Source organism: Platalea leucorodia (assembly GCF_965183815.1).
Source record: "Platalea leucorodia genome assembly, chromosome: 22".
Lineage (NCBI taxonomy): Eukaryota > Metazoa > Chordata > Aves > Pelecaniformes > Threskiornithidae > Platalea > Platalea leucorodia.
The window spans coordinates 6,338,491-6,874,741 of NC_138844.1; the positions used below are offsets into that span (position 1 = coordinate 6,338,491).

General features: G+C 58.2%; 34 protein-coding genes across 53 annotated transcripts; 8 read left to right on the forward strand and 26 right to left on the reverse strand.

Moving 5' to 3' along the window:
- Positions 1 to 6,356: 6,356 nt before the first annotated feature.
- Positions 6,357 to 22,516, reverse strand: LOC309600134 (uncharacterized protein; the record flags this gene model as incomplete). The annotated part of the gene is made up of 13 exons (XM_082332199.1): positions 6,357 to 6,581; positions 6,698 to 6,823; positions 6,975 to 7,136; positions 7,396 to 7,552; positions 7,916 to 7,998; positions 9,716 to 10,194; positions 19,003 to 19,094; positions 19,651 to 19,877; positions 19,989 to 20,114; positions 20,477 to 20,638; positions 20,834 to 20,990; positions 21,138 to 21,220; positions 22,022 to 22,516. The coding sequence occupies 13 exons, from the start codon at positions 22,514 to 22,516 to the stop codon at positions 6,357 to 6,359; spliced, it is 2,574 nt and encodes an 857-aa protein (XP_082188325.1).
- A 5,485-nt stretch (positions 22,517 to 28,001) lies between these two features.
- On the reverse strand, positions 28,002 to 31,611 carry LOC309600135 (keratin, type I cytoskeletal 19-like; the record flags this gene model as incomplete). Its single annotated transcript, XM_082332200.1, has 8 exons — positions 28,002 to 28,021; positions 28,466 to 28,557; positions 28,714 to 28,940; positions 29,052 to 29,177; positions 29,540 to 29,701; positions 29,897 to 30,053; positions 30,239 to 30,321; positions 31,117 to 31,611. 8 exons carry the CDS (start codon positions 31,609 to 31,611, stop codon positions 28,002 to 28,004), a joined length of 1,362 nt encoding a protein of 453 aa, XP_082188326.1.
- A 5,392-nt stretch (positions 31,612 to 37,003) lies between these two features.
- Positions 37,004 to 42,634, reverse strand: LOC309599874 (uncharacterized protein; the record flags this gene model as incomplete). Its single annotated transcript, XM_082331741.1, has 8 exons — positions 37,004 to 37,029; positions 37,479 to 37,891; positions 38,660 to 38,886; positions 39,118 to 39,243; positions 39,611 to 39,772; positions 40,418 to 40,574; positions 41,031 to 41,113; positions 41,870 to 42,634. The coding sequence occupies 8 exons, from the start codon at positions 42,632 to 42,634 to the stop codon at positions 37,004 to 37,006; spliced, it is 1,959 nt and encodes a 652-aa protein (XP_082187867.1).
- A 10,099-nt stretch (positions 42,635 to 52,733) lies between these two features.
- LOC309600136 (uncharacterized protein) lies at positions 52,734 to 72,727 on the reverse strand (the record flags this gene model as incomplete). The annotated part of the gene is made up of 16 exons (XM_082332201.1): positions 52,734 to 52,906; positions 53,416 to 53,729; positions 54,306 to 54,532; positions 54,754 to 54,879; positions 55,206 to 55,367; positions 55,771 to 55,927; positions 56,507 to 56,589; positions 57,191 to 57,868; positions 66,079 to 66,249; positions 66,742 to 66,823; positions 68,966 to 69,192; positions 69,372 to 69,497; positions 69,958 to 70,119; positions 70,553 to 70,709; positions 71,264 to 71,346; positions 72,239 to 72,727. 16 exons carry the CDS (start codon positions 72,725 to 72,727, stop codon positions 52,734 to 52,736), a joined length of 3,417 nt encoding a protein of 1,138 aa, XP_082188327.1.
- A 6,563-nt stretch (positions 72,728 to 79,290) lies between these two features.
- On the reverse strand, positions 79,291 to 94,352 carry LOC309600137 (uncharacterized protein; the record flags this gene model as incomplete). The annotated part of the gene is made up of 14 exons (XM_082332202.1): positions 79,291 to 79,521; positions 79,643 to 79,768; positions 80,187 to 80,348; positions 80,608 to 80,764; positions 81,325 to 81,407; positions 82,381 to 82,976; positions 83,464 to 83,536; positions 84,706 to 84,796; positions 91,826 to 92,082; positions 92,220 to 92,345; positions 92,679 to 92,840; positions 92,939 to 93,095; positions 93,358 to 93,440; positions 93,819 to 94,352. 14 exons carry the CDS (start codon positions 94,350 to 94,352, stop codon positions 79,291 to 79,293), a joined length of 2,838 nt encoding a protein of 945 aa, XP_082188328.1.
- A 6,063-nt stretch (positions 94,353 to 100,415) lies between these two features.
- Positions 100,416 to 115,178, reverse strand: LOC309600138 (uncharacterized protein; the record flags this gene model as incomplete). The annotated part of the gene is made up of 16 exons (XM_082332203.1): positions 100,416 to 100,513; positions 101,037 to 101,086; positions 101,444 to 101,664; positions 101,789 to 101,914; positions 102,010 to 102,171; positions 102,440 to 102,596; positions 102,904 to 102,986; positions 104,740 to 105,273; positions 110,399 to 110,484; positions 110,829 to 110,866; positions 111,356 to 111,576; positions 111,701 to 111,826; positions 111,922 to 112,083; positions 112,608 to 112,764; positions 113,271 to 113,353; positions 114,657 to 115,178. The coding sequence occupies 16 exons, from the start codon at positions 115,176 to 115,178 to the stop codon at positions 100,416 to 100,418; spliced, it is 2,826 nt and encodes a 941-aa protein (XP_082188329.1).
- A 19,594-nt stretch (positions 115,179 to 134,772) lies between these two features.
- On the forward strand, positions 134,773 to 136,669 carry EIF1 (eukaryotic translation initiation factor 1). Its single transcript, XM_082331580.1, has 4 exons — positions 134,773 to 134,915; positions 135,129 to 135,292; positions 135,404 to 135,505; positions 135,829 to 136,669. The coding sequence occupies exons 1-4, from the start codon at positions 134,885 to 134,887 to the stop codon at positions 135,871 to 135,873; spliced, it is 342 nt and encodes a 113-aa protein (XP_082187706.1). The 5' UTR covers positions 134,773 to 134,884; the 3' UTR covers positions 135,874 to 136,669.
- A 7,067-nt stretch (positions 136,670 to 143,736) lies between these two features.
- On the forward strand, positions 143,737 to 144,157 carry LOC309600043 (gastrin/cholecystokinin-like peptide; the record flags this gene model as incomplete). The annotated part of the gene is made up of 2 exons (XM_082332073.1): positions 143,737 to 143,935; positions 144,033 to 144,157. 2 exons carry the CDS (start codon positions 143,737 to 143,739, stop codon positions 144,155 to 144,157), a joined length of 324 nt encoding a protein of 107 aa, XP_082188199.1.
- A 947-nt stretch (positions 144,158 to 145,104) lies between these two features.
- HAP1 (huntingtin associated protein 1) lies at positions 145,105 to 151,916 on the reverse strand (the record flags this gene model as incomplete). Its single annotated transcript, XM_082331646.1, has 15 exons — positions 145,105 to 145,504; positions 146,252 to 146,354; positions 146,838 to 147,056; positions 147,152 to 147,465; positions 147,697 to 147,864; positions 147,953 to 148,014; positions 148,106 to 148,243; positions 148,342 to 148,416; positions 148,494 to 148,624; positions 148,757 to 148,835; positions 148,969 to 149,077; positions 149,340 to 149,440; positions 149,554 to 149,670; positions 149,786 to 149,862; positions 151,814 to 151,916. The coding sequence occupies 15 exons, from the start codon at positions 151,914 to 151,916 to the stop codon at positions 145,105 to 145,107; spliced, it is 2,196 nt and encodes a 731-aa protein (XP_082187772.1).
- A 9,509-nt stretch (positions 151,917 to 161,425) lies between these two features.
- JUP (junction plakoglobin) lies at positions 161,426 to 180,674 on the reverse strand. 2 transcript variants are annotated; one of them, XM_082331887.1, is made up of 15 exons: positions 180,591 to 180,674; positions 170,265 to 170,497; positions 169,002 to 169,252; positions 168,191 to 168,429; positions 167,502 to 167,703; positions 166,779 to 166,923; positions 166,385 to 166,488; positions 164,814 to 165,152; positions 164,253 to 164,408; positions 163,968 to 164,087; positions 163,633 to 163,783; positions 163,374 to 163,495; positions 163,040 to 163,079; positions 162,517 to 162,685; positions 161,426 to 162,264 (listed from the first exon to the last, which is right to left on the reverse strand). In XM_082331887.1, the coding sequence occupies exons 2-14, from the start codon at positions 170,488 to 170,490 to the stop codon at positions 162,540 to 162,542; spliced, it is 2,241 nt and encodes a 746-aa protein (XP_082188013.1). In that variant the 5' UTR covers positions 170,491 to 170,497; positions 180,591 to 180,674; the 3' UTR covers positions 161,426 to 162,264; positions 162,517 to 162,539. The 2 variants fall into 2 exon arrangements, with proteins under 2 accessions (XP_082188013.1, XP_082188012.1); XM_082331886.1 differs by having other exon boundaries at positions 169,002 to 169,255.
- Positions 180,675 to 183,806: 3,132 nt separating this feature from the next.
- Positions 183,807 to 188,068, reverse strand: P3H4 (prolyl 3-hydroxylase family member 4 (inactive); the record flags this gene model as incomplete). The annotated part of the gene is made up of 8 exons (XM_082331584.1): positions 183,807 to 184,461; positions 184,552 to 184,693; positions 184,905 to 184,988; positions 185,072 to 185,217; positions 185,325 to 185,453; positions 185,540 to 185,711; positions 185,989 to 186,138; positions 187,598 to 188,068. 8 exons carry the CDS (start codon positions 188,066 to 188,068, stop codon positions 184,448 to 184,450), a joined length of 1,308 nt encoding a protein of 435 aa, XP_082187710.1. The 3' UTR covers positions 183,807 to 184,447.
- A 1,622-nt stretch (positions 188,069 to 189,690) lies between these two features.
- FKBP10 (FKBP prolyl isomerase 10) lies at positions 189,691 to 197,864 on the forward strand (the record flags this gene model as incomplete). The annotated part of the gene is made up of 10 exons (XM_082332204.1): positions 189,691 to 189,887; positions 192,934 to 193,079; positions 193,405 to 193,594; positions 193,896 to 194,041; positions 194,153 to 194,342; positions 194,641 to 194,786; positions 195,100 to 195,289; positions 195,766 to 195,908; positions 196,071 to 196,234; positions 196,560 to 197,864. 10 exons carry the CDS (start codon positions 189,691 to 189,693, stop codon positions 196,743 to 196,745), a joined length of 1,698 nt encoding a protein of 565 aa, XP_082188330.1. The 3' UTR covers positions 196,746 to 197,864.
- Positions 197,865 to 198,130: 266 nt separating this feature from the next.
- Positions 198,131 to 205,129, reverse strand: NT5C3B (5'-nucleotidase, cytosolic IIIB). The gene is made up of 9 exons (XM_082331900.1): positions 205,044 to 205,129; positions 204,661 to 204,759; positions 204,073 to 204,142; positions 203,531 to 203,577; positions 202,954 to 203,039; positions 202,687 to 202,776; positions 201,411 to 201,573; positions 200,178 to 200,378; positions 198,131 to 199,839 (listed from the first exon to the last, which is right to left on the reverse strand). The coding sequence occupies exons 1-9, from the start codon at positions 205,044 to 205,046 to the stop codon at positions 199,729 to 199,731; spliced, it is 870 nt and encodes a 289-aa protein (XP_082188026.1). The 5' UTR covers positions 205,047 to 205,129; the 3' UTR covers positions 198,131 to 199,728.
- A 325-nt stretch (positions 205,130 to 205,454) lies between these two features.
- Positions 205,455 to 210,404, forward strand: KLHL10 (kelch like family member 10). The gene is made up of 5 exons (XM_082331901.1): positions 205,455 to 206,392; positions 206,919 to 207,408; positions 207,995 to 208,612; positions 209,304 to 209,453; positions 209,980 to 210,404. The coding sequence occupies exons 1-5, from the start codon at positions 206,088 to 206,090 to the stop codon at positions 210,349 to 210,351; spliced, it is 1,935 nt and encodes a 644-aa protein (XP_082188027.1). The 5' UTR covers positions 205,455 to 206,087; the 3' UTR covers positions 210,352 to 210,404.
- Positions 210,405 to 210,541: 137 nt separating this feature from the next.
- Positions 210,542 to 216,807, reverse strand: KLHL11 (kelch like family member 11; the record flags this gene model as incomplete). 3 transcript variants are annotated; one of them, XR_014230394.1, is made up of 3 exons in its annotated part: positions 210,542 to 210,773; positions 212,920 to 216,245; positions 216,335 to 216,807. XR_014230394.1 is itself a non-coding variant. In XM_082331899.1 (2 exons), 2 exons carry the CDS (start codon positions 216,805 to 216,807, stop codon positions 214,649 to 214,651), a joined length of 2,070 nt encoding a protein of 689 aa, XP_082188025.1. In that variant the 3' UTR covers positions 210,542 to 214,648. The 3 variants fall into 3 exon arrangements, 1 of the variants encoding a protein (XP_082188025.1); XR_014230395.1 differs by having other exon boundaries at positions 210,542 to 212,107; XM_082331899.1 differs by having other exon boundaries at positions 210,542 to 216,245.
- A 1,083-nt stretch (positions 216,808 to 217,890) lies between these two features.
- Positions 217,891 to 248,066, reverse strand: ACLY (ATP citrate lyase). Of its 4 annotated transcripts, XM_082331927.1 has the most exons (29): positions 247,973 to 248,066; positions 239,962 to 240,131; positions 238,267 to 238,389; positions 236,740 to 236,802; positions 235,876 to 236,066; positions 234,844 to 234,923; positions 234,200 to 234,330; positions 232,235 to 232,353; positions 231,612 to 231,748; positions 231,156 to 231,217; positions 230,878 to 230,995; positions 230,575 to 230,729; positions 230,073 to 230,163; positions 228,857 to 228,886; positions 226,956 to 227,097; positions 224,919 to 225,087; positions 224,294 to 224,398; positions 223,847 to 224,043; positions 223,599 to 223,680; positions 223,123 to 223,233; positions 222,443 to 222,570; positions 222,160 to 222,253; positions 221,732 to 221,886; positions 220,812 to 220,962; positions 220,117 to 220,260; positions 219,756 to 219,869; positions 219,164 to 219,246; positions 218,840 to 218,916; positions 217,891 to 218,647 (listed from the first exon to the last, which is right to left on the reverse strand). In XM_082331927.1, the coding sequence occupies exons 2-29, from the start codon at positions 240,118 to 240,120 to the stop codon at positions 218,553 to 218,555; spliced, it is 3,306 nt and encodes a 1,101-aa protein (XP_082188053.1). In that variant the 5' UTR covers positions 240,121 to 240,131; positions 247,973 to 248,066; the 3' UTR covers positions 217,891 to 218,552. The 4 variants fall into 4 exon arrangements, with proteins under 4 accessions (XP_082188053.1, XP_082188054.1, XP_082188055.1 ...); XM_082331928.1 differs by lacking the exon at positions 228,857 to 228,886; XM_082331929.1 differs by lacking the exons at positions 217,891 to 218,647; positions 218,840 to 218,916; positions 219,164 to 219,246 and adding an exon at positions 219,255 to 219,624.
- Positions 248,067 to 252,174: 4,108 nt separating this feature from the next.
- ODAD4 (outer dynein arm docking complex subunit 4) lies at positions 252,175 to 261,953 on the forward strand (the record flags this gene model as incomplete). Its single annotated transcript, XM_082332205.1, has 11 exons — positions 252,175 to 252,288; positions 252,748 to 252,879; positions 253,198 to 253,351; positions 255,123 to 255,184; positions 256,202 to 256,358; positions 257,356 to 257,580; positions 258,570 to 258,777; positions 260,260 to 260,346; positions 260,566 to 260,762; positions 260,953 to 261,053; positions 261,861 to 261,953. The coding sequence occupies 11 exons, from the start codon at positions 252,175 to 252,177 to the stop codon at positions 261,951 to 261,953; spliced, it is 1,530 nt and encodes a 509-aa protein (XP_082188331.1).
- Positions 261,954 to 263,905: 1,952 nt separating this feature from the next.
- On the forward strand, positions 263,906 to 276,317 carry CNP (2'',3''-cyclic nucleotide 3'' phosphodiesterase). Of its 2 annotated transcripts, none has more exons than XM_082331785.1 (4): positions 263,906 to 264,005; positions 266,042 to 266,711; positions 267,273 to 267,415; positions 268,445 to 276,317. In XM_082331785.1, exons 1-4 carry the CDS (start codon positions 264,003 to 264,005, stop codon positions 268,895 to 268,897), a joined length of 1,269 nt encoding a protein of 422 aa, XP_082187911.1. In that variant the 5' UTR covers positions 263,906 to 264,002; the 3' UTR covers positions 268,898 to 276,317. The 2 variants fall into 2 exon arrangements, with proteins under 2 accessions (XP_082187911.1, XP_082187910.1); XM_082331784.1 differs by lacking the exon at positions 263,906 to 264,005 and adding an exon at positions 265,003 to 265,670.
- DNAJC7 (DnaJ heat shock protein family (Hsp40) member C7) lies at positions 276,157 to 296,134 on the reverse strand. Of its 4 annotated transcripts, XM_082331787.1 has the most exons (16): positions 295,997 to 296,053; positions 294,156 to 294,383; positions 291,747 to 291,819; positions 286,007 to 286,095; positions 285,363 to 285,487; positions 285,155 to 285,268; positions 284,500 to 284,574; positions 282,849 to 282,967; positions 282,336 to 282,489; positions 281,396 to 281,560; positions 280,291 to 280,382; positions 279,039 to 279,112; positions 278,312 to 278,458; positions 277,930 to 278,082; positions 277,316 to 277,378; positions 276,157 to 276,456 (listed from the first exon to the last, which is right to left on the reverse strand). In XM_082331787.1, exons 2-16 carry the CDS (start codon positions 294,166 to 294,168, stop codon positions 276,419 to 276,421), a joined length of 1,494 nt encoding a protein of 497 aa, XP_082187913.1. In that variant the 5' UTR covers positions 294,169 to 294,383; positions 295,997 to 296,053; the 3' UTR covers positions 276,157 to 276,418. The 4 variants fall into 4 exon arrangements, with proteins under 4 accessions (XP_082187913.1, XP_082187912.1, XP_082187914.1 ...); XM_082331786.1 differs by having other exon boundaries at positions 276,157 to 277,378; positions 295,997 to 296,054; XM_082331788.1 differs by lacking the exons at positions 291,747 to 291,819; positions 294,156 to 294,383 and having other exon boundaries at positions 295,997 to 296,130.
- Positions 296,135 to 296,415: 281 nt separating this feature from the next.
- On the forward strand, positions 296,416 to 298,820 carry NKIRAS2 (NFKB inhibitor interacting Ras like 2). Its single transcript, XM_082331790.1, has 3 exons — positions 296,416 to 296,739; positions 296,968 to 297,209; positions 297,619 to 298,820. The coding sequence occupies exons 1-3, from the start codon at positions 296,646 to 296,648 to the stop codon at positions 297,856 to 297,858; spliced, it is 576 nt and encodes a 191-aa protein (XP_082187916.1). The 5' UTR covers positions 296,416 to 296,645; the 3' UTR covers positions 297,859 to 298,820.
- Positions 298,821 to 301,836: 3,016 nt separating this feature from the next.
- ZNF385C (zinc finger protein 385C) lies at positions 301,837 to 380,451 on the reverse strand (the record flags this gene model as incomplete). Its single annotated transcript, XM_082331983.1, has 9 exons — positions 380,287 to 380,451; positions 352,096 to 352,344; positions 313,245 to 313,387; positions 308,359 to 308,469; positions 305,930 to 306,101; positions 304,882 to 305,196; positions 303,136 to 303,323; positions 302,823 to 302,936; positions 301,837 to 302,061 (listed from the first exon to the last, which is right to left on the reverse strand). Exons 1-9 carry the CDS (start codon positions 380,321 to 380,323, stop codon positions 301,837 to 301,839), a joined length of 1,554 nt encoding a protein of 517 aa, XP_082188109.1. The 5' UTR covers positions 380,324 to 380,451.
- On the reverse strand, positions 320,067 to 323,879 carry LOC309599993 (uncharacterized protein C17orf113; the record flags this gene model as incomplete). Its single annotated transcript, XM_082331982.1, has 2 exons — positions 323,332 to 323,879; positions 320,067 to 321,599 (listed from the first exon to the last, which is right to left on the reverse strand). The coding sequence occupies exons 1-2, from the start codon at positions 323,848 to 323,850 to the stop codon at positions 320,067 to 320,069; spliced, it is 2,052 nt and encodes a 683-aa protein (XP_082188108.1). The 5' UTR covers positions 323,851 to 323,879.
- Positions 380,452 to 399,430: 18,979 nt separating the features above from the next.
- Positions 399,431 to 404,222, reverse strand: DHX58 (DExH-box helicase 58). 2 transcript variants are annotated; one of them, XM_082331635.1, is made up of 12 exons: positions 404,021 to 404,222; positions 403,715 to 403,916; positions 403,408 to 403,598; positions 403,073 to 403,189; positions 402,725 to 402,851; positions 402,454 to 402,636; positions 402,112 to 402,368; positions 401,824 to 401,973; positions 401,384 to 401,545; positions 400,833 to 401,023; positions 400,490 to 400,586; positions 399,431 to 399,968 (listed from the first exon to the last, which is right to left on the reverse strand). In XM_082331635.1, exons 1-12 carry the CDS (start codon positions 404,186 to 404,188, stop codon positions 399,789 to 399,791), a joined length of 2,025 nt encoding a protein of 674 aa, XP_082187761.1. In that variant the 5' UTR covers positions 404,189 to 404,222; the 3' UTR covers positions 399,431 to 399,788. The 2 variants fall into 2 exon arrangements, with proteins under 2 accessions (XP_082187761.1, XP_082187762.1); XM_082331636.1 differs by lacking the exon at positions 400,490 to 400,586 and having other exon boundaries at positions 399,929 to 399,968.
- Positions 404,223 to 404,877: 655 nt separating this feature from the next.
- Positions 404,878 to 412,494, reverse strand: KAT2A (lysine acetyltransferase 2A; the record flags this gene model as incomplete). Of its 2 annotated transcripts, XM_082332095.1 has the most annotated exons (18): positions 404,878 to 406,099; positions 406,331 to 406,415; positions 406,595 to 406,658; positions 406,806 to 406,842; positions 406,946 to 407,060; positions 407,375 to 407,518; positions 407,597 to 407,707; positions 408,005 to 408,131; positions 408,207 to 408,415; positions 408,552 to 408,688; positions 408,779 to 408,886; positions 409,034 to 409,140; positions 409,306 to 409,497; positions 409,785 to 409,966; positions 410,095 to 410,184; positions 410,547 to 410,692; positions 410,782 to 410,905; positions 412,267 to 412,494. In XM_082332095.1, 18 exons carry the CDS (start codon positions 412,492 to 412,494, stop codon positions 405,906 to 405,908), a joined length of 2,400 nt encoding a protein of 799 aa, XP_082188221.1. In that variant the 3' UTR covers positions 404,878 to 405,905. The 2 variants fall into 2 exon arrangements, with proteins under 2 accessions (XP_082188221.1, XP_082188220.1); XM_082332094.1 differs by having other exon boundaries at positions 408,552 to 408,886.
- A 934-nt stretch (positions 412,495 to 413,428) lies between these two features.
- On the reverse strand, positions 413,429 to 414,354 carry LOC309600061 (heat shock protein 30C-like). The gene has a single exon (XM_082332109.1). It carries the CDS (start codon positions 414,190 to 414,192, stop codon positions 413,584 to 413,586), a length of 609 nt encoding a protein of 202 aa, XP_082188235.1. The 5' UTR covers positions 414,193 to 414,354; the 3' UTR covers positions 413,429 to 413,583.
- Positions 414,355 to 414,850: 496 nt separating this feature from the next.
- LOC309600059 (heat shock protein beta-11-like) lies at positions 414,851 to 415,955 on the forward strand. Its single transcript, XM_082332105.1, has one exon. The coding sequence runs from the start codon at positions 415,087 to 415,089 to the stop codon at positions 415,804 to 415,806; it is 720 nt and encodes a 239-aa protein (XP_082188231.1). The 5' UTR covers positions 414,851 to 415,086; the 3' UTR covers positions 415,807 to 415,955.
- Positions 415,956 to 417,494: 1,539 nt separating this feature from the next.
- Positions 417,495 to 431,560, reverse strand: RAB5C (RAB5C, member RAS oncogene family). Of its 3 annotated transcripts, none has more exons than XM_082332106.1 (6): positions 431,505 to 431,560; positions 421,536 to 421,780; positions 420,327 to 420,478; positions 419,890 to 420,012; positions 419,026 to 419,119; positions 417,495 to 418,612 (listed from the first exon to the last, which is right to left on the reverse strand). In XM_082332106.1, exons 2-6 carry the CDS (start codon positions 421,699 to 421,701, stop codon positions 418,497 to 418,499), a joined length of 651 nt encoding a protein of 216 aa, XP_082188232.1. In that variant the 5' UTR covers positions 421,702 to 421,780; positions 431,505 to 431,560; the 3' UTR covers positions 417,495 to 418,496. The 3 variants fall into 3 exon arrangements, with proteins under 3 accessions (XP_082188232.1, XP_082188234.1, XP_082188233.1); XM_082332108.1 differs by lacking the exon at positions 431,505 to 431,560 and adding an exon at positions 430,979 to 431,199; XM_082332107.1 differs by lacking the exon at positions 431,505 to 431,560 and adding an exon at positions 421,862 to 430,963.
- Positions 431,561 to 433,034: 1,474 nt separating this feature from the next.
- Positions 433,035 to 444,917, reverse strand: KCNH4 (potassium voltage-gated channel subfamily H member 4; the record flags this gene model as incomplete). The annotated part of the gene is made up of 16 exons (XM_082332090.1): positions 433,035 to 433,508; positions 433,608 to 433,684; positions 433,780 to 433,886; positions 434,033 to 434,400; positions 434,514 to 434,561; positions 435,610 to 435,824; positions 435,928 to 436,177; positions 436,602 to 436,801; positions 437,089 to 437,283; positions 437,490 to 437,697; positions 439,236 to 439,393; positions 439,632 to 439,875; positions 440,880 to 441,007; positions 441,211 to 441,342; positions 441,473 to 441,706; positions 444,842 to 444,917. The coding sequence occupies 16 exons, from the start codon at positions 444,915 to 444,917 to the stop codon at positions 433,035 to 433,037; spliced, it is 3,114 nt and encodes a 1,037-aa protein (XP_082188216.1).
- A 1,004-nt stretch (positions 444,918 to 445,921) lies between these two features.
- HCRT (hypocretin neuropeptide precursor) lies at positions 445,922 to 446,371 on the reverse strand (the record flags this gene model as incomplete). Its single annotated transcript, XM_082332206.1, has 1 exon — positions 445,922 to 446,371. A coding segment is annotated over one exon (450 nt), but the record flags the coding sequence as incomplete, so codon positions are not given.
- A 1,076-nt stretch (positions 446,372 to 447,447) lies between these two features.
- Positions 447,448 to 460,271, reverse strand: LOC309600050 (inactive phospholipase C-like protein 2; the record flags this gene model as incomplete). Of its 2 annotated transcripts, none has more annotated exons than XM_082332088.1 (6): positions 447,448 to 448,354; positions 448,547 to 448,656; positions 450,540 to 450,615; positions 451,166 to 451,369; positions 451,590 to 454,079; positions 460,086 to 460,271. In XM_082332088.1, 6 exons carry the CDS (start codon positions 460,269 to 460,271, stop codon positions 448,169 to 448,171), a joined length of 3,252 nt encoding a protein of 1,083 aa, XP_082188214.1. In that variant the 3' UTR covers positions 447,448 to 448,168. The 2 variants fall into 2 exon arrangements, with proteins under 2 accessions (XP_082188214.1, XP_082188215.1); XM_082332089.1 differs by lacking the exon at positions 460,086 to 460,271 and adding an exon at positions 455,935 to 455,964.
- A 1,855-nt stretch (positions 460,272 to 462,126) lies between these two features.
- GHDC (GH3 domain containing) lies at positions 462,127 to 466,496 on the reverse strand (the record flags this gene model as incomplete). Its single annotated transcript, XM_082332207.1, has 8 exons — positions 462,127 to 463,090; positions 463,417 to 463,505; positions 463,664 to 463,797; positions 463,931 to 464,002; positions 464,098 to 464,281; positions 464,551 to 465,127; positions 465,221 to 465,351; positions 466,448 to 466,496. The coding sequence occupies 8 exons, from the start codon at positions 466,494 to 466,496 to the stop codon at positions 462,890 to 462,892; spliced, it is 1,437 nt and encodes a 478-aa protein (XP_082188333.1). The 3' UTR covers positions 462,127 to 462,889.
- A 316-nt stretch (positions 466,497 to 466,812) lies between these two features.
- LOC309600054 (signal transducer and activator of transcription 5B) lies at positions 466,813 to 484,994 on the reverse strand. Of its 4 annotated transcripts, none has more exons than XM_082332099.1 (19): positions 484,877 to 484,994; positions 472,522 to 472,659; positions 472,234 to 472,390; positions 472,062 to 472,151; positions 471,682 to 471,856; positions 471,476 to 471,606; positions 471,249 to 471,400; positions 471,011 to 471,166; positions 470,731 to 470,910; positions 470,473 to 470,560; positions 470,178 to 470,300; positions 469,936 to 470,028; positions 469,589 to 469,795; positions 469,061 to 469,155; positions 468,860 to 468,990; positions 468,004 to 468,159; positions 467,709 to 467,760; positions 467,195 to 467,302; positions 466,813 to 467,126 (listed from the first exon to the last, which is right to left on the reverse strand). In XM_082332099.1, the coding sequence occupies exons 2-19, from the start codon at positions 472,647 to 472,649 to the stop codon at positions 467,000 to 467,002; spliced, it is 2,349 nt and encodes a 782-aa protein (XP_082188225.1). In that variant the 5' UTR covers positions 472,650 to 472,659; positions 484,877 to 484,994; the 3' UTR covers positions 466,813 to 466,999. The 4 variants fall into 4 exon arrangements, with proteins under 4 accessions (XP_082188225.1, XP_082188222.1, XP_082188224.1 ...); XM_082332096.1 differs by having other exon boundaries at positions 467,989 to 468,159; XM_082332098.1 differs by lacking the exon at positions 484,877 to 484,994 and adding an exon at positions 481,520 to 481,791 and having other exon boundaries at positions 467,989 to 468,159.
- A 10,769-nt stretch (positions 484,995 to 495,763) lies between these two features.
- STAT3 (signal transducer and activator of transcription 3) lies at positions 495,764 to 513,543 on the reverse strand. 2 transcript variants are annotated; one of them, XM_082332102.1, is made up of 24 exons: positions 513,463 to 513,543; positions 505,785 to 505,931; positions 505,036 to 505,180; positions 504,777 to 504,875; positions 504,257 to 504,352; positions 504,092 to 504,173; positions 503,599 to 503,693; positions 503,241 to 503,392; positions 502,654 to 502,812; positions 502,435 to 502,527; positions 501,566 to 501,625; positions 501,241 to 501,270; positions 500,985 to 501,078; positions 500,853 to 500,900; positions 500,567 to 500,650; positions 500,373 to 500,471; positions 500,066 to 500,201; positions 499,898 to 499,950; positions 499,714 to 499,808; positions 499,263 to 499,402; positions 498,652 to 498,864; positions 498,327 to 498,369; positions 497,872 to 497,984; positions 495,764 to 497,785 (listed from the first exon to the last, which is right to left on the reverse strand). In XM_082332102.1, exons 2-24 carry the CDS (start codon positions 505,910 to 505,912, stop codon positions 497,730 to 497,732), a joined length of 2,313 nt encoding a protein of 770 aa, XP_082188228.1. In that variant the 5' UTR covers positions 505,913 to 505,931; positions 513,463 to 513,543; the 3' UTR covers positions 495,764 to 497,729. The 2 variants fall into 2 exon arrangements, with proteins under 2 accessions (XP_082188228.1, XP_082188227.1); XM_082332101.1 differs by having other exon boundaries at positions 498,649 to 498,864.
- A 469-nt stretch (positions 513,544 to 514,012) lies between these two features.
- Positions 514,013 to 532,625, reverse strand: CAVIN1 (caveolae associated protein 1). The gene is made up of 2 exons (XM_082332104.1): positions 532,030 to 532,625; positions 514,013 to 516,295 (listed from the first exon to the last, which is right to left on the reverse strand). The coding sequence occupies exons 1-2, from the start codon at positions 532,447 to 532,449 to the stop codon at positions 515,630 to 515,632; spliced, it is 1,086 nt and encodes a 361-aa protein (XP_082188230.1). The 5' UTR covers positions 532,450 to 532,625; the 3' UTR covers positions 514,013 to 515,629.
- Positions 532,626 to 536,251: the final 3,626 nt, after the last annotated feature.

The following is a 536,251-nucleotide window of genomic DNA, read 5'->3' on the forward strand; positions in this document are numbered from 1 at the left end:
TATTTTAAAATAAAACTTTGAAATGAAGAAAAATGATATGTTTGCTAACAACATAATGAGGAGGGCGTTGGTTTTAGCACAGTTTTTGACAGTACCTATCAACAGAAAATTACCTTAGAATTCGGGATGGGTGATTTCAGATAAACTGGGGCTGGTACCAGTTGTTGGAATAAACTGAGGGGTTTGCTGAAGCTGAGACTTTAATGCAGCCTCAGGGAAACGCGCAGCCTTTTTACTAGGAAAGTTGTGTACTTGGGAGGAAAGAAACATCAAAAATCTAGCTGTGATACGCAGCTTACCAGCCTGATTCAGAGAATGTCCACTCATTCTTCAGCTGATTAGAGAAGACAGGGTGTTTCACAGTTGTGGAAACATGTTTCAAACGGAACCTGGACCTTTGCCACAGCAGTTCAGTTTTGCTCTTGGGCAGATTAATGGTTCTGCGTAGCTTGCCAAATCTGTGTATCTCCAAGAGATAGTATCTCAGGAAACAAGCTCAGACAAACTCTCCCAAAGATAAAAAAGTCTCTTTAAGACCCCTGTAATGTAAATATCCTGAGGTGTGCATGCTGCTAGGGTCTGTTTAACTCCGAGGGATCCCGCAATAAGCAAGATCAAATTCCATTTAAAAAGAAGTCCAGCAAAATCACTTCTAGAAAACACCGTAAACTTTAACAGGAAACTTTGGGGATTTTTCATTCAGTCTTCTTTCACTCAGCCTCTTTAACTTCTTTGGAAGCTTGCTGGTGAAATACACTTTGCTGCTTTTTAAAGTGCCCTGTGCATTATTCTAGATTGTTGTCAGATGAACACTTACAAAAACCAAGTAGCAGATATCAAGCCGCTTCTTTCCTGTAGAATGTTTACCACTGGGAAAAATAAAAATAAATCAAGCAGCCAACACAGATTATGTCCTATAACGTAAGTCAGAAAACCATAGTGGTGGGGTTCTGAGGCTTTTTCAATTTTCTGTTAACCATCAAACTCAGATCCTGAGGGTGTGTCCCCCACGATCAAAAGCTTGTAAATGCAGAGCGCAGCATTTGCAGACCTGAGGCTTATCCCTGCCTTCATCTTCACTTTTTGTTCTTTCATATTAAACAACTACTTCTAAATAGTTCCTAATATTTCACTAGAAATTGTCAGTAGTGTTTTCAAACCAAAGGTGAATCCAAGGAAAGGTGCCTCAGCGAAGCACTGTGAAGTTTGGAGGTGGTCGGTTAGGGATCATTTATTTGCAGCTTGCTTCCGTTGCTGTGCTTCACAGGTATTTTCCTAAAGAGAAAAAAACTTCATTTTTGAGAGCTTACTCATGAACATTGGCTCTTCTGGTGAGAGAGAAATGGTAAATCTGTCTGTACCTCTACACTGAGAGCAGCCGGCTGGCAAATGCTTGTGTGTATTCAGAATGCACGCACTCACGGTGTTTATTTATATAGATATTGTTGTTTTATTACTGTCTGCAGGTTGAAGCCTTCTATATCAAAACCTAAATGCATTATATCGTTTTATAATAGACTATGTAAGGCAAAGCTTGCTTTGGTGAAAAATTATATACGATTTGGTATTTCATTAATGAAAGTATAGAAATCAAAAGTGTTTGATGAATCTAATTTCATATCTGAATTTGAACAAGTATGTGAAAATCATCTGACTTCAGCTCAGTTCTAGAACTAGGTGTAATTCTACATACAGTCATATTCTTTTCAATTATTATTTCTGCATTTAATATAGAATATTAAATAGAATATTAATAATACTATAATAATATACAAAGCAAGTGATACACTATGCAATTGCTGACCAGCCGCCGGCCAACGCCCAGCCCGTCCCCGAGCAGCGATCGCTGCCCCCCAGCCAGCTCCCCCCAGTTTCTATACTGGGCATGACGCCATAGGGTATGGACTAGCCCTTGGGCCAGTGGGGGTCAGCTGGCCTGGCCGTGCCCCCTCCCAGCTCCTTGTGCACCGGGCAGGGCATGGGGAGCGGGAAAGTCCTTGACTGGTGTAAGCACTGCTGAGCAACAACCGAAACATCAGTGTGGTATCAACAGTATTCTCATCCTAAATCCAAACCACAGCACTACGCCAGCTACTAGGAAGAAAATTAACTCTATCCCAGCTGACGCCAGGACATATCTGTGTTCTATTGATCATTTAAAAAAAAAAAAATCAGTTACATTTCTCTAAATTCATGAGATTTGGAATGCTTCCAGGTTCATAACCTCTTAGGACTTTAAAGGAACATCTCCGATCGTGCTGTGGCTGTAGCGGTAGAGATCTGTGTTGCTCTGTGCATTCCTCATTTAGCTCTTTTCTGCAGCTGGAATGTGAACTTCAGTCTACAAAATTTTCTCCTTATAGTCTATACAACGAAATTGAAGGCTACCCCCTGCTGAAGTAGAAAATGCTGTCATCTCAAGCTTATGCCTTTATTCTCTTCTTACTATCTTCACTCTTAAGATTTCTTATCCAGTGTCTTGCCACGGGGTTTCATGCTTTGCGCAGTACTCAGCATTGTCCTTGGGGTGCGTAAGCTCCTTGGTTTGTCATGCTTCCACAGACCTTTCCTGAAAGACATTCCCTGACATGTCGATGCTGGGCAAACGCTTTTATTACTTCTGTTACGGGATTAACGCAGTTGACACGCTTTAGCCCCTCCTTTCAGGAGGACAGAGTTCCATTCAAGAAGCAGCTTGTTTATCGCCTCAGTCTTTGCTGATAAAGCCACCACTCAGACATTACATACCTTTAGAAGACACTTTTTTTCTGAACCGAACTCTAAAATTATAGTCTCTGAGTGATTTTATAGAAAACATTTCACCAGAAATCCTTCATTACCCTACAAATATGGGACAAAATCAATAAAATTATAAACTAAAATTCAAATTAGGCTATATAAACAAGAATGCTAGCCTTTTCAAGATTCTCTGAAGCCCCCAATTTCTTTAGCGGGGTTTATGAATTCATTCAATTCTTGGCACTTTTAACCTCTTAAACACTTTTAAACAGTTAACCTTTTAAACATCTTTTTTTCTAAACATGCATTTAATTCAGTCTTTGAAAAGAAAACTTTTTGGTCAAAATATACATTTGCAAAGTGTCCTTATAACTTATAGTTTGCATTCTTGGAGCATGAGAACTTCTCGTTCGACTTTCACGTTTGCAGCTATGCAGCACGAGAAATCTGCACCAGTGAGCTCATACTCTGCCTGGTTTTCTCACAAGAACTTGCTCTCCGGGAATGGGATTTGTTAAGATTAAAAAACAGGAGTTTGTTCTTTCATCTGGGAGGGATTACAGGTCTAACTGTTGTAGGGAGTAAACTTGGTACAAAGCATTTATTAGAAAGTGTGTCAGCACTCAGGAGAGCCTGCACCGAGCATTTAATGCACAAGAGCTTGCTTCTCCTTGCTCTTCCAAAAGCAGACACCGTGTCAAAGGCGAGCTGCTGAAGAACCACTTGCCTCGCCTGTATGCCAGTGCTTTTCATGCCGCTGCTCCTTTTCGATCCTGCACTTGTTTCCGCCAGAGCGCCTTAGTCCCCCTGTTCTTCCCATCTTGTCCTCTGTCCCTCTTTGCTGATTCTTACTTTTGGTGACTGTTTTTCTTTCCTGTCATAGCTTTTCCCTGTCATGGTGAAGCCACTGCCTAATGCTGTCACGCTGGATTTCCAGAGGCTGAGCTGGGGCTGTCTCTGTCAGTACTTGGCAGCTGATGTCACTGCTGAACCAAAACCAAGCACCGGCACCTCCTGAATTGAAGAGAGCCCAGCCTTGGTAGAGGAGGTCCAGAGCTTTGGGATGCTCCTTGCTGTGTCAACACTCCATTAATCTGTTATGAACAAGGGTGAAATAATTTTTCCCTCCCAAGTCCAAGGGGAGAAGTGCTGAAGGATTTGATGGTGTCTCCCTGAAACGCAGGCTGCAAGATGATCCGTGCTGCAGGAGTGCAGTATCGGGGTACCTCTAGTCTGGGCATACTGTCGTCTCACTTTCACCCTCGGCTGCCTAGCTACCTGTGTGCCTTTTGTAATAGTGGGAGGTGGGGATGGGCTAGTTAAGCTATAGCCATGATTTTCTTTTAGCACAAACCCTCAAAAGTTTCCTTGGCTGTAAGCTTGCGGAGGGATGGTTGGAAATGAAATTACTGATTTCTGGAGGCTTGAACTAGAAGTGATTACATGTAGAATTTCAGCTAGGATAATAACCTTTCAATGGCACGAGAATGAAGGTGGCTAAAATTGGTGCTAAAGGTTTGTGACCTCTGTATGAACTGGGAAAGTGAGTGAAGAAATCTCACAATTGTTTCTCATTCCTGTTTGTTTCTGTAGGAGTTATCTTCAAGCCATGGTAACAGCTTTGTATTTTACCCTAACAAAATGTCTCTTGCTTCTTACCAGAATCACTTCTCACTGTTACTGCTCTTCAGAGCGCACAGCCGTTGTAGTTAGGAACACAAGTCACTCCTGCGTTCCCCGCTCTGAGGGGCTGAGGATGCTGTTGCCTCCGTATTCAGAGCTCCTGCCAGCAAGAGGAGCTCGGAGGAGTCGGAGAGGGAGCTCGAGCCACCCGCCCACAGGCACGGTGAGCACCAACCTGTCAGGGAGGCTGGCTAGCTCTTTCCTGCCTGATGAAAGCCAAACCTCAGTAACAATATCACGATAACCCAAAAGAAGCTAAGATTGCAAGAAGATGATCATCTTTATTAGAGCAGATACAGCAATTCAGTACATGAAAGAACTAGAAATAATTGAAAAGCTAACCCAACTCGCAAATTAATCACCACTAAATGGATGAATCTACCTAAACTTTGTGTGGCCAAGAATTTTTTATGCTTTAAGACAATAATTTCCAGCAGTTTAGACTGATTTCTTCCTGTTTCAATTCCTGTGTGTTGTCTGCTCTTTCTCATGTCGAAGATGACATCCGGAGGACTTGCGGCACTATTTTCCACCTGCCAGCTTGTCTCTTTTGTCTACAATAATATGGAGAGAAAGAACAGCAATTACTTAAGCATGACACACATGAGACCACTCTGCAGTGGGCACTGAGCTTAGTTTATGTGTCATCTCTCATTCCCTTCTCGCAAAAGTTTTCTCCTTCATAGCATTGATTTGAATCATACACCACTTTTACAATACAGCTGACCTTTAAAGCTCAAGGCAAGTTTTACTTGCATGTTCATACAATTCCCCTGAGCTGGCCAAGCTTAAATTTCTTGTATCCTTTCATCTGGGGGAATGATTAAGCATTTTGTGCTTTACTTAGCCTTTGCGGTAGCATAGTCGGAGATTTTTTCCTGATGTCTAACATCTTTTAATGAGTGAAATTTGTTAAATTCTAGCCAGAGTTATCATTTGTTACTTATTGGATTTTTTTCTGTGACACAAATCAGTGCAGCAGCCCAGTCTCTAGAATGGACACAACTACCATAACGTATGCGTGTTTCCTTTTAGAAAATTAAACTTCTTTGACTCCTAAAGGATTCCTGAAAGAGAAGGAATTCTTACCGTCAGTTCCAGAAAGGGAGCCAAACATCCTGTGGAACAAAGAGATAACAGTTGAAAGGAGAGGTAACACATCAAATGCTGCGTGAGGTGAGGATGTATGAAAGCAAATTCTCTCTCAGGTACATCTTGTATACAGGCAGAGAAGAGATGGTCATCTCCTTGCTCTCCCTCTCAGCTCAGGAGGGGGAACTGTTGTAGGAAATATATTTTTAAACAACTGCCACGGGAAAAGACAATTATGGAAAAAAAGGAATAGAAGAAATCAAAACCTTTCAACTCCTACCTCATTTTTTTGTTGCAGGCTATGAGATATCTTCCTCCTTGAGGCTGTATGTGAAATGACAGATAGCTGTGCTCCCATGTGGGAGGTCGACTTAATGGCTGTCTGAAAATAGCTAGCTTGTCTGCCTTCACTTCTCCTCAGAATATTTTCTTCTACACTATTCCTATGAGGCAAGAGCTAATTTAACTGGTAACAGGACGTTTATGGGAATTTGGTGTTAATCCTTATATTCTATAAAACATTACTAACTGCACTATGTTTCCTGAATGTCAAGCAGCCAATGATTAGTTATCACCTCAGCTGTTAGTTGCATTTAATCTCTTGTACTGCCTGTCAGTTTGCCTTTTCGCTTAGAAACTCTTTGAGGTATTCACTTAATACAAATGGGCATTATAACAATTCTAGCTCCACTATGGTCCAGAAAAATTAATTCATTAAAAATTTTAGAGCCGCCGGTGTATTTGAAGTTGTGTTTACTGTGGTGCTGTGGCAAATGAGCACCATGGCATGGTCAAACTTGATGAGGGTAAGCAAAAGGGTTTTCTGCAGTGAGCAGAGTTACTTACTGGGACTCCTGGCCTTCCAGGAGTTGTCGGTAAGTAGTGATCTCTTGCTCCAGTTGAGTCTTGATATCCATGAGGATCCTGTATTCGCTGTTCTGGTGCTCCATATCAGCTCGGAGCTCAGCCAGCTGCGCCTCGAGGCTGCTGATCAGGCCCTGGAACTGCGCCAGCTGGGCATTGTAACGCCCTTCCGTCTCCGCCAAGGTGCCTTCCAGCGCAGCTTTCTGAGAGGTTGGAGGGGAAACCACAAAAATGTTGCTGCCAGATGCAGGACTCCTTCTAGGGAGGGGAATGTGTGCCTATTTCGGGGGGGGGTCATGCAGTGCAAATTTTAACGTACCATGTTGAGCTGGGACTGAAGCTCTAATTCCAGCCCTTGGAGGGTGCGTCTCAGGTCAGTGACTTCGGACTTGCTGCTCTGCAGTTGTTCGCTATTGACAGCTACTTCATGGTTCAGCTCTTCAGTCTGAAACAGGGAAAACATTACATCAGGAATATGGGGCCTCTAAGTAGAGGTCATAAGACTTCTGCAGCAGTTTTCTGTGTGTTTTAATAATTATTTTGTTTCTTTCATGGATTTTTTTGTCAGTATTTGTATAGTATGGAGTTTTTTCTACCTTCTTGTGGAACCAGGCCTCAGCGTCCTTCCTGTACTTCTCAGCCATGTGTTCATACTGGTCTCTCATATCAGCCAGGGTCTTGGACAGGTCAATGCCTGGAGCAGAGTCCAGTTCAACATTGACTTGGCCAGCTACTTGTCCTCCCAGGGCACTCATTTCCTATGTGGGCACGGCAGAGGAAGACAAAAGAGGGTACAATCATAAACTGAAAACATTACGAACCTTCCATTCTTTCTTCAAGGGCTAAGGTCTGACTGACGCCCCTTAAGGACTTGCAAGGGGTATCTTTAGTCTCCCAGTCTACACAGAAATCTTTTCGTCAGTGTTGGAGAGCCCAGGGCAATCCTGAGGGACTCCGCATTTCCACACGCTGTTTTTCTAATGTCACTTTCAAACATGTTTCTTGGGGTTTTTTTACCTCCTCGTGGTTTTTCTTTAGGTAGGCCAGCTCCTCCTTTAAGTTTTCAATCTGCAGCTCCAGGTCTGTTCTAGCCAGGGTCAGCTCATCCAGGACCCTGCGCAGGCCGTTGATGTCAGCCTCCACGCTCATCCGAAGAGCTTGCTCTGTTTCAAACCTTAAAAAAGCAAACCAACACTATTCAGGTTAGCTGACACTATTCAGGTTAGCTGATTAAGCCAGCCCACCGTGAAACACATTATTTGCTATAAATGTATCTGCTTTTGTAGGATTTATGATGTAGCAAACATTGTCCAGCGTTAAACTTTTCTCCACATATTTTACATGACATAAAATTTTCCGTGGTGCAGATGGAGCTTTCAGCAAATACATAAGGGGCTGAACTGCAATGACAGGATCAAACTAGTGTTCATATAGAGATTTTGGAGGCATTCCTTTCTTTTTTCACAGCCACTGCCTTTTGGCTCAACAAGGGTTTTTGCCTGCTCAAGAGACCTTTTTCCTTTCAGAAATTACTCACTTGGTTTTGAAGTCGTCAGCAGCCAGCCTGGCGTTGTCAATCTGCAAGACAATCTTCGAGTTGTCGATAGTGGCATCAAGGATCTACAAACAATGAGAGTTCATTGCTGAGGCTGAAACAACTGTATCTTCTTTCCTGATCTGAAGATAAGAGTTAAGATTCTAGTTCATCTGTAGTTACACCAAATAAAAGTGTATTTTATTGGGTCTCAGTAGGAAAGTATCAATGATCTATAGCAAGTATGTAGCACAGATTTATCACAGTACTTTTGCCATGATTGTCAGTTATGGGTAGGTCCCCTTCCTCTTGTCTGGCATGTGAAGTGGCTCTTAGCTAGAAGTCTCACAGTGAGACAAAACTACGTGCTGTCGAGACGAAAGAGGACTTTGGTGAGCTGGGGGTAGGTGATGTTTTAGGACTGAGGCAAGAAACCTGTTTCCTGGAGGGATGCAAAGGAAGCAAAGTCTGCAGACCCCTCTTGGCAGAATTTGTTCTCATTACACGTTTTCTTAACAGTGGGAAGTGATCACAAGATCTGTATGATACCAAAATAAACAGCGTGTTTGTGTTTCCTAAACGATATGGGCTCATATTGCATCTGTATCGTCTTTGAACACATTTTTATTTCCTAGAATATCCAGGATAGTGTATATTGGTTCTTCTAATGCATCATGAAAGCCCCTAAAAGAAATTTTGTTTTTTCAGAAGTAATCCCTGTTGATTTTTACCTAGAAAGCATGTCTTTTTTCCTGCCACTTTTAAAACTCAAAAGGTCATTCACAAAAAGAGCTGGAACAACATTTTCTCTCTACTAACTAAGGGGAGTAAAAGACAGGAAGGACAAGAATACTGAAAGGAGAAAACCTAATTGCCCGTTCTGCCTTTACTGGAGCTCAGTTTTTAAAGTCAGTAGAGAATGTGAATGGGTTGAAGCAAGGAGAAACTAAACTCCATGGGAGCGGTCATGAACTCCGAGCTGAACAGCAAAGCTAAACCTCAAGTTTTCTTTCATTTATTTACATAGCTTAATCTGCTGCTACCTTTGTTTTCCAGGGTGTGTATCATCTCGCAGTAATCTGTTATCAGGTACCCATGGGCTATTGGGGCAAATCCTGCATTTATATATGGGATTGATTACTTCATGTCTGCTGCTTCCTTTTTCCACAAGCCAAATGTTTCAGCAGTCTTATTTCAATTTGAAGCTTCAGTAAGTGAAATGTGAAAGAAAAATAAATGTGTGGTGATGAAATGTTGAGCTGCTCTCTTCACATGTACAAAATTGTACTTAACCCATTTTTATTTTTACTGTTAAAGCAGCGTGTATGTGCCTCTGAAGTTTTTCAAGCTATGTGGCAGGTAACAGACTACAGAGTTAGGCAGGTCGCTGTCATTGTTTGGCTCTCTTTATATTTATCAGTATATATATGGTCATACATATATTAACTGGTCATATACGTGTATATGACCAGCATGCGTGTATATGTGTGTGTGTGTATGATTCTTTAAAAGCGAGCGTTACCAGACAATGAACTACTAAGGCATCCAGACTGACTGCTATGTACATTCTCTTAGCTAACATTTAAAAAAATAGATAATTCCATACTGCTCATTTTCTTTATCCACCCCATCCAATCATTACACACCCCGCCCAATCATTACATATTCATTTCATCTTCCTCTCCTTTTCATAAACTGCAATGCCTTCTGGGTGTTTTCCTAGTGAAGTTTTTCTCTTTGGGTGTTTATGCTTCCTTCTTAAGTGAAAATCTAAGATGATTTTTAATAAATATTAACACCTACCTTGTCTCGAAGGTCTTCGATAGTCTTGTAATAAGGACTGTAGTCCCGAGCTGGGCCTGGTCCTTGTTTTTGGTACCAGTCTCGGATTTTAGTTTCAAGATCAGAGTTTGCCTCTTCCAGTGCACGCACTTTGTCCAGGTAAGATGCAAGGCGTTCGTTCAGGCTTTGCATAGTTGCCTTTTCATTTCCTGAGAGGAGGCCATCACCGCCACCCAATCCACCACCATAACCACCGCTAAAGCTGCTGCTAAAACCGCTTCCATATCCACCACCCAGGCCGCTTCCTAGGCCAGAAGAGACAAATCTAGCAGAAGAGACTGACACACCCCTGCCACCAGATCCCCCATGGATGCTTGGAGCCCTCAAGCAACCTCCACCGAAACGGACCGAGGAGCCACCAGGCCCCCCTGCCACAGAAGAGGTAATGTGCCTGACGCTGTAAGTGGCCATGGTGAGAAATACCAAGGACCCAACCCAAGCTGCAGCTCACGCAGGCTGTGATCCTGAGGCAGGAGCGTGTGCTCCTTTCCCCCACCCCACCTCTTTTATGCCTGTGACAATGGGAGTTGTCTCCAGAACCTGTTATCTGAGACCCGTGGAATTTATCAGCCTTAAGCCTTCTGCCAACACGGCAATTCTTCTTATTGGTCAGTTGCTATGAAATGGGCTGTGTTTCCTTCCCACATACCTTCCCGCACGGGAGCTGATTCCCTCCCCCTGACCGCTGCCTCTTGAAGCAAAAGGTGGGATTCAGAGGCGGCTGCTGAGGGGGGCATTCAGCAATCTGGTTATAGTTTACCTACCTGGAAGCAAAAGGGCTGGGAGCGCACAGCCCTGCTGCAGCCAACGCTGCGTCCATACCAAAGTCACACGACAGCTTGCTTCATGTAATCTCAGGACGGAGTTTTAACACAGACTGATTAAGTTAGTAACAGGTAGACTGATAACAGAGCTTGAAAGGAGCCCAAATGGTGAACAATATGTGTGCACCTTGACAAAGCACGTTCCCACCCCTCTGTTTTCCTTATTTCCCTTGAGAAAAATTCTTCTTTCGGAAGTAACATTTTCCCTGCTTCTTTGCTCTCGGTTCCTTTTCGGCTGGCAGTAGAAGGGAGGGTCTGACAGAGAACATGTCTTGTCTGAAAGACTCTGGTTTTACAGAAACAAGAATCCTTTTCAAGGAACGATAGCTGTATTTGCAGCAGAGATAAGCGTTAAACTTCCCTGAGTACCTGGGGAGTGAGCAACAACAGAAACAAGTGCCTGAGTATACATCTAGTCCTTTCATTGCTGCTGAAAGAGAGAAGTAAACAGAAGAAACACGATCACTTAGTCTTCTGGTCTTTGAGATTCATGAAAATGTTACTTCCAAAATGTTTAAGTCCTCTGTTATCCGAGATGCATTTTCAAAAGCAATGTTGCTTTTGTTACTGCAAGCTGCTCTGTGAGCATCCCGAACATACGAATGGATACTTACACCTTTTCTTCCATTCTCTTTCTTTCGCTTGCTGCCCCTCACTCCCTCCAGACTCCTGGCGCGCCCCAGGAGAACTGCTCTAAAGGCAAAGGCAGTAAGCTGGCCTGGCAGCATTTGCAGCTTTCTGGGAGCCACCAGGCCTGGGCAGAAATTCTGCCACCTACAAGTGCTTCCCCTAAACAGAACCTTTGGAGCACAAGATGCATGCTGTGATGTTTCAGTGAGAGATCCATTAATACGAAAAGAAAGAATCAAAGATAAGCCAAATGCAATGCATACTCTGTGTGAGGGCCTGTCTAGTCTTTCTATACCAATAAAAAACGCATCAGGTATTTTAGACCCCACGTTAGTGCTGTACTCACTTTGTACAGAGAGAAATGACAAACTGCAGGGCAACAGCAGGAAATTGTCTTCATTTTCTTTTAACTTTACATCTCTCTTTTCCCTCAATGGCTGCATGTGTTTGCTTTTGTTGGGACTCCCTTAAGGTGGTAACATGTACTTAAATGCTTGGAAAAGCCTGTAGTATGGCGAAGTATTTGCTCAAGAAAGAAAGTGCTTTTATCAGTCTGCATAGGTTTTTTTTTTTCTCCGACTACCATAAACTTAATTTATTGGAGGGTCAGCTTTTCCCTAAAGGAAATGTAAGGAATGGTCGCCAAGGGGCATTTCCTTTATCTGCAACTTAGCCGAGGGTAAGGGAGTGAAGTCCCAGCAGGCTGGTGGCAACAGCCCGCGCTCCTGGCTGAGACCTGGCTCTGCTTTACCTTTATCTGCTCTGCTTTACTGGTCACTACTGCTTTATAAAATGGTTCATGTTCTTTCAGGGTATTTTTACTAATTGTGCTGTAAACCATTTTTATTGCCCTTGAGTGACACTGGCACATACTTCACTCTTCTCACATCCCGCTAAATTGGCTTCCAGGGATTGCTAATGCAATTACAATTAAATGAACTCTGCGAGCATTTTAACCTACGTTATTGGTGCCTGCAGCTCCACAGACGAATGAGGGAAGTCAGGTTATTATTCTGAATTTTCCTTTTAAATCTTTAAGTGTTTGTCCCTTCTGATACTTCTTCCTTTCTACCTCTGCTTCCCTCAGTGAAAATGTGCTTCTTGACTCTTTGGTACGCATATTTTCGGTCTTCATCTCTGCTCTTGCTCCTCAAAACTTTGGCCGCCCCACCCTACTGATCATGTCTTAGGCCCTCTTAAAATCACAACTGTGTATGTTTTTCTCTCCTGTTGAAGATCACAGGCATGAAACGTTTGAATCTCTTTAATTCCAACACAAACTTTTCTATTTTTTCTTTAAACTTCTTTGTGGGAAGAACCCATGAGAACAAGAACTGATCTGCAGCTGGTACTGGAATGACTGTGTTGAATGTCTGCCTAAGCTACAGTTCTTAGCTTCCTTGCTTTTATATCCCATCATTAATCTTTTTTTTTAATCCTCACAAACCTTGCATTGCCACATATTCACTGAATGTTCCAACAGATTGAAAGACAAGAATGTTTATGCGCTGAAAAGGCAGGTCCTAGCACATGCACGCGCAGCTGTTCACAGTTTAAAAAGAGGGTAGATAAGAGCAGAGAGCAACACTGTTAACTTTCTCAGAATTACTCTTTTTGCAAAATAGAGGGAATGTGATTTGGTGAAGAGGGAAGGGATTTGGGGAAGGGGCACGTGGGTGCCCCGATTTCTACATTGAAAGAGATGAGAAATAAGGTCATGTAAGGGTTCGGTTTTAAAAGAAATTACGGGAGTAGGACGCAGGCCAACTCATTTTTATCCAGGGATCTAGTTCTTTCATGGCAGAAAGGAAACCACGTTTCAAAGATTTGAGCTGAACTTGAAGGGTACGGATTCCTGCTCAGCTACAGGCTTCTTTAGTGATATTGGGACATATAATTTAATTTCTCAATGTTTGTTATTTATATAATATTTAAATACATTAGTACGAGGAAAATACATAAAAGATCATGAAGAACCCGAACACTTAAATAACTGGGAGCAATGTAAATACTTGGCAGATACTTGAAACTGGATGTGGTGTGTACTTTTGGCAGTACCTCCTTATTGTCTCTTGTCTCCCTAGAAACAGAAAGAGCTTTCAACTCTTGACTTCTCTATCAATCCAGAACTATAATGGTAATGCACATCCGGGAGTAAAGCACCTGAGACAGGAAAATAAAATAGATTTTTTTATAGCATGATTAAAAATGGTGTGGGAAGAAAGGATCGGTTAGGACACCAAGCCCTGATTAGTGAAAGACAAGTCACTGGGTGTATTTTTACACTTCCTTTAACCTGTTATCTGGTTGGTAAATCTCAGCAAGGTATGGTGGGGCTGGAAACTATTATTGAAGTCAAACGTCTAACTGACGAGAGGTCAGGTTTCTGCAGGCAGCGGCAATAAGCAACTTCGAGGCCACTGCCAAAACCAAATCGACTAAGCCTGTCCCAGGCTTCAGAGAAACCAGCTACATGTTGAACGCTTGCCGTGTCAGCTGCAATCGTTCGTGCTGAAGGAGGAGGCCTAGAGCTATTCAGAGGGCATTTTCCCATAGGCCACATGGAAAATTCCTACTCAAAAAAAAATCCCAGACTTGGTACAAACACAGAGGAGATGGGTTTCATAGCGCAGAGAGAAACGAGCTGGTTTATTCTGTTCATGTCTGTAAAACATTCAGAGAGTGTATTTGTATTTGTACTACTTACGTTTATTCGTATATTTATATTTATATGCATATGTTTATATATTTGTATTTATATACTTATATATTATTATTTCTCTTGCTGATTTTATAAGAATATATTTTGATCATAGTCACAAGCCAGGCCTTCCAATAAGGGTAGAGGTTTTACTGCGCAAGCATTAAACACATGTTCTTCATCAGATTAGAAAACAAGGAGCTCCCTTTGTACCCTGCTGATGGATCCTGTCAACTGGATGTGGGCTTTCCTGAGCCTACAAGTGGTTTCATACTGGTTTTTGCTCGAGGTAAATTCTCAGAGTCTCTAGATCTCTGTTAGGCTCAGTGAGAAAATCAAACTCTGTATTGCTCTGTGAGGGCAGCTCCTGTAGCCACTGCTTTGAAGAGCGACTGCTAGGGAGGCATTTTTAAAACAGCTTGTTCACGTAGCAAACACGTTCTGCAGCCCTGGTTTTGTCTGCCCAAAATGACTGCATACCTTTAGGGAAGGAAAAGGTATTTCTAGTTACTCTAGCAGTTTGCTCCATTTTCAAAAAGTAGTAGTTTATAGGCAAATTTCCCAGTATTTGCGTGTATCGGGTAGGTTACCTTCCTGGACAGTCCTGGCTGTGAACTGTAACTGAGAACCATGGTCTTCCACCAGCCTCTGACACTCGTATTCAGCTTTAAATCTTCGTTTCATTAAACGCTGCGGTCTGCGCCAACTGTCTGGATATTTTGGGCGGCCCACCACCACCAAATCAAGCTGACTGAAATACTTGCTGAGTGTCTTTTCACTCTTTTCTAATGGATTCAGCTTTAATAACTAATAAAAACTGTAAGATTCTGGGGACATGGTTTCTAACAGCATTTTCAACAGAAGGGAATTGTCAGCATTTGTTTAAAATCTTTGCATGTGTGTAATCGCTGTGAGCTTTTTTGTACTGCCATAATTTGTGACAGCCTGACATCGGGTTGTGGGAAAGAACTGAACTGAGATTAGAAATGTTGCAAGAAGATGTTGATCAGTAAGGCTGTAAGTGCCTTTGATCCACGGTCGCACTCCCGCTGCCAGGGCTGTCGAAGCGCAGGAGTGCATGCCAGCAGAAAGGTGTTCCCCGCAGCCAGTCTTAGCAACGCGTCTCTGAGCGTGGGTTCCTAAATAGTGGGTTATTAAGCGTAATTGCAGTGTGCATAAACTTCTCTTTAGGCAGTACTAAATAAGTTATTCAAGCCAGCTCCAGTGCACCTGAAATTGCACGTTCACTGTAACAACCACGAGAGAGCATTTGCCCTTAATGTCAATCATAGCGTGAAAATACTTAAAGAAATTCAGAAGTTTGTTGGGATTACCGCTCAAAAATGTTATGTATTACAGGAAACTTAATGGAACTATGTTACTGGGAATACAGAAAGAAAGGATTTTCTTACAAGAATTTTTGCACTTGCTTAACTTGACTGCTGTTATTTTTCATGATTATGGCAGGCTGGTTAACGTGAGAAGTATCACAAAAGTAGCTTCCTTTCATCTGATTTTTTATCAGAGGCACAGTGAATCACAGATTTTCTTTTTTCATTACTTAAGAGGGTGGTGGCGGCCAAGAGGGAAGTCCGCCTTGCAAGAGGCTGGCTGCAGTGAAGGGGCTTGGCCAGGCTGCAGGCAGCTGGAGCTGTCTCCGTGACACCGTTTCCTTGTAGCCAGAGCGCAAGAGACTTTGGAAAGAGGGTGCACAAAGCTGCGAGACTTAGACGCACTGGGCTGTTGTACCTGCCCGTGCCTGGCAGCCGCCTTTGCAAACGAAAACATTTGCTGCGGGTCTAGATCCTGCAGGTACGTGGTAGCCCTGATCCAGCATGAAGCCCCTCAGAGAATTCAGCCCACTCATTTCAGATTCTTGTTTTGGATTCTTCTCTATCCAGCTATTGCCCCCTCTCATCTTCATCTAACCTCCTGAAAATGTTATATTATGCAGGTGGAGATGATTAATTTGCAGAATTAAGAAACTCAGGCACACCCAAAGATTATAATGCACAATACCTTTGGTTGCCTTTGGAAATAGTACAAGATGTCGGTATCTCCACAGTCCCCCCTACAGGCCTGTTCTTTAAACACAGCACCGTTTAATTGAACCTCATTCTTAATAAAATTCTTCTCCTCTTCACTTGGTAATATCAGGCTCCCTCCCTGTCTGTGGCAGCCACTGTGGCTACTAGATGTGTTGAAACCAGAGACAAGACAACTCCAGCGCTAACTAAACGCATGCAAGAACAATCCAGGAGGTTTTGACTTAATCTGAATTTGCTGATTTCATATGGAATTACCTCAAAACCTTCAGGCAGGATTATGCGAAACAGATACTTCCTCCTTTCTCTTCCCTGTCCTTCGTAATGAATTAATTACTAACCTTTTTACTGTCTGTCTATTAATTTGGTTTATTACCGCATCTGGTATCACAATGTTACCCCTGTGAAAAACGTATCTATTTTATTATTATTTCAGCTGTTCTTTCCTTGGCCTCACCGTTTCCCAGGTCTGAGGCTTGAACTGAATGTTGAGACTGTATTGAAAAGCTTCTGTCACAAATCCTATTGTAGATGTTCTGAATTTGCCACTAGAGGATGCTGCGCGAGCCGCCACGCTGTATGGCCTGACGCTGCGTTGTCAGCTTCAAGAAAGCCTCTCCCTTCTACCCAACTGTAGGGCTGTTTCTGCTGCGTGCTTAGCCATAGAAACGGAACTACGCTGAACCTCGGGAGAGCAGAGTACAGTATTCCCTTGCATCGACACTGCAAATGTAGACTGATTTCAGCTCATTTCATCCAGTTTTGATGGGCTTTGATATTACGATGGGCAAATTATGCTCTGGTAAATCCTGCCTGATAACTCCATCCAGGAAAGCCAGAGGCGGGTGTGCTCGGCTCAGCGGTGGACACAGCCTCAGTTCATTGCTGTTAAAATGCTCCGCAGAGCCTGAGGGCAGCACACCCAGCACCGAGGTTTCTCCCCTTTCCCACTTAAGAGCGACAGCAGAAGAGAAGCAGGAGATGTGAGAACGTTCTGACAGACAGCCCAGAAAACAGCTGGCTCCTTTCTGGGATCAGAAACATTCTTTCTATTTAAACTGTGGTCAGATAAGGTATTTCACCCCAAAGTCCATTATAGCTGGTTAGTGCTGAGGTTTAAACCTTGTTTTTTGAGGTAGTCAGCACTGGTGGGTATGAGAAGTAAAATGGAGCAGAAGGCGGAACGGGAGTCTCTGTTGGCTTGTACAGCAGCGGGAGAGTCCTGTTGTGACTCAAGGGAGAGGTATTTTTGCTTTGACTTTACAAATCTCCTTTGTTTCCTAGGGAAATAGTTTCTCTGACTCATCTCTCTTTTCTGCTGTGTTGAGAATTCAGCTTTGGATTGTAACATGTAGACAGTTTGATGCCTTTTTAAATAATACATTGTTATCCAAAAAGATGATATTTTACCTGACCGGAATCTGTTTGCAAACCAAAGTGCCAGTGCAAAGCTACTTGACAGAATAAAAAATGTTAGTGATTTATGTGCCGTTCAGAGAACAATGAAGGCTTGTGAGACCCACCCTTACTGGTTCCAGGGCGGCAGCTGAATCACTCAGCTGGTATCTGGTAGACCCTGTTCAGCTACTTTCTCAGCCCATTGCAAATCAAGGAGTGAAATACAGATTTTGTAGGTTTTAAATGGGTGAGATAGCTCACCCATTTTTCTTCCTCTGTCTAGCGTAAGTGTGTTAGATGAAGTGGAGCAGTTTTAGTAAGAAAGACTGAACCTTGCTTCCCCCCCTCCGGCCTCCATCCTTCCATCCAGAACGCTGTGCAGCCACGGAGCTAGGAATACTGTCTTTGAAATAAGAGTACAGACTTCCTTTATTTTGAACCATCGGATAAAAGACCTGAGCCCAGACCTTCCAACGTGTCAGGAGGACTAATCCTAGGAATTGAACTTCGTGTTATAAGGAGAACTTCTTTGCATACTCATCACTCATTCCCTGATCTAATCCTTTGCTTTTACTGAACGAGATTAGTCCGAGCCCTCATCTAAAAGTTGGGAGAGAGGGCTGCCTGAATATGATTGATTTCTGATTCAGTGACCCAAAGGCAAATGGTTTTGATTTGGCAAAATTTTCATGAAGTTTTGGGTTTAATTAATCCTGATTGTTTCTGTTCAGCTGCTGAACTGGCAAATCAGCTACTTGCACATCCCTTGCAATGTACGCTATGAAAAAAGGTTTCACCCGTCCTTTTTTCTTCCCTACAGGTGTCACTCTTGAGTTTAACGTGAATGTATTCGTTCATCTCCAATATTTTATCCAGACATCATCTGATTAAGTTAGGATACACAATTTTCTTTGGGGCCATATTACATAATACAGCCGACCTTAATTTCTCTGTGAAGGTATATCTCATTTGTTCCACCTAAATTTAAATAAAATGTTAATATACCAAATAGATTGTTGGAGAGACAGTTTTCTTTGCATTGCAGAAAAGTTTATTAGAGGCACTGTTATCAGCAGAAAGTAGATCACCAATTGCTCTGCAGATAAGTGTATGTAGATACAGTGATTGCAGATGAAGAACAATGAAAAAAGGAAGAAGATAATTTTAGGAGCGTCCTAGAAGTTATTCATCTTGACTTCATGAATAACACTTGTAGAGCAGTCTGTGCGTTGGGTAGGTACACAGTGATGTGCTCTGTGTGTTACCGCGTTGTAGGCCGGGCTGCTCAGGTGGCAGTACGGTGGTATCTTAACACACTCTTGACTGCCCTGTGGAACGAAAGAAGAAACCATTACTCTGATGGGCAAATCAAGACTCTTTGCAGCACTGACATTTCAGATGTATCCATTCTTTAAATATCCATCTGTGTTAGCAAAAGCGGGGGAAAGGAGCTTAGCCTGATTCTGTAACTGAAGCTAAGACACCTTGAAATTAAGAGATTTGATTGTGAATGGTTTAATCCCTGTTGCAACTGCAAATGTGGAAGCCATAACACAAGGGATAATATTAACAGGAAAAGAGATGAAACAGAAAATATGAAAGCCATGGGGACAGGATAAATTAGGATCCTCTTTGGAAGATGTTTCTTACCTGTCTTGTCACCAGATTGACCATGAGAGTAGGAAGTAGAAGAATAAGAGTGAGAGGATATTCCTCCTCCTTGGAGAGCTCCTTGAGACGATCTGTGCAAGGAAAGGAGTTTTAATGAAGAGAATGATAAATACATTCATAAAGAGACATACTGTGACATAATGTGCAGTGCATGTAACAGCTTGGCTTTTCCTGGACCTTCCAAGTATTTCTTTATATTTTTTATTTCAATCCCTTCAGCTCTATTTTCTTAGAAAGTTGTAGAAGCAGAAAAAGACTGTAGGAGTATAATTCTTCTACTCTCACAGTCCAGCTGCGCTTGCTCATCTGTTGCCAGAAGGCAGTACATTACGGCTTGGTTTTGCATGGTGATTCCTCTCGTGGAATTCACTCTGCCCAAAGAGGCCAAGAGGAACCGATCACCTGAAAATATGTCAGTTACTGAAAATAACTCTGTGTTTCCGTCTGTGTTTGATGTGCTTATTAAGTTTATGATATATATATTTCAATGCAGATGCTGTGAAAAAATCTGTTGTATTTAGATTTCAACTACAGACTGGTAAAACATCCTACTGTGTCTTCTGTGAGTCCCACTAGAGAAAAGGCTGTGATAGAATTTATGCCCTTATTTGCGAACGGAATACGTACACAATGTCTTGCTGTCCCTCCTGCAGCAGTGCCCGGTACTGAGCAATCTCCTGTTCCAGGCGGGTCTTGATGCCCAGGAGCATCTTGTACTCCTGGTTCTGGCTCTCCATCTCACAGCGGATGCTGGCCAGCTCCTCCTCTACAGCGTGAATCTGCCCTTGGATTTGTTGCAGCAGGCAGCCGTAGCGAGATTCGGTTTCTGCCAAGGAGTTTTCCAGGGAGTTTTTCTGGAAGTGGAAATGCAGGAGTTTAGGACCAGAGCTCTGCCCCTCCCTGCCCAACGCGGGAGTTTCCCGTTGCAAGGAGGGAAGGGCCCTCGGCGATCCTGCCCCACGTACCGTGCTGAGCTGCGCCTGCAGTTCGATCTCCAGGTTCTGCATTTCGCGTCTCAGCTCCGTGAGCTGGTGGCTGCTCGTCTGGATGTCCTGGCTGCTAGAAGTGACCTGCCGGTTGACTTCTTCAATCTGCGGGAGTCAAACCCCAAAGAGACTTTCTGAGTGAGAAGATCCCCTGAGGGAGCAGATTGGCTGACTGAGACCTAGGGTGGCCAGGGAGCCTCTGCCTTTCACCCTGTCCTCACGGAGGACAGCCTAGTCCTTGCTCCGTAGGTCCTGACGTTCCACCCGCCTTTGCGCCTCAGACCTGGCCCGTTCCCCCTCTGCCACTGCGGTCTTTCCCAGCAGCCCTTTCCTTCCCGTTCCCCAGCTGTGCAAGGGAGGAGCGGGTGAGCAGCCTCCCCCTTTTAGCCAACGGCATTGCGTGCCCAGTGCCAGGGTGTCGGGGTTTCCCCACCGAAGGAGACTCCGCTTTGTGCGTTGCTACGTACCTTGACTTCATACCACTGCTCAACCTCTCTGCGGTTCTTCTCGATGATCTGCTCGTATTCGTTTCTCAGGTCGTTCAGTATCTTTGTCAAGTCTTCGCCAGGGGCAGCGTTGACCTCCACGTTCACGTCGCCACCAGTCTGGGCCTGCAGCTGTCTCATTTCCTGCAGAGAGTCCCAAGAGAGAAAGAGCGAGCACGGGTCATTTCTTGTGTTGGGGACAGCGGGCAAAGCAGTATCAGGGAACAAAGGGATGGCAGGCACGTGACATAAGGCCGAATTGGCTTGATATGTGACTTTGGGAACCCTGAAGAATGCAAGGACTGTGTCTTGGCCATGCTACTTATCACTGGATCGTACCTCCTCATGGTTTCTCTTAAGAGCGATCAGCTCATCCTTCAGGGACTCTAGCTCGGATTCCAGTGAAGACCGAGTGCGAGTGAGATCATCCAGGATGTTTCTCAAGCCATTAATATCACCCTCCACGGTCTGACGGATGACCAGCTCATTCTCATACCTGTACCAAAGAGAAGCATTACACATTCATTTCATTACAATGCGTAGGCTTGGTGGTACCGCCTGGAACAGGGTATCGTCACCTGCACTCGGGAATCTCGTAAAATTCATGACATGAAAGATGCAAGGTTCACAGAGAGGCACTCACTTCATTCGGAAGTCATCAGCAGTCATCTTGCTGTTATCGATGTCCAGAATCATTTTGTTATTGTCCACAGTGGCAGAAATGATCTGCAAAAGGGGAAGTTGGAGAGGAGTCTTTCTGTGTTCAGGACACCCAAGACAGGAAGAAAGAAAATCTTTGGTAGCGCTTTGTTGTGGGTCTTAGAATTTTTTCCAGCAGGGGGCCACAAAAAGTTGTTGAAATGCCATGCCACAAGAACTGGTGTGTGCAAGATTTTGGCTTCCCCAAACATTCTGGTGAAAGAATATTTTGATGGAGGAAAGAATAGAAGAACATTTATGCTGGGAGATCAGCAATACCTATGGGTTTCTGCACCCTGGATGTATAAGGAAGGTCTTTGTCCCTGATGCTGTAATTAGTCTTATTATTAAAAAAGCTGATTGTAAGGGAAGGCCTTGGTCCTTCCATCTGGTACATGTAGGGGTGTGCAGAGACAAAGGGAGTTCAGATCTTGCAGTCCAGGTGCTTTGGCTTTGCGCTCCATCCAGCTGAACTGGGTGGGAGCAGAGGGAAAGACTGGAAACCACACACGCCTGGTCTGGAGCCACCTGTGCAACGTGGGATTTCAGTGACGTGCGGCAGCACGTTTGGGCCTGGTGGAGCCGTCCGCGATGCCTCGGGCTGCGCCCCCTGAGCGCATCCCTGTCGCTTGTGGGGTGGCGTGGGGGTTTGCTTCCCCAAGAGACGGGAGGCGCGGCTCAGCAGGCTTCTGCCTGCGGTACCACCAGCCAGGCCGTCCGGGAGCTCCCTCCCACCCCTTTAGAGCCAGCGCCAGAGGGAAGGAGGAGGTCCCCACCAGTGCGAACAGCGTGCGGGGGATGGCGCCACGTTAGTCGGGGCTATCCTACCTGATTTTGGAGTTGTTCGATGGTCTGGTAGTAGGAGGTGTAGTCCTTTGAAACACTGGGAGCTTGTTTCCTGTACCACTCCCGTATGTGGTGCTCGAGCTGAGCGTTCTCTTCCTCCAGCCTTCGCACTTTGTCCAGGTACGCAGCCAGGCGGTCGTTGAGGTTCTGCATGGTCACCTTCTCATTGCCGCTCAGAAGCATGTCCCCCCCAGCACCGAAGCCTCCGGCAAAGCCACCACCGAAGCCTCCTGTAAAACCACCACCAAAGCCTCCTCCCAGGCCTCCGCCAAAGCCACCCGTAAGGCTGCCAGCGCTCATGCCCCCTCCGTAGCCCATGCTGCACGCTCCCCCACCATAGCTTCCACCGCCTATGACAGAGGAGGCATATCGCCTGCAGGAGACGGAGGAGCTCCTGCCACTGCCGCCACCGCAGCCGCCGCCACCTCCGCCGCTCCTGTACGAGGTACTAGATGTTCTCTTGATGGTGCAGCTCATGGTGGAAGTGATCAGGTATCCAGCCCCAAATGCAAAGCCCCCTGCACAGCTCGACCCAGAGAATCAAACTGCAGCCTCCTGTCCTCGCTGATGGCTCTTTATACCTTGCTGGTGGGTGTCACCTGCAAGGCAGTCCAGCTTCCCATGAAGTCTGCCAGCCTCAGTGCTCATGCCAAAAGTGATGTGCTAAGGGGAATTTCTTTTGGGGCTTGGGACAACCCTCCCTGTAGGTATTGTGTTTGTACGCTGATTCACACAAAGCATGCGCTATAATTTCGGGTGGGTGGCTGTGTGTTAGATTTTGTTTCAGATAGTATGTTGCTGGCTACTCAGTGAGTGAGACTCATTTTAATAGTTCCTCTTTGTTCTTTGTAGTCATTTTTTGTCCTGAAAACAGGTGGTGAAAGCACCACCTAGTTACTCTGTTATAATTTCAGAGTTGGAGAAATATGAACTCAGGCACCCTGTGCATGAGTCTGGTTTCATTTTGCCTGCAGAACTGCCAGTAACTGACACTTTTGGAAACAGAATCTCTAAGAATTTAGGTCCTTCCCTGCAAAGAAAGCTTGTCGTGGGCACTGTCTTTCAGAATGCTTAGTGGGAAACCTCAATAGAATAACCTTTGAAGAAGCAATGATATTTCTGTTTTCAGCAGACTCTTAGTATGACTTCCAGGAAATAATCCTATGTCTTGCACAGAGCGATGGACATGCAATGGTGTAGTTTTAAAGTTGTGATTTTTTTAAATTTCGTGCAAATTTCCAGTCACTGAAAGATTATTTTAAGATGAAATGGATGTGTAGAATCTATAGGGCATCACTGACTCTGTCTTGGGAGAGGAGAGCAAAAGGATTCAGCTTTTCAACTTAGCAAAAGGGAGGCTAAGGTGATTATCAGCTCGCTCTTGAGGAAGGAGATGCCAGGGCTGTTTAAAATGAAGGACAATCCTGTTGTCCACATAGGAAAGGGCATAATCTGGTTTTGAGTGTATTTGGGCTGGAAACTAAGGGGAGCTTTTTATCTATGGGAGGCATAAGGGTCTGGAAGGTGCTTCCATTGCGGGGGTGTTGGATGGAAAAGAGGAAGAGTTTTGAGATCGACCTTGATCAGTTGATGGTAGGGATTTTATCCTCGTATAGTAGAGACTCAGCTGTGATGACCCTTTAGATCCCCCTTGCCTTCTCTCTTTTGTCTCTAACACTGCTGCACAATCGCAGCATTTCTGTAAGAGAACAGGATGTGATGAACCCTTCTTCAGAAATGAAATTTTGCCTTTAAATAACTTTTGGGAAACATAAATTTTAAGCCTGAATGACAAGGGGCCTCTTTATGTGAGAGTTAAACTTCATCTCTACTTGGAAGTTAAAACTTACTAGTTCATTTTGTCGGTGGTTTCTTCATTTATGATCTTACTTATGAACAGCTTGCAGTTGTGGCTGGAGCAACATTTTCTCTCTTAGCCACAACGATTATGAGACCCATAAAAGTTACTAATGCGTGTTATGGCTGACTGAAGGATCATGGAAAGCCATTTACCCTATTTCTTGATACCCCCACAGACATTTTCATAGATACACTGGAGATAATGTAATACTTTGATCTTCATAATTATGATTGTTCTTTTATTGGTAGCTCTCTAATTATCTGCACGTCAGAACCAGTTGCTTTGCATATGTTACTGAAACTGAGTCATCATTATTAAAAAATAAAAATTATTTTCTCACAGGGTGTGATTCCTTAGTCATATTTTCCTCATTAGATTGTTGAAATGCACCTTTATTCTTCCCTATGAGATGTTTATTGCTGATTGTCATTAATGCCAGAGGTGTTGATTTTATATCTCCTTCTCAGCATTGTTGCATCATAACATCTGACCCAACAATTCCAAACATTTCCCAATGCTGTAACTTCATACCATCAACAGGTGCCTTTTCCCTGTCTCTCGGTCCCTCTCTCCTTTTTTTTGAATAGCTGATCTAACTATGCTTACTGCTGTAACCGTATCACGACGACTTAAACTTTAATCTTTCTATTCTGTAACTCATGGGTATTTCCATGTCTTCTATGCGTTTTTGGTCCACCATCCTGTGGACACGGCTCTTTGGCCCGAGATGGCTGTTGTGACTCAGTTTGGACATACCGATGTACTTCACAAGCCAAAAGAGCCAGGTCTCTCAAGGTGCCGTTAACATTCATAACCCGTGCGATGACAGAAAGGGGTCAGACATTTTCTGTTGTAGAGAGGCTCCTCAGCCATCTGAAGAGACCGTTCGAGCTTTGAAATCATATCTTCCCCTGGAAGACTTTTTGCTCATAATGCACCCCATGAAAAATCAGAAAAGTTGGTTTGAAGTAGCGATGTTAGGAGGCCTTTCCAGGTGCTGTTTACTCGCTGGTGAAATTGGATGCAGAGCCACAAACAGATACTCCCACCTGGCAAAAGAACCAAAAGTAGTCAGTGGTTTTCACAGAGATCCATGACTGGATATATGTCTGTAGTCACACAAGAGGGAGGGGACAACCTCAGAAACAACTACCCGTAATTAATGATGAGTCAGCTGTGGCCGTGGTAAGAAGAGTGCTGCTCCCAGGAGTTTCATCAGGAGCTGCATCTGGGCATTCCTCATCCGTCGCCCATCACCCTCCAGCACCACTCACCCGTGCATTTCTTCAGTTTGTTCAGAGATGAACTATTTCCATAGCCCCAGATTCTATTCTTATTTTTCTCTTATGTGACTCCCTGGGATGGACCTTTATACCTTGCATATGTGTAGACCTACAGAAAATCCTATTAAATATGAGCTATTTTAATTCTACAGTCTATCTAAATTGTTAGTTCGGTAGCCCTTCCTACCACTTGAAAAAGGAAAAGTTTAAATGTAATTCCCAAGAGAAATTAAGCTCTTCCAGTATAGCAATCCTTTCCTGTTCTCTTTCTCCCTACCTGCTAGAATATGCTGTTATTATCAATGACATTAGCTAATCGAATTCTAAATTCCTCCCTACCAAAGCCCTTTTTTTTTCTTTCCTGTAGATCTTTTCAGAACAATAAGCAGCTATCGCTTTTTCTAAGAACCATGGATGAAGTGAAGCGAGTGCCCGGAGCAGACAGTGAGACCAAGATACCCGGTCGAACATATTACAATGTTTCTGGAGCATCTGCCAGCCTTAGACGGAGGCAGTGAGGCACGCCGTGCTTTCGGCATGCCTACGGCATGTTCCAGGCATTTTCCCCAGGACAGCTCTTGCCCCATAGGTAGAGGGAGGTTAGCGCCCCGTGAATCAGCGGTGATACGCAAAAGGCGTTGTGCTGTCGGCGGCAGGAGGACTCCGCCGGTGATCGAACCCTGCTGCAGCGACTGGCAGTTTTGCAGTGTGTCCGCTCCTTTCAGTCTGAAGATTTTGCATAGCTTCGGTTTGGCAGATTTAACTTAAGACTTTTCATAGTGCTGCCTATTTCACAAAGACCTTACACTCTTACAAATTAGTTCAGAAATGGGGAAAGACATACTGCAGCTCTGGTGTTCCCTTGAGTTCTCTGGATGTGGAAGACTCTATTTTTGATCATTCTGATGCTTCTGTGTGCTTCTGGAAGATTAGAAGGAAGCAAAATAACCTTTCAGCGCTTATTTATATACGCTAACTGTAGTTCAAGTTTCCTTAATCCTGCCTCAAAAAAGATGTCTTCTTAAGCTGTTTTGCTTAAGTACAGCTGAGATGTGAATGAATTCTGGCAGCCTTTGGAGATGGAAGTCATGTTTGCATTTGCTTTACATCACTTTCTATACTGTTAAAACCTGAAATGAACTTTTTTCCTTTGGAGAAGGGCTTTCGTTCATACAAATTCCTGATGCTGGACTGAAAAAAGTCAGTTTGGAAACCCAGTTTTTCACCATGAATAGAAAGTATCTCTTGTTTGTGGATACTTACTGCAGACTGCAGTTACGATACTGTGATGGCAGGGCCAAGCCACATGATTACTTAAAGAAGACCTAACCTAAATAATAGTCTTGTAAGTTGTTTATGATGAGAAAACCTTTCATTCCATTGCCCTAACAGAACAACACCCTCAGCCTTAGATAAAACAGCAAATGCCAGAGACCAGATTCAGTGGGTGGAGATGGGAACAACAGGCACTTGTGACTGGATGAGACCCGGCTGATTTTGTGCGTCTGATGCACACAGTTATAGATTGAAAAGGGCTTCACTATCGTCTTCAGAAAGCAAAATATGTATAAAATAGCTGTTCTAATTTAGTATTGCCCTCTCATCTCCAATTTTATTGTATATTTTATCTTCTTATGCAGAAAAATAAAGTATAGAAAATACTTTCAGTGGATGAAATGTGTCTCTCATTCCTCTTGAGGCATAGTATCAGCCAGTTGAGTGCACTGACAAAAATTGGGTTCTTGGTATTATATTGGTATTTAAATTGAAATTTCTATCATAAAACATAGGAATGTTTTTGGTGCATGACACTGAAGGAAACAGGCACATTGCCTTGTTGGCTATATTTCCTAACAGAAGTTAGCAATACGTAATTCTCTGCGTAGTCAAAGGTGTAGAAATGCTTGCTGTCAGGAAACTCAAAGGTACTGGAACAGCCTATACTGAGTCACACCTTCCCGCAGGAACTCTAGCTACGATGAGCTGAGTAAAGCCGAAGATTAATGGACTCAGATGAGTCATTGTAGTGGCATTGAGCACAGTTTAGTACATTAACAGTTAATTAAATACTCTTCAGAGAGTTAACCATCATTGGTATTTTCTTTTGCCTTTCACTCGCATCATTCAGAGTGTCTTTAGTAAAAAGCAGCAAGGCAAGGGGCCAGAAAGCAATCTGTTAGTGGCCATCAGAAAACAAAATGGTAGATGGTTTGTCATTTCACAGGAAGGAGAAGAATTGTGTCAAGAACTGATTTCTGTTTTCAGCCTTACGCCTCGTGCCTTCGAGCAGAGTTCTGGCAGTCTCGCCTGACTGGCAGTTCCCATAGGCAGAGCTTGGAAGATGTCGTACGGCCTTCATACAGCCATGCTCAGCATTAGTGACATTTCCTGTAACTCAGTGATGTTATCTTGGCACGGTGTCCGTTTTCTTAGTGCAAAATAGATTGTTCTGAGACTATGTTCCGAAGTATGATAGGACAGCCTGTATTTGATCGGTTAGCTTGATAAATACCTGTTCAAAGTTTGTTAAATTAAATTTCTCAGACACTTCATTTGCATTGCAGAAGTCAAGTTTTATTAGAGGCAGTGTTATCAGCAGAATTTAAGCCTTTAAACAAAGAACCAGTTGACAAAGGCAAGTTGAGTAAGAAAGAGAAGCATTGCAGAGTGGAAGAAGGGGCGATGAGGCAGGTGAGCAGGCACTCCTTCCTCCTTGTTCCAGCTGCATCAGCTGTGCTGCAGAAGTGCTCGGTTCAGTCTCTAGTTGTCCACGTTCAATGCGTCTTGGCTGGGAGGATGCCAGTATCGCTGCCGTTGCCTAGCACACTCTTGACTGTCCTGTGTAACGACAGAGCAAATCATTGCCTTAAGGGGAAATCTGATCTTTCCTGCTGAACTGAATTCTCTCACTTAACATGCTGTGTTGTCAAGAGCGCAGTGGGAGAAGCTCAGAGGCTCCAAGCCCAGCAATACCCTGGGCACTTTCTCAGAGCTGTATTTTTTTTTTTTCCAATGAGCAAAAAAGCATACCCCATCCTCTAAAGTTTATAATCTGTATTTTGTATTTAGGTAGAGTGAGGGGCAAGAAAGACTTTCTGTATTTTAACCCCTGATTCCTCTGTGACAGAGTCAATGAGGTTCTCTCACACCTGGGCCACTGGATCTGGAAATCTTGCCCAGCCCAAAATACAAAACTTTTTTCTGACAATATATATTGTAGTCATGTAGTCGTGTAGTGTGATGGAACCCACTAATAGACATCCTTACAAAGTGTTGTCTTACCTGTCATGTCACCACACTGGGAATGAGAGTAGGAAGTAGAAGAATATGAATGGGATGATTTTCCACCTCCTTGGTAAGATCCTTGGGAGGTACTGTAAAAGGAGAATAATTAATTCACAAAAAAGTCTCTAACCACTAGATATTCAGTCAAAAAAGATGCTGATGTAGTTCCATGGGCAGGAAGCCCCTATTAGCAATTAAATACACAAGGATTTTTTTATTCCCTTGCTCTAGTATGGAATACGTACACAATGTCTTGCTGTCCCTCCTGCAGCAGTGCCCGGTACTGAGCAATCTCCTGTTCCAGGCGGGTCTTGATGCCCAGGAGCATCTTGTACTCCTGGTTCTGGCTCTCCATCTCACAGCGGATGCTGGCCAGCTCCTCCTCTACAGCGTGAATCTGCCCTTGGATTTGTTGCAGCAGGCAGCCGTAGCGAGATTCGGTTTCTGCCAAGGAGTTTTCCAGGGAGTTTTTCTGGAAGTGGAAATGCAGGAGTTTAGGACCAGAGCTCTGCCCCTCCCTGCCCAACGCGGGAGTTTCCCGTTGCGAGGAGGGAAGGGCCCTCGGCGATCCTGCCCCACGTACCGTGCTGAGCTGCGCCTGCAGTTCGATCTCCAGGTTCTGCATTTCGCGTCTCAGCTCCGTGAGCTGGTGGCTGCTCGCCTGGATGTCCTGGCTGCTAGAAGTGACCTGCCGGTTGACTTCTTCAATCTGCGGGAGTCAAACCCCAAAGAGACTTTCTGAGTGAGAAGATCCCCTGAGGGAGCAGATTGGCTGACTGAGACCTAGGGTGGCCAGGGAGCCTCTGCCTTTCACCCTGTCCTCACGGAGGACAGCCTAGTCCTTGCTCCGTAGGTCCTGACGTTCCACCCGCCTTTGCGCCTCAGACCTGGCCCGTTCCCCCTCTGCCACTGCGGTCTTTCCCAGCAGCCCTTTCCTTCCCGTTCCCCAGCTGTGCAAGGGAGGAGCGGGTGAGCAGCCTCCCCCTTTTAGCCAACGGCATTGCGTGCCCAGTGCCAGGGTGTCGGGGTTTCCCCACCGAAGGAGACTCCGCTTTGTGCGTTGCTACGTACCTTGACTTCATACCACTGCTCAACCTCTCTGCGGTTCTTCTCGATGATCTGCTCGTATTCGTTTCTCAGGTCGTTCAGTATCTTTGTCAAGTCTTCGCCAGGGGCAGCGTTGACCTCCACGCTCACGTCGCCACCAGTCTGGGCCTGCAGCTGTCTCATTTCCTGCAGAGAGTCCCAAGAGAGAAAGAGCGAGCACGGGTCATTTCTTGTGTTGGGGACAGCGGGCAAAGCAGTATCAGGGAACAAAGGGATGGCAGGCACGTGACATAAGGCCGAATTGGCTTGATATGTGACTTTGGGAACCCTGAAGAATGCAAGGACTGTGTCTTGGCCATGCTACTTATCACTGGATCGTACCTCCTCATGGTTTCTCTTAAGAGCGATCAGCTCATCCTTCAGGGACTCTAGCTCGGATTCCAGTGAAGATCTAACCAGAGTCAGGTCATCCAGGATGTTTCTCAAGCCATTAATATCACCCTCCACGGTCTGACGGATGACCAGCTCATTCTCATACCTGTACCACAGACAAGAGAGACAGAGAAATGGGGAAATGAGATGATGACAGTCAATAGCACGCATCTTTCCAAGGTCAGTGTGCCAATAAAGACTCAGTAACACCACTGGGGGCAATGCTGCCTTGTTTCCTGAGATTATGAGCGAGATTTGAAATGCATGTAAGGTTCACAGAGAGGCACTCACTTCATTCGGAAGTCATCAGCAGTCATCTTGCTGTTATCGATGTCCAGAAGCAGTCTGTTATTGTCCACAGTGGCAGAAATGATCTGCAAAAGGGGAAGTTGGAGAGGAGTCTTTCTGTGTTCAGGACACCCAGGACAGGAAGAAAGAAAACCCAAATCTTTGGTAGAGCTTTGTTGCAGGTCTTGGAATTGTTTCCTGCAGTAATGCAGGGGCCATATGAGAGGTAATGCTCCAAATCTACTTTTCAAGGAAACTCAGACTATCTCAGACCATCCTCCCAAATCCCTACTCTTTGCTTCTCTTTCTCAAGCTAGGGAGAGTTCCCCATGTCTCCCAAGGAATGTATTCAGCCCTTTTCCTGCAATGTGCTTCTTCACGGCCTGTTTACTCTGTTTTCTTGGTACCAGTGATTGTAAGGGAAGGCCTTGGTCCTTCCATCTGGTACATGTAGGGGTGTGCAGAGACAAAGGGAGTTCAGATCTTGCAGTCCAGGTGCTTTGGCTTTGCGCTCCATCCAGCTGAACTGGGTGGGAGCAGAGGGAAAGACTGGAAACCACACACGCCTGGTCTGGAGCCACCTGTGCAACGTGGGATTTCAGTGACGTGCGGCAGCACGTTTGGGCCTGGTGGAGCCGTCCGCGATGCCTCGGGCTGTGCCCCCCGAGCGCATCCCTGTCGCTTGTGGGGTGGCGTGGGGGTTTGCTTCCCCAAGAGACGGGAGGCGCGGCTCAGCAGGCTTCTGCCTGCGGTACCACCAGCCAGGCCGTCCGGGAGCTCCCTCCCACCCCTTTAGAGCCAGCGCCAGAGGGAAGGAGGAGGTCCCCACCAGTGCGAACAGCGTGCGGGGGATGGCGCCACGTTAGTCGGGGCTATCCTACCTGATTTTGGAGTTGTTCGATGGTCTGGTAGTAGGAGGTGTAGTCCTTTGAAACACTGGGAGCTTGTTTCCTGTACCACTCCCGTATGTGGTGCTCGAGCTGAGCGTTCTCTTCCTCCAGCCTTCGCACTTTGTCCAGGTACGCAGCCAGGCGGTCGTTGAGGTTCTGCATGGTCACCTTCTCATTGCCGCTCAGAAGCATGTCCCCCCCAGCACCGAAGCCTCCGGCAAAGCCACCACCGAAGCCTCCTGTAAAACCACCACCAAAGCCTCCTCCCAGGCCTCCGCCAAAGCCACCCGTAAGGCTGCCAGCGCTCATGCCCCCTCCGTAGCCCATGCTGCACGCTCCCCCACCATAGCTTCCACCGCCTATGACAGAGGAGGCATATCGCCTGCAGGAGACGGAGGAGCTCCTGCCACTGCCACCACCGCAGCCGCCGCCACCTCCGCCGCTCCTGTACGAGGTACTAGATGTTCTCTTGATGGTGCAGCTCATGGTGGAAGTGATCAGGTATCCAGCCCCAAATGCAAAGCCCGCTGCACAGCTCGACCCAGAGAATCAAACTGCAGCCTCCTGTCCTCGCTGATGGCTCTTTATACCTTGCTGGTGGGTGTCACCTGCAAGGCAGTCCAGCTTCCCATGAAGTCTGCCAGCCTCAGTGCTCATGCCAAAAGTGATGTGCTAAGGAAATTTTGTCTGAGGTAAGTAAAATGCATTACCATTGTGTTCAAGTATGTCTCTGTTGATTCACACAAAGCATGCACTGTAATTTTATGTGGGTGGCTCTTTGTTGGATATTTTGTTGGATAATATGATATCTCATAGCTTCTATTAATCTGGCAATATATCGCTAGTAATAGGAGTTAATGAAGGCTCCGCCTTGTTGTCTGCCTCCTTCAGTCTTCTGTGTGGCGAAATTCAGTATTTCAGCCTTTGTCTTCCTCCTGTGATCACAGACAGTGATTCGTAAGCTTAGCAGCCTCCGAGGGACTCCCATTCATTAATTTATTCAAAAGTTACATTTGCTCTTTAGAAATCTGCTTTCATTTACTGAAATAAATTATTAATTTTTAAAACTGCATTCCCACGTCTGTTAGAGAAGAGAACTTTACACTGAATTTTTTACTCTGTTGTCACTGCTAATATTGTGGAAGGTTCTGCTGGTATTTAACTTCTTCTGAAAGTGCAGGATGGTGATTTCAGTCATTTTTCTTGTTGAAGAAATCAGGGTGACAACCACAAAAGTAGTATTTTGCAAGGGATAACATATAAAATCTCTTCCTATAAAACAGCCATTAATTTTATTTTAGCTATTTTAAATGGACTCAGAGGAAATTGAGAGGAGAAATTTCTGATATTTCATATTTTCATAATCATATTAAAAATAGCCATTTCTCAGAATATGTCCTTCAATTCTATAATGCAGTAAAAAAGTCTGATGAAAAGATATAGCGCCAAAGATTAGATCTGAAAAAATATAATAATTATCTGAACTTGTTACAGTGAATTGTGTTTGCCAATGTGAGAGAATATCTTGCAACACAAAATACAGAGCAAGATACAATTGGGTATTTTTTTCCACCGCCTATGCAATATGGGATGTTCAGTGAGTTGCTTTTTCCGTCTTTACTAATCAAGCTTCTATGAAACTGAGAAAAGCCTTGAACAGAAACAAATTCTCGGGTTTCCAGCTGTGCATTAAATATAACTCCTCCAGAAGAGTCATTTGGCTGGTACAAAGGAAGCACAAGGAGCTGGTGGAACCTCCTGTGAATTACCGCCTCAAAATCAGCTTATCCACAGCGAGGGAGGATGAATTCAACCTGGAAGTGTTTTAAGATGAGATTCCGTGGTACAGAAGAAGAAATAAACTCATTGAAATTAGCGCAATAAGAGTGAGAAGGGATTGAGTCACCTTACGGATGAAGGTACCCATCAGAGGAGGGAGTGGGATTGTTTGAGTTGGAAGACAGTGTGCCTGGATGTGCCCCGTGGGTGTACAAAGAGCTGGGGCTGAAGTCCGGAGCAGGAGCACCTTTCGATTGTGCTTTGCTCTGGGCATGTAGGTGCTGCCGTTCAGCTTCCCAAACGCCCGGCGAAACGGCGCTCCTACCTGCCTGCCTCCGGAGCCGCGCGGGGGCCAAGGAGACTGCGTACGGCCAAGATTCCCGCTCCCACCGTGCTTCTGAGAACCGACAGACAGCTACTCGAAAATAGTACAGCTTCGCGTTGGATGAAGCCATATTCTGCAGAGTCTTCTCTTTGGGTTTTTTTTAATAGGTTTATGATTTTACAATAGGCTTTCATATATCCGTATATCTAATTTTCTTCTTTTATTGTAAGATTTATATAGAAAGGCTTGTCAACAAAATACTGTTGAATTGGAAGGGGAGGGGTGTGAACTGTTACCACGAGAATGTTATCTGCTATCTGTAGAAGTGCTTAGTTTTTAGAGACTTAGTATGTGATGAGACGTAAACTTGGGGTGCTGAATCCCAGAGCTTGAATTCAGCTGCCTAAAGGCACGTCCTTGTAGGTGCTGCTGGTGGCTTCCACAGACCCTGGAGGTGTTTGCTCCGACTCCAGAGGGAAAGGGACTTCAGTAGGTGGGAAATGCTCCTTAAGAGAGAAACAAGATTTTGAACTTAAAGTGAAACCGAATCATTAAAAAATCTGCAAAATTGTGACTTATCAACTATTTGTTAACTAACTTTAATTAGAAACACCTTCATGTCAGTTGTGATTTTGCATACTGCTGTGTTTAGAGAGAATGCTATCATATCCTTGGTCACGATGTGCCTCCTTCTGGGGGTGGAACACTCTTGGGTACTACCTAGTGCACGTGCAGAAGTTTTTCTATACCTTTTCCACCATCCCCTGAATCTTTTCCTGCTCTATCGTGTTATTTTTGAGACAGGGTCACCAAAGTCACAGCGCTCAAAATACAGCCCAGGGTATGCATGCGCCTCAGACTGATACAGTGGAATTAATGATGTTCTTCATTTTGATCTTCTGTATATTGAATGGAGAATCATCTCTGCAGCCACAGCCTTCAGGGGGACATAACCCCAAATTTCATAGTTCTCCATGGAAACCCCAGCCAGATTCCATTCATCCAAACATTCTCACTGTCTAGAGCCACAGGGTTTTCCTCAGTCTTTGGTCTTCAAGATACAGTGAGATTCCTTATTCCCCTCTCATACTCTCTTCTAATTTCCTCAGCCACACCAGTGACTTTCTGCTGAAACTCCTTCATTCCCTCAAGCTGGGTCTCCTACTAGATGCTGTCTCCATTCTGCCTATTTTAACCCCTTCTGAACTTCATCGTATGATGTGTAGCACTTACTGCCTGTTGGGCAGCAAGGTAATTACCAGACAGGAAAATAAATACTCTTTAAAGGTTAATTTAAAGTGTAGATTGACAGCTGTGGAGGCAGTTGTAACATAGAGGGTGCAAGAGGTACCCTCTAGAGGGCTCTGGCATAAGCGCACTTGATTACTTTGCAATAATCCACGTGCCATTTGCTATGAACATCACATCTCTTTCCAGATGATGTGTGTAGTCCAAGTATCTAAAACAAAGAAATAGAAATCAGCGCTACTAGAATCTCATTCCTGTTGTGTGTCACTGGAAGTATTTGTGTAGCACAAACAAGTCTGCAAAACCTGGTTCATGCAAGCCCAACACAAACAAATACAGACTTCGGTTTGGTGTAGGTCAAGTATTTCTGTTTCCCTGAATGGTTTCCAAGTGTTGAGAAAGTTCGCATGGCAATGTGACCTGTATTTCTGGAAATTAATTTTGCGTCTATTCTCTCGATCCACACCCTTGTGCGTCAACCTGTTTCACCTCTCGTCAATGGTGCCAGCTCCTGTTCCACACAAACCGCGTTTGCTTTGACTCTTTACTCCCCACTGCAGGCCGCTCCCCGAGCACACAGCCCTGCACCCGCAGTTCAGCCTGCAAGTTCACGTGCGAGTGAAACACACCCCTCACTTGTGCAGCCCAGGGTAACTGTGGCCCCTCGTTTGCCCGGGATACTCTGCTCGCCTTCGGAGCTCGGGCCGCTGTGTGCCTTTTTTTAAAACTTGGCTTCACCATAGACGTACTCTCTGGGCTGGGGCTAGGGCAGAGCCTTCTGCAAACAGCTGCGTGAGCGGAGCCTGCCTCGGGGCGACTATGGGGAGACTGGCATGCCGGGCAGGCGTTAGGATTTTATGGTAGGATTTTATGTTCCTTTCCAGGTTTTCCACTGCTGGGTTTACTTGCGAGCTGCACAGCCTATAGTTGACGTCCGTTCCGTGTTGTCCAAGTGGCAGCTGTACAATGCACTAAGACTTTCAAGTGAGTCTGAGGAATTCAGATGCCAACTTCTCATTAAAATTGATAAAGCTGTGGTTTACGATCTGCCTACTTAGGCAGCCCTCTCTCTTCCAAAATATCATGCAGAAATTCCTGAGATTCCTCAAACGCACCAGAGACTGCTTCAAAAGGCCTAGGACAATACATTGCGTTTCCTTTGATCTCTGAATTTGTTAGTCCTCAGAAGGCAAAGGTTTTTTTTTCAGCTAAGTCTCTGGAAAGGGGTTTTATCCATGGGGGTGGGCTGCAATGAAGCAAGCTGCTGTTTGTTTTCGTGAACAAAGTTGTCCTAGTTGCTGGAGAAAGCTATACTAGAATTTCTTTGAAATAATGACTATAAAAAAGCATATCAACAAGCTGGACAGAAGCAAATGCAACTCCCAAAAGATAGCTAATAACAAGAGAGTGCTTGCTGATTATTTGTTTGGTGAGTTGCTCCGAGCCGTTGGAGCAGCCAAGCAATCAAATTTTTTGCAAACTGGTCAGGAATGTTTTTAAGTAACAGCTGGATGTGGCTGAAAGAGTTTGTGTTCGTTTTCTTCACAGTACAGATCTTCCTATACCCAAAAGTGAACATTCCCGGTACTTTCAGATGTACTTTGTTTGTCACAGGTAGAAGGCAAATATTGCTGTTAGTATTAACATTTTATGGAGGAGGACTTTGTAAAGATCCTGTAAATTATATTTCCTCTTAACTCCTTTTTCTTGTCTGTTCAAAAACAGATCGCTAGTTTGTGCATTTCCAGTTTAAACCAATGAGTGTCAGATAAGTTTTTGTGAATCACAAATTGAAACATTCAGTTTACAATCATGGTTCTGTAATCATTCATGTTTCCTTGTGTCAGGCCTGGGTGCGCACTCATCTGATGCCAACTTTATTAGCGTTCATATAGTACTGAGCTTCTGCAGTCTGTTCTGGCCGATATTCGACTGCTGTTGGGTCTTAGAGCGCAGCGCCGCAAGAGTATCTGGCACGTCATTAAAAACCAAAGGCACAGCACAGGCTGCTCGAGGCAGATGATGATCTGCCCTGAATGCCCCAAAATTGTGCTTTAACTCTACATTTCATTATCAACTATTGTAATGTATCATCAACTTTTCTGCCTGGAGGCATGTGTTGGCATGGCTTTGTATTTTCTTTTTAAGTGTTTGCACTTACAGAATGGAAGAAAACCTACACACAGGATTCTGGTTGCATCAGACAGAAAGGAAGTTTTATTAGCGACATTTTCCTGACCCAGAACAACCCAAGTGACAAACAGATTGAATCTGTAAAGCAAGTAGCTCAAGTGCCAATGATTGAAGCCGCAAGGCATTCCGGGCAGAGGGAGCGCAGAGCGTGCGGGCAGGCGGGCGGGTGGCCCAGCTGAGTAGCTGTGATGGGCCTTTCTGGATAGGTGGCATCAGCAACGTCGAGGAACTGTTAGGAGCATCTGTCTTTCCTCAGGAGCATGGGGAATGCAGGGGATTCGGGCCAATTTCTGTTCGAAAGGTCTTGCACTGTAGTTTCCTCAATGTATATTCTTAGTCAAAAGATTTTCTTCCATACCCTGTTTAGAAATAAAGCAAGCATTACTTTCTTCAGTACTGGCACTGAATCTCTGAGGCACCAGTATTTACCAGGCAGAAAAGAAGCTTGATTATGTGATAGGTGACCGTAAGCATTCCAAAAGCAGAAAGGAAAACTTCAGCATGGTGCAAAAGCAGCGGTATTTATGAGGTTCTGCAAAGAATGAGAGATGAAGAAAAACAAGTGGGGTTTTAACACGACTAGCTCATGTCACCCACGAAATTGAATAGAAATTGAATGTGTTTCTTAAGCAGAGTTGATCCTTTGCACACAAATAGGAAAGAATTTTTAATAAAAGTAAATCTAACGCTTCCCAGAAATTTTAGTTTATCCTCAGTACTGCTAACGTCCAGGAGAGGATGTTGATAGGGTGTATAAATTAGTAAGGATGGGACTGAGAGAACAGTGTGACCATACAGCAGTTCTCACCTTGGCTTTCACCACCACTCCTGCAGGACTGAGACTGAGAAGATGAAGAGTAGGAGTGGGAACCGCTGATGCCTCCTGAGATCCTTCCTCCTCCTCCTCCTCCTCCAACAACACTACTGCATCCACCACTGCCTCCCCCTCCTATTCCTCCACTTCCTCCTCCCATTCCTCCTCCTCCCATTCCTCCTCCTCCCATTCCTCCTCCTCCTCCCATTCCTCCTCCCATTCCTCCTCCCATTCCGCTGCTGGAAGAAATGCTACCACCTCCATATCCACCACTCATGCTACCACCTCCTACTCTTCCTCCTCCAGAAGAATAGCCACCACCTCCTGTTCTACCACCTCCCATGCCTCCTCCCATGCCTCCTCCCATGCCTCCTCCCATGCCTCCTCCCATGCCTCCTGCTGGGATTCTGCAAAGAGAGAGAAAGAAGGAGAAAAAACGTTACTATCAAATGCATTTTTGATCTCAGAATGACAGATACTGCACGAAAGCCTGCACTTCTCTTGTCTGTACTTCTCCTTTTTAGAACCTGGCACAGATCAGCAATACAACCGATGCCATGCCACAAATCAGCCTCCCTTTCAATTTCAGCCTGAATGCAAGAGTTTTTGCTTTTCGCACATTCTGCTCAGATATTTCTTGCAAGATTTAGCATTGCTGCTTTATCAGCGTATGATGTCACTGCGCTCCAAATTGGAATGGCAGAAAATGAAGCTTTAGATGTTCTTTCAGGCACCACTTACGAGCAGAAGCAGGCTCACTGCTTGAACTTTCAGAGAATTGCACACTGAGACTTTTATGAAGGTTTGGAAAACTATGGTCATTTTTCTGGCTTACAGTCTTTTCCAAGGTGACTTCTGTCTGTTCAGTTCCTGGCCTTTTCTGGAACCTTCTGGTGAAGGTAAGGCTCTGTACGTGGGCTTCCCTGTCCAGCCCCAAATCGGTAGTTCAGAATTTCTGCGTTAATTTTCCCTCACATGATTTATATGCTGAACAGGTTTGCCCAGAAGGGTATAGTACCTCAAACCTGGGAGGCGATTGGTCAGGATAGCTGAATTAGCCTCATGCCGGTACAGAATGTGCTCTGCAAATCTAGCCCGTTAATTTCCTGTCTTCGTGACTAATCTAGCAACCCTGGCTTCCACATAACGCTGTGTTCTTTTGTCAGTTTACATACACGAGGTCTTGCTGTCCTTCCTCGAGCAGTGCCCGGTACTGAGCAATCTCCTGTTCCAGGCGGGTCTTGATGCCCAGGAGCATCTTGTACTCTTCGTTCTGGCTCTCCATCTCACAGCGGATGCTGGCCAGCTCCTCCTCCAAGGGGCTGATCATAGCCTGGATCTGCTGCAGCTGCATGTTATAGCGACGTTCTGTGTCTTCCAAGTTGGATTGCAAAGAGTCGATCTGCAAATGGGAAACAAAATACAGTGTTTATGGGAACGTGGCAAGTTTAACTCATTTTCGTGGAAAAATCGGGGATCTTCACAAACCAGAAAAAAAGCCTATCTTTGAAGAAGAGTAATCTGGTATCCCATTCCCCAGAGATGGAGTACTTTCCAGGTGTAACCATTCTTTCATTCTAGTGACACATACAGCCTGTGTCACAGGTGAAGCAGAAGCAATACCTGTACTTACCATGCTGATTTGCGACTGCAGCTCAATTTCCAGGCTTTGATATTCACGTCTCAGCTCAGAGATCTGTTGGTTGCTTGACTGTATCTCCTGGCCACTGGAGTGGACTTGTTGATTAACTTCTTCCATCTGAAAAATTCACATACAAAATTGAGGCATCGTTGATAACAAAAAACATTGTGGGATTATTATAAAAGCACTGAGAAAGCAATTAATAAGAATGACGAAGGATGTAATGCAGACTGACTGTTTCCCACATGCCCCTCTGCTAACGCACTCTGCAATTCGCCTTGCTGCCAGAACACAGAGATCCTACATGCTTTACCACATAACCTTAATACTCCAGAACTGACCTGTTGCAGTAAACTGCTTACAGTCATTTGAAGTTAATGATGTCCCTTAAATAATACGTGATACATTGCCTTTCCTTTACTGGATGTAAATAGGTCCAGTTCTCTGTGAAAGATTTAGTAACCAAAAAATCCCAGTGCTTTACCTTGGTTTCATACCAGTTTTCCACCTCTTTCCGGTTGTTCTCAATAAGCCGTTCGTATTCACAACGCATTTCATTTAATTTTTCCATCAAATTAATGCCAGGAGTGGCATTGACCTCCACACTGACATCACCACTGGATTGTGTTTGCAGTCCTTTCATTTCCTGAAAAAAAAACCACAGAAAACCCCACCAGGTTCTCAGAGGGTGAAGGTCAGGAGAAATGTCGTAGTTTCAAATAAAGGAAAAGAGGGGGAGACAAATCCTCACAGGGGCGCATCGCTCCTGCAGAGGGGCCCTCATCTGCCCTTGGCCTGAAAGGGAACAACTCTGCCATTCCTAAGCCAAACTTTACAGTGAACAGCAGCCAGGCACCACATACACAGCGGCCCTGCCGTTTTCTCCTCAGGGTCATAAGGAATTCTATGCAGCGTGCTCTTTGTGAAAATCCTTTTATGTATTTTTCTTCTCATTGCAAATATCATTGCAGACAGCATCAATATTTCGAGTCCTCCTGATATTCTATCCAATTTTCCTTCCGTGAGTTCAGCAACAAATTTGTACTTTGTACTGAAAGCCATTCATTTCCCCGATCTCATTTTGCCACATGTTGACCTAGGTGCCTTACTACATCAGCTGTGGGCAGCTACGGATGCTACGTACTCCTGAAAATCAAAGCCAGATTGTGTCACATTGGATGATCAAAGCCAGCGGCCAAAATCTGGTTACTGCTAGTGGAAGAAATCCACAGGAAATTCTCTGAGTGTTGAGTTTTCGTTAGTTATTATTTTAAAGTGTGGAGAAACTTACCTCTTCATGGTTCTTCTTAAGATAGATCAACTCCTCTTTTAGGGATTCAAACTCTGTCTCCAAGTCAGATCTGGCTAGAGTCAGTTGATCCAAAAGTGGACGTAATCCATTAATATCACTTGCCACGCTCTGGTGGAGGGTATATTCAGTTTCATACCTGAAGGCAGACAAGACAGGTCGTAAAAGTGCTGCCAGACCTCTTTGTTTGTTATCGTGATTATGAACAGTTCCCATCAGTACATCTTTGGTCTTTAATCCCATTGCTCAATTCTTAAAAGAAAGGCCCTAATTCTCCTTCCATCTCCAATAGGTTTGTTTGATTTCAGTAGAATTTCTCACTGTGAGGTTTATATGAGGATTATGCTTATAAAGCTACATGCAAGGATGGAGAAACTTAAAATGTAGTCCTTTAAATGGCACTCTTCAGTACCTTGTCTGGAGAAAAATAATAACGGAAGACTAACAAAATCATTCTCAGAATGCTTTTCCCAACAATTCTATATGCTGTCAGCGGAGCCAAGAGGCTATAGCGTCTACAAAGATGAACTGGCAAGCTGAACTCGGGGGGGTAAAGGGAGGCAAGATGGAGCGAGAGAGGAAGGGAGAGACTCACTTCAGTCTGAAGTCATCCACAGTCATTCTGGTGTTGTCGATGTCAAGAAGGATCTTGTTAAGGTCCACATTTGCACCAACGATCTGAAAGGGAGAGGGCAGATGTTACTGGGTCAGTTGTCTTTTCAGTCTGACAAACAGAGAGAGGGAAGAAACACCTGGGCAGAAACACATTTCAGAATATCTTAATGGTAACATCAAGCCTGACTGGTGCTGCAGGAGCTAGAGAGAGAGAGAGAAGAGTTTATTGCTTCCAGTTAGAAGAAAGTGCCTTTGCCGTCAATTTTAGTTTACAAATATCCGTTAAAAATTTAATACCTTGTTGGAAAGAATAACTAAACAAACTCCTCCTATTGCAAAAACAGTGTGACAACATAATTACCATTGCATTTGGCAACAACCATATTCATGTAGGAGATACGGGACTATTACATGGCTGAGGGCTAGAATTAGACTAAATGCACAAAAAGATGCAATGAATATAGCCACTAGTAGCCCAACATAAGCAAGCCATGATTATATCTCCTGTTGAAGAGAGCGAGGAACTAAGAAGCAAGAGCCCAGCGTTGAAGGGAGCACTGGACAGGCCCCGTAACGGGTGCACGAGGAATGGTCTGCCACTGCACCAAACCATGCTACTGCGCCCAATACAAGCGTGCCAGAATATGCATCTCACCCACCCCAGAGAAACCCTGGTAGTCAGGCTTTGTCACCACACCGGTCTGCTTCCGGGCTAAAAGAAAGGAGGGAATATATTGCCCCAAGTAGGGATGTCGTGCTGCAGGAGGCAAGTGCCGTTCTAAGGAGAATCCGTTCAAAGTTAGTCAAATTACATCATACCTGGTTTTGCAGTTCTTCAATTGTTGTGTAATATTGGCTGTAGTCCCTGGAAAGAGTGGGACCGTGATTTTTATACCACTCCCTGATCATGTGTTCAAGTTGAGTATTTTCATCTTCCAAGTGTCGCACTTTATCCAAGTAAGAAGCCAGGCGATCGTTAAGGTTCTGCATGGTCAGCTTTTCATTTGTGGAGAGCAAGCCGGCATCTTCACCAAACCCCACTCCACCAAAACTACCTCCACCATAGCCACCACCACCACCAAAGCTGCCACCACCGAAGCCACCACTGCCACCACCAAAGCCACCACTGCCCCCGAAGCCGCTAAATCCACCTCCACTATATCCACCACCGCCAAAACTACCTCCACCGAGGCCAGCTCCATAACCACATCCCATTCCCCCGAAACCACCCCCGCCTGATCCAAATCCTCCTCCCATACTTCCACCGCTCATTCCTCCTCCATAACTACCACCGCTCATTCTCCCACCATAGCTACTGCGGCTAATCCTTCCACAACTGCCACTGCTAAAGCCCCCTCCGTAGTTGCTCCTGGAAACTCCTCCACCAAAGCTTCTCCCAGAAAAGCCTCCGCTTCCTCCAGAAGAGGTGTATTTTCTAGTGGACATTGAGGAGTATCCACCAGACTTGCGTACTCCACAGCTGCTACCCCCTCCACCACCTCCACCACTACATCCTCCACCACCTCCACCACCTCCACTGCTAATTCTAGTGGTACTAGTCAAAGACTTAGTGCCACAGCTCATAGTGACAGCAGGGAAGAGTCTAACCGCAATCCCAAATTTAGGTGCACAGCCCGATAAGATTCAGGACTGCAAATTTCCATCCCCAGCTCTCTGTATTTATACATTTGACAGTGGGTGTCACCACCAGGGTGTTTCCTTCTCCCAGGGCATTTACCAACCTTATTGTTTGTGCCAAGAATAATTTGCTGAACAATATTTTTGTGCTGCTATCGCAGGCAATCGAGCCTATTGCTGGGTTTATGGTGTTTGTTTAAGACCAAACATTTCATTTCTTTTTGGGTGGCATTCTTTTCATTTAGCTTTTTCTGGAATAGGTGGTCTTTTGCCTCGTGCAGCCTGGATCTGCTTTACAGCGGAAAAGCCACTTTATCCAGGTTTGGAGTGAAGCTAATGTTGAGATAATGTGCACCTGACGGAACTACACAGAGAGAATTCTTGTTCTCAGTTCTTCCCTGAAAGAAAGACGAGGCCCAAATCTCTCACGTTAGACTGCAGATTTATTTGTTCAATTATTAATCTACTTTCTTTGCTAAGACTTTTGTAGCTGCTATTGTCAAAGGCTATTGTTCTCTTTTGCTCTTTCATATTTTGTGCATTTAAGATCTTCTACACTGCTTATATTCTTTTTCTCACTATCCATGATAGTGCAAGGGTTTTATTAATAGGACTGCATAACTTGTCTGTTTAGATTGTCCAACTTGCGTATCCCTGCCATCACTTACAGAACATATTTATTTACAGGAGAAGTCTATTTCAGGCAATGCACTGGGATTCTTATTTAAACGTCAAAATCCTTCCTTTGTGAAGAAAGCGCTAGGACAGCACACTAGATAGCTAAGTCCTAGAAATCAAAGAGGAAAAAAATATTGGATTTTTTTCACCAAAGAGCTGTTGATCTAAAATAGTAGGAAGATTAAGGATACTTTAATTGTATTATAAACTCAACTGTAGCACAATTAGAAGCTGTATTAATGCAGACAATGACCTATAAACTACTGTGTGGGAAGACCTTTTATGGTTTAATATAAAACTGCTCCTTCTCTCTATTGTTATGGTGTCATATATTACAGGTGATGGAGTAATTATATATACTGCTCTTGATGCAGACATCCTTGAGACTCTAAAATAGTATCCTGAGAGAAAAGTGGAAAGGCTTTTTACACAAATCAGTTGAAATCGGGCTGTTGAGACCACAAAAGAAACTACCCCATGCTCAGCCCTGCACAGATCCCCAGAAGTTTACCCAGGATGGACTTGTAAATGGCGCTCATTCTCAGCTGTTAGATTTGATGCTAAAGCAGAGTATCTGAAGACAGCATTGCATGTTTCTGAAAAATCTTTAAGAAGAGCCTGAGTTTGGGCAAACAGTGCCGACTGACTCTCTGATTCCAGATGACTATCATCTACAAAAATACCCTCCTGGTATAATGTTTCATCTTTGTCCTGGGTGAAAACTAAATATTCTGGTTCAAATGCAGAATCTCATTTCCTCAGCATCCACTTAGCTCTGTTCTTACACTGCAAGCTTTTATGAGAAATTTATGTCTTATTTTTTAATACAGTAGAGACTTCATTCATGCAAACAGCCCATCCCTACTGCTTATTTGCAAACAGCAGCAAAACCATCGGCATTTGTGGTCTTACTGTAGACGGACCCCAAACCGTTACAGTTTGCTTGGAAAAAAGTGTGCATTTTTCCAGTGACAGTTTTATTCTGTGTTACTGAAATGTCTTCGTTGCCTTTCTTCCTCTCTGTGTGGTTGCTGATCCTCTAACGACTGTAAAGTATTTATGAAATTTAGCAATCTGCCCCTAAACCACAGGTGCAGGGAACAGAGCAGGGCACATCTGAGGAACTCGCATTTGTTGGCTGCTGTCCTTCTCTCAGCATCTTCAAAAAGAGCTCTTGTAGACGGCGGCGCAGCGCAGTCCTGGCTTCCAGCGGTCACCTCGATTCTGAAGTCGATTGTGTGTTGCTGCTGGTTTGTACACTCTGCTGTCAGTCTCCATGTGCATGGTTCTTTTACAAACTGTATTTCTGCCTCTTAACTTCTGGTCTTTCTTATGTTAAATTAAGGATTATTTAGCATTTTCTGACTGAATCCATTGTCCTGTCCTTTGCGCTGTGCCTTTGCCAGCATTGCTTTATTGCTGCTTATGCAATCTCTTTCAAAAGTTCTCTGATTTTATCTTGCTATTTGATATACTCAATGGCTTGAAGATGATGAAAGATTTCAAGTCGCTTGATGATGTGATAATTTCTCCTTGATTCACAGCTGGAGGATGGTAGTGTCACCTCAGCAGCGTAAACACAGTTTCTGGGCTTCTGCACATTCTGTTATTGGTGCTGAAAGATGTAGTTCACTATATGCAAAACGTTTTTTCTTTTTCGTGTTGGTTTGCCTTTGTGTCTGGGTAATGTCGTTCTGGTCAATGGGGGCCCTTTTTCACAAATTCTACCACGGTAAGTAAAATTGATCATTACATTCAAATTTCCATCAGTGATTCCGGTGATATTCCTTATAGATGCTTTTCATAGACAAGCTAGAACAACCTATGGGTTTGTTAGTGACAGTGAGCAAAAAATTCTCTGGAATTATTAAAACAAGCATAAAAACATTTGCCAAAAGAGTCTCTTAATCTGTTTACGTACTTCCCGAGAACCTGCATCGTTTCCTATTTTGTTCATCAGTTGTCTTTTTCTGTGTGTACTTGTTCACAGCAGGGACTTGTCCGTACGGGAAGGTTCTTCGGATGAGGGCATATCTTATTGTATGCTGGCGAAATACTTTAAAAGCAATGAAAGATAAGATTCAAGGCATTGAGGGTGGAGAACTTCAGATAGCCTCAGCATCTCATTTTAGTTCTATATTATCACTGCTACTTATATATAAAGGAGGAACACAAATAAAAGATTTTGCCTTTAGATCTTTGGGAGGTTTTAAGTCATATCCTCATAGGATGTTCCTTTTTTGTCTTTAGTGCTGCTATTATTTCTTTTTTGTTACTAGTTCAATCTTAGTGTTTTTTATAGAAAACCTGCCGGCTATTAGGATATGCTGTATTCTTAACAGCTGAAAATTTTCCCTTGTGATATTTTGTTTCTTTCACAGTCACTATATCCTCAAAAATGTAGTATGTCTCTTTGGACTATAAACTAAGGTACCTGAACAGTACCGGTGAACTATGAGTGCTTCATCCTCTTGTAAAGTTGCATACATTGAATTCCCTCCTGGCATATTTTAATTTATTCATTATTAAATATTTAACTGTGCAAATATTTACAAACCAGAGAAGATCCATTCTGTGGACAGGATGAATTTTTCCTTTCTGAGCTCATTTAAAGAGCCTTCAAAAATTTTTGTTCTCTGATGCCTTCCGCCAATGCGTTATATGGATGATGTACAGTTTATAATTTATGGAATTATCTAAAAGGAACTGGCAATTTTAGGACCTTTTCTTATCTCTTCGCTATGTATGATGCACAGTTTCATCATTAATGTTTCTGTGTCGATACAGCATCCAGTATGCTATATAACATTGCTGTTTCCAAGTCAGACCAGAATAAGGACATGGAGGACCACAGCCACCAGCGTTGCTCGGCCTGCAGAGTACCTGCGGGTTTTGACGCTGTGTGCTGCTGCTTGTTAAGCCCAGCAGATGCCACGGCTCAAGTCCAGCCGACATTCTTTCACTCTCTCTCTGTTATCGCTTTCCTTTTGATCAGGCCTCCGGGATGTATATCACAGAAGTGACTGCCTAGCATCAGAATGAAGACAAGCTGTGAGCAGCCCACGCTGCTGTATATTTTGGCAAAACTGGGAGACTTTTACAACAGGCTGGAGCTGCTGCATTCAAAACAGACCTGGAGAAAATGTATTCTCACTTTTGTGTCTGTGCACCGAAAAATTAAAACTGTTCCACTTAATTCATTTTCATTCTGATGCCGTGCCTCAGGCAAGTGCTACAGTTTATTCTCTTGATCTATTTAATAATCTCTTCCCATCACTCTTACCGGAAATTTTTGTCAGAAGAGAGGATCTGTTTTCACCTAGGAGCCTGTGCTCGCTCTTCATTCCTCCTTCATCTGATAATATTCTAGTGAAATCACAATAATTGCCAAAGAAATTTAGATTAGGCCCAGCAAAGGAAACAAGGGCTACTAAGGCAGCAGTGAGCTTGCCTGCGAAGTTTCAAACCTCTAGCGCTCTCCAGCCGACACTTGTGCAGGATAACTTGGATCTTCCACGCAGGTAGGTTGATGGAAGAATGCCTGTCGCTCAGATCCTGAAAACGTACACACCGTTTTTGTCCTTTGGATGTGGCAGCCGTGGGTCAAAGCTTTTGTGCCCTCCAGCTGACAGGCAGTTTACAGGCTGCTAATTGCTGCTGCTCAGCTGCCACCTACCACCTCTGCCACTTTCGGAGCCAGAACCAGAGTTGTCCCTCTGTGACTGCCCCAGTCTCCTGCACAGTGAAGCCAATTTGACTGGAATAATTTTTTTTGTTGGTACCAAAATGGAACAGCGGTTTTCATATTGCCTGTAACAGCTGGAGGGCACGATAAGAGCCTCTGCCAACAAGGTCTCCTGCCTCTCTCTGGAGCCTAGGTGCCGCAGTCCATGTGGGATAAGCAGCCTCAGCTCCCCTCCAGGCTGTGGGCATCCAGCGCTGTGCTGTCACCTTAACAACTTTGATTACTGCAGTATCCTGCGAGATGGAACCTACAGATTTGAATCCCAGCCTGCAAAAGCAGTAATCCACATATTGTACTTTCTGTTTCTGCAACCGATGTGTTCTGTGAAAGAAAGGCATCCGCTCTTCTTGCAGTGTTTTGCAGGGAGGAAGGTGGTGCTGGCCTGTGGGAGGCATGCTGCCGGGCTGAGCTCTGCCGAGGATTTACACACCTCAGGGGCAACCTGCGTGGTCTGGGAAGGAGCTGGTACTTGCTCCCTTAGCCTCAGCCTGGTCTGAGCAAGTGCAGAAGCAGCCTAGAGAACTTGTCACTCAAAAAAACTTAGAAAAAACTTCCCCGAAAGGGCTGTCAGGCCCTGGCCCAGGCTGCCCGGGGAAGTGGTTGAGTCCCCATCCCTGGGGGTATTTAAAAGAAGGGCAGACGTGGTGCTCGAGGACATGGTTTAGTGGTGGACTTGGCAGTGATGATAGGTTAACAGTTGGACTCGGTGATCTTAAGGGTCTTTCCAACCTTAACGATTCTATGAAAAAGTAAGATGTAGTGAATGTAATAATTCAGGGTGGTTAAATACCCACTGAGCCAGGATTGGGGAATCAGAGCTTCGGACTTCAGCCAGTCTCAGTGTAGCTAAATCCTGTTTATGCCTACTGCCTTTGGGGACCTGGCCCCTGCTTGATTGGCCATATAGGGAATTATTATCACAAAACCCCCCCAACACTTGAAGCAGATGACCGCCTAAGCAGCCTGTGTTCCCCCCTCATAAAAGTGAAGAAGAACCCCTAGGCTGTTCACGCTGAGATGGGTGGGCTCTCGTTCCTTCCTTCCCCCCCAGCAGTGCCGTGAAATGGCACACTGTGCTGTGCTAATTCTGTAGCCCATGAATATAGCCTCTGTAGCATCTGACAATTAACAGGGCTGACAATTAATGCTAAACAAAGGAAACATCAGCAGAATATAGGCATAGGCAATTTTGAAATTACATCTGTGGCTTCACATGGACAAATGAATTGCTCTGGGAGTACTGAAGCCAAACATACAGGAGCGTGTGTGCAGATTTATTTTTGCCTAAGGTTGTTCTGAAGGTCTTGTTCCAACACGTACCACAATTTTCTTCTCAGCGCACTAATAGGAACACCAGATAAGTATCCGAATTGCAACATTTTGTGCTCATAAAATTAAAGCTTATTATGCTGATTAATGCCTAACAAAATGCATGAAAATAAAAAGTGCAAGGTTCTCCTCATGACTCTTAATATTGCTGGAGTCCCACTTTAAGCACGCCCTAAGCTTTGACACCTGACGCTCCAATATTTGTATTTCTTACTCCTGCTTTGCGACAGTTTGGGTTTTCTAGCTCTGTTCCTCCACATGAGGTTTTTTGCATCATTGTTATTATTACAAGCCTGTTCTCTCAGTAAGCAAATGCTCGTGATAACCTAGATGCAGATTTTGTATATACAAAATGGAAAAAGGAAAGAATACTTAAACTGGCACTTTCTTCCAGGGTGTGGTAAGAAACCATCGAAATTCAGTCGTCTTTTTGTCTGTAATGAGCACTAATGCCATAAGTACGTATTTTTTTAAGTTTATTGGTGGTTTGTATTTATTTTGTCACATACGGTAACGCGTAGCAAATAAAGTTTATTATGAAGCTTATTTGCATTATCGATGCAGACTCATTACATGCAAGGAACGTTATAAGAACACCTTGTTAAGAAATGTGCAGGGTTTAGGTAAGGAAGAAGACAATACGATCAATGCCGCGTAGTAAAAGTAGTAATAGTAATATTATGTTATTTATCCTAATTGCTCAGAAACTTTTACTTATTTCTGTGTGTGATTATAACATATCAATGTGAGCATTTAAATCAGCAGCAGAATTGCACAGTATGTTACAACACCTCGCGTTCTCATGTTTAGACGTTTGTAGCGCAGTGCTGGTTTCTCCGATGCAGCATCGAGCCGCCTCGTCGCCCTATGGATTCTCCTTCCCACACTTCAAACCCTTCCAGTTTCATTCTGCCTTGCTCTCACAAGGACTTGTTTCAGTGGAATTTCTTCTGCAAGGTTCAATGCAAAGATGCTAGATAATTAGATAACTGGCAGTAAAAATACTAAAAGTAAGTTATATTTTTGGAAAGAAGGACGGTATCAAGAGGTGTTAGTCGTCCTCAGAGCTGCTACGATGGTGCAGCAAGCTGCAGCGCAGACAGGCTGCTTCTCCAAGTCAATTGTACCCAACCTCCTGAATGGCCTCCCGGGTGTTGCTGTAAGGCCAGAGCTCAGGTGATGGCCTGTAAAACACCCTATAAAAGCCAGGAAGCATCTACTCAGCAGAAACATTTTTGAGATTAACTTGGCAGGCTCTTAGAGGAGGTATGAGAAGCAGGGCTGCTCTATTGAGAATATTCTTTAATTTGGGCTGTTAGCTTACTATCCTGAACAGACAGGTCTAAGAAAGAGTTGTCACAGCCTGCAAGAGTTGTAAAACTAGCAGAGCAATCCGAGAAAGCAGGTTTAGGGGACAGCTAGCAATCTAGAGGCAAGTATGCTGTGATGCTGCAGGGGTTTCAACAATCAAGGAGGCAGTTTTGCAATAGGAGGGAGATGGGGGTATCCTTGCAAACGTGACAAACGCTGCCTCCTTGCATGTCAGGTCAGGGGCACCAGTGCATGCTTATGGATAAAGTAGTCCTTCATGAAGATTAGCCAGTTCCTCAGGCCCCCCCAGAGACACTGGTCAGAAAAAAATGTTCTTCTTAGATTTTTTTCTTTTCAAATACCAATCACATTGGCTGAGAGCCTGGCATAAGGCAATGCAGTGAATCACTGGCACAGATCTGCCCAGAACACGGGCGTTCAGGATTCCCGTTCCCACGGTCTCCCGCTCAATCTGTGTTTCTCAACCTTCTCCAGTGGGTGATGCCTTCCTCAGAGCGAAAAAACAACACTCGTGACTGTAAAGCTGAGAGAGAAAAACTTATCGCAGTGATACTCCTGTCTGGTTCCCTTTGTGTTTAAGGAGATGAGTCGAGAAATGCAAGGGGTAAAGAATCCATCAGTGAACAGGTGTCGTGTGAGAGTTACCTTCCGGTGAAATTCCCCATATAGTTTGTGTCAGCAGTTCAGCCCATAGAAGCTCTGCTTACGCAGCCCCCACGCTTGAATTAGCCTCAACAGAAGTGAAAAGCACTGGGAGGGATACAGCATGGGGCAGCGGGCAGAGAGGAGCCTCTGGCCAGTCAGCACCCGTCCAGGGCACAAAGGAGGGAAACAGGGCCGTAATTAAAACAAAGAGAAGTTCATCCTCTGTCTTTTAGGGCATTTGCACCCTTATCGCTGTGAGCAGTCCCTCTACTGCGTGATCTGTAGGCAACACTCAGAATTGGTTTGGGAATCTTTTCTCTTGGATATCTTTTTTTTTTTTCTCTCAACCTACCACTGGGTTTTGTAAAATCACATCCTAAATATGAATAATTTGCCCATCTTCTTTGTAAAACGTATACCCGTCCATACTTAGACGGGAGAAATGCCCTGAAGTGGAAATACATAGAAGAGGCCAGGTATTGGACAGCTACCAGACGGCAAGGCATGGTTATGATCAGTAAAACTAGCCTGGGAATTCCTTCTTCTGTAAGACCACAGGCGTGCGATTTGGTTCATACTCCAGCTCTATGAATTTCTTTTACAGTACCGATAACTACTGTCACAAAGTAGGGAGATCCCATTACTCAGCTTCTATCCACTCGTTATCCAATGTGTACCCAAGCAGGCAGCACTTGAAATGTGTTCATTTGGGGTAATTAATTGTAGGTGATTGGAGTTCTGCACTCAGGGGTGTTTTGGCCCTGGGAGCTGAAACTTTCCATCTTTAAATTCCATGATAAAAAAGTTTCATAATGCATTTTAGTGACTCCTTAGGAAGATTTTTTTAAGCGGCTCTCTAGGGAGTAGTCAGTTCCTTAGACCCACCCTCTCTTTCCCTGATAGACATTAATAGCAGAAACGAGTAGGGGTTTTGACTGTTACTTTTCCCATTGCAGGGACCACCAGAGCATTGCACCTGGCGGTGTATTCTTCAAAGTTTTGCCCAGTTAGTCTTAAATGGCGAATATGTCACTGCAAACTTTTGGGTCTTGCACACAATCTGATGAGTTATTGTGTGTTCCACAGGCAGGGCTTGATACTTGTAACCCATTCAAACAAAAATGTCTGCTAAAGGAAATTTCTCCCAGACGTGGCTTTCTGGTTGCATCAGAGAGAAGCAAAGATTTATTAGCTTTTTTTGGTTTTTTCCCCCCACAAGAATACGAATCACAGTAGAGATTAACTCAAGTAACAGTGATTAGGCACAGAAATTCAGATGGAAGAAGCAGGTAGGCCATCCAGAGACTTCTGCTGAGCCCCTGGAGTGAAGAGTGTTGAGTAACTTGAACAAGTGGTTGCTCTTGCTCCTCGCCGAGGCACGGTTGGCCATGCTCAGCGCGTTCTTGCTTGGTCCCAAGGCCCACTGGTAAGGTCCTGCAGTGGAAGATGCTGGTTTTGCCGGTCACTCCTCAGACTTTCTGAAACTCCCTGTTGAAAGATGAAGGGAAGCAAGAATTTCTTTGAAGAAGCGTCACCTCATTCAGCATTTTTAATCTTTTTGTTACTTCATAATTATAGACTGTGCAGTTCTCAGTGGACTAGATTTTTTTCCCAGTATTCTGGAAAGGTTAGAACAGTGTCAGACTTAATAATTGTACAAGCACATGTGTTTGCAGCTTTATCACATTAAATACAGGGACCTGCTTCTATTCTCGACTGAGTAAGTGTAAATCACTCTTTAAATTTAGAGTGACTGCAGCAGTATAAATCAAATACAGACGAACTTAGAATCTGTATTTATGTGTGTATGGGTATTCACAACAAATTTTTGACAGTTAAAGTAGGATGGCACATAATGTATTTTAATCTTGTCTACCAAACATTAGTATACGTAGGACTGTTGCAAGTCAGGGAGGGTGTTTGATCAAAGGAGTAAATTTTTACGGAGGAGTGTGCAAAGCCTATTAGTTTTTAAAAACTAGATCTCATCTACACCAGATCTTACCAAAAATCTTACTCCTTACACAAAAGCCTTCTGAATTCACTGCCTTTGTTTTCAGCATCAAGAGTCTGTGTACAGTATATTACTTTCTATATAAACGGCTTCAGGCCTTTTGGTCTATAGCCAATGCTTTCATGCCCAACTGTCAGTCTGTGATGGAAAAAAGCATGTTTGTGAGATAGGCTACATTTTAAAGTAAGATTAATATCCCTCTTACTTCCTTGATAAGAAGGAATAAATAGAAGCCTCAAAGCAGGATCATTTTCCATCTTTTTTTTTTTTAAATCAGAAGTGGAAGAGAATCTTTCTAAAAATTACAACTTCCTGTTCATTTTCAACATTTCCAGGGATTTGATTGAGATGCTGTCAGGACCTGGAGCCTTACCCAGTCTCATTGTTTTTATGGCTTCGGACACTTCCTCCATTGTGGCTCCTCTCTCCAAAGTCTTATTCCCTTCCAGGCAGAGCTTCAGGTGTTCAGCACCTCCTGGAATCACAGCCGTGAAATCAGACACGGAAAAGACCTTTTGGTCACTCCCCACCTTTTGCTACTTCAGGATTTTGCAGCTAATACCCTTTATATTTTAAATGTCATGAGTGTTCCAAATATTTTACCCTGCTTTAACCATTTTGCCCCCTTAATACCAGCTACATTTCTAACATTTGGCTTCATTCCAAAACTACTGACTTCTCTGGCTCCCTGCATGCTTTGCAGTGGGCATTATTTTTCCTTTTCCTCCTTCATCTCCTCTTTCTACACGTCCTCTGATACAACTCTTCACAACATCCCCTTCATTCGAGTCACTTGTGAAAATACTACCATCTTGATATGTTACCATATAAGAACAAATGTCAGAGCGGACTTAAAACACGATTGGGAAAAAGTAGCAAAAACATCCCCAGATTTCCAAATAAGGAAGGACGTTGTCATATCCTTCCCTGCTATTCAGAGAAAATAGTTAATGGAAGGATGTACTCTTTTATTCCAATTTTTACCTTGGCTTTCACAAGAGTTGCCAGAGTGGGACTGGGAAGATGAAGAGTGGGAGAGGCAGGATTTGCCCCCTCCTCCTCCACCACTGCCACCTCCTCCACCTGAAGCTTTACCACAGGCTCCACCTCCCGTTCTTCCTCCGCTCCCTCCTCCTCCACCTCCGGAAGAGCAAGTTCCTCCAATTCTTCCTCCACCGCTTCCTCCACCTGAGGACCAGCTACTTCCTCCTCCACTGCTTCCTCTTCCGGAAGACCAGTGACTTCCTCCATGGCCTCCTCCTCCTGAAGATCCACCACCACCTCCTCCCCGTGAGATGCTGTAAGGAGGAAAGGGCGTGTACGTACAAGATTTACAGCAGCATGACCAGTGCCTCCCATCCTGTCGGCTGTATCGAGGCCACTTTCGGACTCCCTCTGAGCTTCTTGGATGACTGCGAAAGTACTATTGTGTGAAACATGTTCTGGAGAACTGGTTTTAAACTATGCTAATTAAGGACAAACTAACTGATCTGAACAGAAGAAGAAAAAGAAAGATAATGAATGGCTTTAGATGTCTTTCAAAATATGTACCCTGACTATTTATAAAAGACAGTTATTTTCTTGCTTACCCTTCATTTTCATATATAATTGTACTTCCTGATTGTACTTAGGAGAAGAAATGGCATATTATAGTTCTAAATACTTTTCTAAATGTTTTTCTCCAGTTCATAACAAGTACAGAATAATACAGCTTTGTACATTGCCAGCTAAGATTTAGATTCCTTATGAATTCTTGTGATTGTAGTAAATATGTTGATGATGAATCAATGTCACTGGTTCCTAATATAAATATTGCTGCTTTCATCTTCACCTGTTTGCATAGACGGCATGGTAATTAATCTGAATGTACGTACCTAATACCATGCTGTCCTTCCTCGAGCAGCGCCCGGTACTGAGCAATCTCCTGTTCCAGGCGGGTCTTGATGCCCAGGAGCATCTTGTACTCCTGGTTCTGGCTCTCCATCTCACAGCGGATGCTGGCCAGCTCCTCCTCCAAGGGGCCGATCATAGCCTGGATCTGCTGCAGCTGCATGTTATAGCGACGTTTTGTGTCTTCCAAGTTGGATTGCAAAGACTGTACCTGAGAACGAAAGAAAAAATACAGTATTTATGGGAATGTGGCAGGTTATGGGAATGTGGCAGGATTAGATCGTTCTTATGCCCAAAATGAGAAAAATCTTACATGGTGTCAGATGCGCCAAGCATCTTCATTAAATGGAGTGCTAGCTATAGCTGACCTCCTGTCCTTCCAGCAACTCCTGTTCTTTGCGGATCAGAGGATCAGAAGCAATGGGTACCTACCATGCTGATCTGCGACTGCAGCTCGATTTCCAGGCTCTGATATTCACGCCTCAGCACAGAGATCTGTTGGTTGCTGGATTCCACTTCCTGGCCGCTGGAGTGGACTTGCTGACTCACTTCCTCCATCTGAAAAATTAATGCACAGAATTGGAGTTTTGGAGGTTTACGGACAACGTCAGCATGGTAGTTTATCATGGAAGCACCTGGCAACACAAGTTGAAGCAGGGCCACTTGTAACATGGGAGCTGTTTAAACTTGCTTATATGGCTCTGCCAGCGCAGTTCAAGCCCACTTGTGATTTCCTTTATTTTAATCAAAGGGATTCTACCATTATATCCTGAAAGCAATGGATGTTCTTGTTTAAAGTGTCATTCATCTGCAGGACGTTCTTACCAAAAGCTGGTATTGGTTTTTTTTTTTGTAATGTGAACATTCAAATTGTAACCATTTACCTTGCTTTCATACCACTTCTCAACGTCTTGACGGTTTTTCTGAATAATATTTTCATATTCTTGTCTCATATCATTCAGTTTTTTCATCAGATCCTCCCCTGGAGCGGCATTCACCTCCACGTTCACATCACCACTGGACTGTGTTTGCAGCGATTTCATTTCCTGCAGAGAAAACCCAGGCCCAAGGCAAATAAACAAAAATGGTGAAATTACTTTGCGAAAGAGTTTTGAAGTCACTTAACTTGCTCTGAAGTCATAAACCATCCTGGATCCTTTCAACAACATATATACGCATGTTGATTTTTCTTTTCTTGTTGCAATTATTTGGCCTTGACTTCCCAGTCGCTGCTTGTTGAGAGGGACTGCGCTCCGAGGGGCCCTGGAACAGCCGGGGCCCGGCCGTCAGCCTCTCTCAGGGGGCCCCTTGCCGAGCTGCCAGGCAGTAGGAGAGCAGGGAAGCCTATTTAGTGCGGAGGATGTTACCCGCGAAACCTGCCCACATTTCCGATATTGTAAGTGTTCTTGTTTCCCTCTGCAGTTTGCATTTCAAGGAGCTGGCTCTTACCTCCTCATGGTTCTTCTTGAGGTCAATCATCTCCTCCTGTAGAGACTCAAATTGCATTTCCAGGTCAGACCTGCTCAGAGTCAGATTATCCAACAAGGGTCGCAAGCTGTTGATGTCAGCCTCCACATTCTGCCGCAGGCCATATTCCGTCTCGTACCTGCGCAAGGACAGTGCCGAAAGGTCAGCCCTGGTCTCGGGTCCTCAGTCCTTCTCCTACTGACTTTATTGATGAAGAAGTTCACATATTGCAGTATCTCAGTGTCTGCTTTGTTTCTAAACTTTGTAGCACATAGCATCTCTCAACCAGCAGAATTATGAAATCAGCAGCCACTACTTAAAATTTAATATTAATATTGTTTAAACTTTAATTAAACTTTAATATTAAAAGGTATTCTGTGGTCTTTTTCCTTATCTCTTCTTACTGTAGACTTTGTGCAGGTTTCATCTGTTTCATCTGACTTTTAGTGAGAGAAAATCACAATTTTTCTTTCCTTAAAAATACAGGTATTTTAAGCTTTGACTCCACAGCCATAGGGAGTATTCCCATTGAAGATCATTATAGAAATAATGAAGAATTTTGAAGTCTTACAAATTATCTCAGTTGTGCTGCCATGGAACCGGGAGGAACCCTAGTCTCTGTGGACTGATATTTGTTTGTGGAATGAATTTATGAAACTAAGTTGAGGAAAGTAGGAGAAAGGAATTCAGTGCCTGCAAAAGAGGAATATATATTTACTTTATCCTGAAGTCTTCTGCAGTCATCCTTGTGTTATCCAGGTCCAAAAGTACTCTGTTGGTTTGCACAGCCGCAGTCACAAGCTAGAAGAGAAGACGATATGCTGAGGAAAATTTTCCCTGTGAATCTCTCAGGTTTGCACAAGGGACAGAAATACGAATGCGATCTTCTTGTTGTCATTCCCAGGTGTCTGAGGGCAACAGCGTTTCCTACATACAGAGGCCTGGAAAGGTCATCTACAGTGCAAAACAATGAGGTACCTGTGCGAACATCGCATCAGAACTGCAAAAACTGTTCTGTGAGTACAAGAGTCCTGTGAAGAGGCTTGGCGTCACTGCCATAGCTCTGTCCCACCTTCCATGCCCGCCGGCCAAGGACACTGCCCATCGCAGAGGGCAATTGTTACCATTTCTCCTATGCCCTAAAGTCCACTACAGGCGTTCTGAGAGTCGGCAGTCCCTGCCAACGAACGGTCTGGGGGATGTACTATAGGGGGCGTGCATCGTTTCTCCACCTCTAGTTGAAGGTAGTTGGATGCACGCACAGAAGGCAGAATTTCAAGCACAAGAGGCACTTTCAGAGAGACACTTAGTTTAGAAGTAGCCATGCTGGGTGCCTCAAAGATTTTACTCAATCACAAAAAGTCTGTCAATGCTTAAATTTCTCTGACAGAGAACATCCTACCTGATTTTGAAGGTCTTCGATTTTTTCGTAATAGTGGCTGTAGTCCTTTGTACCAGTAGGACCTTGCTTCTGGTACCACTCCCTGATTAATTGTTCAAGCTGAGCATTTTCCATTTCCAAATTTCTGACCATATCCAGGTAAGAAGCCAGGCGTTCATTGAGGCTCTGCATCGTCAGCTTTTCATCGTTGGAGAGAATTCCCACATTCCCTCCATGAAAGCCACCGCTGCCAAAGCTGCCACCACCTCCACCAAAGCTGCCTCCATAACCACCACCAAACCCACTCCCACCTGATCCAAAGCCTACTCCCATGCTGCCACAGCCCATGCCCCCTCCATAACCACCACCGCTCATTCCCCCTCCATAATAACCACCGCTCATTCCTCCTCCATAACTACCGCTGCTCATTCCTCCTCCGTAGCTACTGCGCCTGATCTTTCCATAGCTGCCACCGCTAGCTCCCCCACCACAGCTGCTCCTGGAACTTCCTCCGCCACAACTGCTGCCAGAAATCCTGCCACCACCGCTTGTCCTAGAAGTGATTCTTCTTGAGGAGACAGAGGAATACTTACTGCCCCCTCCACCACCACCACTGCTCGCACCGCCACCACTGCTCCCGTGCAGGCAGCTTCGAGAGGTCTGCTTGGAGCCACAGCTCATAGTGGCAGTAGTGAATGACTCGGATTAAAACTCAAAGCTGGTCTTACAGTTGTTCTGGAATCATAGCTCCAAATTCCACCCTGCCTGGTCTGCATTTATACCTGAGATAGTGGGTGTCGCCGTCAAAGGGAGCACCTTCTTTCCACGTGCATTTGCAAACCGTAGTTCTTCTGCCAAGGGTAATTTGCCAAAGGGAGATGTTTGACAGTGTCAGGAAGCTTAACCCATACTCAAAGTGTTCACAACCGTTTGTTTATTAATACAAAACATGTAATTTCTATTGGGTGGCTCTGAATTAGGTAGATCTTTTCAGTGATCTAGTCCACTGACTTACAGTCACCGGAATTAAGCTCATCCCACTCATCTCATCCTGTTCACAACTCTTTCAGCACAACAATAAACTGTCATAATATGGGACAGTAATGGATGTTACTATGTCTCTTTTAATATAGTCGTTCCTCATGCTCTTTCTTTTCAGATTTTTGTCAAGGAATCCCAGCTGATTTTTTTATACTTAAGTGATATTTTAATAGGTTCTGGTTTATGGGTATCTTATGCTGTATGCTCCTTATTTTTAGTCCTTTGTTGCTCTATGCCTCTTGAAAACACATCACAGGATGTACTTCGTAGGTACACTGAGCCACTCTGACATCTTTGCAATTTCTCATAAAAACTTAGTGAAGATTGGCAAATATCGGACGTGTCGGCAATTTATTCCAAACTACAATTATGTTTTATAAATAACAATTTAATTATGAAAATTGCATGACAATAACTGGAAAATAGCACTGTGTAAGACCGTAGGGAAAGGAGGCGTGACAGGTTGTTGCAGGGAGTAACCCTTCATGTGCTCGGACCAAATGCAGTTACAGCGTGGTTGAGAGACGCGGGAAAGCATCCCGGCTCTGGGCTGGTCTCTCTTGCCACGTCTGTGAATGTGAGAGGTAAGGGTCTCACTCCTGAAGGGATTTCAGAATTTCAGTCAGGATGTTTTCTTTCCGCAGTGCAAATGCAAGCATACTTGCTCGGCGGGGGAAGTTAAGTTCCTGTTTCGGGGATTAAGTCAATAAGCTCTACATCAAAATAGCATTTTCCCTTCAGTTTTGTTTTCCATTCATGGACACAGCATGACCAAAAGTAGGAAATATTTGCTCTCTGGCATCTGCTTCTTTTGAGATGGTATCTTTTTCCAATACACAGCAGTGGATAGTTCAGCTGAGCATCCCTCTTCTGAGCCCTGACAGCCACCCGAGCCTCAAACACTGGAAATCTCTCTCCTGACTGCCTCCCATGTCTGCCCTCCTTCCCAGGCACACGGTCTTCAGCGAAATGCAGTCTGTTAGCTGTCATTCTTCGTAGGTTGGACTGGTTTTGTGATATCCACCTTCCTGTATTGATTTGCTGTATTCTTTTCTCGCTCAGCCTTTGTGATGTTGGTTGTTGCTAATTTAGAGGGTTGTTTGTTATGGCTTATAGCAAGTGTTTGTGGAAACATCTTTTTATAAACGCCCCTCCCAGCACACCCTCGCCCACGCAGCAGGACACACCTCAAGTTTCATCTTCTGCTGGACTTCATTGCTGAAATGTCTGAGGAAGCAAGGCCTTCTCAGGCTTGTAGAAATGTAAACCGTTCACTACAAAACTTAGTGGAGTCTAAGTCAGAATTTTAGCTTGTTCCAGTGATGAATCCTTTTCTCTTGAAGTGCACGAAATTCTCTTCTATACCGTTCTACCACTGGGTTATGTTCTGTTTAACTGTTGGCTTCCAGTGGCTGACACCCACGTTAGAAGGACATGGATATGTTTCTGTGTTGTTCTGTATAATTCTGCAGCAGGGTAAGGGGCTTTTTTTTGCCTGGAAAGATGTTTATTACATCTTTTGTATGAGTCATTCCTTTCGGGTGGACTAGGCTTCATGTCTTCTGTTCACAAAATGAACGTTTGGATAGTTTGAATATCAGTGAGGATGCTTGTGTGCAACATACGTCACAGCTTCATGTTTAATACCTGAAAGGAAGATTTAATGCCATTTTTTCCCTAGAATTCGTGCAGGCAACATACCTCAAGAGTGAAGATTAGCTCCTTAAAAATGAAGAAGCCTGATGGATTTGGTGTATCTGGAAATGACGGGCCAGGATCAGGGATAGGAGTTATGGAACAACCGGTTCCTGAAAGGAATGTTTTATTTCAAGGTTTGGTGTAAGATGGAAGCTGTTTTATGAAATGGTAGTTTTCTCTGCAGTTATGTCTCATAGGACTGCCCAGGCATCTGCAAGCACACTGAGCTAACTAGATGATCTTAGATAATGTTTCCAGGAAAATCCTGAGATAAGTGCTGCAGAAGAGAACCTGGTGGGCTGGGAAAACGTTAACAGAAGAGAGATTTCAATAAACTCTGCAGGAACTGCAAGGAACCCCAGTAGTACCTGTGAAATGGGACGGTGAAACGTTACGAAATCTCGGGCTGGTGCTGCTTATTGCAGCATCCCACTGCTGCTCCGCAAACACATCAAGGCACATCCACCCGACGTTGGTGTGCCCGTCGCTGTCGCACCCCGCGGCGCAGCGAGTACAGCACAAGGAGCCGCGAAGGCTTCCTCTGGCATTGCCCAGACTCAGAACTGCTTGGCGTCACCCCGTGATGCGATGCTCGTCATCAGCCGAGCGGCTGAATTCACTTTCCTTTACTTGCCCGCCTCAGTGGGCTTACCAATGCTGGAAACAGGCACTGACGTATCTTTTGGCCACACTGAGGACAGTCCTCAGTCATGGGCAGATGAAGAAAGCTGAGAAAACTTCAGTTGCTGCAAGAAGCAGGGGCTGAGAGGCAGCTGTGGCTGTGCTGAGGGAGAGGCCGAACGGTGCGACAAGGCGGCAGTCTTCATCTGTCACCCGTGAATGTCTCTTACAGACTCTGTCTGGTGCATCCTCGGCCTGGCTGCTCGCGGGTGTTCAGGTAGAGCTCAGGTGTGTTGGATTTGAGTATTAAAGAGCTCTTTTGGGCTCTCTTCTGCTTGAGAGGCCTCTGAAAGGCTGCTCCAGAGAAGCCGCCTCTGTGCCTCTCACACTGGTATAAGAAAAAAAAGTGTGACTTGAACTGCAAGGTGAGATTTAAAACATGGGACTTGTTTTGAAACAGATTTTGGGGGTTTTTTTGCACTGGGTATAACTAATGGAGAGAACATACGGTCACAATGTCCCCTCAAAGCTGAGAGCTTAACGGCTCTCAGGAAAACCTGCCCTTGCGTGGCTGACATGCTTCAGCTCATAGCCAAGATCGGAGGGGGTGGAGGAGGCGGAGGAAGATGCCTGGGGGGCAGATGACACCATAGTTGTTTGCAATGAGGCCTCTTCCCTTTTCCTCTGATGAAACTGTTGGGAGCTCCTGCCCATAGAGGACGGTGGACTATTTAAGCCTGAAAGGCTCACCCAGCGGGGGCATGCATTCACCCGTGCACTTAAATGGCAGAATTATCACGCGCTCCGCAGTAACACAGATGTGCGTTGGCTGAAAGCAGAGGCTGGGGGAGGACGAAGTCTTTTTCCCTTGGGGTGTGTGTGGCAGCAGTAAGGGGTGAGGCTGAAACGGCCTCCGTGGTGGGCTGGGGTGATGGCACGGTGACGGGTGTGTGGGCTGAGCGCCCGTGGCACCACCTTCTCTGAGCTCTGCGTTTCCAGCCCCCTTTGGACCGGCGCGGTTGGGAGAAACTGCTGAGGCTGCTGGGCGCATTTGTAGGGGTACGACTGGACTGTTACCCACCCTTTTCGGTGCTTCAGTGGTCATGAATCCTCTTCCATCCTTCCCACTTCTGCTCAGATCTTGTCAGGAAAATTCAATTTGCTTTGGTTGCTACACAGAGAAAAACTGTGGAAGATCTATCTGGGGAACATGACTCATTCTCATAATTATACATTATAAACTGACTTCCATTATATAATCAACAAGCAATTTTATTAACACCAGATAATCCCATAGACCAGTATTTCTCCATAGTAAAGAAGAAACCCAGTCCCTGAAGTATGACTGTGTTGGAGGGAGAACATTGTTCTCCTTCTGAGGCCATATGCTGCTCTCCCTTCCACTCAGGTTCAGCTGCCCAGCCCTTAGCATGACACTGTTCTCCTCTCCACTAAAATTTAAATGATGAGGATTTTTTATGTATCCTGATAAAAAGCTAGATGCTTGAAAACTGAAAAATCTAAGAAAATCTGATTCAGATTAGTTGGAACATATTAGGGCTCAATCATGTTTATTATTTTAACTGGGAGTTCTAAACAGAAAGTAATTCCCACCTCATGATTCCCGGTTGTTCACCCTGTGATGAGGCCACGATGTGCTGTGGCATCTTTTTTCCCCACTAACTCGCCTGGTGGTGCCTGCCAGCAGTTCCACCCAGAAATATTTGGGGTTGTAACTGTTGTCAATACCAGCTATTTCCAGTGAAAAGTTTCATTTTCTCTAAATGCGTTTTTGTAATTGGAACTAGTTGGGTCAAGCACCCGTGCCCCCTTCTTCTCCTAGCAGCGGGACGCCCAAGCAGGGGCCTTCGCTTTGGCCGCACAGCATTTTGTGCAATTGTCCTGAGCCCTGGTGCCCAGCCGGGGCTTCTGCAAACGTATTTAGCATTGCTCAGTGGCGCGGCACACGGGGTGGGTTGTTCATTCTGTTGCTTTCTTCCTATATGTATTTATGGCCACATCTCATAAAATAAAGCAGTGTGTTTCTAGAGCTCAGTGAAATCCTGTGTAAGCCATCTGCGTATGATCATTCCCTGCATGCCAAAGCATCCTTAGGCTTTTTAAGTGAAGGTTTTTAAAATATCTGTTTTGAAGTGCGCGAGTAAGTCCCCACCTCTCCTGCTCTGCTGCGAGACAGGGTGTAAGTCTCGGCACCTGCCCACGCCCCGAGATGTGTGGGCACAGGGAATGTCCCTGGAACGTGTCCTCCCTCTTGCAGCGGAGGGTCCTAACCCACCTGCCAGCCAAAACCGGGCCGCAGCGCTGCGAGGTGATCTGCGGCCCTCCACGTACGGGTACAGTAGCATCCAATCCGGCAAACATCGCTCCTTTAGGAAAAAAAATCGTTCTTGCATGCATTATACTTGATCTGTTAGTCATTCGTTATTGCAGAGACTAGTACTGATGAAACATTAAAGGGCACCTTCAAAAGATCCACCACCCAATGGAACGATGGTGATTATGATAGGAACAGTAATTAGGTGAGTCAGAGCTGTAGGAGACTTTTACAGGACAAACCCTTTGGTCGGGAACGCTGCCACGGGGGGTCGAAACAGCGCCTTGCGCAGCCGACTCTTTGGGGTCTCCGCTAATGCTACTTTATTGGCAAGACCTTCATCAGGAAAGGGCGATTGTAACACAATTAATCCCCTGCAGAGAGCCTGGGTTTCACTCTGCTCCTGCCTAACAACGTGATGCCAAATATCCCAGGGCCGTTGGAAAAAACATAAACAGGTTTTGGCAAATTGGTGCAGCAAGTTTCAGCCTGGCATCCATTCTGTGCACTTGCACACAGAACGCAGCTGGGGTCTTGGAAGCGGCGGGGAGGAACCCGTGTCGCCTCCTGCGATCGTCACGCACGCAGAATCCGGTCACCTCAACCTGACGGCAAAGGTGACCATGAAATACAGGGAGCGAGCTGGAGCAAGGCGTCAGCGCTGGTGGCTTGTTCCATGTTTGCGGCTGGCAGGATCGCCCCAGCGCATGCCGCAGGCACTACTTCATCTGTTCAGCTGCGTGTTTCTGCTAGAAGCAAGTGAGGCGAGCAGCCGGAGCCGGGTTTGCCGCCGGCCTCTGCCCCGGCACCCTTCGGCAGTCTCGGCGAGAGCCGAGTGCCCTCTAGAGAGCGGGCTGCAGGCCGGGGCGCGGGGCCTGGCACGTCCGTCTCCTCCTGCATCTCCCAATATCCCACCCCGTGAAACGCAAAATGCGTCTGAATCGCGCAGCACCGTGGGCGCCGGGAGCGGCAGCGGCAGGGGGGAACGCTTCCCGCGCCGCTGCGGTGCCGTAACCGAGCGGCGGCCGGCGCAGGCGGCCCTGTATGTTACGCAATATTGTATGTTATATAGCATTACATTTTTGTATAATATTATTTTAATTACATATTATTGTACTTTCGCTGGATGGTCTCACAGCAACTTCCATTTAGCCACAGACAGAATTAAGCCAAACTTCGCTGCATCTCCTGGCCGCTTAGTAAAATATAAGTCCGGCTTTAAGCGGGGTATGTGATCTCGGTCTCAGGCACTGCGCTGGTGCGCGGGTTCCCTCCTTGGGAGGGCGGAACAAGAACAGGAGGGGACGGTGCCAGCCCGGGCGCTTGGTTTGCATCTGCCAGTTAAGAACCGCTGACACCTTATGGAGAGATCTGGAACGCACGGAGGCGTCTGCTCTGCCCCATCTCCCAGCCGCCTTCTCCATTTCCCCGTTCTTGGCCACGAGCAGCATGGGCACGCAGTGATCATTTATTATTCCGGCTCCTCTGAAGTTTTTATCTGAAATCAAACACAGTGCTTGTGAAAAACTTTTGATAATGCAATGATAATTTATGATTCCAGCTCCTCTTAAGTTTTTATCTGAAATCAGACACAGCGCTCGTGAAAAACTTTTGCTCGAGTCTTGGTACAAGCTGGTGACTGCCAGTTTGCCCAGGCAAACACACGTTCAGTTTCTCTCTCCTCTGAAAACAACCCCAAACCGAAACAGCGTAAATACCGTCACGAGTGCTTCAGGTCGCTGTTTCCTGATGTGGCGGCGAGAGGGAAATGCCAGTGCCATAGAAAGTGAAAACTCAGGTGCCAAATTCGCAGGATTTTAGTGTCGGTGGGAAACGGTCCCCCGCTTCAGGGCGGGCTGGGCTCACGCCGCTGAGCGGGGTCCCGGCGGGGAGCGGGGAGCGGCGGCCGCGGGACCGGGCCTCTGCTGCTCGGCTTCGCCCAGCGGGGCCCAGCCGGGGGAGCCCGGCGGGCGGCAGGGCCGCTGCGTGCTGCTGGCCTCAACCTCTCCTCCCCCGGCGCCCAGCGCCCAGAAACCCAGCGCCCGGCCCCCCTGCTCCCATTTCTTCCCCGGCGCTGGCGGCGGCCGCGGGAGGCCGCCTGGGAGCGCTGCGGCTGCGGCTGCGGGCCAGGGCCGGCCCCCGCACCGGCCCCCGCACCGGCCCCCGGCCTCCGCACCGGCCCCCGCACCGGCCCCCGGCCCCCGGCCTCCGCACCGGCCCCGGCCCCCAGCACCCGGCCCCCGGCCCCCGCACCGGCCCCGGCCCCGGCCCCCGGCCTCCGCCCCGGCCCCGGCCCCCGCCCCGGCCCCCAGCCCTGCCTCCCCAGCCCTGCCTCCCCAGCCCTGCCTCCTCCGCCTCCCCGCTGCTGCTCGCCGCCCTGCCGCCAGGGATCAGCCTTGCTGCTTCTCTGCTTCCCAGCCGGAACACGGCCTCCCTTTGCTCCCGTCCCCCTGCTTATTGCAGTGCGCAAACCGGCCACGAGCAGAGGCAGAAACGCTCTTCCTCCAGGTGTGCGGGACGCTCAGGAGCGGGATGCGGGGAAATGCAGTGGCCTTTATGCTTCAAATATTTCTTTAATTTCTCAGCAAAGGACTCAAAAATATTTTGCGTGTGTTTAAGTGTGAGAAATGTTTGTGCCATGTTATATAGGCTATTTATCGAACATATATAAAATGATACATGTTCCTTTCCCGGCTTGAGTAAAGGTGGCCCGTCCACCTAGGCAGTGGCCAGTAATTAGGTGTCATTGGTGGAAAACATTTATGTAACGTGTCGTGATTCGAGCCCCGTATATCCTCACGTACTATGCCCTAGACCTACTGGGTCAGCCCTCGACACAAGCTCCTGCCATCATAGGCCTCTCCTCTCCAAGGGGGTTTGGATCCCACCGCCTTAAAAGAAGAAATCTGTTTATTAACAGTCAGTACAACAAATATAAATACAATCGATGACAATTCATTACATTCTGATCTGGCTCCCGTCCGCGCTTGACTTAGAAAAGTATGTACAATGTCCACGGATGAAAATAATGCCCGACTGGATAAATAACAGGCAACCTTTTCTTGCCGGGAACAAGAGAGTCCTAGGTCCTTCAACAGCTCGTGATTGCCCTGATGTCATTTCCCACGTGCACCCAACGGAAACCCAACCAACTCGATGACATCACGTTCATCAACTCTCAAATTTGATCTTCCAGATGTTGATATTTTCTGACCTTCTCAGCGGCCGCATCTATCAAAGATGTCGGTTTCCTTTCAAATCTTGCCGTGACGTCCCCTACCAAAGCCTGTTCTCCCTTAACGAAGCGCAGGTCTGGCTTGTATAGATCATTCTGGTTGTCCCGTAAGAGCGGCTCCTGGAATACCACCCAGTCCTTCTTTTTAGCCTCGACAATCAACAATTCACAGAGGTGATTGAGCCTTTTAATTCTTGCTTCCTGGCAGCCCTGCCGCCAGGGATCAGCCTTGCTGCTTCTCTGCTTCCCAGCCGGAACACGGCCTCCCTTTGCTCCCGTCCCCCTGCTTATTGCAGTGCGCAAACCGGCCACGAGCAGAGGCAGAAACGCTCTTCCTCCAGGTGTGCGGGACACTCAGGAGCGGGATGTGGGGAAATGCACTGGCTTTTATGCTTCAAATATTTCTTTAATTTCTCAGCAAAGGACTCAAAAATATTTTACGTGTGTTTAAGTGCGAGAAATGTTTGTGCCATGTTATATAGGCTATAAAAAGGGCTTTCAGGCCATCTGCTTTTTCCACCCTGTGGGTGTCTCTGCACAGCTACGGGTGTCCAACCACCCCTTTGCTGTCTCAAGAGAAGAGGAGATTCATAATAAAATTTGAATGTTGTCATCGCAGCACCTGCTCTCGGCTCTGCTTACAGTCACCCAAGAGAAGAGGCACTTGCGTTGCACGGTCCCGCTCCCCAGGCAGATGTCTGACACAGAAGAGGTGGGATTTGCTCTGCAGAGGGGGGACTCACTCGGACATGCTCACATTACAGAAGTCCAGACAGGTTAGGTCGGAAGACACCTGCCCCCCCCCCCCGATGACTGCAATGCAGATCTGTTAAGACGTGTATGACTGGCGGCGTACTCCCCAGCAGCCAACGCATCGCACAGTTTAATGCCTGACACATCTGGAGAGCAGCTGGAGACGTGCACCAGGGATGGCTGCTAAGCTGATAGCTGTGTATGGATGTACACCCTCCTGAGCCTGCTTTTTCATGGAAATTTCTGTCACTGATCTCTGTTCTCCTTTCGTGGACGAGCTCCAGCTCCACTTACTTCCTCCTCTGTTGTTCTGCAGTGCATTTAAGCAAAGTGCTTGGTGGGAAGCAGCCGGGCGTCCGCCTGCTCAGGCTGCCTGTGTAGGTCATGGAGGAGGTCACGCAGGAGCGGGCAACGTACGCTACAGGCTTTGAGAGGGAGGAGGTGGGCAAGACCTGCAAGGCCAGCGCGGCCGTTCTCTGGCTCCCACTGGCAAAGCGGGTTTGTTCCCAGTGGAGTCTGATCCTGACCAGTTTAGGTGACCCTTGTGCATGGATCAGCACCTGGTTTTCTAAAGGAACTCAGTTTCCAGACACAGGTTTCTTGATTGCATCAGGCAGAAGCAAAGTTTTATTAGAGAAATTTTTTCACCAGCAGGTACATTAGTGATCCTCACTAACTCAAGTACTTCTAGAGATTACAGCATTACAGAAGAGCAGTAGCAGAACAGAGAAGAAGGTGGCCCTCAACAGGCCCCTTCAGATACATGGCAAAGCATCGCTGAGTTACTTCTAGTTTCTCTGCATAGAGGCGCGCAGCGAACATCGAGTGTTCTTGTTTTGTCTGTAGGTTTCTCTGTATGTCATCTTCTAGTCCATTCCTCCTTAATCACAAATTCTCCTGCAGGTCACTGGAGAAAAAATATAGCAGCATTATTGAGTTGGAACAGAGATAAAAGCCTTCAAATAACAAAAATTCGGTCTATGTAGTGCCCTTATTTCATGAATACACTCTGCTAAACAAGAGCAGTTGGCAGACAACCCAGGAAACCCCAGAAGTTCCCTAAATAATTCTGTTTTAATAGGAATTCGCACTTGTAAAGTTAAGATTTGCTCTTCTTTTCACTCCTTCCAGACTCTTTTACTAAGCTCTGTTTGGCTGTCGTCTTCTTTACTTCTACTTCCAGATCTTTTCTTTATGCCTCATTTCCCCAGCCTTCTCCTTTTCTCCCTCTTAGCTCGCATTTGCTTTCTGCTGCTCCACATTCAGTCAGAGCTCTCGTTAAACCTATTTCTTAGTGACGCAGCCAGTTTTGCACTGTGATTGGAGCCATTGGAAGAGATCATACCTGTAGCATAGTAACTCTCGGAGAAGATACCAATAACGTGTCCTAGGAGAGTGTGTTGTCTCCTGGCCTTATTACGAAGGAACAAACTGAGAAAACAATTTTCCATTTGTGGAAGCAGGGCTCTTACCTTGTATATCTCCAGTCTTGCAGGGTGGGACTTGGGGCTGGCAATGGGAAGATGAAGTTGTAGTATAGGTGTGGCTTGTCCTAATGACTCCTCCTCCTACACCAGTTCCTACTCCGATTCCTCCTCCATGACTAGTGGGATCAATTTGGTGAGAGAAATAGGGAATTTTAGAACTTCACCTGACACTGCTGACTGACTACATGACACAAAGTCTCAAACTACGTCTTTTATAGGGGTTAGGGTATTTTACATTGCGTTCTTGTTTCATTTTCAGGGTTGCTTTGCATTTGTGCCCTCCTTTGGCACCAAAATGCAATGCAGAGCTTTGCAATCAATTCTTATTTTGACAGTTCTCACCCATCTTCCTACAGAAAAGAGATTGTTACGAATGCTGACATAATACTAGTAGTTGCAATGCTGTAACTAGCAGTTCACAGATTTGGTTTCTCTGCTTTGCAAATCCCAAGGAGTGCCATTTAGTTCAGATTTGAATGTTCAGCACAGTGAAGTTACTCATGAGACAACTGTTTCATCTCAGTGAAAGCATTAAGATGGACTAAAGATTATCTTGGATTCCCAATCCGTAATACAGATCCTTGATATTTTTATTTATTCATCTGTTCATTTAGAGTTCTACATACATGAGGTCCTGCTGTCCTCCTTCCAACAAGCACCGGTAGGTCTGAATCTCCTGCTCCAAACGGCACTTGACGTCCAATAAGGTCTTGTATTCTTGGTTCTGGCACTCTATTTCCGCTCTTATTTCAGCCAATTGCTGCTCCACGCATGTGATCTGGTTCTGTAGCTCACCGAGGAGGGTGTTGTACTGGCACTCCGTCTCAGCCAGAGAGGATTCCAAATTATTTCTCTGATAAACAAGACAACCAAAGAAACAACATTCATTTAAGTGCCACCCTGGAGGTTATTCTTTCCAACGCAAAAATAAAAGAGCTATTCACCACCGTCATGCTGATCAGCAGGCCTGGCTGTTCATGCTCACAAATCCAGCAGTAAGCACATCACAGCTTAAGTAAGCTCACCACCCACCTGGCTGAGCTGAGCCTGGAGATCGATTTCCAGAGCTTGCAATTGGCGTCTCAGTTCGGTAACCTGGTTGTTGCACGTCTCTACCTCCTGACCGCTTGTGATAACCTCCCGATTCACCTCCTCAATCTGCAAATCACCAATCCAGAACAAAGAGTTTCAGAGAATATCTGTGTAAACTGGACTTGCTTTTACAGAAGCAGAACACAGTGCGGAGCTAGCAAAAAGAAAAGTCAGCAGGGCAAGTTCTCTGTGCACTAGGCGTTAACTGCCGGCTTCAACCGCTTACTCTTTTTACAAATCACATTAACCTTGTGGCTATTAAGTCTCTTTAATCCAAATGTGGAACATCTCAGTTCCAAGAGCACACCGCAAGGCCTCGGGGCAAATGCTGCTGTTCCAGGTGGGACATAACAAACTGGTCAGACAGGCCTGTGTCTCCTGTGGAACACAGGGTATAATGAGTGCTGATCTCAGGCTTCATTTGAAGGGAAGAACTGCTTATTGTCTCCATGTCTGTTTTCTGAAACGCTCCTGTGCCCTAAAATGTGCACGTCACCGTGTTTTGCAGCAGATGTGCGTCGCTTACCTTGCACTCATACCAATCCTCAACTTCCTTGCGGTTGCGCGCTATCAGTGTTTCATACTGGCATCTCAAATCCTCCAAGATTTGCCTGAGATCTGGTCCAGGGCAGGCATTGACCTCCACACTCACGTCTCCAGTTGATTGTTTTCTCAGGCAATTCATTTCCTGGAAATATAACCCAGATCAGCTGCATACTGGCGTTGGAAAGACAGCGCAGAAGAGCAGAGCTTGGTGGCTAAGAAGAGCACTCCCCGCGAGGGGTGCCTCCCAGCTGTGGCTGTAAAGCGCTGGAAGATGGTGCAAGTGTTTTCCCCAACAAATCTGTTGGGTAATTTCTTTTCTCATCCACTGGAGTCAGCAGCAACTTTCACCCCCTCTGGCACTCCCAGTGCCAGCGCAGCCCCGAGAGCAGCAGCCGCCTCTCTGCCAGAGCTGCCGCACCACCCACGAGGCAGACAGGTCTGAACCCCAGGAGCGTCTGATGCGAAAGCTGTGGCGTGAAAGTGGTTGATCTTGACTTTTAAATTTAGAGCACATTCGCGTAGGCAAAGTTTTATGTCAGGGCCATGGTGCTCCTAGGGAAGGGGCAGGACCCTACCTCCTCGTGGTTCTTCTTCAGGCAGCAGAGCTCCTCCCGCAGCGACTCCAGCTGTGCCTCCAGGTCAGACCTGCAGAGAGTCAGCTGATCCAGGACTTGGCGTAAGCCGTTAATGTCAGCCTCCACACTCTGGCGCAGGGCCAGCTCCGTCTCGTACCTGGTTTGTGCAAGAAAGCAGAAATTCAGAACGGTAACATCTCACATGCGCTCCGTTTATGCAAAGATCTCCTTTCCCACCTGCCTGCTCCAAACTCGATTTTGTTGTCTAAGCTGAATGCACTGTGCATTAGATTTCTGCACTGCAGTTGATGTCTGTTATGTGAAAGCTTTTCTTCCCCATCTATTTTTTTCCTGCTTCTGATCACTGTGTGTTTAATATCGCTTATTCAGCTGCATTTCTGGTTTGCTGATCCCAATCTGCACTGGTCTGGGATGGAAATGCACCAACTACGCCACTAAGGACCACTCCCTCCAAAGCTGGTCCCCAGCCCTCACCAACAAACACTGTTGCCAAATGTTTTACCCAAGAATACTAATTAAGGGAGGGCTGGTGACCAAAAGCAAAGCGCATTTCATCACTCCATCCTGTCCTAAGGTGGTGTAGCGAGACTGGTCTGAGGGCTCTCTAATTAGCGCACTGGGACTCTCCAGGCGAGATGTTAGGGGGCAGGGAGGAGGCGAGGGGGTTCAGCTACGCAGAGGGGCACTCACTTCACGCGGAAGTCATCAGCAGCCATCCTGCTGTTATCAATGTCCAGAATGATCTTGTTGTTATCGATGGTTGCGCAGACAATCTGGAAAAGAGCAGACCATGAGAGATGTCTCACTTCTCCCTGCTGTTACAGTCTATGGGTGTATCTAGATTGCAGTTAGGTAGTAGGTCTTCACAATACCCTTTTTCTGTTACCTTCTTACTTAAGTAACCTCTTTCCTTGAGCAGAGCAGTTGCAGGAGGTAGCTTTGCCTCCTTAACGCACAGTCAGTAAAGAAAAGAGGTTGAGTGTGTAGAGGTTGGGAGTTAAAGAGCTGTGAGATGGGACTTCCCAGTTCCAGGGTCTGAAGGCAAGTTCTAAAGATGCTTCACAAAGAAGTGAGCCTTCCTTGAGACATTAAGTCTCAGCTGACATTCGGGCTGGTGTGTTCTTGGCTTCAAGTTAAGGATCTTCAGGGAAGATAGTTGGAAGGTACCTTTAAGCCTTAAGATCAGCCATAACTTTCATTGTGGACTTACTAGTATCAGGCTCTTTGTACCACTGCAGCAATCAATTTTAAACACTCAACTTTTCTCACCTAGAATTTATAATGCTGCATTTGATACAGCATTTGATGTGTATGTTTTGCTCTTGTTCTATAGTTCTCTTTGCTTTGCTCTTCCTACTGGGCTGACACCACTACATCTCCTCAGAGCACACTTGGTAATATCATATTTATAATTGTGTAGTCAAAACACAACGTAACAAAGCATCCTTTTCCTTTTTAAGAGTATTATCCCACCCATATCACCTTGCAGCACGCATCTTTCATATGCACCCACGCTCAACAATGTCGTAGGAGAACTTGCCAAAATTTATGTTTGCAAAGACATTTAACAGCACCAAAGTTAACCCTAACAATTGCAGTAGGTTCTAAACACAAATTCAGAAATGAGCTTTAAGTAGAGGAGGAACAACTGAAAAAGGGGATTACCTGATTTTGAAGATCTTCGATTTCTTTGTAATAGCAGCTGTAGTCCCGGGGCTCACAGGACAGGCCCTGTGTAGCATACCACTCTCTGATTCTGCATTCCAGTTCAGCATTTTCCTTCTCCAAGCACTTCACCTTGTCCAGATAGGAAGCCAGGCGGTCATTGAGATTTTGCATGGTGACCTTCTCATCGCAGGATGAAAGCAAACAGTCGCCACCAAGACCACCAACGACTACACCGCCTCCAAGGCCAAAACCGAGGCCATTGCCATAGCAGTTGCCACCTCCATAGCTCCCGCCAGCCAAGCTACCAACACTCAGTCCCCCTCCATAATTCACTCCACCGCAGTAACTCCTTCCAGAAAAACCTCTGCCACTGCCTATCCCATAGGAAGAAATCCGTGCTCCACCACCACCACCAATGATACAGCTGCCACCACTGCTCCTGCCTTTGCTAGACACAGTAATAGTCTCCTTAATGTTGCAACTCATGGCGACAGCAGTTGGAAATGCAAGCAGAAGCCCAAAGCAAGATGCACAGCTTGATATTAAATCAGACTGCGAGTTGTCCGTTGCCGCGAAACTCTATTTATACCTTCCACAGTGGGTGTCACCACTGGTTCTTCTTCCCATAAGGCTGGCTACTCTAGCCATTGGTGCCAAGAATAATTTCTCAAAGGGAAGTTTCCTTTCAAGAATCCTGGTAGACAAGGAAGATACTTTACATGTCTCTTGCTAATTTCAAAAATACATTAGCAATAATGTTTTATGAATCATCAGCTTTTTGTTTATGATGCAAACTTTACAACATTAAGCCAGGAAAAACACTGTCCTAAATTATATACCAGGAAGAAATCATTAAAGGTATTGCATCAAAGAGCTCTTTATCTCTCATTAATTTATTTTCATTTTATTTTGAGTTGAATAAGCAGTTTTCATGCAAGGTGCTGATGTTGGAATATGTAAGATGAAAAAGAAAGAATAAATACGAAGTTTGACTCTCGAATGATGTATGAGGAATGATGTAAGAACTTTGTGGAAAGATCAGAGGCACAGAGATTAACCTTTAAGTTAACCATTGGCACAATGACAACTCCGGAACACTCTGCTCCGAGACAAGTGAGACCGTGGAGTGATCTCTTAATGGGCACGGATGCAAGGTTCTTCGTATATGATTGTGGCTCTCCAGTAATTCACAAAGGATTTGTGTCTTTATGTGGGGAGCGTAAAGTAAGGTAAAAGTACTTTAAATATTTCCTGTCGTTCAGGGAAAGATATTTCTGCAGTTTTCATCATTAGGGATAGTGATTGTTGCTGGGGCAGGGTGGGTGTTTTGAAACAGTGAATGGGAGTGGAAACATCCTATGGGCAATTTCTCTGTCAATATGAGCTGCGTTCTAGTAAGAGCTTCGGGACTACTGTCCTAGGAAATATAAAGACAGAATTGCTGATAAAGCTGGCAGAGCAATCATTGCCCAATACAGTTCTACACTGGCTTGGAGAAGATGGATTAAGTACAGACTAGAGGTTCTTCTCTATCACTAACGCCTCCAAATCTTACCTAGGCAAAACTAGAGAAATTAAAAAGTAAGAATCCTTTCACTCTTCTGACATCAAAATTCAGGCTAGGCTCGTTTTCATGAGATGTTTTGCTAAGACTCAAGAGCAACGGCCTTCTCTCTGGGACAACCTGTTTCTACTGGCTGTTGAGCAAGGGACAGGCGTTCCACAGCTTTCTGAAGAAGAGAGTTCACTGTAAGAAATTCTCCAAGCCTGCTTCACCAGGGAACCAGTGAAACTCTTGCCCAAATCCTCACTCCGTGTCAGGATTGTGGATTGGAATAGCTATTGTTATGGCAAGTAAATAATCCCATTTACTGAAGGACTGAATTATCCCAGTATTCGTGGATTTGCCCATCATTTTATTGCTCTTATCCTCCTTATTTCTGTTGAAAAGATGCCTCTCCTTATCTCTGCATTCTTGGATGTTACTTATCCAGTGCAATGAAAGCCAGCAGCATTCCTGTGATACCTCCAGCAGGCTGGAGACAGAAGTATGGGGAGACTTGCTCCGTGATTTACTCAAAGACAAAGAGCGCTCCTCCGGCAGAGTCTGCAGTCGAACCTAGGTCTCCTGTACCAGGCTGTGGTGCCTGAACATCAGCCTGCCCTTCCCTCCAAGTTGTGCTCCACTCAGTCCCTAAATACAAAGGAGCAAAGCTCAGAATAGGTAAAAACTCTAATAAAGTTATTGTGTATAGGAAGGAATACCTGGATTTCATTACTAGGACTGGAGAACATAATTGGAGTCAGGGTGTGGTGGTAAGAATGAACCGAAACTGGCGTAATATTGCATCGCTTGAAGCTTTGCCTGGCCTGCGTATGATTCCTCAGAAGTTTCCCAATACCTGTCTGCAGCAAGCATCTTTTCTGAGTGAGTGCACATTCCTTCCTCTGCTCCACAGTTATCATTTTAGCACATCAGAATAATGCAGGCAGAAACATGGAATGCCTTACTCCTTTGTGGGAGTGGAGGATGTCTGCGTGCCTATTGCGGTAATTATTGCGGAGAGCAGAGCGGATGGCTCCTGCTCTTCTGAGATCCATCGGTCCCCTGTGGGCCTGTAGCTTTATCATTAGACCCCCCGCTTTCTGCTGCGGGCCTTCGGCAGGCACCTTTGCCCAGGATCCTCGCACGGCACACACTTGCTCTCTTTCTTGTTATTTTTCCTTTTTGTCTTCAGGAAATGCGTGCACTAGTTAAGCTAAGATAAAATAAAATAATTGTTCTGAAGACCTTAAAAAATAAATTAAACTTTCCCAGCTGTTTTCATGCAGTTATTTGAACTCATAAGCTTCCTGGGTCTGTCTCATTAGCACAAAGAAATATGGAAATCTCATGGAAATGTACTTTCCAGCCCAAGGTTTGCAGCTCCATAATTTGAAGCACTTTAATATACGGGTTGTTTCCAGGGTGTTTTCTGCTGGGGTGCTGTTTATCACAAGCTACCTTCTCATGAGCTGCTTTCCAGACGCATCCCAACTTGTAGGTCCACAAACAACATCACAGTGTCTTAGGAGCTGAGTCTGTACACCCCCGGGGGCTTTCCAGGGGCATATTCATAGAGTCTGGATCATTAGAGTCCTTCTGGCCATGTCATTAGGTCTCTTTCACCTCTCAGGAATTTAGGACAGCTCCTTTGTGAAAATGCCTGCTTTGCACCTGGCGGACCTGGTGGGAAGGGTGGGAAAGCCTTTGATATGAGCACAGGGAATCAGGTGGAGCAGCTAGATGTCAGTAGCAGTTCGCAAGAGGAGACTAGCCCAGACCTGGTGGGAATCAGCTGGGGCTCCCAGAAGAAAGCGGCAAGCTTTTATATCTTGTGGGTAGCCTAGAGTTTCCAGAAGACTGGAAACTGGAAGAGCGTCAGTGCAGTATCTTGATGTTTTTAGAAATGAGAGTGTGAGGACCGGTAGATTGGGAAGGCTTGAGGCCAGAAAGGGCAGCAGTGGGTTATCTTCCTGTCTGTCTTCACACCGAACAAGGCAGGAGAAGACAATGGGAAAGGGAAAGGGAAAGATTTGTTTTCCGACTTCTTCTCAGCCAGAGCTCTGAGAACAACTGGGACATACACAGAGTCCAGCCAATGGAAATTTGCCATTACAACCATGAGAGGCATCTCTCTTGATCTCTTGTGAAGCACTGGCTTTACATGTCTGCTGAGAGATTTCTGCATCAAGTCTGGGACTTTCTGTAGGGCTGGAACTGATCTTTAAGGAAGCCTTGATTTAGAGTCTTGGTTTAAAAGCTTCTACCTATGGCCACTCTTCTGAGTCATTATTGCAGCTGTTCCAGTGCTGCATTTGCTTATTTTGCTCTAGTCCCTGGATACTGTTGGGTTTAGTGTCTGGTAGGTGAAATGAAAGAAACACCACTGAGACATCTTCTCCCCATGGTCTTTTACAGCAGGAGAAGGAGACCTTCTGCCTGCTGATATATTAATGGTTGAGCTTCTTCAGACACTTGCTACCTACGGGCCTTGGAGATGCTGCTTTCCTGGAAGGTTTCAGGTTGTGCTAAGTCTATTTCTGTAGCAACAGAGAAATTGCTGTCTCTATAAAAGAAGCGACGCTAGAAAAGCGTGCCACACTATGCTGTATATATGGTCCTGAAATGCTTTTGTCTTTGTACTCTTTCTCCTCCTCCCCCAGGCTGGCTGTTCCACAACCTCCAGCTTTTGGCAGAAAAGGAGTAACCAGGAGTTTTGCTTTGCCAGGTCATCTCATAAATGGCTAGGACTCTTTCTGTAACAGCCACATCACAGTGTACCAGAAATAACAGCAGCCATAGCCAGTGCTGCTGGTTTAGCTGTGAACCTGCAGGATGGAGTGGACGTGTAAAACCGATCACTGCTTGGTTTTCTGAACCAACAGACAATTTAATCCTCAAAACACCCTCCAGCTCATAATGGCTTTTAACTGAGAAGTCTCCAAGCCCAGAATGACTCTGCAAGCTCCCCGTGCTCCAGGGCCCTGAGTTACCAAACTGCTGCCCTCGCTTCTCTAGGCAGGTCAGTGTCAGGACGCACGCACGCTGCCATGCCAGTCCGTGCTGACTCAGCATCAGCTGCACGGCTGCTGTTTGAGGCCCAAAGGAGGGACTGATCTTTGCCTTGCTTGTGAGGTTTAAGGCATAATGGCTCTGCGTACCCAAAGGCCCTGGCTGGCTTTTTTCTCCATTGTGTTCTCTGTTGAGCTGCACTTTTTCAGCCCCCATCCTGCCCTCTCCAGTTCTCCAGAGAAGGTACGTTGAATGTAAAGATGATCTTTCAACAGTTCCTGATGTTCAGGTTGAAACTCTTTGAAACAGAAGGATAACCAGTAAATGACTCAGTCACTATGTGAAAATAGATAGGAAATAAACCTTTTGCCTCCAGTCCTTTTCCCAATGGGAACATTCCTATAAAATGGAAGGGCTAGGTTGGAATATAAGCCATGTCAGCAGAAACTGAATCAGTTGTGGAGACCGAAATTTCCTCCTCAACCTAATCACAGTCCCCGGGCTGGATGATGAAGTGTGAGAGGGCACAGCCCAGGTGTGTCAGCACTAGACTGGGGCCGAGGCAACCTGTCTCCAGATGTTCCATCACTGACTTTCAAAATTTTTCTAAAATTGTGTTTTAGCACAATGCTCGGTGGGAAGCAGCCGGGCGTCCGCCTGCTCAGGCTGCCTGTGTAGGTCATGGAGGAGGTCACGCAGGAGCGGGCAACGTACGCTACAGGCTTTGAGAGGGAGGAGATGGGCAAGACCTGCAAGGCCAGCGCGGCCGTTCTCTGGCTCCCACTGGCAAAGCGGGTTTGTTCCCAGTGGAGTCTGATCCTGACCAGTTTAGGTGACCCTTGTGCATGGATCAGCACCTGGTTTTCTAAAGGAACTCAGTTTCCAGACACAGGTTTCTTGATTGCATCAGGCAGAAGCAAAGTTTTATTAGAGAAATTTTTTCACCAGCAGGTACATTAGTGATCATACTACTGGTTAACTCCAGCAATAGTCATGGTGGTTGGGCACACGCAGCAATACAGACTGGAAAAAGCAAATAGCAAAATAAAGCAGAATGTGGCCCAACGCTCTGCTTGTCCCTCTGACACATTGCTTAGCATTGCTGAGTAATACAAAAGAGCACGCTCCTCCAGGCACAGGGGAGGCATACAGTAAATATTCTCTCTCTTTATCCATGGCTCTGCTTCAGGGTTCTCTTGTTGGATATTCTCATTTCTCTGCTTAATCACAAATCCTTCTGCAAGGCACTGGAGAGATCAAAGGAAACATTACTTTGTTTATAGCAAAAATAGATTCTTTCCCACACTGTCATGCTATACACGTGATCATTTCCCAAGCCAATTCAATTAGAATTTCAGATAAATACTGTCCCTTCCTGGAAAGGTCCGATTGTTGCCTGCCAGTCGGGCAGATGGGGTTTGTAGCCAGCTTGAGCATGGTTTGCCCTTCTAGATGAAAATGCCAAACGGTGGAAGCTGCAGCCGCTGCACCAGCAGCAGTCGGGATCCGGGCCCTGACCAGAGCAATGCCCCTGCTCACACTCATTCTCCTGGACCAACCGTCACCATATTTCTTTCTTTCTTTCTTTTTCAGTTTGGCTGGAAGTTTCCCCCTGAAATAGTACTGGCAGTTTTCTGCCAGTATTCCCATGATTCACGGGTTTTTTTCCTGATTTCTGGGCGCTCTGCTTTCTCCTACTCTTTCCTTTGTCCCAGATTTCATGACAGTCCTTTCTCCATGTTCTCTGTGGCTTTCGTGCCTGCTGACTCTCTCCTCCTCCTTCCTATCCGTCTTCCCCCTCCTCCCTTTTTGCAGTTCTCATGCTTCCCGGTAAAGTCACAGCTCCTGAAAGCACTTGTTGTAGCCACTCCCCTGTGGCCTCCCATCATGTATTTCCCAGTAGTCTCACAATAAAACTTTCAAATAGCACCCGTAAGGTATGCGGGAAAGATCTTTGTTGCTGCCTGTCCTTGTTGCATTAGAATAGAGAAGACTGTGGAAATCTTGTAGTGTTGCAGGTCTTACCTTGTATCTCCGCAGCTGCACAGGATGGCATCTGGGAGGATGAAGTGTAAGTGTGGCTTGTTCTAATGATACCTCCTCCTCCTATTCCACTTGTTCTTGCAACTCCTCCTCCTAGACCCGAAGACTGACCAATTCCTCCTTGCTGACTACGGGAACAGGAAAATAATGTTTTAGTGAAGGAAACGACAGATAAACTAGACCTACAGTTCGGTCGTTGTCCCTGCTGCTCTCAATCTGTTTCCTCTTTGGCATAAAAGTGGCAGAATATTGCAGGGACCTTGCTTCTTGCGGCAATGGCCGGCACCGGGAGGGAAGCAGATTATCGGCTTTGATTACCAGGCAGCCAGAACAGGTCAGTGAGGGTGCAGGAGCTGTGCAGTGCCTCCACCTATTGCTCACTTTTTACTTTTATGTTAAAATACCCAGGACGCAGGTATTTTATTGTATCGTTCGGTGCATCTCAGCCTACTTACATAAGGTCCTGCTGTCCGCCCTCCAGCAGGCAGCGGTATGTATGGATCTCCTGCTCCAGACGGCATTTGACGTCCAGCAGGATCTTGTACTCTTGGTTCTGGCACTCCATTTCTGCACGCAGATCGGCCAGTTGCTGCTCCACGCATGTGATCTGGCTCTGGAGCTCAGCAAGGTGGTTGTTGTAGCGGCACTCTGTCTCAGCCAGCGAGGATTCCAGGTTGTCCCTCTGCAGAGTGACGGGTGGCACAATACAAATACCGGCATGAGAAGCACTGCATTTAACTACGACTTCTTCCATCAAAGCCTAACTGTGAGACAGCTGAGCCTTACAGCAGCTCACCACCCACCTGGCTGAGCTGAGCCTGGAGATCGATTTCCAGAGCTTGCAATTGGCGTCTCAGTTCGGTAACCTGGTTGTTGCACGTCTCTACCTCCTGACCGCTTGTGATAACCTCCCGATTCACCTCCTCAATCTGCAAATCACCAATCCAGAACAAAGGTGTTCAGGGAATGTGTAATGTAAGTCAGATTAAGTATTAAGGACAGAGCAGAGAAGCTAGCAAAAAACATGAAATGAGACAGTGAACTCTCTCATCCTAATGGAGTGTAAACCCTGCTCATCATTCCTCTTGCTCTTCCCATAGCACTGCTGTCCAGTTCTTCTCACCACTTACTGCTTTGTACAGAGTTCCCACCTCAAGTCTCGTTAACACGCAGCAATTCCTGTCGCCCCACGAAAAGGACGTGGAGTGGCAGCATCCCCTGTGTCAATTTAAACCAATGCTGAACGCTGCTACGGTATGTTGTGTGGTTTTAACATGTAATACATCGCTGTGGAACCATTGCCTGGGTGTTAGCCTGGGAAAGTCAGAGCTGAGTAAATCTACTCACCTTACACTCATACCAATCCTCAACTTCTTTGCGATTGCGTTCAATCAGCGTTTCATACTGGCACCTCATCTCCTCCAGGATCTTTCTGAGGTCTGGGCCAGGGCAGGCATTGACCTCCACGCTCACATCTCCGGTCGATTGTTTCCTCAGACAGTTCATTTCCTGGAAACACCACCCAGACCATGTCATTTTTTAAAAAGAAGGAAAAAACTGAGGGAGCTTAGTTCCCCTGTGGGGGAGAGCAGAGCCCCCGGCAGAGCCCCTCTCTGCTGGACATTCGCAGCTCCGAGTTCACACGTATGGCCTCCATCAACCACTTGCCGCTCCGCAGCCAGCGCCCCAGGGGTGGGGACCACGGGGAGGGAGGGTGATGGATCCTGCACGAATTAATGCTTTTGACACGAGAGGGGCAGGACCCTACCTCCTCGTGGTTCTTCTTCAGGCAGCAGAGCTCCTCCCGCAGCGACTCCAGCTGTGCCTCCAGGTCAGACCTGCAGAGAGTCAGCTGATCCAGGACTTGGCGTAAGCCGTTAATGTCAGCCTCCACGCTCTGGCGCAGGGCCAGCTCCGTCTCGTACCTGGGAGTGAGAAAGAAAGCAAGAAAGAGTAGTCAGTGTCTGACACCACCATTTGCTCTTCTTTTTTCATTTGACCATCCATCTTTCTTACAGTGTTTTCCTAACTAGCCTAACAGGATGCTAAGAAGAGCAGTCTGAGGCTCGCTCCGTCAGATCTGCTCTCAGTCTGCCATCTCTGGAGCTTTCCCACTGGGGCGGAGGTGTCATTCACCGCGTTTCTGCGCTCCAACAGGAAAAAACGAAAGCTTCCCCTTTGAAAGACACCACGTGCCAGAACGGCAGCTCAGGTGAACCCGCGCTGCTCCCTGCCTGCAGATCCCTTCTGCTTTCTGAAGAACTCTCATCTCCACTCAGAAACATCTTGCTGTCCCAGACTTTCCATCAAACTGATGCTAAGGCAGCTCTAGAGGCAGTGGCTGGAAGAGCTTTTCTGCATAGCCTCCAGCCTGTCCTGACCAGAGGATCACAGGAGACCTGGCTGGGAGCTCCTTCGCACCGGCTGGGCGAGGGGGAGCGCGGTGACCGAGGAAGGGGACAGCTGTGTGCCGAGGGGTACTCACTTCACTCGGAAGTCATCGGCCGTCATCCTGCTGTTATCGATGTTCAAAATGATCTTGTTGTTGTCTATGGTTGCGCAGACAATCTGGAAAAAGAATATTCACTCCCAAAGTCTCTTCCCTGTGTCCTCGGGCTCAAGCATACCCATTGACCGGTGCTACCAGACCTGGCCTCTTTCTCTCCCTCCTTTTTTTGTAATGCTGGGTAGCAGGCGTGGGGGAGTTCAGGAGTGCAGCAGTCACAGGGTGAGTGTTCAGTGAAGTACGGTGAAGGCGTTAAAATGATAAAATACGTGGTTCAGATGCAGACAGTCAGGGAGGTGTAATTAGTGTTGTCCAGCACCTGCCGCAATCCACCTAACCTTTTAAATCTAAACCTTGCTTTCATGGATAAGAGATTTAAAAGCTTTGTTTCGAGACTTATAATTAAGTCTGTCTCATTCTGCCTGTTTCCTGGATTCTTTTCATTTTACTCTTCTTTGTGCGTTGACATCCTAGAATTTTTGCCAAACACGCTTTGCAAACGTTTTTAATTTTAAACTGCATACTCAAAATGTGTTATGGCAATGCTCTCTTTGTTCTTATTTTTAATGAGCTGTCCTATATTTCCCAATTCTGTATGAAAGAGTAAACTTGTAAAAAAAGGAAATAACATTTAACTGGAATTCTGCAAGACTGATGACAGAATAAAATAGATTCAGGCAAATTAATGCGATCCATTATTTATTTCTCTTTTAGTTGCTTTCCTGGCATGTATCTATTTAAACACCTCGGCACAAACCTGATTCAGAAAGACTACTGAGCCAATCCAAATGTATCACATGAACATAACATTTTCCCCTCCGAATATATCTGATGAATAAAAGCAATGGAAACAGTCCAGACACTCAAGGTTTTTACCTTTGAGCTCTAGGGCTTTCTACAGGCAGTTGTCTTAATGGCTGTTTACAAAAAGCATTTTACAACAATGAAATGTTACTCTCGATAACTGCATTAAGTTGTGAACCAACACCGTGGGAGAAGCGTACAAGGGAGAAAGCAGCTGAGAAATGATGTTACCTGATTTTGAAGATCTTCTATTTCTTTATAATAGCAGCTGTAGTCCCGTGGCTCACAAAAAGGGCCCTGCTTGGCATACCACTCCCTGATTCTGCACTCCAGGTCAGCATTTTCTTGTTCCAGGCACCTCACCTTGTCCAGGTAAGAAGCCAGGCGGTCGTTAAGGTTCTGCATGGTAACCTTTTCATCACCAGAAAGAAGAATGCCATCACCAGCAAAACCACCTCCAACTACCCCTCCACCAAGACCAATACCAAGGCCACCTCCAATGCCACCGCCAAAGCGAGCACTGCCACCGCTGAATCCGATGCCTGGACATCCTCCGAGGACAGCGGCTCCTAAGCCACCTCCATAGTTTCCACCAACCAAACTGCCAGTGCTCAGTCCTCCTCCGTAATTCACACCACCACAGTAGCTTCTACCGGAAAACCCTCGGCTACCACCTATCCCGCAAGTCGTGTATCTTCCAGAAGAGACTGAGGAGATCCGCGCTCCTCCACCACCACCACCGCCACCAATAACACAGCTGCCACCACTGGTCCTGCCCCTGAGAGAGCCAGGTGTCTGCTTAATACTACAACTCATTTTGAGGACAGCTGCAGATCCAACCCAAAGCCCAAAGCAAGATGCACAGCTTGATATTGAATCAGACTGCAGGTTGTTTGTTGCCGCAGATCTCTATTTATACCTTCCAAAGGGGGTGTCACCTGTAGGGTGTTTCTTCTTCCCACGGGGCTGGCTAGTCTTGCTGTTTATGCCAAGAATAAATAGCCCATAGGCAGTTTCCCTCTAGAAATCCCAGTTCACAAGGAAGATACTTTACATGTCAGCAGCTTATTCCAAAAAGTAAAATAATGTTTTATGAGTCATCGCTTTTTGTATGATGCAAACTTTACAACAAGTCGAGAAAAAAGTTGCCCTAGATTATGTACAAAGAAGAAACATTGGTATTTATAACATCAAAGTGCCTTTTATCTTTCATTAATTTGTATTTATTTTATTCTTAGTCCAATAAACATTTTTGTATCACATGCTATGGTAGAATGCGTGGAACGAAAATGGGAAATTAATATAAATTCTCACTTCTGAAAAGTGTGAATAATAGCGACCGTAGCAGTGGAAAGAGCAGGGGTATCGTGGTGTAGCAGTCTGTCACCTGGCAGAGTGACAGACGGTAGGCCCAATACATGCTTTGCTGTGAGATTTCTTAAATCACTGAGGTAATTCCCCTATGGGTTTAGTTCCCCGTTTGTGGCTTATATTTCTCTGGTCATGCAAACACAAGAAGTCGACTTGCTCGCAGGCGGCGAAGATCAGGCCTGCTGAGCGTTGGAAGTCCCTGTTTGTGTCTAGATGTTACAGGGACTTGATGAAAGCTGAAGTGTATGAAGTACTTCTCTGACGTTATTTTTCAATCACTTTAATTGCTGTCCATGCTGCCTCAATTTCTGGCGATGTAAAGAAAGAGATGACAGGAAAGGGAGTGTCCATGGGCGATATATCCAGTTCCCTGGATGGGCTGAGATGTGATCCCGCAGGTCTTTGCCATCACTAAGATTGTGCTGAGCATTTCCTAGCTGAGTTTGTCAGAGCAGCAGCAGGCATTAGCACAGCCTCGCTAGCCATGGGAGCGTGATCTCCAAAACCAGGCAAGCAATAGCCAGAGGAGCGTTTGGAGAACTGGCTCCGCCAGTGCAAGTATCTTTCTCCAGCAGACTGCTGTAATGAGAGGATATTGTGCTCTCCAGGGGACGGAGGCTTCTGTTCCCTACAGGGTGGAATTTCCAAGCAACTCTTACTCACAAATAACCTTTCACTCAAGGATGTCCGTATTTACAGGAGCAGTTGTGATAAATCCTCTTTGGCGGTGAGTGTGACCCCTGACAGGGGGCCCCGAGAGCAGCCATCACCTCCGGACAGAAGGGCAGAGAAACCTGCACGCGTACGCTCAGCCACCTCCCATTTACTGGTGGGAAGGCGTACTGTGCGTGCAGTTAGGTGGCTTCTGTCACCATGGTAGGAGAGTGTCCCCAAGCATGTATAGATGTGCTCGTCTTCTCACCAGCATAAGTTAGGACTCTCCACTCTCCAGGGAGATAATTTATTTTTTTACTTAGATCAGAAATGATAAAAAGACGCCTACCCAAGGCTGGCACCATCCTAGAATATTCATTATTTGGATGGTTCAGTGAAATAACTTGCTCAAGGACAGAGCTGGAGTCTGTCAGAGCTCAGATTCCTGGTTAAGACTGCAGTGCCTGAAATACAAGTCCATCCTCCTCCTAGAAACACATTCCCTGTGCTCCCCACACAGCCTAGACTCACAATAGCGAAAATCATGAGCAAAAAGGAGGATAGGGAGTAGATCTGCCTTTCATCCGTCATTTTGAGGAATATAATTGAAGACAGGGTGTGGCTGTAAGAGCCAACAGAAATTAATATAATGTCTGGATTGCTTGGAGCCTTGCTTCTGCTGTGTGGGTTTTCAGAAGTTCCGTAATAGCAATCTAGAGAGAGCAGTGCTCTGGGCTGGGGTTGCCTTTCTTTGCTTTTCAGAGACTTGGGCTTAGGAGGAGACATTGCAGATATGGGACATTTCTCTACGGGTGGGCAAGGAGCACCTACACCTACTTCTTTCAGCAACAGAAAGAAGGAGTAGGCCTTGCCCTATAAAACAAACTGGTTTGCAGCATTGAACAACCTTTTACATATAGAATCATAGAATTGTTTAGGTTGGAAAAGATCTTTAAGATCATCAAGTCCAACCGTTAACCCAGCACTGCCAACTCCACCACTAAACCACGTCCCTAAGCACCCATCCACACGTCTTTTAAATCCCCCCAGGGATGGGGACTCAGCCCCTGCCCTGGGCAGCCTGGGCCAGGGCCTGGCAGCCCTTCGGGGGAAGTTTTTCCCAATACCCAACCCAACCCTGCCCTGGCGCAGCTTGAGGCCGTTCCCTCTCGTCCCATCGCTTGTTCCTGGGGAGAAGAGACTGACCCTGGCTGAAAGGTCCACAGACGACCGAATCACATTTTACCAGTGAGTATTAGAAACAATCATACAATTCCTCCAAAGTACTCATATTTGGGATACAATTACATTCTTTGGAGCTTTGCTGGGCTCCTGCCAGTTTCACTGGGACATGGAACATGGGACTGATGCAGCAAATGCATCCAAAAGCCAGTCCCTGACTAACCAGACTGTACTTTAAAACCAGTTTGATTTTTTTTCTCACTCGCGTTGGGTAGCTGCAGCTGTTTGCTGGCAGGCGGGCAGCTTGCACGGCCGTGGGGCAGTTTCACTCCAGGCACCGTGGGATTGCCCTGCTCCTTACCACTCGCACTGCGACCTCGCCACGCGGCGGGCGGAGGCCTGGGTCTGTCTTTGCTGGCTATGTGGCGCTCTGCTTTCTCTAGCTGTAAGCCACCCTCTCGTTCTGAAACATCCATCAGTACCGGCTTTTTTCCCCACTGAACTGATTTCTTTACCTCCACTTCTGTGATTATTTGTATTCCTGTAGCCTAGGAGTGTAGCCTTGGGGCAGAACAATGTGTAGGAAAAGACTGTGCAAGTCTAAGACATAAAAATGTCCCAAAAGGATTTACAACCTAAATGTAAGACAGGAGGAAACAACTGGTTTCATACGGCTGGAAGTGAAGGAAGCAATGCCAGGCTGTTAGCCAGCGTGACTGGCAGTGGTCTCAGCACAACGTCAGTGCAAACGCTGTTAAGTCTCGTGCGCATTAGGGAAAAGACGAGATCTGGAAGTGGACGCAGAGGTGATAAGTGTAAATACTGGCACGTGGCGGTGGGCAGCTCAGGCGGAGGCTGGAGGATGTGACATGTCCAAGGGATGTTGTGGGCAGCGGAGCTGGGTCCTGCGGGAGCTGTGACTGTCCCGGTGCACAGCCTTTTTGCAAAACGTCAGCCTGTCTCGTCCACGCTCTGCTCGCTTTACTTATCAAAGTTGATAATGTTTTCTTGTGTTAACTACAAGAAGGGTGTGTCTAATTGTACAGAACTCTGCTTTCATAAGCATTGCTTCAGTGATGTTTGTGCAACCACATTGGAATATGATTTTATCTTGTCACTTGTAATTACCATTAATAATTTGCATAATAGCCATTAGGCATCACTTATTAAACACTTCTTTGATGTGATACTGAGCTGGCTCCAGACCTCATGCTCCCATCTTTCAAATGCAGACCATGACTTTTTTCTGGCTAATGACTCACTGGTTTATACCACCACGTTTAGCAAAATTCCTGTAAGGCAAGTGAAATAATTATCACAATGAGTTTGTTAACAGCATGATCCTAGGTCTTAAATACGCCTCAGAGACCAAGGTGATTACTCTGTTTCAGTTTCTTTCTTGCTGACTGTTCACATCTTCAAACTGCCTCTGAACATTTGCTAGTGATGAAGTAGAAGTTCAGCAGCACACGGAGGTGGACAGAACCAGATTTCTTCCTACTGAAGCTCACAATCTGCCCTGATTCATTTTGTGACGGGTTTTAATTTCCTTCCAGCGCCTACCAGACGATGACAGTGCAGCCAGACTTCCCAGCATTTGCATCTCTGGAAGCACTACTGATTATCATGGCAAAGAAGAGTACAAAAGAATTTGTATTAGGACAGATTGGAATACTGATGGGTGAACGAAACTGCAGCAATTTCACTCCTGCATGGGCAGCTGAGTGCAGAGCAGGTCGGGAGGCAAACCAAGGCTTTGGCCTGCGGTCCCTGGGGGCAGAGCCGCGTGGGTCGAACCAGAACCTGGCAGGCAGAACTGGAAAACTCGGGTGCTTCCAGCGCTCCCATGCCGTGCAGCGGTACAACAGACGGGCAGCCAAAGGTGCAGGCCGGCCAGAGTCCCCCCGAGTGCCTTCTTTTTATCTTTATTTCATACTTGTACTAAAAAGTCTCTTAATTTCAATACACTTTCAATGTGTGGTTCATACTGGCGGTTTGTATTATATTACTCAGTGTACTGAGCTGAGAAATCTCCTGATTAATTACAGTAGTAGTTTACCCATCTATATAATTCTTCATAAATGTTACACAAGCCAGTAAACAAAAATGCAAACCCCACAGATAGTTACTGTGGGTGTGAGTGAGACTGTACCTGTCGGCGTATTTTATAACATAGACGTTTATAGAGAAATTATAGTTTATACATCACACCAGAATACGGCCTACTATTAAAAAAGCATAGTGCCTGTTACCAGGTGTAACTGCTTGTGCAGTGCAGTCCTTAACTCATGGCTGATTTCCAGCAGTGGCAATTTGCAAAACAAGTTGTTTTATTTCTGTTTCTTCACTGATGTCTTAAACCTCTGGCATGTTCACTCCTCAGGGATTTTTTCTGATGGTGTTGCAATTCACATGCGTCTGCGCTCTCTGTAAGACAGTGACCGTATCTGCTAGAGCAATCGCAGTACATTTAATCTACAGCCTCTGGTCGTGATGCTGATAGCTTCTGCGTACCCGCCCGAGTGCGGATATAACTCCCCTCTTCTCTCTGGGGCACCCACCCTTGCTCTTTTTATCCTTAGGTTCCTCTCCCAGCCTTACACCTTCAGCCTAAGTGTCTGTCTTTGAGATACTCGTTCATTCTTGCTTTACAAGGTTCGCACGTTAGAAAATAAAAGAAGGAGCTGTTAGGAGCGGCAGTACCTATGTGCTAGCGTGAGTGGCTGTGTATGCGGAATAGGATAGAAGTTTGCCTGCAGGAGGCTGCGGTCAACGTCCCAGGTCACTTCTTGTCCTGCTGTCCCATGCACTGCCTCCTCTGCATTTCATTTATCTTCTCTTTCCCGCCTCTGCCTATGCTCTTTCCTCAGTCATCGTTTCCCGGCACTGTCCAGGTTATAAACTCATTGGGCAGGGAAGGCATCTTTTTATTTCTGCATTGCATGTAATGCCACCGCAGAGGTGCTGTGTAAACACGGAGGCAGGTTAAGTAATACTGAAAGGCACAGTATAATTAGTGTTGCGGGAATAGGAGATATAGAACTTAGCAGAGAAAGTATTTAACACAGAGCCTTGTCCAGAAGCTCGTTAGAGCAATTACCCCCAGAGGGCTAAGAACTCGCTCGTACTGGGACAGAGACTGGGGAGAGGCCGTCCCCCAAAGGGAGCCGGTCCGTGGATTGCTTAGCCCCCGGCCCGCTGTGCTGGCGCGGTCACCTCCATAAAGACACGACATGCCGCTTGGACTTGAAAGCTTAGAGCGTGAGAGGTGGCACATGAGCAGACAAGGCTCTCTGCAGAGCAAATGCTCAGAGCAGGAAACAAAACTGGCTACAAAAAGTCCCATCTTTGCTGTGATTTTTGCCAAGAGAATAGCTGTCTGTGATTAAGCTTTGGCTTGTCCCATGTTGTCATTCCAGAAACGTCTGGGCTGCTTCTTTCTTTAGAAATGGACACTAATTTAGGCTCATCGTACCCCCCGAAGTCTTCGTGTTGGAAGCCCTCACGTTAGACCTCTGTATAAGGTTAGTCGTCAAACCCCATCCAATAGTTCATTACAAAAAAAGAACGAGGAGCAAAGATTGTAGGTGCCCTCCACAGCCTGCCCGACGCATGTTAGGTGCTGCTGCTGGTGAGAAGGGACAGGCTGGACCCTGAGTCTTTGCTTCCACAAGCAGCAACAGCAGCTGTGTTCCTGAATGTGTTTGTAATTTCTTTCTCTGTGGTCATAAAGTACCAGCATCTTTTTTTCCTGGCTGTTTATTGTATCTTACTTTAAAAAAAATTCTCTCCCACATATTAATTTGTCTCACCCTTTTATCTTCCCACATGTTGCCAGCTGGTTCTTCCTGTTTGCCTTTTTTTTAATCCATTTAGAGGTTCTTTATTTAGCATTTTCTCTGGGAATTGTTTTCCTCCACCAGAAGGGTGTGTCAAGTCCAGCAGAGCCTTGCTTTCAAAATTGCTACTTCGGTATTATTTGGGAAAACTTGTTGTTCTTGATTTTATCCTGTTACTGCACATTCATAATAACTCAAAGGTGTTGTATATTATATTATATTATATTATATTATATTATATTATATTATATTATATTATATTATCACATGCCTACTTTAATGAAAACTCAATTTTCACTCAGAAGTCTCTTTCAATATAAGGTTGTCAGTCAGACTGTCTTGAAACTCCTTCCCTGCACTCTGTCCAGCCTCCCTGAATGTTTCTTTCCTCATCACCTTCTGCTTCACGTCTTAGCTTATGCCTCCTCCTCCGGCAGCAATGTCCCTTTCCACAGCAGCCGCTGGTCCCTCTCCTCCATCCTCCTGCAGCTGCCCCTCCACCAGCATCCTGCAGCCACTGAATTCAGCGGGAGCAGCGCGGCAGATGGGAACGTTGCTTATTTTTCTTTTTCCCTTGTAGTGATTGCTTTGTGGATATAGATCGAAGGTGGATTTCTAACCAAAGGATCAATATAACTATCTGCGTAACAATTTTTTAAATACTTGTATGTTAATTTACTTGGAGAAATTATTTCTCAGGTTCAAGGCTGTGTCAGTAATAGCAAAGTTTTATTAGAGACAAGCTTTGGTAGTTGTTAGATAGCTGACCGCAAAACAGATTAGCCCAAGTGAAGACCAGTGGTTGGATCAAAGCAGTATCAGAGGATGAAGACAGCAGGCAGCGTGGGCGGCAGGAAGGCAGCCGTTGTGCACAGTCCCTTCCAACTGGTGCTATAAGCAGAACTGAGAACTGTCAGGTTATTTTTGCCTTGCTTTTTCCAAACGGTTTGTTCTTCGAGAGACTCCTCAGGGGGATGTGCAGCGGGGCTGGCAGGGAAGCTCTTGTCTGCAGCGACCTGCCGAGGGAGAGCAGGGAGCATGACTTTGTCAGGGGTTTCCTCTGCAATACCATGCCTTTCTCTTGCATCCCCCTTGCTCTGGGGCTGACCTTTCTCTTCCCTCTTCTCCCTAGCTTGCCTAATTGTATATACTTGTTGAAAGACTCGTGACTGACTGATTCCCCCTGCCAGTTCCTCATTTTCGTGTTGTGCTGAAAGTCGTCTTATTTAAACACATTTACTACTTGGTTACCCCCCAGCGTCAAACATATTTTCTATGCATAAGTTTATAAATGCTCCATGGCTTCATCCCTTGCCACCGCTGTCTACCATAGCTCGATTAATCCCTGTGCTCTACCACCAACAGCCACAACCATGATCCTGCATGCCTGACTCCCTGCACGGCCTCTCTCCAGCAACAAGAGTATGTCTCCAGCCCCTCTTCACCACCCAGAAAAGCCTGGAGATCTCTCATCCTCCTCCTCCCCAGGTACACAGAAGGACTAAAGAAGCAACTCACGGTCACACTCACAGGCTTGTAGAGGACGCCTCACCTTACGCATCCTCACCCAGAGCGCACAGGCTTAGGGCAGGCATGGCTGACACAGGCTGGCTTTAAGCCCACCACTTCTTCCAGCTGATGTTGCAGGGACTCCTCTTCCCACCGACCCTCTGTGGAAAGCAGACAGTTCTGGTAACCAAAGCCCCGGACGTTCACATCCCGGAGATCTGCCCGTGCCCCGGAGCTACTCCGAGCATCGGCTTTAGCTGTGTCTCTTCAGTCACTCGTGGACATTTCCCCTTTGAACCACGAGGGTCATTAAAGCAGCAATTAGCACACCCTCCCTCCCGCCTGCCTGTTGACAGCTACTGCTTTGCCATCTTGACACACTCAGGATTACCCGAGGCTCTGAGACAAGCTCGAACAGTGTCATTTCATCCATTGCAACTGGCATTTTGGAACAAGAACTGATTTTTCATGTAACTAATTTGGGACTGGAGAGTCCAGAAGAAGCCCCCTCAGGGCACCACCATTAAAATACCTCTTTTTCCAAACTAATGGAGCAGGTGGGTGCTCAGGCCGGTTGTGTGTGTATGCAGCCATTTATGAGCTTAACAGCGTGCCTCGCTGTTTCAAAATCTCAGGCAATGGGAGGCAAGGAAGAGCCAACTGCTTTGCATACAAATTAAATTTCCCAAAACTTTAATTAAAATTGCTGTGTGAAACTGAAAATGTTTAGATAATTTATTGTTTCAGTTAATTTAACTGCCAGTCCCTAATCCTGTCTAGCTGTGGCAAAGCCAATAAAGTTCAGTTAAATGACAGCGTTTATGAAAGACCTTGCCCAGCTCAGAGTGAAAACAGCCCTATAACGAGCTGCGATGCTGCGCCGTGCCCAGGCGGCTGGGGCAGCGCTGGGGGCCTCTCCCCGCTGCCTTCGCTGGCCCAGGAGGGGGAATGGTCTCTGGCTTGCGCTCTGGACATTTATCAGAGCCGTCTCAAATGCCTCGTGGTTTGCTAATAGGCCCTGTCTGGTAACAGGTCAGTACTGGTTCCTCACCACAGTGTTGCTTTTACCATTTGTATCACGAATTTTCATACCCCTGTAAGTCAAAGCATAGAGATTTTACTGCGTGCGGGTCTGTCTGTAGTCTGCGTACATGATGTCGTGCTGTCCCCCCTCCAGCAGGCAGTGGTAGGTCTGAATCTCCTGCTCCAAGCGGCATTTGACGTCCAGGAGGGTCTTGTATTCCTGGTTCTGGCACTCCATCTCTGCTCGTATTTCAGCCAGCCGCTGCTCCACGCAGGAGATCTGGCTCTGTAGCTCAGCCAGGTATTTGTTGTAGCGACATTCGGTTTCCGCCAAAGAGGATTCCAGGTTTTCTTTCTGAGAATGGAAACAACACAAAGGTACCTGGCTGTGCTGCAGGCTTGGCCCGTCGGGTTACAGGTGCGACTCTGGTCGTGCAGCTTTCTAGAAAGAGCTGGGGAATCCGAGATGTGAATCGTAGAGGCATCACCTACCATGGTGAGCTGGGCTTGTACATTGATTTCCAAGGCCTGCAGCTGACGTCTCAGCTCAGTGACCTGTTTGTTGCTTGACTCGATCTCCTGGCTGCTTGTGATGACCTCCAGATTCACCTCCTCCACCTGCAAAGTCAGAAAAGCCCTTTCCTCACCACACCACAGCATCTTGTTGTGGCAGGGGCTTCACCACACTGCTTGTGCATGCCCTGCAGTGCACCTGAGCATTTCCAAATCTAAAGCCCCCCCATTTATTCCATTGTGACCCTGTAACACCATGCGGTGGCCCCTCTGCCAAGAACAGAAGAGCACTGAAAGTGGGCAGTACAATTAGATGCTGAGCACACCCATGACAGAATTGCTGATATTAAGACATCTCCAGTAAGTGTTCTTAGTCTCTCATTTTTCCCTTTTCCCCAAAGAGGCAGAGCAGGGTACAGCTCTGCACGTATACAGTACCTTGCAGGCATACCACTGCTCAGTCTCTTTGCGGTTGCGCTCCATCAGCGTTTCATACTGGCACCTCAGATCCTCCAGGATCTTCCTCAGGTCTGGGCCAGGGCAGGCATTGACCTCCACGCTCACATCCCCGGTCGCCTGTTTCCTCAGACAGTTCATTTCCTGCAGGGAATACGTGCACCGTATCAGTAATGTTCACACCAGGGGGGACTTTCCTTCTCCTTTCTTCTTATTTCTCTAAGAGTAAGGGGCGATCTAACCTCCTCGTGGTTCGTCTTGAGACAACACATCTCTTCAGTCAAAGCCTCACACTGCAGCTGCAGGTCGGTCTTGCAGCTGGCCAGCTGATCCAGGACGGGGCGCAAGTTGCAAATGTCTGCATCCACATTTTGCCGGAGACCACATTCAGTCTCGTACCTTAAGCCACAGGCAACAAAGAAAGGTCAGCATGTCAGTAAACCACGGCAAGCCCTTGAGTTGAGTTTGTGGGGAAAAAATGTAGGACCAAGTTCTTCTTTCACTTCAGGCATGCAATGCTATGAGCATTGTCGATGGTATCCGTGCCTTTCACAGAGATCTGCAGCACGACAAGCAGAGCGTTAGGGTTTCCCCATCACCATCGGTCACCTACCCTTCCACGGGCAGCGCGAACCCCTCGGTCCAGCAGGACCGTACTCACTTCACTCGGAAGTCATCGGCAGTCATCCTGTTGTTATCAATATTCAGAAGGATTTTGTTAGTCTCCATGGCTGCACAGAGGATCTGGAAAGGAAAATGCAGGAGAGAGATTTGGGCTTGTGGCTTCCTCTGGCTACAGAAGGCCCTGGAGGAAACACCCACCTGGGGTAATGCAGCCCACTTACTTTATAATGATTCCATATATTGGGATTATTAACCAGTTAGGTGGCATTACAGTGGGGAAACCCGTGTGCCAGCTTGGCAGAGCGGGCTGTGCTGAAACTCCAGTTCTCTGTAAATGCAGTGTCCTCCTCCCTCAAACAGCCCGTTTCATAGAAACGATTGCTTCGTGGGCACCTCCAGAGACATAGCTATTGCCTCTGCCATTTGACATTGCTCTAGCCACACGTGAAAGCAAAACCCAAAGAAATATTAGAATTTTCTTGAAAAATAATGATTTACCTGGTTTTGAAGGTCTTCGATTTCCTTATGAAAACAGCTGTAGTCCCGTGGTTCGCAGCTGGGCCCTACCTTGGCGTACCACTCCCTGATCTTGCACTCAAGGTCGGCATTGTCTCCCTCCAGGAGTCGCACCTTGTCCAGGTAGGAGGCCAGGCGGTCGTTGAGGTTCTGCATCGTCGCCTTTTCGTTGTTAGCGAATAAGATCCCATCACCGCAACCAGCACTGGCCCTGGTGAAGCCACCACCAACGCCTCGAGTGCAGATGCCTCCACCGCTGAATCCGAGGGTAGAACAAGCCCTCTGGGTAGCTCCAAAGCTCCCACCGGTAGCGCTGCCGGTGCTCAGCTGCTTCACAAGCAATCCCTCGCTTAAACTGCCACCAGAAAAATTGCCAACCGTACCACCTAAGTCGTAGGCAGCGTGTCGTCCCGAGGAGGCGGAGGAGACCTTTATTCCACTACCAGCCGCAGAGCTGCCCGCACTGCTCCTGCCTTGGGAACAGGTAGTAACGACCTGCCTGACGGCACAGCTCATGGTGAGAGCGCGAAGATCCTACTCGGAGCCCAAGGCAAGCTGCACAGATCGCTGCGGGACCCGATTGTGATTCCTCTGTCCCCACAGTCCTCTATTTATACCATTCCTTGTGGATGTTGCCGCCGGAGAAGGGCTGTTTATTCTTCCTCCTTGTGACCTGGCTAGTACTATTTTTTTTTTCAGCCGGAAATATTTCCCCAAAGGCGTTTGTCTCTAGAAATCCCACAACAGAAAGATGCTTTGGTTAACAGAAGCGTGTTTCAAAACTACATCAAAAATGTTACTTCCTGAATCATCAGGTCTGACTTGTGATGACAACAGTGACACAAAAAACGACGATACCCGAGAGTGCCCGGGGAATGAAACATCATAGCAATTATCCATCCCTGACGTGGGCGAGTCTACCCAGAAAGTGAAAGCTGTGGGAAAGCCGTCCTATCTGATGGAGCCTGTCCGAGCCCTCTGTGGCCAGAAGCGAGGGTGCCCGCTCCTTCAGCTGCTTTGCGGTCCCTGGGAGCAGAGCCAGGAGACCACCCTGGACCGCGCTGCCTCTCTGCAAGGGCACCGCAGCCAGCGTCCGTCCCGTTCTGCGTGGCCGTCGGCTGAGTGAGAACCTGCCGGGGTCTGGGTCACTGGACCTCGAAATGCTCTTCTCTCGGAGTGCACAGAAAAATATTGCACTTGAACGTACCAGCGATTATTTGTTACTTCTCTTTCTCCTGCATGCATCAAAACATCTCCTTTCAGACCAGAGATTCCCTGCTATTTGTTTTGCTGCTTTCGAGGGCAGACAAAATATTCAAATATTGATCCAAAATAAAAAGAGAAGAGGATATTTCCTGAGTGCCAAATGTTGCAGTTAACTCTCAATATCCACTGCCAAGAGAGGGCAGCTACATAAGATGTTTCATAAGATTTCTGAAACAGTAACGTGGAGAATTTCAGAAGCAGCCCGATCCTGTATAGTTCTGACCCAGTTCCAGCCAGCACCACGGAAATTCTCCAAATATAATCTAGGGGAAATGTGTTAAATTTAGAACAGACACTTGAAAAGATCGTTTTAACAAAGATATTAAACCTATTTTTTAGTCTTGGAATGCTGAATTGAGGAAGAAGGGAAATAATTAAAATGTTTTGTCATCTGAATCTTTCATTTTATTAATAATATTAATACAGCCATGCTAATATTGGCTGACTTTCAGCCGTGTGCTGTTCAGCATTGGTTTTGGCATCCAGGTCACCTGGACACATCACATAAAGGATGCGTCAGGTGCAGCCTCTTTCAGAAATATTGCTGATGCCATTTGGGTAAGTTCATTAGTCTTGATTTTATCTTGACACTGCAAATCCAGAGCACCTTAAATGTGGTGTGGGTTCTGTGTATGTCCACCCTTTGTTGCATCCCTAATTAGCAAGCGAAGCCTGTGCCACGGTGCCATGGCGTGCCTCACGGGTGGCGAGATCCCGAGCGGAGGCTGCGGCGTGGTCAGGATCAGGCTCCTCTGCCACGGAGCCCAGCAGCAGCCCTGAGCCGCTCTCGCTGCTGGAGCGGGAGCGAATCGGGAGCAGGACTGGTCAGAATCTGGCTTTTCTCCATAGGAGAATTGTAAAACTAATGCTGAGCTAACATTTGATTTCATTTAATTGAGAAATAGATAGTCCTTCATTTTTCAATGAGAAAAATGAAAATGTTAGTGAGTGGGGATTTTTTTCAATTATTGAAAACTAAGCAGAGATGTCCACATTTCTTCCCTACTTTTTGAACTTCAGACCTTACCATAGGTCTCTGCAGCCAAATGTGATTAGAATTTCTACAGTTTTTGTAAAGGAGAATAATAATTTCACTCTTGATTGTAATGGATTGTTGTGTTCTTCATAGTAGCTTTTTTCTGTTCCAAAGTTTTAAGTTTTTATTAAAACCAGCTCTTGCTTTTACACTGGAGCGTACCTCAAGACCTGCCAGCAGTTACAGTCCTCATTTTATTAAAAGATATTTTAATTTTTTTATGAGGAGATCTGTTAATGACAGTATCTACATGCATAATGGAAGGCTCTCTCCAGAATTAACTTTTATAGACTTCCAGCCTGGAGTCTACAGACGGAAATTTGCTCACCACAGTCTTGCAGCCAGCCACGGGCAATGCCTCTGCGGAGCCGTCCTCAGTTGACCTGGGAGCCCCTCGCAGGCAGCGTTGTGCCCCAAGGGAGTAAGAGGAGGAGAGAAATGATGGCTTACCAGGATCCCCCAGCAGCCATTTCAGGAACAGCAGTGCAGGCCTGACAAGGAAAAATTACTAATTCAAGTAACAAATGAGCAGAAAAGCCTCCCCTAGGCAAAGGTGCTGCTCCCATTTAATCAGCTTTGTAAAAAACAGAACGAAAGGAATTATACTTCAGCTTTACATTTGCGTCTTGTGCTCTGCTTTATAGGGGAGAGCAGGATGGTGGTAGAGGACGGGCACTGTGGTGTTATTCCCCAGGGTTGTTCTACCGCACAAAATGATCGGTTTCAAAAGAGCGATGAAAATGAGAAAGAAAGATTAGATTTCCCCAGAGGGAAGTCCTTTGGTAGTCTCAGAATATTTTAAGGCTTAAGACTGTTTCTTAAGCTAATGCATATGAAGTACAGAAAGTGTAATGTGCCCCCAAGAAGGAGATCCAGCATTTCACGTTATTACAAATATTCCCTGAGTCACTAGCTGTTTTCACATCCAAGAGAGCTTCCCTGGAGGCTTGGTGACTCAGACACGACACTGAACCCTGAGTCCCTGCCGGAGTCCAGGCTGCCGTCCATCACCCGGCGTGACTGCCAGCCCGAGCTCCGGTTTGGGCTTGAAGCAACCACCAGGGAGTGCCAGGGTAGAGAAGCTGAGAGCCGGGCACCGTCTGGCACCCGAAGGGCTGGGGCTTGGGCTTGTGTGTGTCCCTCGCCTGTGCAGGGCTGGCCTCTGGCTTGGAGAGCCTTATCAGGAGGCCCTGGTACAGCAGTGAGAACTCCAAGCAGCCCTGGCTCCCATCTGCTCATCGTCGGCTAAATTTCAGTGTTTCCCCTATGGAAAATTCTCGTGTTTGCTATTTGCAAAGTATTTGCTTATCTAGCTATTGATGTAATTGTCATTCCACTTGTTTTCTGCATGGTATTGGCTGTACCGAGACCGATCTGCATCTCGCTGATGACACCAGGCGCGCCAGGGTTCTGATCCCAGCTTCGCAGATCGCTCTAGGCAAATCGTTCAGCTTCTCCGAGTCTCAATTTCATGCTTTGTAGGACGGAAACAATAATAACAGTAATCCTCCTTCTCAAGGGCACTGTAAAAACAACTGCCTGATGCAAACATGGAGCTTTAAAGACCAGAAACATTATAGTTATTTTAAGTATTATTCATTGTAAGTATTCTTGCTATTATATATTGACACTGGCACATCCTCCATATTTCCCTCTGTGTCTCAGCTGGTGAAATACCTTTCAAGGACGTTCTTGGTTTTCCTTTTTTGGTTTGTTGTCCGTTGAAGTTTCACCATTATCACTGAGGACTTGCTTCTGTAACTCCTTGCTGAATCCTAACGAGGCTTTTCTGGTTGTGCTTGCGTCTTGCAGAAAATTTGAAAAATGCGCTCCAAAAAGTGTTTGTCCGTCTCTTGGGTGTGATGATTTGTCCATGTTTCACAGATACAAACTGTGTGTAGTGAAGAGCAATAATAGAAAATAAATTGCCAATAGTTATGTGGCAGTTTCCTTCTTCAGAGCACTGTAAGGTAACACAGTGATTACTTGTGCTGAGCTTGGACTTCTCTCTTGTTTGTGGTAATAGAGTTATGTGGAGCCGTATGCGGAATTTAAGCCTTTTTCATTGATGCAAATATATGTTGGTGAATAAGGAAAACTAGTAGGATCCTCCCAGTGGAAGTGAATCAACTGATTGCAAACCTGGGCTTTCCATCAGCTCTCCCAGCTCTTCTCAGGTCTTCATTTCAGGCCGTTCCTGCTGCCGGATGCAAATGGACGTCTTGGCACTGGGTGACAGATATCAAAGGTAACGAAACAGGCTGCCTGATAAATCTCTCCCTGGTGTCCTTTTGGCTGCAGAAGTGGCCGTGCCTTACTGTGCTGCCAGCAGAGCCAGCTACTCCTGGACTGGCATCTTCTTTTAGTGTCCTACTTCCATTTAATCCATAATGTTTGTGGTTTTCAGAAAGCCTTTCTGTGTTCATATACTCGGGGCATTCTGCAGAAGGCTCTAGAGTTGAAAAGCTGCCGTTTACAAGTGAAATAAAACAACTCTCTTCGGATGGCAAAAAACCCAGCACATTTGCAGTTTAATCAGAATTTGCAGCCTGCACCCTCGCCCATTGCCAAGAAGTCTAAGACAGCTTGATGCTAAAGTACCTTATTGCTTGATCTAGTTTTTATTTTTCAGATGGCTCTAGCTCAGTTGGGAAGACTTCCTATTTCTGCAAGGAAGGTCTGTTATTCCAGCAAAGAGAAAAGCACGATACAGTCAATGAACTCTGCACTCTGGTCTGCGTTTCATTTCCTACCCTTTTCTGTAATTGTTCAACAATAATACAGACTGATAACATCTCTTCACACTCCCTTTTCTGGAAAGACCTGGCAGGTTCCCCACTTCTTCGATCACCTTCCTCCTCCTTTGCTTGTCTTGTCATGCCCAGCATGAAATCATCAACTCTTTTCAAGATTCTGTTCGGGCCGGGGAGCGTGCCTTTGTAATTGTCGGGTAAGGGCTGTAATGCCTTTGTGCATTTGGCTGAGGGAGAATGAATCATCAATAGTAATCCAAGACACAAGCGTGCAAGCAAGAGACAAGCTTTGCAGACAAGATTTACTGCAAAATATTACCTTTTCCTTTGGCCTAAGGCCCAAATCTGTATTCTTGAGGTGGGTGACGAACATGAGGCCATGGTCCAAGACTGGACAGAGCTCCCAAGTACGGCTGGCTAGAAAGCATGACGTTGGATCTAAGTGGTTCCATCAGGCTTTGGGGTCTAAAATGATTCCCTCTTCTGTCTAGCCCACCAGACACCTTCGGTGGATGTGCGGCCAGCACAGCATCCTTTGGTTCCTCTGTCACTCCCCAAGAAGTGAGTGGGAGAGGCAGATCTGTACCTGGCCGCCAGTGCACGAGCTGCGTCACCGAATCCTGAATGGCAGCTTGTACGTTGTTGACATATGATAACTAGCTCGTGTGTTTCAAGAAGGATTTCAGCAGTGACCTACTAGATGCCATAGTGATAAAACGTTATTGCTACTCATCCTTCTGCAGATGAAGCAATGGTTACTTTAGAACCTGTTAAATGCAGCCCTTAGGCGGCGTGAAAATACCTGTGTAAAGTTTTCATACAATGGGCCTAATGGTGTGATTTAAAGACAGCAAATAAGACAGAAGGCATGTATGTATAAGATTTGCCAGCCAGTCTGATGTTGTGCTCGTGTCTCGGGGTGGGCCACGTGGCAGTAGTAGTCTTGCTGAAGTTCAGCTTGCAGGAGAAGGTGATTCTTTGTGATACCACGAGTTAGAGAACCGAGCTTTATTTTGTTGGCTTTAAGTAGCAGCTGTGTGGCACATTGGCCTCAAGCATCATCCTTCCATCATTGCCTTTATTTTGTTTCAAACTTATCTGGTTTATGTCTCAGTCAGTCCCATGTATTTACGAGCAATGAGTTCAGTAGAAAAAGCTGTCTCAAATTATTTTTGCTGCAAGTGGAACCCATATCCCTCCATTCCCCTCCTCTCGCTGGCTTCTTCTTGTGGTTTCTTAGGACTTTCCCTGGCACGAACACACAACCCTGAGGCTTTGAGAGATCATGTATCAGTGACAGACAAGTCGGCAGTTGCATGAACGAGCTAAAAAGCTTTATTAAATGTGTACAAAGTGCACGATGGCACCCGCGTGAAATTAGGGTAGAACAGGCAGGAGAGCAGATGAATGAAGCTGACTGCTTTCTGTGACACAACCCCATCACATACGGCCTCGGACAAGGCTTGGTTCAGCTCGCCGCTCTCTGGAGCCTGGGGTCGAGGGTCCACGGAGCTGCTTGCCCTCCTAGCGAGTGGTGAGCGCAACCTGCTCCCGGGAGGAGACCACCTTCCCGTCCTGCACCTCCTCAACGATTGTGCGGACCTGACGGGAAGATGTCATGACTGCAAAAGGAAAGCGGAGGACAATTATTCAGGGGGCAGGAAGGAGGGAAATTTCTTAATGCGTTATCAGATGTTGCACGTTCTTAAGGAAGACGTGGGAAATTCCACGAGGTACGGGAAAATGCTGTTTTACACAACCCTACGCTGGCTAGGAAGAGGGAAGAGCCAGGCTGATGGGAAAGCTCGAGAAGGCAAAAGGCACGCTCCCTAAACGTATGGTGTCGCTTGACTTGCCATGTCTGTGTAAAGCCAGAACACTGCCTGCTCAAACACAAGGCCCATTTAGGGCAAATCATGCCTCTGGTAAAGCAGTGCAAGGCATTTCCCTCCCTGACAGCTTTTTCCTGTGGTCAGCAGGTGTAAGATGCGCACAAGCTCCCTTGACTGCTGTCACTCTGATTCAGCCAGCGAGGCGGCACAGCGCGCCCGAGGAGGGATTTTCACTCCATCAGTTCGGAAGCTGCTCTAAAAGCAGGTCTCAAAGCGGTTCGTTATAAACGTACGCAGCAAGATAGGTTCTTACCATCTCTGCCCGAGTGTGAGGACATAGCGGAGGAGTACTGGGAAGAGATGCTGCAAGAGAAGGAGAAAAACAAAGAGAAGTTAGGGATAAAATCCTTTTTTGTTGTTACACAGGCTCTGTATTCAGGCAGGAGGAAAACAGAAAAGTCTCCTAGCAGTTGCTAAAGCCACTGCTCCGCTCGGTGTCTCCTGGAGGGCAGAGGGGCCCCTTCCAGCAGGGAAAGGTGCCCGTTACAGCATCTCACTGCAGACAGAACCAGGGACGGAGCCACTGGGCGTCCGTGGCTGGTATGAACATAAAGATGAACCCTGAAAGCTGCAATCGGACTGAGTCCCCAGCCAGTGTATTTTGTGTCTATGACCTGTCCCCTCCCGATGGGCCCTCCCAAGAGAAGCCCCTCTACGTACTGGGCGTCCTCGCCCTCCAGGAGCCGGCGGTACGTGGCGATCTCCTGCTCCAGGCGGCATTTGACGTCCAGGAGGACCCTGTACTCGTGGTTCTGGCGCTCCATGTCACACCGCAGCTCGGCCAGCTGCTCCTCCACGCTGGTGATCAGCCCCTGCAGCTGGGCCAGCTGGGTGCCGTAGCGGGCTTCTGTGTCGGCCAAGGTGCCCTCCAGCGCCGCTTTCTGCGTGCAGGGGAGAGGGGCACGTTCAGGGGGGAGGGAGGGCAGGAGGGATGGGAGCACCCGTGCGTCCCCTGGCCCACGCTCCTGCGTGCCCCCCACCCCGCAGGGAGCCAGCCCCTCGTACCGTGCTGAGCTGGGACTGCAGGTCAATCTCCAGGCTCTGGATGGTGCGTCGCAGCTCTGTGATCTCCGTCTTGCCGCTCTGAAGCTGCTCCGTGTTGATGGCCACCTCCCGGTTCAGCTCCTCCGTCTGCAACAAGGCAAAACCATGCTCTTGCAGCACCGGTGAGCGGGCACAGCCTCGGGTCCCACGTTCCCCGCCGCGCTGCCGGCGAGCCAGCTCACCTTGCTGAAGAACCACTGCTCGGCCTCCCTGCGGTTCTTGTCCGCCAGGCTCTCGTACTGCTCCCTCATCTCAGCCAGGATCTTGGTGAGGTCGATTCCAGGAGCAGCATCCATCTCCACGCTGATCTCTCCACCCACCTGGCCGCGCAGGGCATTCATTTCCTGGCAGAAAAGAGACACAAGATGCACGTCATAGTGCAATCGGTATATTCCCATCATGACAAATTTCTTATGTGCACCCAGCACACGGACCCCACAGAGCTTCTCCTGGGGTTTCTGTCGGAAGGGATTGGTTCCCTCTCCTTACCCACTCGAGTGTCTCCTGACAGCCCTAATTGCAGAGACACGCCTGCACATTTGACCTGAGCACTTTCCGCTGTGCACAAGATACTTTTTGTAGGTCCCGGTCTGAGCCTGTCTCCGTGCTCACCTCCTCGTGGTTCTTCTTGAGGTAGGCCAGCTCCTCCTTCAGGTTCTCGATCTGCATCTCCAGGTCAGCTCTGGCCAGGGTCAGCTCATCCAGGACCCTGCGCAGGCCGTTGATGTCGGCCTCCACGCTCAGGCGCAGAGCCTGCTCGGTCTCAAACCTGGGAACACACACATGCAGTTGCACCATGGAGCCCAGCTGATACAGTTTTTTTCATGTTGTTTCCTTCCCCACCTTGGCGTATTTCTGCCAAGCATCTTTTATTAAATGTGCACGCCCAGCTCTCCACAGTGCAGGAATGTCCAGACAATGCTGTGTCCAGGAAGAGATGTACACTTCCCAAACGTCACACTGCTGGTGAGCAGTGACCTGGTGCAGCAACCTCGGTTGCAGGAAGCAAGGAAAGCCTTAAGCAGACTGGCTTTTCCCTCCCTTCTCATGAGAACTCTCGAAGGCGTTGGACTTACTTGGTTCTGAAGTCATCAGCTGCCAGCCTGGCATTGTCAATCTGTAAGACGATGTTGGCATTTTCGACAGTTGCAGCAAGAATCTGGTGGGGGATAAAAGAAAGCGAAAGAGTGAAAAAGGAGTTCCAAAAACTGGCCTGCTGCTGCCTGAGTTCCCGTTCAGGGGAAGGAGCGGAGCAGCACTGAGCCTCCTGCCTGTTGGGCCGGACTGCAAAGAGGGAGACAGGGTGCTCGGGCTGGGTCTCTCTTTGGCACTGATTCGGTCTGGTGAAGACGCTGGCACGCACACATGCCGCAGCCTGCTGCCCCTGCCGGAGTGCCATCTCCAGGCGCTCGCATCACGCTCAGAGCCCTGGCAGCACTCCGGGCTTTGCCTGGCAATGCTGAGCAGCCCAGGAAGGAAAAAAGGGTTGAGGAAGGAGTGCCTCGTGCCTGAATCATTTTGCTTTCATAATTACACCTGAGGTGCAAATATTTGTTCTGGGATTTTGAAAATGATTGGCCATTTAATGAGCAGTAATTTCTGTAGCCACAAGCTAATGAAAAGCTCTCGCTGAGTTCTGACGCTTCAGGGGATATCCAAGCAATAATCCAGGAATATTGATGTGGTAATTTCCCCGCTGCAGTTCAGGAGGGGAGGGAAGGGTCTGCCTCCCTCTGGATCGGGAGCAGAGGGATTCTGTGAGACCCAGCCCTTCATTGCTCAAATCTGGAGACAGCTTCTGCCTCCACATGTTTCTGTGCTCCAGATCAGAGTACACCTGACAAGCTGGAATTTGAAGAGAAGCTTTGTGTACCGAGGCAAGAGCCCTTCACCCCAAGGTGAAGCCCAAGAGAAGGGTTAAAGAACTGAAAAATTTGAGGTATGTGATTTCCCCCGGGGCTGACTGCTGAGGTCAGCAGCTCCCCCATTTCCCTGGCACTGACTCTCACAGACCAGGTGTTGTCATTACCCGCCCACACCAGCTGGCTAAGGTCCCCGTCACCTCCCGCAGGCAGTGGTTAAGGACCAGGCCATCAGCTCGCGATGACTGATGTGGGCTTAGGGAGGCCAGTGATGGTGGGGTACGAAAGGAAGGGCAGATTCTAGTGCTTCTGTTCAAGGACCTTTGCCTAAAATCAGCCAGGGAGCTGCTGAGAATAAAGAAAGAAGGTTGGCCTTGATTTCATCTGCAGCATTTTAGAGCAGGGCACACACCTGACTTCAGCACCTCTGGAGCCAGCTACCACAACCCAGTATGTTCTGACTCCTGGGTTTTCATTTGTGTCTGTGCTTTTGCACCTCCCAAAGAGCAAGCATCCCATAGGGCAGTTTCTTTTTTAACCTCTACCCTGAGCCTTCTATCAGGCTAGAAAAGATCTGAATTGTGGGCTATTTATGAGAACGGCTTAGCATCTCCATTTGCATATCATTCAGTAGTGAAGGGTGCCAAAGAGATAACGTGTCCCTGCCTGCGGAGCGCTCGATCAGGAGCCTGCAAAGGGAGCACATACCTGGGGCAGGAGATGACTGGCGCGGCCCCACGCGCCCTGCAGCACCAAGTGACCCGCACCAGTGGCTGACTGGTTCAGCCTCTGACTCCTGCTTTCCTGCCACGTCTTTCCCTACGCTGAAACAGTCAACGGAAAACCCATCCTCGTGCCTCGTGGAGGACATGATCAAGAAACTGCTCTTCATGAATTACGACTATTATTTCCAAGAATGCTCCTTCTGTTTTCCCACCTCAGACCAATTAGCTGTCATTTGTTAATACTCTTCCCTTCAGCTTTTAGGAACAGGGTCATCTTTTTAAAAGTGACTTTAATGAAGATGTCTTGGTAATCACAGCATCCTACCTTGTTCCTGAGCTCCTCGATAGTCCTGTAGTAGGGGCTGTAGTCGCGGTCTGGACCAGGTGCCTGCTTCTTGTACCATTCCCTGATCTTGACCTCCAGGTCAGTGTTGGCCTCCTCCAGGGCACGCACTTTGTCCAGGTAGTTAGCCAGGCGGTCGTTGAGGTTCTGCATCGTCTCCTTTTCGCCAGCCAGGAGGATGCCATCGCCACCTCCAAAGCCACCTCCAAAGCTGCCTCCGAAGCCAGCCCCATAGCCAGCCCCATAGCCAGCCCCATAGCCAAAGCCGCCGCCGAGGCCCCCTCCTACGCTGCTGCAGTAGCTGCCCCCGTAGCCGCTTCCGAGCCCCGAGACGATGCGGGAAGAGACGGAGTAGCTGCTAGAGCCTCCGTGGACGCTGGGGGCCCTGTACCCTCCTCCCCCAACGCGCACGGAGGAAAGCCTGCTGGAGCCCCCCCCCGGGCCACCAAAGCCCTTGAGGGAGGTGGAGGAGGAGTATTGCCTGACGGTGGTGGTCATGGCGAAGGCTGGTGGAGGCTGGAGGGCTGGAGAGAGACACCCGGCTCGGCAGCGCAGACAGCGAGTGCTCGCTTCCCCTGGCCTGGAGCCCTTTATAGCCGGGGCAGGAGGCGTTGCCGGCGCTTTTTTTTCTGTTGCATTCCCGATGATTTTCATCACTCCTAAAATCTGAGCCAACTTCCAGAATCGTCATTTTGCACCTTTGTTCTGTTTATGCTTTTTGTCATATTTCTCTAGAAACTTTTTATCTCACAAAGGGCCTCTTTATGCTTCTTCCGTTTCCAAGTAAATAGTCAGGTGTGATTCAAAGTAGGAGGCTCCTTGCTCAGGGCTACATTTTAATACTGCTTTCTACTGTTAGCTCTGAAACGGAGCTACTCAGACAGCATTTTGCTCGAGTAAGTCACCCTCTCTTTTGCTGCATCTTTTTGTCCCAGCTACTCCGGTCTCCTGTCTCTGCTTACATCGTACACACAGCACACCCGCAGCGACAGCCACCGCGTCGTGGAGCCCTGAATGCACATCGGCAGTCTGGGGGTACAATGGTGCTAGAAGGAACTTGGCTACCAATCCTGGAAATACAAGTCCTCTCGTTTATCCACAGAGGGAGGGATGTTCTGTAATGAAAAAGCAATTAAAAGGCAGTTCATGCTTCAGGGCTCATTCAATTCTTCACTTCGCTTCAGAGACCCCCCAAGAGTGGAGGAATATGAAAAGGCAATAAGCAGTGGATGTTTTGTGGTGTTCTTTGTGAATGAGAGCCTAGCAAACCATTCAGAAAGGGCAGGGTCTGGCTACTAGCTGGCATAACTTAAAAATGATGAGATGCTCCAGGAAAAAGTGTGGAATAGCATAAAGTAGCTGAAGGATGTAAGGAAAAAAGCTCCTGGTCTCTCAGCGCTGTGACCAAGAGCACAAAGTTGACAGTAACATAGGTTAGCAGCTAATGCTAACGATGTTTCTGTGATTAACCTCTCCATCAGTTGCGACCAGGGAGGGTAACTTCAGCGTGAGTTTGGAGTTTACAGCTCCCACGTAAACAGAGCTTCAGGAGAGATATCGGTTGCCTCTAAAGAGCAAAAGGGCTCAAAAAGTGAGTGCACCAGGCATGGTCAAGCTCCGCCGTCTGTTTTCCGTGCTGGCCTGCATCGCGGGCAGAAACCACAGATGTGAGTGTCACTAGCTAATAACGCAGGGTGTGGAGGAGAAGGTATTTCTCATGTGTGTGCATGGTGAGTCGTTTGACTGTCTTCGCAGACAGGCCCCAACAACCCCCTCCCAACAGCCAAGCGCTTCCTTAGATCATTTGCCAAAGGAGGGGGGAAAGAGGATGCAAATAAGCAACAAAGGTACATTTCTGAGTAGCTCTAAAGGGCATGACTCCCTCCCCTCTATCTGAAGAAAGCTGGAAACGACACAGGAGTGGGATGTGTCCTTGGAATAGCAGGAGCTGGCTGCTATGGAGAAGCACAGCTAGCGATGTTCCCATTTGCCACTGGTGAATGGAGACAAGTCCGTACGACTTGGAGAACGGGAGAACTGGAATCTCCACCCTGTTTGCTCTGGCCGGAGGACAGGTTCAGTCTCTTGGCGGCAGCATCTTCTTGTCGCGTGAGCGCCAGGAGACGGGGTGCGGAGCCAGCGGACGCCCACTTTCTGCTCACCTTCCCCAGGTGCGGATGGCAGAGGCGCAGCAGCGTGGGGGCGGCTGGGACGTGCAGCTCCGGGGAATGTGCTCTCTCGTCTCCCTTTCCTCGCCTTCACCCGGCTGATACAAAAGGGCAGAACTCGCAGGTTGCCCCCATGCAAGTCCAAACCCTCAGCCTTGACCCGAGCCAAGCCTGTCAGACCGCGCAGCCAGCAGCAATGATCGGCTGTGGGATGAATGACTGTCACAGCGGTACAGCGTTAACAGCATATTCTTTCTTTACATGAATTTGCCTTTTCTTTCATCTTTTATTTCCTATTTAACCGCTGTGTCATAAAAATACACATTGCCCAAAATATCTGTGATATTTTGATAATACCACAAGGCAGCAATTAAAACCATGAGGTGTTAATTAAGACTTAAAACAACATATTGAAAATTCTAAGACATTATTTACATGACCTCCCATTGAACACAACCGCAAATGACTGCATATTATTTGTATCGCACTCTCTTTTAAATAAAAGGCTGACTATTAAATCAGATTCTGCCTCTGTTTCATGAGCACATGCACACTATGAGCCTATTTTTTATACATTTCAAAATCAGAATGCCAGTTCTGTGGCATAACGGTAATTTTATGGTAGCACGTTGGTGTTTAAACGTGCAATTCTGTCTTACTTCAGGAGGAAAACGGAGATCAAGTTGTGGCTCCAAACATACATATCAGCAGACCTGGTAGATGAAAATACCTGTACAAAAACACTTCTCTGTTTATTTTAGTGCACTTATAAAGTTTCAAATTAGTATCAAATTATCATAGGAAGGTTCCCTAAAATGAGCTGCAAAGCCACACCTCAATGTCTCTTTCTAAAGCGGTCTTTTATGTCAGATTAGCTCAGTGTAGCCTGAGAAGTCAAACCGTCTTTCTGGAATAAAATACCACTTTCTGAAACCTGCCTCAAGCTGCCGCTGCCTGTCTGCATAAGCCACCACCTGCAGCTCCCTCCTCAGCGGGTCTCCTAAGGTCGGGACTAATTATTAATGCTTAAGGCAGGAGAGAACCAACATCTGTTTTCCACACCTCCCTCACAATTTGCAGTAGCAGGAGTAATTAAAACAGGGGGTTTTGTTAGCAAAGATTATTTGTTGTTTCTATAGCAACATGGGTGTGCCCAGACTTTTCCAGGAGAAAAATATAAAGCACGGATGAATTCCTGCGAGGCACCTTCAGCATCCCCACGCCGGGTGCCGCAAGGGTGGCAGCCGGAGGGGCACAACCACCGCCGGTTGCTCAGAGGAGCTGCGAGAGGTGTTGATGGTCCCTGCACCATCCATGGGGGGAGCGGGGGGCCCCTAAGGGGTGACCTGGGAAGCCCCAAGTGTTAACTGCAGGCTGTGTCCGTCCCTACCCTTCTTAGGCACCTGAGCTCGGGCTGCACAACGCCTGCCCTCATCCAGCCCCGGGGCACGGAGCACCCCGCGGGGGCACCCCATCCAGCCCCGGGGCACAGAGCACCCCACGGGGGCACCCCATCCAGCCCCGGGGCACGGAGCACCCCGCGGGGGCACCCCATCCAGCCCCGGGGCACGGAGCACCCCGCGGGGGCACCCCTCGGGCTCGTTCGGGGGTGCGGGAGCAGAGCGAGCGCAGTCTGTAGCACCGCAGAGATGCTGTGGCTGGAAGAGCCTCGGGTCAGGAATCGTGCCCTGTTATTTGCTTGTGGCCCGTCCGCGATGCACCACGAGGGCGTGCAGTGGCAGAGCAGTGGGAGCCGTTCTCCTGACCGCAGCGCTCCTTTACTGGGTTGTGTTTATGTGTCCTTTGGTGGAATCTGAGCGGAAAGGAGCTCACTGTTCACCAGTGGTGAGCTTCAAAACCAAAGCCATGCCTACCGCAAGTCGGTGGATGCCGGGAGTACTTGAAGCCGGCTCGCGCAGGGCGGCAGCGCTCAGGGCGGCTGCGCAGGGTGCACGGGGCAGCTGATGCCCTGCGCGTGTCGCGGAGGATCTGCTCTGCAGGGACGGGGGGATACAGCCCCAGCCGACACCGGGCACAGCTGCGCGGCCGCAGCATGGGGTGCCTCGAGACGGCGATCCCTGCCCCGGCTGCCTCGGCTTGTGGTGCAGATGATGCACTGGGGGGATCCTTTCAACCGTTTGAAAAAAACCTGAATTCTCACTTATCTCCCCATAAAATCCAGGCAGATTTTCTGGAAAGGGGTCTTAGAACTGTGTGGCCAGCTTACACACATTCAGTAGTGTTTCTCTGAATCATCCCATTGATTTAGAAGTTGGATTTATGAAGTAATAAATGTGGCAGAATCCAGCCAAGAATGTGTCTGAACTGGCTTTCCAGGAACGGCTGGGCCAGCTGACGGCAACGCGAACTGCCGCGTCAGGAGCAGCCGCTGACAGCCAGGGAGTGCCAGAAAGATCTCCCGGGAGAGGGTTAATCTTTTTGCTTGTATAGACCCTGCCCACCACGTACCATCACTTGTTTTCCTCATCCTTGAGCGGTGCCTTTGGAAGCAAGAATCAAACTAAGCTGAGTTTGCATTCCCGGAGGGGCGTCAGCCAGTGTATCCCTGCCACATCTGCGGCTTAATTTCATTTTACCACAAAGCTTGTTAGCTGGACTGCGCGGCAGCGGCTGGGGCAGAGCTGGGAAGGGAGCCGTTTGCAGGGTCCTGGCTGCATGACCTGATTTTTGTTCACTTTCTTGCTTGGACTCGCTGAGTTAAAAGCTTCAGCTCTACTGTTGCTTTATGTTGCAGCCGGGGAAGCTGCACTGTGCCCCGACCTGAAAGTCACAGTGCCAAATCTGCGATGAAGTACAAAGACCCTCACAAGCTTCACCTCCCATGGCCATGTCATCAGTTCCTTCCTAGACCTCCACCCACATCAGCTGTCTTCACCGAAGCAGCCAGGTCTCGGGTATTACAGAAGCGTAGGTGTACTGGCCCCACCGTCTGGGTACCAAAGATGGAGAATATTACTCCTTCCAGAGAGGAGCTTTGTCCTACAGCGCCGGGAGTGGGACAGCCTGGCTCTTCAGAGCAACAAGACAAGACGCTGGTTTGCATGAGTGCAAATAAAAGCTTTATTTGATTTCTGAGCGTGGCACAGCGCTTAGAGAAAGGGTGAGGGAAGCAGGGGTGTGATCATGGAATGCGTTGGGATGGAAGGGACCTTTCCAGGCCATCCAGTCCATCCCCCTGCAATGGCCAGGGACATCTTCAACCAGATCAGATTGCTCAGAGCCCCATCCAGCCTGGCCTTGAATGTTTCCAAGGACGGGGCATCTCCCACCGCTCTGGGCAACCCCTTCCAGTGTTTCACCACCCTCATCGTGAAAAATTTTTCCTTGTGTTCAGTGATAAAAAGAGAAGCTGCGTTTCGTGATCTGCACAGCCACAGCACATAGGCTGGGATCTTCTTTCGCTTTGCTATGCGAGGTTTGCAGCAAAGCAGGCAGCCGTCTCAGTGGGCAGCCTGGGTGATCTGCTCCCGGGAGGAAACCACCTTCCCGTCCTGCACTTCCTCAAAGATTGTGCGGATTTGACGGGTGGTTACGGGTGCTGCAATGGAGAAAGAAGGAACCGTTATTTACAGGGAAGCAAGGAGAAGGCGTCTTAAAGATTTTCATGGGTAGATTTGTTATAACCAACAACTGCCTCAGAAACCCAATATAACCTCCACATTCCTACCCCTAAATACTTTATTATATAGTTTCAGTCTGCACAGATAATCTTCTGAAACATGTTTTGGTATATCATAAGAGTGGTTTATGTCAATTCACATTTTGAAAATATAATAAAATAGTAATTTTAGTGAATTAGCAAAAAGAGTCTGTGCTAAGAAGGTGGCTAAGGATATGACAGAGCTATGTGTGATCAGTGCTTCAGCCAAGACATGTTCTTACCTTCTTTCACAGGCTGCGAGATGTAGTGGGAAGACATGCTACAGGAGGAGAAAAGAGAAAGAATGGTCAGAAACAGGAAAAAAGTGAGTAGCCTCTATGACAAAATCATTACTTAAACCCCCGCCTTTTCTTCTTGTACCGGTATGTGATTAAAATGTCTTCTGGAAACTGCCTAGTGTCGAAATTGAAAGGAAGAAAATGCTAGGGATGTATGTGTGCCACAGGGATCCAGACATAAAGGCAGCACGCGTCCCAGCTGCAACGAGCAGCAGCGGTACCTGCTCCTTCCCCAGGGTCACCCAGACACTGGAGGGATGGGAAGTGGATCCCGGGGTGCTGCAGTGCTCTGATAACCACTGGGCTGCTCTGGACTGGTAGGAACGTAAAGGGAGACCCTGTTGCATGCCATGGGTCAGGAAGTGGGCTGACAGGATCCCCCAGGGAATGCAGGTTGTTCATTTTTTATTTCCTTCTCTATGACCCGTCCCCTCCCGATGGGCCCTCCCAAGAGAAGCCCCTCTACGTACTGGGCGTCCTCGCCCTCCAGGAGCCGGCGGTACGTGGCGATCTCCTGCTCCAGGCGGCATTTGACGTCCAGGAGGACCCTGTACTCGTGGTTCTGGCGCTCCATGTCACACCGCAGCTCGGCCAGCTGCTCCTCCACGCTGGTGATCAGCCCCTGCAGCTGGGCCAGCTGGGTGCCGTAGCGGGCTTCTGTGTCGGCCAAGGTGCCCTCCAGCGCCGCTTTCTGCGTGCAGGGGAGAGGGGCACGTTCAGGGGGGATGGAGGGCAGGAGGGATGGGAGCACCCGTGCGTCCCCTGGCCCACGCTCCTGCGTGCCCCCCACCCCGCAGGGAGCCAGCCCCTCGTACCGTGCTGAGCTGGGACTGCAGGTCAATCTCCAGGCTCTGGATGGTGCGTCGCAGCTCTGTGATCTCCGTCTTGCCGCTCTGAAGCTGCTCCGTGTTGATGGCCACCTCCCGGTTCAGCTCCTCCGTCTGCAACAAGGCAAAACCATGCTCTTGCGGCACCGGCGAGCGGGCACAGCCTCGGGTCCCACGTTCCCCGCCGCGCTGCCGGCGAGCCAGCTCACCTTGCTGAAGAACCACTGCTCGGCCTCCCTGCGGTTCTTGTCCGCCAGGCTCTCGTACTGCTCCCTCATCTCAGCCAGGATCTTGGTGAGGTCGATTCCAGGAGCAGCATCCATCTCCACGCTGATCTCTCCACCCACCTGGCCGCGCAGGGCATTCATTTCCTGGCAGAAAAGAGAAACACATCTTCATGCAATCCAACAATCAGCATATAAGGATGTTCCTCCCAAGACAGAGTTCTTTAGGAAAGATAGCATCCTTTGGCAGGTTTTTCTGGGGCTGACCAACAGGGAGCAAACTGGTGCCTTTGCTCCACAATCACAAGTAAAATAACCCAAATTGTCAAGAAATCTCCATTTGAGTTAAATCTGGGTTTCTTCAGGGAATAAATCAGAGCATGTAGCTGGCTTCGTTTCTCAGGAGATAGACCTTCCAGGCCTGAAGCTGCCAGGATTGTTAATGAATCTCTAACAGCTACAGTGGACATGACTGAAATAACAAGCGGTGAATGGTTTTATACAGACTCCGGAGAGGATGCGCTGTTATCCAGAATGCATCATCTCTACTTCCTTGCCAGCACTTCTCTTCCCTCCCAGCAGTTCGAAACTCAGTATAGTCTTAAAGGTTGGACCAGACCTCGTATTTCTGGGCCCAGGCTGGACTTTTTTGAGCCTGTCTCTGTGCTCACCTCCTCGTGGTTCTTCTTGAGGTAGGCCAGCTCCTCCTTCAGGTTCTCGATCTGCATCTCCAGGTCAGCTCTGGCCAGGGTCAGCTCATCCAGGACCCTGCGCAGGCCGTTGATGTCGGCCTCCACGCTCAGGCGCAGAGCCTGCTCGGTCTCAAACCTGGGAACAGAAGAAGAGTCACAAAAGTCACGCAGGATCTTGTCCAGCCAGGGACAGAGCACCTCAGTGCTGCTGCTGTCATCGTGTCAGTACTGCGTGACCCCGATGGTGCACGGACAACGTTCTGATGGTGAATGCTACTGAATGCAGGGGAACAACTGGTAAATGACTGTCCCTCTGAGTCCATAACATCACCTTGCTCCTGGTATCACTGGGCCTTGTTACTGGGTCTGGGCTTTGCTGAGCTGTAGACACACAAATTAAATGCACAGCAGAGGCACAGGAGAGGTCGTACCACAGAGGAACAAGCAATGGGAATAAAATAGTGAAGCGAAACAATCCCTAAATGCCTATAGATTTAGATAACCTACTGCTTTGGAAATGACACCTTCATTTTGAAGGCTTTGTTTCCCAATGGCCCTTTTGGGTTTTGGATGGGATTTTCTCCTCGTTTCATCAAATGTCTCTGCAGACTTTGTTCCATTTTTCCAGGAAATGTGGCTTACTTGGTCCTGAAGTCATCGGCTGTCAGCCTGGCGTTGTCAATCTGCAGGAGGAGATTAGCATTGTCGACTGTGGCCATCAGGACCTGGAGGGGGGAGGATAAAGAAAAAGCACTGAGTGAGTGTCAGGAACTCCTCCTGGCTCACCAAGGGATGGGAGCACAAGCGAGGCTGTCGGGACAGGAATAGTTTTGGGGAAGCTTGGTGTTTCCTTAGCAGAAGTGTGTACTGAATCAGGACAAGTGAGACACAGCTGAGACGGACTGCAGGAAGGGGCTGATAACTCTGTGACCTCCCTTTCCAAAAATCCTTCAGTAAGTATTTCAAAAGGCAGCACGAAGCCACGTCAGATGTGTGAGATCTGATGACAGCGTTTGTTCCCATGCTTCAGGGCAGGTGCCGATTATGCAAGGGTCAGGAAGGAATCACCTGCTTCCCCGTCCACAGCACCGTGTGGCTCTTCTGGCCGGACAGATGGACCAGCAGGGTGCTTGTGCTTGGCAAACCTTGTGCCATTTGTTCAGGGATGGATTTAATTTTTTGACTGCAGAAATGGAGCAAAATGCAGTGAGCAGGTGCCTGCAGCTTCTGATTTTTATATTACAAAACCAGGAGCAAATAATCCACGCTAGAAGAAGATTCAAGTCGGAGTTTGGGAGGACATCAGTTAAGGTGCCAAGGAGAGGGAGGGAAAATGGATTCCCTGCATCATTTGCCAGCACTCCTGCAGCTCCGGCTGTGCGCAGCCTTCCTTCATGTTTACTGGCGGCAATTCACGTGTAAGAAGTAACAGAGAAGAACAACATCAGCTCTTGAGTATTTCCTCCCAAATGGAGTGGTGGGAATCAAATCAGAACCGAGAGGAATCCCCCCAGAGCTGCCTGGGTTGGTGGGTTTGCAGCAAGCCCGGCCCTGGGGCAGTGACTGCCAAAGGGAGGCGAAAAACTCGTTATTGGTCAGTTCCATCTTTTTCTCTTTTATCTAAATCACATCAATACCCAGGAGCTGAAACAAGTTTGCAAATTCTTTGACTGAATGTTTACAAATATCACATGAATGTTTCACAGTGCGTGTACACCTACAACTTTCCCTGCGTACTCATTTTAAACTCTCAAAAAATTTGCAGACTTGTCTCTTATTCTTCATTTGTGCATTAGGTTCTTTTACATCTGTTTCTTCCAGTGAAAACTGCCGTTTGTTCCATCTAGAAGGATGTAATCAAAAGCTGACATTGAGAAATCTCTGAATTTCCAGCCTGGCGCTCTGCATGTGCATCTGAGACACTTTTCACGACAAAGTCGGTGCTTACTCATTACAGAGGTAGCAGCCGGTGTTTCTGCTTCCTCTCTGCTAACAAGATACCCCACTGTGTGAATCACAGCATCCTACCTTGTTCCTGAGCTCCTCGATAGTCCTGTAGTAGGGGCTGTAGTCGCGGTCTGGACCAGGTGCCTGCTTCTTGTACCATTCCCTGATCTTGACCTCCAGGTCAGTGTTGGCCTCCTCCAGGGCACGCACTTTGTCCAGGTAGTTAGCCAGGCGGTCGTTGAGGTTCTGCATCGTCTCCTTTTCGCCAGCCAGGAGGATGCCATCGCCACCTCCAAAGCCACCTCCAAAGCCGCCTCCGAAGCCAGCCCCATAGCCAGCCCCATAGCCAGCCCCATAGCCAGCCCCAAAGCCGCCGCCAAGGCCCCCTCCTACGCTGCTGCAGTAGCTGCCCCCGTAGCCGCTTCCGAGCCCCGAGACGATGCGGGAAGAGACGGAGTAGCTGCTAGAGCCTCCGTGGACGCTGGGGGCCCTGTACCCTCCTCCCCCAACGCGCACGGAGGAAAGCCTGCTGGAGCCCCCCCCCGGGCCACCGAAGCCCTTGAGGGAGGTGGAGGAGGAGTATTGCCTGACGGTGGTGGTCATGGCGAAGGCTGGTGGAGGCTGGAGGGCTGGAGAGAGACACCCGGCTCGGCAGCGCAGACAGCGAGTGCTCGCTTCCCCCTGGCCTGGAGCCCTTTATAGCCGGGGCAGGAGGCGTTGCCGGCACTTGTCGTCACCCCTGACAGCAAGAGCCAAATTCCAGAATCATCATTTTTCTCTCCTCAATTTCATGTCTTTTGTCACATCCCACCAGAAGCACTGCGGCGCACACAGGATCTTCTCCTTCCGCTTCAGTTCCCAGCACTTGGCGTGATTCAGACCGAAGGCTCTTTGCTCACGGCTACGTTTTAGCATTTCACTGTTGCACCTGAGACGCAGAGGTGCTCGCTCCAGCTCCACCCCGCTGCTCCTTCATGAGGTAACACACGTGAATCTTCCCTGATATGCCAAGTCGCCCACAAGTATCTTATATAATAAAAAATCTACAAATCTATTTATTTGCTTTTTTAAAAAGTCTAAAGCCAACGAAAGCTGCTGACTTAGGAGCTCTGTGCATCCCTAATCTTTATATGGGCTAACCCAAAGCCAGATGGAAATCTTCCCGTCAGGACCTCTATCCCCGGACAAGCACAGACCTGGCAGGATTTGTGCACTGATACCATATTTGGCAGAAATCTTGCAGCTCAAAAGAGAAGAAACTCCAGTAATTTCTTCTTACGTACGGTCTAGAGACTGGCAAGTCCCCAGAGCGGGGGTTTTTCAGTCGGTTTGAAAGGCAGGTGCCTGACGTTTCCCAGTGGCACCTGCTTTGCTGCATCACCTTTCACAAACTCCACGGAAGCAGCCTGCGACTTCTGAAAGATTTGTAGAAGCTTAAAACTTCCGTGCCGTGATTTCTTCTATCTCATGCCCGAGGCAGGTTTTAATGCTTAAATAGTCTAAATCAGAGACAAAGAATTTGAAGCTACACTAGACACCCACTATGTGCAATTCCTGATGGGAAGAGTACGATCAACTCTTACCAGTGCTTATGCCTGCATGCAGATAGGCTTTTTCCTACACATTTGCAGCTGCAAGACACGATGTTAACATAACTCAGCAGGACCAGCAGCACCCGTATCAAAAGCACTGATGGGCAAAGTGCAGCACGCACAGCAGCGAGGAGCAGGAACACCGCGACCACCTGCGAAGCAGAGGGTTTAAACGGGACAACGCAGAAGAGATGTACAGGGATGAGGCAATGGAGCTACCCGATAGCCACACCTGCATCCTGCTATTAAGGGATTGAGCACAGCGATTGTAGTAATGCAGCTGGACAGGTATTAGCGTGAAAAAAGCAGCAGAGAACCAAGAAGGGAGACACTGCACTGTTTTATTCTTTGTTGGGAAAAAAATCCCTTTACTGATGTGGCGCCAGCTCTTGCAGTATACAGTGGAAAAATCGCACGCCCAACCTGCTGGCCTGCCTGGCTCCAGCGATGTCATTCTTGGATAAGAGAAGTTATTTTTTCTGTTAGCAGAGGTGCCTGTGAGGTAGTGAAAGAGAGTTATAGGGATTAGGAACCCTTTTATGCTTTCTCTGCTGTGGTGATCTCCTTCCTTCTCGGGGCCCCTCTGGCTGTTTTCACATTCTAATGCACTTAACTGATTTTGGAGTTGCTAAGATGTTCCCAGAGCCTCACCCTTGGTAATTCATGGTGCCTCCTTTCTTTCATCTGTTCCCTGAAGGACACAATAACAACAACGCTTTATCTGCATCGCTGTTAGATCTCAAGGACTTAATAGGGAGTCACGTTCTCTTTCTTTAGCTGATCCAGGAGAGGCGGTGGGATTTTTCTGGGCGGCCACCGAGGAAGCAGCTTAACCAGAAACAGACTCCAGACCCTCTCAGTTGAGGGCTCTAGGCTCTGGGCAGCATTGCCTCAGAGCTGACTGGCTTCAGATTTGGATTTTTGACCCCCCAAGCTGCAAAATCTGGGGATTTGGCATGCACACGTGCCCCGTCCCTCGGAGAGCTGGGGGAAAGGAGGGGACCTGGGAGCACCACACCGCTGGCAAATGGCAGAGCATGCAGATGATCGCGCTCAGCTTGCAGCAAAGTCCTGGGGCAAGCTGGCAGGGTGAAGCTCGGCGCTCCTGCTGGCCCGCTTCCCTCCGTAGTGGGGGGTACGGGATTACCCAACAGCCATCGTGTGGGAGCTGTGCTCAAGTGCCATTCCTTGGCCACTCTTGCTCTGAGTTCTTCCAGATGTGCTCGCTTTGCTCATGTTTGCTCTAGCAAACACCGTCCTGCTCCTGGCAATTCCCATGTTGGCCATGAGCCCCTCAAGCGGGCCAAACACTGTGCTGTGAGTTCTGTCCCCCTGCTCAGGTCACCCCCACATTTTTGGCCAAGTTACGAGTCAGCCTGAAGGTGACAACTGCCCTAAAACGAGGCAAAGCCCTGCCACAGCCCCACAGGCAGGAAATACCTGGATTTCGGGCTTTTCTTTCTGCATTATCATGACCTCAGTCCGTGTTTAAGCTCTTTTATTACCGCTGGCACAGGAGCCTGAGATGAGATCTGGAGATTATCCTGCAATATCAGCTTTTTCTGGTCTTTTCTGATCAATGTTCTCGCCAGTCAGCTGCTGCCCTGACCTCTGGCAGAGCTCCTAAATAGCAATCCCCAAACTGGCCCCACTCTTACAAGAGAAACCCGTAGCACAAAGCTCCCCTTGCGCTGGCTCTGTCGACAGGGCATGATTATACAGGGGAGCATGCACCGTTTCAGCTGGTTTATGTTACCAGAAGAATTCAATCTCCCAGGCTCTCCTGAAACACTCACCCACAATAAATTCCCTTGAGATAAAAAAAAAAAAAAACACATCGTAATGCTCAGGAGATGGTATCGGAGTCTGTTCCAGCAAGAAGCATGCCATAGATGCTATCTCTGCCTCAGGTGTGCTGCAGGGGGAAATGAAGAGCTGAACCCCTCAGGTTCGCATGGGAAGGGAGGTGAAATTATACGTTGGGAGTGGACAAGCAGTGCAGGCAGTAACCCAGCGTGGTGAGGGCTGGTGTGAAGAGGCCAGGGTCAGTGCATTGCATTTGCCTCAAACAATAGCACTTAATTGTGCTTTTAATGCAATGAATAAGAGCTCATTAGGAGTCATTGGGTTTCCCCTGTGGGCCAGCTTCTCCTGGGTGCCTTTCACAGCAATTCACAGCTCAGTAGAAACTAGCTGAAGGATGCAACCCTGGGAAAGAGGCCTCCTGCACATAAGGAAAGGCAAGCACGGCTTTACCCTTGCTGACAGGTTTGCTCTGTAAGTTTGTTTGAACCAAGATGGGTAACAAATATATCAAGGTGTGGAGTGAAATATGCTGTCTTTGTTTCGATCTCAGCTGCTGTTTCTTTATCATCTTCTAGGACATGTCCTGACAGTCCCCCCACATTATCTGGAAAAAAGCAACCCTAGATCTGTTACCATGAAAGGAAACTTTATGGTGTGTGTGCAATGGAAACTCCCTCTGGGCAGGCTCAGGGCATTTAGCCATCAGCCAGCGGGCCAAGCCAAGGCTGGCCCGAGCCGCAGGGTGATGCGTGATGCTCACCCCCTTTGATCCCCTGCTGCCCGCGGTGCTGCCTGCAGGATGGAGGGGGGACGGGCAGCACGGCCTCGTCCCCTTTAGCTGTAGAAGGGGAGGAGGCAGCAACAGAGCCAGGAGGGCGAAGGACTGAGTGGAGGGAAGACAAGGGGAGTGACTCTGTATTGGCCTTCTCTGGTCTCCAGACTGGGTCCTGCCAATGGTGAAGCCAGGCCTCGCTCTGCCTGCGGGAGCCTGCGGGCAGCCTCCATCGCAGCCCAAGGCAGTCCTGTGTCGGGGCCACCCTGGGCCCTCGACAAGCCCTTTTCTCCTCTCGGTGAATGTGGGAGAGGGTGATGCTCCTCCGTGTTGGCCCACGCCCCAAGCTGTTTGCAGAGCATCAGGCGAGGTCCTGGCCCTGCGTCATTTGGTGCTTCACAAGCCACTCCACCAGCGAGCACCTTGCCGGCGCACAGACCCGCTCCCCGGCCCCAGACCCGCTCTGCCCGTTTCGGCACAGCTGTGCCAAGGAGATCCCTTTACGGGAGTGATTCCCAGTGAATCAGTGCTGCGAACGCAGCCGGTTCACACGCTCTGTTGCTCAGCGGCGGGAGCAGCTCAGCCAAGGGGCCGGGCAGTGCAGGGCGATGCGGTTATCTCTGCTTTGCTTCAGGGATCACAGACCTGTCTGGCACTAGGCGGTCTTTCAACAGATCCTTCAAGCTCTTCCCCCAGGTCCTGCTGCAGTTACTCATCCTCGCAGCCACCCAAGCGCTGTGACCGCCCATCGTGCTGTCAGCTCACCCAGCTGAGCGCTGCTTTTCTGCTGGCACATTTTAGCAATAAAGATACTGAATCACTTTTGATCACAACCAGTCTTGTCTCCTTCTGCCCCTGCTTGGGGACGAGGGACCCGTTCCAGCGAGCTCAGCGCTGTGAGCAGCTCGGCTCCCTCTTTCCCTGAAAGGGCTCTCCAGTGACATCCCGGCGCGCACGCGTCAGGGCTCAGGCCAGTGACGATACGCAGAGCCACGGACCAGAGATGGGCATTCCCTGGTCCAGAGCCACGCCGCAGCACCTATGGGACCAAGGCTGTCCTCGTGAATCTCTCCGAGCTGCAGAGTCAGAGGCATGACCAGAGCGTTGTTCCGGCTGGCAAAGGGAGGACAGACGGACAACAAATCAGGGCTTGTTTTACTCTAGACAAAAGAATATCTTTTGTGTCTGAGCAGAGCCAAACTCCCAAGCTATCACCAATTGCTTTAGCTCTATCTCCACAGCAAACTCCAACCTTTGGAGTTTCCCACGTTATTTTTTCAGTGTCTGTCTTCCAGATAGCAAGCAGCTCTTGCATTTCCTCATGTCTCATTCTGCCGGTGTGGAAATACGATCACACCCTGTCTGTTCATTCCTCTCCCCTCACTGCGCACGGCAGAGCAGGCAGGGAGTTGCGCACCTACTTTCCCATGCTGACTGTAGGCAACAAGCAGCGGCTCCCACATTCATTCTGTGCCCACACCCGCGGCACCTACAGTGACTCCAGGCCACAGATGGGAACCCCGGCTCGGGGACACCCGTGACGCCGCCGGCGGGGTGAGGCAGAAGGGCAGGAATCGCGTTTTTCTCCCTGCTCTGGGGTGCGGCCAGTTACGCCAAAGGACCCCGGGTGGATGTGCCAAACCCGTTGTTGGTGACAGGGTCTCCACCAGCCCTGTGACTCCTCCGCAGCAGCCTCTGCCGGGATTTAGTGCCCTCCCGCTCCCGGGGCTTGTCCTGGCCTCTGTGCAGACCCACCCCACGCACACAGCTCCGATGACACAGGAGGATGGGCACGAGCGATGGAGCCAGCCCCCACGGACTGTGCTTTCCTAGCACTCTCCCCAGGGGAAGCCCCTCTCCCCAGGTGGGACCCTGGCTCTTGGCTTGGTCCCCTCTGGAGGAGGCCTCTGGCGTGGCCCCTCGGGTAGGATTTGCCGTGTGTTCTGGTCCCCTCCCAGCCTCCCCTTCTGTGCTCCTCGGGGGCTGACGGCCGCGGTGGCCGTTGCCTGGGAGAAGGCAGCGAGGCTCCCGCTGTGGCCCGGGTGCAGCAGGGCCTGGTCACCTTGTGCACATGGGGGGACGGTGGGGGAGCGCTGCCAGGCGGCCACCGCGGGGGAAGGGAAGGGAAGGGAAGGGAAGGGAAGGGAAGGGAAGGGAAGGGAAGGGAAGGGAAGGGAAGAGGAAGGGAAGGGGAAGGGGAAGGGGAAGGGGAAGGGGAAGGGGAAAGGGAAAGGGAAAGGGAAAGGGAAAGGGAAAGGGAAAGGGAAAGGGAAAGGGAAAGGGAAAGGGAAAGGGAAAGGGAAGGGGAAGGGGAAGGGGAAGGGGAAGGGGAAAGGGAAAGGGAAAGGGAAAGGGAAGGGGAAAGGGAAAGGGAAAGGGAAAGGGAAAGGGAAAGGGAAGGGGGTGCCCAGCTGCGAGAGCCATTGCGCTGGGGAGCTGCACCGCGCCGCCCCAAAGCAGCCCCTGTAACCCCGCTGCGCTGTCGCTCCCCACATGGTCGTAATTAGTCAGGCAGTTTTCTGAGGTCATTACCAAGACTGGAACAGCCCGCGCCTACCAGAGGTCCCCAGCCACAAACCTCCCCGCACCCATCCCCAGCTCCCCCCGAGGACCAGAGCCCCCCAGCCGGGACCACGCTCCCCGCTCCCCGCTCCTCCCTCGCGCCGCGCCCCGCAGGCCTCCTGGCTGAAGTCCACAGCTCCGCCTTGGAGCACTAATGATTTTCTGTAGGGGAGTTCAAAGAGAAGAGGCAAAGGCGGCCCGCCAGCTGGGTGTCTGGCGTGGGGCAGGGACCTGCCTGGGCTTGGCACCGCGCTCGGCTCCGCGCTCTCGCCTGGAGCGCGGCTGATCCTCCCGATATGCAACAGTAATTATGAGCTGCCGCTTTGGAATCGGCTCTTTTGCCTCTGTTATTTTTATTTAATCCAAATAACTGTGCTCAGCCAGTCACTGCAGGGCAGAGCGAATGCTTGCGATTAAACTTCATCCCCGTTTCGCTGCACCGCATCGCGCGGATGCGGGTCTGCGTGGCCAGGGCCTGTGCCGGTTTGGTGGCCCCGGGCAAACGTCCCCCGCCTGCCCGGCGCTGCGGGGTGCAGAGCCGGGGCCCGGCTGAGCGCCGCCGCCCGGCCCGGCCCCGCGGGGAGCAGCGGGAGGGCCCCGCGCCCAGCCAAGGGGCGACGGGGGGCGCGGGGGGAGCTGCGCTGGGACCTGCCCCTTGCGGACGGTGCTGCGGGCCTGCCTCGGGCGTCGGGGACCCGCCGGGCCCCGCACCGGGCCGCACCGGGCCCCGCACCGGGCCGCACCGGGCCGCACCGGGCCGCACCGGGCCCCGCCCTAGGCCCCGCCGCTTCGCGCCGGGCGGCGGCGGCGGGCGGACTCGCTGCGCACGGGCGCCCCCTGCTGGCGGGACGGGGCGGCGCGGCCCGGGCGGGCGGCGGCGGGTGCGGGGGAGTGCGGGGGTGCTGAGGTGTGCAGGGAGGTGCAGGGGGGGTGCAGAGAGGTGCTGGGGTGTGCAGGGGGGCTGCTGGGGTGTGCAGGGAGGTGCTGGGGTGTGCAGGGGGGCTGCTGGGGTGTGCAGGCGTTGCTAGGGTGTGCAGGGGGTGCAGGGAGGTGCAGGGGGGTGCAGGGAGGTGCTGGGGTGTGCAGGAGGCTGCTGGGGTGTGCAGGCGTTGCTAGGGTGTGCAGGGCGGTGCAGGGGGTGCAGAGAGGCGCTGGGGGGTGCTGGGGTGTGCAGGAGGCTGCTGGGGTGTGCCAGCATGTGCAGGAGGCTGCTGGGGTGTGCAGGGAGGTGCTGGGGTGTGCAGGAGGCTGCTGGGGTGTGCAGGCGTTGCTAGGGTGTGCAGGGGGTGCAGGGAGGTGCAGGGGGGTGCAGGGAGGTGCTGGGGTGTGCAGGAGGCTGCTGGGGTGTGCAGGCGTTGCTAGGGTGTGCAGGGCGGTGCAGGGGGTGCAGAGAGGCGCTGGGGGGTGCTGGGGTGTGCAGGAGGCTGCTGGGGTGTGCCAGCATGTGCAGGAGGCTGCTGGGGGTGTGCAGGGAGGTGCTGGGGTGTGCAGGAGGCTGCTGGGGTGTGCAGGCGTTGCTAGGGTGTGCAGGGGGTGCTGGGGTCTGCCAGCACGTGCAGGGGGGTGCTGGGGCGAGTTGGGGTGTTCAGGGCTGTGCAGAGGGGTGCTGGGGTGCACTAAGGTGTGCAGGGAGTGTGCAGGGGTTGCTGCAGTGTGGGCAGCCATTCCCTGCCTGCATCCTGCCAGTGCCGCTCCCCACAAAGGGCTCCTGCAGCGCAGGGCGCGTGGGGCCCGCTGCGCGTGGGGCCTGCTGGCAGCACCCTGCAGAGAGGCAGGGCATGGACCGCCTCTCTGCACCACACCGGTGAGGCCTCGTGCATCGTATCGGGGCTGGACGCAGCTCTCGGTGCCGGCCGCAGCCGGGCCCTGGGGTCCTGCCCTCGCTCTGCACCCTGGCAGCCCCATGGCCGGGCAGGCAGTGCCTGCTCCCGCTCCTGGTGCAGGCAGAGCCAGGCCCTCAGTTAGAGCCGCCGCATCGCTGGGTCTGGCGCTGAGCCGGCGCCTGCGTCCTGCAGGCAGAGCTGGGCCCTGGCCCTTCTCGGGTGGAGAGGGGAGGAGGCGAGTGTGAACAAGCGTGTAAGGGTGTGCACAGGCGTGTGCATGCGTGTCTGTACGTAGTTCTGACTCATTGCCACAGATGGCACCACTCGCTGCTCACCGCGCTGAGAGGCTGGCAGGGCAGCGTCCCCCTGGCACCCAGGCTGCGGCACGCAGCCCCTGCGCTGCCGTGAGGACACAGGGCTTCGGTGGCTGCTGCCTCTGCTCTGCTGCAGCTGACAGCACTTGGCCATGTGCCTATTGCTGACCTCCAACTGCGGAGCACGAGCACAGAGACCCGGCGGTGGTGTGCAGGAGCAGTGCAGGGCTCCTTCTGAAGTGATTCCCCTCTGGGGATGCCCTCAGCGTGCTCATCCCCAGCCCCTGGCCCCGAGCCGCTGTGCCAGGGCCCTAGGGCAGCCTGGCCCCCGTGCACTGCTCCAGCTCCAGCTCTATGGCTGCACAGGCCTCCCCGGAGATGGGCCAGGCACTGTCAGCCCCATGCAATGGCCCTTTTTTTTGATAGCCCCATCATCCAAGGCACTTTGGCATCCGCTGGCTCAGAGCTGTCAGAAATACGTCCAGTGGCCCAGGGGCAACATCCCAGGGATGGTGCCTGCAGAGCTGGTCAGGGCGAGGGATGCTTGGGGCAGGGGCCAGGCCAGGCTGCAGCCCAGCCGGTGTCCTGCACGGCCAGACCCGTCCTGCAGACCCAGGGAGGTGCCAGGACGCTGCCCACTCCGGTGTGGAGAAGGCTCCATCCCCTGGGTGAGGGCAGGGTGAGGGCGTGTGGGTCTTCAGTCACCCCATGGGACATCTGGGCTGGGGGACATGGGGCTCCATGCCTGCATGAGGCCAGTGGGGTGCACCCCCCCAGCACCCTGACGGCGGCTGCCCCGCTCTGCGCCGCCCGGCCTCGCCGCCCCCATGGTCCCCGTGAGTCAACGGGCGCGTTCCTGGGGCAGGAGGGGACATGTGCGCTGCAGGGACAGGCCGGCTGCGTCACCCCCTCTTGCTCCCACGCCCGGGGCTGGGGCGGCCCAGCTCCAAGCTGAAACTTGTCTGACGGTAATTACAGGGGAGATGAGGACTTCAGAGGATTTACATTCCTCTTGGGCCACACCTGGGAAACAACTTTCACCATCAGCCAGTTCCTGAGAAATAACTTTCCAGCTGCAGCCCTGCCCGTGGGAGCCTGGTGGGCTCAGGGGACGGGGGTTCCCGTCAGCCCCGTCTCGGGTTTGTCCTGGGTGCTGCAGACAGCCCCGTCCCCTCTCCTGCTGCCCTGGGAGCTCCTGCAGGCTCCGGGGAGGGCGGGTGCCTGCGTTCCCTGTGCGGGGTGCAGTGCAGCTCAGTGCCCTGACACAGCTGGGGCCCGACCGTGCTTCCCCAAGGGGTCAGAGCCTGTGGGTCTTAGCGACTGGAAGCTGGGGGGGTTTGCACTGGTGTCCCCAAGAGATTGGAGCCTAATGGGTGGCCAGCCAGGGCCTCCACCTTTGCTTCGGCTGGGGACGGCTCCCCAGTGACTGCCTGGGACCCGGGGCTTGGACCCGGGGCTGTTGTGAGGGACGGGGGAACTCGTGGGACTCGCTGGGGTGCAGGGGCCGTTCCTGCTCCGGGCACTTCTGTCTGCCCACAGCCAGCAGGCAGCCAGCGTTCCCCAAACTACAGGGAGGGCTGGACCCGCCGAGCCCCTTCAGACACATCCCGTCCCTCCTGGCTGGTAAACCAGCGGGCAAGGACCCGAATCCCTCCAGGCCCCTGTGCCTTTCCCTGTCCCCCAGAAACACGGAGAGACACAGGCAGCCAGTTCCCCGAGCCAGCTTTGCTGCACAGCCCTCGCCGGAACGTCCTGCTTCGTCCTCAGCCACTGCCGTGTTTCCCACCCTGTGCCGGTGACCCAGTGTTGAGGCCACCGTGGGATTGCTGGGACACCAGCACGGCCGTCCTGCTGCAGGCTTTCTCCGGTGTGCGCCGCAGCAGCTGGCGCTGAGCACCAGCAAAAGTTGTCTCAAAAATGCGAGCATTACTGCAGCAAGGCTCTGCACCCAGCACCGGTCCGTGGCTCGTTGGCCAGACCAGGGATGCGGTTCACACCAGCCAGGCCAGTGCAGCACACGGCGCAGAGCTGGCACCGCCAGCCGGGCAGCAAGCTCTTTGGGTCCTGCAGCACGGGGCCCGGGAGTTGGTGCTCCATGCACGCCATGCACGGCATGTGGGTCCCACAGCACGGGGCTGCCTGTGCTCAGACTCTGGTTCCCCGCCTGCGTCCCCTCCCCGTGTCCCTCGGTCTGCAGACAGGGCGCTGAGACCCCAACCACCGACCCTGCTGGGGTTTGGAGCATTGGCTCTGCAGGGTCCCGGGGCTGTCGGCTGCAACCCATCTGGGGGAAACAGGGGCCATTGTGGCCTCCACCACCTCTGGGCTGCTGGGAACGGGCGGCGTCAGCACAGCCCCGAGTCCAAGGTGTTTTGCAAGCAGGAGGGAGCGGGTGGTTTCCTTATTAGGCAGCGCAGCGGCGGCGTCTCCCCGGGGCGAGCGGGCGGTGGGGCGGCACACCCGGCTGGCAGCGCGGCACACCCGGCTGGCAGCGCCTGCGAGGGCGGTGGCGGCGCTGACACGGGAGATGGGAACGCGCGGGCAGGCCCCCGCCTCGCTAATTGCAGCCCGGCGCTGGGCGTGGGGGCAAGCCGCGGCAGGGACGCGGCAGGGCGGCCGTGTCAGCTGAAACAACCGTGGGCTGACACACCTGCAAGTTACCCCATCGCCCGCCAGCTCCCGGGGGTCTCCTGCTCCAGGGCTGCATGCTGGGAGCTGCTGGGCAGCCCCTGTCCCCTGGGTTGCGTTTGCTTCCAGCGAGGCCGAAGGGCTCAGAAAGAGCCCCCGGGTGGGGAAGGCTGCGGTGGGGGGTTTATTCCTGCTCCTGGTTAAGGAGCAAAGGCAAAGACTGGAATTCAGCTGGAGCCTGTCCTGGAGCAGGAGGGCGATGGGGGACCAGGGAGCAGGGCAGCGTCTCCCCCTCCGACCTCAGCCCCACAGGGTTTCACCCAAACCCGGCCCCAGCCTGGCAAGAACTGGCTGCCGGGCCGGGGTGCCGCGGCCTTGGGGCCAACACTAGCCCTGCCGCTTGGACTCTGGCCTTCCCTGTGCCCCCAAAACCTGCTCGATCCTCCAGCCCTTCCTGCCCCGTGCCATCGGCCCCCGGACCCACACCATCCACTGTGGCTCTACCTCCCAGCAAGCGCAAGGCTGAGCCTGTGGCACGAGCACAGCAAAAACTGCAGCGGAGCCGCTTGCGCAAAGGCAACAGCTCCATCTTGACCTGGTTTTCCAGGGAAGCCCCATGCCACGGGGTGAGCACGGTGGCCGTTGGGAAGGCTGAGCACGTGGTGGCGGAGCAGCGCCGTTACGGCAATGCCTGTGCTCGGGGGCCGCAGCAAACACCCCCTGCGGAGAGAGGGGCTTTGGGGCAGGTACAGGTGGAGCAGCCGGGAGGTCCCAGCCCACGCCGCTGTCTGCAGAGCTGGGGGGACTCAGGGTCCCCTGGGGAGGGCACATCCCTGGTGACATCTCTGGTGTGCTCCTGCTGGGTGAGGCCCGGCAGGTCTGCAGGCAGATGGGTGCTTGGCTCCCTGATGTCTCGTAGCCAAAAGAAGGGGCTATGGCTGAGCTGTTTTCCAGCCGAACCCCAAGGCACAGCCTGCCAAGGTTTCCCAGTCCCCCGCCAGGCCGGCACACACTGGCCTGCCGAGATAGGGGCCTGAGCAGCTCTGTGCTGCCCGGCGCCATGGGACAAGCTAAACACGCTGCTCGTGCACCCCCGGGGTGCTGGGATTGCCCCGGGCAGCTCGAGCGGGCACGGGAGGGCCAGGCAGCTGCAGAACATGGCAGCAAACATGAGCTGTGGCTCCGGGCTTTGCAGCCGCGATGCCCCGAAGGGCCTCAGGCACCCCAGGGCCTGGGGTCCCCGCAAGTGTTCCTCTGCCACTGCATCCTGCGCTCTGCAGCCCAGCTGTGCCCGCAAAGCTCCCCCTTCCCCAGGGCCAGCCTCTCCCCGTTCAGGTCTGAGCATTGGAAGCACCCAGGGTGCCGGGACCCCAGAGCGTGGCCGGACCCGCTGCCGGCTCCCGTCCCGGAAAGGCAGAGCGGGTGCCGCGGCCAAGTGTTTTGTAAGAGGCAAATCTCTGCAGTGCCAGGCGTCGTGCCGGGACGGGGCGGGCAGGGCTGGGCTCTGCCAGCTGTGCGAGAAGGAGGGCTGGCCCGCGGCCAGTGTTTGGCCCTCGGGGAGTTGCTGTGTGTAGGCAAGGATGAGTGTGCCTGGCTGTGGGGCAGGGAAGGGGCAGGGCTGAGGCTGGAGGGCCGCGCTCACACCCCTCGCAGTTTTGCCTCGTAAGTGAAATACAAACTGGAGCAAGGCAGATGCTGACCCAGGTGTTTGGCCTGACCTGCCCCTTCTCTCTGCTCAAGTCAGCAGAGCGGGGACAGCCAGGTTCTGCCTTGTGCTCGCCATTTCTGCTGCTGTTACCCCAAAAAGCTCCTGTCCCTTTACCCCTTCGTCAGCAAGAGGTGGATTCAGCCCGGTGTCCTCTCCCTGTCACACCGAGGCAGGGTACGATGCCTGAGCTCTTCGCGAGCTGGGCTGGTTGCACTGCAGGGCTGGTTTCTCCCTTGGCATGAGCAGGAGGGCAGCCCCCAGCCTGGGCTGAGATGCACGGGGCAGTGCAAAGCAGGCAGCAATGCTCCGGGGAGGGAAGGGGCTGCTCCCCTCCCGGGCCTCGGAGCCCCTGTGCACACGGGGAGAGCTGCACAGCAAGGCTCTTCCCCTCTGCCCTTGCCGTGCCGTAACAGGGGGCTCCGCTTTGATCCCTGTTGTGCGAGGCAGCATCGGCAGCACGGGGCCGCGCGTGGGGGCGCTTGGGAGGAGGGTCTCACTGCTCTTCCCAGTGCATTCGGGGTATCCTCATACCCGGGCATGGCAGGAAAGGACCCAGATCGGGCTGTCCTGTGTCCACAGACCTCCCCAGTGCTGGTGCTGGTGCTAGTGGTGAGCTCCCATGCACCAGGAGCCGGGCAAGCCCAGCTCAGCAGGGCGCTGCCGGGCCCACAAGTCCTCTGGCAAAGGCCTTTCCCAGGGCCTCTCCGTGGCCCAAATTGTCTCCCTGGCAGGGAACAGGGAGCAGGGAGCTCCCTCCAGGCTCGGATGAAGCTGCCTGCCTCGGCCAGAGTGGAGGGGGAAGACGCGAGCAGGGGGGCTGCAAGGCAGGACTGCCCCATTGCCCCTACCCAGCTGGATGGCGGGAGGCAGGGCTGGAGCTGTGCAGGGCAGAAGCAGCTGAAGATGGGTTACATCCCCGGCTGGACCCCCGCATCCCGGGCTGTTCCTCTGCCGCGCTGGCCAGCCCCGCTGCATCCCAGCGAGGGAGCCGGCGGGAGCAAAACCTGGCACCTTTGCCCCTTCCCATGGCACCCGGAGCAGCTCTCCGTCCCGAGAGGTGTGAAAAACTGCAGAAAGCAGGACGTGCCTGGCAAGAGCACGTTTGTTGGCGTGCGCAAACAGGCCGTGCCGGGGCCGACACGCAGAGCTGCCGTGCAGGGGCGATCCCTCCCTCCACCCCGGCACAGCCCAATGCCGAGGCTCTGAGTCAGCCCAGCGCTGGCTGTGCCTGGTGCTGGCAGCGTCGCGCTCCTGTCCTCCATCAGGAGAGGCCAAGTGCAAAAATCCATCACAGCTCTCCCTGTCCCGGCTCCTCGAGCTGCCTTCGCCGCCTTCTCTGGGCCCCTCCACAGCAGAAAGCCCTTCACGCTTGTTCCCCATCACTAAGCAGGGGGGAGCAGCCCTGGGGGCCCAGCGATGTCTCTGCGCACAGCGTGGGCCGTGCACAGGGGTCACCGTGTCTCAGAGCAACGGCTCTGCTCTCCACCAAACACCCGCAGAGCCGCTGGGGACCCCGGGAAGCCCTGGCAGGGTCTGCGCTGCCCAGGAACAGCCCGGCCCTGAGCAGGCGTCTGCTTCGGTGCAAACCTCCCGCAGCCCCGTGGGCAGAGCGAGGCCGGGCAGAGCCGAACAGGCTGCTGCTGTGCTGGCACGGCGCTGGCCGGGGGAGCTGCTCCCACCCTTCCCAGTCCCTGCCATCGCTGCTCCCATGTTGGGTTTGCTCCAGGCTGATGCCGAGTCCCCAGGCGAGGGCTGGGGCTGGCCGGGCCCCGGTGACCCCGACACGGTGGACGTTTATTTGATGCCTTCCCTGCAATGTGAGCGCTGAGTGCTGTGTGCAGGGGGGCCTGAACCCCAGCCAGGGGGAATCCCTGGGGGCGCTGGACAGGCCTCACCCTGGCCCCGTGGGAACGACACGGGAACCGGCGGGGGCTGCAGCAGAGGGTGCAGCACCCCTTCTCTGCAGGAATCCCAGGGGATCCCCCAGCCCCTGGACAGCCCTCCCTGGGACACCCCCCAGCACCCCTGTGCAGGCACGCAGAGGCTGTGCCCAAGCCTGGAGCAGCTCGGGCTGCAGCCCCCAGCCCCGCTGGGGCTCCCCAGCGCCCACCCGGGCACGGGGACCTTCCCAGCCGGGGAGGCTGCATCGCCCCGTTGCTTGTGCACAAGTGCAGGCAGGGAGAGGCTGAGCCGGGCTGGGAGCCAGGCGTGTGCCTGCTCCCAGCCCCAGCAGCTGGGCTGGGCTCAGCCCCGGTGCTTGGAGCTCTCCTGGCACCTCGCGGAGAGGAGAGGTTTCACAGCCGGCGCTGGGAAAGGCGAAGGCTGAGCAGTGGGGAGGAAGGCCCTGGCCAGGGGAAGGGGGAGCTGAGCAGTGGGAGGAGGGTGAATAAACACCATTAGAAAGCTTAATTGTAATACACCAGGGGCCAAACTGGTGACCGGCGGTCGCTGGGTTAGACAGGAATTGGGACGTGCCCACAGACGGCCCTGGCTGTGCGTCGCAGGGGAGGGGGCCGCACCGGGACACGCTGCAGCGTTGGGGAAGATGCGTTTGAAACCCTCCTTTGAATGTCTGTGTTACAGCACATCCAGTGCCTCCATCCCAGGAGCGTCCGACAGACGGATGGGTATCACAGCATCCCGCAGGCCGCAGTCCCTCAGGTGGGCAGAGATCGGTTCGCTTGCTCACTAAGTGAAGGCTTTCAGGGTTTGCAAACTTTGGGATGTGAATTGCGAGGAATAGCTGTGCAAGGAATGCGACTTGAGCAAATAGGCTGGGATTTCCTGCGCTGCCTCTGGCCCCGTGACAGCTGGGCTCACCCCGGCCATGCCTCAGCTCTTTCCAGGAGCAGGTTAATCACCAGGGCCAACGTCTGGCAGTGCTGCCTTTGCTGATTAATGGGATCAAACACCGTACATCAAAAATCCAGTTCATCCTGAATCCAACTCCGTGCAGTCACACAGAGGCTGCAAGAAGGATGTTAGAGGAGAAAAGCTGGTTTCTAGGAATGTCCCGGCCCGGAGGGCATTGCTGAGCTGCGGGAGAAGCAGCAAAGGGAAATGCTGCGATGATTCCTTCCTTTCTGCCACACTTCCCAGGTGTTTGGGAGGGGCACCGGGACCTCCCGCCTCAGAGCACAGGGTGGAATGGCCTTGCAGGACTCAAAAGGGAGAGCCCTGCAGCAACGCAGGGCTGGTCGCCCACGCAAGAGCACCCAGGAGACCTGGAACCACTGTTGCAGGACCCCTGCAGACAGGGTTGAGCTGCATCGCCCCGGGGTCGCCGGGCCTGTCGTGCTGCACAAGCGCACGCGGGAGCGTTTCCCCCTGAAGCCCTCGGCTCTAGCAGGAGCGGCGATGCTGGCAGCCCCTGCCCCGCCATCAGCGCGTTCCCTCTGCGGTCCGTGGGTACCACTCGCTGCTAAGGGACAAGATGGTTTCCAGAAGCCGCCCCCAGCCCAAAGCACGACTGCGGAGCCATGTCTTTGACCGAGGGGACAATAAGGACACAGACTGCTCTGGGCCCTCTCTGCTCCTCCTGCTGACCCTAAAGCAAACCTGGCAGCTCACCAGACATCGCCACGGCCCCACGCACTGGGATTCTCCTGTGCACGGAGCCGGTGTTCAGCCTGGAGAGGAGGGAGGGAGGCGGTTCTTTGCCAGGCGCTGGGCATAAAATAAACTGCAGCGACTCGGTGCTGCCTGCTGCAAGAGCTGCTCTTGCAAAGGCGATCGGCATTGCCACCTCGTGGGGAGCCCGGGACAAGCGGCTCCCTGGGAGGAGGCACCTCCTGGGGCGGGCAGGGGGCAGAGCAGGTCGGGACCCAGCACCCAAGGATGGACAGAGCTGAGGAGGGTGCGGGGGGCTCAGCTGCGGTGCCCAGCCGAAGCCACCCGAGACTGCAGGCGCCTGCTCTGAATCCTGCTCTGAAGGACGAAAAATTGATGTTAGCATTTCCCCGATAGCGTTCAGCCCATCACCAGCGACGGGCCTAGCTCTGGGGTCGGACACGCGCTTGCCTCTTTCGGTATTTTACCAAAGGCTCTGGGGGTCCAGCAGCGGGGATGCAACCCCGACGTATCGTATGGACACTATGAATCTGCAGCGACGCTGCTAAATTGGCTCTGTGGGGCGTCCTGGGTGTCCTGGCTCAGACGTGAGACGTCTGCCCACCACCAGACCTAAGGCGGGAGGTACCGATGACGCTGAGCGAGTGTTTGGCATTGAATACGATAAACAGTCCCTTTGCCGTAGTAAGGACTTTGAAATGCCTCCAGCAGAAAGCTGCAGTGTAAATGTCTCATTGCTCCTCTGCTGTCTGGCTACACCGCCCCGCGGCTGCTAGAGACGCGTCCTTCTCTGGGCGAGAAGGAAAATCTGATCAGAAAAAGAGGAGAGAGAAGAGCCATCTGCTTGTTCACGATGGTCTGGAGCAAATTCACATTTTAATGACAATTTAAGCCAGTTCTCCAGCTGATGTGTCACATACGGACATACAAAAGCGACAGATGCTTTAGAAACACCGGAGAGACACTGAAATACAGCAACGCAAATTATTCCTTCTACCTAGTGCAAAATAAACAATTTGCCTTTATCTTAAATAAACCCCCCAAGAACGATGCAACATCTAAACCGTGTAATGGCTGCCAGCACCCACAGATGGCAGCACACCCAGATGCCAATAATCTGTCAAAAATACGTAGTATTTCAGAGATGGCTCCCAAAGCAGAGCAGGAACACCTACCCGGTGAGAGCTGAGGCCGCAGGGGATCTAGAAGAGGCTGATAAGCACGGGGATAAACGCCCCACAGCCCAACAGATGCCACGCAACAGACCCACGTCTCCCTGGGGACGATATTCCCGCTCCGCAGGCACCTCTAACTAGCTCCCAGAGGAGAGCTTACGCTCCGTCTGGATCTATATGGCTTTTGACCCCATTAATTGTGTAGGAGATTTACCGTTCTTCATATCTGGGGTTTCAGTGTATTTTTAGAACATGGAATACATCTTTGAGCTGGATGTGACTTTCATCTGCCAGCAGCCCCCGCTCTGCCTCGTGCTGAGACGCTCATCACTTTGCGAGGGGTTTTTAGCCAGGAAAGCGATAAATGGTCTTTCTTTAGCAGCTCATACTGAACACCGAGACCCAGGCTCCTGGCCCCCAAATTAGGACTCGGAAGCAGGATTAAACGCATCTGGTTTTGAAGTACGTTCGGTCACGTCTCCATCCACAGGGCTTTGAGGCAAGGACGAGACCTGAGATCACCACTTCCCGCTGGCCAGTGACCAGGGCTCTGAGGCAACGACCGGCGGCTTCGCCCAGCAGTCCCGCAGCTCTTGGGCAGCACAGGCCACGAGCCAGCGGCGGACGGGGTCCCCGAGGGCCCCCGCTCCAGGTCACGTTGGGGTTCATTGCTCTGCTGAGCCAACTCCTGAGAACACCTTTGTCTCAGCACGTTACGAAAGGGCAGAGACTGCCCCTTCCCAAGCGCCGCGACCAGGGTTGTGGGATGTCCCGACTGAGCCTGGCCATCGCGATCCCCGGGGAGGCGATGAGCCGACGCCAGCCACGCTGCACCGGCCGTTCAGGACAGACAGCAAAGAGGGACCGAGCTCACCCTGCAAGGAGGACTTCAGTTTGCCAAGCTCTGACTGTCGGAGCTGAAATACGGAAGTGCAAGGGGACTTGTTTCACATCTTTAAAGAGGAAAAAAAAGCCTCCGTTGCAGGCAGATTGGGACGATACCTTGAGCGTTTCCCCTTGGCATCACAGAGCCCCCAGGCCCTTGCTCAAGAACATCGTGTTCTGCAGCACCCTGGTGTCCTCAGAGCATCTCCCTGCCAAGCCGCCTTGGGAAACGAGTACAGAAGCCTGATTTCTGTGTGCATATGGCGCCGCACTTGCTTCGGGTGTGGCTGCCATCATGGTGACAGCCAAGTGGCAAACATACACCCGCCGGTAAGCTCCGCAGTCTGAGTCGGAGTCTTCTCAGGCTGGAGCGCGTAGAGGAGTCGCCCACAAAGCAGGCGCAGAGGCGCAGCTGTGGAGCAGAGCGGGTACAGCGGCCTGTGCTGGGCTCAGCGAGGCCGAGCCCAGGCTGCGAGGGCCCACGCCAGGTGACTGGGACGCGGCAGCATCACCCCGGGCCGGCAGCGCGGGGGATTACTGCGTGTTTTGATCACCGGGAGACAGAACTGCCTGGCTGGCAGGACCCCGGGCCCCCTCCGCACCGCTCGGGCTGGAGAGCGAAGGCCTGGTGCAGCCGCGGGAGGCCCGCGGGCCTCGGCGACGCCTCCGGCCAGCCTTCCAGCAGCTTTCGGCCGTCGCGTTGTGCGGACGCGAGGGCTGCGGGGACATGGCCGACCGAGCCGTGCCTCGCTGCAGCCGGCCCCCGCTCCCGCGTCCGTCCCAGGCCGCTGCAGCCGGTCACCGCCGCCGCAGGACGGCGCGGGGGCACGGCGCGGGCCGGGCAGGGAGGGAGCCCGGGCACCGCACTGCACGGGGGTCCCGTCCCGCCCCGCCCCGGGGATCCCGCACCCGAGGGCCGTGTCTCACCCCTGAGGCCCCGATCCCGCCCTGGGGATCCCGCCCCGCACCCGGGCCCCAGGCCAGGGCACCGCTCCCCGGGCCCCGCGGGGGGGGGGCAGAAGCCGCGGGCGAGGCCGGCGGGGGCGGACCGGGGGCCGGGGCCGGCGGGGCCGGGGCGGGCGCGGCCCCGAGGGGCCCCCGAGGCCCGGGCACGGCGCGGCCCAGGCCCCGCCAGGCGCCGCCGCACTGCGCAGGCGCCGCCCCGCGCGAGACCGCCCCCCCCCGCCCGCGCCTCTTCCGCGCATGCGCACGCGCCTCTGCCGCCAGCCGGGGCGCGGCCGCGCTCGCCCGTGCGGCGTGACGCTTCCGGGCGGCGGCCAATCGCCGCCCTCGCTTCCCGTGCGTGCTGGCGTCACACGGAGGCGGTATATAAGCGGGCGGCGCCAGTCCCGCCCCCGTGACAGCGTCTCCAGCCGCCGCCGCGAGAGCATCCTCCGCCGAGAGCCGCTCGCGCCGCCGCCGCCCCGCCGCCTCCGCCGCCGCCGCCTCCGCCGAGGGAAGGGAAGCGTAGCGTATGTCCGCTATCCAGAACCTCCAACCCTTCGGTGAGGCCCTTTGTGCGGCGGCGGCGGGGCCGGGCCGGGGGAGCGGCCTGGCGGCCCCGCCCTGGGGCGGCCCCGCCCCGTGGCGCAGTTGCTATTCCCGGGGCCGGTTGCGTCAGCCGCGGGGGGGGGGGGGGGGGGGCGGGTCCTGCGTGTGACGGGCGGGCGGGCTGGCCAATGGGGAGCGCGGCGGGCTCTGACGGGCGCTCTCCGCAGACCCCTTTGCTGATGCAAGTAAGGGTGATGACCTGCTCCCTGCCGGCACTGAGGACTACATCCATATAAGGATCCAGCAGCGGAACGGCAGGAAGACCCTCACCACAGTCCAGGGCATCGCGGATGATTACGATAAAAAGAAACTGGTGAAGGCCTTCAAAAAGGTGGGGGCTCGGCGGGGCCGGGGCGGGCGCAGGGGCGCTGGGGGCTGCGGCGGCGGCCGGGGTGGCCTTGGGCGCTGCGGCGGGCTAAGGAGGCCTTTCTCTCCGCTGCAGAAATTCGCCTGCAATGGTACTGTAATCGAACACCCCGAATATGGAGAAGTGATTCAGCTGCAGGGCGACCAGCGCAAGAACATATGCCAGTTCCTCGTGGAGGTAGGGCTCCTTCGGTCTGCTGCGCGCGTGGCTGAACGCTGAACTAAACACGGGTCTGTTGCAGTAACCACGCAGGCGCTGGTTCTCCTAGCGTTCGGAGAGCAGGCCGACGAAGGAAGCTCTTTCTCTTCTTCTTGACCTTTCTCGCGCGAGGCAAATACCATCCAGCAGGGCTTTGCAGTTGCAGCCTAATCTTCGTTCCGTGCTTTAGGGGGGAGCAGAAGGCGGACAGTCCCGCAGCGTCTGCAGCGTGGAGGGTGTGCGGATGCGCGCAGAGGCCTCTCTGCTTCGGCGTGCTGTAAAGTGCGTTTTCTTTCTTGCAGATTGGACTGGCTAAAGACGACCAGCTGAAAGTCCATGGGTTTTAAGTGCCTGTGGGTCACTGAAGCTTTATGCAAGAAGATTTCTTTACTATGAAATTCCCATTTGTCCCTTGTCATAAGTTTAAAACCAGCCGGTTTGTGTAATGTAACGATCTTGGGTCCACTGTTCAGTCTGGACTAGTGTAATTCAGTGATGTAATAAACTGACAAGAGCCCATGCTATCTCGTCTTGCTGTCCCTCATTTAACAGAGGTAAATCGGGCGTTTGGCTCGGTCCAGCCTGAAGCTAAAAGTAACCAGATGTTCCAAGCTAAGCCCAGGGACTCGGCCCGCCACTCCGGAGACGGTCAGCATCGCTCCTCGGCCCAGCTGCTCTTCCATTCCCATGGACGGTAATTCTCGCGGTGCCTCCCGCGGCCCCGCACGGAGCCGCGCGCGGCCCCTGACGTGGCACGGGGAGATGGCGCCTTCCCTCCAGGCGGTGGTGGCTCCTGGTGGCAGAGGGATTTGGGGAAGCTTGACTGTGACCGAGAGGAGTAACTGAAGAGCGACGTGGAGGCTGGATGGCTGCAGCTCAGGCCTGGCAGGTGCTGGTGCCCCGCGAGCCCCGAGCTGCCGGGCTAGCGACCCCAAGGAGCCGTTAGCCTCGGGTTAAGCTTCTGACAAGGGATCAATTTTGGACTAATGTAACGAGTATCATGGTAGAGAGCGCCGCAGAGCTTCCGTGTCACTAGCAACTGCTGCCTAATGCGCTGTGAAGTAACGGATTTTTGGTTTCATTCTTAATGTTTTATGTAATGTATTTAAGGTCTTATTTAAATAAAAATGGTTTTCAAAAGCAGTTGTTTGATGGATTCAGTTGCTTTCTGGAGCCAAAGCGCCTGGCTCTGACACAGGCTCGGTGCTTGTGGTGCTGTTGGGGCAGGAGCCTGGCGGGAGCAGCCCTTTGGGGGGGGGCGTGCAGCCCTTTGGGGGGGGGGCGTGCAGCCCTTGGGGGGGGGGCGTGCAGCCCTTTGGGGGGGGGGCGTGCAGCCCTTGGGGGGGGGGGCGTGCAGCCCTTGGGGGGGGGGGCGTGCAGCCCTTTGGGGGGGGGACGTGCAGCCCTTTGGGGGGGGGGCGTGCAGCCCTTTGGGGGGGACGTGCAGCCCTTGGGGGGGACGTGCAACCCCCCGGGGCTCTGCGGGCCGGGGAGGAAGGGGGAGACGAGCGCCCTGAGGCAGGCAGCGGGTGGGTGTTGAGTCATTCCCTTCCTGGGCCGGAGTTCGTTAACCCTCGCGCCAGGCCTTGTGCTTGTTGTGTTCCTGTCAGCCCGGCCGCGACGCTCGGCGCTTCTGCTTCCCGCTGCGGCGCGGGGCCCCGGTGACGGTGCCCGGGCTCTGCCGCGGGGCCTCTTCCTCTCTGAGGAGCCCCCAACAAGCAGGAACAAAGTCAGCGCGGGGGAAAGGGGCCCTGGAGCTGCGCTGCTGGCGGGGGCTGGAGCTGCCTGCTGCGGGAGAGCACCCTGAGCCGCACCCGCACCTAAGAAGGCGCGGAAGGCCCACGCGTTGCCCCCGGCCCGCGGCAGGCGATGCCGTGGCCGCAGCGTGAGCCACGCTGCGAGGGCCGCGCTGTCCTGGCGAGGCTCGCTTGCACCCTGCGTGGCGGGGGAGCTGCCGGGAGCTGCCGGGGCAGCCGCTTGCGCTTCTGGCAGCTTTCTGAGAACAGAGTCCTGTTTGTCCCCGGCTGCCTGCGACGATCCCCACTTTCCACCCCTTTTCCAGGCACTGCGGCGGAGCGCTCGGTTCACTTTGCTGCCGTTTGCTTTCCTGGGAGACTTTGCTCTTGGAAACCAAATTGCCGCAATTATGCAAAGCAGCTACGGGTGCAGCGAGGAGGCAGGTGACCTCGAGCCCTGCCTGCACCTCGGAGAGCCGGCGCAGGCAGCGTCGAGGCCAGCGCTCGCCCTGGGGTGCACGCGTGCCTGCAGCCCGACGCAGCGCGATCTCCGCTCTGCTGCTGCTCCAGAAATGCTGCTTCCCCTGCCCGCGCAGGGGCCTTGCCCAGCATCGAGCTGCGCTTTCTCCCCGCCGGGCTTCGCCAGGCTGCCCGCAGCCGCGCAGACGCAGGAGGGAGGCACCGCCTCGGCCCAGCGCTCCCCTGCCAGCGCAGCCCAGGGTGGCCCAGGGTGGCCCGGGATGGCCCAGTGTGGCCCAGGGTGGCCCGGGATGGCCCAGGGTGGCCAGGGTGGCCTGGGATGGCCCGGGATGGCCCAGGAGAGCCAGACCCAGCCGGGCAGAGGCGAGGGATGCCGCAGGCACGGCCTCTCCTGGCTTTCCTAGGCTGGCCCGTCGAGGTGCGGCCGGGGACGCGAGAAGCGACGAGCCCGAGCGCCCACGGGTCGGGCTGCAAACCTGCGTCAAGGGGCTGCCGAGCTGGAGGAAGTGGCCGCTGTGTCCCCGTCACCCTGACGGCTCATTTGGCCCAGATTGAGCCATTAAAAGCCAGAAATTGCAAAACAATTTGTTTGTTCCTTGTAGAAAAACAGCCTGCCGAGCGAGCGATCGATCGCCGCGGGGCACGGGAGGTGCCAGGGCGCTGCTGTCTCCCTGCCCATTCAAAGCCCATTTGTTTCGGGGTTGTTTGAGGAGCACCGCGATCGGTCTCTGCAAACCGGGGGTGCGACGTGCACCCGATCCCTGGCACGTCCCTCACGGGTTTTATTGAAGGCGTGAGACAAACGTTCTCTACAAATACAACGGGATGAGGGTAAATACGGGCAAGAGGAACAATCGATGGTGAAAGAAAAGATGAGTGGCAGCAGGCAGGGGTTTACTGGGGGACGCTGGGGCGGGCGTCGCGCGGCCCCAGCCAGAGCTCCGGGCTCCGTCGCCGCGCACAGAGGCAGCGAGCGGCGCCCACCCCCCCACGCCCCAAAGCTTTTCGGGGTGGGGGAGAGCTGCAGAAATGGGCTGTGTGTCCTGGCAAGGGGCACGGCTCCCGGGGCCGCGCTGGGCCCAGCTGGGTGCTCCCCGAGCCTGAACAGCCGGCGGCGCAGCACCCTGGGGACCCCCGGCCCCAGCGTGTTCGTAACGGGGGGCAAAGGCGCCTGAGCCGGTGCCAGCCTGCGGCGGGGCCGGGGCGGCGGCGGCCGCAGCCGCACCGCGGGGCCGGGCACGGCACGCGGCCGGTGCTCCCCGGGCCCCGAGCTAGCGACAGCCATGGCGCACGCACACACGTCCTGACGGGGACAAGGGCCCCACAGAGCATCGGTCAGCATCGACATACGTGCCCACACACCCCCACACGTATGTGCTTATACCTGCATGTACACCCCCCACACGTATGTCCTTATACCTACGTGTACACCCCCCACACGTATGTCCTTATACCTACGTGTACACACACGTATGTCCTTATACCTATGTGTACACACACACATATGTCCTTATACCTGCATGTACACACACGTATGTCCTTATACCTGCATGTACACCCCCCACACGTATGTCCTTATACCTACGTGTACACACACACGTATGTCCTTATACCTGCATGTACACACACACACACGTATGTCCTTATACCTGCATGTACACACACACACGTATGTCCTTATACCTACGTGTACACACACACGTATGTCCTTATACCTGCATGTGCACACACGCGCAGATGTAGGTATGTAGATAGATACGTGTGTGTGTGTCTTTATACCTACATGCATGTGTGTGTATATATATATGCACAAGCATAGATGTATGTAGGTACGTGTGTGTAGACACACAGATATATATATATATATGCAGACACACATATACATACATGTATAATAGATATCATATAGCTTATGTGTCTATCAGTATGTGTATATATGCGTGTGTATGCATATAGATACATGTAGATACAGACACACGTGCACGTATGTATATTTATGTGGATGGGGCAATTTGCCCCAGTGGCATGTATATACACACATACATATATATGTGTGTATGTGTCACTGTGTGTGTGTGTGTGTGTACATACACACCTACCACTGGGGCCAATTGCCCCATATAGGCTCCACACGTATACGTGTATACACAGAGAGCCACACATAAATGTGTGTACACACACACACACACACACACACAGGGACAAAGCTGTATCGCTATATAGCTGTAGCCATATGTATACAGATGGATGGATGTGTTTAGATAGGTGCACAAAATCCACTATTATCTGTTACAATTATATACATTAGGTATATATTTTATATTGTATATAATGTTATATATTATTCTGTATAGTCACTGTTTATTATATAATCCATAAAGTATCATACAATTTATATGCATACATAGTCTATTACAAAACGTAATAATACATATATAAAACATAAAATATAAGCGTGTGTGTGTACTATAGTACATTGTGCTGCCGGGGCAAGTGCCCCTTATGGGCACGTATGGCTGCCTATGCCGGTGTGTACGTGGGTACGCCGACGCCAGCTGTGGGTTTATAGCCACACATATACATTGCTGGGACCAACTGCCCCATACATTGTCCTCCGTCCATAGAGACATGCAGGCGTGTACACACACACACACACACACACACACCCGCCCCGCCCCATAGCGATCACCATCTATGGCTGTCTTTTAATACACCTGCATATGCCTATAGATACATAGGTGTGTACGTACACTAGCTACTGAGCCCCGTGTGGGTTTTGTGTCACAAGCTACGCGTGCCCCATAGAGCCCATCCATACGAACGGACACGGGAGCGCATGGCTGCGCGCGTGCACACACACACACGTGCGCGCACACACGCGCACCCTCTCTGCCTGTAGCTATGCCGCAGCTCCCTGGGTTCATGAGCTATAGGGCTCTACGAACCTGGAGCTGCCGCCTTACGTGCAGTGCAGGGCGAGAGGGAGCGCACGCACGTCGATACGGATGCAATGATGTAACTATAGAGTTAGCGATCGATAGATGGATTTGCCTCGGGGGGTGAGTACGTAGGCACACAGATGTACATTTACATGTGCGTGCGCATAATCGTGGCCAATCGCCCCATATGTGTTCCAGGCATATATGGGGCCAACGGCCCCAGGTGTTGTCCTCCACCCATAGAGACATGCAGGCGCATGGGCGTATGCGTACGTACACACACACACACACACACACACACACACACGTACACATACACACACACACACCCCCCCCATCCACACCCACCCCCCCCCCACACCCCCCCCCACACACCAACATCTATAGCTGTCTTTTTATATGCCTATAGATAAATAGGGGTGTATATACAATAGGCAGCTACTGATCCTATCTATGTGTGTGCACGCACATCTGTACGTATAGCGATCAGTTATACCTATAGCTGTATCTTTGTATCTAAGCTTTACCTCCTTTCATTTAGTTCCAGCTGTAGCTATACATCTACGCTGTGTGTATGCGTTTACTTATGTAGCTTTTTAGCCAGACCGCTATAAATTGCTTATGTGCACGTGCACACAAAGACACGTACACACGCGTGCGTGCACGCACACACGCGCACACACGCACACACACGGTGCTGTGCCGCTCGCGCCGTACGGTCTCCTTGCAAATGACCCTGCCTGCACACACGGCTGCTGTGCACATACAGAGCTGTACAGCCATCCATCGATGCGTGAACGTCTGTGTGGCAGAGACAAGCCGACCGCAGGGGGCCAGACGCAGACAGACAGACAGACAGACACCCCCCCAGCTCTAGCTCTGTAGCACTGGCTAGATCTACACCTATGTATATACAGAGAGAGATATACATAGAGAGAGAGAGAGAGAGAGATATCTGCATCTATGGCTATATCTTTTAGCTACTTGTATACGCATGTGTATATGTGTCTACGTGTGTATATGTATTTATTAATGTAATTATATCTAACTGTGTGTATTTGTATACATGCGTATGTGGGTGTGCAGCTATGCGTGTATGGGGGGGTCTGCACGTCCAGCCGGCTAAGTGGCTATACTTCTCTGTATACATAGGTGCAACCCAGGCCAAGTGCCCTGTGGCTAGCTCTCCCTAAATTTAGATTTACACACGTCCATGTGTAGCTATATATGACCATACCTATATATGTATACATGTAGCTGTATATGTGCATGCATATCTATCTATGTATATGTGCCTGTCTGTGTATGTGTATATATCTCAATCCATGCGTGTGTGCACGCTGTGCATATATGTGTGTACATGCATGTTTATACACACACGTCTATAGCTACAGCTATGCCTATATATGTTTATATGTATCTATATGTGTGTATCCATTGATCTATATATGTCTGTATGTGTATGTATAAAGTACACAAATGTAGACAGACAGGTATAGAGAGATCAAATAGTTCTGCATTTATATATGCATACATACAACCACGGGCCATCGGCTCACGCGGTCTTCAGTCACACACACACACGTGTCTGTATGTTATGTATGTACACAGACACACACACGTCTGTCTGTCTGTCTGTATGTACACAGACACACACACGTCTGTATGTATGTATGTATGTACACAGACACACACATGTCTGTATGTATGCATGTATGTACACACACACGTCTGTAGGTATGTATGTATGTACACAGACACACACACGTCTGTCTGTATGTATGTATGTACACAGACACACACATGTCTGTGTATGTATGTATGTACACACACACGTCTGTCTGTATGTATGTATGTACACAGACACACACACGTCTGTAGGTATGTATGTATGTACACAGACACACACACGTCTGTATGTATGTATGTATGTACACACACACGTCTGTAGGTATGTATGTATGTACACAGACACACACACGTCTGTATGTATGTATGTACACAGACACACACACGTCTATGTATGTATGTACACAGACACACACATGTCTGTATGTATGTATGTACACACACACGTCTGTATGTATGTATGTATGTATGCACACACACACACGTCTGTATGTCTGTCTGTATGTACGCACACAGACACACACGTCTGTATGTCCGTCTGTATGTATGCACACAGACACCCCCCTACAGCCCCGTGTCTGTGTCCGTGCACACGCGTGTGCCCGCGGGGCTGCCCCGGGGCTCTGCCGGCGGGTGCGGAGCCGCCCCGGGGTGGGGCAGCCGCGGCAGCGCCTTTAAAAGCGGGGTCGAGCTGGGCTGCCCCGGACTCAGCCGCCCCGCCGAGCCACCGCGCTGAGCCACCGAGCCACCGAGCCACCGCGCTGAGCCACCGAGCCACCCCGCCGCCCCGCCGAGCCACTGAGCCACTGAGCCACCCCGCCACCCCACCGAGCCCCCGAGCCAGCAGGTGAGTCCCAGCGGGGCTGGGGGGACCGGCCGGAGGGGCCTTGGGGACCAACTAGGGGAGAGGGATGGAGAAGACTTGGGAACGAGCTGGGAGGGATGGAGGGGACTCGGGGACACACTGGGAGGGATGGAGAAGACTTGGGGACCAGCTGGGAGGGACAGAGGGGACTTGGGGACTGGCCGTGCTCTGGGGACGAGCACCCTGCTCCCCGCCTGCCAGAGTTCGAGGAGCCGATGCTCTCGGGCATATGGTTTCGTTCTAGGCATTCCTGCGAGGAGCGGAGGGTTGGGCGCGCTGATCCTTACGGGTCCCTTCCAGCTCGAGCTATTCCGTGCTTCTAGGGGACTTGGGGACCAGCCAGGAGCGAGGGATGGAGGGGACTTGGGGACCAGATGGGAGGGATGGAGGGGACTTGGGGACACACTGGGAGGGACAGAGGGGACCTGGGGACCGGCCGTGCTCTGGGGGCGAGCACCCTGCTCCCCACACGGGTCGCCCCCCGCTGCAGGCTGAGCACGTGGCCCCGGTTCGGGGGCCGCAGCCCCTCCACTCCCCTTCCTGCTCAGTCTCTCCACAGCCATGAAGGCAAAGGTGTGCATCGGCCTCATCCTCGCCATCATGGCGACCGCCTGCCTGTGCCGGCCCGCGGCAGAGGTGCCGGGCGCTGCAGGGGACCCCCACCAGCTCCCCGCCAGCCTGGTCCGGCGGGACTGGCCCGAGTCCCTGTCCCAGGAGCAGAAGCACTTCATCTCCCGGTTCCTGCCCCACATCTTCACAGGTACAGGGAGGCGCGGGGGGCCCCGTAAGGCCCAGCCCAGCCCCCGCGCCAGCCCCCAGCCCGGGGCAGCTCTAACCTGCTCCCCTTGCCCCGGCAGAGCTGAGCGACCGCAAGGGCTACGTGCACGGGGACGAGGGGATGGAGGCCCTGCACGACCACTACTACCCCGACTGGATGGACTTCGGCCGCCGCAGCGCTGAGGACTCGGCCGATGCCGCGTAGCCGCTGCGCTGGCCGTGCCGTGCAGAGCACCGGCACGCTCGGTGCATATCTCTGCCTGCAATAAAGCTTTGGCACTGCGGCGGCTGCTGCTCACGTCTTTGCTGGGAAGAGCTGGGAGGGGGCAGGCGGGAGGGATTTGTCCCCAGCCCCACCAGAAAGCGCAGGGCAGAGACCCGACGGCGCGTGGTGGCAGACACGGCACACGAGCTGCTTCGTGACTTCACGTTTATTTGACAGGGGACAGGGCACAGCCTGGGGCGAGGGACGCAGCCGGGGGGAGCGACAGCTACGCCCCGAGAAACACCCGCTGCAGGCGTCCCCTGAGCCGGGGGTGCTGCTGCTACTGCTATTCAGTGGGCAGGAAAGAGTTTAAAACCACTATTCTCTTTAAAAGTCAGTCCAGGTGCTGGCCAGAGGCCCAGCTCCGGCTGGGGGGGGTCTCACCCTGGCACACCCAGGTCCCCCCCGGCACCGCCCGAGCCCAGGCTGAGCCGTGCCCTTCGCCGCAGCAGCCCGGACAGCCCCGAAGGGCCGAGCTGCCCCTCGCTCCTCGCACAGGCTCGGCAGAAGCAGGAACAGTTTTTATTGCCAACAACCGGCTCCTGGGAAAGGTCCGTACCCCCCGACAGCGGGGGCCAGGGTCAGCCCGCACCCCCTGCCTGGAGCTGGCTCCCCCCAGAGCCCCCAGCATCGCCCCACGCCGCTCCCTGCGCGCGGGACCCCCGCCGCAGCGTAACACGGGGCCGGGGAGCACGGCGCTGGGGCTGCGCGGCACCGCGGGGCTGGGTCCTGGCAGCCAGGGCAAAGCTCCGGCGAGCTGGTGCGGGGAGCGCTGCCGGGACATCACCAGGAGCTGAAAGCCTGTCCCGTCTCCATTTCCCCATGGACGGGCAACGAAGAGGATGGAGGACGTGTCTTGTCCTGAGCGCACGGGCTCCGCACCGCCATCATGTCAGCGCGCCCCAGGCTCCCCCGCGCTGGCCCCGGGCATAGGACATCTCCCCTCTGGCCACCACCTTGTCCAGCCCCAGGCGCCGCAGCTTCTCCACCAAGTTCAAGCTGAAGATGCTGCTCCTGGGGGGGGGTCTGTCCTGCCCCCCGCCCGCAGGCAAGGGCCAGGTGTCAGCATGCTGGGGGTCCTGGGAGGGGAGCGGGGGGGCCCAGCTCGACCCAGTCGCTGGCACCGAGGCAGAGATGCCCCGCTGGAGCAAGAGCCTGACGAGTCCCACGGGGGTGCTCGGGGGTCCGGGGCCAGGCGTCAGCGCAGGGGAAGACGGCTCCGGCGAGGGGCTGCCGAGGCTCAGCCCCTCAAGGGGCCCACAAGAAGGCACGACGGCGTTATACAGACTGGAGGGGAAGAGAGAGCAGAGGCGGGGGTCAGCAGGGGCCCCTCTCCTCCATCCTCATTCACCTAACGAGCCGCAGGCTGTGGGAGACCCCAGGATTGCAGCCTTGCCCAGGCGCCCCGATGGTGATGGCCCCGCACTGGGGTGGGGGGCTGCAGCCATGCCCCCCACGGCTCCCAGGAGGGGCCGGGACGCGGGCGCTGCGCCACAAGCATCTTCCAACCATGCAGGGGTCTGTTTGACAGCGCGCAGCGAACTCCAGCTCACACCGACCCCCAGGCAGCCTCAGAGCGGCTCCCTAGGGCTCATTGCTGAGGGCGCAGGCGGGCGCCATCCCCAGCCCCGCGCCCGGCTCCTCCAGCCCCGCGGCCATGCACAAGCCCAGGGAGGAGAAATCCCTGTCCGCTCCCAGGGAAGGTGACTCCCCATCAGCACCGGGAGCAAACGCGGCTCTTGTCCCCAGGATGAGCCCAGCCTCACGCACGCCGAGGAAGGCTCTTCTTCCCCTCACGGTCCCAGCCCCGGGCACGCAGCCGCTCAAGCAGCCAGATTTAGGGACATTGAGATTCTGGGACATTTCAAGTGCCAGGCATCTCTCAGAGCATCAGGGGCTGCAGGAAGCCCCCAGCCCACCGCTTTCCTCGAGCCGCACAGAGCCAGGCACGGGGTGAGGGGGAGAGGGTCGGGGGGACGGGGGGCTGGGGTGGCGGTGCAGGCAGCGCAGGCGGTGGGGGGCCTCGCGCCTTACCTGGGTGTCACCGTGGTGATCTCGGTGGTGGGGTGGAGGATGTGGCAGGTGGTGATGGTGAAGGTAGACGGGGTCTGGGGGAGGTTGTTAACAGAGAGGAACACTGGAAGGGACAGGAGACAGCGGGTTAAAGGGGAGGGGGGCACGACACAGGCAGAGGCAGAGTGCAGGGTGCTGGGCAGACAGGAGCCAAAGCTGGGCTGCGAGCTGCCACCGCCAGCAGAAAGCTGCATGCATGGGGCACGTCTCCAGCAGCGTTTGGGTCCGGTGCTTGCTCAGAGGAGGGGGCTGCGAGCGCAAGTGGGAACAGGAGCTGACGTTTCTCCCAGACCTGTCCCCTCCACGCACCCAGGCTGCAGCGGGTGCGCGCCAGCGCGACGGCACGGGCTCACCCCAGCAGGGCGGCCGCAGGAGAACGGCCCTCGTGCAGCCGCAGACGGAGCATCCCCACGGGGGCGGATGGGTAGCAGGGACAGGCCACCAGCGCAAGAGAGGAGAGCGTGGGGTGGGGCGAGGGGCAGCCTGGGCAGGAGGACAGGGGCGTCCCGGGGGCCGCGTCCCCTCTGCCCCCCCGCCCCGCGCTCACCCCCGGGGCGCTCCTTGGCTTTGGCAGGCGTTGAGGTAGGGAGCAGCTGGAAGGAGCTGGTGTCCACGTCGTCCTCCTCTAGGTCGTTGAGGCTGTAGACCTCCTCCAGGTCGATGTCCAGCTGCCTGAAGTCTTTGGTGAGCACCCCGGGACGGGGCACCAGGATCCCACCCAGGTTGGGCCGCGCCAGCTGCTGCCAGTGGTGAAGCGTCACAGAGCCTGGGAGCGGGACACAGCCGGGGGCTCAGCCGCTGCCGTGGGACCCTCCCGGCACCTCCAGCTCTGCACACCGGGAAGCCACCTCCGCCCCTCACCTTCCAGGGGCTTCACGATCTGCAGCTTGTCGGGCAGGTAGGTGAGGGAGCCGAGGGAGAAGCCAGAGCCGGCGGTGAGCTCCGAGCCCCCCGAGTAGTTGGTCCCGGTGGAGATGATGCTCTCGTTGGGGGTGAGGAAGCCACTGGAGTTCTCGCCGTCCCTCAGCCGCCACAACTTGCGCTCCCGCTCTGCCTCGAAGAAGGAGCGCTCCTCCGAGGCATGGCTCTGCTGCCGCACCGACAGCCGCTGCACCGCCGCCTCCAGGTCCTGCCGGCCTGGGGCGGCCCGGGGCTCCTCACCGGCCCCCTCGCCCCTGCTGGCAGGCGCAGCGTTAGGGTGCTCGGGGCCATGGTCCCGCACCGCACCCCCCGTGCTGTACCGGACCCCAGCGGGCAGCGGGCTCTGGCCGTGCCTGCCCTCCCCCTGCCCCAGCCTTGCAGCCTTGCATCATGCTGCGGCGTGATCAACATCTCACCAACACCCCAGCTCCTCCACAGGGGCAGCAGCTCCGTCCCGCCCAGCCCGAGCCCCCCTGCGCACTCACTGGGTGCCCTCCGAGCCGGAGCAGCTGGTGTGGGGGGTGCTGGCCCCGCCGGAGGGGGCGGCTGACAACTGCTTGGAGCCCGGCATGTTGTGGGGAGACTCGGAGCAAGACTTGGCTTTGGCCGCCTGGTTCACCGCTTTCACCGTCTCAAAGACGCGCAGATAGCTCCTGCGGGCAGGAAGCAGGCAGGGATGGACCCTCGAGCCAGCCCCCAGGGACACCCCCGCCTGGGCACACCACTGATGCCAGCACTCACTTGTAGTCCGAGGAGTCTGTCCCCTTCCTCATCATCCCCTTGATCTCAGCTGCCAGCGAGTCCTGGAGACACAGGGGACCCGGTGTCAGCAGAGGGGAGAGCAGAGCCCCCCACCCCTCGCGCTGCCCAGCCCTGCCCGTGCCCCCCACTCACCACGGGCAGGAGGCTGGGCGCGCCGTAGCGGCTGACGGTGCTGTTGGGCAGGCTGCGGCCGCGCAGGCTCTTGACCTCCTCCTGGGCCTCCTGCAGCATCCCGCCGCACTCGGCGTACTTCTCCTGCAGGTCCCGCAGCTGCGGGCACGGGCGCAGCTCAGGCACAGCCCCGGAGGCAGCGGGGCAGGACCCCCCCCCAGTGGGAGCACCCGTGGCCAGGCCCTCCCCGGGCTCACCTCCGTCCGGAGCTGCTGCTGCACCTCCTTCGCCACGGCCAGGTGCTGCTGGAGCTCCTCCACCTCCGAGCCGTACTGCGGGTAGGAGCGGGCAGGTCAGGGAGCTGCGCCCCGCACCCCCCAGCGCCGCGGGCACGGGCAGGGCTGCTCACCGTGCGGCACTTCTGCTGCAGGTCCACGACCTGTGCCAGGAGCTGGCTGATCTCCTCCTGCTGCCGTGCCGTGTCCTCCGCCTTGCGGGCCAGCTCGTCGGAGAGGTAAACGACCTGCCGGCTTGCTTCGGCTGGGGAGGGCCCGGGGTCCGTCACTGCCAGGGCACGGCCCCCCAGCCCATGCAGTGATGCTGGGCAGTGCCTGCAGACCCCCACCCCAAGCCCGGAGAGGAGCTGCCCCCCACGAGCCCAGCCCCACGTACAGAACTGCTCCACACAGTCGATCATCAGCTGCTGCTCCTGGTCCTCGTACTGACAGGTCTCGGCTGCGATGTTGGTGGCCTGGGGGAGAGGGTCGGAGGGGCTGAGCGTGGGGGCCAGCGCCTCCGGCCTCCCCGGGGGGCTCAGGTCCCCCGGCAGCGAGCGGGGCAGAGGCGGGCACAGAGAGGGGCGCCCGCCAGCCGGCTCTGCTCACCTCCATGCGAAGCTTCTGGTTCTCCTCCTCCAGGCACTTGAGTTTCTGCTGCAAGGTGTCGTACTGGAAGTACTGCTGCAGGGACAGCGAGGACTCTTGCCGGCGCAGCCTGGGGATGCAGGGAGGGTGCTGAGCACCCGCAGTGCGGGCAGGATGAGGCTGCCCGCCCAGGCCCCTGCCCACTCCCCCCAGCTCCCAGGCAGGCATCTGCAGCGACCCAGCTCCGTGGGGCTGGACCCATGGAAGCCATGCGAGGGAAGGGGGCACCAGCCTCGGCACTACCCCCGGGAGGGCGATGGCTACAGCCCAACGCCTCTGCCCAGCCCCCATGAGCAGTCCTGCAAGCGGTGGGACAGGGACCCCCCACTCACGGCGTGGAGGGGGCAGAGGTGGGCTCGCTCTCCTCCGTGGTGGTGGTGTAGAAGTGGAGTAGGTCGTCCCGCATGGAGACCTCGTGGCGCAGCTGCGCGATCTGGGAGGGGAAGAGGCATCAGGGCACGGCCAAGGGGACCAGGGCCACCCATGGTCCCCGAGCCGGGCATACGGGGGGGCCAAGGCCAGGACCCTGCACCCAGGGGCCATTACCTCCTCTTTGGCCAACTCCAGCTGCTCCTCCAGGAGCTCGTTGCGCTCAGTCAGGCTCCGGTTCTGCTTCAGCAGGGACTGCCCGATGCGTGCCGCCAGCTCCAGGTCCCGCTCTTTCTGTAAGGGGCAGGTCCGTGTCGGCCGGGGCCCGTCCCCTGCTCTGCCCCCTCTCCCCCAGCATCCCCGGGGTCCCACCAGCCCCAGCCCACGCACGGGGCAGGCACCGGCGTACCTCATCCAGCAGGTTGGTGACGGCATCGATGTCATGGTAGGTCTTCGTGATCCTGACCACCCGCTCAGCGCACAGGACTGGGGGAGAAGGGCGAAGGGTGAACCCCTGCGCTGCGGGAGCACCAGCCCCGGGGGCTCAGCACTGTCCCCCGCTCTGTCCCCTGCCCCAGCCTCCCGCCAGCACTCGCTGCCCCCGGGGTTGCATGGCAGAGGGAATGGGAAGCAGCTGCTGCAGGCGGCACAAAGCTGCGCCATGCTGGTCACCAAAAAGGACATTTTATCTGCTTGGCGGCACCAGCCGCGGTGCAGGGCGGAGGCAGGCAGGGATGCTCACAGCCCTGCCAGCACCACGGGAAATGGGGTGCTCCCACCTCACCCCCACCCCGCCTGCATCTTGGGGCAGCAGGGAAGATGCCGAGCTCCCCTCGCCGCACGCGCAGCCCCAGCCCGGACACGGTGCCAGCCCCGCCGCAGGACACACAGACGGGAAGGAGGGATGGGGAAAAGCAGGCAGCGGAGACAGGATCGGAGGTGACATCTCCAGCAAAAAGCAGGCTGGAGCTCCAGTATAAACAGCAGTGGGTGGCACCATGCAGAGCTGGGCTCGCAGGCAGCGTCCCTTCCAATCTGTCCCCAGCCCCCTCCCCCAGATCCCCCCCAAGAAGCCGGCCCTGCCCTAGTTTCTCCCCGGAGATGCTGGCCGAGGCAGAGCCAAGCCGGTCCTCTCAGGATGCTGCACCCCGCACCCACCCCGATGCCCCTCCAGCTGCAGCGACGCAGCGATCCACGCTCTGAGCAACAGGGGCAAAGGCAGCTGCAGGCAGGTTGCCTCAGTAACAGGCAGCTGCCTGCCATGCCAACACCGCGCAGCGCTACTGCATCGGGCTGGGCCCCAGCTACAGCCCTGCCTGCTCCCCTGCCGCTATCTGGGTCTCTGGCAGGGAGAGGTGGTACGAGGACAGGGACGTTTTTCCCCCCGGCACCGATCCTGCCAACTGCGCCTGCAGAAGCTGCCAGACAGCGCCGGGCACGCGCCCAGATGGCAGCACTGGAGCCGTGCGGCGGGAGGGAGCCGGCAGCGAGCACGAAGCCCTGGGTCCTGCCTGCACCCCGGGCCCTGCCTGCGCCACACAGCCGCTCCCGATGCTCCCTTCTGATGTCTGACTGCCCCAAGGGCGCGTGCCTCAGTTTCCCCCGGCAGAGCAGCGCTGGCTGCGCTCGGGGCCTTGACCCGTGTCCCCAGCCACGGCCGCGCTCCCCAGCTGGGCAGACAAAGTGGGTTAACAGGAGAGGCTCAGCCACGCAAATCCCATTACGCCGCCCCAGCTGGGGTTGTGTAATGGTGCGCGCGTTGTCATGGCGATGCCCCCACCCGCCACCCCCGGCCCATCCCCGCTGCCCCGGGTGCTGGCCCCACACCCCAGCGGGCAAATACCCCAGTGGGCACGTCCCCAGGGAGAGGGGCCAGCCCCAGCCCCAGCCTCGCCCCCTCCCCGCGCCCCACCAGGGCCTGCTCCCTGCAGGGGTCCCCAACTGCACCTCGTCAGGCCACTGAGCCGTTAATTGGAAATAATTAGAGCATGAGCATCGTTAGGGCTTGAGCGAGTGGCAGACCCTGGAGACGCTGGGGGCTGCAGCGCTGGCAAACACGCAAACAGCCGCCCCATCCGCGGGCCCGATCCAGCGCGACGCGGGGACCCCCATCCCCACGGGCGCACGCAGAGCTGGCGGGGGCCCCTCGCCCTGTCCCTCCGCCGCTCCCCGCCACCACCGGAGCGGGGACAACCCTGCCTGGGGCCGGGGGGGTCCGGGGGGCCCCAAGGGACCAGGCAGCAGCTTCGCCCCGCCGCGGGGAGGGGGACACGCAGGGCCGGGAAGGGGGACAGCACCCAGCGGGGGGAGACCCCGGCCCCCGCCCGCTCCGGCCCGGCCCCCGCCCCGCTCCGCGCCCCCCGGCCCCCGCAGCCGCGTTCCCGGGGCAGCAGCGGGCAGGAGCGGGCAGGAGCGGGCAGGAGCGGGCAGCCCTCACCTTCCTCCAGCTCCCGGGCGATGGGGTCGACGCTGCCGCCGCCGCCCCGCTCCGCGTTCCCGTTCAGCTCATCGTAGGCGGCGGGGCTGCTCCAGATCTCCATCGTGCCGAGCCCAGCCGAGCCCACCGCAGCCAGTCAAGCCCAGCCCAGCCCAGTCAAGCCGAGCCGAGCCCAGCCGTGCCCCCGCAGCAGCCCAGCCCAGCCTAGCCGAGCCCCGCCGGCCGCTCCCGCCCCTATTTATAGGGTCGCCCCGTCTGCGCGCACCTGCCCGGGCGCATCCCACCGCGGCCGGGGCCGGGGCCGGGGGCGGCGCCGGGCGGGAGCGGGGCGGGGGCGGCGGGGCCGGGGGGGCCGGGGCTGCCCGCGCCCCCCGCGCCCCAGGTCGGCTGGCTGCGGCTGCACGCTCCCCCGGGGACATGGTCCCCATCAGGGCACCCTGCAGGCCCGCCCCCCATCAGGCACCCCAGGAGCAGGGTCCCCGTTGGGGCACCTTGGGGATCCATCAGGACAATCCTGCTCGGCCCTGGGGGTGCTGGTGCAGCTGGGCTCTGTGTCCCACCTCCCGGCCCCCAGCCCGTGGACGTAGCGGGGGGTCTGGGCACATGGGTCCCCCCGTGAGTGCTGACTGCTGAGAGGGGACGCTGAGGGGTCGCTGGTCCCTGAGCAGCAGCTTTGCAGGGCTGACCCGATGGGTCATGCAGGGGCGGCTTCTGCCCCGTAGGAGGGACAAGGAGCGGTTTCGGGTCCTTCATCCCAAACCCAGACTGTGTGCAGGGCTGGGCTCCCATGACGGTCAGGTTCCGCCACAGTACAGCCTTTGCAAGGCTCCCTGCCCCTTGCCTGGGTCCCCCTATCATCACCGCAAATCCTGCACGCTCGGGTGCCCAGCGTGGTGCTGGGACCTGCTGGGTCCCTGAGCCGGGAAAGGGCTTTTCCGTGCCCCTCCAACCTGCCCCGCTCAGCACCCCCCTACTCTGAGCGTGGGCTGGCACGAGCCTGGCTGCCCCGTGCCCCGTCCAGGCGGGCCCGCGCTCCCCGGCACCCCCAGCTCCCCCACAACCACACTTGTGCAGAGGCAGCGCCGGAGCGGGAGAGCTGAATAAATCACGCTGTGCTGAACTCCGGAGGAGCTGGCCGGCACGTAGCACAAGCCTCGCGGGCGGGAGGGCAGCGGGGCTGTGCCGGGGACCCCACACCACGGCACCACGGCGCACTGAGCGTGATGCTGGTAATGCCAACATGCGCACTGCCTGCCCCAATGCCGTTCCTCGTTAGTACCGAACTAATCAATGAATCGACGAGGCTGGGGCTGGAGCTGCCCCTCATCATCTCACGATGCCTTTCTTTACCTGCTGGACTCCCACCCGCTGGGACCCCAACCCCAAGCCACATCCTGCCAGAGCCACTGGGACCCTCCTGGAGCTGGGGCCGGAGCCAGGCACCCTCAGTCCCAGCCTCTCCCTCCTCCTTGCGCCGGTGTTTGTCCCCGGGGCTGGCAGACTGCGGGCAGGGACCCCGCCAGCTCACCTGGGCACCCACCCCCGCGGACCCCAAGGACACAAGCGGGCGTCTCGGCACGGACAGGCAGGACCTGCTTCCTCCTAATCCCCTGCCCGGGGATTTGCTCCTCCGGGCAGGTCCCCCGCGTCTCTGCGCAAGCAGATTACAGGGGGCTATTTCTGACGGCAGCTTAAAGGTTTGGGTAAAGGGATGAGGCAGCGTGGGCCCCCTCCACGCTGGCACACGCAAACGGCACCGGAGGCACGGAGAAACGTGACCCGCGGGGCTCCCGGGGCCGAGCACGGCTGTCCCCACGAAGAGGGGACGGGGGTGCCCAGGGTCCTGCTGAGCTGGGTGCTCCCTGCCCCATGGCGCGCAAACGGGGTTGGGGCTCGAGCCCTCCTGCTGTCGCTGCAGGGTAGGGGGGTGCTGGTGGCGGGGGGCCCACACCCCGCTGCCTGCTGCACAGGGAGGCGAGCAGCCGATGGGGAAGGCTGCCAGCACGGGCAGGGCACGACGGGGGGCTTGTCCCCAGCCCGGCCTGTCGCAGGCAGGGGGGTGGGAGCCGGGCCGGCAGCGGGGCCAGGCCCTCAGCCCCATCTGTCTCCCGCTGCCCCACATCCATCCCCCAGCCCCTCGCTCTAATCCTGCCCCCGCCCCACGCGGACCAGAGGCAGAAGCAAAGCAGAGATAATCCGTCTGTGCCCCCTGCTGAATCCCGACCCCACGCCAGGAACGGGCCTCGCCGCACCGCCGTGGGGCATCGCCCCTGCCCGACCACGGGGGCTGTGGGTGCCTCCCCCCGGGTGCCCACTCCCCACAGCTCCACAGGTTTCGCCGGCAGCAGCGGCCCCACGGCCCCCTCGGCCGCGCCGGGCTGTCGTGTTTGGTGGGGCAGCGGCACAGGGGGCCACCGGCACAGCCTCCACCGTCCCCCCGCTGGTGTCCCACCCCGGGGAGCCGTGGCACAGCTCAGGGGACGTGCAGGGGGTCCCAGGAGATGACGGAGGCTCTCTCCGAGCGTCCGGCTCAGCTCAGCAGAAGCTGCTCCCAGAATTAGCCCGGGATGTTCTGGGCGAGGAAATCCAGCCCGTCAATCCCGTTAGCGGCGATTAGCTCCTGCGCTGCTCTCGTGGCCCCAACCCAGCCCAGCCGACGCTGCCTGCACCGCTGCCTGCACCCCGCTGCCCTCACCAGCCCCACGGCGCAGGATGAGGCACTCACGGAAGTACTGCAGGGTCTCCTCCATCTGCTGGGGGGTGAGGGGGGCCGCGGGCTCCGGGGGGCCGGGGGCCGCACGCAGCCAGTCGTCGTGGTCGTAGCCGAAGATGGTGTCAGCCCGCAGCGTGTAGCGGGGCAGCTGCTCGCCCAGCAGGCTGATGATCTCCACCTCGGGGACATCGCCGCTGCACAAGTCTGGGGACAGAGGGGCATGGCGTCAGCCGAGGGTGGGGGGCACCGGGGAGGAGGGGGCGCAGGGGGGGCCATGGCGGGGGAGCGTTTCCTGCACCCCGCAGCCCAGTCTGTCCCCTCGGGGTTTGGCGCTGGTGCCACCAGCTGGGTCTGTCCCCACAGTCGCTCGTGTGGGGGCTGGGGGTCCCCCCGCAGGGTGGCACACAGGACCCCCGCCCCAGCTCGCCCCAGCTCCCCTCTCACCCCCCCGCTGTCTGCGGGCAGGGTCCTGCTGCCATCTCCTGGCCACGCTCTGCCCGGCCGAGCGGCGCTGGGGACCGCAGGCCAGGGATGCTGCGCTGGGGACCGCAGGCCAGGGATGCCGGCATGGGGCCAGGGATGCCGGGACGGTGGCTCAGCTCCAGCCACGCCATGGGGACAGGACGAAGGACCAGCCCGGAGCTGCCCCAGCTCCTCACCCCCCTCAGCCCGGTCCCCAGGGCCCCCCCGGCACCACCCACCGGTGATGGTCGCAGCATCGCGGCGTCCACCCGTGGCCGACCCGTGGGACGCGGGGCTGGCATGGGGCAGGGCAGCGGTGGGCGAGTCTGGGCCGGGCCGGAGGTGGCGGGCGGGCGGGCACTGGCCAGGGGGGGTCTCTTGCGGGACCGCGGTGTCCAGTTTGGCTGACGTTACGTGGGGGCGCCGGCTGCCATGGGGAGAAGCACCTTCCTTCCTGGCCCCCTGGAGCAGCGCCGGCGGGCAGCAGAGTCCCTTCTCCGGCCCCTGCCTGTGGAGAAGGAGCTGTTAGGATGATGTTCTGGGGACTGGGGACACATCCCGCACCCCAGCCACACGCTCAAGCATCCGCGCGTCCCCTAGCATCTTGCCGGCTGGCCAAACCCCCACCCCGGGGGCAGCATCTGCCAGGCCCGGGGGCTTGCGGAGACCTGGACAGCATGGCCAGGGCTCAGGCGTCCCCACTCCCTGGCCAGCCCGCGGGCTGCTGTGGGGACGGGGGGACCGTGGGGACAGCCAGTGCCCAGGCAGGCCCCAGCTCAGCCTCCGCCTGCTGCTGAACGTGGAGCAGTTTTGTGGATGGCACCGGGTCAGCGTAGCTGCTCAGTGCCACCTCTCTGCAAACACTTGGTGTCCGGATCAGCGCCAGCCAGGTGAGAGGATGCTCCGAAGGGACCGGGCAGGACCCTGCTCCCCCGAGGCTGGCAGCCGGGTCGCTGCCTGTGGGAGCGGGCAGGAGAAGGAGCCGTACAGCTGCTTGGCAGTGGGTATGCGCGGCCGAAGTGCTGGCAGCTCTCACAGGAGCCCTCGGGAGCCCCACCTTGGAGAGCAAAGTTCAGCTGCGATCATCCACCCCATCAGCACCAGGATGCAGAGCGGGGACCTGCTGCGTCGCCCAGGGCAGGGCTGGGCAGCATCCATGGCAATCCCGTCCCAGCCATAAACACATCATGCGACAGGCCATAAAACCAGCGCGTTCCTGCTCTCCTGCCACCTCCAGTGGCCCTGGCTCGGGCTGCAGCCACTGCTGGCACTGCTGCCCCTCTGCCCTGTGGGGCAGGTGCCTCCCGCACGGGCCCCATGCCCCTACCTCCGCCCCTGCTCCCACCTCCGCTGCAGCGGGGGCTGCAGCAGCCCCTCCTGCCTGGGAGCAGGTTCGTGCCAGGGCATCGCTGCCCTCCCTCCGGGCACGTGCTCATGGCTGCTGTCACGTCCGCAGCACCCAGGCGAGGCCACCCTGCACCTCCCTCCAGCGAGGCCGGATCCTCCCCAGCACACGGGACAGGCACGAGGCAGCAGGGACACCCCGAAGCACACCCGCAGCCCCACAGCCCTCTGCTCCACGGCACCGGGACCACCAGACCTAGGCGGCCCAATCCTGCACCGTGCTGCCCAGAGAACAGCTCCCCAGCCCCAAACCCGCAGACCCTCTCCCTCCCCGCTTCTCGCCAGAGAAAGAAGGGGACCCACCGTACCAAGGTGCCGGGCTGCCGCTGCCCCGCTCCCCGCGCTGCCGCTGGCTCCGGGGAGGGAGCCCGGCCGGTGAGTCAGCGCTCAGCCGGGGCTGCCAGAGCCCTGCGTCTCCTTCTGGCCCAGCTCCTGCACGTACATTAACTCTCCCCACAGGGGACCTTGTTCAGACAGGCGTGAGCAGCTCCCATCGCCCCAGGACCCGGGGACTTGCCCCACGGGGCTGGCGGGGAGCTGGGCGAGAGCAGGACGCTGGACCCGGGACACCAGCCGGTGGTGGTGGGCCAGGAGAAGCAGGGCCCTGGCTCAGCCCGCGCCCAGGTGCACGTGCAGACCTGTGCTCGCTGCTCTCTGCCCTGCCCCGATGCCGTCATGCAGCTCCTGCCCGGGCGCCTCCCTGCCTGCGCAGCCTCGCGGCGGGGCTGGGCTGGACCCGAAGCCCCTTCCCCACCCTGCACCCCGGTGTCGATGCTCAGCAGCAGCTGAGCGGCGCTGGGGCGGCTGGCCTCGCTCCGCGCTATTTTTTCCCCTCAGCTGCTGTGGCAGGAGCCTGGGGCTGGGGAGGGGAGGCTGCGGGAGCCAGGAGCTTCCCCAAGTGCCTGGGTCGGGGGGCTGCAGAGCAGCAAGGCCAATGTGTGGGGAGAGGGCGAGGGCAAGGTGGTGGCTCAGTCCTGCTGCTGGGATGGGGGTAACTGCAGTCCTGCCCTGCCCCAGCCCAGGGGACGTCCCCAGAGGGGTCTCGGCAGAGCCCCCCCGGGCTGGGGCTGGGAACATCCCTGCTGTCGTGCCGGGAGGGGTACGGACACGGCCAGGCTGCGGCTCCCACAGCCCCGCTGATCCCACCCCGATGCTCAGGCCGCCCCAGGAGGCAGCATCTGCCTGAAGCACTGTTCAGAAATGGGTCTCTCCCTGCACCCGAGGCCGCCGGGGGACGGACTCCTGCCCCAGCAGTTCACCCTGCGTGCTGCCTGGCTTCCCAGCCGGAACGGGCTCCCCAGCCCGCAGCTCAGCTCCAGCGCCTTTGCTCTGTCGCGACCCCCGACACCCGAGGGCAGGGCTGCCGCGGACCTCGCCGTGACTGACCACACCATGGGGTTCATGCGCCCAAGGGGCTGAGCCCTCCGTTCCCTTCCCCCTGCAGAAACATCCCCAGCAGCGTCAGCCTCTTCCCGCAGAGCAGGAAAACCCTCCCTGCTCCCGCGCAGGCTTCCTGGTTCAGGCACCCGGCACCGCGGAGCGCAGCCGGGCCCCAGCCGCTGCCACCAAGCCCCCTCCCCAGCAGCCGCTGCTGCGGCCAAGCCATTCCCCGGGGCGCCCGGGACCCCGTCCTCGCTGCAGGCCCCTGGCCGCTAACACCGAGGGCGTGGGAAATCCCACCCGGGTGAGGGGCGAAGTCTTCGGCAGCGAAGCGTGGAAATGTGTTACGGGTATCGGAGCCCACGAGTGGGAGCAGGGCTGTGGGGGGAGCCGAGAGCCGGGAGAAGGGGCGAGACGAGGCAAATTCGCTGGGGGGTTCCTGTGACACCCCCGGGGGACTGGCAGGGACCGGCTGGGCATGGCCCGGGGCTCGCCCACCGGGGCTGCCCGGGGACTTGGGGTGCCCGGGGGAAAGCGGGACACCGGGGGGAGCTGGAGGCACGGGGCACCCCATGACAGCGGGGACCCGGTGCGCCCTGGAGGGGCGGTGGGATACCGGGAGAGCCGGGGGCTCGGTGCACTGGGGGATGCCGGGGGGCCATAGGTCTCAAAGCAGTGGGGAGTCCCGGCTCTTGGTGCGGGGGGGGTCCCAGGAGGCAGCTGGGGGTCCCAGGTCTCGGTGCAGTGTGGGGTCCCAGAGGGCGGCAGATCTCCGTGCACCGGGGGATGCCAGGGGGTCCCAGGTCTCGGAGCAGCGGGGGGTCCTGTGTCCCGGGGTGGCGGGGGGTCCCGGGGCGGCGGGGTGCACTCACCGCTGGGCGCTGCTCCCGGCTCAGAGGCGGCGGCGGGGCCCTCGTACATCGCTCCCGCGGCCCCGCCGATAACAAAAGCCGCTCCCCGGGCAGGTGCGGAGCACGGCTGGGCATGCCGGGACCTGTAGTCCAGCCCGCCGCCTCCCGGGGTGCCCCCCCGGCCCCTCCCGGGGGATGCAGCTCCTTGGGGGACCCTGCCAGCGGCTCCCGGTACAGGTGTCCTCTGATTCCGCTTCCCCCCCAAAATCCTGGCGGTGTCACCCTCCCTGGGGGTCTTGGGGTGCTCAGTCCCAGCCCGGTGAGGGGACTCCAGGGTGGGCGAGGGGCACATCCCTGCCTAGGGCATGGCCGCGGGACCCAGCACCTCTGGGGGGCAGATGATCGGATCCGACACCGAGAGCATCCCTGATACCCGCAGTGGGGATGGGTGCCAGCCCCGAGAGGGGCTCCAGACCTGGCACAGCCAAAGCCCCAGCCCAGGGCACACAGGGCTGGAGCCCCACGTCCCACATCCACCCAACACGGATGCTTGGGTGCAGCAAAGCGCTGGCAACTCTGCTGGGGTCCCTGGGGCCAGGGGCGAGAGTTGGCGCAGGATGGGAGAAGGAGCGCTCCATCCGCTCCTCTGAGTCACCCTGGGGACCCCCCCGGCAGGGCAGCACCCATGGAGACGCAGATCTGGGCGCACGAATGCTGCCCCACACTGCACAGCCCAAGCAGCAAGGGCTGGCCTGGCTGGGCCGCCTGGTCCCCCCCTGCACAGGGGGCTTATTCCCATTGCCCGTCACTGATCCGCCTCTTGTTCTGGCAGCGGCTGCAGCTGGGCTACCTGGCCCCCAGCCTCACCCTGCGAGCCGCTCCGGCCCCGCTGCCCTCCGGAAGCGCGCTCGGCCCTGCCGGGGCGGCCCGGAAAGCAGCTGTTGTTTTGCTCGTCCTGGTCCTGGCACGGCCGTGGCAGGAAGCGCGGCCGCATCCCCGCCACACCGGGGCTTGGCCGCGGCTGCGGGGCTGAGCTCAGCGCAGGATGTTCCCCCGAGCCAGCGGGACAGCACTGGAGCCCGCCCCGCTTCCCAGACCCCTTCCTGCTGCCTTTGTCCCCAGCTTGCTCCTGCCCTAGCCCAGCCTGCTACTGGGACCGTCCGGGGCCGACTATGGCACGCCAGCGTGGACATACGAACCTTCACGTCCTCCCACGCTCTGCAGCAGCCCGGGCACCGCGCGTGGTGGGCACCCACCTCCCTGTCCCGTCCCCCCCTCTGTGGCCCAGCCAGGCACCGCAGCAGAGCTGAGCGAACACGCAAAGACAGAGGGGTTGACGCCGACAGTGAGCAGGAATGGCTGCGACTTTGTTCCCAGCTCCCTTTGATCACGTCCCCCCTCTCCCCGCGCTGGCGGCAGCCGTGTCGGGCTGATTAGCGTCCTGCCAGTGGCTGCGCAGAACGAGCTGTGCTTGCAGAGGTGCTCTGTGCAGGCAGAGCTCAGAGCTGGGGGTCGGGGACGACGTCCTGGCTCTCCGGCTGCCTCCCTGGGTCACGGCGGTGCGTATCTCACCGAACTGTTGCAGCAATCGCAGCACCCCGAGCCGCTGGCACAGCGCAGACATCGCTGTGTGACCCGACCCCCCTCTCCAGGTCCCCCACCTCCGCCCTAGGAGCCCCCATGCCCCTGGCCGTCCCCCGCAGGGTGGATGCACGGAGCAGAGGTACAAACCCGCCAGGGACGGGGGCGTGGGCATCCCGGGGCCAGCCGCGTTTCACCCTTCCATCCCCCAGCACGTACACCCCAGCAGGCAAAACCCACAGCCCTGCCCCTGCCCGCAGCCTCGCGTGGAGCTGCTGCAGGCCAGCTCCTGCCTCCAGGCTCTGCCTGCACCTTCTTGCCTAAAAAGGTGCCGTGGAAAAGCCCAGGGCATCTGACTGCCAGCGGCGGCTGTCCCTGGCCCCGTCCCCACGCTGAGGAGGCCACCAAGCAGATGGGCGGCCCTGAAGTTGGGGGTAACTTTGCGAACAGTTTCCACCTCCCAGCGTGATCCCTGCCTGGCGCCGCTTCCCCGTCGCCGTCCCCAGGCGCAGCTGCCGGAGTCAGCGTTTCAGCTGAGAATATTTCCTCCTGCCATCTGTTCCCGCTATGAAGCCAGGCTGTGAAAGCAGGCAACTAGGTTTCTCTGAGTAAATCACTTTTTTTAACCTGGCCTCTCGCGGCTCCATCCAGGCTTCACTCCAGCAATCAGCAGGGCTCGCTCCCGACCGGCAGTTTATCCCCCAGAGCTCATTAAAGCGAGCTATGCACAGCAGCAGAGAGGAGATGCCGGTGACGCTGCCTAATGAACAAACATCTTAATTACTGGGAGTTTTTACCTCCTGACAGAGCAGACAGACACCTGGACGGAGACGGCATGCTAACGACCCAGCACAGCGACGGGCGAGGGAAGGGCTGGCGACGCGTCCGGGTGCAGGGCTGCCGGTGGGAGCTGCTGCCGGTGCCACGGGGCTGCGAGCGGGTGGCCTGTGCCTTGCCGAGCATCGTCCCCGAGGCACAGGGAGGGGCCCAGCCTGCTTGTGCCCCCCGGCCGCCACCTGAGCCCTCGGCCAGGCGGGTGCAGAGCGTGGGAACGAGCTCATCCGAGGCCACCAGCCCCACGGGAGGGAACCGCCAACGCTTGGCCCAAGGAGGGCGATGGCCACCTTCGCCCCGGCTGCCCCAAGGGGACTCGCTGACCTTCCCCGGCTGACAGAACAGGCTCAGGGCAACACGGGGCTGGGGGGGTTATTTTATTCTTTGCTTTGGTCTATACAAAAACAACTTACAGAAATAATAAAATCTTCCATTCCTGAACCACACTTCAGTAACTGTCCATCCCTTTCTGGTGGAAGCATTAAACCACCATCAGATCCAGAGCCTCTTTTAAAAAATGCGTTAGATAAGGGAGGAGGGGACGGAAACACACCACTCACCAAAAAGAAGGGAAACGGGTTAAAATGTGCAACAGAGATCAGTACAAGGACACAGTTGCTAATGCTGGAGTCACTCCTCTATGGGTACTGGTAGGATAGGCAGGTACGCAAAGTCAGCTCCCCAACGGCTGATCGGAAAGAATTAAACCGCAGACATCCCGATGGCTAAAACGAAGGTCCTGGGACACGGCACCCTTTGGTTCCAGCAAACTCTGGATTGGCCTGATTAAGTTAGAGTTCGCAGAAAGCAAAGGGTTTTCCCGTGTTAGATTCCTTTCCTAGAACACTAACACGCAGAACAAATAGTGGGGAAGTTAGAAAGCACGAACTTAAAGATGGCAAAAGCCGTTGGCACCATATTAAAAATAAAAAAGAAATATATATTCATAGAAAAGACTATTTTGCCAATGAAAGGTCGCTAACGGTGCAGGGCTTGTGTGTTTTAAAGCTTCAGAAACAGTATCTTGGATGCTGGACGCGGCAGTAGGTGCTTGAAGCAGTCCCAGGAGGAAGGACCTTCTCCACAGACCCACAGCGAAGAAAAAAAAATCGAAAAATAAAACCTCTCGTGGGAATGGAAAAGTTTGTCTTCTCAGGCACTTCTGTCTCCCAAGTCCTTGCGAATACTCAGCTCTGGGGCCACCCTCTTCTGTATGGAGAAAACACCTGCACGCGGCAGAACAGAGCTCCGTTACTCGACCGAGGCGGGGTTTGGAGACCAGAGCCCAGCGCCCCCAGAGCCCTGGGGTGATGGGGATGGCGACCCGCAGCAGCACCAGGGACCCCACGGCAGCATCAGGGACCCCACGGCACGCCGGCACCAGCAGCCAGCCCTGCCTCCCCCGGCCGCCCGCCCCGCTCCGGGGCCGAGCACGCCCCCGATAAGCGCCCGCACCCCAGGTACACGCCAGCAACTACCTGGTGGGGGGCTGCGGGGAGGGTTAGGCGAGCATGTGGTCAGCGAAGGGCGCTCGGACGCCGTCGCTGTAGGCGTCCATGGGGTAGTCCCCGTCCATGTCCATGTGCATGTCGATGGGGTCCAGGGGGATGTCACCCGAGTACATGGGGCGGTAGCCAGGGTCCAGCTCTGCAGGGAAGGGATGCGGCAACCTCAGCTCCCGCCGGTGAGAGACTTCTCCAGACCTCAGCCACCCTCCTGGTCCCCCCGCCCGGGGCAGCACGTGGCACTGCAAAGGACACGAGGGCCACCCACCTGCCCCAAGCCTCTGGGCCAGCCCAGGCACGCAGGGGAATGGCTGCACGCACTTCCCGGGGAGCTGAGCATCCCGCTGAGCATCCCCAGGCGGGCCGGGCTGGCATTTTGCTAGCAGCCACCCAAGAAAGGTTTTAAAACCAGCCTGGTTTGCCGAGATAAGGCAACTGCCCCATCAGAGCACAGCCCACGGGGGAGCCCTGCAGGAAAAGCAGGCGCCATACTCACCATCCGAGTAGGGCTCGTTGATGGGGATCATGCTCTGAGCCTACAAAAGAAGGTGACACAATTGTAGAGGGGATTCGTGCTCACGTGTGCACGATGCTCAGGGGCTATGTGGTGCCCAGCCCTGTCCCGGGTAGCAGGTACCGCGACCCAGGGCTGCCGGAGAGCCGAGGCCACAGCGCATCCACCCGCCGCCTCCCCTGGTTTGCCCATCACTCCTGTCCAATCTCTGTCTGGAGGCGGCGGTGGAAGCTTTTGGAGGCAGGACAGGCCGTCCCAAGAGGGCCTGGTTTCCCCAGGGAAAAGGACTCGTCTCCGCGCCCAGCGGGATGCTCACCGCCTCCCAGGCTGCCGGGTCGTGCTTGAAGAGGGAGTTGGTGAGCTCCACGGAGACGCGCTTCCTGTAGTCGGGGTTCTTGTCCTCCGAGATTCGGAAGAGCACGGCAGCCGCGTAGGTGGCTGCAGGGGAATGGCGACAGCCTCAGCTCCCGGTGCCGTGAGGCACTGAAGCACCAGAAGACCCAGAGCGGCTGCAGCTGGGGCGATGCCAGGTGGCGGAGAGCCCCCGGCACAGGGCCCGGCACGGCGGCACTCACCCGTCCCCTCGTTCCTGGAGTGCAGCAGCTCCATCAGCGGAGCCGAGGCCCCCTCTGCATCAATGGCATCTGCCGCCTCCTTGTCCTGGGCCAGCTCACACAGCACGCCAGCCGCCACGCGCTGGATGTTCTCCACCGGCGAGTAGAGGAGCTGTCAGGAGAGATTAGCGGCCATGTGAAGCAGCCAGGGAGAAGCTGTCGTGCTCCTGCCATGGTCTGACACGTACAGGTGCCACCAGCCGAGTGCTGCGGCCCCCTGGCCCCGGCACCGCGGGGCTGTGCCAGCCAGCCGGGAGGTGGCAGAGCGCAGCCCCCACGTCCCCCCAGCCCCTGACCTGCACGAAGAGAGGGATGGTGTTGAGGCGGAAGATCTCCATGCGGTTCATGGGGTCCCGGGCCAGGATGTGCAGTGCCCCTGTGCACCCCTCCACGATCTCCTCCATCTTCACTCCGTCCTGCCAGGGGACAAACGCTCAGCCGGGGCACCCCACATCAGGGCACGATCACCCCGAGCGTGGGCACAGGCTACCCCCCAGGGACAGGTTGGGTTTTGGGGTGCCAGGCTGTGCCAGGAACGGGGCAGAGGGGCACCCCCAGCAGACCCTGCCGCAGGGACTCACTGTGTAGGGCTGCTGCGTGCCGGCTGCTACGTGCCGCTGGGCGTCCTGGTGAGCCTTGACCAGCAGCTGGACCAGGCGGGGGATGACGGCGGCCTCCTGGAGCGGGGCATGGTTGGCCGGGCATAGGGCCAGGTTGCGGATCAGGCCTATGGTAGCCTGGAGGAGCGAAGTGGGGAATGAGAGATTCATCTCAACCATGGATCAGAGCAGCACGTGCTCCCCATGGGACCCACCTCCCTCCCCGGCCTGTCCCACCCCGTCCTCCTCCACGGCACAGGCTGCCTTCAGCTTCCTCCCACACCGGATCCAGCCCCCTCCCCGCGGGGAGGCCGGGGCGAGTATCGATTCCAGCCCGCACGAGCCATTTCCTCCATTAGCTGCCGTCAAGGATGCCGCCCTACGGGACCAGGGCTGCGGTGGCAGCAGCCCGCCATCGCTCCGTGCACAGCACCAGCTGCAGACCCCCTCAGCAGCACATCCCACCACGGGCCAGCAGCCGGGGGCTCGCTCGAGCCCAGCCACTGGCTTCTTCTGGCCCCCAGCATCCCCCCAGCCCCTTACCTTGACCAGTGGCCACTGGTTGGGCTGGTTGAGGAGCTTGACGATAGCGGGAATGCCGTAGTTGAGCCGCACCGAGTTCTGTGCCATCTCAGCCTCGGGGTGCCGGCTGGTGAGGTGCCGCAGAGCGCAGACAGCCGGCTCGGTGATGTCCTCCTTGTCGCCCGCCCGCAGGATGGTGTGGATCAGGGCCTCCACCCCATTCGACTGCGTCACCAGGGTCTTGTTCTTGCTGTTGTTGCAGGTCAGGTTGGAGAGGGTGCCAGTGGCACAGGTCAGCACATTCACGTCATCGGAGCTCAGCTGGTTCACCAGGATCTTGAGGACGCCGTCCAGGCCCTCCTGCGGGAGCAAGGACAGGAGGTCGGACCAGCCCCCCCGCAGCCGGATCCAGGCTCAGCCAGCGGCTGGGCTGCAGCCCTGTGCCCATCCCCTGTGTCTCCTGCCTGGGCACGGGGAGCCAGAGCTGCTCCCCCTGGACAGGCCGGACACCCAGCCTCGGAGAGGAGAGGCCCCTCCTGCAAGGACGGCTCCTACCATCGCAGAGAGGATCCAGCCCCCAGCCGTGCTCTTCCTCCCAGACCTGGCACCCTCTCCCCTCGAGACCCAGGCTTGCATGGCTGCCGTCGCCGGAGCTCGCACAGCCCTTGCTGCAGACCCCGGCCCCCCAGCACCCCACGTCCTGGCCCCACACGCCCCCCGGCTCTGCACAGGCCAGCGATAGCGGAGAGGCAGCGTTTGCGCCTCCCACACTGCGCCTTTCCCCGTCCCCCTGCAACCAGAGCTGCTTCTCCGCGATGCCGGCATGGCATGAGCAACAGGCGCTCTCCACGTGCAGCTTTACTTAAGAGTTTAATGTCTCCAGCAGCTTTTCTCTGCTGGGAAGTGCAAACAATGCACCCGCCAGTGCTCCTCGAGCAGTCCCGGGGTGACCCCGGTCCCAGCCATGCCGGCAGGCAGCCAGCAGCGGGGCAGGAAGGAGTTAAAGGCACCATGGCCGCATCCCCCTCTCAATCCACAGAGCCAGGGATGGTTACAGGCCAGCCCAAATAGTTTCCACTCTGCATCAGGCGCTAATCTGCACAGAGAGGCGGCCCCAGCAGACGGGGGAACGCATCAGGAGGCAGCAAAGGGCTGGGGAGAGCAACCCCAGAGCAGAGCTCGGGACCACCCTCGCACCGGCTGCCAGGGGCTCCCTGAGCCAGAGCAAGCAGCAGCCCCGGCGATGCCCCGCTGAGCACGTGAGGAACGGCCAGAGGCCTTGGCCCCCGCCGGGGACACGGCACGGGCGCTGGCAGCCGGCTGGCAGGGGAAGGGCCGCGGGCAGTACGCAGCCTCCCGCCACGCCAGGTAAAGCCCTGCTGCAGCGGGGCTCGGGCACAGCTGGGCATCCCCTCCCTCTGCCAGGCAGGCGCGCTGCCACAGCCCGCAGCTCACAGGGCTTGGAAACGGCACGAGGACGCTGCTTCAGATTCAGCTGGCGCAAGCAGAGGGCGAGGGGCAGCCCGGCAGCTGGAACGGAGAAGCCTCCGAAATGCTGCGTTGAAGCACGACTCAGGGTCCCGCAGACTCACCTGTTTGGTAGCCACGTCAGAGAGGTTTCGCAGGGTCCAGAGACAGTTCTGGACCAGCCTGGGGCTGGAGCTGGTCAGGTGCTTGCCCAACGCCTGCATGCCGCCTGCCGAGGAAGGAGACACCAGCCCATCTGTAAATACCCAAAGCTGCCCCAGCAGAGAGGAGAAGGGAGAGACAGCGGGTCTGCGTGGCACCGCCGACCGATGCCTCCAACGCACGATGCAGCCTCATGGCTTAGCGGAGGCTAAATGCGGTGCGGGAAGCCAGCTCCCGGCCGGCCGCCAGGCCAGATCCTGCCCACACACGGTGCCAGGAAAGCACCTTGGCAGCCTTTCAGAGCAAGACTCCTGCCGTGTGACACCAGCTCTGCTGCAGCCCCCCAGCCCCTCTTACCAGCCTCAACGATAGCAGGCTTGTTGCTGGGACACACCGACAGCACCTTGAGCACCCGGCTGGTGGTCCAGAGCAGCTTCTCGTAGTTGTAGCTGCGCATGATCTGCACCAGGGCCTGGGGTCCTCCGTTGGCCAAAATAATCAGCTGCAAGACAGAAGGGCCAGGGTCAGGGCGTGCGGCAGCTCTGGGACCACCACTGGTTTCCCCAGCTCGCGCCAGGACTCACGTCAGGCAGGAGGTCCAACCCCTTGGCACGCCCGAGTGCTTCGGGTCACCCCTGCCGGGGCCGTGCACTGCCACCGCCCCCCGGCCACCCCGGCCCTGCGCACCGGGGTCCCGTGCCCCGCGCCGCAGGCAGGACGGGCAGCGCCCACCCGCCCAGCTAGCGTCAGAGCACGTCTGGGGACCGAACCTCCACGCCAGGCTGGGACGACCAGGGCGTGGGAGGAGAGGAGCAGCCGAAGAACAAAGATAGAGGCACTGCCTGGAGCAGCAGGGGGAAGAAACCCAGCCGAGCCGATCGACCAGCCAGACTGGGACAGTCTGCGCTTTCGGGGATGCTCAGCTGCTCTGCTGCTGGCTGGGGCACACGGGCGGTGGGAGCTCCCACCCCTGCGCTCCCGGGCTTCTGTCTGCAAGGAGCAAGGTTGGGCAACCGACCCCTGCCTGCCTCCCCCGGCAGGACCCCGCGCCGTGGGGCAGGCCAGGCTCCCCGCGCCCACCTTGCTCTCCTGGTTCCCGTAGGCGAGGAGCTGAAGGCAGTCGGTGGTGATTGCCAGGAACTTGGGGTTGTTCTTGTTCAGCAGGGGAACCATCTTCTGCAGGCCGTCGGCCAGGCGCACAGCCATCTTGGCCCCTTCCTGGTAGAGCAGCAGGTTGTGCAGGGTGGTGATGGCGTAGAAGAGGACTGACTCGACCGGCGAGCTGCAGGCAAGTGGCACAGAGCCACGTCAGTGCAGGCAGCTGCCTCCAGGCTGCCAGCGGAGCCCCCAGGACTGCCCCGAGCGGGACTCCCACCCAGTGCCCTGCAGCGGAGCCGGTGCGAGGCCGCCATGCCGCACAGCCCTGGGGCTGCCCTCCAGGAAGGGACAGCTCCTCCTCGGGGCAGAGCAGAGACCCCACGGTCTCCATGGACCCTTGTCTCCACGGTCAAGGCAGCACGGGGGACCGCTCCCCTCCTCCTGCCCCCACACTGGCTCCAAATGCAGCAAACCCCCGGGGCTTTTGCAGGTTAAAAGGCTGAAGGTCTCCCATTCCCTTGTTTTGGTGTCAGAAGGAGGACCCACATCTAGGGGCAGCACGAGCCCTCCCCTCCTCTGCCCCCAGCCCAGGCACTCGCCCGGCTGCCAGCCTGGGAAGGGACCGCTCGGCTCTGCCGTCCTCTCGGGACCCCCTGCCCGCACCCCCGTACCTCAGCATCCTGACAAGGGCCGGGATGCCACCGGACTTGAAGATGGAGAGCAGGCCCTCGCGGTGGTGCGAGAGGTTGTGCAGGATGCTGGTGGTGCAGCGGGCCGTATCCAGGTCGCTGGTGCTCTGCATGGTGCGGACCACAGCCGCCACGATCTGGGGCGACTGCATCAGGGCACGGCGCGACGCCTCCTTCTTGGAAAGCTGGTTGACGATCATGGCCGCTTTGCTGACAACCACCTGGGTGGGGAGAGAAGCCGGTGGGTGGGAGGGGGTCCCGGTGCCACCCACTGCCCATCGCAGCAGGGACTGGAGGGATCCCACTCTGCTGGGCGAGAGCTGGCCCGGGGCTGCCGCGCATCGTGCCGGGCAGGGCGGCGCTGGAGCGGCAGAGCTGGCACAGCCAGCGCAGGCGAGGATTGCTATTTTTAACAATCCTCATCCACGTTGCTCCAGGAGCTACGCTGCATTTTGCAGCAGCAGGCAGCATACGGTCGGGTCCACGGAGCACAGGCGTGCTGCAGGGAGGGCAGGGGACGGGCAGGGGGAGGGCAGGGGGGGCTGGAGCACCGAGAGCCGGCAAGAAACGCTCAGTGTCTGTGCAAGGCCAGGGCAGGAGAGCTGGGCCAGGGCAGCAAGGGCAGGCTGCGGAGATGCGGGTGGGCAGAGGTGGGCTCAGTCCTGTTGCGGCACAGAGGTGACCGCAGAGCTTTGCCAAGAGGCAGGAGCTGGACGGCGGCCACGGAGCCCCGCGAGGACGGGAGCCGGCTGTGCTGCCCAGAGACACGCGCAGGGAAACCACGCGTCCTTACCGGGTCCTCATCATTGAGCAGCTTGGTGAGCTCCGGGATGGCGCGGGTGGCCAGCTCGGCGTCATCCTGGTAGTTGATGAGGTGCACGATGGCCGATTTCAGCATCTGCGAGGGCTCTGCCAGGCGCTGCACGTTGGTCTGCTGCCCCTCCAGCTGGGTGGTGATGAGCAGGGAGCGGTCCTCCACCGTCTCGGGGTACATGGCGGCCCGGACACGCTGGGCCCGGGTCATGGCCAGCTGAGCCTCCATGTCTGCTGCAGGGGGAGATGGGGAGGCAGCGTTAGACTCAGGCTCTCTCCGAGGAGCACTCCCAGCCCTGCTTTCCAATTTCAATTAGCTGAGCCAGAGCTTAGCGCACCAACACCGGCAACGTCAGCAGTCCCAGCACACTCTGCAAGGAGCCGGTGCTTCAAAGTGTAAACAGATACGACAGCGCAGAGATAAGACAACACTCAATTAGGGAGCATAATTAGGCAGTTGTCACACAAGGTCCATTAATTAAAAAATAAAGGATATTTGCAACTTGGGACCAGCTGGCTCTGGGTATTAGGAGGACACGGAGGCCTTCCCCATTAAGGATGCCAGAACAATTGCGACCCAAGGGGCAGAGATGCTCCAGCGGCCACCCACGGTCCCCACCTCTGCGGCACAGGGACCGCACAGGGCTCGGGAGGGCTCGTCCCTCTCCCCAGGGCTCTGCCTCCCCAGGGGAGCTGGCGATTAAACTTCCCAGAGCCCATCGCTGACAGGGGAACAGCAGAGGTGAGCAGAGCAAACCAGCTCTCTCTTAAGGGATAAAGCCGCGGGAAGCATCTCCTTTGGCTTTGGGGGCTGCGTCTCCTCCTGCTTCACCCTCGCGGCAGTGGGAGAAGATGGGCCGGCCAGCATGGCTTTACGGCACACGCCAGCAGCTCCGCCAGCCGCGCTGAGCCAGGCTTCCCGAGCGGGCAGACAGGCAGCAGAGCAGACGGCCGATCCGTGGGCCGGGATCAGCTGTTCCTATCTTGAGCCAACTCAGCGGCGCGCTCGGATGTGTGTGCACAGCTCAGCACCGGTGCGGGCTGGCTGCGCGCCGCCCCTACGCAAGAGCCTCTCGGCACAGGGAAGGAGGACAGGAGGGAGCATATTTTAGGCAGTAACAACTCCCGGGGTGTGGAAGGCAGCGTGGAGGAGTGCCCAGAAGGAGCACGGCTCGTGGGGGGGCAGAGGAAGGCTGGAGCGGAGCAGCCGAGCTCGCCGACATGCCCGGCCCCACAGCCCTACCTTGCGCTTGGCTCTGGCCCTGGCTCCCTCCCTGGCAGTAGCTCGTGGTGGTCGTCTTCTTGATGGTGTACTGCTTCCCGTAGACCTCGTCATCGTCCCCGAGGCACTTGCTGCTGACAGAGGGCACCTGGGTGTTGACACCGGAGTGGATGCCCGAGTCATAGGTGTAGGTTTGCTGCCACTCCGTCACCTTGATCGGCTGCTCCATCATGTTCATCACCTCCATGGCTGCTCTGCGGGGCAGGGAGGGGAGAAGTCACGCCTCTGAGCCCAGGTCGCCGCAGCACCCTGCTGCCCCTCTCCTGCACCAAACCGTGGCAGACCCCAGCGCGGCAGCCGGCCCCTGCGCAGCCCACGAGCAGATCGAGCAGATCGCTATCTGCCCTCCTCCCCCACGCGAGATGAAAGGCAGCACCGGGATGCGGAACCCACAGCTCAGCACTTTGCTGCTCGTGTTCAGACACGAACCGCGGCTGCAACCGGCGCAGACCGCGCACGGCTGGCTGAGCCGTCAGCCAGCGCCTGCTGCGCAACGCCGTGTCTCGCCGCCTCGGCGGCAAAGGTGTGAGCAGGCTCTGCCCGGCGTGGAGGGACCCCCCAGCCAGGCCCCCCCTGCTCCCGGCTCCCCCAGCTGCCCACGGGCTTTTTAAAGACCAGTTTCCAGAGACAGGACTTGGCAGAGAGCTGGGGACAGCCACAAGGCCGGAGCTCCAAGAATAAAACAAACCTTTTTAGAAGCCCTCTGGGACACTCCTAAAGCACCTAAAAATAACGAGGCAAAGCCACCAGCTCGGCTCTCCTGCGGGTGCTCAGCACCACAAGCGCCCATGGCGTGGTCCGGGGCTGGGTGCTCCCTGTGCTGAGCATCACGCCGTGGCTGCACGGTGCCAGGACAGGGCAGCCCAGCACATCCCAAAACTCAGGACAAGCCAGCCGAGGTTGCTTGCGAACAGGGCTGGGTTTCCCTCGTCTTTAATTTGGGGAACGCAGCGGGAGGGAGGATGGCTCAGGGATTAACCCCTGAGCTCATCGGGGCAGGCAGACGCTGCAGGGCTGTGAGTCACCAGCCCCGCATCCAGCCCCCGGCACGGCCAGGAGGGGAGGGATGGCTGGAGGCAGGCAGGGATGGAGACAGTGCCCAGCCAGCCCTACCGCCGCCAACCCACCGCCCAGGCACCCGCCGGATTCCTGCCCCTTCCTCCCGCCGCACAGGAGGCCGCGCAGGGGCGGGGATGAGTCAGAGTTTCAGAGGCGATAAGAGGCGAAGGGAGCAGCTGCCAGCCGGCACCCAGCATCGCTGGGCGCAGCAGCAACCACACATCCAAACAGAGGCATAATTACCACCTCCACCAGCACTGATTCATGCAGCAAGCAGGACCAGGGCAGCCATGCGCCCCTGGCTCCGCTCCAGTGGCCGGCGCAGCTCGGGGCTCGCAGGGACCCGCCAGGCTGGTGCAGCAGCCTCAGGCCCCAGCACCCTCCTTGGGGGAGCAACGGGAACGGGGGATGAGCCCCCCGCCAGCCCCCCGCCACACCGGCAGCTGAGTCAGGGCGTCGGGTGGTGGCCGAAGACGCGGCTTGCGCGGGGCGGCCCGGCAGGGCATGGCGCGCATGGGCTTGGCGCGGCTCGCCCCAGCGCTGCCGGCTGTTCTCAAGGAGCGGCCAAGCTCTCACCAGTGGCACAGGCCGGTGCTCACAGGGAAAAATCCCAGCCCGGGAGAAAAAAACCCACTTGCTCCCAGGGAATAGGGGCTGGGTGGAAGGCAGGAGCCCTGCCACGCTCCAGTCTGCCCGGCTAGATGCATCCTGCATCCCACCATGTCTGCCCCCACCACCTTCCCGGAGCCATTGCAGGGCACTGTCCTGTCAATTCAATATTTTTTGAGCTGTCAAGCAGCAATCCGCAGACTAAGTACTGCTCCGGCTTTAATGGGTTGTGCATAATGCATGTTTATAAGGCAGCAAGAGAGGGACCCACTAATGGAGGCCAGCGGGGGCAGATCATTCCCAGGCACGGGCGGGAGCTGGGGTTTCCGCTTGGTGCGGCAGGGCAGTGCGTGACGCACGGCGCCGGCAGCGAGGGGCGAGCCCGGCTCCGCTCCCCACCCCGTGCCAGAGCAGGGTTCGGCCAGGAGAGCCCCTGTGCTGAGCCAGGAGTGCCGCACACCCCCGTCTGTGTATTCATGAGCTGTTGCATCGGTGTTTGGGAGAGCCAGTCCTCCCAGCTGGGCCACCCTGGCCACGGTGGCAGAGCCTCCAAATTGTATCAGGAAGCCCGAGAAAAGCAATGTCAAATCACACCCGAGGAAGCATGGCGTGCAGGAGAGCGCTCTGCTGGCACCGGCGGGGCAAGCTGCTGCGGTGCAGGAGCTGGTGCGTGCCATCGCACATCCCAGCCGGGAGCTGGCGTGCAGAGCCCCGGCAGCAGGGCTGCAGCCAGAGGGACCCCGGCACCCCAAGGCCGACCCTGGAAAGCTGCCCTGGACACGGCAGGCGAGGCGAGAGCGGAGTCGAGGGCAGGAAAGCTCCCTGCACCACAGCGCGGGGTGTAAGGACCCCGAGCACCCACCCCAGTCAGCACAGGGACCCCCAGGCAGCAGGGAGTTGGAGCTGGCAGGAGAGGCTGGTGCTGCCTGCGCCGTCAGTCGACCGGTAACGGCTGCTCTACAATTTACAGGCATTTGACAGGCACTTAATTTTTCAAACCTCCATGGGTTCAGCTCAGACACTGGCTTCTTACAGAGCCCTGCATTATGCATGAGCCACCCCCCCGCCATCCCAGAGACATCAAAAGCCTGCAAAACTCCTCAGAGCCCAGACGCAGGCTCGGGTGATCGGCCCCAGACAAGCTCCAAGCAGGAGAGGGGGTCCCAGCACCGTGTGAGACCCGTCTGAGCACGGCACCCTGCAGCACGGGCAGAGGGGCCACCAGGGATGGGTGTTACACAGCTCGGGGGAGTCTCTATCCCCAGGAGCCCCCCAGAAGGGACCACAGGTGCCTCGTTAAACACAGCCTCCATCCTTCTCCAGAGCATCACCCCGCCAGCAGCCAGCAAGGCCGGTGGCACCCAAGGTGACGGAGCCAGTGGAGCAAACATCAGACACTCCAGCGGCAAGCAGTGACATTTTCTGAACCCTGTGTTAAGCATCCTCTGCTCATCACTCAGCGAGGGCCCGACGCCTGACACGAGCTTCTCCCCCATCCTCCATGGCTGGGCTCTGTCCCTGGATGCCCTCCCTCCCCTTCCGTGGGATCAGAGTGAGGCGGGTGGTCCCCCAGGCAAGGGATGCTGCGGACCCCCAGGCCTGGGTTCACCTTCAGCAGGAGCCGTTCACCAGCGATGCTCTTGCTGGTGAACGGCTGCAGCGGGGCAGGACCCCTGCCATCCCCAGGATGTGGCAAAGGGGAGGACAGCGGTTCACGCAGGAGGGAAAAGCCGGGGGTATTTGGGGCACATGTGAAAATACCTGCCCCGGAGGGGTCAGCTGTGAGCACGGGGGATGCTTGGGTGGGCTCCAGCCCCCTCCATGCCCAGGCCTGTTGGTAGGACGACTGCTGCTCAGCCCAACCCTTATCTCCCTCCTACCGGGCTGTTATCAACCAGTGCAGTACCACTGAGCCCCGGGCTGAGCCCCCCTGCCTGCACAGAGCTGGGACCCCCAGGAAAACAGGCCTCACTCCCGGGAACAGCAAGAAATCCCGCAGGAAACTGTGAGGCAGATGGGGGGGACCCCCCAGAGGGGACAGCAGGTTTAGGGGAGCACCTCCATGGCCCCATGTGGGACACGGGGCTGTGCAGGGGCTTCAGCCACCCCCTGTGCAAGGGAGAGTCAGGAGGAGGTTAATCCCTCTCCCACCACTTCCCACAGCCAGGAATGCCGGGGAAGGCAGAGGAAGCTCCCGCGGCTGTAAGGCACCGGCCAGCGGCTCATCCGCCCCCAGAGCCATTTGATCAGCGTCCAGGCGGCATCGTCCCCCCCCCCGAGACACCGTCTGCGGAGGAAGTCTCTGGCAAACACGCAGCCCTGGGCCTGACCAGCCCTTCCCTCCGGCTGCCGGGAGAAGCCTTCAGCCTCACGCAGGCAGGACAGAGCCGACAGACGTACAGCTGAGCTGCCCAGAACAGCAACAGGGAAGCCATGAATGGTATTTCATGCAAAAAAGGCTATTGCCCAGGGACTCCCTGGGGGGCAGCGGTCCCTGGGGTGAGCAGCCATGGCCCCCAGCAGCAGGTCACCCCTAATGAGCAGGCGGGGGGCAGAGAGCACCCCCGCATCCCAAGTCCCAGGCAGGGGCTGCACAGGAGCAGGCACCAGGACCCGGGGCTCGGCGGGTGCGCGAGGCAGCCCGAGCACATCACCTGCGGCCCCAGCCTGCCCTCGCCCCGCGCGGAGCACGCTGTGCTGCCCAGAGCAGCGCGGCGCCGGCCGAGGGGCTGCCGTAGCCCTCCGCAGAGCCCCGTCCTTGCACGCATCCTTCCCAGCCCTGCCAGGAACAGAGAGCAGCGGCGCTGGAGGTGCCCCCGCCCAGCAGCCGCATCGTGCAAGGGGGTGAGCTCGGTTGCGGGAAGCATGCGAGCGATTGTAATTACAGTCACTTAGGCTTTTAAGAAAAGGAAAGAGGCAGTTAAGGCAATTCAACAAATGCAATGCAAGAAAAGACTCTATTTTAGAAGCACTTATGCTACACGCAAGCAATCTCCGGTCCTCCCCGACCGCTTGCCCAGACAGCGAGGCTGGGGGAGAGCAGCCTCGACAGCGGCAGAGCCCTCCTCGGGGCAAGGGCACCCGGGAGAGCTGCACCCCGAGGTCCCCATCACCTGCAAGCCCCTGCCCAGAGGCACCCAGCAGCGACACCATTGCACCGACAGCTAATGAAGCTGGGGCAGCAGCTAACGAAGCTCACGCAGACGCTGCAACAGACCCAGCGCCGTAGAAAATCTTCAATGGTTTTGAAGAGGATCCCTCGCAGGAACGCGCAGCAGGAGGAGGCAGAGAAAGGAGCTTTTCAAGACCTCACCAGCATCAATGGGAAGCGTTAGAGTCAGATCCCGGCTACACGAGCCCTTTCAATGGGGCTTTACAGTGAAGATAAGTGGAAGAATTCAAAGGGGAAGGAGAACGGCTTGAAGTTTAATGAGGAGGAGATGGGCAACCGGTCTCTGGTTAGACAGCAGGCTGTAACGGCAGCCGCCCCAGCCCTGCACACAAAGGAGCTAATGGCCTTTGTTCGTCAGCTCCCACGTCCGGAGCGGCTCCCAGCTGCCCCAACAGCTCTGACAACTTCAGGTCACCGGGGAGGGCAGCGAGGGGTGCAAGAACCGCTCTTCAGACCTGGGTTCCCTCGCTGGAGGAGGCTCTAAAACCCTATTTATTTTCCAGCTGCTCCTGATGAGGTTAAGTTTGAGCTGCCGAAAGCCCCTGCTCCCACTATTCAGGCAGCACCAGGGGTGCCGCGTCCCCCCGAGCACGGCAAGACCAGGCTCCCGGTGGCAGAGGCAGCCCTGGCAGCACGGCGTCTCTGCCACGACCCGCTCCGCTCAGCTGATGCTCTCCATCAAAGCAGAGCACGTTCCCCAAGCCTCTGGAAGTGCCTCGCCTTCACCCAAATTAACAGCTACTGACAGCTCCAGCACACGCCAAGTCCAGGCTGTAATATTTTGGCACTTCAAATCCCCAAATGACAAGGTATTATCCATCAAGTGCTCTCCCGTTGCAAGAGCACGTGCAATGCCGGGCATGACACCCACCCACTTGCAGCACACGGAGGGGCGGCCGAGCCCTCGCACAGGGCACCGTGGCCCTGGGAACCGCCGGGCACCCGGGACTCGTGCAAGAGCTGTGCCAAAGCACCGTCCACCGAACCACAGCTTGGGCTTCCCCGGGGAGCCCCGCTGCCCACACCGCGCCCTGCCGTGCTCCAGCTCGCCCAGCGTTGCCTCCCTGCCCCACGTGCACAGCACTGCTGGGCGCTGGCATGGATCCAGCGGCTCCGTTGTGCCCCGATTTGGGGGCAGCTCCCCCTTGCACAGCTCCAGTGCCGTGCGGGGCAAGCCCCACAGCAGGACCCAGCCCAGGGAGGGGTTTCCCAGGGACATTCACATGCCAAAGACCCATCGCGGGGTCTCTGGCAGAGCATCTCCCCTTGCTGGCACTGACACCACCATCCACGGAGACAGCGGGATCGGGAGGACCCACGTGGGCACATCCCCTCCTCAAAAAAAGTTTGCTGATCTCATTAGAAACGCTGCTGGGAAAGATGGGAACTCGCCACTTGTCCATGGAAAGAAGAACTGGCATGATGCAATTAATCACAATAACTCCATCTGGATAAGAAAAAAAAATAATCATTATTTTGTTTTAAAGAGCACAAAGAACAAGTTGTCCTTTAAGAACATGATAATTGTAGGCTTTAAATTTAGGCTTTGAGGCTCACAGGCTGTTCCCAGCTCCAGTCATGGTGTCCAGAAACACGGGATTTTACCACCTGGCCCTGATGCTGCCAGAGGAGCCGAGGCGGTGGGGAGGGACGCGGGGCTGCTGAGCCCCAGCTTAATTTCTCCATCCAATTGCATTACATCTGTAAAGTTCAGACGCTTCACAAGAAATTATCACCAACACCCGTCAGCACCCGGCCTGTCGGAGCAAGTTAATGATTTGTCACCAGGGCTCTGCCTGCGCGTCACAGCGATTACGGCAGGGCTCCTTACAGCAGCCAAAGGTCTCTCCCCCACCAGCAAAGCACACGGACTTTATCCAGCCATCCACCCCCAAAAGCCACGTGGGACCGCGGCGCATCCCACACCACGGGGTCTGCACCTCCAGCGCCGGAGCGGGCTCCCCTCTGGGAGGGCACTGCTGCTCACTTGCCTTCACCGCCTCCCGCGGGCTTGAGCACCCAGGCGTGGGATATTCGGAAAACACCAAGCACCCCACCTTCACCCAGCCGCCAGCTCCTGCTCAGGTCTCGGAAGGAGCCCGAGGACTCGCTCGGTTCAAACGCGGCGAGGCAGACGTCGTGGGGGAGCCCGACGAGCCCCAGGATCCGCAGGCGCAGCACAAGGCTCCTGCCCTGTTTGCAAAGCGATTTCGGAGCCGAGCGACTGAGGCATGTTGAAATGCCTCCGGGCCTGTCAGCAGCCACAGCAAAACCCATCAGGGCTGGCATATTTAGAAGGGTATTTCAAACCTCTGCCTAATTAGAAACACCTTCTTCTCCCCCCACAGATGTCGAGGAGCCGTGCAGCATTCCCACGCCAGAGGTGGGGAGTGGAGGGGGCGAGGAGCTCTGCCCATTGAGGCACCTGTGCGGCTCCAAAGCCAACCCAGTTTAAGCACAGGCGTGGTGTTTAGCTGCTTAGGTCAAGTTCTAAGACTTCTTTGGAGAGTGAGCACCTGTGCCTTCACAGCCCCGCTGTCCTCCACCGCTTCACCAAACAGCATCCATGGGGAAGGGGGGTAAAACCAACCCTCCCGAAGCAGAGAACGCTGCAGCGATCCAAGGCACCAGTGCAGCCCTGGTGTCCTCCCGAGCTGCCATCCCAGCTGCTTCCACCCACACAGATCGACCTGAGACAGCCCACGGTCTCACGGGACCGAGAGCCACCACCCGAGCCCCGGCTCTGGGTGATGCTGGGTGCCCCACACACCCTGTCTAGGTGGGAAAGCACCAGCTGAAATCAAGGTAAAAGCTGAAGTCCAAGGTAGGCTTGTACTTTTTTAATAGAAATTAAATTTCTTTTTAACTTCTGTTAATTAGAAGCCAGTCTAATTTAAACCTTCAAGACTAGCGCAAGCCTCAGTACAGATGCTGCAATTAAGGTCTTGCAAGTTCTCTGCAAAAAGCCTCCGCTTCCCCAGCTTGCAAAGCGGGGGCCAAGGGCAGCTCCGCTCCCCAAGGCTCTGCCATCTGCGAGCGGCAGAGCGCCCGGCAGGAGCGCGTCTTAAACCCCGGAGATCTGGAAGTGTGATAAAAAGCCAAATCCCGTCAAGTGCTCCCACACCAAACCACAGCCTTGAAGGGAAGCCATCGTCACAGGAACAGCCTCAGCTGAAGGAGCCGTGCAGCTGCACCACAGTTGCCCACCCCAGCTGCTAGAGCTGATTAAGGATTTCAGGTGGGGGAAACAAAGGGGAGAGTTAATGGGATTAGGACAGCACTGAATATTACACTGAAATACAGCACTGGGACCCAAGGGGAAATTCTCCAAGGTCCCCAGCTGCAGCCAAGCCACGAGCCGCCCGCACGGCTGAGGTGGTCGATGCTCCGGGGCCAGCGCACAAATCACTCGCACGCCCAGCCCCAGCAGACCCCCCCAGCAGCCCGGCTCGGCCCCACCGGGACGCACGCGCTTCCTGGAGCCGGCGAGGACACGCCACATCGCCCAGACAATAGACCATAAACACCATTGTCTGGAAGGGAGAGCCCTGCGGCGGCCGCCCCACCTTCCCCCAGCGCCCCGCGAGCCCCCCGAGCACTGGGGACCCACGTCTCCCCCAGCACCCGCACCGGAGCCAGCCCTGGAGGGGAAAACACCCCTCAGCCACCGATGCCAGGAGCTCTGTGCATTCCCATCCTGATGGCCAACTTGTTTAAGCCAAATTAGCAGTAAAATGGGTTTTTCATGACACTTCATGGAAATCCTCCAAAACAATGAACGATTACAGGCTTCAGATATGCAAAGACTGTTTCATTGGGTACCCCACATCCCTCCAGCTGACTCCGATAAAACACCCAGAAGGACACAGAACGGGACCTTCCTCAGCCCCGGTACCGGCTGGGCCGGACACCCGTTTCCCCCCCGCCCCCCCCCCCCCCGAGAGCGGGGCCAGGAGCAGACCCCATGGGCACCGCGCCCGCCCTGGACGCGGATGACAGCCCCGAGCGAACGCCCCCGGCACCGCTCCAGCCCCATCCCCGCGGCAGCTGGCAGGGAGACGCTTCGCCCCCGGCTCCCCGCCAGCCCGATGCCAGACAGACCCGAGAGCGCCGGGTGTCGGGGCTGGCAAGTGGCACCGGTGCCAAAACCAGCACGACGTGGGCTGGAGCAGGAGGTGCAGCGACCGCAGGGACCGGATCCAGCTGGGTCACGGGGCGTCCCTGGCCCCCAGCAGCCCTCCAGCACAGGGAAAGCGGCAGGGAACATCACCCCAGACGTGGGGCTCACCCGGGCACCCCGACAGCATCACGGGAAAGCCGGGGGTGCAGGGACACTGCAGCCTGGCAAGAGCGGGCGCAAGCTGCTGCCTTCGCACCGTGCGGGCACGACGGCAGCGCACAGGACCCGGGACCGTCCCTGGCAGGCGGCCGTGCCCTCTCGGCAGGCATCCACGCTCCTCTTGCGGCACCACGTCTCTCCAAGTTGCTTGTGTGACAACCTACATTTTCCTTCTCCGGGCAACTCCCAGCAACGTTTCAACATTATCCTTTCATCTGTGCTGTAAACCTGATTAATTAAGCTAATCGCTCAGCTAACGCAATTAGAGTGCTCTCTCCTCTCCAAACACCAGACAGAAAGCCAGCCGAGTTTCTCTCCCCCCGTGTTTCCCGGTGCGGATATCCGCCGTCAGCCGCTGGCGGGGGGCTCGGCCGGGAGCCCCCCGACGCTGCTCCATCCCGCGGCGGGGCCGCCCGGGCGACACCGGGCCACCCGGATTCCTTCTCGACCCCCTCGGGCCCCCGGCCCCGGCAGCCTGGGACTCGGCGAGCCCGGCCGGAGGCCAGGGGTTGCCCCCGGCGGGCGAGGGCGGCGGCACCGGGGGTCTCCGGCGGGGCCTCGAGCGGGCGCGGCGGCAGCACGCGGCCACCGGCCGTGACTCAGGGCGCGCCGGCCGCCGCACCGAGCAGCCACGGTTTACGTAAGAGCCCCAGGGCCACCTGGGCGAGCAGCGTGCCAAGGCCTCGCCCGCAGCCCCGCCACCGCCTCGCCCGCCGAGCCCGGGCGGTGCCGGGGCCGAAGCCGCCGCCTGGCAGCGGGGCGCGGGGTCGCAACTTGCGAAGTGGCTGCCGCGGCGCCGGGCGGGCAGCGGGGGCCGGGACGGCCCGGCCGCCCGCGGGGGACTCGCCCCGGGGACCCGCCCGACCGGATCCGCGCCGGCTGGGCTCGGCCGCCGACGGCCGCGACGCTCGCCCCGGCCCCACGCGGGACAAGCGGAGCTCCCGGCTCCGCGCCGGCTCTGCCGCCTGCGGGGAGCCCTGCCCCGGGCGGCGGCGGGACCGACCCGGGGCGGCCGGTGCTGCCCGGCCCGGACACCTGGATCCCCCCCAGCCCCGGCGCTCCCCGGCCCGGCCCCGCCCGCCCGCCCCGGGCCCCGGGCCCCGCTCACCTGCGGGCGGCTCCCCCTGCGCGGACACTGGCGGCCGCCCCGCTCCTGCCCGAACAAAAGGCGAGCAGCGCCCCGCGCGCCGCCCCGCCCCCGCCCCGCCCTGCCCCGCCCCGGCACACGCCCCGCCCCCGCGACGGCGGATCGCTATTGGGCCGTCCTCACGCCCGTCAACCCCGCGGCCGGCCGGGCCCCGCCCCCGCCGGACGTGTTTATCCGCTCTCCATTGGCGGGGGCGCGGCCGCCCCGCCCTTCGCCGGCAGGCGATTGGACAGCGGGGCGGGGTGGGCGGGGCGAGGCGGCGGGCGGGGCAGGGCGCGGCCGCGAAGGGGACCACCTGGGTGACGTCACTGGGCGGGGCGGGGCGGAGTCAGGGGCGGGGTCGGGGCGGAGCCAGGGACCCTCCCCTGGGCAGGGGGCGGGGCCGGGACGTACCTGGGCGGGGGGGGGGCAGCCCGGGGGGCGGGGCCTCCCGGGGCCGTGGGGCGCGGGGACCCCCGCGAGGGAGCCGGGGCACCCCACGGCCTCGCCCCCGCCTGTCCCCACGCCCCTCCGGCGTCACGCGTGGGCCGCGGGCGCCCCGGTCCCGCGGGGGCTGCAGCGCTGCTCTGCGGCCAGCACCCGGCCAGGAGGGGCCCGAGGGGAGCGGGGCGCGGGCAGGGGGCTCGGGGCTGCCCCCGCCCCGCCGCTCCCCCACCCCGGTTGCCCTCCCCGCTCCCGCCTGCCCCGGCCGCCACTCGAGCCCTCGCGCAGCCGTGGGCGCCGCGTGGGTCGCCCCTGCCCCCTGCACCAACGGGCTTTGCAGCGATCGGTGCCCGGGCACGCAGCCGGCAGCGGCAGGGCTGGCTTCGTCCCCGGAGCATCACGCAGCCCTGGGAAGGGGCTTCCCTCGGTGGGGAAACCGAGGCAGGAGCCCAGCAGCGGCAGCAAGAGGCGCTGGGGAAGGCCTCGGGCGGCTGACGGCAGCCTGCGTCACCGCCGTCCCTGGCCAGACTGGTCCAGCCGGGTGCTGCCGGTGCTGCCGCCGCGTCCCAGCTCACCCACTCCCCGTCGGCCCTGGGCGAAGCCTTCGTCACCCAGCACCCGAGTCACCAATGAGCGCCCAGTGCCAGGGCACGTCCCAGCCCACAGCGGGGATCCCCGGGCCTCCTGCTCCCCGGGTTTGGGGATGGGGGCGAGGGAACCCATCCCGCACCCCCGCCATCAGCCCCTGCGCAGGCCTCTGCCGCATCTGGCTGCAGGCGCTGACTCAGTCGGGGAATCACAGCTCGGGAGGGAGGCGAGAGACGGAGCTTCAAACACCCCTGCAAGAAAGCGGGATTGCATCGCTGTGTGCAGAGCAGGGGATGCAAAGCACCGCGAGAGCCCTCCCAGCATGAGGAAACGAGCGCAGCACGGTGTGGTACGGCACAGCACGGCATGGCACGGCACGGCAGGGCACGGCACGGCTGAGATGGCCAAATAAACTCACATTCCTTCTTGGTCAAGGTCAGGGGAGTCAGGGAAGCGTAGTGCTGCCTTCATGGCGTTAACCCACGGAGCCCTGCAGGCTTGCCCCCCTGCATCCCACCTCCGTATCCCTCCTCGTGCCCCTGCATCCACCGCTGCACCCCTGGCGCCTCCCCGCAGCCCAGCTCTGCCGGCCCGGCACGCCAAGGGGGACGGTGGCCACGCTCGCAGCCCCGGCCACTGCCGGGGTCACGCTGCCGCTTGCAGAGCCACTACTCCTGCTCGGCGCTGCAGGAGTGCCAGACCCAGCTGGCACCCCTGCGCCCAGCAGCTGCGGTGGGAGCAGCGAGGGGACCCCGGGACCCCGTCCTGGGGCTGCAAGGGGCTTTGCCCGGCACTGGCAGAGGAGTGGGAACAAGGAGCCGTGTGCCCCAAACGTGAGTTTGGGGCTGGCGAGGGGACGCCGTGCCGACGCGCGTCGGAGCAGGGCGGAGGCCCCGTGGGCCCTGCGCCACCCTCGCCTGGCTTGTTGGGAAGATAAACAAGCCTTTGACCCCCTGGGCCGCGACGCCAGCGCGCTGGGCTGAGCGCTTCCCGCTGATCCGGGCGCGAACGCCGCCGGCCGCACCCCGCTGGGCTGGCACTCCCCTCCCAAGGGTGGCAGTGACCCATCGGTGACAAACCCCGCTCCTCCCAAGGGACAGGACAGCCCTGCCCTGCACAGGGGTGCAACGGGCTGCTCCCGCCGCCAGCGCTGCCTCCCCTTAGCTCTGCCCCGAGCCCCGAGCCCTGCCCGCGGGTCTGGGGGCTCAGCCCCGTCCCCCGTCCCAGTGCCCAGTCCGGACCAAGGAGGGCAGCCCTGGGAAAGCCCTGGTAAATGGGAGCTCCAGGGCAGGGCAGGGTGCTGGCAGCATCCCCGCCGCCCCCTTCCTTCCCTTCCCTCACCCGGGGCGAACGCGGTGATTCAGCCTCTCGGTTTCAGTCCTTGCAGCCAACTTCCATGGGGAGCAGAACGCGCCCGGCGCAGCAGGGAGGAGCGAGGCGGGTGCGCGCTGCCCGACGCCCCATGCCCAGGGCAGGCGCGGGCTTGTCAGCAGCAGCGGCAGCCACCAACACGGCCTCCAAAACGCCCTGACGGCGGCATCGGGGGACGCAGGCTGCGCCCTCCGGACCAGCAGCAGGACGATGCACCCCCCAAGGACCAGTGTCAGGGTGATGCACCCCCCCAAAACAACCGGCAGGTGATGCACGTCGCGCCCCAAACACCGGTCTCGGGGTGAGGCGTGCTGCCCCCGGCCCCCCTGCAGCCCCCCCGCAGCCCCCCCGTACCCTTCCCCTGCACAACGGGGGGGTCACACATCCCCATAAGTGTCCCAATGTGGTCGTGGCCCCCTCAGGGACCCCCCAGCCCCACAAGAGACTGGCTGCCCTCATGGCCCCCAAGGTTTCCCAGCCCCACAAGCCCCCCCCAGCCCCCTTGTGGGGTCTCCCCCACTTTATGGGGGCATCCAGCTCCCCAACATGTGCCTCCCCCTCCCACGGCAGGGCCTCTCCCACCCCCAGCACCCCGTTCCCGCAGCAGCAGCACACCCCAGCCCCAGGGAGCCCTGAGGCGGAGGCAGCCGGGAAAAGACCGGTCCGGATTTTATTAAAAGTTCAGCACCAGCAAATATAAAAAAAAAAAGCGACCGTGCAAGTTGGGAAGTATTAAATTAACGGAGCTTAAGGCTACAGAGGGCTGGTGTGGCGAAAATTCAAGGCACACGCAGGGCATGGGCAACGCAGCCTCGCCAGGCTGCAGCCGCACGGTGGCACGGGGACGCCAGCACGCCGGGAGCCCCCCTGTAGCACCAGGCCGTGGGCTCCCAAGGGACCCCGGCCTCTGGGGGCAGGCTAGGAGGCTGGAGGCACCGGGGTAGGAGCCCAGGGGAGCCCCGAGGAGGGGCAGGACCGGCACACATGCCTGGCTCCGGCAGCACCATGCATCGCTCCCAGAGCCGGGGCAGCCCCCCCGAACCCCTCGAGACAACACGGGGGTCAGTCCTGGCGCACCGTCCACAGCTCCCAGCGAGGAGCCGGGGGATGCAGTAAACCCCAGTGCTGCGGGGCACCGCCGCTGGCCAGGGATCCTGGGGACACCAGGGACAGGGGTGGCCCGGGGTGAGCTCCCAGGCAGGGAGGTTGGGCGGTGCCGGTGCTCCACCGACGGGAATCAGGCTGCGCTCAGGGCAGCAGATGTCCAGATGGCAACGGCAGCCCTGCCGCAGGGCACCGGGCAGGATCAGCCCTTCCCCGTGAGCCCAAGTTTCTGCGCAGTGGCTGGCAGGAGCCTGAAGCCCGGTGTCCCCAGGATGGTGTCGCAGGGCCACCGCCGTCCAGCTCCGCTGGGGCCAGGGCCCCCTTCGCCTGGCTCATCGCAGGGTCTCTGCAAACAAGGAGGGCTCGATGGCACCGGGGCGCCGGCAGCAGCTGCCCCCCGCCCCGCGGCACAGCCCCCAGCCCCGGCATCAGGAACCTTGGTCGGCTTTGTCCCCCTTGGTCTTGGGCTCCTGCCACCACTCTGCGTAGAAGCCCTCCTCATAGTCGCCTTCGCCCTCGAACTCGCCGTCGGAGGGCAGGTCCCACGCCTCCGGCCCCTCGCCGTCGTCCACCTCCATCTGCAGCACGGGATGAGCAGGAGGCAGCGGGGCTCGGTGGCCCTGTCCACAGCCCGTCCCCGACCTACAGCCTCTTCTCCAGGGCTGGCCTGGGGGTCAGACCCCCTGCCCGAGGAAGGGCCCTGCCCCAGGGTATCCACGGCACCCACCTGCACCACCCCAGCACCCACAAAAGCACCTGGCTGCACCCCGCGCCGGGGCCGTCCTTTACCTCATCGTCAGCCTGCAGGTACTGCCTGGCGAAGTCCAGCATCTTCTTCTGGGTGGCCGTCCGGTTGTGGTAGCGCACGGCTTCCTGGGCACGGGGAGGGAGCGGGGGCCGCGTCAGCCCCGCCGCCGCCGGCAGAGCCGTGGGACAGGGGGCTGGGGAGTCCTCACCGGCCGGGGCTCGAAATCCTCCTCCTGCAGGCGCCAGCGCTCGCGGTGGAAGCGGTAGTAGACCAGGTTCTGCTGCATCACGGCGTCGCCCGGGTCGAAGAGCATGTAGCTGGAGACGCTGCGCACCGCGTCCCGCACGTCGTTCACTGCGGGGAGCAGTGCCGGGTGAGGCGGGGGGCGACACCCCACCCAGGGGCCCGCAGCACCCCGGGGTGCCCCGGGGGCAAGGCCCCCCGCTCCCGCCGGCACTCACGCTTGTAGTAGGCAAACTGCAGGTAGTGGTACATGGTGGCCACGAACTTCTCCACGAAGTAGCCGCCCACGTTGGGGGTGAGCTCGGTCTCGCAGTCCACCTTGCACTGCAGCACGCTCACAAAGTGGTCTGGGGGGAGGCATCAGGCGCTGCGCCCCCTCGGCCCCCAGCCCCCCGCCACGAGCCTGCCAGCCCCCGACCCCCTGCCCGGTCACCTGCGATGGCGGGGTAGAAGTCCTTGAACTCCTGCAGCTCGTAGGCACCCTCGCAGCTGGCCAGGCAGTCCTCGTACGCCTTGTAGTACTCGGCCAGCGCCTGCTCCATGTCGGCCGCGCTGCTCCGGAAATCCCCGTTGTTGTACAGCTTCACCGACCGCACGAATATCGGCTGCCGGGGACCAAGCGGGCACCGCTCACCTCACCGCTGGTCGCTGCAGCCCGGCTCTGCCCGCCAGCAGCACCGACCTGCCCTGCTCTCCCCGAGGCGGCTCCATTCCCAGCCCGGGCCCCACGGAGATGCTCTTTCGGGGGCAGGAGGTGAGCAACCAGGGCTCAGCAAGGGAGAGCCGCTTCCCTCGGGGTTCAGCAAGACCAGGCTTCGGCAGCCAGGTGTGCACCGAGCCCCGGGGTGCCCCTCTCCTGCCCCAGCCCTGTCCCCTCCTCACCTCGTAGGGCTGAGCCTCCAGGTCAACCAGGTATTCATCCACGTCCAGCATCGTCCTGTAATAGTTCAGGTACTTCAAGGTCATCTCGTGCTTGGGGTTCTTCTGCAGGAAGGTGTGGGCAGCGGACACCGCTTTCTCGATCCTGTTTGACTGGGGAGGGAGGAAGAGGCGGTGCAGCAGGCTGCCGCGGGGCAGCCGGGGCCGACGCTGCGGCTGCGGGGCGTTCAGCACCCAGCCGGACCCCGGGGCTGCAGGGCAGAAGGCTGGTCCTTGGGAACCAGACCCGAGCCCAATCACCCACTGACAGCGATGGACGGACAGGATCCGGGACCACGGACAACGCAGGTAAACCCAGCCGATGCACGGCAGCCGCCTGTGCCCAGCCGCACCAACCTCCCCCTCCGTGCCCACGGTGGGAGCGGGGACGGCTCAGCCCCTCGCAGCCCCCCACGTCCAGCCAGGAGTGATCCATGTGGCATGGGCTTGATCCGCACGGCCGCTCTCCTCGGGCACCGACACCAGCCCGGGCGAGCTGCCCCCGCTCCCCTGCTGCTTTATGAGCTCTCGGGTTGCAACTTGAGGGGAGCGAGATTGGGGAGGATGCACGCACTGTCCATGGAAAGGGTTTTGGCCAGAGGAAGCAAGAGGAAAAGGCATTAAAGATCTGGGCCAGGCTGTCCCTCGCCACTGCCAGGTGAGCGGGGCAGCAGCGCTAAGCACTAAAGCAGCATCCGCACCGGCAGCCGGCCAGCGGCACAGCTCGGGACCCCGACCAGCACCGGTGCCTGGGGAGGGGAGGGTCCCCTGCCAGAGCCACTCTGGCCAAAGGAGGGTCACCCCGGGGCGATCTCTTACAAAACCTCCTTCCACGTCTGCACCGTGAGCCCGAGCAAGCGCTTCTCCCTGACGGAGCATCCAGACACGTGTTCTGCAGCAATCGCGGTGACACCGCACCCACCAGCTCAGGCCCCTCGGCCGGGGCAGCCCCTGCGTCCCCCTCCCCAGGCAACGCTCTGCGCGGCCAGGGGCACTTGGGGGACCAGGGCAACACAAGGTGGGGTGGGGGGGACACAACCACAGGGGTCCGTCGTCCCAGGCGCACCCCTCACCTCCTGCCTGATGCGTCCCGGACGATGCTGACGTGCCACGGCGCAGGGGCAGGATGGAGGGGCCGGGGGGGGGGGGATGCCAGATGGGGGGTGCAGGACGGGAAGGCACAGGGTGCAGGGCAGAGGGGAGCAGGGTTCAGGGGGTGCAGATCAGGGGGTGCAGGCTGGTGATGTAGGATGGGGGTGCAGGATGGGGGGATGCAGGATGGGGGTGTCGAAGAGGAGGTGTAGGACGAGGGGCACGGGGCGAGGGACGCAGGACGAGGGACGCAGGACAGGGGTGCAGGATTAGGCAGGGGAGGGGGGTGCGCCCGATGGGGGGCAGAGCGGAGGGGCGCAGGAGGGAGGGCGCAGGAGGAGGTGCAGACCAGAGCGGTGCAGGACGGGGGTGCAGGGCGCCCGCTGCCCCCCGGGCCAGGGAAGCCCCTCGCTCCCCCCCCCCCCGCCACGGGCCACGTTGCGCGGCATTTGCGCGCCCTCGGGGCGCGGCGCCGCCTCACCTTGAAGAGCGCGTAGTGCAGGTACTGGTAGGGCAGGCGGCGCTGGAAGTCGCGCAGCGTTTGCGCGGGGGGGTAGCGCAGCTGGAAGACGGGCAAGTCGCGCTTGCAGGCGCGCAGGCAGCCGGCCCGGCGCAGCAGCCGCCCGAAGAGCTGCATCTCCCGCTCCCACTCCCACGCCGCCGGGTCCCCCTCCGCGGGGGGCTCCTCCGCGGGGTCCCCCTCCGCGGGCGCGGCGCAGCGGCGGTGGCAGTGCGCTTCGCTGTCGCGCAGCAGGCGGTGGAGGCGCAAACTGGCCTCCAGCGCCCGGGCGCTCTCCGCCCACTGCGCTCCCGCGTACTGCGCCAGCGCCCGCGCGTAGGCGCGCTGCAGCGGCTCCAGCGCGGCCGCGGGAAACCCGCGCACGCTGTACTCCTCGTACTGCGCCGCGCACAGCCCCGCCGCCAGCAGCAGCGCCAGCGCCCCGCCGCCCATCCCCGCCGCCTCCGCCGCCGCGCACTGCCCGCGCAGCGCCGCGCCGCGCTCCGCGCAGGGGGCGGGCGGCGGGGAAGGGGCGGTGCGCGGCGGGCGCGCAGGGTCTTAGTGCGGCTCTGCGCGGCTGGCGCAGCGCCCGCGGGGTGCGCTCGGGGGGTGCTCGGCGCCCCACGCCGCGGGGAGCCACCCCGCGCCCCACGCCGCGGGCTCCGCGGGGTGCGCTGGGCGCTGCGGGGCCCCGGGGGCGTGCTCGGCGCTGCACGCTGCGGAGCGTGGGGTGCTGGGGTGCCCCCCGTGCCGCAGCCCCCGGGCTGCGCTCAGGGCCACGCTGCGTGGCCCGGGGCCACCTGGCCGGACCCCCCCAGCTCGCCTGTGCCCGGAGCCGGTCTCGCTGCTGGCGGGTGCCAAGCTGGAGGCCGTGCACCCTGCGCCGTGCCAGATCCCAGGCTCCGGGGCTGCACCGCGCCAGGCCTCGGCACGGCCACGCTGGCCCCAGCCCAAGCCCAGGGCTTTGTTGCCGGCTGGACAGTGGCGCTGAGGGAAGTCCCAGCGCGGGGCCGGAGCCAGGACACTGCTGAGGTTTCTTCCAGCAGAGCAGAGGCCGTTAGCGGTGCCCAGCACCTCCCTGCAAACGGGCGGCTGGGTAGCACGCAGGCTGGGACGCCATCGCCCCTAAGTAAGCGCTCCCTTGCCCCCGAGTCAGGCCCTGACCCCACTGTGCCATGGGGAGAGCCCCGAGTCCCCCCGGGCTACTCGTGGTGCACTGGGGAGCCGCAGAGCACCCCGAGGCCGGGCTCGAGGGGCCGGTGGCACTTCGCTTGCGCTTTTGCTCTCACCAGTAGCACTGTGCCTCGGAGAAGCCCGGTTTCAGTTTGGATCATTGGACTGTCGTATTTCCCAACTGGGCCTTGCCGAGGGCTCTTACCATGGTCCCCATTTGTTGCCAACGGGTTTGGGGGAGCGGGGATGTGCGGGCAACACGCACGTGTGCATCTGATGCTGCTCTTATCTGGGAAAGACCGTTAGAGGGGTAGTTTCACATTTTTAATCATGGCCATTCAGTAAAAGATCTGTCAGCAGCAGACTGAAGAGCAGCAGATGTTATAAAAACCCGGAATTCCTTGTGTTTACTCTGCCGACCTGGGAGGGACCGAGCGGCAGCAGCCGGAGCCGGGGGAAGGCGCTGCTGGAGGAGCGCAGGCAGCGCTAGGACCCGGGCGAGCGGGGCCGGGCCGGGCCCCCCAGCTGCACAACCCCCGCTCCCCCGGGCTGCGGCAGCCGCCCCTCGCAGGGGGAAAAAAAGGGGAAAAAAACAAAAAGGAGAGGGGAAAAAAACCAGAAACCCTCCTGGCGTGGAGCTCTGCTGCTGCCGCGGCCCTGCCCGCCCGGCCCCGGCTGGGGGGAGTCGCCACGGGCGATGCCCCGGGGCGAGTGGCGCGGGCCGCGGCTGGCCCGGCGGCGCGGCAGGCCCGGGCTCCACGTCTACAGAAATTCCAGCGGCCGGGGCGGGGCGGGCATTCCCGGCGGGAAGGAAGGGGCGGCCGGGAAGGGGCGGCCGGGCCGGGCCGGCCCCGCCGCGCCGCCCCCCGCCGCCCCCCGCCGCTCCGCAGCCGCCCGGCGCCATGGCCCCGCGCCGCCTCGCCCTCCTCCTCCTCGGCATCCTGGGGGCCCCGGGGCTGGCCGACCCCGGCCCCCTGGAAGACGTGGTGATAGACAGATACTATATCCCCCAAATCTGCCTGCGGGAAGTCCAGATGGGGGATTTCATTCGCTACCACTACAATGGGACCTTTAAAGATGGCAAAAAGTTTGATTCCAGGTATAGCCCTCGGCTCCCTCCCGGCTGCACGCGGCGATCCCTGCATGCCTTCCTCCCCAGCCCGCCGCCCCGCCGCATCCCCGAGGGCAGCGAGGCCAGGAGCAGGCAGCTGCCTGCTGGGGCCCCGGGGCCTCGCAGCTTTCGCCCCAGGCGGGGCTCTGGCGGCTGCTGCGGGCGAGGACGGGGCCCGGGGAGCCCTGTACGCGTGTCAGCCCCCGGGCCCCGGCGGGGCCCCGGGCGAGCGAGCGGCCGCCCCGGCCCGGCCCCTTGCCAGCAGCCCCAGCCCCGGCACCCGTGCTGCCCCCCTGGGCTCTGCGGCAGCCCCCAGCCCGGGCACCCGTGCTGCCTCCCCGGGCTCTGCAGCAGCCCCCAGCCCGGGCACCCGTGCTGCCTCCCCGGGCTCTGCGGCAGCCCCCAGCCCCGGCACCCGTGCTGCCCCCCTGGGCTCTGCGGCAGCCCCCAGCCCGGGCACCCGTGCTGCCCCCCTGGGCTCTGCAGCAGCCCCCAGCCCCGGCACCCGTGCTGCCCCCCTGGGCTCTGCGGCAGCCCCCAGCCCCGGCACCCGTGCTGCCCCCCCGGGCTCTGCGGCAGCCCCCAGCCCCGGCACCCGTGCTGCCCCCCTGGGCTCTGCGGCAGCCCCCAGCCCCGGCACCCGTGCTGCCCCCCTGGGCTCTGCAGCAGCCCCCAGCCCCGGCACCCATGCTGCCCCCCTGGGCTCTGCGGCAGCCCCCAGCCCGGGCACCCGTGCTGCCCCCCTGGGCTCTGCGGCAGCCCCCAGCCCGGGCACCCGTGCTGCCTCCCCGGGCTCTGCGGCAGCCCCCAGCCCGGGCACCCGTGCTGCCCCCCCGGGCTCTGCAGCAGCCCCCAGCCCCGGCACCCGTGCTGCCCCCCTGGGCTCTGCGGCAGCCCCCAGCCCTGGCACCCGTGCTGCCCCCCTGGGCTCTGCGGCAGCCCCCAGCCCGGGCACCCGTGCTGCCCCCCTGGGCTCTGCGGCAGCCCCCAGCCCCGGCACCCGTGCTGCCCCCCTGGGCTCTGCGGCAGCCCCCAGCCCGGGCACCCGTGCTGCCTCCCCGGGCTCTGCAGCAGCCCCCAGCCCCGGCACCCGTGCTGCCCCCCTGGGCTCTGCGGCAGCCCCCAGCCCTGGCACCCGTGCTGCCCCCCTGGGCTCTGCGGCAGCCCCCAGCCCGGGCACCCGTGCTGCCCCCCTGGGCTCTGCGGCAGCCCCCAGCCCCGGCACCCGTGCTGCCCCCCTGGGCTCTGCGGCAGCCCCCAGCCCGGGCACCCGTGCTGCCTCCCCGGGCTCTGCAGCAGCCCCCAGCCCCGGCACCCGTGCTGCCCCCCTGGGCTCTGCGGCAGCCCCCAGCCCTGGCACCCGTGCTGCCCCCCTGGGCTCTGCGGCAGCCCCCAGCCCGGGCACCCGTGCTGCCCCCCTGGGCTCTGCGGCAGCCCCCAGCCCCGGCACCCGTGCTGCCCCCCTGGGCTCTGCGGCAGCCCCCAGCCCCGGCACCCGTGCTGCCTCCCCGGGCTCTGCAGCAGCCCCCAGCCCCGGCACCCGTGCTGCCTCCCCGGGCTCTGCAGCAGCCCCCAGCCCGGGCACCTGTGCTGCCCCCCTGGGCTCTGCAGCAGCCCCCAGCCCCGGCACCCGTGCTGCCCCCCTGGGCTCTGCGGCAGCCCCCAGCCCTGGTGAGGAGCCTGCAGAGCCCCGGGGGTGCCTGCAGCTCCTACACACCCTCAACTCCAGGGTGCCGCGGGGTGCGGGGAAGCCCATCTCGGGCATGGGCAGGATTTGGCCCCAAGTGAGACATTCTGCACTCAGGAACACGTATTTGCATGTGCTGCACAGGCAGGGAAAACACTTAAAGCACTGAAACGTGGCAGCGGCGAAACCCGTTCATTACCTAAGAGGCTTCAGTCTGGCTGGTCTTAGTTTTCCTCGGCCCGTGCATCGATCCTGCTCCGCTCACGCTGGCTGTAAATCAGTGTTTCTGTTGGTGCTGTCCCTGATTTGCACCACTGTGAGCAGGGGAGAATCGGGCACACGTTGAAAGGACAGAAACAAACTGGGCTGTGCTGGGGCTCAGCCCCAGCCCCGCGCAGGAACAAAAACTTCCCAGACGGGCATTTTTCAGAGCCCTGGAAAGCAAAGGGATTCTGCTCCGGTTGAACGTGTCTCGTCTTTCTTGCGAGCATGAACAGGGGAGAAAGTAACTGAGCCGTGCGCTGCCCCTGCTGCTGCTTGAGCCCCCGGCGCAGTGGGAGCCTGGGGACGTTCGCTGCTAAAATCATTCCTTATCCTGACGAGTGCAGCGCGCTGCCAGCAGAAAGCATCAGCTGCACATTAAAGGGGATGAAGGATTTCAATTTATCTGAAATTGCCCCAGTTGCTTCTTGGAGTATTTTAAGATTTAAAAATAAAAACAAATTTGCAGTTTAAAAATGAGGCCTGGGACGTCTTCTTTCCTCCTTGCTGCATAAAGCTCCAAATGTGCCATATGCAAAATGATTTGGAAGCAGCAGAAAGCCTGGGAGCTGCCAGCCTCCCGCCCAGCTCGCCCCTGAGGTCTGGGGAGGGCGTCGATGGGCTGGGTCCCAGCTGAAAGCGTCGCCCGCCTCCTCTGCATCCAGAGGGCCAGATCTGCATTCCCCTGCGTCCCAGGGTGCTGGGCGTGCAGGGTCAGGCCAGAGCCCTGACCGGTGCCCTGGGAGGCAGCTCCACCCCAGGCAGTGCAGGATTGATCCCGTCGGGATCAATGTCTGTTTGCTGTGGGGGTGAGCTGCGGGCTCTGCCCGCAGCACGGGGACCCGCCGGCTGCGGTGGGTTACCTACACACCCGGGGAGGGGGCAGCCCCGTCCCCCCGCTGTGCCCCCACGGTGGGCAGGCTCCTGGGAGCCCCGCGCCGTCCCTCGGCGTTCGCGGGGTTCGTGGTTTGGCTCTGGATCCGCTCCGAGCCCTCGGTGCAGGCATTGAGCACCCCCACTGCCAGCGGCTTTGGGGGTTTCGCCCTTTGCCCGTGCGCCGCTGACGGGTCTGTCCCTTCGCCCCAGCTACGACCGAGGGGCCACGGTGGCCGGCGTGGTGGGCGTCGGGCGGCTGATCACCGGCATGGACCGGGGCCTGCAGGGCATGTGCGTGAACGAGCGGCGTCACCTCATTGTGCCCCCCCACCTGGGCTACGGCAGCATCGGCGTGGGTAAGGGGCCGCGGCACGGCGGGGGGACGGAGGGAGCAAACCCCCCGGGGCCGGCGTTAGCGGGAGCAGGGGTCCGGTGCCCAGCTGGCAGGTGCTGGCGAAGGGTGGCTCCATTGCCAGGGCAAGTGGTGCCTAAGCAGGGCTTCCCCGGGAAAAAGGGGTCCTGCCCCCCCAAGATCTTCTGCTCTCCTGGGGGCTGGCACGTGTGGCCAGCAGCCCCAGGCAGCCGCGGCCTCGGGGGGCTTTAGGGGACAGAGCCCTTGGCTTGCCTGGGCTGGGCGCTGGGCCCACCTAAGGTGCTCTGTCCTTGCTGCCGCCCCTTTAGCGGGGCTGATCCCCCCAGATGCCACCTTGTACTTTGACGTCGTCATGCTGGACATCTGGAACAAGGATGACAAGCTGCAGATCACCACCCTCTCCAAACCAGAGCACTGCAACCGCACGGTGGAGAACTCGGACTTTGTGCGGTACCACTACAACGGCACGCTGCTGGATGGCACCCCCTTCGACTCCAGGTACGGGGCACCGGTGCTGGGATGCACCCTCGCCCTGGGGTACAGGGTGCTGGAGCTCAGGTGCACCCTCTGCCTTGGGGCTGGGGGCACCGGGGATGGCAGGGACCAGGAGACGCTGGCCTGGGGCAGGACGCGGGGGCCCACGCTGTACGCCGGTCAGAGCAGCCTCCCCCCCGTGCTCTCCCTCCCTGCACCCCGGTGCAGCTCCGTGACCCCCAAACCGGCCTCCCACGCAGCACCGCTCAGGTCGGGGGAGCTGGCGTGGCCCCAGAGCCGTCCCCCCCTCATTCCTCCCCACCAGCTACAGCAAGGACAGCACCTACGACACCTACGTGGGCACCGGCTGGCTGATCAAGGGCATGGACCAGGGTCTGCTGGGCATGTGCGCCGGGGAGAAGAGGAGCATCGTCATTCCCCCGTTCCTTGCCTACGGGGAGAAGGGCTACGGTGAGTTGGGCATCACCCTGTCGCACCCGGTCCCTTCCCTCCCAGCTCTGCGCAGAGCCCCCCGCGGTGCATCAGGACCCTTGTCCAGCCTGACCCGTGTCCCCTCCCCAGGGACCGTGATCCCACCGCAGGCCTCGCTGGTGTTCAGCGTGCTGCTGGTGGACTTCCACAACCCCAAGGACGGCGTCTTCCTGGAGCACCTGGAGGTGCCGGAGTCCTGCAAGCGCAGGGCTGTGACCGGGGACTTTGTCCGCTACCACTACAACGGCACGCTCATGGACGGGACGCTCTTCGACTCCAGGTGCGGGGAGGGAAGCGGCCGAGCAGGGAGATCCCCCGATGTCCTCTCCCGTCCTGCGCTCAGCCGCGGGCTGCAAGGAGAGGCTGGAGAATCAGGGGGAAAGGTGGAGGAAAGGGTGGTAACGGGCATGAAATAGGCTAAAAAAGACAATGCCTGTTTGCTGCATCCCTAGGAGCAAGGTTTGGCTCCTGGGGGAGCAGGGCAGAGGCTGGGAGAAGGGGTGCGGGTTGGGTGCGGGGGGGGCATTGACGGGCCAGGCTCTCTTGCACACCGGCGCCGGGGGCTTCTCTCGCTGCAGCTACTCCCGCAATCACACCTACAACACCTACATCGGGAAGGGCTACATCATCCCCGGCATGGACCAGGGCCTGCAAGGGGTCTGCGTGGGAGAGAGGCGGCGGGTGGTCGTCCCCCCACACCTGGCCTACGGGGAGAACGGAGCAGGTAAAGGGCAGCCCCGCGGGGTCCGGCATCCTGCACGGCGCAGCCCCGGGCTGCGGCGTCCCCCCCTCCAGCCCCGCGCACCGGCACACCAAGGGTCTGTCATCGGGAAAGCGCTGGCCAGGCAGGGCCAGCTCCTCACCCCAGGGGCCACCCCCATCCCCAGGGCTCTGGGCAGGCAGGGGAAAGGCTGATGCCTACACAGGCAGAGCCAGGGCTCCGAGGGACAGACACGCCACGGGGCATGGGAAAAAGCAGGGAAAGGCTTTACCGGCCCCGCGGTGCTCCAGCAGCTCTCCTCATGCTCCTCTTCCAGGGAACAAAATTCCTGGCTCAGCTGTGCTCATCTTCGACGTCCACATCATTGACTTCCACAACCCTGCGGACCCGGTGGAGATCGAGACCGTGTACCGGCCCGAGGGATGCAACGTCACCACCCGTGACAGAGACTTCGTCCGCTACCACTACAACTGCTCTCTGCTGGATGGCACCAAGCTCTTCTCCTCGTGCGTGCTGGCGCGCGGGCTGCCCTGAGCACACCTTTCCTTCACCCGGCCAAATCCTGGCAGGCGCTGAGCCGGGCAGGGCTGGGGGTGGACGGGCACCAGAGCAGCGCTGGGAGCATCAGCTCTTTGCGACAGGCAGCACCGGAGCATCGGCTGCGTGGCAGCAGGGGTTTTGCTCCAGTGTGGAGGGTGCGGGATTTTGGGGCACAGCTGGCTGGCTGGTGCAGGGTTTTGGGGCACAGCTGGATGGATGGTGCAGGGTTTTGGGGCACAGCTGGCTGGCTGGTGCAGGGTTTTGAGGCACAGCTGGATGGATGGTGCAGGGTTTTGGGGCGTGGAGGGTGTGGGACTTCAGAGCATGGCAGGATGGAGGGCACAGGATTTTGGGGCATGGCAGGATGGAGGGCAGGAGATTTCGGGGCACGGCGGGGTCCGAGGGGCTTTCTCAGCCGCGCGGTCTTCTCTGCCTCCTGCAGCCACGACTACGAGAAGCCCCAGGAGGTGACTCTGGGGGCCAACAAGGTGATCGAGGGCCTGAACAGTGGGCTGCTCAACATGTGCGCGGGGGAGAGGCGGGTGCTCATCATCCCCCCCCACCTGGGCCACGGGGAGAGCGGAGGTAGGGGAGCGGCGTGCGGCTGCCCGCGCAATGCAACCGGGGGGTTCTGCCCTGCTGAGCCGCTGCTGGGCTCCTTCGCCCCCCTCGCCCCGGCTCGGGGCTGGGAGGCTCTTGCCCATCAGGGGCTCCCCAGCGGTGCAGCAGCCTTCGCTTGCTTTTCAGCCCGGGGGGTGCCAGGCAGTGCCGTGCTCCGCTTCGAGGTGGAGCTGATCTCCATGGAGGAGGGGGTTCCCGAGGGCTACCTCTTCATCTGGCACGGGGAGCCGCCGGCGAGCCTCTACGAGGAAATGGACCTGAACAAGGATGGGGAGATCCCCGCTGACGAGGTGAGCGAGGGCCCCAAACGCCACCGGACCTCATGGGGTGCGGGAGGAAACAGGGGTGCAGGGGACCCCCTCCCGGGGAGCAGCACCCAAAGGGCGCTGCTGTCCCCGGGCTCTCAGGAGCCTGAAGAGCTGTGCAGAGGAAACGCGCCAGCCCAGAGCATCGCCGCTGGCTGCGGGCAGGGACACCGAGGGCAGCCCGTGCTCTTGTCCCTGCCCGGTCCTCGTGGCCTGGCTGCTGCCCTCGGCGCGGGCCGTGGTGCTCCCTACCGTGCCCGGTGCCGGCTGCGCGCAGCAAAGCGGCATCTCTCTCCTCTCCCCGCTGCAGTTCGCCACCTTCATCAAGACCCAGGTGGCGGAAGGGAAAGGCCGCCTCATGCCCAGCTCCGACCCGGAGAAAGTCATCGCTGACATGTTCAGGAACCAGGACCGCAACCAGGACGGGAAGATCACCTCCGAGGAGCTGAAGCTGAAGTCGGATGAGGACCAGGAGAAGATCCACGAGGAGCTCTGAGGAGCGGACTCACTCTCCCCCGGAGACAGGACTCGTCCCCACCGCCCGCCCCGGGAAGCCACCCCAGGAATCTGCCCCTGCCCCTGCCCAGCCCCGTGGCGGGGCATATTTTGGTTTGGTTTTTTTTTACCCTATTATTTAACTGAGGGGTTTTTGATGTGTTCCTCCTGGGCAGGAAAACTCACCAACCCCCAGCTAATAAACCCAGGCAAGAAGGTGGGAAGCACCCATGTTCTTCAGAGCCTCGATACCCCACGGGGACGGCAGCGCCCGCGTTTCCTCGCACTGCCTGTCCCCTCGTGCTCCCCGGCTCCGCAGACGATACCTTTGCCGTCGAGCGGGACCGAGGCTGCCGGGGCCAGACCCTGGAGCCCTGCCCTGCCCAGCTCTGCTTCCAAACCCCGCTTCGCCCCCCTGCTCTCAGCTCCCCACGGAAGGGCCGAGGCCGCAGCATCCCCTCCCCGAGCCCCTTCGTCCTCAGCCAGCGACTGCACGTCCCGCTCCGGCCTCCTCTCCTGCCCGCGCTGCCGCCCGGGGCAGGCAGGACAGGGGTGCCTTCCACCTCTACCACAGCATTTTGTAGTTTAGGGTTAGGGTTTGGGTTTTTTTTATATACACATATAAAATTCTTTAAAGGAGAGGAAAAATAAAGAGAAGCCTTTCATGCGGGTCCCTGCTGCTGGCTCAGCCTCTGCTCCCCGCTGCCATCCTCCCCGGGATGAGAGGCTGGAGGGGACTCAGGTTCCCAGGGTGAAACCCAGGTGCCCCACATGGATCCAGAAAGCCTGGGCCCCCCAAGACAGCAGGGACGGGACCTGGCAAAGCCCGTGCCAGCTGGGAGAAGGAAAACAGAAAGCCTCTCCCACCCAGGCCCTCAGGGAGCAGCATCGTCCCTGTCCCCCTCCGCATCCCCGCCCCACAGCAACAGCCCTCAGCCATTGAGAAAAATCAGCCCAATTTTGATGCCCAACTGCAGCTAATTCACTGGGCACTCTCAGGTTTGCCGGTTGTGACCAGCACAGCTCCATCATCTCCCACCAGCTCTAAAACCTGTTGCACAGTGTGTCTTGCAGTCAGAGACAAAAGAAATGCAAGAACAGAACAGTGCAAAGGGCCAGAGCGAACCCCTCAAACGACGACTTCTACCTTGCACCGAATAAATCATTTCTACTGGTTTCCAAGGAGTTGGCCTTTCTATCAGGTTACTTCGCCATGAAACGTTCCTGCGTGTCCGGGCAGCGCGCAGACGAGCCTCGCCTGTCCCGGGGCGCGCGGTGCCCGGGGGGATTTCGGGCTCCAGCACCTGCTGGGGCGGGCAGGAGAGGCAGAAACCAAAACTCCGCTCCTGCACAGACGGGTTGTGCTTCAGCTCCGGCGCAGGGCGCCCGGTGACGGCCGGCGGGCTCCGGCAGGGATGGGGATGGCCGGGAGCCGGGGAGCGGAGATGCAGCTGCCAGCGCCAGCCCCGGGAGGAGAGCGGCTCTGGCCACAGCTCCTCGGAGCTGGGTACGAACCACCCGTGGCCCAGCTTTAGCCAATGGTTTTATTTTGACAAGGAGAATGGGGCCTGCAATTTCAGAAGTCACATTTACTCGTCCTGCAATGTGGAGGGCAGCAAGCGAGGGCTGAACCCGGAGCAGCCCAGAGCTCAGGAGCCAGAGCTGCCCCTGCCCAAAGGCGGCAGGGCAGGGGCTGCCGACCTGCGCCGGGCCGCGCCGCAGCCATGCCGGCCCCCAGGGAGCTGCGCTAGAGCTCGCCCGCGCCAGCACAGGCGCCTGCCGCCGTCGGAGCGGGCAGCAGCACGGGACGGGAAAGCAGTTTCCCACGTAAGGTCTGAATTTGCCCCTTGCTGAATCAGGGCTGTGACAGCTTTACCCCGTACATTGCCAGAGGTTACACAGAACGAAGAGGCTCCTTTCTATTGCTGCTCTGAGAGCCCAGGATCAGCCCAGCAGTTCAAGCCAGAAACATGGTTAGCTAAAATATTCCTTAAAAACCAAGATGCTGCCGTTGGCCTCTCCTCCCCCACCCGCGGGCTGCAAACACCAAGCACCCAGCCCGCTGCCGCCCGAACCCCCCAGCCCGATCCTCAGCAGACAAACTTACTTCTTGCTTTGTGCAGCAGCGTCGGCTGAGCTCCGCGGGCCTGCGGGGATGACTGCAAAAGCCTTTTTTTTTTACAGCAAGAGCTGTAACGGAGCAGGAGGGCCAGCAGGGCTGGGGCAGGCGGGGGCCAGGGACCTGCAGGTTCCTCTGGGGCGGCGGGGCTGGGCGATGCTACGCCAGCCCAGCCGTGGGTGGCACCGCCGGAGCTCAGCCCAGGCACTTTGAAGCCCACAGAAAACAGGACAAGAGCGCCTTGTTTTCTTAGGAACACAGTAAAACTCCAGGGCTGTCAGACACTGGCACAGGCTCCCCAGGGAAGTGGTGGAGTCCCCATCCCTGGAGGGATTTAAAAGACGTGTGGATGTCGTGCTTAGGGACATGGTTTAGTGGTGGGCTTGATGATCTTAAAGGTCTTTTCCAACCTAAGTGATTCTATGATTCTATAAAATGGGTCTGTCCTCAAGCCACAGCAAACCATCTCCTTTTCTGCGCTCGGCCGCTGAAGCAAGCGCAGAACATCGCTACCCGAACCATGACATGGTCTGTTGTGGCCTCAGGCGCTGGCTGGGACGAAGCCCGAGTGGGATGAAGCCCGAGTGGGATGAAGCCCGAGTGGGAAGCAGCAGAGCCGGGCACAGGCGTGTACAGGGAGCGGAGAAGCTTCCCCCGTCTCACCCCTCCCGTCCCAGGGCTGACCGAAGGGGGTTAGTGAGGTCGGGACGCGTACAACACATGAGAGCCAGGGCAGGGAGCCTGCCCAGCGTCAGGATGGAGTCCAGCAGGGACCAGGAGATCCACCCCAGCTTTGTCGAGGGAAGGACGTTCACTGCCCAGGCATCTTGCTGAGGGGCCGGAGCTGGGACGCTGCCTTCCCAGCTCATGTCTCGATAAGGATGTACCGGAGAATCCCGTTGACCACATCCAGCGTCTCATCGCTCTCCAGCACGATGTCGTAGGCATCCAGGTACTTCCCCCTCTGCTCTTCCACCTGCAGCGTGGCCACCGGGACGGGGTGGGGAGGAGAAGGCCACAGAGAGAGAAGAGGACTGTAAACAGCAGCAGCTGAGAATGAAGCTGCTGCGCCCACAGCGCTCGCATCTCTTGGTGCTACCCAAAAGAGGGGTCAACAACCACCCTGACAATGCCCCAGGAGCACCGGGAGCCCAGCAGACACCCCCAGCTCCCTCCGCACACCCCACGGGAGCTCGTACGAATCTCTCGCATCCCCCGAAGCACTCGGGCAGCTGCGGGCCCCTCGGCTGCCCCTCGGGCTTTGTACCTGGGGAAGGCTGGCAGGGAAGCAAGACAACTGCTTCCCACACCCACCTTGTCATTGAGAAAGCCGATCTTGAGGATGTTCTCCACACTGGGAACGCCGTCTGCCATCGTCAGATCACCCATGGAGTCCCCCAGCAAGATGATGCTCGTCCTAGTGCTCAGCTGCTGGAAATACTCCGTACCCTGCAGGACGCTGTTGTTCTTGTTATAGGTGTGGATGAGAGGTCCCTTGAAATGGGTGAGGACTCCCTGTGCAAACAGGACAGACCCGTTGATCCCACAGCAATCCCTCCGCTGTGCCGCAGCCTCGGTACCCGTTCTGGAGTGGGCAAACGGGGAGGATGCTAACAGGGTACCAGCTCTCGTCTCGGAGACACCCCCGAGGAGTCTGGAAACCCAGCAGCCACGAAACAGCCTGGAGGCAGCCCCCAGGAGCCCCCTTTTGCAGGGCAAGCCCTTCCCAAAGGGAGAACAAACCCAGAGGACGGAGACCCTAGAGACCTTCGTCAGGGCCCTGCGCTGGCCTGGAGCTGGTCAGGGCCACGGAAAGCCGCGGTCAGGGGAGCCGCAGGGCAGAGCAGGGCCCTTGCAGAAGGCAGGACCGTCACGCTGTCCCACGCTCCCCCGAGGACGGCTTGTCCCAACACACCACCCGGGGGAACAGAGGGCTTCATTGTAAGAGACACGCAATTTTCTCATGTACATTGGGACTTTTCAGGCTTCAGTACATCAACAAAAGCCTTCCAAGCTGCTTTAAGGGACCGATCAGGAGGGACCTCTGTGGTTAACTCCATCCTCACCCTGCCCCAGGACGGAGCACACAGCGCTGGACACAGACGGCGGCAGCAAACTTCTGCCACCAGACAGCAAGCTTGAAAGGCGAAGAGTCCCTGAGATGGCGAGCAGATGCTCAGCTGCTCCCGCACTCCGCCTGCCCACCTTATCCGTGCTCTGCTCGCTCCCTCTGTTGATCCGACCCCCGGCGAGGGCAGGGGAACCTCTAACCCCCCCAGCGCCGGGGCTCCGAGGGCTGCTATGGTGGCAGCAGGTCCCAACGCCCGACGGCAGAGCAAACGGGGCGGGAGGCCAGGACCGGCCTCTAGGGCTTTCCCCTGACCCAGCAAAGGGTCCGCTCCATCGACAGGGATCGAACGCTTAGAAATGTTAACAGGCAGCTTTTAACCTAGCAGCGTCTCTGTTAAACATATCGCAGCCCTCAATTCCAGTTGAACAGCTCTCCTCTCTGCAAGCTCACCGCACGAACGTGACGCAGAAACTCACGTTATCGTCAAAGTCCATGTAGTTGGACACCACGTTGACATTTGAGTAGAAGACGTTGGCCTGACGGATAATCTCTTCAAGGATGTCACCGACGCCAGCAGAGAAGATGAACAAGGGGACGTTGTACTTATGCAGCTGATCAAATAATTCATTGAATCCATCCCTAGGGCAGAAGCGTCCGTTACACAGTATTGCATTACCACCTCCCAGCGAGGTGCCCGGCACACCGCGGGCTGGGAGCGCTCGCAGCCCAGCTACGAGGCTCCTATTTCTGCCTGGGACTTCCCAAACAGAAATGCAAGCGTGAGCTCTGCAAAAAGCATCAGCTTTTTGTGGCACCAGCACTTCTGTGGCATTCGCTGGGCACGCGAGGGGTGGGTGTGAGCAGAACCCCAGACCCCTCCTGGGAGCAGCGACCTAGCGAGGAGCTGCACAGGAACACGCAGCACACGAGCAATTCGCCCTGCGGCTCCCGAACGCGTCCAGCTTCTCACCGGGGGCACAGGGCGCAGCGTGCCTGCACGCACCCCGAGAGCGGCTGCTGCCGGCCCGCTCAGAAACTGTACGCTGGAGATGCGCAACAGGTCGGGCTGGCTGCGAGGACGATCAGACAAACTTGTCGCAGCCTCAGTCTGCCAGGACACGATTTCCGTGCCGAAGAGGAACCTGGGTTCGTGAAAACCCAGACAGATGGTACCATCTCCTCTCTGAGACTGGCAGCTCATTCAAACCAAGGCTCCCTGAGCCGGTTTTAGGACCATCGCTGCCAAGGCCAGCCTTAACAGCAAGTTTTAGTGCAACATTTTTGTGCTGTGGGTGAAATCTGATGCTGAGCCAAGCGCCTGGATAAGGCCCAGCAGCTACAGTGAGTGGAGAGAAAAATCTCTCCCGGAGAAGGGAGCTGCACGCTGCCTCCCGACCCTGCCCTGCCAACAGCCGGGGCTCTGCCGAGCCGTTCAGGGAGCTCTGCCCATCGCCCGTCCCCTCGGCCGCTCCTTGCCAAGACTCAAGGGACGTGGAAGCGGTTTCTGAGCGGGAAGGAGTCAGCCGTGAACGGAGCAGCCTGCGGCCAGGGAGTGAGCTCAGGCTGCGGCTCGTGGCGCTGACTTTCGGCTCTGTCATGGTTAGAGCTCAGCCCCAGGAAGGAAGGAAGGGAGATTTGCATCTGCCACGCTTCAGAGACTGCGTGCAGGTCAGGGTGAGAGCAAGGAGACGGGCTTGCACAGTGGCAGGAGAGAAGGAGCCGCAGGCAGCACACCGAACCCCGCGCCAGTACCTCAGCATCACGTCCGACTCTCTGACTATCTGGGCTATGTCGCCCTTCTGGATCTTCTCCTGCAACAGCAGCTCGTGGGCCCTGGTCCACCTAGGGAAAGGCAGCAGAGTGAGCTGCCCGGGCAGCAGCCTTAAGGCAGTCAGAAAAATAACAACTAAAACTTCCCGGCATCGCCACCGAGCCTAGAGGCAGTTCAGGCCTTGTGTCTTGTAGTCCTCAGGGGCAAGAAGTTGCCAGGACAAGGCCAAGCTCATCACAAGTACTCACCACTCCACCATGAGGGGACGTTTCTCCTCCAGCGTCCGGCTGGGATCGATCTCAATGGGATAGTAATGGTGCAGCAGGTCTTTCAGCTGGGGCGTTGTACAGACGGAAAAAGAACAGAGTGAACATCGCATCTAAAGAGACTGTAAACAACAAAAAAAGCATTTCTAAATTCCTCCAAAGCATCACCCTTCCTAATGAAAAACACAACCCCAACCGTTTCACTAAGCAGCTTCGCTCTGAGCAAATCCGGAGATCTCGGAAGGAAGCGTTAACGCTCCAGCAGCCCGGCTGACTCTCACCTTGCTTCAGATCCTGCGCGTACAGATGCACACCCCCCCGTCCTCCTCTTATCAGACCGAAAATGCCCACAGCTGAGCACGCAAATTAAATTTCCCTTTTTAACTTCTCCTTCCGTCAGCACTGGCTGAAACGCAGCCTGGACACTTGCGCCGCTGTCTGTCCCGGCGGCAGGGCGCAGCTCGGAGAGCTGTCACACCAGCCGCTGCAACCTCCTGATGGTGGGGGACGGGGACAAAAAACAGAGCCGAGAAGCAGTGCCTTACAAAGCAGCGCCTACCTTCTTCTTGCCGTCCTCACTGATAACGCGACTGTTATCGAGGATATCTGTAAAGACAATAAAATGCCCATGTCGTAGCCCAGAAACATAAAAAAGGCTTTCTAAAAGGCAGCTGTCCTGCGTCTCCAGTGCCAGGTCTTCCCAAAAACAAGCCGCGTGTGGCACATCGGCCTGAGCACAGGCTCGCCGTGGGGTCCCAGCACGGCGGCTCCCACTGCGGACCTGCAGCAGGCACTGATCGTAGGGCACTGCTCAGCCGGGAGAGCGCAGCGCCAAGGCGAGCACGCCGCGGGCTGCAAGCGTTAGAAGGAGAAGCAGCCGGACCAGGAGGCAGCTTCTGCAGCGGGCCATGGGCTGCCTGGGGGCCAGCAGCCGCTGCTGCCAGCGGCCGAGGCCCGGAGCTGCACCGAGAGAGAGCAAGACGGAGCGGTCAGGCTTGGCAAAGGAGGGAGGCAGAGGACAACAGGAGCCACAGAGACCGAGAACGCAAACACAGAAAACAAACAGAATTAGCGACAGTAAAAACAACGGCTTCAACTCACTGTGCGAAGTGGGGCAGCGTCGGCCGTTGCACCCAAACCTGCTCAGCGTCATGTCGAAGTCAGAAATGACCTGGAAGGCGAGAGAAGACCAAATCCGTGCGTGCCCCAGCGCGCTCTGCCTTTGCCGTAGCTAGCCACAGCTGCCCGCCGGGCTGCGAAGCCCGCGCTGCCGTCTCTCGCGTCAGGGCGCAAACTCGCAGCAGGGCACAGCGGCAGCGAACGTTGAGGCTCCTGCCAGCCGTGAAGCAGATGTCCGCAGCTGAGGCAGCCAGCACCCCTCCCACCCCCGCACGCTTATCAGCACCAAAAGGCTTAATTCTGCTGACTTATTGCCATGGGTGGAGGGGGGTGTTTGGGGGTTGCTCATATTTATAGCTTGCATGACAGGGAAGAAAAACGCCCATCCAGGGAGAGCCACCAGCCTGGGCCTCGGCAGGAAAAACAGCCCGGTCCCCGCCTCTCGCTGGAGCAGCCGGGCCAGGCCCGGGGAGGCTGGGGAAGGGGGCTGCCGGAGGCAGGGACCGAGCCCGGCGGGATGCAGCGCCGGCTCCCAGCCCCACCACGGCCGGGGCCGACCAGGACCGGTACCTGCAGCTTGTTCATCCCCTGCTCCTTGATGGACCGGATTATCCCCATCACACGCTCCGGCCGCAGGATGCGGACCGTGGCTTTCTCCAGCTCGGGCACCTGCGGGCAGAGACCCCCGTTCAGTGCCGCCCCCGGCCCCGCGCCCTCCGGCCCCGCCGCGCTCTCCGTCCCGGCCTCATCCCCTCTCCCCTCGTCCCGGGGCCCCGCTCCCAGCTCTGCTCCCCGGGGACCCCGCTCCCTCGGGGCCAGCCCTGCCCCAGCCCCCGCTGCGCTGCTCCGCTCCCCGCCCCGGGCCCCCGCTCCGTACAGCGACCGGCACCGGCACCGGCCCCCGGCCCCGGGCCCCGGGCACCGGCCCCCGGCCCCGCAGCCCCCGCGCTCACCATCGTGCTCCGCTCCGCGCCGGGCAGGGCCGCGCCGCGCCGGGGCCGCGCAGCCGCGGGGAGGAGCCGGAGCCGGAGCCGGAGCCGGGGCGGAGCCGGGGCCGGGGCCGGGAGTGGCTGGGACCGGGGGTGCCCGGGGCCGGGGGTGGCTGGGGATGCCCGGGGGTGCCCGGGGCCGGGGGTGCCCGGGGATGCCCGGGGGTGCCCGGGGCCGGGGGTGCCCGGGGGTGGCTGGGACCGGGGGTGCCCGGGGCCGGGGGTGCCCGGGGCCGCCCGCTGCGCTCCAGCTGGGGCTGCGCCTCCGCCCCCCGCCCGAAGCGGCCCCGGCCGGTACCGGCGCTTGCGGTTGTGTTTCCTCTGCAAGAGGCTCCGAGACGGGAAGGCGAAAGAGAGAGATAAAGACTAAAAAAAAAAAAAAAAGGGCATGGCAAGGGCTGCCTCTTTGCCATCGCCCTCCCCCAGCGCCACCACAAAACTCATTTAACTTAAAAACACCGGCAGTAACATGAAAAAGTCCAAGCTGTTTTCCAGCACCGAGCCCCTCACAGAGGCGCTCCTGGGCGCCCGGTTACCTACGGACATGACGAAGCCGGAGGAAAAAGCCGCTGGCCATGAGCGAAGCCAGTGAGGCGTCGGGATGGGGCTCCCTGCCCTCCGCTCGCCTGCGGGCCCGGGCGGCACCTTGCACCCCTCCGAGCAGCAGCCGACGGGGCAGCGGCCATTTGTGGCTTCACCGCTGGCGTGAGCTAGCCTGTGCCTCGGCTTCCTCCTGGGCGAGCTGGTACAGGGGCGCTTCAGAAGCAGTCGGTGCCTACATTTGGGGAGCTTTATACCTGGGCTAAATAACATTAAAAAGCTGCAGGGGAATCACAAGGCTGGCTTTGCTGAGAGCAGCCATCCCTGGGGTGCGGGTACAGGGTCCAGCGTCACCTGGGCTGAGGCTGAGGGCCGCCATGGAGGCAGGGAGCCGGGAGGACCAGGCGCCCGCGGCCTGCGGAGGGGCTCACCGCCGGTCCCGGGTCCCCCCGCGCCTGTGATCTCATTATGGGGCATATTCCAGAACCACCAGACAGGCGGGGGTTCAGAGACGACGTTGGAGGGCGAGGACAAAGCCCTGTAGCACCTCCGGGAGAAGCACCTTCCACTGCCTCGGGCTTCCACATGGGCGACAGCGTGGCGCCCGCCGGATATTCATCCTCGCACATGGAAAGGAAGATGAGTGCTATGGCCTGCACCGTCTTCAATGAGCTTCGCCTGGAAGGGAAACTCTGTGATGTGATCATCAGCGTGGATGGTGTTGAATTCAACGCTCACAAGAACATCCTCTGCAGCTGCAGTCACTATTTCAGGTCAGTGCTCGAAACGAGAGGGGACGGGGACAAGCAGTACCTCCTAGCCTGTGTCACGTTGTCCAGTGCGTCCCCAGCGCTTCCATCGGCATTAAAACTCCCGTCCCGCAGTCAGCCATGGTCCCGGTGCCTGCCCGGACACCAGAATTACCCCACACCCCGGTGCCTAAGAGCGGCTCTGGAAGGGGGCTGACGAACCCCCGCTGCCCCGCAGGGCGCGGAGCGTGGCCAGCCCGGCTCCTCCGCCGTCGGGCGGGAGGCTTTCCCTCCCCGCACACCCTTATTCTCCGCCAGCCTTGGCGAAGCAAGGTGACCGCTCGCCCTGCTGCTCTGTCCACAGCCAGAGGCTGTGACTCCTTTTTAAAACAGCCAGCTAGTAAAACATTAATTAATAAACCACACGGCCTCCCAGCATGGCGACTGCTAGCGCCCAAACCGGTGCCCGGGCAAGAAGGCGCGGGGGGTAACGGGGTCAGGGTTTAACGCAGCAAAGCTGCTTTTCCCCAGCGCTGCTTTGCTTTTTCAGGGCTTTGTTTACCAGCAGCTGGAACAACGCAGAGAAGATAGTGTATAAAATCCCCGGCACTTCACCTGAAATGATGAGGCTCATTATCGAGTACGCCTACACCAGGACAGTACCGGTCACGGCCGACAACGTTGAAAGCTTGCTAACCGCAGCAGACCAGTTCAATATCATGGGCATCATCAGACTGTGCTGCGAGTTCCTAAAATCCCAGCTCTGCTTGGAAAATTGCATCGGCATCTGCAGACTCACAGATTATTACCACTGTCCCGACCTGCGAGAAGCAGCCTATGTGTTCATCCTCCATCACTTCGAGGAGATGACCAAGGTGTCTACAGAGTTTCTGGACCTCTCCGTCAACGAGCTGAAGCACATCATTGAGAAGGATGAGCTCAATGTGAAACAAGAAGATGCTGTGTTCGAGGCGATCCTGAAGTGGATCGCTTACGACCCGCAGAACCGGAGGCAGCACATTGCGGTCTTGCTGGGCAAGGTCGGTGCTGGCGGGGCAGCTGAGCCAGAGCCGCTTGGCTTTTCTTGCGAGACCGGAGGAAATTGCAGCCTCCTACGGCTGCTCACAGAGAAGCGAGCTCGCAGACCGTTAGGCTACGGCGACGCTGGGGCACGGGCCGAAGATCCCGCGTTGGGGTCGGGGCAGACCTTTTAAGTGCACATTTCCTCGTGTTTAGAGCTTAAGTTTAACGCTTCCTCCGACCCAGGAAGGGCCGGAGTTCACGGGGGACGGTGTTATCCGTACATGCACAAAGCCGACGGGCGCTTGCCTAGACCAGCTGCGCCATGCAAACAGCAGCAGGCGTTGGGGCAGCTTCAGGCTGCGCGCAGGAAAGCGCCGTGCCAAAGCGGCGGCGGCTCCCTGCCGGGCAATCGAATGATTTCCCCTTGCACACCCCTTTCTGGACTAGCTAAAAACTGCACACTTCATTCTCTGGTTCTCTAAAAAGCTTTAGACAACGCCGTAGCCTGAAAGCAAAGCCATCCAGCACCAGAGCTCTCCACGAAGGATACCAAGGTGTAAAGCACCTGCATTAACATCCTAACCTCTTTTGTGCGTTTTTCAGGTTCGACTGGCGCTGATGCAAGCAGAATACTTCATGAACAACGTCAAAACGCACGATTACGTGAAGGACAACGAGGAGTGCAAAGTCCTCATCATAAACGCGCTGACAGAGATGTACAACCTCAACATGCACGGCCCCTCTTACTCCGATTTCGCCAACCCGCTCAGCCGGCCTCGCCTGCCCTACGCCATCTTGTTCGCCATCGGGGGCTGGAGCGGGGGGAGCCCAACCAACGCCATCGAGACGTACGACGCCCGTGCGGACAAGTGGGTGAACGTCACGTGTGAGCAAGAAAGCCCCCTTGCCTATCACGGCACGGCTTATTTAAAAGGCTTTGTCTACGTTATCGGAGGATTTGACAGCGTGGATTATTTCAACAGCGTCAAGCGCTTTGACCCACTTAAGAAAACGTGGCAGCAGGTTGCACCCATGCACTCGCGGCGCTGCTACGTCAGCGTCACCGTCCTCAACAACTTCATCTACGCCATGGGAGGGTTCGATGGCTACATGCGCCTCAACACAGCGGAACGGTACGAGCCGGAGACGAACCAGTGGACGCTGATTGCCCCCATGCACGAGCAGAGAAGCGATGCGAGCGCGACCACGCTGCATGAAAAGGTACCGTGAGATCGCAGAGAGCATTCGGGTTGAAGTGTGGTGCGCGGGACAAGGAACCAAACAAACATCAGCGCGTAAAGAGCAAGTGCCTGTGATTTCATACGGCACGTATCGAGGTAGGGACTTTCGCGGAGCTCGGCCAGTGATAAACACAGCTACCACTCCGAGTTCGTCACCTAGAGAGAAAAGAGGAGCTGTGGAGCAGGAAAGGTTACAAACGCTCCCCTTAACGCGATGGATCATTAAAATAAAGAGGAAGAAAGTTCACGTAAACCTTATTGATTAAATCCCGGAGCCACAGACACGAAGCTCTCCAAGAGGCAGCGGCTGGCCGGCGCGGCAGAGGTGCAGGCGGGAGGGGTACAGCGCGGCCAGGCCTGCTTGCCCCCCGCAGCCCGCTTGCTGCCGGACAGCGCGCTCCCTGGCCGCGGGTCAGATACCGGGCCCCTCTGCTTCGTGCAGGCCAGGAAATAAGGGGTCCAAATGCTGCTGGCCTGCATCGCTCACTGCGCTTTATTACTGCAAACCCAGGATGACCATTCCCGGTAAAAAAAAAAACAAACAAAAAAAACCAAACCAACCAACCAAAAAACCTCCCCAAAATCCATCCGCACCTTTCATTTTCCCTCGCCGCGTTCTCCCACCAGGAGCGCAACTGCCCTGCTCACGCGTTTTTCTCCCCTGTGAACAGGTGTATATATGTGGTGGGTTCAACGGCAACGAATGCTTGATCACAGCTGAAGCCTACGATGCCACGACAAACCAGTGGACCTTCATAGCCCCCATGAGAAGCAGAAGAAGTGGAGTGGGCGTGATCGCGTATGGGAACGAAGTGTACGCGGTAAGGGAGAAGCGGTACCTCTGCCACACCACCACCCAGGACCTGTAGTACGTAGCTTTGCTAATCTGCGTTTCCTAGATTTTCAGGCTGGCCATTTGCCTGTAAGTGAGATTTAGGGAAGTCGGAGCCAGAAAGGTTGCTCTGCCTCCTGAGAATATTACCACCTGCACACTTTTCGTTATGGAAAACGTGTGGACAATTTTTAAGCAGCTGCAGCAAAGAAATTATTTTCTGCTGCTGCTACCAGCATTAGCAGAACGTTTGCTTGGCCCTGTTTATCCTATCCGTGTACTGCATTTAAACTCTGAAAATCTGACAGTTGCACAAAATAACTTTTGGAAGCTCCAAAAAGAACAAGGGAGCAGCCTGCGATACGCAAGCGTTGTGTTTTGAGATCACACGCTCCCAGCAATGCTCAAACGGAAGTCAGCGAGGCAGGACCAGTTACCACCAGTTGCCCCATGATTCGGCCGACTCGGCGGGCAAGGAAAGGCCTGTTTCAAGTCTCTGCCTTTGGCATTCACAGGTAGGGGGATTTGATGGAGTCAACCGGCTTCGGAGCGTGGAAGCGTACAACCCCATCGCCAACACGTGGCGCACAGTCCACACCATGTTCAATCCTCGCAGCAACTTTGGCATTGAAGTGGTGGACGATCTCTTGTTTGTGGTGGGCGGCTTTAACGGTTTTACTACGACTTTCAACGTTGAGTGTTACGATGAAAACGCCAACGAGTGGTACGATGTTCACGACATGGGCGTCTACCGTAGTGCTCTGAGCTGCTGTGTGGTGCCAGGTCTATCTAACGTCGGGGACTACGTTGCCAGACGAGACCGCTACGTGGACAACTCCTCAAAGGACGTCAGGTTCACTCCTTCGACAAGCAGCCTGCCTGTATAAACAGCTCCACTTAGCTAATAAAGTCTTCTGAGCAGCCAGCGAATGTATTCACTTATTCTAAAATAAAAACAATTGATACAGGCCAAAAGAATAATTAGCGTTTAAAACTTTCATTCTATGGCACCACAAAACGTGTGTATCGGCCACAGCCTACACAGCAACTTAAAAAATAAAAGGTACAACAGAATGCTAGAGAAATAAAAGGTTTATTTTCATTAATTCACTTATTACAATAAACTTTAGTACAGTGTCTTTAAGGTAAAGAACATTACAGTAGGATTTGTTTCAAACGGCCTATCCACACGTACTACTTTACCTTACTGGAAGTAAGGACGGGAGTGCTGCTTCCCCAAGCAATCTGCTGAAGTCTACATTAATATCGACAGGAGAGCGCAGCTGCCGTGATCCACAGTGACATGGACCTACGAGGAGTATCTGACTATTAATGGTCTTCAAACAGCTCGTTAGTGCCACTTTACATTCATATTAGTAACAGGAGTAGATCCTCAGGAGCACCTGTTTTATCAGACTTCCGCTCAGGACTGTCAAATTAGAGACACGATTTATACCCCAGCGTAACGTGGACATAGCTGAAAATAAATCTAAGCCATAAACCACTTATTTTAAGCTTGTTTTTTTAAGCCCGTTGAATGTTACAACATACTATCACAAGGTTGTGTTAAAAATAACCCAGAAAGTCGCAATTCTTTGTGACTCAGTTCGTCAGTAGCGATCAGTCTATTTGTGACACACAAGCTGAGCCAATAGTTCTGATTTTAACATTTACTGTAATGGAGAAAAATTATATTGAAACAGTATAGCAGAATGCTTGGCATAGTTATTCATAACGCATGCTAAAAAGTCGGCATGTTTTCTTCATCTCTGGAGTGGTATCCTACTATGTGCAAGAGAAAGTCTTATTAAAAACACATACAAACCCAGCATACTAACAGAGTGCCCAGGTAGTTATAAAATACTATGTACACATATGGCACCTAGAAATGACTACAGTGACAGCCGAGCCCAGGCGGGCTGCGTCCTACTCCACCGGCACACTGAGCAGAAAGACAGGACGCAAAACGTGCGTTCTGCGGCAGGTAGTCAGTACGGGTACGGAGGTACGATCGCCACGAGGAGGAGGAGGAACTCCCCCCGATGTTCTTTTATATCGGGAAGGCCACAAGTCAGCCTTCCGATACTTAACTGAACACACACTGGGATCTCGCTGACATTTAACTAGCCACTATAAACGCACTGAAAGAATTCCCAGGCTTTTGTTTATAGGATTACTTTATAAACACCCAGCAAGCTACGGCGGTCAAGGGCCACAAGGAATTTGTTAGGCGATTCACAGGTTAGTGGGCTAAATTACAGCCAGAGTCAATAATGCAATTCTTCGAACACCTACATGTGATACAATGGATAGTTAGGCTCGTCAGTTAAAAACCATGTGCAATGCAATTGGTCCACTTAAAGTCAAGGCTAAAAAAAACCCCAACTACTTAAAAATTCCGTAGAATCGGCATAGCAAAAGTTAGAGCAAACCAGTGCTGTTGCCAGTGCCCATCACTCACCATGCGAACAGAACACACAGAGATCTAGTGCATCGCATACAGAATCATGGCCGGCGTTCACAAGTTAAAGCCGTCCGGACACGAAGCTGTCTTGGCGTTGTCTTTGAGTGGAATGTCTTTAGCAAACTCCCCAGCTCGTGTGCCAGCCAAAAGCTCTCGTGCTAAGTGCAATATCAATTTTGCTTAGAAAAAGAAAGATTGCAAGGTTTGCTCTTGCATCTCACTTTGTTGCATGCTGCCACACGTTAAACTATTTAGTTTGTATTCCAACTGAAATAATAATCCTGGCATTTCTCCCTACAAACTGTCCCGATTTGTTGACAGACCACAAGAGGGCTTTGGCAGACCGGCGGTGGTCCGACATCGTACCGTCCTTCAACTGCTTGTTAAAAATCCCTACAGCAAAGTCAGCGGGACAGAGTACGTAAAATCTTCTCAGTTGCTTCTGTGCAAAGTCTGGTAAAGTATCTTAAAATGAACGCCCACAAATTTAAGTTAAATCAATGGATTTAGTACTAAAGCTGTGAGGCATTTCCACACCTCTATTCACAAACCCTGCTGTAGGGGCAGCAATTCTTAAACCACTCCAGCCAAATCGGCAAGAGTTCATGGGCCAAACTCCGTGCTTACAGGCCCGCATGAGCTGATTTGGGGAGTCACTTTTGAGCATCAGCCTTAATCCTGAACAAGCTTACCTATTTCCTCTCTTGCATTAGGCCAGCATCGTACCCTTTAATCTGCCCTTGCGTAACAATCCAACAGGCAGATAAAATACAACACAGTTACCATAGATGAGTAGATTGAGACTAAACTTTTAAGATTTTCAAGGTTTGTGGCTTTTTTTTAAAAAAAAAATAGAAAAACAAGGCTAGATTACTCTATTACAAAAAGACAAGTTATTGATATCAAAAGTGGCGAGTGAACTGCAAAGTGGAGCGTTAAGGGATGTACACATCAGAGAAACCTTTACACACTATGTGGTTGAAAGACTTACCCAGTGTTTCAGATATGATCTAGGTTGCCTGCTGAATTGGAAAATGAGAAGTATCAGCTCAGAAAGCTAAACAATTAAAAAACAAAACAAAACAAAAAACCAAACTGTTTAGAAGTTCTTTTGCAAAGAAGTTGCCCACATCAAAACCACCAACAAATCATCATATGAACCAAAGACAGTAAACAGATTCTCCAGCAACGTCTGTCTGCACAAATTCTGGAACACCCTGGTTACTCCTCCCTTTCCCTTCCCCAAGATCCTGAGTTAGGTTGCATGCGAGAACCTGGAACATTCAAATTAAGGGAAGGATGGGGAAGAAAAGGAGGTAGGAAGGATGCACTGAATCCGCTAGTAACCTAAGCCGTCCTGGAGCTCTTTGGATCCGGGAGGAGCGTTCGGTGGACAGTTCACTGAGAGGCAGCGATACTCTGAAGGAAATATTCCACATTCTGTTCCTCGGGAGTATAGCAGTAAGCAAACCAGAGCCAACCAGGGCACTGGTTTATGTAAAACCACCTCAAAACTCCCAAAGGTATTTAAATCAGCTTAAGTCTTACTGCCACAGTAAGTGGGGAAATTCAAATATTTAGAGACTGTGAAAACTCCAGATGCCTCTAAAAAGCTTCTTGTCATCAGTAACCGAGAGCCACCCACCTCCCTTCAAGAGGAACACCAAGGGCCGATGTGTTAGGGAGCACTGCAGCACAGCTACTCTAAGTTTCTCGGGAAAGTATACCGGAGACAAAGGACACTGATTGTCAAAGACAGGCTGGAAACAGGCTCACGGGGGTTCTTCTGTCACTTTTTCACTAGAACTAAAACGCGTGCAACATTTGAGAAAGGATCTACAAGCAGCTCAGGCTTCAATCTATTAGTGTGAAATAATCTCATTCTTACTAACCCACACTGACAGCAGTGACTAGTCAATGTTGGTGGGTGGCTACTGCGCTGGTTTTCCCTCCTTTTGTCAGGCTGATTGTTGACCCAAGTTTCTAATGAAGCTGTCAAAGCATCTTCAGCTACACCTGAAAAAAACCTACTGCCTCCAGTTCTCTGTTTTAGCAAGTGTCTCGTGTTCTACCAATCATCCATTTACAAACAAACTCTGGAGCCTCTCTACAACATACAGGTACAAAATATTTAGCACACCTAGAAACATCCTGAAGTAATTTTATAAAGAAAGATTGTGCTTTTGTTTTCATATATAGGTATAACTATTGCACTTGCCTCCAACTTGGGAAAGCTAAGTACACTAACACCGATTATATGTGAAGTTTAGTCACTGAGGAGAGAATCAAAGGAATGTCAATATATAAGTGCAAATAAAACAGGTGCTTTCAAGCACACACAAATGTAACCACTAAATTATTAAGATAGAGATCTTTGATTTTCAAAATAGAACTGTTAGAGACTAACTCTACAGACATCCTTGAAAACAAAGATCTGAAGAGAGAAATAGCAGACTTAATGTTCCCGGAGATATTTCACAGCCCGTTACAGGCTAGTTTTTCCCTGGGCACCATTAAGTAATACTGTTGGATTCACATAGCTTCTCAATTCCCATCCATCCTCAACTTCTGAGCTGCTTAATTTTCAGTATATAAAAGATGCCGGTTTTACGCATCAAATCCAGTCAGTGCCCTCATGTCTTATAAAGACATATCAAGCCTAACAAAATGGTTCAGCACAGCATTTCCTAGATTCATCGGGAGGAGTGATATTCCAGACACTAGCACTCAATCTGCGAGCGTGGCATTCTCCGTAAGCTGAGGGAGTGTCGGTGTATTTCCTGCATCTGCCTTTCCTGCATTTGCCTTATTCTATCTTTTTGCCACATCAAATTTTGTGGCATAGGGTATCTCTGTGTTCCCTGCAAGCACCTGAAGGGAATCCTCACGTGGCAGGCTGTTGCTCTGCAGCGAGGCTGAGGCATAGGAGGCAAAAGCATCCAGCGCTTTCTCTCAGCGCAGTATCGATAGGCCTCCTTCCTGTACTGCTTGTCAATATCATCGCTGTTCTTCCACCCCCCAATGATGAAAACATCATCTTTATAGTAACAAATAGCTGCTCCTTCAATGCTAAGAACCTCTGGGGGTAAGCTTTCAAGTATTTCATCCGAGGCCCTGCCAGAGATCTTTATCTTGGCCTCCTCGTTATCTATAGGGTAACTCTTGGGGCAGCACGATGCTGTATGGTAAAAGTTCGTGTTAGCAACAGACATCTGAAAAGAGCAATAATTATCAATGAGCGGCAGAGACTCCACGTCCTGCCACTGCCTCGTTTCAGCATCGTATCTGATAATAACCGCCCTCAGTCCATCTTCGCTATCACTGTCAACTGGGGTACGAGCAGCAACATAAACAAACCGGTCTTCTACAGAAACAGCTTTGACATCACGAAGAATCTTTGGTGCTGACTCCAGGTTAAGCCATTTGTCTTGCTCGGGATTATAAATGGCCACATCTTTAAAGCCAGGACTGAAATTGCCATGTCCACCAATACTGTACAAGTTTCCTTTAACTTCAGTAAGGCCAAAAGAATGCTTTCTGGTTATTAGATTTGAGACTTGCTCCCAGATATTTCTGTTTGGATTGTACCTTTCTACAGTCTTGGCAAACCCTGGTTCCATGGAGCCAGCCACATAAACATAAGATTCTGTCACAGCAACAGCATGCCCGTCAAGGTGATTATGTATATGCGGTAAGTTTACCCACCTATCTTCATCGATGAAATACCCTACGCACTCACTCAAGTAATCTCCTCCCTCTGATACACCACCAATCACCATAATGACGTCCATGTTTTGTCCAAAACGCGGCAACAACGCCACAGGACAAGCGGAATGTTGTAGGTTACCAGACTGCAAGTTCTCAGACCGCAAGGCATGACTCTCCACGGCTTCAGACACTAACTTAACACAGGCTTCGTTGCTCAATACCAGCCTCTCAGATTTGACGTGGCGAGTAAGGTAAGTGGGTTTCATCTGAGACAGTCGAAGCAGTTTAAAGAGATCCTCAAAGTACCTCTCTCTTTCCTCAGGATTTTTCTGAACCCACTTCAGAACAGTCTCAAAGAGGATTTCTTCAGAGTCCACTGTGATCTCCGAGTCTGACAGCCAGTCTCTGATGAGGTGAAAGGGCAAAGTGTAGAACTCCTCATCCTGGATAACTTTGTGGAAGTTTCTCCTGATCATATCCTGAGCTTTGAGGGCCAGCTGATTCAAGGAATACATGTGGGCTAAGCTGTGAACCGCAACGCAGTTGGAGAGGTTGAGCTTCTTCTTCAGAAACTCTCCACAGAACTCTTTTAACCGGGTCAGCAGAAACCTGCAGAACAAACGAACAGGGCTGAGGTTGCGGCCCGGCCGCCGCCGCCGCGGTCGCGGCCAGCCCCCCCGGGGCCCGGCCCCGCTCACCTGTCGGCCATCTCCAGCACCTCGTGGACGTTGCCCGGGCTGACGCGGATGGTGCCCGTGTACATGAAGCCCACGACCGCCTCCACCGTGTCGGGGTCGGGGCCGCCCTCCGAGCTCCACTTCTGCAGCTCCACACGGCCCGACCGCGACTCCGCAAAGCCCCCCGAGAGCAGCGGCGTGAAATACTCGGTGGCGGCGGCCAGGACGGAGCGGTGCGCCCGGTACTCGCGGGCCGCCCCGGGCCGCCCGCCGCCGAAGGCCAGAGTGATGTCGCAGTAGAGGCCGTGGCGGCGCTGCTCGTTCTGCCGCCAGGCCAGGTCGGAGCAGTGCGCCGGGCACCCGAACTCCTCCGCCTCCGCCTCCCCATCCACCCCGCCGCCGCGCGGGCCCCCGCCCTCCGCCTCCGCCGCCGGCGGGCCGGGGCCCGGCTGCGGCTGAGGGGAGGCCGCGGCCGCCGCCATCTTGTCCGACATGGCGGGCTGCGGCCGGGGCGCCTGCGCGCGGGGCGCCGGCGGCGCGCGGGGCGTGCGCCGCGCTGCCCCCTGGCGGCGGGGAGGGGCGCCGCCGCCGCCGCCGCAGGGAAAATGGCGGCCGAGGCGGCGCGGGGGAGCCCCGTCCCCTCGGCCCGGGCCGCCGTCCCCGGCGGGCGCGGGGTGCCCCGGGGGGCGCGGGGACGCGACCGAGGTGAGCGCTCCCCTCGCTCCTCAGTGAGCGGAGAGGGCGTCTGGGCCAGCAGCGCGGCAGAGGCTCCGGCCCCCCCGCCCCGGCCTGCCCGCCTCAGGCGAGGGGCGGGCGGCTCCGGCTCCCCTCGCTCCCCGGCTCCCAGCGGGAGCTGCTGGGGGCTGAAGCCTGGCCTGCCCGCCCACGGTGCTCCGCTGGGGACGGCCCCGGTGCGGAGGGCGCGGCTGGGCCGGCTGCCGAGGGCGCCGGTGCGACGGCAAGGCGGTGGCAGGGGGATTGGATCGCTTTGCCAAACTGCACGGGGACCACAGACCAGAAGTACGCGCTATATTCCGAGCCTTAAGCTCTCCTTTTGATTATTTTTCTCCTTAACATCACTCGCTCAGGCAAGGCGGCAGGGAAGGGGCTCGACATGAGGAATTCGCTCGCTCCAGCTAAGGCACACCGTTGTTTTTTGTTCACTAGAATGAAGTGTGCTGCAGTTGATTATTTCAATGTTTACTATACAACATGACACAGTTCCCTAACTCTTGTGTAATGCTATATCAATTATAGAGAATTACTTTCCTCCTTTTTCTTCCCTAACTTGCTCAATTTCATCTCCCCGCACTGAACCACAACAGGTCAAGTCTGTATGGTGTTCCCCCCCCAAATCAACTAGAACACACGCCACGAGAGGAATAACGGCTCTGCGGTTTGGTATTTTGTTAGACAACTGTTTCCCAGCTTGTCACACATCCCATTAGACACAGTTTGAGACCTACTTTTAGAAGCCAGAAGCAGAAAAAGACTAAATTAGTAGTGTATCATTTATTCGAGTTAGGTTACAACACACAAACAAGTAGGACGCTGAACGCTGAAGTTATTACTGAGATTATTTTTCCATCTGCAGATAACGCAAGTGACATTTCATATACCAGCAATTAATAGTAAATGAGAAGTTGTTTGCATAAATACAGAGACTGGAATACACGTAGTTTCACAGTTTTAACAGCAGTATGTTACAACTTTACACTTTAAATTACTACATCAGAGCTCGAGTAACATTGGTTATACATCAGCAGTGGTCCCAGTGTTCAGGATATAATCAGACTGAAGATGAGAACACGGTGAACAAATTGAAAAACAACCAACAACAACAAAAGCCCAAGTCATGGCTTCCCCCGCTATCGGGAAAAGTTACAGCTTGTTACCAGACTCGTGGATCTTCCGCAAGCTCAGTAAGACTGCGCCTGTGAGCAAAACTCCCCTCCCAAAACTCTTGAAATCTTCTCTGGAAACAAAATGAAACGAGTAGAAAAAATAAAAAGGTGAGAGACAGTATTAAATACAGCATGTAACATACGGAATATCACAAGTTTTGGTTTTTATTAGAGTAAGTTTCTATTCTTATAAAACAGTTGCTTTGCACAGTTTGACCAGGCAGCTCAATGTCTGTGTACCGATGGCCTTTATACATCTAAGTCCCGTTTGTGGCTGTCCTCTGCGCAGGCTTCCGTCTTCGCAAAGTGACATTCTGAGGCACTGCTACAGGTTCTCACATAGTCATGTGCTCTGGTAAAACATAGGATATGTCATCCCACGGGTGACGGTACAGACCTTGCTTCAATCTCTTCTGATCCAGGTAGTGTCCTGAAACAAAAGTGGTTTGTGTTACAAAATTTCCGCTCCTCCTCCTAGCCTTGCTTTGCCTTGAAACAACTTTGATTTCTGTATTCCCGCAACTCGCATTTTAGGCCGCGTCCCCAGAGGTTCCCGTGTCTCACGTCCATGTGGCAGGGCATCCCCGGTAGGAAGGAAGGGGCGGAAAGGTGGCAAACTTACCAATGAATCCCATACTCCTGCCTAGTACAAAGATGCCATTGAGAGCTCCTATATCAATATATTCATCTGCTTCTTCCCTGCAAGAGAAGAGAAATTAAATAGCTCCTCATAGTGATCTGTTTAAGGAATCAATCTTAGAAAGTCTGAGTCTGCTCTAGTGCCAGTAGCAACACCGAATTCACGTGAAAGCTTCCTTCCCCAAGTCCAGGCTACCTTTCCTTCACAATATCTTTTTGAAATCCCGGCCCCGCGTGAGCGGGCAGCGTGGCTCCCATCATTTTTATAGGGCCACGACCTAAGAGAAACAGCCCGCTACCTACTTACCGTGTGAAAGAGCCACAATTCCTGAGCACGTCAACAAAGGCAACTCCAATAAAGCCATCTACGTTCAGGATAAGATTTGGTTTCTGCAGGAAATGAAAACACACCCCAGTGAAGATGTTAACAGTGGCAAGCGATGTTAGCCTGGCAACTTCCATCCTGAAGGGTAATTTGAGGGTTGCCCATCATCGTGAGAGAAGGCTGTTCGGCAGCTTGAGCAAGAGCCACGCTTAATGCAAATGATGGAAAACCAGCCCCTACAACGGGCCTGCATTTGGTTCAACCCAGATATCATCTGCCACAGCCCATCGCGTGTGCTAGCTCTGCCTCAGGTTTAAAGAATACAGCAGTTCCAGATATCCCGCGGACACCACAGATACTGGGTTTTGGTTTGGTCAGCATTTTCCCAGTGTCCAACAAATGTCTTCGGCCTTACCAAACGGTGCTTGTACTTGGCCAAAAGCCTACCACAGAAAAACAAAACCCCAGCAACAGCTTATGAAGCATTGCCATTAAAATACAGTATTAACCCCCTGCCACTTGTCCCCCAGTAAGAAAAAGTGCTCAAGAGGAGATAAATACTAGCGCATTTCACCTTGGAAGTTGTAATTTTTTCTACTTCAAGTGCATAGTCCAACAGCGGGGTGGCAGGGAAATGCTGCTTCACGTAGTCTTTGAGAATCTGAACTCTCATGTCCGGGTTATTTATCTGCAAGTTAAGAACACGTTACAGTCACTGATGTTGCCTCTGGCACAGTTACTTGCCATAAGCTTTACTATCTGTAGGTTTAGGAATTTATAAGTCCTGAGAATTTGGTCAATAGCTGCCTCTGAAAGTCACTAGTTTTCTTTCCTTTGGGTTTTTTTTTTTTTTTCCCCTCTCCCCCACCCCTCTAAAAAACCAACCAACCCAACACCCAGCCACCCTCCAGTTTGTACTAATGCAGTTTTCTTACCGATTTGACTCGGTGTCCAATGCCCATGATCAGTTTCCCTTCTTTTTTCATCTTATTCACAAACTCCATAGGGATAATCCCACTGTCGAAGGCTTTGCTGAACATTTTAGCTGCAGCATCCAGTGCTCCACCAAACCGGTCACCCTGGGTGCAAAACACAAGGGGAATTATAGCAAAGGACCGCACAGTTAAGGTACAAAACAAGCGCAAGATCACCTTCCCCATCCGCCCTGCCTATCAATGGCGCATTCATTAAATTAAAGTCAGGCAGGCACCTGAGCTAAAGCATCTGTTTGTAACTCAACACAAGTATCAATATGCAGCCAACACAACTCCACTAGAGACGGGGGGGAATGCAATCTAAAGCCTGTTTTATTCACATTTTTTACTTGCCAATGTTGGAAGAGACTGGGCAAACATACAGGGACCACGCTGACAGCAGTCTGGCCCCTACAAAATATTTCTAGACTCAAACGAGAGACATCAAAACAGTCTGGCTTACTGGAAAAATGGACTAGGTTTTAAACCTAGAGCATCAACCTCTTAGAGTTGAATTCAACAGAAATTCAAAGTGTGAGTGAACAGACACAACCTGCCCATGGCTCGGCAGCCAATCTAAATCTTAAGTTAATATAATAAAACCTGGGCAGAGTAATGAGTAGCAAAGCTAAATCTTCCAGAGATAAAGCACTTACGATAGTAAGAAGGCCTGAAGTGAGACTCGAGACAAGATCTTTTCCAGCTCTTGCACAGACAATGGTGTTGTGGGCTCCAGATACGGCAGGCCCGTGATCTGCTGTTACCATCAAACACATCTCGATGAACTGGCAGGCATACTTTGGTAACCTGAGCAAGGCAGAGACCGAAGTAATTTATCGTAAAGAAAACTGAATAACAAGGCACTGGGTGTTACACTGGACAGCGACTGCTGTTTTAGGTGCACGCTTGAAAGAAGTAGAACAAAGAAAGGGAGCTGCAGGGTCACAGTACCCATCAGTGCATCCCAATATCCTTCTCAGAGATCAGATTTTTTATTCAGTTTCCCCAGGAGCTGTTTGGCTCGGAGCGGAGGGTCAGTTTGGCAGGCTGAGTTTGCACACTCTCAGCTGACTGATCAGTAAGCTCCGTGGGTCCCCTCGAGGAGAGCCACGAAGCTGTGCTACAGCTCTGGTCATCCCGTTCTGCTGAGCCAGAGATGCCAGCTAGTGCCAAGAGTGCCCCTAACGAAAGCACGGTCGGATGAAGGCAGCAAACTTCTGCCGTTCAGAAGGTTCCCTGTAGGCTGGTTAGCAAGTGTTTGTAAGCTCCCCAGTCTCTCCAGAGTCGAGGTGAGCATTATAAGCGAGTAGTCAGACAGTGTGAAACAGGCCTAGAATAGAGAAATTTCCCCAATGCACCACAAAACTTGTGGAAAACTTCATCCCAAGACTAAAACATAGTTTGAAGCCTTGAAATGCTGATGTGGTCTCAGAGGAGGGGATACAGAGACAGCATTTCCAATGACTCTACATTCACAAAGGAATCCTGGAGTTACTTTTGAGCACAAAAGGCTATTAATAAACAAGCAAAACTTCAAGCCAAAGAATTTGGGAGCTTTCACAAAAAGCTGCCTCACCTCCTCTGAAACCAGAGCAGGCCCAGAACCCCTCCAATTCCCATCTCTTCTTTGAAGACCTCAGTGATTGGCATCCCAGCATAAATCAGTTCCTGCCCTCTCTCATCACAGATGCTTGTCATAAAGGAAGCCGGTTTGCGGATCAGACCCAGCTCCTGAAATCACAGCATAAAGACGGGATTTTAAACATTCCGCGTTAGAAGCGAGGGGCAGTAGGAGGCAGAGTGGTCAAACGACGCCTTGAGCTTGCCCTCAGAGTGGCTTCCACAGCCTAGAACCAGCGTAGCCAGCGAGCTCACCGATAGCACTATAAAGTGCGAGATAAAACCCCAAGGCAACATCATCATCACCATAAGCGTCCAGAACCACAGCAAACATCCTGCCTGGTTTCTAAGGAACCAAAAAGCAGGTAAAACAGCACAGCTCACCCTTGCCCAGGAGTAATCCATTGGCACAGTTGGAGGCGGCACTTCCTCAGCTGGTTCAATCACTCTTTTGGCCACAAGATCCTGGTAGACAGACCTAGGGAGAGAATCCATTTACTAAGTCCTTTTAAGAGATACAAGTGAGGTGGTCTTAATCTAGACCTTAAGAACCCAGAATGGATAGAAGTTGCTTTCCTTAAGCAAGAATATATTCCATTATCAGGCTAGAATCAGTGTCCTAACAGTTTTTGTCCCCTGCTGAAGGTGCCCCGTGAACGTGACTTACTGAATGACCTCTCCCAGCTCATCAAAACTCCGGGGGACAAACACACCAGCTTCCTTCAAGGCTTGGTTCTTTGCAACAGCAGTTTCAGAAGCCTGGTTGGCACAAGCTCCTGCATGGCCAAACTGCACCTACAAACGAGAGAAGAGACAGCAGTAAGGAATACAAGTTGTTGACCTGCAGAGAGTAAGACAGAGTAAAGCACTGACCGGGAAACTGGCGACAGAGGAATGCCGGTGACTGCACATCTGCCGCCGTGTTTGGGCTAACAGAACTCTTAGTTGCAATTGCAGTCAGTACTGCAATATGCAGGGCATTTTCTGATCTGGAATCGCTCCAGATTCTTCCATTAAAGGTTCTCCCTCCCGAAATTCCCCCACTCTCCAGAGCTGGGTAACACGCATCTTTCCCCTTCCCACTCCAGAAGCAGGCGGCTATCGGAATCTGCTGCATTCCCTGGGACCTTTGGGCTCCCTTTACAAGTACGCAGAATCCTTTGGAAATCTCCAGTGGCAGACTACAGAAGCACAAAAAGCTTTTACCATTTATATTTATTAACTCCCACACGTTACGTCCCTCCTGGCAATTCTGGAAGGTTTAGGCACAGTGAGAGAAGTTGGCTTTTTTCTTCCTGTCGTGGATATACACCTATTTCATGCATTTGCCCCCGTTTCCGCACATACCTCTGAAGAGAACATGGTGGCACAAGTACCAATACACCAGCACACCACTGGCTTGGTGATACGACCTTCTTTAATACCCCTGCAGATCTTATACTCTTCTGTGCCTCCAATCTGCAGAAAGAAAGAAAGAGAGCTGAGCTGGTTCAAAACTTTGCACTTTTGTAGAAACCAGCTCCAAGACGCGCACGGCAGCGTTACTGGGGGTTTTCTTCTCCTTTGTCACTGAGTAACAGCTGAAGTCTCAGAACAAAGCCTCCTTATTTGATTTTTTTTTTTTTTTTTTTTTAAGGTAGGGGAGACTGTCTGTGGCATACACTCAATTTCTTTGGATTAAAGCAGCACAAAATAGAAATTCAGACATTCAAGAACAGCTACTTCTCTGTAGCTGTTATTTAGCATCCTTGCAGCCAGGTCAGATGCTCCCAAAACACCGCACTTGGGTATTTCTCAGATAGGAGTGGACGGGTCTCACTCACCTCTCCAAGTACCACAATCATTTTCACTCCTGGAGTATCCTCATAACGCAAGACATGATCCATAAAAGTTGAACCAGGATATCTGGGTAGAATACAGGGAAAATGGTAGAAGTTGAATTTGTTTCATAAACTTTTCTGAAAGAAGAAAAATTAAGATCCAACCCACCCTTCTTCCTCCAAGTTATAACAACTCTTCTGTTGACCGACCTAAAAAACCCAGTGTCTGTGTTGAAGATGCAGACTCCTACCTGTCTCCTCCAATGGCCACCCCTTCATAGACCCCGTCAGTGGTTCGGGAAATTATGTTGTTGAGCTCATTGGACATTCCTCCGGACCGGGAAACATAAGCCACGCTGCCAGGACGGTACAGTTTTGATGCTAAGATATTATCCAGCATGCCTCCTGTGTTGCCTATTTTAAAGCAACCTGGTTTGATCCCACCAACCTACAAGAAAATTAAAGTTGTAAAGCCCTTTAAAACATACATGAAACTTAGGAATATTTCTGTAAGACAGTCTTGTCAGTATTTATACAAACAACAGAAGACAGTAAGGTGACCTTACAATGAGAAGGTAACACGCACTTTGTAGGGCTAAAGACAGAATGGATTGTAGGATATACTTTATCCTTCAGAGAAAGCCGATCTCAAGATTAAGACGGATGGACAAGAGGAGAAAAAGGTCACCAGTTCTTACAGTTGCAGGCCCAATGATAGTGACTCCTTTTTTATCAGCTGTCTTGATCAGTTTGCGTGTCAGGGCCTCTGGAATGCCCTCGGCAATAATGGCAATGGTGCGGATCTGCAACGAGATAAAGAAAACCATCAGCACCCCCAGTGTCACCGCACTAAGGAAATCCATCTGCAGGACGGAGAAGGCAAACAGCTGCTGGGGGCACGATCAGATTCTGCCTGGTCAGGCCCGTGCGAGGTCCTGCTGTGCGCTCTCATACAGCGAGGCCCAGTGCACGGATGCGCAGTCTGCTCTCGCCGTCACAGCAATCTCAGCGCACTGTTCAGGGAGGTTTTTTCTCTCCCCCTTGCACACCAGGGCAGCGCTGTATTTTAATCAACCCAAAGTAATCACTCCTAACAAAGAGGTGCCGAGTTCCTCTTACGCAGATTGCAAGTCCGGCATTAGAGTTTGCTATGCAACTCCAGCATCCTCCTTAGAGTCTCCAAGGAGTCAGAACCGAGGTATTTATCTGCCAAGCTGGAAGACCAAGCCAATTTGCTGATGCCATCACAGTTTAAGAAACACCGGTACCCCGCTGACAAGATCTTCCTTCTTTTCTTGGGCTTCTTCTAGATCCCTCACTCACCTGTGGATAATTCATGGTCTCAACGGTGCTGTCAAAAGCAGAGCGCAGAGATGCGAAGTTGATGAGAACATCCACCTCTGGGTGCTTCCTCATGGCGTCTGACATGTTCTTATAGACTGGGATCAGGATTTCTTTGTGGCCCCAGTAGAACTTCTGCCTGTGGTCACCACTGTGGAGGAGAAGACGAAAGGGCCCTGACTCTCAAGGCTACCGGGAAGACAAAGGGATACAGTGCATGCAGATAGAGGAGTTTACAAACCCCAGTTCTCAGACACCAAGACTGACTGTGAGACTCACTAGCAAGTGAGCGTACATGGGGAGGGACCATACTAACAGCAGAAGGTTCTTCAGAGTATAGAACAGAGCAGCATATGGAAGGAGACGGGCTAATGGGGACAGAGGCATCCAGCAAGATGAATAAGCTCTCCCACAGTGAAGTTACCAGAGCCTCAATTCTACTCCAAGCTGGAAGACAGAATGAGGCACAGAAAGAGTAATGAATGAGATGCATGCAAAGCTGCATTACTGGGCTGGAACAAATACCAGACTGGGGGAACAGGAAACCAGTATCTGCGGTGAACAGCCAGGACAGCAATGGGAGGGCCAGTCAACTTCCCAGTTCTGCTACAGTGAGACTCTACCCGCCCTGCCCCACGCACGCCGAAGGAAATGCACGTAGGAAAATTTCACTGTAGGTGTCGTCTTTTTTACACGGCAGATGCTCCGACTGGAACTTCACTGAAGTCTGTACTGTTCAGTTGCTTAAGAGCCTAGAGATATCGGCCGTGCTCCCGTGCTGGTACATTTGTAACAACATTCCAGGTTTTGCCAGCCTGGCTTCCTCCAAAAGGTCAAGCAGAATCAGATAATTACAGGTAGCCTTAAACTTTGAATCCCTATTGCTTTTTCTTCATTAAACAACCGCGACACGGCAAGGGGTGGCCACTCATCTGTAGATGTGACTATGCCTGCACTCAGTTTTAGCACCCTGAGGTTTGCACTTGCTGGGAAGGTATTACAGAGCTGCAATTATCATCAGAGCTGCAGACGGACAGCACAAGGCACTTAACTGTCAAGAGGCAAAACTCCCTGCAGGACAGAGGTTGATTAGACATCAGCTATCCTGGATGCCTGTAAATACCACAGAAATGAAACAAACCTCCTACCTTTGCATGTGCTCCCATCTCCCTCTCAGCAGCAGGCCAGACAGCCGCTCCTTTCCTCCTCGCTACTTGCCCTGTTTGGCAGGGAGACCCCCCGCACTCAGGAGGTACAACCACAAAACCGCTTATGCACAGCTGTGCCCTGGGGGTTCCTCCTGAGGGCAATCCCAAACACCCACAGCCTCTCATCCCCGTTAGCCGGGGGATAAGGTAAACGGGGGCGAGTACCGCAAGAGAACTCCCCGTCCCACTGAAGGGTCCGCACGCTTCCTGCCTGCGGAGAAACCACCGCCGCTACAGGAGAGAGGATGAACAAGATGAGCAGGATTTTATCCATTTTAAATTTTATTTGGCTACATGACAGACAGACTGCTTTAGTCTATTAGCAGAGCTGCTCCAATTCCAGCTAATACTTGGAGGGGAAAATTCCAGCTGCTGCAGGCACAAATCAAGATGTCTCAGACAAGCACGCAGCAAACAGCAGATGAGCAGAAGAAACCTCGCATAGCCCTCCTGCCTCTGCTAAGCCAGCGGGCTGCAAGGAAAGCCCAACTAGTCATGCCTTCCTGACTCGCCGAGTGAAGGAACGCAATTTGGACGCCCTTTGAAAGAGCATGAAGTGGGACTTAAATTACACGGCTAACATCAAGCTGTTTCAACAGAGCAGCCTGAAATCAGTGGTTGAGGGCAACAGGAAGCAGCCTGCAAAGCCAACCTGATGGTGGAAGGGAGCATAGGAGAGGGTGTTAAAGCAGAGATGTAGACTAGGGCAGAGCTACACTAAAGAGCAGCAGAGGCTGGAGGAGGAGGGAGCTAACAGAAGAATTTGAGGGAAGCGGTCAGAAAAATAACACAGTCAACACAGGCTACTTACGTGAATGGATAAACCATGGCAGCTACTGAAGGTTCGTCCCGGGAGCAAACGTAATCAAAGTCCAGCATTCCTTGCACAGCCCGTGTCTGCATCCCCCAGATGATAGCTTTGGTGTGACGGCTGAACAGGGTTGTAGCTTTACCTGCTCGGGGGGACAGGGACGACAAAAAACCACACATTCAGAACGTACATCTGTGCAAGACAAAAGCTGCAACTTTGCCAAATGTCTGCTGAAAGTCTCCCAGAGACGCATACTCCCCTCCCTCCAAACTGAACCCAACAAGTGACCTGCAGGATACAGTAGCCACACTGTCCAAATTAAGGAAGAAACTGGAGATGAAGCAGCATCCCCCTTCCCAGGATTCTGAACACAATATCCAGGCTTTGGGTTTCACAAAACTGGGCAAGTGCTTAATCACAGGGGGGGAGCTGGTGTAGGAGAGGAGAGAAGTGAAAACTGCCTCTTCCTCTTCTCCCATGGGCCATTCGTGTTCCTCCCAGATAGTTTTAATCTGCAAAGCTGAAGAGGAAGGGAACTTTGCATTTTATTTATTTATTTGCGTATGGCCTAGTCCGGGAGAACCACAGGAGGTTTGCCTCCTGTGTTTGTCAGGGCACCACAGTAGGATGATAGAAAACAAGAAGAAAAGCAGGAAATGGAGGGGACAAAGAAAGCAAAGGAGCTCTACATACTCAGCTTTTGGTTTCTTTTTTTTGTTGTTGTTGTTTTTGATGATCATAATCCAACACAAACCTGATGGCTCCAAGAATTTATATGTGGCCCAAAACTTGGCTTCAGGGGGCAGAGTCGCAGGAAAGGCAACAGTTCAGCTAGTGAGGATAGACTGTTTGCTTAAAGTATATTTACACCACTTGTCACAGCAAAACGCCGAGTTCCTCCCTCTGACTCCCGGCAGAGTTCCTTTTAAAACTCCTGAGAGCTCAGAGCTGATCCAACTGCTAGTGCCAACTCAGCCTACCGCTAATTTCTTTTTGGCTTTGAATCAAAGGTAAACAGCATTAGGGATTAAACAGGATACTGTTCTTCTGGCTTTAACAAGAAATCAGTCACTCTTCTCCAACCCTACACGTTCACAGTTTAGATGCGCTGCCACGACTCGCTATTAGGAAACCGCCTACCCTGAAAAATTCCGTTTATCTTGCAGGTGCCTGCAAGGAGGCAATATTAGTATTCACAGAAACGGGAAAATGCAGGTCCAGAAAGGCGATGCTCTTCGTCCGAGACCACACAAGGCAGGTCTGAGAGCTCCCCTTCGACTGTCCCTCCTCTTACCACAGGGGAGATGGCTTGAAACTCTACTTTGACCCCGATTCAGCAGTTTATTCTCATCCAGCACAGAGCTCAAGAGAGTGCTTGAAGGCCCCATAACTTCAGTGAGCACAAGCTGTAATGGTTTGCTGAACTGATCAGGCAACGAGAACATTTAGCTCATTCAGCGACTTTTCTGTGCCCTTCAAGGCTCATAAGCACAGCACCTGTGCTATTTTGCTTCCCTTTGAAACAAAATGCCAGTTATTAGGTACGGCTAGCGATTCCTTCTTTTTGAAAGCGAGGAGAACAGAGCTTTTCACAATATGCCTAGGTCTGGTTTTCTCTGTAATGATTGGGGGGGAAGGGAAGAAAAATTAAAGTTTGTTTGAGACCTGTCCCTCTCTCCCCCAGAAACAGTAAGTTTTTGTGCAAAGGAGTATGTGATCCGCACTTGAAAAAACAGATGAAAAGTTCATATGGTGATAGCTAAATATGCTGGGCGGGAGGGAAGGGAAGGACCAGACAACACTGCAAACTTTTGGAGAGAGAAAACAGCAACAAAACCAAGAACTAAAAAAGTCAGCTGCCAGCAAGGCCAGGCACATTCAGCTAGTCACACGTGTCCTACCTGAACCAGGTCTTGAAGCTGGGATTGAATCTGTTAAAGAGAGAATCACTCATGCAACAACATGACAGTTGGCTGCTGTCATCCCAACAGCAGGGCCCCTGCGGCGGGGTGCTGCAGCTTCCCTCCTCCCCACAGCACTCAGGCCTCTCGGGTTTTGCTTTTGGTAAAAAAAAAAAAGGCAAGCAGACTGGAGCACCCTCCACTGTACTTCCTCTCCAAATATCCGGACATCAAATTTTGCATTTTGCCATCTAGAAACTTTTTGCTTGTCCCAGCACAAACACATTTCAGGTTCAGGTGGCAGCTCCTTGCACCGCAAGCTCCACGGCGCACATATTTACAATGTCTTTTTGAAGCATTGCTCATGCAAAATCCTGTGCGCAATGATTAAGAGAGCAGTAGTGGGGTTTGTGATGCACTTCACCGGAATCAGAGCTGAATCCTGCTGTCATCATGTCATACCGTTGTAAGTGAGGCCAGCATCTCCTCGCATTCAAGGGAGGAGGACCAGGACGTTACCACATTCTGTCCCTGCCCAATTCTGTTTTTTTATTCCCATACGACATGCTCTTACCCAATAAGGCTTCCAACAAATGCGAGCAGAAGGCTGCCAAAGCTCTTGCGTATCACCATGCTAGAGAAGCTTCCTACAGGCTTCAGTAAAAAAGAACCCAAAAACTAAAAACCAAGACAAAACCCCAACAAAACCACACAACGCACCGCACGGCAACCCCTGACCCTCAGCGTGCGAGGAGTGCATCACAACTCCTGCTGGACTGACTGCAGAGCGTTCACCCGGGAAGCCGCAGCATATACCAAGAAGGACTTTCTGAATACCTACGCCATTCCAGCAGCATCCCATGGGAACACCCGCAGGCATTCCTGGGGAAATTGGAAAGCAGGCCTCAGTTCAGCAACCACAGCGTAGATACTCCAGCCTGTTGTCCGCTGGCCCCGCATAAGAGGGCGTGGGAAAGCCGGAGTTCCCAAATTGCGCTGTTCCCTTCAGAGAAGGCGACCCTGACTCACCTTGCGCGTGAGCTAACAGCACAGGTGACAACATTCCAAAAGCACTAAACCAAATTCAAACCAAAGACAGACAGGTACCACAAAATTGCTTCCCTTTATATCCAGAAAAAAAGCATTAGTCTAGTCCACGCTCTGTCTTTTGGAGCAGAAGAGAACCGCTAGCAATCACTTCCAGTGCTGGACTTACCAAGAGGCGCTGTTGGTTTTGCCTTCTTGGCTGGAGTAATATCATCTGGTTTGGACTCGGAGAAGGAAGCCGTTCTGCTTGGTGCTGGAGTCTGAAAGATTCAGAAGCCAAGTCAGTAAGGGCCGGCGTGCCAGATAAGGCCTGGAGCACGTAGGAGAAGATGACCACTTTGGCTATGCTACTCTACAAAGAAAACCAAAGAAAGTTAACTTTGAGATAGGACCATTTCAGTCAAGTGAGGGAAAACTCCCGAATGACCAAGTTCCCAGCAGATTCAAGAGTCACATTGATGGTTTTGAGGGGTCACATTTTCTGCACGAGCGAGGTGGACGTTAGGAGGGCCCCTCCTGATAAACCACGCAGGCAGCATCACTTTAGTTCTCCTACAGCTTTGTACAAAAGCAATGGTGGCCAAGGTCCGCTTCTGACCTGTTCAGAGAGGGCAAGCCGCCTTCAGGAGGCTCCTCACAAGCGTCCCCTTTCACGGAGGGGAGGAACTCACCGAAGGGCTGCCGCTGGCGTTGAGGAGGAAGTTGGCGGTGTGGGCTGCGGCAGGCGGTTGGTTGGGGATAGGCCGATGGCCGAGCGCCATGCCCACAATCGCGGTCATGTGAGTCTCCGTGCCAAAGACGTGGATGGGGATCCCCGTGGTCTTGCCTGCGTAGGCACACAAGAACAGTCAGCCTTGGGGGGAAAAAGGAGCCTTCTGCCGAAGTGAAGCGTTTAACCTTGAAAAGGCTCAGCAGAAAGCAGGTGGAAGAAACAAGATGCAAGAACAAGACTTAAGGAGATGGTTGGTCCTTACCAACTTCTCCCATGACACGCAATCCTTCCTGGTAGTTCGGGCCCCCTCTTCGTACAAAGATCCTCACCTCGTGCTCCTTCAGAGGGCCTTGGTAATCCTTAATCGCTCTCACAATGCCCTAAAAGAAATACACGGGACGGGTGAGGGGGCAGCCCCATGTCTACCCTGTCCCATCATCTCAGGAGCTCCTGGAAGAGAGGCCCCGTCAGCCTCAGCACAACACTGAGCTGGGGAGAACGATTGTGGGCATTTGCTGATACTTCTGAATAGTCACTTACTTTAAAAGTGGCTGCCACATTGGTGAAGTTAGCAATGCTGCCGCCAATGATCAGGATTTTACCTGAGGGAAGAAGCACACATTAATAACACTGTTTTAAAAACAGAGTTTACTGTAAGATCCTGAAGCAGTTTAGGACATAAAGCGAAATAACGCTGCAGTTCAGACCAGCCGATAGTTTCCAGGCTCTGCTAAATATAACTTACTGCAAGATAAGAGCTTGTATCAAGCAAGAATTTTTCTGAGAAGAATCTCGAGTCACATTTGCTCTTTGCTACACGGAAAATCACAAGTCCTGTCTCTGAAGCAAGAGCTGACATAAATCCATCACTCTTTCGGAAGGCAGCAGTACATTAAGAGCTCTGCCAGGGAGGTCTAAGCACAGTAACAGCCCAGATTTGTTCGGTTTTTTCCCCACACACAGCTTCACAGCTGACCGTCTTTGAAACTCCCTTACCTTCAGGGTGCTTCTCTCGTGTCATGAGGGAAAGAATCGTCTTAGCGTAGTCGTAGGTCTGTTGCTCACTTGGGGCTCCGGAGTATTCCCCGTAGTTAGCCAGTTCATTCACGCCCCCCAGGTCACAAATGGTGTCACTGTAAAAAAAAAAAGATATTTAAGAGATTAGTTATAATTTGAGTCACTATAAAGGTCTTAATAAAGCATTTCAAATTCGTGGGAGAGTGGGACTTTAACAGAGAGATCATGCTGTCTGCTGAAAACAAAGCTGCTCTCCCCTTGGTGCCAGTCACGATTAATCTTGTTATACCTCTCCTAGATACGATGGGAACTCAGTGACTACCACAGCAACGATATCACCATAAACAGCTTTCAGCCAGCTTGTTTCTTTCCAAGTCAAAAAGAAACTATACCTCAACCTCCCAGAATTAAGTTATCTAAGGGACACTACGCTCCCCATCTAGGTAAGAAATCTGCACAGCATCTTCATTCTGAAGAGGTCCCAGGCAGTTACAGCATGGGAAAGATCGCTTCAGAAGAGCCTCCTTTCCACAGGCTGCAGCAATTATTTTCCTCCAGCACTGTAAATCCAGCCCCCTCTCTGGAAACCTTGTTCCCGTTACCTGTAAACCACGGAGGCACCGCCACCGGCCACCATGGTCCAGATCCTGCCTTTGGGGTTGAGAATAGTAAGCTTCAAGCTGGCTCCGCTCTTCGCATCCAGATCAGCGATGTAGGCTTCCTGCAAACAGAGCAGCACGCAATTTAAACTCCCTTCTGCATCCTCCTTTTCCGAACCAGAGGGTCGGTAGCGCTGGGCCCATTTGGCCACGCAGAGCTCCCACATCTCCCGTCAGCTGAGGGGAGAGCGGAACCACAAACACCATTTTCGTAAGGGACAGAGACCCAGCTTCATCTCTCGGGGCCAGGACTGATTCGTGTTAGGTTTTCTCCAAGACAGAACACTGAAATTGGACTGAACATAGACAGCTTGCGCCATCCTCTCTGTAACAAATTCAAAGGGAATCAATCTGAGCATACGCTCAAATATTGATTCTTTCTTGGGGGGAAAAAGAAAAAATCATACCCTCCAAAGAGTATGTTGTCTTTATAAGGCCTGCTGGCTTGTCTCCTGCTTGTCCCAGGTGAAATCACAAGTGATTGCTATAAACAGATTTATTTATTTATAAATAAATATCCAGAAGCAGATTCTTCCTGTTCACACATGAAAACTTTAGCTATGCAGCCGACTGCTGGTTGTGTTTCACCGAGCCGTACACTACACTGGCCTTTCCATGAACGGAGGTTTTTCCCTCCGCTGCTTAGCCAGCCCGGGGAAGCTCCCAGGTTTCACGGTTCCACGTACGACAATCACAGAATCAAATGCCTCTGAACCGAAAAGTCTTGATCCGACCTCGTCTGGAGACCGAGACCAGAGGAAATTTAAAATCAACACACCCACGGCTACACGCTCCGGCTGTGCTGCAGCCGAGAAGGTAATCACCCAGCGCGCTGTAATTTGGCTCACCGCGGTGTTCCTGTATCAGTGTGCTCGCCTGTTGCGAAGCACTTCCCTGGGAGTTCATTAAAATTCTCAGCCAAGGTACTGCCATAATAACCTTCACAGTGACTTGCAGAGGGATGATTCAGAGACAAAAACTGAACTAATCCTTTTAAGAGAAATTGAGTTAAGCGTTGGCATCCAGCAAGCTACGCGGAGAGAAACAGCTAAATGGATTTCCTGGCCACGTTACAAAAATCTTCCCCAACTGAAGCATAATTATAATTAGTAAAATGAAAAATTCAGGACAGAAATCCTTTCGGAGACAGCAGAACAGTCACCTGAAATAAGTAACAGAACAACTAAGGAGAGAGCTCTGCTTCCAGCCGTTTCTGAAGCTGCTGGAGGCTACGTCTGAAGCAGCGTTCATGCAACCAGCAGAACAAACCCAGGGAATTCTGAGGGGGAGCAGGCATTTCTGACTTCAAAACAAGAAGTTTGCCTCAGTCATCGCTTTTCAGGAAAATAGGTGTATTAACATCTTAACTTTTTACTTTGAAGTTTGAGAGATGGTAATTATTTCCTCTGGATTGGTACTCGCACGTGGATTTTGCACACAACCGCTACTCGGCTCCCGGTCACTGGAGCACCGAGGGGGCATCAGCTGCCATCAGGCTGCCAAGAACCAGCGCTCCGACAAAACCCAGCGACGCTGACAGGGCAGCGACGCAGGCAAGAACCACATGAGGAAGACCGCACGAGTACAGAGCTTTGGCACGTAGCTGAATGAAGTTAAATATAAGCCTCCATTTTAAAAAGTCGATTTTGAATTAAAGAACTGAAACAACACCCAAGCAAAGATGGAAAGCAATTGCAGTTCAGAGCACGATTAGGAGAAGTCCTAGTACTACTCCAACCATACGCAGGCTTGCACAAGCTCTTATCATGGACAGCAATGCCAAGGGACTTGAAACGCAGCAACAAAACCCACAAGAGAGGAAAACCTCAAGGCCATGGACATACAAGCAATGAGGAATTAATCCTGCAGTCCACAAGAGAGGGATTTGGGCCAGGGAGGGTCACTTGCCTCTGGGTAAGCTTCCCTGCCAAAGGGAGGGGGGAACTCCACATCCCCCCATTTCACTTTGCAGATGTAGTCAGCGGTTGCATCAATCTTCGCAGCCAAATCAAGGATGTAGACACCATCGTTAGTCACCACTGCATTTGAAAAAAACACCAGAATTAGCTGTGGTTTATACAGAGACATGCATTAGAGATTTACTCACAAAATTTGATACCGTACAGAGGTCATTACAAAAGCTAGGTCACCTTTGTTCCCCTTCCTCCACATCGGTCATTTAATTGTGTTTACCCACCCCAGAGAGCTCCCTTAAGAGTTAAGGGGTGACCATGGTCACGGACCAGGCCCTGGCTCAGGTGCTGCTTTGTTCGGATCCAACAGAGCCATTTTTAATGTTCTTCAGTTCTGACTTAACATCCCTTTCAATGGCATTTTTCATTTCCACCAGGAAATTAGGTAACAGAGAACACCTGCAAGCAGTCCTCATTTTGGATTTGTTCAACTAATAGCTCCAGGACACGACAGCCACTTTTCTACTTCTTTTGCATATGCCACCTGGTTTTATGTAGTTTGCAACAATACTGAGAAGGATAAAGTACACATTTCAGCATTCTAGAACAGAGAGTCCTGCTCCCAAAAATATCAGTTACCTAATGGATTGATCTCGAGGTATGTGAAATATAGATCTTCATAAAGGTTGAACAGGCCACAGATGAAGCTAGCCAAGATGCTGTAAAAAAATTTAATACAAGTTCATTAAAGCAGCCAAATATAAAGCACAGCCTGCTCTGCTTCATTTATATCAGCGGCAATCTGCAAATCTACTCTGTATCAATTTCTTTCATTCTCATTCATCTTCTCTGGACGAAGCCTAGGTGATGACTCAAGGAAAGGAAGACCTTGATGACTCATCGGAACTACACTCCGCCAAACTCTGCTGAGAACACAGTTGCTCACGACTGGCAGAGATGTTCAGTCTGGTTAATCTCACCGAGAGACAGAAACGCATCGCTGTCTCGCTGTCAGACAGGCATCTTTGTCAGAACTAAGCTTCATTAGCTGGGACGGGGAAGAGGCTGCAATAAACTACATTGGTGACAGGCTTCGTTAGCCTTTCAGTGCTGAACAATGCCATCCGTGATTACGGTATGTTTGGAAAAACCGTGACTCATATGAAGATAATAGCTATAGGCACCTAATTAAAGGAGATGCAGAAGCAGCTCCGACATCTACAGATAAGCTTGCAGTAAGTGTAGGAATAGCAAGAGAATACCCTCTTAGCCTGGGCCAGAGTAAGGGAGAGTACATTTCTGAATTAGCAATCGGATTCACATCTTATCACCATTTCTGCTAAATGAAAGAAACTCTTCTATGCTGGCACAAAGGATCAAAATTCAACACGTCTCCAGCACCTCAGAGGTCAAGACTTCGGTAGACTGAGAAGTGCTCCTGCCAAGCAAAGGCTCAAAGCACTACGAACGCTTATTTTGAATTTTACAAGAGGCTCGGACAAGGTCAAAGAACTTGGATTTAGGATGCATGGCATATTCCCGAGAGCAGCAAGAAGGGTAGGGGAGCAAGCTTTAGGGTCAAACAGAACGAAGGGATCTTGCACTGAAATAAAGGAGGGGAGCTGCTGGGTGGCTGGCCGGCCGCGCCTGGAATTAGGCATCCGTACTTACTCTTTTTTATTTGCTGGTGCATGCTGCAGGAGATGTTTCTTTACATCGGATTCATTGAGCTTTTCATCCACCGCCACAAGCAACTTCTGAGCTTTGGCGTCAACATCTCCCACATCCACACCCCCTTCGTGGTGGAAGAGCACATAGTCTCCCTCTCGGGCAGCGTATATGCACACGTAGAACTCTTCCTCCTGCACAGACCCAGGCCCAAACATTAACGAGTCACACCCAGAGAAGACCTTGAAGAAGAGGCTCTTGCGTTAATGCTAGGGAACTGAGCACACCGCTAAGCTTTCCGAGGAGAAGCAGCACCGGAGCGGCCCAGACACCGGCCGGGGCTGGACAGGCTGTGCTGGCCTGGGAGGGAGAGCAGCAGGGCCCAGAGCGCTTCATCCTGGTGAAACGGGCCAGGGACAACGCTTTCCCGTTCGGGAGAAAACCGCTCCCATCTTACACAACCGCAGTGCAAACCGGGGTCCTTGCCTGCGTGCACTGAAAGCATCTCTTAGCTAGTTCTACCCTTCCCGCAAACCATTGCGGAGTCTAAATATTTCAGCAGCACAAGCTGAGGTATCTCACGTCAACAGTTTGTTACCCACGCTCGGGAGCGGCCTTGAGCAGCCCGGTCCCTCTCAGGAGATCTGTAACCTCCTCCCAGCAGAGGAACAGCAGCAACCACAATTATTAGCAGCTCTTCGCACGGATGCTGCGCCTGCGCGCGGCTCCGACCGCGCGCATCGGCGCTGTCAGCTTAACAGCACGCTCCCAAACTTACGCTCTCTCCACTATATCAATCCATCTAAGCCCCACGCAAGCCAAGAGAGATTTAAAATCACTTTTTAAGGCTTTATTTGGTATACTAACCTGTTTGTGAGGGACGAAGGGTTCAATCAGAAAATTCTTTAGGATTCCCTTGGCATTAGCAATCTGTAGGCAGAAAGCAAGACAAACACCAATAAATGCTTGTCCAATAGCCACATTTGTGACAGCATAAGGCAAGCTTCAAGAATTAATCAACACTGCTCTAAAATCACCTCTTCCCAAGCACCTCTCCACCGTGTCTGCTGGGGAACCATGCTCCTCCCTCCCCAGCACAGCATCGAGCACCGTCACTGCTAGAGACGCTGCTCAACCGCTCCAGGATCCTTGAACTTCACAGGGCACAGGAGTCAGCCACCTTCCCCTGCCCTAGCAGGACAGACGGCTATCAGAATTACACCAGAACGGCTCCTCCACCTCCTGTCCCGGGGACAGCACCTTTACAGAGCACTGCTTAGCGCAGCGTGAAACGCGATGGCTTGAGCTGCTTCTTGGAGCTCCGCAAAAATCAGAAGCGAGGGAAATCCTAAGCTCGACAGGGAGCGGCAGGAGCAGAGGGCTCTGCCCAGCACTCGTCCTGGAAGCGGTGTCAGTGAGCATGGCAAAGTAAGATCACTCTTTAGCCTCTTCCTACAGGGACAAACACCTACAGCGAGGTCCCAGGAACCCTCCTGCGCGGGCGCTTTCCTGCTACCCAAACCCCAGTTTCCTGGCTCAAGGGACACTCCCGCACAGGCCACGGGAGATACCCCCCGCTCCCGAGGACGCTGCTTCAGGAGCGACCAGCATCGGTCACAAGCACTTGGCAGAGTCCTTCCTTTAGATGCGGTCGTATTGTGCTAAAGAAATGATTTCAACATCTGTCATCTTCCTGATGGGCGCGCAGACCAGCGACGCGGTCGCCCGCTGTTTCACGACGGCCTTCAGGCCAGCCTCGCCGGCTCGGCTGCGCAGCTCGGTGCTGGAGCGAGCAGCGAGCCCGCCACAGCAGGGCCAAGGCATCAGCCTCCTTCAGGCAGCAGAACGCTGTCAGCTCCTGGAACGCAGCAGCTGGGATGGCAGGCGTTTCTTTATCATTAGCATTGCAGCATCCTTCCCAGGAGAATAAATATTACAAGCCAGCGCTGAATTTCAATGAGGACCTGAAGTAACACTCAGTCATCAGCCAAAACTCACTGGCTGGCTACAGTAAGAGGACAATTTTATGACAGCTTTTATACTCGTCTTGTTAAATCTGCCTTGGGTATTAAAGCGAAGCAGCTATGCCAACTAGACGCAGCATTTGAGCTATCAACTGCTGACTCCCAAGCGGAAAGGACTTTTGAAATGGTACCGAATCCTGCTGAGCTCCCACCAGGCAGGCCCTACGGAGGCCAGCCGACGGCAACAGGTCCGTCATTTACAGCAGGAACTTCACACGTGGGACAGCTCCTCCCTTGCTTCGGCATCAGCACAACACGCATTTTAAACCACCATAAGCAAGGGAAATACCCGCGCACCAGCTCCTATCACGCAAGTAGGCAGCAAAGGCAGAAGAAGGGCTTACGCTTTTGTGGCCAAGGCGGCACTCACCGTGGTTTCCTGGCCCAGACGCTGCTTGAGCCAAGCCTTCACCTGATCCAGAGTGAGGTTAATTCCAACCAGCCCGAGCTTCCCACGTCTCTTTATTAGCTGATCTGGCTTCACCACCAAACGCTACAACATTGTGCAAGGGGAATTAAAAGAAAGAAGCGTTAGAAAGTTATTTTGGTTGAGTGATTCCCTGCAGATAGGGAAACAAAGACTTTAACGTCTCGGCAAGTCCATCTCCTGGTACAACACGCCTGCAGTTTTTTTACGCTGTACTTTGCGAAGAGCTGCCTTATTTCTACTCGGACACGAGCGTACTTCAGAGACCGAGGTGACAGTTTGGTTTGGCTTTTTTTGACAAACTTTGAGAACTCTTTCAAAGCAGCTGCTAGGATGGGGTGTATGTACTCACCTGCTGTAAAAAAAAAAAAAGCCACGCTGAAAAGCATACAGCATCCCGTCAGCTTTGCAAACTGTCTTTGTAAGATGCATCATGAAGTTAGTATTTCTCTGCAAGCAGAGGCTCATAAGGAGAAGCTATCAGAGACGCGGCAAGCGGGCAGCTGCTTACAAAGCAAGCTCCTGCTGTCACTCCGTACTCTGCATACGAGGCTGGCTAGGGCCAGGGTCCTGCACGTTTTAGTCAACCGACAGCGGCCCTTTAGAAGACACCTATGGAAAGCTGTTCCTGGGTAACACACTCATCTCTAGCTTGCAAATTATTTTTTTTTTTTTAAAATAAGAAATGAGTGCCCTTCTCCTGCACAGCTGATATGTCCTGGCACTTCAGCAGCTCACAATGTAGAGTCAGAACATAACGCGCTGCCGTACAGAATGCTGATCACGGTCTTTCTGCTGGACCCTGTAGCCCTTTCTGGCATTACAGAACTCTGCCGTAAAGGACAGATAGCATCCTTGCTCCCTTCTGGCTTTCTGCAAATCTTTTTAGATGCACTGCTGATATCTTCCAGCAATTCACTTGTGCACTTGAGTATGGAACATTTAATTACTTAGCGTAGGGCTTCTATCAGTCAGTCAGTAAAGGACTGCGAAACATGCGTGTTCCACCAAGCAATGACTTAATATAATTAACCACTGGGAAGGAGCCAGCTTGGACAACTAATAGGAAGAGCTCTGGATGTGTTTTCTCTATGGAAAGAGCACAGCTATGGAACGCAAAGATATAAAAGATCTTGCATAGAAAAAGCAAAAGATGAAGTTCTCCCTGACGTTTTGCTTGGAGGCAGGAAACCTAAGCAGTATCCTAACCGAAGGTAAAAGCTAGCGACGGAGAAAACACTCTGGGAGTTCAGAAAGTAAGGGTTTGAGAACAGGGACTGACATCTCGAGACACTCTTGCTTTGTCTGAATCAGCCTCGTTTACCTCCTGCGTGGTTATTAAAAGCTTCTCGTTCGCAGATATCTCTGCTCACATATTTCAGTCCTTACAGGAATTTTACAATCAGGCCCCCCAGAAGGTGGTACAACAGCCTTGCAGCAAGCCTTGTTTCTTCATCACTGGTGCAAACGAACGTGGCAGAGCAGCAGCAGCGAGCGGTCCTTGAGCAAAGACGGGGAGCCCGGTCCTGCCGGCAGCCTGCCGCGGCGCGGCGCGCCATGCCCGACGCGGAGCGGCTGGGGTGGGCAGCCGTTTGCCCGGGGCTCGGCCACGAGGGGAAGGCAGGGCACTCTCCTTACCTCGCTCAGAAGCCAAGGGTGGTCCTGGGTCAGTCGTGCCCAGTCCGTGTCTGGGGTGACTCGGGCATATTTGAAACGGTTCTGGATGGCAGAGGAAGTGCAGATGTACTTATACAAGAACTCCTTCCCCGTCTGCTCAGAGATGGCTTTGGCTGACATGGCTACCTAGTCTAAATTGGGGGGAAAAAAAGTAAATCAGGAACAGAGTCCAGTTCTCACAGAAACCCGCCAATCACCTAGCTCAATGCAAAGCCAAAGCAAACACAGAGCTGGGGCTCTGTCTCCTCATTACAAATAAGGCTACAAAACTCACCTGATAAGGAAGAGCTATTCTATATTGCTTAAAACCTCTACCATTTTCCACTGCCCTGAACACCGTTCTGGTCCAGCCTTGCCCGCAGGGAAAGGTGTAATCCTCTCAGCTTGGCCCAGCCACCCCTGTGCCTCTGCCAAACCTGCCAGCTCCGAGCATCCCCCCGCTCCGAGCATCCCCCCGGCCAGGGGAGCGCTCAGCCGAGCCGCTTGTCTGAAACTACACAGCACCCGGGTTTGACGCTGTGGCATCTATGTAAGACACCGACCATTTCTTCTAGCTCAGCACCAGGGACCGACAAGGCGACAGGAGACGAAAACCCTCCCTCCCACTTGTTTTCTCATGGTATGCCGCATTTCCAGTCTGAGCTTGACTGCAGGCAAGTTAGCAATCCCCCATCCCTTTTTCTAAAGGGAAAAGAAAATGCTGCCAGTGTTATCAAAAGCAGAACATATTTACATCACTTATTTTTTTGTTTCAGAACCTAGATGTCTCGGAAGCAGCTTCACACCCTACAGAATAAGATGCTCAAGACAACAAAGATGATTAAGGTAAGACAGTTTGGGTTTTTGGTTTGGTTTTTTTTTGAGAAAAACCATAAAAAAAATTAATTCCTAATGTCACGCCTTTCCCGGAGATGGCTTTCTTCCCTTTTAAAGAGTGTATTCTAAACTGACATAAGTAAATGATTTCTGATCCCAAGGCTGTGACTTTTCTTTCTGATGTGCAGCAACAAAGTCATAGGTGTCAAAGCGTATTTATTTTTAGCTGCAGTAAACATTCATTTAAATGAATACTTCATCCCAGTGAACCCGTCTGCATGTGTCAAACATCGGAACTGGGTCCTGAGGTCAACAAGCGGGTTTGGTTTTTCCAGGGGTCAGGCTGCTGACGGAGAGGCTCGAGCAGCGGCTCCCGCTGCATTCTCAGGGACTGGAGGCCACGGCACCGTTCCCCCAGCACAGCCGGGGGGGCAGGAAACACAAAAGCAGGCGTAGGATGGTTTCTGGGAGAGCTGCAAAGCAGAAAAGCACCAACACAGAAAAGAAGAGCTCAGATTCCATCTGAGTATCTGGACGGTGAAGTATTTGAACGGCTCAGTAAGACGGACTAACTGCCCCTGCCGGCACAAAACAGACAGAATCATAGAATCGTTTGGGTTGGAAAAAACCTTTAAGATCATCAAGTCCAACCGTTAACCCAGCACTGCCAAGCCCACCACGAAATGCCTCACTTAAGACCCACAGAGGGAAACAGTTTTAAATTCCACAGTTACTTCTTGTGCTACCTTCTGGGTAATAGCCATTAGTAATCAACTGGGTTATTCATCCATAAGCAAGCACGGAATATGCCAGGGAATAATTAGCCATCATTAGAAATAAAGACCTTTTTCCCCCTAGAGCAGGAAGAAAGAGGTTTAGTGTCGTCCCATCCCACCCCCCCCAACCAGACAAGACATTTATTCTGCAGAAGAAAGGAGGAGGCGGCAGGTTGCATCCTCTGTAGCCTCTAGACTGAAACAGGTTGGATTAAGTAAGTACTGTTATTGAAAGCTGGCAACTAGGCTTAAGAACTGGCAGTCAGATGTGCTGCTAACATATTTTCAAACGCAATTCAAGTGTTAAAATAGAAAAGGAGAAGCTACAGAAAGGGCAAAAGATGTTAAAAAAAAACAGTGTTCCTGCTTTCAAAGAATTGTTATGTAAAACTCGAACACGATTGCAGTGCGGCTTCCAATTTAATCCCGTTTCAAAACAGCATCAGGCAATGCTTCTGAAGCACTATCTTTCTTTGTAGAATCAAAAACCCATTCTTGTCACCATAAACGCACCTAATATTTAGCCTGCTAAAAATAACCACACTTTCTGTCCTCCCTTGCAGCCCCCTTTTAACGTAACGGCCCACGCAAACGCTACGCTGAGGCTGCTGCGTTAGCTTCATTTGCTCCAAGAGGCATTCCTAAAAATATATATTCTGCTCTTCAGAGATGCCGTGGGAATAGAGTTGTCTCGGAAAAACATTGAGCGCCACTGAATTATGTCAAGTCCTGGGGCTACGAGCAGCTGTTGTGCAGTAACTCTAGAAGCAAGCCAGAACTTCCATTGGGTGCTCCTCATTGCAAAAGACGGAGTGACACTGAGATAACGTCGCTATCTCAAGGCGAGGATTTATACGCAGCTCTTGGGGAACAAACAGGGGCATGTTGGAAGAGGAAGCAGTCAGTGAAGGGGAAACGCCGGGTACCAGCGGATTAACCTCAACCATTTTAGGAGGTGGAAGGCTTCTTCGGCAGGCTGCAATTCTGGCCGTAAGCTAAGCACGGACACTGAAGGTGGACAAACATTCATCTCTTCTTGGTGTTAAACCACCACAGCTTTTTAGAGGGACAGGAATTTTGATGATAGGAAGGAAAGGGAGGCGAAGGGGGGCAAAGCGTGTAACCGTCTCGGGGAAGCAATCTGCAACAGGCAGGCAGGAGCGGCCGGACGCAGCGCGGGGAGCCGGCAGATGAGCGGCGTGTCGAATGGGTGGCAGGCGGGGCCGCTGGTGCCTAGGGAGCAACGGGGTATTTGCCGTACAAAATCCTATTGGCGACTGCAATTCTCTACCCATCTTTGCCCTGAAAACACCACAAAACTGTAGGAGTATAAACTGTGCTGTAAGCGGCATCAAAAATGCCAAGATTAGCAGAGTTGCTGTGACTGCTTAATCTCTGTTAGCGAGGAAGCTGCAAGAGGCAGCATGGTTTAACTGCTAGAAGCCGGCCAGAGTTTGCTGCATCGGACTAAGAAGAATCTCAAGTGGGTTTGCAGAACTGGTTTGTGTCTGTCCTCTGCTAACTGTGGATCGGTTTCACGGCATCATTCCGAGACAGCTTTTTTCTTAATTATGAGGCACTGTCTGCGCATCAGATAAGCGCTGTCTAAAAGACTACGCCAGCTCCTCTGATCAAAAGCTTACAGCTTTGTTACATGGTCCGTCAGTCACAGGCTAGCTACAGAGGAAGACTTTCCAAAGCTATAGAAGTGGCTGTACATTGGGCTAGTAGTTGGCAGAGCCATAAGGAAAAAAAACCCAAGCAAACACCAAAAAGCCCCCAACCTTAACCTGCAAGCATGCACCGACACACTCCGTTCCCACAAACACCCCTCCGCTACCTCGTCTTCACAGCTGCGCACACAGATGCTACAGTAAGTCATCGGTACTACAGTGCTGAAAACTTTCCATCACGATTTTTGCTTTAAAGCAGTGCTATTTCTGAGAGCAAATCCTGCTCCCAAGGTACCTGCAGCTATTTATTTTGCCTGGTAGGAAGCTGGGATACCCTTGCTTTCAAAGCCCTTAGAAATCCATCAGCTGCCCACTCTCCAATATGCTAAAGGCCAGTCCCAGAGAAAAAGCGTCACATTTCACTGCAGCAGAAACAGATGGATAAAAGAAAATGGGAAACATATTTCTTAATTTAAAGAAAAAAAAAAAAAGTATTTTTCCATTTCTCCAGGGTGACACAGAGCCCCTGAACAATATTGCAGATCTTCAGCCCACATTTACAAATTAAAACAGCCAAGCTGATAACGGTTATGCCAATGACCCAGATGTAGTTGTCTGCAATTGCAGGAAACTGGACCCAGGACATCCCCCAGGTCTTGTTAAAAACAGTCCCGTAAAATAAAGTCAGTGGGAACAGCAGCGACGTACATAGGATTGCTTAAGCCTGAGGGACACAAAACGCAGGGGCGTTCCCACAAGGCATGCCGCTGTGAGGCTGCTCATCTCAAAACCTTTACTGGCCTTTATCCCACTACATGCTGCTGCTCCCCTGGTTTCTCTCCCAGTTTCACCACCTCATTTTTGCAATAACACTACTGGGGTAAAGAGAGAAAACCTAGAGGATTATTACAATAGCAGTAGATGAAAAATGACAAAATCCTTGTGTCATGGCAACAGAGGAGCAGGAATGAGGCTGTTCTGCCCTTATCTGCCCATGGTTCACCCAGACGTTTCCTAATCATTAGCAAGTCTTTAATCATGCCTCTCACTCAGTTTTTCCGCTGCTCCAACCCTGCCTTTCTCATGGGACAGACAGCACAAAACAATTGCTTCAGTCTGCTGAATTGTTAAGCTAAAAGATCAGCAGGGGGGAAAAAAAAAAAAAATCTATAGGGCATCAGCAATTCCTTGCTGCATGTGCTCGTGCAGGTCCCTCATCAACCAGGGAGACATAATCAGAGCAGACTCCATTAACTGTTTGCATCTGTTCTGCAAACCCCGAGCAGAAGCACGGACCGCAGGTCGCCGCAGACCTAGAGGAGCACAACCTTCGCAGCTTCCCAAGAATGAGACAGGCCAGGACTCTCATCTGTCATGGATAATCTTATTTTCAGTCATGCTTAGCACCTGCAGAACCAACCAATGCTGACGAGAGTCATGGATGCACCTCGGAAGAAAAACAGAGGGGGCGCAGAGAAAAAAAATAATCCCTTTCTCTGTACCAAATACAAGCTATAGGATAATGTTCTCTTCTACTGATTCACTCCCAGACACTGCTCTGTTCACGATTCATTAGGTAAGGCTGAACCGCAATTTTCTTACGTTAGGCCCCAGATCTTGCAACCACCGCACACAATGGCAGATTCATGTCAGCAGCACAAAACGCCTTTTCCAGTCTGCTCTTAACGTGCATCCTCTGCTGCACAAGATTTAGGATAGAGGCAGACAGAATTAACAGTTTCTAACCTGTAACGCCTCTCTGGCTGCCTGCGATGACTTGCTGGTCATTCTGTGAGCTCCGTACGGTACCTGCACGCTCACAGCCCTTCGGATCAGGGCATGGTGAACTGCCTGGCCTTTTCCTTTGAAGGATGTATGATGGAAACAGCTGGTTTACGGCCAAACCTGCCAAGCGCAGGGCAATCTACTGCCTCTTCAAAGCATCTCCTATAGTACATGCTGTGAACTTCCCAGTTAGACTGCAGCGTATCACGGGATCGCAGGATGGGTCCGGTTAGAAGGGGCCTCGGGAGGGCATCCAGTCCAGCCTCAAGCTCGAAGCAGGGCCGGCTCTGGAGCCAGCCCAGGTTATCAGGCCCGCTCCTGCGTTCGGAGCACGCTGCCCTTCTTCAGCAGAGGCAAGGCGCTGTGTTGAACAGATGTCACGTACCTAGCCTTGGTTTGACAAGTGGGTTACCGGCGTAAGAATAAGTTATTTCTGGAAGCGTCACTGATTTCCATGAATGATTTGTGTTCAGTTACTGAGGCTCTAAAAAATCCAGCTTCCCTACAACACAGAGACCTTTATATCATCATCCATACCCGCTGATTTAACAAGTGCTGGTTTTCAGCCTCCACTAGCAAGTCCAGAGCAAGCAAGAGAAATGGATTAGATCACATTTTCAAGGGCTCAGAAGCACTTATTCCCTCAAAACATCACCTGCCAAACACACACAAAAAAAAATTATGCGTGGGGAAGTTTGAGTGTATTGACAAGAGAAAAATAGTGTGATAGTGGCAAGCTAGATAAGGATTGAAGAGCTGGATGTTGTGCTCGCTGCGACACAGCTGATACATCTGCCCCAACACACTAGCAACTAGCTGAAGGGAAAACACAATACAGTCCAAGGAGAAGAGATGGGGAGACAAGAAGAGACTTTCGGCAAACAGAACCCAGGTAAAGTCTCCTTGAGTCCCAAAGAGATCGGATGATGTGGCGCTACTCGGCGCAATATGGTCTACTCTGCAAGGGGAGGAAAAAAATTAAAGACATTGCTTTGGTTTATTTTTCTTTAAACCCTTTCTAGTCCCAGAGGTACAACTCTAGGAGTTGGCGTTCATACAGAACACGGCGCTCATGCATGCAAGTTACTCAGGTCCAGATCAGTACCATACTCCAATCACACCTGAGCAATGCTTTTGTTGGGAGAAAAGGACGGCCTCTCCAGTCACGATTTCATGCCCTCTCTCCCAAGAATTATGTCAACAAAACCACAATGTAAAGCAACCTTTCCCCTCCATCCTGGGTCATTTATTAACGCAGCTCAAGATCAGCCAAGATTTTCAGCCCACAGCAGCGTGAAAAATTACGTCAGCTTCTACCTGGCAAACGTGTGTCCTCCCATCAGCGGGCAGAGAGAGGTTTCGAAGGAAGAGGCCCTGCAGCAACCGGCCAACTTCATGGGCCAAAACACCTCAGTGCTGTGCGTTATGAAATGCCTGGCACCGCTCCGGTGTGATGCAAGCAGGTGCTCTCGCTAAGGCGAGAACACGTTGAACGCCCAGCTCCGGAGGCTCCCTGCAGACATGGAGCCCTGGAGAAGAAACCAGCAGCAAGACTACGAGCGGAGTTAAGTCTGGAGAGCAGCAGCCAGGCTCCAGACACCCTGGTAAGCATCGAGTGCCAGAAGTGGGGTATTCGCAATCCTGTCTTTAATGGCAACCTTACTCTGCAGCTTTGGGCAAGGTCCTTAACAGGTTTATTCCTTAAATCCTTCCCCCCGTCACTTGTAAAGCGGACAGCAGCAGCGGGTACTCTGGCCTGCGCGGCTGGGCAGGATTCCCAGTTGCACCGGTCCTTCGGACCGGGTCCCACTTGGAGCAGAGCTGCGAACGCCCCACTGCCGCTGCAGGATGGAGAGCACGCTTTCCGCGTGCTCACACAGAAGTCTCGCATGCAGAAAACTCTATGGGGTTTGAATAACAGCGTTAGACAGCAGAGCTGATATTCCCAGCTCCAAACCCAGTTAAGGAAATGAAACAAATATAGAGATCTACAAGTAATGTATTCAGAACGCACGCGAGTTTTCAGTCTTTAGACGCTATGGCGGAAAACAAACGTAGTTCAACAGAGAGAAGAAGAGAAGTCTGTACAAAAGGAAGAGAATTTCCAAAGCAGCAAGGTAAACGGCAGGCGCTTGCAGGTAGCAAACAAAAGAGCTGGAAAACAGCCATTTCGCAGCTGCTGGGACCGTCCGATCCCTTCGCGGGAAGCAGGGGAGGCAGGGGCCCAAGGGAGGCAGGGGCTCTTCCCCCTCCTGCTGGTACAAGAGGCAGAACGGGGAGCGATCCCGCACGGGAGCGCTTCTCCCTCCGGAAGGGGCACGCGTGCCGCTGGCCAAGGGCTCCCCGGGCGAGGGACGAAGGGAACGAGCTCGCAGAGACGAAGCGCGGCCCCGCTGCTGGCGCAGACGAGGGCCCCTTCTCCCAGCTCCTCCTTACACACCTGCGCCGTGCCCACGGCCAGCAGAGCCCTGCCCCGCCGCCGCCCCGCCGCCGCCCCGGCCCCGGCGGCTGTCCCGGCCGCCTCCCTCAAGGTCAGGGGCGGCGGTGCGAGGAGGGAGCCCGGGGCCGCGGCCGGGTCCCGCACCGGGCCGCTCCCTGCTCCGCTCCCGCCTGCAAACCCGCTGCTGGAGGCAGAGCCCGGCGCTTCCCGCCGGCTGCGGGCCGGCTCCCGGGGCCCGCCCGCCCTGCGGCGAGCTAGCGGGGCCGGCTGCGACCGCCGAGCAGCGCCACCGGCCCCGGGCTCCCGGCGCGCAGCCACCCCCCACCCCTTCGCCCCCGCCGCGACCGCGTAGGCGCCGCCGCTCGCCCCCGGCGGCGGCAGCGCCCCACCAGGTCCCGCCGCCCGCCAGACGGAGACGGAGCCGCAGCCGCCCTCCGGGCCGGCCCTGCCGCGGCGGCGCTCCGCCCGCCCCCGACGCTCACCTGGGCGCCCGCTCCGCCGCGCTGCCCCGCACCCCGTCCGCTCCGGCCCCGCCGCCGCCGCCTTTTGTTCGCTGCGGCGCGGCGCGGCCTCCCCGGCTCATCGGGCTACGGGCGCCGCCGCCGCCCATTGGCTGCCGCCGCCGCCACGTGTGCCTTGCCTGAGCGGCGGCCCCACGCCGATTGGTCGGCGCCGGTGGGGCGCGGCCGCGCGGCCTTGTGGGAGTCGTAGTTCCCGCCCCTCGCTCCCGCCCCCGGCCCGGCCCGGCGCCGCCGGCGGCCATGACCCCCGGGCCGACACCGCGGGCGCCCGGCCGGAGCGAGGGGCCGCGGCCAGGCCACCGTCACGCTCTGCGTCGTCCGCCGCCCCGGGCAGCGCGCCCCGCCGGCGGCGAGAGGAGAGGCCTCCGCGCTGGGCTCGCCGCCCGCCCGCCCCGCCTGGCTCCGGGCCCCCGTAGGGGCGGCCAAGGCGGCGGGGCAGACCCGGGCTTTCCTTCCTGAGAAACCTCCCCCGGGGGGGTTGTAACCCAGGGGCAGGGGGTGCCCGGGGGTGCCCAGGGTGGGGAGCGGCAGACAGCAGCCCTGCTCAGGAACGGAGCATCGCTGGCGTGCATCGCCGGCGCTGGAGTGGGGTCCCGGGGATACGGCACCCCCAGGAACACGGCATCCCCGGGGATACGGCACCCCCAGGAACACGGCATCCCCGGGGGTACGGCATCCCCGGGGGTACGGCATCCCCAGGAACGCGGCATCCCCGGGGGTACGGCATCCCCGGGGATACGGCCAACAGGCGCGTCTCACCTGCGCAGGGCAGGCCTGCAGAACGTGTACAGATCAGAGACACAAAAGGTGGGGAAAAAGAGAGATTTCTGAGGCCTCGGACAGGACACAGCCATCCCGCCTCCCTGCTCCCGCCTGCCCTGCTTGTTTTGTAACCACCCTCTAACGCAGACATCACGTCTCTTCCACTTGCCAGGAATAATCATCGCACATTGATTTTTTCCCTGGTATTTCCAACCTGTGACTAAAGCGCGCATCAGCAACGCTACAGAGTGGCCTCTGACGAGAGCGGGCGGCCTCGCTCCAGGGACGAGGTCCGCTGTGACCCGTATGAGGTTGTCACCAGCCTGGAGCACAGGCCCGCAGCAGCCGCTGCATGGAGGGGGACTGGAGGACACGGACGCGATGGTCCTGCCCATCTCGTTGGGGAGAGCGTGTCGCACCCGGCACTGCCGGGGGGGAAAGCCTCCACAGAAAACAGTTACCGAGAGCTTAGCGAGTCTGCCCGGCTCCCTGGGGACAGGGGTGTGCCGCGCTGGCCTCCCACTCCAGGGCTCGGCTGGTGTTTATCTCTCGCCCGTGCGTGAGGCTCCCTGCCCCCTTCCCACCCTGCGGTGCTGGGCAGCTGCTCCGGCCCCGTCCCAGGGGCCCTGGGAGTGAGGACGGGCCCGTCATTCCCGAGCTGCCTCCAGAACCCAGCAGCAGCGCTGATTTCCCCCGTGGTGAAGTTAAATCTTACAGGCTCTGAGCTGTCGTCTTTCTGAGCAGCAGGGACACGCCACACCCGCTCCGAGTCACTTGGCAGGAACAAATTGCTTCAAACATTAATCTTGGCAAGGTCTTACCCAAAGCCAAAATAAAGTCAAGACTAAAGCCACTGATAGGAGGAGAGAACCAGCAGCATCCCTCATTCATGGTTTGATTGGCCAGGATTGGACACTGCAGTGATGAAACCGGTACCACGGGCTACCAGCAAATACCAAAAAGCACTGGGCATGTGTGGTGGGTTGACCCTGGCTGGATGCCAGGGGCCCGCGGAAGCCGCTCCTCAGCTGGACAGGGCAAAGAAAATAGAACGAAAGGCTCGTGGGTCGAGATAAGGACAGGGAGAGATCACTCACCCGTTACCATGGGCAAAACAGGCTCAACCTGGGGAAATTCGTTTAATTTATTACCAATAAAATCAGAGTAAGGTAATGAGAAAATAAAAACTAAATCTTAAAACACCTTCCCCCCACCCTCCCTTCTTCCCGGGCTCTACTTCACTCCCGATTTTCTCTCCCTCCTCTCCCCAGCAGCGCAGGGGGACGGGGAATGGGGGTTGGGGTCAGTCCATCCCATGCTGTCTCTGCCGCTCCTCTCTCCCCAGGGGAGGCCTCCTCACGCTCTGCCCCTGCTCCGGCGTGGGTCCCTGCCACGGGTGCAGTCCTTCAGGAGCAGACTGCTCCAGCGTGGGTCCCCCGCGGGGTCACCAGCCCTGCCAGCAAACCTGCTGCAGCCTGGGCTCCTCTCCACGGGGCCACAGGCCCTGCCAGGAGCCTGCTCCAGCGCGGGCTTCCCACGGGGTCACAGCCTCCTTCGGGCATCCCCCGGCTCCAGCGTGGGGTCCTCCACGGGCCGCAGTTGGGTATCTGCTCCAGCGTGGACCTCCCTGGGCTGCAGGGGCACAGCCTGCCTCGCCATGGGCTTCCCCAGGGGCTGCAGGGGAATCCCTGCTCCGGCGCCTGGAGCACCTCCTCCCCTCCTTCTGCACCGACCCTGGTGTCGGCAGGGCTGCTCCTCTCACGTATTCTCTCTCCTCTCTCTGGCTGCAATGGCGCAGGATTTTTTCCCCCTTCTTAACTATGTTATCCCAGAGGCGCTACCACCCTCGCTGACGGGCTCGGCCTTGGCCAGCAGCGGGGCTGTCTTGGAGCCGGCTGCTGTTGGCTCTGTCGGACACAGGGGAAGCTTCCAGCAGCTTCTCACGGAAGCCGCCCCTGTGGCCCCCTGCTACCAAAACCTTGCCACGCAAACCCAATACAATGTGCGTATTCCAGAGAGAGGCGAAACCCCTGTGGTGGGCACCGGCTCGTGACCCGGCTGAGCAGAGGCCCTCGTTCGGCCTGCCCTTCAGCAGCAGTCGCGGCATTCATGCAGTTGTTCCTGCAGAGGGGTTTTACCAAGCACCCGCGCTCCCGCACCCCCTTTCTTTCTGGCTGGGCCTCCAGTGCAGGGCTTTGGAAATGCGGGTGTAAGAACAAAACCCCAACGGGCGCCGGATCCTCCGTCGGTCGGGCAGGTTGGGTCAGGAGAGACGAAGTGCGAGGCACCGCCAGCGCCCGGCGCGCAGCCCCGACCGGCTTCGGGCACAGCCTGCACACATTTTGGTGGAAAACACGTGTTTCTTTCCCCTTCCCTCCCCGCCCCACACACCTCTCCATCGCCACCCACGCCTGCCCTACTTACAGCGCACCGCCGGCCAGCCCACCCCACCACCCCACGCTGCCTTCCCCCGCACCGCCGTGCTTGTGCGGACTCGCCGTGAGCGGCGCGGCGGGGCCTCCCCAACGCCCTGCTGCGGAAACACCGCGGGCTGCCCTTCATTTTAGGCACCTGGCCCACGCCCGCGCGTGGCGCAGGCTCGCTCGCGGGTCCGCCCCGCCGAGCAGCGAGCATCCCTGCCGTGCCGCCTCGCACGCAGGCCAGGGCCTGGGGAAAACGGCACCGGGGCCACGCTCGGGGGCACGGCAGCACCGCGGGAACTGCCCCCCGTACCGGGCGCTGGTGAGGCCGCCCCTCGAATGCTGTGCTCAGCGCTGGGCCCCGCACCCCAAGGCGGCCATGGAGGGGCTGGAGCGTGGCCAGAGCAGGGCAGCGAGGCTGGGGCAGGGGCTGGAGCACAAGGCTGGGGAGGAGCGGCTGGGGGAGCTGGGGGGGCTCAGCCTGGAGAAGAGGAGGCTGAGGGGAGCCCTCATCGCTCTCTGCAACGGCCTGAAAGGAGGCTGGAGCCGGGGGGGTCGGTCTCTGCTCCCCAGGAACAAGCGATGGGACGAGAGGGAACGGCCCCAAGCTGCGCCAGGGCAGGGTTGGGTTGGATGTTAGGGACAATCCCTTCCCCAAAGGGCTGCCAGGCCCTGGCCCAGGCTGCCCGGGGCAGGGCTGAGTCCCCGTCCCTGGGGTATTTAAAAGCCGGCGGCTGGCGCCTGGGGACGCGCTTTAGCCGTGGCCTTGGCAGCGCCCCGGGACCGGCTGGACCCGATGCTCCCAAAGGCCTTTCCCAACGATTCTGCCGGTCCGGGACCCCAACTCCCGCCGGGGCGCGGGAAAGCTCCCGGGGCGCGCCGCCGTGACGTCACCGCCTGGGCGGGGCTTCGCGCCGCGCCGGAAGTTGTGCGGTTGCCCGGCAGCGGTTGCCAGGCGACGGCGGCGGCGGCGGCCCGACCATGGCGACGGCGGCGGACGCGGCACCGGCCGGCACCTTCCCCAGCTTCATGGCCGAGGGGACGCTGCTCTGCCGGCGGCGCGAGTACGACAAGGCCCTGGCCTGCTTCAGCAACGTGAGGGCGGCGGGGCGGGCGGCCGGGGAGCGGCCGGCAGCGGGGGGGAGGACGGCGGGAGGGGGCCCGGGGCGGCGCGGCGGCCGCGAAGGGACGCGCGGGGCGGTGGGCCGCCGCGGGGCGGGGGCGGCTGGCCGCGGGGGCAGCACGAAGGGAAGGGGGGGCGCTGTCCCCAGGGGCGCTGCAGGCCGCGGCGGGAGGGGAGGTGGCACCCGTGGGGCGGGGGGGAGCGCTCGGGGAGCGGCTGCAGCACCTACGGCTCGGAGCGCGGGGGGGCTGCGGCCCAGGGCACGTGTGGCCAAAAGAACATTTTTTTCAGTAAAAACGTTGTGTTTTTATCCTCATCCATCGCCAAGATCCACGCCGGGACAGAGCAGCTTGCATCAGACATAGGTGCTCGTCGGTATTGGTGCTGCTGGGCCCGGCGCTGGGGGCGCATCCACCTCTGCTGTGTTGCAGGCGCTGAAGCTGAGGGCGGGAGACAAGCACTGCCTAGTGGCCCGCTCAAAATGCTACCTGAAGCTTGGAGACACGGCAAATTCCCTGAAAGATGCTGAAGCTTCTCTCCAAAGCGACCAAACGTTCTCCGAGGTAAACGGCACGAAGCAGAAAGGATCTGGGGCGGCCGAGGACTGCTCTTTTACCTGGGGGACTGGGAAGGGCCTGGCAGGCAGTGGTGTGTACGCACGGGTGACTCCAAACACACCCTTGGCGTTTTTATTGCTTCCAGAGGAGTGGAGGTGCTTAGTCAATAACTGGGAAAGAGTCCCAGGATGAGATTTGATTGTATGCAGATTGCGACGGCAAAGGGCTCTCGCTTCTGCCTAGTGGGGAGTTAACTGAGATCTCGGAAGCTTTTTTTTTCCTCTTTTTTATTTAATCTTTCTTTTTTTCCAAATGTCATTTTAGGGACTTTACCAAAAAGCCGAGACGTTATATACCATGGGTGATTTTGAATTTGCATTAGTGTTTTACCATCGAGGCTACAGACTGCGTCCAGAACTGCAGAAGTTCAGGCTGGGTATCGAGAAGTCCGAGGAGGCAATTGTCAACTGCATTGGAAGTAAGATGTGTCCCGTTGCGGCCCCTGCGAGCCCAGCCGGACGCTGCGGGGTGGGCGGCCGAGGGCTGCGAGCTCAGCCAGCGGCGCCTCTTCGCGCCGGGTTCGTGTGCTCAGTGGCCGTTCTCGGCTGAAACCGGGAAGCACAAAAGGAGCACAGCCCTGCGCTTTTTCCTTCTGTTTTTGGCTGAATGCCGGTTCATATACAGTGCCTAATAAGTTCAGTTTTGTAAGTAAATTATGACACTAACTTAAACGTCTAAAGTCACCATGAAAATGTTCTGGGTAATACAGAACAACGCAGCTCATCTACTTACAGCCCCACCGAGGACAGAATCCATTTTGAGATCTTCATCCTAATATTCAAGGATCGTAATGAAATTTGCCGTGCTACCTGAGGCCGGCCGGCCCGAGGCCCTGACTTTCCTCCAAGTTACATTGCATAAGACCAGTGAAACTGTTGACTGTTGCGAGGGAGCGCTGCTTTCATAATTTCTGGCTTAGATCACAGTCCTGCAGGAGATGGGAAAGGCCAAGGACCCGGGGATGTTCAAAGCAAACCGAAAACTTGTCCCTTTTCCCTTCGTTTTTCCCTTAGCAATGCTCTCGTAGGGAGGCCAGCCCCCGCTCCCAGGCACGCAGGCACACCTCCGCTGGCGCTGCCGCCCGAGGCAGCGGCACAGGGCAGCCCGTGCCCGGCAGCCGGGCACTGCTCAGGTGGGTCCCCGCCGCCTGCGCCCGCCCGGCGCCACGACGCCCTGCTGCGCGTTGCGACGCGCCCTGCCGCGCGCCCGGGCGCCTCGACCCCCGTCGCCCAGGGATTTAGGTGCCGTACTCTCCCTGAGATCAGCTGCAAAATTTCAGTCCAGCTCCAGAGCCACAGATTAACTTCACGGCCCAGCTGTGTAAAAGCCTGAGGCTCTTTCATGTGGGATAGTTATTGAAAAAACCAGGGAAAGTTTCCAGACCTGGCTTGCTCTCCTCCATTACTGCTGCTTTCCTAGCTTAATACAAACGCTTAGCTATCTTTGCAACTCTCAGCTGAAACGCTTGCCATGCTTGATATACTGAGCTAAGGGCTTTAAATGCCTTCAAGCATCTGGGCTGTAGGCAAACAGATTAAAAACCAAGATGACATTTTTTAAATCAAGCGATAGCTCCTAGATGCAGGGGAAAAGCAGCAAGGAAACAAGGAAAATCGGCTCTAGATGTTTGAATAGCTGGGAAATGCACAGACATGAACAGGGCACATCCCAAAACTGCTTCCCTGAACCTGCTTTGCTCGGCAGGTCAGAACCGCCTGCCCCCGGCGACAGGCGTGCGCTCGCACCGCTGGTCTTGGCCCCGCTGCCTCGCTGGAGGGAATCCTTCCACCGCAGCTCGCGAAGCTCCCTCCTGCCTTCTGACCGGGCCGAAACAAGGGGCTGCTTCTCACTCTTCCCTCCGCTGCCCGAGCGCGATCGGGACAGCCGATCTGGATGTCAGAGTGAAAATGAAGTGGTGGAGGTGGCTGCCTGTGGGAAAGCTGCGCTGCGAGGGGGGCCCCTGCCGCCGCGTGAAAACAGTCACGAAAATCCCGGGAGGAGCTGCGTCTGAGCCGCGTTCCCTGCTTACAGAACATGCCAACATCCACAGATTGCATGTGAAAGAATTAATAGAACGCTTTATTTCAAACAGGACATTACGGGCTTGGCGCATTTATGGTCATTTTAATTTCTAAAGCCTCTGCACTGCTGTTCTTGAACACTAACAAGCATTTTCTCTGTGTTTGCAGGTCCATCCTCAGTTAAATTGGAGATTAAAGAGGACCTGTGCTTTATAAGCAGGCAGGCAGAGGTACAGTCTGGAGAGCTCTTGCTTTAGAAGCTAACTAGAGTTATTATAACGCTAATACTTTCTGAAATAGGCATTAGAGGATTAACAGTTTCTGCAACAACATGGATGGGGATACGGTCGGGATAGTGAAATGCCTTCTGAGCGTAGGAAGCACACCAATCTGTTAGGGGAGCGTTTATGCACCTGCTTGTAATGCGGTTCTGGCTCAAGGTACGCAGAATTTAAAGCAGGAGGCAGAAGGGCAGGGAGGAGCAACCGCGGAGAAACACAGCCCAGTCTGAAATGTCTCTGCCGGCCCAGCTGCTTCTGCCGGGTGCTGCTGATCACCCATCAAAGGCTAATGAGTAACAGCGCTGAGGTCGCAGCCAGGGTACGCTTATCTCCGATATTTACTTTGGTTTTACCTGATGTTTAAAGTTCACGTTTTCGATAATGGACACTTTCTCGATTGCTTAATTTTGGGGTGGTCCACTGAAGTAGCGCCTTGTTCCTCCGAGATGCTAAGCCCCGTTTCCCTTTGAAGTCAGTGCAGTGAGTGCTCTTTGCTGCTTTCAGCTGGAATTACAGGTACTCGGGGGGAAAAATAATTTATACAAAGGAGCCTAAAGATCAGCAGCGTAATTGGTGGAATTTTGGATGTGAAACTTCAGAAATCGCCTCCTGACGAGTCAGAAGCCCGGGCTGTTACGGCCCCTGTTTCTCTGGCGGTGGACGCGACCGGCCTTTCCCCAGCCCGAACCTCCTCCGCGGCACCGAGCCGCGCGCCCTCCAGGGCAGCACAGGACACCGGGGCAGGGCTAATTCTTGCTGTTACTATAATGCCCCCCGTTCTTGGAAGTGAGGGAGCACAACTGGGTGCAAAGCGTCAGTTGCTCACCACCGAAGCAATTGGTGAGACACTCACTCCTGCTCTTATTTAAAAAACAAGTTGGCTTACCTGGAGTGTAAACAGAATTCTGCTGATTCTAGTGGTCCCCGCTAATCTCCCCCAACTTCCTTTATTTTTTCTCACTGTAGAGCAAAAAAGCAAATCAGAAACTCCAAATCAAACTGACTAAGGATCAAAAATGGACAAGGAAACAGGAGCCTGCGAGGAATCCAAAAACGGAGCGACAGCTTCTTGGAGAGCTTTACGCTGACAAGGCCTACCTAGAAAAGCTGCTCAAGGATGAAGGTCCTTCTCCACTGTATTTAACTAAGTGTTCCTTCTAAGCAGGTCCTCTTTTTCCTATTTCTTTCATACCTCTGGGACTACTCTTCCGCAGTTGTATCAGCTCACAAAGCACATAGTCCTTGCGGTGGTCGTGAGAGAGGCAGGTGTCTGGGGAGTACAGGTATTTTGGGAGCTGGATCTGATATTCATAACTAGGGCTGAGCATATTTCCTTCCCTCTTGCATGGCAGGCTTTTGTAACAGGCAATAAATCAACTCAAAGCAATCCAGGCTGGCGAAATCAAAAGCAGAAACAGTATCATTACAGATTACTTAACTTCTGTCGTAATGATAAGCTCCACTGACATTGCATTAAGTGCAAAGCATTGCTCATAAGACTGTAACTCATTTGTGGTTTCGTTATAAATGCTGTTAAGATCAAGATGCAGGATTCGGAGAAGTATCTCATTTTAGAACTAGGCAGAAAGGTGATTCCCCTTTAGCTGTTTTCCTAGGGAACTCTTTACCCGGCAATAGAGAAGTAATTAAGAATTCAGACTGCTCGCAGGTTTTCTGGCACTACTAGCATTAATAACACACGTGGGCTATCTGGTTTCCAGGCATGTAAAAGCCTGAATTTCCACCTTGCAATCTCACCCCCAGCACGTTTCACAGTGCCACGCCAGTGCAGCTGCCCCCCGCAACTGTTCTGCCCCGGAGGACGGGCGCCCGCTGGGCCCCGCGGGCCCTGGGTGACGCGGCCCTTGCCAGCCGAGGAGGCAGCAGCTCCAGGGCTGGGAACGCCGGCCCTGCCTCCCTGAACGCAGACCGGCTCCAGCAAGGGACTTTTCCGTAACTGCCCCCCTGATTGCATCAGCTCTGAGGAGCACTGAAGGCTTTAATTTCTAGGACTCTCTCTATCAGAGCAGAAAAGCATTCACAAGCAGCCCCCTGCTGAAGTGCAGCTTCACCCATCGTTTACATTAATGCTCTCCGGGGTTCTGCCATCTTCTTTTCAGATCTGATGGAGAGCAGCACAAAGCAGGGGATCAAAGTGGCGGACCTGGTTTTGAGCGGCATTTCCTACCTGGACACGCGCAGTGAATTCTGGCAGCAGCAGAAGCCCATTTATGCTCGCGTGAGAGAGCGCAAGCTCAGGCAGCAAAGGTGGATCCGGGACAAGAAACGAAAACCCGCTGATGTTGGCAGATACATCGTGAAGAGTATGGAGGACATCGATATGCGTAGGTGTCCTGGCTGGAAGCAGTGAGACAATGATGACTGGCACATGTAATTATTTGCTGCAGTAATTACAGACCAGAACAGAAGCAGTGCAAGTATTAACGAACAGTAGTAGGCAGGGTTCGGGCCGTATTTGCTTTTGTTTTCTTCACCTTTCCCAACGCTTTCTTAGATACAGAATCCAACACATTTTTTTCTCAGCTTTTTTCTGTACTTGAGGTCTTGCTGATTGGTTTTCAGGACGCCACTGAGATATCAAAGCCAGGCAGGCCGCTGCTTCGTGCTTAGCAAATGCCTCTGCCTGGTTTGGTGATCAGAAGTTGTTTTATTGAGAGAATGCAGGCCACTGGAGTTAATCATTTCTATAGTTCAAAAATACCACTGTAGAGAGATGAGGAAGCTGAAAAACAGCGCTCTGGAAGGAAGGAGTGAGTCAGCCACTTCTGGTCTCTTTCTCTCATATCTTACAACCCAGGGAAAAGAACTTAGGCGTTGCTGGGGTTCAGTTCTTTCCAGCTACAACAGCTCGGGGAGGTAGGGTCAGAAACGTCCTGCAGCACCGCAGCCCAGCTGGGCGCAACGAGCAGAGCTCCCCCGGAAGGTGCAAGGGGCTAATTTAGGAGAGAAAAACCCAAGTACTCTCGCTAGAACTTCATCTCCAAGAGCAGCAGCCCTGCCGCAATAACTATGAGCTTTCAAAACCTTCAGAGAATAAGCATCATTCTCCTTTCTTTTCCTTCAGCAAGGTGAAGCGTTACCGGCGCCGCTTCCCCTTGCTTGCTGCGACGACGGGGATTTCCAGTAGCAGGGAGGGTCAGAAGCACCGTCTCCCGGGGCTGATGCCCTGGAGGCTGGAGGGAGAGGCATGGAGAGGCAGGAGCTCTAACCTTCCCCAAGCTTTGTCCGAGGCATACACAACCGCTCTTAGGTCTTACTTCCCCAATACCAGCGTGTCCGCGCACCAGCGTGAAACGCTGCTCTCTGTCTCTAGTGCTGGCTGGCGACTGCCCTGAAGAAAGCTGCAAGAAAGCGGAGCGTGTGCTGAAGACGATACAAGGGTGGCCGGACGACGACGTTCCCAACAAGAATGAACTCATTGGAAACCTCCACAGCTGCATTGGGAATGCTCAGTTAGAGATGGGCCAGATGGAGGCAGCTCTGCAAAGCCATCAGATGGACCTGGAATTTGCCAGGCAGAAGTAAGTGCTGAGACGTTCAGATGGATGGGGAAAAGAGGAAAGGACCTCTATTGAGATGCTTTAGCATCAGGTAACGTTGTAATTCTCACCTGGAGATTTAACAGGGCAACGCATTCCGACTCTGCCCAAGTATCGTGGCCTCTAGTGACTTCTTAGCTTCACTGCTTCAAAAATAAGGAGCCTTGAGCAGATTTTTAATGGACCTAGGCCACGTGGCACACCGAAACCTCTGCTGAAGCAGAGCAAGGGAACCCAAGCCCCAGTCTCAGCACTTTAGCCTCCAGTATACGCTTCCTTCTCAGGAAGGCCAGGCTCTAAATTGCACAAGTTTTCTGCTACATTTTCTCTTAAAATCATTTGCGTTCAAACCGTGATAGCAGGCTTGAAATACGTATCTAAGAGGTAGGGTCACCTGCCCGTACAGAACACATTCCGCAGCTCTTGCCGCTAAAACAGAACGAAGCAAAATGGAGTCTTAAGATTTAGTAAGAGTTTTGCAAAGCACTCGACAAAACACTGAATAGTTGCTTGAATTCAAGTTATTTTGGGTTTATTTTTGCCAATATCGCATAGGGCTTTTAAAACGTAACTGACTTATTGTTCATCGTTTTCACAAATCACCTTTAAAAATTAACATTGGCTTAAGAAATGTCTGCCTCTCTCCTGGTGATCTCCATCCCCAGTTACGCCAAATAAAGTTAACAATTAGCAGCAGAGAGGCAGGAACGAGGTCCGTGATTTTACCACTTGTTTAAAGCGCTCGCAAGCCGCGGGCGGAGGAGGACGCGCGGCGATGATGCGCGGCGAGGACGCGCGGCGATGGCGGGTGCCTTGCCCTCTGCTGGCTGGAGCTCGGCAGGGTGAGAGGCGACGCCGCGCGGCGCGGTTGTCCTCTCCTGCCAGCAGCTCCTTCATTTGCAAGGGAAGGCGAGTCAGAGCAGGCCGCTTCCCAAGGTGGGAATGAGGACTAATTCAGGACAAAAATTCAAGTCCGCAGGCTACCTTATTGTAGAAAGAGCTGCCTCTAGCAGGGGCAAAGGCTCGTTCACAGCACTGGGAGCAGGGCCTCTTACCGGCAGTCTGTAGACACGTTGCAGATGCATTTTGGGGTCTTCGCTTTCCTCTTGAACAGAAATCATCCATTCGTTAGGGAGCTAGGAGCTCTGTGGGACCCAGAAGGCAACAGAGGGAAACTGAGGCAAAGGAAAATGGAAAGACTTTCACAAGGACCGCTAGATTTGCACAAAAAAACCAAAGACAAAACTAAGCCCCTTTCCCCGGTGCCTTCTGGGGCGTCAGTGGCAACAGCTGTAGACAAACCCCAAAATCTGCCTTGACTTTGCGACTTCCAGTCTGACGCCGGTCCTTTGCCTCTAATTCTCAACACTCAGCCCGAGGTCAAGCTGAGCACGAGGAAACCGCGTAAGGCCGAAGCAAGCGCAGACCGCCGGCTGCTACGATGGCTTTCTCTTTTCATTGCAGCGCCCTGCCAGATGCTGTATCCAGAGCCCTTGATAACATCGGCAGAGTTTATGCCAGAATCGGCAAATTCCAGCAAGCCATTGACACGTACGTAAAACTGGTAACGGAAAAGGCATAAGGTTGTATTTTGAATTGAACAGATGATGCCTTGCCAGTTTGTCTATTCGTACTGGTAGCAAGGGGGGCTGTGAAATTTGTCATAGCAACAGCACCCAGAACTTTTGCTTTATAGAATCAGTGGCTGAAATTATAACGGTGCCTAGTGAGACTTAGTAAGCGTCTGCCTTTCTTACTCTCTGCCTGAAGCTGGGAGGAGAAGATTCCGATGGCAAAATCCAGCCTGGAGAAGACCTGGCTGTTCCATGAAATCGGCCGATGTTACCTCGAGCTGAACAAAGCTGAAGCAGCCCAAAATTACGGACAGAAGTCCCTGCAGTCAGCAGAGGAAGAGGGAGATGTGGAGTGGCAACTCCACGCTACCGTGCTGGTGGCACAGGCGGAAGGTAAGGGGTGGGCACAGCTCTTGCCCGAAGGACGGAGCGGGGCTGGCTGCTCAGCCTCCCAGTGAAAACAGGGCTGTGATTTAAGAGCCAAAGTAACTGTTCAGATCAAGACCTCGCACCAAGACTGCCTGATTAACTATTGTTCTCTTGATCTTGTGTCGAAACAGATGTTTTCATTTGTCTGTTGCAGTAAAATTAAAGGATTACCGGTCTGCAATCATGAGCTTCGAAAAAGCACTTGAGAAGGCAAAGCTTATTCACAATGAAGGCGCTCAAAAGGCCATCGTCACTGTAAGTGGCCCGCTGCAAGGAGGAGGGAAGCTTGGGGCAGCATCAGCGTTAGCTGTAACGGTTGTCGGGTGACCTGGGACTTGGGCAAACACCGCTGCGTAGCTAGTGCCTTAAGGGGGGCAAAACGCAGCCGCTGAAGCAGTTTACCTGTTAAAAGTTATGAAACCTCTTGGCTCAGAAAATTGAACCCCCGTTTTGAACCAGTCCAACATACACAAGGGTGAAGCCCCAGCCCTGCTCAGGTCAAGGGAAAATTGTCTTTTGACCTCCCCGGGGCAAGGATTTCGCACAGAGAACGCAGCAGTGCCTTCTCTGCCTTCAGCTGCCCGCTCCCAGCTCACCCTCTTCTGGCCTCTCCAAAATGTCCCGGAGAAGCCACTTTGCATCAGACCACGGAAGAACAGCTGGGCACGGCCAGCGGCCCGCGCTAAAGCCGCCGGCGTGTTCTGGTAGCCTGCCTTCACCGGCCCGAGAGCGGGCGGCGGGTGATCCGCCCCGGCCCGGCTTGCCAGGCCACGGGGCACAGACACCTACCCGTCCGGTGACCCCTCGCGGGCGTCCAGGGCTCAGGCACGGCCTCCTCTCCTGCCAGAAGAAAAACGGTAGTGAGAGAGATGGAGTCCTGAGGGCAGGAGACGTTTGATAAGGGCTCCTAACAGGTAGGAATCACCGCAGGGAGAAACGAAGCATACTGTTGGGGAGAGTTTTACAGTAGGTAATGACAGCAGAGATCAAAAGAAAACGGGAAAAATGTAGGTATGTAACCGCATTTCTAGAGCTTTTATTAATAAGCCGTATCACTTTCAGGCCTTAGATGATATCAGCAAAAGCTTCATCGAAGAGCTGAACGAAAGAAGCGAAGAAGCAACACTTTACTCCCTTAAAGGTAGCGGTCGTTGAGACCTCTGCACCCCACAAATACAAAAATTCTCCGCTTTCCTTTCCTGGAGCACAGACCGAGGCAGGGGAACAAAGCACCCCCTTCCCAGGCAGCGAGCACCCGGATTTCTGGCCCACGTTGCGTCCTCTGGGCCAGCGCGCAGCAGCAGGAATTCATTTATACGTGAAGCCATAGTGTAGTTATGATTTGTGGCTTCAGTTTTTTGGTGGCGAAGGTTTAATCTTGAGTTGGTACAAACCAGTGAGCGATGGCAACGAAGCCTTGATACCAGAGAGCGAGCCTGGTTTCACTCTTCAGTGCCACCCATTTAAAAACCCGGTTTTAATAACACCGAAAGCAGCTCCGGCGCCCAGAACGCAGAGCACTGGCCCAGAACGCAGTCAGCAGCAAAACGCGACTGTAAAAGCGAGCGTGAATAAGCGAGAGCCGTAGCGTGGAGGCCGTCAAAAACATCGGCTGCGCCTTACAATTCACGTAGCGGGAAAGCAGGGATGGAATGAAAAATCTTCGTGAAGGCCCTGCGCTCCCACGGCTGCGCTGCCGGGCAGGGGGTGGCGGCACCTCCCGAGCGGCACCGGCAGCCCCGGCGTGGGGAGGCAGCGGGCCCACGCGTGGGGAGGCAGCGGCAATGAGCCCACGCGTGGGGAGGCAGCGGGCCCACGCGTGGGGAGGCACTGGCGGCCCCGGCTCCCCCCGCAGCGCAGCTCCGCACCCCCCTGGGCCGCAAAGGGAGCCGGGGGAAGCGGAAAGCAGGGCCGAGCTCTCTCAGCGGGGTGAGCGAGGCCGGGGGTCTTTCTCTTCTGATCTCTCGGTGCTGGAGGTCAGGCTCCCCATCGCTTCTTCCTCCCCAGATGATGACTGCAGCAGCGAAAACACAAAAGACAACTTCGAGAAGTACAGAGAGAGACGGAGAAGCGAGCGGAGCGCAGGGAACCAAGATGGAAAGCAAAAAGAAGATGCCAGGAACTTTAAAGAAGAACGGGGACGCCGTAAAGAAGGGGGAAGCGAACGAGAAAGCAAAGAGGAGGGGAGCAGAGGGGAGAAGAAGGGAAGGGACGGGAGGAGGGCAGCGGCGGGGGCGAGGGACAGCCGGGCCCGGCCCGGGGAGGCGCAGTGAGGCGCCCAACAAGAGCTTTTCCCCGCGGCCGCCCTCGCTCTCTCGTCCCTGCGGGCTCCGTGCGCTGCCCCCGGCTCCGCGGGGGGCTCCGGGCTGCGGGGGGCTCCGGGCCGGGACTGCGGGCCGGGGGGAGCTCCGGGCTGGGGGGGGAGATGCGGGCCGGGGGGAGCTCCGGGCTGGGGGGGGAGATGCGGGCCGGGGGGAGCTCCGGGCTGGGGGGGGAGATGCGGGCCGGGGGGAGCTCCGGGCTGGGGGGGGAGATGCGGGTCGGCTGGGCCCCGGGCTGCGGAGGGCTCCGGGCTGCGGAGGGCTCCGGGCTGCGGGGGGCTCCGGACCGGGGTAGGGCTGCGGTCCGCGGGAGGGCTCCAGGCTGGGGGCGGCTGCGGGGGGCTCCGGGCCGGGGAAGGCTCCGGGAGGGGGGGCTGCGGGCCGGGGGGAGCTCCGGGCTGGGGGGGAGCCGCGGGTCGGGTGGGCTCCGGGCGGCTCCGGGCCGGGGCTGCGGGAGGGGGGGGGCTCCGGGCTGCGGGGCAGCCGCGGGTCGGGTGGGCTCCGGGCGGCTCCGGGCCGGGGCTGCGGGAGGGGGGGGGCTCCGGGCTGGGGGGGAGCCGCGGGTCGGGTGGGCTCCGGGCGGCTCCGGGCCGGGGCTGCGGGAGGGGGGGGCTCCGGGCTGGGGGGCAGCCGCGGGTCGGCTGGGCTCCGGGCTGCGGAGGGCTCCGGGCCGGGGCTGCGGAAGGGGGGGCTCCGGGCTGCAGAGGGCTCCGCGCCTCCACCCGCGCCGCCCCCGGGAGGCCCCGGCCCGGCCCCCGGCTCCCCCCGCGCCTGCGCGGCCGCGGGCGGCGGCGCCGGGGGGGCCCGGGGCTATGAAAGGGGCCGCGGCGGCGGCCGCCCCAGAGCCGCTTCCCGCTCCGCACCGGCGGCCGCTGCCCTCACCATGGTAAGGGGCGGGGGGGCGCCGCGGCCGGGCGCGGGTCTCGGCTCCCGCGGGCGGGGAGCGGCCGGCGGCGTGGCCGGCGCGGGGGCGCGGGGTGCAGCGGGGTCCCCGCGGCGGAGCCGGGGGCGCAGCGGCCCCGTCCCGGGGGTCCCGGGGCGCGGCCCCCCCTCGGCGGCGGCCGGAGCGTCGCTGCCTCCAGGCGCGGCCCTGCCCGGGGCCGGGCGGGGCTCGGCGGGGGCTCAATGGGGGATTGTGCGCCCGGGGCCGGCGGCTCTGTGGGGCCATTGTGCGGCCCGGCCCGGCCCGTGAAGGCGACCATTATCCTCCGAGCTGGCCGCGGAACAATGGGGCCGGAGGGTGTTCTCTATTATTGTTCTTTTGTTTGCACGGCTGAAAAGCGGCCTCAGTTCCCGCGGTGGCCAGCAGCTGCCTTCAGCAAAAGAGCTGGGCTGCCCCAGCCTCGGCCGAGCCCTCGCCCCGCGGGCGGGGAGCCGGCGCTGTCCCCGCTCGGGCCCAGCGTGGCGACGGGACGCTCACGGTGCGAGGAGCAGCAGCAGCGCCCGGCGGTGGCTGCCGCCATCCGCTGCTCCTCCTGCGATGACTCGGGAGCCCCGAATCCTTGGGGAGGCCAACGCGGGGGTCCCAGGAGAGCCGCCCAGCCCTCGCTCTTCTTCCAAGGCCCGTTCGTTCCCGCGGCAGGAATTCCGCGCGGGTTTCGGGAGCGGGCACGGCCGTCCCGGCGCGCTGGGGGCTCGCCGTCCCGGTGTGGACGCTCCCTGCCCAACGCGCCCGCTGACGCCGTGCGGGTCCCGGTCCTGGTCCCAGGGCAATGCGGAACCAAAGCCCACCTCCAAATTCTGGAATAAGGGATAGAAAAGTTAACCAACTGAATAGTTGTTTTTTAAACCACGTCTGCACGCTGCAAACAGGAAAGCTGTATTTTTCTGCCACGGGCAGTATGTAAAACCCCTCGATTTTTGCATCGAAGGCAACGCTCGCTCCTTCGGCGTGGCTCCCGGCGCAGCCTTCGGCTCCAGAGCAGCTGCTGGGCTCGGGCCGCGCGGGGAGGGAAGGTGGAGAGTTCGCACGCTGACCCGAAAACCGGCGGCTGCCCCGTTGATGCTGCTGAAAACTCGCACAGTGGGAAAAATCCCTCGTTTCCTTCCAGTCCCGTGTTTTCCCAGGCCCTGCTGGGAATTAATCTGGGATTGCGGTTACCAGAGCCGCTGGCAGGAGCGGGGGGAGCGGCAGCTGCCCGCAGCGCCCTTCCCGGCAGCCTGCCTGCTGCCGATCCCAGCGTGGCTCCGGGCGCTCGTTTCAGTTTCGTGTTCCGCTCCGCAGCTGCTGGGAGGGGTTGTCTTTGCCGGAAGCCGTTTCGGTTGTTTTTATCACCAGAGGAGCCCAAATTCCCTCCTCCGAGGCGTTCGGGGCGCTGCTGATCAGCGCGGCGCGAAGAAACGGCAGTTCTTAACGCGAGAGACCGCACTCAGAAACAGCCTTTGCTGCGGGACGGAGCATCCCCGAACAGCCTTCGCTCCCTTTGCGGCCTTGTTCAGCGACGAGACTGCAGCAGCCGTCGCAGCCGGCTGGGACTTTTGGTTCCCGTTTTCGGGCGGAGATCCGCGCAGCACGCCGCGCCCCTGTCATCTCGTAGCCGCAAGTGTTTCTGTGTGTTCAGAAATAAATCTGAGGCTCGAAGTGCTCTGCCCGGGCCGTAGCTTTGCGGCAGCTCGCGGTGCCCGCGGGGCTGCCGCTGCCGCCGCGTGACGGCGAAGCTTCCCCTTCCTGCTCGGGCAGGACCGCGGCTGCCGAGGCCGGAGCCCCCTCGGGTCGGAGGGACGGCGCGGGTGGGCCGGGGCGGCTGGGAGGGGTGGTTTGAGCCAAGCGGGGCAGCCGAGGCGAGGGGACGCGGGGGTAGCGGCGTCCTCTGCGCCCCGCTCCTCCCGGCAGGGGCTCGCGAGGGCCTGCGCTCGCGCGGTGGGAACCCGCGGTCTCTCGGGGTTGCGAGCCTGCAAAATATTTTCTTTTTTGCGTTTCAGAACAGAGGCTTCTCAAAGAAGAGTCACACATTCCTGCCTAAAATATTTAGAAAAATGTCTTCTCAATCGGCGAAAGAAAGACCCGAAAGCTTGCAGTTTCCTTTCCTTGACGATGAAGATACCATCTCCACAGTCAAAGAATCTAAAACCTTTTTTATTTTAAGAGGCCTGCCTGGCAGTGGGAAGTCCACTCTTGCCCAGGCTATTCAGGATAGGTATAAAGATGCCTGCAAGGTCGTCTCTGCCGATAGCTACAAAATTACTCCTTCACTAAGAAGCACCATTCCTGAAGAGTATTCAAAGGTGGACGAGGATCTAGTTGACTATTGCAAACGAGATGTCAGCGTTATCGTTTTGGATGACACTCACCACGAGAGGGAACGACTGGACCAACTCTTTGATATTGCTGACAAATACCGGTACAAAGTCGTCTTTGCCGAGCCCAAAACCCAGTGGCGAATGGATTGCTTGCAGCTGAAGGAAAAGAATCAATGGAAACTGTCAGCGGAGGAGCTGAAGAAGATGAAGCCCAGCTTGGAGAAGGAATTCCTGCCCATGTATTTTGGGTGGTTTTTGAGCAAAAGAAGCTCGGAGATCCTGAGGAAGGCTGGCCAGGCCTTCTTAGATGAGCTTGGAAGTCTCAAAGCCTTCAAAAAGGAGAGCAAATACTGTATGTATAGAAGCGTCTTGCCAAGTTCTTTCTCTGTTGATGAAGCGTTAACGCGCGGCAAATGGAACAAGTTCGGTCAGCTTCTGAAGTGAATTTCTAGTTAAAGTTAGCAACATGAAAAACTGTTTCAAGATACCAATCTGCTTCCCGTAGCTGCCAGAGTCGCTGTTGGAAGTAAAAATACAGAAGCAGTTTTTCCCAAGAAGGCTGTTTAGGTGTGACGCGCAGGGAGCGGGTTTGGATGGCAGCAGCGCCGCGTCAGGCGGCTGCAGCGGGTCAAAGAGAAAGGGGAGGGACGGAACCACCTTGTCCCTTAAGGGATTCGTACAAGGTCGGGGTTCGGACGAGCCGCGATGATGCGCAGAAGCTCCTGTTTTCTGGTTACATCCGCTGTTAGCCTAGGCGAAGGAGTTTTGCTTACCCATCTAGTCCTTGTCAGCAGTCAGAAAGATGAAAGGTGAAGGACAGGGTGGTGAAGCAAGCTGAGATGGGGCTTAGCCTCACGGGGCGACATCAGGGGGATCACTTTTTGATAGTAATATCGCTTACCTGTATTTGCAGTTGCTTCCGCTATTGAAGATCCCAAAATAAAAATAGATCTCACCAGCTACTTTGTGAAGAGGCCGCCCGGGGTCTTACACTGCACCACAAAGTACACCGAGTTTGGGAAAGCAGCTGGAGCCGAGGAGTACGCGCAGCAAGACGTGAGTACGGGGCTCCGCTCCTCCCCGCGACCCCGCTCTCCCTGCCCCGTCCCGGCAGGGGATCCGCCAGCCTCGGGGTGGGCTGGGGCCGCGGCTTTGCTCGGAGCCGAGGGGGCGGCTGTAGGGACGGTGAGCGCGTCCCCGGGGCCTCTGCCGTAGAAAAGTCGCAGTTGTGGGGGAGAGGGTGGCTGTTTCCTGCCAGGTTCCGCACAGAGAACTCCTGCCCCGTCCCCATCGCCCCCGACTTCCAGCAGCATCTCCAATAGCTTGATCTGAACGATGATAAATTCAGGTATTTGCACTTCCAGCTAAATTATTTCAAAACTAATGAGCCCAAGTTAAATATTGGAATTTGTGAAAAGATGTAACCAGCTCCGAATGCACGGAGAGGGAACTTCAGGCCACGATCTTCTAGTTGAATCATAGAATCATTAAGGTTGGAAAAGACCCTTAAGATCACCGAGTCCAGCCGTTAACCTATCACTGCCAAGGCCACCACTAACCCATGTCCCTCAGCACCACGTCTGCCCTTCTTTTAAATCCCCCCAGGGACGGGGACTCAGCCCCTGCCCTGGGCAGCCTGGGCCAGGCCCTGACAGCCCTTTGGGGGAAGAAGTTTTTCCCAATACCCAACCCAACCCTGCCCTGGCGCAGCTTGAGGCCGTTCCCTCTCGTCCCATCGCTTGTTCCTGGGGAGCAGAGACCGACCCCCCCGGCTCCAGCCTCCTTTCAGGCCGTTGCAGAGAGCGATGAGGGCTCCCCTCAGCCTCCTCTTCTCCAGGCTGAGCCCCCCCAGCTCCCCCAGCCGCTCCTCCCCAGCCTTGTGCTCCAGCCCCTGCCCCAGCCTCGCTGCCCTTCAACGTGCCCGTCACCCTTGCACGTGGTGGTTCAAATATCTCAAAGCAAGAGCCCCCGCCATCAGCCGAGCCCCCGCGCCCGTGGACAGGAAAGCCAAGCACGCCGCTCTAAGTCCCACCTGCCCGCGGTCGGTTAAAGCCGTGCTCTGGACTTGTCTCCCTCTTCTCCCAGGCTGTGAAGGCTTCCTACGGCAAAGGCTTCACCTTGTCCATCTCTGCTCTGTTCATCACAACAAAAACTGTTGGCGCTCGCGTGGAGCTGAGCGAGCAGCAGCTGCTGCTCTGGCCTGGAGACGCCGATAAGATCCTGCCCACCGACAACCTGCCGAAAGGCAGCCGGGCTCACGTCACCCTCGGCTGCGCCAACGGCGTCGAAGCGGTCCAGACCGGGCTCGATCTGCTGGAGTTTGTGAAACTGGAAAAGGCAGGGAACAAAGGGGATGAAGTGGGGGAAATTGGAGGAGGGAAACTGCTGTATTTTGATAACGGTATGTGGATGCTCATCCTTTCCAAAAAGATCAATGTGAAGGCAATATTCTCAGGTTACTATGGAAAAGGGAAACTCGTGCCAACGCAGAGCACCAACAAACGGGGCTCTGCTTTTAGCTCCTGCACCATCATCTAGGAGCACGGGCAGGGTAGCTCGGTGGTTTGTTTTTAGAAGGCAAGTAACTCCTGTAACCTTTAAGCGTGTAAAGAGAAATAATTCTACCTTTACTAAAGTAAGCCCTTTTGCCAGCCCCAGCGTGAAACCTCTCTGGGCAGAGAGTTTATTGGCCTCAGAACAAGGAAGAAAACAAGCAACTCCTGACTGACAAAGGAAAACCGCCACGTAACTGGTGCCGAGCGTGTTTTAGAGGAGGAGTTTGGAGAGAACCAGCCACGGGGTGCTGCTTGTTTCCTTCCTCGGAGGAAGATCTCCTATGGTCTTTTATAACTTCCCCATGAACCACAATCGTTAGATCTTCACCTGTCAGTACTACGCGGTGGCAGACCAAAGCCTGTACGTAACCGGCCTGCAGCCAAGCCAAGCGAACCGCGTAATGTCTCTCCCCTTCTCCCGCCCCGAGGGGCGGACGTCTGTCATTCCGGTAGCTGAATCACGGGGTAAGAACCAGCGAGACCCAGGCGTGGATCACCTCTCTCAAGCCTGGCAGTTAGCAATAGTTCAGCCTGCAAGAAGAGACCTGGCGGAGGGCAGCAGGGCTGCGAGCAGCGGTCGGTCCTGCGGCCGGCCGGGCCCTTCCCCATTCACGCTCGCTGCTTGCGCGCGAACGCTCCCTTCGTTGCGGGGAAGGGACGCGCTGGGGAGCGGGCAGAAGGAAGGCACGTTGCCAGATGTCTTAAAGAGCTATCGTGGACTTAAAAAAAAAAAAAAAGAGTATCACAGAAAGGGAAACAAGTGAAATACTGGGAGAGGCATTCGGTTCCTGTAGCGTGGCTCCGGGCGTTTCACGTCCCGTCAGAGTGGGCTGGACCAAGCGCTGTCCAGCGTCCGTGTCCTGTAGGGAAATCCCGCCTTGGCAGGGAGCGGAAGAGATGAACTAACGTCTTTTCCATCTGATTTTATAGAAACTAAAATCGTGTCTGAAGTATCGAGCTGTACTTCATGCAAGATTTTACTACTTTTCTCTAATGCACTTGAATGTTAAAAGCTAGGAAGGCAGTAACATCGTAATTTAGGAAGTAAGTGGAGGTATCGTAACTGCGTAACTTAAGTCTGCTCAAACCTAAACCCTTGGCTGGGAAAAAGAGTTAATGATCAAGCACTTCTGTTATTAAGTCTGTTTTATTGGCACTTACGGTTTTGCTCTTAGCCAGGCCGCCTGCCAGTGGGGCTGTGGTCACCGCTTTACTTAACACGGAGCTCAACTAACGGATTCAGGTCAGGACAGCGGTTTAAACTCATGCTATGGCTCAGCGTTTGGGGAACTGTGTAGTGAAATTAATCCCGCATTAACGTATGTAAATACTTACGGTGTTTGACAAGCGCGTGCTGGGCTCGTATCTGCGGAGGGGCTGGCGCCTGGGCGCAGCTCAGCTGCGGCCGGGCGCGCGCTGCCGCCGGGGCCGGGGCCGCCCAACGCTGCCCGTGCGAGAAGCGTTTCTCCTCTGAACGCTTAACCCAAACGCAAGGGGTGCTTCGGGGCTGATCTGGTAAACCCTCGGCAAGTTTACCAATAAAGCAAAACGGTTCCTGCTGTTTCAAAAAGATGGATGACAATAAATTCTCATTATAACATAAAAAAATGACCCATATGTACATCCGCCCCCACAGCACCGTAATCGTCCCTTATCTTCAGAGAGACCCTGGGCAGCTTCTGCACCGGCAGAGGGGCGGGTGCCCGGTGTTCAGCTTGGGCTGCAACCCCACAGGGCTCTGTGCAGCCACCCTCGCCTTGGGCAGCGCCTGCGCCGGGCCGCCCCGCTCTCCCTCCGGGGCCCGCCCGGCGCTCCCGGCCACGTCCAGCACCGACGTGCGCAGCTGGAATATCTCCTCTATTTGGCTGTTCAAGAACAACAGTGAGACTGTCGTCGTTTAAGTTTTTATTAGTTTGTACATCATATACAGTTTATAATAAAGTAAACCAATTGCATATGGTTTTGCTTCAGTCTGTGATATTCTTCATATAAACACATCATCATGAATTATGCCTAATGAAGTAAACAACAAATATTCACATTTTACCATTCACATCCTAGAAAGGTAAGGGTCCAAAGAGGGACAGTGTTCGTACCGACGTGAAGCCCGTCTTGGAGAGGATGACGTGTTTGGCAAAGCGATGGGGACAGTGATTGCTCCATGCAATACGCCTTTCCTCCCACTGGAAAGGTTAAGATATTTACACTGAGGTAAACATTCAGAATTTCGATTCAGATAAATACTGCAGCGCAGGGTCTAGCGTCCTCTCCGAGGTGGCTTCACATCGGCGTCTGGTTTTGTCTTGACTACTCCTTAACGTTGTTACAACAAAGCAGATAGGCATGCAGTGAAGGTGCTCGGTTTGCTCTTTCACACTCGCCCCCTCCAGCATTGCTTCACGCGCTTTCTCTTTGGAAGCACGAGCTGTTAAGCGAAGGCGGGGAGGAGGATGGGGTAACTGCCGTGAGCTCGGCCGTGCCCAGCCCGAGGCAGCATCCCAGCTCTCCCAGCAGGCGCCCGCCTTCCCGAGCCGCCCCCGTCGTGCCAACGCTCCAGCTCGGTAACGCCGCGGTGCAGACCATGCCTCATCTCGGCACCCTGCTCGCAACATTCCATACCGGAGCTTCCCTTCAGAGGTCGGATCCACGCTCGAGTGACAACTTGCCTAGCACTACTCGGAGACGAAGGGGGAACCCTGTCCCTGACGCCGCGGGCGCGGGGAGAGCCAGGGCAGGTCGGGGAAGGCCAAAGCGTTACGCATCGTCTTTCAAAGCCAAGCACGGGTCCCGCTGCCCCGGTAAGCGGGGGCGATGGGGACATCTCCAGGACGCGGCGCGGCTGCGTCCGAGCGGCCTCGGGAGGAGGCAGGGTCGCAGCACCGCGGCGATCCAGCCCGCGCCTCGCGGCGCAGCACCGCTGCGGCCGCCCCAGAGGGGCCTCGGCGCCGCTCGGGGGAGGGCGGGTGGGTGCAACGCGGGGGCTGCCCGTTCTCCCTGCGGCAGGGGAGGGGAGGGTACAAGGCACAAATTTAAACGGGATGAAAACCACCCACTTGAAGATAAGCGAATATCTTCGGTTATTACTGAAACCGAGGAAGTAATTTTGAAAGAACAGCAAACCACGGCGTGGTCCAAACGCTTTGGCCATTCAATTGGCTGAGGAGCGATTCGGGCGAGCGCGGCCCTCCGGCGCGCAGCCGGCTCCGAGACCAGGGCTGGGCACAGGAGCTGGGCCGGTTCCCGTCTCGGGAACGAAACGGCGGCGCAGCAGCTCTCCCTCGGCGTCCCCGTCAGATGCAGAAAGCTGAGGGACCTGCGCTATCCTATGGATAATACTACTGTTGGCCCTGAACATTTTTTTTCCTTTCGCCTTTTTTTTCAATTTGCGTTCATGTATTTACAGAACGGTCAGAAGCCTTTAGCGCTAAGGATCCACCTTCACAGCACCGCTCCAAGTGCACAAACGAAACCGTGTGCTTTCCTACGTAGCACGTGCAGCCGAAACAACGCAGAGCCTGTCAAAGCGGGCAGCCAGGAGCACCTTAATGGTCTCTACAGCCGATTTCAAGTCCAAGTTCAGTCTATCTGGAAAGGACTCTCAATGCCCCTCCGCAAAAGGTGGAGCTGACACAGCATCAGATTTGTAAAGTAAATCCACACAAGAAAAAAACACCCCAGGCTTCGTGGTCTAGAGGTCAGGCCACTGGACATGCAAGCATCTCCCCCACACTGACGTTACTGATGCAGGTTTTCATTTTTAAAGCATGAAATTCCTTCCATTTTAATCTGAAACTATCCCTACAGCAGCTCGGACACCACAAGCACCATGATGAGGCAAAAAGACATCAGAGGAAAGCGAAACAATCCAACAATTCCTTATTTCCTTGTAAACGCTAGAGAGCCACGGCAGCGGAGCCCGACTTCGCGCGCCTGGTCTGCCGAGCCACGCTCCCCGCGCGCACGCCATCGTTCCTGCGGTTTACAGCTTTCAGGGAGGAAGCTGACGGCTCCTCCGTCAGTTATCAGGCTGTTCGACAGCAGCTACTTCCATCACGTCTGCAAAAGATCCCTCCCTTACGCAGCAACCCGGCCCGGCTTTCAGCCGCCCCAGCCCTGCTGCCTCCGGGTTCTTCCCGTCGGCAGGAGCAGGAGCGCTCACGGCACCGATTCCCCTTCGGAGGCACCGCGCAGGCGCTGGCAGGGCAACCGTGCGCCACGCAGCAGGAGCCGCCCGGCGCCTGTATTTCGGGCTGGTCCCGGGCACAAGGGACTCCGCACACGGAAGGGTCTGCGGGCACGATTAGGTACGTTTCAGGGTTAAGCATTAAGGCTCTTGCTGTTACGCCAAAAAAGAAACCTTTCAATAATTACAAAGACTGACTTCCAGAGAACCCTCTTCATTGCAAGGTCGGGCTTTACCACCGGTTTCTGCCGCCCGCCAAGTTCACGTGGCGGCCCGCAGTCACAGCAGAGGGAGCAGCACGCTCCTAGCAAGGCTGGATGCAGGTCCGTCCTGCCCGTGCTTCCAGCCGCCGCCTCCCAGCACCCTCCTCAGCTTTCATCATTCTAGAAAACGCACGGGCATAATACCACCTTGAGATACTTATCCGTTATCTCTGTGGCAGATTCCTAGGTCTGGCAGCTCCTGTCGAGCCGGAGGCAGGCGGGGAGGTCTGCAGAGTGGCAGCAGCTACAAAAACGGCACTAAGGTTCCCTGTGGCTTTGTACAAATTACAGCCCCTGAATAACGTTCTGGAACTACCAAGTGCGAAAGGCAATGTTTCAAGCAACGCACATCTAAGCGGATTTTTTGGAAAGAAACGGCCCCGTGTCTCCAAGCCGTGCTAGGACCTGATGGAGGTTCCAGGGCCACCGCACCTCCATCCCCAGGCGCTGCTGCTGCCGCCCCGAGGGGCCGGAGAGCCACCGAACGCCGCTCAAAGCCCAGCGCTCCGTGCCAAAGGGAACGCGTGTTCGCCTTCACTTTGAATCACATAATAACGCGCCTTAGAAAAGTCTTGGCACTCACCATATTAATATTTAACTACATTAAATCATGCATTCATGTACAGTTTCATAAATATCTGCTGTATACATTTTCTCTCTCAGAAGAAAAGCCATTCCACTTCTGTCGTCCAAGGAATGGTCTCATTCAAAGTTTGGAGAGAGGGAAGCCTGTTGTATTTAACCGGGCGGGGGGGGGGAAATAATAACAAAAACCACTGACAAACGCAGGACGCGTCTCTGCATGGTGATCAAAGACTGAGAAAAGTCCAAACTGTACAGTAACATCAACACGCACAAGACATTGTGAATCCAGAATGCCGCACTAAAACAAGTCCTGTAAACTCTGATTTACAAGTGCCACGAGAACTGGAGAAGTATCAGTATGCATAGACCGGTATTTCAATTCCCCAGGTATTTACCGTTTCAGAGTCTGAGAGATGCTAGGATTTTATTTTGCCGTCAGTGCAATCCGGGTAAGTCCATCACGTTACACTGGTGCAAAGGAAGTTAGAATAAATGTCGTAGAGTCTATTTTTGGAAATATTACTGAACACTGGCTCATTTTAAAAGCTGACTTTCGAGTGAGTTATAAAATACTTTCTTTATTCTGCAGGACTAGAATTTAAGCCCTGAAATCTTCCCTCTATGAAAGCAGATTGTCAAAAACTCTGACAACACACAACCACAGGACTGCAGCCCTCGGCGGTGGCAGCACCACGACACTATTGCAACTGTTGGAAAGGAGGGTAACTTGCGTCGCGGCCTAGCAACGTCCCTCGGACCAGGACAAGTACAGCCCTCAGAAGGAAGGAAGACAAAGATGTTAGCATTCAAAGTGATCACCCCATGCAATGAATTCATTGCAATTTTTGTTCCTGCAGTAAGAAGTTAAATCAGATAGTATATAAAAGTTAGCGCCAGGTTTCTCTAGGAAAGTCTTGCATGTATTCGTATGAACACCCGTTTTCTCAGCCAAGCCAAATTCAGCCCTCCAAACGTCACCACGCTACCGCAGGCCAAGTTCAAAACGCCCGGGTACAGCAACGCTGCGAGCCTCTGCCCCCGCTGGCGTTCCGGGCGCCAGCACGCCTCCTCGCAAACCCCGCTTCCGAGCGAGACGGCCCGAAGCTCCGCCGGGCAACGCCGCACGCCGCGCTCCAGACCCCTTTCACAGACAGCATTTAACCTGAACAAAGCACCTAGGCAAAGCGATGCTTCGCTCTCTAGAAAAAGGGAAGAATTCTGGAAGCAGAGTCCTCTCGCAGCTGCGATCCTGCTGTAACACTACATTTACGGTGAAAAATCAAGCAGCATTGCGGTTAACTGGCAGCACCACCAAGCCAAATCCATTTTCAATTCGAGACGGCGCAGCTCCAGGCTTTAAGCTCATCCCTCCAGCACTTGGCCTGACGCCGTGCAAGAGAAGCAAGCGAGACCGTCAGTTCAGGGCTGGACTTTGCATTTTCTTGCTTCTTTGGACTAGTAAATCACTTCTAGTTGAAAACTACTCGACTAGTTTAACACATTTGTACAGTTCCTGTAAACATTAGGAGAGCACACTGCTGCACGCACACAGTAACCGTTTTCAATTATGAACCTGAATATTACTTTGCATTTCTTCAGAGCGAGAAGGAGTTCATCCATGTTATGGATCAGTAACACGAAATCAAACACCAAGCTCAACAAAATCAAGTTTTAGCACAAATATTAAATGTTCAAGTGGATTAATTAAAAAAAAGTACATTGAAGAAATTCAGCCCAGAGCAAATTCAATATTCCCTTAAACAGGATAATTCTTGGAGTGGAAACACAAAGCCCTTAATTCTAGCTGCATCACAGGGAATTCTCACATAAGCTGCTCTTTTAAATCCAAAGAAGCATTTCTCTGATACAAAATTGTCAAGCTCACACATTATCATTTCAGTTAATGCCCAAGTGTACCGTTCTGGTAGAACCATGGCAAAAAAAAAAAAAAAAAAGGAAAAAAATAAAAGACAGCTGGCAGGTAAAACACGATTGTATGAAACTTGATTGAATCTTGGCAATATTTTTAGAAGATTAAGATAACTTACAAGTTCCTACAAACCCTAGACATGCTGCCATACTGCACTTCAGAGCCAGCCAAAACAAAAGAAGAGATTACTTCACCCTCTTACGAGCCGAGATTCCAGGAGGACTTCAGGGAAATCCTCTCTGCTGAGGAGCAGGAACAGTCTGAAAGTACGGGCCAGCATGGAGGGACCAAAAGATTCAAAGCTTTATTTTTTTCTTTTTTTAATAAAGTTAACAGTAAAACAAAATTCACAAGCCTTCCCCCTCCCCGAGCTGGTTTCCTCTTCACACACAAAAGCACACAAAACAGAGGTCTCCAACCGAGAAAAATGAAACTGCTCTAAGTACAATGAGACATGATGAAGGAAGGAGTCTAAGTATGTCCGTATTCAAGGTTAAAAGAAGCAGATCAGGTATGTGTGGTTTGGGGTTTGGTTTTTTTTTTTTAGCCAAACTGGAAAAAGAAATTTCCAGGCCCAGAAGCTGAAAAAGAAAATGAAAGATATTAGCACTTTCAAAATTCAAAGGCAATACGGTTAACCACCATCCTGCAGTAGCTTGATGCCAAGCCAGTACTGAATTCAACCAAACCCATCTGAACAGGCAGGAGAGATGAGACCTTCCAGCAGCTAGTTACCAACCAGTAAAAGGGTGGACTACTGATAATACGGGTAAAGGAGGCAGATTTACAAGGAGGAAGGTGAACAGCAGACAAAGCGTGCAAGACTTCTCAAAATTCACTTAACAGAAGACCTTAGGGAACACACGCTTCCCTCGGGGGTATACTGGTACCAGCGAAGCGCGGGGAGCTCGCTCAGGGCTGTATAAAGCCATCCCGCTCCGAGGTGCGTGAAGAAAGCCTGACCACGTGTGAGGTTCAAAGGGACGCTGAGTAACAGCTTCTTCATTGCCTCCAGTCACCTCAAAACGTTTGCAAGCAGAGGCCCCCAGGATTCCCGGCGTTAGGAAGCCGGAGGAGAGCTGTGTGATACACACGCACAGGGCTTCTGAGCAAGAATCGCCTTTTGCTGCTTTAGCACCAGCAGCTGTATCCAAGTTACGGCCAACTACTCCTAAGCAGCAAAGCACCACTTCGATGGCAAAGCTTTCACACGCTGCTTGAAAAGGGAACCCCTGGACTTTGTTGCTTTTGAACACGGAAGAACCAGAACCAGCCATCAGCCGGGAGGCTGTGCAGACAGAACTTTCCAAGAGCTTAGACGCTTTTCTTTGGGAAAGTCAAATACTCTCCTCGAACAGCACATCCACTCTGGGAAACTCAGCTGTCAGGTGATTTGCGTACTTACGTTTCCAAAGCTGACAGGAGAACACTTCCACCTACCTTCAAAACTGAAGCCACCGGGCCCACCAAAGAAGGCCTTGAAGATATTATTTGCATCAAAGTCTACAGGGAAGAAAAGGAAGTTGTGAGCTGAAGGGAAACAGCCCGTTACAGTTTTCACAGTTCAGAAATTGTCACTTAACTGAGGGCCCATAACGCGTTTTACACATGGACAGAAAGCTACAAGCAGCCTGCTTTGTTGGAGCACTGCTATACAGCAGCAGAGCACAGGGCCGCCGACAGCAGCAGCAAACAGGTAAAAGCAACACTTGTCAGACAACTTCAGTCCCGGGGCAACCTAAGAATCTTGGCTAAGCAGCATTTAGGGACACACAATCTTTCTATTACTCGATTTTACACTTCCTGTAAAAGACTTCTGCCTAATGGCAGCTACCACCTACCAGATCAGTCAAGGACAACATCCACCATATAACCTAGACTGCTCGCAACTGGAAACATTCAGCGCAGATCTGCCATTCAAATGCTCTGAGACCAAACCGCCTCGATTCATAGGATTATTACAAATGGGAGGTTGCTTTAGAGGAGAAGGCAGACTCTAAATGGTCTGACCTTTTTAAAGGCTGCCATGGTAGAATGCCGTAAGGAACACTTACCTCCCATGTTCAATCCATCCTCTTCTAGATCCTGCCCGCTGTCGTAGCGGGCCTTCTTCTTGGGATCTGACAGGATGGTAAAGGCTTCACCAACCTCCTTAAATTTCTTCTCCTCTTCCTTCTGTACTTCTGCACTTGCCCCACTGTGTCGGTCTAGGGATACAAAAACAAGCACGAAAAGTTTTTAGTGTAAATGGAAAATGCTACGCGTTCCCAGCTACTGTCACCGATTTAATTTGTGGGGTCAGAGCTGCCATTTGTCCTGAAATTCCCTCTCTCTTCTTTATTCCTGCCTCTGAGCGACGGCTGTGCAGGGCACGTGCACGGCGCAGGGGGATCAAAGCAGCAACGCGTGCTCTAGTAACGGACTGTTTGTGGGTACCTGGATGATGCATTAGTGCTCTTTTCCTGTAAGCCTTCTTGATCTCATCTTCAGAGGCATTTTTGTCAACGCCAAGGATTTTATAGTAGTCTTTCCGTTTGCTCTTTTTCAGTTCCACTTGTGCGTTCTTTAGAAGTTGCTTGTGTTCTAGAAAGAAGTGCAATGCCAAAGGAAAGCAGCTTTAGTGTCAGGCAGGAGCCTCCCGCTTTAAAAGAGGCTGAAGATCAAGATGTTGAGATGACCTGGGTTGAAGGATTCGAGTGCCACAAGTCACCAACCCCCTTGGATTTACAGTCAGGTAGCTAATTAAAGCCTCGCTGTCCACTTAAGGCTGTTTCCAAACGCAGGTAAAATGTCTCAGCACTATCAAACTAGTATTTGTTAGACACTGAACCACAAGGACTAAGGTTACTCTGTCCGTTTTGTTTCAGGCTACTAAAAAAGCAAGACGATAGTTACGAACGAGAACCATAACCAGGTATTTTGAATCCAGTGCACTGCTTCAGCTACAAGCTAAATCCCCTTCTCAGCATTCAATGCTGGAGAGAAACCAGATTGAGACAGGCATTTCAGAGTGCTTCTGAGGACTCTTCCAGAATGGTCCTGCTGGGGTAAAGGGTTGTAAATCAGAGCATATTGTGGGGGAAAAAAGCAAACAAAAGCAACCACCAAAAAACTGCCAGTTAAGGGAAACCTATGCACACAAAAAGCATGCCAATATGCTCACCTTTCGTTTTTTCTGTCTGATAAACCTTTTCATAGTCTCTTACAGCATCTTCGTATTGTTCTGTGTCCATGTAACTGTGGAAAGAAACACTGGTGGCCAAGGTGTACTTCACAGGAAAAATCAAACGGGGGTTCAGGTACAAGCTTTTCTAGACGGACAGGAATTAAGGAAGAGATGTGCACTGGACTGCGGACAGAGCAATCATCAGCGGAACCCGCAGAGGGTCACTGCTAACCGACTGGAAGCCCAGACACCTCCTGTTTGTGGGAAAGCCTGGCACAAGCACCTGTACTTTGGGCTCCAAGCAGAGACTGCAATCTCGTTTGGCAGCACAAGTTCTACTTTAACAATCTGGTAATTACTTTATCCAGCTGCAGGAACTAACACCAGCCAGCAAGATTTCAAGCAAGCTGGTGCAGAGTTGCACACTAGCAACGCTGGTTAGAAGAGACGATCTTGGCTGTGCCTGCCTACTGGCATTGCAGCCTTACTCACGTATTAACTACTTACTGTAATTTAGCAATTACTGAGATGGAGCTTGAGAAGAACACCAAAGGTTGTAAATTAAAATGAATGTCCAACAGGAAGGCTGCAATAATGGTTTTGGTTCATATATAAGCCAAGCAGCTTTGCCACAAACTGGGGAATAATCAGTATGGAGGAAAGTAGCAAATAAATCCGTAGTCAGAACAGAGCTTTGACTACTTCCCTGGTTGCTGCCAAGTTACAAAGGAGACATACAGACTCGAACATCCTTTGTACAAGTCGCTCAGCCTCACTGCGCTACGCTGCGCTATTATCTGTGGCTGAGATACGTACAGGCTCAGCTGATTTCCCCTTTACGGGAAGCGGGGCGTCCCACTTCAAAATCTCGTTTGCTGGAAGCGTGAACAGCTCTGCCAGGATAAGATCTCTTACCCGCAGCAGCCCTTCTGAAAAAGCTTGAGAGAGGGGTGCTCTGGGACAGAACATCTTACTTTAGCCTATAAACATAATAAGTCAAGCTTTAGAACAAATCCTGCCTAAATACAACAATCAATAGGCAGTCTCAGAGCCGCGCAGGCAGGACAGACTACACAGAGCTGCCCGTTTCCTCGTTGGCATAAAGAAGAGGAACAAATTCAGGGCCCCTTAAGACAGAACCTTTTATTCCGTTCAGCTTCAGATTTGTTACTGCTGTCACTCAGTGCTGCAGGGAGGAGGTTCCTACCCACAAACCTGCTCAGCACGTCCGTTATAAAGGTCTACTTACCATTGTGCTCTCCTCAAGTATGCTTTGATATACGTGTCATCCAGTTTTACCGCATTTGTGCAGTCATCTATTGCTTCTTCAAGTTTCCTAAGCTACAACGTCAGACAGAAGTTAAGTGAATCCCAATCCGCTAAGCAGCATTATGATTTTAGTCAGTCTTGGAAAAATCTCTGCATCTAGGAAATTTTTTCCAATCCCCCAGAACCAGAGCTTTTGTTCCCTAGGGAAAAATTAGAAGCATGGCTAGTGAAATGGCAGAACTATGTGGTGCTTCTCTCAGAAGAGCACTTGGAAACAAGGGTCTTCCTGAGGACGATCTGAAAACCAAGATATTCTGTGTCCAAACTAATTCCCAGACAGGAGAATAAACTTAAAAATATTTCAAATACTTTTTTTTTTTTTAAAAAGCATTGTTTCCAGACACAAACAGCCATGTAAAATATCCATTACTGCTGCGTCCAGCTCATCCCATTTCCCAGTTTTGAGAACAGCCTCTGTCTCTTGACCGAGTGGGGGTGTGGAAAAGCCCCGACGCTGGTAGAACAGGCACCAACACAGAGCCAGCGAGGAGGAAACACGCCTAGGGGAAATGCAGGGTGGAAACTATCACGAGTGACAGTGGCAACACTATCACGACTGACTTCCTCTGGATAGCGCATGACTAAAATGCAACAGCAAACCTGGAAAAAGTGTCCAGGGTTTTTAAATTAGGTCACATTTTTTTTTAGATCAAAAACCAAAGCAAGACAGATGATCTACAAGAAGAGTAAGAAAAGAAATCTCCTCATTACCGGGAAGGAAACAAATAAGGATGCCTTTATGCTGATCAAGATAAGGCTAAACTACGTTCCTCCTCTCCCTCCCACTCTGTGCAGCCCAAGTATTTGAGTTTCGTTTCTTCAGGAGTCAACATCATCGGCTGTTTGGAACAGACCCAGTCATTGTGCAAGTACAAAAACCTGAAACATCGCCTACAGCACTAGAAAGATCCAGCTGGCCCGGCAGCCGGAGAAGCCTATGCTTTCCAGAATAACTGATTTGCAACTTATAAACTACATGGTGAGGAATATGACAAAAGACTACCTGCCAGGTGACCATTCCTTACCTTTGAATTAACTGTCCCCCGGTTGCAGTAGAGTTTGGCATTTGTTTTTATGTTATTTGGATCTATTCCTAGTGCCTCTGTGTATAGTTCATATGCTAGTTTGTAGTTTCCTTCTTTGAATGCTTTATTCCCATCTTCTTTCTTTGCTTTAAGTGCTTTGGCATTCTGAAAGAAAATATACCCTGGATCAGGACATTAGGTAAGTGGTTCAGGGGTACCAAGCACCTTATTGTGCTGGGCGGGGGTCCTCAAACATAACTGTTATCATCTGGTTTCAGACACCACTACAGGATACAAGTCACAGCCTTGCTACAGCAGCTGAGCGAGCTGTAAGCGTTCTGCCTTTCCCCCAGGAGAAGTGCTAAGGAACAGCCAGTGCCGGTTACAGGCATTCTCCCCAGGAGCAAAGGTTGCCTAACGTTTAGGGTAAGAACATGACAGTGAAGTAAATTCATGGATTAAAAAAACAGGAATGGAACCTCACTTTCTGAGAGCTTACACAAGTAAACAGATTTTAAAAGTCAGTCAAAGAACTACAACAGAGTTGGAACGAAGGAAGAAGCAACACGAAAGGAACAGTGTTTAAATGCAAGTAACCCATAGGCACTAATACTGAATCTGAGGGTCAGAAGTTCTTTTAGAACCCAGTTTTATTGTTCCTGTGTCTGATCAAGGAACAACGAAGAATGAAAGGGAGACAGTCTTCAAAGTATCACAGTCTTCCGAGAAAGAGCTTCTAGCAACTCACAGTTCTACCTAAGCAGCAGGTGGCTGTCTTTGGGAAGGGCCGGACACACTGCTTGCTACTGGAGATCCGGGGAATGATAATGTTGAGGGAGGGAGAAGGGATTGATCCAGCAGAACCAAGTTCGGTGTTTGGTTAAAAAAAAAAATAAATCCTGGTAATTTTGCAGTCCCATCCCCAGTATCCACAACTTACACGGCAGGCAAGACATGCTTTCTCGTGATCAGGAGCCATTCTGAGCGCTTGGACAAAGAATTGCACCGCCTTCTCAATACAGTCCGCGTAATAAAGGCAGAGACCACGGACATAGAGAGCGTCTGCGTTCGTTGAGTCCATTCGTAAGATGTCACTGTAAGGGACACATTAGAAAAATGAAATGCTTCCCTATTCCAGTTTCCTTCTCATCTCCAAAAGCACTCTTCCCCCACTGAGATATTTAGCTATTTCAGCAAGTCTGCGGTACAGATGTGCAAAAAGTACGGGAACTTGCTCAAGCAAGACTGCTGGTTACTACCTGAGTCTAAATGCAGTTTCCCAGTAAGATTAACTTTAAAGGGGATAAATTCATGCACTCTTCCTCGTCACAATTTGAATTAAGGACTATTTCTTTTTTTCATATTCCGTCATTCATTTTGGGCTGTGGAAAACAAGCAGCAGCCAGGACGCACCACCAGCGGCGACTCAAACTCTAGACCTTAAGATGCTCACCTTGCTACAGACTGCGCTTCTGGGTAGCGACCCAGCAATGCTAAACATTCAGCCTTGAGGATTTTGAATCGGTGACAAGCAGGAGCAAACTCCAAAGCGCGATCCATGCAAAATACGACCTGGTGTGAGAAAAAACACAAACGTGAGCAAAGCAAATAGCCAAAGGCCTAGTTTGAAAGGCTGCACCATTACCATGCTTGAGATTTCGTATTTGTCTTTGAACAGGAAGATAAGCGTGCAGACACCTGTTTCCTCTGCTGCTGGAGACAGATTTCATTAGAAAATTTTCCTCGTGTGCAGGTTTTTTTTGTCTTTTAAAGGGCTTTGTGTACAAAGGCCTGTGGCACCTGCCACGTTACTGCAACACAGCACTGCGCAGAAGACTCAAGGGACACCTGGAGGAGGTCCATCCCTTTAACTCTTCTGAAATTGCAGGCCCTAAAGAAAAAGCCAAGGAAGACAATTCTGCCCCTGTCTCCTGCTTTATAAAGACGTGTGGGAAGGACAGAAATTCAATAGATTGAGACAGTTTGGACCGGACAAAACACAAAAAAGTACAGTGCAGGGACTGATCTTACACTGCAATGGGCAGGGTGATCTAATAGGTCCTTTCCAGCTCTGCCTCTCTGGTGGGGACATCTGCACGAGAACAGGGTCATTGTTCCACCAAGGTTCATCTGCCTCCCCGGCCCGTGACATCACGAGTGCCCGCTGTGGGAAGCACTGTGCTCCAGACTGAGAAGCCAATGGCTTCTGGGTGAGGAAGGAGCCAGAGCAGCTCTCCAGAAACAAAGATCACATTTCATGCAAGCCTCCGCAGTGAAGTGAGACGGGAGAAGTGACGGGACAGATGCAGAAGCCCGGAACATGCAATACAGGCAAGGCAATTCCTACACAGGAAATCCAGATTGACCATACATCCCATTTGCTCCTCGTAACCAGGTGATACAAAGCTGGGATTTACCCTTCCAAAACCTTGAGCTTAGCCTAAGAGTGCGGACAATCTCCTTTCTGGGCCAAACTTGGGCCTTACATGCACCCACTGAACAGAAACAGTTGCATGAGAAGTGACTGGTGCCTTTCAGATTTCATGCTGTCATTTCGTTATGTCAGGTCAGTACCAGCTGCATCCTGTCACAGCCCTTGGGAAGAAAGGTTTGGAAACAGTAATGGAGAATGCCCCACGCAGATCTGCGTTCCTCCTTCAGTCACCCTCGCTATAACACTGGCAGATAGGCTGCCTTTTTTTTTTTTTTTTTTTAAATTAAAGAGTTGAGAAAGAAGAATCCTGGATATGCATTTTAGGAGCAAAGCGTGATCGAATGCTGCTGCTGACAAAATCTGTATCAAACAGCTCATTCATGGTTCCACTCACCCTGCAAAGCAAACAGTAACAGAGGACACTCAGCCTGAGCCAGTCACCCTCTTCACTTTTCATTCCTTCAGTGCTAAGAGAGCATGAGCTCTGCCGCTTTCACAACGGTTACAGTTCACAATACAGCCTGCCTTCATAGCCAAAGTATGTTGTACAGCACCTGCCATCAGGACACAGCTAATGTTCGGCAGGGAAATTGGACGTGCACGGGGCTGAACTGGGCAGGTAAAACGTGTCTGTTCATAATGCTATGGGAAACAATCAAGGCAACCTTACCTTCCTGAAATCCCGTTTCTCAAAATCTACTTCAGCTATTTTTTCGTACTCAAGCACGGTACTGGCGTTCTTCAGCTGAAAGACAGGAGAACACAGCAAGTGTTGCAGGACAGTCGCTGCTCTGAAACGCCATCAAGCAGCATCTAAGCAGCCAGTCCCTAAAGTGTCAGAGCAAAAACTACTGCAGACTGTGGAACAATAACGCAGATTACAGGAATACTTTTGCCAGCATTAAAACCAGTTCGAAATCAAGTGACCTAACTGGTAGCCCAGGAAAATGTCCCCCTGTGAATGAGATACAGAAGTGGCAGCAGCCTTCTACATGCTGCACCACCCATTTCCGTGCTCCCTTACCACCGCTCACCGTTCCTCCTCTGGAGCGCTGGGCGAAACACCAGCTTAGCCTCCACGCTTTTCTGCTAAGGAGGGACAATCACACGCAAAAGTAAGTATGCGACTTGGCGGTCTACTGAAAACCAGTACAGACTTTGACAGCATCTCCTTTTTTCCCGTTACCTCACAGCATGCAAACAGTTATTACTAATAATGACTGTGATTCCACCTTGCAAATCCAAGGTGAAGGGCTTACCAGTTCAATCCGTTCCTTTTGATAGCCTCATCTACTGGGAATATTTAAGTTTTAAGAACCTCTTACCTCTTGCTGTGCCTGGGTATTCTTATGATCCAGTTCTAAAACTCGTTGAAAGCAACGGCTGGCAGCCATGGCATTCCCTAGGGAAAGATGGCACTTCCCTTCCCGTAGATGGCCCTGAGAAGACAGATATAAGGGAGTTGCGAGAGCTGCCGCAGGTGGAGACAAGGGTGTTGAGGCGTCAATAACAAGTACGAAGTTTTCCACGTACCCGTACAAAGCTATCATCCAATCTGACAGACTGCTGAGCATCTCCCAGTGCTTCTCGGAATCTCCCCAACATCATGAGGGTGGCAGCTCTGTTACCATAATAACTGGCATTATTAGGACAGGTATCTGGAGAAGATGCAAGAGCACTCACTGTTAGTGTAATGCCAGCAGTTACTCAACTTGTGGAACACATTAAAAAGCCGTGGTTGGATTCAAAAAATCACATTCCCTCCCAATTTATAACGTCACCTGAATGGCTTAAGATGACGCACGATGATCAAGCAGCCGTTTTGATAGCAAGTCATAAAGCTATTGCTCCCCCCACTATCCACAGGAATAAACTCATATAGAACAAAAGTCTGTGGTGTTCAGGCTGGCACACTGCTGACCCTGCATTAGAGGGAAAGCTGGACTGGTTTCATGTTAAGAATATCTTGGCTGGAGGAGAAACAAAGAACTGCGGCAATCACCCACGTTGGCACGGACTTGTGTTATCAATCTGGTGAAATTCCGCAAGGTAATTAAAGCAGGCAAGAAGTTTTCATCCAGCGTGTGCTGCCAGAAACCCTTCTGCTGTATTTTACATCAATAACCAGCTTTCATTTTTAGACACGGTATTCAGCAAATATCATCAACTCTTCTCACCTATGGCTTTTGTGTAATAGTTGTACGCTTCGTTGTAGTCTTTCTTGGCATAGTACGCGTTTCCTTGTTCCTTGAATGATTCTGCTTCTCTGAAAGGAAGCAAAACACCACATTTTAAGAGGAACTGAGCATCAGAACAGATTCTGACCATGACCGAGTATTTGATCCCCAAGCAATCACAGTATAACTCTTCAGTGCTCCAAAATGCTTGCAGCTGGTTGCTGTGAGATTTCCTCTGCCTACATGGTCCATGAGAAAACAGCACACCTCACGTCCTGCTGGCTCTCAGGTACTTCGACCCTTTACCGGGGCCGTGAGCAGGGATACTCAGGGACACCACCCAGCCGAACGCTACAGGAATGCAATAGCAGACCAACGCCGCCTTTGAGCGCCCTCCCTTCAGTCTCAGATGCATCGGCTTCTCGAGCCCAGCAAAGCTCAGCCGTTCATGGCTACTCAAGCCAGCCTGCGCCGGTGCGGGGCTGCACAACCTCCGCACTCGCTGAGGGCAAGAAACAGAGTGCTGCCTATCTTTCCGAAGTAGTCCCACATACTTAAGAAACAGGGCCAAGAACAATTTCTACATTCAAAAGACAGCTAAATTGAGGAGAAATAAGGGTGCAAGCCTCAAGCAGAAGCTTGGCACTGCCTTGGCAACAGGTCCAGAAATAGTCCTCACACTCAAGAGCAAGCATTTGCAGAGACAGTTTAGGACATTTAAAAACACACAACATATGGTTTAAAGCAGCATCCCTTAAACTCTTGAAAGCTAAGTTTCCCCTGAAGGAAATTAAACCCTCCTCTCTCTTCTCCCATCTACCTTCACCATTTTAGATAAGCAGTCCAAGAAGGAAATTGTACCATGGTGTTGCAGTTTAATTCAACTTCACTGAATTAAATTCAGTGATTTAATTCACTTGCTTCCCCTCCTAGACTGTTTAACATGTGAAAACTATGAGGCCAGCTCCAAAGAAGCATCGCCCCACTCTAAGATACAGCAGTCAAGACTTGCGTTGTGCTCTCGGGACTTCACCGCCGCAGCCAGAGCGACAGACACTGCTTGTCCACTCTCCAAAGCACTTGCACAACCAGAACTCTGGCCTCAGACAAAGGCAAATTCTAACCATCAGAACAAAGACCAGCTCAGACTTCATCCTTCGTGTCCCACCGGGGACACGGCCGGCACATCTACGAGCCCCAGCTACGCTCTCCTCCAACAACTAGCAATCCTCCGCTCGAGCAGCCCAGCCGCAGGGACCACCCGCCCAGGGGCAACGACCGCATCGCAAGCAGTGCAGCTGAAGCAGATTATTACAGGTTATCTTATTCCTCTTGGGTGACCACCAACTGATCCGAACATAGCCTTTGCTGAAGCGATGGAGCAGAAGCCAAGGAAGCTAGAAGAGCTGGGTGACCCCCAGGCTGCCAGAGGAGTTGCACTTGCGGGCTCCAACACGGGGCTGCGCTGGAACGCGGGGCTTCAGCATTTTCTTGAAAGAAGGATCCAGAAGCGAAGGTGTCTCTTTGCACCACTTGCTGCAGGAAAGCTATTTACAGGGAAACCCAAGGTAAATAAAAGCAAGCCAAATCAGAGAACACAGGACTGGGGAGTGAAGAGTCACAGGACTTTTCACGTACAAAAACCTCCATCCAACTCCAGAGGAAGCACGAGCTGTGTTCAACTGCTCTCAGGGCTGAGGAGCTTTATTTCTGTATCTGTCAACACTACTGTAACAGTCAAAGGCCTGAGTCAGAGCCAGTCTTCAGTTACCAGGTACTATAAACACAGAGATAGTATTTTCCTTTAAAAATTTAGGCTCATCTATCGCAGAAAGTATAACGCAAGTGTTCCATTTCTATATTTCTGTACACCTTTACAAAATTCTCAAAAATTAGATGCAGCTTTGAGCGTGTTTCAGGACTGGGCTCTGCCCAAAGGAAGCAAAGACACTTGTCTTTCACAAATCACATTCTTAATAAACCTAACAGGACAGAAGTTGACTGTCTTCACTGAAGACCGGAGCTACGACACATTCAATGGTGGAAAAGGGGCTGTTACTGCAGAAGACGTACGTTAGAATGTACCACAGCGAGGAGCCTCTTTCAGTATATAAAATAAAAATCGAAAGGAAGACTGCTGACTAGTCCTGCATTTTAGCAAGCTGCCAAATCCCAGCCCTGAGGGTGCAGAGCAGATTTGGTAAGAGTTGACCACCGCTTTGCATTTTTATTTTGGAAGTACCTAGAGATCAGATCCGTATGCGAGAAATGCATTTATCTACTGGAAGCTGCCAACCCAGGGCAGACGGAGCTCAAGCCGCAGCGTCCTCACCGAGGGGGAGCGCTGGCAGAGCCCCCGGCGCTCCAGGGCACGTCTCGGCAAAGGCAGTGCAGGGGCCGAAACGAGGAGGAGGGACCCCACCAGTGAACGAGAGCAATGTTCAGCAAGCCTACTAGAGAAAGAACAAAGCGAATTGTGTTGAAACAAGTTCACATGTTTTTAACCTCAGCCAGGCTTGCCATTGGCCATTCCCACACAACCGCCTCATGCAAAGGGTTGTTTTCACTGAACCATCACAGTTTTGCCAGCTGGCAAAACAATAGACACAGGGAGCTGCCGCGCCGAGGGCCCGCGGGCCGCAGCTGAAGTGCGCGCGCTTCACTTTCATTTTGAACTTTTGCTGTCAGCTACGCTCCGGCAACGGACCAGACGCACCCCTGCTGTAACTCTGCTCAAGTCAAGCAATGGAAAGAACACACCACCACGTTGCTGTATTTATTTGAAATAAAATGAATAAGTAACAGGGTGGCAAAGGAACGGTTCAGCGCACGCACCCCACTGCCTCGGAAGGGTCTTGTCACAGCTCCTGGGTTCAGTTCGTCCCCGCTGCACCCGCTCCCGTTCCAGCAAACGATGAACTCGCCCGCCTGAGATGGGAAACTGCCGTACCTCCTCCGTCCCAGCCTCCCCACCACCTCGCCCGAGGAAGGTGCTTGTTCGCTGCCTTCCTCTTCCTCAGGAGCCAGCACGCTGCCAGATCCCGAGCAGCCGTACAGCTCCCCTCCGCGCTCCTCCTTCCCTAGGGCCACAAGATCTAGAAATGATTAGGTGCCTGTTGGATGGATCTGTACCACAAGCGGCAGGACTCACACCTTGCGTGATTAAAAATGTGTCCAAACACAACCACCTTTTTTGAATATTACAGATCAAACATTCAAAATAGAGCCAAAAAAATAATCAGGAATTCCGCACTTCTAGAGCTTTGGCAGTAAGTAGTTTAACCAAAACTTTATTCTCGCTTCTGTAATCATAAATGGAAAAGAAAATCACAGATCCTATTAAAGTACCTTCTCTCAGGAGCTCCTGTTGTATAGCCAAAATAAAAGGGTGAACGGTATTAATGGCAGAACTCATCTCTCTGAGCCACCGCTGTAACTCCCTTAGCATACCAGTCCCTGATTCACAAGTCTTTTAGCAATTTTACCTGTCGTGTTAGGAGGAAGCATTGCCTAACAGATACAGCTAAAGGGCTGGGTGCCAGAACACCCAGGCTGCCAACAAACTGCCGGGAAGAGCTGGGACAAGGGGAGAAAGAAATACATGGCAAAACCAACTTTCACAAAGCATTGGTATTCTGAGATGCTAGAGAAAACAGGTGAACGCAAGAATTACTGTTTTTCTACTTTTTTATTGGTCTATTTTCCTTTTAAGCATGCACTTTAACACAGATTGATATATCAAGTCACAGCGCCTCAGATAACACTAGCAGAAAGGAAGTACCCGGGTATTTCTACTGCTCGCATGGCTTAAAGCTTAACGATGAAAGAAGGTTGTGAAAGAAAACCAAATTGCCTCCAAAGCACGAAGGCAAGGAGAGTTGCTGGAAAGGCGAGGCTTGCGGTCTGAGGTCCCAGACACAGAACAGAAGCATCTCTCCCCAGTTGTGCTCCACTGACATAGAAAGCACACAGAGAAAATAGTTCTTGTTTACCACGGTCTCTGGCTATAACAAGAAAAAATGCAGATCTCCTGATATCACTGGTAATTGTTTCAATCCAAACAGATGCTGCAGCCTGAATGAGATCATTCTGCATCTCGCACTGATGTAGGCTGCGTTCCCCACTTGCTACTTTTGAAACTGAAGAAGAATCGTGCTTTGCTAAAAATACGATGCAGGCTGAATGGATTGCTTTGTGAGGGGAGGTTAGTGTCTTCTCAGGGCCTCTCCACGCTGGACGCAGAAGACGGGGAAGAGTCGCACCAAGGACCTCGGGAAGAAGCCTGCCTTTCATTGCTTGCGTGCACCACGGGCTGACAAGGAGGGGACTGTTTGAGTAACTCTCTCCCTGCGAGCTAGTCCATTTTATTTCTCTTTTATAACATTTGTCAGGACCCCTAATTCTTGCAGTGCTCCGGCCCCTGTCGCCCTGGAGGACCTGCCACCAAGCCAAGCAGCCGCCACGTGTTCTGACGCTCCCCTCGCACACCCGGAGGCTCCGGGGACGCAGCACGCGGCGCTCGCTCCTGCCTGGTGGGAGAAGGAACCATCACAAGGCTCCCTCTATTCCCCGTGCCCTGCTGAAAGCTCAGCCCCTGCTCGTTCCCAGAACAGAAGAGCTATGAGAAGCAGCCATCCCGCGCACCAGTGACACAATCCCACGTTTGCCTAACAACTTCTGCCTCCTCAGAGCTTCCACACGCTGCCCCCGCTCGAGCGCCGATCGTGGTTTCCACCCCTCCTACTCCAGCTCCTAACGTGGCATATGCAGACCTACCTTGCAGCGCACCTTGTTCTCTAAGTCGTCAAAAACTTCTGGGCTCGGTACAAAGAGCAGCTCCTAGATCTGGGGGTGCTGGCACAGACCTCTGCACACAGGTACATGCATGCAAAGCAATGCTACCCAGCTACAGAAATTCAGCGTGTAAGCAGGTGGCAGACTTGCTCTCTCGACCCTCACTCCTACTTCATTTCCTGCCTCTGTTACGAAACAGTGACAAAAAAAAATAAAAATCTAGGATTTAAAGGCAGCTCCAAAATCCTGCCCTGGCCAAGGAGCCTTTTTTGGGATGCTCTGACAAAAGGGACACACCTGCCTTTGCCAAGCGATTCATGCAGAGGCTTTTTCTTTAATGGGATACGGTGCCTTTACCCGGCATTTTTTTTGGTTGAAATCCAGTCCAGATTCTCAGCTGTCAGATGTTACTCAGCTGCTTGGGTAAAATAAGTTTGGTGATCTCAATACAGTTTACAGCGGGCAGATGTCTAGAGCTTAAAATTAGCTGTCATATTTGCCACTGGACATACTATACTCTCCCCTCCCTTCTTTCAGGACTCAGAAGAGAAGCCAAACACCACAGACGTCACACAGATATTCAGGTTACGCTTCCCTGTACGCTTTAGAGATCCTGCCTCCAGGTTAGGTTTTACACTCGGAGTGAGGATTTAGAGCGAAGGGAATATGTACCTCTCTCTCTCTTGATATACTATCTCCCATCAGTAGTGTTTCTGTTTTCTGCCTCTGGTGCAGAAACCCCCACAAAATCATATATAACATATACTGTGATCACCCTCTGCAGCTGGGCAGTGTGATGCTGACCCTATTGCAGCAGAGACCAAACTGAACACAGAGCAGACCAGCACACCACGCAACACATTTCTCTGCACATCAGCACCCCCCACTGAACAAGGATGGGTTTACTACTAGCCGAGAGAGAGAAACGAAAGCGCCATTTACTCACAGCGTGCCCCAAACCAGGGAATATTGAGTCTGTACACGCAAGTGTCTGCATGGATAGTCTGAAGACTCTGCAACTGAAACATAAAAGCATAAAGGTCTGCCCCAAGTCTCTCACAAGAGCAGACAACAGCAACATAACTGACATTTAATGCAGAAGGCGCACAAAACCCCCACGCTATCCCCTGCACGCACCCCAGAACATTCCCAATACCCGAGGACAAACTCAAACGTGGAAGACCAAAAGCCGCAAGAACCAAAATACGCCACAAGAAATCGAAGGAATGAACCAAACCTCTCCCTGCAGCTGCAAGTGAAAACAGCCAGGCAAGCCCCGAACTTGAATTGCGCGGTGAAGGAACACACCTCACTCGCAGAGCTCGGCATTAACCTAATCCATAGTAATGGCGCGATCGTTTCTGGCACGGTCACATCACAGCTGTCACGAGAACCCACGGAAAGGTCTAGAACCAGCTAGAGACTGCTTTTTCCACAGAGGCCTAAATGAAGGAAGCCAGCCAGCTGTAAGAACTACGTGGTTAAACGACTGCATCTACAACATGATTCACCCTAGGAAAGCGTGTCTCACGTTAAAGGAGGCAGCTGGAATTGTAGGTACTGACCATCTTTTCATACTGTATAAAGCGACTACCTAATTCAGAGCATTCAAATACTCTGCAAACGTATGGGAGAGCAAACAACTACGCAAGCAGCTTCTGCTGCTCCGTGCATTATCATAAGATCATAAAGTAATTACATGTTAGTAAAATAGGCTGGATTTACAGCCTGCGAAACTCAAGTGCCCATTTGCAAGCGGAACAGGAAGAGTGGAACCTTCTTCAGGCTATGCCCTGACAAAGCTCACCCGCGGTGCCAACTCACCCCGCTCCTGCCAGCGCTCCCCGTGACAGCAGTCAAGCAACGACATTTATTCCCGAGGAGCCTGACCAAGACGCAACTCCTTTCATGCAAAATAGCAGTGGAAAGATTCCTGCTACTCACCAACACCTGACAACCTCCAGGCAACATCTGTCGAACTAATTACTGACCCAAAGTCAGGCAAGGTCTGAAACCTTCATGACTTCTGCACAATTTACTTTGCGTGGCAAATTTCACGTTCATTGCTTTACTAAGGTTAACTACGATTTCCTACTGAGGCACCAACGCATGGGAAGTCTGCAGCAAAAGCGCTGTAAAAGCAACAGTCTGTGCAGATCATTTCATAATGATATTTTCCAAAAGATTTGAAATCCTTCTTTTCAAGAGGCTGCCACATCCTCCGGTGCTGAAGAATGACGAGAAAGATCCAGCCTCAAGCATTGCACATCAGACAGAATCTAGAGCTGCCAGGAAGATGACAAGGAAATTCTCCCTGGCAAAACTCCAGCGACCCCAAGCTCACAGACCAGCTGGGCCCAGGGAAAAACTTTTCCCTTGCGTTAGAAACCTTTAAAATTAATTAAAAACTTAAAAAAAGCTACTTTTTGGGGGTGGACCAGTCTCTGGCCATACCACAACTCAACCCCTGCTCATCAGCTGCTCCCCAGCAGAGGAGCTGGCACTAACAGCGCCACTACTCAGCAGATAAAATTAATGCAATTACATCAACCCTTTTCCATAAGGACCCCCACAATTTATGCAGCAGCAGACAATAATTATCCTGTGACCACACTATTCCTGTGCCTTAACCAACCTGTGAGTGAGCCATTTGGCATGTTTCCAGCTGTTTTGGTACGCTAGTTACAATCATTCTGAAATACAGATCTCCACTTTTGCTAATTCCCTGATTTTTATTAAGCCACAGAGAACAGAATCACGCATTCAGACAAAGGTGAGTCCTTAAGCAAAGTCTCTCTATCTTGTCTTACTGTAATTCCTAAACAGAAGCACAGAACATGGAAACCCTTGATGCTGACTTAGCTGATTCAGAAAAGGTTTTCACTTATTTTTGCTGTTTTTTTATAGAAGCTAGCACAGACACATCATAAAGGCTGTACTAAATCAGATCCAAGCGTGTGTCTGTGCGTGCCCATTAATGCGGAGTGCCTACATAGCCCTTACGCGGTTCAAGATGTTTTACAAACATTAGACACCGAATTAAACCTCCAAATACTCTCCCTAATACAGTGACTATCACCCTAATTTACAGGGGATCAGTTGAGCCACAGAAGTTAAGCAACTTACGCAAGCCAGGAAGGGCCAAAGCAGAGAAGAGGTTAATGCGCAGGACCCCAAGAAAGTCTGCCCCAGCTGGCAGAAAGGCAGGAGTGGGTAAGGCCTGCACCTTCTGAGCAGCCAAAAAGAATAACTGGAAGTGGAATAATCATCTCCTACCCACACATTTCTCTTTTAGCAATATAAGGAAATAACATCCCAACAACAACAAAAAAGGCAATATTTTAAAATCACCTACAAAAGCACTTCATGGTAATAACCGCGAACTACGGCACCGGCCTTATGACACCAAGAAAAACCCAGACGCGTGAGACTGCCTCTGTTCTTTGCAGCTGAGCCTTCCCCTCAGAGCAGGACGAGGACCAAACACTGCCCACGAATTCTTCTATTTCTCCACCTGCTCAGCCTTTCCCAAGATCATCCTATTCACGACTGGTTTCCTGCGCCCATCGCTTCTGCAATGAAACTTGGGAAGGAGGAAGGAAGGGTAACGTTAGAGGTCACTATAAGAAGACGACTGTGCCTTCAGCATGGTATTTACATTTGGATATTTTTAACATTTCAACCACCACATTTAATTAGCCCGGGGGAAGGAATGACTTACCCATAAACAGGGCTTTCCCAACTTTACAGGCCATGCAATTTGTCAGTGTTCTATGCACAACATCTAATTTAACTCCTTAGGATGACATCACCGGGAAGCCAGCTCCTTCCCAGCACGGCTCCTCAAGCCTTCAATTTCTGACAGTAAACAAGCAGCACAAAACACCTCAGGCCATCAATATTATTTCGAAAATACTATTCCTCAGAGGCCACTTTCAGTTTTGTTTCCTCCTTTTAATTCCATCCACTGAATAATTTTCTAGAGCAATTGCCTCACCTTCTACAGAAATAGTTCTCTCCTCCCCAGTTCCCCAGGAGATAACCAACTGCCAGCGTTAGATGCTGCAGAACCAGCGGAGTTTCCCAGACATTGGACCTTCCCACCTCACTGCCTGCAGAGACTGCAACGCTCAGCTGCTGCTGGGAACCAGCTCGCTGGCTCTTGAGAAGAAAACGTCCAAGAAAGGCTGGGATTCCCACCACCCCCAGCCTTAGACGACACCGTCTGCTCCGCGGGGCAAGGTGCACCAGACCACTTTAGAAATAAACTAGTTACTGAAATTTGAAGAAGCTCTAATTACGCTAACATTTTCACAGCAGGACTCTGCCCAAACGTCCGCCCCCAACTGACATTTTTCCCGTTACCCACAGCAAGGCAAGACAGAGTAAAAATTGCTGCGGGTAGGTTTCAAATGGTACCAGGGACAAGGGAATTGGGTATGATGAAGAAGCGGAGAACACTCAGACCTATGAGTTTGAAGCTTCCCATCCACACCACAGTTTAAATCCTTTCCTCCTCGTCCTCAGCAACAGGAGAAAGCCCTCTCCCGAAAACAGCCCGTGTGGCCTCCAGACAGAAAGGATGTTATTTCTATTTCTAGGACACTCAAACTCCAGTTGACTGAAGACAGCCTGACTCCGCTACAGGGTGCATGTTCTAATCCTGGTGCACACGGAGGCCATGAGATCCCACATGGGACGCGCAGCCAAGGCAGCCCAAAATAAAGCGTCGCCCGGCAGCAGGCGCAGCCCGGCACCGCATGTGGCACGGCGGGGCCCGGGGCGGGACTGCGGGCCCTCGCTGCGGAGCCCCGGGCGGGAGCAGCCGGCGCCTGGCCCTGGAGAAAGGCCTTTGCCCCCGGGGCCCGCCCCGGCAGGGACCTGCCGAGCCCCCCGGCGGCGCGCCCGGCCCTGCCCGCCGCCCCTCAGGCCTGCCCCCGCAGAGCTCCCGCAGCCCGCCGCGCCGGCCCTGCCCGCCCCCGCCGCTGACCCGCCCGGGAAGGCCCGGCCGAGCCCCCGCGGCTCCCCCGCGCCGAGGTGCCGGGACCTGCCGCCCCGGCCCGCTCCCGCCCGGGGCCGCCCCCGGCTCCCGCAGCCTCACCCGCCCGCCGGGCCCCGGCCCCGCCCGCCGGCGGGGACACCGGCCGCCCCTCTCCCGCCCGGCGGGGCGAGGCCGGCCCGCGGCAGCCGCCCTACCTCCGCGTCTCCTCCTCGCTCTCGGGCTCGCCGGGTCCCTCGGGCGCCGCCATGATCACATCGCACTCCGCCGCCGCCGCCATCTTACCGCCGGGCCGGGCTGGGCACGGCACTGGGGCGGGGGCAGCGCCGGAAGGGGCGGGGCTTCCGCTGACACCGACGGAGGCGCGCGGGCCGGCCAGAGCGGCGCTCGGCCGGGGCGGGGCGGCCCCGGGGTCCGCCCGCCATGGGGCCGCCGGCGGGGGCACCGGGCACCGGGCACCGGGCACCGGGGCGGGGCCCCTCACCCGCCGTCACCGCGGCCCGGGGGTCCCGGCCGGCCCCGGTCCGCCCGCCCGCAGAGGGCGCTGTGGCCCCGCCGGGCCTCGCCTCGCCCCTTCCGCCGCCGCCGCCGCCGCGGTGCAGGTGGGGCCCCCCCGGCCCGGCCGCAGCGCTGCCCCGGGCGGTCCCTCCGGTCCGCCCCGCCTCTGAGGCCTGGGCCGGCCGCGGGCACAGCCGCGTCCCCCGCCCGCGTCCCGGGCCTCCGGCGGCCCCTCGGGCCTTGGCCCCGGCCGCGGTGCGGGCACCGGCGGCGCCCCCGGCCCGCGGCCCTCCCCTGACGGCCGCGCTTCGCAGGCGGGTTCCCGCCGCGGCCCCTCGGTGAGGCAGCATGGGGAAGAGCTGCAAGGTGGTGGTGTGCGGCCAGGCCTCCGTCGGGAAAACGGCGATCCTGGAGCAGCTTCTGTACGGGAACCATGTGGTTGGTGAGTCCGGGGCACCGGGAGGGAGCCCGGCAGCGGCCGGCCTGGCTGCTCCGGGACAGCCCCGTCCTGCGGGTGGGAGGCCTGCACCACAGGCCCCTAAACAGGCCGGGGGTGGAGGAGGGACCGCTGTCCTGCCCCAGGCCGCCCGCCAGGACGGTTCCCCGGGTTGTGCCGGGGCCGGCTCCCTGGCCAGGGTCCCCACGTCCCCTCCGCCCGCCTCTCTGGCAGGGTCCGAGATGATCGAGACCCAGGAGGACATTTACGTGGGCTCCATCGAGACAGACCGCGGCGTGCGCGAGCAGGTGCGCTTCTACGACACGCGGGGCCTGCGGGACGGCCTGGAGCTTCCCAAGCACTGCTTCTCCTGCACGGACGGCTACGTGCTGGTCTACAGCACTGACAGCAAGGAGTCCTTCAAGCGGGTGGAGCTCCTCAAGAAGGAGATTGACAAGTCCAAAGACAAGAAAGAGGTGAGTACCCCAGGGGAAAGGGGCTGCAGAGCGGGATCTGCTCCCCTTCTTCAAGTTCTCACCCAGAGACTCCCCTTTTCTCTGGCTTGTCACAAGACGGTGACAGGGGTCCCTGTTCCATAAGACTCTCAGCTGTAACTGGCTGCTGGCCTGGGATGCTTCTGAGTGTACAAGTGCTCAAGAGGCCCTTCCACTTTGGGGCTGGTTTGAGGCACCCAGCGCCGAACAGGAGGGGAAGCTGCCAGAAGGGAGCGCTGGGAAGTGTGGTGTTTTAGAAGGCCTTGGCACGGAGGGGGAATTGGCTGCAGGACTGGGCCTGGCGCCGAGGGTCTTCAAGGCAGAGCCAGGCAGCACCGGTCAGCTCTGCGTTTGGTACCCTCAGGGATTCTTCTCACCCCTTTTTGAACAGGTCACCATCGTGGTTTTGGGCAACAAGTGTGACCTGCAGGAGCAGCGGCGGGTGGACCATGACGCAGCCCAGCACTGGGCCAAGGGCGAGAAGGTGAAGCTGTGGGAGGTGTCCGTGGCTGACCGGCATACGCTGATCGAGCCGTTCATCTACCTGGCCAGTAAGATGACGCAGCCGCAAAGCAAGTCTGCTTTTCCCCTGAGTCGCAAGAACAAGGGCAGCGGATCCATGGATGGCTGAACCTTGTTTTCCCTTCTCTTCCCCTGCCACCTCCTCTCCCTCACCTCCCTACTTCCCTTGCACATATCTCCTGCTGAGCCTCTTGGGTGTCGCGGAGCCTGCGGGAAGCACGGTGGCACGAGGAAAGGGCGTCCCAGGGCTGGGGATGGTCTTTGAGGATGAGAGAGGTGAGCCATCTCCCTGCACTGGGACAGGGACTGCTCTTTTCACTGCCCAGCCCCTGCAGATGGAGGTGCTCCAGGGAAGCCGGGATTCACCGAGCGAGGCCCCTCTGCTCCCCGGGCGCAGGCTGGCAGACCCGAGGGCTGCGGGCTGCTAAAGGGGAGGCACAGCACGGGGCTGGCCAGCAGGTGGGGATCAGCTCCACGGCTGAGCATAGAGGAAAATTCCCTCTTGCTGCTCTATTTACTGCTACCATGTGAGAAGGGGCCGTTTGCTGGCCCTGCCTCCAGCCCAGCCGCTGTCAGAGCAGCTCTCCCTTGTCCTACCCCAGCGGGCTCTGCGGTGCCGCAGTGTTCCCCGGCAGATTGCCCCTTACCCGGCAGTGCTCGCTGCTCCGTTACGTGCAGAAATATTTGGTTGTCCTGCCTCAGTGAACACCTAGTGCAGGGCAAGATGCTGTTAGTGAGGGCGGGGTGCCCACGTCCACCACGCCGCAGCCCTCCTCTTCCTGAGTGCAGACTCACTTGTGACCTTGGAGAAGCTGGGACTGCGCTTAGCCTGCGCGCCCTGATGCTTGGGGCTGCGGCAGCTCTCGCTGCCCATCTGCCACGGTGCTGACTCTCCTCTCGGAACCACCACAAGACAAGGGAAGGGTGTCCCGGTCCTGCCCAGCAACACGTGTTCCCTTCAGCTAGTCTGGATCTAGGAAAAAAAAAAAAAATGACGAGAAAGCCCTGGCTTGTTTATACTTGTTCCTTTTATTTACTGAGTAACACAATAAAGCGATGAGATTCGATTATCAAAATATTTTCCTTTTTTTTTTTTTTTCCCCAACAGTTATAGTACATCAAAAAAATATACAATGGACATTACAGGAGGGGTACTGGCCAAGTCCCTAGAGTCTGTTTATTCCATTTTTGTGGGTTTTGTTTTTTTCTTTTTTTTTTTTTTTTGAATCAAACTGTTCACATCACTCCAAGGTTATTTACAGAGGGGCACACGTTATCGAGCGCTATGGACTATGCCCTACTACCTAGTACAGCATCTGCTAAGTCAAAGGCAGTAAATGCTTTGGATAGCGCAGGAGCAGGGAGGGTTTCTGGAGGCGGGGATGCGACAGAGGGAGCGTGTTCTTACGCAGCTTGTTGCGGTATTATTGTTATTAGAAGGAATGGCTTTCGAGGGGTTAAAGTGCCACGTGTAGGAGTGCATCAGGACTCCACCGGTGGAGGGGTGACGGGAGCAGCCACTGCTGGCTCCAGCACAGGCTTCTTAGAACAAAATGCAGGGGAACGACCCACCAGTGCCAAGCGGCTCTTGGAGCACGGCCGCAGGCGGCTGCTGCCGGCTCCCTGTGCTCCCGAGGCTGGCGGGCACGCTGCAGGAGGGGACGCGCTGCCGCCGCTGCCGTGGCCGGGGCTGGCAGTGACCGGCGAGGCGGCCTGGGGAAGAGCACAGTGAGATGAGCAGGGGGAGGGCTGGAGCCGGGCTGACCACGGGCTGCTCGGTGCTGCGATGCTGTCGGAGCCGTGTCCCTCCGGCCGCCCGGGGCCCCGGCCAGCGCAGGCTCCTGTCCTGTGGGACGGGGGTCCAGGCTGCACTGTCCCCTGGGCTGTGGGACCGTGTCCCTGTTCCTGTCAAAGCCATTGCTGCTGGGAGCCCTCCTTCCCTCGGCTGCTCTCCGAGCCACGTCTCCCACCACCACTGAAAGACCTTTTGGTTGTCTCTACCCCCAGCCTTCCATACAAGCTCGCTCTGCTTCTCCTGGCGCCCTCTCCCCACTTCCCTCCTTCCCTGGGTGGAGAGGAGACGCCCCGAGCAGATGAATCTGTACCCAGGGGCTCCCGTCCTCTGCGGCAGGAGCGCAGCAGTGGCCCCGCGGGTCAGCGCCGCCCACGGCGTGAGAAACGGGCCCCGCAGGCGTACGGATCCGGCCACCCCGCTCCCGCTGCGCAGGGTTCCTGCCCTCGCCCCAGGCTCCGGCTCTTTCCGCCAGCTCTGGGAAGCAGCAGCATTCCAGCCGCGTGAGTTACCCGTTGGCCGGCTCCCATGCACTTCCCATGGCCAGGACCCTGTCCTGAGCATCGGTGGATCACGCGGGGCAAAATCCTCCTGAAATCCAGGCCTTGCTTATGGCCGAGACATCGGATACGCGTGCTTGTGCGCGTGGATTCGCAGGTGCACAAACCAACCTGCCTCTTCCCGAGGGCTGGGAGGGAACGGGGGTCACAGCAGAGGTCTCTGAGCCAGCACCCCGGGCCAGGGGATGGGAAGGGAATCGTCTGCACAGAGCTAAGCGCTGCGTTGGTTTTTTCCGCTCCGACCACCGCTCCTGGCTGCACAGACAGCATGAGCACCAAAGTAAAACGCAGACAGCAAATGCGGCGGGCGAGCTGCTCCCCCTGGATTGCATAGATCGGGGTGGGTTGTCACTCCAGCGTAAGGTCCGTTTGGGTTGCAACTTTCCTGCATATTTCTATTTACAGCAGCGCGCTGGGAACCCGGAGCGCCGTGGTTACAGTTTTCAGACCAGGTCATCGCTGGGCTTTCTGAGCACAGTGAAAAGCAGAGCTACAGCTTCAGGGTCCCTCCGGAGCCCAGCCTTCCGCAGGCTACGACGGGAGCATCACAGGGAGAGCGCTGGGCGTAGGCTGCGGGCGCTGCCTGCTCCTTCGTACCTGATTGTCCGGGCTGCCGGGGACACCTTTGTTTTTGGGAGTCATCGGTAACTCCCTGGAAGCTCCTAATGGGGATGGGGTTGGACGGGCGGGCATGGCGGCTGGCCGGCGGGCGAGCAGCAGCGTTGCCTTTCACTGGAGAACCAAAAGTGCTTTAGGGACATTCACTCAGCCTCACAGCATCTCCCGGGAGGTAGGGGCAGGGCTGTCCCCTGCGGCTGGGACAGAGGCAAATGGCTGGCGCTGAGCACAGGGTCGTCATCTCGGGGAGCCCGCAGCGGGCGGCCTGGCGCTCTCATCCTCGCTGGGCTGGAGCGGAGCCTGCCTCCGGCCGCGTGCCCAGTCGTGTGCTTCTCGGGGCCAGGGCAGGGGCAGTGTGCTTTCAGAGGGAGGAGGCACCGGCCCTGGGCTTCGGCTATTGCTCTCGGAGTGAAGATAGGGTCAGCGTGGCTGATGCCCCCGCGGCGGGGGCTCTTTGGCTGGTGGGACGTAGGGGGTTGTGGGGCGTAGGGGGCTGGTGGGCAGCACGGAAACCCCCAGCCAGCACGGGCAAGTGCGGGGCTGGCGAGGGCACGGCAAGCCCGGTCCGAGAGGGGAACCACCAACTTTCCGCTTGTGCCGGGGTTGTTTCTCCCAGTACAAGCTGGGTTGAGACTCCCCTCGCAGTTCTCTTCCCACTGGGCTGGCAGGGACCGGCCGGCCAGGGGGATCCTCCTTCCCCCGGGGACCAGCCAGCTCCTCTTCTTCCAGTCCCATCACCTGGCAGGGTGATGACCAAGGAACCAGCAGGCCACGGACAGGCAGCGCCTGCCCACGAGACACAAGAGGAGCCTGGTGACTCGGGCACCATCCTCTCCCCTGCGCCGCGCAGCCAGGTGATGGGCTCCTCTGCTGAGTGCGGGGCCGGCACGGGCAGGGGGAGCGGCGGGGATGCGCGGCGGCGCTGGCCGGGCTCTGCCGGGGTATCTTGCTCCAGAAGGAGCCTGCTCGAAGCAAAGGAGAAGCCAGGGTTGATGTCTACGACTATGGTTTCCCACCAGCCAGAAGAGCAGCCTGCTCGGGAGCGCCGCCCCGCGCCGTGCAGCGCCCGCGGCACAGCCTGGTTCGTGGTGGACGGACCCTCGGCGGGCAAGCGGCTCTAGTAGGGCGCGAAGACAATGGGGCCCGGCGTGGTGCGGACGTGGGCTGGCGGCGTTCGGAAAAGGGCTGGTCCGAGGAGCGGGGCTTGGAAGAGCGTGGTGGCAGCGGCTGGTCTCAGGGCGAGGGGGCCAGGCATGGCGCAGACGGCGGCCGCGGTGAGCGGGCTCGGCAGGAAGCGGGTCGCCAGGGTTTTGGTGAGATGCTTCTGCAAAGCCAGCTTGGACTGCAGGGAGGGAGGAGGAGACGCCGTGAGGCACCCGGCTGCGGGAGAGCCCCCAGCCCCAGCTCCCCGGGCAGACAGGCAGCCCCGCGTCAGCCCCTGCCACGCTCGCCTTCAGCTGGGCTCTCAGCACGCCTCCGCAGGAAACGCAGCCCCTGGTCCCGACCCAACGCGCGCTCCGTCCCACAGCCCCGGTCCCTCGGCTCGGCCGCGCCGGGTCAGAGCACGCAGGGATGCCCCCGTCGCGGTCACCTCCCCGGGGAGGTCCCCAGTCCCATCACTCCGACCCAGAGACCTGCCCTGGCTTTTGCAATGGCTGGGCCGTTCCCTGCATCCGTGCTTTCCTCTGGTGCCCCGGGATGACATTTGCTGCCAAACTCTCTGCTAAACTAGGCAGGGAGTCTTGTGTCTCTGCAAACAAAATGCTTCGGCTGGGTTTAACTGAGCCGTGCCAGCCCCAAGCACCCAACCACCACAGCTCTCAGAAATCACAAAACAGGTGGAAGAGGCACAAACGCTGCAGCTGCGAACGCTGCTGCCAGAGGACTCGCACGTTATTCCCGCGCTTTCCTTCCCGTGAATAAAGATGCAAACCCCTCTCACCACGACAGCCTGCCCTCCCTAAGGGGAGCGGGTTAGATGTGATCATGGAAACTGAGGCTTCAAGAAAAGCAGCCCCTGTGCCTCGTTGCAAGAGATGGCCAACATGGCAAACGATGTTTCGGAGAGGAAACCGGGTGGGTGATGTGCAGGGAGACAGATACCTTGAGAATACTCACTGCGAGGGCAGCGTTCTTCTGCAGCTTGTTATAGGGGCTGTACTTGGGCTTGGGCGGCTTCCCCGCCAGCCTGTCTTTGTGCCTCCGGCTGCTCATGTGCTGGGAGAGGAAAACAGCCGGATCAGCCGGAGCCAGGGCAGCGAGGGCAGGCCCACGGCCCCGCATGGCTCAGGTCCACGGGGGACCATCGGGTACCCACCCCCGGAGCCCCCGGCGCCAGCGCAGCGGGGTCGGTGCGCCCATGCCCGGTGGCCCTGCGTTCCCAGGGGAAGGCACGCGCCAGGGCTGGCACCGTCACCTGTTTGAGCTGGGTCTCCGAGTTCACGTAGATCTCGCACACTTGGCAGTGAAACGCCTTGTTCTGGATGTTGATGCTGCCCTTGTTGCCGATCCGCTTGGACTTGTGCCCTGCCCGGGAGAGGAGCTTGCCTCGGCCTCGCCGCATCTGGGTGCTGTGACCTTCCAGCATCGACTTGTGCTTGGCGCCTGGGTGGCAGAGGGGACGCTCAGCAAACACCGACTTTGCAAACAAACCCGGTGCCGTGCCGAGGGCTGCGGCAGCAGGAAGGATGCCCTCCAAGCAACGCGCCCGACAGCGCCGTGCGTCCCCCCTCCTGGGGGACCCCGGTCCCCCCACCAACCTGTGCCCGGCAGCACTTGCAGGCAGAGGGGACAGGGAGCTGCCTGGGAGTCCGGACCCTTGCCAGGGATGCGGCAGCCCGTTCCCAAACCCTGCCAAGCTCTCGTGGCCAGCTGCACTTCGCAGGCAGACCAGAAACGCTCGGCTTCCCGGAGACCCCCCCCCTCCATGTGCCAGACCTTCGGAGAAACTGCTATTTTAAGCATGCGCTGGAGCCTGTCGCCTGTCCCCGGGCGTTAGCACAGTCTGCGGAGCGGGGCACGCGATGCCCGCCGTGCTGCAGCATCCGAGCTGTGCCCAAGGTCAGAGAGGATCCGGCCGCAGAGCCAGGAATAGCTCGGCGGGGTTACAGGAGGCGGGGAAGGAGGAACCCGAAATCCCCGCACACCTGGGGACAGGGCGCTCCGTCCTGCCCCTGCCAGCGCTGGGACGGCGGCGTGGGGGTGGGCAAGTAATTTAAGCCACCGCTAATTCATTCTATTTTTTAAGGCGCTAAGCAAAGAGCCCGAGTCCGTGTGACAGCCAGGGAGGGACGCACGCCTGCAACCATTTTGTTTGTTTGTTTGTTCTTTTTCCCCAAATCAGCTCCTAAATTTGTAACCGGAGCTGACAAAAGCAAAAGGACACGTTTGCAGCTAAGCCGCAGCGGTGTCCTGAGCCAACCCCTGTGCACGGCTGCTGCCGCCGCCCCAGCGGGCAGTTGGGGCTGGGGGAACTGGTTCCCAGTTCTCACTGAACTGGACGAGAGAAGGCCCTTCCCTTTAAAACCGGGGTGCCCGTCCTTGTTCAGCACCCTACAGAGACAGGGGTGAGCCGGGGGCTGGTGCTGCAGGGCCCGCAGACCCCGCCGGGGTCCCCCGCACTGCGGCTGCCACCACCCGCCACCGCCCCGGGGGGGTCCGGCCACCCCCAGATGCCTGCCTGCCACGGCCCATGAGCCATCGCTTGCTGCCGAGGTCCGAAGGAGCTCGTTAGATTCCCAAGGGGCTTCTCAAAATGGTCACGAGCCCAAACCACCAAGCCGCTTTTGGAAGGATTATCCTGGGCCTGAAAGAGGCGCTGGGGCTCAGGTTGCTATCAGCTTAAAGCCCAACTGCCATGGAATATAAAGTAGCCTCCAATCCCTCGATTAAACTTATCTGAAAATGTCTTTAATTAAGAGACACGAACAATAAGAGAGCATTTGACCTTGCTAAAATTCACTCCATAAGCTGCAGCACAGGTAAAACACCACCGCTTATCTTTGCAAGCCACCTTAATGAACCCTTTTTAATTAAAGCAACCTTCATTAACGCTCACTGTTTCCCTGCAAGGCTGTTTGGTGATGGGGCACGGCGGGGCTTTGCACGGAGCCCGGGACGGAGCTGCGAGGGGCCCGTCCCCCGCCGCGGGCGATGCCCTTACCGGTGTTGTGAGCCTCCAGCTGGGACAGGGAGTTGACGGTCACTTTGCAGGTGGGACAGTACAGGTGCTGTTTGCTCTTCTTCCCCTCCTTCTCGCTCTCGGGGGCCGAGCTGACGCTGCTGCCCGACTCGGCTGCCTGCGCGGCCGAGGAGGCCATGCTGGTGGCGTCCGAGGTGCCCTCCGACAGCTCCGAGGCCGGCGGGGAGCCCAGCGGGGCGACGCTGCCCGACAGCTCCGCAGGCGACTCCTCGGCGCTGGGCGTCAGCCCCAGGCTGCTGCACTCGCCCTCCGGCTCCTGCAGGCCGTTGGCTTGCGCTGGCGGGAGGGAAAAAAGAAAGAAATGGGCAGAAAGGGAAGGTTCTCTGTGCTTGAACGGGTTTTCTGGATTTCAGAGAGCACCCTGTCCTCCCCGAGATCATCTCGGACACCGTCTGCTCGCGTTCATCCCTGCTGAGGATGGCTCTTCCCCGGGTCTATCCCATTCCCGCTTTTACCTGCGGCTCATGGCAGCCGGGCTCAGCACAAAAGCTGGCAGAGCCCTGGGGATGTGCGAGCCCTCCTCAGGGCCCGGGCAGGGAACGCTTCCTCTCCTGCAGCCGTTCAAAACATCCCCCAGAGACACCGAATCACAGGGAAACAGCCGCCGTTTCCCCGAGCGGCTGCCGGGGGACACAGGGGCCAGGTTCCCCCAGGGGCGCGAGCTGCCCAGGCTCCTGGGCTGGCTTTCCACCCCTTCCCCGCGCCCTGTCCCCAGGCAGGCACGCCGGGGACGCCAGCAGAGCACAGAAGCTCATTTATTAATGCTCGCGGTGGTGTTTATGCTGCGTTAATCGCGGCCCTCCTCAGCCCGACCAGCAGCTGACCGTGGCGGGATGCTCAGACACGAGGCTGCTGCGGGCCGGGATTTAATCGGGCTCTTCGGGATGCCGCAGCCACGGCAGGGCTGCGAACACAAACGCCGCTGCGCTCCCGGGAACCGGCCAGGTCGCCCACGCCAGTGCCGCGGGCTGCCGGCGCCGGACCCTCCCGCACGCCCCTGCCCGCGTACCTGTGCTGCCGGGCTCCCCGCTGCCCTCGGGGCTGGGGGCGAAGTCGGCTGCGCCGTCCCGGCCGGCGGCCACCGCTGCAGCCCCCGCCGCCTTCTGCTTGCTCTTCATGGCCTCAATGGCTTTCAGCCTCCGCGCGTGCTTGTGGCCCTTGTAGTGGGCTTCTGCCTGGTTCTGGGGAGGGAGAGATGGGGACGGCCGCGTCGGTGCTGTGGCCAGACAGACGGATGGACACAGGGAGGATGGGTGAAGGGGTCAGCCCCAGGCCGTGGCCGCTCGGGCACGTTTCCAGTGCCACCTCCCCTGGTGCCGTTCATCCCCAGGGCCACCTCGGAGGTGGTATTTTTGGCTGGGTGCAGCGCAAAGCTGCTCTCCTCCCGCCAGACTGCTCTGCACACGGATGTATTCAGGCCGAGGTGTCGCTTTGCTAAGACATCACCGCATTGCACGGCCGAGATAAGGACCCTGCTCTGATTAAATGCATCAAGTCACTTCTAAGAGAAGCTTTCAGGCAAAATTCATGACATCAGAAACGTACAATGAATTGCTAGCTGTAAAAATAAAATAGTGCATTGGTGGGGAGGACACATCTCCCTTTGTAACCTAACGGGTGTCTAACATGCGATTTACATTCACGGGCTCCTTTCTCCCAGCAAACGCCGAATAATGAAGTGCACGTTGACGGGTTCATGCCTGCACCGAACTGATAAAAACATACACAAAAGAAAATCACCCGAACGTTTGTGTACTCCGCAGTCGGGGACAATGCCGCATTGTCCCTAAAAACAACTACGGTTTAGCAATTTATGGAAACTAAATCTAATATGAATTAAGACGCCGTACCACTGAGCAGCACGGATTAATTTGCACGGCGTTTCCAGAGGCTGGCTGAGGCTTCCCGTGCTGGTAGGAAGCAGCATCCCTTCCCTCCCCCCGCGGCTTCCCGAGGGCTGGGAACGGCGTCCGGGGCTGCGCAGCGACGGCCGGGTACGTGGGAAAGCGAAAGGCCCATCCGAGCGCGGGGCCTCATTAGCAAATACAATAAACTTCCCCCAGATAACGGGTTGGGCCGGGGCCGGGCTGCAGCCTAAGTAGGTCAGCCGGCACCGCTGCCGCTCCGCGCAGAAACGCGAGGGCCCGCGCCAGGACGCGCTCTCCCGCAGACGCGACCTCGGGGGGACGCAGGCAGAGCGGGGGCGAGCGGCACGGGGTGCCTGCGAGGGCAGCGGGAGCACGCGGTGGGACCGACTCTCCCAGCACCGCTCTTCCAGCCGGGATGCAGCTTGGAAAGGGAAAGCGGTGCTTTTCCCCGAGCCGCCTGGTTGCGGAGCAGAATAATTAAGCCCAGAAATGCGGCCTTTTGCTGGCAGAGCGGCCCCCAGCCCCGGGCGCTGCCGATGCAGCTCGGCCGGGCTGGGACGGCACCTCCACGGGAGGCAGAGCCAGCCTGGCCAGGGCGCAGCGTCCGGGTGGGCGCAGCCGCCCCAGGGGAGGCGAGAGCAGCTCCCGGCAGCCCACGCTGCCAGACACCGAGCACGCAGGCAGCGCCGGCAGATGAGGCTCCGCTCGGGGCCAGCCTCCCATGGGTACAGGGGCTCAGCGCTGCCTCGCTCCCCCAGGAAGGGACGGCCGAGGCCAGGGGATGCTCCGGGCTGGCAGCTCTATAGGCAACGCGTGTGCGCGGGCCGGGCTGAGCACGGGAGGCTCCTGCCTCCACCTCTGCCCTGCACGCCACGCAGCAGCGGCACCGAGGAGCAGATGGACTCGCGCCGGTGCGAGCGGGGCCAGCCCGGGCAGAGGGCCCCGAGCCGCTGCCCGCGCTGCCGTGGCTCTTGCCGCCCCGCTCCCAGCAACCCCCCGTCCCTCTCCTGCCGGCTTGGAGCGAGAATTCCCTTTCAAGCCTTTTTATCAGTTTTCCCCACAAAAGATCAGCTGTGTGCAATTCATTACCGCAGGGATCAATGAATGTTTCCTTCCTCCCCTCTCCAAGGTGGTTGATTTACTTAGAATAAAAGGCTGGGGAAAAAAACCCCACCACCTGCCACACCAGAGCTGTGGGAAGCCAAGGCAGGGAAGATTATATTCAGCTCCCACGGACCAGCTATGAATTGCACGGGCTGATAAAGCAGCTTAAGCGCAAACACCGAGACCAAGGCAGCAGGGAAGAGACCCAAACAAAACAACGAGGAGCAGAAAGAGCCAGCGTGGCAAACAGAGGACACGGCAGCCCCGGGGCCCGCGGGCAGGGAGACGTCGGTGGCAAGGGCAGCCGGGGCAGCCGCGGAGCGAGGGGGGGCAGAGCCCCGAGGAGCGGCCGCCTGCGCCACGGGCGTCTGCGTGGTGCCCCCGTCGTGGGATGCTCCTGCGCCGCCACGGGCGCTGGCACCAGCCCCGCTCGCCCACCCAGCCCCGTGCTGGCCGCCCCGCTTACCGCAGAGTTGAAGCGCAGGTGGCAGATGTTGCAGGAGATGAACTGCTTCTTCTTGAGCGGGGCCGGCACGCCGAAGGTGTGGCTGATCACCGCCTTCTGCACCGGGTCCATCTGGAAGGGAAAGGGAGGGAAGGCAGAGGGTGGCTGGGTGCCACGCTGCGACGGACGCCCTGGCACAGCACCGCGACCCAGCGATCCCCCGCGCCCATCACGCTCGCCGAGGAGCCGCTGCGAACACCGGCAGAGCTCGCGCCTGATGTCTGGAAGGAGCGAGCGGCCGGGGCGGCAGAGGAGCCCCGACTGCCACGGAGGCACCCCCTGTGCGGGGCAACGCTGCTGCGCCGACGCCTGTTCTTGTCTTTTTTAAACCGTCCCTGAAAAAACCAAACCTGCAGGGTCCGAACGCCTGCTGTGGTCTGGCAGAGGGGATGAGGCTGCTGCGGGGGCACAGACCATGGACCCCGTCCTCCGCAGCCCCACCGCGCTCCCCTGCGCGTCCCTCCGTCCCCTCTCCCCCCACCACAGACACCGGTGTCACGGGTGGCAAATTATTGCTTTCTGTTGGAGCTTCCAGTTGTTGCCCTCCACCTCCCAGTGCCAGGGCAGCTTTCCAAGACACTTAGCAGGAGCAGGAACCACCAGAACAGGGAGCAGAGGTGATCAAAACAAGCAACCAGCCATTAATCCTCCACGTGCTCTTCATTGGGGAGCTGAAACGTCCCTGTGCAAAGCCGAAGGCGCGAGCAGAGCCACGCGTGCCTGCTGCTTGCCCACGGGACGCCGCACCGCCCAAGGCAGGGGCCAGGGCAGGAGGGACGACGGTGCCCACAGCCACGGGCGCAGCGTGCCCGAGGCGCGGTGCCCACGCAAAGCCTCTCCGGGCTGCCCCGCTCCCCATCAGGTGGGCACTTCGCCTGCTCTAATTGAATTACGAGGACTTGCGAGCCTGCGCAGCCCCTGCTATCTCCCCGGGCGCGCGTGCGGAGCCAGAACAGCTCCAGTTATCTGCAAGGAGCTGCGTCTTTCCGCGAGCCCGCTCGTGGCGGGGCGGCGCGGGGCCCGCAGGCGAGGCAGATGCGTGCAGGCTGATGACAGCCCCTGGCGCTTCTGTCTCTCCCCAGGGCTCGGCATCATTCCTCAGCCCAGGCAGCAAACTTGTTCGAGAAGCCGTAATTGTTTTAAACAAAATACATTTATTAAGAGGGGGAAAATAAGAATAACCTCTTTGTTTGAGCGTGCCTATAATCTATAATGCAAGTATTGTTCCCCTACCCTGTGGCATAGGAAGATTATCTTATCTGAGTCCTGCTCTCAGTAGAGCCTTGGGTTTTCAGGCGATCGTATTTCTCTGCAAAGCTATTTCGTTGCTGGAGACAGGTGCATCAGTCTTCGAGGCACATGCCTGGACAACAGAGCCATTATCAAGACCCCAAATTCCTTTCCAGGAGTGAGCAGAATGGTAAAAGCAGGTGATTAATGAAGTGCCTGTTTGCTATGAAATTTTACTCACTTATCTGGCATATAAATGAAGAGGCATTTGGGGTTCAGCAGAGACCCGGAGGAAGCTACAGATGGTAAAGATGCTGCTCCACCCCTGACGACAAACATTGCAACGTGCTACAGGCAGCATTCCTGCGCTGCCAGTCTGCCGGCAGCAGCGGGGCCGGCACTTCTTTCCAAGACAAACACCCACCTTTTCCACGCAAAGAAAAGAAAAACGGCTCTAACCTTCGCAGCAGCGTCAGCTGCCGGGGCCCGGCTGGCGGCTCCCACCGAGCCCTGCTGGCTCCCACGGGCTCATCCGCCCCCAGCACCGCGGCAGGGCAGCGGGGCGGAGGATGCAGAGGAAAGGGAGACGCCCACACGAGGATGCAAAAGCAGCCAGGGACCATCCTGGCATGAACCTGAACCTGCCGGGGGCACTGGGGCCACGGCTGAGCACCGACTCCAGGGCGGTGGCGCTGAGCGGCCCCAGCACAGGGCCCCCTCGTCCTCCCGGGGCATAAGGCGATGGCACCAACCTGGGCCTTTACGCCCACCGCGCTTTTGCCAAGCCCCGTGGCACGGCGAGGAGCTGTGTTCATCAGAGCGCCCGTGCTGCCCGCGACCTCCCCAGGCAGGCGCAGGAGCTGCGAGCTCCCCGGGGCCGGGCTGGCCGGCGCACCCGAAACCTGGCTCCCCGCCCCAGCCCCGTGCATCCCGGCCAAGGCTGGTGCAGCTGGGGACCATCACCGCTCCCGCCATCCCAAAGCAAACGCAAGCACTGCGTCCTGAAAAGGCTTCAGGCGCGCAGCCCCGCGGGAGCGCACCCGGGGGCACGCATGCCGTCCGCGCGGGGCCGGCGGGGGCTGAGCCGCCCCTTGCCACAGCCGCTCTGCTCCGCCGAGCACGCTGGGCGAGCGCGGCGTGGCTGCAGCACGCAGGGCGCTTTGCTGGAAGCCCAGCCCGGCTCCCTCCGGCGCACAGCACTCAGCAGCTCCGACACTTGGATGCTACCGAGAGCCCCCGTGCTTCTCCCCGAATGAAAACACAAACGTGCCATCAACTTCTCCCTAACATAGGCACTCATTGCTCTTCCAGATGGGAAAAGGAATCATTACGGACCCCCAGCTCTCCCCTGGGGCCGGTGAGGGTCTGTGCCACAGCGGTACCTACCGGCGCCCGCAGCCGGGTGGGTCGAGGCTCTTCCAGGCCGTTTCCAGAACTGATCCAGCAGCAGAGGTAGGCTTTGGGCACCGCAGGCTTGGAGAATAAAGATCTCAGCTTTGTAGTCAATTCTTATTGACTCACATTACTTTATTTATCCCTGGATGTTCCTACCGATATAAATAGAGATCCTTGCACTGAGCTCTCTGCCGGCCACCGAGGTCAGAAACGGGAATTCGCAGGGACGCAGCATCAGTTCGAATTGCATCTCCTGCCGTGGTTTCGCGAGGCGCTGCTGGGTCCTGGGGATTTGCAACATCCCAAGAGCTAGAAAGGGCCTTCCGAGCCCGAAACGTGCCTTCTGCCTTGCGTTAGGACTTTTTCTCCCTGTTGTTGTTGCTTTAAGTGGCAGGAGAGCTCAGCTTGGAAAGGTTTCGCTGGCTCCAGAGTAAAACATCTGCTGGGTTCATGAGAGCCTTGTGACCTGCTCAAAGTGCAAAGTGCTCTGCTGAGCAGCGGCAAACAGCTCCTGCTCCACAGGGCAACGCCGAATCCTGCACAGCATCACCAGCAACGCTGGAGAAGCAAAGGCAAACCCTCTGATTTCTTTTTATAGCAACTCAGATACGGCAGCTCTCTCGCAAAGTAAAACACCCTGACTGATGCTCCTTCCCGCCCTCCCAAATCACCCGAGGCTCAGCTGCCAGGTGGAGTCTCCGACCCGGCGTCGCGGTTACTTGGGCAGCGAAACGAGGAGCCGCCAGCCGGCTCCGGGGCACAGCGACGCTCGAGCCCTGCTTCCCGCGAGGACGGGGACGCTGCTCTGGGTCCCTGCAAAGCCGCCTGCCCGGGCACGACGCTGAGCCCTCGCACCCCAGCCTCAGCCGCCTCGCCAGCACAAACGCACCCCGAAGGGGCAGCTCCCGCCCCGGACGGTCCGGCCTGGCGTCGCTCCGCTAACGTCACCCGCTGGCCTCGGGTCCGAGCTCAGAGCAATCAATTCCAGGTGCCCGCAGAGCCGGGGCAGCCTCCCCCAGCATCTCCATCCCCGTGCCCGACTCTTCCTCCGGGGCAGAGGGGTCCCTGCCCAGCACCGAAGCAGCGCGACGGGGCTGCGCGGCTCCAGCAAGTGCAAGAGAGTCATTTTCCAATTTTCTTTTTTTCTTTTAAAGCAACACAACTCTGGAGAACACGTGCCAAGGCAGGGGCACGCGGGAGCCAAGCAGCACAAACAACAGGGTCTGGTTCAAGTTAGCTACTGACTCTAACCACTAACAAAAGGAGCCCAGACAAAGAGCAGCAACCTTAATGGCATCAAAAAAATCCTCCTCTCCTGTGTTTCTGCTTGTTAGCACAGGGGAGAGACAGGCTAGAGCTGGGATTTCAAAGGAGCTTAAAGGAGTTAGACGACTGAATCCCATTCAACAGCGACAGGAATCCTGTACTTAATTTCTATGGCCGTCTTTGAAGATCTCGGCGATAATTTGCACCTTCCGAGCACATTTAATCTCAAAGCCACTTAGAAAAGGGCAGCGAGCGAGCGGGGAGGGAGCTCAGCAAAGTCCCATTTCCAGGCTCACGAGGGAGAAAAACGAGCATTTACCAAACCCAGAAACGTCCGCCCTGCCTCGGCGGGGGGGAGCAGCACGGAGGGAGGGGGCCAACGCCACCTCACGCCCGAGACGCTCTCCTGTGTCTTTGGCCGCATCCGTGCCAATTTAGACGTATAACAGAACATCTCCACAGAGCCATGATTAATTGCGTAACCCAAGCACTTGGTCCGGTGCTTCAAGGTTGGGGACCTTGAGCCCAACTGGGCGGTGGGAGAGGTCCCACAGCGGCCAGGCTCACCCGACACCCACGCAGCACCAGCCGCGGCCCTTGTAGCTGTATATGCCTCCTCTCTCTTTCTTTCCTTTTTTTTTTTATTTATTTTTCAAGTAATGAGCTGCTTTCCAGAGCTACTTTATTACTATTAATTCCAGGAGCAAAATCCAATTGCTCTTGGTTAAAACGAACCATCTTTTTAATTCTGGCATATAAGGGTGATGGCTGGGCAGGAACCGCTCCGAGCTAAGGGCAGGGCGGGCACGTTGCACTAGCGCCCAGCAGCCAAAGACCCCGGTAATTAAGCCAGCGATTATCCAGCGGGGCTCGAGGAGCGGTGCCGCGAAGCAGAGGGACCGCTGCGGGGGAGGAGGGGTCCGGCGGCCGATGCCCACCCGCCCCCGGGGACTCACCGTGTTGAAGTTGGGGAAGAGGTTGAGCGGTGACGTCCCGTTGAGCCTGAAGGTCAGAAAGTGCTTGATGTCCAAGGGGGGATGAAGGGGACGGCCGGGGATGGGCAACGATGCTAAGAGGGGGCTGCTGTGTCCGGAGGGACCTGGGCAGGCAGAGGGGAAAGAGCAGCGTTAGCGTTGGTGGCCCCTGCTCGCAGCGGGGGGCCGCAGCACGGGGGGCCGCAGCACGGGGGGCCATCTGCCGCGGGCTCCAGACCCTCCTCAGCGAAAGGTCCCAGCCCAGGGTGGCCCCGGGCACCCCCCTGCCTTTCGGGCTCAAAACCAGCACCCCAGTTCAAAGCCGAATGCAGGCATCTTCACATCAGAGCATTGACACACGCAGGGATTCGCTTTGAACCCTCCGAAAGGCATCGAAACCTCCCCTAGGGAAACAGCCCCCTCCCCGGGCTGTCCCGGGGGATCCCGCGCAGCCCCGGGCTCTCCCACGCTGGCGCCACGGGGGCTGCTCCTCACCGGGGCCGGTGCTTTTCTGGCCGCCGGCAGCAGCCGAAGGAGCACCCTGACCTCAAGCACCCCTCAGGCACCGGGGAGGGGGGCACTGGGCTGAGCAGCCCCCGCCACGGCTTTGCAAAGGTGTTGAATTTTGGGTGCCCCGGGACCACGCGAGCCGCGTGGGCGCCCCAGCTCTGCCCCTCCACGGGTATTTTGGGTGGAATCCCCCCGACCCGCCGGCTCCCGCCCCAGAGCCACCCGCTCCCCGGCCGGGCGCTGCCGCCTGCCTCGCGCCGTGCCCCGCAAATTAACTGCGAGCTCCAGTGTGCGATTTAAAAATAGCCTGGAGTTATTAATAATTTTCTGTTTAAAAAGAAAACACCCCCGGGAAGGAGGGAAGGCCAAACAGAGGGGATCTGGCTCCAGTCCGCTCCCCGTCCCAGCACTTTGCCCTGCCGGGAAAGCATCCTCTGACCCGCGGAGGGCCCGGGCTGGGCTCCTGCGCCCGTGCACAGCTCCGAGAGCGAGGAGGGGGGAAAAGTTAAAATAAACAAACGAATGAATAAAATACAATAAATAAGAAAAGGTTTCAAAACGCCGTGAGCCAGAAAAGCCCATTTGCATCTCGCACGGCTTCACGCCTTTGCCCCCCTCCAGCCCACCTCGGCAGCCCTGTCCCTCCGCCTGGAACAGCGCAAGGCCAGCGTTCCTTTTTCTTCTGATTTCTGGGTTCTTTTTCACCTGGAAGCGGGGCGCCGGGCTGCCCGGCGCAGCGTTACCCCAGCCCGCTGCCCGCCCCGGGGCTGAGAACCGCAGCAGCCCCTCCTGGGAGGACGACAGCGGCCAGCGCCGAGGGGCTCGGTGCTCCCGCAGCAGAAACGCTGCCCGGGAGCCGCGACCACCGGTGCCGCTTGGGGACGGTGCCGCTTGGGGACGGTGCCGAGGCACTCGCCCCCCTCCAGCCCCCCGTGCCCCGCCACCGGCTGCGCAGGACGAGGACCCCGGTCCGACAGCAGCGGCTGGTGCTGCTCTCCCGCAGCGCTTTGCTTTTTGCTCTACACCCGACCCTCCGCTGGCAGAAACCAGGCCGGTGCAGGAGCCGAGATCCAAATCTGAAATTCAAAGTTTGAAAGATTTGCTGAATTTGAGCAGCGAGCGCTCGCCGCGTGGGCCCTGCGGGCAACAACGACCTCTTTCCAGGAGAGCGCACACGGGCAGCTCTTCAGCGGCACCCGAGCCATCCCTGAGTCAGGCCTGACTCCGGGGAAAAATTACAGTTTGCTTCATCAGGCGTGCATTGATCGAGTTAATTCCGGAGTCGCCCAGAAGGGAAATCTGTGAAACTGTTTAAAAATAAATAAATAAAATTATAGCAACAGCGACGAGGGAGGGAGCAAAAGCAAGCAGAAATGGGTGAACGATGCATAATTAACCTTCTGAGGCATGAAACAGTGTTTCTGCACCAAATCATCTGAGAGGCAGGGCCGCCCCCCGGGGACCCCCAGTCCGCAAACCCAGCCACGACCCTGCGCGAGAGCAGCGGTTGCAACGCAGGCACTCGGGGCTGGATTGCAAGGATTTCCACTTGCCTTTGTCAGGACGTTTTGCACTGATTGCACTGGCCTTAAAAATACATATATAGATTAAATTTACCACCGGGAGGAACAAGAGGACGGGTGAACGCCTCTGCCCCCATCAGCAGTAACCGAATAAAGGGAGTTTGCAGCTCAGCCAACGCCACCGCACCGGCAAAACCTGGCTGCTGCTGCGTGGCCCCACGGCCGAGGGGTTTGCTCCCCGGGGAGAAGCTCCTGCGCCGGCTGGGTGCGTGGCCCAGGGGTGCTGGGGGGACACACGGACACAGGCTCCTGGGGACAGCCACCGGCTGCTGCCCACCGACACAGTACGGACGCGATACGCCAAGCCGCTTCGGCGCATCCTTGAACCCAAATTTGTGGATTAAACGTATTTCTGGGCTGGGTCTGCAGCCCAGGGGTCAAACAGGCACAGAGAGGAGAGAGCCCAGAAAGCCCGAGCGAGCCGGGGCCCTGCGGGGGGGGCAGCACCTTTCCCTCGCGGCTCTGCCACGGAAGCAGACGAGACCCCCGCGAGCGGGAAAAGGGCTGAAAGCCTCCAACAGCATCGCCGTCGTTCAGGCCCCCTGCGAGGAGCGGCCCCGCGCCTGCAGCTGGCAAAAGGAGGAAACCCTGGGCTCGCTGCGAAGGGACGAGCCGCAGCCGGTGCGGCTCGCTGTCCCCCGGCTACGGAGGGGAGAAAGGACAGCAGTCACGCGACAAAGGCACCGCCAGCTTCAGTCTGCCTGAACCTCAGATGATCACAAAAGCGTAAGCACTGCGTAAAGGGAGAGGCAGACGAGCGGTGCAGCCGCAGCCCCGGCCCCGGCGAGGCTCCCCGGCACGCCGCAGCACCCCGCCGGAGCACGGGGCACCCACGCGATGCTCTTGGGGCACCTTCCCAAGGTTATGAGGCCGCACCGCTGCGGCTCCTGCCTTACCTTTGCTGCAGGGCAGATTCCAGCAGCAGCTGTGGGCTGTATTTTTAGGTATTAATTAGACACTCAATTAAGGGGATTTGCTTTGGGGAGAGTGGCAGGGCCCCCAGGTCTGTATAGAATGACATGACCTTACCCGAGGTGACGGGCACGGCCAGCGGCAGGGTGGGCTTTGCTGCTGAATGGCATCCCCAGATGCTCGGTCTGCAGCTCCGGCGCGGGGCCGTCCCCCACCGCAGCGCTGTCTTTGTCTTTCCCCCCTTTGGCAGAGCCCCCACCTCCGCAGCCAGCACGGCCGCTCCAGCACCGCGGCGTCAGCCCCGCGGGCCCTGCTGGGACGGGACACGCTCGGGGCTCCGTGAAGCATTTGGAAGGGCTGGCGCAAGGAGGGCAGCGCAGGAGCCCCGTGCTCCCGGCACAAGCACCGAGGGCACCGCAGGCGCTGCCCCGTGCCCCACCAGGCTCTCGGGTTAGCCGTGCTGAGGACACACTTGAGCCAATCTGAAATCCCACGTGCCACCCGGCCGGAGCCGGGTCACTGTGCCCGTGCCTGCTGCGCAGGGGCATCCTCCGCCGAGCCGCGGAGCAATGGCCAGGTCTGAGCCGCTGCAGCCTGGGGGTCCCTCGGCCCCCCCAGCTCTGCAGGGAGGGTGCACGGCCGTTCTTAACTGAGCATCCAGGCCCGACCGAAAGACGCCAAACCACACGACGTCACCGCTGCGGTGCTGCACATCCCCTGCCTGGGGCTCAGCCTGGAGCCATCAGCTCAGCCCCCTCCCAGCCCTCTGAAGCTCAGCCCAGCTCCTGTCCCGCAGGCACGCGACTCTCAGAGGGGTCCCTTGAAATTTAGAGACGTGTTTCAGTCCTTCATTTAAGCAAGCCCACCCAGGACTGTGCCTGGCCACCGTCCCCCCACCTCTTTGCTCCGCACAGCAACCAGACACAGGGCTGCAGCAGGTTTTCTCCCAGGTCTCCCGCAAGGCAGAGCAGAGCAACTGTTGTGCTCTAACGCTACGTATGTGCGAACCTCCAAGAAAAGCCTCTGAAAGCAGCAGGGGCGATGCTGTGGGTTTTCATACTGACACGAGAATCTGCCAAGGACCCATCTCCGCAGACGCCGGCTGCCTCGCAAGAGCATCTGGCGCAGAGTCTGCACGGGACAGATGGAGACGGGAGCTGTTTATTCGCACAGAAGCAGTCTGGCTCCCTCTCATTTGGTAGGTGTTCTCAGTAAATTGTGGTGGCGTCTCAAATTCCTTACCCGGGGCTTTAAAGCTTTTGTCTCTGGCCAAGCATCGGCTGAATTCACTCCAGCTATTTCCAGGAGACTCTGGGAAACACGTGCGCGCTCCCTGATGCCAAAGGCTGCAGGCAGGAGAAGAGCAGCAACAGCCGTTCACAACGCTGGACCACGACCACAGCACCGGAGCAGGCCCAGCACTGCTCAGGGTCCAGACCACCCCCAGTGCCTCCAGCTCCAGCTTTAGGAACACCAGCAATTAGCAGATTGCCCTGCCTCGCACTCCCAGAACAACCAGACCCAGCAAACCCCACCTGGACCGCAGAGCAGCAGATCTGTTGGTCCTGAAGACAGCGATGCTGCGGCTGCCCAGGCGCGGTGGGTTTGCTCCGTGGCCACAGCAGTCCCTGCAGCAGGACCGGCCTTGGCCGAGCGCAGCCCCTCCATCCCGCCCAGCTCCAGCGGAGCCCACGGGAAAGGAAGGGCCAAGCCCCTCTGGCGCTGACGCCGGCTCCCAGCCTCCCTGGGAACGCGAGGACGGTGCACGTTGTGAGCACCGTCCTGCTCCAGCCTCCTCTTTCCAGCTTTCAACAGCCACAGCCGCCTCCTCTACGCGCCCAGTTTGGACAGAAAGCAGCCCACAGCAAAGCCCAGCTTGCAGGACAAGGTCACGCCGAAAACCACAAACCCGAACTGAGGGATGCTTGTGAGCAAGCAGCCTTCACCCAAATGCACTTGCCATCAAACCAGCGTCTCCGCCTTACGGACCAGCCGGAAGGATGCGGACTGCGGGCCATCAGCGGTCACCTGCCGCCAGCCCTGCGGACAGAAATCCCGGCTTTCCCTGCCTCCACCGCAGCTGCAGGGCACAGCGTGCCCGTGGGAGCCTGCGAGACGCCGCCAGGCGCCCTCAAACACCCGGTCCGTCCATCCGACGTGGGGGCCGCGGTACCTGTTGGGTTGGACAGATGGCAAACCGCCCCTCGGAGCAATGGGGGGACCCCAGCAGGGGAGGCAGCCGTGCCGGCCGAGTACTGCTCCTGGGGCCACGTGTCCCCTCCAGCGGCTGCAGGGGCTCCGCAAGCCGGGGCTGGGGAGGAGGAAGGTCCAGCCACCGCCGGCAGTGGCTGCTCGCTCCGGAGGAGGGGGAGCAGCGAGACTGAGCCCCTGCCACGACCCTTCCATGTCGCTGCTGCACAATTCCCAGCCGGAGGCAACCGCATGGGACCAACGGGGACCATCAGCGTTATGGACATTGGGGCCAAATCCTGCCAGACGCGGACCCTGCATCTGCAGGACGACATCGACTTACCCAGGGAAGGAGCGGAGCTGCATCCCGCAAGAGGACCCGGAGCTCAGTGTTAAACCACCACGATGCTTCAGGCCGCTGCGTTGGCTTTACTGCAGATTAAAATCAGTCAGAAGGGGCTTCTCACCCACCCCGGCAGAACTGAAGGAAACGTCCCCCTGAGTAAAACCAGAGAAGCCCCCCAACGCCCCGACACCCCACGCAGCGCCAGCCGCCCGGCTCGGCACCGCGCTCGCACACCCAGACCCCGGCGGCAGAGGCGCCCGAGCCCCTGCTGCCACGGGCTCCCGACGGCTTCGCTCGCTTCGGGGCAAAGGGAATGTCGAGAAGGAAAACCACAAGCTAAACAACTCAGGTTTGTCCCAAAAGCACATGTTAAAAGACTCCTCCTTTGGTTGCAAGGTTGCAGAGCTCAGAGTGCAAAGGGAACGTAGGTACGTGATGCCATGTTGAAAAGACAAGGAATTCGCTATTTGTTATTTTTGGACCCCTGCTTATAATTTATTATCTCATTGCAAAAAAAGTCCTTTTAGATATCTTTGCACTTTAAACACTAGGAAAATTAAGATAGACCTTTTTAATATATATATTTATATATATATTTTTATATATATACACATACACATATATACACATCGATGCATTTAAAAGTTACTATTTCCTCAGTGATTACAATATCATCCTCTAAATCTCTTGCTCTTGAAATGATCATGACTCGATGCCACTGCTAAAAATACTTTGTGCTGTGCGCAAGGAATACCAACAAGACACCGCCAGGCATTTCGGGGTTTGCCACGGAGCTAGAAAGATGCGCTGCCTTTTCTGCATTCATTCTCGAGGCTCCAAAACAACAAAAATCAGACATTTTTGCAGAGTATTAAGTAAAAGCTGCTGGGTATCATTGTGCAAAGGCAATGTGACATTTGAACTCAAGAGAAGATTTGCCTTCATCTCCCTAAAGCAAAATAATAACAAACCCTTGGAAAAAAACCTCATCGCAATTTGGGATTTCAGGTGGCCCCAAGATTTTAAATTCTGGCCAATTCAGATGGACGTTTGGGGGGTGAGGGATGGGTGGCTGTGGGCCCGGCATGGCTTTGTGAAGGATCCTGTTGCCTCTTCCCAGCATGGAGCAGGTCACCACCCACTGGTGGCCGCCCAGCCCCGGTGGTGGGCAGCGATGGGGAAAGGTGGCGGCGAGCCGGCGCTCGGGGCTGCCCGCAGGACCCGGCTCCCTGCCCGCAGGGCTCTGCCTTCGCCGGCCACCGCTCACTTCACCTGCGCCACAATGAAGCCGGACTCCCTCATGCTCTCGTAGTACTCGATGGCCAACGCAAAGTCAAACTCGTTGATGGCCGGCCCGTCGATGGCAATCTTCATGAGGTCGGAGAGCCCCTCGTCCTTTGTGCGGCATGACCGGCCACGCTTCAGCATCTCCCGGCCCCGGCTGATCTTCTCAGCGAGGACCGAGCCCAGTGGCAAGGCCAGGGCGATGGCTGCAAGGACGGCGAAGTCCGGGAAGAGCTCGTGCATCTCAGAGTTGCTGTAGACCAGCTTGACGCAGAGGTCCTTGAAGGAGAGCTGGCTGAGGCTGAAGACGATCCGCTTGAAGAGGGGGAAATCGCTCAGGGCCCTCTCACTCACCACCACCCGGGAGTAAGCCTGCAGGAGGAAATTCAGCTCGCTGACCCCATAGCTGCCAATGTCCTCCAAAGACTGGGGGTAGCACTTGGGGTTGAAGATGGCCGAGAAGGAGCTGATGGCCTCCAGGACACTGCTGGGGAACCTGTCCAGCAGGTTGCCCCGCACGCTCTCCAGGTAGCTCTCCTTTAGGCGCTCAAAGTGCTTCAGGTGCACCTTGGAGCAGTTGGCCAGCTCGACACCCTTGTAGTAAAGGCGGCTCTCGCCCTCCCGGTCATCCTGCGGGTGCTCGTTCATCTCGTTGAGGAACTCCTGGAGGTTTTGGCCACTGGCGCTCTTCTGGGCCTGCAGGGTGGTGGCTGTGGCAGAGACGATGGGCTTCAGGATGGAGAGGTCAAAGTCCTCAATCTGGAAGAAGCGGCTGAGCTTCTGGAAGATGGGGAGGACATCCAGGAGGATCTTGGTGAAGGCCACAAACTGGAACTTCTTGAGCTCTTCGCAGAGGCCATGGGCCACGGGCGACCGCTCCGCCTCGCTCTCCAGCAGCAGCACCAGCGTGGGCCACGAGGAATCGATGGCTTCCACGGCTGGGAAAATAGAAGTCCAGTGGATGGCTTTGGGGCTCCCGAGGTCTATCTCGCAGAGGTCCAGGACGCTCCGCAGCTCCTGCAGGCCATTGCTTTCCCCCCTGAAGCTGGAGTAGAGCCTGTACACGGCGTCCACAGTGGTCTCGTATTTCTGGAGGTATTCGATGCTGACGATGCTCTCGGCCGGCAGCAGGGAGCTCCCGTGGGACAGGCAGTGCACCTCCGTCAGGAGCGGGCAGAGGGAGGTCAGCGCGGTCCCCACCCCGCTCAGCCGCTCGGCCACCAGCGAGGCACTGTCGGTGCTGAGCCAGGTGATCTTCATGGTGGGGATGCCGAAGGAGCGCATCACCTCGCCCACCTTGCCCGTCACCGTGGCGGCCTCCCCGGCAGGCAGCTCGAAGCTCCCCAGGAAGGCGGCGGAGGTCTGCCCGTTGCAGGGGGAGACGGTGGTGGTGAACATGGCGAGGTTGCGGTGCTCCAGGACGTCCACCGTCTCGTCCACCACCAGCCCAACAAATGGTGAGGCTTTTATCCTGTGCCTGTCCTCGTTGTGTAGGACTTTGGCGATCGCTGCCTGAGCCAGTTAAAGGGGATGCGCGGGGCAGGCGGGGAGGGAAAGAGAAACACAAATGAACTTCAAAAGCACACGGGAGATGCACAGCACCCGGCGCAAAGCAAGCTGCAAGGCTCCCGCCCTCGGATCTCCCCGAAAGCGGCGCAAGGTCCCGCGTCAGAGAGAAGCCCTTAAGCAAGTTGTACATACAAGTACATATACAAGCTGGAAATCACTTTCTTTTTTTCTAATATACCATCTCCTCCTGCTCCCGGCCTGCAGCCCAAACACCAAGCGAAGCTCCAGAGAGCTCCGGGGTCCCTGTCCGGAGGTGGGGGTTGGAGCCCCACGGCTTCAGCAGGACCGATCGCCGCCGGGCAGCACCGAGCCGCCGGCCCCCCGTCAGCCACGCTCCTGAGACCCTGCCCGTGCCGGGAGCGAGGCGAGACGCCGAAAACCTGCCGCCTCAGTTCAAACTTCAGCAGTTGCTCCGGTGCTTTACAAGCCCGGCAGGGGTAGGAGCAGCAGCAGCAAAACCTCCTGACCTCTCCTCCTCCTCTGCTCCGTTTTCCCCATTTCGGGCACACAGCCCGGTCTGAAGGGAAAACTTCCTCCATGTGCGTGAAGCCCCTAAGTAGCACCTCAGGCTGAGAAATCTAATTAGTGGATTTAGTCTATCTGCAGCAAAATAAGGCTCTTTAGAGATCTAAAAAGCCTGGCAAACAGCCAAGACTCACTAAAAAATTAATTTGATTTTAACAGGCATGAAGCATTTGTAAAATTAAGAAAATCCTTTCTAAACTCTCTGGCTACTTGATCTTTCTGATCAGTCAATTTAGGGCAAAAGAGGAAAAACCCACAGTGCTCGTGTGCTAATTGAACTCCCGAGCTTTTACCCTTCCAGCAGCCCGGCAGGCTCAGACGGGAGAGGCCCCCGGTCTCCCTGCGTGTCGGGAAGCACACGCGTGACCACGAGCCCGAGGCTCCCTCGATGGAGCCCATCGCCTTCTGGTTTGTCAAATCAGGGAATGACACCAACAAAGCGTCACACTGATGTTTAACGTGGAGGAACTTTCAGTCTCCACTGAAAACCTGGAAAACAGGAGCACTGCCAGGCTCCCCCGTGGGACTAGAGCACGCCCTGGAGCAGCCTGGTTCTGTGGACCGGGCCGGCGGTCCCAAGCACATTGCCGACGTGCCCTGGTCCCACGGGGCGCGTTTACCCGTCCAAGGACGGGGACGGAGGTCTGCCCATCAGCAAACACTGACACAGAGGCTGTCGGTGCTCCTGAGCAGCCAGCGGCCCCAGCCCCTGCTCTGCCTGCGAGTCAGGGACGCCAGCTCCCTGCCCGGCCTCCTGCCTGCCGCCGCGGCACCCAGCTCCGGCCCTCCCGGGCTCACGCCGCCGGGAGGATCCAGCGATCCTCGCCACAAAGACAACTCTGACCCTGGCGAGGCAGAGCGCGCATTCGCCTCCCTGTGTTTCACTGGGGCCCGCGGGATGGGGGTGCACGCTTAAGGCTCTGCTCGCACATGCAGCACCTGAAGAAAAGCCAAGCGGGCGCTGGCGACGCTCGACGGGGCGCTGGGAAGCGCGGAGCTCCCCGCCGCAGCCGGTCGGCGCGGGCACGCAACCCGCTCTGCTGAACGCGGCGGGTGCAGGCAGCTTTGCAGGCAGGCGGCCACGCGGCACCGTCCGACCCCGCAGCAGCCGGCAAACGCGGGTGCAGAGCCCCCAGCCCGGCATACACACCTGCATCTCCCTGACGCTGCTGGGGTGGTAGTACTCGCTGTGCTCGGAGGCCAGCAGTGCCTGGCACAGGTTGAACTTCTGGAAGTCGAGCAGGGATGAGCACTTCTCGTCCCGGATCTCCTCCTTCGCCATCCAGTAGACGGTGGCGAGGACGGCCACCTTCGCCGGGTTCACCTCCACCTTGATGACCGAGCGCAGCTCTGGGTGGCCATGGATGCGGGTCTCGAAAGCCAGCTGCTCCCGGTTCACCGCCAGCGCCTGGCGGTGCGCGCCGGAGGTGACGTGCCGCAGCAGGGCGTGGCGCTGGAAGTTGTCCGTGCCCACGGTAAAGGCGTTCTCTGCTTTACCGTGCTTGTTCTTCACCAGCGCCTGACGACACTCTATGCAAAACATGAGTTTCCTCTCATAGTCAAACTCCAGCCAGGTAAATTCTTCCTTCCAGTGCTCATTGAAATAGCGCTTACACTTTTTATTGGAATTGGAAGTTTCCCCAGCTGGCTTTTTCCCTGGAGGCACCATATTGCTGTGGCTGGGAAATCAAACGCTACGGTTGAACTGAAACGTGCCTTGGAGGAGCAGCCTCTACATTTAACTTAGTAAGAAGGTCTATTACAACTCTCCTGGTCCGACTGGAGATGAAAGAGACACAAGGGAAAGGGATTAGGGCCCTGCAAACCTCAGCCTCTGCTCGTCGTTTATTCTTGGCTGCTAACGAAGAGCTGCGGTGGCACGGCGGCGGCAGCACTCAGGACAGGCAGGGCTGTGCGACAGCCCCGGCACCGCGTGGGGGGATCCCACCGAGCGCCTCGTTGGCGTCACCGGCAGCTCTTAGCGTAGTGGTGGGACTGGCACACACGCACGGTCCTTCTCGTAATCACAGACACCCAAACGCGCTTCTCATCAGACCAGACCTCCGTGCTGCACCCGATGCTGGGAAGGTATGGAACCAGCACTGAACCAAACGTCTAAAAAGGAGAGTGTTCAGCCCCCCGAGGAGCAGCACCCGCTGCTGACGGCGAGCGCCAGAGACCCAGAGCTGGACAAGGATGGGAGGCCAGCTCCGAAACACGGGTTTGCGTGCATGTGTGTGCGTTTTCATTCCTCCCTTGCTTGTCTCCATCCCAGGGAAGTGGCAAAGCCACGCTGCGTCCCGTGGCAGCAGGGCCGTCCTCTGCACCGTCAGCGCCCCGGCCCGGCATCCCTCCCCGGGGGGGCTGATGCACAGGACCCACCCCAGCCACGGCTCCCGAACACCGACTGGAGCCTGTGGCTGCAAGCACTCACCCACCTATATAAACCAGGTAGCTGAAGTATTTAAGCATCCACTTAACTCCCTCCCTGTACTTAAGCCCCACTCAGTCCAATCCTCGCATTCTTCCATGAACTGGATTGAAAAACCAAACTGAGCCTTGATAAAGGCGGTGGGAGGAGGAGGAGGAATCGAGCAGAGGGTGGGAAAGGGAGGGAGCCGAAATGGAGAGGGAAAAGGAAAGAAAATGGACATTCAGCAGCAGCGCAAGCCAGGGAATGCTGCCAGCGTGACTTGCTGAGACACCCACGAGGAACTCGGGCTTTTTCTGAAGAACAAACCCCCGAGCACCAGAGCCGTTACCACAGCGCTCAGGAAGACGTGGGAAGCCTCGCAATTTAGGCGTCAGAGCAACACCCTGACTCCCAGAGCTGCAAACACCCGCTCCCGCGGAGCAGGGGTTCCCCTCGGGGTGCCCTGAGCCATGCTGGCTGGGTGGCGGTGGAGCCCTTCGCCCGGCCACCCTCCAAAGGGCTGAGGAACGTCCTTTACTGACAGCGGGAGGGGAAGGGGTGACCGTCCTCAGCCCCCGCGCTTTCCCCAGGGTGCCCAGGAGCAGCCGCCCATCCTCACGCGCTGCCTTGCTGATCCCCGCAGGTCCAGCCCCGAGCCATCCGTCTTCTCTCGGCTCCGGGAGTTTCTTCTGGCTGCGCCTGGCTCTCCAGGGACCCTCTCCTCCTCCTCCCCATCAAACTCCTCCCGACAGAGGGTGGGCGTACCAAAGCCTCCTGCCACACCGCACGGGAGAATTGCTCCCGCTTTGCTCTTCCATCATGGAAACCAGAGTAACCTGGTAAAAAGGCATCGGAGGCCAAGAAACCCCCTCTCTGTCTAGAGCGAAAACACGCCAGCCCCCGGGCAGGAGCTGGCAGAGGAGCAGGCAGCACCGGCATCTCCGAGCCCAGCCACAGCCCGTGCGCCGGCCAGGCACCACGCACCTCGCCCTGCAGAGGCGGGTGCTGGGGGGCCGGCGCAGTGCGGACCCTCGGAGCCCATATTTCCCATTGCTGCCATCCAGGTGCGTCACGGCCCCAGCTCCCTGAGCAGCCCCGTCCCAGTTCAGCAGGCACGTGTGCATCTTCAGAGCGTTACCCTTCTGCTTCCAGCCCTGGGAGCTCTCACCCTGTGCTCTTCCAGCAAACTGGGAGCCGCGAGCCAGCCCTGCGAGGGCAGGGGGACAGGGACAGAAGGACCCGAGCAGCCAGCCCAGGTCAGAGTGGGGCTTTGCTAGCCCAAAACTCAGCTCAGTCAGCATCAAATGCTTCCAAGGAAGCAGAGAGAAACCCCAGGACACAGCGCGCCTATCCACTCTGCATCCTGCTCTTGGGCTATTTAACGCCGTTTGGTTTGCTTCCCAGAGCCAGGTCTCCCGCCTGGTCCCACACCTCAGCACGGTGCAGCCGAGAGCACCCAGGGAACGACTCCCACAGCCGGGGAGTCCCGACAAAGCTGCAGCCGCTTCCTCGGGCCGGTCCACGAGCCGCACCGCAGCCTCTGACGCCGGCCAGAGCAGCGTCTCCTCAGAAGCACGTTAATTAGGAAGCTGCAACGGACTTGCCATATGAGAGTCAAAGCCCAGGGCCGTCTTGCAGTCTTGTTTCCTCTGCAGTTGCCAGCACCCGTCAGATGTTCCCCAGGGACGCAGGCTCTGCCAGGGTTGGGATTGCGCCGGTGTCCCTGCCGTGCCCCGGCGAGGCTCGGGGCTTGCCCCTGAAGCAGGAGGAGATGCTCACGCAGCAGGGACAGCTCTGCCGTCTTCGACAGCCTCGCTCATGGTTCACGTGCCCAGCCTGCCCCGGACCCACCGCCCTGATCCCCGTGCCGGGCAGGCACCGGGCTCGGCGCACCCCAGCTGCAACCAAGACGGTGCATGGCCCTGGGGGGCAGTCTCCTCCGTTCCCTCCCTCTCAGTGACCCCGTTTGCTCCCAAACCCGTCCCCACCTACACACAGTCCCCAGCACTCGCTCCAGCAAAAACCACTACCTTGGAAAGAAAAAAAGAAAAAAGCAGCAATTAGTGTCTGGGGCGCACGGGGCTGGGAGAGCTCGGGATGGAGCAGAGCACCACGGCGCTGTGTCCTGCACTTCCCACAGCGCCTGCCGTGCACCAGCACCAGCCCTGGGCACCCTTTGCTGCGCACATCGCTCCCCGGCCGCTGCCGGCCGCGGGAAGAAGCAGCGCTGCGTTTCCTCGGGGACCCAGCAGCGTGCAGGAGGCGGCGGCTCGGGAGCGGGGGCGACACTGCCGTACCCCCGCCAGCGGCTGCTCCCCCAGCCGGGGCAGGAGCACTCTCTGTGGGGAAGTTTGGGCAGGATCGACTTGCAAGAGGACGAGCCGCTGCTTTGACCCTTGGTGCATCAGCCCCGGCTGCCGGTCACCTAACGCCCGCCCGGGTGAGGGTGAGCAGAGCAGCATGCGACCCCCAGCACCCAGCCCTGCGTGCCCGACCCGCACGCCCACCCTCCCCTACATACGTACCATTTAAAGGCTGCCATAAGCTTTGGGGTGAGGGGGCTTGCAAACTTCCCAGATTTTGGTTTTTAAATAGGAAAAAAAAAAACTAATTAAAAAACCAAACCCAGTCAAATAACGCAAAGCCACAAAAAAAATAAAAATAAAAAAGCTCGCCGGGAGGCAGGGAGAAGCAGCGCACCCCCCACCCCGGCAGCCCCGCTCAGTGCATGGGGGCGGGCGCCCCACCGGTGCTGCCGCGGCCCCGAGCGCGGCGGCTGCGGGAACAAAGCCTGCGGCTGCCGCCCCGCGCTCACGGGAGCATGGGAGCAGCCATCTTGCTGCGAGGACTGTCTGGCTCCGCGGATGCTCCCGGCAGCCAACGGCGGCAGTGGCCACTAGTGGTGGCCAGGAACGGGGAAGGCCGCATGGCGGTGGCCGTGGCCTGGCCACGGGGACGGTGGGGATGGCGGACACGGTGGCTGGGCGATGGGCTCTGGCCCCTGGGGAAGGGGAGCACGTGGAGCTGAGCCGCGTGCAGGCTGCATGCTCCCCTGCCGGGACACCTTCCTCAAGAGGCCGGGAGGGCAAAGGCAACGGGCGCCGGGTGCCCGGCTCACGGCCCCCTGGGGACCCTCACCCTGGGTCCCTTGGCCAAGGGCTGAGCCCGTGCAGCAGGACGAGCTGCAAAAGCATTTGCATGCAGCCAGGACGGGTGTCCCCAGGTTTGGGCAGAGCCAGGACCCAAGCGCCTGGCGAGCGGGCAGCTGTGGGCAGAGCAGCTCTCCAGCCCTGCCCGCAGGCGCTGACCTTTTGCAAAACCCAGATCCGAGCCCCTTGGCGAGCGCTGCAGCGGGACTCGGACTGAGCTCCCGCTCAAGCCCCATTTAACTGCGCTCCTGGTCCGTAGCTGCAGGACTGGCACTGGGACTGGCACTGGCACCCACCCCCTCGTGCTGGGGCTCCCTAACGAGCATGGGGGCTCCACTCACCCCAAAAACCCCTTCTTTTAGCACTAAATGCAGGTGAAATTTAGAGCCCTTCAACTTCTTCCAAAAATATGATTTTTTTTTTTTTATGCCACCTTTGCTTTCCCCCAAACAAGGCTCCTAAGGACACTGAAATCCCAAAGAGCAGCGATGTCCCGTGGGAGCCTCTGATGGGAACACCCCTCCCCGCTCCCCAGTCCCCCAGCACGGACACGGTGCCTGGGCGCTGGAGGATGCTCTCGGCCCCGACTCCACCTGCCCCAGTGCAGTCAGGCCCCACGGTACGGGTACGTGCTGGATTAGGGGCTGCATCGTACCTGGCTCCAGCTGGCTCCAGGGAGGGGACCGCGGCCCCCCGAGTGAATTCCTCTCTTTAGGCTCCCCGACATGTCCCGGGGCAAGAGGCTCTTCCTGCGCTCGGGACATTCCTGCCCGGCCACCTCAGCCCAGGGTTAATGCTAACAGGAGCTGGGTGAAACCAGAGATGGGGCTCCCAGGGGTGAAAATATGCACTATTTATTCTTGTGCTAATGCAAGTGAGAAAAGAGGACTTAGCCTTTTTAATGAGTTTTCAGGCAGGAGGCTGCTGCGTCCCCTGGTTCGCAGCATCCGGAGCAGGACGGCAAAGGTCAGCGGTCCCGGGGCAGGGAGCGACCGTGGCCCCGCGGGCTGGGGCAGAGCCCGTTTCCCATGGCCCCGGCAGCGCTTGGCCCCCACCGAGCCCCTGCACCGGGATCCACCGGCAGGACCAGGGGATCCGCCGAAGTCCTGGAAAACAGGCGGATTTGGCAAAAGCACTCACTGCCCATCCTCCCCTCCGCTTTCACCAGCACCAGATACACACACAGTTACTTATAATTCTCATGAGCCAAAGGGAACCAGGCAGGAAAAATCTGCAGCGGGGAAACAAAACCGCTCAAGAAAAGAAGCAACGGGGACCAGGCGGGACACCAAAATCCCGCTGGGCAAACCAACGGCAGCAGCACGCGGCGTCGCAGCAGGGCCCGGGCTCCTCTCCGAGCGCAGCCAGAACACCGGGGAGACGGGGCAGGTCGGCGGCTCCACGGGGCACTTCGCTGGGGGGCAAGGCGCTGCTGCAGGGCCCCCGGCACAGGGCGAGGAGCCCCTGCCCCGGGCAGGGAGACGGGCATCAGCTGGGGAAGATGAAAGCTGCCCGCCCAGGCTGGGGGACCGTAATCATTTTGCCCTTTTGCTTTGCAAAGGGCCCCCGGCTCCGGAGGGGTCGGTATCCCGCCAGGAGCAGCACCAGCCCCGTCAGCCGCCCAGCTCAGCACCCGGTGAGCATCCTCGTCCGCATTAACGCCAAACCACGGTGGCCCCGTGGGAGCAAGGCAGGGATGGGGACAGACACGCAGGCCCCTGCCAGGGGCCGAGCGGCTGGGTAGAGACCCCGGGTGCCTGCTGAGGCACACCGAGCCCGGGGAGAGGGCTGGGAAAGGAGGGGGTGCCGGGCGAGTCCCGTGGGCTCTGGGGTAAGGGGGGGGCTCTGCCTGCTTCGTGCCGGGGCAGCACGGCTGAGCCTGCTGGGCTCTTCTGCCCTGCGTCCCTCTGCCTGGGGTCCTGCAGCGGGGAGGCTACAGGGAACAGCTGAAACACCTCATGTGAAACAGTCTTTTAATTGCCCTTTTTCCGCCCCCCCCCTTTTCTCCATAAATTCACACTCCTGTCGGAAGCCTCCACCTTCAACGTGCATTCTGGGCAGTTTCCAGGATGTCCCTGACCCTCGCGAGCACCCCTGCCCTTGCATCCCTGCAGGACATCAGACATCCTTCCTAAAGGAACCGAAAGGGAAATATTTCTATTTACTCCTATACAGCAGCAGCAGCAGCCTTGGCTTGATGCGATCATCGCTATTTTTCTCCCCGTGACATGCCTAGAGAGCTCGGCGGGCAGGTGCCCTGCCTGCACGAGCACATTTATCATCGGCATGGCACGAGGGCGGCCGCTGCCCGATGAGCCACAGTTTCCATTTGAGCCCCGCGCCTTCGGCGGCCGAACCAGAGCCGAGACACACAGCTCCCGCCGGGGATGCCGAGGGGCCAGACCCTGGCACCCCCTGCCAGCCCTTCGGCCCCACGTCCGGGGGCTGGGTTTCCCCAAGGGTTTTTCATCGCATCTATAAGAAGCTGAACACAAGAGACCGAAAGCCCAGCTATGTTACCCCAAAAGATACTAAATCCCTGAGTCCAAACATATCTATGAGATTTTGTTTTCCTCCTCTGCTTTAAGCCAGTCTCTCAGTCTCCGGGGAATGACTCACGCTTTTCCAGCAGGGCAGCGGAGTTGCCGGTGCTCCCGAAGCCGCTAACCCAGGAGAGCCCCTCGCAGCCCACCGGCTCTCCTGCCCGCCCTGCGGTGCCGGCTCCGCCAGCCGCCCTCCGCCCCGTCCATCGTGCAGGGACGGGGTGGGAAGCCCCGGCACGCCGCCCGAGGAGGGCTGCGGTGCTGACACCGCGCAGGAAGGATTTTGGGGAGAGGGACGGCGCACGCTGCCCTGCAGGTCCCCGCTCCCCCTCCGTGCCCAAAGCCCCATCTGCGCCAGGTCCCAAAGCGGGCCGGGGGCTGCGAGCGGCGGGGGCACGCGTGGGAGGACGCACGGGAGCTGCCCCAGCCCCACCACCGGGCTTTGCCCGCCGCCGCCGCAGCATCCCTCGCACCCGAAGGTGGTGACAGTTCAATTTAATCTCTGCTGTGCATGGCAGAGGAAGGCAGGCTGCGAGGAGCCGCCGTCTTGTGTAGGAGAGAGCCGTCCCTCTGCGAGGGAGACAGCACTCAACACCGTGTCAGCTCAGACAAATTAAAAATACTTCTGCAACCCCCCGGGGCTGTTGCCTGGACAGGCAAATCTGGCAGGGCTGGCTCCTCCTGCGGGATCTGCTGTTTCGCAGCATCGCTGCAAAAAGACCGGAGGGTCACGGGGAGGAGCGAGCGCCCCAGCTCGGGGAAGGGGATGGGGCACATGCTGGGGGACCCCGATATTTCCCTACTGTGTCCCCGCTCTCTTGCACACCTCCAGGGTGCTGGGGGGTTGTACCTCGTCTGCCGGGGGCCCTTCCAGCACCGCCGCAGGCACGGGGGCTCTGGCTGGGGCAGCTCAGGTCCTTGCGGAGGGGCCGGGGTGGGCAGTGGGTCACGGGGGGGATTGCGGGGTGCTGCTGGAGAAGCAAGGCCCCGAGCGCCTGACACGGGGACCCCCTGCCCCCCAGCCGCGACCGCCTTGCGGGACGCTGCCTCGCGCCTCCTTCCCCTGCGCAGCCTCGTCACCACCTTTTGCTGCGTGACTTGAGCTGGCAGGGAGCGAGCCTTGAAATAAACTCGGATGACATCCCTGCAAACTCCCGGGCACGGCCACAAACCAGGTTATTTGTCTGGGCTGGGAGTGCTCATTTCTCCCCCAGCAGCGACCCTGGCTCCGGGCTAACGCTCCTCCGATCAGAGACGGGGCCAGTTTACTCCCCACGATGCAGCAGCCGAGAAGGGCAAAGCCTTTTAGCGGAGGAGCAAGAGCAGAAGCAGAGATAACCTCCCACCCCGGGCTCCCTCCCGGTCGATGCGCCTGGTCCTCGCAAGGCAGCTCGGCTGCGGGGAGCGGTACGATGAACGATTCCTGAAGAGCAAAGCTGGACGCAGGTCTTGCTCTATCAAGCCTCTTTTCCTCCCCATTTCCACAAGCGAGCCCACATCCCCTGGGACTTTAACTCCCAGCTCTCCCTGTCTGTCAGCTAATTATCCAAAAATGAGCGTTTAGCGATGGCTCTCCTTGCATAGCCCCCGACCAGCCCCGCGTCCCCCGCGCCGCGGCCGGCATCACTGCCGGGGCTGGCATCACTGCCGGGGCTGGTGCAGCCTGGCCGAGACCTCGCTGATCTCCGCGACAGGTACCGAGGAGCTCGGGAAGGAGCCGGGCTAATCCTGACCCAGGGCGGCAGCAAGCATTAAACACCGAGCCAGGCTCCGCTCCCCAAAACCCTGCCCGCCCCTCCCCACCATCGCCGCCTCCTCTGGGGGGGGGAGCGGAGAGGTCAGGGTCCTTCCGAAACACGGAGCGCTCGGGGCGGGAGAACGGAGCCCCAGGTTAGTTCAGCCTTTATTCTGGGCATCGTTTAAATCATAAAAATTACAGCCGAGTCCAATTCATTACAGCCAGGGAACGACTGACAGAAATGAAAAGGGAAAAAAGATATTCAAATTGATGCTTTCTCACCGTTCCAGTGAAATAACCAATTTGGAACAAATTAAGGCGCTCCCATCTCTACCAGCCTTTTCAATTGCCTCTAAGCCAACGCACATTTTTCACAGCACAGCGTTTCCTCCATTAGCAGTGAAAATTAATGATTTCTATTATTGAAGCACCTGAAGGCAGGTGCCTCCCTCGCACAGCCGGGCTGGGCTGGCCCGTCCCGGGGCACCGAGCCCCCGGAGAGCAGAGCCGAGCCGTGAGGACACAAGCGGGCTCGCAGAGGACAAGTGACGTGGCCGGGGCCACCTGGCAGGTCGGTGGCAGAGCCAGGGGCCGGCGGCAGTCCCCTCTCAGCACGGCCAGCCCAGACGTGCCAGAGCGACGCACGCCAATGACCCCAGTGAGGCCAAAACCACCCAAACCACCGCGCGTGACGGCGTCACCGCTGTCCCCGATGCCCCCCTGGCAGCGAAACCACGGGGGCTTCAGCCAGTCCCTCCCGGCTTTGCTCGAGGGGGCGAACGGGGAATCACCCCACTCCCGGGGGGTCCGACTCGGACTTTGGGGGTGCAAGTCTCGGGGCTGAGAGAGCTTTCAAACCCCGATCCATTTACATATTCCCTGCTCTGAGTTTTACAAAGGTCGAAGCCCTTTGCCTGCCTCCGCCGGCTTTCTGCTCCCACCGGTCCTTCCCGGGAGCGCCGCGCGCAGCGCCCGCCCCGTTTGCGCTGACAGCTGCAGAAGTGCATACCCCCCGCTGCCCCGGGGCCCGGCTGCTCATACCCGGGGTTTGGAAGCAGACACGCATCTGTCATTATTTTTTAATTAGATTTTTATTTCCTACCGCTAGTATTTCGTTGTAATTTCCGCCACTCCTACCCAGGCCGTGCTAAGATAATCACTTCGGAGAAGAGTGGGAACAGCCAGCCTACTCCTTCTAACAGCCCGCTCAGAAAAGGGAAAAAAAAGCGAGCTGTTAAATCCCCAGCCCCTGCAGTCATTACCAGCTTCGGGACATCAGGCGCGTGCTTGGACCGGACCATCAAAGCGCTGGTGCCGGCAGCGCGGCCGCCAGCAGCCTGCTGGGAGCACCGTCGCTCCAGAAACGGCAAAAAAGTTCCCGTTTGCTCAAAATACCTGTTAGCAACCCATTGCTCCAGCAAGGTGAGGCAGAATTAAAAACGGTCTAAAAAAACATGTGAATTATACCCTCGGCTTGATGCGGGAAACGCCGTGATATTTTCTAGCCCACATCATACTTGGAGGTCAAGATTGGATGACAGTTTGGTCTAAAAATACTCTGAAGGGGAGGCTGAGGCTGTCGGAGGAGCTCAGAGCCCCCGCTGCCCCCCCGGGGCTGCTCGTGGTTGAAAGCGGGGGACAGATGTTCTCCCCGGGACGTTTCTCCGAGCAAGCCCCTGGCAATAAGAACAACCGCGTTTACAGGGAAATTCACCCAAAGCAACCTCGGGGAAAGCTCCGTCCTGCCATCGGACGGGGAGCCCCACAGCCAAACCTGGGGTTTGCGCGGGGGCAGAAAGGTGCGCAGCTCGGCTCCCCTCTGCGTTAACCCCGACCACGACGGAGAGGTCAGGGAGCCTGGAGCCTTGTGAGCTGCCGATGGCCCGCGGCAAACGCGCAGCAGCGGCGGGACCCACGCGCGGTCCTGCCCCGCGCTGCCCGCCGTGGCCTCGCGCTGCGGCACGGAGCGAAGCCGGGTGATGCCGAGTTCCCGCTTCTTTTAGAAGAGGTGTTTAAAACATGGCGGGGAGAGGGCATTTAACGCCCGCCGCACGAGCACCTTGCAGCCACCGCGCTTCTCTACCCAGAGCGCCAGGATCCCGCCTCTGCTCCGGCCCTGTCACGGAGATTGCCAGCGAGCCCCCAGCAGCACGGGTTCAAAATCGAAGCTTTAGCAGCTTTACAACATTTCCTACGTATTTGAGACCGCAAGGCTAAACGCAAGCTTTGGGAGGGAGGTTTTTTAGTTTGTTGGTTTGTTTGTTTTTTAAATCTGCTTTGCCCGACAAGTATTCCGGATAAATATCCCGAGTAGTGTTACGTGTTCCAGAGATACAGGGAAAAACAGCTCACAGAAAAGAGATTGTGTTTCAAACTATTAGAAAAATTAAGGTGATCCCCAGGAGACCGCTGATGGGCCAGGCTGCGGTTCCAGCAAGGCGAGCACCTCGGAGGAGCCCTGGCAGACGCGCCAGCTCAGCAGCGGCCGCGGCTCCCCGGCCTGGCTGCTCTCCTACAGCCACAGGCACCAACAAGCACGCGCCTGCCATGCCGCGGGAAGAGGAGCGCAGGGAAGCGTGTGGACACGTACGCACGCGTGGACACACACGGAGAGACCCAGCACCGCTGCCCGCAGGGACCCGCCAGACCCCCGGCGCTGCCCGGCGCACGCGGCCGGGGGCGATGCCCCTTCCCCAGCAGCCTGCCGGAAAGTTAATGCCAACAATAACAAAAGCACCGAAATCACCAGCCCCGAGTCCGCGCGTGGAACGGGTCCGAGAGCAGCGTTACGCTCCGTTTGCTGCCGCAGCTCCGCTCCGCGAGCCCGAGACGGCCGAAGCCAAGAGCAAAGCACCGGCGCCCGCCGCCAGCTCTGCCCTGCCGGTCTCCGTCCCCCCGCCTCAGCGCACACAAAAAGCATCAAACATCTGCACCACGGCTGGAGCAGAAACGCAAGTCGGAGCTGACCCCCAAACGAAGAGCAAGGGCAAAATAAAGCCGTGTCAGCGCGCGCCCTTTTTCTTCCTCTTTTTGCAGCCCTGGGAAAAATCAATAAGATGCAGTGAGCCAAACTCAGTTTGAATCCCGTAAGTAATTAGGATTAGCAGGCTGGGAGCCGAAGAAAGAGGCTGCCCGTGTGCCTGGGCTGGGAGGGACCATTTTGTGGGTGTACGGTGCACGGCTTAGTTGATGCAAATAAAAAGAACGGCTCTTTAAATGGGTTTTCAGGCAGGATGGCGACAGGGAACAGCAACGACCTGATTTGCCTAGAAAGAAGAAAATCGCACGAGGGTAATTTAGCGTGCCGAAGCCCCGATGGGAGCAGGGTGGGAACCCCACAGGTGAATCGATATTTGTGTGCGATGCCGAGTCTGCTACCAGCCCCTCGCTCCCGAGCCCGGACTCCGCAAGCACCGCGCGTCTCCGGAGCTCCTGCCTGGCAGCACACAACCCGCCCCGATTTTTCACTATTAAATCTGCGGTCAAAATTGCAACGCGGAGAAAAGACACCCCCTCCCCGTAACCTTAGCAGAGCTACCAGAAAATAAGAAACAATCAGATCTATTGCTTTCCCTTTAAAGAACACCTCGTACCTTGATTTATTTCCATTTTCTCAAGCTGAAGTAACTCGGCAAAAGCCGGCCGCCTGCGGGAACGCTCGGAGTGGCTCCGCGCAGGCGGGAGCATCCCTGGGACGGCCGGCCCCGGTCCTCGCCCGCCGGCCCCGGTCCTCGCCCGCCGGCCCCTTCCCTCCCCACCGCCGCCCCGCCGGGGTCCCCGCAGCGGGGGCTGCCGCTGCCCAGCCCGGGCAGCCCCGCAAGCCGCGGCGGGCTCCCCGCAGCGCCGGGGGAGGGCAGGGAGGTTGCGGTTTACCCACCTAGGAGCATTTTGGATGCGGCTGCCTCGCCTGGGCGCTGCCGGCGGCTGCCGCTGGCCCGGGCGCGGGGGGGGCGGGGCGGGGCCCCGCGCACCCCAATTCGCAGCCGCGAGCCCCGCGCCCACGCGTGGCCGCCCCCGCCTCGGCCCAAGGCGCAGCGCGGAGGGGGGCGCACCCGGGGCGGGGGGCGCGGGTCCCTCCCAGCCCGGCGCCGAGCGGCCGCCGCGGCAAAGAAACTTCAAGCGAGGAGGAGGAGGAGGAGGAGGAGGAGGAGGAGGAGGAGGAGGAGGAGCAGGGAAGCCGCGGCCGGCCTGGTCCGCACCCCGGGACCCCCCCTCTAAGGGAGGCGTTTTGGGGGGGCCGTGGTCGGGCAGGCACCTGCCGAGGTGCCCCCGCCTGCACGGCGGGGTTTGCTCGGGGAGGGGGACGCCCCCCGACAAAGGGAGGGCTCCCCAAAATCCCCCCGCGGGCAGGGTCGCACGCACGCGCTGGCGGGACGCGGGCCGAGCCGAACACCCCCTGAGCCGCGTTCGCCCGGGAGCCGAGCACGTCCCGCGCACACCGGCCTGCGGCCCCCCGCCAGTCACCAGCGCGTCCCTCGGCTTTCGGGGTTCACAACCGAGATGCTGGCCCTTGCCCAAGAGCGGCGGCGTGAACTCACCCCACCGTCCCCACGAGAGAGGTCCGAACCTCCCAGCCACCCCCCGAGCATCCGTCGGGCGCCAGACAACCTGCGCGGGCGGCGCGGGGACGGGGCAGCGGGGCTGCGGGCGCCCACAGGCACAGGGTGCGATCTGGCCGCGGCATCGCCTCGCGGGTGGACGCGGGCAGCCTGCCCCGGCTGGGGGCTCGCCCCGGCCGCCCACCATTGGGGTTTTGCAGAAGCCCCCGCGCCCAGGGTTCGCTGCCCTCCCCGTCGTTCTCGTTAGCAAAGGCTGCGGCAGTTGGGCTCCCCGATGGCAGCGCCTGCTCTCTGCTGAATTTTTGGCCTCCAGAGCTTCTCGGGAGGGGAGGTTCACGACTCGATTGCATGGTGCCTTTTAAAGAGGGAAATGATGAAAAACCTGCTTGTGAAGAGAGGAAACAATCGTTTCCCCCCTGAAAGGGAGATGAAAACGGCGAGGGATTTAAATACCGCCCTCAAGTCAAACAGTGTGAAGAGCGGGGCAGGAGCCCCTCTCCTTCAGCCACGAGCAGAGCAAAACCAAAGAGGTAAACCACAAGATGCCAAACTCCCTTCCCAGGCGCTGCAGCCAGACCAGGCACTTTCAGGGTAAATTCCAGCATTTTGGTGCTCTGAAAAGCCCCCAAAGCCATCACGGCCCCCCTGCACGCCGCTGCCGGCCAGGGCGTCCCGCGGGTCCTTCTCGCAGCACCCGCCCGGGGTGGGCTGGCAGCGGGGCAGCACCAGCGAAGCCCCGAGCAGGGCGGATGCGCCGGGCACGCATGCCCCCCGCGCAGGGTATCGCTTTCGGGGTCGTTAGCAGCAGCAGTAAGTTTAGCCCAGGCACTCGCTAATCTGGGATTGACAGCTGGGCCCGCGCCGCCTGTTCCCAGCCTCCCGGCAGGCTATTTAAACCCAATATTAATTTGTTTAATGTCATCAGCAGTTTGGCGTTACTGCAAGCGAGCGTCAAGCAGAGGGGAGCGTGGAGGTGTAAAGACCGGGAGGAGCTGGGGGCTGACGACCATCCGGGGGCTGTTCTCCTTTCCCCTGGGATGACCACAAGCCACGGGCAAGTTTGGCATCTCCTGACCTCCAGCCCTGCTGGCCAGGACCGACCGGATCGACGTACAGCTCTGAACCCCCACGCTCCATCCTCCACGCACCCTCGCCCCCAGCCCTGACCAGCCCCTCGTGTTCTGCACAGCGATTTCATCAATAAATAACCTCCCCGCTTCGGCCGGGGCCCAGTTTACCCCCGCCGGGCGGGCAGGTCCCGGCTGGCATCGCCGCAGCCGAAAGGGGTCGAGCTGGCGTGCCACGGAGGGGTGGGAGAGAGGAACGGCAGCATGGGACGGTGCGTTTTACGGCCAAGCCTTTGAGGCCAGCTGGAGCAGGGGCTAATTACAGGTGCTGATTACAGACCCCTGCCATTAACGCCTCCTGCCCTCCCCTGCCCAGCCGCAGCGGATCACTGGAATTTCCCACTGACACAGCGTGGGTCCGGCCAGCGCATAACTTGCTATATTTGTACGTGGACCCCAGCGCTGGCACCCGGCAGCAGCACAAACCCTCCCACCGGGCCCAGACCCGCGTTGCCCTCCCGGGGCCATCGCCAGCCGCCCCGCACCCGGGGGAGCAAAGCCCACGGCTGCTCCTTCCCACAACGGCCTCTGCGGGATAGAGCTGCCGAGCATCTTCACCGGAGCCTGCGGGTGCGAAGGGTGCCCGGGGGCCCTGACAACCGGCTTTGCCATCCCTGCATAACGCCGTGGGAGGCACTAAAAAAAAAAAAAAATCAAAGCCAACGGGCATCCTTGCGTCAGACGCCACACACCTCCCCGCGGTCACTACTTTTCGACACAGGTTGTTAACCAAAGTCGGGGCCCTGACGGCAGAGCGTTAGGAGAGCGCGGTAACGAAACCAGAGGTTTCTCTGCAAAGAGGCAAGAGCGCCTGCGCCGGCGCGGCCGCAGCCCCCAGCCCGCAGCTCATCGCGCCGGTGCTGGAGAGGCAAATCCCGAACACGCAGTCAGAGGGGGAGCGTTCGCCTACAGCCGCCGTAGAGCCGGGCTTGCTCGGGCAAGCCTGCTCAAGCTGTGCCTGCAGCCCAGGCAGCAGCGGCTCAAAGGGAAAGGGAGGGCAGGGGGATGGGGAGGGTGCTCGGGATGCGGTACGGGTCCGGCTGTGACCCACCGGGCTGGGTTTGGGCACGGGCTGTCCCTAACGCCACCGATTCACTGGGCTCTTTGTGAGCGCAGACTCCAGGAACCACAACAGAGCGATTACTCTGAAACCTACTGAGGGCAGTGTTAAACCTCTCGCTGGCTGAGAGATGACCGGGACAGACCATCCCCAGCCTTAGACTCCAAAAGCAGCCTGGCAAATAGTGACCAGAATTGGGCAACGAACACATCAACAAACGAGAAAGGAGACAGAGGGATAAAAATCCAGCAGGAAGCCCCCCCGCCCAGGTCTGCTGAGCCTTCCAGAGCCGTTCTGGCTGACTTTGTTCACTGAGGATTTAGGGTATAATTTGGGGGTGAAAGATGCCAGATAGGATCAAGGCCGATACACCTGGAGGACGCGTATCGGCTTTCTTCTGCTCTGTAACTTGAGCCCCGTCAGAAGCCGGAGGCTCAGGCGTGGAGCAGCGTTTCATCCCCGCCAGGCCAGGAAGGCGGGCGCTGACCTTTCCTGCTCCTGAGTTTGCTCAGGATTAAGATAACATATTTTAAGGGCTGAATCCTCCCCCGGGGGGTTCTCACACAAAGAGGATGGGGTTTGCGGCTCGCGTTCCCCCCACGACCCCCCCAGGTCAAACCGCTGAGTCCGCAGGCAGGTGCCCACCCCAATCGCATCAGGGCACCCTGATTTTTTAATTAATTCTTCCTGAAGATTTCTGCTTTTACGCGTCTAAAAAGAGCGAAGCAGGGGAGCTAACGATGCATTTGTCTATGCCGAGGGGTGACGCGTGGCAGCGCTGGCCATCCGTGGAGGGGGCACAGGCACCCCCGGCTGCCGCCCACCGCTGCCGGGAGCCCCGGGGCGCTGGGGTTTAACCTCCGTTCTCCTCACGGAGGGAAGGTCTGGTCTCCTCGTGTTGCTAAGAACCAGGATAACAGCCAAACACCTCGGCTTTTCTTCGCTGGGCTGCTTTAATCTGTGCCGTTTCGGGAGCGGAGAACAATATTGCTGTTTCATTAATCCCAGCTCTGTGCAAAGTCTCAGCTTTAAACCGTGATGGAAACTACGCCATTAAGGGCCTTTTTGTTGCAGGGCAAGCATTAAAATGTTATTTTCCCCTCGTTTTAGTAAGAACCCACGTCAAAAAAGCCACTTAAAATTGCTTAAATGCGTATTCTCAAAATTATCACCCTTTAACAACAAGACTAGGATAACCGCTGCCTGGGTGTCACTGCAGAGGAGGCCACCGTGTCCCCAGGCCCGGGGACATTAACCAGGGGCTGCGCCGTCCATCGTTACCCTCGGCGGGGCCGGGGCCCTGCGCGCCCCGGCCGGACGCCCGCACGGAGCCCGAGGACGAGCAACGGCTCCAAGAGAGGAACCGCCGCGGGCAGGCTGCAGCGGAGAGCCGGGGCGCTGGCGCGTTGATCATCTGTCACCAGGAGCTGGCTAATTACAAAGGCATCCAGGACAGGTCTGCAAATAGGGTGGAGAAACTGGCTGACCTAAAAATATTTAATTATCAGGAAAAGGAATGGAAATTACACCTGTAAATAGCTTCAGAGGGAGAGTGTAATATTTTCCATCTAATTTAGGAGGGCCCTTCTGGAAGAAACAGGGCAGAGGATTTCGCCTGCAACCACGCTTCCGCGCATGAAGAAGCCCTTCACACACCACCGAGCCCCGGGCACGCACGCAGCGATCGCAGACCCGGTGCTTTGTTTGAAATCCCGAGCTCGCCCCGCGCTGCCGGGAAGGACGCCTGGAGCCCACCCCGGCACGAAGGCGCCCGGGGCCTCCAGCGCGGAGCCCACCCGGCACCTGACCTCTGATAATTGGCATCAACAGCAGCACAACAGCTCGAAAATATTTGGAAGAGGTTTTGTGACGTGAGGGGTACCAACTGGAAGCAGCTTGAGGAGCCACACGACATCCCGCGCCTTCCCAAAGCCGCCGTCAGCTCGCCGTCAGCTGCTTATAGCCCGCAGCCGGGCTATAAGCACATCTGCCGCAGCCTCCCCCCGTCGCCAGGTCTCCGGCCGCATCCCCAGCCTGCCCGGCACGGCCGACGCCGGAGGCAGAACCTCGGCAGCTCCGGCCACGCGGCATCCAACACAGCCCAGCATCGCCATCCCGCTCCCGTGGCCGAGGGCTGCCCCACACGGCACCCGGGGCAGCTGCCTTCCTCCTCCCTCCTCATCCTCCTGGCTGGAGGGTGAAGAGCGTTTGCCATGCCGGATCCCCCCAGCCCCGTGCTGATTTCCAGGGGGGCCGCAGGGCTCCTGAGCCCCCGGATCAGCTCAGCTGGGGTTGGCTTGGCAACCAGCTACCCCTAATCTTCTTGACGCGTAACTAGCCGGGGGGCGACGCTGGCTCCCGTCTCGCCCGCGAGGTCCCCGCTGGGCTCCGTGCCCCTCAGGGGGCTCCCGGGGACCCGCCGCCGCCGGGGAGCACGCCCGCCCGCGCCACGGCGCAGAGCACGCCGAGACGCTCCCGCTGACACGGCAACGGTAAAATAAATGAAACTATTACTCATAAATCTACGGCTGTAGAAAATATCAAAGGTGAACCGGAGCAGCATTGTGTGCGCGTTTTTAAAAAGCAGCAACGACTTGGAGGCAAGAAAAAGGAAGGAAACCTGATTTAAGGCGATCACGCAATGACTGCGGTTAAACGCAGCCCTGCTCCAATAGGCTATAACCGCCTCTCGCGCACTAAAAGCGGAGGAGCCGCAGGGGAAAGGCCACCGGTCCTCGTGCTGGGGGGAAACACGGCCGCGCAGGAGCGTGCGCCCGTCACTCATGGCCGACCCGCCCGATCAGTTGATCGGTGATCTGTCCTCAGCGATATCGGCCGTCCCGCGGCAGCACCGGGGCAGCGCGAGAAGGCAGGCCCCCGGCAGCGGGGCAGAGCGATGCCTCGCCGGGCTGCGGGCTCCCTGCGTGGCCGCGGAGCACCGCGGACCCTCCGTCCCCTTGGTCCTGGGCTGGACACAGCCAAAACGCGGGTGCAGCCGGCAGCGTCAGGCTGAGGGAGCCGAGCACCCCGACCACAGCTCGGCCCCGGCTCCTCGCTCCCCTCCCGGGCACAGCCCCAGCCTCCGGGGCTCAGCCCCTTGCCATTTCTCAAATCACCAGAACTCGATTTTCTCCCTCTGCACGACCGTGCTGCGATGCCATGGGGGTATAAAAAGGAGAGATCACTCTGGGAAAGATGGCATAAAGCACGACGAGGGAAGATCATCTCTTCACAGAAAATTTTATATTGCTTACGACTTACTGTCTGTGAACATAAAACAGTTTAACCAGCCGACCCTAAATCACAGTGACAGCTTTACACTACCCACAAACCTTTGCTCGCGCTTATCCAGCTCAGTCCTACCTACCTCCCCTCCCCATTTTCTTTTTTTCAAACGCTCGCCCCCCCTCTCTCCTCCGGGAGAGCAGCACACGCGTGTGCACATGCGTGCAGAGAAGCAGCCGAGGCGCAGCGGGCACCGAGAGGGGCCCAGGGCTGGAGGCCGGCAGGGACGAGCGGCATTCCCAGCCTCGCCGTTCATCGAAACCCCGGACAAGTCACTTCCCCGCTGCTGTCACCCCTCCTGCCCCGGTCCCTGCCACCCGCTCAGCCCTGGTGCTCGTTGGGACGGCGCCTCGGCACAGCGCGGCCACGCAGCCCTCGCGCACGCATGGCCCGGTGCGACCCGTTTCATCCAGCACCTCTAATCCCCGATGACAGCAGCCGGCGCGGGAGCGGGATGCAGCGGGATGCTTCGCCTCCCTGCCATGCCGGAGCAGGACAGCGGCTGCCCCTGGCCCCGGGAACAACCGAGCCTCCCCCCCGGTCGCGTACCCCGGGGCCGCCGAGGTCCCACGCGTCCTCGCCTCTCCCCAGGGACGTATAAGGAGCAAAACGCACCTTGGTGCAAGGGCGCTGGCTGGCAGAGCGAGGCTGCGCAGCGGCACCCGAGCGCCCGGGGGGCACAGCCGAGCCCCCTCCAGCAGGACGAGGTCGGCTCCGATGCCCGGGGCGGCCGGGAGAGCCAGGCACTGCCTGACCCCGCAGCAGCCCCCAGCACAGACCCAGCACCTCGCCCCCTTCCCGGGGGGACCTCGCCCCCGCTCGAAGCTGCTGCTGGAGCCCTTCCTGGGAAGGGCCCCGCCAGGCTCGGCGCTTGCCCGGGACGGGGTTCAGCGGCCACTAACGCGCTGAGACACGCTCGTGGTTAGCTGCTGCATTTACCATTTTTTCCCCACTTAAAATAAATCCCAGGCTTTCCTCTTCCAAGTCTGCTGAGCTGATGCTACATGGGAAACTGTGAAATGCTCCATGACGGCATGTTCCCCATTGCTTTTAATCCACTTCTAATTAAGATCACGTGTGACGCATGCCTGAGCTATGTGGCCATAAAATGCTATTGTTGCGACTTGATAGCAAACCAAATGGATGAAAATTACAGCAAAATCCAAGATTAAGGATAACTGGCTCACAAAATACAGTGCTTAAAAATAACACGAGGCAATTTCCCCCCCGATTTTGGGAAAAATCGCCACTGCCAGCGGCATCCTCTGTACACAGCACAGCTCAGCCTCTGCCTCCCCGGCTCTGCGGGCAACACATCTCAGCAGCGCCCCGTTCAAGGCGCAGCCCTGCCCGGCTGCCGCTGCTCCCCGTACCGCTCCGACTGCCACAGCCCCACTGCAACCCCACGCCCACAGCACAGCACCCACGCGCGGTCCCACGGGGCACAAACCAAACCCCCTGGAAGGCTCAGCCAAGGGCCAGAGCCCCCGGGCACCCCGAGCTGTGATTTAAGCCGATGGCTTCCCCAAAGCCCGTCCCAGCAGCTCATCCCAGCCCATCCCTGGCATCAGTCGCTCCCGCAGAGGAGCAAGCCGGACGCGTGGGAACGCTGCGCTGGCTGCTGCGCCCGCTCGGGGCTCAGAGGACCAAACCCCTTCATCCCAGCGGCCCGAAACCATCGCAGCCTTTTGATAGGGATGATTTTAAGAGGGGGGCAAAAAGCACGTTATCAGAGGAGGAATCAGCTGCACAGCCAAGCACAGGACCAAGTGTTCGGATCAAAGCTCTCTGCTCCCCCCGCAATGCCCCGTCCTCAGTGAAGCCCCGAGAAGGTCAGAGCCATTTCACACTCGGGAGACAATTTCGGGGCTGGCACGGGACCGAGCGTCAGCCTCTCATATTTGCATGCAACCGGCAGTGGCTGCCGAGGGCTCCCCTCCAAAATGACCCATCCCTCCCACCACCCGTTCCCCCCGCCCCGACGTTTGCACCCTCTGCAGCATCGCCTCTCGCCCTCCTGGACAGGGGCCCAGTTCCCGGGAGACCCCCCCGGTTTGAAACCGCAGCTGCCCCGCTGCCCTCCCAAGCACCCCCGTGGCTGCTGACCCCCCACAGCCCGGGCACCCGGCTGCCAGCCCACCCAAAAATTATACCTGATATAGATTAACTTAGTTTACTATCTTTCGACTTAGTCTGTTATTTTTTTAAGGCAGAACCCCGCCAGGGACGCAGCCGGAGCACCCGCCCCGGCCCCCCGAGACCCCACCGCAGGGGGCTGCGACCTCCTCGCTCTGGGCATCGCGCAATGGGCTGCGCTTGCACAAGCAAAGCCTGGTAGCTTCTCTGTGTCGTTTTTTGCCTGAGAGTTTAAATTTTAAGGATCTTTTAGAATAAGTGTGTCAGGGGGAAAAAAAAAAAAAAAAAAATCCCTGAAGCCTCTGGCCAGAAATGAGGGCAGAGAGCAGAGGGGCAGCGCCCTGATGGGGAAGGCGCTGCATCAAGAAAATCCTTCTAGCAAAAGTTAACAGCTAATCAATTTATTTTTTATTTGAAGTTACCGACTCAATAAAATCAGGGATTAATTCTGATACAATTATTAATCCCCAATAAGCTGAATAGCCGGGCTTTTCAGAGGGAGAGCAAGTTAATGGGGTATTTTCAGAGGATTTACAAAGGGAGCAGTTTTCTCCAGGTTAAGGGGCCGGCCCGAGGCTCCCGTGCCAAGAGGAGGGCTCGGGCTCCCACGGCGCCTCTTGCACGCAGCCCACGGGCTCCTTTCCCCACGCAAAATGGCTTTTTTGGTATAACAAGGTCATTTAGCGGAACAGAGATTTTTTTCGCCAGTCCCCGGTGACGGGGGTAAATCTCTCCCCTTCGCGCCCCTCGGCAGCCGGGCTGGGGCAGGGCTGCTGCTCCCCCAGCACCCGGCCCGCCGGAGCCCCCGGGGACGTCCCCGCGCCCCAGCGGGGACGGGAGAAGCCTGGGAATAAGCAGAGCGAAGGAAAATGTACAATTACGCAACTGCGCTTCTTCAAATGACACCTGATCCCAGCAAACATCTTTAAGACATAAAAAAACATTGAATTTCTCCCACTGAGATTCCAGGTTATTCAAATCTGATCTGAAAAGCTATTTTTAATCATCTTTGCTCGCAGCTGAAGGGAGCAGCTGAGGCCAACGGAGCAGGAGGACTCCGTATGCTTGTCCTTCGCTAAATTTACAGAAGCTTAAAATATGAACCCCGCTACTGCCTGGCCACGAGGTTATCGATCACCGCACGGGTAGACGCGGCGCCTGTCACAGCTGAATATTAAAGACCCGTTAACGCACAGGGCGGGTGGGGATCTGCCATCATGAAGTTCAGGAGAGCCTGATGCGCGGCATCGACGTCCCCAGGAGGAACGGGCTCAGCTCCCGCTGGGGTCGAGCGGGAGCGCTCCCCCACCCAGCCCCTCCGACCCGCGCCTGCCCTTCCCCGCTCCCGGGCCAGCCGGACCCTTTGCTTTCCCTGCCAGATTTCTCAAAAAAGTCCCAAAAGCAGGAGAGCAGCAAAGCACTGCAGGAATTGAGGAGGAAGCCAGAAAACCCAGCTTTCCCCCCACGGCATGGCTGCTGCAGCTGCCGGCGGGCTGCCGAGGCTGCTCCCGGACAGGGGGTCCCGGCGAGGGCCAACACGGCACGGCCGGAGGAACCGGGCACCTTCCCACCGCGCCTGCCCCAGCCGGCGATGCGGCCGTTGCACCCCAATTAGTCCCCAATTAGACTCTAATCTTGCATGTTTGTATATTGTTTAAATCAATACATTGGATTTTATTGCAGACAAAGCGCCACTGAGCACCACCCTATTTATTAAAGACAATTAAAGGATTCCGTGCATAACATGAAACTGAAAAAAATGAGATCAGCACCCATTTTCTTGGTAATTAACAGCTGAAGAGCTCGGACAGCAGAGAGCAGCAGGGGGAAGGCAGGAAGAAACGCTCCCTGCAGCTGACCTCCGAGATGCCGGAGCGCACGGAGCAGGAGCACGGAGCAGGAGCATGCAGTGGCCGGGCTGTTCGGGGTCAGACCTCCCAGCTCCCCTCCCTCCGCTGCCCTCTGTGCCAGAGCCCTGCTGTCCCAGGCGATGCTCCGGGTGGTTTTCAGGACTCGTCTACCAGCGGGGTTATCGCAGCCCAGCAGAGAGCACAACCACGAGCCAGTGCTCCTCGGTCAGCGCAACAGGCTGCGGGGACCCTCCCTGTGCTGCCTGAGGACAGCTCGCCCAGGCCAGCGACAGCCTGGGTGATGCCCAGAGGCACCAGGCTTCGTCCAGTGGTGCAGCACCCGAGGACCCTTCCGGGGTCTCCCCTGGTTTAACACCACAGCCAGTCGCTGCTGTCCGGGTAAACCAGCCTTCACGCACTGCGACCCCGGGTCTGCACCGCAGGCTGCGACGGAGGAGCTGTTCGAGGGGAGTGGGTTCCCCCCAGCACCCAGAAGCAGCTCCGCCTGCTGCCAAAATCAGGGGGTTCGGCTGGCACCCCCCATGCAACACAGGATAACTCCCACCAGCAGCCGCCAGCCCCTCACGGCTCCCGGAGCGGCACAGGCTCCCATGGGGTCCCTGCGTCCCCTCCCGGGGGCCCGTCCCCTCCGCTGCAGGCCCAGCGATGCTGAAGCTGTCACACCGATTTCTCTGCTCATCTCAAACCTTTCTGCTCTGCAAACACGCACAGACAGACATTTCAGCGGCTAATTGGGGAAACTGGGATCTTCCCCTTTGCAAGGAGCCGTTATTTCCACGCAGTGCTGCCAAGCGGGTGGGGACGGCAGCGCAGGGAGCTCCGGTGCGACTGGGGGACAGGGTCTGGGCACATAACGCCACGGGGGCACACGGAGCGGAGGAAGAGCCTGCGATACGGATTGGCACCAAGGCACAGCTGGCCCTGGGTGCTTTGGCCCAACCCTGCCCACCCAGCCTTGGCACCGGCTTTGGGGAGCAGCTCTGGCGACGGGGGAGCACGAGCCACCCTTCACATCCCAGGACTTTTTTGGGATGCTGGTGGAAGGTCCTTTTTGGGGAGCAGTGGACTGCAAGGGAGTGAATTCCCGAATGCTCCAGCTCAGCCCATCCTGCGATGGGCAGCCCCCGAGATCCTCCAGGAGGAAAAAGGGAAGGCAGCAAGCCCTCGTCCCCGCTCCCTGCCCTCCCCCAGCAGCTGGCCCTGGCTCAAGAGCAGCGCTGGAGGCCGTGCCGGCAGCCACCGCAGCCTGTTTTGGGGGAGGCACAGCTCTTTTTGCTCGTTCGGCACCAGAACGGGAGGGTCCAGCTCCTGCTCGTGGGAGCACGAGGACACCAAGAGCAAACGGAGCTCGCTTGGGCACCCTTGAACATCACAGGCAGTAATTAAATCACTCTTGACCCAGTTGGATTTGAACTGGCATCTGCAACACGAAAACATCTTTCATCTGTGGACATCCCGTATCTAATTGCTGCCACACTGCAATTCAACACGAGACAACAGAAATCTATGATTTGCCTTGCAAGAAAATGCCTAATGAACAATAATTTGTTTTTAAGTTGGGGGTCTTTCTGGCACAGAGCTAATAAATTGTAATGATACTGATTATCACATCTGTTTGCCAGCTAAGCTCCTCCGCAGCTTTGCTCCATGAAACGCAAGCGATTACAGCCTTTGCAGAAATAACTGATCAGAGAAGCCAGAGGGGAAACGGGGAAGATGGAGCGGCTCTGCGAAAGCTGCCTTTGATGTAGCTGTAGATGTCAGTGCGAGACAGAGGCGCCAGCTCAGAGGAATAGCCCATCTTTGTCTAACTCGATTATTTCATTTAATCCATTGTCTTTAAACAGCACCCCCTGCTCCCGAGGCTCCCCAGTGCCGACGCGCTGTCCGAGCCCCGCGCTGCCTGCCCGCTCCGGGCTTGTGCTGGGCTGAGGCCGTCGCCGGAGCGGCAGGGCCCTGGGCTGCCCAAGAAGGGGCGACTGCTCCCGTGACCGCAGGCACCCAAAGGTGCTGTTTCGGCTGGCGAAGGGCTCCAAGAGGAGTGTGATGGGGCAAGGCAGGGCCCCCCTGCACCGGGCTCAGCCCAAGCAACCATCACCTCTGCCCAGCCCTGCCTGCACCCTCCTGCCCGCGGTCCGCAGCCCAGGCAGGAGCGCAGCCCAGGAGCTTTTCCAGCGCTTGTCCTTAGCTCACTCGGGCGCGGCAGAAAGGGCTGGTCCCCTCTCCTCGGCAGCGCTGGTCGGTTGGGTTCGGGGGGATCAGCCCCTCTCCCAGCACAGCAGACGAGGGGCTGGGTGGCACCAAGCACCCACAGCGCCAGCAGCACGCTCGGCGACCGGCGCGAAGGGGTCACGGGCATCGCGTCAGCCGGTTCCCGGCCCTAATTTGTCATTCGCGGCCACGTGCCCTCCCGTGCTCATGCCTCAGGAGGCTGGGAAAGGTTGCCAGTGACAAAGCTGGAAGTGACATTTTTGAACAAAAGCGTGAGGGAGAAGGTCGGCTCCGGACGCGTGGAGCGGGCTGCGGCGGGAGCAGCGTCCTGCACGGGCGCCGCTCCTCCACCGCTGCGGGGAGGGCAGGAGGGATGGGGAGACGAGGGGAGCAGATGTCATCTGCAATTTCCCCACATAAGCAAATCGCAGCCCTGCGCAAGCAGAAGCCGACTTCACCTTGAACGCCAGAGCAAAGCGTGCACGAAGCTGACAGCGCAGCAAAGCCCCGAGGGCTGCGACTGTCTGCTGGAGCCCTGGACACTGATAGAGGTCAGGGACGATGCAGAAGTACAAAGAGCATACTTGCGTGCTCCGAGATTCTTTGGCTCAGTAGGAAACGCATCCCTGGAGAGCCTCCCATCGAGCCACAACTGGGTCCAGGGGGAGAATCTGGAAGCTGCAAGCTGGAATTTATGAGCCCTGTTCCCATTAAAATAGCAGGCGATATTTCCATCTGTCAGTAAACGATGATAAACAGAGCAGCTCCTTTGCATATCCCAGACCTTGCTCAAACAAAACCACCACCAGGGAGGATTTGGCATACAGATGACCATTGCCATGCTAGGAATTTATGGCTCCAGCCCGCCCAGTCTTTAGCAGGAGCAGGTATTTATACAGGCTGATCCCCAGGGGTCTGCCAAGGCCAGGGCACCGCAGCCAGGGCCTGGCACCGACCGCAGCGCCCGGCTGCCCACCCTCTTGCTTTGCTGGGGACAAGTATCCTCCCGAGCCGGCTGCGAGCCAGGCCCCGTCAGCACTTTCCTGCCTTTGAGGAAATTCGGTGTTCAGCAGGATGGAAGGTGCTGGAGGGGAGCACGGGTCCAGGCTCGCACCCAGGACTCCCAATGCAGATTTGCCAGAAGCCACCAGTGAGCACAGCAGCGAAGGCACCGGCACCGAGCACGGCCGCCTCGGTACCCAGAGAGCATCACGTGTTGTGCACGCGCGGGACGCTGCCGTTATCGCCCCTCCCGCTGAACGGGGCCGGACACAGCAGGTTTTACCACCCTGCAACCCACTCCTGCTTTCCTGTTTGCAAAAGCATTGTGGATTTGTTTGCCAACCCTTCAGATGTTATTAAACAAACGTTCCCTGACAAACTCGGGACTCTTCGGCAGAGCAGCTCCCGGGGGACCGCCCGCCGTGGGCCGCGGAAGGGCAGCCGGGGCGCAGGCGCCCGGGAGCGAGGGGCTGGCACCAAACACGCCGCTTTACAGGATTCCAGCCCATTCCTGCCCTTTCTCGACCCCCTCAACTTCTCATCACGCTCACATACCCACGCAGCGGATAAAGGCATCAGGTAGCTACAAAGCACTTTGGAGACCCCAGCTCATTAATCCAACTTGTAATTAGCCTGCAAGGAAAGGAGGGCCGTTACTGAGCCGGCTGCCTGGTGCGACTCAAAGGGGGTCGCACCCAGGCCCCCGCGACCGCTGCTCCCCGCGGAGCAGCCGCAGGGTGCGCAGCCAGCGACGCTCTCCGTGAGCGGCAGCGGGGTCCCGGGGGAAGCCCCGGCCCCGGGCTGGGGACACCGGGCACTGCCCTGGGCGCAGGTGTCTGCACCAGCCCCAGGAAGGGCAAATTCCCTCGGTTTGCGGCTTAACACCATGCAAACCCTTGCGGCCGAAGGCTCGGGCAGGGCTGGTCGACGGTTGCTGCAGGGTGACATTTGTGGGTGCGTTTCCCTGCTTTTATGCAGGAGAAGCTCCGCAGCAGCCAGCTCTGCGGGCCCGGGCCAGGTAAGTGCCAACAGATGGCAGAGGGCAAACCAGTCCCTTGCCCTCGGACGAGCTCCCGCCCGGTGGCACAGCACCCACCGTGTGCCGGCATCCCTGCCACGGCTGGCGGGCGAGGGGCCGGGACCACCCAGCCCCGGGGGCTTGTAGGCTCAGAAAGTGCCCCCAGAGAACCAACAAGGGGGCTCGGAGGAGCCTGCCCTCGCCAGGGTGGCGTGCGGGGAAAAACCAGGCACAGGGATCCTCGCTGCTCCTTAGCGGAGGCTTGGTCCTGCCATCAGAGGACGTACTCCTTCCCCAGGCTGCAGCCCGACAGCTGGTTAATAAGCGGCTCTGCGCCTCCCGGAGCTGCTAACACCACCGAGCGGACATGGCGCCTGCCTGGAGGGATGACGCCGGGCTGCTCTCTTGCCAGCCATAACACGACAGAGGTGTTCTATAATAATTAGGTGATGAACAGGAGCTCCACTGTCCAAAAAGAGAAACCGTCCCCAACTCACAGCAGCCTCGGATCACTACAGCCCCACCATCGCATCGCAGACAACCAGCAAGTAAACCAGGCGGCCGAGCGCGTCACCCCCGAGGGGCATCCCACGAAAGACACCTTCGCCTCCGAACGCCGCAACACCCGAGGTCCCATGCGCTCAGCCCAGCACCTAAACACTTGGCGAAACAAAACCACGGACCTTAAAACGTCCCATCAAGGGCGAGCACGGAGCTGTCTTGGCTGCCACTTCTGCTAAGTGGCTTTTGTGATAAACGTCGGTCTCTAAACGGAAAACAAAACCTGCCCTTGTTGCAACGCGGGTGCTTTTCTTCTCACTGGAACAGATTGGCCCTGTTAAACACATCGACCCCAGACGGCCCAGCTTGTCTGGTTTATTGTAGGGCCCATCAAGTGTCCGCGTGGCAGCGGACAACACCCCGGCGCTCGCTGGGACCCCAGCGAGCCAACGGCAGGGAAGAGCTGCCCTTGCAGGAGGCACTGGGGCCGGTGACCTCCCCTGCGCAGACACCACGGGAGCCCTCCCGGGGCAGCCAGAAAGCAGCACGATCCCCCACCGCCAGCCAGCACAAGGGGACAATTTGCCAAGGACGTTACGTGTCAAAGGGCCCGCGGGACCCAAGGCAGCCACAAACTGCCAGAGCATCTGAGCGCAGGGCACAGCAGGTTAACAGGGGTTGCCAGTGCAGAGCACCCCAACAGAAAAATGCAGGTGAAGTTTTAGAAGACTGTAGTTTCCAACAAAACCTCCAACCATGTTTGAAAATGTCACTTGAGAGCTTTTGAACGGTCCATGCTTAACCCTCAGCACCAAAACCTAAGCAGCATTTGGAGTCAACAGCGGCCAAACTCAGCACAGTGGCAGGAGACGTGCACGGCAGGAGGGACAGGGTCAAGATGGCACCTGGAAAGCAGGTAGCCACCAACCCAGAAGCCAACAGCCACTCCACCCTTGGATATGCTCATCCCACCTGCGCAAGTCATCTATGGAAACCCAAGGAGAAGCTCACGAAGACACAGAGTACCAGCAACCGCCCTTGCACGCAGACAGGACCCACAGGTGTCCATCCGTCCGGCGCAGCATCACGGGCTCTCAGGCCCCAAAACCCCTTGGCGACCGGCAGTGACAGCGGGGTGGGGAAGCCCCCGGAGCGCAGGCAGACCAGCAAGCGACAGACGCCGAGGACACAACACAGCCTTCCGAACATCCCACGAATCCAGCGCACCAAGCCCAGCGGAGCAGCTGTCCCAGAGCGAGGGCAGCCTTTGGGCAACCTCGGCCTGACGGATGGGCTCCTACCTTGGGCTGCCGGCATCTTCCCCTTGTTGAGCTGCTTGAGGCGCTTCTGGTGGGACTTGCCGTTGTAGTGGATCTGCGCCTGCGCGGCCGAGTTGAGCTGGATGTTGCAGACGTCGCAGAGCGTGAACGACTGGTGCTTCTTCTCCCGCTTCATGCGCTGCTCGGGCTGGCTCGGCGGGCAGCTGGCTGCCTCCACCAGCCGCACCCCGTTCTCGGGGTTGTGGGACGGGCTCAGGGGTCGCTTCATGCCTGCGGGAGGAAGGACAGACCCGCTGTGAGGACAGGGGGACCGGAACAGGGGGCCAGGCGAGGCAGGAATACGCAGCACAGGTCCCACGCCTGCGGGGTGCCCAGGCTGCCTGGATCTGGGGGGACTCCCCGAGCAAGAGCAACAGCGTTTGCATCTCTGCAAGGAGTTGCATTAGGCCAGAAGACACGAGCAGCAGCAGCATTCCTAGGTTAGTGCTGGAGCAGGGAATAACCCACTTCTTCCAAGATCCCAGCACCAGACAACACTCCTTGCGTCAGTTAAAGTCTTTCTGTTCGCTCCCGGACAGCACCGCAGGTTGGCCCAAGGCAGAGCTGGGATGGCAACCAACTCTCTGCAGGCAAGAAATTCAGCTGGAAGAACTCGGTGTGCCGCTCTGGCGGCCCGCAGCCCGTCCCCACCGCGGCAGGAGGACTGGCACCAGCACCTCGAGCCACGAGCACTCTCTTGCCCGCAGTAAGCGGGTGCCTGTCCTGAACTCGGGGCTCTGCGGGACCAGCTGGCGCTGGGAGCTCGAGTCCCAGACCTGCACAGGGACACCACGTGGAAGAGCTGCCGTGGAAGGGCTGGGGTCAGACGGGGATGGCCCTCCTGCAGCCTTTGCCTTGCAGACACACTGTCCCCACTGCCCGACCCCGAACTGGGAGCTGGTGGGACATCCAGAACTGAGCCTTGGAGAGGCACGAAGGTCACCCGAGCCCCTGCGATCCAGTTACCACCTTGGAGCTGGCAGCTGCCGGTTACAAATACCCACAGGCACGCCGTGCCAAGACACCCCGAGGGGCCAAGAGCGGGGGACCGGGGTGTCTGCGGGCGGCCCGGCAGGCCCCAAAGGTGCACTGCGGAGATGCCCCGGCATCCTCGGGAAGGGCTGTGCCGACACCGCTCGGGGGTTCATCTGTGCACACCTCGGGCATCAGGGACCAGACCAGAGGCTTTGGTTTATGCAACGGGCAGCCTAAACCCCACGGCTGTCCCTGCCTGGCTTCGTGCAGCACCATCCTGGAAAACCTCACCCAGCAGCCCCAGCCCGCCGCTCCCCATGGTGGGAGGCTCTGCACATCCCCACGGACACGGCTTGCGTTTCCCAGTCCCGCACCCACTGCGAGCTCAGTCCTCCCTGCCCGTTTGCTGCAGGAGGTGACAGGCCGAGCTCCCGCAGGCTCCTCTCCAGGACAAGACATAGAATCACAGAATCGTTTGGGTTGGAAAGGACCTTTGGGATCATCGGGCCCAACCGTTAACCCAGCACGGCCAAGGCCACCACCAAACCATGTCCCTCAGCACCACGTCTCCCCGGCTTTTAAATCCCCCCAGGGATGGGGACTCAGCCCCTGCCCTGGGCAGCCTGGGCCAGGCCCTGACAGCCCTTTGGGGGAAGAAGTTTTTCCCAATACCCAACCCAACCCTGCCCTGGCGCAGCTTGGGGCCGTTCCCTCTCGTCCCATCGCTTGTTCCTGGGGAGCAGAGACCGACCCCCCCGACTCCAGCCTCCTTTCAGGCCGTTGCAGAGAGCGATGAGGGCTCCCCTCAGCCTCCTCTTCTCCAGGCTGAGCCCCCCCAGCTCCCCCAGCCGCTCCTCCCCAGCCTTGTGCTCCAGCCCCTGCCCCAGCCTCGCTGCCCTGCTCTGGCCACGCTCCAGCCCCTCCATGGCCGCCGTGGGGTGCGGGGCCCAGCGCTGAGCACAGCACTCGAGGCGAATAGTTCAGTCCAGTGATTTCTCCCCAAAAGACAACCCATTCCAACGTGAGCACCCCAAGAAGCATCACCGGTTCCCCAGGAGCCCCCTCGGGGCTCAGCACCGAGCCCGGCAGCCCGGCGTGGGTGGGCTCGGTGGGGGCTGCCCGCCCACCCCGCACCCCGCCGGCGGGGGGGCACCCGGGGCCCCACGGACAACGCCGCTCCTGGCGCAGTGGAGGCGGCCGGGCCCAGCCCCGCACCCGGCCCCAGCCCCGCACCCGGCGCCGGGGGGTCCCGGCCGCTGCAGCCCCGGCCGCGGCCCCGCGGTGGCGCCCACGCTCCGCGCCCGTTCCGCGCGTGGGTCCCGCCGCGAACCGCAGCAGGGGGCGGGGGCGGCCCCGCTCCGAGCGCGGAGCCCCAAAACCCCGCCCGGGGCCCCCAAAACCCCGCCCGGGGCCGCGGGTCCCCCGCCGCCACGTGGGGGTGCGCTCCCCCCCACCCGTGCAGCGAACGCCTCGGTCCTCAGCGGGCTGCGGCATTTCCAAGGCACCAGACCCGTCTTGCTCCTTCCAGCTCCCCGGAGGGGACAACACGCATCTCCCTCAATAGCTGTGTTTAGCAGAGAGCCACGGAAGGTTTTTCCACCAGTGTTAATTGAGCGGGGGGCGAAAGCCGGGACTTGGAGGGATGGAGGGCGACCCCGGCCGCCCCCGACCCGGTGTCACCCCAGGGCATCTCCCCACCCCGCGCCCACCGCCATCTCCTGGGGGAATTAACCTCGCTTTTGCTCGGGAGGGACCGGGACCCCCGCAGCCTGCTCCAACGCGGGGGCAGCCGGGTGGGCCAGCCACCAACGGTCCCTTCCAGCCCAAGTTACTCCCTGATTAACCACAAATGTTAGCAGTAAGATCCTTAAACTCTGCTTCACCAGTTAAAATACTAAGCAGCATAACCAAAAGGAGCTTTATGTTAAAAACAAGTCAATCCACTTTTTGGCAGGAGGATTTAGGAGCCCGTGCAGCCCTCTGGTTCCCATTAACCCTGGCCTCTCTCAAGACACCTCAAGATTTTTCCTGAAGCTCCAGCTTCACCTTGCAATGAAAGCGAAAGAAAATGCATAGCCCTTGTGCTTAAGACAAGTGAAAAAAGCATGGCCCTGTTCTGAAAGGCTCAAAAAACCCCTAAATTTTATTTACAAAAAACAGCTGATGTTTTTCAAATGAAACCCCCCGGCTGGCGCAGCGGCAGGAGGGAGCCGCCCCGCACCGAGAGCGAAGAGCTCGGCAGCAGAGCTGCCCCGTCCAACCAAACCGCGTCATCTCTGGTCATTCCCCAAAACTCACGGCGATCGATGCCCGATCACGCTCGGATGGGCAGGGAGCCCTGCAGGACCCCAGGGAGAGGGCCTTTACCAGAATAACCATTAGCGGGCAGCTGGAAAGCAGATCTGGGAGACGATCAGCAGCAGGAATGTGAAACGGGGCCCCGGGGATGCAGCGGGACACGCGGAGCGCTGGTGGGGACGCGCCAGCGGAGGCAGGACCCCGGGTGCCCTTGGCATCCTCCCCTCCCCGGGTATTTTTAATGCAATTACAACCCAGGACGCAGAGCTAAAATTGGAACATTATGTGGACAAAGTATCCCAAAAGTCTCCCTCATCTTAAAAAAAGGAACTGCTGTTGCTTTGATTAGACAGCAGCTCCCTGTCCCGGCTCTCGTTGCAGCGTTTAAAAGGTCTGTCCTAATTGCATGCACGCTTGTCTCATTCACTTAATTTCTGCTGTGCCTGTTCTGCTTCTCAGGTGTCAGGACCGTAAATTTGGCGATTGGAGGCTGGGACCGGTCACTGCGCATGCGAGGACCTGCGTCTCCTTGACTGACAGCTACTCTGGGGCAGATTGCACCCTTCCAGCAAAGCACCGAGGATCTTTGGGAGTGGGGGGAAAGGGCTATTCGGCACCCAGCACCTCAAGACGGGCCCCTACCTGGGCTGAGGTCCCCAGGAGGTCCCCTCCAGGGCCACCCAGCCCTCACCCTGTCTCCAACATGGTTGTACTCACAGTGCCCACGCAAGGGAAGGAGGGGAAACTGAGGCACGGTGAAGGTTAATGACACCCCCCACACCTCCAGGGGGGCTCTGAGCCAAACCCAGCACCAAGCACAGGGTCACCGCATCCCAACTCCCTTCCCGCCCCGGGGCCAAGGAAGCCAAGCCGTCATCCTTTCCCCGGAGGGCCACGAGCAACCTCCCCTTTTCGGTGGTCTTCCCACAGGGCTCCACTGGGATGGGGGCTGGGCCACCACTCGCCCACCCCTGCCCAGATTTCACCTGGCTGATCCGCATCAGCGACACCTCCCGGGCCCGCGACGCGCCCCCCGCTATCTGCGCTTTTTGCTGCCCTTTGCTCGGAGCCGCCGAGGGCTGCGCCGGCCCCGCCGCCGGCCAAGCAGGGCCAAAGGCTCCTGCCGGGTGCGAAAAGCTCCCTGACAGATGTCCAAATCTCTCTGAAATAAAAGAAGGTCAGAGCGGCTTGGGTGTCACCGCAGCAGCGAGCGCTGCGTCCAAGCGCCCGTCCTCCCACTGCGCAGCGCTTCCAGGACACGCTGCCCACCGTCCCGGCGAGCCCCCATCCCGTCCCCCGCCGGACGCTGGCCCTCAGCCCTGGTCCCCGAGCCCCGGACACCCCGCAGACACAAACACAGCCCCAGCCCGGGACTGCAGCACCCCAATCCCCGAGTCCAAGGGAGCTTTTCCCCTCTAGTCCTCGCTGCTTTTATTGTTTGCAATCACTTTGATTAACAAATCGATTCCGGGGTTGCCGTCCCCTCATCCCCATCCCTCCCGCAGTCAGACTTGGCCTCCCCAGCCCGAGCAGCGCAGCAGGCGGGCGGGCAGGTCTGCACAGCCAGGCCGTAATTCTAAGGTCAGTTTTATGCTCTTGTACAGTAGCCCATAACCTCAGGTCTCTCCCTCTCTTTTTTTAATAACACCATAAACATGTTGCAAGAGACCGTAAAGCGCTGACAAATGTTAGAGAGAATTTAAAATCCAGGCATTGAATATCCGAAATAAGAAACACTGGTTTATAGAGGGTGCGTGACAGCAGAACTCGCCTGCTGTCCAGAGAGCATCCGTGCCGGTGGAAGGGAAGCAGCGGAGCGAGGCCACGCCGCTGCAGCTGCTGCAGGACCTTTGCAGCCCCCGCTCCCTTCCCCGACCGCCCCAGTTCAGCCCCCACGGGCCACGCTGCCCCACCAGCAGCGGTTTCTCCTCCCAGGAGCCAGGCCAGATGCATTTGCCCCAGGGGCCCGGGCAGCAGGACTCTGTCCCAACGCTGGCGCTGGCCCCAGGGACGCCGCATCCCTGGGCTCCGGGGTAACGTTCAGCTGATGCCCCAGCCCAGATTCTTCCCAGCCCCTGGAGAACCTGACTGGTCGCCTGAGCACTCAGGGCCTGGCCGTGCCCCGTTCTCGGCGTGCAGACGGCAGCGAGGTCCCATTTCCCAGCACCCCGACGCCTCCAGGCTCCCTTTGCGGGAACGCGGCTCGCCCTGCCCTGCGGTCCCCTGGGCAGGGGACATCCCTGTGGCTGCTCTGCGCAGTCAGCCGACGAGTTTTTGAGGAAGCCCCACGCTGGGACATCCTTTACTTCAGCTCCTAAACGTGACCCAAACTTCAGAAGCTACAACTTCCCAGGCAGGCAGAAGAGAGCGGCTCCGTGCCGACGCGCGCCTGCAGCTGCCTGCGCACCCCGCGAGCACGGGGACGCAGCGGCCCTCACCTCTGCACCCAGGGAGGGCCAAGTCTCGGTGAGCCCCCGGGCTGGGCAAGTGACCGAGCAGCGCCCTGTGCCACAGCTGGCCACCTTCTGCTGGGCGGCTCTGCCAGGAGCTTGTGGGCGACAGCAGCCCCCGATGCTGGCAGGGAGGAGCGAGGGGGATTAGCGAGGGCGATGCCAGCAGACACCTGCAGCGTGCTGACACATTTACACACCCTCAGCCTGCGAAGGAGGAGCTGGAGCTCAGAGCACGTGGCAGAGGTCTTGCAGCCACCCACCCTCCATGCTGGGGCCCCCCAAAATCTCCAAATAGCTGCTTTTTAGCAGAGGGAATAGGCTTGCGCCCAGAAGAGCCGCTGGCTGGGTATGAGCTAAGTCACCAGGGCAGCAGGGTCCTGGCCAAGCAATGAAATCCCAGTGAGAGCGTGGGTTTGATGCACATCGGGTCCTTCGCCTCCAGTCTGATACGTGGACAGCCCGAGGACAGACCCAGCGAGGCTGTCCCGGGGCGCGGGGAGCACAGTTAAACGCAGCCCCGCCGGAGGTTTCCGTGCTGATGCAGCCCAAGCGTCTGCTGGGGGACGTTCTCCCCACCCCGGCGGGGACCCCAGGCTCCCTCCTGCCAGCAGCACCGATTTGTGTCCCACGGGTGATTTATTGGGCCTCAACACAACGGGCCCAACACGCGGGGCCAGAACCTCCACCCAAGTAAAACCGCCTTTGCTGAAGAGGCATCAAAATTGAAAATCTGAAGATCTCTCCCATTCAGCAACGGGGAATCAGGGAAACCACCCCCTTAACCTAGAGCTTGGCTGAACTTGCTAAGAGAGCAGGAAATGTAAAAAAAACAGAAATCTGATTTGAGCTCGCATGACTCCACAACACTGGATCTGCTTTCCTCACCTCTGGTTGAATGCACATAATAAATAAAAGCAACGGAAGTTGAAGAATTAGTACGAAAGTCACCACCAGCAGCTGTCACAAAACTCACTTAAACCCCCCCCCAGCAGCAATCTTATTTGCAGTGGCCCCGCTTGCATTTGCAAAGATGCCCAGGAAAGCCAGAGACCACCACAACCCCTTCCCCGAGCGCGACCGAAATCACTGCAGCTCATTGCTGGCTCCGCTTGCACTTTTCTACTGAAATTTGTCCTTCGAGCGGATAGCGTGTCCCCATTAAAATTGGCCTGAATGCGCAAACTAGCCAATAGTTGTACCATGCTTGGAGGCGTAAATCTCGGCAGAAGGGCAGCTGGAGTCCCGGAGCAGCTCCGTGATCCCGTCACTGCCGCGCACAGAGGCCAGGCGGGTGTTTGCGCCGGGGACCCCCCGCCACGGCCACCCTCGAGAGCCCCCAGGGAGCCCCAGGGTGCAGAGGAGCCCGGCTGGGGGGAGGCAGCCGCACCGTCCCGCCTTCACGCAGACCCCCCGCCGCTGGCGCAGGCGATTTCCAGCTGCCCCATCCAGCTGGGTTCGGGACAAAGCGAGACTGGAGAGGCAGCACCCGGTGTCCCAGCCCAGCGCAGGGAGGCTCTTACCTGCTCACCAGCAAAGGGATCGCCAACCCCTGCCCTCTCGCAGCCGCCGAGCCGGCTCCTGCCCGTGTGCCGGCAGGGCACGGCAGATGCCCCTACGCCTGGAGAGTTTCCGACACTTGTCTCACATTTCAAGGAGCACTTCAAATGAGGTTCGATCGCCACTAAATCAGCCCTCATCAGCAGCCTCCAGACGAGAGCGGGGCGAGGACGAGCTGGGTGCCTGCGGCTCAGCAAGTTTCCAAAAAGCCCCGAGCGTCACGCGGGGGAGCGGGCGCCAGCTGGCAGGAGGCTGCACTGGAGGAGCTACCTTGAGCCAAGAGCGGGCGAACGCACCTGACATCAGCTGTGTCGGTGAACGGGGAGATGGGGGAGCCTCCCAGGCTGCCTCGAAGGTCGGACCCAGAAAATTCCCTGTGAAGCTTCATAGAGAGGCACCGGCCGCTGGTAGAGGGATGCAAAGGCAGCCAGCCTCAGCTGCAGCGAGCGCACGAGTGCTCTGCCCCCGGGACGGCGGGGCCCAGGAGCCCTGCTACGGCATCAGGAGAGGCTCTGCTGCCCCGGACCAAGAGCTCAGCAGACAGAGGCAGAGCACAGATTTCAGAGGGCCCTGGCCATGCCCACATCACTTTCAGCATTTCATAACACAGCATCAAACCAGCCCCCTTCTGCCCCCCCAGCCCCAACATATGCTCACTAAAGCCGGTGAGGCACGTTCTAGGATCAGCACATAAACCACCCGTTGTCAGAGCAAGGATTAGCGTGAGCCAGCCCTCCCAAAGAGCTCAGGGCTGCATGGTGGCTCCTGGCACGGGGCCCAGAGCACACAAGGGGCTCAGACCATCCCGAGACCTCAGGTCTGAGCCCCCCAGATGCCCAGGCTGGCTCTTAGCCTCGGATGCCCCCAGGGTCCCCCTCAGCCCCGCTCCCAGGCGCTGAAGGGCAGCAGGACATCCTGCAGCACCCGGGGCACGCAGAGGGCATTGCATGGGCACGCAGAGGGCATTGCATGGGCACGCAGAGGGCATTGCATGGGCACGCCGGCGCTGCCGCGCCTGTCCTCTCGTTTGCACATCAGAGATCATTAACACTGCAGGGCTGCATGTCCCCTGAATCAGCAGATCTCTGCCCTGCTCCTGAACAGCGAGGACAGCTAAAACCCGAACCGAAGGAGACACTGTGGAGGGAACAACGCTGCTTTTCTGCAGCGGTGCAGAGAACATGCCCGCCTGCCCCAGGAGCCAAAACCTGGGGAGTGCCTCTCAGCTCCCACCCCAGGCTCCCGCCACCCCTCAGCGATGTTGGTAATGAGTTGATTAATCAGCTTCAGCAGGGACCAAACGGGCAGAGCGCAGGGTAATGAAAGAGAAAACATGGCAGTGGCCGGGCAGGCAGGGCACACGGGCTGCGTCTTTTTAGAGTGATAAATGAGATGGTGCTGGGTCTGGCCAGCACGCTGTCCTGGGCATGTGCCCCAGCTGGGTCCCGTTCCTCCCCCGGGCCGGGTGGGCTCCCGGCAGCGACCCACCCGCTCTCACACCAGCGGAGAAAAAAGCAAAGCAAACACAGGCAGGGAGCCTGACATTTTGTCCCCGGAGGTTCAGCTGTAAATGTTAGCACAGCGTAAGGGAGCAGCGGGAGAGGAAAGATTGAGGCGCCAGCAGTTCATCATCCTGACCGGCTGCCGCTCCCCCGGCGGCTCCGCGTGCTGCCAGCTGAGGAACGCCTGGCACCGCGCTTGCAAGATCACAAAATCCTTCAGGTTTCTTGTGATCAGCACAAAGATTAGGGCAGAGCCACCTACTACAAACCCACAGCCAGCTGAGGCTGTGCCTGCCCTTGGTGCAGCCGCCCGGCACCGAGCCCTCTTCCCCGCACCGCCCAGCCCTCGCAAGATGCCAGAATTCCAGGAGGGCACAAGGCTCCCGGAGGGTGCGGGCAGGCAGAGCACCAGGGCTGAGCCGGCTGCCCACGGGCACCATCCAGGGCAGGGAGGAGCCGGCAAGGTGGGCATCTGAAGTGTCGCAGCCAGAGAGGAATAAACCAGGCAGCTTCACCGAGCTTTGGGGAGAAAGCAGGGTTGTCACCCCAGCATGCCATTAATCACGGGGCGGCTGCCGGAGAAGCGCTGCCCAGCCGAAGGGATCTGGCTGATGACAGCTCTGGCTGCTCCCTGCCTCCGCGCTGCTCGCCTCTTAAAATAGACCCGCGGAGTGCAACCCGATGCAGCCACGGGGCAAGCCTTGCTCCTCGCTGGCTCTTTCTACTCACTACAAACAGGGTTTGGTTTTATTTTTTCAAATCCCCCCGAAATCAAATCCAGACACCACTTGTGAGATGGCAGCATCCCCTCTGGGCCCAGGGCTGGCTCCCGGCCCCCCAGCAGAGCCCCAACCCTCGCGGTGACTCGCACGGACCCATAAAGAGCGGGGTGATGCCGCACGTGGCGCGGCTTCGCTGGCATCGGAGCTCCCCGAGCGCACCGTCCCTCCCGTGCTGCTCGGGGCAGCCCCCGCCCTGATCCTGGCCCCCACCGCTCTCCTCGCTGAACTTGCTGCGGCTATTTTCTCTTGGAAAATAAAGTACAGAGAAACTCATTATGCCAGGGGGAAGGGTCCCAGCCCCGGCGGCGCCTCGTGCCCCTCGCCGCTCGCTGAAGCTGCCCCAAGCAGGTTCCTGGAGAAGATGACTTACCACGTGCGCTGGACTCGGAATGAGATTATCGCATTAAACGTTAAAAGTCCCAATTCAGAGAGCACCAGCCAGTGCTGCTCCCTCTGCGGAGCCAAACTAAATCTCCTTACAGCTGTGTTTGTGCTAGAGCCACGTGAGGAGGGAAAGCAAAGCTCGGAGGCCGTGCCCTGGCCCCTCAAAAAGGTTTGTTCCCAGGTAAGAACAGACCCTTCCCTGGGGCCAGCACCCCAGCCTGCCTGGGCAGGATGCGGCCACAGCCCGGCACCCACCAGGCTCCGGCTCCGCCTGCCCAGCCCGCGCCCGAGGCAGCTCTGCCATCGCCACGCAGCGCGGCACTAACCCCGGCACCCGATGCTGGGCGAGGGGCTGCCACCCCCACCGCGGGCACCGAAGGCTGGGCCAGCCGCGGCCACCACCAGAGTCACGAAGCCACAAGCACCGCGGTGGCGGCAGCCGCGTTCCCCACCCACGCGTGCCCCAGGAGGGAGAGGTGAGGGACACCCACCGCAACGACTTACAGCGACGAGCCGGGGTCCCGGCGCTGGCCCACGGCAAAGGCGGGCAGGGGCTTCCCTCCCCGCTCCCCTCGCTCCCCCAGCTGCGACAGGAGCTTTTCGGGGCAGAAACTGGCTTGGAAGCGTGTTTGTGGATAGCTGCTGACTAATGCGGGAGAGCTCCAACTTAAGTCAGAGCTCTTGCAGGCTACTGTATTACAAACTAAATTAAATATTTCAGAGCGCTAAGCAAGTGACATTTGAAATCCAGCCATTGCAGGGGTATCAAATAAAGATATTTGCAACAGGATCCGTTTAAATCCATGTAGTGCTTTGGATCAGCCCATCAAAACAAGCCCATTGCTTTATTAAAGTTATCAAACACCCGATCTCCTGGAGGAGGCTCCGGAGCCCACACGGCAGAGCTCAGTGGCTCGGAGGGGGCAGTAAATAAGCTGAGCCCTGCTGGCCCATGAGCCTGCCATTAAAGCATAGCTTTGAAAGCTATTTTCATTAAAAAGTTAAGACTAGCAAGAGACTTTGCATTACTTCTGCCTCCTGAACCTTCCATGACCATATGTTGCGTGCATTTTAGCCACCAGGACTGAAATACCCACGGCTGGACAGAGGCTCTCCCTGCACCTCAGGATCGCTCACAGAAACACTTAAATTCGGGAGGGAGCCGCACCAAACACCACCAAAGCAATTTCTTCCCAGGCCAGGACCCCCCAAACAACACAGCACATCAGAACCTACCGGAGCATCGCAGGGCTGGCAGAGGGGTCCCTGCCCAGGGACGCCGGGTGCAGGGATGCCGCAGCACGGGAGCAGGGATGCCGGGGCACAGGAGCAGGGATGCCGGGGCACGGGAGCAGGGATGCCGGGCAGGACACCCAGCCCAAAGCCCTCAGGGCTGCTCCCCTCCCCTTCTTATCCCCCTCCCAAACGCAGCCCACCTGGGGCTGCCCCTGAGCTGGGTGTAACCCACCCCGGCAGCTGTCGACAAGGGGATTCAGGGCAGCGGAGGGAAGGAAAAGCACCTTGCCAAAGCCGAAACCTGTTCCCAAACAGATCCCTCGGACACACGTGTTACAGGAGTTACCAGGAGGTCGTTCAGTCGTGACAAAGGCCTCATTTACTTCCCCAGTTAAGCAATATGCTCACTGCATAAAAACACACTTTAAAAATGAAACTTTGTCAAAATACAACAAAACTGCTTTCATTAACTTCCCTAAAAAAGTGCTTGGAAAGGTAAAGGCTGGAGCAGGATTTTCCGCATCAGTCACAGCAGATGTGGCAGAGTCTGGGCAGCAGGATCGGGCTTGACGATGAGGAACATACATGGTCAAGGTCAAATTTGGGAAAAATTTGCTTACCAGCCCACGGTTCAGTCCCAGCAGCTTCAGCGGGAACTAAAGGCTCCCCGAGCGCTTTGGTACTGGGGCTGCTCTCAGGGCTGCCCTCCGACCGCTGGCTACCGAGCCCCGACCTTCGGAGAGCAGGGGCCAGGGAAGCCCGAGGGCCCCGACAGCGCGGCACGCGGGGCCGCGCCGCCGCCGCGCCGCCCTGGCACCAGCTGCCCCAGATCCGCAGCGCTCGTCACGGCTCTGAAGTTCCCAAACCTCCCGACTGCCGGGAAGAGCTGGAAAAAGCGTCGCTAGCTGAAAGGCAGATGACAAGTAAAAAGAACCCCGAATTTATTGTTTTCTTAGAATTTAGAGTGGGAGGAAGGAAAATGGGACGACCCATGATTTTTTAATGCCTGCAGTTGGCAGTTCCATATTTAATGTGACAGCATCCCTTTAAGAAAAATATGTTCATACACAGGAAAGAAAATAAATTGGCAAAGCAATTTGCTTTCAAGCCAGCCTGACAATTCCCCACACAAACGCTTTACTGCAGCCTTGGGTGAGCCGCAGTGGCCGGTGCTCCGTGCTGGGCAGCATATAATCTAAGAGTTTAAGGATGCTTCAGTGGTTGACAGCCCATCTGCTAATATTGGAAGCAGTAATTTATCCCAGCGACGGTACAAAGAAAGAGTGGAAGAAATAATTCATTTTGTGTGAGACAACGAGGAGACGCGTTGTCATGTTACCACGCTGACAACCCCACAATACAAACAGAGCTGCTTGTTACAGAGCCTGAACCCCGCACGATCAAAAGGGTTTCTTCATTCGGGGTAGGAAAGGAAAAAAAAAGAAAGGAAGAAAGGAAAAGGAGAGCTAAATCAAAGTCTGTGCTTACCATTTCTTATGAAAGAAACTTGTGAGAAATGCTTTCTGCGGAGCAATTAGTAACCAGGACCCGAGGCGAGCGCGGTACGGGCAGGACCCCGCGGGACCCGCTGCTGCCGTCCTCCTCGGGGCTGCGGGAGCGTCAGCCCCACGCACGGGCCTTCGGTCCCCGCTCGGGGCAGCGCGGAGGGGGACGCGGCCGAGCCGGCAGTGCCAGCGGGAAGGATGGGCCTGAGGAAGGCAAAGCGCGACGGCTCCGGAGCCGCGGGGAGGAGAGGAGCCAGGAACCGGGGTCCAAAACCATCCCTCGCCTCGGCATCCACCCCGGTCTCACACCTGGGCTAGCGGGGGACCACACAGTCAGCGCTTGCTGCCTTCAGACTAGCTATGGCGGTGCCTCCAGATTATTTTAGGGTGTTGGTGTGGATCTGGCAGAATTATTGAACCCTCCAGACCATGACAAAACTTCGCGGGTCTTGGAAGGGCTCTGGCTCAGGGCGGCCGGGGAGAAATGCAGAGACATTCCCGGACTGGTGGGAAAGACGGGGCGCACGTTGGCACGTGGGAGCACTTTGGGTCCTTCCAGTCATCAAGCCCCTAAAGCCTTGAGCCTGCCCGGGGTGGTCCCCCAGCCCAAGCCCCCCGAGCCTGGCGGCAGCGAGGGGCTCCCCAGGAGCAATGGGGCTGCAAGGGTCCCGCCACAGCGCCGCACGAGCGGGAGCCGCGCTGCAGGAGCGCTGGCCTCCAGCCTCAGCTCACGTCTTGAAACGCTGACTTGTCTGTGAACCGCTGGGAAGCCATCACTGACAGGCAGGGAAATGGAACGGGACAGATGATAATTAATTGTCCGTGTCTTTCAGCATCTCCTGGATATGGACTAATGAAGTTATACATTACTCGCCGGCTAGGGGATAGAAGGAAGAGGAAAAAAGTTTGAGAGCTTGGGTTTAATCAGTTCAGTGATAAGCGTGGCCTGAATTAGTCACCTCCTCTCCGCACGCTGTTTTGGTTTCTTCAGTTATCTCCGAGCTCGGCAGCCCGTGGCTCCCGCGCGGCGGCTGGACTCGCTCCCCCGCCTTTGCAGCGCCGGGATAAAGGTGCAGGAACCCAGCCGCCGCAGCGTGAGCATCCTTTGCTGTAGCAGAGGTCGCCAGTGTCAGGAGACAAGCACGTGTGGCCAATTAAACTGAGAAACCTTTGCTCTGAGAAGGCAGCAAGTGTTGGCTGGCAGCGCAGGTGGCAGCTCTAATATTTATTTGGGCAGCACCATTAACGTTATTTAATGAGCTCTAGTGGGTCAGCTTTCCTGTTTGAAAGGAATTCGTAAATGGACTCATGAAAAGTTGCTTGTCTCCCCGCCATGGAAAACACGTGGACACGGGCTGCGAGGAACCGGCCCCGGGCACGCTGAGCTGTGCACTGTACGTGCCGCAGACGGCTCGCTGCAGGGCCGGGGGAGGCTCCATCAGGTTTGTAACAGCACAACGCTCAGGTCCCGTCTCAGGCTCGGCTGGGGCAGGAGGGACCGGTGACGGGACTGGGGCTCACCCCCAGCACTCAGTGACAACTTGCCCCTTTCCTTTCCCACTCCAGCCCCGGGTGCCGCAGCTCTGCACCCGCTCTGCAACGCGGCACCAGAGGGGACAAGGAGCCCGTCACCGTCCCATGGCCAGGAGAGAGCTCGAGCGGTTACAGGGTCCCCACAGGGTGCTGGGGCACCCGCAGGAGCCTCGCTCGGCCCCGTGCAAGCCAAGGCACCCGGTGCCCGCCTCCCTCCCGCGCATCGGCGCTGAACGGGAAAGATCTCCCTCCTCTGCCGCTCACCTGCCTCCCACACCGCCCAGCATGCGTGACGCCGTGATTGCTGCAGCACTGGCACCGCAGGGGCTGCCTTGCTGTCACCGGGTGGTGCCTGGCACAGGGGGGATGGCAGGGCTGGGCACAGACGGGGCAGCTCACACCAACCCCTGTGCGTGGCTGATGAGCGGCACGGGAGCCGTGTTCGGAGGAGAGGCTGGTTCTTCTGTGGGGGCATTCCCAGGGCGAAGCTTGGGAGCTGCCGTTCCTCCAGCCGGGCACAAGATGCAGCCCTGCGCTTGGCACTGCCCACCAGCGAATTCCAGGTGACGGGAAACACGGTGGCGAGGTGGCCCAGGCAGAGGTGCTGGCAAGTCCACCTCCCGGGATGCACAGCCGCCAGACGACACGGTCCCTCCGTGCCAAGGGTCTGAGCGTGTTCATGAGCGGGCGCCGTGCCACCCTCGCGGATGGGCTCGGGGGAGGCAGCCAAGGCACGGTCCTGCAGGCTGCCTCGGGGGTGCGTGCGGGGGCCAGCATCCCAACGGGAACCCCAGCAGCCAGCCCATTGCCAGAGCTCGCCGCTCCCCCGGGGCAAGCGTTGCTCCCGGGCGGATGGGAGCCGGAGGGGCAGCACGTGCTCCAAACAGGGATGTGCAGGAGGGCGGGAGAGGGGCTCCTCCTTTCGGCCCCAGCACGCGTGCCCCCACGCTGGCTGCAGCCCTGTGCTACCCAGATGCTCGCTAACCAGGGAGGGCGGCTGGAGCATCGCCGAGCGGCAGGCGTGCAGCGTGCCAGCCCTGCGCCAGGCAGCAAACCCCGCAGCGCCTGCGCCCCGCGCCCACCCCACCGAGCCCGGCACTGCCCTGGCACCGACTGCAGCCACCCAGGGCCCCGGGTGCACAGGGACATGAGCGGAGGACAGCAGCAAAAGGCTCGTCTCTGCTGGCAGCTGGCGAGAGGTGGAGGCGTTGCTGTTATGAAAACATGCGAGGGCTGTGTCTGAAAACATTGCAAGGAGCCAGCTACATAAATAGGCCCTTTATGGCTCTTCCCTGCTCTGAGACAGGCCCTTTCACATGCGCTTGGCTCCGGCATGGCGGGGCTACTCGGCTAAAAGAGCTCTTCGTGTTGGGCGCGGGGGGACACACAGGGAGGCACCAGCAGCCGGGAAGGCTGAGAGCCGCGGCGCAGCAGAGCTGCCCGGCCCAGCCCCACCACGCCGGCACCCACCCAGGATGGGAGAAAAGCTGGTTTGGGGCAGGTCAGAGGACAGCAGCGATGGGGACGGCCAGGTCCAGCACCGAGTGAGCCGATGGGCTTCAGAGATGCCATGGGGTGCCCAGCCAGGAGCATCCTGTGCCGCCCCGGGGCATCCCTCGCGGCGAGGCTGGGCTCCAGGGCAGGACACCCCCTGCTCCAGCCGGTCCCCTCTAGCCCAGGCGGCACGGCACCAGCAGATTAAGGGCCCATCCATGGCCCAGTCCCACCCTGCTTTGCACCAAACCCAGAGAGGCCCCCGCTCCATGCACACAGATGTGATTTGCAGACTCGGGGCTACCCTGCAGCTCCCTTCTCCCCCGCAGCAATCGCCCTCCCGTGAGAGCAAGCCTCTTCCAGGACGGAGCAGCCGATGCTGAGCTCCCCATGTGCTCCGCGTGCCGGCACCGTGCTCTGCTGCCTCCCGCTCCCCGGCCCCACCGGCTCCCTGGAAATGGGGCTCTGCAGGGAGCGATTTCCGTCTGGAGATCCCAGCAACGTGACACCCACCCGGCCCCCCAGCAGCACGGGGCCGCAGCCCTGCCAGCATCCCTCCCTCTGCCTTTGCAGCTGCAAATGTGTTGACGCCTGAGCAATAATCTCTCTTTCCTCATCTGAGATGCTCTGGGGGCAAATGGCAGAGCAAAGCGCGCTGCGGTGCCCCAGGAGAAGGTGCCTGCTGGCACCCAGGGCGAGCAGGAGGGGACTGGGGCTTCCCCGGGCCAGGGCAGTGAGCTGTGTTACGGGGGGAGCCCGCAGCCCTGGCTCCCACCGTACGCCTTCGCAGGCAGGTTTGCAGCCCTGACTCAGTCCTTTCTCAGGACTTCCAGGTCACACACTTGAGAAAGAAGCGTGGCAAATCCCGGCTCTCCAGCAGGATTTTCTGCTTGAAGGACAAGAGCCTCTGGCTCAGGTGATGGGGACAGGAGGCAGCTTTGCTTTCCCGAGTCCCAGGATCTCGGACGTGCCTCCACCGTGGTCCCCCACCCACGGTTCCAACCCCCAGCACCCCTTCCCGAGCAGGGGGTGCTCCCGCCACACCAGCACCCCGTGGAAAAGCGGCTCGTGTCCCTAAGCAGGAGCTGCGATGCCCGCGGAGAGGGGCAGGGACCAGGACACAGTGACCCACGCTGTCACGGGACACGGGCAGCAGCTGCTCCGCTGCCACCACCTCCGCAGGGAGCACACCTCGGCGCCGCAGCACGTGGGCGCTATTAATTAAAGGTTTCGTTAGGGAGTCGTCATTAATTGAGCACCTCCGGTGGCCATAGAGCCCGATGACCCATCTGGTGTCAGAAGCTGTGCATGCAGCAGCTCTTTATTTCTTTCGGCCCCATCTATTTAAGGCGATTACGATTCAGTTTATGCCCCCTCAGCAGCGAACGTCCCCCCAGTGTGGGAAAGCTGGTGACTAAAGCAGCGGGTGAATGATTAGTGACTCAGTGGATAATTTTGCTCATCTCGTGGCTTTTTTTAGCACAGGGCGGACAGAGCTCGCGCAGCAAACCCTCGCCCGGCACCGCCACCGCTCCCACGCCCACGGGCGTCCCAGCACCGGGCTGCCCACCTGGGCTGGGCAGCTGTGGCAGACAAGTGTCCGCTTGATGCAGTTCTCCGGAAAACAGGGAGAAGAAATCAGACAACGCTGCCAAGGGCTTTGGCTGTTTCTTAATTCTCCCTTTTATTTTTTCCTTTACAACCTGGGAAAAGGAAAGGGGAGTGCTACAGCCCCGGTTAGCCGGGAGGCGCGGGCAGCCCCGGCAGCGCCCGCGGCACAGTTCGCACCGCGCTGGAGCTGACCCGGCAGCAGCTTTTGTCAAGAGCAAAGCACTAAGCTCTTGTCTTAGTGGTAACTGATGTCTGAAAACACCAGGTGCCGGCTTGAATTAACAAGCTCTTTGAGCTGGAATTCTGCTGCGAAACAAGCCAACGCCAGGGCGAACGCCGCCGGAGAGAACCTCTGCCCGTGCCATCTGCAGCGGCAGCGCGGGGGCACTGGCCCTGCCCAGACCGCACGGGCAGCCCAAGGACCGCGCAAGCGGCTGCGTCCTGGCGGGCTGGGACGATGACAGGGACGTGTCAGGAATTTCTTCTCATCTTTACAGACAGGGCAGCCGCGGCACATCAGCCGCCCGAGCGCTGAAGCCTGACGCGGTGAGAGCCGGGTCCAGCCCTGGGTGGCTCCGTGCCCGGCAGTGCTAACCCCGCTGCCAGTGTCTCCTCTGGGTGATCCGCACAGGAGCAGAAGTTGAGATCCACATCCTTGGCACCGTCACCACGCCTGCACTGATGCCCCTGCACCCCAGCTCAGCCACCCCCAGGTCCCCAGTCCCACCTCCCCGGCACAGGGTCATTGGCAGGTGGTCCCTGCACCAGTGCGGCCAGTGAAACCAGTGCCGGCTGCTCCTGTCTTCCCCGGGGCGCTGCTGGTGTTGATGGCAGACGGTGACCCAGCATCGCCAAACGGTCCCATGGGCCGGACCGCCAAGGCCCCAGAGCAGCTCCGGCCATCGGGGGGGCACGGGGGGGCGGGAATTGCTGCCTCCCTAAAGTGGCTTCATTCTCACTCTAATGATTTCCCAGCTGCTTCCCCATTTTAGCTGATAATGGGACTTCACCATCTATCTGGGTTTGAGCGTTGCTTGCCTTGTTCAAGCTGAAGAAAATCAATTCCCCTCTCACTCAAGTCTTTCCAAGACAGATGAACTGAAGATTGCGCCTGCCTGAGGAAAATATTTATTCAGCCTGGGAAGAGATTTACTTTTGAACCTTCTATAAATACAGCTGAGGGCACTGATTTAATCCCTTACGAGAAGACCTAATTTTATTTGTTTTATGTTTTAAAAGATCCTCCCTTTTCCAACGCCTTGTCAGCAGGTGAAGAAAGGCAGAAATTCTGGCACCCGCCTCAGCAATGGGCAGAGGGCTCCGGACCGCGGCCGTGGGTGCCGGGGTGCCCGTGCACGGTCCCACAGCGAGACGGGGCTCGGTGGCGCTGGGGAAAGGCTGAGACCCCTGCGCCGCCGAGGTCTGGGCTCTCTGGGGCCTTCCTGCTCTTGGTTACTGATTTACACCCCATCGCAGCGCTGCCGCGGGCCGGGGCAGGCAGAGAGAGGCCATGCTCTCCATGGAGACATCTTTGTGACCCTGCCTGCCCTGCCCGCACAAGGCGTCCCGTGCTGGGGGCAGAGCCCACCGCCCTGCCCGCCTCGCCGCGGCCGCTGCCCGCCCCCACGCACGACCCTCTGCAGCCCCCCGGGACCGGTGACCGCCTTCCCGCAGCCACGTCCCCCCCGTCCACGCGAGCCCCCCAGGACCGGCCACCCCTTCGCTCCAACCGCAGCCAAAATGGGCTTCGTGCGCCGCATGCTAATCAGTATTCAAATGGGCCGGCTCCTTGTTAGCGATGCAGCTGGCGCTTTGCCATGAGCCAGCGCCTCTCCCCGTCACCCGCCCCGCAGAGGTGACGTGCCGAGCGGGGACCCTGCTCAGGACTGCGGCTTCACGCCAGCCCTGACCCCCCAGGAGTTCTGCCGCCTGCCAGCATCTCACCAGCGCGTGCCACCGCCTTCCTCGCCAAAGAGGGGATGTGCCCAAGTCCTTCAGAGGGGAAAAGTTCCCAAGGACGAATGGAAAAGCTTTCCCCCTGCTAAGCAGAGGCCAAAGCCAGGCAGGCGCTGGAGCCGGCTCTCCTGCTGCCAGCGCCCATCTCAGCGCTTCGTTGGGCCACGCTCGCGCTGCCCGGAGCCCCCTGCCCGCGCAGGCAGCGCGGGCGCTGCAGCAGCGCCGGCATCACTCGAGCATCCGGAGGTGCAGGTGGCTGCCGGGTTCCTGTAAATCCCTTTGGCTCATCTGCCGCCTAAACCGGCACTCATCCTGCCCTGCGAGCTCCCGGCCCCGCAACGCCGCTGCCTGCCAGCGGTAATGGAGCAGCACGAATAATCTCCCCTCCGCGTCTGGCCGGGGACGCGAGATACAGGCACGGATTAAAACGCCGGGATGCCCATCCCAGGTCCCTCCCTGAGCTCCACAGCAGCTCCCGGCCAGGAGCGAGCTCACGCGCGGCCACGGGATGAACGGCCTGAGCCCCAGCTTGGACGAGGGGCTTGCGGTGTTCCCACTTGGAAGGCTGCCATCCCCACCCCACGCGAGGCTCCTCCGAAGGCACAGCATGCCCTACACCATGACTGGCTCACTAATTTGACACACTTATTAAATTGCTATTATGCCTGTTTGCTAATTACCTCCTCTGCAAACTGGAGAGGACAGAAATTTGACATTGAGCTGTGAAAATCTGCAACCCTACGGATGCTGGCTGGGCATAGGGTGCCCAGCGGGGCTGGGGGGCGAGCGGGGGACTGGAAACACAGCGGCTGCTGAAGCACCCCGGCCTGCCCCACCCGCCGCAGCCCCACGGCCCGACCGCTGCTGCCGCCCCGCGCTGCTGTGGGACGGGGAGCGGTGACCCCAGGAGCCCCGGTGAACCCCCAGCACCGCGTCCCTGGGGCGTCAGAGCTGCCCTTCCCGCACCCTGCGCCTCCCGGAGCACAGATTAATCTGGGTGCGCTTTAATCCTCTAAAACCCTTTCGTAACAGCGCTCAAAAATAAGCCTGGAGAGTTCCTAATACTTCTTGAAAATTTGGAGTTGGGATATTTATAGGCTCTGCCCTTGCGTGCGACGAAGCGTGCTCAGCGATGGGTGGGAGGGCTCTGCTGCCGGGGGGCACCCGCTGCCGGGCCCCCAGGGTCACCCCCCAGCCCTGCCAGGATCCCGTGCTGTGCCGCTCCCCGTCTCCCGCCAGCTCGGTAACAAGCTTTCCTTGTTTGGGATTTTTATTTTTCTTTCCTAAAAACATCGCAGGGCTCCTCAGAAGAAACTCTGGCTCCCAGCGCACAGTCAGGCTCTGTGCTGAGATGCCTCCAGCACTTCAAACGAATGCAAAGCAGCGGCGCTCCTGACCAAGATAAACAGTGTCTGTGCGTGCGTCCCGCAGCACGCGTTCCCTGGGAGGATGAGGGCAGGGTGAGGGGAGATGATAAACAGTAATGGGAAAAGTGACGCTTCAAAAAAAAAAAAAAACAAAAACAGCCTGGAGGAGCCCAGCCCCCCCCGGGCTGCGGTTGTTTCGCTTCCCGATGAACAACCGACCCCCCGAAGGCTGGGGCTGCGCGGGGCAGGAGCGCAGTGACACACTTGAGGCACCCGGCTGCTCCGCTTCGCTCTCCGGGAAGGCGACACGAGGTGTGTGTCCCCAGGGACCGGCGTGGTCCCCATCAGCATCTCCTCCACCAGGCTCAGCACAAGGACGAAGAGCCGGAAAGGTCCTGGAGAACCGATTCCCCTCCTGCGCGGCGAAATCTGCTTTGGCGACGAGCGGCGCTTGGGCCAGCCCAGCCCTGCGCAGGCCCAGCTTTAGGCAGGGGCTCGCAGGGCTGGCATTGCCCCGGCGGGAACAGGACATCACGTCCTCCGGGCCAGCCCTGACGCCTCCATCTGTCCCAGAGCAGAGCTCTTGGTTTTAAAACTATTAATTCTCATCTGCCATTCTTGTTTTTTATACCTTTGTGACTTGCAGATTAAACGAGGAGAGCGCAGCGGACGGTGTTGGTGCCGGATCAAGGAGCGGCACAAAGCCTTCAATTACTTCTCCACTAACGTGGCGGGAATTCTTGCTGAAGATCCGTACCCACGAATTACTGCCTGGGCTCACCGAGAATTACTGAAGCAGAGTCATGTGGGGAGCCAAATACCAAAGCTCTGTGCAACATCGGGTGCCAGAAATTACCCACATCCACAAAAACCCGCAGGGAGCCGCTCGGTCAGGGCCAGCGAGAAACATCCGCACGCAGAGCTCCGACGCCGTCTCCAGCGCAGGGGCGGTTCAACGTCGCTGTGCCGGAGGGACGCGCCGCGCAGGGCAGAGCCAGGGCGCTTCATCGGCAGGGCTGCTGCCATCTCCCCTTGGGAAGCAGAGGCCACGCAGCGCCGGCCGGCGGGGTGGCGATGGGGCAGAGCAGCCGGGCGAGGGGCTCCCCGGCTGCCGGCAGGGAAGAGGGGTCAGCTCCCCCGCACGCATCCCTCTCTTGCGGGGACGGACCTGGCTGCTGACAGGAGGCTCCTGCTCCGCTTGCCAGCGGGAGCGTTGCAGCGAGCCCTGCCAGCCCGCGGGCCGCCGGCCAGGCACACAGAAACCCTGGGGAACCAGCCCCCCCGAAGGCTGCGGCACCCGGCAGGGCCCTGCCATGGGCACCACCCCCGGGAACTGCTGCTGCCCGGAGGAGGAGAGAGCTTGAAGGGTTGAGACCAGAATTCCCTCTGGGCGCTGCAGCTCTCCCACCTGCGGCCGGAATGAATGCCCAGGCAGGATGGGGCCAGGACCTGTCCAGCTCCATCCCTCTTCCAAAGGCAGCTGGCCAGGAGGCTGCAGTCCCACTGTGAGGTCTGGTTGCCAGTAACCACTCTGGTGGTCACTGGCACCTCTGCCATGCCAGTCCTGGGCTCGGTGGGGTCCCGGGAGCAGCCAGATGGCCAGGGCGGCAACACCACAGCACCTGCACGGCCCAGGTCACCATCCCACATCTCCTGCTCCAAGAGACAAAGGAAAAAAATAACCCCAAAAAGCTCTTGGCCCTTTGCCATGCAGTTTTGCAAAAAGGTGACCTGCTGCTCCCCGCGGCAGTGGGCTGCGGTACTTTTCCCAGTTCAAATGCAGCAGAGGTCTCAAAGAGCTGGGAGGTGAAAGGAAGGTGAGACACAGCCTCTGATCTTACGCTGGCGAAACCCACCCCATCTTCAACAGCTCCTTCATCCCCCGCCGATGCGGAGCAAGAGCCAGTGACCAGACGTCAGAGCCAGAAATACCCAAATGGGAAATGAAGCGCTGGGCAGAGCCCTGCCAGGCGGGCGGCCGGTGGCATCGGCCCTGCGGTGCTGCGTCAGCCCGGACCCCTCCCAGAGATGCCCCAGCTCGTCCCCTGCGTGGTGGGCCCGAGGCAGACTCCTGCTCGCAGGCGGAGGAGTCGGCAGAGCTCGCTCTGCCAGCCCAGACTGAGCTATGGCAAAGTGATAAACCCCACGTATATTGTCCTTCATCCTTCCCAGCTCCCCGGGGCTCCTCGACCTGCCGATACCGGGTGACTCCCACATCCTTGGAGACGCACCGCGTTGGGCTGGGAGCAGGAGGAACAGCCTGCACGGAGCGGGTCTGGGGGACCGGCGGGGCGCGCGTGCCACGCTGACACACACGGACCAAAGCCGGCATCGCGCGGGCTCCCGCTGACTGCCAGGTCTGCCTGGTCCAGGAGAGGAGGAAAACCAGCCCGGTGCGGGGATCCGTTCGGATGGAGCAGAGAGTGCAGGGAGCAAGACAGCAGCAGGAGCCCTGAAGGACCTTGGCAAAGGACCCTCTGCTCCCCATGGCCACGCTGAGCAGGACCCAGCAGCCCCTGTCCCGCAGGCACCTCCCCTCCGTGGGGGAAAAGCATCTCTGCAAGCAAGCCCAGAGCCCATGGAGTGCGAAATGACAGCCTGGCCTCAGAGCCAAACTGAGCAAAAGCCAGATTGGTTTAATTCCTCCAGGATCAAACCCGTTGGCCAAAGGAGCCCGCAGGAGGTGGCACGGATGCCTGCCTCCTCGGCACCCCGGCTGCTGCAGCCCTTACAGAGGCTGGTGCAGCTGGAGCAGCTCCTGTCTTCAGGCAGATACGGGCACGGATTAGGACTTAACCTCAAAATGTTTCCCTTGCAATTTCCAAGTGATCTTTCTTATCAACTAATTAAAAAATTTCCATAATTAGGCCAGGGAAAATCACGACTCAGGAACGTTCCCATTTCAAAGCAGCACAGATCTGTTCCGCACTGAGGGCTCGGAGCCCCAGCCGGAGCCAGGCTGCCCCACAGACTCAGCCCAGACTCGCCCCGTTTGGGCTCTGCAGCCCCAGGGAAGGGCCCGGCGATTTGCTCGGCCCCGCGGGAGCCGGGGGTCCCCACGCCGCTCCGCTGCCTTAGCCCCTGCCCTCGCCGCACCGTGGCCCGGGAGCCCACGCGCGGGCAGCACCTCCCCAGGGCCCCACGAGAGCCCCGGCCGCCGGCGGCCCCTCTCCCTGGCGCTCGGCCGCGTATTCATTCTGGCAAAAAGGCTGTTTACATTGCAGGGGGAAAAAAAGTGGTGGGTTTTTTTAAAAAAATAATCCAACTCTAAATGGCCCTCTGACAGCGGGGGGATCCGTCCCTGCGTTCAGACCCTGCGAAGCCGGGGGTGCTCGGGGCAGCCCCCCTCTGCCCCACGGCTCTGCCCGCAGCCCCGGGGCGCTCAGCCCCCGGCCCCTGCCCGCGCCACAGGGCAAGAGCCCGGCCGGCCCCGCCACCCTGGCCCTGGGGGGCGAAAGCGCCCGTCCAGCCCCGCAGCCTGGCCAGGCTGGGCACGCCGGCAGCTTGGCCACGGAAGGACATCGCAATGCCTCCGACAGACAAACCCACGGCATCCCGGGGAGCGCCGGGCGAGCTCCCCGCGGAAAACCGGGACCCTGCCTGGGTACGTCCCGCGCCTGCAGCTCCCCCGCAGAGCGGCTCACGGCTCGAGGAGGCTCCTTAAATGCGCAGGTTCCCTTTTACGACTTGCAAGTAAATTGTTGTGGTTCCAATAAAAAATGAGCACTTGTTACCATGCAGCCGCAGACTGGGTTTCCTTGAGAGCACAGATATAATTCTCGGCAGGGGCTTCCTGGCACATAAATTATGGCACTATTTTGGAGGCAATCTCAGAACATCAGACTAAGAAATAGCCTTTGTACATCACAATATTGTTTCTAAATTGACAAATAGGCCCTCATGGCCCTCATTACTCTGCTCCGGGCACGCGTTTCTGCATTTTTATTTTCACTAGGAATGACGAAGGGGCTGCAGAACCGTGGTCGCTGGATTCGGAAGATTCAAGCACCAGCCCCAGTCAAGCCGAGGAACAAGAAAAGTTTGACGGGATGCGGAGCTCAGCGAGGGGCTCTCCGTTCCCAGGATGTTGAAGTCTAGCCCACTTTGGAGACTGCCCCGAGCTTCCAGGACAGGTTTGCTTCCAGTCCTGGAAATTCAACAGCGTAAAGCAACTCGATTAATGTGTTCAGTACCCGATTGAGAGCATCTGTACAAAGGTCCCTGTTTGTTCAGTAGCAGACTTCTGCTGTGCACTTTTAGAAATACGTAGATCTCCCCAGAAATGCCAGAGAAAAGCCAAAGCGAGGGGGAGATCTCCAGAAATATACCCAATAACCGTCCCAAGAGCAGGGGCCTTTACCAGTGACCAGACGATGTTGAAGGATGCCGGGGCAATGCTTGGGGAGTATTTTTGGGTTGGAAGGGCTGCGGATGGCCACAGCCAGGTGAGCTCCTGGTGCCGCTCTGCCAGGGCTGCGGCATCGCTCCAGGCTCCGCTTGGGAATGCCGGCCCCAGCGCCGACCCGCGGGGATAAACAGCAGGAGGGTGCAGGCGGGAAGGGCTGGGGCAGCTCTGCCCCGGCCTCGTCCGTGCATCGATGGGAGCCTCGTCCCGTGCCACTACGGCCGGGTACGCCGGGCAGCCGACACCAGCCACAAATCAACGGCACAGAGAGCGAAGCAGCCTCCAAACCCGACCCGGCGGGGAGCACTGCAGGCAGGAGGGAAACCCCGCAGTCTTGGGTGCAATGCTGCTGTGCAGCCGGTTCAGTTTTGCGCCTCAGGTTCTGCGGTATTTATACTCTTTCCTGCCAGCAAAAATAGACTCAGCACGCCCGAGTTGGGTGTCTCGCCTCTTTGTGCTGAAAGAGACGGGAGAAGGCAGGCAGGAGGGGAGGGATGGAAAGGCAGCACCGATCCGGCAGCGCACGCTCGAGCAGGACGGCATCTCCTTGCATGGGTTTGCTGCCGGGCTTTGCTGAGCAGCCGGGCCCCAACCGTCACCCACCGCAGCTGGGGGACGCGTCCTGCATGGTCCTGAGCCAGGGACGAGGCCCCGAGGCCAGCGAGCCCCCAGCCCCAACAAATATTTCTTATTCTCAGGACTATTAAACCAACCTCCTGATTTATCCGTACCGGGGGCTGGCTGCTTCGTCAAAGCCGAACATCACTCGAGCGGCCAGCAGCCCGCTCCAGAGACCGAGCCGAGTGCGATGCCAGAGCTCAGGGATGCTCGCGCACAAGACGCCCAGCGGGAAGTCGCAGCGCGGTGTGATGTCCCCACCCTGATAACGCAGAGCCAAGCTCTGTACATCTGCACACCGAGATCCCCATCCAGGATTATAGGAGTCTTTTTTAATGCGCACGGCAGTTACAGAACAAGCAAGAAACCCCCAGCACACGTTACCACCAGCCCGACGCTGAACTCTACACATGGCAGGAGAGTTTCTCGGCAGCAGAGTCACGCCGGCAGCTCCCGAGGGACCGGAGCGGTTCCTCCCGTCCCCACAGAGCCGTTTGCGCCAAGTGGCAAACACCGCTCAGAGAAGCCGACGCCGGGCTGGATGCTCCATCAGAAAACACCTGCAGCCACTTCAAAAAAAAAAAAAGCCAATGATGGTGGATTTGCCTTGCGTTGGCTGCAGAAACTCCTGGCCAGGCTGGCGGCCAGGGACAGAGCCTCATTTATTTGCGGACCGTCACATACAGCGGCACTGCCCATGGATGCTATTTTCAGGCCCCGTGCCCCACATGCAGGCACCGCGGCTTACAGAAAAGATCTCGGCTCCCCGTTCAGACACCCCAGATAATCACGGAGATGAAGACGAATCTTGCGCAGTGCTGAGCAGCTCAAGGCCGGCTCCTGCCTCCCGTTTTCACTGAAAACTGCTGCTGTGCTCCACTCAGGGCAGGGAGCGCTGCCAGCCTGCCCGGGACCCGCGGACGCGTCCAGCCCTCGCAGGAGCGGGCAGCTCGAGCAGCGAAGTGGCAACAGAGGTGACGCTGGTCCCCTTCGCAGCGGTGAATTAACCCAGCAGCCCCTTCAGCCTCCAGGAGCGCAAAGCTGGGCCCTAGACCTCTTACCTTCATGCCGAATCATCTCCTGTATTTAAGATACACTTTTAAGTTTTGCTCTGAAAATAAAAAGCAGCCGCACATGCCGAGGAGAGCCGGGAGCTCAGATCCTGCGCAAGAAGTTGTTTTCCCACACGCATGGCCAGCGCGATCGGTGCTGCCGGCGCTGCCGCTGCGCTGTCGGGGCGGCCACGGGCACGGCCCTGCTCCCCGGGGTGCGCGGGACTTGCTCCCGGGCAGAGGAGAGCTCCAGCCCTACCCCACCCGGCGCACGGCTCATGAAAAGCTTCAGCCATAGCTTGCCGCTGCTTCCAGTTAATAGCAAGGTATATTGATAAAAGCTAAGGCGAGAGCGGGCGATCTTCCAGATGAGGATGCTGCTTCTGTAGCCAAGTTCGCTCCTGCTCGGCGGGTTACGCCGCAGGCGCGTGCCTGGTCAGGAGGACCGTGCTCTGCCCCGGGCTGCAGCCACCCCGAAACACAGCGCTCGCTGCCCAAACCGCTAACAGAAAGCGCTTTTGTAAGGCTTCAATAAAAGTCCTTTTCTTTAAAAGCCGAGTACCCCTTGTGGAGACAGCCAGAAAGCCTCGGCTCCATTTCCAGCACAAACCTCTCCGCGCTCAATCCAAGCAGGGATGCGAGCAGCCGCCGGCGCCCTGCAGCCGAGCCGTGGGACGCGCAGGGTGCGCCGCGCACCCCGACACCCCGAGCAGCGCAGCGGGGCCCAGGCGGGGCCCGCGGACGCGGCCCCACCGCCCACCCGCGGACGCGGCCCCACGGCCCCCCCCGTCGCGCCGCACGCCCCGGCTGCGCGCCGGCACCTTGGCAAACGCCGCCCGGGCCCGGGCGCTGCCGGCAGACCCGAGCCCGCCGCACGCCCGTGGGTGTCACACGCCGTGCACCCCGACGGCGCGGACACCTCGGCAGAGACGAGCTGGGGGGCAGCACCCCCGCCGCCCACCGCGCGGGTCCCGCTCGGCGCGGGAGAGGCAGCCCCAGGCAGGGGAAGGGGCTGCGGCCGGGGCTTCGGCAAAGTTCCGCTGCAGAAGTTTCGCTCCCGACCGGACACCTCCGGCGGGGGAGGTCAGCGGGACCGGGGCTCCGCCGCCCCCGCCGCCCCCGCCGCGGTGCTCGGCGCTGCGCAGCCGGGCTTCCCCTCGGCAGGCGGGAGCCGGGACGGCGAGGGGGGACCGGCGCATCCCGGCCGGGCGCGGCGCAGCATCCCGCGGGCGGCCCCGCCGCCCCTCTCCCGGCCCCGCCGCGCCCCCCCCGCGCATCCCCCCGCCCCGGCAACTTTGCCACGGCCGCAACTCTCCGGGGCCCGCGACCCGGCCGCCGCCGGCCGAGGGGGGGCCGAGGGGGACCGGGGGATACCAAGGGGGGCCGAGGGGGACCGGGGGATACCGAGGGGGACCGGGGGGGCCCGGGCCGCCCGCCCGCCCTACCTGCCCAGCCGCCCGGCTCCGCCGCCGTTTGCAGCATCCTCCCGCCGGCTGCTCGCTCCCGGCTGGGCGAGCGCGCTCCCGGAGGAGGAGGAGGAGGAGGAAGAGGAGGAGGAAGGGGGGGAGGAGGAAGGGGGGGATGAAGGCAGCGCGCGCGCCGCCGCGGTCCCCCCCCGGTGCCGTGCGCCCGCACCGGGTGGGAGGGGGGAACCGGGCGGCGCATCCCGGTGCCGCCTCCCGCCGCCGCGCACCCCTGGGTCCGGTGCCCCGGGCTGGGACAGGGCTGCGGCTGAGCGGGGGCTGGGGAGGGGGCACCCCCGGGGACCCCTGCCCGGCGGAGCTGCCCCGGCCGCCTGGGCACCCCGCGGGAGCACCGTGGCTCCCCGGCCCTTTCGGGGGGCCTGGGGCTCGGTAAGGTGCTGTGGCTGGGAGGAGGGTGACCCAGCAGGGCCGTGGGGAGGGCACCCCCGTTTGGGGGCACAGGGGTGCCCGGTGCCGTGAACGCCACGGAGCACAGAGGGTCAGGTCTCAGCCCCTCATCGCCACGTGCTGGGACGGGGGTCCCCGGTCCCGTAGCCCCGAGCAGACCGGAGCTCTCGGAGGGGACAGGGGAGGTGGCACCCCTGACCCCGCGGAGGCTGCAGGGCTTCGCCGGCGGCAGAGCCCCCGCTCTGACCCAGGCTGCAGCCGCGGCTCCCGTGCCAAGGTCAGCCGGCGGCACGGCCCTGCACCCTGCCCGGGGTGCACAGCCCGGCCCCCGAAGGAGCCGGGGGAGCCCCGCTGCTCCAGGAGGGTGAACGGGAGCCGGGCGGGAGGGGACGGGGGCAGGGGGCCAGCGGGGAGGTGCTGCGTGCTCTGAAGCCATCGTAGCTGGGGTGCAAGGCGGCCGCCAGGCAGAGGCTTCTTTGCTGACATCCAGCTGGCTTGTGCTAAGATCAACATTTTTTTGAGCGCAAAAGCATGTGTTTTCCTATCGTTGTCGTTGTTATTAATATTTTAGCAGCTCCCAGAACCTTTAAGCGAGGCCACACAGTGTTGACATAGAAGAACAGATATAAAAAAGGCCTGCTCCCCGCCCCGAGGAATATATTGTCTAGACACGTTATATAATCACATTTTGCCCTCCTCCAGGACATTTCACAGAGGATCTCAAAGCACTTCGCAAAACTGCTAATTAAGCTTTACAGCCTGGCTGCGGGGGAATTGCTCTGCCCTGCCGGGCTCTCTGGCCAAGAGCACTCTCCTCCAGAACAGACGCACTCAGGGGCTCTCGTCTCCGGGAGCTCTCGCCCGCCGCTGCTGTGCCTCCACTAAAAAGTGGAACTGATGCCAAGATGCAGGAGTCCGCTCAGCCCCGGGCAGCCGCTGGCAGAGGCTGCGGGAAGCGAGGGCAGACCCCGCGCTGCTCCGCGCTCCTCCGAGCGAAGGGCTACGGGCGCAGGAGGGCTCAAGGGCCCCCAGCTGCCAAGGAGGTGGAAACCAGGAGCAGAGAGACCGGGCGTTGTGCTCCCCCCCAGCAGCTCTTTCTAGGCCTCCTGAGCCTGGAACACAAGCTGATGGCCCAGCAGCGCTGGGCTATGCCTGTCCAGACCAAGAGCCCCTGTCCTCGCTGCCACCGGAGCCAGGGTCAGGTGCCGAGGATCGGCAGCGCGGCACCGCCGAGCCTCGGCGTGGCTCTCGTTCTCAATTACTCTGGTTTTTAAGAATCCTTTCTCCAAAGCTTGGTGCATTTATTTGCTGTGCCATCTGATTTTCACAATGTAGGGTGTTTTTTTCTTCCCTATAAATAATTACAGGCACTCTAATGGATCTCAAACCTTGCATTACCTTAGCTGTCAGGAGCTTGGCGATTACGGTGTAGCCTTCCTCTCCAAGGAGCAGAGACAGGGCTGCAGCTCCTCCACAGACTTTTTTCATTGCCATTAACACTTACGGCCTCATCCTTCCTCCATCGCACCACGAGGAAGGGGGCCGGGCTCCCCCCTTCCAGGCGTGGGCACCGGGAACGCAGGGATGAGGCCTCTTGCCCAGCCCACATCTCCGGCGTTCCAGCACTGGGGAGCAGGGATGAGTCGCTCCCCCTCCACAATTGCTGGCTTCCCCCTCCCGAAGGCAGCCGTTCACATCGCTCACAGCCTAATGCAATATTCCTCTTGCCGTCTTTCCCATCTCCTGAAGTTTTCACGGTATATTTAGCAAGCCTGCACGCAGGGATTTTTATAATTAAACTAAACTCCTGCCCGCTGTAGCCTGTCCCTGTGACGGGACTGAGCCGGAGACGCTTCGCTGTGCCAACCAGAGGGAGAATGGCGGGCGGGAGGGAGGAGGCAGCGGTTCCCGCCAGAGCGCCGGGTCGGGTCCCATCGGCTCACGCAAGCCGCGCTCGGCGGGACCCCGGCTCCGCGCCCGCCGAGGGGAGCCCAGCTCCCGCCGAGGGGAGCCCAGCTCCGCCGGGCGCTGGCTCCCCACCGTGCAAACCCACTCTGCTGATGAAGTTCCTCACGAAAACATTTTCACTGCTGTTAACTTCGCTATCCCTTCTTTATTTCCCATACAGCCCTGCCCAGCCCCGTCTCCTTCCCACGCAGACCCAGCCTCAGCTGGCTCAAAACAAACCCTAACAGGCTGCAAATAAACTTGTTTTCCCATCCAGAAACACGGCACAAAGACAGGCGAGGCAATCAGTGCGATATGCATCTCAGCCATGCCGGCTAATCCTCCTGGAGACACCTCTTCTCTTGTGTTTAGTTCAGCTTCTCCCCGAGATATTGTTTGTGCCAAGGCCAACGGAGACTCGTCGCCCTTAACCCTCTTAGTTTGCTGCAGATATTTCTAAAAATGAAGACAAATCTCTAAACAAAGAGAAGGTCGTCTCCAGCTGCACCGCACAGAAATGCTGTGGGACAGATTAGCAGAAGGAACAGCACACACAAATCCTCCATCTCGCCGCAGTTGCTCACAAAGTTTCTCCCACCCCCGTGCTGATTTCTTTACAGCAGCTTTTTGCATTCGGCAGAGAAGCAGCGAGCCCAGCGGGGAGAAAGCCTTTTGCCCGCCACGGGCGAGGCAGCGGCTCTGCTGGGCAGAGCCCAGAGCAGAGCCCCAGCGTCGGCCTGGGTTTGCTCCTCTGACGGCGTCAGCTCTTCCCGCTGGGGAACGGGCACGCGTCAGGGCTGAAGCTTCACCTTTCCTTATGGCCGTGGCATTCAGCAGCTCCGCGTTCAGTAAATAAGAAGTTTTACAATCAACCCAACGGTCTACATCCTCACGGCAGCGAGGGAGCTGCGCTATCGGCCCTGCCAGCTCTGAGCATCTCACCGCGCGGGAGGTGCTGGTGCTGCCCGGGGATGCCGCGGTGGCACCTCGCCGGTGAGCCGGCTGCCAGGCAGGGGTGGCAGAGGAGCCGAAGGCTGTCCTGGACACGATGCCATTGAGACACGTGGAGCCACAGGACCACGAGCGCTGCCCATGCCCTGCCCGGAGAGCCCCAGGCTCCTGCACAGCATCGGGGTCCCAAACCACCAGTGGACAGGGAAGGGGACAAGAGAGAGCCCAGCCAGGGTCGAGAGCCCCCCAGCCCCACCCAGGCAAGCTGCCCCTGAGGGCCCGAAGGTGTTTCCAAGGGGAGGAGGGCCCCCTCCTGCAGCACCCGCCGGGGTCCCACCGGCGCTGGCTGGCTGCGGTGCCAGCTCCCCGGGCGCAGCCAAGCGCTGTTCGTCCCTTCCCAGCCTTGCTGCCTCCCACGCAGCAGGGACCTGCGGCAGGCAGAGCCTCTCCCTGCCCGGCTGCTGGGCACCGAAGCCCACGGGAGGGAGGTGGGCAGAGGAGGGGCCGTGCCGCAGGAACCAAGCCGGGGTCCCGCAGCCCGGGAAGCTCGGCGCGTGGCGGCTCAGTCCCAGCATCGCTTTCCAGGAAGCCTTGCTGGCTCCTCGGCTGCCGCGCTGAGCCGTGCCAAGCTGCTCCGGCAGCTGCTGGGGCCATTCAGCAGCTGTTAAGCCTATAATTGCTCGTTGAGTCATAATTTTTTTTTTTTTTTGTGAAAGCAGCACTGTCAGGGAATTAAAATCTTTTCAAAAGCCCATAAAGATTTCATAAATGTTTCAGATCCAGATCAATGGGGGCTAGCGTCTTTACAGCCAGCAGAAGGGGGCAGGTGATGGGGAGATGGGCAGCAGAACATCTCAACAGCCATAACAGGTTAAAGAAACGACACCGACGGGCGGCCCCGGCCCGCGGGAAGTCGTCCTCGCCTTAGCGCCGAGGCTGCACTGACCCTGCCCACCCCCCAGCACGGAGCAGGACTGGTCCCAGTCAATAACCTGGGTGCGAGGGCCCGTCTTTGGTGGGTTCTAGGTTGTTTGCCTTAAATTCCCACGGCCCGCTGCTGGCGCGGGCGGTGGGATGCCGGGATGCGGGCACGGCAGAGCCACCAGCCTCCAGGAGAGCGAGACGCCAACGCCGGCCCCAGGCAATAGCAGCCCCTTGGCTCTGCTGCCTGCGCTGCGCCCATTAGCTGGGTTAGCAGATTACCTGCCTCTGGCCAGATGCGGGGACCGGACCCAGCGTTCAGCGCAGACCGGGAGGGCACCAACCCAGCAAACACCTGCATTTGGATTCAGAGGAGCCCACGGTGTCCTCAGGGGCAAAGGTTTGCACTCTGGAAGAGTTCTTGTAAAAGTGGGATAAGCTTTTCCATTTACACAGCCCTTTCCACACCAGCACTTTGCAAATAGCTCGTAATTAAACCTCAGCGCTCTCCTGCTAGGTAAGGCCGTTACCAGCGGCACGCCAGGGTGTGCGGTTTGAAGATCAACCTGTGGCCCAGCAGCACCTTCCTGGTGCTTTCAAGGACAGGGCAAGAGCGCTGGGCCAGTGACCTGTCTGTGCGCCTGTCCTCACGCCCAACGGACGCCTCGCCTCCGCAGTGACGGCTGCACTTCTGCCCCCGAGCTCTGGCTCCCCCAGCACGTCACCGGGGCAGCGGGACGGGGCAGTGACCCGGCCCAGGGGCCACCCGAATGCCCGCATCGGCACAGCTGCCGCAGCGCCTGCCTGCTTCGCTGCAGCCCTTGCACCACTGGCGTTGTTTGGTTGGGAGCAAAAGGGAGGATGAAAACCTCAACGCCATCTCAGGGCACGTCAACATCTCGGGCACAAGAGATGCCTAACTTGAGCCTAGAAAAGCTCGAGGCAAAGAGCGTGCTTGCAAAACCTTTGGAAACCAAAAGGCAACAAGAGGAGCGTGCTATCCATCACGGAAACGCTGGGGAGTTGGAGTCCGGCCCTCGGTCCTGGGGAGCTGGTTTATGAATTTCAAATGTTCGCAGCAGCTGATGCTCTGCAGCTCTGCTGGTCCCGCACCGGGCGCACAGGGTCTGTCCCTGCGGGGAGCCTGGCCGACCGGGCAGTGCAGCCGTGCTCGGGGCAGGGGCCCTGGTCCCCCAGAGCGGTCCGGAGGCTGCCCCGCAGCAGGGATGCTCCAGCCCCGCAGTGGGACGGACCCGGTGGCCATGCACGCGGGTCGGCACCCACCCTCGTCACCCTGCAGCAGCTGAGAGGAGCAGGGGCTTTTGCGTGACTTCAAGAACAAGCAACAGGGACAATCGAGCCCCAACGGGGCTGTTGTGGGCGATGCTCGGTGTTTACAGGTTACCGAGGCACCGCGGGCTCCTGCCGGCGGCCCCAGCGCCGTCCCAGGCACCCGCTATTTTTAGTGCGAGCACGGAGCCGCCTTTGATCGTCCCTCTTAGCTTTTATGAAATATCCAGGCCAGATGAGCGCGTCGTACAGCCTCCGTGGCACGGCTGCGCCGTAACGCGCTGTGCGAGGAGGGGCTCAGGGACCGCAGCTGCCGCCGGCGGGGCTGTGCCGCAGGAAGGACCCCGGTGCCTGGGCGGTCACGGACCCACGCCTCTGGAGATGAAACAGGCCCGGGGCAGCCGTGCCCCCGTGCCCCCGGCAGAGCCGGGTTGTGCAGACAGCCTGGTTTGCACCCCGGGATCCGCACAGCCACCATCACCCCAGCACCAGCACCCTGCACCCATGGGTGCTGCAGGCAGCACAACGGGCCCCGTTTTCTAACCGGGGCACAGAAGCAAGAGCACAAACAGTTCAGAGCCAGGACTGCCAGGGGTTCAGCACGAGACGGGTTTTCTGCCGAGCTGAGCACCCATTCGGGCACCCATGGGTGCAGGAAACCCCCCACCGGGTGCAGGAACAACAGCGGGAACCCCAGCATCGGCTCCTGGAAACCCCCCCCGCCACGGCACCCGCAGCCCCAGCCCCGCTCCCCCAGCCACCCCCGTTACCGCTCGCCCTCGCGGCCCCGCCAGCGCCGGGCACCGCTGCCTCGGCCGCAGCGTCGGCTCCCGAAAGGCTGCCGGAGCGAAAAGGCACCAATAACTCATCCTTAGTGGAGAGACTTCTATTATTTTATGGCAGTTGTTCTTCCCTTCCCGTTGTAACTTTTAATTAAAATCTACAGAAGGAAGATAACTAGTCCCTCTGCATAATTGCGGGGAGTAAATTTTATAGTATAGAAAAGCGGTTTTAATTTTTAATCGACTTACTTACTTATTTTTAAGGAAGAGCAACACTTTGAAGGGAGCTGTGAGCCCTGGTAATATTATCAAAGGCGAGGAGAAGAACAAAGATGGGTTTATTACATGGTCCCTATAAAACTGTTATTTTAGGGGAGTTTTGTGCTTCTTCCTAATGAGAGATGAATTGCACCAGCTTCGTTTGCTGCAGGAGGAAAATTAAAACGAAACTGATAAGAGGCCCAGCCTCTAGCTTCTGACTTACCTCCCAATTATAAATGAAAGCTCACAGGCATTCCAGAGATGGGACTTGATGTCTACATTAATTATAAATAAATTATCTACACTTAATGTTTAAATGAAATTCCAGATAAAGCTTTATATTTAGAAGAGCACTGCATCAGTGCATAAATATTTATGCAAGGAGTCTGGATCAACTGCGGCTGCTTCGGCGTGACGTCGGAGCGGAGCCAGAGCGGGGAGCCCCGGCCGGGGGGAGCGGAGTGGAGCCCACGGGTGCCGGGAGGGGAGCGGGGCAGTCGGGTCTCAAACCAAAACACCGCTCGTGTTTGGAGACGGGAGGCAGCGGGACACGTCGGGGCTGCACCAGGCTGACGCTGGCCACGTGCAGAGCAGCAGAGGCATCCCCGGCACACGGCCGGGGCGGCCGATGGCAGCGGCTTCTCCCCATCTTTCCCCAGCCCTCGAGACCCCGCGGCCACATCCCAGCGGGACCCCGAAGCACGTGGTGCCGGAGCCAGGGGAGTGAGGGCGAGCCTCGCAGAGCAGGGGGACGCGCCGGAGCCCCGGGGGGAGCAGCGCCAGCCCCAGGCGGTGCCTCGGGTCACGGCAGCAGGGATCCGGCACCCCAAGCCCGGTGGTCCCAGCCCGGGCGGGGGCTTCGTGCTGGCGGCGTGGGCAGCCCCCGCAGGTCTCTGGCTGGTGGATCACAGCAGCCTGTGCAGGGGACGGCTGGGCAGGAGCAGGCCCAGGGGAAGAAGTCGGGGTCCGTGCCAGCGGGACGGCTGCTCCCCCAGCCCCACAGCCCCCAGCCCCCTCGCTGTCCCCAGAGCCACACGCACCTGCCCGTTTGCAAAGGATTCTCCTGCCTCCCGGGCTCAGGAGGCATCACCGATGCCAGCTCCATCCCAGCAGCAGAAATAGCCATTTCCCCACAGAACAAACCTAGTTCTCTTCTGCAGCCCCATCCCCAGGCAGCCCTCAGCCCCGGGGCCCACCGGCCTCCCCACAGCACCTTTAAAGCCTCCGCCCGGGGTGGGGGAGGCTGAACGGCCCCAGCTGGGTGCGGGGCTCAGCTGGGTGCGGGGCTCAGCTGCGCGCGGGGCTCAGCTGCGCTGCCCGCGCTGTGGGGGAGCTGCTGGGACCCCCTTTTCCAGGAGGTAAACTGAGGCACAGAGAAAAGCTGTGATTTGCTCAACATCCTATTAACCCCAACTGCTTTAGCAACACGGACAATATGTTTTATAACCAGAACTCAATGCTGTTTTCGGCCATGCCCTGTCCCTGCCATCCCAGGACCACCCCCCCCGGCTGCCCCTGCCTGCGCCCCGAGCCCTCGGCCCCGATGGCGAGAGGCCATTGCAGAACTTCTCAGCTCCCCAGCAGCGAGAAGGGGACGCCGTCCCTGCCGCAGCATTTTTCACAGCTTCGCCTCAGCTGCTGCAGAAAGTTTTATGGCTCGCACAGGTTTGCCATTTGGCTCGGGCTTAAAAGGAGACATTTTTTATGCTTTAATGGAACTGGGGTGGAAGAGGAGAAGTTTGACAGGCCCGTGGCTCAAAGCTGTGTAGAAAAACAGTAAAAGAGAATAAATAAAAGATGATTGGAATCATTCGGCCCCCAGTCACTTGTGCAGAAGTTCAGCCGAGGTGCGGGCAGGATCCAGCACCCTGAGCAGCCGCTGCCGAGGCGGGACGTCGTCCCCGGGGACACGGGGAGCAGCCGGTGCCAGCGGCCGGCCGCGAGCAGGGGTGCCGCCCCGGGCGCCCCGGCTGCTGCCAAGCACCGATGGGAAGCCCAAAGGAAGAGCCCCTGTCCCCGTGGTCGGGCGCTCCCGGCCAGGCCCCCAGAGATGCTTCATGCCGTCAAAAATGTGGGATGCAGCAGCTTTCCAGGGGCCTGAACACGTTTGTCCACTTTCTTATTGCTGCCTGCCTGAGCCTGGGGTGCCAGCCCCGCCCCAGTGTGTGCCAGCCCCCCCCAGTGTGTGCCAGCCCCCCCCCAGTGTGTGCCAGCCCCCCCCAGTGTGTGCCAGCACCCTCCCAGCGTGTGCCAGGCTCCCCCCAGTGTGTGCCAGCCCCCCCCAGCGTGTGCCAGCCCCCCCCCAGTGTGTGCCAGCCCTCTCCCAGTGTGTGCCAGCCCCCCCAGTGTGTGCCAGCCCCCCCCCAGCGTGTGCCAGCCCCCACCCAGCGTGTGCCAGCCCTCTCCCAGTGCGTGCCAGCCTCCCCCCAGTGTGTGCCAGGCTCCCCCCCCGTGTGTGCCAGCCCCCCCAGTGCATGCCAGCCCCCCCAGTGCATGCCAGCCCCGTGTTTTATTAATGCACCTTCCTGCTTGCTGGTGCCGCTGTTTGCTCCCCAGCTGCCGGCGTGCCGGCCAGCTTGCTGTACCAGCTCGAGAGCGAGGCAGGGGAGCAGGGACACAGCTGATGCCAGGCAACATATTGGAAAATAAATAAACAACCCGTCGGGGTATGAGCCCTCCCGCCTCACCGCACGGCTCTGCCCGGGCAGCCTCTGCCTCCAGACTGCAGGAGTTCATCTCCCAGCCCTGCCGCGCCGGAGGGGCTGGGGGCTGAGCATCGTGGGGCTCCTCTGGGCCCCTGGGAAAGAGCCTCTCCTCCCCGTGCTGCCCCACAGCCGAGCTCTGCCAGGCCTCAACTGGCATGGCGGCATGGCGCTGGGCTGAGCTCTCTGCAGGCTTGCGGGCAGCCTGGAAAAAATCTGTGCTAATCCCCTGACTCCAACAGCCATGTTCATCCCTTCTGTCAAATGCTGCCATGGCCATGGCCGCTGCTCCCAGGCCCGCTGCGTCCCCAGGGCCGTTCCTCGGCTGTGCCGTTTCACCCAGGATTAGCCGAAGTGCAGGGAGAAACGGTGCCCAGCCTCCTCCCGTCAGGAGCGGCTGTCGTGCAGCCCTCCTGCCTGCACAGATCCAGGCACTGCCAGTGCCCTGCCTGCTCCTGTCTCCCACATCAGGCAGGACACACATGGGACACAGCAGAGCACGGGGACCACGCAGAGCATCCCAGCCAACGCAGAGCATCCCGGCCAGGGCAGAGCATCCCGGCCAGCGCAGAGCATCCCGGCCAGGGCAGAGCATCCTGGCCAGGGCAGAGCATTGTGGCCAGGGCAGAGCATTGTGGCCAGGGCAGAGCATCCCGGCCAGGGCAGAGCATCCCAGCCAGGGCAGAGCATCCCGGCCAGGGCAGAGCATTGTGGCCAGGGCAGAGCATCCCGGCCAGCGCAGAGCATCCTGGCCAGGGCAGAGCATCCCAGCCAGGGCAGAGCATCCCGGCCAGGGCAGAGCATTGTGGCCAGGGCAGAGCATCCCGGCCAGGGCAGAGCATTGTGGCCAGGGCAGAGCATCCCGGCCACGGCAGAGCATCCTGACCAGGGCAGAGCATCCCGGCCCGGCAGAGTGTGCACGCGTGACCCATCGGCAAGCATTGCACAGGCAGAGCCTGGCGCAGTGGGCCCAGGAGTTGCAGTAGGGTCACCTTTGGTATTGCAGCGCTGCACAGTCCTCGCTCTGCAACGGGAGCGGTATCTCATTTCTTCCTCAATTAGCTCCTGATTATCAGTGTCCCAGGGCCCCTTTCCAGTCTCTGTTTAATGCACCATTAATAATTCATTTCTCAGATAGCAGGAACGCAGCGCGAGGTTAGGGCTTTGTGACTAATAAGTACCAGAGCAACCCTCATCTCCAAGGGACAAATGAAGGGAACAAAAATAAAGGGAAAGAATCAAAGATAATATGTTTTGTGGCCTTTAATCAAACACTGGGTAAGGATTTTGATTACTCAGGTGGAGAACACGCAGGCACACTCCTCCTTGGCGGCCGCAGGCTGCTGGGCTCCCACGCTTCACCAGCGCTGCCGCGGCCTCGCTGGCACCGGCACCGTCCCACCGCCGGCCCCGGTGGCGGAGGGGGAATCTCAGGCACCTCGAGGCAAAACTCGGACGGTCCCCAGGCCGAAGCAGGGGCTGGCCCCCACCGCCCCGCTCCCAGCGGCGGAGGCTCAGGTGCAAGCTGGATCTTTCCTCAAGCGGGAAAATTCCAGGCGGCCAGATTCTCCCAGTGCCCAGCCCTGATCGTTGGTCCCTGGGGCAGAGAGAGGAACCAGAAATCTTGACCTTTTCCTGGAAAACCCTGGATGTTTCCTCAGAAGCCCCAAATGCCCCAGCCCCTCTGCGGGGGCTTTGGGGATGGGTGGGAGGCCCAGCCTGACCTGACCAAGGGGCTGCGATGTCCCACTGCGCAGCCCAAGGCTCTGCACTGCGTCGGAGAGGGTAAATGACACTGAAGAACTTCCAGAAACATGCTCAAATACGCATTATTTCCCCCCCCAAAGCTGCTGAGCATCCCAGGCTTCAGTGGCAGAAAGCACAAACCAGACCTGCCCGACCACACGGCCGGCACGCAGCAGCCTCCGCGTTGCATCCGCCATCTCTCCTGCGAGCCTGGCAAGTGCCGCCCTCTCGCATAAAACACAAAAAGGACTTAAAACCCATGACTGGAGTTTGCTGAAATTGCAGAGTGGCGTGTGGTCCCGCACGGGACGGGAAGGAGAAGCAGCTCCTTGCTCTCTCCCACTGCTGCCACCCCACCATGCTCCGTTTTGGGTAATAGCAGGGAAACCGCGGGAGGGGAACAAACAAATGAACAAAAACCATCCACCAAAATAAAGCACCGGCGTGGGGCAGGAGCCCGGGTATTCCCAGTCCACTGCTCCCAACGGGAGGGAGAGCTGCTGGCATGTTGCGTGCCGAGGGGTCGGTGCCTGGAGTGGGTGGGATGAGCAGCGCTCCCGTCGCAGCCCTTCCCAGCGCCAGCCCGCGCGGCAGCAGTTGGGGATGTGTCTGCAGCGGGCTGGGGCGCTGGGCACGGCAGGACAAGGCTTTCCCGGCCGGGCTGGGGAGCCCGCGCTGCCCGCAGGGCGCTGCCTGCCGAGGGGCAGGGAGAGGGGCAGAGCCGGCGCCGGCGGCGGAGCGTGGCGAGGAGCCGCACGGCGAGTTGGCAGCTGCACATTAAGTGTGACGGGTTTCTGACAGATCCAATTATAAAGTCAGGTCTCAGCAGAATCGCAGCCCTGAGATTTAGCGCATGAAATTTTGTTTGGGAATTTTCCGATATTGCAGCTTGTGCCACGGGTCCCCGCGGGCCCCGAGCTGTGCCAGCACCCGCCGAGCCGTCCCTGGGTCTCACCCCCATCGTGCTGCATACCGTCCCTTCCCCGTGTCCTGCCGAGGCACAGGCCCATGCAGAGTCACGGAACAAATGGCAAGATTAGGAGAGGCAAACCCCCCTGGCAGCGCTGGAGAAGGGGGATCCCTGCAGCCTCCCTGCTCTTCTGCCCAGCGGAGAGGTGCCCTGGCCCCGGCCCCGGCTGCCGCGTGCCGGGATCGTCCCTGCCCCTGCGCAGCCCCAGGGACAGCGGGGCTGGGATTGCGCACGGGCTACGGGCTGTAAATCACTTGGGCTTCCAGTAGCTGAGGATCTGCCCAGCCTTTTGCCGCACAGCCCTAGGACAGTATTTTTAGCCCGGTTTCCTAGAAAAGCGAGGTGTGCATGCACGGGGCAGTGTCTGCCCATGCATCAGCGCCCGCCCATGCATCAGCGCCCGCCCAGGACCTTTCGGCCGATTTCAGCTGATAACTGGTCTTGGGGTGAGGAGGTTCCCATGAGTTTCCTTAAAAGCGGTGTAGCCCGGAGAGGCAGGAGAGGCAGGAGAGGCAGGAGAGGCAGGAGAGCTTTCCCTCTCACGGGGCTGTGCCACGGGGGAGGCAGCAGCAGGGAGAGGCGCGGCGTCTGGCCTGCGCTGCTGCCAGGGAGCAGCCCATGGCTCTGCCAGGTCCCGTCTCAAGTGGGGGAGAAGCAGGCAGCCCATCGCTGGAGAAGGAGACACGTGGCAAATCCCCCTCCAGGAATAACTTGCAGCAGCATCTCCCCTCCCGGGCAGGGGGAGCCCCCGCACCGGCTCTGACCCAGAACCCCGGGGGCCATGGGGGGAGATCTCCATGGGTCTTCTGCTGCTCTCGGCCATCTGATGAGGAAGCAAACGACCGCGCTCCCACTCCTCACAGCCCTGCGCCAGCCCACCCACCGCTGCTGGGCCACCCCCTTCCCCAGGGCGACGCTCCTCCGTGCCGAGCCCACCGCGGGCACGGCCCAGCCGCTGCCTGGTCCCAGTGAGCCGTCCCGTCCTTCTCGGCTGACCAGGGACTGGGCTGCCCTGGAAATGCTCCTCAGATGACAGCGGCCGAGTAACCGTCATGGAGCGAGGAGATCTGGGCCAAAGAGGACGCGGGGACGCGAGGCTGGCTGCTCCCCCGCGGCGCTTTGGTCCAAAGGGATGTCGAGTCTCTGCGCTGAGCACAGGGCTGGCCGCTCTGCCCCTGCCACCAGCCAAGCCGTGCGAGTTCTCGATCAAACACACACCCTGGATCAGAGGGTTTCTTTTACTTCTTATGTAGCGTCTGAGAGGGCAGCGCTGTGCCCCGGCGCTGACAGTGGATCCTGTGATCACAGGTGGGGAGGAAGCTTGGGATGAAAGCTGGCAAGTCTGCGGCACCGCAGCCGTCGGATCAGAGCTGCGTCGCCGTCCCCTGGCTCTGGAACCCGGGAGCAGTTGGGAGGACAGATTTGCTTTTGCACCTGCAAGGCGATGCCGTCCCCTGCCGTCCCCAGCTCAGCCCAGGCCGGCAGGCGCTGGGGCGGCTCGGTCGCTGCCTGGGGGCTGGGAGCCTCCCCCTCTCCAGCCCCAGCTTTTGTGCCCTGCTCGGGGGCACCTGGTGACCGCTGCAGCCCCTGCCCAGGCCCAGCGGATCAGCCCCCGCACACACGCACCCCTCACGGCTGGGCAATGGGTTGGTCTGATCCAGCCGCGGCTGCACCCAGCACCCCGGGCGCAGGCTGCAGCGGTTCCACGAGTGCCACCCTGCAGGGACACCTCCCCGAGCCCCCCGGGACGAGCAGCCCTGGTCTCGGCATCCCCATCACCCGTGGGCGGCGGAGGCCCCCGCAGCACCCTGGGCACATGCCTCCCTGTGCCACCGGCATGGCTGGCATCGCCCGGCCACATGCCAGGGAGCTTTTTTAGCCTAAGCAAAATAAAACCACAGTGATTATATTTCCTGCCTCCCCGCTCGGGGTGGGAGGGAAATTGTTTGATGCTAATCCCCTTGTTTAATCCACTGGCAACCTGACATGCTAACAGTCAAGATTAACTCCCAGCAGGGAAGCGTTAGACGTGCAGCCGTCGGTCGCAGGGACGGCGCAGCAGAGCCAGACCAGGACGTCCCTGCGCGCTCTGCGGGCTCCCACGCGCCCCCGGCAGCGGAGGAGAGGGGCGGTAGGAGCGGCGTGGAGAGAGGGCTTTTGGTTTTCAGGATCGAGTTCCTCCACGATGAGCAGTTTTCACCAGGCTGGAATTTCCCCTGGTACAGAAAGGGAGGCTCCAGCTGTCCCGGGAAAGGTCACCCCGGGGGCTGACGTGCTCCCGGGCTCCGGCAGAGATACTGTGCGACAGCGAGATTTTCAGATGGGCCCGGGAAGGAAAATTCAGCCCCCCATCCCCCTCGCCCACAGATGCCATGGACTCACCCTGCCGCTGCCCGAGGCCGCACCCGCGCAGGGCCAGAACCGCAGGGCAGGACAGAGGCACAGGGCAGGACAGAGGCGCGGGGCAGGACAGAGGCACAGGGCAGGACAGAGGCACGGGGCAGGACAGAGGCGCGGGGCAGGACAGAGGCACAGGGCAGGACAGAGGCGCGGGGCAGGACAGAGGCGCGGGGCAGGACAGAGGCACGGGGCAGGACAGAGGCACGGGGCAGGACAGAGGTGCAGGGCAGGACAGAGGCACGGGGCAGGACAGAGGCGCGGGGCAGGACAGAGGCACGGGGCAGGACAGAGGTGCGGGGCAGGACAGAGGCACAGGGCAGGACAGAGGCACGGGGCAGGACAGAGGTGCGGGGCAGGACAGAGGCACAGGGCAGGACAGAGGCACGGGGCAGGACAGAGGCACGGGGCAGGACAGAGGCGCGGGGCAGGACAGAGGCACGGGGCAGGACAGAGGCACGGGGCAGGACAGAGGCGCGGGGCAGGACAGAGGCGCAGGGCAGGACAGAGGCACGGGGCAGGACAGAGGCACGGGGCAGGACAGAGGCGCAGGGCAGGACAGAGGCACGGGGCAGGACAGAGGTGCGGGGCAGGACAGAGGCACGGGGCAGGACAGAGGCACGGGGCAGGACAGAGGCACAGGGCAGGACAGAGGCGCGGGGCAGGACAGAGGCACGGGGCAGGACAGAGGCACGGGGCAGGACAGAGGCGCGGGGCAGGACAGAGGCACAGGGCAGGACAGAGGCACGGGGCAGGACAGAGGCACGGGGCAGGACAGAGGCGCAGGGCAGGACAGAGGCACAGGGCAGGACAGAGGCACAGGGCAGGACAGAGGCACAGGGCAGGACAGAGGCACGGGGCAGGACAGAGGCACAGGGCAGGACAGAGGCACGGGGCAGGACAGAGGCACGGGGCAGGACAGAGGCGCGGGGCAGGACAGAGGCACGGGGCAGGACAGAGGCACGGGGCAGGACAGAGGCGCGGGGCAGGACAGAGGCACGGGGCAGGACAGAGGCACGGGGCAGGACAGAGGCGCGGGGCAGGACAGAGGCACGGGGCAGGACAGAGGCGCGGGGCAGGACAGAGGTGCAGGGCAGGACAGAGGCGCGGGGCAGGACAGAGGCACGGGGCAGGACAGAGGCACGGGGCAGGACAGAGGTGCAGGGCAGGACAGAGGCGCGGGGCAGGACAGAGGCACGGGGCAGGACAGAGGCGCGGGGCAGGACAGAGGTGCAGGGCAGGACAGAGGCACAGGGCAGGACAGAGGCGCGGGGCAGGACAGAGGCACCCCCCAGCCCGGACCCCCGGCCCCGCCACCGCTCGCGGCCCAGCCAGGGCATCGCTGTGAGAAAGGTGCCCCGGGATCCTGCTCCGGCCGCTCTGCGTCCTCCTTGCTGCAGAGCTGCGCCTCATTTTGAGTTTCAATTTGTCTGACTTTATCTTCAAGCCCTCAGTTCTTATTATTCCTCTCTCAGCTGAGTTAAAGAGCCCTTTAATACCTGGCAGTTTTCTCCCTGGGAAGGTACTTGCACACTGTAATCAAGTCACATCTCAGGCTACTTTTCGATAAGCTAAACAGATTGAGCTCTAAGTCTCTGCTAAACACCCAGCCTCAGGAAAGGGCCAATCTGAGGCGCTGCCAAGCGGAGCGGAGCCGGGTTTTTTTCAGCTGGTGCATTGAAAGGTGAATTGTCGCTTTCTGATGCACGGATGATAAATGAAATGGGCTGTATAAAAATAAATCGTTGCATTACCCTCGCTCTGGAGAGGTCTGCGAGCACACGTGGCCGCCAGAGGCAGGGGGTGCGGGGGAAGGAGGACGTGGGCGCTTCTGGGGCTGTGCCCGTCCCCACGCCAAGCCCTGGCCTGGCCGCCTGCGGGAAGCTCACCTGCAAAGAGCAGCTGGAAAACACCTTCGCGGCACTTTTGGCAGCAAAACTTGCCGCAGCGGCTGTTTGCTGCCGGTGTAATGGTGCCTGTCTCCACTTACAGGCAGGGAGTTATGATGGCCAGGAACGTAAGTGCTTCAGGGAGCTGAGATAAGCAAAGATGCTCCAAGCCACGGACTTAAATCCAGAGGTTATTGACAGGGGATGTGTCAGTGGGCAAGAATCGGGCCAGCAGCCCTCTCTAATGCCCAGCTATTGACAGGGCGATTGGAGCGATGAAGTGGGGCTTCAGGCCGGTTTAATCACAGGAGAAGCCGGCCCAGCGCTGCCCCAAGGACCGGGTACATCTGTTGCTCTCTGCGGAGGCACGGCCACGCTTGTGCCACAGGGGGGACAGAAGCGGGGTGGCACAGGACTGGCTGCAGCCGCCTCGGGGGACCCCGGCCCTGGGCTGTGCGAGGAGGGGGAGCAGAGGGCCCCCCCGGCCAGGGGTCTGACCCACAGCGGGAGGATGAGTGGTGCCAAGCAAAGACACCGGGCTGGCGCACGGGGAGAGCCTGCCGGGAGCAGGCTGGGGCTGGGGATGCGCTCGGGCAGCCCACGGCACGCAGACCGGGTCAGACACGGACTTTCAGCCTCCCTGCGTCCCTGTGGCTCTGAAGTCGGTTTATCAGCACGCTCCAGACCCGATCGATGCGGGAGTGACCTGAATGGCTGATCGGAGGGGAGCAGCCACCGCCTCTGCCCCGGGCTGCGGGACGCAGCGGCAGCGCGCTCGCAGGAGGCTGCCCGCGCCAGCCAGGGCGGATTGACGGGGCCGCAGGGGCGCGCGTCCCTGCACCCTCACGCAGGCTGGCCCCGCCACAGGCAGCCGGGGGACTCAGCCGTGCGAGGCTGGCTCTGAAGGATGCCGGCTCTGAAGGATGCCGGCTCTGAAGGACGCCGGCCAAGGTCGCAGCACCGATCACTGCAGCTCAGCTGCTCCCTGACGCCAGGCCCAAGGTGACCGAGCCCCCGGGAAGGAGAAGCCAGATGGGGCTGGCGTTAAAGCAGAGATGCACAGGGAGGAACAAGCAGAGGCTGGCTGCAGACCCGCTTGCAGAACCCGCAGAGCCCCACAGAGCGATGCTGTCCTGGCCCTGTGTCCTGTGGGGTCAGGTGCACCCCCTCAAAAATGGGCAAGTTCGGATCAGTGGTGCAGAAATTCTGGTTTTGGGCACCAAAGTGGACAGCCAGGCACATCTAGGTGCGAGGCCGTAGCACCCAGTGCTGCAGGCACCCATCAGGTTAACTCACAGCCTGGATTCTCCGAGCACAAATCAGGGCAATTTGAGTTTAGCAAAACGATCTGGGGTCCCTGCAGGAGGGATTCTGCCTGGGGAGAGGCAGGAGAGGCCAGCCCAGCCCATAGAGAGCTACAAATAACCCAAACGGCCTCATTACCCAGTTTCTGATGAAGAGGAGTTTGGTTTCATGTTTCCCCCGGGGCTAACTCCACCTGAAACTGGGCTATGCCTCATTACGGCAGAAGCCACCGCCTTCAAAGTCAGGCAGGAGCCGCACGCCTGCTCGGCGCCCGCATCCTTGCTGGGGATAACGGCCGGCAGCGGCCTGCGGCGGGGAGCCCCACGGCCGCAGCGCCGGGGTACCGCGCTCCCGGGGTGGCTGCCCGGGGGGGGCGGGTTTCGGGCAGAGATGGGGCGAGTTTTGGGCAGAGATGGGGCGAGTTTTGGGCAGAGACCCCGCTCGGGCATCCAGGTGCCCCTGCCTGCGCCTGCAGCCGTGGGTGCGCGGCGGAAAGCCGCCTCCGCGGGAGCTCCGTGTGCCCAGCAGGACCGGGCTGGGAGCAGGGACAGACCCCGGGCCCCCCGCACCCCCCCGGGCGCCCGGAGCGACCGGTAACCGCCCTCCCCGCCCGAGCAACCGCGCCGCTTACCGGAGCGGGAGGTCCCCGGGCCGGCAGGGACACGCGTGGCCGGATCCCGCGGGGAAGGGGCACGCACGGAGCCTCCCCGCCACCCGCCGGGCGCCGGCTCAGCCGCGGCCCCGGGGCTCCCGCGGCTCCCCGGGCACCGCCGCCATCCCGGGCCGGGGCTTCCCTCTAGCGACCGGCGGCGGGAGAGCACGCCGGGGGCCGGGGGACGCCGGGCCCCCGCACCGACCCCCCGCAAGCCCCGCGGCAACCTCAGGCTCCCCGGCTCGGACGCGAGGGGCTCGGCGAGCGCTGCCCCCCCGGGGCAGCCCCAGCTCAGCCCCCGGGGACGCCCGGAGCTGCCGGGGCAGGGGCAGGGGCAGGGGCAGGGGCGCGCAGCCCCCTCCCCGAGCCCGGGCAGGGCCCCCCCGGCCGCCCCGTGCTGGGTGCCCCGCTCAGCCTCAGCAGCCCTTGCATTCCTGCCAGAAAGTCAAGTCCACCCGAGCTCCAGGCTGCCTTCCCGCAGGGCTGAGCTGCCCCGAGGGGCTGAGGCTCGTTCTGGGCCACCGGGAGGTTTGGTCTCGGGTGGGCGGGCGAGGTGGGTTGCTCAGGCCGGTGTCTGTGGGGAGGGGTAGGACTGGGGCAGCCCCACACATGCAACTCGCTCCGGGCACTCGCGGGTGCCTCCCTGGGGACCCCTGCGCTGCCAGCGCGGTGGGATCTGGCTCTCCAGCAAGCGATGGGGTGGTCCGGCTCCGGTGCGAGGGCTGTCCCGCACCGAACCTGCCTGCGCGCAGCGAGCTCTCGTGATGAATGAAACCGCCAATGCTTCCCTCGTTCCCAGCACACACACAGGTTTTTAATGGAGGACCACCAAACTCACAGAGCAGACCAGAAGCTGCCAGAGAAACACTGGGCCGTGGTCCTAGGCTGATGTGAAATGGCTGGGTCTCCTGGCAGGGCAGCGTCCTGGCCGCGGAGGCAGCCCCCCGAGCCCAGCAGCGCTGGGGGCAGGAAGGGAAGGCAGCGGCACGGGGAGCAGCTGCCAGCGGGCAGGGAAGGGTTCTGGTGCTCTCCCATCCCAGCATCTCCTCCTTTCTGGTGGGCGCAGCAAAGCCTCCTCCTGCAGCCGCGGGCTCTAGCAAGGGATGTGCTGCAGCGGCTCAGTCCAGCAAGGAAAAGAGGAGCAAGCCATAGGTCTCGGTCTGCACGGGCCTGGAGGGAGGGTCCCATGCCGAGGGCGAGGGGAAGGGTCCCACTGTCCCGGGAGGTGGCCTGGGAACAGTCCTCTTCTGAGCAGAGCCCGCGCTAGAAGGACAGGCCGTGGGTGCTGGAGCAATACTCCAGGTAGTCAAACTCCTTGACGGGGAACGTCACCGCACTCCACTTCTTGTACCTCCTCTTCTCAGCCGGCGTCTCCACCACGAAGCTTTTGATGCAGAGGATGGGCAGCTTCACCTGCCGGTAGATCATCTCCATTCCCCAGTCCTGGGTGGGCAGGGAGGGGACAGTCACAGCCTGCGGCGCAGCACCCCCCCACCCCCGGGATGCAGGCAGCTCCTTGCTCCCGGGGTACGTCCCCCTTGGCAGACAGCTGCCCACGTCCGCGTCCCGCACGCGCAGCACACGCGCCACGCGGGCACGTGCTGAGGGGAGACAGAATCACAGAATCATAGAATATCTTGAGTTGGAAGGGACCCACAAGGACCATCGAGTCCAACTCCTGTCCCTGCACAGGACAACCCCAAAAATCACACCATATGTCTGAGGGCGTTGTCCAAATGCTTCTTGAATGCTGTCAGGCTTGGCACCGTGACTGCCTCCTGAGGGAGCCTGTTCCAGCGCTCCACCACCCTTTGGGTGAGGAACCTTTTCCTAACGCCCGACCTAACCCCCCGGCAGATCGGCCAGACAGAGCTCCATTCCTCAGCCAGGAGCCGGGCGCAAGGCCCAGCCCCTGCCCCTCCCGCGCCGCCTGGGCTGCAGCCACGGGGGATTGCGGCGCTCACCTGGCTGCACTCGCTGCACACGATGCGGCAGCCGGGCTCCCAGTCCTTGAAAGCCCGCTGGAATTGCATTTTCCCAGAGGAAACTCTGTAATACAACCTGCAAGGAAGGGGTTGAAAGACATTCTAAGGACAATGGTCTAGGGGACAGAATCGGGGTGTGCTACCCTAGCTGCACAGTCCTACAAAGCCCCCACCACCTCCCTGGACCGATGTCCCCAAGAGCGAGCTGGCAGCAGGCTGCTGCCACCCCCTGCCCGTCCTGGGCAGAGAGCGTGGCAGCTCCTGCAAGTGACGCCTGACAGCCGGGCTCTGCCCGCTCACCCCGCCAGCGCCCGGCTCCTACCCGAAGTTGGGGTTGACGTTGACGTGGTGCATGCCCTCCACGGTGCGGATGTCGCTGCCGCGGCACACCGCCTTGTTGCAGTTGACGCAGTAGAGGTAAACAGCGTCCGGGTCGTGCAGCCGCCGCCTCTCGCTGATCCTGGCCTCCTTCATGAGCCAGCTGGCAACGGCAACTCGCTGCAGCTCCCTGATCTGCAGAGGGCAGGGGAGGGGGGAGGCAGGACGGCGGGGAGGACGGGGGTCAGTGCAGGGCAATGGGCATGGATGAATGGCAGACACGGCAAGACACACGGCCGCGGAGAGGTGTATCGTCCCAGAGAGCGCGAGGCGCACGGCAGGACGGGCAGGGCAGGACGGGCAGGGCAGGATGGGCAGGGCAGGATGGGCACGCACGGCCCCGTGCACCTGACGCTGCCCCCTCCCAGGAGCCGGTGCTGCCCCAAGGGGAGAGCAGGCGGCCCAAAGCAGGGCGCAGAGGGCTGTGCCCAAGCAGCAGACAGGGGCAGGAGCTGCCTGGCCCTCCTGGTGCTCAGGGCAGCGCCCAGCGCTCACCTTGAGGCGGTACTCCTGCTCGGGCATGGCTTGCACCGCTCTGATCGCCCTCTCCATGAGCTCCACGAGGTCCTCGTTCAGCCGCTCACGGGAGACCTCTTTGCTGTTGGCTTTGGCGAGGACGGAGTAGACGCTGTTCTCGGCACGGGCACGGCCCCGGGCCTGCAGCGAAGGGCCAAATGCTGCGGTCAGCAGAGGAGGGCCATGGCCGACCCCCCCGCGTCCCCGTGCCACCCCGCGAGGATGGATCCACCCTCCGCACCCCGCTGCGCCTCGCCAAGGAGGTGCTCTGCCAGCAGCTGGGCTCATCCCCAGGGAGCTGCCAGCAGGCGCGGGATGCAAGAGCCCCTGTGTCCCACCCCCGGGGCTTTGGGGCGTCCCAGCAGGCTGCCCCCCACATGGGGCCGGGCAGAGCGGCCGGAGGGAGCCCGGGCAGCTACCTGCATCATGGCGATCTCGTTGGTCATCAGCCCGTAGCGGACCACGATGTTGCACTCGGGGATATCCAGGCCCTCCTCGGCCACGCTGGTGGAGAAGAGCAGGTTCAGGGCTCCCTCGCGGAACAGCTTGATCACGTCCTGCTGCTCGTTCTGGGGAGAGGGGTTGATGCTTCAGCAGCTGCATAGGGCTCCGAGCCCCAGGCAGCACCCGCAGCACCCACAAAGTGCACAGAGAGGCTTAGGGCCGGATCCTGGACCCTGTCCAGCTCCTCCCCACCCTCTGCTCACCGGCGTCATGTGCCTGGTCTGGTTGCTGTAGCCGGCGCCGGTGAGGACGGCAGCCCTGATGTGCTGCCCACTGAGCGCGGCCGTGCCCTGCAGCCAGCTGAGCAGGCTGTGGGCGCTCTGCCGGGTCTTGGTGAAGACGATGCCACGAGAAGTGCCCAGGGGCTGGAAGTGCTCCCGCAGGATCTCCTCCAGCTTGCCCAGCCTGGGGTTCTCATAGCGCTGGTCCCCGGCGAGTGCCTGCAGGCTGGTCCTGTTCTCTGCGCAGGCGAGCGGGGTGTGAGGGCGGCTCCCCGCCCCCCCAACCGCAGCCAGCACCAACCCCCCTCCAGGCCCCTCCGTTACCCTCAAACGTGGTGGTGAGGAACCGTTCGGTGGGGTCCTTCACGTCCCGCTCGGTGGCGTAGAACTGCTGGAGGCACTGGAAGGCGTCGATCATCCGCACCGTGTCGTTGATCAGCAAAGCGTCGTTGTACTTGCGCAGGTGCAGCGCGCACACCCGCATCTTGCGACAAAACGTCTCTGCCGCTGGCGAGGGCCGGGATACACCGCGGTCACAGCCTGGCCCGGCGGCTGCCAGCTCAGCCCCGCCGCACCCGCACTGCCGCCTCCTCACCTCTCTTCTCCAGCTCCATGATGCGCTGCTCATAAATCTGCGTGCCAAAGTCCTGTGGCAGGCCGGGCATCTCCATGTGCTGCTGGATCCGCTCCATCACCTTCTTCAGCCGCTCGCCAAAGGGGTCCTGGGAGCAGAGAGGGGCTCAGGACCCGAGGAATCAAGGACATTTCTCCGGACAGCCTTGGAGGCTCAGCCCAGAGCGCCTGGCCCGGGGGTAGGGGCCGTTTGCACGGCAGGACCCGGACGGTTGCGGGATCCCCCTGCACCAAAGCTCTGGGTCGGGTGATTCCTCAGATCGGCCTGAGCTCAGCGGATGGAGGGACGCGGCCCCCGGCCACCCCTCACCCGCGCTCTCTCCTGGCAGAGGTCGTACTGCTTCCTGGGCTGGGGGACGTGGCTCTGCAGGTGCTGCAGCTCCTCCTGCGCCGACGTGATTTTCTCAGTGTCCAGGTTGGCACAGATCTGGGAGGGCGAGACCCCACGTCCAGCCCTGAGCCCCGGCAGCCCAGGGTGCCGCTGACACCCCGGCAAGTTCAGGGATGTCCCCCCCATGCTGCCCAGCGCCTGCACATTGGGTTGTGAACGCCCACCCCGAGGGACACCCCGCTGCACCCCAGGAGAAGCGGTGCCTGGGGCCGTCGCACCCTGTCTCGGTGCAGGACGGGGGGCGCGGGACCCACCTGCAGGATGTGCTCTACAGCCCCCTCGAAGGAGGTTGCCCCCCCGGTGCCGGGGGACGCCGTCAGGCCCAGGACCTGCGGCAGGTCCTGCTGCCCGCTGAGCTTGCACTGGAGGTAATTCAGCATGATTTTGTTGTAGACGGCTTCCTTGTGCGTGTGGTGGCACTCGTCTATCACCAGCAGCGAGAAATCTGCGCCGGGCGAGGGAGGGGAGCGGGGTGAGCCACCCCAGCGGGCGAGGCGAGGCTGGGGCTGTCCCACGCCAGCCCAGCTGCGGGGAGCCCAGCGCTGGGGGTCCCGCGCTCACCCGTCAGCTCCACGCGCGTGTCCTCCTCCCTGCTGACCAGCGCGTTCTGCAGGATCTGGGCCGTGCAGATGACGACGTCGCTCTGCTTCACCACGGAGGCGAAGAAGCACTTGTGGCTGCTGTCCCCGCTGATGGCCGCCACGCTGAAGTCCTTCTGCAGCACGTTGAACTCCTTCTTGGAGTGCTGGTCCACCAAGTGCGCCTGCGCCCACGAGACCCCGCTCAGCGCCCAGGACCACCGCCCGGCAGCCCGTGTCCGGTGGGCGCCCCGTTACCCGCGGGGCAGGGGACGGGGGTCGGTGGCACCTTGTTGACCAGCACGGCCACCTTGCCGCCCCGCCGCCTCTCCAGGTGCTGCTGGCAGACGTAGACGGCGGCGCGGGTCTTGCCGGCGCCCGTGGGCAGCCAGATGATGCTGTTGAGGCCGCGCAGGGCCGGGGCCACGGCCTCCCGCTGGTACCCCCGCAGCTCCATCCCGCTCCCGCTCCCACTCCCACTGACGGTGGCGCTCCCGCTCCCGCTGCCGGTGCCGGTGCCGGTGCCGCTCCCGCTGCCGCTCCCGCTGCCGGTGCCGCTGCCGCTGCCGCTCCCGCTGCCGGTGCCGCTGCCGATGCCGGTGCCGCTCCCGCTGCCGGTGCCGGTCCCGGCCGGGAAACGAAACTCGGGGCGGCGCGTCCTGCCGGAGCCCAGCGAGGGGGGGCCCCAGCCAGGGGGGGCCCCGCCGGCCGCGCTGCCGGCACCGGGCGGGCAACGGGGCCGGGCTGAGCCGGGCCGGGGCGAACCGAGCGGGGCCGAGCCGGGCCGAGCCGCGCTGCCCGCTCCCCCGCCGCCGCCCCCCCCCCGCCCCGGCTCCTGCCCGCTCTGCAGCGGCCCGGGACCCCCCCGGGGAGCCCCGGCCACGGACAGAAACCGAAAGCGGGCAGAGCTCCGCAGCCGCCCCGGTGCAGCCCCCGCTGCGCCCCGCCCGGTGCCCGCTGCCCCCCAAGCCGTGCGTGCACCCCCACCCTGGGCGCACCCCCCCTGCGCTGAGCTGCTCCCGGCCCCCTCCCCAACTCAGATCCCCCCCCGAGCATCGCAGGGCCAGACGCAGGGCTGCAGCTGGGTCTGCACGAGGACATTTATTAAAAAATAAAACAAAACAAAAAAACCAAACCCCCAACCAACACAGCAGTGGGGTGGAATGGGTGGCAGGGAGGGGGCGGAGGGGGCTGGGCCCGCCCCGGCGAGGCCAGCGGGGCGCAGAGCATCACCAGCACCCCCACAGCCCGATGACAGCAGGGGGGCACGGCGAGGGTGGGGGACAAGGCAAGGCCGGGGCCGGGCGCTCCCCAGCCCAGCACCCAAAGAGGCGCAGGGGGAACACGGCCCGCGAGGAGGGGGCAGCAGGGGGGGAGCAGGACCCAATCCCAGACCCCGGGGCAGAGGCTGGGCCCCGGCTGGGGCAGAGCGGGGGCCAGCGCAGCACCAGGGGCCGGGGCACCCCAGCCCTCAGCCCTCCCAGCCAGGCAAGGGGCAGCCCCGGCTGGCAGCAGGAGCAGGCAGCAGGAGCAGGCAGGGAGGGCTGTACAGGCAGGGAGCACTGTACGGACTGGGGCTGGGCCCCTGCCCCCGGAGGAAGGGAAGAGCTGACAGAGGCAGCAGGAGCTGGGGGTGCAGGGGCAGAGCACCCCCCCCAGCAGGGCCCTGGACCACGAGCAGCATCTCTGCCGCAGCCGCGGGCGGGCAGGGCTGAGCCCTGCCGTACATTCAACAAGAGGGGCAGGGGCAGGGGCTGCCTGTGCGTGGACGGAAGCAGAAAACCAAAGCACTTGCGTGCCCCTGCCCTGTCGCGGCGAGCCGGGGCAGAAGGCACGGCCCTGGGGAGGAGGGAAGTGCTGGTGCCGGGGGCTCCCATCCCCGGGGAGAGGCAGGGACGCGGGGCTGCCCCTGCCCCGGGCAGATCGAGATGAAGCGGCTCCAGCCCCGCTGCTCACACGCCCCCAGGAGAGGCAGCCAGCAGCCTGGGGATAAAAGCACTGGGCACCCCCTGCTCCCCTCGCCCCCCTCCCAGGGAAGGCCCAGCTCCCCCAGGGCTGCTCAGCAGCAACAAACCCTCCAGCAGCCCCTGCCCACGGAGCAGGGGCAGGGCCCACGGGGAGCCCTGCCCCTCCCGGGGGGGGCCGGCGGCCAAGGCACGTCCAGGCCGGCTCCCCTACTTGTCGATGAGTCCCCCCTCCTTGAGCTTGAAGTAGAAGAACTTTTCTAAGGTGTTGGCACACTTGCAGTAGTCGCTGTCGGGCGGGTTGTACTCGCGGCAGTTGGTGATGATGCGCTGCAGGTCGGCGATGAACAGCTTCTTGGTGACGTAGTAGCGGTTCTTCAGGCGCTCCGTCATGGTCTTGAGGTCTGGGGGTGGGGAAGGGTCAGGCCCCCCCAGGCCTCTGTGCCCCGCAGCCACAGAGCTGGACACCAGCCGAAGGTCCTGGCTCATCCCTCCCTCTTCTGGGCCGCGCTGGGGCTCCCAGCACCCCGTTGCCCCTGCCAGGACACCCCCTCCCCAGCACAGACCCCACAGACAGGGGGTCTGCAGCCCGCCCTCCGCCATCCTGCCCCGGGGGTCTGGGCACAACCACCTACCGATGGGGAAGCGGATGATTTCGTAGTAGTCTGGTGCCTCCGACTTCTTCACCGGCTCCATGAAGGGCCAGGCGCTCGGGTGGGTCTGGGGAGAGGGCAGGGGGCAGGTTAGGGCAGCGAGCGCAGGCAGCCCCTGCCCGCCCCTCCTGCTCCCCACCTCCCCCCAGGGGCGCAGCCCCGGACAGCCCGTCCCAGGGGAGGCAGCTCCAAGGGCTGTTGGGGGGGACGGGCACCCCGGAGCGGAGGGTCCCCAGCTGCCCGCACCTTGATCTGGGCCAGGAGGTTCTTCAGGGTGTTGTAGAGCTGGTCCGGATCCTTCAGCTCTTTTCTGCAGGACAAACCCAGCGCCCGTCAGCCCGAGGGCGGGCAGCCTCTCGCCATCCCAGTGCTCCCACCTCCCCAGCCCAGCGCCGGAGCGAGGAGCAGCCCGAGCCGAGCCCCCGCAGGACACCCGCCCGCCCTGTGCAGCACTCACCCCTTCTCCTTCCCCAGCGGTTTCCATCCCGTTTCTCCTGGAAATCAAGGGTCAACGTCACCACACCTGCCCCACGCTCACGGGAGGACGGAGCCCTCCTGCCAGACAGCCCTTCCCCACCAGAAGCCGGCCGGACTCACGGATGCCAGGGACGCTCTCGATGGGGATCTGCCGCACGCCCTCCTTGAAGCAGGTGAGGCCAGGGTAGACCTTGCGGATCTGCGCTTGCTTCCTCTCAATCAGCTTCTTGATGATCTGCGGCGGGAAGGGGGGGTCGGAAGCGGGGAGGTGAGCACGGACTGCAGGATGCTCCGGGGATCCAAACCGTGCGTGGGACCCCGCAGGCCCAGAGCGCCGGCTGCACCCACTGCCCAGGGCCAGAGCCAACCCCGGCCAGCGTAAATGCCACCGCAGCGTCCCATCTCTGCCCGACAAGCCTGCTCCCAGGGGAGATTCACGGGACAGGTCCCAAGGGCCAAGGCATCGCCACAGCTCTCCCCTGCCTTCAGGAGGCAGCTGGCAGGGGCCAGAGCAGGCAGAGCCTGGCAGCACCTGCCCGCGGGAGGTACCTCCTTCTGCTTCTTGATGATGTGGGAGAGCTCGGTGTAGGGGATGCGGGGGTTCAGCTCACACTCCATCAGGGTCGCCCCCTCGTAGTCCTTGATGTAGCCCAGGTAGCGGCTCTTAGGGACCTTGATGTCCTTGGAAAAGCCCTAGGAGGGAGAGGGGACGTGGGAGGGGGCCGGCGGGCCGGAGGGCCGGGGGAAGCCGCACCGGAGGAAGGAGCCCACCTGCTTCTTGAAGTAGCCGATGGCGTACTCGTCCGCGTAGGTGAGGAAGTAGAGGATGTTGTGCTTGATGTGGTACTCCTTCAGGTGGTTCATCAGGTGCGTCCCGTAGCCCTGGGGAAGCCGCCATGAGACAGGGACCCCCCCGTGCCCCCCAGGCAGCCCGAGTCAGACGGGATGCACGGTCCCCTCCCACCCACGGACATGGGCAGCTGGAAGACGTCCCCAGAGCAATCGCTGCCGCTCAGGGCCAGCCAGCGCTGAGCGGGTCTGGGCTACCCCAGGGGTTGGGACACCCCTGTGCTCTTCCAGCTACAGAGGGACCACCCTGCTCCCCCCAGAGCCCCCCACCCGCCGCCCCGCTCCTCCCCACCCCCGTGCCGTGCCCACCACCCGCCTCCCCGCTCTCACCTTCACTTGCTCGTTGGACGTGACGGCGCAGAAGACGATCTCGGTGAAGCCCTGGGTGGGGAACATGCGGAAGCAGATCCCCCCGATCACTCGGCCGTCCTTGATCAGTGCCAGGGTCTTGTGCTTCCTGCGGGCAGCAAGGCCAAGGGTGAGACGGGACCCTCCTCGTGCCGGCCCCCCCCACGCCCCCCGAGCCACGCACGGGTCGAAGACGAGGCGAGTGATGTACTCCTTGGGCATGCGGGGCAGCTGGTGCGAGAAGACGTTCTGCAAGCCCACCAGCCACATCAGGATCTTCTTGTTGGACTTCTGCGAGAGCGAGTTGCCGATGACATGGAACTCGATGATGCCACGGCGCTCCTCCAGCCGGGCCGTCTCATCCCGTGCCGCGTTTGCCGACAGCAGGCTGGTCTGGGGGGTGCGGGGGTTTCATCGACCCCAGCACACCGTCAGCGGGGGGAGCCCAGCCAGGCCCCAGCAGACCAGGAAAGCAGCTCTGCGGGCCCTGGAGAGCACCGGTGCCACCTCAGTGCCCCCCACCCCGTACCTCGGGGCCCAGCATGGCAGCGGGGTCCGTGATGGTCAGCATGACCTCGTTCACCAGCTCCATGGGGATGTCTCCCATGACACGGATCCGCTTGGCATCTTCCAGCGTCAGGCTCTCGGGCAGCTTCCGCTTCTCCCCTGGGGCGCGGAGCAGAGCGGCACATCCAGCACCGGGAGGGACCAAGGAAGGTCCCAGCTCCCCCAGTGCTGGGCTCACACCGGCCCTACCTGGCAGGGGCTCTGGGGTGCTGGCGTCCATGCTCGCGGCAGAGCTGCTGTTGCTGAGCTTCTTGCTGAAGAGCGGAGTGGTGGGCACAGCAACGGTGCTGACCGCGGCTGGAAGAGACCAACGATGGCCATGACTGCCAGAAAGCAGCTGACCACGCCGCGGCAGCCCAGCCACCGCCACAGGCCAAGGCTCACCCACCACCTCGGTCCTTTATCCTCCAGCCCCCAAGCTGGGGGGGCTGCTCCCTGAGATACCTGGGCGAGACACCAGCTGGGCACCCTCCGTGGCCGGGACAGTGAAATCAGCCTCCCAGATCGGGGAGTTCTCGCCGTAGATCTCCTCCTCCAGCATGGACAGGAACCTGGCAGGGAGCGGCACGTCGGCCGGCGAGCAGGCGTCGGGCACGCACAGCCCCACGGCTCAGCCCGCAGCACGGAGCGCAGGCGGTCGTGCTCGGTGTGCGAGTGCCCCGCGGGAGGCCAGCCTCCTCAGCGGCGCAGCAGCCACCCCCGCATCGGGCACCTACTTGGGGAAGTGGGTGAGGATCAGCGTCCGCTTCTCCGGCACCAGCTTGTCCTTCTCCACCCGGAACTTCTCCAGCAGCTGCCGGCGGGTGACCGTGAAGATGGACTTCAGGAGGCTGCGCCCGAAGACGTGCGTGGTCTCGTAGCGGGGAAGGCTGTCGCAGCTCTGCGGCACGTGGCAGTAGCACAGCCACCTAGGAGACAAGAACACGCTCCAGTAACGGGGCTGGGACCAGTGACACCAGAGCATCCGCATCCCTGCTGGGAACACGCTGCTGGAGCAGGGACGAGGAGAATGGGCGTCCGGAGGGTCATGGCTGATGTTATTTGGAAGCAGTCTCCCCACTGGGTGCCTGCTCTCCTCGCCTGGGAGAGCTGGGGAGAGGCGAAGAGCCCAGGAGTCGGGGGTCAGCCCCACGCAGGGGTAGGAGGAGCGGGCAGACCCCCAGGCTGGCTGGCTCGGACCCCCGCCCGCCCTCACCTCGTGTAGTTGACCTTGTAGGTGGCCACATCGTCATTCTGGGAGCGCTGCCGGAACTGGGACGGCGTCTCCAGCTTCCAGTAGTTGAGGCAAAGCAGGAACATCTTGGAGAGCTCGTACATGGTCTGCCGCTCCTTGGGTGGCAAGTGGCTGAACTTGTACTGGACAAAGTTCAGGACTCCCTGGGGAGAGGAAGGGGCGGTGGAGGGGCACCGGGTGCTGCGCCGGACCCTTCCGAGGGGACCGTGCAAGAGCAGCAAAACACAGGGCCAGTCATCAGTGCAACGTGTGAGCCTGACAGCGGCCTCACCTGCTCAATGTTTGGTTTCTCGAAGGGGGGGCTCCCCAGCGACCCCTCGACCACAGGCTGGCTCATCTGCAGGATGCACTTCCGCAGGAGCTGCGAAGACAGCGTCGGGCACGGTTATGGGCCGAGGTCCCAAGAGCAGGCCCACCAGGAGCGGCGGAAGCGGCAGAACGCTGCTGCAGGGCTGCGCCGATTCAGGCAGCCAGGGAGGTGGCAGCGTCCACCTCCGAGCACGTGCGTTTCTTCCCTGGAAACCTCCCTCCCAGGGGAATTCAAGGCCGGGAGAGCCATCGCTCCCAGGACAGGGTCGGCGTTTCAGGTCTCTGGCTGAGCTGGTGGGATGGCTCACAGCCGCAGACCACAGCTCCCAGCAGAGCAGGCAGAGGACGAGCAGCGGGGCAGCAGCCCCAGCGCCCTGGCAATGCTGAGGGACCCCTGCCCAGCCCCAGACGCACCTTGAACAGGTAGAAATACACCTGCTTGGTGTCCGTGTCCTCCTCCTTGTGCACCGACATGAAGAGGTTTTCCACGTCCACCACCATCCCCAGCAGCCGGTTGATCTCCTCCTCCGAGACGTTCTCCAGGTGGGACACGTGGTCCGCTGCGGTGGGGAGAAAGCCGCAGTGAGAGCGGGGGTCAGCACCGCTCCCCCTCCCCGGAGAGGTCCCGGGCGCCCCGCGGGGACGTTACCCAGCGCGTGGCCGCAGCTCCGGCAGGGCTCGCTCAGGTTGGTCACCGGCTGCTGCAGGTCCATGCGGGGGGCGGTGGGAGGGTTGGGGTTCTTCCAGCCATTGCACTTGCAGGCGTCGTTGGCCTGGGACGAAGGACAGGAGAGGCCGTCACGCAGCGGCCCATGCGCTGCCTCGTGCCAGGGCTGCCGCCTTCTCCGGCCGAACAACTCCCCCCGCAAAGTCCCCTCCGCCTGTCCCACCCATCCCTATTTATCAGCCCAGCTCTCCTCAGCACCCACCCTGCATGACCCAGCACCCTAACGCTTTCTCACATCCCTCCTATGCAGCCCCAGGATCCTGCAGCCCCTGCCCATGGACGTCCTTGCATCTCCCTTGCACAACTCGGTGCTCTCCTCCTGCACCCCCTGCTCACGCACGGCCCAGCCCCCACTCCTGCATCCCATGCACGGTCCAGCACCCTCCAGCCACGCACGGCCCAGCATCTCCCTCCTGCAGCCCATGCACGGTCCAGCACCCTCCAGCCACGCACGGCCCAGCATCTCCCTCCTGCAGCCCATGCACAGACCAGTACCCGCCTCCTGCATCCCCTGCCCAGCTCAGCACCCCTCTCCTGCACCCCCTGCACGGCTCGGCACCCCCCTCCTGCACCCTCTGCCCAATGCATGTCCTTGCACCCCTCCTCCTGCACGCCCTGCATGGCTCAGCACCCCTCTCCTGCACCCCCTGCCCATGCATGTCCTTGCATCCCCCTCCTGCACCCTCTGCACCCTTTCCTGCACCCCCTGTCTTGCTCAGCACCCCTCTCCTGCACCCCCTGCCCATGCACATCCTTGCACCCCCCTCCTGCACCCCCTGCACCCTTTCCTGCACCCCCTGCACGGCTCAGCACCCCCCTCCTGCACCTCCTGCACCCTCTGCACGGCTCAGCACCCCTCTCCTGCACCCCCTGCCCATGCACGTCCTTGCACCCCCCTCCTGCACCCCCTGCACGGCTCAGCACCCCTCTCCTGCACCCCCTGCCCATGCACGTCCTTGCACCCCCCTCCTGCACCCCCTGCACGGCTCAGCACCCCCCTCCTGCACCCCCTGCCCATGCACGTTCTTGCACCCCCCTCCTGCACCCCCTGCACGGCTCAGCACCCCTCTCCTGCACCCCCTGCCCATGCACGTCCTTGCACCCCCCTCCTGCACCCCCTGCACGGCTCAGCACCCCCCTCCTGCACCCCCTGCCCATGCACGTTCTTGCACCCCCCTCCTGCACCCCCTGCACGGCTCAGCACCCCCCTCCTGCACCCCCTGCCCATGCACGTTCTTGCACCCCCCTCCTGCACCCCCTGCACGGCTCAGCACCCCCCTCCTGCACCCCCTGCCCATGCACGTCCTTGCACCCCCCTCCTGCACCCTCTGCACGGCTCAGCACCCCCCTCCTGCACCCCCTGCACGTCCTTGCACCCCGCTCCCGCCCGGTGCCGGCCCAGCCCACCTTGCAGGCCGAGAAGACCCCCAGCTTCTCCAGCTTCTTGCCGCGGGGAAACCCCCGCACCTGCGCCTTGCGTTGGCTCGCCCGCTGCTGCTGGCTCAGCCCGGGCCGGGCCGGGTCGCTTGACCCCGCTCCTCCCGCCGCTGTCCCGCTCCCAGCCCCGCCGCTCCCCGCTCCCGGGCCCGGGCCCGGCGGGGGCCGCCCGGGCTGCGCGGCCTCCGGCTCCGCCATGCCGGGCCCGGCGTGCGCTCGGCGCTTACTGCGCCTGCGCGCCGGGCACGCCGGGATCGGTAGTCCGCCGCGGCGGGGGTGGGGGGGATCCGGTGCTCCGGGCGCCGGTTCACGCCGCCCGCAGCCCCGGGCGGGAGCTCCGCTCCCGCCCGGGGCTGCGGGCGGCGTGAACCGGCCAGAGAGGGTCGAAGCCCGGGCCCGATGAGGCCCGACCGCCCCGAGAGCCCCTCCCGGGGCGGTGCGGGGTCACCATTACCCGGAGGAGCCCCCGCCCTCCCCTCCGGTAACCGGTACCGGGCCCGGTTCGGCGCTGCACGGCGCGTCCCGCAGCCCCTTCCAAATATGGAGCGCGGCCACGCCTCCTCCACCAAATATGGGTCGATGCCACGCCCACCACGCCCAGCGCCCCGCCTCCTCATTGGCAGCGTGGAGGCGTGGCCACATTGCAGCGCCCCGCCTCCTCCGCCCAATATGGAGAGTGGCCACGCCCCTCCTCCCCGCCTCTCTGCTATTTATATGAATGGACCCGCCCCGCGCATGCCCATTTATGGGAGTCCCCGCCCATCTCGCCGCTGAGGGGCGTGGCTTGGCGGCGGGCTGGGTCGGGAAGGAGCGGGCAGCGCCTGGAAGGTGCCGGCAATGGCGGGGGGGGGGGGGACAGGGTGCGAGGGACGCTGGCACGGCACGGCTCATGGCCGAGCGGGTACCGCACCGGAGCGTCCCAGCACCATCCCGACGGTGGGGGTCGGGTGCCCGCAGGCTGCCCGGGGCCCCCGGGGGTGCTCAGCGCCGTGCCTGCGCCGGAGCCCCTCAGACGGCCGCCTCTGCCAGCACCACCCGGCTCCCCGGGCTGCCGTCCCGCTGCGTGGGCACGGCCAGGGGCGCTGCAAAGCGCAGAGCCAGGCGAGACCCGCAAACACAGAACCCGCACCAGTAAAAGTCAGGAATATTTATTACATATCAAAAAAGCTACACGTTTTGGGCAGAGACCCCCCCACCGGGTTGTCACGCAGCCCCCGGCACGGTCCTGCCCTGTGACCAGCGGCTGCCCCAGCAGCCGGGCTCAGCCCAGCCCCGTGCCGCTCCCCGTCACGCCTTGGCCCGCTCGGTTCCGTCGTCGGTGCTGGCCGTCGGCTGCGCCACTGCCGGCCCCATCTGGATGGGCACGTTCCTCTCCGGGGCGGCCGGCAGGGCCAGCCTGGGGGCCTCGATGCGGAGCTGCCCCTCCTTGGACAGGGAGCACGTCAGCGCCTCGGCGTCCACCTCCTCGGGCACGTCCCACTCCCGCTTCAGCACCTCGTACTTGTAGGAGAAGGAGCCCTTCTCGTCCGTGCTCTGCGTCTCCTTCTGCCCCACCAGCACCACCTTCCTGCCCACCACCTTCACCGACAGCTGCTCGGGAGCAAAGTCCTTCACGTCCTGGCAGACGGAGAAGCCCTCCCCGGGGCCCTGGGTCAGGGCTGCGCTGGTGCTCGGGGCTCGCTCCGCGGCGATGCCGATCCGGCCGGGGCCTGTCCCGCTGCTCAGGAGCTGCTCGAAGCTGCTCATGAACTCCCGAGCCCGCTCCATCTCCAGCCGCAGCTCTCGCTCCAGCTCGGCAAAGAGGGTGCCCGGATGCGACCAAAGGGTGCGGATGGGTCCCAGCCACGGGAACAGCGAGCTGGACGTGGGCGGCATGAAGTGCAGGCGGCAAAGCATCTCTGCTCCCGGTGCGTGCTCCCGGCGCGTGCTGCGGCTCAGCTCTGTGCAGGGGCTGGAGCGGTGCTGGGCTGGGGCCGGGCAGCGGCAGGTTTTATCCTCCCCTGCCCAGGGGTGTGCCCTTTCTAGAACACTCTCTCCCCACGCACGCTCTTGGAGCCATCACCTATTTTTGAGAGGCTGATTATCCGTCAGCCAAAATAGCAGCGCCTGCTTCTGGGGCGAGTCACACGCCGCAAATAGGGAGCTGCAGTCAGCGCCCGGAGCTCGGGTTTCTGCAGAGCCACCGTGATGCAGCAAGGCCAGCGGCACCGCGGGCCAGGGGCGAGCACAGCCCTTCCCGCAGCCCCCGCGCTGCGGGGCTCGGCGGAGCGCGGGTTACGCTGCGCCAGGAGCGCGTCGCGTCGCGTCGGCCAGCACGGGGACGGTCCCACCCCTAAAGCAACGTGTTCCTACGTCACCCGCTGCCGGGCGCCTCTCGCACTTTCTAGACCCCCCCACCCCCGGGGGCCGCCCGCCGTCCTGTCGCAGCCCCTCGGCACCCAGCCTGTGCACCCCGCCTGGGGAGGGCCCGCGGGCTCCTTGCTGGTCGCAGCGGGGGGTCCTGCAAGCGGGGCGGGGGCGGAGGGGCTCTCCTGCAGGGAGGAGAGGAGCCCAGCCCCACTCCCTGCCTGGGAAGGGGACAGATGACGGATTTTTGGCAGGGGCGGCTCAGGCACCCCGTTCGGAGGCTGAGGTGATGCTGCTAATTATAAGCCAGGAGAGCAGAGCTGCAAGACTAAGGGCGAAGGTATGCCGGGCATGACGTAAGGGGCGCCTCTCCTCGTCGATGAGTAACAAGAATGAACTGGAACGGGCTGGAAAGAGCTGAGCTCTTCTCCCAAGGATGACGTGATGCGCAGGATGAGGCCACTCCTCCCGGGAAGGGGAATAAAAGCCGCGAGCGGCAGCACCGGGGCAGAACACTCCCAGCTCACTGGAGAGGGGACGACAGCAGCAGCAGCAGCACCAGAACCAGCACCAGCAGCAATGCTTTGCCGGATGCACCTCGCACCATTCGCCTCCAGCTCCCTGGCCACCCGGCTGGGCACGGTGAGGACCCTCTGGCCGCACGCAGAGACCATCTTCACGGAGCTGCAGCAGGAGATGGAGAAAGCTCGGGAGTTCATGAGCAGCTTCGAGCAGCTCCTGAGCAGCCAAGGAGCCACCGCCATGGAGCGAGCCCCGAGCACCAGCGCAGCCCTGGCCCAGGGCCCCGGGGAGGGCTTCTCCGTCTGCCAGGACGTCAAGAACTTTGCTCCCGAGCAGCTGTCGGTGAAGGTGGTGGGCAGGAAGGTGGTGCTGGTGGGGCAGAAGGAGACGCAGAGCACGGACGAGAAGGGCTCCTTCTCCTACAAGTACGAGGTGCTGAAGCGGGAGTGGGACGTGCCCGAGGAGGTGGACGCCGAGGCGCTGACGTGCTCCCTGTCCAAGGAGGGGCAGCTCCGCATCGAGGCCCCCAGGCTGGCCCTGCCGGCCGCCCAGGAGAGGAACGTGCCCATCCAGGTCAGCCCTGCGGCACCACAGCCCGGACCAGCCTCCGAGGATGGAGCCACCAACAAAGCCCAGGCGTAAGGGGAGGGGAACCGATGGCCCGCGGCAGGACCGGAGGAGACAGCAGCAAGTCTCGGGCTTTAGCCCAGACAAGCTCCATCAGCAATAATGTCATTTTTTTCACTATACTGGAACGTTTTTGTATCCAATAAAAATTCTTTTGCATAGAACCTGCTTGTGCTCTCTTGGTGTTGATTGATGGGGAGGCCGGGCCCTGGTCTCAGCTCTTGATGCCAAAGGAGCTGGATGCACAGAGGGAAGAACCTCTCTTGGTGCTTCAGGGCAGCACAAGATGGGGCCGAGAGCGGACCCAGAGGGGGGGAAGGGATGTGGGAGCACGGTGCTGCTCGGGGTGGGGGTGGCAGGAGGCTCCCAAGCAGGAGGGGCAGCCCCGCTCACCCGCACCGGGGCAGCAGCAGCTCTCCGGGGAGCAGGCAGGCTGCCTTCGCCCCCTCCCACGCTGCCGCCAGCACCTGCACCAGCTCCGCGGCCCCCCGCTCCCTGGCCGACGCCACCGATTGGCAAGACAACCGTGCAGGAAGGCCCGGCTGGGTGCAGCCACGCTTTTTCCCCCCAGGCAGCTTGGGAAGGGGCTCCTGGAGCACCCCCCGGATCCCAGCCGCAGGGTGGGCGAAGCCTGTAACCACCATGAACACCCGTGCTCAGGCCTGGGCAGGCAGCAGGTATGCAGGCAGGCACGCCTGTTTGTGCTACAGCTGCTCCTTCCCCGTGGCAGGACGGTGCCGGCGGGGAGGAGGCCCCGCTCCGCAGGGCGCTGCCGCATGGTTCTGCGGCCAGCGGCAGGTCCCCAGCCCTGACACCGAGTCCCTCGCAGCTGGGGCAGCAGCAAGACGCCCTTTAGGGCACAGCCGGCTCCTTCCCAGAGGTGGAGACCCAGAGTCCTGGAAGGAGCTAGAAATGAAGCCCCATGAAGCAGGAACCAAGGAGAAGGTGCCAGCAGATGGCAACAGCACTTCGCTTCGTGCTCACGGATTGTTGGAGTTGGGATTGGGGAAGCCCTTCTCCACCGGGTCCCTCTCTTGCAAGGGGATGCTCTGGTTTCCACATTGACTCCAGGTCTCACCCACGGGTGTAAGGATCCGAGTCCCTGCAGCAGTGACAGCAGAGCAGCGTCTTTCAAGGCCACCATCCTCCAGGGACAGAGTCATTTTGTTCGTTAACCCTTGAGCACAGTATTCCTAAGCCTGTCCAGCTGAGCTCCTCTGCATACTGCTCCCCCCACCTCTTCCCAATTTGAGCTGTAGTTTCCCTAGAAATATTAGGCAATTAAAAATTCCCCACTGTTTACCTCAAACTTCCTTGCACGCCGCACCACGAGCTTCCCAAACCTCCTGCAGCCTCTTTAAGGAGCTCCTGCCTCTCAAGGGAGCCGGCGGCTGCAGGAGCAGCTGGCACAGCGCCGGCTGGGGCGGCACGCAGAGGTCCGAGGCCACGCCGCCCTCCTGCCTGGGTTAAGGACAGCCACGCCGCCCTCCTGCCTCCCTGCCCGGGTTAAGGACGGCCACACCGCGCTCCGGAGGAGCCGGGTGCTGTACGCACCACCAGCAGCCTAGTGCAGCTCAGCCTCCAGCACGACTGTTACGCTCTGGTCCGCTCCCCTTCTGGTTTGAGCTGATTAAGAAACATGAACATTGCTGATTATGATAGGTTTATAAAAATTTTTTTTTTTAATCACACAAAACTGAAGTTTGTGATGAAGACTAGGTTGACAGTTCCTCTTAAATACCAGTATGCATAAGACATTGCATTAGGCACTAGGCAGCAGCCAACATCAGTTAGAGTCTGGCAACAGAAGCCATTTAATACCTCCCTTCATACTTTGTGGAATTACAGGCTTTCGTAACACATATTGTTTCCACTGACAAGTTATCCGAGGTTTCCCCCACCCCACCTCTGTACATCAGTAAACCATGTGTATTCACACTAGAGTAGGGTTAACAACATTAGTGGCATCACAACCATCAAAAAAAGGACAGTTTTCTATACAAGATTTTTGCAAAAAGTTGCAATGGGATTAGTGCATTACGACAGAACTGGAGATAGAAAAAAAAGAGTTGGCATGCTAGAGTCCAACACAAATAAAGACAACAGGCAGCTAGTTGTATGTACTATATTGACAAGATACTGATTGGTTACATGGAGAAACATACAATACAAAATACAGAAGAAACCAGTTTTGCTTCCCTCTGCCCCACCCCAGAATACTCGTAATTGATTTGGTCAACAAGTGGCTGAAAAGCCAGAGTTTGTCACTATAATGCTACAGTTTAGTGGTTGTTCTAGGCATATCGTACTGTATTAGCCTTAGCTTTTACATACGGGTAATTTTAAACAAGGTTGCCTAGTCTCAATCTCCCTTTGTTTCCAATAGTGACCTACAGCACTGTGGGACCTGGGTGCTGCGGGCCCTCGCCCGTGGGAAGGGCTGGGCCGGCACCAGGTCACGCATCCACCACCACCAGGAAGAGGGAAGAGCAGAAGTTCATATATTAAAAAAGTGACTTAAGACTTAGAATTGAATTAGTATTTGTACAGAAAGGTGCAGGTGGAAGAACTCCCTCCAGCCTATGATCAGAAAGGGATGGAGAAATCACAGCAGCCACCGGCAGCAGCCGCTCTACGGTAAGTGCGATTGTTAGCGTGGATTCCAGTCACGTCATTCGAGGGCTCCGTCGGGCAGGAACGGCTGCTCAATTGCTGCAGCACTGGCTCCTGCTGGGCTGACTGCTCTCCTGAAGGTCAACCACCCGATTCCTACCTGGGCCACCAGGAGCATTCTGGGGTTCATTTTTTGGCAGTTTCTTGGCTAGAAAGAAACAAGACATTAGTAGGCTCCCTGCAGAGGCCAGCCCCCTCCCCACTGCAGACCACAGGCTGGGCTCGGCCCTGCTCCGGCCAAGCCCTCGCCTTTTCAGGAGTCTGGGATTGGACACTGGTACCAGCACGAGTACAACAAACCACCCCACTCCTAGTTCTGGCTGTCATCGATCCTGCTCCTTCCTTCCTCACCACCCCCGGTTAAAGGAGAGAGGGAACAGGCTTTGCAAGGCAAAGGCTCCAAACACTCAGGCAGCGACCGTTCACAGAAGTACAGCAAACTGGTCTCTGCTCCAGTAAGAGCCTCCAGACCCTGGCCGACACGGGAGCTCCCATGGTTTCCAGTGGGCTGCGCTGCTGGTGCTCAGAGCTACTCCAGCCGTCCTGCACACAAGCTGTTACCTATTGCCATGAAGATTTCATTCACATTCATCGCTGTCTTTGCCGACGTCTCCATGAAAAGCAAGCTGTTGTCATCTGCATATGTTTGTGCATCCTACAAACAATCACATGAGAGTGGTAAAGGCATCCTGCCAAGAGGAGGCCCAAGCAGGCTTCACGCGCTTCACTTGTCGGCAAACCAAACACCAAAGGAACCCTGTCCCACCCCAGGCCAGACATTCCACCCAGTCCCTTCCCCCTGCCTGGCCAGGACAGCTGGGAGACGTGCACCACCGACCGCGCTGCGTGGCTGGTGCCCCAGCTGGGGTACAGCAGCACGGACTGTTTGTGAGGCCAATGTAGACACAGCCTGTCCCGAGCAGCACGCCGCCTTGTACTTTGGTTAGCTGGGAGAGTAATACACCCTGTAAATGCACCACAAGCGATCCTGGGCGGAGGTCTGAGATAAGAGCTTCTCCTTGAAAGTCTGCCTCAGACAAGGTAAGAGCTGTGAAGAGCAGAGAACAAGCTGGGAATGCTGCTTCAGTGTCTTGTATCTACAAGATGCTGTTTCGTACGCTGCTGAAGACAGCCCCAGCTGAGTAAGGCACCAGAAAGAGTGCAGACAGAAGCTCGTGCTCTGTGGGCCCTATTCTCCACATTCATCATAACTGTTACCAACCAGAGCTGCAAGTGCTGTGGAAGGAGTGGATGGGAAAGGCAGGCCACAGCTCCCTTCGAGTGGCATCCTGGGGTCCTCAGCAGCATCAATCTGGACTTCCACCCTCCCTCAAAGCACTTTGCACAGCCACCATCTCCCCCACTTAAGCAGAAAGCTTCTTTCCTGACTTGCTCAGGCAACAACTGATCTGGATTCCCACTCACCTGGAAGTCCACAGCTCTCTTGGTAGCAAGGTCTGCCTTGTTTCCTGCTAGTGCAATTACAATATTGGGGCTAGCCTGCCTCTGCAACTCTTTCACCCAGTTCTTGGCTCGTACAAATGTGTCCTGGAAGCAAACAGGAGGCAGCAGTCAGGAAGGGCAGCCTCTTATTAATCCACAGCGAAGATATGATTAGAACAAGTCTTTTGTTTAAGTGTTCTGCCTCTACAGCACTTTGTAGCAGGATCCTTTATCAGCTTAGACAGCCTTGGTCAGAACTGAGGAAGAGGCCATTAGCAGTTTTCAAGAAACTCAGTGCCTGCAGGCAGGCATCTGCAGGGACTCTGAACCCAGGCACTCCCCCAGGGAGCCGCGAAGATCGGCTGCAAGCGCAGCCACCTCCTCCCCAGCAAACCCTGGCAGCCCTGCGCAGTACTCACTGTGTTAGTGATGTCGTAGACAACAATGGCTGCCTGCGCCCCTCGGTAATACATGGGTGCCAGGCTGTGATACCGCTCTTGTCCTGCTGTATCCCATATTTCAAACTTCACCGTTGTGTCATCCAGACAGACTGTCTGTGTTAGGAAGGCAGCTGAAAGAGAAGGCGCATGTTTGCCCTACCTCCAGCCGGAGAGCCCCTGCAGCAAGAGCCAGGAGCTTGGAGCAGTTCTGCTTTTGCACGGGAGCGAGCAGAAGCCCCAGGCAGAGGCCAGCGCAGTGCCACTTGCTGTGGGAGTTGCAGCTCTGCTGTACCAAGGTCCTTGCACACAGGAACCCGACGGGAAGGCGGCCCCGAGAGCCGGGCAGCAGCCAGCCCCCGGCGCAGCAGCGCTGCCCGTCCCCTCCCCAGCCTCCTCTCGCAGATCGCGCAGCGCAGCTGCGGCGTCGCTGGCATCGGCTTTGGAGCGCACCACAGTGCCAAAGCACTGAAGTCAGCCCGGTTACACTGCACTCCCCAATTTAGTAACTGGTTATTTTCTTGTTCCAGCAAGTATAATACCACGCGTGCAACTAGGATAAAGGCAACCAGCCTTGGATACAGATTGAAGCAGAACGGCAGAGTGCCCACATGGCCCTCTGCAGCAGAGCATTAAGCCCTGCTTGCCCATAAGCTATACTTACAGCCATACTTACTCCCTGCCTGGGTTACTATAGGGACAAATCAAGCCTTTTCTCTGCACACACCTCCTAACATTACTGCCCAGACCCAGGTGCTGACTGACCTTTGGTTGGTGATGCCGTGCTAATGAGTTCAAGCTAAAGAACTACTAGACCTGAACAAGCTGTGGAAGTAGTTAACAGCATCAGGTTAGGAAAACCCCCCAAGCCCAGGTCATGGTCTGAAAAGATAATTAAGGGCTATAAACCAAGCTGAAGGCCTCAGTTCTAATTAGAAGCAGGAATTCAAGCACTGGAAGTGAAGACGCCTTAGAGGCAGAGCACACGGTTGCCATAGCATTATTCTCTGCTGTGCTGATCTTCACACCAACAAACAAGTTGTAAACCAAGAGTTAAAGCATTAGCTGCTTGCCTATCTACAGCAAACCCCCCCGACTGGATTGAAACAGCCATTAATACTTCTGGTACCCCTGGACTGCATTAGCGAGGCCAGCATCTTCTAGCCACAGGCATTTGGAGTTGGCGCTCACCTCCAATCGTGCTCTCCTGGTACTCGTGGAACTGCCCCTTCACGAAGCGCAGGACGAGGCTGGACTTCCCCACTGCCGACTCTCCCAAGAGCACAAGTTTAAACTGGCAGATTTTGTTTCCAGCGGCTGGTCCATTCGGTCGAGCAGCTCCACCTCGACCTGCCATTGTGGCCTAAGTGCAGGAGTGCCAAGGGTTAAGGATGCTGCAGGTTCTGCACTGGGATCCACCTGGAGGCAGGTTGCAACTGGAAGAAGAGGTCAGAGTTAGTGACACGCTCGTGGACCAGCCATACCAGTTCTAGAGGGTGGGTTTGATCTGCAAGCACCATCAGCACAGGCAGGTGGTGATTCCTTCCCATGGCGGGAAGTTTTCAACTGCATGCACCACTGAGCAGCTTCTGCCAGTCACCAGCTCCTTCGGCAGGATCTTAAGTCTTCTGAGCCTCCTTGGAGAAGGAATATTGGTAACACAAGCTTTCCTCCCCACCAGCGGGCCCTCCAGCACTTCCACTATGTGTAGATGTTACACACACCTTGCTAGGGTGAGGCAAGCAAAGGACAGCCAGCACACCAACTGGTGTCATTAGAGCTTCATCTATTAAAACAACAATTACTCAGTTCATGGAGGTAACTGAGGTTGACCTTTAGGTCCTTCCTCTTCTCCCAAGTTCACGAGGTAGCAGCTTCAGCCTACCAATGCAGTACAGAGATGCTCCCATGCCCCACGTAAGGCATTGCGGGAAGCAGTCCTGTCTGTCAGCCCTTCGGATCAAGGCATGCAGACAAAGGGAGTTTCTATCCTCAGTCTGGCAGTTTCGCAGCTCTCGCACCAAGCCATTAAATACAGCACCTCAGAGCAGTCCTGAAGAAGGCCTTTGAATTGCCACGCAAGCCCTGCCACGGGGGACGTCGTTTGGCAGCAGCCGCTCTGGGCACAGGCTGGGTATTCAGAGACTGAAAGCAACTGCTCCCCACCCCTGCTGCAAACAGGTACTCGCCACCGAACGAGAGTCTCGACAGCTTGATCCAAATGCAGAGGCAACACCTAATGCTTCCCTCTTCCCACACCCCGTCCCAGCTGCCTCACTGCCCCATCCCACATCATTCCAGGTCATCAGGCTACCGGCCACATTCGTCATGAGAGGACTGTTCAAATCCAGCTATGCTGAACAGCACCAACAGGTAGCATCACCCCTGATCATCAGAACGGCCATCCCATCTCCCCCGCACTCAATTCAACAGCACCAGATCTCCAGAGTCGTGCAGAAGCACAAGACCATGGCCAGAGCAGCAAGACAAGCTGTTACATCCATAGTTAACCACAGGTGAAGTCTCAGTGCCTTCCTAACCGCTTCTCCACTGCACGCAGCAGAGAACAGGAATACTTTCCAAGTGCAGTTACACAGATTTAGGCATATTTCCTGTTCTCATCACGACTCCCACTTCTGTCAATGATAAATGCTACAACTGATCGCATCTGCTCTTTATCACCACCTTCCCTTCAACGCTCAGAACCCAAGCTTCTGTTGACAGACAACTGCAAAAAAAAGAAATCCCCCGAAAGCCAATTTCTCCTTGTTCTGAGTGTACCCCCAAGGAAACTCCGGGTATGCTCTGAGTACATCCAGCATTTGCCCAGCAAATACCAGATTCCTATGACTGAGAAGCTTAAAGCAAGTTGAAATGGGTCTGACCTGGAGTAGTGTCCTGTGAACAAGGCTCAGGCCTGCCCTAGTACAGAGGCTTACCAAAGAAGAGTTCCAAATACCTGCCTTCCAGAGCAAAGCCTGTCCCGTTGTGACTGCTGCGATGCTGCTTTAACTATGTCTCAAGTTCCAGCTCAGTTCCACAGCTTGATGGGAAGACTACAGCCATTTCAGTCTGGGAGCTCATCCGGAGCCCGTCAGTGCCATCGGCTGGAGAACCTCTTCAGCTTTCCAAACACAACAGCACTTGAGCGTACTCTGACCCACAGAGACGTGCAACCTCAAGTTGTTTTGACCAGGAGGCAAGTCAGAAGCCCACCGTTAAGCCAGTACCGTTCACTGAAGCTAGCAGGTAGGAGAGAAACCACGAGGAGTAACTTCTCAATGCAGTGAGACGTTTCAGTAGCCCAAGCTGTGAAGAAGCCATTGCTTTGAGCGGCCTGTCCAGTCTCGGGTTAAGTCAGTGAAGAAATTGCAATTCTGAGCCAGGTCCTTGCAAAGGCTAGTAACACTGTCAGGAACCCCCTCCTCTTCCGAGGGAGGACAAACGCTGTTTTGCCAGGATGAGAAAGCTTGATAGGAAGCAAATTAGCAGCTTGTTTTGCTGGACAGTGAGGAAGCAGCATTTTGCAGCTCTGGCCAGGAGCAGCTTGGTTGCCACCAGGTTCGAGAGGCACATCGGCAGCTCTACATCTCTACCAGCCTGAAAAAGTCTCCACCTTTTAGAGTTTCTCCTCTAACCAGAGCTTGCAAGGGAACAGCTTTTGCTTGTTTAACCTTGTATTCATTTACCAGGGCAGTCTATCAGCAATATGTAAGCCCTGTCGCTGTTTCAGACTAACATTCTGCACATTAAATGCCACGTGAATCATGCCTCTACCGAGTTATGACCTCCTGAAATATGATAGGGGTGATTCCCAGAGCAAAACAAGGAAACGAGCCTGTTGACATCCTCAAGTCTCAGCATGACCTATATTTCACAGATCTCGATTCATTTTGCCATCTGGTTGTGCTCCATGAACCCAAACAGAATTAAGCAAGCATGTCTGTATATCCAACTGGACATGGAGAGCTACTGACCAGAGCAAGTAGTCAAGCAGCTAGAGTCTGTGACCACTTTTAATTAGGGACAACCTGATCATCATCTAAAGATGGTTTCAAGTTTGGCTGCAGGATTATGTGACTTCAGGTCCACCTGAGAAGCCGCCAGACCTTCAGGATGTTTGGGTGGAATTTATGCAGTTCAGATGACCCTAGCTGCAGCCACCTCGCTACGGGTCTCGGGCTAAGAACATACACGAGATCGGAATGACCAGCTTAGTATTTCTGCTGGAGTTCACGGGATGAGCAAATAATTGAAGTGAGCAACTACCAAAGGTGAAGACAGTGAGAACCCTCCATTGCAGGAGGATCACTTTGGCACTTTTTGCTAATGCCAACGTCTCCGAGCATTTCTACACTCCTGTCAAACAGAACTCCACTCTGCAGAACACAGAAGTAACAGCCAGCTAGGCTGCCCAGCCTGGACCTGCGCTAGATCAGCCCCCACCCATCAGTGATTATCGGTTTGAGAAACGCAGAGCTTCCTGCTGTATGAAGCCATTTCTGACGCTCAGGGAGCTGCTCAGCCCCTCGTCCAGCAGAGTGGATGGGGCAAGCGTCCCTCCCTGCTCCCCGTGAGAACACGGGCACTCGAGCCCTGGCTCAGCCAGACCGAAATAACTACAGCGATGCTGTGCAGACAAGTGAAAGCAGCTGACATTGCAGCTTGCCATGCTAATTCAAGAAGTCAAGATCAGGAGAAAGACGGGTGTGATAGGGTACTCTTCTAATCAAGATTAGCAAGTATTAGTTTTCCTACTAGCTTCTTGTAACTAGTGAAACTCAGCAGCTTGTGATGTCAAAGGATCCATGAAAAGGCACGTGCTGGTTTGCTTGCCCTACCCACCCAGCAGCTCTGCATCACACAGGCAAAAGTACCATTTTTTTATTGTAAGCTCTTGAACAGTCTCCTGTTTGCTTTGAGATCAAAGACCAGTTTCAGTGCCTGATGCTGTCTAACAGCCAAGAACTCTAGGTCTATCACTTCTGCAGTTTATGCTCCCCTCGACACCTCACCTGTTTGCCAGGAGTTGTTGTAGGGGCTTCTACGCTCCCATGAATATTGAAGTCAAGAATCTGAATGCCCTACGTGAGAAAGCACATGCCCGCGCTGCTTCACTCCCAGCCTACCCAAGAGCAAGGCAGTTCTCCAGAGCTGTTAGGATGCTCGAGAATAGCACATTTCAAACAAGCCAGCCCAGTACAGGGACTCCAGGCTCCACAGCAATTACTATCAGACCCCCACATTAACCCCTGCAAGAGACAATTGCTTCACAAGACTCCCTAGCACAGGGAAGCTCCTAGTTTAAGGTGTCAGAAGTTCAGGATCCGATATTTTTGCCCTGTGTTCACCCAGTAGCAAGGACCACTCTGAAAGCTGGCGACATTTAGAAACCCAATCCTGAAGAATCCAGTTACCCAAGACGACTGCTTCTGCTCTCAGCTATGCAAGAAACCATTTCACTAGGGATTCGTTGGCTTTGATTCAAAATACTCAAGACAAAAGCCCCAGTGAAGTATTTATCTTGTTAAATAGCCGACAGCATTACATGAATTTCTTGGCAAAGCAACCCCTGAAGTTACCGAGGGGTTTTGCTTCACCTAACACTGAACGGGCAGCTAGCCACGGCTAGCAGGAAGCTCCTGCTACCTTGCCCCCACCCAGAACTGGCAAGCCTGCTTTAGGACCCAGGTTCACAAGCAACTCCAAGAGCAGGAGCAGCAGCAAGTGCAGGACCCACCAGAACAACACACGGACTCCACTAGCCCAGATTAGCACAGCGTGGAGTGTCAACCCAATTTCCCAATACATTAACATGATTACTAAGAACAAACTTCAAAAGCCTTACCGCAGCGGGGTCCACGCTGCCGAGGACGGAGTAACAGACCCAGCTCTCCCTGATGAGATGAACCAGGGAATAGGCCGGCAAGGACAGACCTCAGGCCCTCAGCCCCATAAAGCCTGATCAGTTTTAATACTTCATCTTTCTACAGACAGCACGCACTTCCCTCTGCAAACAAAGAGCACTTGGTCTCTTGATCAGTAAAGCTATAACCTGGAGCTTCACTAACAGCTCTAAATTGTGGACCTAGTCATTGCAGCTCTCAGGAGCTGTGCTACAGCCTTAAAATGTAGATTCACAGACCTAAACCAGCCCAGAGAGCAGCTTCAGAAGTACTCCTATGGTTTTACACCATCACGAGTTAAAGTCACAACTTCTTTGTAGACTCTCGCACCCAAGCCTCCCAAAGACTTGGGCACTCGGTTTAATTTAGAGGTAAATAGGATTTACACCGGCAAAAAGTTAAATTACTTTTTGTTGGTAGCTACATTCCTAAACAAGTGTGGTAGAATCTGTAATGCCAGCTCCTTTGCACGCTTTTAATACACGTACCTGTTTCCTGACATCTGCAGAGCCACGGCCTCCAAAGCAGCCCCAGCAGCTGGCTGTTTTTCAAAGCAGTTTTTCAAAAACAATTCTATCAGAGATTTCAAGGCCACTACCCTGCAGTTACCGCTCAATCCAGCGCAGATGCTATGCGCAGCAGGACGGTCCAACACGCAGCTACACCCCGCTGGCAACCCAGGGCCAAGCCAGCAGAAGAGGCCTTTCCATCGCCTCATGAGACAAGCTGAAGCCTGTGAAATGGAGCCGTCTCCCTTCAGTCATGTCTAAAGCCAGATTAACAAAGCCTCTAAGGCAAGACAAACCCAAGAGAAGAAATTGCAATGAAGGCCAAGTTTCTGCTACTTCTCAGGGCTTCGTGCATGAGGCCCTATGACAGGCTGCTGCTCAGTGCCAGGCACAAGCGGTCAAACTGAAGATCTGATCCGGACAGGCAGCGCCGTACTCAGACAACAGCATCTCAAGTTCAGACCAACTCAGACCACGTTGTTATATACAGAAAGCTACTGCTCAGTTTGAGGAAAGCTCATTTGCTAGATGCCACCTGCTTGAACCAGGCAAGTCAGCTCTAAAACTTAAGGAGCTATGAAGCCAGGAACACCCGCGCATCCCACAAAGCTGATCTGGCTTTGGGAAGGTGAGGCAAAGATCACAGCCTGCATGACTGAGTCTAGAAGCGCAGTACTTCGGCCAAAGGGAGTTATGGAGCTGCCTCAAGCCTTCTTCTAGCCAGTTTAACCCCATCCACATCCCCTCAGAAGGGTTTCCTAGGTTTAAGTGGTTATCCTTTACCAGGAATTCTTGAAAACACCTCATGAGGTAAAAAGACATTACACTTACTGAGGCTACCTTGGAGCTACATTTTTTTATACTCACCGTTGAACAGGTATCAGCAACAAGAGTTATTACCACGTTGGTGACACTGGCAGCACAAGGAAGTTCCATGCCTAATCCAGTGGGCGTTTTAATTCTTCAGAACAGCATGACTAACTGCTTTTATAACTGCAGTTAGTGTCCTGTTAGATCACCACAGCTGAACAGAGAAATATGCGGTGAGGGCAGGCTGAGGCGTAGTGCTTCTGCCTGGTCCTCGTGTATCAGGAAAGCAACAGGGCCAACGCTAGAACTCGCGCTCTAACCAGGGCCACCAAACCCCCAGCTGCGCTGACACAAGTGAACTCACACCAGATCCGAACGATGCAAGGCCCGTGAATGCAGCTTCCAGCACTGCTTCAGTCAAGCTCTAATGAGCTAAGCTATGGAGACAATGCACTTGCACAGATTGCTTTAAAAAGAGCCGAATGAGCCGTGGCAGCTTCCTACCAAGCGTTATCGAGGCACGAATTGCAGCAAAAGACTTCTGTGGAAGTTCTGCATCATCTCCAGTTTACATAAGCTTCTCACTAGCTGTAGGGAGCAAAGCCTCCATGTTCGCTGTCCTCACATTAACTCCCTCTTGGAGGTCTTACCTACTCTTAGTTATCCTTGATACTGCAAGAACTTAGTCCTGTTTCACAGAAGATGAGGCACAGCTAGGCTGAAAGAGTAACTCAGGAGTGCAGTCTGGACCAACTACGAATTGAACAAAAGCATCGAGTTTTTAATTCTATAGGCAAGGTTCTTTCAACTCCTGTTCTTGATACTGCCCACTGCTCAGCACGCCCTCAAAAGACACAGCTTCTTTTTTCCAGAAGTCCAGCAACATGTGCCTTTAGATAGCACCTATATTCTGTGAACAAGAAGGCAAGATCATTGACAATACAAAGCAGAAAATTGCCATCTTCACTGCAAAAAGAGTCAGTGACCTTCATAATATCTTTTCCAGACTGCACAAAGATCTCTTGCCTCTAGCAGCTCCTTATTTGGAGCTCTACCAAATAAAAGCAAACACGAAAACCAGCGTTTTCTTATCTGTTTATGTAGAACTACTCCAGCAGTTCATTCCTGTGCTCCAGGGGAGGAAAGCGTTCCTTTTGGAGTTTAGGTGAAGCTCTGTTCTTCCCCGATACTGTCACTTCCAGGACGGTTCATTGTTTCTGGCTAGCATTTGGAGTGTTTTCATAGTGTTACTCTGACGACTTAACAGAACTTGCATAAGAGGACTTCAAACTTCATACCCCAAGGGAAGAAAACAGCTGACTCAACTGTTTCTACATTCTACCCTCTTTTAAGTATGCTGACCGAAATACTTTGGGCTACACCCACTTCATTAGAAGTGTTCCCATTTCGTTTCCTGTGTCTGAACGGACTTGGCATTCTTTCCCCCTCCCTCTTCAGGGAGATGCCATGAGCACCTATCTGCTAAACATGCGGCAGCTTAAGAAGTCAGGATCAGGAGCTGATGTCTAGCAGGGCCTAGAGCAACTCTAGAGCCGATCACTCTTTAGATGCAGAAGAGCTTTGCTATGATGGAGATAATTCCGCTTCTCATCACAAGAGTTAAGCTTGGCCAAGCACACAAAGTACGAATACGTTACTAGACAGCTTTGTTTCAGATGCTGCCCAAGGCGTTATTGGTTTCACTAGTAAAGCAGAGGGACCTAAACCCAACTCCGTTCACAGTAAAGCTAGACAAATGTTTCAAATCCACGCATCAAGCTAGCCTTCCCCTTACTGCTCTCTAGTAACTTAATTCCTTCTTCAGGAGTCCCATTTCATCTTGCCTGTGTTGCTCCCTCACCTGAAGGGGTATCAGCACCTACTTAAACAGCCTCGAGGGACCTACGCTGCCTGGCACTATCTTAAAACAAATGTAGTCTGAATTAGCCTATAGTATCTCGGAGGGGAAGATTGCCTCTAGAGGTAGATTTTTGCTACGGGAGTAGCTGACTGTTGAGACTCAAGAGAAGTCTGAGGTTCAGTAACTGAGTCCCAGTGCTGAAATCTAAGCGTTGCTTTTCTTAACCTTACAGGTCCACACAGGCCTGTGCTTCACCTGCTCTCCTCACTCCAAGAATGCATTAAGACCAACGTTGTCATGCAGCTGCCTACATACACTGTTCTGAATTCTTCACCCTTTTCAGTCACAGTTCTTTCACCTTATTACCCAGTTAAGCTGGAAAAAAAAAGGTAGAAGACTCTTAGAAAGTCCACTCAGACAGCATGGCTCATCAGGCCAATATGATTCAGAAGTATCTTTCTTTTTTTGGTCTCGACCAAGCTCCGGAGTCCTGCCTTCAGAGTAGGCTCAGGAGTCCTAACTTATAGCATGACATCAATTCTGCTTTGCGCTAAGCAGGGCAGCTCGAATATGCGTTGACCCACCACACAAAAAGCTAAGAATAGTAGATGCAAGTTGTTCCACATAAGACTTAAAATAGTACCTCGGCATACTCTCTTCCCTCCGATTTCCTTACACGCTTGGAAACAGTCAAGGTCAGAACTCCGGCAGCCACGTACAAAAGCAACAAGCTAAAGGTTAGCTGAGATTGGGTCACCGCTGCGTTTGGTCTCGCTGGCAGAGCGGTTTACAGTGAGAGCCACAGTGAGTTAGCAGGGAACAGCTACGACTGTCAGGGCTCCCACCCACTCCCAGGAGTTTTAGCAGGACTTTGAGCATTACCAGGAATAAGGTTCGAGCAGCCACCACAGGATTTCGCACCAGGGACTTGTTGCTCACGCTTACATCTGCACGATCAGCCTTCGCAGGATCACATACCGACTACGCTCCCAGCTTACACGCAGCGGTGTCTGCTGCTGCGCAAAGATCCAAGGACAGCCTTGCACCTGAGCACGTCTGGGTCTCCTTCCGGACAAGCTACAAAACTTTTCCTGCAGTTCAGTTCTTCGCGAGCCTGCAGCCCCACACATTTCGCTTCACAAACGCCCCTCGGAGGGGGCACGGGGGCTGTGTTTGTCACCAGCAGCAATACAGAACAGTCTCCGTTCCACTAGAACCTATTTTCAGCAGATAAAGTCACATCCTTCATTTAGGCAGCTCTCAGGAACCTGGCCAGGCTTCCAGACTTCTAGAGTTTCTGTTGCCACCTCAGCAGCTGACTAGCTACAACAAAATATTATACCACCTCTATCCTTACGGGCGCCACACCTTCCCCAAACCCCATTTAACTTTCACACAGTCATCGCTACGCGACAGCGCTACAAGAGAGACAAAGGAGTTGAGAAAGAGCGGCCGGGCAGACCCGGCACACCGACAGCAGGCGCGGTGCTTGCTGCCGAGCGGGCCTTCCCTGCTCTGGGAGGAGAGCAGCCCCACGGAGCGCCACACCTGAGCCTCCGCCGGGCAGACGCGGCCTCCTCCTCGAGTCCGAGATCGTCACCTCCGACGCGTTGATCTTTCGATTAGCACAGCTGCCCGCCCCGGTTACAGCTCGCTACGAGACCGGTGCCACCCTCCACCAGGCCGGAGCCGCCGGTGCGCCACGGCGGCTCCCCAGGAGACCCGGCGGCGGGCGGTTTGTTTCGGGCGGCCCGGAAGGCCGGAGCCCCCCGCCCGCTGCCGGCGGCGCCAGCCCGCCCCGGGCCCCGGCTCACGCAACCCGACGGCGCAGCCGGGACGCGGCGGCCTCGCCCCGCCCCGGCAGAGCGGCGTCCCCGGACCCCCGCTCCGCTCCCACCGCGGGGCACGGGCCGGGTGGAGCCGGGCCCCCAGGCCAGGCACCGCCCGGGGCAGGGCTGGGCACCGAGCCGCGCCGGGCACCATCCGCCAGGAGCCCCCACGGGCCGTGTCGCGGCCGGACCGGCCCCGTCACGGCGGTGCGACACGATCGGGCCCCGCCGCGGGCCCCACTCACCGCCCGGAGCGCCGCTCCGCCCGCCGCAGGTGAGTCTCACAGGCCCCGGCCCTCACTTCCGCCTTTACCCGTTCCGCTTCCGGATCCGCCCACCCCTTCCGCTGCCAGCCCGCCGACCACAGGCAGCGGCACCTGCCAATCAATGTCGCACCGCCCCCCGGGGGCTCCGCCCCCTCTCGAACGCACCGCCTCACGTGAGCCGAGCGGCGTGACGTCAGGGCGCGCCCGTCGCGGGGGGCGATGGGAGCTGTAGTCCGGGGGGGGGACCCGGGAGTCCCCGGCGGGGATGCGGGAAGGGGGTCCCAGTGCGGGGGGCGAGCGGCGCCCCCGGGCAGGGGCGGGGGAGCCGCGGGCAGAGACTCACCCGCAGCCGAGGCTGGAAAAATAGAGCCTTTATTTCCCGTTGGGGCGGGGGGCGCAACAGAGACCCCGGCCCCCGGAGCCCCCCGCCTCGGAGCCCCCCCGAACCGGCCCCCGCGCACCAAATCCGCCGGCAGCCGCTCCCGGCCCTCGGCCCCGGGCACGGGGGGTCCCGGGAGGGGCTGTCGGGCCTGGCCTGGCTGTAAAAAAAAGACCCCGTGGGCAAAAAGTATAAAATGGTATCAAAATCCCTGCTGGTGTGGGGCCGGGGCGAGCGCTGCACCCCGGGGGCGCCCGTGGGTGCGGGGTGCCCCCGCCGCTGCCCCGCTCCGGCCGCCGCCTCCCGGGGGCTTGGGCTGGCGGAGCCGGAGCCGGTGACCGGGGTGAGGCCGGAGCTGGGGTGTCCCGGGCAGCGAGGGGGCAGGGCGGGGCGGCGGGCGGGGGTCCCCCAGGGCGAGGGTCCCCCAGGGCGGGGGTCCCCCAGGGCGGGGGTGCCCCAGGGTGGGGGTGCCCCAGGGCGAGGGTCCCCCAGGGCGAGGGTACCCCAGGGTGGGGGTGCCCCAGGGCGAGGGTCCCCCAGGGCGGGGGTCCCCCAGGGCGAGGGTACCCCAGGGCGAGGGTCCCCCGAGGGCAAGGGTGCCCCAGGGCGAGGGTCCCCCAGGGCGGGGGTGCCCCAGGGTGGGGGTGCCCCAGGGCGAGGGTACCCCGAGGGTGAGGGTCCCCCAGGGCAAGGGTACCCCAGGGCGGGGGTCCCCCAGGGCGAGGGTCCCCCAGGGCGGGGGTGCCCCAGGGTGGGGGTGCCCCAGGGCGAGGGTCCCCCAGGGCGGGGGTCCCCCAGGGCGAGGGTACCCCGAGGGTGAGGGTCCCCCAGGGCAAGGGTACCCCAGGGCGGGGGTCCCCCAGGGCGAGGGTCCCCCAGGGCGAGGGTACCCCGAGGGTGAGGGTGCCCCAGGGCGAGAGTGCCCCAGGGCGAGGGTCCCCCAAGGGTGAGGGTGCCCCAGGGCGAGGGTGCCCCAGGGCAAGGGTACCCCAGGGCGAGGGTCCCCCGAGGGTGAGGGTGCCCCAGGGCGAGGATGCCCCCAGGGCGAGGGTCCCTCGAGGGTGAGGGTCCTCCAGAGTGAGGGTGCCCCAGGACGAGGGCCCCCCGCCACCACCCCGGCGCCCGCGGGGTCAGTGGGAGCTGGTGGAGCCGGAGCGGGGCTGCGGGTGGGCGCGGGACCGACCGCCAGCCAAGCAGCCAGGGAAGGAGTGGGCAGAGCGGGGCGGCAGCGAGAGGGGCTGCGAGTCCGAGGCCTGGCGGGGGTCAGGGCCGGGGGTGTCCCCCCGCGGCGGGCACGGCCCCTCGGCACCCACCCAGGGGTGCATGGCGGGGCTGGCGGTGGCGTGGGCCGAGCGGCTGCGGACGGGGCAGCGTTTGGCCTGGGGGCTGGCGGAGGGGGAGCTGAAGGAGCTGGGGGGCGCGGGCGGGGGCGAGGGGGGCACCGGGGCCGAGGGCGGCGAGGGCCGGAGCAGCGTCGAGGCGGCGGCGGGCAGGCGGTAGGGGCAGGCGGGGGGCTGCGGGGCTCCCAGGCGGCCCTGGAGCAGCTCCATCATGCGCTGCAGCTCCCGGCTGAGGTGGGAAACCTCCTGGTTGAGGTGGTTGATCTGGAAGGGGAGGGAGAGCGGTGAGCCCCGGCAGATGCCTCCGGCTGAGCACCCCCGGTGCTTTTGGGGATGCACTCCCGGCCCCGGTCCCTGCCGCACCTCCTGGTTGAGCCTCCTGATGTTCTGCTTTATCTCCTCTGCCTCCATCGCCAGGGCTGGGCCGCCTGCGTCGCTCCCTGCCGGGGAAGACACGGCCGGTGGCAGAGGGCTCCCCGAGCCCCCCGGCCCCGCCACCAGCGCCCCGGCCTTGCCCGGCAGCTGCCGGAGGTACCTGACGTGGGGGAGTCCCTCGCCGCGCTCTGCTGCGGCGGGTCCACGTTGAAGCAGAAGGTTTGTGGCTCTGACGTCCCCCCGTTGTCTTCAATCCCGTCCACAACTCTAGGGCAGGGAGGGGGTGAGGGCTGGCCGTCGTCACCCCCTCACCCCTCTGCCACCATTCCCGGTGGGCTCCCAGGGGCCCCGCACAGCCCGGCCGGCACAAACGCGCGGCAGCAGGACGAGCCACCGGCATTTCCCAGCCTTACCTGGGGCTGAGGTCTGGGGGGCCGTAGGCGTGCAGGGAGGGGATGAGGAGCTTGGCTGGCCTCCTGTCCGCGCCGCCCTCCCGCTCCAGGAGCCGGGCGTCCCTCCGGCACTGCGGAGAGGGGCTGCGGCCCCGGCTGCAGCGGGCTGGGGAGCGGCAGTTGCGCCGCAGGGCTGAGATCTGGCATAGCTCATCACCCAGGAGGCTGGTCAGGGAGCCGCGGCGTGCCGGGCTGCTCAGCTGGGGCAGCAGCAGCTTGCGGCGGGTGGTGGTGGCCGGCGAGTGCTGGAAGACCTCGTCGGGCTCCTCCTCGTCCTCCAGGATGGAGGGAAGGGGCTTCTCCGGGGTGGCACCGCTCTCTGGACGAGGCTGCAGGCGGGTGCAGGGTGGAGGTCAGGGCTGGTCCCCATGCAGGTGCCAAAGCCGGGCACGGCCACCCCTGCCCCGTCCTCCCCCCCGCCTGCCCCCGGCGCGGCACAAACCTGTGGTGCCTGCGACAGCCGCGGGGACCGGGAGTAGCGGCAGAGCCCCTGTGGGGAGAGCAGACGGCACCGGCTCAGCGACACGCGGGACCCCCGCATGGCTCCGTGGGGACCGGCCACAGGCAGACACAGCGCCGGGCACGCACCCCCCTGCTCCCCGCCTCGGCACGCAGCGCTCCCGGCCTCTCGGTGCCCCCCTGGACAGCCAAACCGCCGCCGGCACCGTGCATCAGCCCCGTCCCCGCCAGCCCCAGCACTGGCCCCCGCGGCCCCTTGCCCGCTCTCCTTCCTCTGCTGCTGTCGTGACACTGATGAGCTGCCCGACCTCTGGCTGCGTGTCCGGAGCCGGGACCGGGGCTGTGCCCCAATTCCCAGCCCCAGCTCAGCCATCGGCTCCCCTGGGCGCGTGCTGCTGGCCAGGGGAGGGTGCGCAGGGCTTCTGCGGGACCTGGCGAGCTCCGTTTGCATCCATCCACCCTTGGTTTATTTATACCTCTCCCAGGCAATGGACGCGTTGGGTTTTGGTAGGGCTATTTGGGATCTAGAGAGCAACCTCCTGCCCCACCTCTGCAGGGCCTGGGGGCGGTGGGTACCGGGGGAGATGCTCCGGAGGAGCCCCCGGCCGCTCGGTGCCAGCGCAGAGCCAGCAGCAGAGACGGGGGAGGCAAAGCGCTGCAGAGCTATTTCTGCAGCAGAACATCCCCCCGGCTGCTGGAGTCGGCAGCATGACTAAACCCGGCAGCCCCCAGCGCTGCCTCCTGCGCAGCAGGGGGGCCGTGCCCCGGCTGGCTGTCCCGCGGTGCCCCCCAGTCCCCTCCACCCCCATTTCCAAGCCCTCCACCCCCCCAGCCTCCTGCACTGCAAATGCTCTTGCTTCCCATTCCCCAGGTTGCGCAGAGCCAAGCGGAGCCGGGATGGGACGTACCTGGATGGCCGGGGTGGCACAGCCGCAGCCCCCCCCCGGCCTCAGAGCCTGCGGACCACGAGTGGGGAGGGGACAAATTCCCCTTCTGTGGCGGTGCAGAGCCCCAGCCCTGCTCCGGTCTCTGGGGCCGTGAGGACGGGAAGGGGCCTGCGACGGAGGACACGCACCCACCTCCATCTCGCTGCCCTCCCGCAGGTTGAAGGTCAGGTCCTGGTGGATGTCCGCCGTGAACTTGCTGGCATACTCGGGGTAGAGCTGCAGCACCTCACAGAGCCCCCGCAGCCCAATGTACTGCAGGTCGCAGTAGGTCAGCGCCTTCACGTCCGCGTTGGTCTTGATCACTTGGTCCGTGCTGCACAGGTCGGCGCCGATCAAATCCCCCTTGCCTGCAGGAGGGGACCGGGGTGGGCTAGCGGTGCGAGCCCCGGGCTCCTTGCCCAGCCGGGCAGCAGAAGGGGCTGGGGGAGAGCCCACGCCGCCTGCCCTCACCCAGGATGGCCAGGACCACGTTGTCCTTCAGCACCTCGAGGGAGCCGGAGCAGACGAAGTAGTTGGCCTGCAGCGCATCGCCCTGGCGCAGCAGGTACTCCCCCGGGGCGCAGAACGAGGTCTTGATGTGGAGCGAGAGGGAGCGGAGGCAGCCCCGGCTGGCCGTCTCGAAGACGGAGAGCTGCAGGATGTCCTTGTTGAGGTGCATGGCCACGTCCGCGCGCAGCTCGTCAGGGAAGTCGTGCAGCAGCTGGGGAGAGCGGGGCCGCAGCGCTGGGGTGCGGCTGGCAGGGAGAAGCCTTCCCCCCAGCCTGCCAGCCCCCGGGGACACATCCCTGCCCGAGCAGAGCATCTCGCCGCTCAGCTGCCCTGGCTGCCTCGGCAGAGCCCAGCGGTCCCAGCTGGCAAACACGGGGCAGCTCTGCCCGCGGTGATGGGCTGCCTCTGCTCCACGTGCCTGTCCCGCTCCCCATGCTGGCAAGAATCTGCCCCCGTCCTGGCACCCAGCTCTGGTCCCTCCAGCCACAGAGCATGGACACGTGCACACCTGCACACGCGCACACACGTACGTACTCGCACACTCACAGCTGGCCCTGCCAGCCCCATCACCCCCACACCGGGTGCAGGACGGGGGGACAGAGCGGGGCTGGCTCAGCCCAGCCAAAACCTCCTACCTCGTTAGCATCGATGCCGTTGTTCACCGACCAGGTGGTCTGGAAGTACTCCAGCATCCTCTGCTTCAGCTGCTGGGGCAGGCGGTGGACGCGGATGAAGTCCTTGAGGTCCTTCATGCGGGTGTGGTAGAGCGAGCGGCGGGAGTACATGCGCTGGATGATGGCCGTGACGTTGCCGAAGACGACGGCGTGCATCAGCGCTGGGGGCCGGGAGGGCAACGTCAGGCCCGCCGAGGAGCCGGCTGGCTGGAGGGCTGCGGCACACGGGGGCCCGGGCAGGGGCTGGGCTCTGCCCCCGCCAGCAATGCGGGGCTGTGGGGTGCAGCACGGGGGGCTTCTCCCCTAACCCCAGCCCCAGGGCTGTCCCACAGGGCACACAACTTCATCGCCTCCCCCCAGTGCCTGTCCTGCCCAGGTACCTGCCGCACCCACTGCTCCAGCAGCCGGACATGAAGCCCCCCACGCCCTGCCCCGCTCCCCGCCTCACCCCCGATGAGCATGGTGCAGATGGAGAAGATCTTCTCGGCGTCGGTGTTGGCGCAGACGTTGCCGAAGCCCACGCTGGTCAGGCTGCTGAGGGTGAAGTAGAGGGAGGCGATGTAGGCGCTGCGGATGGAGGGGCCCCCCACTGAGTTGTTGATGTAGGGAGCCTCCAGCCTCTTGCCCAGCTCGTGCAGCCAGCCTGCCAAGCACAGCCAGGGGTTAGCGCTCGCCGAGGGGCCTGGTGCTCAGCACAGCTCCCGTCCCTGCCCCGGCATCGCTTTGTCCCACGGGACTGCCCTCTGCCCGCTCCCCCCTGCCAGCGGCACGCAGCGGCACGGGGGGAGCCAGGCGTCCTGAGCGCGCCCCCACCCCGCGCAGCCCCCGCCGGCGGGCAGCCCCGCTCACCGATGTCCCAGGTCTGGGGGTCGTTGCTCTCCATCTCCTTGCGGCCGATGACGTACCAGATGCATGCCATCCAGTGGGCCAGCAGCGCGAACATGGACATGAGCAGGGTGAGCACCATGGCGCTGTACTGCGAGTAGCGATCCAGCTTCTGCAGCAGCCGCAGCAGCCGCAGCAGCCGCACCGTCTTCAGCAGGTGAACCAGTGAGGTCTGGGGAGCGGGGCAGGCGGGTGAACACCGCGGAGCTGCAGGCAGGGGCGGGAAGGGACCCCTCCGCCTCCCCCTGGGGCAGGGACCCTTCGCCACCACCCACAGCTGCCAGGAGGGTTGTGGGCTACGGGGCCAGCTGGGAAGAGCTCCTCCCCAAGCAGCCTTCTGCCAGCACCCAGCAGGCAACTGGGGTCACAGCTCGTCGGGGCACCGAATCTCCCCGGGAGATTTGGGGTGCTGGAGAGGGGAGCGAGGTGACCAGCGGGAGGGGGAAGCGGGCAGCAGCGGCGTTGCTATCAGGCTGCGTTTGCTGAAGCTGTGCTGGCAGAAAGCTGATCTAATCTATTTGCGAGGGGAAGTCTCGGCAAGATGCTGTGCCTTGCCTGCAGAGATCCTGGACAAAGAGAGCCGGAGCTGCCCTGGCTTAGGCGGGTGGGTTTGGACGCGCAGCGATGCCGAGCGCCCCGGGGCCTCCCACCTCGCACAAAGCTCCTGCCTCGTCCTTTGCCTCCTGCCTCGTCCTTTGCCTCCTGCCGGTGCTGCACCGGGCACCTCGCAGGAGCCCAGGGCCGCGGGCCAGGCAGGGGCACTGGGCAGGGGCTGTGCCGGAGCAGACGCCGGGGTCAGACCCACTGAAGTGGGTCAGGACGGACCCACTCCCTGGGTGGCTCAGCTCCGCTCCCCGCTGGCAGAGGGTCCCTGCCGGGGCTGCCCACCCTGGCAGTCCCTTGGCAGCATTTTGCGGGAAAGTGCTGCTTGTGCCCTCGCACTGCGGTCTCCCCGCCCAGGGCACTGCTGCCCGTGCGCCCCGGCTCGCCCAGCCCCAGCAGAGCCAGCAGCAGCGATGGCCCCTGCCGCGGCCGCGGTTGTTTTCCTGCCGGGCAGCACCGCTGGGACACCAGTGGAGCCGGGTTTGGCTCAGGGGGGCAGTTCCAGCCCCAAGTGCCCTTGTCCTCCCCGCACGCTGCTTTGCCTCCAATAAGCGTAATTACAGCCTCTGCACTCGCCGCCTCCTCCTGCCCTGCCCCAATTAGCAGAGGTGGGAAGGGGCCGGTGCCAGCCCCGCACTTGCGCAGCCCATCGCACCCCCTGCGCCGCGGGGCCCCTCCGGAGCCCGGGGAGCCTCAGGCTGGGACCTGCCTTCGTCACCGGCATCTGCCCCGTGTGCCCGCACGCGTGGTCCCCCCCGCCAGAGCGGGCGATGTGCGAGTGCCCCTCGCTGCAATGGTGTGTGCGCACCAGGTATTCGCAGGTATTTGCTCCGCAGCCTGGGCAGAGAACAGGCGTGCTGGGTGCTGGGTGCTGGGTGCAGGGCGGGCGCCTGCCTGCAGCTCCTGGCGCGGTGCCTTGGCAGTTACTGTCATTTGTGGCAGCCTCTGGTTAAATTAAGATGCGTGGGAGGCTTCCCGCTATAGCTGCCATCGCTGCTTCCCCTCGCTGCCCGCGCCGCTCCCAGACGGGCGCGCGAGGAGCAGATCCCTGCGAAAGGGGCCGCCTCCCCCCCGCTGCCCCTCACCCACGACGCAAGTGGCACTCACCACGGTCACGTTGAAGACGTAGAGCAGATCGAAGGGCAGAGCGGCGATCAGATCCACGAAGAACCAGGTGGCCACGTAATGGATGCAGATGGAGCGGGGGTCGTACACCACCTGGCCCGACTGGCTCACGTACGTCGTCCGGAAATTCAGGATGATGTCTGCCCCGGGGAGAGCAGGACCAGCCGTCACTGCCCCCGCCGCGGCCGGGGGAGCCGGGCCAGGGTCTGCGGCCAACCCAGGTCCCGCTCCCGGGGTGCTCGGCACCAGCAGCAGGGGCAAAGCGACGCCAGCTCCCCTCTCCATCACCCCGCAGGTCCGCTCCTCTGGCCGCGTCCCCGCCCCGCCCAGCCACGTTCCCCATCCCACATGGGTGCTCAGCACCGGGCACGGACCTACCCAGGATGAAGAGCATCTCCACAGCGATGTCGCTGACGATGGTGCTGCGGGCGGCCGAGAGGCTGTCCTCTGTGCCCGTGAAGCAGACGTTGTAGGGGACGGTGATGGCCACGTAGAAGGTGGCCAACAGGATCAGCCAGTCCCAGAGGGCCTTGAAGATGCTGTAGTGGAGCAGGATGAAGCGGGACTTCTGCACCGAGGCCACTTTGTACTCGGGGATGGACGGCTTGTTCTCAAACACGTTCTGGGGGAGCAAGTGGCAGGGTGGCACACGGATGGCACAGGGGCCGTCCCGCCGAGGGGGTGGAGGCCACCGCAGCCCCCCCGCTCCGAGTCCCACCAGCCCAGGGTGATGGACACACATTTCCAACGGGGCACATGGGCTGCGCTGAGGTCACCCTCAGAGACGGGCACAGAATGCTCGGTTACAGCACATAAATTAACGCTATGCTAATGCTATTAACAGTAATCCACTGGCACTGCCAGCTGCTGCCCAGCACTGTCCAGGTGCCAGTTCGTGTGCTGGGGCAGAGCCACCCCACCCTCCGCAGGGACGCGGCGCTGCTGGGGGGCAGCGAGAGCCCGCCCTGGGCGAGGGGAGAGCTGGGCCCGTCTCCCCCAGGCCCCCTTGGTTCAAGACTGGCATACCGAAACCCTTCGCCTGCTTGCCAGCTCTGGGTCCCCGGATGCTCTCGGCCGGTGACAGGACCCCCCGCCCCGGCCCCGCGTCTGCAGGCGGTGCCCATCGCAGCGGCTGTGCTCAGGGACCCTGCGCTGGGGCACTGCAGCCGCGCGAATGGGCTGGCACAGAGACGACACTGGTCCCTGTTGCTGCTGGAAGCCCTGCAGCTCGCGCGCCTGCGGCTGCTGCAGCCTGGTAACGGCGCTCCCCGGGGCCGGCACGGCTGTGCTGTGAGCGAGAGGCTGGGTTTTCCCCAGCTAACGTGTGAGGAGAGACACAGCCCTGCGAGAGCTGCCAGAAGATCTCCTCTCCCCACGGCAAGCTCCAGGCACCCGCTGGTCTCTCTGCTGCTGCCAACGAACCACATTTGCAGCCTGGACCACAGTGCGGCTGCCAGGGATGGAGGGCAGTTCAGTGCCTGGGGAGGCCAGCGAGGTGCATGCATGGGAACAGCATCCCAGCAAGACCAGGCTCTGCGGCGGGGCTGGTCCCAGGAGAGCCGCAGCGCCACGAGCCCACCTGCAGCCCCAGCCCGGGAGGCACCGAGGGCTCCCCGAGGTCCTTACGCGGTTGATTTTCATCTCGCTGCGGTCCCGCCGGGCAAACTGGCTGCTGAGCCGGTGCAGCACCGTCTGGCCCTGCCTCCGCGCTGCCCGCAGGTGCGAACTCCCGGGCTTCTTGCTCCTCTGCTTCTCTGCAGCGGACAAGACACACTGGGTCAGCGGGAGCACTGTGCCACTGCTGGTGCAACAGAGCAGGGGCTGCTTTGGGGACCCTTCCTTGCATGGGTGCACAAAGGCGGGCAGGACCCAGCAGGGAACTGGGAGCCCCTTTACCGTGTGCCCACTGCACACGCCGCTCCGCAAATCCCATCCCCATCCCATAGCCACGGCTCACCCTCCTTCTTGTCACCCGGGTGGCTCCTGCCCCGGCTCTCTGTGATGTCCTTGAAGGAGAAAAGGAAGAGCACCACCTCCCCCTTCTCGTTCTTGATGGGCATGATGTCCAGCAGGCACCAGAACGCGGTTCCTGCGTGGGGGAGAGGGGCAGTGAAGGCAGGACAGTCCCCTCGCTGCTCGGCAGCTTCACCCTGGGGCCGGCACGGGGCCAAGTCCCAGCCAGAGCCGCGGGCAGGGCCCCGGCCCCGTGCACCACTCACCACCCTTCTTGTAGAAGCAGACCTCGGTCTGGTACTCCTGCCTGCCGTCCAGCACCTTCTCGATGCGCTGCAGGACGGGCTCGCTGGTCTCGGCCCCGTAGAGGAAGCGGCAGCTGCAGTTCTTCTGCATGACCTCGGTGCGGGCAAAGCCGGTGAGGTCGCAGAAGCCGTCGGAGCAGTAGACGATGGGGAAGCCGCGGCGGACCTGCGCGTTGGCCAGGATGAAGTTGCTGTCTGAAAGGAGACGCAGCCACCCCTGAGGGCTCGGGGCCACCCTGGGAGGCTCAAAGGGGAGCCCAGCCCTCCCAGCCCCCTCGGGTCCCTCTGGGAAGAGGAGCCAGGTCTCTGTCTGGCTGCTGGCTGCCCCCAGCCGCTCCCAGAGCTCGCTCATCCCCTGGCCCGCCACCCCTGAGGCCCCGTCCCGGGCAGGACTGCACAGTCCATGTCCAGCCCAGCCCCATGCGCTGGAAGGGGAAGGAGCCCAGATCCAACTCCTGGCTCCCATCGCCAGAGACGCGATCCCGAGCAAGGCAATTCACGCCTCCCCCTCGCCATCTGCCGCTCCCACCTCCCGCCGGGGCTCAGGCAGCTTAGCGGGAGCAGCGGCAAACCCGGCCGGGCACTGCCAGCCCAGAGGCACCGGGCTGCGGTGCTGGGCCCTCCAGCCCCAGGCGCGGCACCACGGAGCCATGGCAGCACTCGCAGAGAGGGTAGGAGAAAAACCACAAGCCTGGGATGAGTCGAGGGCCCTTGCCAAGCCGGCACAAGCCAGAGGTGAAGGGGAACCACAGCATCCTTGATCTGCCACAGCACCACGGAGCCTCCCCAGCATCACCCCTGTGCGGGCGAGGAGATGGCAGCAGGCAGAAGAAAGCCCTTGCCAAGCCCCGCGCCCTGCCCAGCCACGGGGCCACAGCGGCTCCTTGCTGCAGGCTCTGCGCCAGCGGGACAAGTGGCCTCGTGCTACAAGGGTGCCAAGGAAGCGGGGTGCGTGGCCGGCATGGGCTGTGTTTGCATCCACCGAGGGCAGAGCGGGGTGTCCCCAGCCCTGGCACGATCTCCAGCCCGCGGCTCCCCAGCCCAGCACCCCTGCACCCCCCTGGCCCAGGCAGCAGGAGCAGGCGAGCCATGGTCTGCCCCCTCTCACAGCAGAGGAGGGGAACCCGCAGCAGATTTCAGCGCCGTGCACCGGCAGCAGAGCCGTGCCAGCGCACCGCAGGCAGGGCAAGGGCAGAGGAGGTGGCGGGAAGGAGGGGATGGCAGCCACAGCAGCCCTGGTAGGACAGGGGTGCAGCGGGGCCACCACAGCACAGCTCAACCCCGGATTAGCCTGGGGAAGCAAAAATAGCTTGAAGCTGTGACTAAGGCCAGATTTTGGCTCTGGGGAGCCAGGATTATGGTGTTGTCCAGGATGTGTTATTAGAAAAGAAAAAAAGGGCTTGCATTTGGGAGCAGCTCTGCCGAGAAAGGGGAAGCAGCTCTAGGGGGCTCGGCAGCCCCCTGCCATGGTGGCCAGCTTGCCTGGACGGGCACCCTCGGGCCCAGCGGGCAGCGGCTGCCTGGGAGAGGCAGGGTTAACTTGCACAGCGTATCACTGCGGCTAAAGCCCCTCTCCATGGCAGATAAAGCCGATAAGAGACACATCAAACCCGGCAAAGCCGGACACTGTTTAAAAGTGCCTGGAAGGCGGGCTGGCGCAGCTGCGGGCAGGATGCTGCCCGGGTGCTGGGGGGCAAATCCCATCTCCCCGGGGCACATTCCCAGGGCTTTGCGTGGGTCATTGCCAGCAGCTCCCATGGGGACCCTCCTCCTTGGAGAGCAAGATCCAGCCCTGGGGAGCCCGGGGCCAGCAGAGCTGGGGACACCAGTCCCTGCTGCCTCTGGAGGCTTTGCTGGCACCACAGCAGAGCTGGGGGAGCTCCCCTCAGCTCAGCAGGGCGACAGGGGCACGTGGAGCCCGGTGCCACGCTTGGCCTCTGCCCCTGTGGAGGGACAGTCGTAGGACCGCCAGTGTGCGGCACCCACGGCTCTGCCCTGGCACCTCTGGGCACAGCTGGGTCTGAGCGGGGAAGGGCTCCGAGGGCTGGTGGCCCCGTTACGCATCGCCGTCTCAAAGGTAACATCCCAAATGAGAGCGCCTATGGGCAAACGACACCCTGGGTCGCCTGGGATGCTCCGCGTCACGCCGGGCCAGGAGCTGGCCCAGCACCGCAGCCAACGCATGCCCCGGGGGTGCTCCTGGTGTCCCAACGGTGCTGCGGGAGGTGGCTGCAGGCTCCCAGTGCTGTCTTGATGCCAGTCCCTCCCAGCAAGGTGAGGGACACCAGCCCTGCAGGCAGCTGGCCCGGGAGGTCCCTGCTCCAGGTGATTCTGGGGGGCTTGGCGTCAGCCCTGAACACGACCGGTCCCCGGGTGGCTGCATGGTGCCAGCGGGGCTGGGAGCTGGCACATGGCACTCCGGCATGATCCCCTCCCCAACGTGCCAAGGCCTTAATCCATCCTGGCCCCAGCACGGACACGGACATGGAGGGGAGCCCAGCTCCCGGAGACACACCAGAACCTCCAGCCATGGCAAGTGGCCCCAAAAAGGACAGCGCTGGGACGGCACAGGCCCTGCTCCCCGCCCCTGCCAGAACACACCGCGACCGGTATCCACCCTTCCCGGGCCGTAACCCCAAGCCAGCGGGCGCGTTGCTAACGGGGGGCTCGGGGTGGGCTGCCCGGTGCAGCACCGGGGCTTCCCCAGGGCCCCCCATGTCCGTCGCAGCAGCGCCGTGCGCCGCGGGGGTGACAGGCACAGGCTGCGCCCCACGGCCACCCCCGGCTCCGGGGCTCCCCGGCTGCGGGGGCCCCTCGGGGCAGCGCCCCGGCCCCGCACCGCGGGCTCAGCCGCGGCCCGCGCGTCCCCCCCGGACCGGCCGCCGCTCGGGCACGGGACGGGGCGAAGCGGGGCCCGCGGGGGCTCCCGGGGCGGCCTGGGCGGCGTGAGCCGGGCCGTGCCCCCTCCCCGGGGGCCCCCCGCGGCCCGGGGACCCCCCGCGGCCCCTCCCGCCGCTCCCGGGCTCTGTCCCTGGTGCTGAGCGCGGCCGCGCCGGCACCGGCCGCGGGCCCCGGGGGGCGCAGCCCGGCCGCACCGCGGGGTGCCCGGGGCACGGGGGGCGCGGGGGCCGGGAGCGCCGAGCCCGGCCACGGACGCGAGGGGTCCCCGGGAGGGCGCAGAGCGTCCCGCCGAGCGCCGGTACCGGGCCGAGCCCCGGCCCTCCCCGCCGCCTCCCGGGGGGCAGCGCCGCCCCTGCCCCGGCCCCGCCGTGCCCGGCGCGGACCCTCCCGCCTCCCCGGCCCCGGCCCCGGCCCCGGCCCCGGCCCTACGGGTGCCATCGAAGCGGGTGGCGATGGTGTCCAGGAAGGTGTTCTGCGGCGCCAGCAGCCCCTTCATCACCGGCATGGTCCCCCCGCGCCGCCCGCCGCGGGGCTGCGGCCGCGGGGCTGGGCTCCGCCGCCGCCCCGGGCCCCTCCGCAGGTGCGGGCTGATCCCGGCTCGGCTCGGCCCGGCCCGGCCCGGCCCGGCCCGCCCGGGGCTCCCGCCCCGCCCCCGCCCCGCCCCGCCCCGGGCGCTGCGCGCCGCCGGCACCGGGAGGGGCCTCGGCACCGGCGGGCACCGGCACCCGCCCGGGGGCAGGTCGCTCCGTGCCGGGGGGCACCGGGTTGGTGGCGCCGGGACCCGCCCGGCACCGGCACCCGCCCGGCACCGGCACCGGGACCCGCTCGGCAGCGGGAGGCACCGGCGCTCCCGGAGGCTGCGGAAGGGGCAGGACCCGGCGTGCCCGGGGGCAGCTGCTGGGGGACACCGGCCCCAGCCCCACCGCGGGGGCTGCGGGGCAAGGCCGTGTCCTGCGGGACCCCCTGAGGGGCACCCAGGGGTGACAGGACCCAGCCGGAGCCCTCCCTGCGCGGGGCCAGGGTGGTGGGGTGCAGACCAGGGACCTGCGGCCACGACGGGGTCACCGGGGCTCCCTGGTGCGGGGGGGGGGGGATGCTCCGAGCCCTTTACGGGGGCTGCACAAACACCCACCGCCCCCGGGCAGCCTGGTGGAGGCTCGCTTCGCCCCAGTTCTGGTCCCGCATCCACCCCGCTGGGCCGCACACGCCCCCGGTGCAGGCACCGCAGAGGAGCCCAGGTCCCGGCACCACAGAGGAAGGCCCCAGCCTCGCCGCCCGCCCCCGCGCAGAGCTGTGCCCCCCGGCCCCTCCCCAGAGAGGAGGCAGAGCCGGGTAACATCAGGCTACCATTTATTGTAAAAGGCCAGCGGTGCCTGCGGTGCCCTGGGCAGGCTCGGCCAGGGCCAGGAGGAGGTATGTAAAAGTGCTATTTACACCGAGCTCCGGGTGCTGTCCCCGGGGTCCGGCGCCCCAGGGATCCCCGCTCTGCTCCCGCCGCCCCCACCCCTCTCAGTAAAAGCTCTTCGCAGCTCCCTGAGCCTGGCTCTTGGTCAGGTCCTTCCCCGAGTGTCCCTGGCACTCCCTGGGGCTGGCAGGGCTGGCGTCAGCGCCCCGCAGGGCCGGTGTCGGCTGGGCATCCGTGCCCGTGGGGCAACCCGACGCGTCGTGGCAGGCGGTGCCGGGGTGCTCCCCGCGCTTGCCCATGGTGAGGATGCCAGCGGCATGGTTGCCGGAGCTGTGCAGCAGGCGGTAGAGCCGGCTCTGGAAGGCCGGCGGGACGCTCTTCCTCTTGCCCAGCGTGAGGATGCCGGCGGCGTGGTTGCCCATGCCGTGCAGGAGGTCATAGATGCGGCAGGAGCAGGTCTTCTGCCGGCAGCACTCAGGCAGACTCTGCCGGGCAGCGGCCAGGGAGCAGAGCAGGAGCAGGAGCAAGAGGCAGGCAGCTCGCTGGAGCTGCCGGAGCAACGGGCAGCGTTAGTGCAGGGCAGCCGGCAGTGCCGGAGAGGGGGGCTGCACAGCCCCAGGGCTGCCCCCCGGTCCTGCTGTCCCGCCGCTGCCTCGGCTCCCGTCTGCCCTGGTCACTGCAGCGCTGCCTGCTTGTCCCTGCTGCCGCGGGGGCCCAGCCCCACCCCCGGGGTGCACCCGGAGCGTCACCCTTCGGCATCCCCCCCAGCCCCAGCTCCCTCCCGAGGAGCCCACGTGGGGCTGACCCCCCTGACCGGCTGCTGGCCGTGGTCAGGGAGCCCTGGGGAGGAGCCGCACGCTCAGAGCTTCCCAAGGAACTGGCCAGGCCCTCCTGCACCCCCAGATCCCTGGCCTCACACCCCAACCTCCCCCCCATCGCTGTCCCCCCGGCCCCACCGGCTGCGGCACCTCGGCCCCACCTTGGCATTGGGCACCTCCATCCTTCCTGGGGTCTTCAGGCAGCCGAGCGGCGCTGGGGCATGTCCCGCCAGGCAGCCGAGAGCACAGCGCCCTGCGCCGCCCGCCGCAGCCGCCGCTTTATAGGGCCCGGCACAATAGCGCTGCCAAAAATACCGTTGGGGCCAGGCGGGAGCGGCCGGTCTCTGGGAGACGCGGGCGTGCTGTGGCCGGTAGTTCGGAGACCGGCCAGGCCTTTCTCCTCATTTGCAGCTCCTCATTGTGTGGGTGCTGGCGGGCCGGGCGCGGTGGCCGGGGTGCGTGGCACTAATGAGGCCGTAATTGCCCGCGGGCCCCGCAGCCGGGCCGGCACAAAGGGGCTGAAGGTCAGCGCTGGCGAGGCGCTGGCCTGCTCCCGACAGCGGCGGCGTGCGGGTCCGCTCCTCGAGGCCCCATTAGGCTAATTACCTCCCCGAACAAAGGGGTGCCGGGCAGCCGCACGGCTCCTTGACGTGGGGAGCCGTCACCCTGCGCTCGGCTGGTGCTGGGGAGGGATGGTGCCGCCAGGGTCCCCGTACCCACTGCCGCCCTCCATCCCCTTTGGTGAGCCCATCCCACCTTGGCCCCACGCCCGGCGCGCGGAGGGAGCAGCAGGGCACAGGGTGGGTCTCGCACTCTTTATAACGCTCCGCAGCCCCGGTCCGACCCCAGACCGCCCCTCGCCCACTGCTTGCGCCGGGACCCCCTCACCCTGGGGACAAGCCCTGACGTCTCCCTGATGCCAGAAGCCACATCTGCTGCCCAGCCCGGTCTGCAGCTGCCCCCGGCCCCCCGCCCGCTGCACCGCAGAGCCTCCTGACCCCTCTGCACAGCGGGGGCCCCAGGGACGCCAGGGAGGGGAAGGGACCCGCTGCCCCGCGGAGAGGGGACGGGGACTGGCCAGGACCCTTCCGCCAGGCAGGTTTTCCCCCGAGCTGGCGAAGGCAAAACCCGTGGCCCTGGACAGGGGCAGGCGTCCAGAGCTGGGGCCGCTTTTACAAGAGGAGTCTGGCACAGCAGGCGGGGTACATGCACACAGGCACCGGGGTGCCAGCATCCCCGCCGGCCCCGCGGCAGGGCGCTTGCTCCAGAGGCGGGTGGGGGGGGTGGCTGAGGCCCTGGGAGCTTGGGGGGAGCAAGCAGGAGTGGGGACTCCCCTCCCCAACCTCTCCGCTGGGCCCCACCGCAGCCCCTCGGCACGGCAGAGCGCAGGCACCCAGCCCCACACATGTCCCTCCGCGCACACTGAGCCTGCGGGCAGGCAGCTGCCCGTCCGCGGGCAGGCTGGGGCTCCCTGGTCCCGGCCCCTGTGGCCGGGGGGGTGCTCAGTCCGGGCCCCCGAGCCCCAGGCCGGGGTCAGCAGGACGCCGTGTCGCCGCCTCCTTCCGTCTCGGGGATGGGCTCCAGCGGGGCGCGCAGGCGGGAGGGCTCCGGCGAGGCCGAGCCGTTCCTGCCAATGCCGCAGGACTGTCCCGCGTTGTGGATCTGCCACAGGTTGTCCAGCGCCTCCGCCTTGGCGTGCTTGAGGAGGTCTGCCTGGCCCTGCGCGGGGAGAGGGCGTCAGGGGCCGGCCCCGGGGCTGCGTCACTCGGGCTGCCCGGACCCCCCGTGCGGGCACGGGCTGCCCCGCCGGCCACCACCCCAACGGGCCCACGCCATCCCAGCGCTGACGGAGCATCGCCCGGGTGCGGGTCGGCGGGGCGGGGAGGGGGCCGCGCAGCCCTGGCCCCTCACCTTCAGGACGGTGATGTTCCAGGCAAAGCTCTCCAGCGCCTTTTGCAGCTTGCGGCCCCGCAGCCCCTCCTTGGCCTCGATCCGGTGCAGCTCCTTGTGGAAGTCCATGCCTGCGCAGACGGGAGCGTCGCTCAGCGGGCGCGAGGCCGCGTGCACAGGGACGGTCACCGCCCGCCACGGACAGGGACCGAGCCGGAGGGACACCCCTCGCCCACCACGGGGGTGCAGGCTGGGTGGGCTCCCCACTGCCCCAGCAGCCCCAAGCCCCCTCCGTGCCGGGAACGACGGGCCGACAGAGCCCCCGCCACCCCGGCACCGCGCTCAGCCCCAGCCCTTGGCGGTTTTGTGCCCCGGGGTCCAGAAGGGCAGCGACTACCCCGGGCAGAGGCACGGCTCTTGCACACCGCCGCCCACCCGGCGGGCTCAGAGCGGGGCCGCCGGCCCCCCCCCCCCCCGGAGTGCGGGCCCCCGCACCGTGCACCGCGTGACGTCCTCGTGAGCGGGTGCTATATTTACCCCTCCTGACGCAGCACCGGCTCCGGGCCCACACGAGGGCTCCCACGCAAGCCTGCTCGCCCACGCGCTGTCAATCAGCACGCCCCCAGCCCCGCGCCCCCACCCCAGCCAGCACCTCCCCGGACCCCGCAGCACCCCCCAGCCGGGCACGGGCCAGGCTGGCACCGCAGGGGCTTGTCCGCAGCACAGCCGGGGCGAAAGCAGGGACAGGCAGCACCCAGGGCACGGGGGCGGGGGTTGCAGCCCCCAAACCGCTGCCTGCCACCGCCTCGAGGGCTTGGCAGAGGCGGCAGCGGTGGCCGCACGCCCCAGAGCCCCTCTGCCCCACAACCCAGCCCCAGCACAGCAGCGGGGGTCCCGCAGCCAGAGCGGCACAGGAGGGCACAGAGCCCACCCGTGCCCCGCACCCCAGCCCCGCAGCCCATGCTCCCCCCCACTGCCGCTCCCCCCGGCGCTGGCAATGGTGGCGAAGCCGAAAGCCAAGAGCTCGGGGAGATTTCCGGGCTACCAGGCAGGCAGGGAACAAACAGGGCTGCTGGCAGCAAGGCTGGTACCGGCTGGGGGTGGCAGAGCGGGGCCCCCTCCTTCCTCCCCGGCCCCTCCAGCTCCTGGCACCTCGCCCAGCCCCGCGGGAAGCCCACAGGAGCCCCGGGGCCAGCAGCCCCCCGTGCACCCAGGGGTGGCCGGGGCTATCCCTGCGGGGCCCCGGCCCGCAGAGGGGCCGCGCAGCCGTCGGTGCGGGGAGCGGGGCCGGGGGTCCCGGGCAGCCGCCGGGGTGGGGGCGGGACGGCGGGGGGAGCGGGGCAGGCAGCCGGCAGCACCTGCCTGTGTGGGTTCAGCCATGTGTCTTGGAAGTCGTAACATTCAGTTGCCACTTCTACCGTCAGCCCCAGTCTGTTATTTCTGGTGCTAATTATATTCTGGTGTTTGGCAGCTAATGACTCTTCCCCGCTTCCTCGTCAGCCTCCTCCGCTCCCCTCCCGCTCTGCCCTCCCTCCCGCACAGCCCCTGCAGCCCACCCGCTCAGCACCCTGCCCTGGTGCAGGTGGCCCCACGCCCCAGCAGCACCCAGCACCGGGCACCCTCCCACGCCCACTCTGTGCTGCTGGGACATAGGAAAACCACAGAGCCGGGCTCGGGGCCACCCCAGCTGGAAATCACTCTCCCGTGGCCAGCCGGCCCCGGCTGCTCTGCCACTGAACTCCGGCCCTGGCACGCACCCGCCCGGGGTGCAGACGTGCACCCCTCATCCTCCACCGCGCACTGCAGGCATGCAAGTGCATGGCCAAAAATGCCAGCGTGCTTGGCCGTGCCTGTGCCCAGGTCCGGAGCCTGCACCAGAGCCCCTGAGCCGAGCCCTGCGGGGACGCGTGGCCCCAGCCCAGCGCAGAGGCACGGCACCCCTGCACCCCAGGGATGTGCCCGGGTCCGCGGCACGGGGCAGTGCCGGGGCTGGGCCTGCCCAACCGGGACCCACCTGCCTGCTGCGCCTGGATGAGCTTGCCGTACACCGCGTCGGCGGACTCGATCAGCGTCCGGCTGGTCTGGATCATCTGGGGAGAGGGGCGGTGTGAGGAGCTGGGCAGCCCCCGGCCCCACGCACCCCCCAGCAGAGCGGATGGGGAGAAGGGGCTCAGGCAGGGGCTGCCCCTCGCCCCAGCGCAGTGGCCGGGGTCTGGCCCTCCTCGCCCGGCTGCGTGCAGCCAGGTGCGGTGTGACCAGCGCCTGGCCGGCAGCCAGGTCCCCCTCCAACACAAAGGAAGGAAGCGGCTCCGGCTGCAGCTATTAATGGGATTTCTCCCGCTAGGCGGGACCGCAGGACGCCCCGCCAGCCGGCCTTGGCACAGGGCGCAGGCAGCGTGGGCAGGGGAAGAGGGGCTGCGGGGTCCCAGGGCTCGTACTGAGCTGGGCGAGCCTGCACCTTGATGAGATTCCTCCCTGGGCAGCCCCGCACGCAGCCCCCCGCCAGCCTCCCCCTGCACCGGGATGGGTGCAGCAAGTTCGGGGTCCCCCATCCTGGGCAGGGCGGTGGTCCCGGTGCCGCCAGCCCCGTAGAGCATCGCTGCGAGGAGCCGAGCCGAGCCCCGGCGGGACAGCGCTTACCGTCTCATAGGCGGTGAGGACCTTGCGCAGCAGGTCCGGGATGGGGCCCTGGGCCTCCATGGGGGGGTACTGCTCTGCCAGGTTGAGGGTGACGCTGGGCGCGCTGTCACTGTGCAGCAGCCACGCAGCCACCGTCAGGATGCACTGCTTCATGTTGGCGGCGGGCGTCAGCCCGCACAGCTCCTTGAAGGAGACCAGCGCGTTCTGCGGGCAGAGACCAGCATCAGGGGCTCAGCCCGGGAGGGCCCCCAAGAGCCCCCCCGCCGGGAACGTCCCCGTTTCCCCCAGCTCTCTGCTCCAGACGAGGCTCCTCGGCCACATCCCCCAGGAAGAAGGGGGCTGCCTGGGCTCCCCGCCGCTCACGGTCTGGCCCCGTCCTTCCCCACAGAAACCAGGTCCCCCGGTGCCTCCGCAGGGTCCATACCTGCACGTTCTCCCGCAGGTCGGTGGCCTCCCGCAGCGGCTGGGTGGCCGTCCGGAAGACCTCGTCAATGGCCTTGATGCCAGTGGCCTTGGTGGAGGTGTACTCCCGCACCCGGCGGCCCCGGCGCCCCGCCAGCCCCCGGCGGTGCCCCTTGCCCCCACCACGGCGGTCGGTGATGGCCACGTGCACGAAGAGGGTGGCGTGGGGCAGGGGCTCCCCAGCCAGGGACTGGAGGGGGACATGGCGGTAGCCAGGCTGCAGGCACTCGAAGGGGATGGTGTACTGGGCAATGAACTCGTCCCCAATGTAGTCGTCGTCCAGCACGACAAAGCGCAGGACGGCCAGCTCCGGCAGGTTGATCTGGAACTCCAGGCTCTCGTCGAAGATGGGGTTGTCCCCGCTCTGCAGGGCTGTCTTGGTGCGGTGCTCGGCGCAGTCAGCCGGGATGCCGTGGATCTCGGCGCAGACGTAGGGCTCTACCACCTCCCCCTTGGCCCCTGAGCCCTTGGGCTTGGGCAGGTTCTGCCCACTGATGACCTTGAGGTGCAGGAGCTGGGCGGGCACCCCAGGCAAGGAGTCCTTGGCGTTGGCACTGAAGTAGGAGACCTCCTCCCGCATGATGGCGGGGCGGAGGACGTAGCCGCAGGCCCCGTTCTGCCGGAACCAGCCCGCGTTCAGGTCCATCATGAGCCCCGGCGTCTGGTAGTTCATGGCCACCATCTGGCAGCCGCACTTCCAGAAGTCCTGGGGGTTCATATTGCTGGCGTCGATGCGCATGGGGCTGGGGTAGACGCGGGAGAGGAACCGCTTGTTGTAGCTCACCAGCTCGGCCGGGCACTCGTTGGCGAAGCGTCCCGCCTCCACCTCGCTGAAGGAGCACATCTCCCAGTAGCGCTGCCCACGCCGCGAGCTCTCGAAGTCCTGGAAGGGGACAGCCTGGCAGAGGCTCACCAGCTCCGAGAGCTCCCGGCTGAGGCGCACCCGCCGCGGGCCTCCTCCCTCCGGCGCCTCCTGGTCCTCCTGGCCCAGCCGCCGCGCCAGCTCCCAGCCTTCCTCCTCGTCCGACACCTCCCCCTCGCTGTCCTCGCAGCCGGGCGGCAGCTTCTTGCCCTTGATGAGGATGCGGCCCTTGAGCTGCTCCGGAGAGGGCAGGTAGGAGGCGGCAGGGTTGGGGGGCTCCAGGTACAGCTTCTCCCCCAGCGTCTTGCGCAGGCACTGGGCGGCGAGACGCTGCTGGGCGGCCGAGCAGCGCACCACCAGGCAGAGGATGAGGGGGTAGGCGGAGGCGGTGAAGGCGTGCTGGTCGATCAGCCCCACCACGGCGCGGAAGGGCACGCAGGAGGCGGCCGAGAGGCTGGTGTAGACCACAGGCTCGCCCTCGGGGCCGTCCCACAGCACCAGCTCGATGCTGCGGCAGCCCAGGCCCAGGGCGCTGATGTAGCCGCTGATGTCCGAGCGGCCCCAGAAGTTGTCCTCCAGCAGGCAGGCGCTGTGGGCAGAGCTGATGTAGTAGTGGGAGAGGGGCTGCGCCATGTCCTGGCACACCTTGCGGTGCTGCGGGTCGAAGATGGAGCAGTCGGCGGAGAGCAGGTAGCGCGTGAAACCATCAATGGCCAGGTAGCCCTTCTCCCGGCCCTCCTTGGAGGGCTCGTACTTGCCGACGATCTCCAAGCACTTCTCCTCCGTCACCCCCTCCATGCCCTGCTCCACCTCCAGGAACATCAGCAGGTCCTTCAGACCCAGGTACTCCTTGTTGCTGGAGAACTGCACCAGCAGGAAGAAGATCTCAGGGCGGGTGCAGAGCTCGCAGTACGCCTCCACGAAGAGATCGCAGGCCACCTCCGTGCCAGGACGCTCGCTGGCCTTCTGCAGCTCCTTGAACTTCAGCTCGATGGTGGAGGTCTTCATGCCTGGGTTGAGCGCTTTTATCAGCTGCACGGCCCGGGACACGGGGATGCGGCCAGACTTCTCCAGGTCGGCGAGGTCGAAGACGGAGGAGATCCAGGAGGTCCGGAGGCTGGGGTGGCCAGTCCCAGGCGCCTCGGGGGTGTGCTTCCCGTAGGACACCAGGTACCGGAGCCCCATCACCCAGGCACTCACCACATCGGCCGAGCTGGCCACCAGGTCCAGGGACTCGTAGTTGTCTCCGTAGATGATGGAGAAGGCGCACTCGTCCGGGAACTGGTCGGAGAGGCCATTGCTGCGCAGGACAGGCGTCTTCTTGCCCACGCGCACCTCTTTGACCGACTTGATCTCAATCTTGGCCTTCTCCGAGTCCTTCTTGGAGGGCTCCCAGCGCACGGAGCGCATGTCGGCGTCCAGCATGAAGAAGCGGCTGTACATGCGGGAGTTGGAGCGCACTTTCTTCAGCTCACAGCCCTCCAGCATGAAGGAGATGCAGGCGGCCGTGCTGTTGATCTTGCGGTCGTTGGGCATGGTGCTGAAGGACACCGTCTTCTTCTTCTGCGGTGGCCGCTGCCGGGAGCCATCCTGCCAGGGTAGGAGAAGGGGGCAGAGCTGTCAGGGACGGGGCAGGCAGCACGCGCCCCGCCAGCTCCCAGCACCCTCCTGCCGCATGGTCTCCCCGCCCCAGCGCACAGCACAGCACCCCAGGGTGCCCCAGCGCCACGTGAAGCCCAGTCTGCCCCAGTCCAACCCTCTCCCTGGAGGATGGGAGCTGGCTCCAGCCCTGGCCTCCCCCACAGCTCGCTGCCTGGCTTATTTTAACTCCGCTTTCCTTCCTTCCTTCCTGCTCCCGGCCCTGAGCTGGATCCTTCCCCACTGCTCGCTCACCCTCGGAGGCATGGCCATGCACAGGCAGCCCGGCACAGTCCCCATCTCCCCGGCCTGGGGACATCGGAGGAAAACAGGTGCCCGGCAGGACCGGCCTGTGCCCACAGCAGCCCCGTCCCTGCAGAGGGGCACACGCCACGGCCCCTCATGCCTTCCCCTGCACCCTGGGCACCGACCCCGGGCACCACGGCAGCGGGGTGCGAGGATGCCACGGGTGCCCCGAGGCAACGCACGGGCAGAGCTGCTCCCGGGGAGCCCCAGGCAGACCCCCCCCTCCATCTGCTGGGGAGCAGTGCAGGACAGCCACCTGCAAGTGCCACACGCTGGGGACGAGCGCGGCCCGCGGCCCCACCCTGCAGAGCCCACGGCTGCTGCTGCCTGTACAGGGTTACGGGGGGACGGGCTGCCTGCTGCCTGCACTCTGCCCATGCCCCTGCGCCAGCCCTGCCCCTCGGTGGGGAAGGGGGACCCTGCTGCCAAGGGGCTGGAGGGGGCAGGGGATGAGGGGGAACAGCAGGGCTGGGAGCATATTATGGGATGGATTTCATTAAGTAGTACAGCAGGAGATTTAATCCACTTCTTCAAGATTATGGTGAGTCACCTCTAATCTGGTGGTGTCTCCGGCAGAGGCAGGTCCTGCCCAGCTGCCCGGGCTGGGGGTGAGCGGGTGTCCCCCTCCAGCACCCCGAGAGCTCCCACACCCCCTGCCGCGGAGCGGGCCGGCAGCCTGGGCGAGCACGTCCCCGTGCCTGACCCCAAAGGGTCTGGCTCTGCCCCCGTGGGGCCAGGCAGCCCCGGGCCAGGGCAATCGGGATGGGTCACGCAGGCGGCGGCCAGCTGCCCCGGGGGGGCCCGGGACACAACGCCCTGGGGAAGGGGGAACCAGCCCCACGCTAGAAGCGGCTGAATCCTGCTGGCCCGGAGGAAGACCCCTTCCCGGGCAAGGGGCAGCGGCGGGCAGCAGCACCCTTCCTCTGCAGCCTCGCTGCCCGCTGGCGAAGGCCGACCCCGCTCAGCCTCGCGCGGGGGCTATTTCCCCCAGCTCGGATGCAGGAGCTGTTTGCATCCTCTCGCTGCCAGGTTGCTCCGGGGAGCCGGCCGAGCGCCAGGACGCTGCCTCTGTGCCAGCCGGCTCCCGGGGGGTGTCCCCTGCTCCGCCGGCTGCCGGGCCCCCCAGCCGGCAGCAGCTGCCCCCTCCCCGGGCAGCGGGGCGGTGATGCACGGCATCCCCCGGAGCCCCACCACCGACCTGGGACAATCGCCCCCAGGGCTGAGCCAGGGAGCCAGCTGCCAGGGGCCACCGTGCCAGGGTGCGGGACCCCGGCCAGCCCTGGCCAGCGGGGAGCTCAGCAGCAGGTCACGCCATCAGCCAGCCCCGCAGGGAAGGACTCGCCGCCGGGACGCTTCCTGCGAGCAGCAATCTGTGCGCCCCGCTGACGGGCAGCCCTGGCCCTCAGCCCCGCGGGGTGACGGCTGGCACCGGCGAGCGGCCCCCTCCTGCCCCGGGCAGGACCCCTGCACCTCTGCGGACCCGCTCCCCGCCCCGGCGCACCCCACCCCGGGCGGCTCCGCACGGGCCCCACAGCCGAAAACAGGAAATCCATCCGGAAAGGAAACACGGGCGGGGGGCCTGCGTGCACCCAGCGCCCGGGGACCTGCCTCCAGCTGCGCCCACCGCAGGCAGCCAGACCCACCCCTCCGGCACCAGCCCCGCCAGGGCCCGGGCCACCCCGGCTCCGGGCGAGAACCCGAACGCCCTCCCTGCAGCCCCCCATCCCCCGGGGCTTGGGCAAGGGGAGGGGGTGCCCGCTGCAGCGCTTTGGGGTGCAGATGCGCGGCGCAGACCCGAGCGTGCCTCGCGGCAGACGGGCTCTGCTCTCACCGTCCGCCCAGGCGAACCTCGGTGGGCGCCGCTGCCACCCCGCTCCGGGAGCTCCCAGTGTTTGCACCCAGCGAGCCAGTGGCAGCACCCGTGTGAGGCCTCCTGCCCGCAGCCACCCACCGGCGTCACACCCCGGCCCGGGCACCGGTGGGGAGAAACCGCTGCTCCCCAGCAGCCCATTGCACAGGTGCTTTCCAGGTGGGCTTCCACCCTGGGGACGCCCCGCTAAGCGCTCCGCGAGGTGCAGGCAGGAGCAGTGCGGGCAGGAGTGGTGCGGGCAGCCAGGGCCACAGAGCTCCATCAGGTGATAAATAGGTCAGCCACGGAGGCAGGAGGACGTGGCACCCACGGCCACAGAAGCACGGAGCATCCCCAGCCACAGGGCTCCGGCAGGAGTAGGGCATCCCGCACACCGTGCCGCCAAGCTGGCAGCAAGCAGGCAGGGCTCCTGCCAGCGCTGCCACTCGCATTGCACCCACATAGCCTGGCTCTGCAGCGGGAAGACGCACCGACTGTGATGCCGGTGCCGACCATGATGTCAACGGCGAGCGCGGGCATCCAGCTGGGCACGGAGGGCACGTCCGAACCCAGCTGCCCGCGCCCTGCCCGGCTCTGCAGCGAGTGCTAAGCACCTCTTCAGCCAATTACCGCCCGTGATTAGTGCCCTGGCAAGCGCGGTAGCCCTAATCTCAGCCGCCACGTGACCGCCATCGTTACACGGCCAAGCAACCTGCTCCCAGCGCGGGGATGGGGAAGGGCCCATCGGCCGCCCCTCCCTTCCCGTTATCCCCCGAGGCCCGGCCGGGGGGGGTCCCCGCCGCGCAGCAGCTCGTGACGGCAGGAGACAGAGGAACCGAAAGCCTCTGGGGCTGAGGCGGCTCGGCCCAACCACAGCTCTGCTGCCCAGCCCTGGCAGCAGGACTCCTCTCCTGGCCCTGGGGTGCACGGTGGGGCCATGTTTTGCCCGGGGGACAGGGCGGTTCCCCAGTCTGGCTGACGTGACTCATCCACAGCCAGTTTCCCCAGGTCCCAGTTTGTCCCACTGCCCCCATCCCGGGCTGGGCAGCGCGAGCAGGGATGCGGGCAGCAGGCAGCAGCCGGCAGCACCAGAGCGGAGGCAGTGGGAGGCCAGGCACAGCCAGGGCTTTTCTACTGTCGTTTGTTCCCTGCCAAGAAGAGAGCGAGTGACACATCCACTCCCCGCGGCACCAGCTGCCGCTACCCAGCGAGGGGCCGCGGAGCCGGAGCCCCGCACAGAGGCACCGCACAGCTCCTGGGGCTGGCGCGGGACGGGGACAGCGGGGTGCTGGGGAAGGGTCACCTCCTGCAGCAGGGAGGAATGGATCCAGTACCCCGCCAGTCCCTTTCCAGCATCCTCCCAGCCCACCGGACCTCCAGCCCCCTCCGCTTCCAGCCTGAGAAGAAAGCAGGGAGCAGGTCCGCTAGCCAGGGCACGGGGATGCCACCCTCCCCATCGCTGCACGGAACCAGCTCTGCTGCCGCCTGGCACGGCCAGCCCCGGGCTCCCCCTGCCCCAGCACAGCCGCCGATTCTCACTTTCAGATTCACTCCTCCAGCCTTTTCTGGAAATCCCAAAAAATAACAGAGCCAGCAGCTCTTCCCACATGTGCCTCCACTTCGTCAGCAGCCAGCCCCTGCCCGCTGCCCTCAGCTCGTTTGTGCCCTCACTCCAAGCCGTAGCGGGGCTCGTGGCACCAGGCCCCCTCCGCACCGGGCCCCCTCCCCACCCTGCAGCCCCCGCATTGCCACCGTGGCCGAGCTGCGGGCGCTGACCCCCACCCACCACCGCGCAGGGGAGCGGCAAAGCTGCCGCAGACCCCGCAGCATGGGAATGGCCTTGGCGACCCCCAGGGATTTGGGGTTGGGCAGCTGCTCCCCAGGTCCTGCTGGGGGTGGTTGCAGACCCAACCTGCTGGAGGTCCCCACGGACCCTTCCCGCCACCCCCCGCTCCCCAGCTGCTGTGCAGAGCCGCTCCAAGCCGCCCCCCAGCCGGGCAGAGCCCCGGCACAGAGGGGTCTCAGCCAGTGGCAGCAGAGGGGCTGGAGGAGGACACGCTCTGTCCCCCGTCCCTGCTCAGGGACAGGAGAGCTGCGCTGGGGAAGCAGCAGGACCGCTGCCTCCGAACGGGTGAGGGCAGGAGGAGCACGGCATGGGCGGCCGCGGTCCCACAGGCAGCATCTGCCCACCGTCCCCTGCCCACCGGCGTCAGCCCAAGGAGGGGTCAGCACGGTCGGGGTCCTGGGGCACAGACAGGCTCAGCCTGGGGAACTCACGGCTGTGGGACTTGGGACCTGCAGCCCTCCAGCACCAGGGCAGGATGAGGCCCCGGCTGGACTGGGAGATGCGTGATGGACTAGCACAGGCTGGGGATGCCAGCCAGGTCTGACCTGCTCCAGTGCCATCACCCTCCCCCACCAGTGCTGGCCCTGGGCCCCTGGGCCACCCGACCTTCACATGAGGCCAAATCCCGCGGTGACGCACAGTGGTGACAGGGGATGTGCCCAGCCTGAGGGCAAGCGAGGGGCTCACCTCCAGCCCTCGGTGGCCGTGGCTGGTTCCTGGCAGGGAGCAGCAGGGAGGCGTGCTGGGAGGCGGGGGGAGCAGGAGACCCCAGCGAGGTCCCCAAGGAAACCAGGCACAGACGGCACACCGGCACTGGCCTCTGGCTGCACGGAAGCACTGGGAGGTCTCCTTGCCGTCGCCATGCGGGGCACATCCTGGCCACGCTCACAACAGTTTGCAGCGGGAACCCCGGGCAGGCGTGGGCAAGGGTGCAGGGTCCCTCTGGCTGCCCTGGGGAGGGGCCGAGGCCTCTGCCCAGGGAAGCGGGTCCCCGGGGGCAGAAGACCGGAGCTGGGCCGGCACCACGGGAACATCCCCCACACGGGTATTAATAGCACCGGAGCAATCCTGGCTTAAAATAGGCTGCCAGGAGTGGGGAGGCGGGTCCCGGGCGGACGCGACCTATTGTGTCAGCAAGCATCGCCGGCATAAGCGCAATTAGGGGGGGCTCATTTAGGAAAGCACGCATGTGACCCACTGCCCACCCATGTGGGAGACCCCCAGGGACCCTCCCTGGCCCACGGCCCCGCGGGTGCCCCCACCCTGCCACGGCACGGCTCCGGGGAGGTGTCGGGAGCAGGTCAGGAGCTGGCCAGGCTGGGCCCAAGGCTCAGCGCCTTCGCAGGAGGGAGCATGGGAAAGCAGAAGGTGCTCGGGAGCCAGGGGCAGGCATCTCCTCACTAGCACCCATGGGTGCCCTGAGCAGGACAGGGTGATGCCGCGGTGTGGTTCCCATGGCAGGAGCAGTGTGGCCGTGCAGGGGACCCACGGGAACGGCGGCGGCTGGACGGGGCAATCCACGGCCACGCAAAGAGGACAGGCCTGGCCCGGCAGCGCACGAAGCCCGAGCCAGGCTTTGCCCTTGGGGACCCGCGGTGCCGGGCAGGGCGAGGGGACGCCGGGCAGGGCCTGGCAAGAGCCGCCCCGGCGAGCCCGGTGCTGCGGGCAGGGGGCAAAGCCCCGCGCCCAGGCGGGCGAGGACCCCGGGCACCGGTGCGGGGCTGCAGCTGCCCCGCGGCTCCGCAACCCAGCGCCCGGGGGGGCGGCGGGCGCGGCGGGCGGGCAGGGCCGGTGCCCGCTGGCTCCGGGGCCGGGCGAGGCGCAGCCCCCGCGGCGGGCACGGCTCGGCCCCCCGAGCCCTGCGCAGGTCCCGGGGGGCGCCGGAGCCCGCTCCGGGGCGGGGAGGGGCGGGCGGGAGGGGCCGGGGCCGGGGCCGGGGCCGGTGCGGGGCTCTCACCTTCATGATGCTGGCCCGGGGCGCGGCGGGCGCGGGGCTCCGCTCCGCCGAGTCCTCCCGGCTGCTGCTGCCCGAGCCCGAGCCGGGGCTGCCGCCGCCGCCGCCGCCGGTGCGGGGCCCGTTGGGCAGCGGGGCGGCGGGGCGGGGCGAGCCCGGCGGCGGGGCGCCCCGGGGCCCCTCCGCCATCCCCCGCGGCCTCAGGGCAGCGGCCGCCGCGGGGCCCCGGGCGCCCCCGGAGCCTGCGCCCGCCGCCGCCGCCGCTGCGGGCTCAGTGGCGGAGCGGGCGGGAGGCGGCGCGGCCGGGAGGAGGGGACGGGCCGGGCCGGGGGCGGGGACGGGGACGGCGCGGCCCCCCCCCGCCCCGGGCTGCAGCGGCGGGGACGGGCACCGGGCACCGGCACCTCCCGCCGCCGGGGCCCCCCCCGGCCTCCGCCCAGCGCCGCAGCGCCCGGGCCCGGCGGCCGCCCCATCGCGGTGGGACCCCGGCCAAGCCTGCGCCCGGCGGCCGCCCCATCGCGGTGGGACCCCGGCCAAGCCTGCACCCTGCAGCCGGCCCCCCCCGGCCCACGCCCTGCAGCTGGTACCCGAAACGAGCCTGCACCCTGCAGCCTTGTGCCTGAAACGAGCCTGCGCCCTGCAGCCTGGCACCCAAACCCAGCCCATGCCTTGCAGCCTGGCACCCTGCAGCCTGGCACCCAAACCCAGCCCATGCCTTGCAGCCTGGCACCCTGCAGCCTGGCACCCAAACCCAGCCCACGCCCTGCAGCCTGCCACCCAAAACAAGCCTGCACCCTGCAGCCTGGCACCCAAATCGACCTTGCACCCTGCAGCCTGGCCCCTACACCCTGCAGCCTGGCACCCAAACCCAGCCTGCGCCCTGCAGCCTGGCACCCTGCAGCCTGGCACCCAAATCGACCTTGTGCCCTGCAGCCTCGTACCCAAACGGAGCCCGCACCCCGCAGCCTGGCCCTGCCCAGCAGGGCCCCCCGCCAAGGCTGCAGCCTCCAGCGGGGTCAGCGCCCAGGCAGGGGCAGGGGGCAAACAGGGCCGGCGCTGCCGCGCTGAGCTGAGCCGGAGCCGCCGGGTGAAGCCCTGGGCCAGCACAGCTCTCCCAGGCAGGGGGCTTGGCTCTTGCTGGGGAGGCAGGTCGCTGTGGGGCCTCCGGGGAGGGCTGCGCTTGCCCTGGGCACGGGCGCCTGCGCGGGGGGCATGCATGGCACAGGCAGCGGGACCAGCAGCCCCACTGCGGTCTCTGCACTGGATCCAGTTGCGCAGGTCTCTGCCCGCGCAGGGCTGCCGGGGAGCCCCCCACGTACCCCCTGGAGCCCGGCTTCACCACCCCGGCCTTTATCCAGCCACCCCGCTCCCCACTACACCCCAGCCCGTACCCTGCCAGTGCCAGGCACACCTGATGCCAGCTGGGCCAGCACCCGTGTCCCCACCACGCCAGCAGCAATCCAGGCTCACGGCCCCCCAGGCATCCTCCCCGCAGCCGCAGGCACCACTTCTTCCCTATGTGCACCAGGAATTTTGCCCCAGGCTTTTTTTTCCGGCAGGGATGGCAGGAAGGGGCCTCAGCCCAGCCTCCATCCCTGACGGAGGTTTTGGCTGCGTCGGGAGAGGGGGATGCTTTGTGCGGTCCTTATTCAAGACATTGTCCTCTGCCAGCGGCCTGGCTTGCCCCCACCCTGGCAGCAGCTGCCTGCACAGCAGGCTCCCCCGCGCTCCCCAGCCCTTAAAATAAACCTTAACAAGCAGGAGGGGAAGGCACCAGTCCCTCCCGCCCGGTACATTTGTGCCTCAAAGGCACAAACAGCCCCATGCTGCCAGAGCCCCAGCCAGACGCTGAACTGGTTAAATATTCATGGCTGCCCCTTCCCCAGGACCCCCAAGGAAACGACAGCGGCAACTTCTCAGCCACCAGAGCAGAGTCAGGGCTGTCATCGAGAAATCTCTTTAATGAGGATTAAAAATAATAGTATAAAAAAATCAATCCCAGAGCGCTGCCCTTTATTTATTTTTGAGAGATAATCCTGCTTTATTTTGCTTCTGCTTTTTTAAACATTAAAAGCAGCCCTTGGTGGAGCTTATTGCTTCCTAAACCAGCAGATGCGCTGGGGAGGGGCTGCTCCGCGGCAGCGGGCTCCTGTCGCCACCGGCCACCCCGCGCCCTGCCCACGGCGGCCCTGCCAGGGGACAAAATGCCACAGGGCCCCGGAGCTCAGCGCAGGGATGAGCTGAGCTCCTACGCGGGCCCAAGGCTCCACTGCTCCTCCTGACTCCTGGGGAGGCTTCCGCTGTCCCCCCTGCACCGGCCGTGGGCTGTGACGGCTGAGGCGTCCCTTGGGAAAGGCATGGGCACCCGTGCCGCTGCGGCTGCCTGCGGGCACTGGTAAGGCACTGAGCAGAGCGGGGCGAGCCACGGCTGCTGGCGGCAGGACCCGGCTGCCCCGTGACGCTCACAAGCGCCCACGGTCCCACCCTGCGCCCAGAACAGCCCCGCGAAGGGCCAGGTCTGCTGGCGACTGCCAGGGGCCGGCCCAGGGCCGGGGTGTGCTGCAGGTCCTGCTCCATCCCCGCGGGCAGCACCGAGCGGGGTGCCCACCAGCGCCTGGCGCCTGCCGCCACCACGCAGCAGGGGCACGGTCGAGCTTGCCGGCTCCATCCACTTCGCTCAGCCAAACCCTCCTGGGCTGGGCACCCTCGTCCCTGTGCCCCCACCAGGACTCGGCCCCGCTCCCTCCCCGGAGGGCGCATGCCAAGCGAACGCCGGGGCGGGAGGGCTGCGGGACCCCCGGGCTGCCCTAGGAGATGACGGTGCTCTGGATGAGCCGCAGCAGCCGCTCCTCCCGCAGGACCCTGGGCATGGGCAGGGGGGAGCCCAGCGCCTCCCGCAGCCGGGCGAAGGCCCCGGCCCCCACCAGGTGCAGGCGCAGGGGCCCGATGCTGCCCTTGAAGCGGAAGGACTTATAGATGGGGAAATCCTCCTGGAGACACTGGTCCAGCTGCAGAGAGAGGGCAGGCTGCCCGCGCTGCTTGGACACCGCCGTTCCCAGCGCAGCAGCCGTCTCCCCCCGCAGCGCCCGGGGCCCCGCCGGCGGCTGCAGCCCCCGGGCAGGGCCCTGCGCCCGTGCCCCCCAGCCAGCCCCGCAGCGAGGCCTCCCGGGGCCGCGGAGGCTGCCAGGCCAGCACCGCCACCGCGTGGCTGCAGCCGCCCGGCTGGCAGGGTGCAGGCAGGGTGCAGGCAGGGTGCAGGCAGGGTGCAGGCAGGGAGGCCTGCCTGCCTGTCTGCGGGAACCTGCCCTGGAGCGGAGCCCGCGTCCCCCCTCACCTTGTAGCGCTGCCCCTCCGACAGGTCCCGCAGGCCCCGCAGCTCCACGAACACCTCGTAGTGGGGGGCGCAGGCCCCCGAAGAGGCACCTGCAGCAGCACCGTGAGCACATTAAAGCCGCCCGCAGGCCCCAGCCCCACCGGGTGCAAGCACCCTGGGGCCGAGCAGGGCGCAGGAGGGCCAGCAGAGCCCCGGGTAGCACTGGCCACACTTTCGGGGGGACTCGGGCAGCTCGGGGGGCACTCACCCAGCAGGGCACTCTCCACACAGATGTAGTCGACGAGGCGAGCACCCGGCCACATGCCCACGGCTCGGCACAGGCTCCGGCAGAACCGCTCCTCAGGGATGCTCTCGCCCCGCACGCTCAGCGCCTGGCTCTCCCTGCAGTGCGGGGGACCGGGGTGGGTGCCCCGTGCCAGGGGTGCCGCCGGCACCGTCCCATCAGGATCCTGCGCGGCACAGGGCCCCCCACGCAGCCCCTCGAGGTGAAGGGTGGGGACTGGGGCGTCCTCACCTGCGCACGGGCTCCACCACCGGACACTGCTTGTGGAAGCCGGCCACCCTCAGCACCTCCCCGGCACGGCACCTGCGTGGGCAGAGGGAGCGTGAGGGGGGCCGGTGCTGGGTGCATGGGGCTGGGGCGGGCGGCCCCCCCGGGCCACCACAGCAGCGAGGAGGCACCTGTACTCTCCCGGCCGGGCCGTCAGAACCAGCCCATACTCGCGTCCCTCCCAGAGCTCGCCCAACAGCACCGTCCGCGGCTCCTCCTCGGCCGGGCAGGGCAGGAACTCGCAGAAAGCCCAGTCAGGGCACAGCAGGAATCGAGGTGCTGGCTCCTCTGGCCACAGGTTCACACCGAGCAGGGCTGGGCAGAGGGCAGCGCGCGTCAGCGTGAGCCCTCCGGACCCCCCCGTCCCTGCCCACGCAGCCTCACCCCCTCCAAGGGGGAACTTCTCGGCCGGTGCCAAGACAGAGCTGTTTCGGGAGAGCAGGCAGGTCTCTCCAGGGAGGGACGTGGCAGAGAGATGCACCCACATCTGCAGGGGCAGGGGGGTTCGTGCTGCCGCATGGCAGCGGCTCCCCCCGTGCACCCAGAGCAGGCCGTGGGGACAGCCCCGCGCGGGGGACACTCACCTCCCGCCGCCCGGTAGAAGGGGCAGTAGAACGGCAGCCCCTTGCAGTCGGCCTGGCGGAGGGCGTCGCAGTAGAGCTGCTCCGCGCCGTGCGCCGTCCCCACCACCACCACCTCCAGCTGCGGCCACAGGCGCTGCACGATGCCCTCGAAGCCGTGGGCGCACTCGGCCCGGAGCTCGGCCGCCCGGGCGGCATTGGGGACCAGCAGTGCCTGCAGCCGGCCCCGCGCGCCCTCGGGCAGCCCGGGCTGGGGGCTCAGCCTGCCCAGCGCCAGGTCCTGGGCCAGCTCGGGCCAGCCGGCGCGCAGGGCCGCCAGCGCGTCGTGCAGCTCGGCGGCCAGCCCGGCCTCCAGCACGCGCAGGGCGCGCTCCTGCAGGGCGAAGAGCAGCTGCACCCGCAGAGCGGCGGCCCGCGAGGGCAGGGCGCCCGCCTCGGCCGGGGTGCAGTACAGGGTGGGCAGGGGCCAGCCCGCGGGCGCACGGGGGTGGCCGGGCGCCCAGGAGAGCAGGGCCGTGCCCCGGGGGGCCAGCGCCTGCGGGAAGGCGGCGCGGAGGGCGTCCAGGTAGAGCAGGGACCCCTGCGTGGGGAGAGGCGGGGGTCAGGCGGGGCGGCAGGGGGGCCCCGCCGTCGGGGTGCCTGCGCCCCCCTCCCTGCCCCCGCGCCCCCCTACCTGCAGCGGGGGGTCGGTGCCCCAGCAGCTGCGGAGCAGGGCCCAGGGGCGCAGCGGGGGGACCCGCTCCCCCGCCGCCCCGTCAGCGCAGCTCTGCCCCAGCGGGTATCGCTCCCGGAAAGCCTCCGAGCCTGCCGAAAAAGGCGCGGGGTGAGGGGCGCGACCCCCGGGACCCCCCCCGAGCCCCCCGGCCCCGCCGCCCCGCTCTCACCGCGGGCCGTGCCGGCGGGCAGCAGCCGCCGCAGCCGCCGCTCCTGGCTGAGCCGCACCTCGCTGCCGCGCAGCTCCAGCCGCCGCCGGTACCGGCCCGCGGCCCGGCGCAGCACGGAGCGGGCCAGGCCGTGCCGCAGCGCGGGGGCGACGGGCAGCGCCACGGCCACGGCCACGGCCACGGCCACCGCCACGGCCACGGCCACCGCCACGGCCACCGCCACCGCCACGGCCACCGCCACAGCGGGCAGCATCCCGGGCACAGGCTGCCCCGCGCAGGGCCGCGGGCACCGGGACCCCCCCGCTGTTCCGCCTCCGGCAGAAATGACGGGCAATGACCGCGACCGGCGCCGCCCCCAGCTCCGCCTTTGCTTTTATTTTCTTTTTCGCCTTTATACAAAAAAACCCCGGCGCGGCCGCGGCCCCCCCCGCCCAGCGGAGAGTTAAATCGCAGTTAAACCCCCGCGCTCCACGCCCCGGCAAGAGAAGGCTCCTTTTTAAACCAACAGTGCAATTTGTCTGGTTTGCTTTGCTCTTCCCCTGGGAAAAGGCCCCCGGGCCGCCCCCCCGGGCCGCCCCCCCGACCTGCCCCGGGAGCGGGGGCTGCAGCGGAGGCCCCGGGCCCCTGCTCGCCCCCGGGCCCCTGCTCGCCCCCCTGCACTTGGGGAGGGGACGCGGGGACGCGGACCCCATCCCTGCGCCCGCTGTGCATCATCCGGAGATGGGGGAGCACAGGGCCCCCCGCGTCCACCCCAGCCCCACCCTGGGCCGAGGGGCTCCCCCCCCCCCCCAGGGCAGAGACCTGCCGCCTCCCCAAGACACACGTGAAACCCAGAGCTTTTGTGTTACAAAAATATTCCGTGCTTTATTTACTCTGTGGTAGAAAAATAACATGGCCAGGACCCCAGAGCTTCTCGGCCAGGGTGAGGGGAGAGGCCGGGGGGCAGAGGGCTCCGCTCCCCCCGAACCGCCCACGCTGCCCGCCCGCCCTCGCGCCCTGCCTCCCTCGCGCTGCACCCGCTCCGGAGGGGGACGCCGAGGCCGGGAGCTGAAGGGGCTCCCGCATCCTTGGGGGGCCAGAGGAGGAGATGGGGTCCACGATGGACCCCGCCGCCGCAGGGCAGAGCCCCAGCCGACCCCCCCTCCGCCCCACGCCAGAGTCCGCCGCATCCACGCACCCCTGGGAACGGAGCCACGGGGCAGAACAAGAAGGCGACACGTACATTCTTAGTGACGACTGCGAAAGCGAACCCGAGGCCGGACGCCCGGCCCCCGCCCCGAGCAGCCCCTCGGCGGGGAGCAGGGCAGCTGCGGGGCCAGTGCTTGCAGAAGCGGGAAGCCGAAGCTGGGCCTCTTAAAAGGAACATACAGGAAAACCATGCGACAAATCCGCTGCCGTTTATACAAGGGCATAAACACCAAAGAGCTGGACGCCAGCCTGCATTTCGGGGCAGCACAGAGCAAATCTCCGGGGCAGGGCCCACCCGCCGCCCCCCCGGCACAGAGACACGAACACAGCACAGTCCCCGCAGCGCCGGGGCCGGGGGCGGGGGGCCGGGCGCCCGCCCGTCACGACTGGGCGTGGGGGATCCACTGACTGTCCATGGGGCGCCGCAGCAGCTCCTCCACGTGCCTCGCCACGTCCATGGTGTCGTCCAGGTCAAAGTCACCCTCGGGGTCCAGTACAGCATCGGGGCTGCGGGAGGCAAGGGGTGAGGGGAGGACCGGCCACGGCGGGACGGGGACGGGGGACGCGATACCTACTTCTGGGTGTACATGTTGTAATGGGTCTGGGAGCAAACGGCGGGCGAGGGAGCCTGGTCCATGTAGGTGGCCCCTCCGGGGGCAGAATCGCCTGATGCGCTGACAAACCTGCAGGGATGGGGGGCTCATGAGGGCTGGCGTGGGAGGGGACGGGCTCCCCTGGGGTGAAGTTGTGCTCCAGGAATTCCCACTGCCTCCGACCGGCCTCCCCCGAGGCTGGCAGGGGGCCGGCAGGGGACCCCAACCCCACACCCACAAACCGCGTCAGCCTGCAGGGTCCCCAGCCCCAGCTCCCTGGGTGGCAGCAGGGTGACGGCGGGCGTCCGCCTTCGCGGCGAACGCGCAGCCCTGCCTCAGCCACGGGCCCGAGCTCCTCGGCCCCCGGTGCCGACGCGGCTGTTGGTGGTGCCAGAGCCCGGGAGCAGAGGCACCCTGGGCTGTGGGCCGCCCCAGCCAACTCACCGGGGACGAGCCCATGGGACCGCCCAGGGCCTGCGTTCAGGGTCACACTTACTCTGGCACCACTTGCTTGATCTGTGGCTTCACGTATCCATCCACGGCTTTGGCTAGAGGAAAGAAGGCAGCGCTAAGGCCCCGAGCTGGCGGCCTTAGCCAGCCTGTGCCAGCCTGTGCCGCAAGCCTGTGGCGGGGCTGGGGGCTCACGCACGGCCAACTGCAGAGCCCCCGCGGGGCTGGAGGCGGCCCCGGGGCGGAGGGGTACCGTGAGCCCCGGCTCCACCCCGGTCGGATGCATGACAGAGAGGGACGCGCGTGGGGTGAAGGGGCAGCGCTACCTGGCGTGGACTCACAGAGAACCGGCGTGTAGTACTTGGAGAAGACCTCGTCCTTGGGCCGGTCAGGGAACACGTAGATGAGGTAACTGAGGTCCCCGAGGCGGTCGGCCAGGGAGCGGATGGAGAAGTCCCTCGTGGTGAAAGGCATCAGGTTCCAGAACATCCTCTCGGCTGCAAGACAAGAGCGAGGACCGCGGTGACGCCCAGAGCCGGTGGCGGCTCCCGGCTCTGCTCCAGCTGCGGGCTGAGATCACGTTGAATATCAGAGGGCATTTATCATAGAATCATAGAATCGTTAAGGTTGGAAAAGACCCTTAAGACCATCAAGTCCAACCATTAACCTAACACTGCCAAGTCCACCGCTGAACACTGCATCCCTCCCCCAGCAGCATTTAAGGACAAAACTCAGGTCGCTGGAAAACAGGGTCAGCCAAGAGGCACAGTGAACTGGAGGCAGGCCTGTCCTCGTCGGGGCACACAGGGAACGGGTCCCCCCAGCCGTGGGGGGCTCCGCGGGGCTTCACGGTGCTCCTCAGCCACGCGAGCCTCCAAAGGATGCTCTCATGATGAACAGTAACGAGCAGATTTGCTGCAGGGGTCAGGCAGCCCGTGCAAACCCCCTGCACCAGGAAGCACCGCGGAGCTGTTACTTGTAGTTGTATAAAACGCAAGACCCCGTGGCTGGGTCAGACGGTTTAGCCCCTTTCCCGAGGAAGGCTCCCACGCGCCCAGCCACGGCGGTGCCGGTGCCCAGCCAAGACAGGAGGTGCCGGAGGAGCAGCACCAGCCGCATGGGCATGAGATGGGCAAGTCCCAGGCGGGGGCCAGGGACAGCGGGGCCGGGGGCTGCCAGCTCCCAGCGCGCACTCACAGGAGTCAAACTTCCACGCGATGGTGATGCCGCCGATCTCCGAGTCGCTGAACCGCAGCAGGAAGGTCCCGTCAGGCTTGTTGATGAGCAGGTCGTGAGCCTGCTGCTTGTTGACGAAGCCCAGGATGGCCCTAGGCAGAGCAGGGGCGTCAGGGCCGGGTGGGCAGGGCGCCGGGCAGCACGGGGCAGGGCGGCTCTTACCCATCGTTCCAGTGCGGCTTCAGATGCTTCTTCAGCACCTCCATGACCCCGTCAAACCACTGCCAGAAGGTGTAATTCCTCCCGGGCAGGTTTTCCTGTTGAAACCCCCAGAAAATGAGAACTCCTGGCTCCAGCCTCATAGCTGCTGTTAAACAGCACGAGCGTTCAGTGCAGCAGCGGAGACCCGGGGACCTGGACCACGGGACGGCCTCCGGTGCTGCCAAACCAGGTGCAGGCGGCACAGCCCAGGGGGAGCACCAGCAATGCCTCCCCGAGGATGCGGACCCCGTCTGCGGGCCCTACAGCACCCCGTGTCCCTCCAGGCGAGGAAGGCAACACCTCCCACCTCGCTGCAGCCGACAGCCGTCTCGGTTTTGCACCACTCCAGCAAGAAACGGCTCCTTGGGAGGGACGTGCCCCATCCAGCCCCCCCGGCACGAGCACTGGTACCACAGGCCTAGCAAAGCCCCTGTCCCAGAGCACGGCGGGACCCCGGGGCTCTCCCAGCACAGAGCCCAGCCCACTCACCCGGTTGAACTGGGACCAGGACACTGTGGTGCTGCTGTAGTCCTCCAGGTGGGAGCTGGTGCTGTTGAAGAGCTTCTGGGCCAGGAACACCAAGTTCTCCTTGGTCAGCCCGCGGCTGCTCTGCACCTCCGCCTTGAACTTCATGTTGAGCGCCTCGCAGAGCTGCGGCCACTGCACCTTGTCGGGCACGGCAAAGGGCACGCGGCCCTGGGGGGCACAGAGCAGGGTCAGCACCGAGCTCTGCCTGCCACCTCCTGGCACGTCCCCGCTGGGAGACTGAGCCCAACTCCCGCAGCCCCCCGGGGCGGACGGGGCCTGTCCTGCCCCGCCGTGGCGCTGGCACTCACGGGCTCGGCGAAGGCGTTGTCCCAGAGCACAGTGGCTGTGGCGTTGTTGTCCTGACTCCCGTGCACGATCACCACCACGGGCAGGGACAGCGTCTGTGGGGAGAAAGACCAGGATGGGCTGTGGGGCACTGTGGGAGCATCGCCCATGGGCACCCCACGGCCCCAGCCCAGCCCCACACCTGTGGGCACGGTGCCCACGGCTTGCCCAGGCCCTGCAGAGGGGACGCGGCTGGTGGCTTTACCTTCACTTGGAAGACCAGCTCGTTGCCACCAACACTGAACTGTGACTCGAAGAGGATGGTGAACTTCTCCTCTGTCACCGACTCAGCCCCACGGCGATCCGAGCGCTTGATCCGCTTCAGGGACTGCAGGGACACGGGCGGTGAGCACGGCGGGACAGATGGGGACACGGGGGGACACGGGGGTGAACACAGGGGGGATGCAACACAGATGGGGACACAAGGGGTGAACGCAGAGGGACACGAGGGGACAGGAGGGTGGCGCGAGCATCGGGAGGGGGGAGCCGGCGGCGCTCACCATGTTGCGGAAGTGGGCGCTGAGCGTCCCCGTGGCCTGGTGATACTCCATCACGCAGCAGTTGTTGAGGATCTCCCCGCTGCTCTCACTGCCGCGGGAAGGCACGGGGTCAGGGGGACCAGCAGGACCGGGAGCCTGCGTGAGGTGCAGCCCTCCCACGCCCCCAGCTCCAGGTCCTGCTCCCCACTGCCTCGGCAGCCCCAGCCGCCCGCAGCAGCCTGTCCCCCCGCTGCACACCCCCAGCCCCCCGGGCATTACTTGCGGGTGCTCTCGTTCTTCAGCAGGGCCTTGGCTTGCTGCTCGCTGATGATGGTGGCCTTCACCTGGGGGGGGTTCATGTGCACGTTCAGCTTCCCCCCCACCAGGAGCCGCACGGTGGCTGCGAACTTGGTCTGCGTCTTCAGCACCTGGGGGGGCTGCTTCTCGATGATGAAGGTGCTGGGGGGGCACGGGGATCAGGGGCAGGCAGGCAGAGCAGCCCCAACCCGGCCCCCCCACCCTGCCGGCTGCCTCAGCCGAGCCGGGCCCCCACCTCTACCTGGTCACCAGGGCAGAGATGATGTCAGTGATGGTGCTGTTCAGCTCCGACAGCATCTCCTCCACCGGGCCCGGGATCGGCAGCTGCTGGCACAAGTGCTCAGCCCGGCGGATCTGCTGCCGGTTCTGCCAGATGATCTCCGACAGCTTCTCGCACCTGGGGGGAGTGGGGCTCAGCACTGCGCTGGGGCTCAGCACCCCGTCCCACCCCGCCGGGCATGGCTGGCACCGGCACCCACCAGGTCTGCAGCACATCCAGGGTGCCCTCGGGGGGGCCCCCATTCCCCGCCAGCTGCTGCCGACGCTTCCACTGGATCAGTTCATCATCCAGGATGGTCGTTTGCTGTTTGCGCAGCAGCTGCAGCGTCTTCTGGTGCTTCTCAGCCAGGTCCTGCGAGGCAGGACGGCGTTATGGGGTGTGGGGACGGCGGCAGAGCTGGCACGGGGCCAGGGTGGTGGCACTCACCACGCGGTACTGCTGTAGTGTCTGGGCTTCCCGGTGCAGCCAGGCCTCCAGTGATGCCTTCTTCTGCTGCAGCGTTGTCTCCCGCGACAGGCGCTCCTGGGGGCCCAGCTGGGAGAGCTGGGAGAACTGGGCTGGGGGACGGAGCATGGCGTTAGGGCCGGCACCGCCAGCACCCCAACCCTGTCACCCTCCAGTCCCCCACCCACCTTGGAGGCGCATGTTCTCCTGGTACTGGATGATGAAGTACTCCTGCGTCTGCTGCAGCTTTTTGAGCTCGTTCTCCGAGTCCTGCGTGATGAGCCGCAGCTCCTCGAAGGTCTGGTTGATCTGCAGGTGCTTCTGGGACATGGCGTCCACCAGGGAGCCAGCTGGCGAGGGGCTCTGCACAGGGCACGGCGAGCGCTCAGCATGGCAAGGGGGACCCTCCCCATCCCCCTGGGTGCTGGGGGCAGCGGGGACCCAGAGCACCCCCTGCCTCAGGGCTGCTCCCACGACCCCCGTGCTGGAGACCCCGAGCATCCCCTCATCCCGTGGGACCCGTTCCCTCACCCCCCCACGACGCAGACGCCCCGTGGTCCCCACTCACGTTGTTTGCCTCCCGCACCAGCCGCTGCTCGTGGTAGAGGATGTGCCGGATGCAGCGCACCAGCTCCATGGGGCACCGGTCGTACGTGTTCTGCAGGGAGAGCACAGCCTGAGCCAGGCACGGGGCAGGGACGCCCCGGCCCCGCAGCCCCCGCCCATGGCCCCCCACTCACCTGCAGCTGCGTGGCGTAGTGCCCCAGCTTGATCTTCAGCAGGAAGCCGTCTTCGCCCACCTGGTGGTCTGCCTTCTTCTGCAGCTCCTGGATCAGCCCCTCCAGCAGCTGCGTCGCCTTCACGTTCTCCTGGGGGTTGTCGAGGTCGATGGAGTCCCTGCACGCGCAGAGCAGAGGGGTGGCATCAGGGCAGCCCCGGCCCTGCGCAGGGGCTCCCCGGCAGAGGGGGGCACCCGCCGGCACCCCAGGCCAGCATCCCCGATGGGGACGGGGACCCCGCTGACCTACCATGCCTGGCTCTCAATCCACTGCGACAGGTAGTGCCGCACCTCGATGGGAAAGTGCTGCCCGTAGAGCGCCTGCATCTGCCGCAGGGCTTCGCCCTGGAGCTGCTGCGCCTGGATCCACACCGCCATGGCTCACCACCTGCGGGGAGACGGGCTTGTCACGCCACCACGGCCAGGCCGGGTGCTGCGCCACGGGTCGGGGTCCAGCCCTGGCCATCCCTGAAAGCCCTTTGCAGGAGCCTCCGGGTTCTCCGGTGCTGCCAGAGCCGCTTCCGGCTGCCGAAGGAAGGGATGTGTGGGGACAGGGGACCCCAGCTCTGAGTCACCCCCTCTTTTCTAGGAAGCGCCCTGGGAGGATCCAAGGCCATGAGTGTGCCTCTGCGCTGCCTCTCCACATGGTAATCATTTCCCCTTGCTGCGCCGTGGGATCGCAGCCATCACTGGCCACATAAATGAGGAAACGGGGCCAGGGGGAGGGCTGGCGAGAAATCCAGGGTGATGCAGAGCGGAGGCCCCCCCCCGCACTCGCCCTGGCTCCTGCCCACACCCTGGCAGTGCCGGCAGGTGGACAGGCAGGAGCGGTCCCGGCCCCGAGGGCCCACGCAGCACCGCAGCCCCCGGCGGGTCCCCGGTCAAGACATATGGAGCTTCTCAAAGAAAGTTTTGGGGCGGCTCTGGCTCTGCGCAGGAGCGCTGCCAGATCCCACCCACCACGCGGCTCTGGCACCCCGGCTCACGCAGGGCAGCCGCAGCTCACGCAGGAAGAAAGGACGGCCAGGGAGGGCACCTATAAAAAGCCAGAGCGTCCCCTGCCGCAGTTATATCTGCGGCTCGGTGGGGCCTGGAAAGAACAACCTGGCGGTCGAATCAGGGTGACGCGATGGTGAGCAATGAGGGGGGGCCTGGGGGGCTCGCGGCCCCTCCGAGCCAAGGATGCAGCAATAAACAGCATTTACACACACTCATACCCAAACCAGCTGGGATTTAGTGTTATGTGGAGGTGCTGGGCAGGGGCGTGAGGCCTCGGGCTGCGTCCCAAGGCTGGGTGGCCAGGACACCTCCCGGTTACCGCACCCGCCGGTGACAAGCAGAGGGAACCGGGGACCGCGCCGGCGGGGGCTGTGCCTCCCTCCCTCCCTGAATCACTTTGCTCAGCCTCGGTGGCCCGCGGGGCTCCAAAAGCAGCCGGTGCCATCCCGCGGGCAGGGGCGCATGCCGGGCAGCACACCGGGGGGCAACGGCGGCAGCAGGTCCAAGCGGAGCAGCCGCGGCCGGAGCCCGAGCCCTGCATACCCGCCCCCTGCGCAGGAAGAGGAACAATAACCGAGAGCTGGCTAAAAATGAATTTTTCCCCTATAAAAAGGGAGGAATGTTTCCACATTCACAGAAATCACGAGTTGGAAATTCTGCTGGCAAGGAGGGGCCTGGGGAGGCATAAAAACGCAGGCGAGGAGGGGAAGGGAAGGCGGGATGGCCGACGGCAGGACGCGCACTGGCAGTTAGAAATTGCGGACGCTTGATAAGGGGCATCGGTGAGAACCGCTGCCCCGGCAGAGCCAAGGAGAGCAGCCATGGCCGTGCCGGTGCCACCGGGCCACAAACAGCCAACGTTCCCAGAGCAGCAGGGACGTCCGCACGGACACAGAGCAAACAAACGCTGCCCTGCCTATTGAGAAAATGGTGATCTGTTCCCATCTCGCCGTGACAAAACACTTCCTATTCCACTCCAGCGTGTTGTTAAGCAACGAGTCTCAGGCTGCTGCTGCGGTGAGCCGGCAGACACCGCGCTCGGCCGGCGCCAGCCTGGGAGCAGGAGCACAAGCATCACTGCCAGGGCGCCTGGCGAAAAGCGAGCCAGCATCACATCAGCCTTTACAAGGGGACCGTGCAGCAGCCGACGGAGGCACGGTTCATCCGGCACGTGCCCTGACGCGAGGCAGGGCTGTCCCCGGGGCCGCACCACCACAGCGGATAAGCACGCACCAAAAAACCCACTCATGCCTGGCTTGGACACAACCTCCATGGGCATCACCGATGCAGCAGCAGGCATTTCTCCAAGCACCTCATTTTTGTCTCCCATGTCTCACCTGCGGACTGACAAACCAAACCTCTCCGAGAGCCGCAGGGCGCCCCGAGTGCCCCGGCACAAGTCACCAGTGCCACCTGCCACGAGCAAATGAGGCTTTCCAGCCACGAGACCCAGCAAGGCTGGGGCAACGGCTCCGCTTCGGCAAGAGGTACAGCAGCACGGTCCCGCTGCACAGCCAGAGCCAGAGCCACAGCTGGAGCCACCGGCCTTTCCAGGCAGCCCTGGCTTGGTCCATGCCCAGCACCATGCTCCTCGGTGGCACCGCTGGCTGCGCACTCGCTGGGACCTCCTTGGAGCCTTGGGACGGTTTCACCCCCATGGCCAGGGACCGGCTCCCTCCTCGCAGTCCCCTGCCGGTGCATCACCCTGGCCCCGCAGGCACCTGACTCAGGAAACCTCTCCAGGGCTGGGTGGCCAGGGCCCGCTCCAGCCCACTGGCGTTTGCCCACCTCCGGCACCATCCCCAGCCCACCAGCCACAGCGCTCGCCGCAGCTCCCGCACCCCGGCAGGAACGGGCAGTGCTGCTGCAGCGTCACGCATTGCCACGGGTCAGCCGTGCTGCGGCCACCAGCCACATGCACACGCAAACAACTGCAAGAGACAGATAATTGCAGTGGTTTAAGCTACTTTGCATTTACTTGCTGGCAGCGAGCTAAAACCCACCCATTACTGCAGCTCGGTTAACCAGCAGCAACTCAACAAGCCACAGCAACGCGCTCACCGGGCACTTATCGCCTGCGAAGCAGCGCACGCGGCAGTTTCCCGGCCACAGGACAAGTGCCATGGAGAGGGACCCCAGCCCTGCAAGGACAGTGCAGGCAGGGGAGGCGCAGAGGAAAGGGAGACACTGGTTGTCCTTGCTTCCGCATTCGACAGCCCCGCTCCCCGCTGCCAATGGGGAGGCACCACCAAACCGACCACGAAACGGGTGAAACCCACCCAAAAGGGGCTCTCAGAGGGCCAGAGGCAGAGGAGAAGATGGGCAGGAGGAGGCTGGCAGCACTGCTGTGGCCAGGGGACCCAAAGTGACCACACCGAGGACAGGCCACAGCCACAGCCCTGGGGGCAGGAGTGGTGGCATCTCCCAGCCGCGGCAGCAGGCTGGCACCAGCGCCAGGGCACGAGCTGTGGGAAAGCCAGCGCGTGTCCGCGGGCAGACAAAAGGAGGGAAATGCCTCATGGGGCGAGGCCGCCGGCGGCACCTTCCCACGTGCCGCGGGCACGGCAAAGCCCAAACATGGGCAGCACCCGCCCAGGGACCAGCGCCGCGGATGCTCACAGGATGCTTGCTGCAAGCAGCCGCAGGATGCTCGCAGCGCACAGCCACCGTGGGGACCTCCCTGCAGGCAGAACGCCCCTGCCCTGGTGCCGGCACAGCCCCTGACTGCAGCCCCTTCCCAGTCCCGTGCCCTGCGGGGCCGGGCAGGGGCCAAGAGCCAGGCAATGCCCCGGAGGGGCCACGGCAACGGGCTCTGGCCGTAACCCCCTTGCTCCCACATGCCTGCCCCGCACAGCCCCTCTGCCGCGGCGGCTCCCGCACTGCCCTTTGCCCGGCACTCTCCTGGCCCGGGGGTCTCCGGAGCGGTGTCCTCCCCTGGGCAGGGGCACAGCGCTTCCCCCCAGCACAGGCAGCAGCCCTGCGCCCGCCGCGGCTGCCTCCTCCCGCCGCAGTAAACACATGGACACGTGGTTTCTCGGCACCTCCGGGAGGCCACGATCGCTTCCAGGTCAGAGCCAGCCTCGCTTGCGGCCGCAGGGCCGGACCCTGCACGCCTCGCAGATGGTGCTGCCAGGGGGCTCTGGTCCTGCCCCAGCCAGCGCTGCTCCTGCCCCCCGGCAGCCCCGGTGGGAGGGGGTCCTGCGTCCCCCAAGAAGGGCAGCGCCACAGAAGCTTCCTCTGGGGCAGGATCTGGCCCCCAGCCAGGCCCCGGGAATGGCGGTGCTGGCAGCCAACAGCAGCCGCTCGGCACACAGAAGGGCTCCGGTTCCCCTGGCACAGACACCTACCCCCCGCCCACACTGGCTCACCCCGCTGCCCGCACCAGCTCACCCCAGGGGACCCGCTGGAGCCCCTGGGCAGCCCGACGGCCCCACTCAGCTGGACCCCTGCCGAGGGCTCCCCCAGCTCGGCCCCCCTTGCCCTCGCATGTGGGCCTGCCCGCTGCAGGCAGCGAGCGCCGCTGCACACCACGTCCTGCCCCGCAGCCGGGGGGGGCGGGGGGCTCCGCACCCACCCGAGGGACCCCGCAGCCCCAGGGCCGTCCCAGCTGGGGGCTCCCCCATGCATGTGTTTGGTGGGGCCAGCAGAGCCCTCGGGCTCGGCGCGGTTCCCGGATCATCCACGGGGCACCCCGTCCCACGGCCACACTCACCCGGGGTCAGGCACCACTCTGCCCCACGCACCACTCCGGCGTCCCGGCCCCGGGGCAGCCCGGCCGCGGCTCCAGGCAGGCGCTGCCGGCACAGCCGGGCTCCCGGGGCGGCCGTTTCGCAGGCTGTGAGCTACAGGAAGGAGCAGAGAGCAGCTATTTCCTTCCAAAATGTCAGCTGCCTGCGCAGGGCAGCCAGCCCCGAGCTGCCAGCAGCTCCCTCCGCTGCTGCTGCGTGCGTGGTGCCCGCCGATGGACTGGGGCCAGCACCTGCTCCACGCTCGGCCTCACACTCCTCCCCTGTGCCGGAGCCGGGCACAGCCTCTGCCCGCCATGGATCGGTGGGGCTGAGCCCCCCTGAGCCCCCATGGGCAGCCGGCAGCCAGGGATGGGACCCCAGGGATGCAGGAGCTCAGCACGGGGGGAGATGGGACGGACTCACCTGCACCCCCCGGCTCCGCTCACACCCCCCCGGCACACAGCACAGGGGCAGAGCCTGCACCAGGAACACCGGGGTGCCGGTGAGCAGCCCCCAGACCCCTGGCCCCACTCAGAGCTGCCGGCCGGGGCTGGTGGGTGCCAGGGCACGGTGGAGCCGGCGCGGAGGGCCGCGGCTGGGAACAGGGCAGCTTGCCTGTTTCACCGCCTGCCTGTGGTTTCCAGCTTTCAGCTGGGAGGCGGCAGCACCCGCCTGGCGCGGGAGTCGAGCTCCTTCTAGAAGCCCGGTGCTTTGATGGCTTTTGTTTGTCTCCTGCAGAAGAGTGGCAGCAGCCGACGGCTTCACCGCGGCGGCAGCCAACCGCCCCAGCCCGCCAGAGCCCCCGGCCCACGCTGGAAACTGCCGGGGCTGGGTGAGCGGGGCGGGGAGCCGCGGGGCTCACGGAAGAGGCATGGCCGGCTCTGCAAACACAACGTGGCCCCCCAAGGGCAGGGGCGATGGGCCCCGCAGCCGGCGGGCAGAGCCCAGACTGGCAGTGCCAGGACCAGCCAGGCTTCCCGGCAGCTTTGGGAGCCAAAAATGGAGAACTCGCACCGTTACAGGAACAAGGAAACCCCACATGCAGCCCGACGCTGCCCAGGGAGAAACCGGCCCCACAGGCAGGTGGAGACGCCCCAGCCGGGGACCGGTGCTGCCGCACAAGCGCCGGGGGGACTCAGAGCTGGGGGCTGTCTGCAGCTCGGCTCACGCCACGGGCCTGGGGCTGTACCTGCCCACTGGCATTTGCCGCCCTTGGGAACGGGTTTTCTCCCCTCTTCAGATTTTCCCTTCCAACCACAGAGACCCAGAAACCTGCGTCAAACCAAAACCACCAAAATACCCAATGAAATCCCAGCAAAATCCCTCAAATCCAGGGGCTGGGACCTAGAGAGAAAGCCACCCTGGTGCACCGAGGGTCGCCCCAGTGCAGCTGTGGCCAGATACAGGCGCTGTCCTGGCACTGGTGGGATTCCCTCAAATGCTGAGCACGGAGCAGGACCGGCACCGGCAGGACCTGGGTCCCCATGGCAGAGCAGGGGAGCCATGGCTACGCTGCCACCCCCCCGGCCGAGCTCGCCGCAGCGCACGCAGGAGGACAAGCCCCAGCCCCGTCCCTTGGGGTCACCCCGGCGAGGCGAGCCTGCCCCGCCGTACGGGGCACCCGGCACCCAGGACCACCCGCCCGGCCCCGGCACAATGAGCCGGCTGTGCCGGACCCCACGCAGGCTGGGCTGGAGGCTGCAGCTGCTCAGGAACACCGGGGGCCTGTCTGGGTGCTGGGGGGCCGGGGGCAGCCTGCCCACCCTGACAGATGCAGGCAGCCAGTGCCAGAGCAGAAGCCAGGTCCCGGCGGGCTGGACACACTGCACAGCCACGCCGGCAGAACCGAGTGCCCACCCAGCCCCCACGGGCACGAGTCCAGTGTGGATCCTGCGGGACATCCGCTGCAGGGAGCCCAATCCCCGCCAGCGCCAGTGCTACCCCCACCGTAAACCCACAGACAGGATTAGAGAGGCCTGGGCAGAGCTTTAATTACTCCCGGCTCCCTGGGGCCAAGCAGCGGAATTAACTGGCTGCGGGGCTGATGCGGCAGGGAGCTGCCGGCTCCAACGTCTCAGGGTCCCGGGGCTTCCCCTGGGCTCGGTGGGGGAATCCCGGGGTGGGTGCGGAGCCACTGCCCACCATAGCATCCCTGCTCTGGGCAGGCGCCGGCCCTCGCCCGGGAGGGGATGTGCAGCCGCCCCGTGCCACGGCACTCGATGAAAGTTATTTTTCCTCCACAATAATAACGAGGCACCCCAACCCCCTGTAACGCCGTGCTGAGGGTGAAGCACTTGCCCATGGGAGGTGCAGCCCCTGGGTACTCGCACGCCGGCTTGCGCCCGCTCCAGCCCAGCGGGGAGGGTCCAGCTCCAGTCCCTGTCCTCCATCCCAGGAGGGAACAGGCATCAGCCCTGGGGAAGGGCAGGGAGGTGACAGGATCCCAGAGACCCCTCCAAGGACGGGGCGGCAGCTTCAGGCTTAGGAACGGGCCAGGCAGATCTGGGACAAGGGAGAAGCCTCTGCATCCCCCGCCAGCCAGCTCATCCTTGTGCTGCCCCTTCCAACAAAGCAGCCGAGCAGAGCAGCCACCTCCCAGGGACCCCGCAGATGCCCCAGGGTCCCACGGGTCCTGCGCCAGCCTCCGGCATGGAGGCCGCCTCCAGCACAGCCCCGGGCTCGCTGCTAATCCCTGCTCAGACCAGCACCAGCCCAGGAGGGACGGGCTGGTCAGAAGGACCTGAGGATTAAGCTCATTTCAGCATTGAATTAGTCCCGATTGGGGTCTGGAGACACAATTTCATTTTATCTGCCACGCTCCAGTGAGCGCACACAATCGCACTAATCCAGTCGCTGGCCAGGCTGGATTTGCAGAGCAGGACCCAGGTGGGCCGGGAGAGACGCAGGCACTGGCTGCACCGTTCTGGATGCATCCATGCCCCTCCAGCCAACGCCGCACTCGTGCTTTCTGCGGGGCAGGGAGATGGCGCAGGAGCCTCCCCCACCGCTGGCACAGCCGTCCCGCAGGACCAGCCCAGCCTGCACGGCATGGCACGGGCACCTGGGGGGCACGGCAGGTGAGCAGGGACAGGCAGAGGGACGCCAGCACCCGAGGGCACCCGCTGCCCTGCCCGACCACCCTGCCCGGGGCAGGGGCACCAACCACGCTGTGAGACAGCGCAGGGTACGTGCAGGACCCGCCGCGCAGCCGCAGTTGGGCAGGCAAACCCTCGCACCCTCACCTTCGGGAGCAAACACTGAATGCGGGCTGCAAGCACCCAGCTGCGCACGAGGATGCTTGGGCAACGGCGGACACTGGGTGCTGCTCTGCGCCCGCCGCCAACAGCGGCTGGTGCGGAGCCTGCATGGTGCCTGGGAAAACGCTCGCCAGCCCTCGCAGACGTCCCAGCCAGGGCAGGCTCAGGCAGCACGCTGCGGCACAGCACCGGGCTCCTGCCGGTGCGGGCTGACAGCCCAGCGATGTGTCTCGTCAACAGGAAAACTGTTCCCGGGCATCACAGCCTCCCGCTGCAGCGGGCAGGCAGGGCCCAAGCCCGGTGCTGGCAGGGACTAAAAGGAGTCGAGGTGCAGGACAGGCAGGTCCCCCCGAGCAGCCCCTGCACCACGCTCTGCCCCTCTGGGCCGTTCGCAGCCGGGTACCGGGGTTGGTGCCCCAGCAGTCACAGCAGCACCGGGAGATGGCCTCACACCGTGTCAGCAGCACAGTGCGAGGGAGGGTAAAGCCTTGCCTTCAGAAGAGGGGGCACACAGACACCCAGGGACGCTGGCAGGAGGGGGGACTGGTCAGAATGGGAATAAAAAACCAAAACACCAGTGGTTTCTGCAACAAAAATCTCATTCAGAATAGGTAAACCTCACAGTCAAACCTGGCCAGGGTTAACCCCGGCGCTCATCCCCAGCGCACACAAACACGTCCAGGTGGGAGAGCTGGGTTTCGGCTTGCCTCGCCCCGGGACACGCTGCGCAGCCCCAGGAGCGGCGGCAGCCACTGACGGTGCCAGGGCGGTGCAGAGCCCCAGCCTCCGGGATGCACCGCGAGCTCCCCACCCCAGCGCTTCCAAAGGCTGAGGTGACCGATGGGGTTGTAAAGGGAGCGTGCCGGGCCAGGGCGGCTGTGCCACCCGGCACCGCAGCCTGAAAGCGCCAGGGACGCGTGTTAACACCACCAAACAGGACAGAGACCATTTTACAGCTGTTTTAGCCAGTGCAAGGGTCTCAGACACACCGTCAGCGAGAGCTGCCTCTTTCTCTGCTAGAAGCTTTGCCGGCAGCCATCGAGTGAGAGGGACAAAGAGCCAGACAGAGCACGCACCCAGCACTCAGCCGCTCGGCGGCCGGGGCCATGCTGATGCCACACCGGCTCTTCGAGCTCTGCCCCAGCACCAGCCAACCTTTTCCCCAATTCCCTTCCCAGCAGAGCTGTGCTATAAACCAGCATTCACATCTCACAACAACAGGAAGACATGAAGTTGCAGCGAAAATGGAGATTGCAAAACTCACCAGTGACTGAACAGGGAGCGAGTTGTGACCATGTTACGGTTTGGCTATACCGCCGCGGCCGCCCGGGCCCGGCGAGAAGCTGCCCAGCAGCACATCGCTCCCTGGCTCGGCGGAAAGCAGGAGCTGGCACAAGAGGAAATGCAGGGCACAAAGCGTGCCCGCCTGCGAGCAGCCAGCGCTCCCGGCCCCTCTGGTGCAGCTAGATGGGTGGATTCTGCTTTATCAGCAAGTCAGCTCAGCCCTATCGGCCAGGAAGCCGTGTTCGCATGTGTGCCTCCCCCTCGACGTTTCCCAACGCGGCAGGAGAAGCGGTTCATGGCAGCCTACCTTTTATCAGCCAGCAGATGTTGCTAGAACTGTTGCTGCATGTAAAATTCAGGCATGCCCAGCGCCGCTTGGATCCTGCACCGGCCATGCGGTGCCAGGGTAAACACCCCCGCCCCCTTCCTCCTGGGATCAAAACACTTGGGGGTTGCAAAATAGACACCCCATGAAAGGAAAGGCATGCCACAGAAACATTACAGCTGTCGAGGCTACTTCTCCCGGAGCATGCTGGAGCCCCAGAGCCAGCAGCCGGCACAGCCTCCCGGGCCGGAGCAGCCTGCGCCGCCATGGAGCCGACCCCTGACCCGCCCCGGCGAGGTGGGGACCGGTGAGCCCCTGCCTCCGTCCCCCAGCACACGCAGCCCTCGGGGCTCCCCCGCGGCAGGCACCACCACGGTGCATTCGGCCCCGTAACATGGAGACCGCTGCGAGGGCAGCACCCACGGCTGCGCGGTGGGAAGCCGGCAGCCGCTGCAGCCCCGCTGGGCAGAGGGACCGCAGCCCCCGGCGCAGGCGCCCAGGCGATGCTGATGGGAGGGAGGTCCTGCTCGACCCCCGCGCTGTCCTGCTGCGCCCGGGGTCCCGCCGGCTCCCCGGGGCTGCCGTGAAGCCTGTTGAGCGCAGCCCAGCTTACAGTAATTCCTTGCAAACCAGAAAGTCATTTCCCAGCTGACAGAGCCACTTTACTGTACTCAGCACAGCACAGTCACTACTCGCCGCCCCACCACCCACGCCGTGCAGGAGTACAAGGAGCAGGGATTTTTCGCAAGCAGAGTATCTGGGTTTTGCTATCACTCGAGACAGAGATGGGAAACCCCACAGCAAAGACCTCACAGCCGCTCTGGAGTCAGCACTTCCCCTGCAGCGAGAGGGGAAGGTCCCTCCAGAGGCTCCACGCAGCCCTGTGCAGAGCATCCCTGGCTGCAGCTCCCTGTCCCCGGCGTGGGTGCCAGCATCCCTCGTCCTGCCCCGAAGCATCAGCCTCGGGACAAGGCGGGCGCACCAAAGCCATCGAGGTGGCTCTAGTGACAACTGCCGGGGGGCACACCCTCCCCAAGGGAGGGCACTGTCAAAGCACCACGAAATGCAAAGTGGGCGACAGCCGCCCGTCACGCCCCGTTCCAGCCCGGCTCTCCCGTGTCCCCGGGCACGAGCTGTTGGCACCTCTCAACCTGCGCCAGAGCCCCCCCTCCACGTGGCTGCACGTGCGGCGCAGCACGGCCCTCCCCGGCCGCGGGACAAGCCCTGCTCTCCAGGGACAGTTATAAAACCCAAGGAGACCGTCTCCATTCTCGCGTCCAGCACCTCAGGGACCTGGGAGCCACGTCAGGTCGGGCTGCGATCCCGACGGCTTCGGGAGCACCCAGGGCTTGCTGCGGCAGCCCGCAGGCAGCTGACCCCGACACCCCCAACGCCTCCCTCCCACCGGAGCCACGCGGACGGGGCAGAGCCCCAAGCAAATCTCCCTCCGGCGCAGGATCGCTGTACCGGTGCAAACACATCGAAGCGCTATGGCAAACCTCGGCTCAAAATCGCCACCGAGAGAGCACCGCAACGGCAGCCAGCTCGCCCGTGCCAGCGCAGGGCTGCGCTCCCCGCGACAGGCACAGAGCCTTCCTCCCGAAGTCAGGGCATGGGGACGAGGAGGAACAAAGCTCCCACAGCGCAGGGCTGGTTCCCTGGTGCCCATGGGGGCGGACAGGCTCCCAGACCACCCCACAGCGCACGCGTCAACTGCCTCCACACACGCCAGCTGCCGGGGCTTGCGCAGCTCCGGCTGCAGCCGTGAGTGCCACCGGGGACGCGGGCCTGGCCACAGGCAGCCGGCGGGGTGAGCCAGCCCAGGGCCAGGAACATCTTGCCGCAACAAGGCGACTTCGTGTGCCACGGCCCTGCCATGGGCGAGCCACGCGGCCCTGCACTGCGGTCCCGCCACGGCAGCGCCGTGCCCCGCGCCCCTCAGCCGTGCACCCCAACCACTGCAATCAAATCGCTTATTGTCACTGCCTGTCCCCCGTCCTGTGCCATGGGGCCCCCCCGAGCGTGGCGGGGCGTGCGGACTCCCGCCGAGCCTCACCACGAGCTCACGTGAGACGCCGGCCCCAGCTCCGTGCCGCAGCTGACATCGGAGGTGTTACCGCGGTCAGCAGCTCAGGTGGAGGCAGCACCGGGGAGCCCTCGGCAGCGCCAGTGCCCGCGCCCCGGTGCCGCTGCGACCTGGGCGCTGGAGACCCAGAGCCACTTGACGCCATGGCGAGGAGCAGCCGGGAGCGCGGCCTGGAGCGAGCCTGGCGGCCGGCTGGGCACGGAGCCCTGACAGCTCCCGTATCCCGCCGGACAGGTGGCCGCCGCTCCGGTCACCCGGCCACGCGCCCCGGCCGGCGCAGGAGCTGGGTGAAAGGCCACCGGGCGCTGCAGTCCCCCGGGGTGTCACCGCTCCCGCCTCGCACGCAGGAACGTCTTCCATCCGCCTGCGACTCAGCCCAGCGGCACGGAGCCGGCGAGCGGGACCCCCGCTCCCGCCGCGCCGTCCCGACCCGGTGCGCTGCCGGCGGCGGGACCCCCCCCGCCGCCCGGGGCCGGGGCCGGGGCCGGGACCGGGGCCGCCCCCCCGCGCCGGGCCGCGCAGCCCCGCTTTCGGCGCGGCCGCCGCTCGGGCAGGGCCCGGCCCGGGGCTGCGGCGGGAACCGGCCCCGCTCCGCCGGGCGAGGAGCGCCCCCGCCCCGGCCCCGGCCCCGCCGCCCGCCCCCCGGCAGCGGCCCCGCTCGCCGCCCGCGGCCCTGCCCGCACCTGCGCGGCCCCTCCGCCGCAGCGAGGCCGCGGCCCCGCCGTTACGAAACCCGCGGCGATCGCCGGCGGGCGGCGGGAGGGGAGCGGAGCGCGGGGGAGGCGCGGCCCGAGGAGCCCCGCGCCCCGGCCGCCCCCGCCGCCGGTGCCCCCGGCCCCGCCGCCCGCCTACGGCCGCGGAAAGCGAAACCGGCCCCGGCCCCGGCCCCGGCCCGGCGGCCATGGCGGCCCCGCGCCCGCCCCTACCTGCGGCCGCGGCGGCGGCTGCGGCTCCGCTGCTCCGGCGGCTCTCGGCGCTCGGCTCCGCCGCCGCTCTGCCCCCTCCGGCCACCGCCGCCGCCGCCGCCGCCTGCGCCGTCCCCCGCCGCCGCCGCCCGGCCCGGCCCGGCCCGCGCGGCACCGCCCCCCCGCGGCACCGCCCCCCGCCCCCCCCCCGCCGCACCGGGCACCGGGCACCGGCACCGGGCACCGGCACCGGGAACAGGGCACCGGCACCAGGAACAGGGCACCGGCACCGGGCACCGGCACCGGGAACTGGGCACTGGCACCGGGAACAGGGCACCGGGAACAGGGCACCGGGCACGGGCACCGGGAACGGGGCACCAGCACCAGGAACAGGGCACCGGCACCGGGAGTGGGGCACCGGGAGCGGGCCACCGGGCACCGGCACCGGGAACAGGGCACCGGCACCGGGAGTGGGGCACCGGCACCGTGCACTGGCACCGGGAACTGGGCACTGGCACCGGGAACAGGGCACCGGCACCGAGCACCGGCACCGGGAACAGGCCACCGGGCACCGGCACCGGGAACGGGGCACCAGCACTGGGAACAGGGCACCGGCACCGGGCACCGGGAACGGGCCACTGGGCACCGACACCGGGAACTGGGCACCGGCACTGGGAACGGGCCACCGGGCACCGGCACCGGGAACCGGGCACCAGCACTGGGAACCAGGCACCAGGAACTGGGCACCAGCACCGGGAACGGGCACCAGCACCAGGAACAGGGTGTGGGCACAGCCCAGAGCAGTGGCAAGCTTCAGCACCGGCTACGGTGGGGCACAAACCGGCACCGGAGTTTGGCACCAGCTACTGGGGAAGCCCAAAGCAGCACCGGGCGTTGGTGCTGCTGGGCACGGGGGTGCCCAAACCGGTACCAGGCATTGGTGGCAGCAGGAGCCAACACTGGGCACTGGCACCAGCACGGAGCCCTCGCACCTGGGGGATCCCACTGAGGGGGAGCCCACCGCAGCACCGGGATCAGGTCCCCGGCACCAGGCACGGCCGGGAGCCGCCACGGGATCCCCGTTGCGCCTCTCCTTTCTCCCACGTCCTCCCCGGTCCCCTGGGTCTGTGGCCGTTTCCCCCTCGTCACCATCCCTGCCCACGGGACGGGCTCTTCGCCCGCAGCCCCGCGGCCACCCCAGCCGCCCGCCCACCGCGCCGCGTGCCGGCTGGCCCCTCTGCAGCACATCCCCGCCGGCCGCCGGCCTGCGGCAAAGGTGCGAACGCTGCCCATTGCACCTATTAATATTTCTTAAAGGTTTCTTTGTGCCATGCTCTCTGCAGGCCTCAGCTGCCTCCCGCTCACCCTGAACCTCTCTGCTCCAGTGGCTCAGGCTGGGCTCGCCGGGAAAGGCTCCTGCACTGCGGTGCCGGTGGTGCCGGCCAGCTCAGAGGTGCAGCGGGAGGCACCATCCAAGGCTGGGGAAAGCGGGACTCCGCCAGCCCGGGGAGCTCCCGGGGCGAGGAGCCTCCGGGGACAGGAGTCATCCAAAAGGCGAGACCGGCAGGGATGAGCGTAGCAGCCACGAGCCACCTCCCGATGACAGGGTCCCGTCAGGTTTCCTTAATCCCTGCAAGTGCCGCACAGCGCGGCAGCCGCTCGAGCAGGTACATCCACAGCGGGGTGCAGCACCGGGCCGCTGGCTCTGGCCGGATTCGGGTGGTGCCGCAGCTGAGGACGGAGGCAGGACGGGAGCACCAGCCTGGCGTCGCCAGGTCCGTGGGGTTTATCGGCTCTGGCCAAGCACCTGCTGTGCCAGACCTGGGCTCCCTGCACACGCCTGATCGGGGTTCCCCGGACCCCGACGTCCTCTTCCCTCGCCGCTGTGGCACCGGGCGGCTGCACACGTGGCTGCGGCGGTGCCTCCTGCTCACTCTGGCCAGTGACTGCACTGGGCCCTCCATGTAAACCAGCTCAGCTCCCCGGTTCGGATACGGGTGCCCTCTCCCACTGCAGGCCCTGGGCTGACGCCGTGAGGCCGGGGTCTGCACCGTGGCTGGGTCCCCAGCGCTGCCGCAGCCTCGTGCACCAACGGGGCGAGGTTGCTGGGAGCAGAGGCAGGGGAACGGGCACCAGTGCACCTCCCTCTCCTGAGCTGCCGCATCCCCCGCGAGCTGTAAGGAGAATCAAGGCGCTGCCTGCACCTCTGGTGTCCCCCAAACAGGGAAAGGTGGCAGCAGCCATGAGAAAAGAAGCCCAAGGTGCTGCCTGCCCACACCGAACACCTCCCAGGCAGCACTGGCACCCCAGGGCGACGGGGCACCCCAGGGCGATGGGGGACCCCGGCTGACGGGGCACCCTGGGCAGCCGGCGTCTGCCGCACGGTGACAGGGAGAGGTGGCCGGGCAGGAAGCAATACTGAGTGTGCTCCTTTCTGCTTGAGCGCTCTCGCCAGCCGCATGGGATCTCCTGGGCTTTCACTTTCGTTACCAGTTAGTCTTCTGCGGCCTGAAAAAACTCTGGAGGGAAATTCAGCGGGTGCACGGTGCCGTCCCGCTCTGGCCTGGGAGAAACGTGGGTGATCCCTGGCAGGGCTGGTCAGCACCCAGCGCCAGCCCGGGGGAGCCGGGAGAGACGGGCTCGGCGCTCCTTCCTCGAGTGCCGGTGCTGGGACAGGATCGTTCTCGGGACAGTTAATGCGCCGGCAATTGCAAATCGCTCCGCAATTATGTAAGAGCACGGTCCCACGTTCTCACCTCTGTTTTTTTTATCTGTTGCTTTTGTATTAAAGCCCTCCTCTTTCCTTCAGGAGCATGCAGCCGTGGGAGCTGGCTGGCGGGGAAGCGAGCCCAGGGCACAGCGCTGTGAGCCCCCAAAACTGGGGCCGCAGCAGGAACACGGCAGGATGCCCAGGGACCCTTGTCCAGCTGGCAAAGCCACAGCCTGCCCGGGGCGCCGTGGCCTTCGGGCCCTGCTGCCCAGCCTGACACCCCCAAAGAGCCCTCCTCCAGCTCCAGCGTCTCACCGCCTGGCCCGGCTCCACGTGCCCAAGAGACAAATACCTGTGGGCCAGGCAGGCACCACCCCAGCACCTGCTCCCCTGCAAATGCCAGCCACAAACCGGTGCTTTTCGGCTCACCTCCTCCTCGCCAGCACTCGCTACGTGCCCAGAGCAGCCTGGGATGGACGGGACGGCCCAGGGGGACAAGTGGCTCCAGCCCGAGCAGCTCCCAGCTCCCATCAAACGTTTCGCCGCCTGTGCTCGTACGCTCGGGAGGCATCTCGCACATGCGGGGCCGATGCCGCTGAGCCGCTGCCAGGAGAGTCCTGGCTGCCATTCCCAGTGCTCCCGCGGCGCTCCAGACCTCACGGGGAGGTGAGCTGGGACTGTGGCGAGCCGGGGACAGGCACCCAGTGTGGGGCCAGCATCTCCCACGCCGTCTTTTTCCACTAAGACAGAGGAAAGGAATGGGGAAATCGGCAAAAGGACTGCACTCCCTGCCCTCCCTGCCTTGGCTGGGGACGCTCGTGCTCCAGCGAGTTGCATCACGCAGACAAACGGCTTTCACAATCCCCAGCCCACATAACCCATCGGCGCAGTCATCCAGGCACTGGCTGCTCCGGACAAGAAAATCAAGGTCACACGCAATGTCTGCGGCTGCCGGGCTTCCAGATGGGCACAGCGGATCCGGGCAGCTCCAGAGGGTCCCGAGGATACGGTGCACCCCGTGCCAGAGACCCGCACGGCCACTCACACTCGGGAGGGCTGGAAAACGTACACAAAACATCCTCCGTTCCCTCTCCCCTTCCCTCTGACTTCTCCCTCCCCTTCTTGGTAGGAAAGGGAAAAAAAAGGGGGAAGAAATTAGTGATGGGAGAGAAAGTGGAGAGTGCTCCAAGCCAAGAGGGCAAATGGAATCAATGCAAATCAAATCAAATCAGAGTTTCGTTTCAAACAGATCCCAAGGCAAACTCCAAGCTGGCTGATGAGGTTGTTACCCAAGAGAAATTCTTCCTTTCTGGAGGGAGGAAGGGAATGGGGGAACAGCAGCTGCAGCAGTAACGGATGGAGAGGCTGCCCCGGCGCTGCCCCGGCAGCAGCGGCTGCACTGCTGGTGGCTCTTGGGGACGAGGGGGCCACATCGGACCCTCCCAGCGACCGGCAGCCCCAGGATCTGTCCTGGCAGGACGGACTCCGCAAACACCAGAGGAGGTTGCTGGGCATGGCCAGCGTTCCCCTCTCCGCCATCTCGCCTGGCCCTGCTTCAGTGCAGAGCGGCCAGACCCTGCGGTGAGAGAGCTGGCGCCGGGGCATCAGCATCCAGGGGATCTAATGGGCAGCACCAGCACCTCCGGGCACAGCAGGAAAGGTGGGTTTCCCAGCACCTGAGCCCACTCACAACCCTGGCAAGCTCCCGGCGCTGCTGGGTCCCTGCTCTCACCGGGACCTCTCTTGCATTGGTCCTCAGAAAGTCTCAAAAAGCCTCTGGGAAGGTAAACAGTGTCCGGGCTGAGCATCGGCCAAACACTTTGTCATCTCAGATGAGCTCAACAGGATGCTGAGTGACGCCGTGCGTCAGGGGAGAGAGGGAGCATGGGGCTTCGTAATTGATTTCCTAGAAAATTGCCTCTGTGTTTGGAGCAGGAGCGTGAGGAACGCGGGCAGAGCGGCCTTCTTCTCTAAGTGGCATCTCGAGGGTCTTAATTATTTCTCAGGAGTGGAAGCATTTATTTAGGCAGCCCCTGGAGAGGTGCCAAGGCCGCTGGCTCTTGCCCCCCCTCCCCAAAGCCCTCCCGGCACATTCCGCACACACGGCTCCTCCGCCTCCCTCTCTGCCGCTCCCGGGACGCGCAGGGCTCGGCCAAAGCGCAAACGTGCCGACCACGTCACCTGCGGGCAGGGCGCAGCCTCTGCTCCGTCCCCTCAAGCTTATCAGGGAGGCGGGAGGTCTCGCCGAGGACCCCAGCCTCGGCCCATCCCTGCCTTGGGTCCCACGCAGTCCCAGATCCATGCTGAGGCCAGAAAACCCCTTGTGATAATCCAGCCCAGCTAATGAAAATCAGATGAATCCCCAAATTAGTCACAGCTTCATGTTTTCCCACTCGATTTCAAACGCACAGCGAGGGCGAAGCTTCAGCTTCCCTGCGGCTCCTGGCACGGTGTCCTCCTGCCCGCCCCGGCGGCCCCGAGCCCCTTCTGCTCCGGGCGCGGGTGCCCGCAGGCAGGGACCGCGTCACGGGCTCGGCCATGTGAGCTCAGCGAGCCGCAGCCATCCCCCCCGGGCAAACTTCCCAGCACTGGAGCCGCTCCTGGGTCTCCGGCCAGTGCCGTTCCTGGCTCCACAGCCGCAGTCTTTGCCCCCCGCGCTCTCTGCAGAGCGGAGCGGGCAGGAACGCCTCGGGCAGCAGCGAAGAGCTGTGGCCATTGCCGTGTGGTCCTGCTTCCCAGGGCAGCCACAGCCGCCCCAGAGGAAGGTGCTGTCCTGGTGCCGAGCATGTCCCGTCCCGATTTCCCTGACATGGGGAGAAAGGGATGCACCCAGCGCTGCCAAAGCCGGGCTGGCCGCTGGGCGCAGGGAATGGCCTGCCCGCGCCAGCGCAGCCCTGCCGTCCCCTGGGACCTGGGCATGACGCAGAGGGGCCGGGCTGGAGCCCGCCGCGCTATTTCTGCCACGGCCACCCCAGAAGTCGCTTCCTGCCAGGCTGTCACAGCTGAAGGATGCAAAGAGAGGTCCCATCGGAGAGCTGGCTCGGAAGGGCCCCGTGGGGCTCCGACCCCGCCGGGAGAGAGAGGATGCAAAGCCCCGGGGATGGCAGAGGCTGGTCCTACAGGCTGCTTGCGGAGAGCAGGGACGGCGGCTGGCCAAGGGACGGAGTGGGCAGCACGGACCCTGCCAGGCCCGGCCGGCCCGTGAGCCGTGCGCGGCTCGGAGCCGACGGGCAGGGGAAGCGGGGGCACCCGGGAAGCTCATCACCGCTGGAAGCTGGTCACCGTCGCAAGCTTGGCCCTGCGGTGCCTCGTGCCAACGGGAGGGGAGGACCTGCTCCAGCAAGAGACCTGGGAAATGGCATTTTGTCCGAGGGGGAATTTCCACAGGAAACCTCTGCTTCCAGCCACTCGGATATGGCTGGGAACAACCCCAGCAAACGCTCGGTCTCGGCAGCCAACAAGCGTTATTGCCTGGGCAAAGGCTCTTTGTTCCCTCACATCATTCATCCAGCTCGGAAAAAACAGCCAGGTTTCTGCCTACTGAAAAACACAGGGCATCAGGAGCGGGGGCACCGGGACAGCAGCCGGTCCCCCACCCCACGCCGGTGCAGCCGCGCATCCTCGCGCTCGCCGGAGCGCTCCCCTTGGCAGAGCCCAGGTTGCCACAGTAACCGCTCGGTCCCAGCCAGCTCCTGCCATAAACACGCTGCCGTCAGCCCGGTTCAGCGGCAGCTGCGCCAGCGCCGGGCCCGCGTGGCAGCGCAGCCGCCCCAGCGGGACCGAGGCCCGATGGTGTCCCTGCCCTCCGGTGCGGGATGCGGGCACGGTGCAGCACGGCACGGCCGGGGTTGGGCCAGGCGATGAGGACGGGAACCGGCAGCCGGGGCCAAGGAGGAAGCACGAGGGGAGTGAAAGCAGGAACTGAAGAGCAAGAGCAGCCCCAAACACCCCCAGAGCCGGGCACTGCCCCCGCAGCAGCTGGAGCTGGAGGAGCTGGCGGCTGGGCAGCTCCGAGGGGAAAGGCACCCGCTCCCTCCTGGCCGGCAGCAGGGTGAGGTGGGGGCCGGGGGGTCGCTGTGCCCATGGGGTCCCGCTCCCGTGGTCCGAGCAGGCCCCCGGCTTTGGGGACGGCGGGGGGGACAGCTTGTGCTCCCTGTGCTGGCGGGTTTCCAGCAGAGCTGATGCGCCTGGGCAAACGCAGAGGGATGCAGAGGGCTCCTGGGGATGCGGAGGGCTCCCGCCCCTGCTAACGGTGGCGTGGTGCTAATTCCCGGGCCTTGTGCTGATGGACACCGAGGAAACCGTGCCTCTGGAAGGAAAATAGGGGAAAAAACCCACCCGAGGAGCCCCCCTTGGCAGGCTGGTGGCTCAGGGCACACAGGGCTTGGAGACTGATTTTGGTCGAACCCCGCCAGCCTCCCGAGCAGCTGAGCCTGGGAGCGGCGTGGGGCCCTGGGGACGGCCAGGAGCCGCGGCAGGTCCAGCCCAGGGCCCTTCACCCTGCGTTGGGCCAAGGTGAGCCCTCGGCGCTGGTGCCGGCACAGCCAAATGCCACGCTCTGAGCCAGGGTGGGATGCGCAGGCAGGTCGTGTCCCTCCGGCACAGCAGCCGCCAGCGGGGCTGGCAGACGGTGGCACTTGGGGACCGCGCCGTGCTGGAGCTCCGGGTGTGACCTCTGCCACACCTGGCAGCGGGCGCCGCCACCGAGACCTTGCTTGGCTCAACTCTGCTGCATATTAAAGTTTGAGAGTGATGCAATATTTGACTGTTGGTTTACAAGCGTGGGGAGGCAGGGATGGCATTTGGCTCGGGCACCGATGGCTTGTGCTCTGCAGCTCGGCTCAAAGCCGCCCTCGACGAGGGTGTGACGAGGAGGAGGCTTAGATGGGCTTTTGGAGCAGAGCATCCCACCGCTCACTCCCGGTTCCACCTTGACGGCAGCACGCGACCTGGCAGAGGAAGGATGGAGCAGGAGACCGCAGCGCCCGTCTGCCCTGGCAAACCGGCAGGTACAGAGCAGCGTTTCATCGCTGCAGCCAGCCCTGCCCGAGCTCTGCAGGGGTGCGGGCACAGGGCCGGGCATGGCCTCGGCCAGGGACTGGGGCTGGCGCGGGGGGGCTGCGGGAGCTGGGGCCAGGGCAGGGCACCGACCCCCCACGCCGGCCGGGGCCTTCGTGCCGCCCACGCGCTCGCCATCGCCTGGCACCAGCAGCCGGCAGAGCCGTGGGCAAACGTTCCTGCCCGCCCACGGCGCTCGGGCGCGCGCTGCCCTGCTGCGTGCAGCCCGTGTGCCCGAGAGCAGCTGGGTGCCGGGGGGGGCTGCTCCGGCTGCGTCCCCGGCCGCTGGGGACGCGCCTCTGCCTGCACAATCTGAACCTGCGGCGGTTTGGAAACGCCAACGACGGCTGCGATGGGCTGCGTGGGAGCAGCCGCGCTGCTGAGCTCAGGGGGCTCGGGGCACGCGCAGCCCCGCGGGGAGCGAGGGGAGCGGGGGGCTGGAACCTGCCGGGGCGCCTGCCCCGGGGCCGGGCCGGGCGAGGGGGAGGCTTGTGGTTTCCCGGCCTCATTGGAGCCGCCGGGGTCATTGCAACAGCAGTCAGGGAGCGGGGTGCTCGGCGCAGCCACCCAGCACCGGCTGCGGCCCCGTGCAGCCCCACGCTTTCCCCGCTCGGCGCCTCTGCCCACACACGAGCCGGGTGACCCTTGGCATTGCTGCGGCCACGCCGGCGGGCACGGCTGTGGGGCACGGCCCGGACTGCGTGGCCGACACCGGCTGCCTGCAGAGCGGCTCGGTGCCGCGGAGCGCTCAGAGCCGTGCCGCTGTGGGCAGACCCTGCGCGGCGCCTGGGAGGACGCAGGAGGGAAGCCTCCGGCAGGACCCCGTCCAGGAGGCGGCCGAGCCTGGGGGGTCTCTGCCTCCCACCCCCCTTGCAGCACTTCTATTTCAGTCGCTTGGCCCCGGGGACCGGGGCTGTCACCACGGCTGTGCCGCGGCCTCTCTAATCCCCATCTGCAGGTTTATCCCCAAGGAGCTGTCACCACTGCAGAGGCTGCACTCGCCTCGGGCCAGTGGGACCCCAGGGCTCGGCCAGCTGCAGCCAGGGCCCCCTGAGCGCTGCTGGCTTGCCTGTGCTGGCAGCTGCCTGCTCTGGGCTCCCTGTGCCATGGGGCCACCCTGGCAGGTGGCTCCCGTCCCCGCAGGGCCGCTCCATCCCTGTCACACAAGCGTCCGCGTCCCAGGTGGCTTATCTGCATTTGGAAACCCTTAATCCGTTTGCACGTTTGGCTCAGACACTGTCCCCGCTCCCTCCCCGCTGCGCTGCCGAAGCGGGCGGCTGCGGCGCTGGGGAAGGAGCAAAGCCGCCCCGTGACCTCCTTTCGGCGCACAAACAACCCCATTCCCCAGCACCCGACCCTCCTGCCCGGGTCCCGCTGCAGCGCCCGGCACGGGGAGAAAGCAGGGAGCCCGGCCCCCACGAGCTGCAGCCCCCCAGGGCTGGCCCGGGCGGCAGGAGGGGGCCAGGGGCCGCAGGGGCCCCTGCTCGGCTGCCCCCCGCTACCGCAGGGGTCCGGCCAGCCCAGCCCAGGGACCTTCCCCAGGCCCTTTCTCCTGCTGCAAATCAGGCCGCAGCACTTGCCAACCACGCTGCCAACTGGAGCATTCACAACGGCAACCCCTGAGGAGGGATCGGCGGCCAGTTAACCCCGTTACTCAAGAGCCAGGCGCCCCGGCTAAACCCGGGGAGCGGGGCAGGTTCCAACAGGGATGCAGCAGCGTGTGTGGGTGCAGGGAGATAAGAAACCACTTATCTGCAGGAGCGCGGGACGGGACGCTGTGTTCCCGGCGGCAAACAGTTGCGGCAACGCCAGGGTTTGCATATCGGTAAGAAAATTCCTTGTTCCGGGGTTTTCTACCCCATCCTGCAGCTGGCAGAGGGGAGCTGGGAAGGGCTGGGGAATCCCTGGGGCTGGGCCCAGCCACGTTCCCGTGTGAGCGGCACCCGGGGCTGCGCTGCCGGCAGCGGGGCACACGACCCCGGGGGCAGGAATAGGTTTGCCGGCTCCGTGCAGAGCCCTGGTTTGGTTCAATGGTGAAACGGAGGGTGCTGGTGGGGCTGGTTCCCAGGGCAGGGACACACAGAATTTAGCTCAAACCCAAGCAGGACGCTCCAGGGCGTGGGGAGGGAGCAGGGGGCTTCAGGGCCATCTCCAGCGCCTTGACCCAGCCCGGCGCGGCCGGTTCCGCAGGGGCTATGGGGGATTTATTGAGCATGACCTGCACGAAAAATCCCCCTGCTAATCCTGCCCTGGCAGAGCAATAATCTCTCCCTCTTAGCCTCATCAGAGCCCAAACCCTGCGAGGATCCCGCTGCTCCGCAGCTTCGGGTTGGGCCGCAGGTGGCGAGGGCGGATGGCGCCGGAGCCCCGCGGGAGAGGCTGGTGCTCCACGGGCAGCACGTGGCTGTCGCCGGCCGCCTGCTCCCAGCCCAGCGCGCACACGCACCTCGCCCTGCGAGGCCAGGGACCTGCTGCCCGCAGCCCGGCGCCGGGGTCTGTCCCCGCAGCGGGGCAGGGCGCAGCGGCGCTGGGTGCTGGCTCCGGGGCGTCCCCACGAGAGGAGAGGGCAGGGCAGGCCGAGGCTGCAGCCAGGGCCCTGCGGGGCCCCCAGGCAGCCACCCCCTCACCCAGCCCAGGGACACGGCCCCAAGGAGAGGGGCGGTGGGGACAAGTGACCCGGGGGGCAGAGGCGGGCGCAGGGGGAGCGCCCAGGGGGGCCGGTGCAGCCGCCGCGGGGCAGGGAGCAGCTTTGCAGGGCCCCGACGCAGCCACGTCCTCCCACGCTGGCACCGGAGTTTCCTTTACGCAAGCGGAGGAGACCCGGGCGCTGCTCGGGGGCAGACAGAAACCAGCCCCGGGCTGCGGCGCAGCGATACGCCCCCCGCCAGCCCCCCGCTCCCCCGGGGAAGAGCCCTGCCGTGCTTCGATAAGGCGGGCAGCCCGACAGCAGCCTGCCCACGCGTGCCGGGCAGCGGCGCAGGCCAGGTGCCGGCAGCACCGGGGCAGGCTGGTTTGCGCCGCGCAAACCGCAGCTCTGGCGTCAGGGCCAGCGTTTCGCTGACAGAGGCCCCAGTTCCCGGAGCAGGGTAAGGCAGACGCTGCACGCAGAGAGCTGAACACACACACCCCGAGAGCACGCCGCTTCAGAGCCTTTATTTTTGGAGAAAGTTAAAGCCTGTAGATACAGCAATAAAATATACAAAAACATACTTTTTTTTACAGTATTGAATGCTGCCCAGGGCTACAGTGACTGCAGCTGGAGACAGCTACACAGAGCACAGGGGCAAACAGCCCTCGGCCCCTCCGAGCACTTCCCAACTCCAAAGGGCATTCCCGGCCCCAGGCCTGGCCACCGCCACCCGCTCCTGGCCAGGCAGCGCTGAGCCCCGCACCCCTCTCTCCCTTCCCCTGGGGATCCCACCCCTGCCCTGCCCGCAGCCGGGGGGCTGTGGGGACATCCCACGGATGAGTGAGGGATCCTGTCCACCCGGGGCCAAATCGAGACACATCAGAGACCCATCAAGCCCAGGGCTGGCGCCCAGCAAGGCATTTCTCCGCTGATGTTACCCACAGTCTCAGTGCTGACTGCTGCCGCAGCCCTGCCCAGGACGGCACACAACCCCCGGTGCTGCCCCGCTGCAGGCAGCCCCGGCAACGCCATGGGCTTCCAGGTGCTGGGGGGGGCAGGCAGCTCGGCCGCTGCCTCTCCTTCCCCTTCCTTGCTCATCGGTGTCTGCATGCCCACCGCATGGGAAGGGCAGGAGGGCTCCCCGCTTTCGGTGAATTTTTGGTAAATACAGAACCACAACCATCGGCCAGCAGAGCTTCCACCTTTCCTTGACCCAGGGAGCAAGGAAACCAGCCCTTTGCAACACCCGCCTCTCCATCGAGCGCTGGCCAACAGCACATTCCCCTCCCTACGCGCATCCTGCTCCCTTCAACTCTTGCCACCTCCTACCTTAACAGCGACAGCCAACCTCTAACAAAAATGCCACGCGAAGCCCCTGAGAAGCTGCAAACCCACTGCCTGGGACATCACAAGCCATACCAGAGGGAAAAGGGCCAGGCCAGGCCACCCACAGCGGGTCACGGTGGATCCAGCAGCCTCCCATCCTTCCCCGGGGTCCAGCGGCTGCACCTGCAGCGGGGGAGGCACTGCCGTGCTCCTGTCACCAGCCTGGCCACGGGGCGAGCCACGGCCGTGGCAGCCTCTGTGGTTATACCCCGGTCCCAAGAGACCCACAATGCAAATGCTGCACGCTCACAAGCATGCACTGGTGTTGGGAAATGTCACTGCCCTGCCCCAGGGCAGCCTCTGCACCGCAGGGAAACCAGTGGTCCCAGCAGGAGCCCTGGGGCTGCGGGAGCCAGCCGGCTCCCTGTGCCTGCGGCAGGAGGCTGGTGGCAAGCACAAGTGGCCACCAAAACTCCCTGCTCCCACCAAAGCCCAGGCTGAGCCCAGCAGAAGCATGGCCCTCGCGGGGCAGGAGCGCCCGGGCCCATCCACCTCGCAGCTCTGAGCCACGTGCTGGTCCTGCTGGCCAAAAGCAGGGCCAAAGGTGCAAAGAGGAGAACCCTCCGCACTCCGCGAGCTCTGGGAGGGCTGCTGGGGCAGCAGCAACGCAGAGCCCTGTCGCACAGCGCATCAGGGAACCCTGTGGAGGCCAGGACCGGCCCATCCCCTCTCAGGTGCCCGGAGGCAAATCTGGGCTCCTAAGATCTTCACAGGCTTTTGACTCTGGCAGTCAGGAAAGCAGCTTTCAACAGCAGGCAGCACGACTGGGGCTGCAGAAGCGTTTGTAAAAACCGAGGCTGCAATCGGAGGCTAATAGGCACTTGAATGAGCAAAACAATAATAAAAAACCGTTATGGAAGGAAATAGAAAAAGGTTCATCCCCCCTCCCCCCAAAGAGACGAACGGAAACCGCCCTGGAGAGGGGGCGTTCGTTTGGGTCAAACAAGGAATCGGTGGCAGGGACCCCGGCCCCCCGCTCCTCCCGAGGAAAGGCCCAGAGCAACCGTGACCGAGCCGCGCAAGACTGGGGAGCTCTTGGGAGGCGGGGAGCCGAGTCCTGGGAGGGCCCCCGCGAGCGCCGGCGGAGCACCTCACATGGGTGAAGAAGCACACTCCGGGGTCAGCTCCATGTCGAAGGTCAGCGACTCTGCGGGGAGACACAGCTGGAGGTCACAGGGCCCGCGCGTGGCTACGGCCAGGACCCCCTCGGGTGCCGCGTCCCACCAGACTCACCAAACTGCCCTCCTGCATTGGCCTCTGCTCCCTCGCTGCTGTTGCCAAACTGCATGAGCGAGTCCAGGGTGCGCGGGGACATGGGCAGGTCGATGGTGTTGCTGAAGGAGGTGCTGCCCGAGGGAGGAAGGGAAAAGCACAGAAACCTCCAGAGTCAGGGCCTGGCCAGAGCTCTCCGACACCCCCTCTTCCCCCCGACGGGCCCCAGGGCACGGCACAGCCCGTCCCAAGAGCTCTCCAGAGGAAAGGGGCCCCAGGAGGGGAAGAACAGGCCTGCGGTTAGGGCAGCGAGCCGGAGCCTGGCTCGGCCCCCACGGTCTCCCCTGGCCCAGGCTGGGAGCCTCATGGCACCCAGGCAGAGTCCAGGCAGTGGCGGGAAGGAAACCCGCCCTCAAGCAAGGCTGAGCACACAAATGCCGCCCCAGCACCCACAGACACCCTCCAGGAACACTCACGGGGTGACACAGATGAACTTGGTCTTCAGATACGGAGCAGCACCTGCAGAGGAGCGAGCAGCCTCGTCACCAGGCGCCGGAGGAGGAACCCCGCTCTCCTCCCCCTCCGGAGCGCAGCCCTGCAGGCAGCGCCCACCCTCCCGGCCCCTGCGCAGCCCTCGCTGCCCACACCCCACAGGCACCCCGCCGCTAGTCCCACGCTGTGACTATGCCCTCCAGGGACAAGCACGGGATCCCGGCTGGTGACAGCTCTTCCACCAGCGCTGTCCCTGCAGCCTCCCCATGACACAGGAGCTGTGGTGGAGCGCAGAAAGTCAACGACTACCTGAGTCCGTGGCTTCCGAGTGCTCCTGGCTCTCGGAGCGGCAGTACTTCCCAAACGCCTCCTCCTTGGGGATGTCTGGGTACAGGTACACCAGGGGGGACACCAGGATGTTGGTGGCATCCATGATTTTGTAGCCCATGATGATCTCCGCAAATGACATGTTGTTCAGCTGCTGCTTGGTGTAAGGCTCCACAGACTGGATCTGGGTCTTCCCTGTACAAGGAGACTTTTGACACAGGGCAAGACACCCACGTTCCTCGGGCAAAGGCAGGGTCTTCCAGAAACACCCCAGGAGCAGCAGGGACAAGATGGGCCCGGGGCCATGCTCAGCCTCACGAGGCACCCAGCAGAGCACGGGGCAGGACAGGGACCTGCCAGGTGCTTTCAGTGCCACGCAGAACTGCGCCACACAGGGGGGACATGGGCAGGGACACCCAGGAGGCAGAGACCAACAAAGGGCACCCAGGCTCAAGGAGTTAACCTAGGCAGAGGGCTTGTCAGGACAAGGACAAAGAAGTGTCTTATCGGGGGGTTGCAAGCCCCCTTCGGAGCCAGGAAGAATGGCTGAGCAAGGCAGCGCGCCCGGGGCAGCGAGGGGGAGAGCACCGTACCGCTGATGTCCTTCTCCACCCACGTGAAGGTGATGCCGCCTTCCTTGCTGCTCTCGCTGAACCGCAGCAGGAAGGTTCCCGGGGGCTTGGTGCTCAGGATGGCTCGCTCCCGCTCCTTGCTGATGAACCCCATGATGTACCTGGGCAGCAGGAAGCAAGGGCGGGTCAGGATACCGAGGCAGCTATGCCAGGACGTGAACCCTGCCAGCTCTCTGCCCAGCTCCAGGCAGCAGCAGGGCCTGGCCTGGCCACAGGCAGAGCCACCGACGTTTTAGGGATTCCCAAGTGCCAGGGAGGGTTTTCACTCTGAACTAGCCAACAGGCCCAGACAGAAAAAGCACCCCGGGAGGGCCCGCCTGCACCTGGACAAGGCACCCCACTCCATCAGGACAGGACTCGTGGGACCCCTCCCAGGGCCCAGCCCAACCAAGGGTCTCCGGCTGAGGCTCACCCTTCGTTCCACAGCGCCAGGATGTACTTTTTCACCAAGTCAATGATGTTGTCCAGCCAGACCCAGAACGAGAAGCCTTTGCCAGCCATGTTCTCCTGAGGAAGAGGGCAGAGAGGCTGTGAGCATGGCTTGGAGGAAGGGAACAGCCAAGGGAAGGCGCTTGGGGGAAGAGAGGGCATTATACCTTGCAGAACTTGGCCCAGGTGATCTGACAGCCAGAGTAATTCACACCTGGCCCTGGCAGAGAAGAACAGGAGCATCACATTTAGACAGAGCTGTTATTCCAAAGATACCATGTCCAGGGAGCAGCCTGAGGGGCAGCAGGGATGGCAGGATTCCCACACCAGGTTACCTAGAAGCTTTTCTGCCAGCGTTGTCAGCTGCTCGATGCTGAGGCCGCGCTTCGTGGTGGAGGAGAATTGCCAGCTCAGCACCTCTGCCACCTGGTCCCAGGTCCCAATGGGGGGCTTGGTGAAGAAGTTCACGTTCTGCACAAGGAAAAACACAGCCCTGAGCAAGACACGGGACAGAAGCAGGGCCAGGTCCTGCCCCAGCCCTGCTGCTGGGCCACAGCTTCCCTCTCCCTGCCTGCAGCGACACTCTGGTCCCAAAGCCTGCACTGCTGCTCTGCCAGCCATCCCCTCAGCGCTGGGCCCTACCTTGGGGTTGTTGGTCAGCATGTTGTACCACAGGATGGACGCCCAGGCATTGGGCATCTGGCAGATGTTGGAGATGACCACCACAGGCAGCGAGTGGGTCTGCAAAGACAGGACGTGGCCGCAGGCTGGGACATCTCCCAGGGCTCCTCCGCACCCGGGCCCACGGCAGCGACAGGCAGTAACCCACAGCTCACCTCCAGGTCGATCTTCAGCCCCTGGTGATACACCTCTGTCTCGAAGGTGATGAGGTGCAGCTCCTCGGTGACTATCAACGAGGCCTAGGGTGGAAGGGGACACGATGAGCGCACAGGAGACGCCTGCCCTCAGCCTGACACCCGGCCATCAGGGCCAACGCTGCCGCTCAGGTCTGGGTGGAGAGGGCTGGTCTGGCAGCTGCCAACACACCACGGCTCAGCTGCTCGACACAGAGCAGAGCTGTCAGCAACGGGCTCTCCTACCCAGGTGGTCCCCAGCACTTACATCGCAGTTGGCTCTGCCTCCGTTACCGCATCGCTGCTCCCGCAGGGTCTGCGGAGAGACGGAACAGGCTGAAGGAACACCGCGACAGCGCACAGCCTTAACAGGAGCAGCCCACGAGCTCACAGTACCTACCAGGTGCTTGAACTCTGCTGAGAGGCTGCCGTTGTTCGACTCCTCCATGTTCATGACCTTGGTGTTTGTCCCCAGGATGTTAAACTTCCGGGACCTCAAAAGAGGAAAGACAGAGCATGGCTGACAGGGCCCTCTCGGAGCAAGTGTGCGGTAGGATGTTCGCCAGGATTAAAAGCAGAAGAAAAAAAAAACCACCCCACAAAAAAAAAACCAAAAAAACAGAAGACCAACACAAAAACCCAAACATTGCACTTACCCTCGAAGTGCTGCAACATCCCCGGAGTCCCTAGGAAAGGGGAAAGAGACACTCGGTCATGGCCATGGCCACCTTCCCCCCACGACGCAGGCAAGCTGGTGCGTGGGCCTGGCTGCATCACAGCATCGAGTGCCACAAGCCCCCCAGGCTGCCCCGCCACACAGGGACAAACCCTCGGGACCCAGCGCCACCCCGCACCCTCCCCTTCTCCCAGGGGTCACGCTGGGCCTCGGTGCAGGGATGGAGCCTGACCCAACGGCGGCAGGAACAAATCCCGCTCCAGATACCCCACCCCACGCTGCCAGGGTCAGAGCACAGAACTCACTTGTCAATGCAGACTTTAATTTTCAGCTGATAGTTCAGCTCTGGAAACTTGACCAACAACCTGCAAGGAGCCAGCAGAGGCAGAGCGTGAGCACGAGCATCCTGCACAGGCAAACAGCTCCCGTTCCACACAGCATCTGGGACAGACTGCAGAACAGCTGGACGGACAGCAGCGCTGTGTGCACGCCCCAGCAGGCAGCACCAGGGTTCAGACCACAAAGCCCACGGGGACGCAGCATTACCCAGCTCCTCTGGCATCCCTGAGCCCGCCTGCATGCGGGCCGGTGGCACGTCAGCCCCAACACCCGTCCCCAGCGCTGATGCTCCCTGAGCCCCCCAAGGAGGGCTCGCTTTGGCTGCTGACTGCCCGCACCAGGCGGGCAGGCATCTGCTCTGAACAAACTCCCTCTGCGCTGCTCTGTGGCCAGATGCTGCCACAGGCCAAGGGGCAACGGGAGCGCAGCTGGGAGATGGTGAACAAGCTCCAGGCAGAGTCCGGTGTTGGAGCAGCCTCTCTCTGCGGAGGCTGGCAGGGGACACAGGCCAGCTGCCTCTCAGCTGGCCAGGGACACGCTGACTCTTCCTGCTGCCTGCCCCCTCAGCGGGATTTACCAGAATCCCGGCTGCCTCCAGGAACGCGGCAGAGCCCCAGCCAGCAGCCGCCATCCCTGCACTGAGTCACACAGGCGGTACTCCAGCAGGGCCAGCCTACTGGGATTCGTTCCCTCCCAGCACCAGCCCTCCCCAGGCAAGCGGGAGGCTGGATCCACACCAGCATCTCCTTCAGAGAGAGATCCTGCTTTGCTTTCCCCTGCACAGCTCCTTTCCTATGCCCGTGGCGCAGTGGGATCTCAGGGGCCAGCGACCCACCTGACTTTGGTGGTGAACTGCACGCCGGTTTTGATGACCAGGGGCCGGTCGGGGTGCATGGGCATGCAGGGCTGCCTCTCCACGACGAAAGCGCTGCGGGGGAAAGGCACAAGTACCGCAGTCAAGCCTCAGGCCTGGCCCAGCATGGTTCCCTGCCTACCCCTCCACCCACCGCCTGCGAGCAGGGACTGCCCACAGCTCCCTCCCAGCCCTCGGCACCTTTTCATCAGGTTCCTGAACAGCTCCACAATCCGCTCCTCCAGCATGGGCCGGTGTTGGACGATCGGGTCACCCTTGTAGGACACTTTCTGCTGCAGTTCTTCCAACTTCTTGATCTGCTGTCGGGTCTGTAGCTGTGATTCGGCAAGAGAGGTTATCCTAGGGGAGCAGGAAGAACCAGCGTTAGCTCTGGCTGCAGAGCCCTACACAGTCCCAGCCCGCAGAGCCCTCCTCTTCCCTCGCTTGTGTGAGAGGACGCTCTCCGTACCAAACCAGTGGAGAACAGAACCTGTCCGTCTCTCCCAGCTCAGTACGTTATTCTAGGCCATACGTTACAAAAGAAAAACTCGCACGTGCCCAAGTTCCACACACCAGGAACAGCAGCCTTAAAATCGCACGGGCCTGGGGCTAACCATTCCACTAGTGCCCACTATCGAGGATCACTCTGACTAGCGGATTACATTTATGCTTGCAGGCATCAGAAGCCATTTTGCAAGGACATTTCCAGAGGCAAAGAGCTCATTCCCACTGCAGGTGTTTGAACGCCACCTCTCTAGGGACTGATGCAACCCCCAGCCAGCTCCTACCAATTCTCAAGCCGGTCTAAGCAGATATTTGGTGGGCCGCCAATGCAGGCAATCTGCTGCCGTCTCTTCCAGTCTGCCAGTTCCTCATCTGCCAGCATCTTCTGCACATACTCCATGGCTGACAGCAGTCCAGCCAGCTCACTCACAATACCCTGCCAGAAAAGAAAGCAGAATCTTCAACGCCTTCGGACTCCCTCGGAGATCTGCAAGTTTCACATTCACAAACAAGAAAGAAGTCGCCCAGGGCTGTGTTTCCCACGCTGCTCTCAGTCCTGGCCGTGCAGGAACACCAAACTCATAACCCAAAAAGGGGCACCACTGCACCCCAGGGGATCTGGAGGCCAGCTGCACGACGTACCCTTCGCATTTGGTCCAGCGCCGTGAGCATCTGTTCCAGCTGCTGCATTTTCTGCCGGGTCACCGACTGATTGTTTCCATTCAGATCCTGCATGTCTGTGCAGAGAGGTGAGAAAGGTGCAGCCACACACAGGGACGCCTCCCACCCTCCCAAGCTCACACAAACAAAAGACTTCCAACGCAAAGGAGCAGGCACCCTAGAAAGCAGCAATCCCGCACAGCCTCTGAGCACCTTGCTGGCTTTCCTGCACACACAGCTACCACCTCCGCATGCCATTTCTCTGCTCGCAGGCAGAGCTCTGGTTCAGCTTCCCTGGAGGCAGTGTCAGCGGCAGAAACAAAAGACAAGGTTTCTGCAATTGCCATGCAAATGTCCCGAGCCTAAGCCACCCTTCTTGCTGGGAGAGGCACCAGGAGGGCTGGAACGAGCCCGCCAGCAAGTTCCCTTGCAGGAACACACTTTGGTTTGCCAGCTGCTAATGAGCTTCCATTACCTCCTTGGCTTTTCAAAGTCTTGTAGTTAAAATCAAAGTCATCCTGGAGATTCTCCACCACTTTCATCTTCTGCTCCAGATCCTGCAAGGCAAGAGATGTGGATTTCCTTAATGCACTAAATCCCTGCAGCGGGAAAGGAGAAGGTGCCTAGGCAGCACACCTACCTGCACCCTCTTCCTCACATCCTGCAGATGCTGCTCCAGCATCTGCTGCTTTTCCGTCACTACAGCTGCTGTCGGATGCGTTGCCTGTCCGCCTTGCTGCGGAGGGGACAAGGAGGGCGTTAGAAGAGGGCCACGATGCAGGGATGCTCCCCTCCCAGCCTGAGGAGGTTTTGCAGGAAGGGTCTTGACCCCCTCACTAACAAAAACCAGCGCAGCTGCTTGCTCGCTGGCAGCGTTAGCTCCAGGGCTGCACGGCAAGGCGCACGGTGCAGGACACGTCCCATGCAAGGGGCGAGAGGAGAGATGGATGCACAAAGCTAACAGCCACCCCAGGCAGAGAGCGCCCAGGCTGCATCCTGGCGGGAAGCAGCTGCTGCCTGGAGAGCAGAAGTTAGCAGCAGCAGGAGCATCCCTCAGCACAAAGCAGCTATCGTTACTGAAGGAAGCAAGCACCGAGTACCTGCACAGCACCGCGAGGCAGGCAGCAGGACGGTGGCCCCAGGACATCCGAGCCACTTACCTGGGCTGCGGTGGCAGCCGTCTGGAGGAGCCGCGACTCTTCCCACAGGCAGCGAGCCACGATGCGGGCTATTTCCATTGGCTTCTCCAAGTATCTGCTCTGTAAAAGGTTCAAACCCCCAAGATCAGCAAGCACAATCTAAGTCCTGGCATCTCCGTATCCTTTAGGGCTGCGGGTCACGAGCTGTGCCGAGGGAGCCATTGGACTTCCATGGGCTCCCACTGCAGCCCCCGCACCAAACCAGCGCTTCCCGCCTCACCTGCAGGAACTGCTTGATGCGCCGCAGGTTGTGCTGGTACAAGACGTTGGACTCCTGCAGGAAGCGGCTGTACTGCTGGTCGATCTCCCCCAGCAGGTTGTGGAACACCAGCGTGGCGTGCGACTCCTTGCTGGCGGCGTACGCCCTGCGCGAGGGAGGGCAGGGTCCTGGGTGCCCGGCGCAGGGGAAGGGGCAAGGCAGTGCTGCAGGCAGCTCTGCTCACGCCTGCCGTCCCCCGTGCAATTTAACACCCCAGCTGTCTTCCTAACCTTGCACCAGCGCAAGGGCCAGAGGAGGCCTGACTTGCTTCAGGCCAATAAACTGAGCCCTTGGCCTGCGCCTGCAAGGGCAGGGCGACAGAGAGATTTTGGACTCGGGCTTAAAGTCTGGCCTTAAGCCAGGTAGACAGCACACATGAGCACCTCACCAGTCCCACATGCTCTGTGGACGGGATCCAGGAATCAGTGCTCTGTGTCAACCTCGTTTACAACAGAGGCCAAGGTAAGTCAGCCCTGGATGGGGACACCTCTGCTTGGGAGCTCCCCTTTCTCCTGATCCGGGGTCTGACACCGTGCGTGGAGTCCCGCTCCCCTTTGCGCCACACAAGCCTCGGGGAGGAGGACCCGTCCTGCCACGTCAAGAGCCCAGGGAAAGTGGCAGAGCTCCTCCAGACCACCTCGGCACCGACCCTCACCCTGGGGTGGGTGTCCTGAGCACAGTCCCCACGCCAGCGTTTCGCAAGGCCTTACCAGTCCTGGCTCTCAATCCACGGGGCCAGGAACTGCCGGAGCTCCATGGGAAAGCTGTCGCTGTAGAGCTGGTGGAGCTGCTCCAGGTACCGCGTGTCGAGCTGCTGCAGCTGGTTCCACTGCGCCATCCTGGCCAGCTCCGGAGACCTGGCGGGACAGGGACGCGCACTGCTCAGAGCTGGCACCCGGCAGCCTCCAGGCTCCCTCCTGCCAGGCATTCGGCGGGACCCAGCCACGACCGCTGCTCCCCTCTGGGGAGGGCTGACGGGGCACGGTGAGCCCAGGGCTCGCAGCGCCGGGAGGGCTGGCGCAGGCAAGGGCCGGGCAGTGCCCGTCCCTCCAAGGGCAGCGCGGAGCCAGGGCAGCTGCAGGGTGCGCGGCTCTGGGCCCACGACACTGCAGAGCTCCAACGCACCCCGAGGGATGAGCCCAGGCCTGGCGTCCCCGTGGGGCTGATCACACATCCAGGAGCTGGTTCCTCTTCAGCAAAACCCGCCCTAAGCCAGCAGCCACGAGACCAGTTCAGGGAGCCCTGGGACCGGCACCCGTTTGCGCCTCCAGGCTGGGCAAGGCGAGAGTGGCCGCCAGCTCGGGCTGGCAGGGCAGGCGCCGCTGCCATCGCCCACGGGTGGGCCTGGGTCAAGGGAAGGTGGAACCGCAGACCGAAACTGCATCATTAGTGTGGGAATAACGGCACGCACGCCTGGGGGGGCGGGGAAGGAACCAGCCCGGCTGCGAGGGAAAAGCCCTTTTCACACCCGCCGACATCTGCGCCCCGGCACTCGGCCCCGGAGCCCCCGGCAGCACAGGATGCGGCCGCACAGCCTCGCCTGCCTGCAGGGCGAGCGGTAAAGCAGCCAGAGCACCAAAAAGCAAGGGCCCAGCTGCACCACTCCATCCCAAGAGCTCAAGTTGAAATCCAGCTGAAGGCGAGCGCGGAAGGCGGCTTCGCCCCCAGCCTGGCCTGCCCCTGCCCGGGTGAGCTTCCCGAGAAGAGCGGCAGCAGAAAGGTTTCGCTCCAGCCGCAAAGCTGAATAAAGCCCGGATTCTGACTCATTCTCTTTTCACCACATGTCATGAAATTAATCTCAAACATCGGAGATCAGAAGAGCAGAGCTCACGCTGGCACTGCCAGCCGGTGGCCATTTGCACCAGATTACAGGAGCACAGCAGGCAGGCCCTGGCTGCCGAGCTGAGCCTCAGCCTCTCCCCCCGCAGAGGATCGCGCAGCCCGCAGACCCCGAGGGCTCGGGGAGGCACAGTCCCGCAGGGCTGGGCGCAGCCCCGAGCAGGTCAGGCCAGACGCAGCCGTTCTTACAAACCCAGACAGGTAGGAAGCCTCACTCCACGCTGCTCCTCACACCACGGGGTCAGACCAGCATTAAAAGTTATGTCGTAGGCAGCTCCTAACACCATCAAACCCCTCAGACCTGCGCCGAGCTGCGCAGGAGCTCCCCAAGCACAGGCAACGCAGCTTTGGGCTCGGCTTCAGGAGCTGAGCTCCCATCTGTCCGGCTTCAGCCTGGTGAGCACCAAGCTTCCCCGCCTGACAGCACACTTCCCAAATGCCTGCCTTGGGCAAAGCTTTCTCCTAGAGAGAGGCACTGTTTCCCAAAGCTTTCCTACCTTCGTGCCACGGGGGGAAAGAGGGGTCTTGGGCATGTAGGTCACCAGCGACAGGTACAAGGCTTTAACCTGGTGCCAATGTCTTCCAGGCGCCCTCCGGCCAGAGGCACGCATGCCTGCCTCTGCTCCGGGAGGCAGGGAAGGAGCTGCAGAGCTTACAGTAAGTGCAGAAGGCGGAGACTGCCAGGAAACAACAGAAACAAGGAAGGAGCAATTTTCGAGTTAGCGACTTGTATATTGATGGGAAGCAAACTAACACTAACGAGGGGACACCAAGCTGTGCTCAGGAAGCGAAGGCACAGAGCTCTGCTCAACACCAGCAGAAAGACCTCCCTGCAGAAAGCTGTTTACTTTTCCCAAAGGTCACTGCAGCGAGCGACGTGCCAGCTGGGGTTTGGGGACGGCCGGGCAGCCGGCGCACGAGCAGCCGGCATGGCCGGTGCTGCAGGAGCGGGGCACAGGTGAGGGGGCTGGCACCAGCCACGAGTCCCAGGCTGGCCCTGGGCTCGGATCAGGGCACCCACACTCCATCCCGCAGCAGCACCGGCACAGGAGCCCGCCACGGCTTCTGCGGGAGCAAACCATCGCAGGTGGGCAGCCCCGAGGAGCAGCATGAAGGAAATCACAGCGAGCGTGCCAGGAGGTGCGAAGGTTTGGGAACCGGTCAGCAGCAGGAGGGGTGCTGGGAGGCACAGAGCAGCGCCCAGCAAGCAGAGCTGCGCTCAGCGAGGAGGCAGAAGGGAGGAAGGCCATGCCGCCCCTCGAGATGGGATTTATTCCCCTCCAGCAAACCAGGCTGCTCTGTCCCGGGCCTCAGGATGGGCTGGAAGCAGGCAAAGACACAATGACCAGAGCGAGGCCCACAGTGAGAGCAGCCGCTCCACGCAGGCGACAGGCAGGCTTTCCTTAGGCAGGACAGACATTTCCGAAGCCCTAATGGCAGGCAACACTTCCCTGGGCACACGGGAGCGTCAGGCAGGAGTTCTGAACCTTGCCTGGAGCACAGAGCTGGGCGCTTGTGCAGATTTCCAAGAGACGACCAGGGGCACCCTGCCACCGCCTGCTTTTTGCAAGAAGAGAGAAAGGGGGAACATCCTATTGCAGCCTGAGACACAGGGAGAGGACAGACGCTGGCACCTGACAGGGAGTTAAAGAGGTTTTTAGAATTTTGCGGCATTGAATAGCCCCAGAGACCAGAGCAACGTCCACGGGACATTAACCTTGAACAACCACCCGCTGGTGCAATCCTCAGAGAAGACCCCGTGAACCAAGCCTGTTTTCAATGGAGGAAGAAGTGAAAGGGAGGAGGAGAGAGACACTGGCCCACGCAGGAGCCTGTAAGCAACAGATGCTCCTTCAGCGTCAGAGTAAGACCCGCCCTGACGTGAAGGGCCATCGCAACCCCAGAGCTTTTGCTTTCTGCAGCTGTAGGCCGTGAAAGGCTGGGCCGTCAGCCGCAGTTCAGGGCTGCGTACTGGGCACTGCATCAAAGCCCCCATCTTGCAGTGGATTCAGCTCTTTGCTGGCCACTTCTCTGGTGCAGCAGCATGGGGAGCGCTCCTTCCACACAGGCAGCTGTGGTGCGCTCACGGCCCTTTTAACTTGGTACTGGAGGCTGCTACTACTACAGCGTGAACCGTGCGGTGCTTCTTCTGCGGGGAAAAACCCTAACAAATACATGGGCCAGGCAACAGCTGAAAACCTGCAAGCCACCAGAGTCCCCTGCCTGCTGGTGAGCTCGGCCACCTCATTTCCTATTGCACCACTATGATGGCACCCCCGCGCACAGGGGTGCTTCGTCAGCCCGTCTGGAAACGGCAGCCGCTGCCTCAGCCCATCTCCTGCCAGAGCAGCGTCCCCAGCCCTGAGCCGGGAGCCGAGGATGGGTGCTGCAGAGCCGCGGCTGCAGTACTGCCATCGCACGGGAGCCCGGCACCCCCCCGCACAGCGCCCGGCACGGAGTGGCTCGTGGACGCACTTTCCCCTACCAGGCTGCAGCAGCCGAACCAGATGCCACTTCACTGGACCCCTGATCCAAGCAGATCTTCCACAAGAAGGCCACAACCTGGGTATTTCAGGGCAGTACTGGAGCCCCGGTCTGCAGAGCACCGAAAGGCCGAAGGCAAAGCTCCCAGGCTGCTGTGCGGCAGCGGCATTTGGACGGGAATCAGCCACTTCTCACTGCCACAAATAGCTGCAGGACTAGCCACCGCGGCAGCCCGGGCTCCTGCTCAAGCGCAAGATCCTCCCCACCGCAGCGCATGCTCCGCGGCCGCAGGAAGCCGGTGCCCCGCCGGGGCCCCAGCGCCGCGCGCCATCGTACCGATCCCTGAAAAATAGAACTAGCACGCAGCGAAACACGAGCTGCTCTGCCTCATCCCACCACAGGCTTCTCCTCGCAAAGCGAGCGGCCGAGGAAGCAAAGGAAGTCACTGCAGACCACACGCACAAGTACAGAAGAGCCACGGCAGGCTCGCCCCACGTGGGAGCGGAGCAGCAGCCTGCAGGGCCGGCCGCTGCCTGCCAGCTGTGCCTGCAGCCAGCCCAAGGCAGGGCATGCTCTCTGCTCGCCATCCCCAGGGCCTCTGCTGCATCCAGTTCTCACCTTGAGGGATCTCTCAGCAGAAGTAGCAGGTCACACTGAGTTTTCACGGCCCCCAGTTCAACTGGAGCCTGACCTGGGAAACCCTCCACATGCTGCTGCAAAAGCAGCAGGCCAGGGAGAGCCTCGAGACACGCTTCGCTAGAACGTGGACTCACGCCAGCAGAGACAGCTCTGCTGCAGCGGGCGACAGGAGGGCACCCAGCCCCGGGGACGGAGCCCTGTGACGGGGGCTGCCCAGCCCAGCACTGAGTCAGGAGAGGATGCGGGAAGGCAGGACCGGCTGGGAGCAGGAAGCAATCAGGAAGCAGCCGAAAGCCTCCTCTCCCTCCCGAAGGGCTGAGAGGAGACGTTGCCTCCTTCGGTGCAGCACCGAGCTCCAGCTCCTCCCAGCATCGACAGAAACCAGCCAGGCAGCCTGAGGCACTGACTGTCTCGGAGGGAAAGGGGCCCTGTGATGCTCCTTACTGTCAAAGCCACCAGCATTAGGGAAGCTCTGATTTCATCAGCCCCAAAACCCTCTGCAGGAGCCTCTCCCCAGCCAGCCCCGCCACTAGGAAGCCTCCCTCAACAGGGTTTAAAGATCTGAGGGTTGAACCTTTCCGATTCCGCTGGGCTTGCCCGTCTCTGCGGTTAGCCTCTCCTCCCGTCTCTGGAACTGAGCCAGGGAGCAACCGATGTGGCCAGGGCCAAGCATGGCATGATGCAAGCCCAGGAGTAAACACGCTGTCCAGAGCTCAGAACGAAGCTGCTAAAAGTAGCTCAAGAGCTCAGGTTCATCTTTCTTTAGCTCCCCTGCAAGGGCAGAGCACGAGAGCCGGGCCCAAGCCATGCGGTGTCACCGGCAGCTCGGGATGGCTCCGTACACTCCAACAGCCTCATTCGAAACAGGGCTGCTGCTCTGGAAGCAACCCCGCAACCACCTTCCATCTGCTTTCTGCGAGGCACCTGAGAACCCCCCTCGCCTGCACCCCCGCCACAAGCAATGACTGCCGGGGCACCGGGTACGGCGGGAATCACCGGAGAGGCCCTGAAAGGACTGCGGCCCTCCTTGCCCCCTGCAGCGCCATGAGCAGGACGAAGCTCAGCTACCAGTAGCATTGCATAGGTCGCCTTAACAGAGTTATCACTGGCGGGAGCATCCCAGAGTCATGATGGATGCCATCAACTCTTCACGGGAGCCCCGGCTTTCCAACGAACAGCGCTGCATGGCTGCGGCTCGCTGCTCCCGCTTCCACACAACCGTCAGCAGGCTGCTGAAAAACTGTTCTACAACAAAGCAGCAAATTGCTCCAGGCAAACACAAGAGCAAGTTTTGAAAAAGCTATTAGGAGAACTTGGCTCCGCTCCTCTGGAGCGTTTTCAAAGCCAGCCCTGGAGGGGGAAAAACGGAGCAGCGATGCAGAGATTTGTGAAAGGAGAAGAAGGTGAGAGCGCAGGGCTCTGGGCGACCTCGCAGCCACAGCACCGAGTTCCCTGAGCGACCCACACGCCACAGCCGGCTGTTCCTCGTCGCAGCTCAGCAGCCCTCCAGGGTCCATCCCAACACCTAACTCCTGCAGCAGGAGCTGGATAAAACCAGTTGTTGCCACCTCCCCAGGGCAGAGGATGCCCGGCCGCACGCCCCTCCTATCCTCTGCCCCCGCTGCTCCAGCAGCTCCAACAGATCCACAGAAAACAGCAGAAGAGGCTCCACTGGGGAGGGACAGGGACAGCGATCACCTTCGGGGTGGAAACGGGGGCGAACCGCCCTGACGTGCGCACACAGGCAGGGCCAGCGCCCCGCAGGTGCAGAAGAGGCCTTCCCACGAGCGGGCACAGGGCAGCCCACCCACCCGCCTGGGACACCCGCCCCGCGCCCCCCACGCCGCCGCTCCCCCGGCTGTGCCCCTCGCACACGCCACCCGCAGAACACGAGTCACGCACGCCGTGGGACAGCAACGCGGGACAGCGTCGTGCCGAGTGCTGGGAAGCTCATGGGCAGAGCACAGGCAGGAGCAGCAGGCAGAGCTGTCAGCCCCCGCAGAGCACTCGGGCAGCTCGGCCACGCGGCTCAAACCTTCACCCGAGGCGCACAACCCGGCAGCTCTGCTCCGCACCCGCTCCTCGGCCACTCTGCGTCGCACCCACTGCCTGCGGGGACGGTTATCAGACCACAGCCTGGTCCAGGCAGAAGATCCAAGCAAGATGCTGCCGAGCGGTTCTGTCCCAGGGCGGGTAAAGCTGCAGCCCTGAGCTCACGGCTCTGGTAGAGATGGGAATCAGGTCTTCAAGCCTTGCTCTGCCCAGGTGTAGGAACCTCAGCTGGGCTTTCAGTCTCGGTTACGAGTCATTTTGTCAGCACGAAAATTCCACCACCAGGTCAGGCTGCATCAACACCTGCCCTAAACCCCTGCTCTGGCAATCTCGGGTTTGCGGCCCCAGGGCCGGCCTACAGTGAAACCCCCCAAAGCGCACAGACCGCATGAGAGCCCACCGCCCGGCCTCAACGCAACCGGACCAGGCGGCAGCTGCGCTAGCCCTGCCGCTCTGGATGTATTTCCCTCTCCCAGAAGCCCATTCGGGCTCTGAACCTTCTGCTGCAGTTTGTGCAGCGTGAGCACACTGCACCGACAGAGCCAGCTCTGCACCGCTGCTTGGGGAGCGGGGACGCGGCATACCGCACGCCGCCGCCAGCGCCGTGAGAGCTCCGAGCCTCACCGGCTTCTGGGAGCTGCCCCTGCCCAGCAAGGGCTTGCGCTGCGCCTGCTGGGAGCTGCGGGAAGGAAAGAGATCCCATTTACCGTCAGAGCAGAGGATTAAGTTAATTAGCACCTCCTTAATTAGGACTCCCCAGGAACACAGGGCGCTGCCCTCACCTGCTGCTGGGTGCCCGCTGGCAGCAGCGCCAGCCCCGGCCCCGCCGCCGGGACGGACCGCGGCGGGAGCCGCCGCCTTCCAGCAAAAGCGAAACCTCCGGGCGGCCGCGGCGCCGGCCCCGGCGGCAGGGACAGGCCCCGACGGGGGAGGCTCCCGGGAGAGGCCCCCTGCGTGCGGCCAGGGCTGCGCCCTCCGCCCCCGGCCCGGCAGGCAGCCGGCGACCGAGGGCGCTGCGGGAGGGGCCCCCCCGGGCGGGGGCCGAGGCTGCCGCGGAGGCAGCAGCCGTGCCCGGCCCCGCCGGGGTGGGCAGCCCCGGCCCCGCGGCAGCGCCCAGCCCCAAGCCAGCTCCGGGCCACCGGCACCGGCCGCGCCCCCCGGGGCCGCGGGACGGCCGGCGGCAGGGCCCGGCACCGCCGGCCCTCGGCAGCCGGCGGCCCCGACGCGACACCGGCACCCCGGGCCCTGGCAGCCGGCCCCGGGCCCTGGCAGCCGGGGCCCTGACACCCGGCTCCCCGGTGCCAAGCAGCGCCCGGGGCCCAGCACCGGCGGGCCCGGGCACCCGGCCGAGCTCCCCGGTCCCCCCGCGCTCACCGGCGGTCCCGGGCGGGGCGGGGCGGCGGCTCCCGGTGCCGGCGACGATCGCGTCCGGACCCTGCCCGAGTGACGAGAAACCTGCTGCCCGCCCGGCCCCGCCCCGCCGCGTCACGCCGAGCCCGGCCAATGGCGGCGCGGCGCTCCCTCTGCCCCGCGAGGGACGGGCCCTGACGGCCAATCAGCGCGGCCGCTTCGCGCCTCGTCACGGCTCGCGGCGGCGCGGGGGGGCCGCCTCGTCCCGGCTGTTCCCGGACGGCGCCGCCTCCCGCCGCGGGGCGGCGCTGGGGAGGGGGCGGCGCGGCGGGGGGGGCGGCGGCTGCCGGGAACGGCCGTGCGGGAAACCCGGCTGAGTTCCGGGCAGCGCCGTGACGTCAGCGCGCGGCCCGCCGCCGCCGCCACCGCCTCTTAAAGGGGCAGCGCCCCCCCCCCCCCCCCCCCCCCCCCGCCCCGCAGCGACCCCGCGCGGGGGCGCCTCCCGCCGCCCCGGCCCTGCCCCGCGGCCCCGCCGCCTCCCCGCCGCCCCCGCCAGGAACAGGCCGCACGCTGGTGGTTTAGAAAAGAAACTTTATTAGTTGCGCTGCTCGCCGGGACGCAGCCGCGGGAACGGCCGGGGGCTCGGCCGGGCTCCCCCCGCCCCGGGCCCCGGGGCTTCGTGCCCTCGGCGCCAGCCGCCCCGGCCCCGCTGCTCTGCGGGCAGAAACACCCGGGTGAACGGCAGCGGGACGGGACCCCGGGGCCGGGCTGGATGCGCCAGGCGAGAAGGAGGAAAATAACTGTAAAGAGGAAAAGCAGATTTATGTGTTGGTTACGTTAGCAACGGCAGCCGGCGGCGGGCGCGGAGGGCTGAGCCCCGCCGGCAGAGGGGATGGCCGCCGGGGCAGTGCTCTCAAGCGGCGGCGTGCTGCCCTAGCGCTGCCTCGCTGCAGGGGACGGGGAGCGAAGCTGCAGAAAGCGGGAAACGGGGAGGAAAGCCCAGGACGTGGGCACGAGCCCGAGCCGTGCCGGGACCCCTGGGGGAAGCAGATGCTCGGGAACGCTCGAGGTCCGGGGCTGGACCGGTGTCAAGGCTGCTCGGACAGCCAAGAGCCTCGCATGCCATCAGCGCATCCCATATCCCTCTGGGAACGAGCTGCAGCCGGCGGCTCCGGCCCCGCTGCCCGCGCGTCCCCTCTCCCCGGGCGGCGAGCGCCTGCCTTGCTGCCTGCTGCCGCCAGCCCTGCGGCTGTGGAGGGCCCGGACCCAGCACCCAGCCTCCGCGGTGCTCCCTGCCCCAGCGAGGACGCGGCCGCTGCGTCCCTGGCAGCCGGATTTGTAACCCGGGCAGGGGAGCGTGCGGCCGCCCGTGGCCCGCGCTGCTCGTGCCGCGGCCCCGGGGCTGTCGCAGCGACGGCCCCAGCGCGGCGGGGAGGAGCAGCGGGCCCTGGCTGCGCGATGCCACGCGGGCGCCCGCGGCAGTCCCAGAGGCAGGGCGGCTCTGTGGCGAAGCCGTCCCAGGCCCCGCAACGTGATGCAGTCCTTGGGAGGCAGAGAGGAGCGGGCCCGCCTGCCTGCCGCGCGGCTGGCAGCTTCGCCCGTCCTCTGCCCACCAACAGGACTCCCTCGGCTCTTCCCTCCCGCACGTGGGTGCGTCACAGCTCCTCTGCTCCCCCGAAGGGGCGGCCAGCTTGGGTGCCGGAGCCCTCCTGCCTGCGGGGATGGCCGCGCAGCCTGGCACAGGGAGCGGGGTGGCGTGGGCCGGCGGGCTGCTCGGCAGGAAGCTTTCTTGACACCAGGTCTTTGCTTATGGAGGACACTTGAGCTTTCCAGGTGTACAGCTGTTATCTTGGTTTTAGCACTCTCCAGCTGGGCCGGGTCCCCGTCGCTCAACGCTCGTCTTCGGGTCTGGTGCTAGAAGGCTCTCACGCAGCCTGCGGCAGGAATGGTCTCCAAGGGTGATTTAACAGTGTAAGAAAAACAGTCCCGTGTTCCTAACGTTTCTGTGTGCTAAAACTAAAATATAAAATACACCTTGTCCTAGCAGGCAGGGGATTGGCGTCGGCTCTGCAGGGTAGTAAAGATGCATTGTGTACACTTCCCCTGGGGCACCAGGGCAGAGAGAGATCTCGAAATGTGAATGATTACGTGTTCAGCCGTCGTCCACAACCCTTCCGCGCTGCAGCCTGTCCTACTCGCTGTCACTCTTGTCCACCAGTACCGCGTCGGACTCCTCCGTGATCTCCAGCAGCGTGTGCATCTCGGGGCTCTCCCCACGCAGCAGATCCGAGTTTTCTCCCTCCTCTCCACCAACCTCCACCAGCTCCGTGGCTTTCACTTCCACCTCGCCCTCTCTTATTTTCTTGACGTGGAAAGTGAAGGGTGGCACTTTGTAGACGGCTGTCTTGGACCTGGCATAGATGGTGTGGTCAGGGGTGAAAGACTTCCTCAGCTTGTCCCGAGAGGTCTTCATCTTCTCTCTCCTTTCATTAGTCACAATCTTGGTGCCCAGTTTGTTCATCCTCTTCTCCAGGTTGTGGCGGGTCTTCTCCAAGTTGTGGCGAGTCTTCTCCAGGTTTTCCTTGGTCTTTAGCTTAGTCTTCTCCATCTTCTCCTTTGAGAATGCCTTCTTAAAGTCATCCACTCTTTTCATGCCGCTCCTTTTGATGCGCTCTGCCCGTGACTCTTCGATAATCTCTTCAATCTCCACCTCTTCATCCGAGGAGAGCTGGACGTGGTCCTCCTCTGCATGGTCCTCACCCACAGGCACCTCCTCGCCCTCGCCTTCCTTCTCTAGCTTTTCACCCTCCTTCAGAGACTTGCTGATGCTCAGTTTAGACGGGAGCTTCACTTCATCCTGCAAGACACAGAGCGGAGCCAGTGAGACACACACACCCGGCCTCCCCGGCCTCGGGAGCCAGCCCGCCCCGCCCAGCCCCGCCGCAGAGCAGAAGCGCAGCTACGGTTCCTACGATGCACGGCTAAACCGACCCAGGCGACGTCAGGCCTGGGCTCATCCCCCCGTAGCGTCCCTGATAAACTGCTGTAAAGAGGATCTGCCCTGCCCGCAGCAGCTTAGGGCTCTGCTGCATTTAAGCTTGGGTACACCAGCTCTGCTCACTCTGGGCTGGTTCCAAACCCACCCGTGACTCCGGCGGCGCAGGAAGAGGCAGCCCAGCACTGAAACTGGAGACTTTTCCCTTCCTCCCATGCCCCTGTCACAGTCCCGTCCCCTCCAGTTTCATCTTCATCCCAGGACCTGGCCATCGCAGGACCCCGCTCCTGGCCCCAGAGAAGCCCCGGCATCCTGCCGTGGAGGGGCGCAGGGAACCCGCTGGAGCCACGTGCTGCCCCTTTGCTCCCCAGCGCCTGCCCGCAGCCCTTCCCGTCCCCTCCAGCCCACGGCATTTCAGCTTCCTTCCCGCGGGTGGTCTTCTCTCGGTAAGACCGCTGCCTGCCCCCAGCTCTCCGGACTGGCCGGGGCCCGGCCCGCAGCGGCCCCGGGCACGGCGCTGCGCTGCAGATGGCAACACGGCCCGGAGCCGTGAGTCCGGCCACGTGTGCACATGCTGGCCTGGCCGACCCCACTCTGCGCTCAGACTTTTCCCAAGGCCTGCAGGATCCAGATGTGGGGCTGGGACATCTCTTGGGATGCAGCAGGCCGCCCTGTTTTTCCCATTTTTCTGCTGGGAAATAAGTTAGGGAATTTGTCTGAGCCCGTAACTGAAGAGGGCAGAGACAGCCTCGACTCACAAAATAGGTCTGCAAGGTTACGCTGTCTCTCCTCGGGACGAGGGGTGAATTCATTCAGCTTCTCTACTCTCCCGGGTCAGCCAAGTTTCTGATCCCGGTGGCAGAGGACAAGCATGTGCCCAGGAGAGGGGCACAGGTCTGGAGTGGGATTGGTTTTCATCTGAGCAGCACATAGCGTGCGTCCCTGCTGCAATGAATCACCTCTCTGTTCCCAGGACAGGCTGGAAATAGCCCATCACTGTACGAAGCGTCACAGCTGCGGGGCTGCAGCCCACGGCTCAGAAATTCATTGCCTGAGCAGTTTTAATCTACGGAGCTGGGCGGGAGAGGTGTGGAGCTGCCGAGACGAGTGCTGTCAGAAAGCCAGCAGCAGCCGAAAGGCAGCGTGTGGAACGGGCACGCAGAGAGCGGAGCTGCTGGGCTGAGATTTGGAGAAAAGCCTGGGCAGCAGGACGGCCGAGCGCCGTTCCCAGCCCCGGGGCAGACAGGAGCTGAACAGAGCAAGGACGGGGGATCCCAGTCCAACACTGGCAGGAGCAGGGCCCAGTGAAATCAAGGGGCAGACCCCAGGGTACCCCAGGCCCAAGTGCTTGAAGGATGTGACAAACACCAGCAGCGACTCGCCTTCCCCCAGCTCGGGGATGCCAGGAGTGGAGATGCCCCGTGTCCCGGGAGGGTGAATTTGCCGTGGCATCTCTCGTGCACGGCTGCACGCTCTGCGTGTCACGTTTACACAGCAGCAGCCACTGCACCAACGCAGCCACGAGCTAACGAGCTATGCAGATGTCAAGAGCCAGGACACCCGTGATGGTCAAACCACCAAAACAGCCGCTGAGGCCCAGCCCCGAAGAGCCGCGCCAGCTCCAGCCCCGCTTCTGCGCAGGTTTCTCTGGTGCCGCCATGGCAGAGGACGTCCCGATCCCTCGTGCGGCGCTGGAAGGGACGGCGTGTTCGCACGCCCGCGCCCCGAGCGCTTTCCAAACACCGCACCAACACGCTGCTGCTCCGGCTGACCCCGGTCACCGACGCGCTGCAGCCCCGGCCCGAGCCCCTGGACGGAGGCAGGGCAGGACGCTCCCTCTGCAGACACGGGGCTGCCCGGCTCGGCCAGCTACGCTGTCCCCAGCTCCTCCTTCCCTTTTACCACTTGCGAACTGACATAAGCTTACTGGATATGTGACTCCAGCACAGCTTCACCTGGAAAAACTTTGTGAACAATGAAAAGTCAGCTCCGTGGAGCGCTGGGCTCAGTGAAGGCAAGAGGGGCTGCAGTGTCTGCGGTCAAAACACGGAGTCTGCCAGAGCAGGTTTCGTTCTGGGTTTCGAGCAGGGAGCTGCGCTGGGCAAAGCTCTTCACCCTCCGGATCACAGCTCAGGTCCCAAATACTTTCTGGAGGTTAAGGTGAAGTGGCCAACATATGTTTTCTTCATTTGATTAGCCACTTCAGGAAAAAACAATACACGTGCTGTCCAGAGGGTCAGGTCGGTCCAGAACAAACCCCCACCGCTGGGAGGGCAGGGATCCTGTTCTCCACAACAACACCTGCTGGAGCAATCCCAGAGACTCCCGGGGACCCTGCCCTGCCGAGCCAAGAACATCAGGAACTCCATCCACTTCCTTCCCTCGAGTCAACACAATGAGCCAGAACAAAGGCATCCCCCTCTCGCCTGGCACGGCTGTCACTGGAAACAGGCCATATCCTGCAAACTCAGATACTGATCAGCCCCTCGTGAGCTCCAGAACATGTGTGTGCAGAAAGAAACACCACCTCAAAAACTCCATGTCTGCCACATAAATAACCGCCTTTCCTCACGTTACACCAGCAAATCCATCTTCTGGCTAAATTCTCTGATGCGGCTGAATGGGCTGCACCAGCAACACACGCGTCCGACCTCGGCAGCATCCTGCAACTCTTCCCTCACAACCGTGGAGACGTGGCCAGCGGCAGCTCCCGGTACACGGGACAGCCGGAGCAACCCTGTCAGGGTGACGGTGCGGCTCCCTGTCATCCCTGCCACTTAACCCCGAGAACAGCAATTGCCCGCCTGTTTGATCCTAACTCCCGCAGACTGCACTTACGTACAGACCCACGCTTCTGCCACCCCGGGCACCGTCCCTGCCGGCAGCTGCCCTAGCCCCAGCCCAGTAGCGCTCACGGACTGGAGACTCTGCTCACGCCTCCCTCCGGAGGCTCCCTCGTTGCTCAAACACAGACGCAAAGCGGGAGCAAAGCTATTCCCATAAGTAAGGATGCCTGCATTCCCAGCCTTCCCCCTCGAGACTGTTTCCTTGAGCTCTTCTCCAGCTGCACTTGGGAAACATTTGCAATCTCCACCCGTCCCCTTTCCCGCAGGGCCGGGGTGACCGGGGCCGACATGCCTGCCACAGGGCCATCGGGCCAGCCGAGGGCCCCCGGGCAGTGCATCTCTCTCTCCTATGCCTGGTATCATTCCTGCATTTTTTTCCCCTGACTCTTCTTCAATCTGACTGCTTACCCGAGCCGTAGAGAACCAGCTGGGGGACAGCTGGGGGATTTTCAGGACTGTGTGCCCTGACTTCCCCGACTCACAGCCCACCTGCACCTAGGGAGCATTCCTGCCGGTTCAGCAGGCGCTGGCTCATGCACGGGACAGCTGGTGTGAGAACAACCAACAGCTCTGGCGCGTCTTAACGGGGACCGGCACGTTGCTGCTGAGCATCCCTCGCGTGTAGCTCCCACCCGTGCCCAGGCACTGCCCAAACGCCAGCAAGGGCCTCCCCCTCCCTGCCTGAGAGGTGCTTCTCCCGTGGGGAAGGGGCCTGCCCGGTGCGGGAGATGGTGCCTCGGACACAGCCGCGTCTGCTGCGGCGGAGACCGTGGGACCTCGCTGGAACAATCAAGAACCATCCCGGGGGTACGGGTGGCTGCTGCGCAAATCCCTGCTCTGGGCAAGGCACTACGGTCCCTGCGCTTTATTTCACTCATGACTCATCCAGATGAGCCACATTTTTAACACCAGGCATTCCAGCTACTCTATTTTTACTGGGAAAACACTGACCCTTGAAGTGGGCGAGTCCAAAATCCTGGGTCTTGGCATCCCTGCCTGTTGGGGTGTTCAAACCCTGGCTCCCAGTCAGCGAACGCAAACCAGTTCTGTCCTCTGACAGCTTGAATCCAGCTGGCACAAAGACAGTGGGTAAACAAGATTTCTCAGAATATTTTTATACCAGCAGAAGAAAAATCTTCCTGCTCTGTGCACAAAGCACAGCTACGCCCAGCAGGACAGGCAGCACCTGCGTGCGTGCTGGGCCTGAGCTCGCTGCCGCCTGATGTGCCTCACAGGAAGGTTCAGCTCCGATTCAAGTTGCACTTTCCTTTGACCCACCGACGGCGTGCCCCCCCCGGCCCAGTTCACAATCCGACGCGTAGAGCTGTGCTGGCCCGTCGGCACAGACCCCCCCGGGGAAGCGGTTTGCTTCGGGAAGCTCCCTCCCGACGGCCCGCGGACCCTGTGGGCGCCCATCCCCAGCATCGAAGGGGCGCCGGGCTGCTCTGTATTCCTCCTGCTTCAAACAATTCACCAGGCAGACCGGCCTCTGCCTTGCTCCACTAAGCGGGCTTTTATCTGATGTTGTTTTCAAGCCGCGTTCCCTTGCTGTGAGTCACCCAGGCAGCCCCGTATGGCCATGTACACACCGCCTGGTTGCTACAACACATGTAAACACTTCCCCTGTCGTATAAAAGGCCAATGAGACACAAAGCCGAGCTGCATTCCCAGCCTAGCAGGGCTCTTCAAGCACTGCAGAATCACCGGCAATCTGGGGAACCTTCCCAAAATGCAAGGAGGGCTCCTGGATTGCTCTTGAAGAGGCTCTTACTGCCAGCGTGTAAAAAACAGAGTCCCAGAACGCCCAGCCACTCCGATCTCCAGTTTGAAGGTTTAATGGAGGATTTTTCACACGCACATGCTAATCACATCTGTAATTCATTTCGTTCAGTTATTTTTACACAATTGCAACAGCACAAACAGCTGAGTTTGGTTGACATGCAGCCGTAACATGCAGAACATGGCCAGCTCGCATCCCCAGGCTCTGCTATGACCGAAAGGGCTGATCCCGGCTGCCGCTGGGTGAGCCGGAGCTTGCTGCACCTCCTGCACCACGCCAGCCCTTCCTCTGCCCACCCAGGGCAGATCGGACAAGCTCTGGCCTGGGGGGAGGCTGAGGGGGCGATTAAAAGCATCTGGGCAGAAGACAGCCGTCCAGGTCAGACTGAGCCCTGCCAGAGAAGAAAAAGTTCTGCCCTCCCATTGCCACGGTAAGTGTTTTGCTCTGCCTGTCCTTAGAGGATGCTTTTCTGTGCTGACCTCCCATCAGTGTCACGGGAAGGAGGATTCAGACGTTCTTGAGTAACAGCAAGACGCCTGATAAGCACCCACAGCCTAGCAGAGCTCAGGGATGTAAAGATGCCCCGCGCAGAAAAGAGGAGGGCTGTGCTTTCTTCTCCAGTGCCTTGTTGGAACAGGCTTTTTCTGTGGAGATTGTGATTGCTATCAGACTCTCTTGCCGTATCACAAAATCTGCCTTTTTTAAAAATCTTGTCACTCCCCTTGAAAAGGAGAAGTTTTCCCTGGCAGCCTCCCCCAGAGACCCCGATTCCCAGGCTGAGTTCAGCTTCGCCCGGCTCCCAGGGCAGCCCCGTCCAGCGACCGCCGTGGCCATTCCCACCGGACAGCGCTGCGCACGCCACCGGGTGAGCACCCAGCGTGCAGGCAACTGGAGCTCAGGGTCCTTTCTCCAGTAGCCACGCAGTAAGAGGAAGGCTAACAGGGCACTGTGCTGTCACCAGCGGCCCTTGGGGCACGAGGGAAGCGTTAGGTAAACAGCAGTTGAAGTCACCACCAGCTCCAGCCCACGTGCAGGAGCTTAGCTCCTCGCGAACAGCGCTGGGGGGCTGCCGCTGCACAGAAATGGATGCTGCAGCGCCTACCTGAGACAGCTGTAGTTTGACGTCACGCAGTTTGTGCTCTCTGCCTGTCTTTTATCTATTTATAACAACTTCAAAGCATTTCACAAACACTTATAAACTAAACCCTACAAGAAGCCTGAGGAGGTAGCTATTATCAGGTCTGTATTTCAGAGGGAGAAAAGGAGGCTCAGAAAACAGGCAGGATTTGCCCAGTCACAGCAGATGCCAGCAGAGCCAACTGCTCCTGGCTGCTAGCCCTTCATGCAAGCCGTACAGCAAGTCCTCCCTCCCAGATTGCAGAGGTAGGGCACGACAAGTCCCGTAATGGCCGAGAGAAAATCACAGCTCCTCACCATCCATTTTAACTAGGGCAGCAGCATGCAGCAAGCAGCAAGCAGATTAGTCAGCAAGCGGAGGCATTTCTGCCAACTGAAAGATCAGCCGTGCAGGCTGAAGGCTCGCAGCAGCCACAAACAGGAGAAGAGGCAAAGGCTCTGGAATCAGCAGCTTTCAGAGTTTCAGAAGAGGTTCAAAGCGATCTTCGTGGGGCACTCCTGCTGAGGCCCTAAACTGCCGCCTCCTCGCACGTCTTCTGCCGATTTGGGCCATGGCGCTTTCCGCGGCGCGGGCAGAGGGAACCGTTCCTGGAGACGGCTCAGAGGGCAGTCCCTGGCGAAGACTCAAAGCGCACACTCTGGATCTTCTCAGGCTAAGATGAGGAAAACTGCATTTCAATGGCCAGCGGAAAGGAAGCACAATGGAAAAACTTACCTGTCCCCCTGGGAATCTGATCAGGAACATCGCCAACAAAGTAATCCGGATTAGCAGAGAGAACAGGCAGAGAGAAAAGGCATAGGGGTGTGATTTAGTAAAGAGAGAAGCCAGGCAGCAAAATTTGACAGAAAATACAGTCAGCAAAGATTTATTAGAAGGAAGAGTGTCCTTCTCTAATTTAGGGCAGGTCCTAGGAGATGCAGAATCCCTTCTACGGCTTCAGGCACATTTATGCTGAACACTGCCATAGGGCCAGATTTTGCTCTCTTTTCACACTGCTGTTCACAGAGTGATTTGACGTCAGTTATTCTGGAGACATCTCCGATTTCTGTGGTGTAGCTGAAAGCAGAGTTTACTTGTCTATGTAAGATTATGAAAAGATGGTGATTTTAAAAACCTACGTTTATTAATTCAAATAAACGAACTGGAGAGATCAAAACAGCCGGCTGTGATTCCAGAACTCCGTCCGTTGGTTTTGTCAGCATACTGACCATACCCTGAACCAACGCTGGCCAATACCCAGCGGCTCACAGACGTCTATACCCAGGGACACGGCAAACACGCCCACTGCAAAATCAAAACCTCTCTCTTCTGCTAAACACAGCCTGGGGACAGGGGGTGGCTGCTCGGCACCCCTAGCAGCAGCTGGCATATAGAATTACCCCCTCCCTATGCAATAGGCATGGCCTCAACTCTGGCATTCCAAAGGCTGGACAGATTTTATCTCCAGTAGTGCCAAGAGATCCATAAAAAGAGGAGCCTCGACTCCTTGAAGAGAAGGCTACTGAACCCCACAGCGAGAAGTCACCAGAAGAGTACTGCTGAGACAAAGGAAAAGATGTACAATATGAGGGAAAAAGCAAAATAGGTTGGGATTAGGTAAATGCTAAAGTGAAAATCTAGTTCATTCTCAAGTAGTATCTCCCTGACTAGCAAAAGTCCTTCTACCCTCTATAATTTTGTGTATTGTGCAATCTTCTTGGCACTTTTTTCTATCAGGCGCGTCTAGTTACTCTGTGTCCTGGAAGCTGTGTCCTAAAAGGCTGTACCTCCTTCCTTAGCTGGTGAGGATGAGCAGCGCGGTACAGGCACCGGAGCGGGTTCAAACCTGATGGTGAAAGGCAAGGGAGGAACGGCACGGGGAGAGAAGGCGGCTGTGTTTGGAAAAGTGCTTTTGCCTAACAGTGAGTCAGAAGAAACGCAGGGCTGTAGGAAACAGAGAAGTAAATAGATTGCAGAGTGAAAAGGCGCTTTTTTTTTTCCCCTCTGACAGCAGAAAAAAGTTTTGATCCTATTATCAGTCTGTTTGTACAACTGGCTTTACTCTCAGCACTGCTCCTCCCGGATAAACCTGTCTCAACTGATGAATAACTCCAGAGCTATTTCTGAACAGCAAACCAGTAAAGCTGGAGTTTGCATGGCAGATGATTTGCAGATAGATCCATGCTGATACTGACATTTGCATCCTCACATAAAGCTATAGACTAAACATCCTGAGACTTTTTATTCTAAATATTTGATTTTCCCTCACTGACACTGAGCATCTTTGTTTCTGGTCTTTGTCTCATCTCGCAGCTGGGCAGTGGACCCACAATTCTTCAGGTACTCTGTAAATTGTAGAGGATCTTGCAGAATCAAGAGGACAACATTATCCCAAACAGGATAAGAGAGGGCTAAGCACGTTGCCGAAACGCTTATGGGTCTTTGCCATGCTTTACGTAGGTCACAGATGCATCACAGTATATCAGAGAGCGGAGACTGCAGAGTTCTCTACTCATTCCTCAGACAGGGACAGCACATCACTCCTCTGGGCAGTGCAGCAAGAAGCAGCTTCAGCGAAGATGCGGGAACGGCCCTCGGTTTCACCAAGTCCGTGCCTCGGACAAGCAGCACGATCTCTGGAAGAACGGCTCTGCCAGCCGGAGCGTGGCTGCTCGCTCCTCCCGCCCGCCAGCCCGGCAGAGACCGCGGCCCTGTCTGGAGCCGGGACGGGGCGGCAGCGCGCGGTGAGTCACCCACGCGTGCTCGGCGCCTGCCTTGCGAGCCGTGCTGAAGGACGCAGAGGGGCGCGTGCCAACTACAGAGCGTTTGAATTTACCTAAAAGCATGCGAGCAAACAACATGGGAGAAGCGGAGATAATACGCAGGAGTACCACGTCTCCCATGATGCTCACACCCTTCCAGTGTTCTGCAGCACCTACAACACTACGCAGCTTTTACCATCTGCCAGTCAAATTCCCACCCGGGGGACGCTGGAGAGTAACGGGACTGTGTCTTTCCAGAGAGGCACGGGCTGAGCACTGACTGGCTTCTTGAATTCTTCCGTTTCTAACCCCAGACCTGCAAACCGGGTTACGTGTGCCCTTGGACAGTTCTTCCCACTGTGTGTCCATGATGGGTTAATTTATGTTTGCTGAGGGCTCATAGCTAGCTTAAAAATGGGAAAATGAGCCACGATCTTACTGGAAGAACACTCCAGCCACCTAGCCCAGTAAGCGCAGCCGGCAACAGCACTTCATTATACTCCCGTCTGCAGTGGCCCCACTGGCATCACGCAGACATCGTGATGGATGCTTAGATCCACTGCTGATAGGCACAAGAGATGCCTGAGAGAGGAATATGTGAGCAGAAGGAATATTACCTTTAGCTTTACTTTCACGAGCCATTAATCGCCCAATCTAACCCTATCCCAACTGGCCGAGCAGCCTCTGGCCCTTTGCTCTGAGCCAATTTAGTGCTGCACAGCTCAGTATGTAACTATAATGCTGAAAGGATTTCAGCAGAACACACAGTCGTGGCCCTAACTGCTTATAAATAATACCCGAGCAATAAAATATTAATGCCGTTGATTCCAAGCTGCAACAGAGAAATCCATGCTCCAGAGCTGGAAAGACCGATAATCTGCACTAAGAAACATCCTGGAATTGAGAGCTATTAACATCCTGAAATTTGTTAAAGGCTCAGTCTCCTGTGAATTATTATCTTGAGACTCTTGTAATTCACTAATGTGCAGAGAATATAAAGGATTCTTTGCACATCAGGATGTTAACATGGTGCCCCTTACAACGGATGGAGAAATCAGCGCTGCAGCCTGAAGGAAACGAATCGAACGATATTTCTCTCCTTCCCCTGGGATGGCATTTTTTTCACCTCTAATTTTGCTACTTCTGTGGCCAAAAGCAGGGGAACAGAAGGGAAGACACAATAGCTTTCTGGGCTGAGACCCTTCTATTCCAGCAACAACGACAAAGGATCAGAGACAAACAATATTAACTCTTAATTAACGAGTATCAGTTTGCACGATTCAGATTTTTTGTGTTTTTCAATAAAGGCTTCATGATTAATTCTCTTTGGAATTTCTTTTAAGAACAGAATAAAATAAAGCAAAAGCAAATCCAGCACCAGAGGAATACCCTGGCCCCGTCAGCCACAGCAGAGCCGTCACTGGAGGAGGCGTTTCTTGGGATTTGGCAGGTTGTGGACGCACAAACCCACCGGCGAGAAGCTCTCAGTAACTCTCTGCTGAATCTGCGTTAAGAAATGCTGTGGCTCCAAAGGGAGCTGCTTTTCAGTGGATTCACAGCAAAACGAAACCAGCCTTTTATTTGTAAGTATTATCAGAAAATAAATACAAAAACCACTGGCTGCTGCAATGCAAATCTCTGCAGTGAACCACTGGGAAAAAAACGATGCTACATACAGTGCTGCTCCGCACCCAGAACGGGACTCGAGTTCAAGCGCAGAGCGCTCCTAAGCACACGGAGCCAGCTGGTCTCGCAGGAAAAGCCTAACGTGGGTGCCTATCCCCAGCACTAGAACTCAAATTTTTATTTGAAATTTCTATGTATTCTTTAACGCTTGTAGTTGGGCGAGCTCCACCGAATCCAAGGCCTGTAACCCACCCAGGCTGTCCTTTGGGACCGCAGATCACGCTGGCTCTCAAGAAGCCTCTGCTGTCATTAGACTCAGAAGGTTTTTGTTTCAGAATGATTAATTTGAAACAAAGCCATAGCTCGGGGCAGCTGACATGCTGTTTGGGAGGTGGAGAAAGGCTGCAGCCCAGGGGCGGTGGGTGCGGCGGCTGCGGTACGCGGGTTTGTACGCCCTGTGCTCCCTGCCCTGTGCTTCCCATCGGACCTCCCAGCCCGTGTGCTTTTCCACGCTCTCCTTTGAGGAGCACAGACCGAAAAATGAGGCAGTTCAGGCCTGGAGTCCGGATCTGTCGCGTTAACGTGTGGGTTTGAAATTCATCCCTCCTCCCCACGATCGACAATCTTGTTGCTCTCGTCCGTATAAGGCCCACTCAAGGCACAAAAGCCAAGCGGTGCTATTTATATTCCCTCGTCCAGCCCTACCAACCCTACACATTGTACGGCTGAGGTTCACGTTCTGTCCTGCTCTCGTAACCGCCTGGCCCTTCCCAGAGAAGCTCCACGTCTCGCGAGGCTCTGGGCGGCCACCGGAGTCACCTGAAGAGCCGAGGAGCCCCACGGCAGCCCCCGAGGCTGGCGGCGCGGGGAGCAGCCCGGCCGCACGCCTTTGACAGAGGCTGCTCTTTCCCACAAACGATGCCGGGCATCGCGAGCCAGACCTCCCTCGCGCTCGGCGCCCACGTGAGCCTCAAAATAAAGGACTAGCGCATTTTAGAAATTCAGCATTCAGTACGTGTGCTGCGTGCTGCAAGCGTTCAGATGTCTGGCTGTAAGAAAATCAGGCCTTTGACATTTGCAAAAATAAGTGCAATTGTTGAAAAATGCTTGGAGGAAAAATGCTGTGCTTATGTAAGCGCCGACACGTGCCGTTCTTCAGATGAACGTGGCACGCTGTCTGGTTTTAGAGCAGCAGCTTTTTGCATGGGACATCCATTATTTAGTTGTGAACTGTAGTAACCAGCCCCAGATTCTTCTATCCTACAACCAGGAGATTTGGGATGAAGTCACTTTAGTTTGTTTTTATTAGCACCCACTCTAACCAAATTTGTTGGTGTCCTAATTTCTCTGACAGGCAGGAGCCCAGGACGGACGGCACAAAGGAAGCACTGAGGAGCTCTGCTCCCGGGGGCTGCTAATAAGCGCACGTACTCATCTGACATCAGGCTTTTTAGGAAGGCAAGTCCTGCTTACAGTAAGAGTACCCAGCTTCTGTGTACACGGCAGCTTGTCAGAAGTCTGACACCTTTGCTTTTGGTAGGCTCGTTTTCAAAAAGAAAAGATGTGGTAATTTGGAGGGGGGGTTGTTTTTTTCAAATTTTATTCTCAAGAATGGATCTAATTCCCTAGTTAAGTCGGTATAAAAACACTTACCCTAGTAGAAATCAGACCAGCTCCTGGCAAAATTAGGTAAAAATGTATTTGAGAGAGTGAGCAAGTGAGAAAGCGCGCACACGTATATACGTGACTGCGAGTAACGGCCCCTAAACGTTCTGCTTAATGCCTTGCCCTCAGCCAGCCCCAGTGGCAGGGACTTTCAGTTCTGCACTTTCTCCCCCAAAGTTTCAAACTGAGCAGGCAGATGTGCTTTACGCTCATCTCAACGGGTCAAGCTTTCCCTGAATAAAACTTGATTTCCTCCTAACCCAACAGCTAGCAAAATGCAGTTCTTGCAGGTAGTCTGACCTCTTCTCCCAAGGTGCCAAAAGGTCTTATTTGCACTCCTGAAATAGCCCCTCCGTAACGGCTGGAGGCTCAGCGTTCAACGCTGAGAGGATAATCGAACACCTATAACCGCTGAAGAGCTGATCCATTTTTACCTCCTTTCATTTCTTCATACCACAGAATCACGCCACATTAAATCCCCGCAGAGCACGACTGCTGCTTTACTCAGCTATCTTGCTTGAAAACAGCCACCGCTGGTTGTATGTAATATTTTGTGTCTCTTAAGATGAGTTTACCTCTTGTTCTCCAAAAGGAAAGACTAATAAATCTTTGCATTTTTAGCCACAGCAACTGAAAATGCAATTGCACAGGAAAGTTAATCGCAGCTTTCCAAAGGCAGCATTTTCTGAGTTAGAAAGTAGTAATAATGTTGATCACCATCACAGAATTAATTACTTTATCAAGAAAGTATCTAACATAAACCTGGAGAGGTGGTGGGGCTTGGGAAGCGAAACACTGAATTAGAAAAGAGTTATTTTGTAAATTTTTTTTTTTGTAATGATAGACACAGTTAGGAAAACATAGTGCATTTTCCTCATTTAAACTCCCAGGGTGGAGCCCATCATAAAGTTTTGGTTTTATAGACTCCTGATACATTTCAAAAAAAGTCATGATTATCAATACTGAAGCACAGAAGAATATTAGTAAACGGGTAATCCAGCGGGAATCAACAAGGCTTCTTGCAACAAATAGCATTGTTCGATATCAGTAAAGCAGCTGAACATCATCCTCAATTTGATAAATGCCTTTACAACGTACACACAAAAATATCACTTCTTTCTCTATAGAGTTTTATTCTTTAAATGCGCTAGCATTATCTGTTTTGCATAACGCCAGACGAAGTACCGCTCTTGTCATTGATGTGCCCAGAATTACTGGCTGTGATAAAATATTCACATGAATAAATCGGGACACAAAATGGTAACCTGATGTTTTTGCAGATCTGCTGTGCGATTCCCACAGCCAGCCCGTGTTAGGGATTTCCGAAGAACGACATCTCCATAATTACAGTAAGACGCCAACTCTCCAAGTCCTGTCCCTCCCAGGAAAAAAGAGAGCAGAATAAAAACTCCCAAAGCCAAAAGCAAAACTTCCGAGATCCCCCAAAATGTTTAACGTCTTCAGAATAAAAGGTCTCCACAAATAAGAGAGACTCCTGTATAGGACAGATTCTTTTTCCTCACACCAAGCCACAGAATTCAGGTTTCTGTACCTTGAAAATGACATGATGACGTTTTTATGGAGTGCAAACTACAGAATAATGCAGCTATCAAGCAACCCTATTTTCTATACGAGAAATAATAATTAATGTAGCTCTGAGACAGACTGTAGATGGATATAATTTAGAAACATTCTCTGTTGACCAAAAATCTATGTTTCCACCACGTGCAGGAAGGAGTGGTTACGCTATTGCAGAGGACTGCAAAAATATACCCCGTTCTTCCAGGGGTTCCCTGTGGTCCACGTCTCGCAATCGAATTCTCCTCGTATGGGTCTGTCTCTGCCGCAGTAATGCAGCACAAGAGTACTATCGATAAAAGTATTTGTTACCCAGGCACATTAATATTATTATTGCCTATTTCTGTCTAGTATTCAAACATCAAAAGCCCATCATGGATTTTGTTTTTCAGTTTAAGCACCGAATTAAGAGCTAGTGAAGAGTTTCTCCTCCCAGAGAGACCTTTGCTCGCCGTAGCAGTGCCCGTCCCAAGGCTGCAGGCTGGCCGCCGCACCTGCGGGCTCCCCAGACCCGGATCCTCGCCCTCCGCGGCGGGGTCTGCTCAGGCCTCCCGCAGAAGCACGAGGGTTTCCGTGGGCACAGAAGGCTCCATTTCACACAAAGCAAACCTGGAGAATTTCTCACTTGTGCTCCGTGGCCTCGCAGTCAAATCACACTAAATTCCATGCTGGGAAATTGCTCTGAATTACAAATAATTATTTTTTTTTCCAATATCTTCATGATTCACAAAATCCCTGCCATAGTCCCTCGCCAACTGCTTCACTCAGAGGCTGTTCTGTCCGCATTACATCAGCAAGAGTATTGCCCCTGCTTTCCTTTAGAAGCAGGATTGCTTTTTCATACTCAAAGGGAAACTCTACTCAATATTCATAAGCGCCAGCAACCCAAAAGGAACAGCTCACCAAATGACAATTGGCCAATGCTTAGGGCGCTTCCGAAGGACCCAGAAGCTTGGCAACTTCCTACCTATTTCCGCAACCCACCAGGAATGTTATGTTTAAACAATTCCCTTCACTCTTCTGATTTTGCAATGTTTGTTGCTTCTGCAGTACGTTTAGAGTTCTGTGTTATTTTCCCCCCAAAAGCCTGACACGGAGAGCTTGTAATAAATACATATATAACCGGATAGGTTGCCCGTGTGATCTGAACAGGCTCGAGTATTTCAGCCTTTCAGGCATGATAAAACTACAAATGCTTAAGCTCTGAATCAGAGCTATGCAGGCCCCCGTACTTGTTAGATTCCTGAGCCTATTATGATCAGCGCTCCCTTCAAACCCTGTAGTAAGAAGCATTTTCCCTTTTTTTCTGTTTTTTCTTCTCTCTCTTCCTGTGATCAGCACTAGATGCTTCTCATTTGTCCCTGACGCTGTCTATTATTAACCCAGAGGCTTCTAACTGAATCATTAACTATTTCACTCACTTGTCTTCCGTGGCTCAATATAGGAGTTTGCTCTGATAAGGAAGACTAACTCCAGACAGGAAAACTGACAGAAACATATTCCTCTCTTTCTTCGTGTTTAATATCAAAGGAAAAATCCAACGCTTAGCGCAGGGGTGGAACATCAAGCAAACGAAAGCTCTTATTGAAACCAGACAACAAGAAGATTCAAGACTCGCAGGCTGCAGAAAGAAGAACGTGGAAATCTGTACAAGCACAAGGGCAGAGGCAGACCCGAGCACTAATGAGCTCAAGGAGCTGTTCTGTAGTTTCTCTAATGTCTCTGTCTGTCCTAGTCAGTGAGATTAACCCCGGTGCTGGGGTTACTGGCTCTTGTTGTTAGCAGATGCGTGCCACAACTCTGAAATATCACCGCTCTCCACGTAGCAATACACATGTTGCCTCTCAGTAGAAAAGACGTTGGCAGACGGATTTACAATACCCCCTCCCAGAACCCAGTGCATTCTTGTTCTTTTTTTAGCTAAGCAGTAAAATCAGATTATTTTGATACTTCTGGTCCATTGCAATGAACGGTTAGGGACAGTCCCACTATCTTCATCAAAATTCCTGTTAAATGTAGCAATTCTGTCAAACCCTGCCTTAGAATGCGTAGACAACGTTCAGTCATGAATGAGAGAGCTACTTCGGACCCGCCTCAACTCGGACTGCCAGACAGTCGGGGAGGCTGGAAGAGCAATGGACCGACCATGCAGTGTGACAGAACCCTTCGCAAAGAAAACACCCACTAACAGGACATATAGAAGTTGTGAAATAACTCCTTACCTGGTAGATCATGACTTTGAAGTTTCTGCGTTTCAGGAGCTCCGCTTCGTTGGCCTCTAGCTTCTTGATCTGCCCAGCTTGCTTCTCCAGGTTCTGCCGAACGGTTTTCACGTTGACGCTCACCTTGCGCACTTTTTCCAGCATCTTGTTCACGGTGTTGCTGGTGGTGGTGTGCGCCTTTGTCAGCTTGGTTAATTCTCCTTGGATGCTGGTCACTGCGCTATCCATCTCTTGCTGTCTCTCCTCCAGCTGTGTTTGGGTCAGCTGGATCTGATCCACTGCTCCAATGATCTTGTCCAGAAGGGTCAGCACCATCACACCATTGATCTGGTCTGATTTGATGGGTTCTTCAGGCACTTGCTCCTCAGAGGCCTCAGAAGCAGTTGGCGGTTCGATAATTTGCAAAGTAGTATCCTCCATGATCGCTCAGGAGTGCTGGCTAGCAGAGCCCGGAGAAGCTGTCACTACAGGGAGAGAGAGGAGGGAAAACTAAACCCGAGCCTCAGCTAAACTCTGCGCTGGGAGACGCGCCAGAAATGGAGAGCACAGTGTGTGGATGTCTGTGCTGAAATTCAAATGGCACAGCTCTGCAGAGCCGTCCAGTGAAACTGCCCTGCAAAATTTTCCAGGCTTGCAGGTCATTGGCTGACTCCACCTCAGCTATATAAAAGGAGCCCGCTGCCAAATGCCTGATGACCCACCCTTTCTGAAATGATTAAAATAGTTGGAGGGGAGGCGATGGCTTTGCATGCAAACACAGGCACAGCTCAGCGAGGAATGCAAAGCTCTGAAACTGCAACCGCCTCTTCTTTACCATAAGTCTGAAGGCACTATAAGTAACGAGAGGAAAAAACAAAAACCCAGACTAAACGGCTCGGGAAGCTGCTGGAAAGAAAGCAACCCCATCTGGGCACAGCTGTATACATTAAAGGAAAGCTGGCTTAAACAACTGCACACGTTAAAGTTCAGCTGGAGAATTCAGATCTTTTGCCAGTAGTTAGCTTTTTTTCCAGCACTACAAGAACCTGATTTTCAATTCTTTAACGAAAGGCTACAATTTGGATAGAGTAGTTAGGGCACGTAACTTCTGGATCATAAAAATGCACACTCCCATGTGTGTGAAGGTACACAACAGGCATACACGTGACAGATACAGCGTGCACCATGTCTCTGCGCAGGTTTAACACAGAAAGAAGTATAACTCCCTCCCGAAGTGAAGTGGCTGGCCGCTCCCACCTGCAAGCAGCTATCTCAGCACTGCGATCCTCTCTCCATCGACAAATCTAGTCACTAGGCTTCCAAATGCGGGACATGCTTCAGCACATGCCATGCAAAAACGTACTTGTAAGCAATGCCCAAGGACATTGTGCTACATAAGGCTTTATTGGTAAAAAACACACTGATTGTTTCAGAACTTAACAGAGTACATATCGCTTTGGAAAACACGGGGAAGAAATAATCCGTATTTTGCTAACTTTTAACCTCAGTATTGACACAAAGCAATTCATAGTCTTATATAGATTTGGCAGAAGTTTCTGCCTCGTGGAGCCATCATCAGCTTGCTGCCTTAGAAGACACTCGGGAGCTGGTACCAAAGACTGCCTACGACAACCCAGCAGGACCAAGCGCGGGAATGCGAAGAAGGAAAATTCAGATCTTGACAGCGACCCTGGGTGAGACCCTCTTCACATTGCTGGTGTTGGCTCAGCCAAAGGAAATCAAGCTCCCATGGACAGAACTGCTGCGAAGCCTCCGCTGCCTTGGGCAGCAGAAAGCCCCCCCAGGCTCAGCCGAAGGGCTGCGGGCAGACTGGGAAGGCTGCAGTTTCCCTCTTGTCCTGTAGCCTTGAGAACAAGCAGTTCATACCCAGCACATCCTGCCTCCCGCCAGGGTCAAGCCCGCCCTTGCAATTTGCCACAGGCTGGCAAATAAAATGATTGCTCTACGACACTCGGTTTCTCCAGGCTCACAGCCTACCTCAAGACAGCGCTGGAAGAAATGCTGAATTCTGAGCACACAAGCTGGGAAACCCACAACGCATGAACAGAGGTACAGGAACATTGTTTAATGATGAATGCTCACGACAGTCAGCACTTTCCATGCCCCTCTGTTCACCATGTGACAGCTCGCTTTTTACTGCTGTTGTACCCTCACTGCACCATTGATCTAGATTTGGTTTCACTGTGCATCAGTAAATTGTGCTGTGAGGCTTCCACAATAGGTATTATGTCATGTATTAAAAATAGGTTGCTTTTCTATACCCTGTTTTTTCCTGGAGGGACCTTTTTCCTGAGGATTTATTTCCAGTGTTTGCTGCTGATGAGTCAGTTCCATGAAAAAAATCCTCACTGCAGCCAGATAGCGTCGAGGCTCCGCAGTTGTTTCGCACTGGGGATATCTGCTTTAGAGCGGATTTCCACAGATACCTGCTGCGAAGTTTCATGTACAGGACAGGATGCAAGCAGACCAGTCCTCTCTTTCTAGGCCTGCCATGTATTCCCTGTGTGACTTCAATGCAACCTCTGGGCTTCATTTCCCCATTTGTGAATAATTAAAAAAAAATCAGACTGAGTAGGTCAATCTAGATAAAATCAGATAAAACAAGAGAACAGGAATTTATATTTGTTCTTGATACTCAGCAGAAAAGATGAAGTGCCACGCTCAGCGCTTGCTGCACACGCAGCGATCACACCCAAGGCTAAAGTGCGATGAGTAATTTTCTATGTTAGGACTAACTTCATTTCAGCCATTTTCTGCCTTGGAGACATACCCGGAAAAGCCCATAGGTGGCAAACTGCAGCCTTCCCTTCGGAGCCTCCACGCTGACCTGAGCGCACAGGACACTGAAATCCATCTCAGTCGCTTCTAGCGGGAACAATTTCTTGCTGCTCTCATTGCACAGTAGATGTAGTTTGATCTTTGGCTCTTCCACGCTTGCACTATGCCTTAGATATTACTGATCATTCCAATATCCCAGAGATTTTATAGCACCACTACTGAATTCTTTACATGGACGTGGAACGGACAGTCCGAACAAAAACTAGGATATTTCAGCGTCAAAGAAAAACTCTGTCAGATGTATGCAGGACAACAAAGGAATACAATGTGCGGCATCTGCTTCCACAGCAGTGCGTGGAAGTTCCTGTGACTAAAGGAAACCGCTCAGCTCACTAACCTCTTAAATAGCAAGAAAGAAAATTATCCTCTGTTTTCCAAAGACCTGGGGATAAGTACAGGGAAATGTGCAGTACATGTGCAACTTTCTGTACTGTTAGATGCATCCCACAGAAGAGAATTCAGCTTTATAGGCCACTGCCAGTGCAATGCATTTCACAGGCACCAAACTCATTCCATGACAAATTAAGATACATTTAACCTTCTAACTCGATCACTTTTTCATCATCAATTTGAGAGATGTCGAATATCGGAATAAAAGCAAAATCTGAGAGTGTTAGCAGCCCCGCCACCGCCATTTCCACCACGCAGCACCGCTAGCCTCGCTAACGCAGCCTGAGTCTGCCGGCACAGGGTGTCGCTCCCCGTGACGGCAGCCCACCACACTGACCTACGATGTCGTTATTTCCTTACATATCTGTGGGTGGGCTTTTGTCTCGTAGGAGCTCTTAGGAGCAGTGCTTGGGATTTGTTCTTCTGAGCCTGAGCAGCACCCACCCCGCCATCGCTGCCCCTCTCTCAGAGCACGACACATAAGCACCTGGTAAGAACCAGGATCCTGCGCTCCACAGGAGGCAAACGCCTGCCCGGATCCCGAAGGGGCATCGCACCTCCGCATTGCTGCGCACCGGGAGGGGCTTTCAAAACAAAGACAACCGCGTGAAAAGGGATCTGGGGCTAAATCATATTTTTGCTATTGCAAAAGCTCCTGTTTTAATCATACCAGGACCAAGCATTTACTCAAACACATGGTCAGTAGGTAGAAGTACCTACTAGTTCAGCATATTTTACCTCAAATATCTGTGATTTTTGGCTTCCTTCCCAATGAGCCATGTTTCCATTAACAGCCTAGTGCAGAAAACCACTGCTAGCCAGGGAGATCTCTTGCATTTAATGGGGCTTCTGTGTTATTAAGTGCTATACCCATGGGTGAGCCTCCAGGCTGCCGGAGGGAAGCGCCTCCGCCGACGTGTGCTTGTGCAACGCCTGGATTTAACTCCAAAAAGCCATTTTTTGCTCTTTCATTGCCCAGAATTCTACTGACTTC

Bases quoted from the DNA above. Each gene is read 5' to 3' on its own strand.
- EIF1 (XM_082331580.1), top strand. From the start codon at position 134,885: ATGTCCGCTATCCAGAACCTCCAACCCTTCG. The intron at 134,916-135,128 runs GTGAGGCCCTTT...CGCTCTCCGCAG, and splicing joins CCAGAACCTCCAACCCTTCG to ACCCCTTTGCTGATGCAAGT. The intron at 135,293-135,403 runs GTGGGGGCTCGG...TCTCCGCTGCAG, and splicing joins TGGTGAAGGCCTTCAAAAAG to AAATTCGCCTGCAATGGTAC.
- JUP (XM_082331886.1), bottom strand. From the start codon at position 170,490: ATGGAGGTGATGAACATGATGGAGCAGCCGATCAAGGTGACGGAGTGG. The intron at 169,256-170,264 runs GTAGGGCTGTGG...CTCCCCCTGCAG, and splicing joins GGGCCAGAGCCAAGCGCAAG to CAGACATGGAGGCTCAGCTG. The intron at 165,153-166,384 runs GTGAGTCTGCGG...TTGCTCCCGCAG, and splicing joins CTGACGTGGCTACCAAACAG to GAGGGCCTGGACGGCGTCCT.
- NT5C3B (XM_082331900.1), bottom strand. The intron at 204,143-204,660 runs GTACCGGTCCTG...CTCGCCTTCCAG, and splicing joins AGGGGATGAACAAGCTGCAG to GTCATTTCTGACTTCGACAT. The intron at 203,578-204,072 runs GTGAGTTGAAGC...TTGTCTTTACAG, and splicing joins ACGCTGCCCCACTTCGCACA to ATATCCTCGATAACAGTCGC.
- KLHL10 (XM_082331901.1), top strand. From the start codon at position 206,088: ATGGGGCATATTCCAGAACCACCAGACAGGCGGGGGTTCAGAGACGAC. The intron at 207,409-207,994 runs GTCGGTGCTGGC...TGCGTTTTTCAG, and splicing joins TTGCGGTCTTGCTGGGCAAG to GTTCGACTGGCGCTGATGCA. The intron at 209,454-209,979 runs GTAAGGGAGAAG...TGGCATTCACAG, and splicing joins ATGGGAACGAAGTGTACGCG to GTAGGGGGATTTGATGGAGT.
- ACLY (XM_082331927.1), bottom strand. From the start codon at position 240,120: ATGTCAGCCAAAGCCATCTCTGAGCAGACGGGGAAGGAGTTCTTGTAT. The intron at 227,098-228,856 runs GTAGGACACGTG...CCCCCCGAGCAG, and splicing joins AGCTTCAAGACCTGGTTCAG to GTAAAGCTACAACCCTGTTC. The intron at 218,917-219,163 runs GTAAGTAGGTAG...CTTCTCTTGCAG, and splicing joins AATTGTGGCTCTTTCACACG to GGAAGAAGCAGATGAATATA.
- CNP (XM_082331784.1), top strand. From the start codon at position 265,122: ATGCTGCTGAAAACTCGCACAGTGGGAAAAATCCCTCGTTTCCTTCCA. The intron at 265,671-266,041 runs GTGTGTTCAGAA...TTTGCGTTTCAG, and splicing joins TCGTAGCCGCAAGTGTTTCT to AACAGAGGCTTCTCAAAGAA. The intron at 267,416-268,444 runs GTGAGTACGGGG...CTCTTCTCCCAG, and splicing joins AGGAGTACGCGCAGCAAGAC to GCTGTGAAGGCTTCCTACGG.
- DNAJC7 (XM_082331786.1), bottom strand. The intron at 280,383-281,395 runs GTAAGGAATGGT...CTGACGTTGTAG, and splicing joins GGGGGACAGTTAATTCAAAG to CTTAGGAAACTTGAAGAAGC. The intron at 277,379-277,929 runs GTAAGTGTTCCT...TCTTCCCTGTAG, and splicing joins GGATGGATTGAACATGGGAG to ACTTTGATGCAAATAATATC.
- NKIRAS2 (XM_082331790.1), top strand. From the start codon at position 296,646: ATGGGGAAGAGCTGCAAGGTGGTGGTGTGCGGCCAGGCCTCCGTCGGG. The intron at 296,740-296,967 runs GTGAGTCCGGGG...CCTCTCTGGCAG, and splicing joins GTACGGGAACCATGTGGTTG to GGTCCGAGATGATCGAGACC. The intron at 297,210-297,618 runs GTGAGTACCCCA...CTTTTTGAACAG, and splicing joins AGTCCAAAGACAAGAAAGAG to GTCACCATCGTGGTTTTGGG.
- DHX58 (XM_082331635.1), bottom strand. From the start codon at position 404,188: ATGGAGCTGCGGGGGTACCAGCGGGAGGCCGTGGCCCCGGCCCTGCGC. The intron at 403,917-404,020 runs GTGCCACCGACC...TCGTGGGCGCAG, and splicing joins TGGCCGTGCTGGTCAACAAG to GCGCACTTGGTGGACCAGCA. The intron at 402,637-402,724 runs GTGAGGAGGCGG...GGCCCTCGCCAG, and splicing joins CATGGAGCTGGAGAAGAGAG to CGGCAGAGACGTTTTGTCGC.
- LOC309600061 (XM_082332109.1), bottom strand. From the start codon at position 414,192: ATGCTTTGCCGCCTGCACTTCATGCCGCCCACGTCCAGCTCGCTGTTC.
- LOC309600059 (XM_082332105.1), top strand. From the start codon at position 415,087: ATGCGCAGGATGAGGCCACTCCTCCCGGGAAGGGGAATAAAAGCCGCG.
- RAB5C (XM_082332106.1), bottom strand. From the start codon at position 421,701: ATGGCAGGTCGAGGTGGAGCTGCTCGACCGAATGGACCAGCCGCTGGA. The intron at 420,479-421,535 runs GTGAGCGCCAAC...CTTCTCTTTCAG, and splicing joins CCAGGAGAGCACGATTGGAG to CTGCCTTCCTAACACAGACA. The intron at 418,613-419,025 runs GTAACAGCTTGT...GTTTCTTTCTAG, and splicing joins TGAAATCTTCATGGCAATAG to CCAAGAAACTGCCAAAAAAT.
- LOC309600054 (XM_082332096.1), bottom strand. From the start codon at position 472,649: ATGGCGGTGTGGATCCAGGCGCAGCAGCTCCAGGGCGAAGCCCTGCGG. The intron at 468,991-469,060 runs GTAAGAGCCGCC...TGCTCTGCCTAG, and splicing joins AAGCCGCACTGGAACGATGG to GGCCATCCTGGGCTTCGTCA. The intron at 468,160-468,859 runs GTGAGTGCGCGC...CTTGTCTTGCAG, and splicing joins CGCGTGGAAGTTTGACTCCT to CCGAGAGGATGTTCTGGAAC.
- STAT3 (XM_082332101.1), bottom strand. From the start codon at position 505,912: ATGGCGCAGTGGAACCAGCTGCAGCAGCTCGACACGCGGTACCTGGAG. The intron at 500,901-500,984 runs GTAGGTACTGTG...GTCTCTCCGCAG, and splicing joins CAGCAGAGTTCAAGCACCTG to ACCCTGCGGGAGCAGCGATG. The intron at 497,985-498,326 runs GTGAGTGTTCCT...TCCCTCGGGCAG, and splicing joins AAGTTCATCTGTGTCACCCC to CACCTCCTTCAGCAACACCA.
- CAVIN1 (XM_082332104.1), bottom strand. From the start codon at position 532,449: ATGGAGGATACTACTTTGCAAATTATCGAACCGCCAACTGCTTCTGAG. The intron at 516,296-532,029 runs GTAAGGAGTTAT...TGTGTCTTGCAG, and splicing joins TCAAAGTCATGATCTACCAG to GATGAAGTGAAGCTCCCGTC.